The 576,716-nt window shown below is 37.6% G+C and overlaps 2 protein-coding genes, 2 non-coding genes and 2 pseudogenes across 4 annotated transcripts; 3 read left to right on the top strand and 3 right to left on the bottom strand.

Moving 5' to 3' along the window:
* Nucleotides 1–56,673: 56,673 nt before the first annotated feature.
* Nucleotides 56,674–56,770, bottom strand: LOC136321654 (U6 spliceosomal RNA; annotated as a pseudogene).
* A 62,919-nt stretch (nucleotides 56,771–119,689) lies between these two features.
* LOC136321549 (U5 spliceosomal RNA) lies at nucleotides 119,690–119,739 on the top strand (annotated as a pseudogene).
* A 35,450-nt stretch (nucleotides 119,740–155,189) lies between these two features.
* GUCY1A2 (guanylate cyclase 1 soluble subunit alpha 2) lies at nucleotides 155,190–478,956 on the bottom strand. Its single transcript, XM_066247582.1, has 8 exons — nucleotides 478,668–478,956; nucleotides 442,148–442,209; nucleotides 432,971–433,092; nucleotides 391,110–391,828; nucleotides 266,244–266,729; nucleotides 244,143–244,286; nucleotides 189,481–189,635; nucleotides 155,190–169,102 (listed from the first exon to the last, which is right to left on the bottom strand). Exons 1-8 carry the CDS (start codon nucleotides 478,953–478,955, stop codon nucleotides 168,895–168,897), a joined length of 2,184 nt encoding a protein of 727 aa, XP_066103679.1. The 5' UTR covers nucleotide 478,956; the 3' UTR covers nucleotides 155,190–168,894.
* LOC136320483 (U6 snRNA-associated Sm-like protein LSm3) lies at nucleotides 199,295–199,940 on the top strand. Its single transcript, XM_066253655.1, has one exon. It carries the CDS (start codon nucleotides 199,340–199,342, stop codon nucleotides 199,646–199,648), a length of 309 nt encoding a protein of 102 aa, XP_066109752.1. The 5' UTR covers nucleotides 199,295–199,339; the 3' UTR covers nucleotides 199,649–199,940.
* Nucleotides 233,315–233,421, top strand: LOC136321564 (U6 spliceosomal RNA). Its single transcript, XR_010728715.1, has one exon. It is a non-coding gene; the product is annotated as a U6 spliceosomal RNA (small nuclear RNA).
* On the bottom strand, nucleotides 324,899–325,005 carry LOC136321620 (U6 spliceosomal RNA). The gene has a single exon (XR_010728766.1). It is a non-coding gene; the product is annotated as a U6 spliceosomal RNA (small nuclear RNA).
* Nucleotides 478,957–576,716: the final 97,760 nt, after the last annotated feature.

The following is a 576,716-nucleotide window of genomic DNA, read 5'->3' as shown; positions in this document are numbered from 1 at the left end:
CTATCTCTTTCACCCATGGCATTTGGCTAAAGCGTTGTAGTTATTATCTATCTTGTTATGCTGCCTTTTTCCTGGTCCTTTAGCTAGAGATAACAGGTTTTATTCAGGCTTCTCCCCCCCTATCATTTTCATTAGCGTTTCTGGTTTGCTACCTTTTCCCTCTTTAAGTCTGGGATGTATATGGTAAAAAGAAAACCCAAGGACTCACCACCATGTTCTTTCATGGGTCCCAAGTTCCCTAGTTTATCTGAATTTTTTTCCCACCTTTCAAAGACCTTCTATGTTTAGTTTATGTATAATGTCCAACCTGTTTAGTTGGGCTTAGTCAAGTGAACAGGAAAAAAAGTGTATCTGTCCACCTTCCCAGAAATGGAAACACAAGTATTTATATGCACAAGGTCTGTACATTAAACACTACAAACCATGGATGAAAGAAGTCTAAGAACTAAGTAAATGGAGAGATATATAGTGTTTGTGGATTGTAAAACTCGATATTGTTAAGATACCAATTCTATCCAAACTGATCTATAGATTGAATGCTATCTCAATCAAAATCTCATTGGAATTTTTAATAGAATTCAACAATCTGGTTCTAAAATTTACATTTAATAGAAGAAGCTTGAGTAGTCACAAAACTGTATTATAGAATAAGGTAGAGGAATTTATACTATTATTTCAAGCTTTAAGATAAAGTAATTGTAGTCAGGACAGAGTTGGCAAAAAGAAAGACACATACATGAATGAAAAAGTAAATAAAGTCTAAAAATAGATCCAAACATATATGGTCAATTGATTTTCATGAAGATATAAATACAAATCAATAAAGAAAAAATAATCTTTTCAAAAACTGACACTGGGATGTGTATATAAAAAATATTAAACTTAATCTATAGCTAACATCAAATTAATTCAGAATGGATCACACACCTAAATGGAAAATATTCACCAAAGAAGGTATAGAAATAAACAACCATATGAAAAGAATCATTAGACATTAAGAAATACAACTTAAAACCATAGTGAAATACCATTTCTATATAAGCTTAGAATGGCTTTTAAAATATCTGTCGAGATTATGGAGTAACTCAAACTCTTATACATTGGTTCAAAGTGTAAAATGGTGCAACAACTTTGAAAATTAGTGTAGCAATTTTTAATAAAGTTAAAATATACTTACAGAAGACCCAGAAAACCTACCTCTGGGTATTTTCTCAAGCAAAATAAGAACATATGTTTAAAAACTTGTACACAAATATTCATAGAAGCTTTATTCATAATTGCCCAAAAGTAAAAATCAAAATGTTTATTAACTAGTGAATAGATAAGGAAACAATAGTGCAATGGACTAATACTCAGCAATAAAGAATGAATTACTGACTTGTAACAATGTGAATAAAACTCAAAGGCTTTATACTAAGTCAAATTAGATTGACTAAATAAGTTACATACTGTGTGATTCCATTTATATTACATTGTGGAAGTTATATCTATAGAAAGGAAAATGACAGATGGTTTCCAACGACTAGGGCAGAGACATAAAGGAATAATTTTTATTGATTTTAGAGAGACAGAGAGGCAAAGGGAGAGAATAAGAGAGAAAGAGAGGGGAAAACATTCATTGTTGTTCCACTTTAGTTGTGCATTTGGTCACTTCTCCTATGTGCCCTGACCAGGAATTGAACCCTCAACCTTGGCACTTCGGAAGGATGCTCTAACCACCTGACTTAGGAATTTTTGATTTATGGAAATGTTTAGCATCTTGAGTGTGGTGGTAGCTCTTATAAGACTGTACATGATTGTCAAAATTCATGTAATTTTACACTAAAAAAATTACCTATGTAATGTCAATCAGAAATTTTAATTTTAATACTCACATGGATCTCAGCATTATAGAAAAAATAAATTTTATTGCATCAACTATAAAAAGGAAAAACTATGAAATCACAGAGTTAAAGCTTGGTTTTTGTAACCTACCTTGCTCACTGCCTTCTAAGTCACTCAATAACTTGAATGAAGTCATTGAATGGGAAACAATTCAGTAACATTTTCATCTTGTGGCAATAGCATCTTATAAGCACAAGTACTGTGGTTAAATTAAATGTGCAGATGCCTATGGGGGGGAAATATTCTACATAGTGTAACTCATTTTCAAAGTAAAACACTCTAAGACCATATTATTATGATAAATTATGCTTCTCTACTTGTTCACATTTTTATTGATTGGACCATGTGCACTGATTATTTTTAATCATGTGTCAGAAGTAATTTGTAAATACAGAAGTAAATTTACCAATAATTTAATAAATAATATCACCATCTTTTAATAAATAAGTTTTTAAAATCCAAAAATATTTTTAGTTTTACTGTAGTTTTCATGAGCCATTTATCATCACAATTTTATTTTATTTTATTTTATCATAGTGCCTTAATATAAAATATAGTAACATTGGTAAAGTGGAATATTGTATTAGGGTCTCATTAGCTCAAAGGAGCTTTAATAAATTTTAGATGGGCCAATTATCCTTTGCTATTCTTGGGACTGTCAGTGAAATGTCATACACATGACTATGGAACAGACAGTGCACGTTGTTGATAGGTTACTCAATAGTCAATCAACAAATATTTACTGAGCTCCTTCTCTGTAAACTCTGCAACCTGGGCCTTTAAAGACTTTATCCCCAGAGGTATAGATGCCTGCCTAGCCATCTGCTGGAGTTGAGCACTACCAGATCACTGCCACATATGGCTGTCTGGGTGACTCAATCTTATGCACATTATTTTTTATTTTATATCCTAGAAACAAAAAGGAGAGAAATGTCAATATCATTTCCACCAACATGAAAAAAGCATTTGAGTATTCTGGAATTCCTGACCTGATAAGAAGAATACATAATACAGTAAATGGAAAGTGAGCTTTCAAATGAGACTAACTTGGGTCCAAATTCTAAGTTATGTGACTATATTTTGCTTTTGTGATTTTCAGTTTTCTTATTTAGAAAGAGAAGAAATGATCATGTTTTTCTCGTTGTATTGTGAGTGTCAAATGTGCAATATTTTTGGAACACATATTAAAATACAGAGCAGAAGCTATAAATTGTAGTTCTTCTATTTTCCTTTCTCCAGGCCTGAACTGTGAGTTAACTAGATTTGGTTTCTGTGTTTGTGAAGCTTATGATACGGAACCTAAAATAATTACATGAACATATATTGAAGAACACAGTATAGCCTACAGGAACCTCTCTATAAGTTGTCTGCCCCAAAATGCATTCTCTCTCTGGAATAGCCCCATGGTCCACATCACTATTTCTGAACCTGCTAACATTTTACAAGGTCTCCTTCAGCTACACTGCCCTCTATGGGCTCAAAGGAGGCTTCTGACCCAAGAGCTTTAGAATTGGATCAGTTCCTTGGTATGGTAAAAACTGTGTGAAGTGAAATCTGGAAGCTGTGTTCGTTGTTTAATCCTTCCAAAGTCCCATGAGCTAACTTGTTTAAATTTCTGCCACTTTTCAAGCAAAACCATAACTGCCCCAAGGTATGGATAGAAATTATTTAGCAGAGAAGTGACATTTTTAAAGCTTACTTTTTTGGAACAATGGAGAGGAGGTTGGATGTGAGTGGAGGAACTGGCCCGCAGAGTACATGTGAATATCCAAAGTCATAAAGGGAGTTCCTAAAATGATGACTAATTTTGTGTCTAGAAGTGTTTATTATAACATACTTTTGTGCGTTATGTGATGAAATGATACAAAAAATCCATAACAGGGAGTTCTGTGGCTAAATTTAAAAAAAATTTAAGACTTTATTTATTCATTTAGAGAAGAGAAAGAGAGAGAGAAGGGGGAGAATCAGGAAGCCTTAACTCACATATGTGTCTTGAGCAGCCCAGCCTAGGGTCACGTACCAGTGACCTCAGCATTCCAGGTAGACACTTTATCCACTGCGATACCGCAGGTCAGGCAGTGTGGCTAAATTTTTTAAAGAAAATAATGCAAAGCTTTTCCCACTGTTGACTCAGATAGCATAGCCTTGCTTCCTCAAGGGTTTTATTGAGAGAAACTCTGGCCTGGAGAGGAGGATAAGATGTCCCGTTTAAGCAAAGCTCTTCTATAATTGATTCCACTTGATCACTGTTTGATTTTTCTTACACTACACAAAGTTAAAAAATATTAAAGATTATAAAAGTGACAATTTGGTGATTGATCATATAGAAAAGATAAGGATAATAGAAAAGTAGAAATGATGCTTATGACTCTGACATGGGAGAAACTTGTTAAAATTCATTAAGGTGAGCATTTGCTCAATGTATGGACATCATGGGTTCAATTCCCAGTCAGAGCATACAAGAGAAATGACCATCTGCTTCTCTCCCCTTTCTTCCCCCTTCTCTCCTTCTTCCCCTCCCACAGCCAGTGGCTTAATTGGCTAAGCATTGGCCCCGGGGCACTGAGGATGGGTCAGTCTGTCCAAGTGTGTAGTTATTTGGTGCTGAAAAAAGCTAGGTTGATTTGAGCATTAGCCTAGACAGCATTGCCAGTAGATCCTGGTCAGGGAGCATGCAGGTGTCTGCCTCATTATCTCCTCTCCTTGCATTTAAAAGAAAAAAAAAGTTTTTAATTCATTGGTATGAGATACATAGCAGTATCTCTCCAGTTGCAACCATGTTCTCTCTCTGAACACTCCTCCCTTCCTCACACTGGAAAGACATGCTTGTAGTATGTTGCCTTGCTTCCTTGGGCTATAATTTATTGAACACAAATGAACACTAGACTTAAACATAGTCAATGATATTCTTTCTTAAAAAAATTTGGATTGGATTGAAGTTGTTGCTGAAACTTAGAACATATTAATTCAAATGCAGGTGGTGTCATCTCCTACCATGTGCAGGGAAAAACACAGGAAAGTGGTCATCAGAGTGAGGAGAAACAGATACACATAAGGAAGCAGGGCAGAGATAGGTAGTAAGAGTGAGAGCCAGCGAGGGAAGGAATGCAGCTGCCCTAGTTTGCAGCAGCTTTTCTGTTTCCGGCTTTAGACCACTGTTGTGCCTGGCTATTCTTTCTAATCATAGTCTCTGTGAAATACACAGTTGACCTTTGAACAACATGGGTTTGGATTGCACAGGTCTGCTCATTCACAGATTTATTTTTATAAACATAGTAAATGTTTTTACCTTTTAATTATCTTAATAACATCTTTTTCTAGTGTACTTATTTGTAAGAAAACAGTATATCATACATATACAAAATGTGTGCTGATTGACTGTATATTATGGGTAAAGTGTCCAGACAATAGTACGCTACTAGTACAGTCAGCCCTCTGCATCCATAAATTCTCAACTGCAGATAAAAAATACTATTTTTCACCTGCAGTTGATTGAATCTGTAGATGGGAAAACCAGGGATACACAGGGCCAACTGTAAAGTTTTGGGGGAGTCCAAAAAGTTATACTTGGATTTTCAACAGTGTGGAGGGTTGATGCCCCTAATTCCTGTGTTGTTCAAGAGTTAGCTGTATGTTATATCATTTTGAGACATAGGCTGTATTCAGAAAAGGAGTTGGCCTCCAGCAGAATTCCATGAAAAACCATTAATGGCTTAGTACTTAAAGCAATTAATCCTAGTCAAGAGCAAGGTTTAGCTTCAGCCCCTGATCACACTAAGAAAGTGACTTGTAAAAACCCATCTGCTAGATTGACATACTATATGGCTGCAACAAAAAAGCTTAGGCCACCCATTCTGTCATCCCACTAGAGGAGATGTGCTCACCCCATCATGGATATTGAGCTGCCAGGACAAAAAAAATAAAAATAAAAATAAATAAAACAAACTAACAGTCAAAGCTTCTGTGTCCAAGAGGATCCCCATTGAGGACTGCTGCATCAAGCTTGATATATTCTTGTATGTGAATACCTACACAGTTGTTTTTAAAACTATCTTTATAATACACCTCCTTCTTTTTGCCTAAGATGGCCTATGGCTCTATTATTATCTGCCAAACATTGAAAGAGAATGGCATAAATTCAAACGTCCATTCTTATATTCCATATTTAGTAAAAGCTACTCCTATGGATGGCTATGTCTCTCACTAAAGCCAAGAAAAAACCAAGGTTGCTAAATCTTGATGGTCACTGAAGCAGATACAATAGGTTTTCTCAATGTGCTTCTCTATAGTGCTTTCTTGCATTATTCCTCAACTAATAACCTGAAACCATGATTCAGGAGTGCAAAGTTGTCTGCATGGATTTGCATCTCCAACAAAACTACAGAAAGTATCAGAATTTAGGGCTGTTGTTCAAGTGTTTAAAGCCCTAGTTGACTTCATGATGCACTGTGATCCAGGGACTCCTCAGTAGCCCCATGACTCTGTGAAATGTTTACTTCACAAGTCATTAATCCTTACTCTGGTAACCATCCAGGATAGAAGCAAGGCTTTTTCTTACGTGTTCACTCCATCCCCTGGGCAGTCTGTCAAGGGTATACTTAATCCAAGTACTTTATATTTTACTGCAGAGCTCTGCCTCTATCCTTTAGAATAATTTCTCTGTGATCATTAGTGATCTTATTGCTTTCATAATAAATATTTTTAAATTTTCCCACATGTTAATTTTGATTTTATCACCTAAGTGACTTCTGTGGTCTAGATCAACACCTCTTAAAGAACAAGTATAGTTGAGGTTAGGGGAAGAGACTGAAAATTACCAATGATAAACTCTTAAGTTTTATAGAATTTTTTTTACTATTTTTCTTATTATAAAGTAGTATAAGTTTAGAGTAAAAATTATAAAATATTGGAATAAAATTTTTTAACTACTTTAAATCCTGCTTAAAATAGATGAATCAATAGTGTTTTAAGAGGAAGTACTTTTTTGACAAAGTATATCCTTAAGGAGTTCTTGTGATGGTTTGTCAGCCATAAAATCTTTCATTTTTATTTGCTTGAAAAAAATCTTTGTTTTCCTTTTTTACTCAATAATAATTTAGTTGGGTATAAGACTGCAATTATTTGAGCATTTTGAAGATATGACTACAATATTTTCTGTCATTTATTATTTTGTAGGAGAAATATGTCATACTTCTTAAAGTCATTCTCTTGTCTTCTGTACTCTGACATTTAAAAAGATTTTCTGGAGTTATTTATTCTTTTATTTGTTTGTTTATTTGTTTGTTTGTTAGGTTAGGGCATCATTGCATATGACTTTGCATTTATTTATTTATATTTTTCCTGCTTACATATTGACATCTTCCTCCAAGGACTCAACCTTTCTTCAGATTTGTGCTTGGTTAATTCTTTGAATATTGTCTTTCCTTCTGAAACATTTTTAGATAAAGCTTGGTGAACTTCATTCTATTCTCCATGACTCATAGTTACTTTTTTATATTTTCAACAACAACAAAATTAACTCTCTATGCTGCTTTCTGGATGATATACTCAGATCTGACTTCCAATCCCATAATTCTCTTTAGTTGTATCAACTCTATTTAAAGAACCACTGAGTATTATTTATTTTTATTTCAATTTTTACATTTTGTATTCCTAGGATTTCATGTCATTGTGCTTCAAATCTGCATTTTTTGACTCATTCATTCTGTTACTGTTTTTCTTTTGAACAACTTGAAATACTTATCTCCAAATCTCTTTTCAGTGGCCCTATTTTCATATAGTTCCCTGGATTTTATATTGATTTCTTTGCTTTTGGTTCCAGCATTTCCCACATTTTAAGCAAAATGTTTGGTTACAAAATTTCATTCTGAGTAAACTATCATTTCTGTTACCCCCAGAACCAAAGTGAAGCAGCTCATCTTTGTGCTGTATCCTCAAACTGGAATGCTGAGGTTTCCAAGCCCCTGTTCATAGATGGGACATCTCTTCCTAGACTCCTACATTGATATTTCTAGACAATCTTCTGATCATAAGCCCTGTAACCCAATGCTCATCTATTCCATGTGGTCATTAGAAACACTAGCTCAAAGTCTATCTTGTTTGGTTAATCTTCCTAATATTAAGTTACCTCTTAAATTTTGGCACTTACTTTTAATCCTACTTGTGTATTTTATAAAACAAAATTTATTTTTTCTGCAATTTTATATATATGAAGGGAATAGGGGACTTGACTCTTTAACTCAGACCATCATTATAAAAGTCTCTGTGAGTTTCCTTTCCCTGGACATCTCTAATTCCCTAGAGAAAGATACAGGTTAACTACACTATTACTTAACTTTTGATTGCATAAAACCATCACTGCTCAGTACTACCAGTCACTTGTGTTACTAGTCATTGCCAGTCCATATGAGTTGAGATAAATAAGAGGGTATCACATTTATGGAAAATTTGGTGTTTTGGGCTAAGGCAATCTGTTTAGACAGGAGGATGTAACTGACTACAGTCAGATATATACAAGATGATCAGTTGATTGCTGGCAATGCATTGGCTTATCAATGGTTAAATTAATCAATATTAGGAACTAATTGCACAGAATTCTCTGTTGCATTTGTTGTTAAGACAGTTGAATTGGTATTTTGATGTTTTGTTTTGTTTTTTATTTCCTGCCCAATATTAGAGGTGAGTAATCATCTAGATAAATGTTAGATAAAAAACACCTGGTGGTATAAAATAAACATGACCTATGAATAATAGGTTAAAAATAATGATAATAATGATAGTAATCATTAAGGTGATAATATTTGTTTCTAATTTTTTCACTGCACTTTTTTTTTTAAGAGTGAGAAGGGGAGATAGTGAGACAGACTCCCACATGTGCCTTGACTGAAATCCACACAGCAACCTCCATCTGCGGCTGATGCTTGAATCAACCAAACTCTATGTATGTGCCTGGGGCCAATGCTCAAATCAATCAAGCCACTGGCTGTGGAAGGGGATGAGAGAAAGAAGGGGAGAGGTAGAGAAAAAGAAGCAGATGGTTGCTTCTAATATGTGCGTGCCCTGACCAGGGATTAAAATTAGGATGTCCATATGCCAGGCTGATGCTCTATCCACATCAACCATCCAAGGCCTCAGTGGGTTTTTAATGTATTTTAACAAGGTCAGTATATTGGTTGATCCACTTTTATGGAAATAATTTTTATAGGATAAAAAAACAGTTGTCATTAAATATCTCATAGACCCCATAAACACTAAATATGCACACTCACATTGTTTTTACTGAATGGTTGCAGCCCTGGCTGGTTGGCTCAGTAGATAGAGCATTGACCTGGCATACTGACATTCAGGGTTTGGTCCCTGGTCAAGGCACATATGAGAAGCTGCTTCTCTTTAGGGTTTGATCCCTGGTCAAGGCACATATGAGAAGCTGCTTCTCTCCTCTCCCCTCTCCCCTTTCTCTCTCTTTTCCTCTCCTGGAGCTAAAGACTTGACTGGTTTGAGTGTCAGTCCTGGGCTCTAAAGATAGCTTGGTTGGTCTGAGCATTAGCCTCAGGCACTGAGAGTAGCTTGGTTGATTTCTGCATCAGCCCCAGATGGGATTGCTGGGTGGATCCCAGTCAGGGCACATGTGTAAGTGTATTTTACTTTAAAAGAGAGACAGAGAGAATAGTTGCCTAAGTACTTTACAATCAAATACACTTTTATTAGCTTTGTTTTTGCATATGGGGGATAAGATTTAAGAGATTAAACATAATATTCAAGTTTACGTAAAAAATCAGTACCCAAGAGGGAAAATAAGCCCTTGGGCCTCAGCCTGTGCTCTGGCCTGAACACAGCATCTCATCAGCATAAATCTACTTAAAGCATTCAGGGCATTCATTAACTAGGTCATGTGGATGTGCCTGGAATGTACAGTGATATTTCTGAGCCCTGTGTAATCACAAACAACAACAAAGAGTTCAATAGACCATGAACTTTCAGAGCTACCAAGGAGAAAGGAGATAAAGTGGAGAAGGGCATGTTCTCATTCTACTAAATCCCAAAGTTTACAAATTCCTTACTTTAATTGATATTTTACCATCAGTTGATCATAATTGAAGGGAGCAAAAATATTGAAGTAGCATATAGAGTAAAGATATTGATAAAGAGATATTTTTATTATAGTAAAACAATGGGGAAAAGGTTTTGATAATGTGGTGCCTTTGTTTACAAATAGACTCAGTCATTTGATTCCAAGTAGTTATTTATTTATTTATTTATTTATTTATTTATTTATAGTAAGCTACCAAATAACTTGGGAAAGTGTGAAGTTGGTATTTGAATTCTTATGTTTGAATCTTACCTTTGCTTCTCACCAGCTATATGTTTTTTGAACTATATGTATTTTGAGAAAGCCATCAAACCAGCAATACTATGTATTTTCATTTGGTTAGGTATATATATTTGTAAAATAAAAGCAAAATGTAGTATTAAGATTTGAGCACTTAACTGTATGTATGGTGTGTATGCATGTGAGTTTATAAAATATCGAGAAAAATTATCTGTTTATCTTGGTGGATGTTCTGAGTTTGTTAAAGTGTCCTATAAATGTCACTTAGTCAGTTTGGTTGATTGTGTTTTTCATGACCTCTATATGCTTCTGATGTTCTCTCTACTTTCTCTGTGAGTCTTTGAGAGAGGAATATTAAAATTTTGGTTTTTAGTGTTAATTTATCTGTTGTTCCTTGCAGTTCTATCAGTTTTGTTTTATGCCTTGTGGACTTGTGTTATTAGGTGCATAAATGTGTAGTATTGTTATGTGTAGGTCTTAATAAACTGACCCCTTTATTTTTGTGAAATATACTTCTTTAGCTCTGATCATATTCTTAGCTCTAAAATCTACTTTGGTTTATATTACATATATATATATATATATATATATATATATATCCACACCAACTTTCTCTTGATATGTACTACTGTAATGTTTTAGTTTCCTAGAAATTTTGTAACCAATTACCATGAACTGGATGGCCTAAAACAATAGAAATATACTCTGTAAGAGTTCTAGAGGTCAGAAGTCTAAATCAAGGTATCAGAGGATTGATTCTTCCTCTAGTCTCTAAGGAGAACCCATTCCATGTCTCTCTCTTAGCTCCTAGTGGCTGCTGACAATTCTTAGTGTTCCTTGGCTTGTGGAAATTTAAATCCTATCTCTAACTCCATCTTCACATGGCCTTTCCCTCTGTGTGTCACTGTTTCCTCCTCTCCTCTCTTAAAAGGACATCTTTAGATTTAGGACTCATTCAGGATTATTTTATGTCAATATCTTTAATTATATCTGCAAAGACCCTTATACCAAGTAAGGTCATATTCTTTTTTTTTTTTAAGTGAGAAGAGGGGAGATAGTGAGGCAGACTTTCCCATGCACTCTGACCAGGATCCACCTGGCAACCCCATTTGTGGCCAGTGCTCAAATACTGAGCTATTTTTAGCACCAGAGGCTGATGCACTCCAAGAGCTCTATCTTCAGTGCCCAGGGCCATGCTCAGACCAATCAAGCCCCTGGCTGTGAGAAAAGAAGAAGAAGAGGAGGTGGAGAGGGAGGGGGAGAAAAGCAGATGGTTACTTCTCCTGTGTGTTTTGACCTGGAATCAAACATAAGATGTCCATACACACAAGGCCCACTCTCTATCCACTGAGCCACCAGCCAGGTTCTAAGGTCATATTCTGAAATAACAGATGGGCATATCCTTTTGGGTGCTGCAATTCAACCCACTGCACATGTCTTTCACCTTCCTTTCACTTGTACCCTATTTGTGTCTTTGTGTAAGTCTCCTGTAAGCATGAGATTGAGCCTTTAAAAAAATTAGACAATATCTGTTTTAGATCATTTATATTTCATGTGCTTAATGATATTGTTAGGTTTAAATCTATCATTTTGCTATTTTTTTCTATTTTCTATCTTGTTCTTTCTTCCCTTTTTTCTCATTTTCTTCCTCCTTTTGGATTAATTATAATAATATATTTTTTACTTTCTAGTTTTGTTTTATAATTATAAATGAATTGATTTTTAAGTTTTATATTGTTATAGTAAAAACAAAACAACACTAGATAACACACCAGAGTGAGTTTCCTGAAAGTCAAATAGCAATACAGTAACATTTATACAGCCTCTACTATGAGCAAAGCACTATTTTAAGCATTTTACTCATATTAACTTATCTAATCAGCAGTTCTGTTGAGTAGATGCTACTTTATATGTACTTTGCAGAGAAAACTCAGATACAGAGAGGATAATTTTCTTAAGGTTACACAAGAATATAATATCTGGAATACAAAACTAAACAGTCTATAACAAGATCATGTTCTTCACCAGAAGTTTAGTTTGACAGTGTGTGTCAAAATAGCTAAGTGACTTTCCCAAGGTCACTTAATTAGTAATATTCAGAGGCAGATATTAAATCCATAGCAGAATAATTCAAGAGTCTATATATTATTCCATTCTATTATATATATTTTTTCAAAACTTAGATATTGGCTCTGGCCGGTTGGCTCAGTGGTAGAGCATCAGCCTGGCGTGCAGGAGTCCAGGGTTCGATTCCTGGCCAGGGCACACAGGAGAAGCATCCATCTGCTTCTCCACCCCTCCCCCTCTCTTTTCTTTCTGTCTCTCTCTTCCCCTCCCGCAGCCAAGGCTCCATTGGAGCAAGGTTGGCCCGAGCGTTGGGGATGGCTCTGTGGCCTCTGCCTCAGGCGCTGGAATGGCTCTGGTTGCAACAGAGCGACGCCCCAGATGGGCAGAGCATTGCCCCCTGGTGGGTGTGCCAGGTGGATCCTGGTCGGGCGCATGCGGGAGTCTGTCTGACTGCCTCCTCATTTCCAACTTCAGAAAAATACAAAAAAAAAACTTAGATATTGAGTGTTTATCTTGTGGACCAGATGTCTGGAATGCAGAGTTAATCTAACTCTTCAAATTCAAACATATCTCATGTACTACCTGTAGAAAGATTGCTCTTCTCTGCTTCACTGCCCACAAGGAGAGTGGTGGCAGCTCTTCTAATGGGGAAGCTGATAACATGATGAGATTAAAATTAGGGTAAAAAACTGAGCAATGTTGTATGCACATACATTTAATGAAGGCAATGTGAATTTATTAAGCACTTTCCTCTATAATATGTTAGAAATATTCATTATATTACTGGGATAATCTTAGCAATGGTATGTGAAAATACTACCCAGTACCGTTAAATCTCCACATCCACCCTGAAGGAACATGTAAGAAACAGAAAGGGGTTTTATGGAGCATCTATATGATCAGGTTTCTTTCAAGAAATTTTATATTTATTAATTGTCTTATTCTCTAAGGAGCATTAGGGATTGGGTAATGAATGCCTAACTGCCATCATTGAGAAAACAGGTTCAGAGAAATTATAGCATTTACCCACAAACACACAGTAAATAAGTAGATGGTCAGATTTCTTTGATTCCACAGCAAGGGCTTTCCCTTCTTTACTAGCTAGGTTATCTTCTTCTATCGAAAGACATCTACTTTTTGAGAAATTATTTTTAGCCTTATAAGTGCTCATGTTATCTTTAAAAGGGGCTACTTTCTCTATTAATATTGTTGCATGCATTGATCTTAGTTCCTGGGCCAGAAACAAATTGAGGTTGTTCTGTAACTGATCAGGCTCCTTCCTCTCAGTGACCTTTCCTGAGTTACTTTCTGTGGCAACAGACCCTGAAATTATTAACAAAGTGGAACATGTTCTAAGCTGGGCTAATTATAGGACTCATTCACCTACGCAATGTAATTGGTTTAAGGGGTAGGTGAAAACATGATCCACAGCAAGCGAATTTGAGCTTCTCCCTAGATGTAACATGATAGAGAGAAGACCTATATCTTCTGGAATCAGAACAACTTAAAGTCATTGTATCAAGTGATGGAGAAAGTACACTTACAGTTGAAAACACCAACTTATGCTAAAAGAAAAGTATAAGTAAGTGTAATGGACAGTTGCCTATTCTTTGGATCCAGAAATCGTTAAGCACAACCCTGGCAGGTTGCTCAGTGGATAGAGCATCGGCCCCGTATATGGATGTCCCAGGTTAGATTCCGTCAGGGCACACAAGAGAAGTGACCATCTGCTTCTCTCGCCCTTCTTCCCCCCTTTTTCTCCCCCCCTTTTCTCCCCTCTTTTTCTCCCCCTTCTCTCCTTCTTCCTCTTTTGTAGCCTGGGCCTCTGAGGATAGCTCAGTTGATTCCAGCATCCGTCCCAGATAGGGGTTGCTGGGTGGATTCTGGTCAGGGTACATGCAGAGGTCTGTCTCACTATCTCCCCCGTTTCACTTAAAAAAAAATGAACAGGCCCTGACCGGTTGGCTCAGCGGTAGAGCGTTGGCCTGGCGTGCGGGAGACCCAGGTTCAATTCCCGGCCAGGGCACATAAGGAGAAGCGCCCATTTGCTTCTCCACCCCCCCCCTTCCTTCCTCTCTGTCTCTCTCTTCCCCTCTCGCAGCCAAGGCTCCATTGGAGCAAAAGATGGCCCGGGCGCTGGGGATGGCTCCTTGGCCTCTGCCCCAGGCACTAGAGTGGCTCTGGTCCCGGCAGAGCGACGCCCCGGAGGGGCAGAGCATCGCCCTCTGGTGGGCAGAGCGTCGCCCCTGGTGGGTGTGCCGGGTGGATCCCGGTGGGGCGCATGCGGGAGTCTGTCTGACTGTCTCTCCCCGTTTCCAGCTTCAGAAGGATAAAACAAAACAAACAAACAAAAAAATGAACAAACCTTCCCCGCCCCCCCCCCCGCCCCCCGCCAAAAAAAGAACAAAACTTCTCTTTCATTTTTATGCTTGGATTATACAAGGAAGTAAAGTTTCCTAAAGCTATTTTGAGTTGGATTTGTGTTCTTTTCAAGCAAAAACCTTGCTTGATAACAACTTATCTCTAAAGAAAATAACAAATTACAAATGAGGAATCATAGATCTTTGGCCCATGGAGTATTTCAATTTTGTCACTATTCATAAGCCCCCAAAGAAGAGCCATGCTGGCAGACATTTAACATGCAAATATCATTACTTCTATGCACGTCATACCTTTAACAGATTTTACTAGAAAATGCACAATCTGTACACCTAAACCTCCCCTCAAATTATACCCAAAAAAATGCTTTAGAGAGTATTTGGGCATTTTTTTTCATGTGACATTGCCAAGGACTGGGCAAAAATGAGAAGGAAGAATGGGTTGTTCCAGAATTAGCCCTCAACAATGTTTCTGGCTCAGGGAGTCCACATGGTGGAGGGAGGACCGCCTTCAGCTGACCATTAAGTAATTCCATTCAATAAGCTACCAAAGGCTGTTTTCTTTTTTTCTTTTCTCTCTTAAAGTGAAATGCCTTTGACTTCTTCTGCCGGAAACCATGAGGGAGGATGGGACAGTCTGTCCTATGCAGCTTCAGAAAACACTGAGTGCCTCTCTGAAGAAGATGCCAGCGGTGAGTCTGATGATGGGACAGTGTCTCAGAGGTCACCCAAGAGCTAATTTAAAGCAAATAGTAGGGAAAGTTCCAAAGATAAAAAGCCTAAAAGTGGCTTCTTTGTCCATTAAGTTGCTTCATCTTCAGAGATGTGACCTCTTCTTTATGGCTCCCTTTTCTCCCCTGAAATGCACCTTATTTCGCATATCATTTTTTAAAATCTTCTGAGATAAAAAGATTTTTCTTTTTGTCACTCATTCTGCACCAAAATAATTTCTAAAGTTTTTCTCAACTCCTTCTCTGCTGCATACCATCCATGCTGGTGAACTGTCCAGTCTTCCCTGCATTGTTCCTCAGGGAAGTCCACTCTGCCGCTCACTATGCTCTCTGGCCTCTCTCCCTTGCAACACTATTGTGACCACTCTCCCGATGATGGCGAAAGGCCAGTTACTGGTCAAATACAAGGGACGCTGCTTTCCGTATGTTGCCTGATATCTGGGAAGAGATTATTCCCTCCCAGGACTTCTCTCCTTGGCATTTGTAACCTTTTCTTGGTGTTATTTCTGTAGTTACTCCCCAGATTCATTTCCTGTACTCTTGGTTTCCTTCTAAACATTAGCATTTTTTCTGAAATGATTTTAGGCCTTTTCCACACTACTGCCTTCCTAAGCTATCCTATGAAATTTAGCTATAAACTGACAACTTCAAACTCCTCATTCGCATTCCATATCCATGCATCCAGGTGCCAACTGAATATTCCAAATTTAAGGTTTCCAGCAAAATATCAAGCTTAACTTGTTCAAACCTGTCATTTCTCAAACTACTTCAAAGTTTTTCCTTGTCCTATATTTCCTGTTTAAGTGAATTACAGTATACAGTGATCCAAAATTTTTCATTCTCTATCACTTTCAACTGGCTATAGCCTTTCAAATTACTTTCTAAATGCTCCTTAAATTGGTTCCCTCCTTTAAACTCAGTCTGCTACTATCTTAAAACACATCCTCATCATTTCTTAGTTACTGCCATTGCATTTTTGTGTGGCTTTTTATTTTTATTCTTTAAATGATTTTATTATTTTTTGAATGACAGCTGATATACAATATTATGTTAGTTTCAGGTATAACATAGTGATTATACATTTATATAATGTATGAAGTAATCACCAATGAATCTGGTACCTGTTTGGCATCAGACATAGTTTTTACAATATTATTGACTATATATATCCCCTCTGCTGTACTTTACATCCCTGTGACTATTTTGTAACTACCAATTTGTACTTCTTAATACTGTCCTTTTTCACCAATCCTCCAACCCCCTCCCATTGGCAATCATTAAAATGTTCTCTGTATCTATAAGTTAGGTTTTGTTTTGTCTGTTTATTTTTAGATTTTAGATATAAGTGAAATCATATAGTATTTGTTTTTCTCTGTCTGACTGTTTTACTAACGCAATACCCTCTAGGTCCAATCATGTTGTCACAAATAGCAAGATTTCATTCTTTTTTATAGCTCACTAATCTTTCATTGTATATATTCGCCACTTCTTCTTTACCCAATCATCCATTGATGGACACTTAGGTTGCTTCCATATCTTAGCTGCTGTAAATAATGTTGCAATGAATATAGGGATGCATGTGTCTTGTCAATTTAATATTTTGGGTTTCTTCAGTTAAATATCCAAAAGTATGATTGCTGGGTCCTTCTTTGTCTCTTATTAAAGACTTTGTATTAATTATTTTTTCTTATATAAATATTGCTACCCTAGCTTTTGTTTGTTTGTTTCCATTTGCATAAAACATCTTTTTCCATCCCATTACTTTCAGTCTGTGTATGTCTTTCAATCTGAAGTCTCCTTTAGGCAGCATATGTATGAGTCTTGTTTTCTTATCCATTCAGCCACCCAATGTCATGATTATAGCATATAATCCATTACACTTAAAGTAATTGTTGATAGGTATGTAGTTATTGTCATTTTATTATTTATATTTGTTGTCTTTTTCTTCCTTATTATTAAAGAACACTAATATTTCTTATAATATTGGTTTGGTGGTGAACTCCTTTAGCTTTTTCTTGTCTGACAAACTCTTTATGTGTCCTTTGATTCTGAATGATAGCTTTGCTGGGTAGAGTAATCTTGGCTGTAGGTCCCTCTTTTCATCACTTTGAATATTTGCTAATTCTTTCCAACCTGCAAAGTTTCTGTTGAGAAATCAGCTGACTGTCTTATGGGAGCACCCTTATAGATAACCACCTTTCTCTTGCTGATTTTAAAATTTGATTTTTGTCTTTAATCTTTTGCATTTTAATTATATGGTGTGTCTTGGTGTGGGCCTCTTTGGGTTTATCTTATTTGGGACTCTCTGTTCTTCCTGGACTTGTATATCTGTTTTCTTCAGCAGATTAGGGAAATTTTCTGTCACTGTTTCTTCAAATAGGTTTTCAATTTCCTGCTCTCTCTCTTATCTTTCTGGTACCACTATAATGCAAATGTTGGTATACTCAATGTTGCTCCAGAGGTTTCTTAAACTTTTCACATTTTTTTTTTGGAACCCTTTTTCTTTTTTCTGTTTTGCTTGAGTGTTTTCTGCTACCTTCTGTTTCAAATCATTGATTCAATCCTCTGTTTTATCTAATCATTGATTCCCTCTATTGTATTCCTCATTTCAATTATTGTACTCTTTATTTCTGACTGGTTCTTTTTTTTTATGTCTTCTGTCACCATTTCTATGTTTCCTATCTCTTGAAACTTTCACTGAGATCATTGAGCATCCTTATAATCAATGTTTTGAACTGTGCATCTGGTAGATTGCTTGTCATAATTTTGTTTAGTTCATTTTCTGAAATTTTATTCTGTTTTTTCATTTGGGACATGTTCCTTTGTCTCCCTATTTTGGCCACCTCCCTGTGTTTGTTTCTATATACTAAATAGAGCTGCTAATTTCTCTGGACTTGGTAGAGTTACCTTATATAGTAGGTATCCTGTAGGGCCAGTAGTGCAGTTTCACTGGTCACCTGAGTTGAGTGCTTCAGATGTGTTCCTGTGTGGGCTGTGTATACTCTGATGTATTTGAGCCGTGATTACTATAGTCAAGTTAATGGGAGGGATTGACCTTCAAGCTGATTGGTTTGAGAACTGGCCAAAACTATAATGGAGGAGTTATTGTGCAGGAGCTGACCCTACAAATCAGATTTTCTTTAGCAGGGCTTTGATGGTTGATGAGTCTGCCCTTTGGGTATGTAATTTGTGGAGGTGGTTGGATCATGCTCGTGTTTGTGTAAAGCTGGCCAGTAGGTATATTGGTTCTGCAGCCTCTTGGGAGAGGCTGTTGGATATGCAAAGATCAGCTGCTGCCTGTGACTTGCTTGGGGTCACTTGGTATGAGCTACAAAGTGGAGGTTCCTAGGAGAGGCTAAGCTACGAACTGAAGCCAGTAGCTGCTGGTGCCCAGCTTGAGACTGCTTAACAAGAGGTAGAAGGCATTTCAAGGCCAGTTGCTGCTTATTTGAGAGATTTTAAGAAACTCTATAGGATGAACCAAGACAGGCCATTTGTGTGGAAAAGCAACTGAAAACAGCTGGAGCGGGCCTGAAAGTGGCCTCAGGGAATCACCAGGGCGAGGTAAACAGTGATAGCCGGGTTGATGGAAACTTGGATATGACACCCACCTGTGCCTACAGGTGGCTGTAGATTAACTATAAGATTAACTATAAGATTTCTGTTCCGCTAGACTTCAGGTAGTTCTCAGTGATGGTTGTTCTGTAGATGAGCTGTAATTTTGATATGATTGTGGGACAATATGAGCAAAAATTTATTACACTACCATCTTATTAGTACCATTCCTTAATTACTGTCATGGCTTCACTGTTTTCCTGCCTATAGCTTGACTTCTATTATACTGCCAAGGTAAACTTAAAAATACAAATCTGATCAGATTTTATTCTTTCTGGAAATCCCTTAATGGTTCTTATTTTTGTTGGTATAAATTTAAACATGTAATGTAATGTTCAAGGTACTTCATTAGCTGGTCCTGCCAAACTGTCTAATGTACTCTCCTGCCTCTTTCACTGAACTTGACACTTTGACAGTTGTATATCCTTGAAGAAGGCCCAGAGCACAGCTTCTGCTTTTCACTATACATGATTTTATTTTAAACAGAAGAGCCTGGTTTACTTTTGTGTATATGTTTTTCTGTAATTCATAGTGCCTTCCAAAATGTAATTTATATTTATTCTCAGAAATTCTCTGTATATCAACAATTCTGGAAACATAATATTATAAACCAATACTACATTATCCTAATTCTGTTGGACTATGTCCATAGGCACTTAATATATGTAACAATAACAGCATTTTAATACATCAGTTGTATGAATTTATGAAATATATTTTTATCATTAGCAGTAACATTTTGTTTAAAAATAGAGATGAAATAAAATATTTGCAGAAATAGCTCTTGTTTATGGATAAACCTTGGCTGATTGTGTTTTGGGGTCATAGAGAAACTTTCTGAAATGAAGAAGGCAACCATCTGAAAATGAAGTAGAGGGACACATTTTATTTATAATTTAGCAATTAACTTAATAGTATGTTTATATTTGAGGGTACTCTAAATTAGTAATTAACAGTCCAAAATAGATACAAAGTACACTCATTATGTCAAAGAGGCCAATATAGTGCACAAAGATTAAGACTTTTTAAAAAATGATTTCTTAAACTTTAGACAGTGAGAATAATAGAATAAAAATTTTCAATTTATTATTACTAACAATAATAAAAATTATGCATTTATAGCCTAAGAATTTACATCCATTTCAGTCTCAAAACTTGTATAGACTAAGAAACTGACCTTCAGATGAGCAAAACTATATTCCAAAGATCTAAATAGCTAAAAGTGGCAAATCTAGAATTTCCCTGACTACCCAACACACTAATTATAAAATAATTTAATTATTTTTCATCTATTGATAAATGTTGAAAAACCTTTGTAGAAAAAAACAGAACACATATATGTGAGAATCAGAAGCCAAGAAAAAAGTTGGCAGCAGTGAGTATGGAACTGTGTGTGCTGAATCAGCACATGGACATTTCTGACACAGCCACGTGGGAACAAGGACTGTTCTCCACAACTGGAAACTTCTGTTCATCTGCTGTGTTTTTGTCTCTGTAGTTTCAAAGAAGTTTTGACTGTGTGTGATGACAATTATGTAGTAGAAAGAAAGAATACCTACTACCTAGACAAAAGCTTTTGTGTTAATAATATATTTTCCTTGTAGCACAAATAAGTTACAGAAAAGCTGGATGTCTGATGGAAAATGGATCTGCTTACTCCATCTTGAGGCAGAAGACATTGACTTTCAACTTGACAACAACGGATTCAATACCTCCTTTAAGATCTTCACTACAAAAGTTCTGAATTCACCTGAATAATTCTACTTCTTTTTATCATCGATATCATTTTGTGTGTGTGACATTAAAAAATGAAGTCTGTAATGGAGGTGAAATGGAAAACGTACCCTTTACTTCCTAGTCTGAATTAAGGACAAAGAATTATTCTCAAAAATGTCAACATAGAATTCAACTTGTTGCACTATATGAATTGCATCATTTAAACTTTTAAATGATGTGACATTTTTGTGACCACAGCATAAATGAACTTTCCAATTTTGCAGCGTTTTTCATTCCAATATAAATGTTTTTAGAATCATTGCTAACTGAAACATCTGAAGGTAAACCGAATTCATCTCTGAGTTTTAAAATCTTTTTATCCATGCAACTCTTTATTCAAATGTTTTCTTCAGTTCGTGAGAAAGGCTACATACAAAACAGTTAAAAGCGGGGCCCCGCCTCCCTCCTGAGTGAAGGGGAAGGGAGAAATGAAAATGAATAGTCCTCTTCACAGTATTCTAGCCAATATAGTGGTCTCTGAAAAAACTCAGCAGAGCACCTACCTGTCAAGGAGCACAAATTGCAAAACCCTCAACTCCAACAACTAGGACAGGAAACCCATAGGACATTCCAGCTAGCTTCTTCACAGATTTTAAGACTCTCTATAGCTTCCTTGATGTGTGGTCAACATAAAGTCTGTTCAAATATTTCCATAATGTTTTTTACCTAACTCTTAATATTTGTGTCCAAATCTGCTGGTATATTTTAGCTTACACTGAACAAAAGCTGCTAGATCTATCTTATGTCACATACTAAGTCTAGTTCTTTTCCCACAGTCCTTCTTGAGATTATACTTTTCTTAAGTAATCCCTTATCAAAAGCAGATGTCATTACTTGTTTCAGTCATTCCAAAAAGATAGTTATGTAAACAACTCTCCATTTTATCAGTTCTTCCCCAGAATTGTTTTTGTTGTCTATGCTATTTTTTGGAACTAGACTTCCTAGATTAGAACATAAAGCTCCAGATGTTATCTGGTAGGGTAAAATACTCTAGGACATTAGGACATTACTTTCCTTGTGACTGCTACTTCTCTATAAATTATGTCCGAGTTTGGATTACTCCTTTAAGAATATACATAATATGTGATTTGAGAACAAGAAATACCTGAAGAATTAATTTAAAAGATCACTGTTAATATTAATATTCTCAGTTTATGGTTACTTTCTTGATCATTTTAAGTCTTAAATTTTTATTGTAATTTTTTTTTACTCATTTTAGTTCACTAAGATGTTTTTGTACTGATTTCTGGTTCTCATCAAGATGGAGTAAAAAGTAACAAATTTACCTTTCAGCATAAAACTATTTTAAAAACTGGACAAACTATATAAAACAAAGGCACTTAAGACATTAGACATAAGGCAACAGAGGATAATAAAAACAAAAAGGTGAGCCCTACAATTGCCTAAGCTTATTTCTTAGTGAAAGTTTCTAGGCCACAGAGCAGAGAGGGAAACAGAGGAAAAAGGCAATCTCCATGAATTGAAGATCTGGATGTTCAGGAAAGTGAGGACAGCTAGAATTCATGGTACCTGTCCCAAAAGGAAGACAGTTGCAGAGAAAAAAAAATTCTGGATATCTGCTGGTAGTTCCTTGAGTATTTAATTGAGTATTATTCAGTGCATACATATGAAAAAAATCACTCAATGAAAAAGGACCACTAAAAAGAATAATAAGGAACAGTACCTGGTGCCCACACAGGAACAGAAATAGTGCACATTCTAAAAAACCATCATAGAGTACTTCATAATTCACAGTGAATCAATTGAAAGAAAAAGAAGGATTATATTAGTATTGAGGAAAAATTAACCTTGTGTAAGTTCATCTTGTTCCATCTAACGAAGGTCAAAAGCAACATCTAAAAGGATTATATGGTTTCCAATTTATTTACCGATGTCTCAGATTAAAGCTCAAGGATTTTTATATAAATATGAAAAATATCTAGCACTGAAAAAGCCAAATTCACAATGTTTGACATTGGATAAAAATATAACAGGCTTGCAAATAAGCAGGATAATACAACCTATATGAAAAAAAGTTAATCAATTAAAACTCACTCAGAAGTGACTCAGTTGAATAGAGCTAGTATACAAAATGTTAAAAGTTTTTATGACTATACTCTGTAGGTCCAAAAAACTAGAGGAATGATTTAATATGATATTGGCATGGAAGATATAAACGTGACCCAACTCAATTCTCTAGAAATGGAAATTAAAATCAGATAAAATGGCCCTGGCTGGTTGGCTCAGTGGTAGAGTGTTGGCCTGGCATGTGGAAGTCCCGGGTTCGATTCCCGGCCAGGGCACACAGGAGAGGCACCCATCTGCCTCTCCACCCCTCCCCCTCTCCTTCCTCTCTGTCTCTCTCTTCCCCTCCCGCAGCCAAGGCTCCATTGGAGCGAAGATGGCTTGGATGCTGGGGATGGCTCCGTGGCCTCTGCCTCAGGTGCTAGAATGGCTCTGGTTGCAACAGAGCGATGCCCCAGAGGGGCAGAGCATCGCCCCCTGGTGAGCGTGCCGGGTGGATCCCAATCGGGCGCATGCGGGAGTCTGTCTGACTGCCTCCCCGTTTCCAGCTTCAGAAAAATACAAAAAAAAATCAGATAAAAAAATACATTGAGTTTTATTAATATCAGATTAGACATTGCAGAAGAATATGTACAATAGAAATTATTCAAATGGAAACACACAAAATATCTAAGAAGGGAGTGTTATAAAAATAATTTGAAAAAATGCCTGAAAATATTTTAAATCTGTTCAAAACAATAAACATACAAATTTAAGAAACTCAACAAAACTTAAGGATAAGAAATATGAAAAAACCTATATAGACACAATCAAAGCTAATTAAAATCAGTGTTAAAAATATTAAAAGCAATGAGGAACCAAGATAAGGATGACAGATTTCTTATGAGAAATAAGACATCTTAAAAGAGAGTAGGGCAATATCACTAAAGTACTGAAATAAAAAACTATCAAATTAGAGGTATTTAACCACAAAAATATTTTTTAAATGAAAGTGAAATAAAGAATTTTTCATACATCTAGTAGGTGAAAGAATTCATTACCAATAGACCTGAATTTCAAGAAATGTTAAAAGAAGAACTTTAAGAAAAGAAATAATACTAGATGGAAAACAGTTCAGTTTTCTTACAAAGAAATATAGACCACTAGGAATGATAATTACTTGGGTAAATATATAAATGTTTTATTATTTACACTTTTAAAAAAGTCAACTTTTAAAAATAAAACAATAACAGTAATAGGATATTTGCAAGTTTATAATTATATAGAAATATAATTATAAAGTAGTATGACAATACTGCAAAATCTAGAAGATTGAAAAACTGCTGCTTTAAGGATCTCAAACTGTGTGTAAAGTAATATACTATCATTTAGGCTAAATTAAAGGTATATACTTAACCTAAAAAAACACTAAAATAGCTCAAAAAATACACTAACAAAGGACATAGAATGAAATTATAATAATTAGTCAATCAAAAAATGTAGAAAGAGAAAAAAGGAATAAAATGACAAATAGAAAACATATAGCAGCCCTGGCTGGTTAGCTCAGCAGTAGAGTGTTGGCCCAGTATGTGGAAGTCCACCATTCTATTGATCAGGGCACACAGGAGAAGTGATCATCTGTCTCTTCATCCCTGTCCATCTCTTTTCTCTCTCTCCCTCTCTCTCTCTCTCTTGCCTTCTTGCAGCCATGGCTCCCATGGTTAGAGCAAGTTGGCCTCGGGCACTGAGGATGGCTCCATGGCTTCACCTCAGGCACTGAAATAGCTCGGTTGTCAAGCAATGAGCAGCGGGCCCAGATGGGCAAAGTATTGACCTGTAAGGGGTTTCCTGGGTGGATCCCAGTTATGGCGCATGTGGGAATCTGTCTCCCTGCCTTCCTGCCTCCTCATATCTCACTTAACAAAAAAAAAAAAGAAAAAGGAAACATATAACAGTGTGTTAGGATACATGGTGTGTGTGTGTGTGTGTGTGTGTGTGTGTGTGTGTGTGTGTGTGTATAATTGGCTCATGCAGTTATAGAAGCTAGGATATCCAGACCCAGGAAAACTGATCTGTGTCTGAGCCCAGAGGTCTGAGAACCAAGATTGCCAGTGGTATAAATTACAGTCCATTTGTATCCTCAAACTTCAAGGTCTTTAACATTTGAAAACCAGTTTAATTCAACATAGTAGCAGTGTAAAAAAAAGTCTATGGTCAAAATATTTGACAACATTTGATATCTGCCATCTATTTATGAAGACAAAATATTTATGATAAAAGATATTAGCGTATAGGGAATGGAAGGGAATTTTGATGACAAACCTAAAATAACATCATATTTAATGGTGTAGGACTAACTGCTTTCCTCCTACCTAATAAACGCTCATTCTCACAAATGCTTTTCAATATTATACTGGATGCTCTAACAAATGTAAGAAAAAATAATAGAATTCATTCAGATCTAAAATGAAGATATAAAATTGTGTTTATTCACAAATGACTTGATTATTTACATAGACACTTCAATGGAATCTACAGAAAAAGCTAATGGAACTAAGTTTGTCAGCATTATAAGATATAAAGCAATCTAAAATGTCAATTTTATATCTATGGACTGTCAAAAATCTTATTTACAGTAATATCAAGTTATAAAATTCTTATAGCTATATCTGACAAGAGATGTACAAGACCTGAAAACTATAAACATTGCTGATAGAAATTAAGGAAGACTGTAATCATGGATTAGAAAATTTAATATTATTAAATGTCTGTTCTACCAAATTTATCTATAGATCCAATGGAATTTTAATAAAACCTCCAGCAGAATTTTTGTAGAAATATAGAAGTTTATTCATAAGGGAATGCAAACAATATTGATAAATAAGAAAAAAGTTGGAAAATTTAATACCAACTGCGTTCAAAACTTAGTATAGTCTGACCTGTGGTGGTGCAGTGGATAAAGGCATCAACCTGGAACACTGAGGCCGCTGGTTCAAAACCCTGCACTTGTCTGGTCAAGGCACATATGGGAGTTGAAGCTTCCTGCTCCTCCCCTGTTTCTATCTATCTATCTATCTATCTATCTATCTATCTATCTATCTATCTATCTATCTATCTACCTATCTATCTCTCTCACTCTCCTCTCTAAAATGCATAAATAAATAAAAATTAAAAAAACAGTATAAAGTTACTATAATCAAGACAGTTGGTGTTGATATCAAATAGATGATTGATCAATGAAATAAAACAGAAAGGCAAGAAATGCATTAATACATATGGTATGGACTGAATGTGCCCCCTCCCAATTTATATATTGATGCCTTAACCACACCAATGTGACTGTATTTAGAGATAGGGCCTATATAGAAGTAATTAAGGATAAAGGATATAAGAGGCATCAGAGAACTCAAAGGCAGCTATCTGCAAATCAAGATGAGAGCTCTCAGTAGAAACTAAATCAGCTAACAGTGGTAGTCAACCTGGTCCCTACCGCCCACTAGTGGGCATTCCAGCTTTCATGGTGGGCGGTAGTAGAGCAACCAAAGTATAAATAAAAAGATAGATTTAACTATAGTAAGTTGTTTTATAAAGATTTATTCTGCCAAACAGCGAAAATTTGACATAAAGTACTTGGTAAGTAATTATTATTATATGCTTTAACTTGCTGTAACTCTGCTTTATAAACTTTATAAAGTAAAGTTACTTCCCTACTTTATAAATCACCATTACTGTGGAACCTGTGGGCGGTTAGAAAATTTTATTACTAACAGAGATACAAAAGGTTGACTACCCCTGAAACTTTGATCTTGGACTTCCAGCCTCCAGAAGTATAAGAAAATAAATTTCTGTTGTTTAACACACCAGTGGGTTATTCTGTAAGTCCAACTAATATAATATATATGGGCAATTAATTAATCTCCATCTGAACCTTATAACTAAAATTTAACTCAGTGGAGTATAGACTTGAATATAAAATCTGAAACTATAAAACTTTTGGGGGAAAAATGAGACAATATTTATAACCCTGAGTTAGGAAAAGACTTTTTCAGATACCACACAAAAGAAAAATCCATGAAGAAAAAATTGATAAATTGAACTTCATCAAGATAAAAAAAAAAAACAACTACTCTTCCAAAGAACATGCACAAGAATGAAATACAAGCCAGAGATTGAGAGAAAATAATTGCAAATAGCATATCTGATAATGGACTTGTAGTCTGAATTTAGATAGGCTTTTTATTACCATAATAGAAGTTGGAGGGGGAAAAGTTAGTTTGAATGAATTACATTTAACTGAACTCATCTTTGATCCTATTTTCTTGGGTCATTACTTTTAGAATTGATTAGACAAATTCATTGGTAAAAAAACAATCCAGTTTGACTCCTAAGTCATTTTGGATGATATCTCAAAGATTTCTAAAAGGGTTCTGCAATCACAGTTGCAAAAGTTTGTAGTGCCCAGGTGAAGAGTGACAGGGAGGGAAAGAGGGAGATGGGGAGGGGCACGGAGAAAACTAGATATAAGGTGACGGAGGACAATCTGACTTTGGGTGATGGGTATGCAACATAATTGAATGACAGGATAACCTGGACATGTTTTCTTTGAATATATGTACCCTGATTTATTGATGTCACCCCATTAAAATTAATAAAAATTTATTTATTAAAAAAAAAAAAGAAAGAAATGAACACCGGCCCTGGTCCATTGACTCAATGGTAGAGCGTCAGCCTGGTGTGCAGAAATCCCGGGTTTGATTTCCAGCCAGGGCACACAGAAGAAGTGTCCATCTGCTTCTCCCCCCCTCCCCCCCTCCTTCCTCTCTGTCTCTCTCTTCCCCTCCTGCAGTCAAGCTCCATTGAAGCAAAGTTGGCCTGGGCACTGAGGACAGCTCCATGGCCTCTGCATCAGGCGCTAGAATGACTCTGGTTGCAACAGATCAACCCCTCAGATGGGCAGAGCATCGCCCCCTGGTGGGCATACTGGGTAGATCCTGGTTGGGCGCATGCAGGAATCTGTCTGACTGCCTCCCCGATTCCAACTTCAGAAAAATACAAAAAAAAAAAAAAATTAAAAAAAAAGAAATGAAAACCTATGGAGTCAGGCTCAGCAAATCTCTTCATCACCCACAACATTGGTTTTTTAATTTATAAAATTTGGGGACAGATAATCTCTAGAAGCCATTATAATTTCAGATCCTATATTTTTGGATTAAAAAAAAATCAGTGCTCATTTTTTAAAATTTATTTATTAAATTTAATGCAGTGACATTGATAAATCAGGGTACATATGTTGAGAGAAAACATCTCTAGATTATTTTGACATTTGATTGTGCTGTATACCCCTCCCCCAAAGTTAAATTGTCTTCTGTCACCTTCTATATGGTTTTCTTTGTGCCCCTCCCCTCCCCCAACCCCTCTCTCCTTCTTCACCCCATCCCCCCTCTACCCACCCCCCACTCCTGTTGCCATCACATTCTTGTTCATGTCTCTGAGTCTCATTTTTATGTCCCTTCTATGTATGGATTCATATAGTTCTTAGTTTTTTTTTCTGATTTACTTATTTCACTCCGTATAATGTTATCAATGTCCATCCATGTTATTGTAAATGATCCGATGTCATCATTTCTTATGGCTGAGTAGTATTCCATAGTATATATGTACCAAAGCTTTTTAATCCACTCGTCCTCTGACGGACACTTGGGCTGTTTCCAGATCTTCGCTATTGTGAACGATGCTGCCACAAACATGGGGGTGCATTTCTCCTTTTGGAGCCATTCTATGATGTCCTTGGGGTATATTCCTAAAAGTGGGATAGCTGGGTCAAAAGGCAGTTCGATTTTTAATTTCTTGAGGAATCTCCATACTGTTTTCCACAGTGGCTGCACCAGTCTGCATTCCCACCTGCGGTGCAGGAGGGTTCCCTTTTCTCCACATCCTCGCCAGCACTTATTCTGTGTTGTTTTGTTGATGAGCGCCATTCTAACCGGTGTGAGGTAATATCTCACTGTGGTTTTAATTTGCATTTCTCTAATGATTAGTGATGTTCAGCATTTTTTCATATGCCTATTGGCCATCTGTATGTCCTCTTTGGAGAAGTGTCTATTCATCTCTTTTGCCCATTTTTGGATTGGATTGTCTGTCTTCCTGGTGTTGAGATTTACAAGTTCTTTATAAATTTTGGTTATTAACCCCTTATCAGACGTATTGTCAAATATGTTCTCCCATTGTGTAGTTTGTCTTTCTATTCTGTTCTTGTTGTCTTTAGTTGTACAAAAGCTTTTTAGTTTGATATAGTCCAATTTGTTTATCCTGTCTTTTATTTCACTTCCCTGTAGAAATAAATCAGCAAATATATTTATTGCTCCAAGAGATGTTGGAGAGCTTACTGCCTATGTTTTCTTCTAAGATGCTTATGGTTTCACGGCCTACATTTCAGTCTTTTATCCATTTTGAGTTTATTTTTGTGAGTGGTGTAAGCTGGTGATCTAATTTCGTTTTTTTGCAGGTAGCTGTCCGATTTTGCCAACACCATTTGTTAAAGAGGCTGTCTTTACTCCATTGTATTTCCTTACCTCCTTTGTCAAATATCACTTGTCCATAGAACTGTGGGTTTATTTCTGGGTTCTCTGTTCTGTTACATTGATCTATATGCCTGTTCTTATGCCAGTACCAGGCTGTTTTGACTGAGACTTTTTGACTGAGATTTTTTTCTATATACAATATCATATCATCTGCAAATAATGATAGTTTTACTTCTTCTTTTCCAACTTGAATGCCTTTTATTTCTTCTTCTTGTCTGATTGCTGTGGCTAGGACTTCCAGGACTATGTTAAATAAGAGTGGTGAAAGGGGGCACCCCTGCCTTGCTCCTGATCTTAAGGGTATTGCTTTTAATTTTTGCCCATTGAGTATGATGTTGGCTGTGGGTTTCTCATAGATGGCTTTTATCATGTTGAGGTATGTTCCCTGTATTCCCACTTTGCTGAGAGTTTTGATCATGAATGAGTGCTGGATTTTATCAAATGCTTTTTCTGCATCTATTGAAATTATCATATGCTTTTTCTCCTTTTTGTTTATGTGATGAATCACATTGATTGATTTACAAATATTGTACCAGCCTTGCCTCCCCAGAATAAATCCCACTTGATCATGGTGTATGATTTTTTCCATATATTGTTGGATCCGGTTTGCTAATATTTTGTTAAGGATTTTAGCATCTATATTCATCAGAGATATTGGCCTATAATTTTCTTTCTTTGTGTTGTCTTTGCCTGGTTTTGGAATCAGAATTATGCTCGCCTCATAAAAGGAGCTTGGAAGTGTTCCTTCCTCTTGAATTTTTTGAAATAGTTTGAGAAGGATAGGAGTGAGTTCTTCTTTGAATATTTTGTAGAATTCCGTTGTGAAGCCATCGGGCCCCGAACTTTTTTTTGTTGGGAGATTTTTGATAACTGTTTCTATCTCATTTGGTGTAATCGGTCTGTTTAGGTTTTCTGATTCTTCCAGATTGATTTTTGGAAGATTGTATGTTTCAAGGAATTTGTCCATTTCATCTAGGTTGTCTAGTTTTTTGGCATACAGTTCTTCATAGTATTTTCTGACAATATTTTGTATTTCTGTTGTGTCAGTTGTTATTTCTCCTCTCTCATTTCTAATTTTATTTATTTGAGTCCTCTCTCTCTTTTTCTTGGTGAGTCTAGTTAAAGGTTCATCGATCTTGTTTACCCTTTCAAAGAACCAGCTCCTAGTTTCATTGATCCTCTGTATTGTTTCTTTAGCCTCTATGTCATTTATTTCTGCTCTGAACTTTATTATTTCCTTCCTTCTACTACATTTGGGCTTTACTTGCTGTTCTTTTTCTAATTCTTTTAGATGCAGGGTTAAGTTGTTTATTTGAGCTTTTTCTAGCTTCTGAAAGTGTGCCTGTAGTGCTATAAACTTCCCTCTCAGTACTGCTTTTGCTGTGTCCCATAAATTTTGAGTTGTTGTATGCTCATTGTCATTCGTTTCTAGGAATTTTTTTATTTCTTCTTTGATCTCATTCTTAATCCATTCATTATTTAACAACCTGCTATTTGGTTTCCATGTGTTTCAGAATTTTTGAGCTTTTCTGTTGTGGTTCATTTCTAGTTTCATGCCATTGTGATTGGAGAAAGTGCTTGATATGATTTCAGTCTTCTTAAATTTGTTGAGAGCACTTTTGTGCCCTAACATGTGGTCTATCCTAGAGAATGTACCATGAGCACTTAAAAAGAATGTATATTCTGCTGCTTTAATGTGAAAGGTTCTAAAGATATCTATTAAATCGAGTTGATCTAGTGTTTCCAATAAGTCTGCTGTTTCTTTGTTAATTTTCTTTCTTGAGGATCTATCTAGTGATGTTAGTGGGGTATTGAAATCCCCTACTATTATAGTATTGCTGTTGATCTCACCCTTTAAATCCATCAAAGTCTGCTTTATATATTTGGGTGCTCCTACATTAGGTGCATAGATATTTATAATAGTTATATCTTCCTGTTGGATTACTCCCTTTATCATTATGTAGTGGCCTTCTTTATCTCTTACTATATCCTTTGTTTTAAATTCCATTTTGTCTGATATAAGTATTGCTACCCCAGTTTTTTTCATTTCCTTTTGCATGAAATGTTTTTTTTTCATCCTTTTACCTTCAATCTATGTGTATCTTTTGTTCTAAAGTGTGTCTCTTGTAGACAGCATATATATGGGTCCTGTTTTCTTATCCACACAACTACCCTATGTCTTTTGATTGGGTCATTTAATCTATTTACATTTAAGGTTATTATTGATATGTAGTTGTTTATTGCCATTTTCTTCTTTAAAGGTGTATTCCTTTTTTGCTATATTCTTTTTCCACTTTGATCTGTTTACAACAGGCCCCTTAACATTTCCTGCAGCATTGGTTGGTTGTAATGAATTCCTTGAGTTGTTTTTTGTCTGGGAAGCTTTTTATTTCTCCTTCGATTTTAAACGATAGCCTTGCTAGATAAAGTAGTCTTGGTTGTATGTTCTTGTTCTGCATTACTTTGAATATTTCTTGCCATTCCCTCTGGCCTCAAGTGTTTCTGTTGAGAAGTCAGATGTCATTCTTATGGGGGCTCCTTTGTAAGTGATAACTTTTTTTTCTCTTGCAGCTTTTAATATTTTCTCTTTATCACTTAGCTTTGGTATTTTAATTATGATGTGTCTTGGTGTTGGTTTCTTTGGGTTTCTCTTTAGTGGAGTCCTCTGTGCTTCTTGGACTTGTGAGAATTTCTCTCATATTAATTTAGGGAAGTTTTCAGCTATGATATGATTGAACAAAGTCTCTATCCCTTGTTCTTTTTCTTCTTCTTCAGGAACCCCTATGATGCGGATGTTATTTCTCTTCTTGTTGTAACAGAGCTCTCTAAGAGTTTCCTCTGACTTTTTGAGTCTCTTTTCTCTTTTTTTCTCTGCTTTCATGCCTTCATTCCAGTTGTCCTCCAACTCGCTGATTCGATCCTCAATTCTATCTATCCTGTTTTTAATTCCTTCCATTGTGGTCTTTATTTCTGATATTGTATTTGTCATCTCCAACTGATTCTTTTTTATACTTGCTATTTCTTTATTTAGGTGTTCATAATGACCATCCATTGTTGTTCTAAGATCCCTAAGCATCCTTACAATCATTATTTTGAACTCCGCATCTGGAAGTTTGATTATTTTCATATCACTCAGTTCATCTCCTGAAGGTGTCTTTTGTGGTTTCATTTGGATTGCACTTCTTTGTCTTCTCATTATCTGTTTTTGAGTGTTTTATTTGTAGAGTTGGTTGAGTCTAGGCTTGGTGTTGTCTGCCTCCAGTTTTCTGGAGTTATTTATTTCTAGGTCTTCTTGGGTTGGTATCAGCTGTTATCTGTAATCCGCTTTCGGATTTGAGCAGCTTTGAAGTCTTGATTTGTTTGCTTTCTTAACAGGTGATAGTCTTGTTTACTGATCTCAGCAGGGGGCCTCCTTGAAACTGTATCCAGGAATGCAGTGGGTGTAACCTGAGACTCTGAAGGCCTCTTTAGCCAACTAAGCTCTCTGGGGCAGGGTGTTTTCTCAGCTTTAGTAGGGGGAGGTGTATCTCAGATCTCCATGGAGACCTGAGTTACTGCCCCTCCTCCCCACTTCTTGTTTTCAGCTGTGTCTTGTTGTGCTGATTGGAGCTGGATAGATGTCCGGAGATCTCTGATCCGGAAGCAATTCAGCTCTGTTTTGTGAAAGTTTTAGTCCCTCCCCCAGCTATGGCCACCTCGAGCACAGATGAGTCAGCTTTTTTAGGTTGTCTCCTTCATTCCTTAGCCCCTCACAGTCTGTCCCTCTCTCTTTCCTTTCCACTTGGGAGATAAGCTGGTCTTTTCAACACACCTCCTTCCCTGGTTGCCAGGCAAGTGGCTGTGAGCAGTAGTTTCTGCTCTTTTCCCTTGTGTGAGATCCCCTCTGGGCTCTCAGCCTCACCCTCCCCCCGTTCCTGTAAGCAGGGGAGATTCAGGCGCTCTCTACCAGGTTTGTTGTGGCTTCTTCTTTGCTCCTTGGTTTTTGAGAGCTGTTCTTGTAGTTCAGAGTTGGTTTTTCTTGCTGATTTTTCCTAAATTGATTTGTATTCCAGTTTGGTGGTGAGAGCTGGGCATCTGTGCGTCTGCCTACTCCACTGCCATCTTTTCAGTCCTCAGTGCTCATTTATTGTGGTGATTACATTTAGTTATGTTTGCTCCAAAACATCATTAAATTGTGTTTAACTCCCCTGAAAACAAGAAGGCCATTTAGGCATTGTGGGCGAAATCAGCCACAGGGATATACTTCCTCTAACTAACCTCTTTTGCTAGGCTTTCTCCATTGACCCAATGACCATACTTATAGCATCTGTTGGCTGGCTGCAATTTTCAATCCCTTTACTATCTCCTCTTCTTTATTCCTTAAAATCTGATCTTTGCTTGGATAATCAACATCTCATTCCCTTTACATTGCTAGTACCAAGAGATTCTTTTCAGTACGTCCATCCTTATGCATGTACATTACCTGACAATTTATTTGCATGCAGAACACATGTTCAGATGCACCTGTATAAACATATCTGTTATACCTGTCACATTTTGATCATCCTGTGCATACAACTCACCATCTTCTGTCCTTTGTCACAAGCCCCTATGGACTGAGCAAACTGGAAACTCATTTTTCCTTAATAGACCACCTTAAAGACAATGTTCACTCAAAGAGCATTTGCTGCTCCTTAGCTGATAATGAAAATAGAAACTAGGCTCAACTCACACCTTAGCCATTACTTTTAATTTACCAACACATGCAGCCTCTGCAAAAGCAGTTAGCAAGTGATGGGATTGAATGAGGTGTTCTCTCCTTGATGGAAATTTTAATGAAGTGGGTAATGAACCAAAGGTAGAGAGAATCAGGCAGAAAGAGAAACTAGATGCATGATTAGCTTGGAAAACATATAACCCTTCAGAATGTTAATGCTTAAACTAAATCAATGAGTGTTTGGTATATTTCTAAGCAATGAATATTTTTTTAATGGAGTCATTGATGTTCTTTCAAAAAAAAACAAACCCAGAAAAATAAACCTTCATAATTTTAGAAGACTGGTCTATACTAAAGTCCTCTCCCTTCTGAAAAACGTATTTCCTAGAATGTTACAGTGTGATATTTCCTAACTGCTAGAACTCCAGAGACTACTAGAGAAAGCAAGAACTTGCAATGTTCAAGGGTATCTTTTTTGCTCCATTTAGTCCACCCACCATTCATCTGGACTGTTAACACAAATAGCAATGTCTCAGATTGGCAGATATACTCCTGAGGCTGTGTAGCAATAGTTAAATTGTGAGTAACTAAAATGCAGAGGGAATCTATAAAGTATCAACTTATTTTTGGATTTTTTTACTTACAGCCTTTATTTGTATGCTGCTTTTTCCAAAGTCTGCTTGTTTTTAGCTAGAAGATTCTAATGATATTTTTCCCCTAAGAATCATAAAATTTTTATGGTGTACATATATTTATATAATAAACTTTCCATTATATATAAAATAAAATTTCCATTTTATTTTTATTTAAAATTTGATGCACATTTAAAATCAAACAATTCATCTTGAAAACCAAAGACAGAATTCAGACATAATTTCAGTTTAACTTGATTTAGCATATAAGCAATGGGGTGTGGTACAAAGATTATTTGGAACAACAAAGGCCTCAATTTAAACTTAGTTTTGCTACTTATAAATTGTATAAGTTGTACAACAGGAGCAAGATGAGACTCAGTGTCTTCAACTGCAAATTTGGGTTGATTCTCTTTTATATAATTATATATTTCTAAATATTAATTAAAATAGGTAAAAGACCTGGATGTTTTGTTTTGTTTGGAAGGCCATAAACTAGAGAGTGGGAAGAGTAGAAATAAAAAGGATTCTGAAAGAATGATTCAGTGCATGCCTGGAGAAACAATAGGGATCCAACTAGAAAAACAGTGAAAGACATTAATCCTCAATATGTGCTTACTGGAAATACTGTTCTTTCAAGAAGAGAGTCTCTGTTATATTTTTGCCGTGCTTTATTGATAAATCTAGTTTTCTGAGATTTGTGGGATAAATACAGAAACATGCTGTTCTAGTCTCCTTTCGAATGAATAGAGAACCAGTTAGTAATGTGAAAATGAAGACAGTATTGGGGGAAGGGGAGGGTAGTGGCCACATTATTCTTTAATTTTAATAGTCAAGAAAAAGAAAGCTGGGACTGGCTGCTAAAACTTTGATGTACAAGAATCGTTTCAGGAGACATTTTGAAAATCAGATCCTTTTTATCCCTTTTCCAGAATGCCCAAGCAGATGGAATGGCCCACGTGTCTAGACTTGAACACTCTTCCATGTTAATCTTGTATGAGCTAGAATATTTTTTTAATTTTTTTTAAATTTTATTTATTCATTTTAGAGAGGAGAGAGAAAGGGAGAGAGAGAGAGACAGAGAGGGAGACAGAGAGGGAGACAGAAAGGAGAGAGAGACAGAGAGAGAAGGTGGGGAGGAGCTGGAAGCATCAACTCCCATATGTGCCTTGACCAGGCAAGCCCAGGGTTTCGAACCGGCGACCTCAGCATTTCCAGGTTGACGTTTTATCCACTGCACCACCACAGGTCAGGCTGAGCTAGGATTTGAAACATATGTCCAAGACAACAGAGTAACAAATATTATAAGGTTCAGAGAAAAGCATAACCCTATAAAGGGAAGAGGGGAACGGAACAGTTTCAAACTGGGTTCTGATGAGGAAGAAAAGTGGGAGAAAGACACTGAGACAGGCTGAGCCTCTCATAAATGGATGGGAATGCTCTTCAGCTAGGTTTTAAGCTTCTTCTAGATGAGTTTAATTTTCTTTTTAGGCAGTCCCCAAAGAGCTCCACTCTGCGCTTGCTCTGGTTTATACAGGCCGACGTGGGGAACCAGTTAAGCAAAGGAATCTACTTTATGCCGTAAAGAAGCTAGATTTATAAGCCAGACCCCAGCAGCAGTTTGGGGAGACATCTTCTTATTAGTGTATGCTCCCTTAGTGCATCAAGCTCTTTCCCCTTCTCCTTTTCCTCCACCTTGTTTTCAGAAAACCTCTTCTTTTTCACCTCTTTTGCTTCATCCTTTGATTTCTATCTTGAGGCAGTGGGGCAAGAACCCCTCAGTGACAAAACCATCAAAAGCATCTACTTTTCAAAGGGCTTGTACCTAAGATGGAAGGAAAGGTATTTGGTATTTTAACCAAAGAGAGTGACACAACTTTGAGGCTGGCTAACATTTGGATGAACCAGAGATGGAGAGAGATAGAATAAAGTTAAAATCAAAACAAGTAAAAAGCACGCTCTGCTCCTGATTTTTTTTTCTTTGTTTCAATCCCTACGATGGTGAATGATCTTTTCAATGAACAAAATAGAGCAGTTTACTAGTCAAATATTGCTGAGTAACAAAAACTTTAAATCTCGTTAGCATGCAGCAAAAAACATGTTTCTTCTCACATATTAGCTCATTCTTCTCCTGAACCCAGCAGCTTGCCAGGACATGGTCTTGTAAAAATGGCAGATCCACAAGAGGACATGCCCAATCTTGCAAGTCAATGTCAATGTCCTGTTTGTATCACGTCTGCTCATATTTCATTGACCAAAGCAAGTCACAGGGCTGAACCCAGTATCAAAGAATCATTTAGGAAGGATTCAAAAACTTAAATAACAAAGAAAACAGATTTAGGAAAGGGTGATAAATTAGGGTCGATAACTTATCAACTAACATTGATAAAATAGACAAGGTAATATCTATTTTATTTTATTATTTCATATAACAATGCCAAAGATATTTAAGATTTGTTTTTTTTAGAGAAGGAAGATAAAAAATATGAAACCTCTGTTCTGAAACTAAGCTCAGTGCTCTCTCCAACAGAAATATACTGCCTTAAAATACCCAAGGTATAATTACTGTTGTTGAATATTCAAAAATATAAAAAAATCTGAACATGCGTTTATTTATTCATTCAATATCATGAGTTCCTCCTGTATGAAGGTATAGAACTCAACCCTGGAGACTTAAGAGTAAGCAAAATAGGGTTCTTGACATTGAATATATAGACTGATGACATTGATTTAAAAATAAAAGTCAAACATTCGAGAATACTTTATTAAAATTTATTTTATTATTTTATATGAAAAGAGGAATTAATAAAGATACAGTAAATATACATTCATTAAGGTAGAGATTTTCTAGTCAGCTGTAATTAAGGGTTCTATGGTGTAATGGAAGAGAAAACACTAGGTTAAAATAAGAGGATGTGATTAAAGGTTTGGAACTTTCAGTCTCACCTTCTGGCCTCCACAGAAAGAAGAGGGACTGGAGGCTGAATCAGTCACCAATGGCCAGTGATGTAATCAGCCATACCTATGTAATGAAGCCTGCATAGAAACTCAAAAGGATGGGTTTCTGAGAGCTTCTGGGTTGGTGAGCACACAGAAATATGGGAAGAGTGTCATGCTCAGAGAGGGCATATTAGGTCTACACCCTTTCCTAATGATATGCATTCAAAATCAGAATCTGTGCCCTACTAGCTTTGTGGACATTAAAAAAGTGATTTAGGCCCTGGCCGGTTGGCTCAGCGGTAGAGCATCGGCCTAGCGTGCGGAGGACACAGGTTCGATTCCCGGCCAGGGCACACAGGAGAAGCGCCCATCTGCTTCTCCACCCCTCCCCCTCTCCTTCCTCTGTGTCTCTCTCTTCCCCTCCCACAGCGAGGCTCCATTGGAGCAAAGATGGCCCGGGCGCGGGGGATGGCTCTGTGGCCTCTGCCTCAGGCGCTAGAGTGGCTCTGTTCGCAACATGGCGACACCCAGGATGGGCAGAGCATCGCCCCCTGGTGGGCAGAGCTTCGCTCCATGGTGGGCGTGGGTCAGGCGCATGCGGGAGTCTGTCTGACTGTCTCTCCCTGTTTCCAGCTTCAGAAAAATGCAAAAAAAAAAAAAAAGTGATTTACCGGTAAGTCCTCTCTAATTCTGTTTTTACATTAGTAAAATTTGTATAGTAAAATCTATTCTTTCTACCTCAAATAAGTGATACCTATCAAACTCATAAATACTATTAAGTGCTTTAAGATTGAGGCACCACTAAAAAGTATCAGAAGACAATGTTGCTGGCATAAATTTAATCTGGCACTTTTTCCTGCAACTCAGCATTTACTGCTCTAATCTCCAAGGTTAGAACTATTTCAAAGGACTTTTTTTTTCCAAAGGACTTTTTAAATGTTATGACTCTACTTCTACAAAAAAGTACCAAAAGCATCTTATTCTCTATAGACCATTAGAGCTCAAATTTGTTGCCATATTGCAGAAGGCTGATTGACTATCAAACACTGACACATGCTCTTGTTTAAGCATCCCATGTGGAGAAAAACAGCTGACTTCACTGCTATTTTTAATAATCTCTTACCCTGGTGAAACTAGGTATTGTCTGCTCCTTTGAAAGCTGACTAAAGTTACTTAATAGAGGAGCCATTTTCATTTGTGGATGAGTTTTAATTGGGAATTAACATTTCATTCAGAGCCAGTGCTCACCTTCAGAGACGTCTATGTGCTGCAGACAAAGGGCTTCTCAGAATCCAGGAACTAGGATGGCCTGCAGTCCTTTCCACCATTGCTCTGACACCGTTGTAAATGGCTCAGCTCCATTAACATAATTTAGCTCTTTATCTCTCTGGTCTTTAGTAACTTCTACATAAGGCACCCCCACCCTGGATCATCATATTGATACTGGCATCCCCAAATAAACACCAGCTCTAGAATACTGACTTCTCAGAATGCCACTGCCAGTTCTTCCAGCAATTATTCGCTCCTCTGGAGACTTTTTACCTTCTTCTTCAGATTTATTTTTAAATAAAATTTTAAATTTTAGAATAGATTATTTATAGAAAATAAAGAGAGGACAGAGAGTTCTCCTACAGCGCACATCTAGTTTCCCCTAATATCTTATTTCATATGATACATTTTTATAATTAGTGAACAATTTATACATTATTATTAACTAAAGTCTATAAGTTATTTAGATTTTCTTAGTTTTAGTCATTATGTCTCCTGTGGCTACTCTTGGCTATGAAGGTTTCTCAGACTGTTTTTTACAATTATGAGGAATATTGGTCTATTCTATTGTAGACTGTACATTTGTCTTTTTTCTCCATGTTTGGACTGAGCTTTTGTGAAGAAGACCCCAGAGTTGAGGTACCCTATCCTCATGACTTATTCCTGTTGCTATTAACCTTGATCACCTGGATGAAGTAATGTTTATTAGTTTTCTCCAGTGTAAAGTTACATTTTCCCTCTTTTCCCATACTATCCTCTTTGGAATAAAGTTACTATGTTCAGACCACACTTAAAGGGATAAGATTTATACTTGTCCTTGAGTGTGGAGTATTCATAATGAGTGAGATTAAGACTTTTGATTTATTGATATACCTCTCTGTCACTATGGATAAGGCTCTGTTTTTGTTTTTCTCCAATTTTCTGATTTCCATTTTTCAAATGACTATTTCACACCTTTTCTTTTCTCCTCAAATTTTTTCACCCTGATCCGTCCCATTTACTTTTTTTTTTTTTCCCTGAACCTGGAAACGGGGAGAGACAGTCAGACAGACTCCCACATGCGCCCAACCGGGATCCACCCAGCACGCCCACCAGGGGCGATGCTCTGCCCCCTCTGGGGCGTCGCTCTGCCGCGACCAGAGCCACTCTAGCGCCTGGGGCAGAGGCCAAGGAGCCATCCCCAGTGCCTGGGCCATCTTTGCTCCAATGGAGCCTTGGCTGCGGGAGGGGAAGAGAGAGACAGAGAGGAAGGAGGGGGTGGGGGTGGAGAAGCAAATGGGCGCTTCTCCTATGTGCCCTGGCCGGGAATCGAACCCGGGTCCCCCGCACGCCAGGCCGACGCTCTACCACTGAGCCAACTGGCCAGGGCCCATTTACTTTTATTGAATGATCTTCCCTGCTTTTTTATATTTTGTTGAGAAAATTTATTTAAAAAGGAAATCCCTCATATTTTCACCACCCAAGGTACCAATCTATCTCTCTTGTCCAGACTATTTTGCTACATCTAATATTGAGGTTGAAATGTCTGCATTCTGAGTCTGAGGAAGTGAGGGAAATGTGATTTGTTGTTGTTGTTATTGTGTGTGCAAAGTTCCACATCCTCTGATTCTCAACATTATCCTCATTGTTGTCCACAACTATTTCTGTGTTTGGTTTCCTGAGTCAGTCGTTCCTCTGGTTCATCTTTGATAGATAGTAAACTGCCTTCTTTGGCCAACGTGGAGATGAAAGACCAGGACTACAAGGAGAAGAAATGGAGTTTATTCCTGCTGTTCCAATTCACTTCAGACTTCAGTCTTGACAGATACCTAGTACCACCACTTCTAGGTTCTGTGATTTGAAGAAATCACTTTGGGCTCTATTCTCTCTTTATCTACTTCTTCACCCCATCACTTCTGCACTTCATCCTCAATCACTTAGGTTTTATTTGGCTTGCTAAAATCAGTTACCATTAATAAATATGCTTTCCATACTGCAAAGCTTTTTACTTGTTATTTTATCCTTGGTTTGTAGAATTTATCATTTTTATATTAATTTACTACCATTCTAGTGATATTTGGGGGGGAGATAAAACAAACAAACATGCTCAATCTGCAGTGCTTTATTAAAAATCTCAGTGAGATTTTAAAAAATCTTGTCTTTTCTGACCAACCCTTTTATTTAATCACCCATTTCTTCCCAAACTCCCAGAGTCTACCATCAATGCTAGACTTGAAGGATGAACATCTAGAGTGAAAATAACTTTTGTCTTTGAAGCCATAAAGACTTTAAGTAGGATCCTAGTCCTTCTGTCTATAGTAATATAATATGAAAATTAGAAGTTTACGCTTCAAACAGTAGAAATTCTTTCTCTTACTGTACTGTAGGTAAGAAATACAATAGCAACATTTTGGAGCCTCCCTTCAGAGTCTCCAGGAGAGATTCCATCCCTGACCTCTCTTAACTTCTCCATTCCTTGGTTTATGGCTGCAGCATTCCAGTCTTTGTTTTCGTCTTTACATGGCCGTTTCCCCTGTGTGTGACTCTCTCTGCTTCCCTATTACAAGGATTCTTGTGACCTCTCATCTCATCCTTAATTTTAGCTACAAACACGCCTTTTTTTACAAATAAAGACATTTTTATAAGTTTCAGGGATGAAAACTTGATATCTTCAGGTAACTAATTATTCAATCTACTATCGTAGCTATGTCATTCAAGACACTTCCTTGCAAAAAAGAAAATCCAAGAAAAGATCCCAGTTGTCTTAGAAGACCAGGAATCTATTGCAGAATGACCCTGGAGGCTAATATTAATGGATACCAGAAAGTTAGTCTTAAAAATGGTAAAGAAAAAATGGATTGGTGTCCAGAGGCCAAGCAGATTCTGCCTTAAAACAATGTCACTGTGAATGAGTTGTAATAAAATCATTGCCTTTGAGTTTCTTGATCAAGATTCAAAGTCATTTGCAAGGAGAGATGGTTAGCTGAGTCTAGGTCATGTGTCAAGTCTCTGATTCTTAAGGACAGGCAGATTGAAGCATTTCATTCCACAAAAGAGTGTCCCAAAATAGGAGAGAAAGGGTTAGATGTTAGTATAAATAGATGATAGATAGATAGATAGCTAGATGATTGATAGATAGATAGACAATAGATGATAGATAGATAGATAATTGATAGATAGATAATAGATAGATAGATAAAAGGAAGTATCTACTATAAAGAGTAACTGTATTCCTCAATTTAAAAAGATAAAGAATTCACCTGACTTGTGGTGGCACAGAAGATAAAGCATTGACCTGAAATGCTGAGGTCTCCAGTTTGAAACCTGAGGCTTGCCCTGTCAAAGCACATATGAGAAGCAACTACTATGAGTTTGTTTCCCACTCCTTCCCTCTTCCACTTTCTCACTTTCTCCTGCCTCTCTAAAAGAAAAAAAAAGAGATAAAGAAACAAAATAAATTGAGTAAACATCAAAAACTGTATCAAATCCTAGGGCTGATAACTCTATAGTTTATATTCTTTTCATTCAGCTGTACCAAAAGTCACATTATTTATAGGAGAGCATTACATTAATAAAGTCATTAATTATATGTATTTTCTTAATTCACAGAATAATAAATGTCATTAACTTGAACTGGTTTGGAAGAGTTAGGCTCTCTCCTCCTTTCCCTTTATGGACTATAAAACATTCAAACTTCATTCTGTAACTAAATATTGAACAGTACCATTTCAAATCTAATTCTGAAAATTCCATTTTTTAAATTAATGTTGTAATTACTTGATATAGTTTTGGTACTTCTGTTTTTAATATTAACACTAGCGTCCCAATATTGCAAGTTCATATCTTAAAGATCAATCATGCATGCTTAAATTATATTTTGTGTGTACTAAAATATTTATTTTAAATGACACTCTGGGGGAAAATAATGCTTTCAAGAAACAATTTTAATCTAAAATCAACTGGCTAAAAAAAATGCCACAAAATTCTGATTTCTAGTTCTATGAGAAGTTGAAAGAAGTGGGTAACTCCAACCTTTATGGAGATATTTACGACTCGCCAGTTCTATTTTAAAAATCTTTATTTTATAATATGTAAAGCTAAGAGAGTTTATATACCTATTTCAAGATCTTATAGTCAATGACAGAATTTTAATTCTGGACTAATGCAAAACACATGCACATTTTAAATTTAAGAAAAAGATAAGAGAAAAATGGAGTTGTATTTTAGTTTTGTTTTTGGGGGGTTTTTTGTTTTGTTTTGTTTTTTTTGCAAAAAAGGCAAGATAGCTGGTAAACTACAACTAAGGGGGAAAGTTGTGGAGTTCTTATTTATTTTTATTTTCTTTTATTTGTTCTCACTAGATGCAGAGTTGAAAGAATCTTCAAAAAAGAGAAAGAAAAGAAGGACTTAGATTTCAGTAGTCAATAATCTCTTCATTGTTTACCAAGAAAAGCAAAACGACAATTATAATTTAAAACAAGTACTGAGTGGAAGAAATTTTAAATTGCATGTGTCCTTTCTTTCTATAACAAAATGTTCCTTAATAATTCCGTTTACTTGTTTAGTGAAAATATCTCTTGGTAACTTTTTTATAAAAAAATATATGAAAGGGAAAACACATTAATCTCTCTCTTATTTAGTTAACCATAAATGATTTTTTAATTAAATCAGAATACGTGATTGAGGCTTATCAGAACACAGTTTCAAATAGTTGAAATGAAATTAAGGTTTTCTGGGGGAACATTAAACACGTACTTAGTGGCCTCCTGCATAAATAGCTTGGTACTTGCTGTTCCTGCCGCTTCAAATGCTTAACCCCTTTTAATCTGGTGTTTCCACTCATTCTTTGCAGCCAACTCTGTAAAACCTTACTCAGTTTCCTAAACAGAGCACTACCATGATACTTTACAATATTTATGCTGTGTGAACTATGCTGTGTTTAATTTTATTTTTTTATTACAGTTGACATTCAGTATTATATTTACTTCAGGTGCATAGTATAGTGGTCAGATATTTATATAACTTATGAAGCCTAGTACCCAGCTGACACCATACAGGGAGGCAGTCAGAGAGACTCCTACATGCACCCAACCGGGATCCACCAGGCATGCCCACCAGGGGGCGATGCTCTGCCCATCCGGGGTGTCGCTCTGTTGCAACCAGAGCCATTCTAGTGCCTGAGGCAGAGGCCACAGAGCCATCCTCAGCGCCTGGGCCAACTTTGCTCTGATGGAGCCTTGGCTGTGAGAGAGAGACAGAAAGGAAGGAGAGGGGGAGGTGTGGAGAAGCAGATGGGCACTTCTCTTGTGTGCCCTGGCCAGGAATCGAACCTGGGACTCTTGCATGCCAGGCCAATGCTCTACCACTGAGCCAACCGGCCAGGGCTCCTTCACCTTTTTCATCTAGCTCCCTACCTCTCTCCTGTCTGGAAACAATAAGTTTGTTCTCTGTACCAACGAGCCTGTTTCTGTTTTGTTTTTTCATTTATTTTGTGTTTTAGATTTCACTATTAAGTGTAACATATATTTGTCTTTCTCTGTCTGGCTTATTTCAGTTAACATAATATCCTTTTGGTCTATCAATATTTTCACAAATGACCAAGTAACATTCTATTGTATCTGTGTAGCACATCTTCCTTAGCTAGTCATCTACTGATGAACACTTAGTAAGTTGCTTCTATATCTTGGCTATTGTAGACAATACTGCCTGAACATAGAGATAAATACATCTTTTTGAATTAATTTTTTGAATTTTTTGGAGTAAATACCCAGTAGGGAAATTGTTGAATCATAAGGTATTTCTATTTTTAATCCTTCAGCACTTTTATTCAACATAGTATTGGAAGTCCTAGCCACAGCAATCATATAAGAAAAAGAAATAAAAGGCATCCAAATTAGAAAGGAAGAAATAAAATTGTTATTGTTTACTGATGACATGATACTATATGTAGAGAACACCAAAGATTCCACCAAAAAGCTATTAAAACCGATAAATTCAGTAAAGTAGCAACATACAGAATTAATATTCAAAGACTGGTTGCATTTAACATATTATCATAAAGAGAAATTAAGACAATAATCCCATTTAAAATTTCATTAAAAAAATAAAATACTTAGGAATAAATTTAACCAGTGATGTAAAGTCTGTATTCAGAAAATAAGACATTAAAGAACAATACTGAAGAAGATACAAGTAAATGAAAGCATATACCATGTTTGTATATAGGAACAATTAACATTGTTAAAATACCAATACTAACCAAAGTGATCTATGGATTCAACACAATTCCTATCAAAATATTGATGATATTTTTTATGGAACTAGAACAAATAATCTTAAATTTTATATGAAATCACTAAGGACCCCAAATAGATGCAACAATCTAAAAAAGAAAAACAAAGTTAGAGATATTATGATACCAGATACCAAACTATACCACTAAGCTATAGTAATCAAAACAGCATGGTACCAGCATAAAAATAAATACATTGCTCAATGGAACATAAAAAAGAGCCCAGAAATAAACCTATGCCTATAAGGTCAATTAATATTTGACAAAGGAAGTAAGAACATACAGTGAGATAAAGTCAGTTTATTCAGTAAAGGGTATTAGGGAAAATGGACAGATACATACAAATAAATGAAACTAGACCAACTTCATATACAATATACAAAAATAAACACAAAATGAATTAAAGACAAATACAAGGCCTGAAACCATAAAACTCCTAGAAGAATGTATAGGCATTTAACTGTTTAATTTAATTAATTTTTTTAGATATGTAACCTTAGGCAAGGGAATCAAAGAAAAAAAATAAACAAATGAGACTATATCAAACTAAAAAGTTTTTCCAAAACAAAGGGAACCATCAACAAAACAAAAAGACAACCCATTGATAAGAGGTTAATATCCAAAATATATAAGGAACTTAACACCACCAAATTAATTAATTAATTAAAAAGAGTAAAAAATAAAGTAAACAATCTAATTTAAAAATAAGCAGAGGACCTGAACAATCACTTCTCCAAAGAGGGCATTCAGATGGCCAATGGGCATGTAAATGATGCTCAAATCTCTAATCATCAGGGAAGTAAAAGTAAAACCACAAAGAAATATCACTTCACACTTGTCAGAATGACTATTATTGATAAATCAATAAACAACATGTGTTGGTAAGGATGTTGATAAAAGAAAACCCTTGTGCTCTGTTGGTGAGATTGCAAATTGGTGCAGCCAATATGTAAAACAATACGAAAGTTCCTCAAAAAATAAAAAACAGAACTACATTATGCATTATTTTTTATAAACTTGTCCCACATATGTCTATGAGTAGTACTTCAAGGACAGGAATGATATATTATAAAGTTTTCTTTTCTGAATGACAAATGTACCACCTGGTGCAACTTAATAAAGTTATAAATATTTTTAAAGTCAACACAGGAGATCTGAGTGGGTAAAAGAAAAAATTGAATGAACAAAATTTTGTGAGATTTGGAATGAGTAACTGAATATAGTGAATCATAAAATCAGTCATGTTTTTTCATTATTAACTCTAGTTTTTATTTTTTTTATATGACTTGTGTTAGTTATTTTGTCTGTGTTGCTAAGAAAATGATAAGAAGAATAGCAAAGAATGAATATAAAACAACTTGGAGCTTCAGACTCTTAATAATCTCTGCCACGATTCAAATCCTCCTATGGAAGTTCCTAGAGCCATCTAAACACCTGTAGTGAATGCATAATGTCACGTTCAGGGCTCATAATCTGATATTCAAGTAGCAAATACAGAGTATGTTTGAGCTCTTAACAAGCTGATGCCATTCCTTGTTACTTAACAGATTTTTCCCACTGTGACACAAAGGCCTTGGTATCTGCAAAGATTTAGGTCATTAGAACTGAAGATTTGCTAGAGAAAGAGCTATTTCCCTGGTTATATAAATGTTAAAAAGGCATAATTTTTTTAAGATTTTACATCTGAGGTTCTGTATTCTTTCTCAAAGGGAAAAATGTAGTGGGTAAAATTCCTGTTATTTTAATATTTTTGAGAGAATGAAAGGCAATTGTGTATTTTCTCATTAGACTGAGACTTCTGGCATCTATATGAACTGGTAGCTTCTTTGTAAATATTTATAGACATTAGAGATAGGGAAGGGAAATGAATACATACATTTTCTCATCTGATTAAGGCAAAGACTATAAATGTCCTACTAAACTATTCAGCTGGGAAACATCAAAACAATATGTGTAGAAGAAAATGATTATAAATTAATTAGTAGAGAATCAAAACATTGGCATATGATATTTTTATCCAGTTGATTTTAGCAAAAATTTTCTAAGTTTGCAATGCTGGAGAGATTTGGGCTATTTTCTGTTAATATTTTGGGAAAAGTAGGAGAGAAGTTGCCTGAAGCTCTCTTCTAAGTTACCATTAATCACTACTTCTATAAAATGCTTGATTTCAGATCTAAGTGTAGAAATATAGCAGATAAACCTGGAACATCATGCACCAGAAAATAAGAAAACCATGAAAGAGAAATGGGGTATTGTCAAAATGAAACGTGAGCCAACTCAAACTTTCACTGTCCAATGATAGGACAATTTGAGAATCTGAAAGAATAACTGTGACTGATTAAAACACATTTAATATAGGTCCTGGCCAGCTGGCTCAGTGGTAGAGTGTCCACCCTGCGTGTGGAAGTCCCGGATTCGACTCCCAGTCAGGGCACACAGGAAAAGTCACCTGCTTCTCCACCCTTCTTCCTCTTCTTTCTGTCTATCTCTCTTCTCCAACCACAAACAAGACTTCACTGGAGCAAAGTTGGCACAGGCACTGAGAATGGCTCCATGGCCTCCACCTCAGTTGCTGGAATGGCTGTGGTTGCTAGGGAGCAACAGCCCAGAGCCACAAAGCATCGCCCCCTGGTGGGCATGCTGGGTGGATACAGGTCGGGCACATGTGGAAGTCTGTCTCTGCCTCCCTACTTCTCACTTTAGAAAAAAAAAAGACATTAAATATATAAAAAACATGCATTCATGATATATATATATATATTTATTTTTTTTTGTATTTTTCTGAAGCTGGAAACGGGGAGAGACAGTCAGACAGACTCCCGCATGCGCCCGACCAGGATCCACCCGGCACGCCCACCAGGGGGCGACGCTCTGCCCCTCCGGGGCGTTGCTATGTCGCGACCAGAGCCACTCTAGCGCCTGGGGCAGAGGCCAAGGAGCCATCCCCAGCGCCCGGGCCATCTTTGCTCCAATGGAGCCTCGCTGCAGGAGGGGAAGAGAGAGACAGAGAGGAAGGAGAGGGGGAGGGGTGGAGAAGCAGATGGACGCTTCTCCTGTGTGCCCTGGCCGGGAATCGAACCCGGGACTTCTGCACGCCAGGCCGACGCTCTACCAGTGAGCCAACCAGCCAGGGCGCATTCATGATATTTTAAAGAAAGAAACAACCCAAAACTTATTGGACATCCATTAGAGATTACTTGGGTAACCATTCAATATTCTAAAAATTGGCAACTGCAGGGGAAGAATTAAGCACTCACTTTGTTCTGAAATAAATTATATTTCAGGGTATCTTATAATATCAATGGCTGTGGGAAAGAGCCTAATGTGGAAGTATTCCAGTTAATAAATGCAGAAAAATAATAAAATTAGAAAATATTAAGCAACAGCTAATGAAATAACTTTTAGTAGTTGTCATCAATAGATGATAAAATTATTCAGTGTGAGGTTCATGGGTAATGCATTGTCTAAACAGAGACATTTTGTGAGTGAAAGGTACACTGTTTATAATTTTGCTAAGAGAACAAGCTTAAACTGGTGCAATTCCAGACAAGGGTATGTTTGATCACTTTCTGCTGAGGAGCCTGACAATGACAAGAACAGGCTGTCATCAACTTCACTCATCAATTTCACACTACAAGTAAGATAAACATAATGTGCCTCATGACGTGAGGGAATGTGAATAATTCAACACTGTCTATGCTGTATTTCTTCTACATATACATATTCTAGACTTTAAATCTCATTTCCAATACAGGTATAAAAAGCAAGTCAAACAATACTATGGGAAGAACTGATCTAAACCCAGAATACGAAACCTGCTGCGGTTCCTGCAACAACACAATAGGGTTTAAAAAACATAATTAAAACAGGTTTAAAAGAAGCTTAAGAAAGAATAAACACATTACATCAAGTTTAAAAGAGATTTATAAAAGTATAATTCAAATAAATTGACAAAAAAATAGGCATTTGGGGGAATAGGAGAGTCAAATTTAATATGAATTGAGCATTAGATGATATTAAAGAATTGTTGATAAGTAGAGAGGTGAGACAATAACATTGTGATGATATCAGAAATCTTTCCTTCACTTTTTTGGAAATGTGCTGAGATATTTAGGAGTGGAAAGTAAATTCTGAAAATTGTATTAAATGACTGTAGCCAAAACAAAGGGATGTAAGTAAAACACTGTAACTTTGGCAAAATATTGATGATTGTTGAAGATGGGTTCAGTGTACTGTCAACTGTGTTTCTTCATGTTGCCCAACCCTGTGCACTATGCTGTGGCCACCATTGTCCCTTTGCTGTGTACTATGGACTAGCGGTTAAAATAAGAAATCCTTGAATCACCTTTGAACTCACCCATTACTTTTCCAACCTACTTCCACCCAAAATAATTTATGTAGAACTTACCAAACCGGTGAAGGGAGGAGAAACTAAATAAAATGACTAGACAGGATATAATGCCTAATTTTAATTCTAACATCTATTTTGTAAAATTCCGCCAATCTCTTGGGACGTTGATGTTAAGTATACCTTTATAGTAAATACATTTCTCCAAGTGTGAGTAAAATTGTTGTATCTCACATACAGGCATAGTTACAGATACATACATACACACACAGATACCATTTCTCAAAGATTATCATTAGTCACTGTTTCATAGCTTACTGAGGAAAAGAAATATGCCTCTGCTTCATAATCAAAACTCAGCTTCTATACTTTGTAAATTGTTCCTTCATATACATTATTATGCAAAGTGGTGGTAGTTTCTTCTCTTCATCAACATCTTGGTCCAAAATGTATATTGTTAGACATACTAGAAACAATGAAAAGGCTTATACATGAGCCACACGCCCTTTAAAGATATAACCCTTAGTTATAAGTAGTTTTTGTCATGGGTTTAATATTGACATTTGTGAAGACCCAATTATGTCCTCAGACCAGATGCTGCTCTTTTCCCCAGTCTGGTGTAGAGGTGGGGAAATGGGTTCCAGTCTCCAGTTATATAAATTTTAATGAAATTAAATTAAATTAGACTGAAATCTCTGAAAGCTACATTTTTATGTAAAGTTAGAGATTTATTCCAGGGAAAGTAACACAAAAATTACCAAAACAGGGACAAGTACTACTCCAACTACCCCAGGAAATGAGGCAGACTCAAAATATGTATTTTCCAATGGCTTTAGGCGACCCTTGTGTTTTGGTCGTTCGACCCCCGCTGGGGTCGCGACCCACAGGTTGAGAACCCCTGCTCTAGAGAGTGTTGATTCTATTTCAGCAGAAGCACTGGAGGCCATGAAAACAAATTCAAGCTGTTTGCTAGTGACACTGAACCAAAATTACCCACAGGATCACAGATTTAGGCACATTTTCTGTAACCTAAGAACTTTGCTCTGTGGGGTGTGAATCACAGTGAAAGGGGCAGTGGCATTAGAACAGGGTGTGATACAAAGTGTGTCATCTCTCACAGCCATGGCTTCTGCATCAATTCTGCGTCCTATATTTAAGACCTAATGACATGAGGGGAGCTTAACATGTGTTATATAGCTTTAACAAGTCTGACTAGATGAACAAATCAAATGTGAAAAGTCAGCACATAAGCTACATTTAAAACCAACGACATAAGCAATGCTTTGCATATTAATGCAATTTTCAAGACACAGGTAGAAAAAGTAAATTCTGTAAGAGTGAGAAGTGGATAAACTTTATTTAATTCCAGTGGACTAGAAAGAAATTATGACAGAGATGGGATTTGAGCATGGCTTTGAGGAGAAAAAAAAGATAGAATGTAATAGAGAGAAAGGAGAGAGAATTCCAGATAGGTAGAAAAATATATGAAAAGCACCAAACAGCCTATGGCATTTGACAGTTCACAAACCAGGTCCCTTGGAGTAGAGAATTAATGGAAAATGAGAATGAAGAGATAGGTTGGTATATCATGCTGCCTTGGTATATATTAAACCACGTAACTCAGTAGCTCACTGTAAAATAGTGAGTCAACCCTGTTGCTGAACATGGTAGGTAGGACCTTGTTCTCAGGGACTTTTGTTCTCCAATAATCTAGTAATTCTTTAGCTAGACCTTGTCCAATTGTTTTCCTCTTGGTGTTGTCAGAAACAGACAAATCATTCATAAAATTTCCAAAACAAGTCCATTCTTAATATCACTAACATGTAGAGTATTCAAGACTACAGTGTAAATTCATGTTTTATTTACACAAACCCACACTTCAGACTTCTAATTTTAGTGTTAATTCCCCATTCCCAAATGAAGATATTGATTAATTCTATTGATTGATATTCCTTTTTTCCCCCTAGATCTAATGTTCTTTTTTTTCTTTCTTTCTTAATTCTGTCCAGTGGAATTAAGTTTTCTTGTTTGTTTTTGTTTAATTTGTTCAGGAGTTCATTGACATTTTTTCTGAGATGACATTTTTCTTGGGCTGATTTAAGAATATGGACTCTGACTGTTTCAGCTAATTGCCTTTAACAATTTACTGTCATGCAAAACTTTAACTTTTCCATTAAATACACTCTTAACTCCAAACAAGCAAAGCATTATTCATTTTCCTGACCACTATACTGGCAACTTTGCCCATTTCATGGATATAAGCAAAGGAAACCTAATAATAGTATCCTTGGTTGCTTAAAGTTGATGGCTCATTTGTTTGCAATGAACAAACATCTCATACTAGGTCAAAGAAAGGATAGTTTATAAATACCAATGAACTGGGAACTAAACATTAACAAACTAAGGCAGCTCTAGAGACTGGCTACTTGGCTTTCTCAGTTACCACAGGGTGTCTTCTGCTTTTCTCTGAATATGTTCTAGGCATCTTATTATACCAATCAGGGATTTTTGCACTTTCAAAAATCATGATTGTTCCAAATTTCAACTTTGCCTTGCCATGACCATTCCAGCCTGGACTCTTCTTCATGTAATCCCTCCTTGCAAGTTTTTCCTTCTGTTTCTGATAGACTCAATCCAAGAATCCTAGAAAGGAAACGTATTACCTCAGAACATCTTTTCACACCGGGCCATAGATTTAAAATTATAAACTACACAGTAATTTGTTAGTTTTTCAAATGACTCATTATACTTGTGTCCAACCCTTGTCTAATAATTTATGACAAAGGACTCAGCATATCTTGGTACACAATTTGTTCACCATCCCTTCAGCAGTGCCCTAAGTGGAGCTACTCCTCTTTGAAGGGAAGTAGACTTGGAAAGCCTTAAAACCTTTTCAGTAGGAATGTGCCACAGTTCCTGAGAAATAGACCCACGAGGGAAGAGTAAGAGGAGTAGACTTTGTGTGCACTATGAGGAGAAGATATTCTTATTCAGAGTCAATCTTAGGAAAAAGGGAAGCGGCCCTGGCCGGTTGGCTCAGCGGTAGAGCGTTGGCCTGACGTGCAGGGGACCCGGGTTGATTCCCGGCCAGGGCACACAGGAGAAGCGCCCATTTGCTTCTCCACCCCCCACCTCCTTCCTCTCTGTCTCTCTCTTCCCCTCCCGCAGCCAAGGCTCCATTGGAGCAAAGATGGCCCGGGCGCTGGGGATGGCTCCTTGGCCTCTGCCCCAGGCGCTAGAGTGGTTCTGGTCGCGGCAGAGCGAAGCCCCAGAGGGGCAGAGCATCGGCCCCTGGTGGGCATGCCGGGTGGATCCCGGTCAGGCGCATGCAGGAGTCTGTCTGTCTCTCCACGTTTCCAGCTTCAGAAAAATACAAAAAAAAGGGCGGGGGGGGGGAAGCAAGAGATCTTTGTGTTGTATGATTTTAGGAGCACCAGTGAGACTCTGGGTCTCAGTCGCAATGCCTGAGGATAGATTGAAGAAATTTCCTCTTGAATAATTTGTCTTCAACATTCCTGACAAGTGGTCATCTTGTTTCAACTTGTATACCTCCAGCAATAGGGCATTATTTAAAAGGGTTTACTAGCCTTCCAATGAGCTACTAGTCTTGAAAGGGATAGCATTTTCACTTGTGTACAATATTTATGTTTTATTATTAAGACATTATTTCATGAGTGCTTTCAATTGCCTATGCACTAGGTAAGATACAAATAACAAAAACAGAAACTGAAACTAAAGCACAAAGTAAAGTGTTCTGAAGGAGTATTTCTGTAGCTCCCAAAATGTAGCACAAGCTTGGGGAAAATAGGTACAACAGCATCTCTGTGGTAATGTGTAGATCTTTCCTCTAAATCCAGCTAACTTTATTCAGTTACCAATAATTCCTACTCCTGTAGGAATTTAAATTTAAATTTCTGAATTTAAATTCCAAAAATCTAAGATGGAATCAAACTCCTAAGATGGACTAAAATGAGTCAGATGTCCACCGTTCAAGAGTCAACTATGGCTACTGGGTCACTTGGAAGAAGCATGCCTTCTTTGAGTTTCCTCCTGGGGGACAGTGTTGGTTGGGGAGGCAGTTCTGAGCAAAGGGCTATGCAAAATGCACTGTAAATGGTGACCGCAGGCAGAAATGAAGGTTCAAATCCTTTCATATAGTATTTAAATATCTCAGACATCTGGTCTTTTTATTATTATTCAGTGAGAGGAGGGGAAGCAGAGAGACTCTCGCATGCCCCCCCACACACACACACCACACACCAGGATCCATCGGCAAGCCCACTAAGGGTCATGGCTACAGGAGGGGAAGAGAGAGAGAGAGAGAGAGAGAGAGAGAGAGAGAGAGAGAGAGAAAGAGAAGCAAGAGGGGGAGGGTGGAGAAGCTGATGTGCTTCTGATCAGAAATTGAACTCAGGACATCCACACCCTGGGACTGAGCCAATGGGCCATGGCCTCACACTTCTTGTTATAACCTCTAGTTATTTTCTCTCTCTATGTCTTTATTTGGATTATACTGTGTGACATGATAGTGACTAATGATACCATTTGCTTTATTTGTCTCAGCTCATACTGTCCCCTCTGCAGCAAAACCGCATCTATAACTGTCTAATCAATACCTCATTTAAAATTTTTAATTTCTATCAGCCTGACCAGGCAGTGGTGCAGTAGATAGAGCGTCAGACTGGAATGCAAAGGACCCAAGTTCGAAACCCAAGGTCACTGGCTTGAGCATGGGCTCATCCAGCTTGAGCACGAGCTCACCAGCTTGAGCACAGGGTCACTGGCTTGAGCATAGGATCATAAACATGACCCCAAGGTCACTGGCTTCACCCCAAAGGTTACTGGGTTGAGCAAGGGGTCACTCGCTCTTCCCTAGGTCAAGGCAAATATGAGAAAGCAGTCAATGGACAACTAAGGAGCCACAAAGAAGAATTGATGCTTCTCATCTCTCTCCCTTCCTGTCTTTTTGTCCCTATCTGTCCCTCTCTCTGACTCTCTGTCAAAAAAAATAATAATTTTTTTTAAAACTTCTATCAATTAGTTTTAAAATGTAATTTCAAAAATAATTGTCAGTCCTGGGCAGATTGCTCAGCTTGTTAGAGTGCTATCCCAAGTGCAGAGATTGCTGGTCCCCACTCAGGGCACTTACAGGAATAGATCAATGTCCCTGGCTCTCTTTCTCTCTCCCTTTCTCTGTCTCTAAAATCAATCTATATCTATATCTATATCTATATCTATATCTATATCTATATCTATATCTATCTATATATATATTTATTTAATTTAAGAAAGAAAATTGTCCTCTACTTCTCCTCAATCTCATTTATGCTTCCCAAAGACAACTACTTTCAACTCTTTTGGCTGCTTCTGATATTTACAACCACAGTGCCAAATAAAATGTTTATATTTATACTTCCATTTCACTTTTTATATTTCTCAGTTTCACACATTCGTATTGACCTCTCACTACGTGAGCCTCCTCCTCTATCTATATACACTTTCCCTCTCCATGCTTCCATGATAGTTTATGTTTATAAGTTTTGATTTGATAACTCCTCAGTATGTTCAATATTATAACAATGTAAATATTACTTATAATTAAACCACATAGTGTACATTTACTTGTTTGTATAATCTTTCATTTTCCCTGGAGTAATAATTGATTCATTCTTGGTTGCCATGTTTTCTATGTTCCTATTTATAACTTTCCATGATTTCTGTACCATAAGTATAAATCTCCCTGAGGTGCTTACACATATTGAATAATGTGTTCATTTCATCCTTTTTTTTGAGTCATGTTTTCTGGAGCCTTTCTTTCTCCTGGTACAATCTGGATAGGTGGTTTTCCAGAACTGTGGCGGCCCTGCTATCCTTGGTCATCTCTTTACCACCTTCTTGGATATTCTCTTTCATTCTCTCCAGTATTAGATCCAGTATCTTTCTCTCTTGATTTTTTTTTAGTAGCTACTGGAGAAAGTGTGGAGCTAAAAATATAATGAGTTTTTATGATATAAAATATTTGTATTCTAGCCTCAACTTTGATTATTTGGGCTATATATAGAATTTGTTGAAAATTATATTTTTTCACAATTTTTACAGCATTATACAATATTATTTCAGTTTCCACCTGTTCTACTATAAATTTGATGGTGTTCTAATTCTAGATACTCTTCTTTTTCCTTGTTCCTTCTTTCACTCTCATGTATATTTGTATCTGTTTCAGACTTCAGGGTCATCTCTTTGTCCATGGTGTTCTCAACTTTCATAATGTGTGCCCTTTCTTATTGAATTTTGCTAGATACTTGATGGGCACTTTCAGGTTGAAAGTGCTAGAAATTTTTTATTTGTTATTTTGATAATGTGCTCCCTTCAGTAGCTATGTTCTATCTTTCTGAAATTCTTATTTTCAATTTTAGAATCTGTAAAATTAATCTAATATTTTTCCAATTTTTTTTCCTTTTCCATCTTGTCTTTTTCTTTCTTTTTTTTTTTTTTGTATTTTTCTGAAGCTGGAAACAGGGAGAGACAGTGAGACAGACTCCCGCATGCGCCCGACTGGGATCCACCCAGCACGCCCACCAGGGGCGATGCTCTGCCCACCAGGGGGCGTTGCTCTGCCACGACCAGAGCCACTCTAGTGCCTGGGGCAGAAGCCAAGGAGCCATCCCCAGCGCCCGGGCCATCTTTGCTCCAATGGAGCCTTGGTTGCGGGAGGGGAAGAGAGAGACAGAGAGGAAGGAGGGGAGGGGGGTGGAGAAGCAAATGGGCGCTTCTCCTATGTGCCCTGGCCGGGAATTGAAACTGGGTCCCCCGCACCTCAGGCCAACGCTCTACCGCTGAGCCAACCGGCCAGGGCCTCCATCTTGTCTTTTTGTTATTGTTCTACTTTCTTGGGGATTTCTCCATGATATCGCTTCAAAGGAAAGGGTTTGTGATAAATATGTGTGTGTTTGTGTACCTAGAACTTAAATGCATAAATTGTAAACATTTTCCAACAGAATGCCTCTCTAAATTCTCTAAATCTGCAACTTAACATTTATAATTCAGTTTCACCTTCAGTAAAGGTTTGTTAGTTGGGACTCCATCATATTGTATTGCTCACAGAGTAGCCAAACACTTAAGATTTTTATGTTTTTTGTTTTTGTTTTGTTTTAAAATATGGAACGCTTTCGAATTTGTATGTCGTCCTCATGCAGGGGCCATGCTAATCTTCTCTGTATCGTTCCAATTTTAGTGCTGAAGCAAGCACTTAAGGTTTTTATGTTAAAATCAAAACCAGGGCCCTGGCCGGTTCGCTCAGCGGTAGAGTGTCGGCCTGGCGTGTAGGAGTCCTGGGTTTGATTCCCGGCCAGGGCACACAGGAGTAGGCGCCCATTTGCTTCTTCACCCCTCCCCCTCTCCTTCCTCTCTGTCTCTCTCTTCCCCTCCTGCAGCGAGGCTCCATTGGAGCAAAGATGGCCCGGGCGCTGGGGATAGCTCTGTGGCCTCTGCCTCAGGCACTCGAATGGCTCTGGATGCAACAGAGCAACACCCCAGAGGGGCAAAGCATCGCCCCCTGGTGGGCATGCCGGGTGGATCCCGGTCAGGCGCATGCGGGAGTCTGTCTGACTGCCTCCCGGTTTCCAGCTTCGGAAAAATGAAAAAATAAAAAAAATTTAAAAATAAAATAAAGTAAAATCAAAACCAGGATACAAACTTATAAATGGAAGGCTAAAACTATTGAAGTTCCTGGTTACATTGCATATTATTTAACATGACTGTCTACTAGATAATTTATTAAGAAAATTTAAATGACCCTTTGCATTATGTTCTCAAAAAACCCATTGTCTGAAAGGCCACCTTGTTTCACAGATTTAGAAGTAAATATAGCCTTTGATTTGCTTTTCATTTGGATTCCTTCTTCAACTCCAACTACCCAGACCACCAAACAGCATAATACGGTTGCTACTACTCCCTTATTAAGACTCACCTCTCCCTAAGTAATTGTAGGTTGACAATGATCACTGTCAGATGATATATCTGCAACTTGCCAGAGGCCTTTCTCAATGCTTTCACCGCCTTTGCAAGAGCACATTGGAGGAGTGATGCAGGCATTCCAGTGGTTCCAGGACTGAGGGTCTACAACCTACTGTGAGTTCTTGGCTTCACCCTGGAAGGAATTCAAATATAAGCCAGTATATGGTTTAAAGTGATGGAGAAAAAAATAAAATAAAATAAAAAATAAAGTGATGGTGAGTTCATCAGTGAAGCAGTGAGACAGAGAGTGGGCTACTGCACAGATAGAGCAGCCCCCGTAGCAGAATTTGCTTCTTTTATTGGGATTCGTTTAACTCAGGTGGGCAGGAGTATGGTATTCACTAACAATAAAGAATATTCAGGATCTTCCAGGGAAAGTGGTAGAGTTTCCTCAAAGGTGCTCAGTTGGCCATTTTATATACATATATGGGCTTTGCTTTTCCAGTTGTGACAGAGCAGAGTGTATGGTTTCGCAAGCTGATGTGTTCAGTTGTGGGATTCAAATAGTTTAACATCTGGTACTCTGCCCTAATGACCGTTTTAAGTATAAAAAAATAATATACCAAAAGGTAGTTTAAAAAAAAGGTAGTTTATTATTTCATGCATTTAGTACTTAAGTAAGAACAATAAAAAAGGTACACAGAACCAGATTATAAGAAAGAGTTTTAAAATATTAATGAAAAAATATGAAATAATACCTGACAAAAAAAGAATAAAACTGTTATTTAAGATATTTCCATATTGCTTCTTGATTGGTGTCCTTACTTGCAATTTTTTTTCACCTATGGATAAAATGAACATTACTACGGGTGCTTAGAATACGCTGCTGTGCAAATGAACATTAAGAAAGAGTAACAAATGTAAATTTGTGATTTTCGCATTGGGCAGCTGCCCAGGCACACACTTTAGAGAGAACCTTGAATACAAGTGCCATTTTAACAACAAGTTCGCCGAACTCAAAAAAGCATCAGTTCTGCCAAACTGGTGCAAACAGGCTGAATCCCACCACAGGCTGTATTACAATGAATGTATATTGAGGCTGGGTCAAACTAGCCACCAGTCATCTAGCCGGTCTCTGCCAGTTTTAAGCCATAAAGCTGCGGGGGAATAGTCTTCCTTCTCCTTGACAGCCCCTGTAGCTTTATTGATTGCAGCTTTTCTGCCACATCCCCTGTCTCAGGAGGAGAAACACTGAAAGCCTCTGAGATCGCACCGCATAGGCAGGACTGTCTCACACCTGCACTGTACGTGCAGTTGGAATACAGTGAGATAGAGGAAGTTGTCTTTCCCCTAAACCTGACTTCTCCTGAATATTTTGTGTCAGTGAATTTGCTTAGTCTAGAGCAATCCTTATCTCCTCTCTCATTCATATTATTGGTCAGCAAGTCCTCTAATTATACCTCCTAAATATTTCTGGAAATGTTTATCTCTTCTGGTTTCTATAGCCACTTCCTGATTTTATATGGTACTAATTTCTTTCTGAATTACTACAGTATCATCCTCATCACCTCATCATCTCCAGCCTTGCTCCCATTTGATTCATTCTCTATATTTTAATCAATGATTTTGTTACAAAATGCCCACTGATTGTATCCACCCTCAGCTTAAATATTTTCTTTTTAATGACCATAATTACTTTTTTAGGAAAACTCAATCTCTAAACCATGCCATTGAGACGGTAATGAGATAGCCACTTACTGTCCTTCTCACTCCTGTCTAACTTCTGTTCCAGTCTGGATTGGTTACATCATTTGTGAGCCCAATACGAAATGCGAATATAGGTACCTGGTTCAATTATTATCAAGAATTTTAATATAAGGACGTCAGAGCATTAAACCAAGCATAGGGTCCTTCTAAACATAGGATTTATGTGAACACATAAATTACATGCTCATGAAGCCAGTTCTTGCCTAAGCCATTAAAAACTAAAATTGATAAAAATATGTACTTCCACTAATAAAGACCCTTTCTCCCACCACTATTTTCAAAACTCCAAATGTGCCCAATTTTGATTTTTTTCCCCTTCGCTCAGACTGTTTCCTCTTCCTCTGCCTATAAGCCTTTCTCCATCTTTACCTGCCTAAATCTTACTGTTTCTTTTAATTCAATGTGGATATCTTAAACTCTAGAAATGTTTTTCTCTAACCTCTCCCTGCCTCTTCTAATTTTGATTAAGTGTCTTCTTATATGTTTTTATGATCCCATGTACTTACCTTTGTGCTGGATTCAATCATTAAATTGTTTTACGTCACTCAGCCATAAGAAATGATGACATTGGATCATTTACAATAACATGGATGGACCTTGACAACATTATACGGAGTGAAATAAGTAAATCAGAAAAAAAAACAAAACTAAGATGAATCCATACATAGAAGGGACATAAAAATGAGACTCAGAGACATAAACAAGAATGTGATGGCAACAGGGGCGGGAGGTTGGGGGAGGGGGGAGGGGGTGAAGAAGGAGAGAGGGGTTAGGGGAGGGGAGGGGCACAAAGAAAACCAGATAGAAGATGACAGAAGACAATTTAACTTTGGGGGAGGGGTATACAGCACAATCAAATGTCAAAATAATCTAGAGATATTTTCTCTCAACATATGTACCCTGATTTATCAATGTCACTGCATTAAATTTAATAAAAAAAAAAAACTGAAAAAAAAATTGTTTTACGTCATTGTTTCTCAGTTTTGGGTGTTTTCTTTTTCTTTTTCTTTTTCTTTTTTTTTTTGTATTTTTCTGAAGTGAGAAGAGGGGAGGCGGGGAGGCAGAGAGACAGACTCCCATATGCACCTGACAGGGATCCACCAGACATGCCCACTAGGGGGCGATGCTCTGCCCGTTTGGGCTGTTGCTCCCTAGCAACCAGAGCCATTCTAGAGACTGAGGTGGAGGCCATGGAGCCATCCTCAGTGCCTGGGCCAACGTTGCTCCAATGAAGCCTTGGCTGTGGGAGGGGAAGAGACAGAGAGGAAGGAGAGGGGGGAAGGGTGGAGAAGCAAATAGGTGCTTCTCCTGTGTGCCCTGACCAGGAATCGAACCTGAGACTTCCACACACCAGGCCGACTCTCTACTACTGAACCAACCAGCCAGGGCCTCAGTTTTGGGTGTTTTGATTTTCCCCTTCACATCCCTAGGGGCTAGGACAGTTCTTGGCACCAAACATGCATAATAAAAGATTGTTGACTGTAAAGTAACAAAAAAAGTACTTTAGAAATAAAGTTCAGAATTTTATTCTGTTTTATCTTATAACACATAATTCTTACCTTTGCACAAAGATAAAAGTGCATATTTTGCTAGCATGTGTCAGATGCTGTGTTAAAATGCACTCTTCACTTTAAATTACGAAGATTAGAAGGAATAATTTCACTTTTAATGTTGATATGACTCTAAACTACAGCTATTAAATAGCCAATTTTAACTCAAACCTTTGATGCATCATATTTTGGTATAGTAAATAAATTTTAGAAATCTTGTATATTAGTGAAATACTCTGGGGCTCTTTTATTTCTATACTTATTTTTAGTTTATGTTTCTTAGCTTCTTGCTAATATTTTCTGTGACATTTAAAGTCTAAAATTTATCTAAGAGCCAGGGAAATGGATCTAAGACTATTCCCCCCTCTCCTTTTTAGGCTCTAGCTGTTTTCTGCTGTTGTTGGAAATAATCTGTCAGTCAGTTAGTATTTGCATTTGTATTTTACAGCAAAATCTGGTTTCCTGTGAAGTCATTTGAACAAAATCAAAATCTTTTTTAATTCAGTTAGATAAGCTTCTTACCTATTTAATGCCTATTTTAGAGGTAGAAACTAACTTCCTAATGTGGTGAGTCCCCCAGATTTACTTATTAATAATGTTTCATCAAGAATAACCAATAAACCAATTCATTTCTCAACACATCCACAGCTAAAGTGTTTTCTCCATATGTTACCTTGGAACTACATAAATGTCAATCATTTATATAAATATAGATCTGCTTTTAGGTTTTTTATTCTGTTCCATTGATTTATTTTTTTGTCTTGATGCTAAGACCTTACTTATTGATTACTTCTGTTTTATAATAAATCTTTGGGTAAGATAATGTAATTTCTTCAACTTTGTTCTTCTTCAAATTTGTTTATTTGTTTTGATTTTTGTAGGTCCTTTATTTTTCCATAAGAAATGTAGATCCAAGTTAGAAAGTATTTTCTCATCAACTTACAGAAGTGTTTGTGTAGAATTGGTTTTATTTTTTCATTTCTTCCATAAATGTGTGGTAAAATTACCAGTGAAGTTGGAAAGCTTTTTTTTTTTTTTAAGGGAAGCCTGGGAAGAATTTTAACTACAAATACAATTTCTTTAATAGATACTGAGTGATTGGTATAACATATCTATCTCTTCAGTGAACTTTGATAGTTTAGTTTCTTTTAAGGAAATTGTCATTTTCATATAACTTGTCAAATTTAAAGTTATTCTTTACATTATCCATGTTGCCCTTGGGTTTTTTATTCCTTTGTATAGATCCAGGTTTTATTTAGTATTATTGTTCTTATTCAAGGACTTCCTTTAACATTTTGTGTAGAAGAAGTCTGCTGGTGGTGAATTTATTTAGCTTTTCTATGTATTAAAAATGTCATTATTTCACCTTTGCTTTCAAAAGAAGTTTCACTGAGTAGACAATTCTAAGTTGACATTTAAATCTTTTCAGCCCAGGCTGGTTGGCTCAATGGAAAGAGCGTCAGCCCAGCATATGGATGCCCGGGCTTGATCCTCTGTCAGAACATACAAGAGAGGCAACCATCTGCTTCTCTCTCCCTCCTTCTTCCCTCTCTCTCTTTCCCTCCCACAGCTCAATTGGTTCAAGCATCGGCATACCAGGTGGGTCCCAGTCGGGTGCATGCAGGGTCTGTCTCATCTCCCCTCCTCTTATTTAAAAAGATTTTTTTTTCTTTACTTAAAGAGATGTGTCCACTGCATTCGAGCTTGCATTGTCTCTTATAAGAAATCTGCTAACATCTTTATCTTTTTCTTTTTATATATAGTATGTCTTCTTCTCGTGGATAGCCTTTAAAATTTCCTTTTTAAATATTCCTGGTTTTGAGTAATTTGATTATGCAGTCTTTATATACTTTTATGTTTCTTGACTCAGAGGCTTGTTGTGCTTTCAAATTTGGAAAAATTTCAGCCTTATTTAAACATTTAAAATGCTTTTATGTTTCTTCCTTACCCCTTTGAGAATTCTAGTTACAGATATATTAGGCTTCTTAAGTTTCCCTACAACTCACTAATTTTTTTTTTTTCATTTTTCTTCAGTCTTTTTCTCTGTGTGTTTCATTTTGGATATATTTTACTGCTCTTTCTTCAAGTCCACTACTTGGATCTTCTATAGCAGGGGTAGTCAACCTTTTTATACCTACCGCCTACTTTTGTATCTCTGTTAGTAGTAACATTTTTTAACCACCCATCGGTTCCACAGTAATGGTGATTTATAAAGTAGGGAAGTAACTTTACTTTATAATAAAATTTATAAAGCACAGTTACAGCAAGTTAAAACATATAATAATAATTACTTACCAAGCACTTTATGTTGGATTTTCGCTAAGTTTGGCAGAATAAATCTTTATAAAACAACTTACTATAGTTAAATCTCTTTTTATTTATACTTTGGTTCTCCGCTACTGCCCACCATGAAAGCTGGAAGGCCCACTAGTGGGCGGTAGAGACCAGGTTGACTACCACTATTCTATGATATCCAATTCACTAATCTCCTCTAGTGTAGTTTTTTATCTCTAACATAAAGTCTTTAATCTCTAAAAACTTGATTTGCATCCTTTTAAAATATATTTCTTGTCTCTATACAACATATTCAACTTTTGCTCTTGCTTCTTGAACATATGGAAAACTTAAATGTTCTTTTCTATTACTTTTATCAAATAGTTCTTCCCCTGGCCTTAATAAAGTTTCCTCAAAAGGCTGTGCTTATGGCCTGGCATGTGGTGGTGCAGTGGATAAAGCATCGACCTGGAACACTGAGGTTGCTGGTTCGGGACCCTGGGTTTGCCTGGTTGAGGCACATATGGGAGTGATGCTTTCTGCTCCTCCCCCTTCTCTTTCTCTCTCTTTTTTAAAAAATGGATAAAGACTTAAAATAAACTTTTAAAAAAAAGAAGGCTGTGCTTATGTTCTCAACTGATTTCATCAGGAGGACCCTGTGTCTATCTTTGCAATGATCAGTCTGTGCAACATTCTCATTTCCAGTATTCTGCCCTGTGAACCAGCTCTGTCTTCTAACTCTGCCAGTGTACTTCAAACTACCTTAGTCTTTCTCCCAGTACCCCCTGCAATCAGGCCTAAAAATTCTCTCAAAACATTAAGCTGAGACAATGGTAGGATTTATCTCGTTTATTTCTCTTCTCTACAGGATAGTTACCTCTGTTAACTGATGTCCAATATGTTGAAAGCCATTGTTTTACATAGTTTGTTTAGTTAATTAGCTTGTTTCAGATGGAAAGGTAAATCAGTCCTGGTTACTCTCTCTTGGCCAGAAGCAAAGTCACTGCTTTTGAAATTTGATTAGTTGATCCACTCTGGTTTAGTTCTATTTTAGGTCAACTACTGAGTAGTTTATTTTGTATTCTCTGTCATCTTTCTTAAGTAACAGGTTCTCAGAGAGCAATGTTTGCTGTTCTCTATCCAAAGACAGAGTCCCCATTAATATCAGAAATTTAAAAGGATATGAATGTTAATACTAATTTGTAATGGAATTGCACATTCAATGTACTTCAAGAGATTATTTTCTGTGTCTTAAGTACTAGGATCCTAGTAATTATAGAAAGAGGATTGATTAAAGATGCTTCCCATGTGCAAGTACTTCCATATTAAGATTAAAAATACAAATTCATGTATAAATGCCCAGAAATATGACAAGGTGTATCATTCTACCATTACAGAGCTCATACTAATGTGTTTCTAGAGATAAGACAAGTCATCTTTTTGGTGAAGAATCAAGAACACCATTAAGAAAATTTCCTCTAATTCTCACCATTACACCTACTAACTTGACTATTTCTGTACCCTGATACTCTGTCTTCTCTTCTGCTATTATGAATGATCCTTCAGTGAATAATCTAAACAACTCTGAATACTCCGATTTATTCATTATATCACATCTTTTCTTTTCTATTTATGGATCTTGCCCCAGAAATTTTTCTTTTAATTTCCTGCATCAAGAATTTTTTATTCCTATTTTATATTTTCTACCAGATTACAAACCTGCTTTTAATATTCTCATAAAAAGAAAAACTCTTGACAATAACTCCTTTTCTTCTACCATTTCACTTTTTTCCTTCTTCACATATTCAAATGCCTTACTTACTCCAGTATCTCCTTTTGATACACTCTTGAAACCCACTCTAATCTGGCTTTTAACTTTTAAAGGTTTACCAAATCCGAAGTCATAAAAATATCTCAATTTTGCTAAATCCAAGTGTAAGGTTTTCATTCTCACCTTCCACAGGCTAAAAACAATATTTCATACAGTTGTTAAGAAATCTCTTTTTTAAAAGCAAATAAAAAGACTTCTTTGAAAATTAAAACACTAATTTGAAAAGATAATGTAGTACTATACTTACTGCAGCATTATCTACAAAGTTGCGGGTCAGGGCACATTCAAGAATCAACCAGTGGCGCCCTGGCCGGTTGGCTCAGTGGTAGAGCGTCGACCTGGCGTGCAGGGGTCCCGGGTTTGATTCCCGGCCAGGGCACACAGGAGAAGCGCCCATCTGCTTCTCCACCCCTGCCCCTCTCCTTCCTCTCTGTCTCTCTCTTCCCCTCCCGCAGCAAGGCTCCATTGGAGCAAAGATGGTCCGGGCACTAGAGTGGCTCTGGTCGCGACAGAGCGACGCCCCGGAGGGGCAGAGCATCCCCCCTGGTGGGCGTGCCAGGTGGATCCCGGTCGGGTGCATGCGGGAATCTGTCTGACTGTCCCCGTTTCCAGCTTTAGAAAAATACAAAAAAAAAAAAAAAAAAAAAAAAGAATCAACCAGTGGGTACATGGGTGGGTAAAACAACAGACCTCTCTTTCTCTCTTTCTTTCTCTCTCTTCTTCTCTATAATTAATAAAAAATATTTTTTTAATTTTAAAAGAGTAAAACATTGCCATTTGTAACAATATGGATGAATCTAGACAGTATTATGCTAAGTGAAATAAGACTGACAGAGAAAAACATATACCATATGGGTTCCACTTATACATGGATCTAAAAACAAAACAGACAAAACAGAAACAGATTCATAGAAACAGACACCAAAAAGATAGTTATCAAAGTGAGGGAGTGAGAAAATGGGTAAAATGGGAAAGGGTAATATTGTCAATCATATAGTGAAGGGGTTAATACAGACTGGATATATGAATTTGAAAATCATCAGCATATAGATTGTATCTCAAGCCATGATTTTGAATGAGGTCACCAAGGATATGGGTATAAATTAAAAAGAAGGGAATTCCAAATACTAAGCCCTCACACACACTGACATTAACAAGTTGATGAATTATATAGAAAGAACAAGTAAAAGAGACTAATAAGAAAGAATAGCTTAAGAGGTGAAGAAAAAGCCAGCAGAGGGTTCTGGCAGACCAGCGAAGCCAATTTTTTAAAAATATGAAACAAGTAATAATTAACTATGTCAAATGCTACAGTTAGGTCAAGTACAATGAGAAATCTTAGATTTACTATATAGAGGTCTTGGTGACCTCTTTGATTAAAGAAAGTTTTAGGGGAATGTTATAAGAGAAAGCCAAATCAGAATGGATATAAGATAAAAATGAGAGTAGGAAAATTGGAAACAGGCAGTATAGAATATGGCTGTTCTCTAGAGCTGAAGTGTAGGGTATAGTGTTTATTAAGGTCACTGAAACTATAATATATTCATACAGAGAAAGGGGGAGACATTCCATGGACACAGTTATAAGCAGGGGGAGAAATGTGCAGTGGAAATGTATGGAAATTTCTCCTGATGATTTCTATCTTCACAGTGAAATTAAAAGGAAGGTCATCAGCTAAGTATGACAATGGGGAAGAGATGTTGGAATCTGAGAGATAAGAAAGTATGAAATAGGCATCTCATATTTAGGCATTTGATCCATTTTTAATTGATTTTTTTGCAGGGAAACAAACTATAGTCAAGTTTCATTCTTTTGCATGTGGCTTTCCAATTTTTCCAGCATTATTTATTGAAGAGGCGCTCTTTTTTCTCCACTGTGTGTTTTTGGCTCCTTTGTCAAAGATGATTTGTCGACATATATGTGCTTTTATTTCTGGGCTCTCGATTTTGTTCCATTGGTCTGCATGTCTATTTTTCTGCCAATACCATGCTGTTTTCATTATTGTGGCTCTGTAGTATAATTTGAAGTCAGGTATTAGAAACCATCGGCAATAAACTCATGGACCTTGGCTATAGAGAACAATTTATGAATTTCACCCTAAAAACAAGGGAAGTAAAGGCAAAAATAAATAAACGGGACTTTATCAAACAAAAAAGCTTCTGACAACCAAACAAAAATCAGCCAACCAAATGGGAAATGGTATTTATAAACAACAGCTCTAATAAGGGATTAATATCCAAAATATATATATTCAAAATATATTCATATAAAGAACTCACAAAGCTCAACAACAGACAAGCAAGCAATCCAATTAAAGAATAAGGAGAGGACCTGAACAGACACTTTTCCCAAGAAGAAATACAAATGGCCAACAGGTATATGAAAAAATGCTCATCTTCACTAGCTATTAGAGAAAAGCAAATCAAAACTACAATGTGATACAACCTCACATCTGTTAGATTGGCTATTATCAACAAGACAGGTAATAAGTGTTGAAGAGGCTGTGTGCTTTTCTTGCTTTTTTTTTTTTCTTTTGTAAAAGAGACTGAGACAGAGAGAGGGACAGATAGGGACAAACAGGCAGGAAGGGAGAAGCATCAATTTTTCATTGCAACTCCTTTGTCTCCTTAGTTGTTCATTGATTGCTTTCTCATATGTGCCTTGAACAGGGGCTACAGCAGAGCCAGTGACCCCTTGCTCAAGCTAGCAAACTTTGGGCTCTAGCCAGCAACCATGAGGTCATGTCTATGATCCCACGCTCAAGCCAGCAACCCAGTGCTCAAGCTGGTGAACCTCCGTTTAAGCAGGATGAGCCTGTACTCAAGCCAGCGACTTCAGGGTTTCCAACCAGTCTGCATCCCAGTCCAGCGCTCTATCCACTGCACTGCGCCTGGCCAGGCATAGCCATCATGCTTCTTTTATCAGTTGTAGTTTAAAAGGATCCCCAGAACTTAGTGTGTTCCTGGCCAGACCCTTATATCTATTTGCCTTGTGACCTTCAGGATTTACCACGTTTTTTCTTCTCGTTTGCATATATCACCACAAGAAACCCAAGATTTCCTAGTCACCCACTATCCTCCAGACTGTAATTCCCTGACAGTTCTGTGCATTCCTTTTTCAGACACCATCTTCCACATTTAGCAAACTTCTCAATCCCCTTTCACCGTACTCCCTGGATCTCAGGATCAATCAGCAGAATAATTTCCCATGTATGTCACATCTTTCCCATTTTCTTTCTCTCAATAAAACCTGCTTCTCCTATGAGGACAGATGTTTTGTTTCCCACGCCCCTCTTCCCTCTGGGCCTGGAAGTGCAAGTTTCTCACTGCCTCATCCAGCATCATCTTCTGCCCTTTCTCTTATAGCACATGAGCTTCAAATCTCACGTCACGAAACACTGCCACCCACAAAGCTTTCTTGTTTTACTGATCCCCTGGCCCTGTGTAACTCTTTCTTATTCCTTGGATGTTTTAGTTACACGATCCTGCCCCCATCACATTCTCAAACACTACTTCTATTGAAATCCTTTATGAACCTGACCAGGTGGTGGCACTGTGGATAGAGCATCAGCTTGGGATTCAGAGGACCCAGGTTCAAAACCCCAAGGTCACTGGCTTGAGATGAGCTCACCCATCTCAAGTGTGGGGTCGCTGGCTTCAGTATGGGATCATAGACATGACCCCATGGTCACTTGTTTGAGCCCAAGGTTGCTTAAGCCCAAGGTTGCTGGCTTGAGTAAGGGGTCACTCACTCTGCTATAGCCCCCAGTCAAGGTACATATGAGAAAGTAATCAATTAACAACTAAGGAAACACAACAAAGAATTGATGCTTCTCATCTCTCTCCTTTTCTGTCTGTCTGTCCCTGTCTCTCTCTCACACACATACACTAAAAAAGAGAGAGAGAGAGAGAGAAAGAAAGAAGAACAATCCTTGGTGATTTAAAAATCCTTCGGTAACTCAGCCAATATTAGACTACCATTGGGCTGAGTGTGGAGGTACAATCTCCCTGGAATCACAATGAAGGACTAGATGCCACCTCAAGACATTTTGACATATATGCAAAAATATATATTATATATATGACTTGGTGGACTGAGAAAAAGAAAGATCAAGTTTCCTAAATAATTCTGACACAAAGGTTTAATGCAGTGAGTGGTTTTCAACTGAAGGTGATTTTGCTTTTCAGAAAACATCTGGCATTGTCTGGAGATATTTCTGGCTGTCACAACTCATGGCATGGCAGGGGGTGCTACCAGTGAATAAAGGCATCTAGTGGTTGAAGGGCATGGATGCTACTAAATATCCTCCAAGGCACAGAACAGATGCCCATAACAAAGAATTATCCAGACCAAAGTGTCCAGAATGCTACCTGAGAAACCTTGATTTGAGGTGATGAGTGTTCTTAGCTTTAAGACAGTCTGCCATGAAAATGCATTGATCTATATCTCCTTAGCCTAAAGTAGGACACTAGCAGATTTAAATAGAATAGAAGAACTATATCAAATACTTTAAAAAAAAAACACTAAAACCTCTAGACGATTAAAAGATTTTTAAAATATATTAAAAAAAATGTGTTCATACTTTTAGTGCCTCCAGGTGTCTAAAATTTCCTTCCTCATGAGTACAGAAAGTCTAACCAGGTGTTTTATCTAAAGTTGAAATGGGGCTTAGTTCATGACTCTGAGTTTTCAATTTTTTCTTCCCAGCCTAAGAAGCTTTTACTCAATCTTTTCTTGTGGACTTTCATTTGGAAGAAAACATTCTTAAACAGAGTATGATGCCATTGGTACACAGAACCTGTTCTGTTTGTGAACCAGGCTAGGACTCTCTGGTCTGGTCCTTTCTCTCTCTCTCTCTCTCTCTCTCTCTCTCTCTTTCTCTTTTTTAGTGGCTCTGTTTAAAAATGAGTGGAATAGAATTAAGCAAATTTACAAAATGAAATGACATTAAAGTGAAATTTTATGGCTACAAGGAGAGAGGAATTTAATATTTAGGGGTATCCTCCATGAACCGTCCCTGTGCAGGCACTCAATGATTTTTTCTTATTTAATCTTCACATAACCCTACATGGTACATTATCCACATTTTACATATCTGGAAACAGAAGCTCAGATAAATTGATCAAGGTTACTATGGAAATAAGCAGCAGAACCAAGATCTGAGCCTACATTATATTCCTTATACTCATGTTTCTTCCAATGAGCCAGAAAAGAAGAGACAAGTTTGAGCACTGAGGATGCAATGTACTCACATTTTGCCAAATACACAAGGACTTTTCTTCTTCATTTAACCTGCCTTGCCTATAGCTACTGACACATCTGACTCCCTCTCTCCAGCCAGCAGTAGCTGACTTGACCCACAGGGAACCTATCAACAGAGCCAGTGAGATACTCATGGTGGTACACATGTGTAATATTCTGGTAGGCCACTTTATGCTGAGATTGAAGTAGACCAGAGAGAAGAGAGTGAGCCAATGTCATATGTGAGCCAATATACTACAGGATCTGAAACTACGAGTAAGAAGAGAAAACAGAAGAAGAAAGGAAAACAGAACAAGAGCTTGTAGAGGGTAAAAGACACTGACATTGTCTTGGAGAAAGCAGTTTCTTGTTAAGCCTAGCTGTTCTTCTTCTCAACATCTTACACTATTAGCTTTCTCCCTACCCCCATCACCACATATAAAAACCTTTAACTGGAGCTAAAATTTTATTAGATGTCTCTTAATAAAAATAGATCTGAACTTGACCAACACTAGTAAAAATACAAGGCTATGAGACAATAAGAGACAAGTAGTTTCGAATCTCTGGAGCAGAGTGTACACTTGGTCTATGAACAAATCTATAGAGAAAGGAGGACAGGGTGACACTAGGAAGTACTTTTTTATGTTGGGCCAAGGATTGGGACCTTATTCTAAAAGCTTTTGGGAGTCTTTGAGTGCTTTAAGGCATCTCCTTGAACTATTATATTTGGTTTCTTTATCCTTATATCAATAGCACCTGGCTAAGAGGTTTCTGCAGTTTATGTTTAATAAATACTTGTTATTATAACAAATAAGATATTGCAAAAAAGGATCTGTGAACTTGATGATATACCAATAACTCAGAATAAAGCACAGAGAGAAAAGGAAAATTCCGAAACAGCAATTAGCAGGGAAAAATAATGTGGGCTATGGGACAAAAGCACCAAATACACACACAAACACAAAAAAAATATTATAAACTATATACTGTATAATAAACTCATAAAAGTTTTTAAAAATTTTTTAAATGTGGCATGAGCTCAATGTAATCCAGACTTCTAGATTAAGCATTCAACTAAATGACAGAAGGATTTACAAAGGTGAAAATTTTTAATAAATTGATGACATGTGCCAAATTCTTTAAAAAAAAAAAAAGAATTGGCCCTGGCCGGTTGGCTCAGTGGTAGAGCGTCGGCCTGGCGTGCAGGAGTCCCGGGTTCGATTCCCGGCCAGGGCACACAGGAGAAGTGCCCATCTGCTTCTCCACCCCTCCCCCTCTCCTTCCTCTCTGTCTCTCTCTTCTCCTCCCGCAGCCAAGGCTCCATTGGAGCAAAGCTGGCCCTGGGCATTGAGGATGGCTCCATGGCCTCTGCCTCAGGTGCTAGAATGGCTCTGGTTGCAACAGAGCAATTCCCCAGATGGGCAGAGAATCGCCCCCTGGTGGGCATGCCAGGTGGATCCTGGTCGGGTGCATGCAGGAGTCTGACTGCCTCCCCGTTTCCAACTTCAGAAAAATACAAAAATAATAATATTAATAACAAAAATTTTTAAATTGATTGTTTTTTAGTGAGAGAGGAAGGGAGGGAGAGAGAGAGAGAGAGAGAGAGAGAGAGAAACAGGAACCTCGATCTGTTCCTGTATGTGCCTTGACCGGGGACCGAACCAGCAACCTCTGTGCTTGAGGATGATGTTCTAACCAACTGAGCTATGTGGTCAGGGCTAAATTATTTTTTTTGTTCTTTGGTAGACACTGGTAAAAAAAAAAATCTTTGTCAGCCTTTGGAATGTGTTGTTAATTTTATCTTTTGAAATGTTTGAGTGGTTTTTTTTTTTTTTATAAATTTTTTCTTTATTTTTTATTTATTCATTTTAGAGAGGAGAGGGAGAGACAGAGAGAGAGGAGAGACAGAAAGAAAGAAGGGGGGAGGAGCTGGAAGCATCAACTCCCATATGTGCCTTGACCAGGCAAGCCCAGGGTTTCGAACCGGCGACCTCAGCATTTCCAGGTCGACACTTTATCCACTGCGCCACCACAGGTCAGGTGTTTGAGTGGTTTTTAGAGTTCAATTTTTTAAATTGTCATTAAATTTACTACAGCAAATTTTACGCAGCAAACTATGGAGAGCTCCTTATTTGTTTTTTAAAAAATATTATTGAAGTAAAATTTAAATATAGGAAATGACACATATTATAAATATACATACAGCTCATTCAATTTTTGCAAATTAAATACTCCAATGTAAACGTTGTCCAGATCCAAAAATAAAATATTTCAAGCAGTAAGGAGTCTCTCTGCTCTTTTCTACCCACTATCCGTTGTCTAGAGTAACTACTATTCAGACTTCCTCCTGATTACTTTTGCCTATTTTTTTTTTACCTCGTGTAAGTGGAATCAAATCCTATTTACTATTTCAATGTCAGATCTTTTTTGTTCAACATTATATTTATAAATGCATCTACATTGCTGACTGAAGTTGTAGACTGAATTCTCATTGCTATACAGTATTTAACAATTCATCTATCCATTCTACTATTAATGGGAAATTGTATATTTCCAGTTTGGGGCTATTGTACTGCTATAAACATTCTAGTGCATGTCTTTTGGTGAACATGCATACAAATCTGTTGGATATATACTAGAGTGGACTTTATGGGTTACATGTGTTTAACTTTTGAAGATGCTGCCAATGTTCCTATCTTCCTTCTTATCTTAAATAGTGTTTTTGATTATAGCATACAAATTCTTTTACTATCTGGCTATTGAAAGAATGTAGTAAGCTGCTGATATGTGCATAATTTATTTTGGAATTATATACCATAACAAACTCTATTATTAGTTTCATTTCTCTCGAGGATAATAATCCTGTACTGCCTGTTGCCCAACATTTGTTTTATATATTGGTTTCAGTGTTCTTTTTTTCCAATCTTGGATTTACTCTAGACCTCCTAAATCATAATTTGTGCTTTTATAAAGATTCTCAGGTAAAGCAAATGTAGCTAAAGTTTGAGAAGCTCTGATCACGCCTAAGGATGTATTATACCTCAACCACTTGAAAAAAAATGCAACTGCCAAGCTCCCAGGCCAGATTTACTGAAAGCAACTCTTTGAAAGTAAGAGCTAAAATTTTTAACTGGTGATTTTGATAAAATGCCAGGACTGGGAATTAGTGATCTAAGTGCCTCTTTAGTGACACAGTGGTTTACCTCTGATTCTAATTTGCTGAACCATTTATCCGCACTCATATAAGCAGGCTTCAAAAAAAAAGATAGTAGATTCTGTGTGCCCCACAGGCAAAATTCTAGTATAGAAAGTATCTCAATAGGAAGATTGCCTAAAAACAATATTTGTATAAAGGGTTGCATACTAATAATAATTTTGAAAAGGAAAAGTAAATTAAAGAATCTTTTTTTGCTGAATAGTGACCAGCCAATGTGCTCAAATTTTAATAGACCATTTGTAGAAGATGAGATAGAGTTGGCTAAGGACAGTGAAGTGACTCAAACTTGTAAGGATAGAGCATGAATACTAACACCTGAAATCCACCCATTTATATATTCATCTTTTCAGTATTTATTCTGACAAACATTTTGTTCTATTGAATGCATCCTAAGTGTAGACCTCTGCACCAGGGATTAAAATAAACTGATATACAAAAATTGAACACAACATCACACTCATTCTCACTCCTCAATTCAGGTCAGTGAGATCTGAATAGACGATAAAGCCATTGCTTGGATAATTTTAAGAAATGACAGAGTAAGCAGAGTAACTCTACTTTTATTTTTATCTTCTCTGCCATTAAAAACAACATACTAATAGCAAAGTATAATTCAAATATTGTATAAAAAGAATTAAAACTCAGAAAAGTAAATAGGCCCTGGCCGGTTGGCTCAGTGGTAGAGCGTCGGCCTGGCATGCAGAAGTCCTGGGTTTGATTCCCAGCCAGGGCACACAGGAGAAGCGCCCATCTGCTTCTCCACCCCTCCCCCCTCCTTCCTCTCTCTCTCTCTCTTCCCCTCCCGCAGCCGAGGCTCCATTGGAGCAAAGATGGCCCGAGCGCTGGGGATGGCTCCTTGGCCTCTGCCCCAGGCGCTAGAGTGGCTCTGGTCGCAACAGAGCAACGCCCTGGAGGGGCAGAGCATCGCCCCCTGGTGGGCAGAGCATCGCCCCTGGTGGGCGTGTCGGGTGGATCCTGGTGGGGCACATGTGGGAGTCTGTCTGACTGTCTCTCCCGGTTTCCAGCTTCAGAAAAATACAAAAAAATAAAATAAAATAAAAGTAAATGGTTATTAAGAGAACACATAGTTATTGTAAATTGTCTTGCTAGCAAAATTACCTGCTAATGCATGACAGAATCTTTTAGGTGTGTTCCCAGTTATACTGCAAGTACAGTGAATGTTACCATCACACTTGCCTTAGGGTTTTGACTCCCAGTACTTGACTTTTTCAGTGCAACCAATATGACCCCTCACTATACTTTTTTTTTTTTTTTTTTTTTTTTACAAAGACAGAGAGAGAGTCAGAGAGAGGGATAGATAGGGACAGACAGACAGGAACGGAGAGATATGAGAAGCATCAATCATCAGTTTTTCGTTGTGACACCTTAGTTGTTCATTGATTGCTTTCTCATATGTGCCTTGACCGTGGGCCTTCAGCAGACAGAGTAACCCCTTGCTGAAGCCAACGACCTTGGGTCCAAGCTGGTGAGCTTTGCTCAAACCAGATGAGCCTGTGCTCAAGCTGGAGACTTTGGGGTCTTGAACCTAGGTCCTCCGCATCCCAGTCCAGTGTTCTATCCACTGCGCCACTACCTGGTCAGGCTCCCCTCACTATTTTTTAATTGAATTTTCTCAACAAACCCTTCTGTTACAAACAATACAAAATGGTGTTTAACCTAGTTGCACTGAAAATGCTGGTAATCCAAAATTAAGGGATGCCACTTGTGAGGTTTTCAATCTGTCATTAGTTATTGGTTACATTCAGTGGGACACTGGAGGCAGTTATGTTTTTTTTTTTCTTTTCATTTTTCAAAAGCTGGAAACGGGGAGGCAGTCAGACAGACTCCAGCATGCACCCGACCGGGATCCACCCGACATTCCCACCAGGGGGCGATGCTCTGCCCATCTGGGGCATCACTCTGTTGCATCCAGAGCCATTCTAGCACCTAAGGCAGAGGCCACAGAGCCATCCTCAGCATCCGGGCCAACTTTGTTCCAATGCAATCTCGGCTGCGGGAAGGGGAGAGAGACAGAGAGGAAGAAGAGGGGGAGGGGTGGAGAAGCAGATGGGCGCTTTTCCTGTGTGCCCGGGCCTGGAATCGAACCTGGGACTCCTGCACGCCAGGCCAACGCTCTACCGCTGAGCCAACTGGCAAGGGCTGGAGGCAGTTCTTGTAGGCTCAGGATGGTTAACTGTGGGTATCCTTTCCCAGCCCTGAGTTCAGCCACATCCTGTTGGGTAGCTTGAAACTAGTCATGGTGGGAGTATTTACACTAAGGAAATCAGTAAAAGTTAGGGTCTTCTTTTATTAAGAGTTTTTTTGGTGCGTATCGAATGGTGTGTATTGGTCAGGTAATAAAAAATGCACTGGAGAACAAAAAATTCAAGCAAACCTAACAATTGTTTAATTTTTATTAAGTATTTTTGCTTATTTGGGTTTGTTTTCTTTTTAAATACCAGCCCTCTCTCCTTTGCAGCCGCTATCATTCTAAAAGAGACCTTTACAGTTTTTCTGCATAAGATATTACATAGACTCCTTAATTCTTGTAACTCCATAGATTAATTAAACCTTGTAACTTTCTGTATTAATATGGAATAAAATGTTTCTGAATATTTTATAAATAGATTCATCCACTATATATTCCTTTATGTCTGGTGTCTTTGTTCAACATTATGCTATTGGGAACTATTCATATTGTTGTATTAAACTGGAGTTTATTCATTTTCATTGGTGTCTAATATATCCCATAATATGCCACTATTTCATTTTCCATGTACTTTTTGTAGACATTTGAATTTATCCTGTTTGGGGTTATTACAACTGCATATTTATAATATGCATTTCTATTGGACATATTTAGGACTAAAATATCTGGTTGAAAGAATGTGTGTATGTTCAACGTTAGCAAATACTGCTAAAGAATTTTTCAAAGTGTAGCAATTTATATTTTCACCAGCAATGTACAAGAATCGAGTCACTTTATATTCTCATAAACACTTGACTTTTTTTAAACTTAATTTTGCACTTTGGGTAGATGTGTAGTGAATTCTCATTGTGCTTTTAATTTGTATTTCTTCAATGAGCAAAGAGGTTAAATATCTTATCAATGTCATTGGTCACTGGACTGTGCTTCTTTTTGAAGTTCCTCTTCAAGGTTGCTTTTTAAATTTTTTTTTATTTTTTGGTTGTTTGGTTTGGTTTTTGCCAATTTTCCAATTGACTTGACTGTCATTTTCTGTTGACTTATAAAAGTTCTTTATGTATTTTGTAAACGAGTCCTTGGTTAGATGCAAATATTCAGAGTGTGTTCTAATTAAGAAAGTGAATTTTTCTTTTCACTTTCTTAATGAAACTTTGTTATTAATGGTAATATTTCAATATTAATATAGTCTAATGTTTTTTGTGTCAAGCTTAAAAATAAAAAAACAATAAAAATTGCATTTTATATATTACAATCCATGCTTAGATATAATTTCATCTTGAATTTATGTTTAAGTAGAGCTATAAGTCAGATTTCCACACATAACCCCCACCATAGATGTTAATTATTTCAGCACTTTCTTAAAAAAATAAGCAAATTTTCCCTATAGGCTTAAAGTATCCACTTTTTCATAATTCAAATGTTCATATATGTGTGGACCTATTTCTAATATCTCTGCTCTAAATAATTGGTCTATCTGTTTATATTCACACAAATTTTCTGTTCTTTTCCTAACTTCTTTATATGAAAGCTTAGATAATTTATTATAATTTATAATATATACATTTAAACATATAAACTTCTCTCTAAACATTTATTTGTATATATATTATGCATTTTCAAGTGTATTATTTTCATTATGACTCAGTTACAAATATTTTTAAATCTTCATTGTGATTCATTCATTAAATCATGAGTTATTTGAAAGTATATATATCATTTTTTTTCTATTCAGTGAGAGGAGGGAGGCAGAGAGACAGACTCCCACATGTGCCCAACAGGAACCCACCTGGAAAGCCTACTAGGGGGCAATGCTCTGCTCATCTGGGGTGTTGCTCAGCAACCATGCTCTTCTTAGCACCTGAGACAAGGCCATGGAGCCTTCCTCAGTGCCTGGGACAAATTTACTCCAACTGAGTGATGGTTGCAAGAGGAAAAGAGAGAGATAAGAGGGAGAGGGATGGAGAAGCATATGGGCACTTCTCCTGTATACCCTGACCAGGAATCAAACCCAGGACATCCACATGCAGGGCCAGCACTCTACCACTAAGACAACTGGCAAAGGCCAGTATATTTCTTAATTTCCAAATTTAAGAAAATTTTCTAGTTATCTTTTTTATTATTTCTAACATCATTCCATTCCACTGTGGTTAGAAAACATATTTGGTATGATTTGAATTCTCATAAATCATTGAGATTTGTTTTGTGACCTTTCATGTTGTCCATTCAGTAAAATACCCCATGTGTACTTAAAAAGAATGTGTGTTCTACAGTTCTACAGCTTTATATACAGTGTTGTATATAGTCAATTAGGTCAAGTCTATAAATATGGCACTCAAGTGTTCAATAGTCTTGGTGACTGTTTTTGTCTTCTTTGTCTATTGGCTTACTGAGACAAAATTACTAAATTTTTCCATCATGAAGTCAGAATTTTATATTTTTCCTTGTATGACTTAATTTTTCTTTGTACAACTAATTTGTTTTGTTATAAAACTTATTTAAAAAATAGCACCTTGAAGCCTTAGATGTGAAAATCAAATAGCTCATAAGACAGATCACTTCATTTCAATTTTTTTACCAAGAAAACATAGCTATATTCTGCTTATACCTTGATCGATACAGTGTGATGGACAAAAATGGCTTACTCCTAATCACTGGAAACCGACAATTATAGATGCCAGACATTAATTCAGAGATCTGCAAGCCAGAAAATACCAGATTCAGGGCCATTGCTGAGGGCTTATACTGGTGAATAGTGAGCAAGGGCTCAGGTTTTGTCACTCAGTCTATGCACCAAAGTAGCTATGGTACCACCATTGCCTCAATGTGCATGGGACAATTACAGGTGAAGTATTCAAGTGAAAATAATCAACATACTGAGGTTGCTACTGCAACACTGAAAATATAAATTGACAACAAAACTTTCACAATTCTTGGGCATGAAGAAAGCCTTAAGTATCAGGTACAATGAACTGAGCTCCTCCCAAATAAAGACTGTGCCTTTTGGATTGTTTTATTCTCAGCACTGAGTCTTCTGCTTGGCATTTGGTGAAAGTCAAAGAATAGTTATAAATAGTTATTGAAGGAAACTCTTGTTCCTGCTTGAACAGAGAGAGGGGAACAATAAGTCACATTTCAGTGAGCCTGCAAACCCATGACAGCACAAGTAGGTCCTCACGTCTTCAGGAAATATCACACTCCCCCCAGCAGAATACAAAAGGCACAAGACAGGAAAAGCTATGTGCAATAGGGTCACCTCTCTTATGACTGTTGCCTTCTGATGTTATAGAACATTGGAGGAAAAGGTTACATTCATCAGCCCAGCATAAGATAAATCTGGAAACCTTAACGATTCTCCTTTTTCTCTCCTCCTCTCCCAGTGTGCAAACCTAAAATGGCTTCCTTCCTGACTATCCTCCAGAGGCAGCAGTCATTCTCAAGAATGCCTAATGAAGTTTCAGGGAACAAAAAAATGTACTTGCCCTGGCCGGTTGGCTCAGCGGTAGAGCGTCGGCCTAGCGTGCGGAGGACCCGGGTTCAATTCCCGGCCAGGGCACACAGAAAAAGCGCCCATTTGCTTCTCCACCCCTCCGCCGCGCTTTCCTCTCTGTCTCTCTCTTCCCCTCCCGCAGCCAAGGCTCCATTGGAGCAAAGATGGCCCGGGCGCTGGGGATGGCTCTGTGGCCTCTGCCCCAGGTGCTAGAGTGGCTCTGGTCGCAACATGGCGATGCCCAGGATGGGCAGAGCATCGCCCCCTGGTGGGCAGAGCGTCGCCCCTGGTGGGCGTGCTGGGTGGATCCCAGTCGGGCGCATGCGGGAGTCTGTCTGACTGTCTCTCCCCATTTCCAGCTTGAGAAAAATGAAGAAAAAAAAAAAATGTACTTAACCCAGAGCCCCATGGATTAGTTTTCAGTGCAGTATATTTCCAGAGATAATATTTTAAAATAAAATGCCCTTTAGAATGCACTCTGGTCATGTAACATCAGAAGAGAGATGTAGAATATAATAATAGAAAAATATAAGAATCTAAACAAAAATGAGTTCAAGAATCAAGTCTCATTGTACTTGTACACTGAGCTGTTTATATGAAACTTGTTAGGCAGGCATATCTTATACCCAATTTTCTGTCTCCTTACCTCCTGACTTCTTCTCTTCTCTACTCTGGTCTCCCTTTCCCTTTCCTCCCTTCCTCTCATCTTTTCTTTTCTCCTTCCTCCTTCTCCCTCGTTTTTTTCTGCCTCTTTCTCCTCTACCTCCTCCTCCTCCTCCTCCTCCTCTCTCTCTCTCACTCTTTCTCTCTCCCCTCTCTCCTCTTTCCACCTTGCCTTTATACTGATTTCTAGATAACATGACCTTTCACTCTTCCAAGAAACCATTCTTCACACAGACTACTTCCTTATTCTTTCCTTTTATTAAAACTAATTTGAGCCAAAATGTTTAATACTACCAACTGTATCTTTTCTGGTTTTGTTTGCCTTTTGTTTGATTTTTTTTTTTACTTTTTAAAAAAATTAAGTGAGAGTTCAGAGGCTCTAGAGACAGCCTCCCACATGTGCCCTGACTGAGATCTACCCAGCAAACCCATACCAGGTGATGCTCTGCTCATCTGGGAAGCTGTTCTGTTGCTCAGCAACCAAGTTATTTTATTGCCTGAGGTGAGGCCATGGAGCCATCCTCAGCACCCTGAGCCAACTCTGCTAGAACCATTTGAGCCATGGCTGCAGAAAGGAAAGAGAAAGAGAGAAAAAGGAAGAGAGGGTAGGGTGGAAAAGCAAATGATCACTTTTCCTATATGCCCTGACTGGAAATCAAACGAAGGACTTTCACATGCCAGGCCAACACTTTACCACTGAGCCAACTGACCAGGGCCATTTTTTTACTTTTTCAAGTAATATTTTAACAGTGGTTTACCTTTAGATAATTTCAGATGAGAAAATGCCTTTAATTTAGTAAGATATTTTTAAAAACCCTGCAAATAGTGACAAGTTTGATCTTTTATATGCTGAAGAGAGAGGAGAAATACACTAAATTGCTATACATTAAGCAAATAGATGAGAGATTAAAATAATCCAAGTTGGATTTATCAATCAAGATGACCATGTATTATGTATAAATGTGGTACTTAGGATCTCCCAAAACCACATCAAAATTACAGCTAAATTATAAAACAAGGATTTCAGAATACTTGAAATTTAGCTGGAAAGAAGTTTTAGAACTAAGGATATTAAAAAGAAGGCATATTGAGACAGGTAACAGGGTTGAAAATTAGAAACAGGCTAGTCCAATACCCACATGTGGCAGATACAAATTAGAAGAGATGCCTCAGCTGTAGAGACCCCTTCTAAGGAGCAATGAGGTCCCAGTCCCACAGTACACCTCTCAGCTCAGGGTTCCAGTGCAAAGAAGATAAGTCTCCATAACTTCTGGTTGTAAAATCCAGCAGGTCTGCTGGAGTCCCCAGCATTCTTACTTAAAGGGCCCACGTGGGCTTACTCTTTCTGAGCTTTAGAACCAAGGTAGCATCGCCAAAGGCACCAGAAACATACAAGGAGGAACTTAGTTGTTTGGCATCAGAGCGAGGGCGGGAGAAGCAGCTTTCTCCAGACAGTGCTAGAAGAAGCCATTGTTCCTTTTCTGAGCCATCATCCCACCTAGAGTCAGCAGATGGGTCCCATATCGGTTTCCATCAACCTGGTTAACAGTTTTTACCCCACCTTGGGGATTTCCTGAGACCCTGCACCATCCAACTGGCAAGCTGTTTCCAGTAGCTTTTCCATACAAAGAACTTCTTTTGATGCATGCACTTACCTTTCCTAAAATATCGCAATCAAGCATCATCCGGTCTATGTGTACCCTATACCTCTTCTAAGTGGCGCCAGGTCTAGCACTATGAGCAGTTGGCCTCAGATCACAGCTTGGCCTCTCTTGGGCACCTCTAAACCTAGCACAAATAGCAGCCATCTGCAGATCACTCTGTAGCTTAAGGCCAGGGGCCTCAGGCTGGGCACTGGCAGTGAATAACCTAGCACCTCCCAGGATGCCCCAGGGCCAGTGCAGACAGTGGACAGCTTCAGACTATGCCAGATTACAACACAACCACCTCCACAAATGATACAAGCAAAGGGTAGACTCAGTGAGCACCAAAGGCCCATTGAAGTGAGTCCTGTTTCAGGGGGTTGATCCCTGCACAGCAGCTCCTCTTCTGTAGTTGTAGCTTGCCCTCCAACAAACTGGCTTGGTGAGTCAAACCCTCCCAGTGACATGCCAACAGCAATCAAGTCTCCACTGCGACAGGAGGGTGGACACGGCTGACACAGGGAGGGCACTGGAGCTCCCAGGTTGGGTGATGGGAAGGTTGTGCTGCAGGCTCTCCAGGACACCTACTACATAAGGCCACTCTACCCAATCCAGAAAATGTAACGGCTCTACCTAATACATAGAAACAAATACAGGGAAGCAACCAAAATGAGGAGACAGAGAAACAGGTCCCAAATGACAGACGAGGATAAATCTCCAGAAAAAAAAACTAAATAAAATGGAGGCAAGCAAACTACAAAATACAGTCAGTATTCAAAACAATGGTTATAAGAATGTTCAATATGAACCCAAAGAGGCCCACATCAAGACACATCATATTTAAAATGCCAGAGGTTAAGGACAAAGAGAGAATCTTAAAAGCAACAAGTCAACTGATTTCTCAACAGAAACTTTGCAGGCCAGAAAGGATTAGCAGGAAATATTCAAAGTGATGAAAAGCTACCTACAACCATGCTTACTCTACCCATCAAAGTTATCATTTAAATCAAAGGACAGATAAAGAACTTCCCAGACAAGAAAAAGCTAACGGAGTTCACCACCACCAATCAAGAATTACAAGAAATGTTAAAAGGTCTTTTTAAGAAAAGACAGGAGGCCCTGGCCGGTTGGCTCAGCGGTAGAGCGTCGGCCTAGCGTGCGGAGGACCCGGGTTCGATTCCCGGCCAGGGCACACAGGAGAAGCGCCCATTTGCTTCTCCACCCCTCCGCCGCGCTTTCCTCTCTGTCTCTCTCGTCCCCTCCCGCAGCCAAGGCTCCATTGGAGCAAAGATGGCCCGGGCGCTGGGGATGGCTCTGTGGCCTCTGCCCCAGGTGCTAGAGTGGCTCTGGTCCCAACATGGCGACGCCCAGGATGGGCAGAGCATCACCCCCTGGTGGGCAGAGCGTCGCCCATGGTGGGCGTGCCGGGTGGATCCCGGTCGGGCGCATGCGGGAGTCTGACTGTCTCTCCCTGTTTCCAGCTTCAGAAAAATGAAAAAAAAAAAAAAAAAAGACAGGAAAAAATGAAAAAAAATATATAAATAATATACTGGCATTGCATACATATGTATCAACAATTACTTTAAATGCTCTAATCAAAAGACAGATGGATGCTGAATGAGTTATAAAACTAAACCCATATCTAAAAGGGAGTCACTTCAGATAGAAAGACACACACAGACTGAAAGTAAACGGTGGAAAAAATATGTCATGAAAATGGTACAAAACATAACAAAAAACTGGGGTGCTGATACTTAAACCAGACAAAATAGAGTTGGAAACAAAGGCTATGATGAGCCCTGGCTGGTTGGCTCAGTGGTAGAGCATTGGCCTGGTGTGTGGAAGTTCCCGTATCAATTCCTGGCCAGGGCACACAGGAGAAACACCCATCTGCTTCTCCACCCTTCCCCCTCTCTTTCCTCTCTCTCTCTTCCCCTCCTGCAGCCAAGTCTCTATTGGAGCAAAGGTGGCCCCGGCAATGAGGATGGCTCCATGGCCTCCACCTCAGGCACTAGAATGGCTCTGATTACAGTGGAGCAATGCCCCGGAGGGGCTGAGTATCACTCCCTGTGGGCATGCTGGGTGTATCACAGTCAGGCGCATGTGGGAGACTGTCTCTCTGCCTCCCCCAACCCCGCCCCCCGCTTCCTTCTCATTTCGGAAAAATACAAAAAAAAAAAAAGGCTATAAGACTATGACAAGAGACAAAGATGGACCTAGCAACTCCACTTGTGGCTATTTATCAAAAGAAATCTAAAATACTAAATCAAAATGACACATACATTCATATATTTATTGCAGCATTATTTACAGTAGCCAAGCTTAGATATGAAATCTAAAATACAATGAAGCCAAACAGAAAACAGGCTCATGGATACAGATAACATTTTAACAGTTGACCAATAGGAAAGGGGTAGGGGGGATGGGTGAAAATGGTGAAGGGATTTAGATGTCCAATCGGTAGTTACAGAATAGTCAGGATGTCAAGTAGCATCAGGAATATAGTTAATAACTGTGTATAGTGTCAGATGAGTACTAGATTTATCAGGGTGATTACTTTGTAAGTTATATGAATGTGTAATCACAGAATTCTACACCTGAACTTAATATAATATTGTACGTCAACTATAATTTGAAAATAAAAAGTGAAATAAAATAAAATAATCCAAGCTGTTAGGTTCATATTATCTCTACAACTGAGTGATAAGGACCTCAATGTTATAGTCCCCTCAGAAAGGCATGAAATCTCAGGAAGTTGGCTTTTACTCAAATGATATCTTAGTATCCCCCTATGGATCCAAAAGAACAATCAAAGTCTAATCCCAATATTTACTACAAATTATGATATTCATACATATATTTCCCATTCATTTGACTCCACCAGAATATCTTCCTTCAATCCTTGGATCCACAGGGTGATTGAGTCTTACTTAGACTTCTCTTTTGTAAAATGGGAACAAGTATTTTATAGTTTTGTGGTGAAGTTTTAAGTAGGAAAATAGATGTTAAATATATAACAGAACCTAGTGCACAGTAGACACTCTGGTAATAGAAGTATTATTTTTATCCTGTAAGTCTTGAGCCTTAAAAGTAATCTCTCCAACCACTGACTTACCACAGTATTAGTGTCACTGCTTCTCTTTTATGACATTCTTCCTTTAATATTATTAAAGTAATTCCAAAAAGAAGCAGACTACTTGTGTAGTGAGACGCTAGAACTGGAGGAGAGTGAATACTCCCAAATCTCCTGTGTATTCTTTGGAACTTCTAAGAAGACAAGTTAAAAAATTATTTACAGCTTTTGCAACAACGTGGATGGACATGGAAACTATTATGTTAAGTGAAATAAGCCAGGTAGAAAAAGAAAAATATCATATGACCTCACTCATTTGAGGAATCCAATGAACAATGTGAACTGAGGAACGGAATTGAGACAGAGGAGGAATCAAAGGGACCAGAGGAAAAGAGGACAGAGGGAAAGGGGATGATAGGATGGGATAAACCTGAAGGGAAAGGGGGAGGGCACTATGGGAAGGGGGCAAGGGAGATGTTGAGGGGAATACGGGAAAGGGGGGATGCATTCGGGACAACACTAGAATTTATGTAAACACAATAAATTAAAATCAATTTAAAAATTATTTACAGCTTTGACAGCAGAGGGCAAGTGAATTGAAAGAGAATTTTCCTTAGCTGTTAAATATTTGGGATCTTTATCAAATAAATGTACTATCTATCCCCAGTGGGTACAAATATTTTTATATTCTTGTCAGAGCCCAGAGGTATGAAGAACCAATATGGAGGCCAGCATACTGACATCTGTAAATTTTGTAATGATATCTCAGCAGGAATGATGACCTGGAGATAATACTCTTGGCAGGTAAGTCAGTCAACCAGGTTGCCAAAATACTTTCATAGGCCAAGACAGATGGCATTCATCCTGCCATTCTTAGTGACGTCCTAAAATTGTTTACTTCTATTTTTAAGTCACTAGAAGAAGCAATTCAGGAGTAGGAATTTCCATGTGCTTTCTTCAAAAATTATCTTGTTCAGGAAACACCAGCTACTTCCTTTGGTTTATAATTGCCTCATCTGTGTTTGGCAGCTGAATTCTGCTGCCTCTAGAAGGTCTGCTTCTGAGAAATCTGTCTCCCACCCAACATATGGTCTTGAATCTGGACACTGTATGTTCACTTTGAACAAGCTAGTTAAGTACTGATAAACCATGAGCTGTGAGACCTTGTGGTAATGACTTACACTGAAAAAACTTGTTAGGTTGAGGCTGACTGATTATACTATTAATATTCAAGTCCCTCTTGCCTCATTGGTTTATTGAACAAATACAAACCAGTAGAGCTCTGGTACTTAACTGATTTCCAAGATTTTCCAGAATACAAAGAATTTTTTTTATCATCCTTGGCTTCTGTCACCCAAATCCATTGCAGTAACAAGTCCTATCAAATTTACCTTCCAAATTGATATTGAATACACCCAATTCTCTCCATCTCCACTCTATCTGCCCCAATGGCCATCTTTTCTCTTTGAGTCTACTATAATGTCACCTGACCACCTGCTGTCCACTCCTATCTCTCTCAAGTCATCTCCCACACACCATAAAGGAGTAACCTTTTACTGTATAAATGGGATCGTGTCACTGTTGAAACTAACATCTTTTAATGCCTTCTTTTGTTTAACAACAAACTTATTATCATGTCCCACTTCTCCTTTATTGGTATGCAAGTTCCACAAGGGCAGAGCTGTATTTATCTTACTTACCACTGAATGACAGAGCCTATATATAATTAATGGGGTCAGCCTAACTGCAATTCAGCCTTCTTTATAGCACTCACCACAGCATCAAGAGAAAGGAAACATTTTTTTTTTATGGTTAAGACATTAAGGGCCAGGGCCTCAAAGTATGAGTGGAGAACCATGGTGGCATTGTTTCTGATCCATTTTTTGCAGCATGGGAAGCAGTGGGAGAGCTACTGAAGGCACTGTCCAGAGGGAGTGCCAGGCTGGGCACAAACTGAAAAGGAGTCAGCAGACCAAACAGACATAGACAAAGAATAGAAAGATAAAGAGATGATTAAAATGAAGAGCAAAGGGAAGCTGAAAGAAAGAGAAAGAAAGAAGGAAAAAAAGAAAGAAAGAAAGAAGAAAAAGGAAAGAAAAAAAGAAGAAAAAGAATTTACATTTCCAACCTTCACTATCTTCTAAAAACCACACAATTCACTTCAAAATGAACTTACTCCCCTTCTCTCTCTCTCTCTCTCTCTCTCTCTCTCTCTCTCTTCTCTAAAATGAATAAATAAATAAAAATAATTCAAAAAAAAAATAATAAGGCCTGACCTGTGGTGGTGCAGTGGATAAAGTGTCAACTTGGAACACTGAGGTTGCTGGTTCAAAACCCTGGGCTTGCCCAGTCAAGGCACATATGGGAGTTGATGCTTGCTGCTCCTCCCCCGTCTCTCTCTGTCTCTGTCTGTCTCTCTCTTTCTCTCTCTGTCTCTCTTCTCTAAAATGAATAAATAAAAATATATATAATTCAAAAAATAAAAAATAAAATGAACTTACTCACCTACTCATTCATTCATTTATAATAAAACATTTATTGAGAATCTGTGAATATCCTTAGAAATATTTTAAAAACACTGAAATGCAGTTTATTTCAAAGTTTCCTGCTGTTCATCTGAGACAAGCAGACCAATTTTCCCAGTTCCTAATAATCTTCTTTCTTTCATTCATCACACAAGCTAGATTCAGCCAGTCCTGTCGTCTATGGTTTTCTAAATTTCCATCTGGTTTTCCCTTATTTAAGCTCCCTTTGTATTTATAATAGCTTCACATCTTCTAAGCTTTGAAGAGTAGCTATCGGTGTTATTTCAGATTCTATGTATCTAACTGGCATATTTCATTATATGTGTTGTGTTTTTCCCATGGAACTTAGCTCAGATATGGGCACTTAGTGCATAAATGCTTGGTGAATATTTCAGATGTATTGGCTGGTTAGTAGCGTCATTATGCCCAGATCAGAATTCCAGTTGAGCTATTTTCCTAATTCTCTAGTTAACTTGGCTAAATGAGAAAACCTTTCTCAACAGTTTTAGATTTCCATTGCATCTGTTTGTCAGCCAGAACCCATTCCCCTGCCTCCCAGCTGGATGTTCTAGTATCCCTGGGCTCACTGAGTCACTGGTATATTTCTATTTATAACATTTGATGACTGGCTGCCTTGAATCTTTTCATGTAACCAATCTAGGAATTTTCAAATTTCAAAAGTAAATAGTTTTTAAATACACCAACACATTCATTTAGAGACATTGATAAAACGATATTTTTATATTTTCTTTTTTTTTGTATTTTTTTTTTATTTTAAAAGTAACACGGGGTCATTAGAAATTTTTGACAGAAAAAAAGAAAGTCTTTATAATCTCAACTTCAGAATAAACTTTGCATTTCACAAATATGTTTGCATTTTTGTACATTTCTATTTATTTTGGGGCCTGCCTTTTTTTTTTTTAACTTCATATTGAAATCTGTTATGACAAATGTATCAGTTACCTCATGGTCTTTGTTATCCTCTTTGTTGCAAACCTGTCAAGGTTGCAAACCTGTCAACTTACTTTGAAAAGATTAAACAAAAATGCAGTGTACTGAATATTGTGTCAGACACATTACCTGTGTTGTTGTACATCCTTACAACAGTTATTTTTAATATTGCTTTGGTAGTCTATGGACCACATGCATACTTTAACTGTTAATAATTTTGTCACCAGTAATTCAGGTGCAGAGGCAGCAATGCAAACATTGCATTTTATTTTGGCTTGTGTGACTGGTCTCCTGCTCCCAGATGTCTGTCACCGGGTCACGCAGGCACACAAACACCTGCAGAATGTGACTCTGTGGGGTTGGTCAGGAGAAGCATATCAATCTGCGAAGAGAAAAGGAGGAAGGACAGACAAGACAGGATGAAAGGAAGTCTCAGGTGGAAACCTTTCTGGGTTCAATTGTTTTTGCAGCTTTTCTCTTGCTCTTTGTACAGAGTTGAAAATGTGACATTTTAAAGTTAGTTTTTATAGAAACCAATGTCAGGAGAGGTGAGTCATCCTAATATCTCTAAAAATAAACCCAAGTTGTCAAAAAAATCAAAACTTTGCCCTTGAGCTTAGCCGGCGTGAGAGCGAGTCTTCCACCCGTGAGCTGTGCAGGGGCGTGAGATAATCCCACATCTGAGACCAGTATAGGGCTGGGAAGGCTGGAAATAAGAAGCAAAAAGAATGTGGGAGTTGGGTTTTATTAAACTAGAAAGCGGCCCTCAGGAAATGCACTCTACCGAGGAGAGAAATTATTTGACTGTTTCAAAATAGGGCCAAGATAGGACTCCCGAGGGAATACCGTCCCTTGTTCAGATTTGAAATGTAGCTTTATCAGCAGCCCAAACAGTTAGCGTGTGAAAATGAGCATTTACAGTGGTCTGAGTTCAGAGGGAGAAAAATAAACCTCCAAATCCATCAGTAGAATATTTGGGATCTCAGGCTATGCCCACTATATTCCCTAATGTAGACACATCAATATCAAGAGGAAATTAAAACCGGGTCCCAACGTTAGAGTCAGTAAAGCCACCTGTTTTCTGTGTTCTTTCATATTCCTTCTCTGTAGCACTCTCTCCTACTTCAGCATTCATCCAGATGGCCAGGGCCCTTAGGCAGAGAATACATTCTATAGAATATTCTCTTGAGTGGTCACGGTTTGGTGGTTTTGTTTGTTTTAATCGAGAACCTCCTTGCCTTGTGCCAAGGACTGATGATACAATGGTGAGCAAGTCAAAGTCCTTATTATCATGGAACTTACATTTTATTGTGAAAACTAGACAGTAACAACTAAATATAATCCCGGCCAGGTAGCTTATCTGTTTAAAATGTCGTCCCAATGTGTAGGTTTGATTCCCCAGTCAGGGTACATACAAGAATCAACCAATGAATGCATAAGTAAATGAAGGAACAAATTGATGTTTCTCTCTCTCTCTTCTTTTCACTCTCTCTAAAATCAATAAATTAAATAAATTTTAAATATTAATATATAGCATAACTTTGTTTATCATAGAGATAAAGTAAGGTAAAATAATAATGATTTATTATGTGTTGCAGTGAGGAAATCTTAAAGATGTTCTTTCTTTCATTTTCTATATAGTCATACATGCATGGGGTATACATCAGAAGTACAAGAAGGTAGACAGTTAAAAGGAAGGTTCTCTGTGCCACCTGGTGTTCAGTCATGCAGTATATCTCTAGGAGGCAAGCACGGTTACTGGCTTCTTGGATATCCTTTCAACAGTATTTTCTGAAAACAAAACAAAACAAAATAAAACTCCCTTTGACACAGAAAACAGCATGGTGATTACCGGAGGGGAAGCGGGTGGGAGGAGGTAGACGAGAGTATAGGGGGTAAATGGTGATGGAAGGGGACTTGTCTTGGGGTGAATATACAATATAATATACAAATGATATATTATAGAACTGTACTTCTGAAACCTATATAATTTTCAAAATCAATGTCACCCCAAAAATTCAATAAAAAAGGTATTCTATGCATATGCAAAGAATGTATACACTCATTCATTTCAAAGTAAATTGCAGACATCACTACACAACTCTGAAACACTCTGGATGTATATTGTTTACTACATTTTAATATTTTTTTAAATATTTCCTTTTAATGTAAACTTGAAATGCAAAGGTTTTAATTCTTTTCCATCTATGACCATGCTAGAGCTCCATACTTACTTACTTAGGCCTTCTTTCATTTCCCTCAGTGCTTTGTATCTTGTCATGTTGAAGTCTGACACATATTTTGTTAAGTTTATTTGTGTTTCACATTATCTGATGCTATTCATCTTACATTGTACTCAATTGTGAAAGACTGAAAACTTTTCCTCTAAGACCAAGAGAAGGATGCCTGTTCTGCTACTTAAGTCATATTGCAAGTTCTGGCCATAGCAATTACGCAAGGAAAAGGAACAAAGGGCATTCAAATTGGAAAGGAAGAAGTAAAATTATTTGTTTGCAGATGACATGATCTTACATGTAGACAACCCTAAAGAGTTTCTCTTTTTCTCTCTTTCTTTTACACAACACACAGTTGTTAGAAAAACTTCCAAATAAAAAATTGAGCAAAGTTGCAGACTACAGTCAACATGCAAAAATTACTTTGTTCCTATAAACTCATAATGCAGCATGCAAAAAGAAAAGTAAGAAAATTCCCTTAAAATAACATTAAAAAATAAAATACTTACAAATAAATTTAACCAAAGAAGCAAAAGACTTGTACACTGAAAACTCCAAATATTACTGAAATATTTTTAAAGAAGATACACATACATAGGAAAAATATCCCATTTATGAGGATGGGAAGACAGCATTGTTAAAATGTCACTACTAAAAATTATCTACAGATTCAAAACAATCTTATCAAAATCCTGAAGACAGTTTTTGAAGAAATAGAACATCCCAAAATTTGTATGGAGTTGAAAGGACCCTGAAGAGCCTGGATGATCTTACAATAAATAAATAAATAAAATAAAGTTGGAGACCTCACACTTCCTGATTTCAAACTTACTACAAAGCAATAGTCTTCAAAGCACTGTGGGAATGTCATAAAGACAACTATACAGTCCAAATGAATAGAACTGGGAGCTTATAAATAAAGCCTCCTCTCTATGGTAAATGATTTTTAACAAGGATGCCAGGACCATTCAGTGGGGGGAAAACAATCTTTTCAAAAATGGTTATGAGAAAAATGGATATTAAAAATAATGCAAAAGAGTAAAATCCTTATCTTATACCATAGACAAAAATCAACTCAAAGTGTATCAAAGACCTAAATGAACAAACTGAAACTATAAAACTCTTAAAAATAAGAGTTAAAACTTCATGCATGACATTGAACTTCGTAATGATTTAATGAATATGACATCAAAATCACAGACAACAATGAGAAAAAAATATTTGAAAATCATATATCTGACAAAGGATTAATATCTAGAATATATTTTTTTAAAACTTACAAATCAGCCTGACCTGTGGTGGCGCAGTGGATAAAGCGTAGACCTGGAAATGCTGAGGTCACCAGTTTGAAACCCTGGGCTTGCCTGGTCAAGGCACATATGGGAGTTGATGCTTCCAGCTCCTCCCCCCTGTCTCTCTCTCCTCTCTCTCTCTGTCTCTCTCTCTCCTCTCTAAAATGAATAAATAAAAAAAAAAGTAAAAAAAAACAAAAAACTTACAAATCAGCAACAATAAAACCTGGTTTTAAAAATGGGCAAAAGATTTGAATAAACATTTCTTTCAAAAAAAAAATATATTAGTGCCCAAAAAGCACATTAAAAGATTTTCAGCATCACTAATCATTAGGGAAATACAAATCAAAACCCAACGAGATATCACTTCAGCCCGACCTGTGGTGGTGCATTGGATAACATGTCAACCTGGAATGCTGAGGTCTCCAGTCAAAACCCTAGGCTTGCCATGTCAAGGCACATGTGGGAGTAGATGCTTCCTGCTCCTCCCCACTTCTCTTTCTCTCTCTCTCTCCTCTCTAAAATGAATAAATAAAATCTTTTTTTTAAAAAAGGGACAGAGAGCTGTCACTTCATGCCCATTAGCTGGGCTATTGTTAAAAAAATCACAAGAACAATAATTTTTTTAAAAATAATGAGTGTTGGTATAGTTCAGGGGTAGTCAACCTTTTTATAACTACCACCCACTTTTGTATCTCTGTTAGTAGTAAAATTTTCTAACCGCCCACTGGTTCCACAGTAATGGCAATTTATAAAGTAGGGAAGTAACTTTACTTTATAAAATTTATCAAGCAGAGTTACAGCAAGTTAAAGCATGTAATAATAATTACTTACCAAGCACTTTATGTTGGATTTTCGCTGTTTGGCAGAATAAATCTTTATAAAACAACTTACTATACTTAAATCTATCTTTTTATTTATACTTTAGTTGCTCTGCTACCGCCCACCATGAAAGCTGGAACACCCACTAGTGGGCGGTAGGGACCAGATTGACTACCACTGCTTTAAGTGATTGAAAAACTGCTGAATAGCTCTTTCTGCTCCAGATTTTTCTCTTTTTAGTTTTTTATTCTACCTGAAATTCTACCAATTAAAGACTCATTTTAGATAATTCAGTATGAAATAAGAAATAACTCTAGGTCTCTAACTCTAGTAGTCTACTCATTGTTCATGCATTTGTATGATTTAGTTGAATGAGATACTTATTTTTTTTCCTAATTGAGCTTAACTCTTGAAAAAAGTGATAGTGGGTAATGGAAGGGGAGTGGAGAAATGAGAGATAAATAAAAAGACAGAGACATTTATAACATATTATAATAACAATGAGCAAGTACATCTATATACAACAATATGGATGATTGTTTAAAATATAATATTAAACAGAAGTCAGATTCACACAAACAAAAAATTACTTGCAATATGTTTTCAATTATATCATATAAGTTTCAAATAAAATTGACAAGACTGAAAAACTACGGTGTAAGATTCATACTTCAGGATTCAATTTTTTTTTAATTGATGGCTCATCTCTTTTTTTTGTCTTCTGTCATCTTTTATTTGGTTTTCTTTATGCCCCACACCTCTCTCTACCCCCTCCCTCTCCTCCCTTCCCCTCCTGCTGGTAACCACCACCGCATTCTTGTCCATGTCCATGAGTCTCAATTTGTATCCCGCCTATGTATGGAATCATACAGTTCTAGGTTATTTTCTGATTTACTTATTTCACTCAGTATAATATTATCAAGGTCCATTCATGTTGTCATAAATGCAGGATTCAAATTTTTAAAAAATCAAGAGCTCTGGTTGGTTAGCTCACTTGGTCAGAGCCTGAACCTGATGCAATCAAGGTTGCAGATTCGATCCCTGATTAGGCACATACAAGAATCAATCAATGAATGAGTGCACAGGTAAGTCGAACAACAAACTAAAGTCATCCTCTCTCCCCCCACTTTCTCTCTTTCTCTTTAAAAATTAAAAAGGTAAAAAAAAAACCTTTAACCCTTCTATAAGAAATAACCAAGTAAATGTTTTCTAACTGCTTTTCTGAGGGAGTGACAAAGTGTTTTTACTGGAAAATGCTTGTGGCAGGCAATGATTCATGTCTTAACCTGGGATATCGTTATATAGGTGTTTTGTAAAATAATAATTTCAGTAGACTCTTCTTTTATGTACTTTGCTATGTGTCTATAACATTTCATGACAAAAAATAATTAACTATCAAACAATAATAATTAGGACGGCCACATAACTTTTAGAAAAAATAAAATGGGCCTGACCAGGTGGTGGAGCAGTGGATACAGTGTCAGACTGGGATGCGGAGGACCCAGGTTTGAGACTCCGAGGTTGCCAGTTTGAGCGCAGGCTCATCTGGTTTGAGCAAGGCTCATTGCCTTGGACCCAAGGTTGCTGGCTCGAGTAAGGGGTTACTCAGTTTGCTGAAGGCCCATGGTCAAGGCACATATGAGAGAGCAATCAATGAACAACTAAGGTGTTGCAACAAAAAACTGATGATTGATGCTTCTCATCTCTCTCCGTTCATGTCTGTCTGTCCCTATCTATCCCTCTCTCTGACTCTCTCTCTCTCTCTCTCTCTCTGTCTCGGTAAAAATAAATAAATAAATAAATAAATAAATAAATAAATAAATAAATAATAGAAAAAATAAAATGGAATCAAAATTAACTTAAAAGCTTAAACAAGTTAAAATTTAATTGTCTATAGTAAAAAAGTTATTAAAATCAATTGTGTAAACTTAGTAGAGGACATGTATATTATTTTGTTTAGAAAGCTAGAAGAAAACTATTTTCAAAGATTTTGAACTTTTAAGTAACAACTGGGACCTTATTTGTGAGACTTATTGATTTAGATCTGTTGCCTCAGTATAATTTTTTAATAGCATTCTTTCCTTTTCAAAGTGTCTCAATTTGGACAATAAATTTTGAGTATATGTCTTTTTTTAGCATTTTTTTAGTAAACACTTGAAACATTAGAAAAAGAAATATGTCTTTCCAATGATGAATTTTGTAGGAGCCACTGAGCCACCTCACCCGCAGGTGTTGTAAAGTACCAAAAGCTACAGAATTAATATTAATATTTTGGGAGGCTTGAAGAACATTTTATTAATTTGGGTTAAGGTGTGCAGAAAAATTGTGAGAAATAGTCTCTGTACTGTGTGATTAGCATGACTAGGATAACCCTTGGCATTATATTGTAAATGCAAAGGGGAGGAAAACATGGATTTCCAGACACTCCACCATGCCTGTGGGGAAAGGGGTGAATGGCTAGCCAGGTACAGGGAGAGAAAAGCCAAAATAAACCTTTTCTCATAGCAATGAGCCATTTGCAGGCGTTTATCCCCACAGAAACTACCTCTCCTATGTAAATGCGTGTGGTTAACACGTGTGACTCTGGACAGAGAGATGGCAGATAAACACTAGATAATATAGGAATGCCTTTTAATATGCAAAGAGACATCTTTCTACCATTGTGTTGGCTTGTAAATTTTGTTTTCTCCAAAATGATGTATGGCTTGCAAATTGAACATGGTCCTATCATGTTAAAGGACATATGACTATAACCAATAGTGGTAAAGGGCTCCCAATTACAATTTTTGCTTCTGTACTTCCCACTTACAATACTATAAAAACTAGGTAGAACAAAGGGCCAGCGTGCTCTCCCTCAGACTTCTGTCGGAGTTGCTGCTGCTTGGCCAAGCTAGACAATAAAGCTTTGATGTGTAATCGACAGACTTTGTTCGTGTCTTCAATGTTTCGGGTCCCTCCGGATTAGGCTTAACATTTTGGTCTACGCAATAAGAATTCCCAGCTGGGTAAATGCAGAATGGCCCATTGATATGCATACGGTTTGAAAAAAACAATATGTGTTCCAGTGCTATAGCATTTCTTATATTCAGGAACTTTTTTCTTCCATCCACATCTAAAAGGTTTTGCCTAATTTAATGGTTCCACTGAAATTAATCACTTTGAATGTTTATACCCACCCTGCCAAAAAACAAGCTGATTTCTTAAGAGAACCATTAAAAAAAAAAAAAAAAAAAAAAGGTCCAGGTAGACCAATTCCCTCAAACTAAATGATTAAATATCTAACATCTGCAATGCCATCTGCTTTAAATCAAAGTGTCATTATCAGAAGTTTTTCTGTAATCAGTGACAACAGAAATCATTCGGAGAAGTGCAACAATACTAGAAAAGGGTTGGAAAGGGAGAGGAGAGTCAGAGCATAAAAGAGAATAAAAACCTGTGTTAAATTTCTTCTCACTTGAAATTCCTAAATAAAAATCTTCAAGTTAAACACTGGGAACAGCAAAAAATGCTCCCACACAGTCACACCCTCTGCCTTTCCAGCCCACTCTCGAGAAGGAAAATGCTAAAGCTTTCAGATCAGATTGAAATAACTCAGCAAAATTTATTAATATTCGCCTAATTCTTAGGCGCTCAGGATAAACTCCCATTGACATCAGCAGGAGGTTTTTTGTGTGTGCAGACTGTTGTGAATCCATCTCAATATGTTTTAACTGTTATTTAAAGCACTGCCATTTTAGGATGGAGCTTGAAAGGCCTTACCTGCCACTGCTAGGAAATTTGCATTAAGAGCCTTGAGTCCTCAGGAGCAAAGATTCCCTCCTGGCTGTTTCTGGAGGATGCTGCTGGAGTTTTGTATCTGCAATGGAGAATCTGCAACAAAAAAATAGGATGAGAGTTTATCCAATCCTGGAAACTTCCCTTAAATAGTCACTGTCAATTTATAAGTGTAAAGACTGGACAATAGAAGTAATACTACCGACTAAGGTGCCAAGAGTCCATTAGTACACATTCAAGTTGTGTGTACAAATACACTGAGTTGAGGAGAAGAGAAGCAGTTAACTTCAGCCATAAACTTTTTTATAAAATAACACAGCAGCCTAAGATCTGATTATAGGGAACAAAAGCTTATGTAAGCCAGTTTACGTTAAAGGAAATTTAGTTTTAGGCTAAAACAGGCAACCTCATAGGCATGTAAGGATTAGAAATGAGAGCCAAGCTACATTAAAACAGATGATAGAATAGGAAAGCCTGTTACATGATCATTCTCTGTGTTCCTAAAGCACAAGATTCCTCCTCATCTTTGCTTCTTTCTTTTTTTCTCTCTTCTTTAGCTTCATGTGGTTTCCCATAATTCTACTAGCCCTGATATTTCAATTTAGTTGTCTGTCATTATCTAAACAATAGCCTATATGTCTGCAAGTGCAACTTCTCTTAAGAAAAACCTATTAGTTCAACCCAGTCTACATACGGGTTCTTGCACTTGCATGGAACCCTAGCCAAGACAGCTAGTGGTCAGGAGTCATTGCCTACAAAAAGGGCTATGAATGGGGTACATAATAGAAAAGATAGTGGGCTGAGTGGGTGCTCCTAAAATAAATAGTATATACAAATTAATTAAAGTTATTATATCTTGGATGGACTTTTGTATAAATGCCCAAAGTGCAGACTCTTCTTCCCTTATCTTCTAGATCAATAGGAAATAGGTAAACAACTTAGAAATAATAATACTGAACCACAGTAGGAATAATCAACTTCCCGTAATGGAAATGTAATTTTAAAAAGTGGATAATGTCTCTAACATCTATGAGTTTTATTACTAAAAAAGAGTCTGAGATTGAATTACTTCCATTTCCATAATGAAGGTTTACACATTTATAACATGTTTCTGTTTAATGCTTTCCCCAAGAAATTTAAAGTGAAAAGTTGTTTATATACCACATTAATAACAAGAGATGTTTAGATTGCCTTGGCCCACAAGTAAACTGGGAGTTGCGTAGTCATTTCAGCAGTGAAGAGAACACTCCACTGGAAGTTACAGGGAAGGACACTGACCTTCAGCTGGAACCGCTGCAGCCCACTGCAGCTGAGCCTTTGGCAGCTACACCCTGCGGGAAACCTGGAGCACCTGAGGGAAAGGACCCGGGTGGTTGGGAGGCCAGAAGCAGCTCAGAAAATATAGACTTTTAATAAGATAGTTCTTTTTTGAAGGTTTTACAGGTGATTTATAACTGCTCCCCGCTAAGGCTATTTCTAGAGTTGGACATCTAAACATACTCATCATATCTGGGTCTATATAGAGCTGTTGTTCCCCATAAACGGCTTCTTATGCCTTAATTCAAATGTCTCGTTAAATCTACTTTTGATTTAAAGGCCAGATAGGTTTTGTTCAGTACCCTGACTTAACAACCTATGAAATGTTAAAGGAACATTTTGATGAATATTAAAATACATTAGCAGAACAAAAATTGTCTAGAAATACCAAAAAAAAAAAAAAAAAAAAAAAGAACTAGTGTTAAGTATCAGGCTAATTTGGACTCAAACCCTAGCTTTGCCACTTAATTAGGTTACTAGACTTTTTTAAGCCTCCCTGCTCTGCCACAAATTGGGAAATTTCAGACTACCTCATGGGTTTAGTTTGGAGGTTCAGTTGTAATAGTGTATATAAAGGCTTTACTTAGCCTAATGTCATATACAAAGTATGAACCTTAACAAAAGCTATACTCCATTATTGTTATTTTAAGAATTCATTACTTAATAATTTATTCTGACAACTTTTGCTCTCACATAAACTGAATATAATTTTTTTATAGGGACAGAGAGAGAGTCAGATAGAGGGATAGACAGGGACAGACAGACAAGAATGGAGAGAGATGAGAAGCATCAATCATCAATTTTTCGTTGCGACACCATAGTTGTTCATTGATTGCTTTCTCATATGTGCCATGACCGCGGGCCTTCAGCAGACTGAGTAACCCCCCCGCTCAAGCCAGTGACCTTGGGTCCAAGCTGGTGAGCTTTTTGCTCAAACCATATGAGCCCACGCTCAAGCTGGCAACCTCGGGGTCTCGAACCTGGGTCCTTTAGCATCCCAGTCCGACGCTCTATCCACTGCGCCACCGCCTGGTCAGGCATAAATTGAATATAATTTTTCAGGTGCCTAGCTAAAGGTGATCCAGGTTTTATTAGACATTACAAATGGTAAGCCATCTATAATCCTTTTGGTTATAAGACATAGTATTTTTTAAAATCTAATAACAAAGCACTAATTGTATATGGGAAATTTTTTATTTGCTGTGACCTTAGACTCAAAACAGTGAGTTTATGTATTAGTCACACTTGTAATATATTTGAAATACTTTTTTGTGGTGATTTGTGACTAGCATAATATAATAGAAAATGTGATTTTCATTTTGAAGTTGTATAGGTCAAGATATGATTCCTGGAATTTCTATTTACCACTCTTCTGTGGCCTCATCCGAGATACTTTAAAGTGATACAAGCTCAAATACATTGAGCACTTATTATATGCTGTGCCTTTCTAATTTGATTCTTATAATACATCCTAAAAATAAGTACTAATAATTCTACTTTATGAGTGAGAAAAGTGAGGAAGGCATTGTATCATTTGCCCAACATCACCTCTTTACACCAAACTATATATTGTCAGTAAAATGAGGTTAAAGAAACTCTTTGCAGAGATATTATGAAGATGGGTGATAATGTATATAATTTCACATGATAAATTCTGTAAATGTTGGTGAATTTTAAATTCTCATTTCTGTGAACCATAGTAATTTAAAATGGAAAAAAACCCTGATATTTCAGAATCTAAAATATACTCATAGATTTCCAAATACACCTGGCAATAAATGCATTGTGTGGACAGAATCAGTGCTAAGATTGTCGTATACAGTGGTACCTTGACACGAGTTTAATTCATTTCATGGCCAAGCTCATGACTAAGTTTGCTCGTGTCAAATTGAATTTTCCCATTTAAATTAATGGGAATGCAATTAATCCATTCCAGCCCCCAAAAACCACAAAATTTTTTTGTTTTATATGCTTTTAAATAAGAAAATGTACTTTATAAATAACAAATACATATATATACATAATGAGAGAGAATGTAAAGAAACAAACTGGTTTATGAAGTGTATTTACCTTCAAGGTCAGGTGAAGATGCTGGCAGAGGGGGAGGAGACATTAGCATAACAATGGCCCTTCCCAAGCAGGAAGGTAATTAGCAATTTCACAGACAGCTGTCCAGCGCTATTTTTAACAATAAAAGTGTGCAAACTCAGAAAATACAAATTTTACAAACTCATTTGCCCAACAATCATCTCCTTCACTGACTTTTGGCTTTTTTGCCACACTTTTCTCATTTTCACTTAGAGGCTGTTACAACAGAAACCTTCCCATGGAAGTTTGTTTCTTCCTCCCTTTCAGAACGTTCGACAGGCCATCTAATAGAGGGTGGTGGAAGCTTGTGATTCAAACATCCCCTCGTGACTTAAAGCAAAAAATCCTGTGAGTGACTTATTGTCTCTCAAATTGTTTGTGATTTAAAGTGCTCGTGTGTCAAGGTACCACTGTATACTGAAGCATTTTTAATAACAATAAGAAGTGGGAGCACCCATTTCAGTATTAAGCAGTGGTGGACATAGGCTAATGCCTAAATTACTAACTGATGACCCATTTTGCCTAATGCTTACTTCATGTGAAAGAGGGAAGACCTAACAGTTCCTTTAAAAATTTTAATTACCTTAATAAAAATTTCTGTGTTTTTTGTGAAAATGCATTTTTTATTCAAGAAAATCAAAGAGTGTCTACAATATTTTGTTTAACACTGCAATACTCCTTACATGATCCTTTTTTTTTTTATTCTTGTGTTTTCCTATTCTCTTCATCAATTCTATTTTGGATGAACACAATGAGCACTTTTCATGAAAGTAATAAACTGATAACATTTTCAAATACATCAAATTATACCAAATGAGATGCAATTTTCTACACATATTTTAAGTGACAAGTGACTATCAGCCTTGCTGTGTTTGTTTTACCTCAGAAATAAATAAGAAATAACTAAATTAATGTATTTTACTTAACAACAAAAGAGTTCAAAGAAATAATAAACCATCTCCCAAACCCAATAAAGCCCTTATGTTCAATCAGTGATAAATTATCCAAACAAACAGAAAGGAGCAGAGGTGTAAGATATTGATGGGTCCTATCTACCTCAAGTACCTTTCTCACAGGTCCAGTCCCTGGAAAGCTGGCCTTTCATGCCAATAACAAGCCCTCCCATTTACAACTGTATCCCTTTAATCCTACTATTACTGCCCAGTACCTCCCACAGGTTTCCCAACAAGCAAAAACAGAACAAAACAAAGCAAAAACAAACTAACAAACAAAAACAAGCCTGAAACAAGTTTGTGGCTTGCTCAAGGAGCAAAAATAAATGCAGCTTCAACTGCTGTGTAATTTTGAACTTAGTGTACCCTATAATCACAGATGTGTGTCCTTGATAGCCACTTACCATGCTCATAGTATTTGAATACATAGTTAGAACATCCAATTAAAAGTTATGCCAAAGGGTTCATTTTTTATTGAATTTATTGGAGTAGCATTGGTTCACAAAACCATACAGGTTTCAAGTGTACAAAAATATTATCTGCACACTGCATTGTGTGCCCATCACTCAAAGCAAAGTCTCTCTCGTCTCCATTTATCCCCCTTTGCCCACCTCTAGCTAACTGTCATTTTCCTTTCCCTCTGGCTATTCCCACTCTGTTGTCTGTGTCTATATGTTTTATGTATATATGTTTTTTTATTTGCTTAATATTTTCATCTTTCATCTATCTCTCCCAACACCCCTCCCCTCTGACAGCTGTATTCATGACACCGTTTCTTTATTTTTATTTTCTTTAATATTTATTTTTAATTTGTTGTGTTGACATGGTTTCAAATGTCTCGCTCAATATAACACCCTCTACACACCACATTGTGCCCCCCCCCAGGACTCCCACTTTCACTCCCATTTTCCTCTGCCTATTGCTACCCTGTTGTCTTTATATATGTGTTATGTATATATAAATTGGCTAATCCCTTCACCTTCTTTGATCCTATTCCCTCTTCCCCTTTCCCTCTGACAACTGTTCATCTGTTTCCTGTGACCCTGCCTCTGTTTCTATTTTGTGCAACCATTTATTGTGTTTCTTAGATTCCACATATAACTGATATCATATAGTATTTATCTTTCTCTGCCTGGCTTATTTCACTTAGCATAATAATCTCCAGGTCCATCCATGCTATTGCAAAAGATAAGATTTCCTTCTTTTTTATGATATTGCACAGCAAAAGACACCATGACTCTGTTTCTATTTTGTCACTTTTGCAAGTATTATGCTAAGTGAAATAAGCCAGTCAGCGAAAGTTCAGAGAAAGTCAAATACCATATGACTTCACTTGTATATGGAATCTAATGACCAAAGAACTCTCACCCTCCAAAAGTGTGCCTTTTCATAGTGTGCTCAATTATATAGTATTCTATCTCTGCAGAAAGCAACCTAGAAACCTATTTCTCATGTATAATTACTTGAAATAGCCAAAGTCAGTTTTTTTATTCAAATTTTTACCATTATATTATATAAAGCTATATATTTTGGAAAATCAGGCAAAATAGTAAATATTTTTAACAGTTTTTTATTATTATTAAGTGAGAAGAAGGGAGGCAGAGAGACAAACTCCCACATGTGCCCCAACCAGGACTACCTGGCAAGCCCCCTACTGGGATGCTATGCCTATCTATAGCCATTGCTTGCAAACGAGCTATTTTTAGCACCTAAGGCAGAAGATCCATGAGCCATCCTCAGCACCTGGGGCCAACTGGTTTGAACCAATTGAGCCATGACTGCAAGAGGGAAAGAAAGAGAGAGAAAAGGGGAGGGGAGGGATGGTGAAGCAGATGGTTGCTTCTCCTATGTGCCCTGACCAGGAATCAAATCCAGGACATCCACATGCTAGCTGAAGCTCTACTATTGAGCCAACCAGCTGGGGCTTCAATGCATTCTAAGTCATGTTTGTGTTTTTCTCCTTTCTCCCTTCCCATACCTTCCTTCCTAACTTTCCCTTATTTCCTTTTTCTCATGCTTGTTTCTTTTTTTCCCCCCCTTTCTTCTCTCTTTTTTCTTTTCCTTTCTCTTTTTGCTTTTTGCTTCTGTTTCTTCATTTTTACCCTTTCTGCACTCTTGAGTTCCTAATAGCATTTTATTTGTGTTATACCAGGTGCTATGTAGCCATGTATAAATGATTAGGCAACATTTTATCATGAAAGTACTCTTAATCCAATGAACCAGTTAATCATTCAGCTCAGTAAAAGATAATAAGAAAACCTGTACACACACACACACAAATATATACTTTTTCATGCATATATGAACAAGCGCTAGTAACAGACAGGAAGGAAGAGAAATGAGAAGCATCAACTCATGGTTGTACACTTTAGTTGTACATTGATTGCTTTCTCATGTGTGCCTTGACCAGAGGGCCTCCAGCCAAATCAGTGGCCTCTGCTCAAGCCAGTGACCTTGGGCTTCAAGCTAGCGACCTCTGGGCTCAACCCAGTGACCATGGGACTATGTCCATGATCCCACACTCAAGCCAATGACCCCATGCTCAAGTTAGATGAGCCCAAGCTCAAGCTGGCAACCTCGAGGTTTTGAAACTGGGTCCTCAGCATCCCAGGTTGACACTTTATCCACTGCACCACTGCTTGGTCAAGCAACCTTAAAGTATTTTTAAAGTAATGGACAAATCTTTGATTTATTGTTTTCAGAAAATAAAGAATATTTCAAGACTTCTCTTTAAAGTAGATTTGTGCCCATACTTCAGAAAGCAGCATGTTTTCAAAGAGTTATAATTTTCTTCAATTATAGGATTTAGTTAAGGAAACTAAGCAGAGAAAATTATCTCTCTCACAAAGCTTTTGTTAGACAGTGAAGTACCTGAATCATGGAGAGACTGTTATTTTTCTATTATTTTCATAGTGAAGACACTAACATTGAAATGCTGTATTTTTCTCCATTCAAACAATGCTTCAAGTAATGTTTGGCTACTTCTTTCTGCATCACTCATACTGCAGGTTGTAATTCATCAGGACAACATTTATTGAAAAATACTCTCTCCAGTAAAATTCAGGGTAAATGAGCTAAATGTAAGATGCCACTGGCTTGCCAGTGCCAGTCTTCTACTCACAAAATTTAAGTGCTAGTTGTCTTTGTAATTGCAAGCATCATAACACATCTATCCTCACCTAGAAGCACTCATATAGTACTAGATCATTATTGGGCAGGTCAGCATTTGAATCTCAAATTATCACTAAACCATGTTCACTGTGCAATCTGCAGTATAGTTATTTGGGGGTCAAGTAGGAAATAAATTTTGGATTTCTCTTAATTCTGATAGAGGGCCTAAGAGTGGGTTTAATATTACAGTTTGTTTTGCAAAAATCAGTAAACTATACGCTACAATTATTTATTTATTTATTTTTACAGAGACAGAGAGTGAGTCAGAGAGAGGGATAGACAGGGACAGACAGACAGGAACAGAGAGAGATGAGAAGCATCAATCATTAGTTTTTCATTGCAAGTTGCAACACCTTAGTTGTTCATTGATTGCTTTCTCATATGTGCCTTGACTGCGGGCCTTCAGCAGACCGAGTAACCCCTTGCTGGAGCCAGCGACCTTGAGTTCAAGCTGGTGGGCTTTTCCTCAAACCAGATGAGCCCGCACTCAAGCTGGTGACCTTGGGGTTTCGAACCCGAGTCCTCTGCATCTCAGTCCAACACTCTATCCACTGCGCCACCGCCTGGTCAGGCTGCTACAATTTTTTAAATGCACACCACTTAAATATGAGTAAGTTGTTAGATATGATTATTGATTTGATTTTTCTTTTTTAATTTATTCTCCTAATGCTTGGCAGTTTTCACAGGTTATCACATTTCCCTTTGGCAAGGGGACAAATGTCAAATGGAAGGATGCATCAATGACATGTTCTTGGCAAAGACAAGCCAACAGGAAGGGTAGAAAACCATCTCTTTTACATTTATTTAATATATATAATCATGGGCATGTATGAAAGCCAGTGCTTTCATGATCAGAAATGATCTTTACTTTTCTTTGTTTCTTTCTCCTCTGATGAAGCTGGGATTGAATATGGTTTCTCAGAAAAGTAATCTAAGCCTTTCTTCAGATGCATTAAAAGTGGTTAAAAGCCTTTCTTCAGGGGGAAAAAAGATGAAAAACAAAATAAAATAAAAACAAGAAGCAATCTGTAAGAATGGTTTGTTTGTTTGTTTGTTTTAATTTTTAGCAAGAGATAAATATTGACAGACAGACAGACAGGAAAAGAGAGAGATGAGACGCATGAACTCGTAGTTGCATCACTTTAGTTGTTCACTGATTGATTTCTCATATGTGCCTTGACCTGGGGCTCCAGCCGAGCCAGTGACCTCTTGCTCAAGCCAGAGACCTTGGGCTCAAGTGAGCAACCTTTGGGTTCAAGCCAGCGACAATGGGGTCATGACTATAATCACACAACCGGTGACCTTGCACTCAAGCTGGTGAGCCTGTTCTCAAGTCAGTGACCTCAGGGACCTCAGGGTTCCGAACCTGGGTCCTCTATCCACTGTGCCACCACCTGGTCAGGCACAATCTGCAAAAGTTTGGCACAAACTTAATCAAGAGCATTCTGACCATTTTTACCTCAGGAAAAAAAATTTAGTTTAGTCTAACAGATTTAAGATAAATTAGAAAATCATTTCTAATGAGGTTAGGGTAAGACCAGTTAATTAAGCAACCTTGATGTTACCTGTATTTGTGAGCAACCTTGATTATATCTGTATATGTAGGCTTAGTAGCTTCCAAATATGGACATTTTAAATATATACATTATTAAATTGAGGTTGTTTTAATTAGACTTTTTATTTATTTTTAATTAGATTTTAATTGCATAATATTTAGAAATGCTCATTAATATCACTTGTAAGACTGTTTCTTAAAATTCAGGACATCAGTTGCTAGACCCACTATTATTTATAAACCACTGAGAAAGACAAAAACTCTGCCAAATAAAATATGGCACAAAGCATTAAAGAAAATTTTGTATGATGTATGAATTTTTCACACAAGCCTTTTATTGCTTGGAAATTACTTTTGTCTATTCTGCGGATCTTGGTAATTTCTCCTGACTTTGTGTTGCTTAGCATATGTCAGGCTATTTTGCATGTTTCTCACAGACAGAATGTGACACAGTTTCACATACTCACAACTATTTTCCTTTCTTTGATCCTCTAAAGCACTTGGTTGTTTCACAAGAACTATGAGGTTGTGGTCATTCCCCAACAATGGATAGTTCCTTCATTCTCTTCTTTCCCTGTGTGTGTGTGTGTGTGTGTGTGTGTGTGTGCACGCGCACGCATGTTTTATTCAGTGAGAGGAGGGGAGGCACAGAGACAGATTCCTGTATGCACCATGACCGAATCCACCTGGCAAGCCCACGAGGGGTCAATACTCTGCCCATCTGGGGCTGTTGCTCCGTTGCTCAGTAACCAAGCCATACTTTTTTAGCACTTGAAGTGGAGGCCACTGGAACCATCCTCAGTGCCAGAGGCCAACTTGCTGGAACCAATCGAGCCATGACTGTGGGAGGGGGAAAAGAGAGAGAGAAGGAGAGGGAGAAAGGTGGAGAAGCAGATGGCTGCCTCTCCTATGGCCCTGACTGGGAATTGAACCTGGGACTTCCACATGCTGGCCGAAGCTCTACCATTGAGCCAACCAACCAGGGCCCCCCATGTTGTTTTGAATAATCAGAAGCTTTCCTTTTAATACTGAAACATCTTGTAATAGTTTAATACATTTTAAATAGCAATTAAACTCAACATTGGTAGTATTGACTAAAGAGGCATAGCTATGACCCAGTTCATTCCTCTAGGAAATGAAAATGACAGCATGAATGTGCCTAGTCAAAAACACCTGGAGGTGCCCTAGATTTGAAGATGCATCCTTTTTTCAGAGATTTATAAATGTACTCAAAAGAAGTTTGCCTTGGAATAAACAAAAAAACTACTTATTTACTTTCTTAACATAAATATTTCCTTAAAAAATACATCCCATGACTATGGTAACAAGTGCTCTGGGAGCTTGGATATGCAAAGGAGAAAACCATTTAAAAAGCCATTAGGAAGTCAAGTGCTTGAAAACAAAGTGCCCTAGAGAAAGTGAACAAATTCAAGAACACTTTCTGTAAACTCAAATCCACATGGATGTGCCAATAGAAAAGACCAATAATGTAGAAAAAATAATGTCAATACTTTGCTAAACATATTGGGTGGACAGAAGACAACTGAGAGAGGCAGTGTGAGAAGCAGCAATTACTTGTTATCGACTAGTAAGGGAATAAACAATAGGAGCAAGTCTAGTTATCACTGTTACCTGAACAGCATAGTCTAGGTCAGGGGTCAGCAAACATTTTCTGTGAAAGGCCAGGTGGCAAATATTTTAGGCTTTGCTGGCTACAACCATTCTCTGTCACGTATTCCTCTTTGTTTTATTTTTGACCACCTTTTAAGAATGTCAAAAACCATTCTTAGCTCAGCGTTCTATAAGAAGAGATTGTGGGCTAGATTGGTTCTCTGGCCTCAGTCTGCAGACCCTTGATTTAGACCAGTGGTTGTCAAATTTTAGTATGCATCAGAATCATCTGGAGGGTTTTCTAAAACAGATGGCCACCCCAGACAGAGTTTCTGATTCAGAAGGTCTGGGATAGAACTGGAGGATTTGCAATTCTAACGGGTTCCTTGTTGATGCTGATGCTGCAGCCTTGTTGATGCTGATGCTGCAGATCCAGGTACCACACTTGGGAAATCACGGATCTAGTGATAAAATGTGGTTAGGGAGCAGTAACAGATTTAAGTTAAAATCCTCACCCTTTCACTCAGCATCTGTGAAAACTTAGCTTACTGACCTCCATTATAATCTTAGCTTCCTCAATTGCAAAATAAACACAGAGAGAACCTTCTCTTCTAAGTTCCTAAGAAGTTTAAATAATAAAATATATGTAGAGCACTTCACACAGTGCTTGGCAGAGTGATTGCTGCATAAATGTTAACCACTACTTGTCATACCAGATGGGAAAACAAAGGAATTCGAAATGAAATAAACATTATATTCTTTCACCCTATGTCAATTATTTGAGGCAAAGAAAAATATCAGTAAGAAAGTTTGTTTTGTTTTTTTTAAAAAAAGGATAAATAGAAAGTAGCAATGTGGGCACTACAGTAAAGAATATCAGATTCCTTCACACATGAGGAAGCATGACATTCTGAAGACAGATGCATGGAATAAACGGTTAGATTTGTTGTAATCCATGAGCAAAACTTGTGATGAGCTGCGTACATACCGGGCTGTTTGAAAAGTGAAATATCTCGGAGGTTCTTCTGCAGCAGAAACATGAGACTCATTTCTAGTGACTGCACACACAATTAAGCAGCTGCTGCTATTTCCTTATTCTAATGTTCTAGCTGCTCAGAGGGTGCTGGAGCTATGTCTCTGCTTCCTGATGCGACTCTCAGAGAGTTGGAAAGCACCCTCTGGTTCTCTGTAGGGTTCATTTCTGCCGTGTGGTAATGCCAGTAGAGAAGTAAACAGCTTGGCTATCAAAGGTACCTTTGGGAGTTGTTGGAAGATGATCCATCTGTCCCCACAGGGGAAGCAACTGTGTTAGGCTTGCTCACTGGTTTACCAGCTGCAAGCACTTTGCCTGATTGGTGTGTGAGCACAGAGCAGCGCCACATGTGCATGGCCTATGTAAGGCTACGGGAGCTTGTGCTCAAGAGAGATTGTGAATGGTGGGTTGCAGATTGCCTGCCTGCCTGCCTGCCTGCCTGCCACTTTTTCTACCATCTGCCTGAATACAATGTAGACCCGCCTGGCCTCAGACACTGGCATTTTACCATCTCCACCAAGACACAGATGACAGGAGTGGGCTCCCCACGATGAGGAGCTGGCCTCTTCTCTAGTGTGCCTGGTATGTAAGATGTGCTGATCACAATTGGAGGATAACAAAATTCTCCTAGCATCCAATGAATGGAACTTATTTGGCAGATTACTTTTAGAAAAGTTCATGGTAAAGGCAATGAATCCATTGTTTTTGCCTTAGGCCACTCCTATCACTTGAGAATGTGTCTTCTAAGGCAAGCTTTCTCTCAGCTAAACAAGGACCTGGAGATGAAGGGCCACAGACTGGGCCAAATAGGCCGCGACATGTTTTATGGATCTACAGGAAGATCTTTGCAAATTATTGAATTTCTCTAAGCATCAATTTCTTATGCAATGTTGCATGTTTTTAATCAATCTGGTCTCATGCTTTAATCTTGCACTAGTAAAAGCCATCACCCAGAGTTCATTTTTTGAAAAGTATACTTTATTGCCTATTTAAAACCCTTCTGTGGCTTCAGTGACGCATGGAATTTATATTATTTCCATATCAAGCCCTGCAACATTGGATCACCTGGGAACATAATCACAAACCCTACTGCAGACCTTCTGAAGCAGTGCGTATTTTAACAGGTTGCCCAGGTGATTTATATGTACTTTAAAGTGTGAGCAGCACTGGCCTAGAAGGCCGTCCCATGGTCCTCACAAGTCTCCAACCACTCCTTCAATGTCCTCCAAGTGCTTTTTACTGTCCTAGAATGCAAAAAGCTTAGGTCTTTCACCCACAGCCTAGAATATCTAGCCTACAGATTAGTGCATGTCAAGGTCCTCCTTGAATCTGGGCTTTAAATTTGCTTCCTCAGAAACAGTATCCTTTTGTTTCTTTCTTGTCATATGTTCTCACCCACCAGAATATAAGAACTGTGAGAGATGGACTTATCTTGTTCATTGGTCTACCCTTAGTAAATAGAACAGTGCCTGATATACAGTATATTGTCAATAAATAATTTTCAATTAATCAAGAAGTGATATTTGCTTCTTCAGATTACTTTAGGAATTAAATGATAAGATATCTTTTTTTAAATTTTCCATTGATTTGAGGGAGAGGAACAGAGAGAGAGAGGAGAAAGGAAAGACACTAAGAAACATTAGTACATAGTGGTTGCTTACCTGATATTAGTTTCCATTCCTTCCCTTTTCCTCCTCCTCCTGCATATCTAGAACTGATATGCAACAGTGCTTAAATTCTACAGGTCATCTCTCTAGGAATCCCAAACACTCAACACCAAGATCTTTAGAGGGCTTAATAATTTTGTCACCTATATGACTTTGTGAGCACCAGTTTCTTCTGAAATCATCCCATCTATTTCTCCAACAGATGGATCAGAAGCACATTTAGAACAAAAGGTAAAAGGGGAAGTCTGCTACGTAGAGACATAGCTGCGCCCTTTACTTGCATCACAATGGTCCTAGTTCTTAGGTTAGGAAACTCCTAACAGGGACACTGTATGCGGTGTAAGTGATTATGAAAATATAGAGACATTCGAGTGCTGGGAGTTGGAGCCTATCTAGTTCATTCACTTAATTTTCCTGAAGTTTTGGTTGTTAATATATGAAACACAATGGGTGGTAAATATAGCCAAATATTTAGTCATGGTATTCCAAATATGTCACTTCTGATATGTTAGAAAATAGAAGGAACATGCTGGAGGTTTAGAATTCAGACAGTGAGTGAAGCTAGGGCATCTCTGAAAGTTCAGGAGACGAGTGAAGTGATGTGGAAATGAGAAACAGGCTACTTGCATTGGCAAGACCTAGGCATTGGAGTCAGATAAACACAGGTTGGAATTGTTTAGTAACTAGGTAACTGGAATGTCAGTTCATCCTTCTGGCCTCTAGTATTCTAATCTGTGAGAGGTAGAAAATATTAATATCCGGCTTACGGAGTTATAAGATGATATTGTGTGTGTGGGCTCCATGGTGCATCTGGCAGCACCAGGTACACAGCAACCAATACACATTAGCAACTGTTATGATTATCGGAGTCAGGAAGTAGACTGACAGAGCAACATTAATTCTGCCTCCCCATAACAAATATTGATACATAGAAGTATCTTTTAAATGCTCCTAGCTTTCTTTTTCTATGACCTCACACCTTCCTCTTCCTTCAACACTTATCCATTCCTCTGGACAAACTTCTCCAGTGACTTGATGGATGGGTCAGAAACCCAGAAATTGACATAGTGAAAGAGAGAAGGGACCAAGCTTTCAGGTCCTTTTTGTGCATTGTCCAGAAGATAAAACCTAAGAATTAATTCATTCCTGTTACCAGACACAATCGGCTCCTCCTAGAAGTGGATGCTCCTTGAAACAACTAGCAAATATCTATGTAAGTAACAAGACTAAGTAGAGAAATAATTGTATCTGTACTGGAATCAGATTTCTGTGCTTGCTCTATTAACTGCAAGAGCAATCCTTCATTTTTCTGGCAAACTAAAATAAGATTAATATTCCATTTGATATTGCTTGAAAAATTAAGCCAAAGTAGAACACAGATGGAATAATTTAAACAGTATCCGAATAAATATATAATTTATATACTATAGGACCATAGGCATTGTTATTTTATTGCAATAAATTAAACAAAACTCAACAATGGAAGGTAAACAATCCAATTAAAAAATGGGCAAAGGACCTGAATAGACACCTCTCCAAAAAGGACATATAGATAGCTAACAGGCATATGAAAAAATGCTCAACATCACTAATCATTAGAAAAATGAAAGTTAAAACCACAATGAGATACCAGCTCACACTTCTCAGAATGGCACTCATTAACAGATCAACCAACAAGTGCTGGAGAGGGTATATAGAAAAGGGAACCCTCCTGCACTGCTAGTGGGAATGCAGACTGGTGCAGCCACTGTGGAAAACAGTAAGAAGTTTCCTCAAAAAATTAAAAATGGAACTTCCTTATGACCCAGCTATCCCATTTCTAGGAGTATATCCTAAGAATCCCAAAACATGATTCAAAAGGAGATGTGCACCCTCATGTTCATTGCATCATTGTTTAAAATAGCCGAGATCTAGAAATAGCCCAAGTGTCCATCAGTAGACCAGTGGATAAAAAAGCTGTGGTACATTTACACAGTGGAACACTATGTGGCCTTGAAAAAGAAGGAAATCTTATCTTTTGTGATAGCATGGATGGACCTGGAGATTATTATGCTAAGTGAAATAAGCCAGGCAGAGAAAGACAAATACCATATGATCTCACTTATATATGGAACCTAATGAACACAATAAACTGAGGATTAAAATAGAAACAGAGGCAGGGTCACAAGGACTAGATAGACAGCTGTCAGAGGGAAGGGGGAAGGGAAGATGGGATCAAAGAAGTTGAAGGGATTAGACAAAAACGTGTACATAGCACATAGACAACAGGGTAGCAAGTCCCAGAGGGAAAGAGAGCATGGAGGTTGGGGGAGGAGGGCAAAAAGGGGTTGAAAGGGAGTTGGGAAGAGTTTGCATGGGCATGGTGGGGTACAATGTTGTGGATAGAGGGTGATATATTGAGTGGGACACTTGAAACCATATCAACACAAAATTAAAATTAAAAAAACATAAGATTCCAAAAGTATGACTAGTTTGGAAAACTGGCATTGTTTACCAATATTGAATGTGAGTATATCCTAGACTCTTCAAGTCCATCTGAGTTCTGTACAGGAAACAAATGTGTTAACACATGCACTAAAAAGACAGGCACAAGATTTCTAACATTATTCATAACTGACAAAAATTAGAATCAACCCAGATAACCTCCCTAGAAAATTGTGACATATTTATATAATGGGATATAATGAAGACCCTGAACTCCACCTAAGTGAAACTGCATGAATAAATCTTAAAAACATATTTCTTAAATAAAGAAACTGAATACTAAAGACTAATACCTATCATAGCTAGTCTCCGAAAATGATCCCTAACATCTAGGCTTCTAGAATTCATACATTTATACAGTTGCCAACACCAATGAAAACAACTTCTCTTATGACTAACTTTAACCATAAGTATAGTGAAGGTAACATGTGATGTCTAAGCTTAAGCTTTAAAAAGGCTTAGTGGTTTCCATTTTTGCAAATTAAGAAACCCTGAACCACATATAATGACAAATCAGCTGCCCTGCAGGTGAGATGGCTTGAAGAGGCGGCATGAGGGAGAGGGGTCCTGAGACAACCTGGAGAGGGAGATAGCAGGTGTCGTAGGTGTACCTGCTGCCAGGTGTCACAGGTGTACCTGCTGCCATCTGACTGTAGGCACCTAAGGAGGCCAAAACAAGTTCCATCCACCGAGTCCAGCCAACCCACAGAACCATAAGAGACAAGAGATTGTCATTATTTTAAGCCACTGAGATTTTGGATGGTTTATTTGACAGCAATAAACAATTAAAACATAAATGAGAAATGGGGTACAGCTGTCACAAAAACCCAAGCCCGTGTCAGTAACTTCGGGAATACACAGCATACCAAGGTCAAACTAGGCTCTAAGGGCAGGAAAGAAATTTTCTGTGGAGGCTGCAGTAACGCTGATCCATATAATATACGGACAAATAGTTTGTCAACACTTGTCATCTACAATAACATGGACAATAGAAAATAAACCTAATAATCTCTGCAGATTTGGCTAAGAAAATAATGTTAGAAGAGTCAACTGTTTTCTTTTAGCTGCACTGAATAAAATGTGAATATTAAAAAAAAAAAAATAGTAAACTAAAATAAGAACTGTTTCGTTTTCAAGCAGATAGGGGAAATATTTCCAAGTCAGGACATTCTGGGTCCCTGGCAAAAGACTTTCAAAGTAAGTAATGACCTTAGAGTAAATTCAGAATTTCTCAGTAAAATATGGTTTTAGGGTCAAAATCTCAAGATTCTTCGATTCCCGGCCAGGGCACACAGAAGAAGCGCCCATCTGCTTCTCCACTCCTCCGCCTCTCCTTCCTCTCTGTCTCTCTTCCCCTCCCGCAGCCAAGGCTCCACTGGAGCAAAGATGGCCCAGGTGCTGAGGATGGCTCTGTGGCCTCTGCCCCAGGTGCTAGAATGGCTCTGGTAGCAACAGAGCGACACCCCGGATGGGCAGAGCATCCCCCCCTGGTGGGCGTGCCAGGTGGATCCCGGTTGGGCACATGCGGGAGTCTGTCTGACGGCCTCTCCATTTCCAGCTTCAGAAAAATACAAAAAGATCTCAAGATTCTTTATGTTCTCAAAAAAATAAGGTGGTGCTTTACATCCCCCTCAGTAGATATAATGGCTTTTATAATTTCAAGGTGTTGTTTGAAGCACCCGACTCTTGACCCTATGTGGAGAGGAACCTGTCTTGAAGAGATATGTGTGTAAAGCTTTTGTATAATATAGCCAATTATAATTGGAACCATAAGAAAGATGACAACATTTTTAAAGAAATTATACCATTCTGATCTGAAAAGGTGAGAGGCCATTCAAATAGAAAAAGTCTTGTGGGTTTCTAAATCACAGGAAGCAGGTGGAAGAAGCTATGAAATAGGCTATTTTTTTAAAACCAAAAATGAAGAATGATTCAGAGGCTGGAGCCAAAAGCTTTGAGGGAGGAGCCAAAAGGCATAGATTCTGGGGAGTAGGAATTTTTCTTTATCAGGAACCAACAGTATGTTCCTGGTTGCAGTTCAGATTTGTTAGTAAAGAGTGGTGGCTATTTATCCCCTGTTTTCTTCCTTTTGAACATAAGTGGCTATTGTGGTTCTCTGGTCCCCTTCTCATCACAGTATGTTGGGTGGTTGTTGGGAAAGGGAGCATATATAACATCTCTTTAGTTCACATGTCTCCACATTGAAAGGACTCATACCCATAGAATTTTATCCACATGTGGACCTATTTAGAAGACAAGATTCTAGATCTGATATTAGGATGAGATTCGGGAGGAGAGGCAGGGAGGTAGGACACGGTGGGCATATCTTCCATGAGATTGTTACGTGACTCTTCGGGAGCCATGTGGAAGACTGGTAGCTAAACTCCAGAGATGGCTCCCTCGTGAAGTCTTCCTGACATTCACACTTGTATGCAGTAATTTTCAAAGCCTCTTTTTCTGATTATTCATTAGCTACCATCCTGTTCTTGATTTATAGATGCAATATCTTCTGTAGTTAGTCTAAAAATACTAATTTTAGTTACTTTTATTTAAAGGAATGTTTTCTTCTCTTAACCTGAAAGAACTCAGTTTTACTCATTGTCATTCTTTCTGCATGTGTGTGTGTATTATTTTCCTTTCATGTTGTAACATTTCCTCAAATAACAGGTGGTGTTAGGTCATCCATTTATACTTAAGGATTAGACAGTAGAAAGGCTGACTGAAAACATAAATTGAGCTTGTCAAACAGCAAGACTTCATTTTAAGATCACAGTTGTTCCCAGCTCAGGACATTTGGACTTGTTGCTCCTTCAATCTGGGAACTCCTTGAGAAGACACTGTTTTGCCTAGTTTCTTCTAATCATTCAAGTGGCCCTTCAAATATTTCGTATTCTGCAGTGCCTTCCCTGACAAAGCATTTAATGTTCCCTATCACTATCACCACACACATATGTTCTCCATCTCTCTACATTACATCCTTATTAGTATTGACTCATACTGTAAATGATTCTGTTGGTTTGTTCATTTCATTTGTCTATTTGCTTGACTGTCTCTTGCACTAAACTATAAATCTGTGAGAACAGGATTTTATCTGCTTTCTTCACCACAATGTCCTCAACATTTAAAACAAGGCAATGCAAATTGCATGTTCCTAACATATATTGGTTGAGAGAATTAATGATTAAAGTTCCAGTCAGCCATCCTGATCTGGAAGTCTCACAAACATATTTTGACTCCTAACCTACAATAACCCATCTTTGTGCCACAATGCAACATTAAGGCAGTGACTAGAATGTAATAATAGGTGCCGTTGACTTCTGCTATGACACTCCCCTTATGGTTCCACTACTCAATCACAGAAGTCCAGACTGAGGAGACGGTTCTCAGCAGATGTTTTTAAAGAACGATGAGTTCATACTGCAGAATGAAATCTCTAAGGTGGAGCAGGATGAAGCATTGAAGAGAAAAGCATGAGAATTGGGTCAGGACATCTGAGTTTGAATCAGAGCTTTGTCATTATTAGTGGTGTGACCTTACTCAAGTAGCTTAAATTCTTTAAACCAATACCTTTATATGTAATTTGAGACTAATAATACATACACAGTAGAAGTTCTGTGTGAAAATACACAGTGTGTGTCATGAAGTAGAAACTTCATGAGTAATCCCTTTCTTCCTATACCACATTTTATAATTAGAGAGCAATTCTTTTGTGTCTAATTTTAATCTCTCTGCTCTTTGTTCTCTATTGCAAATGTGGTAACAGTAGCTACTTGCCAAAAATGATGCTTCAAAAGTTTTACACTTCATAGAAATTTTAGGAGTATTTGTTTTATTTTTATGAAAAATATCACTAGAATTTTGATAGGAATTGCATTGACTGAGGATTGCTTTTGGTATCATGACCATTTTAACAATATCAATTCTTCTACTCCAGAGCGTGAAACATCTTCGCATTTGCTTTTGTCTTCTTCAATTCTTCTCATCAACGTCTTATAGTTTTCCATGCAATTTTCAATGAAATCTGTTTTCTTAATTTCTCTTTTTGATAGTTCATTATTGGTATACAGATATATAGCAGATTTCTGTATATTGATTTTTTATCCTGCAACTTTAATGAATTCATTTATTAGGTCTAACAGTTTTTTGGTGGAGTCTTTAGGGTTTTCTATATATAATGTCATGTCATCTGTAAATAGTGACAGTTTTATTTCTTTTCCAGTTTTGATGCCTTTTTATTTTTCTATAGCCACTTTTGCAACAAGGAAGAGCTTTGAGGACATTATGCTAAGATAAATAAGTTAGTGAAAGACAAATACTATGTTATCTTTTATATGTGAAATCTAAAAATAAGAAAAGCAAACAACCACCCTTCTCCCTCCAAAAAACAAGTTTGTAGATTCAGAGACATGTAGAACTGATTGGTGGTTGCCAGAGGCAGAATGTGGGGTCAAATACAATAGATGAAGTGATTCAAAGGAACAAAGTTTCAATTATAAAATAAATGTCATGAATGTAACGTACACCATGGTGATTATAGCTAGTGATACTGTATTGTAGTAGTCCCCAACCTTTTTTGGGTCACGGACAGGTTTAATGTCAGAAAATATTTTCATGGACCGGCCTTTAGGGTGGGACAGATAAATGTATCATGTGATCGAGACAAGCGTCAAGAGTGAGTCTTACGGGTAATAGCAAATGTTGGAGAGGCTGTGGAGAAAAAGGAACCCTCATACACTGTTGGTGGGAATGTAAAGTAGTACAACCATTATGGAGGAAAGTATGGTGGTTCCTCAAAAAACTGCAAATAGAACTACCTTATGACCCAGCAATCCATCTACTGGGTATATACCCCAAAACCTCAGAATCATTGATACGTAAAGACACATGTAGCCCCATGTTCATTGCAGCACTGTTCACAGTGGCCAAGACATGGAAACAACCAAAAAACCCTTCAATAGAAGACTGGATAAAGAAGATGTGGCACATATACACTATGGAATACTACTCAGCCATAAGAAATGATGACATCAGATCATTTACAGCAAAATGGTGGGATCTTGATAACATTATACTGAGTGAAATAAGTGAATCAGAAAAAAACAAGAACTACATGATTCCATACATTGGTGGAACATAAAAATGAGACTAAGAGACATGGACAAGAGTGTGGTGGTTACCAGGGGTGGGGGGAGGGAGGACGCAGGAGGGAGGGAGGGAGAGAGTTAGGGGGACGGGGAGGGGCACAGAGAACTAGATAGAGGGTGACGGAGGACAATCTGACTATGGGCGAGGGGTATGCAACATAATTTAATGACAAGATAACCTAGACATGTTTTCTTTGAATATATGTACCCTGAATTATTAATGTCATCCCATTAACATTAATAAAAATTTATAAAAAAAAAAAAAGAGTGAGTCTTAGATGGATATAACAGAGGGAATCTGGTCATTTTTTAAAAATAAAACATTGTTCAGACTTAAATATAAATAAAACAGAAATAATGTAAGTTATTTATTCTTTCTCTGCAGACCGGTACCAAACGGCCCACGGACTGGTACCAGTCCGCAGCCCAGGGTTTGGGGACCACTGCTGTGTTACATGCTTGAAAATTTCTGAGAATAAATCTTAAAAGTATACATCACAAGAAAAAAAAGATCTTGTAACTATATATGCTAATGAATGTGTGAACTAAACTTATTATGGTAAACAGTTCACAATATGTATACATATATAAAATTATTATCTTGTGCACCTGGAACCAATATAGTGCTATATACCAATTATACCTATTAAAGGAGTTTTACATTACTGAACCAAGTCATATTAAAATACAGGCTTGCTCATTCTTTTTTATATTATCTACAGTATAACTGCATTTCTGCTGTAGCAGCAGAGTTGAATAGTTGTAAAAAAGACTACATAAAAGCTTATAATATTTAGTTACAGTCCTTTAGAAAAAAATTGTTGGCCCTTGTTCTAAACCTTGTTCTAAACCATATATATATATATATATATTAAAAAGGCAAATATGGGTAGAAATCTTAGGTCATTGATATGCCAAAATAATTCTCACTTAAAAGCCAATTTAGGCTCACCCAAATAGGTCTACCTTTCTATTTATGACTTTACAGTCAAGTAAAAATCATATGATTATCTTTTACAAGGACACTGATATTTTTGTTGTTCCCACACTCTCTCTTCCCAGGGTGCAGCTACTTATACCTCCCTGGATCCCCAGATCTCTGCCAGCACCTGAGACACTGTAACAAACTCCCTCAGCCCCTAATGCTGCCCACTGTCTGCAAATGTTCAGGTGACAGCGATGTGCCACCGCTGGCTATCACCAGGCAGCATTATTTCTTCATTCTCCCCATTAGAGGTTGTTTCTAAATAGAGGCTAAAATCTTGGTTTCTTCTAACCAGGTAGTAGAGGGAATGAGAAGTAGTGAGCAATCTCCGTGAAAAATTAGCAACAGCGTCTTATCCCCAAAATAGCATTCAGACACCTGAAAAATGCTTTGGGGAGAACATAATTGTTATAATGAATATTTATTATATATCATTTTCCCCAAAAAAGAGCAAATTGATAAATAAACAATTTAGTGCATCCTCAATGATTTTGTGATGAAAAGGTTTTGTATAAAATCGTGCAATCAAAGGATCTCTATAAACACATTGGGTGCATAGCATGCCCCAGATCCTTTCTTATGCTGCCTGTGAGTACATTGGAATTGCTGTGCTTCAATACCAAACTTGACTCATTTTTTAAATATAATAGTCTATAGTTGTGAGGTAAACTAATATCTTACTGTGAGTTTACTGTCTTCTTCAATGTCACCACTATTAATCAAATAGAATGTTTAATAGCCCAAAGTTATTTAAGTTCCTGTGGTTAACTTTACACCCCCTTTCCATATGTAACACACACAACAGAAAGTGCAATCAAGATCTGATGCTAGTCTACTATATCAATCAGGGCTCTCCAGAGAAATAGAACGAGTAGGAGAGAGAGAGATCTATCCATCATTTATTTATCTATCTATGTATCTATCAATTGAAATAGAAAGATTTATCATGGGAAATCAACTCACACAATTATGGAAGCTGAGAAGTCCCCAGACTACCGTACAAAGGCTTGAGGACCAGGGAAGCTGACAGTGTGAGTTCTAGTCTGGATCCAAAGGCAGGAGGAGGTCAAAGCCCTCCTCAAGACTATTGGGCAGAGAATACTAATTCTTTCTTGTTCAGCCTTTTGTTCTATTCAGGTCTTCAGGAGATTGAATGAGGTCTGCACATTTATGTGTGGGTAGTCTGTTTACTCAGTGTATTGATGCAAATGTTAATCTCATCCAAAAACACGCCCAGAATACTGTTTAACACATGTGGACACCTGTGACTCAGTCATGTTTACACAAAGAAGTGAAACATTACAGTTTTATATGCATAATAAACCCCTCATGTTGAAAATTAATCTTATTTAAAAACTATGGAATAAGTTTAATAAAATATAAATGCAAATATATGTTTGTATATTCAAAATTTAAACTGCTTCTTCTATCAACAAGTTAAGTATGACAATATCCCCCTTATGCCAAACACTTGAGAAAATCTTTTTAAATCTACTAAGATAGAGGTGAAGATTCTTGAGAATAGCTTACTTTTATTCACTGATATTTTAGTTTTTCATGTCTAAGTTAATCTAAAGAAATAAATCATCAATATTAGAAGTTTGAGGTTTGTGGTATAGAACAGTTGAGATGAGGTTAGCTATGCTCTCGTTTCTCTTCAGATCGCATAAATCTTTCGCCTTTTACTAAAGATTTCCGTGGAGATGAGGTTAGCTGTTGGTTATCTGCTCTGGTCTGCATTAAGCTTTGGTTTCATCTCTGCTTCTGTATCTCACTGTTGTGCAGATAAAATATATTATGCTCACTTTGTTAAAGATGGCTCTGCCCACGAGGAGGCCGTCGCCCAGGTGATATTAATGTGTGTTGGGGGTGGGCTAAAGGCAGGCAGAATCCTTGTAGCCTGGGGCTTGGTTTTAGGACTAAGCCTTTCCCACTCTTTTTGATGTGGAGTGGTACAATCCCATCATGCCTCAGAGAAGTGACTTTGTAGTAGAGACTTCCCTATTTTGTATATTGGATTAAAGGTTATGAATCTACACTATAAAATAGGGGCAGAAAAGGAGCTTGCTCTCTTGGTTCCTGAGATTATCATTAGAGGAGAGAGCAGAGCAGAGAGCAGAAGGAGGCCACGTGGAGTAGGCCAGGAGAAGCAGCCAAGATGGCGGAGTGCTGAGTGAGAAGAGCTTTGGTGCAGAGTTTGTACAGGGAGAAGGAAGGAGATGGGGAACAGAGGTGAATAAGTCTGGTGAGCTAGAAACCTTTGATTCTAGGAAACTCGGATAAGTCAGTAGCTTTGTGAGCACTGAATGTGAGTGGGTTTTGGAGCCCAGTGTGTGTTTTTACTTGCCCGCCGGGTGTAAACTAGGATTAAAGATGATGGCCCACCAGTTTTTGGCTCTGTTGTTTCTTTACCAACTGTCCGAATCCAATGCGAACCTGCATGGGCCAGGCTGCTGTGATAGTGGCCCTGGCTTCTGGCTTTACACTCACCTGTGTTCTTTTCTTTTCTTTCTTTTTTTAAAATATTTTATGTATTGATTTTAGAAAGAGAAGAGAGAGATAAGGAGTTGGGAGGAGCAGGAAGTATCAATTTGTAGTTGCTTCTTGTATGTGCCTTGAGCAGGTAAGCCTGGGGTTTTGAACCAGCAACCTCAGCATTTTATCCACTGCACCATCACAGGTGAAGCTCACCTGTGTTCTTAATGATGGGTGGAATAAATAGAAATGAGATTAGTTTCATAGATTACAGTTCTGCAGTGCCACACTCTACTAATTCCTCTAGATCTGCTCCCAATCCAAGACTGGGATTCTGTAGTCATTTCAGAAAGCAAAATGAAGAGAATATCAATTTAACCAAGAATGTGCTTGTGAGCAGAGATCTACAAAAATTCAAGGTTAGCCTGACCAAGTGGTGGTGCAATGGATAGAACGTCAGACTGGGATGCAGAGGACCCAATTTCGAAACCCTGAGGTTGCCAGCTTGAGCAATGGCTCATTCGGCTTGAGCACAGGCTCACCAGCTTGAGCACGAGGAGCATGGGATCATAAACATGACCCCATAGTTGCTAGCTTGAGCCCAAGGTCACTGGCGTAAGCAAGGGGTCACTTGCTCTGCTGTACCCTGCCCCCCCCCATCAAGGCACATATGAGAAAACAATCAGTGAACAACTAAGGTACCACAATGAAGCATTGATGCTTCTCCCTTCCTGTTTGTCTGTCCCTAGCTGTCCCTCTCTCTGATTCTCTGTCTCTGTCAAAAAATTTTAAAAATAAAATTCAATGTTATTTTTACTATACAGAAATAGGGGGCAAAAATGCATTGCCATAGAAAGTCTAGATTAAACACAAACATTTGCCAAGATTGTAAGAAAACTACTTCGGAAATAGTTCTGCAAAAATCAGAAAGACAGGACCTTTAATACTCAAGTAAGCTTCTTGTATCAAATAACAAAGCACTTAACACTGTGTCAGATTGAAACCAAAAAAAAAATGACAAAGAGGTTTGTCTGCCTCTCACTGTGAAAACCAATTACAAGGCACAGGTGCAGGTGAGAAGGAAAGAGGTTTGTTCCAGTGCCAGCCACCTGAGAAGATGGGGGTCTCCTGTCCTCAGAAACCCATCTTCCTCTTCTGGTGCAGGCAGGGGTTTTTATAAGAAGGGGAAGAGGGGGGAATAAACAAAAAATAGAAAAAAGGAATCAAAAGGAGGGGGTCAGAGGTCTTTGCTGAGGGACCTCAGCACAATTTGTTCAGGTAACTGATTCAAGTCCACATATCTTCTGGAGCTAGTGTATCTGAAAGTTGTAGTCGTTCCCTTGCTTGTTAAAGGAATTGAAGCTAGCAGATAGCTTGTAAACTAAGATTTCTGTTTCATGTAACAAGTGTCCACAGATTCCCACAGTCAAGCTGTCCTCTTTGGCCTTGAGCAAGAGAGATTAGAACCACAAACCCCTGCATGATAGGAGAGAGGAGAAGGATGGGAGTTTATGCTTATTCTTTTTGCTTGGATGTTAACCCTTGATGTGTGTCACCTGAGAGCAAAAGGACTTGAACTGTAATGAGAACTTGGCCAGAGGTGAAAATACAAGATTGATTATATACATTTGATTTGTTCCAGAATACATAACTGTGACTACCAAACTAATAATATTGGATCATGGTTATAAGAGCAACAAACTGAATTTAACATTTTATAGTAATCCTTTCATAAACTTCCTTTGTAGTACTTTCTTATTTAGCTCTATTTTATGGCTAGTCAGACTGATGTCAGCAATTCAGTAATATAGCAGATTTATGCCCGGTTACTAGATGACAAAGACCTGGGTAACAAGTGCATTTAGTGGCTGGTTTAACTTGAAAGACCAGCTCACTGCAATACCTTTTGATGTAGAAATATCTTATTAAATCCAATGTGAATAAAATTTATTTTGGAAAAGGTTAAATGCAGGCTAATGAAGCCAGCCACAAATATTCATTATTTTCTCTTTCAAAAAAATATTTGTATACATGTCCCAAATTATGATAAAGAAGGATCTAGATACTGAAAGAGATAGCAAGCAATTCAAATTAATTCACCAAACAGATTATCACTTAGACTAACAAGGTCTAAGTTTCTAAAATCTAAAATGATTTTTTAGAGATTTCTACAGAGACCAAGTAGGTAACAGTTATGAGAGAAGTAATCCTAGTATAATAAAACAGGAAGTGGGAAGGCCTGGTGGATGCATTCAACTCACCTCTGTCATATAAATATAATGTGCAGTTCAAATAATACACTTTATATCAGTAACCCAGGAACATGGTATTTGAAAGAAGTATGTAGGGAATCTCTAAAGATACTAACAACAATATAGAGGTTAATAATCTTTTAAGAAAAAATACTTTAGAATTATCTCTAGAACTGATAGTCTATCGTTTCTTTATATTTCAATAATCTCAGGGGTAGAGAATTTTAAAAGTATAATAATGTATTTGAAATTTCAGCTAGGTTTATTAAAATAAGTAAGAATTATTAATGTGAATTACTCCTCCCCAAATACAGTAGTAATCTTCCTAATGCAGAGATACAAAAGAGAAAAGAAAAAATAAGCAAGTCTAAAATAGGTCACTTTAACACATTTTTCTCAATCTTAGGAAGTTCAATTATATAGCAAAATAGTACTTATAAAAATAATTATATAAAAGTTCATTAGGTGGCTTTTCCAGTCAAATATAAAATATAAAGCACTGATATGGTAAGTATACTTTTCTGAATACATGGAACATTTTCAAAACTAAACATATGTTTTGGACACAGGTATACTCAGAGTAGATATATTAAGAGATTGAATAGTCCACCCATTAATTGGTAGAAAATAATGTATATATTTGACAAAGAACTTATATCCACAATATATAAAGGACTTTTATAACTCAATAATAAAAATTTTAATTGAAAATAGTTAAAGAACAGCCCTGGCCATTTGGCTCAGTGAATTAAGCATTGTTCTGGCATACCAAGGTCGTAGGTTTGATCCCCATCAGGGAACATACAAAAGCATTCAATGAGAACACAACTAAATGGAATGAGTTGATGTTTCTCTCTCTCTCTCTCTCTCTCTCTCTTTCTCCTTTGTCTCCTCTCTCTCCTTCTTTCCCTTCCTCTCTCTCTCTCAATGAGAAAAAATAAATATTAAGTATATACAAAAGTATATACTTAAGTATACATAAAATAGTTAAAGCCCTGGCCGGTTGGCTCAGTGGTAGAGCATCAGCCTGGTATGCAGTAGTCCCGGGTTTGATTCCTGGCCAGGGCACACAGGAGAAGCGCCCATCTGCTTCTCCACCCCTCCCCCTGTCCTTCCGCTCTGTCTCTCTCTTCCCCTCCTGCAGCCAAGGCTCCATTGGAGCAAAGTTGGCCCGGGCACTGAGGATGGCTCTATGGCCTCTGCCTCAGGTGCAGGAATGGCTTTGGTTGCTGCAGAGCGACGCCTCAGATGGGCGGAGCATTGCCCCCTGGTGGGCGTGCCAGGTGGATCCTGGTCAGGCACATGCGGGAGTCTGTCTGACTGCCTCCCCGTTTCCAACTTCAGAAAAATACAAAAAAAAAAAAATAGTTAAAGAATACTTCCTGAGAGAAAGACGAATAAGTACATGAAATGGTTTCTAACAATCATTCATCAGGAAAATGCATGTTAAAATCACAGTGTGACATCACTATGTAACCAGTAAAATAGCTACTATTTATAAAATTGACAACATCAAGTGTTGATGAGGGTGCAGGAAAATCTAGATACTCATACATTGTTTATGAGATGTAATATGAAACCAACTTGTAAAACTATCAATTTTAAAATACATTTATCTTTTTAAAGTTTTTGGCTGTTATGAATAAGATAGCTTTAAACAGTCTGTGCAAGTCTTTTTGTGGACACATATTTTCTTTTCTCTATAGTCAATACCTAGAAGTAAATGACCTGGTTTTAGGTATTCATCAAATCTCTTGGAATTGCACATTTTAAGATCTATAGATTTCACTGTGTATAAATGATTGTAAAAAATCAAATTCCAATACAAAATTATATATGAAGCCTGTCCAGAAATGTTGAATTTGGCTGATTGTTAAATGGGTTATCATTATACTATGTTCTTTTTTGTTGTTTGTTTAAAATACTTAAATATTAAAAAAGATTCCATCCCATTGTTACCATTGTTACCACAGATGCATAAAACACTAATGAAGCAAAATGTCAAAATGGAATATCATGGATCCTCATTTATATTGAGAGAATCTGAGAATCCTGTATCCAAATTACCGGAGAATTAAACTTCTCTTCATCTGTCTCCTGAGAATGCTAATACATTCTTAGACATGAATTCAACTTTTTGGATTCTCTGATCGTGACAATTCCAGTAGGTGCTTTGTACTTTCCCTAAGCTCCATTGATACCACAATTCCCTCAAATAATGATATTAATGGTGATGATGGAAATAATAGTGTTTAAAGAAGATGTAGGTCTTTACCTACAATAAAAACAATGCATAAAAACAGTGTGCTTGTATACAAATGTTGCTTCAAAACAAATCTGTTAGTCCCTCCTTCCTAGATATTGCCAATCCTAACCTCTCCTTCCACAGCTTCTGTGGAAGAGAAAATATTCCATTTTATCTTTACCCCTCTCTATCACACAAATACTCCTCATTTCCACAAAAAATTCTGTTGCTGGATGAGGGAAATGATGAAGGGAAATCACCCTTTGGTCTAACTCCAGATATGCAATATATCTTAGTTGCTCCTTTTGCTATCAGCACTTTGGAAGGAAGTAAAGCCTAGAAGATTCTGTACTTAAATGATGCTTAAAGACTGTGTCCAAGCTTCCTCAAAATATGTATTTCTTTTTGTACACACTGCCTGATGAGTGGGTGCTGAGATTTCAATTCACAGGGAGTCGTTTACCTGAGTACAGAACAGTTGCTTTGAAAAGAAAAATCTTATAGACCCCTTTATCTGAAAGTATTTTCAAACACTTTGCTCAGCAGTAATGTTCCCAATCTTCTTCCTTTATACACTTTTGACATTTCCAGTCTCTTACTTTAACATCTCTCTGGAAAGCTCTTGTTCCCTTTGGAGACCTACAATTTGTCTGAGTTATAGAATGGCAGATTATGTCTTAAACTAGCTCCTCAGGGAAAGCATCATTTTTCCATATTTTAAAAGGAAAGTTATACTTTCAGTTTCTCACCATTATGTCATTTAATTAGAGACAAATATCCCCTTGTCTTTCCTTATGAGCCAATGTGTATACTTACCAAGAAGTTGTGAGAATTTAAATTAAAAGATCTTATGAATTCAGGCAAAACTAATATATTAAATCTTGCTATTCTTTTCTGTTTCTACATCCATTTTTTCACATATGCATAAACATTAATATATAGATAAAAAACTAATACATCCAACAATAAACTCATAGTTAACTGAGACTCTGCCAGCTTATGTTCCTGTTCAAACACGGTATAGTACAATTTGAACTTTATTCAGTAGCCCTGAAGCACTTCAAGAATTGAAAAAATAAATAAATAGGAATCACCAAAAAGTTTAAAAAAGAAAATCTGCATTAATTTGGAAAAAAATTTAGGATTGAAAATGTTCCATTTGACCTATTTGTAACCTCATAATTTTTTAGTGGTTTATATAAGAATTTACTGTTAGATAAATGTTTTATTAAATCACACTATGTCAAACTATTTATCAACTGTTATGGCACAGGCAAAACTCAATCAGAACAGGCATCAGTCATAAGCTACCAAGTTAACACACACTGTTCAGTTTCTATTACACTTCTTCTTGGGACTTTTTTTTTATTGTGTTTACATAGATTCTAGTGTCTTCCCGAATGCATCCCCCCTCCCCTGTATTCCCCTCAACATCTCCCTTACCCTTCTCCCAATAGCTCCCTCCCCCCTTCCCTTCAGGTTTAATTCTGCTCCTCAGTTCACATTGTTCCTTGGATTCCTCAATGAGTGAGGTCATATGATATTTTTCTTTCTCTGCCTGGCTTATTTCACTTAACATAATAGTTACCAGGTCTATCCATGTTGTTGCAAAAGGTAATATTTTCTTCTTTTTCATGACCCCATAGTATTCCATTGTATATACATACCACAGCTTTTTAATCCAATTGTCCACTGAGGGACACTTGGGCTATTTCCAGATCATCGCTATTGTGAACAATGCTGCCATAAACATGGGTGTGCATTTCTTCTTTTGAGTCAGTGATATGGTATAATTGAGATATATTCCTAAGGACTGGGATGGATGGGTCAAAGGGAAGTTCCGTTTTTAATTTTTTTGAGGAATCTCCATATTGTTTTCCACAGTGGTTGTACCAATCAGCATTCCCATCAGCAGTTTAGGACTGTTCCCCTTTCTCCACATCCTTGCGAGCACCTATCATTTGCTGTTTTGTTCATAAGTGCCATTCTGACTGGTGTGAGGTGGTATCACATTGTGGTTTTAATTTGCATTTCTCTAGTGATTAGTGATATTGAACATTTTTTCATCTATCTATTGACCATTGGTATGTCCTCTTTGGAGAAGTGTCTATTCATTTCTTTTGCCCAATTTCTGATTGGATTGTTTGTCTTCCTGGTGTTGAGTTTTACAAGTTCTTTATAAATTTTGGTCATTAACCCCTTATCAGATATATTGTCGAATATGTTCTCCCATTGTGTGGTTCCTCTTTTTATTCTGTTCTTATTGTCTTTAGCTGTGCAAAAGCTTTTTAGTTTGATATAGTCCCATTTGTTTATCCTGTCTTTAATTTCACTTGCCCGTGGAGATAAATCAGCAAATATATTGCTGCAAGAGATTTCAGAGAGCCTACTGCCTATGTTTTCTTCTAAGATACTTATGGTTTCACGGCTTACATTTAAGTCTTTTATTCATTTTGAGTTTATTTTTGTGAATGGTGTAAATTGGTGGTCTAGTTTCATTTTTTTGCAGGTAGCTGTCCAATTTTCCCAATACCATTTGTTAAAGAGACTGTCTTTACTCCATTGTATACTCTTACCTCCTTTGTCAAATATCAATTATCCATAAAGGTGTGGGTTTATTTCTGGGTTCTCTGTTCTGTTCCATTGATCTATAGGCTTATTCTTATGCCAGTACCAAGCTGTTCTGAGTACAATGGTCTTGTAGTATAACTTGATATCAGGAAATGTGATACCTCCCACTTTATTTTCTTTTCAAGATTGCTGAGGCTATTTATGGTTTTGGGGTTTTTTTTTGGTTCCATATAAATTTTTGCAATATGTGTTCTATATCTTTGAAGTATGTGATTGGTATTATAGTTGATATTGCATTGAATTTATAAATTGCTTTGGTTAATATAGACATTTTAATGATGTTTATTCTTCCTAACCAGAACACAGTATATGCTTCCACTTGTTTGTGTCTTCCTTGATTTCTTTTATCAATCTTTTATAATTTTCTAAGTACAAGGCTTTAACCTCCTTAGTTAAATTTACTCTTAGGTACTTTAATTTTTTTGTTGTAATAGTGAAGGGTATTGTTTCTTAATTTCTCTTTCTGACAGTTCATTGTTGGTGGAAAAAAATGCCTCTGGTTTCTATGTATTAATTTTATATCCTGCCACCTTGCTGAATTCATTTATCAAGTCCAGTAGTTTTTTGACTGAGACTTTAGGGTTTTCTATATACAGTATCATATCATCTGCAAATAATGATAGTTTTACTTCTTTTTTTCCAATTTGGATGCCTTTTATTTCTTCTTCTTGTCTGATTGCTGTAGCTAGGACTTCCAGTACAATTTGAATAAGAGTGGTGAAAGGGAGCACCTCTGCCTTATTCCTGATCTTAAAGGGATTGCTTTTAATTTTTGCCCATTGATTATAATGTTGGAAGTGGGTTTGTCATAGATGGCTTTTTATCATGTTGAGGTATGTTCCCTGTATTCTCACTTTGCTGAGAGTTTTGATCATGAATCGGTGCTGAATTTTATCAACTGCTTTTTTTGCATCTATTGAAACTATTATGTGGTTTTTCTTCTTCCCTTTGTTTATGTGTTGAATCATATTGATTTATTTATGAATGTTGTATCATCCTTGCCTCCCCAGAATGAATCCCACTTGATCATAATGTATGATTTTTTTTCATGTATTGCTGGATCTGGTTTGCTAATATTTTGTTGAGAATTTTAGCATCTAAATTCATCAGGGATATTGGCCTTTTTTTTTTTTTTTTTTTTTAAAGGGACAGAGAGAGAGTCAGAGAGGGATAGACAGGGACAGACAGACAGGAACAGAGAGAGATGAGAAGCATCAATCATTAGTTTTTTGTTGAGACCTTACTTGTTCATTGATTGCTTTCTCATATGTGCCTTGACCGCAGGCCTTCAGCAGACTGAGTAACCCCTTGCTCGAGCCAGCAACCTTGGGTCCAAGCTGGTGAGCTTTTGCTCAAACCAGGTGAACCCGTGCTCAAGCTGGCGACCTCAGGGTCTCGAACCTGGGCCCTCTGCATCCCGGTCCGACACTCTATCCACTGCACCACTGCCTGGTCAGGCATGGCCTATTATTTTTTTTCACTGTGTTGTCTTTGCCTAGTTTTGGAATCAGAATTATGCTTGCCTCATAAAAGAAACTTGGAAGTGTTCCTTCCTCTTGAATTTTTTGAAGTATCTTGAGAAGGATAGGAGTTAATTTTTATTTGAATATTTGGTAGAATTCACCAGTGAAGCCATCAGGCCCCAAGGTTTTGTTTTTTGGGGAGTTTTTTGAGAACTGTTTCTATCTCATTTGTTGTAATCAGTCTGTTTAGGTTTTCTGGTTCTTCCAAAGAGAATTTTGGAAGATTATATGTTTCAAGAAATTTGTCCATTTCACCTAGGTTGTTTAATTTTTGGCATATAGTTCTTCATAGTATTTTCTTACAATATTTTGTATTTCTGTTGTGTCAGTTGTTATTTCTCCACTCTCATTTCTAATTTCATTTATTTGCATCCTCTCTCTTTTTTTCTTGTTGAGTCTGGTTAAGGATTCATTGATCTTGTTTACCCTTTCAAAGAACCAGCTCTTGGTTTCATTGATCCTCTGTATTGTTTCTATAGCCTCTATGTCATTTATTTCTGCTCTGATCTTTATTATTTTTTTCCTTCTACTACCTCTAGGCTTTCCTTGCTGTTCTTTTTCTAGTCTTTTGGGTACAGGGTTAGGTTGTGTATTTGGGCTTTTTCTAACTTCTTAAGGTATGCCTATAATGCTATGAAATTCCCTCTCAGGACTGCTTTTGCTGTGTCCCATAAACTTTGAGTTGTTGTATGCTCATTATCATTTGTTTCTAGGAATTTTTTTATTTATTCTTTTATTTCATTGCTAACTCATTTGTTATTTAATAACATCATATTTGGTTTCCATGTGTTTTGAGTATTTTTCAGTTTTTCTGTTGTGGTTGATTTCTAGTTTCATGCCATTGTGATCTGAAAAAATGCTTGATATAATTTCAATCTTCTTAACTTTGTTGAGACCGCTTTGTGCCCTAACATGTGGTCTATCCTAGAGAATGTACCATGAGCTCTTGGAAAGAATGTATATTCTTCTGCTTTAGGGTGAAACGTTCTGAAGATATTAAATCCAGTTGATTAGTGTGTCCTTTTAGTTTGCTGTTTCTTTGTTAATTTTATTTCTTGAGGATCTATCTAGTGATGTTAGTGGGGTATTGAAATCCCCTACTATTATAGTATTGCTGTTGATCTCACCCTTTATATCTATCAAAGTCTGCTTTATATATTTAGGTGTTCCTGTATTAGGTGCGTAGATATTTATAATGGTTATATCTTCCTGTTGGATTGTTCCCTTTATCATTATGTAGTGACTTTCTTTATCTCTTACTATATTCTTTGTTTTAAAGTCCATTTTGTCTGATATAAGTATTGCTACCCGAGCTTTCTTTTCATTTCCATTTGCATGAAATATTTTTTCCATCCTTTTACCTTTAGTCTATGTGTATATTTTGTTTTGAGGTGTGTCTCTTGTAGACATCATATGTATGGGTCCTGTTTTCTATCCATGAAGCTACTCTATATCTTTTGATTGGATCATTTTATCTATTTACATTTAAGGTTATTATTGATATGTAGTTGTTTATTGCCATTTTATTCTTTAAAGCTATATTTCTCTTTTGCTGTGTTCTTTTCTCCCTTTGTTCTGTTCACACCAGGCCCCTTAACATTTCTTGCAGCCTTGGTTTGGTTGTAAAGAATTTTTTGAGGTATTTTTTTCTTTTTGTCTGGGAAGCTTTTTATTTCTCCTTCAATTTTAAATGATAGCCTTGCTGGATAAAGTAGTCTTTGTTATAGGCTCTTGTTCTGCATTACTTTGGATATTTCTTGCCATTCCCTACTGGCCTCAAGTGTTTCTGTTGAGAAGTTGGAAGTCATCCTTATGGGGGCTCCTTTGTAGGTTATAGCTTTTTTTTTTTTTCTAGCAGCTTTTAATATTTTCTCTTTATCTCTTAGTTTTGCTATTTTAATTATGATGTGTCTTGGTGTGGATTTCTTTAGGTTTCTCTTTAATGGAGTTCTCTGTGCTTCTTGAACTTGTGAGACCCTTCCTTGCATCAATTTAGGTAAGTTTTCAGCTATGATTTGATTGAACAAGGTCTTTATCCCTTGCTCTTTCTTTTCTTTTTCAGGAACTCCTATGATACAGATGTTGTTTCTCTTTAGGTTGTCACAGAGCTCTCTTAGAATTTCCTCAGATTTTTTTATTCTTTTTTCTTTTTGCTGCTCTGCTTCCCTGTTTTTGTTTATCTTATCTTCTAAATCTCTGATTCAATCCTCTGCTTCATCCAGCCCACTTTTAATTGCTTCTAGTGTAGTCTTCATGTCAGATATTGTATTTGTCATTTCTGACTGGTTCTTCTTTATTATTTCAATGTCCTTTTTAATACTTGTTATTTATTTATGTGCTTACTGTGACTATCCATTGTTTTTCTAAGATCTTTCAGCATTCTAATAATCATTATTTTAAACTCTGCATCCAGTAGTTTGTTTATATTCATCTCACTCAGCTTATTTTCTGGATGTTTCTCTTGCTGGTTCGTTTGGATTGCACTTCTCTGTCTTCCCATTTTGTCTGTGTTGCCCTGGACAGACTTCCCTTGCTGGGGCCTGGGGCTGATCAATGGGGGTCACTGCCTGTGACTGGTTCTTAGCCACTTTTGGGGGGCTACTGGTGATCCAGACTTATGGCTGCCTCTGCTGGGTCCAGGTGCCTTTGTAAATACCAGCTGCACTCCTAGGCTTGCTTTTATCTACTTTAGCCAGGGAGAGGTTACTCTAAAAGTTCAAGGTGCTCTAAAATTCACTTTCTGTTGTCTTTTATTGCTGGCTACTGGTTGGGCTCAGTACTGTAATTCACTGATTAGGTACAGTATTAGATGTGGCCTACTTCTTATCCTCAGGTGTCATTCTATCCAGACATTTTAGCTCCTGTTGTGTGGTCTGTCTACCATGCCACTGCCACTGTTGCTGCCTGGGGATTTTGGGCTCAGGTGCTGCTGGCTCCAGCTCACCTCCATGACTGCGCTGCCCTGGTCAGACCTGTGCATCCCCACCTGCCCATTTGGACCAGTTTTGGGGCTGCCTCATTGGGCTCAGATCTCAGCGGCCAACAAGGGGGTCGCATGCGCCCTCTCAGATCACCACCAAGGTTGCCTGTGCTTTTGTTACTGCTGAGGGTGTGTCCACACCCCAGGCAGGTTTGCTCACAGCCCAGATTTCTGCAGTAGCTGGTGTGACTTCCGTCATCTTAAAACTAAGCCTTAGGGTATAATGACTTTGCCTGCTTACAGCCTGTCTCCCACACCCAATGCAAACTATAAGTGAGCAAACATATATATCATATTTAAAAATTTATTTGACCGACAATGCCACAACAAATATTTAACTATATTCATACTATAAAAAATAGATATTTAGGCAAAAAACATTCCTAGGAGTTGAGAAAGTAATTTTCATAATTGTAAAGTGTTCAGTTCAAGTTAAGATAGTAAAATTAAAAACTTATATTTAGTAAAAATGGTCATAGATATATATAATTATTATATTAAATATATTGAAGATTTTTAGAGAAAAAGGGAGAGAAACAGAGACAGAGAGAGAAATGTCAATTTGTTGTTCTACTTACTTTTCTCAAAACTTATCTGATCAAAGGTTTTTGTGGCCAGGGCAAAAATAAGTTTATTTAGAGAAGCTTCTCAGGTGCTTAGGATGCAATCAGTCTGCGAAAACTCAAAATTTTTCTTGGTTTTCAACCCAGTGAATGTCAGTTTGGCTAACATGTCTGCATTAGAATTATATTATAGTTATAATCCTCAAGAGAGATTTTTATTTTTTTCTTCAATCAATAGTAACAAATGAGACAGAGATGTTTTTGCTATTACATGGGTGATAGAGTGTGGCAGGTGGAAGATATAGGGCCAGTATTCATGGCTGCCATCAAAGCCACCTGGCCAATGCAGGTTCAGGTTTGATTCAGATTGATCATGAAGAAATGATTGAGCCAAAAACTGGTGGTCCATTTTCTTTTATTCTAGATTCCCACTCGGCAAGCGAATAAAAACATACAGCAGAAAAACACTTCCCTTTCCATTCAGGGCTCCCAAAGCCACTGACTCATCTGAGTTTTCTTAGAATCAAAGGCTTCCACCTCACCAGTCTTATTCACCTCTGCTCCCCATCTCATTCTCCTGTGCAAACTGGCTTTTCCTTCACCATTCCCCCACTTTGACTGCCTCCTTGTTGGGCGGATAAAATATATTATGCTCACTTTGTTAAAAATAGCGCTGCCCACGTGAGGCCATCGCCCAGGTGATATTAATGTGTGTTGAGAATCCTTGTAGCCTGGGGCTTGGTTTTGGGATTAAGCCTTTCCCACCCTTTTTGATGTGGGGTGGTACAATCCACTCATGCCTCAGAGAAGTGACTTTGTATTAGAGACTTCCCTACTTTGTATATTGGATTAGAGGTTGTGAAGCTACAGTATAAAGTGGGGGCAAAATGGGAGTTTGCGCTCTTGGTTCCTGAGATTATCATTAGAGGAGAGAGCAGAGCAGAGAGCAGAAGGAGGCCACGTGGAATAGGCTGGGAGGGGCAGCCAAGATGGCGGAGTGCTGAATGAGATGCCAGTTTGTGTTGAGTTTGTATCTGGGATAAGGAGGGAGATGGGGAACTGAGGAGAATAAGGCTGGTGAGCTAGAGACCTTTGATTCTAGGAAACTCGGATAAGTCAGTAGCTTTGTGAGCACTGAATGTGAGTGGGTCTTGGAGCCCAGTGAGTGTTTTACTTGCCCGCCGGGTGCAAGCTAGGATTAAAGACTATGGCCCATCAGTTTTTGGCTCCATTGTTTCTTTACCGACTGTCCAAATCCAAAGCGAACCTGCATGGGCCAGGCTGCTGTGATAGTGGCCCTGGCCTTGGCTTCTGGCTTTACACTCCTTCACGTGGCTTCCCTGCCCTGCTATCCCATGGGCTCTTCCTCTCTACAAGAACATGATCACTTTTTCTAAATGGCCTTCTAACTCTTCTTTTTAAAACCTTTTGGCACAAAAGCCCCTCCCCCAGCATGGAAAGCAACCAGCCACCCCATGTGGACAGCAGCCATCTTTAATGAAGTGAGCATAAAAAAAACCTTTTCTGCCTAACAGAAGAAATCATATTTTAGTTTACTCTTACATTAAAGGTTTGTGATTTGAGTTCATGTAGCAATGACAAAGCTCTGAATTTATCTTCTGTTTTTTAATGATACAAATCCACAACTAACAAATGTTCAATTTACTATGCATAGCAAAGTGTCCAAGAGGAAAGTTGGCTGTGTTTAAGAATATAATTTTATTTTACATTTATACATATAATTACATCTTCTTTAGTTTTCCATGGGAAGGCCCAATTACATAAATTGCTGTGGGTCAAATAAGTGGGCAAATATGTTTGCTCACTTATAGTTTGCATTGGGTGTGGGAGACAGGCTGTAAGCAGGCAAAGTCATTATGGCCTAAAGCTTAGTTTTAAGATCAAGCCTTTCCCACCCTCTTAATCCTAAAATCTTCTCAACACTAAGCTTTACCCCACACCCTTGACTGTTGCATGATGTGGGGTGGCACATTCTTATGAGGAATCCCATTTATGCCTCAGATAAGTGGCTTTGTATCAGAAACTTCCTTATTTGTATACTTGCTTAAAGGCTTTAATTTCTACACTACAAAATAAGGGAGACCAGGGGCTCTCTTCCCATTTTTTGAAATTAGCAATGCAGAAGAGAGACAGCCAAGATGGCAGAGTGCTGAAGGAGAAGCCAGTTTGTGCAGAGTTTGTGCAGAGAGGAGATGAGGAACAGAGGTGAATAAGGCTGCTGGGGCTTTTGATTCCAAGAACACTTGGATGAGTCAGTGGCTTTCAGAGCCCTGAATGGAAAGGGAAGTGTTTTCCCACTGTGTGTATTTTCTTGCCCGCCAAGTGCAAGTTAGGATTAAAGGTAATGACCCACCTGTTCTAGGCTCTGTTGTCTCATTACCATCTGTTCGAATCAAATGTATACCTGCCTTGGCCAGGCAGCTGTGATGATGGCTGTGGCTACAGGCTTTACAATTGCTGTATTTCTAAAAATTGACAAAGCATTTATTTTTAATATCTAAGGTGAAAGTTCTATTTACAAGGGTACCTTGAAATATGAGCAGACCAACATACGAATTTTTTAAGATATGAGCTGCGACTCAGTTTATATTTATGTTTGAGATCCAAACGAAATTCCAAGATATGAGTCATGATTCAGGAAGCTGCCACTAGTTGGCACGTTAGCGCACAGGTCCAGTATCAGCAGCACAACACCAGCATCTCATTCTTTCTCACGTGTTACCCACAGAATCAAGTCAAGACTCATGCGCTGTACTTGATCTTGCATCATTTTTGCATTTTTTACTAACTTTTTTTGTGTGCTATGATGGGGTCAAAGAAAGTGAGTATAAAGGACAGTAGTGAGAAGAAGAAGAGAATAATGTTGATAGAAGTAAAGCAAAAAATAATACAAAAACATGAGGGTGGTGTATGAGTGACTGAGCTGGCAAGGCTGTACGACTGCAATACATCTACAATTTGTACCATCCTTAAACAAAAGGATGCCATCAGAAGCACAAATCCAGCAAAAGGAACCACAATTCTATCCCAATTAAGGACAAATATCCATGAAAAATGGAGAAGCTTCTGCTGGGGTGGGTGAAAGAGAAAGAGCTGGCAGGAGATACAGTGATGGAGACTGTACTATACGAAAAGGCATGTATTATTTATAGCGACTTGAAGAAGACAGAACCATCAACCTCAAAAGAGGGAGCAGAAGATACGTTTAAGGCAAGTCTTGACTGGTTTGAAAATTTCAAAAAGAGATCTGGCATGCACTTGGTGGTGAGGCATGGTGAAGCTGCGAGTGCTGATGTTAAGGCAGCTGAGGAATACATCGAATGTTTTGCTGCACTTATTGCAAAGGAAGACTACATCCCTCAGCAATTGTTCAACTCTGATGAAACAGGATTGTTTTGGAAAAATATGCCCTGGAGGACTTTCATCACTGCAGAGGAGAAGAAGCTGCCAGGCCATAAACCCATGAAGGACCGTCTGACCCTTGCATTGTGTGCAAATGCTAGTGGTGACTGTAAAGTAAAGCTACTGCTAGTGTATCATTCCGAAAATCCCCAAGCCTTTAAGAATCACAAGATTCTTAAAGAAAAACTGCAGGTTATGTGGCACGCCAGTGCTAGGGCATGGGTTACGCGACAATTTTTTATTGGATGGGTAAATCTCGTCTTTGCCCCTGCAGTGAAGCAATATCTTCAAGAAAATAAACTCCCAATGAAAGCATTACTAATCCTTGATAATACTCCAGCCCACTCACCTGGTCTTGAAGGTGACATTCTCAATGAGTTCAAATTTGTAAAAGTCCTCTACCTCCCACCCAACATGACTTCAATCTTGCAACCTATGGATCAGTGGGTTATTTCAAACTTTAAAAAGCTTTACACAAAGCACTTGTTCCGCAGCTGCTTTGAGGTGACTGAGAATACAAATTTAACCCTTCGAGAGTTTTGGAAAGATCATTACAACATCGTGATATGTTTACACATTATTGACTTGGCATGGCAAGAGGTTACAAGAAGAACCTTGAACTCGGCATAGAAAAAGTTATGGCTTGATGTTGCAGACAGAGACTTTGAAGAATTCGAACCAGAAACCGAGACCGAGGTAGAAGCGTTGGAGAAGGTTGTGTTCCTCAGAAAGTCGATGGGTCTGGAAGTAGATGAGGGTGATGTAAACGAGCTTGTCGAGGAACATGAGGAGGAACTCTCAACTGAGGAGTTGAAGGAGCTTCTGTAAGAGATTAGTAGTGAGGAGGAGGTAGAGTCGGAGGAAGTGATTTCTACAAGTGAAATTAAAGACATGCTGGCAATGTGGGAGAAGCCTTCAAGTTTCATTGAAAAGAAACACCCAGAAAAAGTTTCAACTGGTCGTGCTTCAGCACTTTTAAATAACACTTGTTTTTCACATTTCTGTAACATTTTAAAAGGAAAGAAAAAGCAAACCCCTTTATTCAAAAGTCCTGCAAGTGAAAGTGCCGAAAGTACAGCCAAAAAGGCAAAAGCAGGTGATGATTAAGTGAAAAATATGTAATGTTAAGCTTAGCTTAAGTTTAAAGTTAAGAAAGTGCATTTTTTACAATTAAGGTTTTGTGGTTTCATTTTAAGTAAAGAAAGTGCAGTTTTAGTTTTGTTTAAAGTAAAGAAAATGCAGTTTTAGTTTTTATTTAGGGTTAAGAAAGTGCCATTTTAGTTTACATGTCTACAGTGCCTGCATCCCTTCTTCCCTCCCTCCCTCCTCCATCATTCACCTCCATTAGCCACACTCGTCTGTTTCCAAGGTAAAAATACAGTACTAAATAACACTTTTTTCTTTTATTTCATATATTTTATTATGCATTGTAAAGTATACATGTGTGTTTCTTAATTAAAAACATGTCTTTTTCATAATTTAGGATGGTTGGGGATGTTTCACAGGAATGGATTAAATCTATTTCAGTTATTTTAAATTGAAGAAATTCTTTGACATATGAGTTGACTGACTTACGAGCTTGGTTACAGAAAGAATTAAACTCGTATCTCAAGGTAGCACTGTATTTGAATTGCTGACATTGATTTGTATTAATGTCATCATTATTCTTATATTTGGATTTGTTAGGTTAGCTAGCTAGTTAGACATGAGCTGGGACAGGCACAGGATTGTAAGGTTGGTGGATGATGGGGGATGGTCATGTGGGAAACTCAGTTCCTCCCGGAAACTTTGGCTAGGACTGCCTACAACCAAGCACGCCAATAGAAATTTCCCAGGAGCCCTTTGGAAAAGAGCGACACCTCCATCAGACAGTGAGATTTTACTATGTCATATTAGCTCGCCCACCCTAGGGACCCTTTAAATATCCCTCACGTCGTTTAATCCTTGCGACTTCTCTGAGCTCTGCCCCCCCCCCCAGGACCAGAGAACCTCATAGTGTGAGAAGCACTCTGTACTCAATAAAGCCTTTTATTATTCCACACTTTGTGGCTCCTGCCCCTTCCTTCTTTCTCGGTGGGGGGAAAATACCTTACAAGGGTGAGGAGAGATAAATAGCCCCAGTGCATTTCTGATATTCAGGATCTAGGTAAATCTTTAAGCTAGAACAGACTTCACCGCACCTAGACTGGTGGTCTCTGATATATCAGCTACATAGCAATACAGTGAAGACAGATAAAAGAGGAAGTTGAAAAAAAATATGGGGGGGGGGGTTAGGGAATGGGGATGTTCAGGAAGTAAAGCCATAAATTCTGTTTTTAATTGGGGCACTTATTCTCGTGAGTACATTGCCTGGTCAGGCCTCCCTGAGTGTACTCCTGCATGGCCAATAAACCCTTGCTCTGCTTGCTATACTTTGTCTCTTGATTGAATTTTTTCTTTTAAGCAAGACAAGAATGGAGGTTTCATAGCTTCACTGGCAACATCTTTACATACATTCTTCTGTGCATTTTTTTTTTTTTGACCATGTTTTCAACAGTAAAATGCTGCTTTCTCTGATGGCCTGCAGGCTAATAGCTCCATCTATAGATATGTTAATTAACTAAAGAAATTCTGCTTGAGGCTTGACAGCCTCTTTGTCAGGGAAGAGTTAGGGAAATATGCACAAATTAATGACTCCAGTACTGAACTTAGATTCCCAGTGGTCAAAAACCAACCAAGAACAAAGAAATTAAGAAATTTCATGATCTTCCTTGGATCCTTTCTCAGCTCTTAGTGTTGAGCAAATAAAATATATTATGCTCACTTTGTTAAAGATGGTGCTGCCCATGTGGAAGCCTGTAGCCCAGGTGATGGTATTCGTTGCCCTTTGTGCTTGGGATGGGCATGATTATATTAATGTGTGTTGGGGATGGGCTGTGGGCAGGCAGAATCCTTGTAGCCTGGGGTTTGGTTTTGGGGCTAAGCCTTTCCCACCCTTTTTGATGTGGGGTGGTACACTCTCATGAGGTATTACATTATGCCTCAGATAAGTGACTTTGTATCTGAGACTTCCTTGTTTGTATATTGTATTAAAGGTTTTAGTTTCTACACTATAAAGTGGGGCAGACCGGGAGCTTGCTCTTTCTCTCAGTTCCTGAGATTAGCACTAGAGAAAGGAGAGCAGAGAAAGGCCACATGGAGGAGGCCAGGAGAAGCAGCCAAGATGGTGGAGTGCTAAGGGAGAAGCCAGTTTGTGCAGAGTTTGTGCAGAAGGAAGGAGATGGAAACAGAGGTGAATAAGTCTGGTGAGCTAGAAACCTTTGATTCTAGGAAACTCGGATAAGTCAGTAGCTTTGTGAGCACTGAATGAGTGGGTTTTGGAGCCCAATGTGTGTTTTTATTTGCCTGCCATGGTGCAAGCTAGGATTAAAGACAATGGCCCACCAGTTTTTGGCTCGGTTGTTTCTATACCGACTGTCCGAATCCAATGCGAACCTGCATGGGCCAGGCTGCTGTGATGGTGGCCGTGGATACTTTACACTTAGCTATCTGGCTGTCTGTGGCCTCCACACACCTCTTGCTTAACCCATTTTCCATTCCCTTGACAGTAAATGCCTGAATTTTGGGCTTTCAAGATGGATTTGTGAAATCCGTAAGATATTACCATGCTCTCGACCTGGACCCTCGTGATGAATAAACCTGTCCTTACTACACATTCGGATGTATTAAATATTGGCCTTTCTTTTGTATGGCCAGTAGTCACTGTTGTTGTGGCCATGCACATGCAGGTTCTCATTGAGTTTGGACAGATGGTAAAAAAACAGTGGAGCCAAAAACTGTTTGGCCATTCCTTTATTAAAGTCTTGCACTGGCCCACGAGCAAACACACAGGGCTCCCAAAACCACTTATCCGTTCTCCAGTTCCACAACCAGGAGAATCTTCTCCAGTTTCTCCTAGAATCAAAGGCCTCACCAGTCTCAGTGGGGCTTGCAAAAGCCCCTCACCTCTGGTTCCCCATCGGCAAACCTTCATTCTCTCTGTTCTCACTCTGCAAACATGGCTTCTTTCTCTTTCCCTGTCAATATGGCTTCTTCCTGCCTCTCCTCCTTCTCTTCTCTTTTCAAAACTTTATGGTGGGAAAACCTCTTCTCCAGCAAACATTAGCAAAACAAAGGCCCTTCCCAAGCAGGAAGATAATTTGCAATTTCACTGTTGGGCAGATAAAATATATTATGCTCACTTTGTTAAAGATGGCGCTGCCCACGTGGAGGCCGTCACCCAGGTGATATTAATGTGTGTTGGGGGCGGGCTGTGGGCAGGCAGGATCGTTGTAGCCTGGGGCTTGGTTTTGGGATTAAGCCTTTCCCACCCTTTTTGATGTGGGGTGGTACAATCCCATCATGCCTCAGAGAAGTGACTTTGTATTAGAGACTTCCCTATTTTGTATATTGGATTAAAGGTTTTGAATTTACACTATAATCTCTTGGTTCCTGAGATTATCATTAGAGCAGAGAGCAGAGAAAGAAGCCATGTGGAGTAGGCCAGGAGAAGCAGCCAAGATGGCAGAGTGTTGAGTGAGAAGCCAGTTTGTGCAGAGTTTGTGCAGAGTCAAGGAAGGAGATGGGGAACAGAGGTGAATAAGGCTGGTGAGCTAGAAACCGTTGATTCTAGGAAACTCAGATAAGTCAGTAGCTTTGTGAGCACTGAATGTGAGTGGGTTTTGGAGCCCAGTGTGTGTTTTTACTTGCCTGCCGGGTGCAAGCTAGGATTAAAGACAATGGCCCACCAGTTTTTGGCTCCGTTGTTTCTATACCGACTGTCCGAATCCAATGCGAACCTGCATGGGCCAGGCTGCTGTGATGGTGGCCGTGGCTACTGGCTTTACATTCACAGACCTGATACTTGGCATTGCTTAGTGTCATTTTTAACAATAAAAGTGAACAAACTCAAAAAACACAAATTTTACAAACTCATTTGCACAACACTTTTGAAGTGCTAGGTACACTAACCTTGCACCTCTAACACTTTTTTATTCTTTTTTCCTATTTATTTTTATTGATTTAGATTTCTTTAATCCCTCTGCTCTTTTTCTTTCCTTTTCTGCACTTGGCATTCTTTACAATTTATTTATATTTCTCTTTAGCTTACTCTTAAATTTTAACAGAATAATGTTAGAGTAGTATTGGTCAAATAAGTTTGTAAAATGTGATTTTTATGTTTGCTCACTTAAAGTTTGCATTGAGGGCTGGGCAGCGCCAGGTATTGAATATATGTAGGTCTGTGAAATTGCAAATTACCTTTCTGCTTGGGAAGGGCTATTGTTTTGCTAATGTTTACTGGAGGAGAGATTTTTGTGCCAGAAAGTTTTGAAGAGCAGAAAGAAGAAGGAGAGAGAGAAAGAAGCCATGTCTTCAGAGTAAGAGCAGAGAGAGAAGCCCTGTTTTGCAGGCAGAGCAGAGTATGCAGAGTGCTGAAGAAGAAGCCAAGTTTGTGCAGAGAAGGGATAAGATATGCAAATGGGAAACCAGAGGTGAGCGGCTTTTATGAGATCCCCTGAGACTAGTGAGGCCTTTGATTCTAGGAGAAACTAGAGAAGATTCTCCTGGTTGTGGAACTGGAGAATGCATCAGTGGCTTGGGAGCTGTAAAGCCAATAGGCAGGGCCACCATCAGAGCAGCCCAGCCCATGCAAGTTCGCATTGGATTCGGACAGTCGGTAAAGAAACAACGGAGCCACAAACTGGTGGGCCATAGTCTTTAATCGTAGCTTGCACCCGGTGGGCAAGTAAAAACATACACTGGGCTCCAAAACCCACTCACATTCAGTGCTCACAAAGCTACTGACTTATCTGAGTTTCCTAGAATCAAAGGTTTCTAGCTCACCAGCCTTATTCACCTCTGTTCCCCATCTCCTTCCTTCTCCCTGTACAAACTCTGCACCAAAGCTCTTCTCACTCAGCACTCCGCCATCTTGGCTGCTTCTCCTGGCCTACTCCACGTGGCCTCCTTCTGCTCTCTGCTCTGCTCTCTCCTCTAATGATAATCTCAGGAACCAAGAGAGCAAGCTCCTTTTCTGCCCCTATTTTATAGTGTAGATTCATAACCTTTAATCCAATATACAAAATAGGGAAGTCTCTACTACAAAGTCACTTCTCTGAGGCATGATTGGATTGTACCACCCCATATCAAAAAGGGTAGGAAAGGCTTAATCCCAAAACCAAGCCCCAGGCTACAAGGATCCTGCCTGCCTTTAGCCCACCCCCAACACACATTAATATCACCTGGGTGACGGCCTCCTTGTGGGCAGTGTCATCTTTAACAAAGTGAGCATAATACATTTTATCTGCCCAACAGGAGCCCTGTGTGTTTGCTCATGGGCCAGTGCGAGACTTTAATAAAAAAATGGTCCTCCATTCTTTAACTCCACTGTTTCTTTACCATCTGCCCAAATCCAGTGGGAACCTGCATATGCATGGCCATGATGGCTGTGACTACTGGCCATGCAAGTAGGCAGTTACTTAGATATTAACAAAAGAGGAGGGAGGGAGTTGTATGACCAGTGACCATAGTAGCCATCACCATTGTGGCCTTGCAGGTACCCATTGGATTTGGGCAGTAAAGGAACTGTGGAGCCAGAAAATGGTGGGCCATTCTGTTTATTAAAGTATCACACTGGCAGATGAGCAAACAGGCAGGAAAGACCACTTCCCTCTCACTCAGGGCTCCCCAACCCCGACCCCTTCTGGACTCACAGAGCAAACAGGCCCCCACCAGCCTCAGCAAGGCTCCCAAACCCCTCAGCACTCTAGCAAAACAGGCCGGGTGGAAATACTCCTTCTCCAACAAACAAGAGCAAACTATCGCCCCTCCCAAGCAGGAAAGCAATCCGCAATTCGAATTCTGCTGCCCTTAGGGCAAGCACCCGCAGTCTTCCATAAACTATACACACATGGTGTTGCCCCAATACCAGCGAGCTAGCGAGCAAACCTAAAAAACACTTGTTACAAACTTGTTTGCCTAACAAGAGTGAATGGAACCAGCTATCTGATTAAGCCGGACTAGGTAGGAAAAATAGCTGTACAGTCACCCTGAGAGTAACCGACATTGTTCTGGCAAAAGGAGCACAGTAGAAGCCAAAATGGCGACCATAAAAGGGGTCTGGGAATATCTGGGGAAACCTAGGACAGGGGAAGCGCACAAGCCCCGGCAAATTCAGGAAAGGATTGTATAGTTTGAAAGAAAGTCTGCTCTTTCTCAAACCCAAGGAAATACACGGTTAACAAAGTCCTCAGGGCAGCTGCCTGCTCTCTGCCTCTCTGAAAGTGTACTATGATTTTTGCTCTAATAAATCTTGCCACTATCACTTAAAACTTCTCCTATATGAGTGTCTCTGAAATTCTTTTCCTACAACACCACAGAGAAACCTATTTCCTCCAGTAACAATAACTGATGTAGACAATCAAATATTCTCAAATGTTCATCAACACTTATATTCTCTCAAACCATAGAAGACCTTAGTGTACTTAACTCTGGTGATTTACTCCCCCATGTCGTAACTTTTTATATCGCTTCCACTTTGATTTCTAAAAATCTCTTGAATTAACATTATAGTTATTATTTGTTTATATAGTTAATTCTTGTTTGGATTTACCACCTTCTATATTGATGTCTTTACTTCCTTCTTACATCTTAGAAAGTCTTTCTGAGATGTTTCATTGCTTCCAGAAGTATATTCTTAAGTAGCTTTTTGATGAGCTCGTCTTTACGTAAACATTTCTTTACTCTTTTCTAATTTTTTAATTCTAAGTTTGAATTCTTTTTTTCTGAGAACATTAAACTATGCTACCTGTTATCTGGCTTATGTTATGGCTACTAAGAAACATGCAATTTATCTATGTGTTATTCCACTGTAGGAAATCTATATTTTTTCCTCAGGTTGTTTTTTTAACTTTTCTCCTTATGGAGATGGTTCTATTATGTTTACTAAAATCAATTAATCCTTTCCTTTTCATGATTTTGCCAGTATTTTTTTATTTATTTTTCTGGTGGGAGTTTTCCCTACTTCTATGCTTTAAGATTTTAGATTATAAGCTAATATTTGGGAATCTATAAGATTCATTTATTCTGGGTTGAAGTAGTGTCACTCAAGATATGTTTTGAATTGTTTCTGATAGGCACACAAGAATCTCAGCCATGCAGCGGTGCAGGAATAATTTTATAAGTAATATAACTTATAATTATGGCATGCGGTTATCAGTTCTTAGGAGAAGATATTGTTTTTGATCTACCTGAGCAATACTGAGACAGAAAATCTTTCTCTATGCAATCTTGGACAGAGGGTGGGTTTTTTGGGAGGTGGGGTTGTTGTGTTTTGTTTTGTCTTGTGTGTGTGTGTGTGTGCGTGCACACGCTAGTCCACCATTTTAAGACAGTGCAACCCCATGTGAGTTCTGGCTTTATCCTAAGGATACAGTTCCCTGTGGCCTAGCCTCCCAAACCAGTTAGGTGCTAAAGTACTTTGTTTAAAGAGACCCTCCTGTTGTAACCATCTCCTTTCTCCCTCTCCCCACACCAACATAGGGCCTCTGCAGTCTCCATTCACATGTTCCATTTACTTTTTTTTTTTTTTTTGTATTTTTCTGAAGCTGGAAACAGGGAGAGACAGTCAGACAGACTCCCGCATGCGCCCGACCAGGATCCACCCGGCATGCCCACCAGGGGCGACGCTCTGCCCACCAGGGGGCGACGCTCTGCCCCTCCGGGGTGTTGCTCTGCCGCGACCAGAGCCACTCTAGCGCCTGGGGCAGAGGCCAAGGAGCCATCCCCAGCACCCGGGCCATCTTTGCTCCAATGGAGCCTTGGCTGTGAGAGGGGAAGAGAGAGACAGAGAGGAAGGAGGGGGGGGTGGAGAAGCAAATGGGTGCTTCTCCTATGTGCCCTGGCCGGGAATCGAACCCGGGTCCCCTGCACGGCAGGCCGACGCTTTACCGCTGAGCCAACCGGCCAGGGCCATCCATTTACTTTTGACTTCCAATTCATCCTACTTTCTTCATTAACCTATTTATTTTATTCTTCATTTCTAGCTTTTTATAAGTAGGGTATTGTAATACTGGTGGCTGAGGCCAGGCAGGTTCACATTGAATTCAGACAGACGGTAGAGGAACTGAGGAGCCAGAAAGCGTGGGGCCATTTCCATTTATTGGTGGCTCACAGAGATAGGTGAGTGAATAAACAAAGGAAAACCACTTTCTGCAGTAGAGGCCAAGGGGCTAGGACACCGCCCCTCATGGTGGTGGCTGAGAGAATCAGGGAGCCACTCCTTGCCTGAGGGAAAGCACCCATAGCTTTTCATAGAGACACAGATGTGGCTTTCTGCCATGTGCTCACGTGCTAATTGTGCAAAGTGCTTGCTTCTGGAAACCAGTGAGCAAGCCTAACACAGCTAGTTTCCCAACAAGTATTTTCAGGTTTTTCTCTTCTATCACAGTGCTGGAGATAGAGGTCTTCCTCTAATATTTTCTGAAGAATTCCTTTATACTTTTCGGATCTCAGCTCAAATGTTACATCAGGGGTTGGGAACCTCTTTGGCTGAGAGAGCCATGAACACCACATATTTTAAAATGTAATTCCATGAGAGCCATACAACGACCCATGTACGTTATGTATTATCCAATAAAAATTTGGTGTTTGTCCTGGAGGACAGCTGTGATTGGCTCCAGCCACCCGCAACCTTGAATATGAGCAGTAGGAAATGAATGGATTGTAATACATGAGAATGTTTTATATTTTTAACGTTATTATTTTTTTTTATTAAAGATTTGTCTGTGAGCCAGATGCAGCCATCTAAAGAGCCACATCTGGCTCGTGAGCCATAGGTTCCCGACCCCTGTGTTACACCTTCAGTGATGCGTGTCTTCATTTGTATTACATGTCATCACCGTACTTTGTATGTCTTGCACTTCACATCATTTACAACTTGTAATTATACATTATTGTGCAATTCTGATTAATCTTTGTCTCCCCTACAATTTATTCAGCCCCACCACTGCATGAACATGTTTATGTTGCTTATTCATGATAATCATAGGACCCAGCACAATTCCAGACACAAAGCGTAAATTCAGAAAATATTGGTGAATGAATGGTATGATGGACCTAGAGAAGGGTGGCAAAAAATTAATACATATCATTTAAGTGTAGGAATGTAGGCTCTGTAATATAAGATGAAGAAAACTGGAGCTGATTTTAAGATGAAGGAAAGTGTCAAAAGAAAAAAAGACAGAGAAACACAGGGAAGAGTGCTAAAGTTGATGGTTAGATCCAAATTTACCAGGCAATTTTGGAAATGTTACTCATCCTTTATGGTTTTCCTTTTTTGTTGTTTTTGTTTTTTAATGACAGATAATAATGCTCACCTGGTAAGGTTGCTATGAGAACTAAGAAAAATAAAGAGTATAAAATGGGAGCTAGAATATGTCCTCGATTCACTAATAACCATAGCCTTCTACACCTAGGAAACTTGAAAAGAGAATTTACTTAGATGAAAACAATTAGACTTGTCCTAAAAAATTCCTCCTGAGTATGAAGATATTTAAGGGTGGGCCAGGAGTTTGGGGTTATTTGCTTCTTCTGCTGGGAACCAGCTTGTGGGGCCACTGTGATTATGTGCAGTGGGATTGACTCCTCTGGTCCTGAGGTGGGGTGTGTGTGGCTTAGGTGGCCATTTAACTCTTTCTTACCTATAAGTCTTGAATGATTGCACATATCCAGGGAGAACAGCAAAGTTTTTTGGAAGTTTTCTTTCCCCTCCTCTGGCTAAAAAACTTGTACTACATTTAAAGGTGTTACTCAATCGATAGCAGGTGTTTAAATCACTTCTCACTGTCTCACATTAGCACTAACATGCTCAGTTACATTACCTTAACGAAGCATCTTGATAATGAAGTGCTTTGCCTGTGACTCTAAAGAAGAAAAGTCAGCCTTCAGGCCAAGTGGGGACAGCTCAGTTCCCACAAACTCAGTAGTCCCATTGAACATGAGCTTCCTTCTGGAGAGAGCATGCAAGACTCCTCCCAGGTGAGAGAGTAGGAAGAAAGAGAGAGAATCCTAAATAATAATAAAAAAAAACTGTTTAAATTAAGATTTTAGTATTTCTTCAATGGTAGTTTCTATCCCCAAATCTCTGACCTCAATGTAGTTAATAATTTAAAAGAGGTATGATCTTGCGGTGGTGTTAAATATCACCTTACATTTTGTCTGGTCAGAGAGCTGACTGTATGTATACATAGATCAGGGGACTACCTACATGATATGATTTAAAGGACATCGGAAACTCTCCTTCATCCTGAAATGTTAGCCCATATGCAATATTTCACCATTGCAGTTGATTTCTATTTTAAAAATGCAAATGCAAATACCTTTACTACAGATGCTCCTGAACTCATGATGGGGTTACATCCCAATGAACCAGCCCATCATAAATTGAAGGTATCATAAGTCGAAAATGCATTTAACACACCTAACATAGCAAACATCATAGCTTAGCCTAGCTTCTCTTAAACGTGCTTACAACACTTACATTAGTCTATAGTTGGACAAAATCATCTTCCCGCCACTGCCCAGCATCATGAGAGACTATTTTACCACATACTGCTAGCTTAAGAAAAGATCAAAACTCAAAATCCAAAGTATAATTTCTACTCGTTGGGAAAGCAGCTGTGTTAGGCTGGCTCGCTTGAACTTTGCATGATTAGAGCATGAGCATGTGAGAGAGCTATGTGTGTGTAGCCTATATAAGGTTACAGGTACTTTTCCTCTGCATGGATTGCTTGCCCGCCACTGTGAGAAAGCAGTTTTCCTTTGCTTAGCTGAGAATCTAATAAATGGGAATGGCCCAATGCTTTCTGGCTCCACAGATCCTCTACTATCAGCCTGAATCCAATGTGAACCTGCCTGGCCTCGGCTACCAGCATTACACTACTGAATGCATCACTTTTGCACCATTGTAAGGTTGAAAATCATTAAGTCAACCCATTATAAGCTGGGGATTGTATGTGCACTGGATTGGCTGCACCAGGATACCACATGTGTGTGAAATAGGTTGCATATTCTAGGTAGACCACAAGGAGATTAAATAAGCCTGTAACATTTCACATCATTATGGTGACCTCCTGGAATCCACTCCATTCTTCCCTGTTAGAGAATAGCCAGTCAAAGGCTACATAGGTGTTCCTCATTGCCATAAGCTAACAGTGTAATTTGTTCCCTCTTTAACCATGGTGGGTTTAAAGTAAGAACATGGTAGTCCTTAAGTCAAAGCCATTACTTCAAGTTTGTTTTAGGATTTACATCTACACAGAACATTATCTAAAGGAAAAGATAGGGATTTCCCTTCTTCAGTGGCTCAACAAATGTGCCGCCAAAGGCATCTGTATCCCTGATGGGGGGCAATGCTAGGACTAAGCCAATACCTGCAGAAGAATGAAATCACAGATGAATAGAGTTTGTGTTCACCACACCTGAAGCCTGGCTTCTTAGTTTCAGGAGCCTATATGCTTCCTTACCTTAAAAAAAAAACACAAAAAAATAAGTAAAAAATAAATGAAAAACAAACAAACAAAAAACACACTGAATTGAGTAAACTTGCTAGTATACCCATCTAAAAAATCAGAACTTGCTTTTTAATTATTGGTTATTAATGAATAATAGTTCTATTCTCTTTCCTAAGTTTTCTAAGGTTGGCATAACCTTATTTTAATTTTACCTCACAGTGGCAGTAAAGGAGCCTGAGGAGCAGATAGAGGAAATTTCATAAAGGAAGAGATAAAAGTAGTCTTTCTGGGGAATGAATAAATATTCTCTGGGAAGGTCAGAACTTTTACTTGACAAGAAAAAAATCAAACACACCTACTGTCAACAATACTCCTCAATACAGCTAAATTTGGTTTTCTGTTAATCTCCAAATTAAAAATAGCTTTTTAAATTGAATTGATATGGCTTCATGAAAAATTTTGTTTTTCTGTTATGAAAGAAGAAAAGTCATTATACACAGGTGCTCCACTAGGACCTGCACTTGTGAAGCATTTGTCTAGATAAGAGTAAATGCAATATCCACAGGGCAAGAACTAAGATGCCTTCAGGGAGAGTGGAGAAATTTCTAAAGCAGATACTTTAAGATTGGGTGATAGCAAAGACATGTCATGTGGTATATTGAATTATGCCACAAATTTATCTAATGTGACCTCAATTCCACAAAATCACTGACATTTTAAATTTAAATCCTCTTTCTAAAGTTTAAACAGGCCTTTATAGGTAAAACATCAAATTCATCATCTGGGCTGTGCAGCAGCATTCCATGTGTTCCAGATGTCACATGCATCCTAGCAGAACAGCTCCTTTACTTCTGGCTTTTCAAATATCTTCCTATAAGAGCTCACCCTTATTTTCTAGGGCCAGGCTGGGGACCAGATACCATGTTATTTTTTTTCATTTTCATGTTTTCATCAGTCTTTCCCCTCAGAGCCTGCCTACATCTTCTCCTTCTCTTTAGCATATAAATACATATTTCAAAATAAAAATAAGCTCATGCAAACAGATAGCTAAGCTCATTCATCCAATTTCTTCTTAAGCTTCACTAGCATATTTAATATAATTGAGCAAGTAGACATTTAGTCTTCATCTGACAGAAATGTATTACTATATCAAAGCCAAGAACATAGTGGCATGATGTGTGAAATAATATAATATACTTAGATTTTGATTGAGCGGCAGATCCAGACACCCATGTGGTAGAGTAGGCCGGAGCACTGGCCACCGCTGTCTTCTGGTGAACGTGTTCCCAGTCACTTCCTACTAACCAACCCTTGCTTAGTTGCACAGAAGGCATCACATTAACTAATCTTGGAGGTTGTAATTTAAAGACAGCCAACCCTGTAAATTTAGCCTTTGGAAGGAGATGTGATTGATGTAGTCTTGGCGTAGTTAGCTGCTTGTTACAATAATAACAAACTTCATGAGGAATTCTGAGACTGAGGCCACATAAACCACTAATGTTGTTAAAAGAGATTTGTATAGAATTCGCTTATGCCTTGTCATTCATTTGTAATTTAACAACAGAACATGTGAGTTTAAGTTGGCTCCTCTAGCATTCTGGATTGAGAAACAACAGCTTATTAGTCATAAGTTCAGCATCGAATAGCATTTGAAAATGTAAAGACATTGCCTTCTTTGAAATGAGAGCAGCAGATAAATTACATGCCAAAATAAGGAAATTGATAACTTCTAAAAGACCTTCATCTTGTCTTAAAAAGAGACTCAGGCCAGTCTTCCCATGTTGGGGTTAGCAAAGAGATGAGAGTTTTCCTCTAATGGAGATCTAGGCTGAGGGAAGCACAATTGTCAGATGGAAGCAGAATATTTTCTGATAGTTTCCTAGCTAAAGAATCACATACTGGACTTAATCTTAGACTGGCATAATTTCAAATGTCGCACACTTAGAAAATAACAACTTGTGCTTACTTCTTTGCACATATGGTTCTGTAATCATAACCTTTAAGTAAAAAGTGTAAATTCAGATCAAATTTTGGAGAAGAGTTTCTATTATATATAACTTCTGTACTTTTAAGTGTTGAAATCTTATGAACATTGCCTCTTCAAAACAGAAATGTCTTAGGCATTAAGTCCTAAACTGAAAATCCAAAACTGTGTGTAATCTGTTCAGTCCTGGGATCGTTAGGGGTTTCTTAACCCCCTTGTTCTGGTCATTGTAATTCTATTTAAGTCAATGTAGGAACCTGTCCTTTGGCACTTTGTTATACCAGCTTTTCTATTCAACTAGACAACTCTCCCCTTCTCACATGCCTGGCACATACATGGGGTGGGCTTCACCTCCTGAAAAATTTGTCACCTTCAGTTCTCTTATTTGATCATGGTGGTGATGACACTTTGCAGAGGAGACTCTTTCTGATTAGTAGAGTTCACTCAGCAGGAGTCTGGAAACTTTGTAGGGAACTGTGGGGTGGTCAGTATATTTAATTTGGGGGATTTGTTTGTAGATACTAATCATTCATTTGTTTAGAATGTCCCTGTTCATGAGAATTAGAGAAGCAAGACAACCTCATAGCTAGTATCACTAGCATGATTTCTAAGAGATTCCAGTTCCATTTTACTTAGGGAGACACATACTTAAGCCTGAGATAGTTTAAAATATTTACTTTATGCATTTAGAATAAAATAATAAATAATCTCAGACTAAAACTATGATTATGGCAGACATTGTTACCTGTTCATCAGATTCTTACCTTTTCCTAGATACACAACCGGAGAACATTTTCCATCTTCCCTTGCGGTTAAGTGTAGCTGTGTGTGTGACTGAGTCTACAGGCAAGAATGTGAATAAAGAAAATAGGCTGTTTCTATGCCTGTCCTATAAAATCCTACTAGGTAAAGCCACCATCACACTGGGTCCTAAATAATAGCACGAAGCAGATTTCCTCCAACTTGGAACATTTTTGTCCTGATATATGGTAAAAAATATACATTTAGGCCCTGGACGGTTGGCTCAGTGGTAGAGTGTCGGCCTGACGTGCAGAAGTCCCAGGTTCGATTCCCAGCCAGGGCACACAGGAGAAGCGCCCATCTGCTTCTCCACCCCTCCCCCTCTCCTTCTTCTCTCTCTCTCTCTTCCCTTCCCACAGGTGAGGCTCCATTGGAGCAAAGATGGCCCGGGCGCTGGGGATGGCTCCTTGGCCTCTGCCCCAGGCGCTAGAGTGGCTCTGGTCGCAACAGAGCGACACCCCGGAGGGGCAGAGCATTGCCCTCTGGTGGGCAGAACGTCGCCCCCTGGTGGGCGTGCCAGGTGGATCCCGGTCAGGTGCATGCGGGAGTCTGTCTGACTGTCTCTCCCTGTTTCCAGCTTCAGAAATATATATATATACATTTATTGCATAAGGTCTTTATCTGTTTAGACTTTAAGAAAAGTGCAGCCTATTCTGTCTTTAACAATGTGCATCACATACAACCTTAAAGGCAACGTGGGGATTTGTAAGGTTGAAAAGAGATGGGCACATACTAGGTAGGGGAAAAGCAATTAGTAAAAATGTTGACCTTGGATAACTTGGGAGGTAGGTCACTTGCTCTCATAGTTGACACCTGTAGAGGAAGTACAGTGGGAGCCGGAACACTGGTGCATGTTGGCTTCTCCTTGCCATATTGGTAAGATGTTAAGGGAAAGAGCTGAACTTAACACAGACCGAGGTGCTTTGCACATAAAGTCCGGAGAATGCTAATGACTTTTGTACTTGGATTGAAAACTTAAGTAAAAGATAGGACTGAAGTGAGCAACTGAGACTCATTAACACTTTTCAGTGTAACAGAGACTCAGTCCTATGGCATAGATCAGGTTAAAAGTACTGCCTTACATCCCATGGCTGCCAAGAAATTAAGAGACATTCACGGAGACAAAGAAATAAAGCAAGAATAAGAACTTTATCTAGGAGAGAACCTTGTATGGTTGAGGCCAAGTGGTTATGGGGAAAAGGACCAGGAACATAGCAGAGATTGTCCAATTTGTTAAGTACGTACTGCTGGAATAGAGAAAAATTAGATTAAATTTGTCTTCTCCTCATAGATATGTGCTCCATCTTTGGATGGGGGATCTACAGGCACTCAGTGGGCATTCAATTGGCATGTAATAATAACAGTATGTCCCAGTAGAGCCCAAGCTCTACAGGATGTTGATCAAACATCCCTGATTTGACTTCCCCGTGCAGTGGGACACTCCTGCTTAACAGCAGGCTGGCAGCCGCTTCAAGACTACTCTTGAGGTGGCTATGAGGATTCTACTTATCAGTGCCAAGACCAACTGCCACCAGAGGAAAGACATGACCTACATACAAGTTAGTTGCAAGAATCATACAGGCAGTTTATTACTCACAAATCCTTTTGGCGTGCCTGCATACAGCTTAAGGGGGCCCCATCGGCATGCTCTTCTCGGCTGTCTTTGGTCAGAGTGGCGTGGAGACAGTCCACATTCACGTTGGAATCTGGGCAACTACCGTGGGGGTGGGGAGTGCGAGGGCTTAGCTTTAGTACCTTTTCTGGCCAACGCCTTCTAACAGGTGTCAATCTATATACAAAATTATTATCTCAAACCACCTTTTTGGGAGTTCCTCTCAGGGAGCCTTTTTTATGTTAATCTACTGAAATGTTATATAGTCACTTTTAAGATGTTCCTAAGGAAGCTTCTTGTTTATGTTAACTTACAGAGTTATGACATCAAGCCACTTCTTCTCTATACATAACCACACACACACACAAACTGAGCCCTGCACAAAAGGCAGAGTATGTTTATCATATCTGTACACACTATATTAATTCCTATCTAGATGGCATAACTTTATTTAATTTCCTTGATTTTAATATTATATTCTAATTATTTTTATATATCTTCCATATTTTTTAAAATTTCTATATATTTAATTACTATAACCTTATGTTACTGCAACACAGTAAAATGATCCCTTTTCTCTGTCTGTCCTTTCCTGGAAGCAAGTGTCTGACCATAAGACAGGTGACTCATGCCTCTTTTGTGTGATATATATTCAGAGTGTATAAAACTATAAAAACTGTGACCTATGCTGATTCACAGATCTGTTGGGTTTTGTAAGAGAATTATACTTCATATTAGAAAAATAATTCAAAACTTGCCCTGCCTAAATAATTAAGATATATTTGTATCAGAAGCATCGTCCTCATTGGCTAGAATGATAATGCATTGAGAATACTCCATTCATTTATTTGTTTCCCATTCTTTCACTTCCCCTTCATTCATACTTAGTCATTGTTATTCATGGTATGAAAGATGTGCTAGAAAGAATTCATAGGTTCATCCTTTTTGAAATCATTTATTGATTTAAATATTTTATGTGACAGTTTGGATTTATACAGTAAATAAATGCATGACTAAAACAGTTCTGTAATGAATTATGTAAATATAACATATGACTGTCATTTCACTTTGTTTTATAAGAAACTCAGATTTTTATCACTCATTTTTTATATATAAATTTACCTTGTTCTTCAGTGTGTAAATACAAAGACATTTTGCATAATGAGACATGCTATTTACATTGTACATGATTTAGCATAATTACAAATAATCAAATATGTAAAAAGTGGTGTAATATGAAAAGCAAAGAAGATACAGTAGATGTTTATAAGCCTATAAGAGCCTGTATACTTTTATATGTACTAGTATTCTTAAAATTCTAGTGAAATGAGGCATATTTTATCATTTCTCTAGACCTGTACTACCAAATAAAGAAAACTATTTTAAAATATAACATGAAACACCAAATGAAACTTTTTAAAAATTAATGGTACAGGCTTAAGAGATGCATTCATCTTTTAGAAAATGAAAAATAGCTTAAACATTTCAAATATGTAACTTAACCATGCCCTACAGATATATTAGTATGTTTACCTGGTATTATTTGATGATATTGTAATGTAAACTTGTGATAACTAGATTTTAAAAGAAACGAGTCATATATAATTGATAGCAAAATAGCAAATTTTACCATATTATTTACATTGCAAACCAAACCAAAAATTTAAACCCATGAAATTACAGCAAATGAATTGGACAAAACATTAAAACAATTCATGTATCTGCTTAAGAAAACCTATCCCATGCAGAAGAAGTGAAAGAAGGCCCAGCACATGATACTATGTGTTTTTACTAAGTAGGTTGGGAATCCTATTATTATATAGAGCTGGAATGCTTGATGGAAATACACTGGTTGTTTATGTTATGCATTGAAATGAACAAGTAAGTATTTTTTTTAAAACTAAAGTACTGTTTGGGATATGAGACCCTTTGGTTTTGTAAAATAGCTACTCACAGCTAAAGAGTAAGAATTCAGGTGGATTGATTTTGAAATGAAGAATGTAATGTATTATTTCTGGAATGCACTTACTCGATACATTTTAAAAGCATAAGACAGTTTTGTCACTTGATTACCAATGTTATAATGTAGTTACAGGCAGTTGTTATAAAACTTTAGAGGTTTTTCCAAGGCAAATTTTTCAGGAAGATTTCTTTTCTTAAATAAGGAAAAAATCTGTTCATCCAACTCTAAGAAAAACAGAAAGTCTTTAATTCCATGAACTGATTTTTTTATTTGAACTTAACCTGACTTCCTTAGTAAGCATAACCCACCATGATGATGTGATTCAGTTTCTGCAGACTCAGAGTAATTTTTGCTTATCTCCAGATTCTTAAAGGAGACAATGCTTAGTGCCTTGTAAATTTTGCTGGTCTGGCCCTTGCATATCAATTCAGCGGCAGGAGGCAACAAAATAGAGGGAGTAAGTGGGACCATGGAAAACAGCTATTCAGATATCATCTGAATTTCTTTTGTTTTTCTCAACCACAGTCCTTCTACTTTTTACATTCATTATTAAAAGTGTTTCTCTCAAGAAATAAAAATGCTAAAGTTATTGAAGGTCATATTTCTTAATCTGAATAAGTATTGAGATTGTCTATCAATTCAAGACAAAGGCTTTCTTAACACTGAAAATCATAGGAAGAAAGTAATTGGAATTTTCTTAACTGTCAATTTATATGGCAGCTGCCCTTTTTTTCACAATTTCAAAATAAATTTATCAGTTTTAAATACATAAAAGTTAATTAACACAGAAATTCTACCCTTTTGAAGTTTTAAATTTTGTCCAAGTTTTCCTATCCTTCTTTGACAACCTGATCTGTTAGAGTAGAAGAACCCTGATGTGTGTAACAAAGAAGTCCAAAAGAAAATAAGAACCCTAATTCAAAGGTATTTGCCTTGTGAAGCATATCTTTCCAGAGGGAGGAAAAAGTATTATTTCTATATGATTTTCAGCGTCTGAACACAAACTTACATCATTGAGACAATGTGTTAAGTAGTTTAAATGCAATATTAGTTCACACTAAGATAAAATACAGAAATAAGATAAAATTGATAGTTTTGGAGATTAAAGATTCCTTGAATCTTTTTCAAGACTTTTCAAATTATTATTGTGTTAAGGGTACCTAAAATAGAAGGGCATACTCTTCTGTCTTACTCATTTTTATTTTAAATAAAATATTTTACTTCTTTTTCCTTGTGAATCAAAGACTCTGCTAGAAATGACTGAATTTTCCCTGAAAGAAAATGGCTTTGAATTGAGATTTGTAATAGATAAATCCCTTGATATATCATAAAATAATTCCACCTGGGTTTTTTTTTTGTATTTAAGAACTTGACAATTTGTTAATTTTGGCGAATAAACCAAATTGTGGTTACAAATAGCTATTTGAATATATTTTAAAATTTCAAAGGCATGGTGCTAAGAATTAGGAAATACATTGTATATTGCTTTTTAAATACAGTAGATTTATAAAGTTGATGGCAAATGTTTTCAAACCCTCAGAAAAGAATCCAAAACACCATGCTATGTGAGACTAAGTCACAGAAGGTATACAGAAAGCAAAACAGTTTATTGGCTATTTCTAGATAAAGAGCCAGTAAAATCAAGTAGCGTTTGGTGTATTCACCATATTGAGAAGTAGTTTTTAGAACACAATTTCCCTACAAATAGAAGACGCTTCTTTTCTGTTTTAATCCTTAGCAGTGGGATGCCCAAGACAAATGTACTATTTAGAAATTAGGAAATTAAGATGTTTGTAGGGACAATATATATAGGAGGTTCAAAAGAAATTGTCCTCATAGTTCCTGTGAAAATGTTTAAATTTAGTGAAAAAGACAACATGTATTCTTGTTTCGATTCATGGTTTTCTTAACTAATGAAGCCTCTGGAAATCAAGGTCTCAATTTTCTCAGTCATTTCTATCCCCAAATGATCTATAGCTAAATGTTCACCTTTGTTTCCTTACCTTATGAATTCAAAAAGTGTTCAATCATGTAAAAGTGAAAGAGGGAGTCTTCAAAATAAGAAATGCTATTCCCACATCCTTCATGAGAGAGAGAGAGAGAAGTGAGTGAAAGAGAGGGAGGGAGAAAGAAAGAAAGAAGGAAGATGAGAAGGAAAGGAGTCAGGAAGAAAAGGAAGGGAAGGAAGGGGTGAAAACAAGGAAGGGAGATAGATGGAGAGAATGACAATAAAAAGAGAGAGAGAGAGGCTGAGGATACTGACAAACTTTAAAGACCTAACTAGTTTACTGCACATAATATCTATACATATATCCTACTCCTTTTACATTCACCAACAGTCCTGATATTCATGCTATAGCTACACTTGATATTTGGACTCTTGCATAAGTTCCCATGGTCATAAAGACCATACTAATATTTAATTAGATCATAGAGCCAATATTGATTAAAGATATAGTACCAAATTTTTCCAACAGAAAACAAATTCTATACTGGTGGTCATACATTAGGCAAGAAGTTCTTTGTGCCCCTTTTAATAGTTTCATTCTGATTAGCATATTTCTTAACTTTTTTTACTTTTTATCAAAGTTTGATATACTAAATTTTATATTGTTAAATACACTGCTCACAAAAATTAGGGGATGAGGGAACGTGCAGATACTCCAGTACTTTCAGCCTTTTGTATAGTGCATTTTTACCAATGAAATAAGTTAGTTTTGCATCTCATTTGCATAATCAAACAACTTTCTTTGACTTGTCGTTTGCTTTTCTGATGTTCTTGTTTGATAAAAAAAATCAAATGTTTTTTTTATTGCTTCATATTAATTTTGAAATATCCCCTAATTTTTGTGAGTATATGAAAACTGTGTTTAAATGTCTGTAACAGTTTACCCTTGAACAATGTGGGAAGTTAGGACCACCCACCCCATGCTGTTAAAAATCTACATATAACTTTGACTCCCTTAGTCATCTCTGCATATTGAGAGGGATTTGTTCTAGGACATCGGCAGATACCAAAATCCATGGATAGTATAGAACATTGTATATGTGGGTTCCCTAATTCAAACTGAAAATACTGTTTTTGATCTGTAGGTGGTTGAATCCGCAAATGCAAAATCTAGAGATTAAAGAACCTACTGTGTATTTATTGAAAAAAAATTAACATATAAGTAGACCTACACAGTTCAAACCTGTATTGTTCAAGTGTCAACTGTAATCATTTAACCTTACCATCTATTTTCAGCTTCATTCTAGGTTAGCAGGGTTGTGTTATAGAATGATTTAAATGTAGGTAGCTTGATTTTTCTGTCTCTTTTCATCTCCCCTATTGGTGTTCTTTTATTCTCTTTATTGCAGCTGAATCTAGTAAAAGGACTTCGTATATGCTCATAAAATGATACCTCCTATAGTCAGGCACTCACTTGCATTTTAGTAGAATTCTTTTAGACAGGCAAAAAAAGTGTTTTTAAGAATCAAAGAAAAAAAAAAGAGCAATGAGAACTTATTGTTCCAGGTCATTGAGTTACATAATAAATGAAAACAATGAGTTTTACAAGTGCCTGGTGATACACTTGAAACAAATTTCAAAGATAGAAATAATAAGTTTGGCTGCCATCCACTAATAATTATCTTTGCACAGCAAGAGCAAAAATTAAACAGTTTAAAAAACTCCTTGAATTACTGTAGTAATTATATAGTCATCTAGTTTACCTTAACTTTCTTGGCTAAAATGAGATCTACTGTAAAAATTAATTTCTTCTTTTTGATAAGTTCTAGTCAAATAATACAAAAGCAATTTACTTGAGACTCCAAGTCAATGTTAGGTATTGATTTTAAAATGGTAATTCATACCAATAAAATTTGAAGGGGATTTCAATAAATTATCTGGACACTCTAACATTTTGTTTCACTTTAACTCTGACACTTTGAGCTAAGAAAGCTATTTTAAAAAAGAGCAGAAGGGGGCTTTTAAGTGATTATACACAAATATATTGATACAGATCATCCTAGTCTTAGAAGAAGACATACTCTCCTGCTAGTCTTGAAGTTAGTGATATCAAACATAAAGAAATGCTACTTAGAAGGCAATAATGGAATTGTTCTATGATTTGAGGTTTCACTGGGTATGAAAATGCATACCTTCTTGTTAGAGGCGATGTAAAAACATGTTTGTTGTTCAAATGCTTTTTAAACCTAAAATAGCTTTGACCTAGATTTTATTCTGAGAAGTTTGAAATGCTTTGCTCTATATCCTAATGGGAACAAGTCTAAATACAGTATTATTTGACTGTTTTCCTTAATCCTTACATTATTAAAAACAGTTTATTCTTTTGGGTAAAAGAATATTACCAAACTTGCAAACCATCTCTCAATGTCTTCTTTATGACATTGTCTACATCTTTATTTTCTTCCATAAAGATCATGGAGAACATTAATTATATGTTATCTCCAGGGAATAAAACCTTAAGAGATAGATCAATGAAATTTTTTTTCTTTCCCAGTGCTGAGCAACTTGATACATTTAGAAAACTTTCAAAAGTCTCTAGCATTCTGACTTGTGGATATAAGTTGACTTTTCTGAAACTGCAATTCTTGATCCTAAACTATTTTTTCTAATTGACATGGCTAATTAAAATTTGTTCAGGTTCCTTTCCTCCTTTTGAAATGTCTGTTCTAATGAAGCTCTGAATTAGCCAATTACATGTAAGTGAAACATCTTTGAATGGTAATAAGACTACCTAAACACTTTTAATAGTGGAAGACAAGAGTCCTCTTCATCTCTCCCACAACACACCATCCAGTGCCATGAGGTGACTCTCTCCTGGTTCCCACTCTCTGGAGCATCCCCGAATGAGATACATAGGCCTATCTTCTACCTACTCTAAAGTTGAGCACTGTTTTACTAGCAGCCAAATCCCCACTTGAGAACAATGTGAAGAAGAATATGGAATACAGTATAGCCCTAGGAATGATTTTAGGACACAGAATACATATTTTTTATTCTTTGTGATTAAATTTTCAAACTAGGGAAAGATAGTTTTTACAACAGCAAAAAAAAAATTTTTTTTTTGTTTTAAAAAGGATGTATAAAATCAAATTATATTTTGCTTGTTGGATGCTAGTTCAGCCAGGCATGTTATAACAAAGGGAAAAAGTTTTGTTTTCTATCAAATTGCACACTGACGGTCTGCTCTTTTGTGCTCATTATAACTTTCTGGTGACATATGGCAGAGCTGGTATTTGGCCTTCGTTGTTCATTCAGTCCAGATGTTCTGACACTTTCATTTACCTTCATCAGTGTAACCAGACTAGTGCTATCTGCCACCTTCAGAGAGTTTCTATAAATAGCTCTGTGCTTTTGGAATGCCAGTGTCACTGACATGTGCAGCTGCTGAGAGAGGCTAACACTACCTCCTAAGGACACTGAAAATAGCTTATGAAAGAGTTTTCTCTTCTCTTTTAAAAATAAGAATGACCACTAGTTAAATAAATCATCTGACCTTCGTGAAACCACACATGTCTATTATGGAAACTGCCTCTCCTTTAAGAGTATCTATACCTTCATGAAAAAATAAAACTTAATCTCTTTGCTTAGTCTCAGCCCCTGCCCATCCCACGCCCACCATCTGTCCCTGTGTCCTAAGTCTGATAGGAAACTAGCTGCCAGACAGCAACACAGGAGAAACTGTCTTTTAAAAGTGAGGTGAGAAGCAATGCCACATTTCTGACTTTCACCTCAATTAATACATTATTGCCCTACTTATATTTAATTACATTTAATAGACCAGAGTCAAAATAAATTTAGAAGTCCCCCCGCTCCGCTTTTCTTATTTTTCCAAATAGTGAAAAGGTCGCAGAGTACATCTGAATATAAACTGATTACTTTATTTTTAAAATATGTATCAAAAGCATCAGAAACAAGCTGTTACTTGGCTTTTCTGGTGTCTTCGACTTTCAGATAATAAACAACAGTACTTAAGTCTAATATTAAGAATGATCTTAGCATCTACATGGATTAACTGAAAAGACAAATTCACTGTAATTTAAGTTTCAAATGAACTATTTTTCATTATTTATAATAATCAAAAGCATGCTTATTAAGTGTTAAGCACTGAATGACACACAAAAAGATAATGGTAAACTTCACCAGAAAATCAACAATCCTGTTTGGTTTTTTATAGAATTTTCTAAATTGGGGGCAGGAGGATGCTAACATAAGTTTTGGTATAGATAACAGGAACTTAAAATACTAGCAAACCGGGCCCTGGCCGGTTGGCTCAGCGGTAGAGTGGTAGAGCATCGGCCTGGCGTGCGGGGGACCCGGGTTCGATTCCCGGCCAGGGCACATAGGAGAAGCGCCCATTTGCTTCTCCACCCCCCCCCCCCCACTCCTTCCTCTCTGTCTCTCTCTTCCCCTCCCGCAGCCAAGGCTCCATTGGAGCAAAAATGGCCCAGGCACTGGGGATGGCTCCTTGGCCTCTGCCCCAGGCGCTAGAGTGGCTCTGGTCGCGGCAAAGCGATGCCCGGAGGGGCAGAGCATCGCCCCTTGGTGGGCAGAGCATCGCCCCTGGTGGGCGTGCCGGGTGGATCTCGGTCGGGCGCCTGCGGGAGTCTGTCTGACTGTCTCTCCCCATTTCCAGCTTCAGAAAAAAAAAAAAAAAAAATACTAGCAAACCCACTCACCATTCCAATTGTGTTCAGACGCATGATTAAAAGAGATTTTACCCTGCTAGGTAATAATAGGTGCCATAATCTTATTTAGAGGCTTAAGAATGAATTTAAGCTTATATGATTTGCTAAATTACAATCTGTTGCTTAGAAAATCCTTAGAGTGTCACATAAGTGTACCAGTTGCTTTTAGCTGTAACCCTAATACATTATTCTGAATAATGGAAGGGTAATTTGACTATAGAAGGGCTGAATATTAGTGATAATGCCATATTTAATTAAATAACATTTTAAGAAATAAAACTAAAATGATAAATTATTTACTTTGAGATCTGTATCTTTACTATCAGAATCAAAACAGCTGAGAGGAGCAGGTTATTTTCAATATGACTACATAATCATTTTCAGATGTTTAATAATTATACTATACATTCTGAAGCCAAAATACTATTAAACTTACTAAACATTTGCCTTTATAGAAAACAGTACTAATAAGCTCTTTTTATCTTTAACCTTTCATCTTTTAAGACCTTATCAAAACTATAGTTAAATTAATTAACTTGTCCTAAGACCCATCTCTATTTTGCAAAGCCTACATTCTCAATCAACTCATGCAACTTTTGTTTTACTTTTGCTCATGTATCCATCCTTAACTGTTTCTTACTGTTATGTACTACAAAGACCTGAACATCTGGGCAACATTAAATACACACACATCTCTTGATAGAAATAGTACTATAAGTATTTTAAAAGTTATACAACAGAAATAATCTGATAAGAGTATATTAATTACTTTATACCATGTGTGAATCTGAATAACTCCGAGATCGATTAAGTATGTCATTTTATAAGATAATTTTTAACTGAGTCATCACTTGCTGCTCATCTTGCTTTAGCAGACTGGTGAATATCTTTTAAAAGTTCACACTAGTGATATTATTGCTTATATAAACATGTTTCTATTTTCCTATAAGTTCTATGAAGTGCACAGAAGTGCAAGTTTCATACGGCATAATCACCATGGCTTAAATTATTGCTTGAAAGGTTGTTACAAGGTATTGCTAGGGAATAATTTTTAGATGAATGAACAGTTCAATGTGAAAAGTATAGACTTAGATTGAGTATTAGGTTGATTTTTCATAACATAAACATCAAAGCATTCAGAAATAAGGCTGTCACTTTGACATTTACATGTCTGTCTAAAAGTTCATAGTTTATATCTCGGTGGTAGGGATTAGCATATATTGTGATACACTGCACAGTTCAGGCAGTAATTATGAAAATGATACCATATCTAGTGTGCCTTATAGCCCTATAGTGAACAATATTCATCCCTCATGCTTACCAGTGTTGATTTCTTTCTCTAATAAGTTTGAAGACTCACACTCAAGAGGCAGACCATAAATTTCAAATAAATATTAAAACTTGTGGGGAAAAATGCTATGAAATTCAGAGTATTTAGCTTTCAACTAACTACAAATAAAATAATTTATTGCTATCTCAGTCAACTTGTATTTATTCTTAGTAATTGGGATTATCTGAATACTCTTCAATGATCTCCAAAGCTAGCTGCATATTACTGTTACCTAGAGTGATTTTCTAACTAGATTCCTAAGCTCCATCTGAGACCTACTGACTCCAAATCTCTAAAAGCAAAGCCCAGTGTTTGTATTCCTAAAAGCTTCCTAGGTAATCCTTTTGAAGCCAGCCAGATACTGCCAACTTGATGAGTTGAACCATTAGATGGCATCGTTTTTCACTACTGATGGGATGGCAATGAGACACTGGACTGAAGCTGTGTGGTTTGGTCACAACACATTAGAAATAAAGACACAAAGTTTACTTCTCTACATCCTAAATCCTCCCAAAATGTCACTCCTTTTAATCTTGGAATAGCTACATTCAAAACACACACACACACACACACACACACACAATACTCATTGTTTTATAAAACAACTGTTTTACAAGATGTGATTGGCTATAATTCTGTCTGCACTATAAATCAATTGATGATTTCATGAAAAAAAGAAGGAAGGAAAGAAGAGGCGAAGGAAGGAAACAGAAAAGTGGTAAGATAGTAATACTTAGGTTTTGATTGTTTGAGTCAAGTGTGAGGAAGGAATTTTGCACACTATCTCAATATATCCTGACATGATTTATGTTCATTCATATTATCAAGTGTCTGTTCTTCAGTCACCACCATGGAGAGCCTGAAATTGAGTCCATAGCTGGGATTCCCACATGTGGCCCTGACTAGGATCCACCCGGCAAGCCCACTAGGGGGTGATGCTCTGCCCATCTGGGGCCATTGCTCCGTTACTCAGCAAAGGAGACATTTATTTAGCATCTGAGGCAGAGGTCCGGGAGCCATCCTCAGCACCTGAGGTCAACTCGCTCAAACCAATCGAGCCATGGCTGCAGGAGGGGAAGAAAGAGAGAGAGAGGAAGGGAGGGATGGAAAAGCAGATGGCTGCTTCTCCTCTGTGCCCGCCTGGGGTATCCACACGCCAGGCTGATGCTCTACCACTGAGTCAACTGGCCAGGACAATTTACACATTTAACAATGAAATTTGTTCAATCATTTTAACACAATGTATCTGTATGTTAAATCAGCTGGCTGTGAATTCAGCATGTTCATATCAGAAAATCCTCTTTCAGAACAGAATATGTTAAAAACTTTAATAATTCAATCTCTCATGCGTCATGTTTTTCAGGCTGTAGCTAATAAAATATGTTCACAGAAGCCTCTGAAATGACTATTTTTGTCATCTTATATCTGCAATCTCAACAGAAGTACCCAGCTAGTAACACGGGACTTGATTATTTGCTGAAAGGCATCTGGTGCCACCCATAGCCTGTGTAGAGTCAGGTATAATCCATTTTGAAGGAGCATTCAGTGAGATTATTTCAAGTGCTTGGAGTCAGATTGTATTTTGAAGAAAAAGCAGAGAGAGAAGCTTAGATGTTGTAAGCAGTGCCCCAGCACTACTGGGGATGGCTATTTTTCTTCAGAGGTGCATTGTTACTTGGGCCTGAAGTGTCTGAATCTTCTGATCAGCCTAAAACAGGCCTCAGCAACTCTTTCTGTGGCTGTGTTAGGTTCAGAGGTACAGAGAGCATAGTGTTTGACGGGGCCAGGCTTGAGAGGGCGGGATGGTTTCCAGTGACAGTGTGGAGTAAGAGAGGGTCTGGGTTGTGTAGTGCTCAAAATGCATGCCAAGTTCGAAACCTTTGTAGACATGTTTTACTCTCTGCCCCAATAATTCACAACACCTGCCATCAGCAAGTCAGTGACCCAAGGAAGCTTCGTGAAATAGATTTAATGATGGTCACAATCGTGTATGTTCTCTCTCTTGATACCTCACCAACTCAAAGACACTATTTCAATTAATAGCAAGAGGACCCTGTACACACACAGAGCCTGGTGGTTTCCCGAATTCTCTGTGGCTTCACCTTTCATATGTAGCAATTTAATTTTGCTTTATTGCTAGAACTCTTTGGAGGAATTTGCAAAATTAAAAGCTTTGCTGCACTTGCAAACAAGTGCTTTTGTTTAGGTTTTTGTTGTCCTGCTCTGTTCTGCTTTTCTTGGAGAGGCACACACTTTTGCATTTGCATAATAATAATACTATGTTCTTCATGCCATTGTCACGGGACAAGAGGAATACATGTGAGACCATGAGAGTGCCCATTTAAAGTGCTGAATCCATAAACCTATTCTCAAGTCTTAGCAACCAGTGACTGTCTCACTAGGTCATAGCTCATTGGACAGTCATATAATCAGGTGTTAAAAAGGAAACCCAAATAATTAAAAATATAAGAAAACAGTTGAATATTGAAGCAGTTTTTCAACAGTTGAGTCTCTCTGTGTACACCAGAGTACACAGCATTCCTCCAGGCATCAAGTATTATTCTTTTAATTATGGCTGATATTAAGGTTCACAAAGCACATAATGTGCAGTGTGTTTTGGGTGCATATGGGGCTTTCTGACTTTGTTAGATTTACTTGCCGATGATGACATCCTCTCCATCAAAATAATGCTGATACTGATGAAAAGCTTTAGTACTGATGGCTAGTCATAAAGTGACTTCTTCCAATCCGTTGCTTGAAAGAACATTAGAACAGGAGTTCTAGGTACCAAATTATATTTAAAATATCCTTTATAGAGTGGGTGAAAGCCATTTCCCCAATTTAATACCACTTGATTTCAATGGAACATCCATTTAAATTCCTTTTAATCTGCTACACTAAAATATGTGATGTGTGTAGCAGTTTGTACGTTAGAAGACTCTATAATTAGTAGGATGAAATACCACTACCAGCTGTTGTTACAGTCACAATTCCTAAAGGAAGATATGTGGACTATATTATGTAAGACAAAAATATGATGCTTTTTCACAAATCATAAATTCTGTGACTGCAGCTAGCATGAACAGTCACTTTAAACAGTACCCTGCAAACACAGATAGCAATGGTGCAACTATAATGATCAACTGTGCTAAATTGGCAAAATAGTAACAGATTAGACCATTGTCTCAGACTACAGCTTTAAAGATATATTTAGATTATATCGTATGAAAAATGTAGTTTACATCATGCATCATGTCTGTGACATTTAGATCTCTGGTGTATTATTCATTGTGACATTTGTGACGATGTAAATGGCTACTTCTCTAAGTAAAATCATATCAACTAAGAAAAAGTTTGTTATTCTTCTGAAAAATTGAATAGATACATAACTGAATTTTTGTTTGGGGCACTATTACCATTACCAGATAATAAAGTGGGGTTCCAGTGATGCTTTTAGAATATGCTTCCCATAGGTGATCAGGTGATCATAAGTACAGAGAGAATAAACATTAAGTTTAGAATAGTTGCTTAGACAAACCTTTACAAGAAGCAGAGAAACAGATAGGATGATTTCTAGAAGTCTCTTTCAGTCTATGGTTACATTGTTTACTGCCCAAACATTGATTTACCATATCACAATAAGCTCTAAATTACTATGCAGAATACGCTAAATAACTTTGGTGAGCTGAGTTCTCTTCCCATGTTCCTGTGCTACAAGGAGCCCATCGACATAGCTAAGGGGTTTCTTATTCTTGGCATGAGGACTGAGGTCCTCCCAGCCTGTTCTGTCCACTGACTGTACAACTGGCCCCCGTTACCTGTGAAGGAAGTGTGTTAATCTCTCAGCGCCAGGAAGAGTCCTTTTGTGAGTGATTACTGCCAGGAGGGCACCTTGCCCTCGGCTGACATAGCCTCCCATAAACACCCAGGCCTTCTCACCCCATGTGGTTAAAAACAGAGACCTAGACTCAGAGAAGGGGGAGGGCAGGCAAGGATTAAAGGAGCTCTGGGTCTAGGTCTTGTCCCACATGAAGAGTGTTATACTAGTGTACTCACAAGCCCCAGGGCGAGAATAGAGTTCAACAATTATAACTGTGATCACCATTATAACAAATACTTTGCATATCTATAAATGTTTTATGGACACACTTAAAAAACTTAAAAACACAAATCCTGCCTCACAGACAACATTGGGCACTAGTTAATATACTCTTTAGCTGAGTTATCTTATAACCAAATCATAATGCAGCCAAAATCTCTGACCAGAAGCAGAAATATATTGCATTCAGTAGAAGTAAGCTACATACACTGCTCACAAAAATTAGGGTATTTTTTACCCCTTCATATTCATTTTGAAATATCCCCTAATTTTTGTGAGTAGTGTATTAATGAGTGTACCTACTATAGTAAGAAAATGGACACCCTAGGGTTTCAGGGAAACAAATGCTTGCAGGTCACTAACCTTAATAGAGGTTAGGTTTTACATGTGATCCAAAATAGAAAATCTCTGGACATACTGTGCTCCTAATTTCAGGGTGAGTCTGTAATAATATTTTCATGCAGTACTAATTATTGGAACTGATCTTCATTTTAGCAGCACATGCGATAGAAGCCTATCTGTAACTATGGTGACTACTAAGTCTGAAGGTTAGACCTGTTTCAGTATGCTGAAAGTGTCACTGAATTTAAAAGCCAAATCAATCAAACTGCAGAACACTTTTTTACAAACCTTAAAGCCATAAACTACAGGTTTTTCCCCCTTTCTTTTTATTATGCAAGAAGAAACAACATTGTTGGCAAAATGTCCTATACCTTTCTCACAAATGCCAGGACCTGGGAATTTGCTCTCAAGAGTGGCCTTCGGAGTCATCTATCATGAAGGGGGTGGGGCAGTATGATCATGTCATTTAGTAGGCTGCTGTTTATTAGAATGCAGGTTAGTATGTTACAATAACTACCTGGACTTGTAAGTGCTAAGTTGAAAAACATCCAAGCTAGAGACCATTTTCTTTTGACTGATATTTGTTAGAAGATGACAAAAACACCTTTCTTTAATCTTGGTTGCAGATATATCTGGTATTAGCAAATTCCATTTTCTATGGATTCCATGCTACATAATTAAATCTAACAGATATATTACTAAGCAGACACACAATGCTTTCTCAGCATCTGAAATCCTTGGTTATATGTAGTCTCAGTCTAAGCACTAAATGACTCTCGATTAGTAAGACTATATTCAATTAATAGTTAGAGTTACATAATATACCAACTATACAGTAGCAGTACCCGAAAATCTAATAATGTGTGAAATGTAATTATCTAGAAGAAGAGATATGTATAAAAATAGGTAATATCCCTAAAATATTTTGCTGAGTTACAGTTCTTCCTGCTGGGAAGTTTACCACACTGCCATGATATATATATGAAATGTCTGTTCTGAAACACAAAATTAGAAAATATTCTTCACATACCAACTCACTAAATGTCAGAATATATAATCAAAACAGGCTCTTAATAGTGATACAAATATATAGGGAAAGATATCTGTATATGTGACAAACAAGAAAACATGAAAACTATTTATTGGTTAGTTTTGAAAGGGGGCCCATTCTTGTAATTAAAATATATATGTATGACCAAAAACACTCATATTAATGGACACATCTTATTGCCCTCCCCCCAGGTTTTATAATTGACAGTCATCACCCACCTTTTTCTAGGGTTATTGCCTGACATTACAGAAATTCCTGTTTGTTCTTAACAAAGCTGTGGAAGAGAACCTCTTCCCACTCTCCTGTCGCGACCCATGTTCTGGGCTTGTGCTTTTGGAGGAGTCTTTGATCTGTAGCAGGTCTCAGAGGCTTGTCTCCCGGAGGAACATAGTGCCGATGTTGTACGAAACCTTTTTTATTCTTGAGGAGGAAAGAGAAGGCTTTGGCTGCTTAGGACCAGTCCTCAGCTCCAGGAAATAGCAGATCCCAGGGATTTCCTTTGGAAAGTTGTCTGGAAGCTCTTCACGGGACCGAGGAATGAATGTGAAACTTTCTTCCCATTTTAATAATCTAAGAAGAAAACATAAATAATGTGAGTCAAATAGGCCAAGGAAATGTAAATAAATGGACAGAAATGTTAAAAACCTAGTAACCCAATCAATGACTGTGCTCATGCTAACACTCTGACCTTCATAGGATTCTTAATACTTGCAAATGTTATTTCTCAGGAAAGATCCCTTCATGTTTTAAAAACAAACAAACAACAACACAATACAAAGCTGTTTTTGGTACTACTTGAAAAAATTTGTTCAAGCTTGATTTCTTTCTTCCTAAAGAGCATTACTTGAAAATATTTGTTCAAAAAAAATTCTTTTTACCTAAACAAAAGGTTAAGGCAACTGCATAATAGAAGTTTTTATTCAAACATAAAGGATTCACACTTTGTTTTTAAAACCTGCCCAGATTCTAGAGCATTTGTTTTATGTTTTGTAGACTCCTAACAAGCTTTAAATGCATATCCTGTGTGTCTGAAACATAAACCAAATATTTAGCTTTGTACAACAACATTCCTAACTCCAGTGTCTCTGACAGAGGCTACTGATTTCTGGCATTACACATTCTCCAAACTTACCAGCATCATTTGTCAAACAGCTTAATTATTCCCTTCCGGGCACACTTAGAGACCTCTTTTTAGTACACTCAGTCTAGGTTTAGTCTTTTCCAGTTCAGGAAAGGTTCAGTTTGATACTCATACCTAAACATGTGGCCCAGCAATTCAAGTTAATTCAACAACTCCCATGGATTTGCTTCTTATTGCCCAAGAAAAACCTTCTAGACATATCCAAATATAATAAGGAGTACACAACCAAAGAAATTCAACGTTCTATAAACAGAGATAGAAACAGGGAATAAAAGAAGCAAAAAATAATTGCTGAATAATAAAACAAAAACACAGTGATATAAAAGTCATATAAAATAGAATGGGCTAGATACTATAAAAGATGCTGCAGTCTAGAAGCCGGAAACATTTGCAGAGGGAGGATCACAAAGCCTTCATCGGAAAGACAGTACTTAAATATGGGAAGACGTTCAACAAGTGGACGTAGAGTACATCATCATCAGAGATTTAGAAACAAGAAAATTATGACCAGGAACAACACGCTTCCAAACATTTGATAACATCACAGAATAAGGTCAGAATGAGAGTGAAAACCAAAGCAGTAGGTTAGGCAAAGTTTTGAAATCCTAAACGAAAAGTTTACACTTATTTGGAAAGCACTACAGTGGAGCTAAACCCCGGCTCCCCCATCACTTTTTTTCCTAAAAACAACTCATCCTGGTAAGATAGGCTATGTTAATAAGTTATGCACTGTACGAGTTGGACTGGGGGAAGGAACTACTGTGACACAGAGAAGGCAAAATCAAGAAGGCAATTAAGAGGAAGAACAACAGATGTGTGAACATGTAAGATCATTGCATAAGCATAAGAATCATTTAGACACTAAGGAAAAAAGGAAAAAAATTATCTTTCTCAAACATTCTTAATTGATAAAAAATATTCTCTGAAAATAACAGTCACTGGTACTAAGAATTCTTACAATATGAACAATCTATATTTACTTTTATGAATCAGAGTTATAATATCTTGCTTTGTAAATGATTAAAAAAACCATTTTTTTTATTTCACCATTCCTTCAAAAATAATATATAACGATAATATTAACTTGGGATATAGGGAAGTGAGGCTTATTCTATAAATTCAAAATTCTTTCAAATGCCTTATCTTATTACATCCACATAACATAACCTTATGCAAAAGCCAAACATACCCTTCTTTGACAAATACATAGAGGGTGAAAGTGAGGCCAGAATCAATTACAGGGATTTGCTCAGGGAAACAGCAACACAGCAGTCATACTGGAACTGGAACCCAGATCTGTTCATTCTTTACTCAGCTTAGCCCTACAATAAATAATAAGACTACACTAAGATAGCTTTCCACTGCAAAACTAAACTGTGATACAGGTGGGGCCTAATGACAACCATTGTGAAGTGCTTCTTTTTGTGTTAACAGATGTTGATTTATTTTCTTTACATACACTCCAAAATCAGCCACTTGAGTTACATGCACGGATTCCCTAAACAACAGTTTAATTCAGCAACAAATTCCTCAATGATTTTATTTAGCTCAAAGACAACAGTCATTGATCTGCAACATGTGGGTGTCAATCATTGATATCAATCAATCAGCAAACATCTGTTGAGCACCCATTGCATGCTGAAATTGCTCTTTGAAAGGAGCAGAGTAAGTGGGGATGCCCCGATGACTTAAGGGGGAAATGATGACTGCGGATCTTACTTCAAAAGTCAAGAGCCAGAGCAACAAAGTTCACTTCCACCAACTATGAAATAGACCATAAATAAACTCAATCTCGCCAAGAAAAAATTTCCTTAAAGACCGATATACAGGAGAGAGCTACATTCCTCTCTCCTAATATTTTAAGCCCTCTAGTTTCTCTTTTGTGGTTTGTTTGTTTCACCAAGGTCCTGATATTTTGCTATAATTGAGATATTCTGACATTGAAAAATAAATTGGGGTTTCCTCTATAAAAGTAGTCACAAATGACTAAAAGAAGGGTGCACGAGCTGCTTTGGATACCAGTTTTAAATAATTCACTGAACTTTGGCTGGGTGAGAACTCTTCATAATGAATCTATCTTTTGACAATTTAATTACATCTCATATATACTGTGCTAAAGATCACAGAGACAACAGCTTTTACAGGGTGTTATTCTTTTCTAAATACTAAATACAGTTTTCCATGTCAGTAATGAAAACAAGAGCACATCAGGATAAACTGGTCCAAGCCCCTGTGATAGCCAGGAGTTAACTGCACCCTTTATAGATGCGAACAGTGAAGTGCAAGTCCGGATTATTTCCAATAGGACAACCTGAATGAGTTCCTGGGGTAGGAGGTCAGGGAGGCATTTCACACAGCTTGGCTGTGAGGATATGAGTCATGGTGCTGAATAAACGATCAAATACAGGGATTAGGAATTTAGACACCAGTCACTCCGAAACCTCTGATCCCTCTGAAATGCTTTAATTCCAAGTGCCTGGGCGGGCTTTAGAGCTCTGCCTTCAATCCATTTCTTCAGCATCTCAGGACTGATAACGGAAGCTTTGCTTCTATGCAACTCTAAATTAATCCCCAGCTGTCACCCCCCGCTGGTGGACATACAACCTGGGAGTTTCAGTAACACGTTTAGTAAGTATTTGGAAGCCACACAAATCCTAGTTTTACCTGTCACCCTTCCTACTCGCAACAGAGTTTTTTTCTACAAACTGATTTTCAAGATGAAAATTCACTGCTGCTGTGGATCAATGGATGTCGCAGCGTGTGAGGGAAAGCGGACGCCCAGAGGTTCAGGGACCCGCTCCCTCAGCGCTGCAGAACGAAGCTGCTCTCTCTCACTCCGCTGTTGAGTGCCCATTTCCCTGTTTGCACCAACAACTCATTCTTGCTTTTTTAAAATTTGTGCGTAGGGTGGAGTATTGTTTTCTTGTTTATTCTGGTCTTTCTCTTTCATGTTAAAGGCATTCATCAAATGACTAGTATACTTGGAAGTCTCTTTCTATTTAATTTGAGGCATTAAAATTGGATTGGAAGTTCTATGTGTGGCAAAATCTTATGGAATTGTGGGTTTCCTCTAGCTATTTCATTTGGGCTCCCCATTATCCATGTATTTAGTGCACTTCCCTTGGACCAATTTGCCCAGGTATCAATATTCTAGTCTGGCATTCGGGAAGAGGAATGAAGGAAAGGGGCTGGGAATCTCAACGTGCAGGATGTAGACTTTTACTTAATTCCTCTTGTGTCATCTGCCTGAGTTTAGAGCATCTTACATTTAATATCTCAAGATATCCTATTAGAGTTACCCCCCTGCCCAGCCCCAAATCTGTTTCTTAGTAATCGAGTGTTTAGATAAACAAACTGCTCCCCAGATGGAAACTACATTTCCCAATTTCCCTTGCACTAAGGTTCTGAGTGATTGTTAGGTTCCTTCAGTTAGATTCATTTGCCCAATATTTGAATGGCAGAAGGGAAGTACATTCCATGTTCCTTTGACAAGTAACTATTAACACTGGTTATCAAGATTAGAATTTTGCAGAAAGATCCAGTTTCTAGCTTTCTGAGTGTGAAGAAAATGGCCCAGTATTGGTGTCTTTTCCAACTAACTTCTGTAGGTATCCATTTCTCAGCTTCCTGATGTTCGAAGGTTGGTATGGCTATGGCCATGGACCCAGACTTAGCCCATGATAGCTTCAGTGGCGGCCTCGGAAGTGGTGGCTTGCCTAACTGGTCAGTTTTATACTTTGGGTGCCTCATTTCAAGATATGCAGCTTAGAATCTGTTCATTTTTTTCCATTGATGCTATAAGCACATTGTTCCTGTATTAAATCTCTTTCTGCTTGAAATACCTGGAGTGGTTTCTACTTCTTGTATATTTCCTGGAATTATTCTCAGTCATATTTTGGAGCTTTTAGATTAATCTTCTAATTAGCTCCTCTCTTTCTCTCATTCTCTCTTTCTTTATACATACAAACTGTGTGTGTGTGTGTGTGTGTGTGTATGCTGCTATTTAGATACAGAGTGAATAGGCTTGCTTCTTATCTGTACATATGTCCATAGGATCTGAGACTTAAGTGTTTCTCCTCTGTGTTAAGCCAGATACCACTCATGTACATACCCTCCATCTTGTTCTTTTCCACTCCCCCCCCCATTCTTTGTACATGCCGGAAGAGGGCTACATTTCTTTTATATCCTTATTGTCATTTTACTATTTTTCAGAAGAGATTAATGAGAAATTCAGGTGTTCAATCTGCTGTGTTAAATTAGAAGTTTTTGTTGTTGCTAATTATTCATCTGAATCTCATTTTTGTTAAAGAATGTATTTAGACTCTATAATGGCATTAGATACTATATCTTTGAGTGTTGGGACAAGGATGAGTTATGAAAAATGTTAAAAGATGGAGATTTCTGTGTTTTCTAAGTGTTCTGTAGTTCCTTATTTTCCCATTTACTTCTTTTTTCTACCTGAGCAGGGAAAAGAAGGGATTTTGCTCTATTTCTGCTTTGTGCTTCACTGCTCCAGGGCCTGGGGCAGTTTGAAGACGGGCCCAGTGAAACCACAGTACTGAGTCAGCAAGGCAGCATGAAATCCCCTACAATTCAGTGATTCATTCTTTGGAAATAACACTCTTGTCCAAAAAAAGAGAGTGAGACTCTAGCCTACCATAAAATAAAAGAGATGAATGTCAACAAATTTTTATGCATTTTAAAGTTACAAACATTTTAAGTTGCAGTGATAATGTTATGATTGTTACTTTGAGGGTTTTAAAATTCAGGTAACTAGATAAGTTTTCAGAAGGAGATACCTTGCCCTATATGTATCCTGAAAAATTTAAGGCAAAAAGCCTGAGAGGCACTACTGTGACAGCCTGGGTCATTTTATTCTGCAATCACCCGAGTTACCCATGAGTGGAAAGGCAAACTTACTCTGAAGTCCCTAGTCTGCATGTCTGCTGCTTGCTAGAGAGTGCATATTCTGGTATGCATTTTCTGTGTGAATGTCAAAACTAATGCCTCTAAAATCCTTGAATTTTAGAATACTGGGTAGCTAAAAATGATTCCATACCATTGGTTTCTGTGGATATTGTCAATTTTGACCTTTAATGGCCCCCAAATTCCACTTAACAGACTAAATACCAAACAAATTTAAAATTCAAACCATTCACTCAAAAATTGTATATGTCAACAGGCAGAACTAAAAAAAAGATGATGATAAATGATTATTAAAGATAACTAAAATCAGTTTTCATAAATTAATGTCTCTCATCTTTTCACTACTTTCATCAAAATTTTTGTTTGTTTGTTTTTTGTATTTTTCTGAAGTTGGAAACGGGGAGGCAGTCAGACAGACTCCCGCATGCGCCTGACCGGGATCCACCCAGCATGCCCACCAGGGGGCAATGCTCTGCCCATCTGGGGCATTGCTGTGTTGCAACCAGGGCCATTCTAGCACCTGAGGCAGAGGCCATGGAGCCATTCTCAGCGCCCAGGCCAACTTTGCTCCAATGGAGCCTTGGCTGCAGGAGGGGAAGAGAGAGACAGAGAGGAAGGAGAGGGGGAGGGGTGGAGAAGCAGATGAGCGTTTCTCCTGTGTGCCTTGGCGGGGAATCGAACCCGGGACTCCTGCACGCCAGGCCGATGCTCTACCACTGAGCCAATCGGCCAGGGAAAAATTCTTTCTTAAAAAAAAAGTTGGCCCTGGCCGGTTGGCTCAGCGGTAGAGCGTCGGCCTAGCGTGCGGAGGACCCGGGTTCGATTCCCGGCCAGGGCACACAGGAGAAGCGCCCATTTGCTTCTCCACCCCTCCGCCGCGCTTTCCTCTCTGTCTCTCTCTTCCCCTCCCGCAGCCAAGGCTCCATTGGAGCAAAGATGGCCCAGGCGCTGGGGATGGCTCTGTGGCCTCTGCCTCAGGCGCTAGAGTGGCTCTGGTCGCAACATGGCGACGCCCAGGATGGGCAGAGCATCGCCCCCTGGTGGGCAGAGCTTCGCCCCTGGTGGGCGTGCCGGGTGGATCCCGGTCGGGCGCATGCGGGAGTCTGTCTGACTGTCTCTCCCTGTTTCCAGCTTCAGAAAAATGAAAAAAAAAAAAAAAAAGTTCATCTTTATAAGTAGGTCTTTCTGTATAAAAGACAAGGGATGAAGTAGAAAGAAGATAATAGACACATGTGATGTTTCTAAGAAATGCTAAATTTTATGGAGAGCAATTATGGAAAAATAGTAAATGGGGATGAGCCAGGTAAAGAGGTTGTATGGTCAACTGTACATTAGTTCTTTTACATTGTAGGGTCCCCCTTACACCCCATACAAGTGGCACAGAAGCAAATTAGCTAATGACTTTAATGATAAAGTCACTTAAATCATCTGGTTATCTCAATTTCCTTGTGGAGAAGAAACATTTTGATCTAATTCAATTCAAAGATTATTTACAGCTCTAACATTTAGTGGAGGTTGAGAACTTCTATACTACTCAAAGTATTGAGGGTCATATAAAGCAACATAATCAAATGTTAGTTATACACCTGAAAATCTAAAAAAGTCTCAAAGTAAGATCTCCAGAGAAAACACTGCTGTGTTGGCCAATATGATAAAAGCTGATTATAGAGCAATTCTGATTCAGTAGTGGGTGACTAATATATGAGAATCGTTCATTAGAACCATGAAAATGATTCTTGAGCATAGCATTTAGAGCAGAAATTTCTCCTAGTGCACTGACTATCACACACAAAAGAACAATGTGAGGAATTGATGAATGAAAGATTAAGTCCCTATGGGCGGATGACTTAGTAAGTTATATAAATGTTTAACCATTATACTGTACACCTGAAACTAATATAATATTGAAATTCACTGTAATTAAAAAGTTTCTTCAAATTAAATAAAATAAGTCCCAACTGAGAGCACTTTTATTTCTCTACTTGAAAAATGACTTCTCCAAATATACTCTATAGATATTAAAATGTATTCTCATCTAACCAGTGGTAGCGCAGTGGATAGAGCATCAACCCAGCATGCCAAGGTTGCCAGTTTAAAATTTGAGGGTACCAGCCTGAATGTGAGATCAACAGCTTGAGCCCAAGGTCACCAGTTCAATCCTCGGTCAAGGCATATATGAGAAGTAATCAATGTATAACTAAGTGGAGCAATGAGTTGATGCTTCTCTCTCTCTCTCCTTCCTCTCTCTTTCTTCTTTCTTCTCTCTGTCTCTTCTTTCCTCTCTCTCAAAAACAATAAACAATAAAAAAATAATAAAATGTATTCTCATAATATAATTCATAATCATTTTTTCTGAAAGTAGACTGCTTTGTTTTGAGGGAAACTGGAACATACTTATTTAGTTAATGTAACAATACAATGTACAAACAATCCAATATAATATATAATATATAGCCATTATATATAGTTATATAAATGATATAATTTATATCAATTATAATGATATAAAATTTTGCCAATTTCTTTAAAAAACCGTGTGTATTAATGAGGAAATAGGGAGAAAGACAAATTGATTTAAAAGTCTGATTACATGTTAACCCAAAAGTAAGCATTTTAAAAAAAAAAGGTAAGTTCATAAGAAATTATTATTTTTAAAAATGAGTAACAATGGAAAAATGACTATCCAATTTCAAAGCTCAGTGCTGACTGCACAACACATAGACTGTGTTTCTGAAACCCAGTAGTCTGCAATTATTTCTTCAAGGGTGTTTGTACTTCATGTTTTTCTTCAATTTCCACTGCCACAGTTCTAGTTCATGACTATACCTCAGGCCAGAACCACACTGTCTCCTCTTAATAGTTCTATTTCTTCTAGTTTTCCTTATTCTGTTCCCTGTGGAGCATCACCTCCAATGTGTTTTCCTTTCACCATGTTGTTTCCAGACTCAAAAACATTCAATGGGTCTCCAATAGCACATAAGATCCATTATTATCTAAGCTGAAAATAAATTCTCAGTCTAATTAGATATTAGAACTGTAATAATATTTTTAAAAAACATTCTATTTTGAAATAATTTCACATTGCATTGCAAGGATAGTACATACAGCAGAGTTCCCCTAAATTCTTTTTTTTTTCAGAGACAGAGAGAGAGTCAGAGAGAGGGATAGACAGGGACAGACAGACAAGAACGGAGAGATGAGAAGCATCAATCATTAGTTTTTTGTTGCACATTGCGACTTCTTAGTTGTTCATTGATTGCTTTCTCATATGTGTCTTGACTGCGGGCCTTCAGCAGACCGAGTAACTCCTTGCTGGAGCCAGTAACCCTAGGTCCAAGCTGGTGAGCTTTTGCTCAAGCCAGATGAGTCCGCGCTCAAGCTGAGCTGACGAGCTTGGGGTCTCGAACCTGGGTCCTTCCACATCCCAGTCCAATGCTCTAGCCACTGCGCCACTGCCTGGTCAGGTGAGTTCCCCTAAATTCTTAACTCATTTCCCCAATAGTAACATTCTATAAAACCCCAGTATATTTCTCAACACTAAGAAATTAACAAAAGCATATTATTAGTAACTAAATTACAAATTTTATTCAGATTTCACTGCTATTCCGTTGATGTCCTTTTTTCTGTTCCAGGATTTAGTGTGAAGTTTTTGTAAATTATCAAGACCAAACTGTTTCTTCTAACTCACAAGGAAACAGAGGATGAGATTATTCATGTGATTTGTCTAGGGTCACAAACTAATTAGTCACAGAAGAGGATAGTGAGCTACAGTCTCCCGATATCTTTTATTGGTCATTCATTTAATCAACCAGTAGCCTTTTTTTTTTTTTTTTTTTAAGTAGAGAAGGGGAGATAGTGAGACAGACTCCCACATGTGCTTTGCCTGGGATCAGCCTGACAACTCTAGTCTAGGGCCAATGCTTGAATCAACCAAGCTATCCTCAGTAACCTGGGCCGAAGCTCGGACCAACCAAACCACCAGCTGCAAGAGGGAGAGAGAGGGAGAAGGAGAAGCAGGAGGGGGTGGGGGTAGAAGCAGATGGTCGCTTCTCTTGTGTGCCCTGACCAGGAATTGAACACAGACGTCCATATGCCGGGCCAACGCTCTATCCAGGGTGAGTCAGTAGCAATTCTTGATTTTTTTGCATTATGGACATTTTGGAAATCTAATGAGAACATTAGAAAAAACTTCTTTTGGTAAGAGTACACATGTGAGTGCACACACAAAGTGTGTCAGGGAACTCATAAACACGCTAAACCTAAGACTTACATGCTATGCAATAGTCTAACACCTCAACAACACTACTTTATCTATGTTCTACCTTGGGTCTCTAAATCAGATTTTACTTGAATCGGTTCCAGAGCCAAGAAATGTCTAAAAGTTACTCTTCTACTTGGCCTTTTTAGCTAAAATGTGAACATTTAAAAAAAATTCAGAAGGTGTCTTTTATCATTTTTTTAATTGCAAAATAAACGTTGACTGCCAGGTTACCTGAAATGGTGCCATTTTTTAAAGGAAAAGGAAAATGTAGGTTGGTTTTCCCTCTCATTTTAGATTATGCTCAACTATCTAATTTTCATGTTATAGTAATTTAGGTAATGTGGAAAATTTAGTTAAACTTGGCATTATTTGTAAACATATTATTTATGACTAACAGAATAGCTACTATTTACACTTGATAAAAATTCCTTTTTTGTGTGAGTTAATAGATGACCCCATATAAGAACTATTGACATGAATCAGATTGGTGCCTTTAAATTCTAAAACCTAAACTAGGAACCTATGTTCAATCTTAGCTTAATGGTACAGACGAAACCTATGTCAAATATGCAACCATAAAGAAAAAGTATGTCAAAATTGTCAGACTCACTGTTTCATTTTGTATCTGTGAAATAATAAATATAACTATTATTGCACAGTACTTATTTACATATTTTTGCATTGATTCTGACAACTACTTTAAGTTCTGTGGAAGTGAGGTAGTAGAAAATTATGTACAATTTTTATTATAAAAATAACTGCAACATTATATTTTGATTCTCAAAGACTATTGTGACCTTAAAGGTGCTGGTAAATATATGGAATGACTGAGGTAGGATATTCTAAAGGTAAAAAAATTCAGCCATATTTATATTTTAAAATTAGGAAGGCTTATGATTCTCAATCTTTAGAATTATAACTTCTGGGGGAGAATGTTATTTGATATGGAAGGGAGACAAAAAAAGAAAGAGAAAAATAAAAATGTCTGAGTAAAATACCTCATTCAGTTTTGCTAGATGTGACTTTTATTGGCACATTTAAAAGGGAAATATTAATGTTGCTATCTGTAATTGGAAAAATGAAAATATATATTCTTGAGTTATAGTTTAAGTTTTCCTTCTGGGGAAATTATTGAGTCATTTGTCTTCACTGATTATTTTTCTTTTGTAAACTATGGTATTCACCGTTTTTATGCTTTTATGAAGCATAAGATAACCAATAAACTCACTTAAAGCATCCACAAGAAGATACTTTATATTTTCTTTAAATATCAAGTCACTAGTGCAGATGATCATTTTGATATTTTAAAAAACATGAGGCCTTACGGTGGCGCAGTGGATAGAGCGTCAGACTGGGATGCAGAGGACCCGGGTTCGAGACCCCGAGGTGGCCAGCTTGAGCGCAGGCTCATCTGGTTTGAGCAAAAAGCCCACCAGCTTGAACCCAAGGTCGCTGACTCCAGCAAGGGGTTACTCGGTCTGCTGAAGGCCCGCGGTCAAGGCACATATGAGAGAGCAATCAATGAACAACTAAGGCGTTGCAATGCGCAATGAAAAACTAATGATTGATGCTTCTCATCTCTCTTCATTCCTGGCTGTCTGTACCTGTCTATCCCTCTCTCTGACTCTGTCTCTGTAAAAAATAAATAAATAAAAATTAAAAAACAAAAACAAAAACAAAAAAAAACCCATGAGGCCTTAGGTGAACTACTAGACAGAAATTTCCTGAAGTTTTTTGGATGTTTTCTTCCACATTAAGTATCTATAGGAAGAAGGAGTATTTACAACATAGTATCTCAGTCATGTATAATAATTATAGTAACAAAGGAAAAGAAACAGATTTTCTGGCTATTATTTTCAACTAGTGTTAATTACTAACTTTTTTGTGCAAAGAAGAATACAGTAGTCCCTCGTCTATCACAAGGGTTGGGTTCTAGAACCACCCCGCAGTAAGTAAAATCAGAGAAGTAGCAACCTTATATTTACTTTATTATTTATATATATATTTAAGGCTTTATAAATTCTCCTCATACTCTTATAAACATTTCCCACACTATTATTAACCTTTCCCACACTTATTTTGCTTATTTTACTGCAAAAATAATTAAAATAATAAATATATATATAAATACCTACATACTGCAAAATCCTGCGATATAGCAAAAAATCCGCGATATAAAATTAGGTATATACAATTTTAAAATCTGAGATATAGTGAGACCACAGAAAGTGAACCACGATATGGTGAATGACGACTGTATACCCAAGTAACTTCATGTTTCTTCAATTTTCCATGCATATCTCCATATGCTAAAAAGAAGCAATCCTCCGAATTGCTTATAAAGTAAAATTCTGAATAACAAGCGTATGTTTCTAGTTTTATTATGTGCACTAGACACAAAATGTTTTAGCCTCATAGAAATAAAAGACAGTTTTCTGTTTAGCTTGGAAGCCTCTATTTGCTTTCATTCTGTCATATACACTCATGTTTAGATCCAGAGTTAGAGATGCGGATATGGGGAGAGAGATGATGATGAAGACACCAAGTCAATATTCTAGCAAGAACATACCTCTTCTTTATTACCCTGAATATGAAAAACACTCCAGGATAGCAGAAGTACAACCTGGGCATATTTATATATACAGAGACAGAAAAGGAGATTAGCAGAAATTTGGTCCTGTCAAAATCCTCCAGGCTTAAAAAGCATCCCTGCATTCAAATACTCCATAACCTTTATTGATACTTTCAGTTTACAGGATTAATCCATAAAAAATACTATTATGTTTTGTTAGTCCAATAATTGTATGTGGTTGGCTTGCCAGTGATAAGCCTTCTTGCTATAGTAGCATTGCTGGCAATTGTACATAGGTTAGGTAGATGAGGTGGGCCTGGACCAAATGACTCCATGGACATTTTGAAAAAGACCAAATGTCCTGCAAGTAGAAAGGAACAGACTCTGCCTTGCTCTGAACCCAGGTTGCTCCTTACTGCTCCCTTCATCATTCTCTTATAGAGGAAACCCTCAACCTCGAGGCAGGGGTTATTTGTAATTATCATTCCTTACCATTAATTATGGATCCAAATTTATAGACAGGGCATATACAGGAACAGATTGATATCTCTCTCTCTCTCTCTCTCTCTCTACCTCCTCTCTCACTAAAATAAAAAAAAATTTTTTTTAATTCCATGCTTCTCAGGACTTTTCTTAAATCTCCTCCTCAAGCCAAAGACTTTATTGCTTCTTAAATAATGAAATACAATTCAATCATTGCTATGACTTAGTGTTTGCATTCTCTCAAAATTCATCTATTGAGACCCTACCCTCAATGTAATGGTATTAGAAGGCAGGTCCTTTGAGTAATAGTTATAATTATATGGAGTCATGAGGATGGAGCACTCATGAATAGAATTAGTGTCCTTATAGGAGTCATTGGAGTGCTTGCTTCCTCTCTCTTTCCACAGCGCAAAGATACAAAGAGAAGTCAACCATCTGCAAGCCAGGAGCGGGCTCTCACCAGAACCCAATCATGCTGGCACATGCTTTCCGATTTCTAGCCTCCACAACTACGAGAAATATATTTCTGTTGTCTCTAAGGCACCAAATCTACAGTACTTAATAACAGTAGCAGGGTATGACTAGGACAGTCCTGTAGCAGGTTTCTCTTTTCAGGAATATGTATCCTTAGTTCCAGTAAAAACCCTTTAGGAGCCAGAGCACTCATCTTGCAAAAGTCCTTTTCTTTCCCAGACTTTTTTTTTTTAAATATAATTATGATACATTAAAAGGTATGTTTAACTCACAGGCTCACTTTGCTCTTCTCATTTTATAGTTGACTTATTTCTTGGCTCTTCAGAATGCCTATTTTTCTTTGACTCTGAAAGGCCCACTTTCTGCTAAAACCAAGCTGCCTTCTAACCACTCCTCTATAAACAGCTCACCCTATCAGGCAGGTACAATGCAGCAGGGTAGGGTAGTGGCTAAGTGCAAAGACTAAGTAGAGTTGGTACTATAGTTCCAAGCAGATTTTAGCCCACAGATTTCCCCTTGTTGGATGCAGAATAACATCCTACTACCTAAAAAAAAAAAAAGTCTATTTCAGAATCCCTGAACCTGTAAGCAAAAATAAATTGAGATTGCCAATCAGCTGACTTTGAAAGAAGGAAATCATCCTGGGTTATCCAATGGACTCAAGGGAGCCACAGGGTTCTTAAAAGTAGGTGGGGAGGCAGAAGACAAAAAGAGATGTGAAAATGAAAGCAGAGCCAGAAAGATGCGATACTCTTGGCTTCATAACGGAGGGCGGGAAGCCATGGACCGAGGAACTCAGGTGGCCTCTAATTGCTGAAGGAACAAGAAAGCAGGTGCAAGAACACAGCCTGGCTGACTCCTTGATCCAGCCCAGTGAGACCTGTATTAGATGTCTACTCTACAAACTCTAAGATAATAAATGTGTGATTTAAACTACAAGGTTTATGGTAATCTAATTAAAATATAGGTAATCATGTACCATTACTTACCTTTGGGGATTTGCCAAAAAAATAAAATAAAAAGGTCAATATTTATCACATAGTTATGATTTAGTCATCAGTAAGATAACTTAGCTGAGAAAAACTTGTAGGAATAAGGTGATCACTAGCTTGGTACTGAATCATAGCTCAAACTACCTTTGCAAAATTACCAAACCCATACCTTTGGGATTTCCAGATGAGGTTTGTAATACAATTATTACACATCATTTGGCATGGCTGAACTGATTAAATATGAGACTCAAGTGCAGGAATGAGATAGTCTATTCCTTCATGGAAAGAATGCATGAAGCAATAAATGAATGTCTACTGTGTTCCAAGTATTTGGAACTTTAAAACATCATATTTAATCCTAACAATAATCTTCTGAACTAGGTACCAAGCTTAAAGATGAGAAAACTGGGATCAAAGAAACGAAATTGTTAAATATCACAGACAATAAGTTTTTTTTTTTTAATTAAGTGAGAGGCAGGGAGGCACAGACAGACTTCCACAAGTGCCCAGACTGGGATCCTACAGGGCAAGCCCCCTAACAAGGCAATGCTTGCTCTGTCCAACTGGGGCTGCTACTCAATTGCTCAGCACCTGAGGTGGGGCCAGGGAGCTATTCTCAGTGCCTAGGGCCAACTTGCTCAAACCATTAAGCCATGGCTGTGGGAGAGGGAGGGGAGAGAGACAAAGAGAGAGAGAGAAGGAAGAAAAGTGGAGGTGGAGAAGTAGGTGGTTGTTTCTCCTGTGTGCCCTGACTGGAATCCAACCCGGACTTCCACATGCCAGGTCAACACTCTACCATTGAGCCAACTGGCCAGGGCCAATTACAGCTTATAAAGCCTAGATTCTAGCCCTGGCCGGTTGGCTCAGCGGTAGAGTGTCGGCCTGGCATGCGGGGGACCCGGGTTCAATTCCCGGCCAGGGCACATAGGAGAAGCGCCCATTTGCTTCTCCACCCCCCCCTTCCTCTCTGTTTCTCTCTTCCCCTCCCGCAGCCAAGGCTCCATTGGAGCAAAGATGGCCCGGGCACTGGGGATGGCTCCTTGGCCTCTGCCCCAGGTGCTAGAGTGGTTCTGGTCGCGGCAGAGTGACGCCCCGGAGGGGCAGAGCATCGCCCCCTGGTGGGCGTGCGGGTGGATCCCGGTCGGGTGCGTGTGGGAGTCTGTCTGACTGTCTCTCCCCGTTCCCAGCTTCAGAAAAATACACACACACACACACACACACACACAAAAAAAAAAAGAATAAGGCCTAGATTCTATCCTCAACACTGTGCCCTTCACCACTACCATACTCTGCTCCACTGTACATCCCCTGATATGGTGAGCTATTACACAGCAGCAGTTAGAAGACAACTTGGTTTTAACAGAAGAAGGGGACTTATACAGTGAATGAAAAATAGGCATTTTGAAGAGTCCAGAAGTAGATCAACTGTAAAATGAGAAAAGCAAAAATGTTTAAAGTTTAAAGAAAATTTCATATCAAAGTAATTAAAGAGTCTTTCTATATTTTTAGTTTGTACAGAGCTAAGAAATACAATTAATAACTTGCTCAGGCAAGTCATTCAATTATTCATGCTGTTTCTAAATTTGCTGAAGCTGTCCTTAATATAAGCAATTATTTCACTTTCACAGATCAGTAGTTATATTAAAAGACAGTTGTTTGTAATGTGTGCATTATTTTTAAATTCAGATGAGTGGGGAAAAATGATGGGTAAACACGTTTATTGGACAGAAATGAAAACATCGAACATGGAAAATTCAAAACTCATTAAAGATTTCTTCTTGTCAAGAAATAAATCTAGCAATAAAGTGTTTTAGGTGAGGAGAAAACAGTCCTTGTGCATTACTGCATGCAATATGGTGACTCAGACACTAAACATGAAAAAATAAAGACCAGCATATCAAAGTTATGACCCTGATTTTAAAATCTTGATTCCTTATGTCCAAATGAATTTTGAGATAAACAGCATTTGATTGTTTCAATTTTAATAGTCTATATGAAACTCAATTGTTCATATCACATGAAATGTAAAGTAGCTAACTTATATAATAACAGGTAAGTAATGTTCATGGGAACACACTTTGTAATAATTAAGAATTACAAAAAGAAATCCCTGTATGTGTTCATCAATGAAGGAACAGATAAATAAAATTAAAATATGGTATAGTCATACACTGGAATGTGTATAATTAAAATGTTGAGCTCAGGATAGATTTTAAAATATAAAAATTTGAAAAGAGTAAAACAGTCTATACAGTGACATATCAGAAATTAAAACATGTAAAAAAATTCTATGGTTTATGTATATATATGAGAAAGTTAATGTATGAAACACTGGACTTTGAAACGCACCAAATTCATTAGGGTATTTGCCACAATGAAGGAGAAGAAAAATTCCAAAGGAAGTGTTTTATTTATTTTTATTAAATAATAACTAAAGCACCGACCAGGGCACACAGGAGAAGCGCCCATCTGCTTCTCTACCCCTCCCCCTCTCCTTCCTCTCTGTCTCTCTCTTCCCCTCCTGCAGCTGAAGCTCCATTAGAGCAGAGTTGGCCTGGGCACTGAGGATGGCTCTGTGGCCTCTGCCTCAGGTGCTAGAATGGCTCTGGTTGCAACAGAGCAACGCCCCAGATGGGCAGAGCATCGCCCCCTGGTGGGCATGCTGGGTGGATCCCAGTCGGGCGCATGCGGGAGTCTGTCTGACTGCCTCCCCGTTTTCAACTTCAGAAAAAATAATAATAATAATAATAACTAAAGCAAATATAATGAAGTATTAAACCAATGGCAAGATCATAGTTATATTATTTTAAAACATTTTAGTACTTTAAAATATTTATAAAGATATTTTTAATCAACTACTTGAATATTTTAGGCAAAATGTATTTGGAATAAATTATTCAGAAAATTATTTAAATTGATCAGAATATCCAAATAATTCACTCTATCAAAATGTATTTTTAGTCTTACTAAAAATAAATTCAATATAAACCTCTCTGAAAATTTCAAGATAACCAAACAATATTTTACATTCATAGCATTTAATTCAGGAAAGAAAACTGGAAATTTCAAGTTCCCATGAGATTAAAATTCAGTTTTATTTCACAAATTCTTATTTGCTCTAAGAAAATGCAATTTTCTCTCCTCATATAGAGTGACCCTCTGAAGTCATTCCTAGCATTTCACTGAGAGTATCCTGGTGTGCACCTTATACCATGGGTTCATGAATCACTGTTCATGTGGACTGTAACAATCAGACAGCCGAACTGTATGGACTGGGGAGATGAAACCAACAGAAAACACTTAAGCACAAGATCTAGAATCTGAAAACCCAGTTATTCTGAGATCATACACCTATGTATAATTTCCTAGAAACTTAGCCAGGAGCCAAGGTGATTTTAATGGCATCTCATATTAAAATAAATGCTAGCCTCGCTACTAGCTTGGTTGATTAGAGCTTCAACCTAAATAAACTACAGAAGCTGTCTGTTGGTTTGATCCCCCATCAGGGAACATAAAGGAACAGATAAAAGTTCCTGTCTTTCTCTCTCCCTTCCTCTCTCTTTGCTAAAATCAATAAATAAAAATTAAAAAAGAAATATATAGAAATATCCCCCTCAACAAAGAACTCTTTTTCTTTAAAATAAATAAATAAATGAATGAATGAATGCTAAAAGTCATTGAATCCAACCAATCTTATGAAGCAAGGGAAGACAAGCTGAAAGCATATGGTTGGGACTCTAGGGTCTCAACAATTAGCTGTGCTTCTGTCAAGGAAATGGGGATATGATTACCTGATCAATCTCAATCACTAGATTGCTACTCCTTACCTTCTAATTGGTTCTCCTTTCTACAACCTTAGTGATCTTTTTAAAGTATAAATCTCGTCAAGTAACTCCTCTGTTTACAATTCTCCAATGTCCTTAGGTGCTCATAGGGTTAGGTTGAAACCCCTTAACTTGACTTGCCAGCTTTTGCTGATCTGACTTCAGTTTATATCAATATCTTCCTCCTCATTTTAGCCCACTCGTTTTCATGCTTTAATACTCTAATCAGGATTTCTTGACCTCAATACTAGTCTATTTAATTAATCATTTACTTGGATAGGTCTACCATTTAGTCTGTGGTCGCTTCACAAGGTCAGAGATCACATTTGAGATTCATTGTTGTAACATTGGTGTCTATCATAGTGCTTGGAGTATAGGAGGCACTCAACAAGTATTTGCTGAAAGAAGAGAAGGGGGAAGGAATACAGGGAAAGAGCAAGGAAAAGCATTATTTGAGGACAGATTAAATGTAAAAATATGTTTATAAAACATTAGTAATTAGTAGAATTATACGATTTGATGCTAATCAGAGAAATGATCTACATGGCAGCTAAATGTATCTTTGGCTCCATTTTTGTTTTGTTTTGTTTTGGGGGAGGGAGTGGGCAGACAAAAACAGAACAACATGTTTCAATGCTTGCTGTGGTTGAAATGATTCAATCCTTCAGACATATTGATTAAGAATCATCACAAACTCGATTAACATTGAAAAGATTATGAAAACTCAGAGAAGGCACCCAAATGCACAGACCCAGTGTGGCTTGTGGGGTTCCCTTTACTGGTCATTTGCAAACAAAGCCAGCTATAGCTGTGATGACTAGGCTCAAGGCATGAACTTCTCACACAGCTGATTTATTCTTTACACATTTTTAATAACTGAGTTTCCATAGCAGATGTAAATCTAAACTCTTACACAAATGTAAAACATAAGTTTTAGTACCATGACGGGACAAATCATAGCCATGGTAAGAAGATATATATACGTGAGGCAGCCGATCTTCAGAAACTGGTCCTCAACTCATGGTCTGAGCACGGTGTCAGAATCACTGATCAAGAGAGGTTTCCCAAATTCAACTTAATATGGAAATTATTGTCCGGTCATCTATATTATGCCCAGAATTGTGTTAAGAAATTGGGAGAAGTTTAAAAGAGGAAAACTGTATAAAAACATCCTAAATATGACAGGAAGTTCTTAAGCAACTTTTTCTCAATGTTATATTTGTAATTTCAGTCCCCTTTCTCATCAGCTCCTCAAGAATTTGGAAATCCAAATGATCTTGAAAAACCATCTAAAAGACTTTAACTTCCTCTATATAGCTGTGGTACCAAAAGCTTCAAAGTATCACCATTTTATTCATTATTATAATCAAATTTTCTTCTCTATATATTCAGATTTTCTACTCGAGGGTTTATTTTGTAGCCATGTTAATAAAAAATGTCAGTGATCACTGATTTTTACTTTAGAGTTTTACAATAATTTCTTAAGTCATCTGAATCATGGCACTAATTAAAGAGCTTACACACAATGCCTAACTGAAAGCCAAAGTCTAACGGGGACAAGGCAGTCACTCTATTTAATTATTCCAGAGAAGCCCATCTTATAAATGCATTCATTCATTAATTCAATAAATATTTATAAAGTGTTTATGTTGTGCTAAACATTTTTGAAGGTTCTAGCTACATAAGGATGAGTCAAACAAACATGGCCACTGCCCATATGGAACTTAATATCTAGTGGGTAAGATGTCCTCTACCAGGCACAAAATAAGGATTAATTCAGGTGTCAAAAAAGTAAAAAGTCAAATAAGACCTTTATCATAAACATAGTTTAAACTCTGTACCCAGTATATATTTCACTTGAGTCCTTATTTATATTCATTATTCAAAAGAAAAACAAATCAACCGCCTTCTTTACCTTAGTCCTTTGATTTTCATAAACATTGAGAAACATTCTGAAAATATTAGGATTTCCAGTGTAATGCAGACCCTTAACATATGCTCCTCTATACTTTTAACAGGTATATGTCAGAAGAACAGAAACTGTGGAAAATGACAAACCTGTGTTTACCTCAGTCAAGTTAGGATTTCTATGAACTCTCTCAGGGTGCAAATTAAAGTTTGTGTACATTTGCTATATCTTTCAGACTGGGTAGATCTATTCACGTTATCTTAGAGACCATGATAGAATCAAGAAAAAGAACAGGGTCTCACAAATGACAACATATTAGTGTAAGGCAGTGCCAAAGACAAGGGAAGGAGACCAGAGCATACTTACTGGTAAGTGGTTGGGCTGACGTTGATGCGTCGAGGGTGACTTCCTGATTCGAATTTGCTTGCCAGAGTGACATTATTTCCAAACAGGCAATATCGTGGCATTCTCACCCCAACAACTCCAGCCAGCACAGAGCCTGAGTGAATGCCTATCCTCATCTAAAAAAAAAAAAAAAAAAAAAAAGGAATATTTTTATGTTTTTATGTAGTATGCAATTATTTAATGAGAAGTACTGCTAATAATGCAAACCATTAAACTGCGAACTCCTCAAAGCCTTTGGTCATTTTTGTGAGCCCAATATCTGGATGAACATGAATTCTGTGGAATAAATGGATTTATTATTGGAAAAAAAGCCCTACTTTTAATTTGCTACATTAAATCTGGTTATGTTACAATTTAAATTAGGTTTCATTTGCACATGATATGCTCTAATACATGGAAAATGCATTATTCTCCTGCCAGTTACTTATTCTCACATAAAACCCTGTTTTCCCTTCATAGCATTAAACACAATTATATATGAATTAAATATTTATATTTCTGTTTACTTTATTAAAATGTTGGGCTTTTCCCATGAGAGAGGGGTCCATATCCATTTTCTTACCACTGAATATTCAACACTTAGCTTTGTACCAAGAGAAAAACAGGCACTTGGTAGTAAGTGAGTAATGATGAATAAATGGCTGATATTCCGAACACAGTATTAAAATGGACTTACAGAGAATTCAACCTTTGAGTCTGTCAAGAAGACTTGACTGAAAACCCTGAAGAATAAAATAAGAGTTGTATGTTTTACTCTCTGAGAATCTGATAAATATTAGTCTGGTCCATGCCTTCAAGGGGCTCCCAATGTGCAGTTAATATACACTTAAAGAAGATTATAGTAATGAGGTTGTATCCACATGATCCCCGTGATCAACAGTAAAATAAATAAAGCCAATGGGAAGCAAGCAGAAAATGTTATCCTTATTTCTTTTTTTAAAAAATATTTTATTTATTGATTTTTAGAGAGAGGAGTGAGAGAGAGAAGGAGAGAGAGCGAGAGCGAGAGAGAGAGAGAGAGAGAGAGAGAGAAGGGGGAGGAGCAGGAAGCATCAACTCCCATATGTGCCTTGGCCAGGCAAGCCCAAGGTTTCGAAACGGCAACCTCAGTGTTCCAGGTCGACACTTTATCCCACTGTGCCACCACAGGTCAGGCCTGTTATCCTATTTCTAGGGAGATGTGTTTAACTCTGGGAGAAGGAGAGGAGCTGACCCCTAGATGCTCACTACTAGGTCGGCAGTCAGCCTTTCTCTACCCTATGTCGTATTGCCACTATATCTGAGGCTAAAAAGTCACTCTTAGATTAACCGTTGTCATCAGACTGGAGACTTCTGCATCTATTACCCCATAATAATACAGCCTGAAACCAATATGATCTAGCTGAAGTCCTAATAACCTCTTCATCCACTCTTTAAAAATTGATTCTAAAATGTATTTAGAAATTCAATATGCTAGGAAGAGCCAGGGTACACTTGAGGAGGAAGAAAAAGTTGAGATGTTTGCCCTATGAGATGCCAAGTTTTTGTATAAACATATGTAACTAGCACACAGATATCATAATATTGGTGAATAGAGATGTGGACTAATAAAGCAAATAGCCCAGAAATACTTCTATGCATATATAGGTGATTGATATATGACAGGGTTGGCATTTCATATTAGTGAGAAAAAGATGGCATTTCCATTAGAATATTCTGGATCAACTATCTTCCTGTGGGGGGAAAATCCAAGTATATTAAAGATCTTAGTGTAGAAGGTACAACTTTACAGCTTTAAAAATAATTGTTTTAATTACGGTAAAGGTCAATCTGCAGTATCAGTTAAACCTTAAAATATAGACACCTAGGCCCTGGCCGGTTGGCTCAGTGGTAAAGCATCGGCCTGGCGTGCAGAAGTTCCGGGTTTGATTTCCAGCCAGGGCACACAGGAGAAGCGCCCATCTGCTTCTCCACCCCTCCCCCTCTCGTTACTCTCTGTCTCTCTCTTCCCCTCCCGCAGCCGAGGCTCCACTGGAGCAAAGATGGCCCGGGCGCTGGGATGGCTCCTTGGCCTTTGCCTCAGGTGCTAGAGTGGCTCTGGTTGCAACAGAGCGACGCCCCGGAAGGGCAGAGCATCGCCCCCTGGTGGGCAGAGCGTCACCCCCTGGTGAGCGTGCCGGGTGGATCCCAGTTGGGCGCATGCAGAAGTCTGTCTGACTGTCTCTCCCCGTTTCCAGCTTCAGAAAAATACAGGAAAAAAAAAAATATATATATAGAGAGAGAGAGACCTAAAACTATAGTTTTATTAGTCTCTTAATAACAGTTCTCAGGTAAGTGGTCCAGATTTTCAAGCAGTTAGCTCTGCTCCCCTTGGTCTGTCAGTAACAAAGTCCTTATTTTTTTTTTAGAAATTAAATTTAATAGGGAGACATTGGTCAATAAAAATACATAGGTTTAGGTAAACATCTCTATGGCATTAGAACTGTTCATTGCATGTGTGACCATCACCAAAGTTAAATAGTTTTCTGTCACCATTTATCTTTTTTACTTCCTTCTCCCTCAACCTCTTCTCTTTACTTTTGTCTATGTCCATGAGTCTCAGTTTTATATCCCACCTATGTGTGAAATCATATAGTTCTTAACTTTCTTTGATTTACTTATTTCACTCATTATAATGTTCTCAAGGTCCATTCGTGGTGTTGTAAATGCAGTATTTCATCATTTCTTATGGCTGAGTAGTAGTTCATTGTATATATGTACCACCTCTTCTTTATTCAGTCCTCTATCAAGGGACACTTGGGTTGTTTCCATGTCTTGCTCACTGTGAACAATGCTGTGATGAACATGGGGGTGCAGCAGATAATCTTCATTCTTTTGTTTAGATCCATATTTACATCTGCTATCATTTTCCTCCTGCCTGAAAAACTTCCTAAAGCTTTTTTTTAAAACTGTAGGCGTACTGGTGATGAAGTCTTTCAGTTTTTGTATGTTTGAAAATTTCTTTATTTTGCTTTCATATCTGAAAGATACTTTCACTTGGTATAAAATTATAGGGTGATTTTTTTTTCTTTCAGTACTTACTCTACCTTTGCAATGTTACTTATAAAAAATCTGTTGTCATGATTATTTTCAATGTAATACACATGGTCTCCAACTTACAGTGTTTCAACTTACAATTTTTTTTTTGTTTTATGATGGTGCAAAAGTAATACACATCTAGTAGAAACTATACTTCAAAGTTTGAGTTTTGATCTTTTCCTGGGATACCGATATGTGGTATGATACTCTTTCATGATACTGGCAGCAGCAGCAAGTTGCAGCTCCCAGTCAGGCATGTGATCACATGGTAAACACCAATATTCTACAGTATACTGTGTGGGCAGCATCTTTTGTGTATTGTGCTCTAAGTATGTTGAAGGTAGTCTAGGCTAAGGATGATGTTTGGTAGATTATGTGTATTAAAAGGATTTTCAACTTAAAAATATTTTTAACTTATAAAGTATTTATTGGGACATTATCCCATCCTGAGTCAAGGTTTTACTGGCAGTCAGAGAGCACCAGGCAGTCTTCCTCATTGACCAAGATGGGTGCAGAGGGTAGTTCTCATCCCAGGCACCAAAAGCTAGAAAGATGACTAGACAGAGTCCCAGCATGCCAAAAGTTAGAAACATGAGTGGACAAGGGCTGAGACTGCCAAAAGATAGAATGATAATTGGATACGGAAAAGAAGCCTCCCTTCCCTATAAAAATTGAGGACTTGCCCTGGCCAGTTGCTCAGTAGGTTACAGTACCATCCCGAAACACCAAGGTTGTAGATTCAATATCGGGTAGGGCATAAACAGCAAGCAACTAATGAATGCATAATTAAGTGGAACAACAAATGAATGCTTTTCTCTCTCTCTCTCCTTTCCTCTCTCCTTCTCAAATCAAGCAATAAAAACAACAATAAAAACCAATGAGGACTTCAGCAGGAAAATGAGATGATCTTTGAGAAGGAATCCACCATTCTCCCAGGTCTGGTATCTGAACAAATCTCTTTCCTTTTGTACCAGCGCCTGACTCGTGATTCTGACATTTCTTGTTGCAGGCAGCCAAACCTGTGTTTGCTTTGTTCAATTACAAAAGGAACATCTTTTCTTTTCTTGTTTTTTTTATTTTTATTTTTTTTGTGCGTGTGTGACAGAGACAGAGAGGAATAGATAGGGAAAATCAGACAGAAAGGGAGATGAGAAGCATCAATTCTTCATTGAGCACCTTAGTTGTTCATTGACTGCTTTCTCATATGTGCCTTGACAAGGGGGCTACAGCTGAGTGGCCGCTTGCTCAAGCCAGTGACCTTGGGCTCAAGCCAGAGACCAGGGGGTCATGTTTATGATCTCACACTCAAGCTGGAGACCTCAGGGTTTTGAACCTGTGAACTCCACATCCAAGTCCCACACTCTGTCCACTGCACCACTGCCTGGTCAGGTTTTTCTTTTTTCTTTTCTTATCTTTTCTTCTTTTCTCTTTCCCTCCCTCTCTCTCTCCCTCCCTCCCTATTTTCCTATTTTTCTTTTCTTTTCTCTTTTCTTCTCTCTCTCTCTCTCTCTCTCTCTCGACTCCCACATGCACCCTGACTGGGATCCACCCAGCAACCCTATCTTGGGCTGATGCTTGCACTGAGATCAACTAAGGTATCCTCAGCACCTTGGCCACACTCGAACCAATCAAGCTGCTGGCTGCAGGAGGGGAAGAGGCAGAAAAGGGAGAGATGGCAGGGGAGAGAAGCAGATGGTCGCTTCTTCCGATGTTCTATCCATTGAGCCACCGGCCAGGGCCAAAACAACGTCTTTATATCCTTTTCTTCTGGCTGCCTTAAATTTTTCTGTTTCTCTAGTTTTGAATATTTTAGTTATGATTTCCTTTGATGCTGTTTTCTTCATGTTTTCTGTGTTTGGGGAGTTTGCCTTTTGGATCTGTAGGTTCTATAGTTTTTATTAAACTTGGAACATTTTCAGCCATTATTTTCTCAAATACAGTGTGGGACAAAAGTAGGTTTACAGTTGTGAGTACAACACAGAGTTAATAAAGCTATTGTAGTAATCAGAGCCTGCAAGTCTTTTTCCATACAAACAACTGTAAAGCTACCCCACCCTGTACATTCTAGGCACCCTTCCCTCCAGAGACACACACTACATGTTTATCAGAATGCTTGAACTATTTCTACAGTTCACTTTTGACCTGTTCATTTCAAATATTTTCCTCTCTCTGCTTATTTTGAACTATTTCTGCTGCAATGTCTTCAAATTTACTAATCTCTTCTCTGTAATGTGTAAACATATCCAGTATATTTTTCATCTCAGACATTGTCATTTTTCTTCTCTAGAAGTTTAATTTGGGAATTATTTTTATCTTTCAGGTGTCAAATTAACTGTCAAACGTATGGAATAGAGTTTAAATAACTTTTTTAATTCTCTTGTCCACTAATTCTATTATCTATTTTAGTTATGCACCAGTTTTGATGGATTGAAGGGTTTTTCTCATCACTATGGGTCCTATTTTTTAGCTTTTCTGCTGGCCTCGTAATTTTTGGTTGGATGTTAGATATCATTAATTTGACTTTGTTGAGTGTGGGATATTTTTATATTCTTATAAACATTCTTGAGCTTTTTCCTGAGATGCAGTTGAATTATTTGGAAAACAGTTTGTTCTGTCCAAGTCTTGCTTTTTAAGATTTGTTAGGCAAGTGTTGAGCAGTGTTTCACGTAGGGCTAATGACTCTCCCCTGCTAAGGCAGAACCCTCTGAGTACTACACCCAAGGCCCATGATTTATGAGGTTTTCCTGTCTTCCACATGGGAACAGGCGTTTTGTCTGAGTCCTGTGTGAGTGCTAAGAACCTTTTCCTCTAATCTTTTCAGGGTTTCTTTTTTTCCCCCCACACTGGGCTTGGGTAGTTTTCTCCTGTACAAACAATAATCAGTACTGTGCAAGACATATAGAAGGCCTCTGTGCCACAGTCTTCTCACTGGCAACCAACCGTCTGTGACCTCTGGTCTCCCAGACTCTCGGCTCCATCTCTTCAACTCGAGGAGTTTGCTGGGCGCCTCTTGGTTTGCTCCTCCCTGTGCCACAGCCTAGATCTCTTCCAGGCAACACACCAAGAAAACCACGTTTCATCTTATCTATTTCCTATCTCTGTCTTCCACTGCCTAGTGTCCAGTGTCATGAAACTGTTTTTATGTTTGTTTTGCTTATTTGTTTTGGTATATTTTGTCCAGATTTTTAATGATGGTAGGAGTATAAATACAGTTCCTGTTACTCTATATTGGCCAGAAGCAGAAATGAGGCAGACTTTTCCTTTAAAGAAAATAAGCTATCTGAAAAATTTAGGCCTATTTGTGATGAGATATTGTCTATTTGGATTTAAAGGTAAACAAAATACTGAGTGGCAATATTCTTTTTAAAGAAGATTAAGTATAAACCACTTTTCTCTAAACTTAGCAAAGCATTTGGCAATATTATTTATATTTCTTTGTTTTCCTGGTTACTTCAAAAGGCTTATTTATATTAAATTACCTTGTGTAATAACAAGCTTACCTAAAAAACACCCAGACCTTGTAAACCAAGATTGTCAGTCTGAGCATGTGATCACTACAGTGAAGTTTTCTAGCAGGAGGAGAGCAGAAGTTAAGATTACATTTACAGAGTTTGCAGCTTCTGTATCCTGTGAGCTTTGTTTGGCATTGAGGATAACACAAACGAGTGAAAGACTTTATTTTCTGCATTCAAAGAACTTGAAATCTTACAAAGTAAAAACAGAAATCTTATTCCTTAAGAAAAAACAATATACATGTGGTCAACAAATATCACCTCCAAAATATGAAGTAGTAAAATCATTATTTTAAAATTTTACAAAGCTAAACATAAAACTTGAAGGTACATGATTTTCCACTTAATAAAAACAAAATGTCTTCTATGAGGAAATGGTATATGTTATAATGATGTCCAGGCTTAATGGTGATACTTGAATTTCTTCAGGGACAATTTAATTTGTTTAACATCTAAAAAGTTCTATATTTCAGACTGAAAGCAATGTATTTGATAGCTGTTTCAGGAGAAAAAAAAAGAAAGAAAAAGAAATTTAAAAATAAATTTGATTATTAAACATATTCATTATCTTTTTTGGTAAGTAACTTTTTTTTTTATATTACAAAAATAAATAGTACAGACAAGTTTACCTTTGAGAATAAAAGTACAGCAACAACATTAAACTCTCAAATTACAATGTAAAACTCTTGGCTACACATTAGCATCAATTGCTGTTTTGGATCTCACTTCTAGAGATTTTGATTTAACACATCTGGAATGAGGCTTGGGTATCTGGGACTTTTAACCCTTGCTAGGGTTTCTAAAGTGCATCCCAACTTTGAGAACCAACTCTAAGTGTGGAACATTAAGTTTCACAGATTTATTTACTAATTATCTATACTGCAGGAACCAAGTAATTTGCATAGCTATACTGTACTCTTTCCCAGCAAATGGCTTTAGCCAACCAGCACTGTGTAAATTCTTCCACACAGATAAAAACACACACACACACACACACACACACACACACACATATATATACTACCTTTCAATTTTGAGAAGGAAATACAATAATTTATCTTGTTGCCAGGAGACACCATATTCTTCTATGTTTCTTTAAGACATTTTTGTTATTATTAAAGGCAGTAATTTATTTTAAAAAATCAATAGATCTATAAGGTTTATTGGCTTATTAGCTGAAATCTCAAAATATTTTTTCATATACTTCTCAATAATTTATAAGCTAAACACCAACCTCTTCATAATTGACTGTTACCATTAACTATGTTTTCAAAGAAGGGAAAACATATATTTAATTAAAATATTATCAAATAGTGTAGAACTGTGAATATACCTCGAACAATGCATTTCAGTTGGGTGAAGACAGGTTTCCCTGAGATGTCAGTATCTCTGTTTTGGGGTGGATAGCAACCCAAGCTCATTTATAGCATTTTATGCGTCCCACATGCCTCAGGGCAATGTTACTACAAAGAGAAAGTTCTTCCTCTCAGAGTGTTGGTCATTAGAGGATCCCTAACAACAACATGGCAGTTTAAAGCTGCTGAAAGAATGTTGTCTTTTTTGAAGTTGTCATAGGCTTCAGAACCTGACCCATCACTTATTTGCTATATGATTCTGGGCAAATTACTTCTCTAAAACTCATTATCTATAATATGGGGACAGTAATGTGTACTAGCTTAGGCTAGTCTATAATAAGCATTCATTCACATCCAACATGAAACACTATGATTATCAACTTTTACTGGAAAAAGAGTGGTCAATTTTATTTATCATCTCATGGTATAATGGCTGGGAAGTTTTCTGGCTCACACACATTATGCCACAGATGTGGAAACTGAAACACAAGGGCAAATGGCCCACCAAACGGCACACCAGTGACAAGTAGAGTCCAAAATGAAACACAATTTTTATGACTGCTACTGAGTTAGTCTTGCTATCATAACATTTTGGCAGTTCTTTTTCTTAATTCTTTTTTTTCTTTTTTAGAGATGAAAAATCATAATGATAATGTATGTTTATACAAATTCCTTTAAATCTGCTTAAATAGTTATATAGCATTATTAGAGAAAACAAGGAAAAGTGGTTTTTGAAAAAAAATTAAAAATATTTTGAAAAATAACAGGAAGCTATAATAAAATTCAAATACACACAAAATCAAATGTAAATCAAACTGTCATAACCAAACATAAGGAGACATAATTACTAAATGTAATGTGGTATCCCAGATGGGATTTTGGAACAGAAAAAAAAAGGACATTAGGAAAAATCTGATAAAATCTGAAGAAAATATAAACTGTGGTTAATAATAATATATCCATAATGGTTCATCAATTATAACAATAGCACCATACTATTGTTTAGGGATAACTGGATGTGGGGTATTAGGGACTCTCTATCCTATTTTTACAATTATCCCGAAAATATAAAACATAAAATAAAAAAAAATATTTAAAAATATAAATCATGTTCCTCCATCAATAGAAAGAAAAATTTATAAATACTATTTATCTCTAAATGTTCCTTAGCTTTAAATTCAGAGGGTAAAAACTAAGTCAAGCGATTGTGATGTGGAACAAAAGGATTGAATTTTATAATGCAAAAAATAATAATTCACAAATATTAAGAAGAAATGAACCAATCAACTAACCAAATGGCAACAGTCCTAAATCCTTTGATACATACCCTAAATCCTGTTGTACATGAAAGCTTTTACCAATATTTACGCCATCTGGGCATTAGATGGCGTTCATGCTCATTTTATTGAGTAGGTTGCTCTTTAATATCAGCAATTGATTCAAGATGTGTATGAAAGATCTGGCCCACTATTAATTTTATGGGTAAATTGTGAAACCAAAGTTAACCCCCATAGTAAGGTTTAAGTAAACCTTGAATTTGGTGGTAAATTTTTAACAATGAACAAAACTTGAAATTAAGAAATCATTAAGTAGGATTCATAAATACCAAGGAGTTCAATGGTAGTTTCAAAGCATACACAGATCCCTTGAATTTGTGTGTGTATTTTGTATTCACAGTGTTTATCAGCTTTTCAAAAGTCCATGGATTTCCCAATATTTTTAGAAGCATTACTTTAATATCTCTTTCAGTTTCAAATCATTTGTTTTTTCAACATCTACCACTAAATTTTGATTTCAGTACATATTCTTAAAAATTATTCACTGGCTTACGGTTCCGGAGCCCGGACAGGCTGGAGTGATATCGCGAGAGGCGGGAAAGGGCGCAGAGTTTGAAAGATGGCGGACGACGTGGACCAGCAACAAACTACCAACACCGTAGAAGAGCCCTTGGATCTTATCAGGCTCAGCCTGGATGAGCGAATTTATGTGAAAATGAGAAATGACAGAGAGCTTCGAGGTAGATTACATGCTTATGATCAACACTTAAATATGATATTGGGAGATGTGGAAGAAACTGTGACTACTATAGAAATTGATGAAGAAACATATGAAGAAATATATAAATCAACAAAAAGGAATATTCCAATGCTCTTTGTCCGGGGAGATGGTGTTGTGCTAGTTGCCCCTCCATTGAGAGTTGGCTGAAACCAAGAATTTATCCTGTATGGAGATTTGGAGACTTTGTATGATTATGTCTTTAAATGTAGAAGATATTCCACAGAGAAATCTGCATAAATTTTGATATTACGAAATAACTAAGGATTCTTCCACTCCTGAAATGTGTTGATTTGCACATAACTCACAGATTCTTAAGCCAAACGGCACTTTTATTTTTCTTTAATCCTTGCAATAAATATGACCACCAAGATGCAGCCCTCTTTTTTTAGGAGTTGATTTGCTTTTTTTTTTTCATATGATTTCTGATTTTTAAAATTTAAATTAAATTTGATATTTCCTTTTGAAAAAAAAAAAATTATTCACTGCATGACTATATAAATTGATCCAAAGAATAAAAGGAAATTCTATGGGAGCTCAAAAATCACCCTTTCCTTCTTCTAAATCAGGGGTCAGGAACCTTTTTGGCTGAGAGAGCCATGAATGCCACATATTTTAAAATGTAATTCCATGAGAACCATACAATGACTGTGTACGTTATGCATTATCCAATAAAAATTTGGTGTTGTCCTGGAGGACAGCTATGATTGGCTCCAGCCTCCCGCAACCATGAACATGAGCGGTAGAAAATGAATGGAATATAATACATGAGAATGTTTTATACATTTAATGCTTTTGTTTTTGTTTTTTATTAAAGAGTTGTCTAGCCTGGCCTGTGGTGGCGCAGTAGATAAACCTTCAGCCTGGAATGCCAAGGTTGCCAGTTCGAAACCCTGGGCTTCCCTGGTCGGGGCACATACTGCAAGCAAGCAATGAACAACTAGCCTGAAACAACTATGAGTTGTTACTTCCCATTCCATGCTCCCCTTTCTCTCCTGTCTCTGTAAAATCAATAAAGTATTAAAAAAAAAAGAGTTGTCTACAAGCCAGATGCAGCCATCAAAAGAGCCACATCTGGCTTGCGAACCATAGGTTCCTGACCCCTGTTCTAAATACTTGCAACACTATACATTTACCATTCAAATCATTAGCTGCTCATTCATGTTTGTATCCCTTATCAATATTTGCAAATTAAGAAAGGCTCCTTGTAAATGAGTAATTTTGAATTAATATTTTATACCCAATCTTACTTCTGCTTATCACATTAGTTCAATAAATAATAAAGTAATGACATCCCAGACCTCAAAAAATTATATCTTTAGATACTCCCAAATTTGGCTAACTTAGATGAAACTAGTTCATGGCTGCAAAAAATAAAAAGTTAAGTCACTGGAACTAAAATCACTCCTCAAAGCTTAAAATTGTTTTTTCTGTTTCAGTCCAGCTGTGACACTTTTCTTTTGATGGTGTTCTCTAGTACAAAATAAAAGAATAATAGCTTCTCATGAATCGATGACTCCAGGATTAGAATAAGTCATCTGATGTAACTAAGGTGCTACTTTTAATCAGGGCTGTGAGAACAATGTTAAGTTTGAAATTGAAGGTTTTGTAGTATTTATTTGTAATTACCATGCTACTGATCCTATCCATGCAAACTAAAGATAAAAAAGTAGGAAACTTTCTTCTTCTAAAAGATAACTTGATAAATGAAGAACCTATCCAAGTAGTCATCAAAGCCCAATTCTGTATGTGTTCCACACAATGTCAGTTTTAAGGAATTTTTTAGCACACAAAATGCCTACTGTGAAATGAATGTATACTCATTTATTTTGTTCTGACCCCATTCCCCTGACATATATATTTCAGAATAAGAAATCTGTAGTTTTAACCAAACCAATTTATTAAAAATAAAGTTGTGATTTTAGTTTGTGTTTATTAATGTACAACTTTATAAAACTATTAAAATATATACCATTATTTTGATATATTTTATTATGGTACCAAGACAACTGTGGATTCCTAAACACAATGATCTGATTTACTCCCCTGAGTCTTTTTGTTGCTGTGTATCTGCTTCAACTGCCTTCTACCACTTTTCTGGGGTAATTCTCATCATTGTCATAGACCCAGCTTAGCCATCATCTCTGATCCATACCTGCGCACAAGTTGTTCTCTCTGCTTTCCTCAATCATTTTTTAAAATTTTTATTTTCAATGTATATTTTTCCAAAATGAGAAGCAGGAGGGAGGCAGAGAGACAGACTCCTGCATATGCTCCCCCCTCATCTGGCATGCCCACCAGGGGGCAATGCTCAGCCCCTCTAGGATGTTGCTCCACTGCAATCGGAGCCATTGTAGCACCTTAGGTGGAGGCCATGGAGCTGTCCTCAGTGCCCAGGCCAACTTTGCTCCAATGGAGCCATGGCTGTAGTAGGGGAAGAGAGAGATAGAAGGAAAGGAGAGAGAGAGAGGGGTGGAGAAGCAGATGGGTGCTTCTCTTATGTGCCCTGGCCAAGAATCGAACCTGGGACTTCCACACACTGGGCCAATGCTGTACCACTGAGCCAACTGGCTAAGGCTTTTCCTCAATTCCTGATCTGCCCTTATAGCTCTCATCTTTTCGATCACCGCTTAGAAGTCCTTTTCTTCAGGAAGTCTTTCTTCAGGAAGTTTGGTGTCCCTGGTATGAACTGTATTCACTTCTAACAGTTAGACTTTATTTTAATCCTTCTGTCATTATCTGTCTCCTCTGCTTGCTGCTAAACTCTGTGAAAACCTGGATTGAATCTATACTGTTCACAAAAATTAGGGGATATTTCAAAATGGATATGAAGCTATAAAATATCCTCTAATTTTTGTGAGCAGTCTATTTCACTGGTATAGCTGCAGCCCCCACCAGAACCTTCCTGAACACAGTATTAACTTGATAAATATCAAAGTAAAATGTGAATGTGAACTGCTTCTTGAAAAACCTCAGAATATAAACTAACATTCATTTAAATTAGATTTCTGAAATGTATTTTGTTTTTTTAACTGTTCTTCTTCATAAAAGGACTAGTCTAAAAAGATAACTTTAAGTTAAGAATAACTTTTCAGAAATTTGCCTAAGGTGTGCCTCCATTCCCTTTCACTCTACTGAGTTAGAAATAACCACATGAACAAACAAAACAAGCCAGGTCAGGTTAGGTATGTAGTGTCTCCGAGCAATGACACCTACCAGGGAACTACCTAAAAGCTGCCTGTGACAGCTGTATACCAGGAGCCAAGGACACAGCAAAATGTGGCCAATATCTACCTTTATATTGACACTACCCACTAAAATGTCTAACTATGATATCTATTTTAGTGGTGTATGTAGGAGAACATCTATATCCTACAATTACCAAAATTACACCAAATACTTCCATTTTTAACATATATTTAAAAAAATTATTTCCAATAGGTAAAGGTATAATCAAAACAAAAATCCAGTCATGGTAAAAGATTATTGTTTTAGTATAAATAAAGTAACACATTTCAATTTCCAACTACTTCCTGTCATACTGTTAATAAAGAGTATGTTCTCATGGAAAGGAGGTAAAAGTGTTTCAAAGTACTTTGAACCAAATATTGGAAATAGTTAAGATAACAATTTATTTGAGGATCTCAAAAGGTAGCTGGTGACAGACATCGGCCCTTTTACATCAGTGCCTGAACCTGCAGTGACTATCACAGTGACAGCACTGCACGTTAGCTCCTTACACCAGTTCAGTTTCATCTGCTTTTTATATAGCCGCACATGGACTGGGCAGCACTTTCAGGGGAAAACACCAAATGAAAGTAAATCTTACCCAGTATAATTCCCCCTTTTTTCCTAATAGGTAGACAAAAGCAGACCACGGATTTCATCCATCATAAGGACGTTAGAAGTGATTCTGAAAGCCACCCAGAGTCTGAGAATCAGTCATGTCTATCTTGTTTGTTTTGATAGCCTTGCCTCTTTTCACAGTGCCTGGCATGCAAACAGGAAACTGGTAAATATACTATGTGTATTAGGTAAACAAGCAAAAGTTAAGTATGCATTTGCAAAATATATTTCTGATTCAGAATAATAATATGGGTTACAGGGTGAAGAATGGCTTTAGATTTATGGCTTAGCAAGAAATGCCACAAGGAAAAAGTTCTTAGTGAAATTCGAGTGGCAATGCTGAGGGAAAAGAGAAGGCTTATCGGAGAGGTATGTAGGTGGTACATTGACAGGACTTGGTAATTTACCAGATGTAAAGGATTAAAGAAGGGAGTTAGTTACAAAGGAGGATGCCCAGAGCTCTGGATAAATGTGTTGGATGTCATGGATTGAAATAAGGGTAAAAGGAGGAAAAAGTAAGTTCTTTTTGGATAAGGATGATAATGGTGGGAGATTATGAGTTGGAATTATTATTAATTCTGAATGGAGAAGTTAAATATGAGTTAAATTTGAGTTGGGAGATGTCAGCTTTGAAATGGTTCTAGAAGCTATGGCAGCGGCATACGGAAAATAAAAGAGCTGAGTAAATACTTTTGAGAATTTAAAAAACAGAAAATAAAGACAAGGATCTAATTCTGAAATTTTAGAGTAGACAGGTAAGGGTTGAAGGTTATATCAAAATGCAAGGACAAAATTAGGAGGTAAGAGATACATGAGAAGTCAAGTGATTAAGGTTAAGGCAATGAAAATAAAAAGACCTTAATAGCACAGCAAACATTTTAGAACAAGGGTTAGTGCCTTAGCAGAGCCTGCCAAAGGTCTGGAGGAAGAAGAAAGCAGGTTAGAAGGATATCCATGTTATGATGAGAGAAGAATCAGGGGCCCATCCTGAGATGGGAGAATAAATTCAAGGGATATCTTGAAAGATGCAGCCCATCTTGAAAGTTTCCCTTCTCAGAATCCCATAGACCAAGCTCACTGAATCTGGCAAACAGAATCTAGCTACTGGCATCTTTCCACATCTACAAGATGAGAACATGGATTGGATGACAGGCGCATCTCAGTTAGATGACTTTAGTCTCTTGATCTTGGAAGGAAACCACAGACATTCTTAATTTCTTAAGCTTCTGAAGAATTTTAAGTCTACTAAACACAGGGGGCTAAGGTCACATTTTTAAATTGTTCCTTTGCCCTTAGTTATTCTAAAAGAATTTAACAAGAAGAAAAGAACCTTATGGAGAAAATACCTCAGATTTATTAAAAAGAAAACCAACTTGTGTTCAGAAACTAGATTTTGTAAACTGAAATCACTTAAGTGTCCTGCTGATTCCGCCTCTTAAATCTCTAATGGCTTCTCTTCTCCATTCCTATTATCTATACTTTTAGCAAGGGCTCTCTTCTTACCTAGACTATCACACTAATCTAACTTGTCTGCCTGTCTCTAGCCTAGTTCTTCCCCAATCTTCCAGTACATAGCTGCCAGATGGTGCTTTCTAAAACATTCTAACACATTCTTCTGAATAGATTTCTTTCCCCAATTAGAATCTCTCAATGACTCCTAACTTCCCGCTGAACACCCAGACTCCTCTGCAAGGAATTCATAATTCTTAACGGCTGGCTCCTTGCCAATGTTGCATCTCATCTGACATTCCTCCTGCCTATATAATTTTTGCTCTTAAAACACCATGTGCCTTGCTGTTTTCTAAATTCACTGAACATTTTCACACTTCTGGGCTTTTGTAGATGCTATTTCTTTTGTGTATACTGTCCTTACCTTAATTACTTGACAAATTCTTACTCAAGCTATTAACTTTCAATACTCACTTCATATTCTCCCTTAATATAAAGCCTTCTCTACCTCGTTGCTAGCTTGTTTTCTTGTACATTCCTCTAGTTTAGTATGCATGAATAATGGTAGACTCTTGAATTTCTACTGAAGAGACCAAGAGGACCCCCCCTTTGGAAATTCAAACAAATCTTTGGAACCCTAAATCACAATGCCACAGCATCAAATAATTTCTCCTAAAAACTGTCTATCTAAGAACGGCCCTATCACAAGCTGTATGGATGTTCGGATAGTGAACATCCATCCTCGCTCACTGAGTAGTCCCTATCCAAACCTTGCAGCATGGAGAATTTCAATGTATGTCTAGGTAAAAATATTACTTACTCTATTATTATAACTACTCTGAGTTCACTTGTGAATAGTTGAAATCAAGGATGTAAATTTTATAAATACCAAGAATCAATATCATGGCACTTACTTGTTTATACATTTCCTACCCCGTCTAAATCTACATTCCCCAAGAGGAGGGACTGTGTTTATTTACCTTTGTGTGAGAACAGCAGATGCTCAATAAATTTCTAATGAATAAACAAACCAGATATCTGAAATTCAATTGCAATGTTTAAACAATCACAAATGCTATTATCTTTTCCCTTGCTTTTGAGAATGAGAATGTGATATCTTATTTATAAAAGTATGATTGCTAGAGAAAAGATTTATTTCATTCAATTTTGATATATTGCACTTGTTCATTCATACAGCAGATACTTGTTGAGTTCTCAAAATACGCTATCCATTTTTTCTATGTGTTGAGGATACAGGAATAAATACAATTGATGAAGTCTCTGCTTTTATGGTGGTTACATTCTAATGGAGACAATAAGCAAATAGATAAAAATCCCATATCGCCACAAATTCATATTTTAAAAAAATGTCTGTTCTTTTTAAAACTTAAGAAGGAGTTAGACATGGGGCCTGGGGCCAGGAATGGGGTGCTGGTGTCTCTGCTGCCACCACAGAGAACAAACCCTGAACTTCGCAATGTCAGATTCTGGCAAATTTTCAAGCCCTTGTATTGTTCCTGACTGGTTTGTATAAAAAGCATTGCCAATTGAATGACTAAAATAATTTTTCATTTATGTGGGCTGGGTGTTATTTTGCAAATGAGAAACTGCCGACAAATTGCGAGGCATATTTGAAAAGATCTTACTCTTGTCACAGGCATCAGGCCTTAGCTGAGAAAACAAAAGGGAAGCAAAAAATACAGCTATTTAGTGGAAACCGTTCTTTAGAAGTTCAGTCAAATTTAATTAGAGACCATTTTCTGCAATAACTACAGTCAGCATATTATTATAAAGTCAGCAGAGAAAATGACAAAACATCTTATATATATTTGGCAAATTTAGAAAATGTCATATCTTGCCAGGGTCATCATAATTAATTATAGCGGCTAGGAGGACTGAAAATATGTTGAGACTTTCTCGCAACTATTCTTCGGAAACATTCCCCTGTATGTGTTTTTCAAGATTCAGCTTAGGGAACATCTTTTATCAGTTTTGGTTTTTTTCCGAACCCTTTTCTCAAGGCATTTAGTTTATTCTTCTTTAATTGCCACCCTACTCTACATATACTTCAACAAGTTCATTGATCACATTGTACTTTATCTTTAACATACCTGTGTCCTATTCTAGATTGTAATCTTCTTGTGTCTGTGTATATCTTTAATCCCCAGAAGTTATCTTTTTTTGATTGGCTAGAATTAATAAATAATTATATTTTATTTTCTATAATGGCCTAACCAAGCATACTATTCTAAAATGATAAGAAAAATAACCCCTTAAGTGGCTAAACAACTTACTATAATTAAGATGGTATATTTTTATATTTATATTTTTCAATTTTATGTAAAGTTAGTTTTGAAACACATTATCTATTTTTATTGAATTTGTTCAAAATGACAAAATGGAATATTTAATGGATAATAAGCCTATTATAAGCAATTTAAATATCAAATATTATCATTGCCTTTCATACTGACAAAAATATATTTAAATGTTGAAGAAGAGGGAGGAGAAGATGAAGAAGGGTGAAGGAAGAGAAAGGGAAGAAGAAGCAGAAGCAGCAGCATAATTATTATTTCTTTGAAGAAAAAGAAAAAATGTTATCTCTAACAATGGAATGTTGAATGGGGTTTGATATAGTGGAAAAAAATTATTGGCCCTGGCCGGTTGGCTCAGCGGTAGCGCGTCAGCCTGGTGTATAGGAGTCCCGAGTTCGATTCCCGGCCAGGGCACACAGGAGAAGCGCCCATCTGCTTCTCCACCCCTCCCCCTCTCCTTCCTCTCTGTCTATCTCTTCCCCTCCCACAGCTGAGGCTCCACTGGAGCAAAGATGGCCCGGGTGCTGGGGATGGCTCTGGAGAAAGTAACATATGAATGAAAAATTCAGATTTGGAATAATTGCAGACAATTATCATCTAAGATTATTTGTTAAACTTTCTTATCACTTTTTAAAATATTTATTTCCTAGGAAATTAACTTATAGGCTACCAAACATATTTCTCTGATCAAGCTTGCCAAAAGTACTTGTTTCCTAAATCAGTGTTTATAAACTGCTGATTGTTATCTTCCAGTGATTTTTAAGGTTAAGTGTGTCTTATTAATCTTTTGTTTTCATTAAATGTACCTTTCACACACACAAACATATTATGTGTACTCTGGGTCATGACATAAAATGTTTTTAATATGAGCCATAGTAAAAAATTTGAAAGCCATCATTTTAAGGAGCATAAAAGAGTTAACTATATTTAACAGAAATATTCAGAGTCTTAGGCAAGTTTAATGGTATAAATGAACGAATTGAATGTGTGTCATACATTGACAGAGGACTATAAGCAATATTTCCTCAGGAAGTTAACTCTCCAGTCACCATTCTCTTTCTACTGTACTTTAGAGTCTCACCATTACTACCATTTCCCCAGTTTTATTGAGATATAATTGACATACATCATTATGTAAGTTTAAGATGTACAATATGTTCTTACGATACAGTCATAAACTGCAAAATGATTGTCACCGTAGTATTAGTTACCACCTCCACCCCATCACACAGCTATCATCTCTTTTTCTGTGGTGAGAACACTCAAGATCGAAACTCTTAGCAACCTTCAAGTATACGACACAGTATTATCAGCTATAATCATCATGCTATACATTCATTCTCCAAAGTTGTTCATCTTAAAACTGAAAGTATTATCCTTTGAAAAATATTTCACCGTTCCCATTAGTACTTCTTTCAGACTAAAAAAAGGGAGAAGAGTTTTGAAGTCTAGTTTATGATATTAGCTACCTGGTAGACTGAAGCTGCAGAGTGACTGGCTCTGAGGGAACAGAAGATACAGAGCATTCACAATGAGAGCAGCAACTGAGAGGAGGGGGCCTACCCAGTGGAACTCACCGGGAAAGGGAAGGAGCTTAGACAGGAAACATGGTCTTCAACAGCCAAGAAAGAGTGAGAATGTTGGGCCAAGAAATGAACAAACTTGGTAATGAGATGCCCAAACTCCATTACCAGAGGAAATCAGGGAGTATCTCTTGAGAATATTATCAGTCCTCTCCTAAGAATGTGTTCATCAACTCCACCTAGAGCAGAATTCCTCTAACTCTTGGAGAATGAAAATATTTGGAAACTGTAGACTATAACTGGTCAGTTACAATGTCTGACTTTGGGTGTGAATAGATAACAATATATTAATCTCCCTTCACCTTATTTTTTCTAGACAAATAAATCTCTAAGTTCTTTTTATCAACAGAACAAGAAAAAGAAGGACCATCTAAGATTGCACAGAACTTCTCATCTGTGCCTTTTAACTAACTACCTTCTGAAAAACATAAAGCAAGCATATTACTATCACAAGAGAAAACTCAGAGGTGATCTGACCCACACAAGTCCACAAACCCAGGAATTATTGGAGGAAGAACTAAAACCTGATCTTTGCACTCCAAAATTTTTACCCTTTGATTTCATTGACCTGCTTTTCCATTTGAGAGAACAAAAGGATCCAAAATTAAAGATACACTTTGATTACATCATGGCTTTGCCCTTAGCCTGCCATGGCCTTAGGACATTCTAAGAATATTCTGTGAGCTTGAGGATATTATTCTACACTTTTTCATTTGCTTGCTATTCTCTTTCACAATAGGTTGAAAAAATATTGAATTTCATAGAGCCCAAAGGTTCATAAATTATAAGATGCTTAAAAGGAAAGGAGAAAAACATAAGCAATTAAACCATAACATAATGCGCTCATCTCTCTTAAAATTTCCTTTAATTAAATTTTAGTAATTAATATTTAATTACCAAAATATTTCTTTATACTTATTTAGATATAATCTTTTAATCGTATTCACCCTTTTCACCCAGAAAAAGAAAAATATGAGCAAAATAATTAGGTCAAGTTATTCCTAAATTTCTTTTCAGAAAAATGATTCATCTTCTGAATCACTTTTCAAACTGGAGTTGTTGTTGTCCATGATTTTCCATTCATACCATCTTCTGTGACATCTTAAAGGGTTCCAATATTCTACAAGTTTTGATGCTCAAACTTCTGGATTTTGTTTTAGAAACTTCTGGATTTTAACATAAGATGATCAAAAGAATGTTTGTAATCAATCACAAATCAGTCTTCAAATAATCCTTAATTAGTTTTTAGAATGAAACACCTAGGGTTGCATTTGCATACACACACCACTAAAAATAATAACTTTACATATGCACAGACAATAATAACTACCTCAGCCTGGCTGATTTCTGTAAGACACTATCAACTGTAAAACATATCCTAGGTTCACTAATATTAAATAAGAGGAGGAAAAAAGTGTGTATTTTCTAATTGATTAAATAAAATATTTTCGTGTATTGTCTTTTTATTTTCCCCTTTAAAATAATAGGTGATAAATTTGGATTAAGACATTTAACCACCCCAATTCCTTCTATTGAATCACACAAAAGAATATAAATATTTAAAATTAGTTAACAAGACAGGTCAAACATCATAGCTAAATTTATTAAACACTATGAGAAAGGTGCTAGACATTATGATTCATATTATTTCTAATTCTTACAACTTTGCATGGATGGCTTTGTTATATATTTTTGTTACATATTTTAACATATCAGGAGACTGAAATTCAGGGAGATTAAGCAATTACTTATAATCAAAAGGCTGCACATGTCAGAACCGTATTTCAAATGCTCACAGGATACTTCACTGCTTCATCTATATCTATCACTTCTTTTGTACTTTCCTCATATGCTTGCTTCTATCTATAAAATGTTTCCTTTGGAAACTGACTCACCCCCCACTTCCTTCATTCCTCTCTCTTTTTGTCCACTTTTTCCTACTCATTAAACACTTTAGGGTGAATGAGATATCTTAATTCTCAGAAGACATACTGTTAGAAATTTCACTCTTCTCTTTCTATGCTTTGTTGGAATTACCCCTAGGAGTCAGGTGAGCTACATCGTACCTTGCCATTTCAGGAGCTACAAAGGCTAGTGCTCAAAGACCCCTGTCAGCGTAACTGCAGTAGCATCTCCACTCAGTCATTAAGCAGCTCTCCCTCAACATCCCTCCTCATTGAGTGACTTCCTTGCTGGAAGTAGGAATGGCTGCCATTGGGAATTGGTAAGAGGCTCACAGTATATTCCTGATAGATATTTAGTTTCTATGGTTGGCCATAGGGAAGTGATGCTATTAAAGAGTATTTGAGTCGACTTTTTCTGCAGCCCTTCTTATCATCATGCCTTTACTTATGCTGTTTTCTGTACTTGAAATGCTAATACTCCTGTCACCCTCCTCCAATGATAGTCCAATATCTTTTCTTCCATGACTCCTTCCTCAGATACTCTGTCAGAAATGATTACTCACTCTTCTCTACACCCTCTGTGGATCTTATCACATTATATATAGTTACCTTCGTATCTAGCTGCATGATCTCAAAGCAGAAAATATGCCTTCTATAACTCTAGAGTCCTTTACTGTAGCTCTGTCCAACAGAAATATAATAATGGTCACAAAAATGTAAGCCACATCAAAATTTAGAATTTTCTAGTAGACATATTAAAAATAAGAAACAAGTGACATCAATTTTATAACATCTTATTTAACCTAATATAGCCAAAATATTGTCATTTCAAAAACTGTAATCAGATTGAAAATTGTTGAAACTTCTATATGCCTTTGTTTTTGTAGAAAATGTCTGAAACCTGACATGTATGTTTCATTTACTGCACATCTCATTTTGGACTAGCCCGAAGTAAAGTGTTCACTGGCCACAGTGGCTCAGGGCTACCATCTTGGACAGTGCCACTCAAGAGCATCACACTGAAGCTTGTACATGAGGAGGGAAATCTCATATTTTTACTGACTGAAGAAAGTCAGTGCAGTGAAAAGACGGGCAATGTGTGATGCCCTTGTACAGCATGGGAAGAAGAAAAAGTAAAAAGCAATCAGAACCTGAGCTCTGAAGACTCAAATATGGTGTTCCATTAGTAGAATAATTAGAAATAGGAGTTTCTGAAGGACCAAAAAAAAAAAAAAAAAGGTGGTAAGTTTTGTAGCATTGTCAAGTTACTCTGAAGAAAAGAAATGTAATTTTTTTAACAAAAGTGTGGTACTTCTAGCATCACCTCCATAGGATTATTTTTTTTAATGTATGATTGTGATAATGATGAAACAAAAAAACATGTAACCTCTCAATCTCTCTTTACCTTGCAGACACTAGCCATTCTCGTGAATATGATAGATTTTACCATTAAGTAAAATGTCACAATCAAGGGCACTGATTTTTTTCTAGTTCTTAATCTAGATAATTACTTCATGAATTTGATTAATATTCATTTCCACATAGTGCATATAGCTAAAGAGACAAGGCTGAATAAAGTTATGACATTTGAATATATAACAAGATTGCTCATTTTATTCTGAGACTAATTTATTCTTTGATAAAAAGAAATGACCCACCTACAGGTATTTAATATTACTTATTCAGCAATTACTATCTTTCAATTGAGTGCCATTTGAGTTATTTTATCTCAGTTCATGTTATTATCAAAATACATTCAACAAAATCAAATAAGTGGAGAAAAAACCCAGATACATGAAATTTAAAAATGAACTTCTCAGCCCTGGCTGGTTGGCTCAGCGGTAGAGCATCGGCCTGGCGTGCGGGGGACCTGGGTTCGATTCCCGGCCAGGGCACATAGGAGAAGCGCCCATTTGCTTCTCCACCCCCTCCTCCTTCCTCTCTGTCTCTCTCTTCCCCTCCCGCAGCCAAGGCTCCATTGGAGCAAAGATGGCCCGGGCGCTGGGGATGGCTCCTTGGCCTCTGCCCCAGGCGCTAGAGTGGCTCTGGTTGTGGCAGAGCAACGCCCTGGAGGGGCAGAGCATCGCCCCCTGGTGGGCAGAGCGTCGCCCCTGGTGGGCGTGCCGGGTGGATCCCGGTGGGGTGCATGCGGGAGTCTGTCTGACTGTCTCTCCCCGTTTCCAGCTTCAAAAAAAAAAGAAAAAAAATGAACTTCTCAACATTAAAGAATATTTAAGATAATCCTGAACTTCAGAAGTGCTCTTTTCAATGAAGACACATCGTGGTTTTGCTGGGTATTTGTTAATCTAAGAGTTTCCTTTAGGTTTTGATAAGAAAGGGTAAATAAATGTATAAATACATTCTTTGGGGCTTTGATAGGTTCCTGTTAATGTCATAATATCACACTGCTAAACTGCTACCACTCAAGCTCGGATCCTGGGAGCAGTCTTTGGTTCCCTTATGTACCTTATCTAATCAATAATAACCTCTGTTAATTCAGATTCCTATGTATTTTCAAAGCCCTCTCCATATCCTTTCATTCTGCTGCCTTACTTCAAGCTGGCATCATCTTTTATAGGACTCCTACAATAATCTTCTAATTGATCTTCCTGTTTCCAAGCTTGTTCTTTCAAATTTAAAAGCCACAAATCTACCAAAGTGGTCCCTTCCCTGCTTGAAAAAGTCATGCTCCGTAACCTGATTACAGAACCTTCCATAAATGTGGTTTCTGCCCATACCTCTCACTCCATGTCCTTGATTGCCCTGCATTGACTTATATCAATACAGCACTGGTGGTTTTTATGATAACAAATTTAGGCTGGGTCTTCCTCTATCTTTCATATCTTATCCATATACTAGTTTTTCATTTATACATAATCATGTGGTTTTATGTCTATCTCTCTCACTAGTTTGTAAGCTCACTGAAGTTAGGAAACATCATTAATTCTTTTTAAACCTTTGGTTCCTGACATAATATAGTATATGCCAGGATCTTGAATGGAGAATTGTGTTTCAAACCTTAGAGGCACTCAGAAGATGTTTATCCAAATGAATTAGATCTATGCACATGCCCCAAGTTGGATTAAAAATTCCAGAGTTTAATGTAATATTCTGAAAACTAAAGGGTTACCTTTTTTGTAAGTCTCTAGTTTAAGAATCCACCCCAACCTTAGATAAATCATGTCTAAATTAGAAATGAGGTCAGAAACGAACTGCCAAGCAAGCCATGGAGGTACAATATACATCATTATTAAATTATGAGTACAGGTATACCTATCTGCCATCTACTACTGCATTAAGTGAAGAAAATTCAGTGTGCTGTCACTCAGAATTGAAAAGGACACTGAAAACAGAGAAGTTGAGGTGAGTGAGAGAGCCTTTGGAAACTTTCATTTAGCATAAGTCCTCTTGCATGTTCAAAATAAGTGTTTTATAAATGACCTGAACTATTTCCTTCTTTAAGGAATTTAAAGTCTTGAATTTAAGTTCTTCTTAAAGAATTTTTCTTGTACACACTTTTCCTACCTTTTGACCTTACATTTTCTTAACATTTTTGGAAGATAACGCTTATGAAAGGTAATGAGCAGGAAGGTTTCCTTGTCATGTAATATAATGAGCTTGTCTTATGAGCTGTTTGAAGAGCAATTGAATTCATATTACTGCATGAAAAGGAAGTCTTCTAGGACTTTCCTGACATTCAAAAATTGTAATTTGCCATCTCAGAATGGTCAGGTGGGAGATAGGGGCAGAACTCATTTTTATGGTCCATGGAAAAGCAGCTAATTATATACTTCATCAAAAACCTTATTTCAGGAGGTACTTACTTTGTCAAAAGTGGATAATGATTCACTTCTCTTTGTTCTTAAACTGCTGTATTTTAAATTATGCTGCCATTTTGACATTTCCAAAAAGGTTGTCTAACCAAATATTCTGTTTATTTAAGCTCCTGAGTGCAAACTGCTTTGTACAAATTATTAAAATGCTAAAGAGCAGTTAATGATAAAGGAAAAGAATAAATTTTATTAAGTTTAGGAGTTAGAAAAACAAGTTAAATTCACCATGCGTTTACAGATTATATAAGAAAGGGAAAAAAAATTGAACTATTTGGCATGGATTTACTCCTTCTACAGAGTTCACAGTAAGTGTGACTAACAATTACTAGAACACAATATTCAGATTGAAAATTAGTTAGCTTTTGTGTTTTTATTTAATGGAATCTGTATTTAAAAGAGTATTACTACATTCCGTAATGGTTCTTGAGGAATGTGTAGTGATATGTACAGACACATACACACATGCACACAAATAATAACTGAGAAATGTTTTTGTTTAATTGGTTTTTGTCTTCTTCATAAAATAAGATGTTATTTATTAGCTATTTTATTTTATCATTGTGTATTACACCCTTTGTTACACTGCATCCCATTTTAAACAATAAAATTCTATCAGATATTTATTGTAATCACTATTTGTTGCTACATATCAGTATTTCAGTGGATTGCTATTTTAATACTCAAGTGTTTTTATGACATGGCTTAAATGTTAGTGTTTATTCCATAGCACCAAGAACTAATGGATATTTCCTCTTTACTCACCCATCTGTACACAATAGATATCCACTAAAGAATGACTAACCATGTACACTGACTGCCCTAATACTCAACACAGCTTACGCTCAGAATAAACTATATTTGCGATGTCAGCCACTCATGGTCACTTTGATGTCTTGCATTGGGATAATATATTCTGTCTCTTGCAATAAGTTCTTTAAACATTCTTTAAACCCTACCGTGGTTCTGCATTAATGACAGCTACAGGGATATAATTTGAGCCCAGAAAACATATTTATTATCCTTTTTCTTAGACCTTTGTTGTCAAGCTTATATATTTTCAATTATTTTGATAGATATCAATGTCTGTTAGAGAAACATACCATGAGTTTCCATCTTTAGTTTCACTGTTAAGATTCAAAACTCAAAGCATTTTCTCTTTGGCTCAAGTTTCATGCACAGCCTTGGTAAAGTAGAAATGATAAGTGAGAGCCCCTGAAATCTGGGAGCACATCAGTGCCTAGCACGTAAGAGATGATGGAGCAATACTGGGGAGCAGCAGGTCATGGGGAGAAGCTTTGTGCTAAAATGACCTATGTTTGATTTCTGACTCTGCCATACATTATCATGGGACTGGGACAGCTCACTTCATTTATCTGAGCCTATTAGTAGCATGAGGAAAGTAAAGCATACTTTATAGGGTGACTATGAAGACATAAAAAATTAACATTACATATTCTCTAACACAATGACTAAAGTAGACACTCAGCAAACTATTAGTCTTTCTACTAGTAAAACAGTGATGCTGTTTGAATGAGTGAATCAAAGTTATAACTAGGGAAGTAAGGCAATAACCAAAACGCATGTCTGTATTTCTGTGTATTTTCTGTTTTCCTTCTCCCTGTAAGTGGAAGTTCCTCTCCCTTTCAGTGCACAACTCCATGCAGTTTTAACACTGATCCAATGGCTGCGGAATGGAGGTGGGAAAGGAGAGAAGGAGTTCACTCCTCTGGAGCTTGAAAAGTCACATTGAAATGCCAAGTGAATCAAAAGACAAGAATTATGAATCGATATTGTGACATTTTTCATTTGGGTATACAAATAGCCATGGTTATGTGGTTTATAGCTAACTAACATCACTGAAATTGGTGATGGTGATACAATAAAGAAATTATCCAGGAGAGGAGGGTTTGTTGCTTGAAGAGAACAGAAAGTTTTCCAAGGGAACACAGAAAGATAAAATAGCGTCATAGAAGAAGAACTGTTGAGGCCACCCAGGAAGAAACAAAAGGGTACTCCGGACAGAACCCTACTTTCCACACTAAGTTGTGCAAATCACCACCGTCTTTCAAGACATCAAAAGATGCTTTACAGAAGAATATATCTGAGAAATACTGAGTTTAATAAGTTAAATTTCTTAACCTTGAGGCTTTTCAGAATCTTTCAAATGTTAACCTGCTTTGTGAATCCTCACATAGAAGGCAGCACTTCCCAAGGTCACTTCATCACAAACCTTTCATTCCTAGGCCAGCCATGTAACACCACCTGAGACAGACTGACAGAAGTGCCCATGTGGGTGGGGGCACCCCAGGGGGGCTGCATGCACTAGCCCAGGTGGTGTTCCTATGCCTGAAGGACCTTATGGAAAGGTCACGACTGATGTGACTGACAATCCCTTACTCGCTCACTTACCCTTCACTGAAACAGTGCCCTCTCTTTGGGAAGTGCTACAACAGCAGTGCCTGTGGCTTCCTGGGGCAGTGATTTCCTCAAACATAACAGCTCACAGCTAGAGGCTGCCAAGCTCAGAGAAGATTGCTGGGACTTCCTAAATTCTTAGGCTCTCATTTCCTTGGAAGAAAATGAAGAAATTAAAAGGACAAAGTAGTTTCTTAAAAAAAATTTTTTTTAATTTTTGATTTTGAGGGTAAGGTGGGTGGTTGAATTATTATGATACACCTTCAGAGCATAAAAATTACAGGTAATTTTCTCTTTTCTAAAAGGTGATTATGATAATAGAGCTCTACTCTTAGGAGACTAAAAGCTTTTTCTCTATGAAAGGAGAAAAAAAGCTTTAAACTGACAACTGTCAAAACAATAAACCTGAAACAAACATAAAATACAAAAGGATCCTGAGATTACACCAGCCAGCTCTGACTGTAGAGCAACATGGAGCTGACTTTGTACACGTCAGCGCGCCTCTGCAGGGTGCACACACCGTCTCCTCATTGTATAGGCCTGCACCGAGACGGTGGGAAACAAAGCAGCTCAGGAAAAAGCAGGAGACACAGCACCTCAGTATCCAGCCCTCCTGTGTCCCCACCCTGCTCGGACTCTCAGAGGGCTAGCTGTTCTCCACCCATTTATGGATTCTAAAATACTGACAGGTGAAATTCAGAACCATGGGACATGGTTTCTTAAGAATTCAGTCAACTCTCTTTTAACTGACCTTGATAGTATGATCTTTATTTCTAAAAACTTCATTGGACATCACTCCAGGTCATATAATTTTAATTACGTTAATATGCTTTCAACCTCTTAGTATCTTAATTATCTTTTCTGCCAGTGTTTTTCCAAATGATGGGTTTTGAAATAAATATAAGAAGTTATAAATGGCATTTTTTTACATTAAAAATAACAGAACAGAATAATACAGAATAGTATAGAATAGAAAATATCAGGTTGCTTTGTACATAGTAAGAGTAAAAATTAGCTCATAAATTTTTGTCTCTGTGTGCGCAGTAAAATCATGATATATATTTTTTTCTTACTTTTGTTTAGGGTAAAAAGTAAAATGTATTCTTTTAGGTGATACTTGGCTGTCCAGTCTTCATTTATGCTGTGGAATAAATCATGTTGCATGCACTATGCTTATCATTATCCCCTGGTGTCACACTTTGCAGCTTCTGGGCCCACCACTGAGTTCAGCCATAGTTGTTTTGAAAAGTTCTAGAAGTTCTTAGACTCACTTTGCATTGATAACCTCTTGCCTCAAGCATATCTGAAGTTTCTCTAATGTTGTGAAGTCCAGTGAGATTAGTATGGCCTAAAAGTGAGAGAGTTATTGCCCTTGGACATTAACCCTCAGCCATATAGGCTGGAGTGTATATAAGGCCGTTGCTCCAGTAGCCATCAGGTATTTATCACATTGCTTAATTTAATCATAACATTCTAAGAAACTCTACCTATAACTGTCATAGATTAGTAGAAATAAGAACTATAAAGGAGGCCTGAAAATTTATTTATTTGCTCATTTGGAGATAATGTGTTTCCTCAATTCATTTTTATAATTGTAGGAGAAGCTTGGGACATTGGAGCTCTATAACCAATTGCCTTGATACATAGGGCAGGTGGTCAAAGTTCAATGTCTGATGTAATAAAATGTACTCTTCATTTCACCTGTACCTCTTAAAAGAATCACCAAAGTATTGATCTTAAATAATTCATAATATGCTTTTCTTCAAAATTTTTATACATAGTGACAGGAGACAAGCCTTCAAGTAGTAAACTCATAATAGATTATATTATAAAGATGTACACCTGAAATTTATATATTATTAACCAGTTACCCCAATGAATTTAATAATTTTTTCTTCTTTTTTAAGTGACAGAAGGGGAGATAGTGAGACAGACTCCCAAATGTACCCCAACCAGGATCCACTTAGCACCCCTGTCTGGAGCTGATGCTTGAATCAACTGAGCTATCCTCAGTGCCTGAAGCTGATGCTTGAACAAATCAAGCCACTGGCTGCGAAAGGAGAAGAAAGAGAGAAGGGGGAAAGGGAGGGGTAGAGAGCAGATGGTCGCTTCTCCTGTGTGCCCTGACCAAGGATGGAACCTGGGACACCTGCATGCCAGGCCGACACTGTAAGCACTGAGCAAACCGGCCAGGGCCACTTTTTTTAATTATAGAAGGAGTTGAGTGTCACATGATTTTAAGAGTGACATTATATTTTAAAAGGATTGAAAAATATCTACCAGCCAAATAAAATCTCTAAGAGAAATATATATGACATAAACATAGAAACTCTTCAAAATCCATATGCAAAAATATCATGCAAGCTATAAATGACTTAAAATATATATATGGCATATAAGATGAACAATAATAACTAGTGTTGGTGAGGATGTATAAATATTGGAATCCTTAAACATTGCTGGTCAGAATGTAAAATGGTGCAGCTGCTTTGAAAACCAATTTGGCAGTTCCTCAAAAAGTTAAACAGAGTTATCATATGAGGCAGCAATCATATTCCTAGTTATACACCCAAGAGAACTGAAAATAAGTGTTCACTTAAAAGTTGGTGTATGAGTTTTCATAATAGCAGTATTTATACATAGTAGCCGAAAGATGGAAACTGAAAGGTCAATCAGTTGATGAATGGATATACCAAATATGGTACATACACATACCATGATATAACATTCAACCATAAAAATGGAGTGCCAATTCATGCCACAATATGGACAGACCTTGAAAACATTATGCTAAGTGAAACAAACCAGTCACAAAGAGCCATACACTGTATGATTCTATTTCTATGAAATTTCCAGAATAGGCAAATCCATAGAGACAAAAAGATTAGCAGCTGTCAGAAGCCAGGGAGAGGGAGGGGAAATGGAGAGTGGCTGCTGTGAGCACAGTGTTTCTTTCTAAGGTGATGAAAATGTTCTGGAATTAGATAACAGTGATGGTTGAGCAACTTTAAGGTGCTAGTTAATTAAATAAACTAAAAGCCACTTAATTCTACACTTTAAAAAGGTGAATTTTATAATGTTAATTAATTCTCACTTTAAAATATCTGATATGGAAGTTTCCTTCTGTCTTAAACCATAACAGAATGACATGAGGTGGGTTGGGAGGCTGGGTAAAAACGGTAAAGGGATTAAGTCCAAAAAAAAAGAAAGAAAGAAAAAATCTCATAGACACAGACAACAGTACGTTGATGACCAGAGGGAAAGGGGGAAGGGAGGAGGTAGAGGAGGGCTGAGTCGGGATCAATGGTGATAGAGGAGATCTGACTTGGGGTGATGAACACACAAGACAGTATACAGATGACATATATAGAATTGTAACACTGAAACCTATATAATTTTATTAACCAATGCCATCCCAACAAAGCCAATAAGGAAGACATGAGACAGTAAAATGCCACATGGAACACAGGCCCCAAAGCTGCAGTACATTAGAAATGTATGTCAGTCTCACTGTGAATGTGGGTGATGAAAACCATATCTACTCACATGACTTATACTATAGCCACATGTAAACATCTATTATTAAATATACCAGTAATAAAAACATAATAAAACATTAAGTATTTCAATAAGCTATTACAAAGCAAAAATGCTAAATTCTTATATAGAAAGGACTAGCCCTTGCTGCAATTAGAAAATATTCTACCAATTCAAATGGCATAAAAATACAGAACGACGCTAATGGAAAAAAAATAAATTAAGGCAGCATTACGAATGGTTGATAGATAAGAATGAAATACTTTATTTATACCAATTATTTTACAACCAAGGCATTTTCCAATGTTTTAGTTTTAGCACCATACTGGAAGGAGAAAATTTCAATATTTTCTATTAAATAGAAAGTTCTCAATCAGAAAGGCAGTTTCCTTTATTTTTCTCTATATATCCCTTTCTTTCCCTTTGGGAAATATTTTCAAGGTGTCCCTGAATTACAAGAATAGAAACATACTTGATAGGTCCTACTTGTCAATCAAGTTGACAGGTATAAAATAAAATTAGCTATCCTGCTAAAATCTAACTTTTGACAATGAATTTTTAGCTCTGAAATTTAATCATGTGAGCACTTCTTAAATAAAAAGATGACGCCTAGTGAATTATCTCCATGTGCCACCACCTTAATTAATTCACATGTCTCCTTTTTAAAGGAATTTCCTATTATCCTAACAGGAAAATGCTGCTATGTAAAATAATTGAATAGCCCAATCACTGGTGCATTTTGTACTTTTCATAGCAAAGGTCTGATAATGATAATTCTAATAATAATAGTTAATGAGAGAAAGGGCTAATTATTCAATCTTTAGTAGTTTCAGAGAATTTTGGAAGTAGTCTCTAGATTCAATACATTAAAATGTACATGTTCCATAAGAAAGAATACACTCTATTTCTAAGTCTTGTTAGTTTAGGCAGTAAAGGATAACAATAGAATTGGATATGATCATTTTAATTAAACCCAGTTTGTGAAGATTCTTTTTGAAATTGTAGTCTTCTTTGGTTAGTGTCACTCATCTGGTCATTAGATTACATCATTTCTCTATTCCCTTAGAGAGTCCTTTCCTGGGACTTGACATAGGACCTGGTTTCCAATGTGTCTGACTACTGACATTAATAGTACTATGTTACAATCCAGGGTTTTTGGTTATTAATAGATCATATGCAAACACCCATAAGAATTTTCTAATTTATTTTAAAAAATAACTTTTAATTTTTTAATTTAAAATATAGAGATGATATTATATTCCCTAAATACTATCATAATAGGCTTATTTATAGAATTATATCAGATATTAAGTTGCAGTTTTCTATACCTGCTGAGTCTGGTATCAAGCACATAGTAGTTCCTTAATAAATATTTCAAATGGAAAAGCAATGTATAATAAAATAAAGAATAAATATATATTAGCATATCAATTTCCCTATTTATCAGAATAAGCACTCTCTATTAAGGCATCAGTTTTTTTTTTTGTTTTTTGTTTTTTTGTTTTTTTTTCATTTTTCTGAAGCTGGAAACAGGGAGAGACAGTCAGACAGATTCCCGCATGTGCCCGACCGGGATCCACCCGGCACGCCCACCAGGGGCGACGCTCTGCCCACCAGGGGGCGATGCTCTGCCCATCCTGGGCGTCGCCATGTTGCGACCAGAGCCACTCTAGCGTAAGGCATCAGTTTTGATTTAATTGAACAGATATTAATAAATTGCTCGCTCTATAATATACAAAAATAAACAAGATATAGTCCTAGATCCTGACCAGTGGTGAAGCAATGGACAAAAATTGACCTGAAACTCTGAAGTTGCTAGTTGGAAACCCCAACATTGCTGGCACTGAGCATGAGCTTGTCAGCGCTGGGTCATTGAGTGATGGTTCATCCAGATGATTCCAAAGTTCACCATTGTGAGCCCAAAGGTTGCAAGCTTGAGCAAGGGGACCCTGGCTTGGGCCCAAGTCAAGGCACATACAAGAAGCAATCAATGAATAACTAAAGTGAAAGCAACTGTGAGTTGATGCTTCTGATCCTCTCTCTCCTCCCTTCCTGTTGTTGTTTGGTCATAAACAGAGAAGCAGAATACAGCATAGCTAGAGGAGAAGGCTTTAAAAGAAAATGATAATTTTATGTTAATATAAAAGGAAATTTTGTTGACACACAAGGGCCAGTGAGGGGTAGAGATGCAAGAGGCAGAGGAAAAATAATTTTTAAAAAAAGGACTATGTTAGAGAGGGGTGTGTTCATACTGATGTCTTCTATCATTTCATTTAATTAGGAAAAAAAGGGTCTGTTGAGAATTCAAGTAGTAAGGTTAAGAGACAAATTTAAAGACAGTAAAGAATATTCGCAATAGTTACAGCTAAGGAATAGTAAAAGGACATCCCTGAAAATTTAGGGACCAGTTGAGTTCAAAAGGAATGCATTGTTAATGAGTAATCATTTAATTACCATGATTGTATCACTTTCTCCATTAATGTTCTTAACTGAAAAAAATTCTTAACTGAAACCACATCAATGCACTCTATTATTTTCAAAAAAAAAAAATATGTTGTTTGAGATGAGATATAAAAGCCCTGGGGATTCAAAAGGGTACTAATTTACATATTGATGTTTTTTTCTCTTGAGAAATTAACAACTGACCCAGCTTAATAGTAGGAAATGCTGAAGGTTAGAAGAAGAAATCTACTTGTTAACTTTGACCAAATTCCTATAAATAGTTGTCACAAAATCAAGAGAGTTTCTTACAGAAGGAAGACTTAGATACTGGGTAAAAGAAACATTTAATAATTTTTTAAAAAATTAAAAGGAAACAGTAAAAATAGTAATATTCTGTTAACAGAGATGTGACACTCAAATGTCAAAAGAATTGGACCTCTGCCACAGATTTATACTATATTTTTTACTTCTTTAATATAATAATCTTAAAAACACTCTTTCCAAATGATATTTCTTCTAGCATAATGAACAGTTGTTAGGAAAAGAAAACTTCAGAATTATTTCTCCTTCTTTTGGTTGGCCTTATCTTCTTCATTAGCTTCTTTGGCAAACTTAAAATGTTGAGATTCCACTGCTAACTAGTTATATAATTTTTTTCTACCTGTCTTCTTATAGGTGGAATGAGAGAGTTGTCCTCCGAATTTTCTTTTAAAATCTTACAATTACCAATTGTTAGCTATTTATAACTGAATTTCCTAAACCCTTACATAATCATCATTTTGTAATTTATCTCCAATTAGTTCTGGCTTAAGTATACTATAAGGGAAAAAAAAAGGCATTTTAGCCCCAGGTCACTTAAACTGAAATATTAATTGAATGTCATAAATGCTTTACCAGACAATAGCGGCAAATCACAAAACACTGGGATTCTTTAGACAAATACATTTGGCTCTAGAATCTGGCATTAACTGGCCATAACAATGCTATAAAGCTGGCTAGAATCATGATTTCCTGAGGTAATTTTTTCAAATCAAAATATCAATCTACTTAAATGCACTAATAAATTTTTCCAACTTAAAATAAGGATTAGTTATTTTGAAGCAACTATTTGAAGGCATAAACAATCCTTCACCAAATGTAAAAGGCAATCTTTGCTATAATTATTTACGGTTGATATATTATGCTTAGATTTTTGATAGAGTTTATATTTTTAAAATATGGTATGACTTGCTTTACTGGGCTTGCTTTCTAATCATAAGATGAGAATTTTCATAAATTAGAGTTAAAAAATAAAGTAAGAGAAAAGAAAAAGTATAGGCAATAATGTTTGGCTATAGATTGCAATAATAACATGAGGTAAGTAGTGAAGAGTAGTTTTAATAGCATAGGATGCTCCATTGCGTAGAGTAAAACATCATAACCTCATATATACTCAACAGATAATGAAGCAGTTCCAATATTTCATTGTACTTCTGGTAACAAATTACTAATTTCTGTCTGAATAGTAAAGGCAAAATATGAGCATGGGATACATTTAGTGTGTTTCAAAAGGACACAATTCCGAATATGAAATTTTAAAAAGAAACATGAGAAAATAAGAAAAAGAATGGAGACTACTAAAATTTATACAAATACCAAAAGCTAGTGTACCTACACTAGGTAATTTACACGGCAAAATTTTGTCAAAAAGAATATTGATTTGTAAAGCAAAAGATCAGAGAGAAGAAATTATAACACAAAGAAATAACTGTCAATATCATAACAAATAAAATTCTCTTCACTTGGTAATATTTAATTAAAATCGATTGAGCGTGCATGTCTAGAATATCAAATAATTTCTGCAACTAATAAAACAGTTGTAGTCTGAAACAACCTGAACCCCAGAAAAGGAACACAAGTCTGAATGCAGAAATTTACCAATGCTGAAGAATTATCATAAACAAATCATTTTCTGGACTAAATGCATTAAGTAAATTTAATTCTTTGATCTACTTTCTATATAAAGCAGTTAAACTAATTCTAATATTTTACATTTCCAGTTGTGTTCCTCTGAAAATGTTTTAATTGCCATCAGTTCTGTCCCATTTAAATTTACAGTAATGATCTGTGACTCATTAATCAGAAATTTGCTCATATTAATTTCTGCCAGTATAGTTCTCTTCTGTGACCATTATTTCTACCATCCCTAATTATCATGGCCAAATGCCTGTCAGCACAACTGTGTGAACAAGAGTTGATGCTCTTACCAATTTTTAGCTAAAAAATAATTTTACCCTGTTCACTTTTAGGCAATGTCTTGCTGATTATTCCTTATAAATAAAATACACAGGGAAGAGTTCATTCTTACTTTCTTTTAAAGTTATATTTATGAGTTTTTAAAAGTATAGGTAGCTATAAAGAAGAAAAGAAAAACCATCCATGAAGGCACGGTCTGTGAAACTCCTACTGGTCTAAAGTCACATACAGTGATTGATGTACACATGGAAAATTTAAACAAATCTAAAACTTCAAGGTTAAAAGTGTAAAAAAAAAAAAAGAGCCTTTCCTAAATTAACTAGTATTTTAACTAGTATCAACAGTTTTATGTATAAATATATTATTTATAACAATATTATCTGAGTAACTCTTAGGTAGCCCATAAAAAAATCGCAAGCACTTCTCTGAAATTGAGGGAGAAAGGGAACCTGAGGGGTCCTGGGGGGGTCCTGGGGTGGGTTGCACTAGAAATGAGGAAACTGACTCAGAAAGGAAGGGAAACAGAAGAGGAGGCAGAGAACCACACTAACGTCAGTAGAAACAATTGCTTGAAGCCCTGAGGAAAATGTGCCATTTGTTTTCTCTCTCCCATGTTCATACCTTTTCTTAAGTAAGATGCCAAGCACACTGAAATAACTAAACATAGGCTACTGACTACTTAACACAGCTTTCAGATTAATAATCAAGGCAAACAAGTTGAAAGGAATCCTAGGGTCTGGAAATCTGGGCAGCTGATTGAATTTTTAACTGAACGGATTTAGGTGACCAGTGTTTTGGTGTTGTGTGGAGAGAATCTTGTTTTAATGAAAGCCAGGAAACAAGCAGATTAGTATTTGGCACTCCTGCAGTTAGTCTGCAACTCAATTATGTAGCTTTGCACATGACAGAAATTCAGTAAATGTTGGTTGGCTGGGTGATCAAACCATTTTACTGTATTTTTCACTTCCAGTCAGTGCTTTGGTTATTATAAATCTAAAAGTGATCTTGGATAACTTCATATGCAAGAGGCCAACTGAACATGTTTTCTTTGAATATATGTACCCTGATTTATTGATGTCACCCCATTAAAATTAATAAAAATTTATTTATAAAAAAAGAGGCCAACTGATACAATGTTTCTTTTGCATTCTCAGTTATGGTTTTAAATCTCTGTTTTCCTGGTTTCGGATTATTGCCACAAAGAAGAGATCGGATCTTCTAAAGCTAATATTACAGAAGTTTTTATTTCAATATTATTCCCCACTATTTTTCTTCAGAGATTTTTAAATTTTATAAAACCACCAATTTGGGGCTCCTAATCTTAAATGCAGACATAATTATTCACATTATTTCAACATTTCCATGGACAGTATTGTCAACAGAGTTTGCCTCAAATTAGGATGCTTTCAAGTCACTGCACTGCTCTTACATTTGAATGTTCCTTTCTTTAAAAAAAGGGGGAAGAGCAGTAATATTTTCAAGGGAGTTTAAAGTCATCATTTTAGTCATAAGATTAGAAATCATATATTGCAATTATACTGTGGGAGACAGTAAAAAGCAATGGTTAAGAGCATGGATTTTGAAGTCGAACAGAGTTGAATTCCAATTCTGAATCCACTCATTCTTTTTACCTGATTACTCTTATTTGACAACAAGTTTCTTAACCTTTCTGAGTCTTGGTTTTATCATTTGTAAATAAGGACAACTGATTCATGATCCATTACTATTTTAACATTTGCACGATAACATGTAATACACACATTAGTCCCCCACCCCATCTGCTGCTCACTTTCCCAGGTTTCAGTTATCCACAGTCAACTGAAAATATTAAATGAAAATTACAAAAATAAACAATTCATAAGTTTTAAATTGGGAGCTGTTATAACAAGCATAATGAAATCTCGTGTTGTCGACTTCCATCCCACCTGGGATGAGAGTCATCTCTTTGTCCAGTGTACCACACTGTATTCGCTACTCTCCCAATCACTTAGTAGTCTTACTTAATAATGGCCCCATTGCACCAAAGTAGTGATGCTGGCGCTTTAGATATGCCAAAGAGAATCTGTAAAGTGCTTTCTTTAGGTGAAAAGTTGAGTTTTAACTTAATAAGAAAATAATGAAATTGTATTCTGAGCTTGCTAAGATCTATAGTAAGAACAATTTTTCTATTCATGGAATTGCCCAATTTATAAATTAAAAGGTATCATAGTTGTATATATACAAAAACATACTATATAGAAGATACATATATTTCACAAATATTAAAATACGCTTAACACAAACATATATAAATGTAATCAAATTAACTATATGTGTGTGTACACCACAGAAAGAGAGAGGACACCTGAGAGAGACAGGTGCACACATTCTAGCTTAGCATGACGGCTGGCACACAGGAAACGCTTATGAGAAGCAACTCTTGTTAAGGATTCAGGCAACAATTCTACTCTAGGTATTCTGGTGAGGTATTGGCCGGTTTGGTCTAAGGAAAGATCAAAGGTATTTTAATTTTTAAGCAGATACATCTATGTTCAAATTTAGTTTTGCATTTGACTAACTGCATGCTTTTGGTCAAATTATGTAAATTTCTAAATCTCAAATTCTTCAAATGTAAAATAGGATGAATCAAACTTACTTTGCAGGGTTTTGGGGAGCAGGAATAAAAGAAAGAAAGTATCTAAACCATCTAGCACAAATCTGATATGTAGAACATTTAGGACATATATTATTTTTCCATGACCTTATATACATTCTTTAACCCCTTGAGGTCTTAGTTCTTGAATTTTAAAATACATAAAAATGGCAGATGTGACCATCAGAGGGTGGTTGTGCAGATTAAATGAGATGATATATAAACTCTCAAACCAACCCCTAGCACATAATTGGTTTTCAATGTCTTTCAGCTCCACTTCCTTAAATATATATAGTCTAGACCAAAATAATGTAGGTCTGAATGTACAACATTTTAAATGCTCTCTCTAAAAAGAATTTAAAGTCTAAGCCAAATGTTTTTAAAAACCTAATAAAAATCAGTCAATATTAAGATGAAAACACTATTGAGAGAAATCCAAGTGATTATTTCCACTTGCTCACTTTGTCAGTCATTTATGAGTGTTGGTTCCATAGAATGTAATTTCTGGAAGAGTCAAGGCCATATTCCATTTGCTTACCCTACAGCCCCAGTGCTGAACCAATTGTCTAAAAAATAGTAAGTATCCAAAAAACATTTGTTGAACCAATGAGTAAAGGTCATTCCTTGCAAGGTTTCAGGCAGAATCATTCAGAATCAGGCTTCATCTGAGCTAAAACAACAAACTGCCTTCAAAGTAAAGCCCTTTCATCCTCTGGATCATTATGTACATAGTCTGGCCCCATGTTTCTATCAACCGGCTGATTACATAGTCATTTGACCATCAAAATAACTGTTTCTTCTACTTCAACAAGTCTCCCACTAGGAACTATATGCATGTATTTCAGACATTGTTGTCAAAATTATTATATTTCCCCAAAGAGTGAGGTCTGAATTAATGAGGTTTTACTACATTTATATTTTTATGGTTGGTTTAACCTTTGAACAAACACATTAAGGGCAAGTGATAAAGTAGAATAATTTCTTAGAATTAAATTGAGATGTATATTTGCTCTTGTGACATTTGTACACAAAGTGACAATTTCTGATGCAGTAGAAAGCATTACAAAAGTGCAGAAATCAATTCAGCCATTAGGAAAAAGCAAGAGTTGCTAGGAAACCATGTTCCAAATAAGGAACCTTATAGTAGTGACCCAAACAATTACCATATGCCTAACATGACATCAACACAAAGCTTAACAGATTTTTAAAAGCACTTGTGACATTGAATTGTTCATGCCATATTTGCAACTCAGCTGATTAAAAGTTGCCTTTCAAAGACTCAAAAACTCAATTGTAGGAACAGGAAAATATAAAATTAAAGTGAATTAATAACTATAACAGATGCTTCCTAGGACTTACCAAGTCTCTCTTACATATTTAGGATGCATATATATTTTTGGCATATGGTGTATCATACTTAATTGAATGATGTCCATTTAATTTTAAAGGAATCTACTTTTCAAATCAGCATATTCTATTTCTATGTGTTTGCATATTCAGAAAAAAGCCTTTAAGAATACTCAACAAAATGGACATTCTGGTTATGGTTGGCTGATAAATTATAAGTGATTCTGACTATTTTCTGGGTGCTAATTTTCAGGGGTCATTTTATTTTAATAATTTAAAAAAACTAATAAATTAACTTGAAAATCATTTTTAAATTTCATTTGGAGCTAGATACGAGATTTTCAGACAATAACCAAAGACATAAAACCTAACAGTGTGGTTAGCATGCAGAAAACACATTACTGTCTTACAATACTATCTTGCCATTTCTGCATCATTTTTGGTATTGTTAGATTTGGGAGCTCCAGTGGCGCAATCGGTCAGCGTGCAGTACTTATATGGTATTGTTAGATTTAAGCTGCTAATGTTGACATAGGTGCATGACAATTAGCCATAAAAGAGATTAAGTTGAACTGGCAAATAAAACCTCTCTTGTGTGATAATGCCAAAAAAGGGACCATATTCCAAAAGATAATGAGCCAATCTATCCCCAAAATGGGTTGGTGAAATCATATCTTAAAGTTTCCTTAACGAGTGAGCATTGGCAGGGCAAAGATTCTTATTCCCTACATAAAACTCAGATAAATAAAAACATGCGCTACCTAACTACTTGGAGGCTTCATACTTCTAAAGTACACCACGTAATCAAATAAAAATGAATGCCTTGCCCTGGCCGGTTGGCTCAGTGGTAGAGCGTCGGGCTGGCGTGCGGGAGTCCGGGGTTCGATTCCCGGCCAGGGCACACAGGAGAAGCGCCCATCTGCTTCTCCACCCCTCCCCCTCTCCTTCCTCTCTGTCTCTCTCTTCCCCTCTCACAGCTGAGGCTTCATTGGAGCAAAGTTTGCCTGGGCGCTGAGGATGGCTCTGTGGCCTCTGCCTCAGGCGCTAGAATAGCTCTGATGGGCAGAGCATCGCCCCCTGGTGGACATGCCGGGTGGATCCCGGTCGGGAGCATGCGGGAGTCCGTCTGACTGCCTCCCTGTTTCCAACTTAAGAAAAATACAAAAAAAAAAAAAAAAAAAAAAAAAAAAAAAAAAAAAAAAAAAGAATGCCTTTACTAATACAATTTTTTGTCTTTTGTACAAATAAATACTCCTGGGGAAGGAGTGGTACATTTTCTAGAGACAGGTTAAAATAAATGAAGTAGATTATAACCTCTTTAAGCGTCCTTATCCCATAAAGATAATATTTACCAGGGAAACTTCATAAAATGTTTAAACCATGTCTCCACTAAAAATGCATTTCTCCTCTGCAAATATGCCTGACATGACATCAACACAAAGCTTAACAGATTTTCATGTGGAAGTGTGGGGGCTGCTGCAGCAAATCAAACTGAGCAATTTTATATTTTACACACAGTTTCATGAAAATCAATTTAGCTTTTCCTTTCATTGACTTGTCTTATATTTCCTTCACTAATGTATTATTACTAGATTTTTCATGTAGTAAAATTATGCAAATACCTTCACAAAGAACTGCATGAAAAATCTGTCTGACAAATATAACAGAACTCTTCAGCAAGGCCAGGACTTTTCAAAATGTGTGCCTGATAAACTAATGTTGATAGATGAAAAATAGTAAAAGTCTGTGACTGTATTAGACTTAGTCATGATAAAAGATAAAATAAATTAGCCATGAAATTCTATCTCACTGTCATATACATTACATATATAATATTTTGTATAAAATCATTATGCTGATTTTTTATAGAAGGGTTGTAATGTAAGGCATTAAGGGTGCTGCTATGTCTGTTAAAGTTCAGCACTATAGCACCATGCCAGAAGAGTAATTCTAGCATTAAATAAATATTTTATTCAATATATAAAAACAAGTACAATATAAGACATTAAGTGAAGATTACCCTTTGGGGGAAAAAAAACTCCATAATATACCATTTTAAAATATATAGCTTCTGCATTACAATCCATAATAAAAAAACAAACGAAGGGGAAATAAACAGAAAAAAACAATGGAATAAGATAACTAGTGGATGTCCCCAACTCAATCTGGGCAGTGAACTTAATTGTCGAAATAGTGATGGGATATGTCTGACCAGGCGGTGTCGCAATGGATAGAGCATCAGACTGGGACGCAGAGGATCCAGGTTTGAAACCTTGAAGTCACTGGCTTGAGCACGGGCTCATCAGGCTTGAGTGCAAGCTCACCAGATTCAGTGTGAGGTTCCTGGCTTGAGCATGGGATCATAGACATGACCTCATGGTTTCTGGCTTGAGCCCAAAGGTCACTGGCTTGAGCAAGGGGTCACTCACTCTGCTATAGTCCCCCAGTCAAGGCACACATGAGAACATAATCAATGAACAACTAAGGAGCTGCAACAAAGAATTGATGCTTCTCATCTCTCTCCCTTCCTGTCTGTCTGTCCCTATCTATCCCTCTCTCTGTCTCTCTCTGTCTCTGTCACACACACATAAAAAAAAAATAGTGATGGGATAAAACCCATTCCCCTCTCACATACATAACTGAACCCATCTCTCTTAATTTCTAATTTAAAAAATTAATCATTTTAGGTGGGATATCTCTAAAATAGATTACTTACTTCTATTCCCTTAAAAAATATCTAATATAAATTTAAATATTCTTGAAGATTCAAGCCATGAAAATCTATCTTATTAGATAATAGAATACTAAAAAAAAATAGGGAAACTTTTACATCATAAAACTTAGCATGTTTTTATTTAATAAGTTTATAGAGTGTAGCAGTTGGGAGCTCTGGCTATTTTCTTATAGTTTTATTTTCTTCACTTGTAAAATGGAACTAATGGCAATACTCCTCTTTAATAGAGTGATTACATAAAAAGAACTTGAAATACTGACTCCCAGGCATACCTTTAAGTACCTTAATAGAAGTTGTTATTCTGTAGTAGCTAGTTTAAATACAGTTAAATGTTTCTGTCTTTTCTTTTTAAAGAGAATTTCATCTGTGCCTTGGGTTGAAAATAGGCATAAATGTAGATTAGTAAGGATGACTCACTGTTAGCAAAATAAAGCACATAAAAATATACATCACTTTACACTGCCATTTCTGGTAAAAACAGATTATATAATTTGGACCATCCTCTGTAGGTCAGCTCACAGAGCAATGAAAAAGTACTGCAGCAAGATACAGGGGAATATAAACCTGAGGAAAGGTGAGCACTAATTTGCATGCACTTTTCTGCCCTGGGCATCAGTCAGAAGTGATTGAGAAGGTGAGAAAATGAGCAGTACTTTTGACAACTTCATAGGACCACAGGGACAAAAACTGCCAAGGCGGGAGCCTTAGTAAACCCTACAGATTTTGAGATGAGACCCTGACAGGCAACACCACAGGCATAAGGATGATGCCATCAACATAAGGTGAGTCAGAAGTAAGTTTTCCCTCAGAAACTGAAGCCCAGTGTTGCTTGCTAGAGCTCCTAGCAATTTTAGGCCAGAGCACATGTAAAATTTCCCTACAGGAGGGTAACATCATTCTAGGTGTCAAATTATGCCTGTAATTTTAATATATAATAATCTTTAGCACTCAAAACAAAAAATAATTATGCACACAGGAGACAAGTAACATGACTAAAAATTAAGTTAAAGAATAAACATGAGCTCTAAAGAAGGGATTAATCAAGCGAAGAGCTTATATTAATTATGGCTGACATACTTAAGGGAATAAAAACAATATAAACATTTGTCAGATAAATGAAAACTTATAAAACTATAAACTGCTATGAGCAACATTAAGTATTAAATAGATGGGTTTAACAGATTATTTTTATAACAAATTGCAAGGAGTAATTGTGAGTTAGAAGAGATCTGAAGAGAAGATACAGAAAAGCTCTAATAATTAAACAAAAGCAAAATACAAAGAACATGCCACCTTATCTACTGGTAAACTCTCAGTGAAAAAAATACTTTATAGATATTATTTTTTAAAAAATAAACCTATTTCTGGTATCATAATCTAATTTACTATAAGAATAGATCTATTAGGAAATACGTAGAAGATGATTTGAGTTTGGGTGGTGAGCAATACAATATGCAGATCATGTATCATAGAAATATACACTTGAAACCTATATGGTCTTATTAAACAATGTCACTCCAATAAATAATAAAAAATAAAAAGGAGTGCTCGCTTCGGCAGCACATATACTAAAATTAGAACGATACAGAGAAGATTAGCATGGCCCCTGCGCAAGGATGACACGCAAATTCGTGAAGCGTTCCATATTTTTCAAAGGACGATGGAGTGCAAAAGTACTCACAAAATAGTTCGCTACAATGAACAGGGTAGGGACCCTTTTCATTACTCAAAGGTAACCACCAGTGAAAAAACCACCACAGAAGCACATGAGATAAAAAAGATAGCAACAGAGGAAAGATGTATGGAATACAACCAAATAAAAACAAAAGATAGAAAAACGAAAGAGAAGGATCAAACACGACACAAAACTAACAGAAAGCAAGATATAAAATGGCAATAGGGAACTCACAAGTATCAATAATTACACTAAATGTAAACGGATTAAACTCACCAATAAAAAGGCACAGAGTAGCAGAATGGATTAAAAAAGAAAATCCAACTGTATGCTGCCTACAGGAAACTCATCTAAGTAACAAGGAAAAAACAAATTCAAAGTGAAAGGCTGGAAAACAATACTCCAAGCAAATAACATCCAAAAAAAAGCGGGTGTAGCAATACTCATATCGGATAATGCTGACTACAAGACAACAAAAGTACTCAGAGACAAAAATGGCCATTTCATAATGGCTAAGGAGACACTGAATCAAGAAGACATAACAATTCTTAATATATATGCACCAAACCAAGGAGCACCAAAATATATAAGACAGCTACTTATTGACCTTAAAACAAAAACTGACAAAAATACAATCATACTTGGAGACCTCAATACACCGCTGACGGCTCTAGATCGGTCATCCAAACAGAGAATCAACAAAGACATAGTGGCCTTAAACAAAACACTAGAGCACCTGGATATGATAGACATCTACAGGACATTTCATCCCAAAGTGACTGAGTATACATTTTTCTCCAGTGTACATGGATCATTCTCAAGAATTGACCATATGTTGGGCCACAAAAACAACATCAGCAAATTCAGAAAAATTGAAGTTGTACCAAGCATATTTTCTGATCATAAAGCCTTGAAACTAGAATTCAACTGCAAAAAAGAGGGAAAAAATCCCACAAAAATGTGGAAACTAAACAACATACTTTTAAAAAATGAATGGGTCAAAGAAGAAATAAGTGCAGAGATCAAAAGATATATACAAACTAATGAAAATGACAATACGACATATCAGAATCTATGGGATGCAGCAAAAGCAGTGATAAGAGGGAAGTTCATATCACTTCAGGCATATATGAACAAACAAGAGAGAGCCTAAGTGAACCACTTAACTTCCCACCTTAAGGAACTAGAAAAAGAAGAACAAAGACAACCCAAAACCAGCCGAAGAAAGGAGATAATAAAAATCAGAGCAGAAATAAATGAATTAGAGAACAGAAAAACTATAGAAAAAATTAATAGAACAAGGAGCTGGTTCTTTGAAAAGATCAACAAAATTGACAAACCCTTGGCAAGACTTACCAAGGAAAAAAGAGAAAGAACTCATATAAACAAAATCCAAAATGAAAGAGGAGAAATCACCATGGACACCGTAGATATACAAAGAATTATTGTAGAATACTATGAAAAACTTTATGCCACTAAATTCAACAACCTAGAAGAAATGGATAAATTCCTAGAACAATACAACCTTCCTAGACTGAGTCAAGAAGAAGCAGAAAGCCTAAACAGACCTATCAGTAGAGAAGAAATAGAAAAAACCATTAAAAACCTCCCCAAAAATAAAAGTCCAGGCCCTGACGGCTATACCAGCGAATTTTATCAAACATTCAAAGAAGACTTGGTTCCTATTCTACTCAAAGTCTTCCAAAAAATTAAAGAAGAAGCAATACTTCCAAACAGATTTTATGAGGCCAACATAACCCTCATACCAAAACCAGGCAAGGATGGCACAAAAAAAGAAAACTACAGACCAATATCTCTAATGAATACAGATGCTAAAATAAAAACAAAATACTAGCAAATCGAATACAACAACATATTAAAAAAATAATACATCATGATCAAGTGGGATTCATCCCAGAAACTCAAGGATGGTTCAACATACATAAAACGGTTAATGTAATACACCATATCAACAAAACAAAGAACAAAAACCACATGATCTTATCAATAGACGCAGAAAAGGCTTTCGATAAAATACAACACAATTTTATGTTTAAGACTCTCAACAAAATGGGTATAGAAGGAAAATATCTCAACATGATAAAGGCCATATATGATAAACCATCAGCTAACATCATATTAAATGGCACTAAACTGAAGGCTTTCCCCCTTAAATCAGGGACAAGACAGGGTTGTCCACTCTCTCCACTCTTATTTAATGTGGTACTAGAGGTTCTAGCCAGAGCAATCAGACAAGACAAAGAAATAAAAGGCATCCATATCGGAAAAGAAGAAGTAAAGGTATCACTTTTTGCAGCTGATATGATCCTATACATCGAAAACCCCAAAGAATCCACAAAAAGACTACTAGAAACAATAAGCCAATACAGTAAGGTCGCAGGATACAAAATTAACATACAGAAGTCAATAGCCTTTCTATATGCCAACAATGAAACAACTGAGAAGGAACTCAAAAGAATAATCCCCTTCACAATTGCAACAAAAAAAAATAAAATACTTAGGAATAAACATAACAAAGAATGTAAAGGAATTATATAATGAAAACTATAAACCATTGTTAAGGGAAATCGAAAAAGATATAATGAGATGGAAGAATATACCTTGCTCTTGGCTAGGAAGAATAAATATAATCAAGATGGCTATATTACCCAAAGCAATATACAAATTTAATGCAATTCCCATCAAACTTCCAATGACATTTTTTAAAGAAATAGAGCAAAAACTCATCAGATTTATATGGAACTATAAAAAACCCCGAATAGCCAAAGCAATCCTAAAGAAAAAGAATGAAGCTGGGGGCATTACAATACCTGACTTCAAACTCTATTATAGGGCCACGACAATCAAAACAGCATGGTATTGGCAGAAAAATAGACACTCAGACCAATGGAACAGAATAGAAAGTCCAGAAATAAAACCACATATATATAGTCAAATAATTTTTGATAAAGGGGCCAACAACACACAATGGAGAAAAGAAAGCCTCTTCAATAAATGGTGCTGGGAAAACTGGAAAGCCACATGCAAAAGAATGAAACTGGACTACAGTCTCTCCCCCTGTACAAAAATTAACTCAAAATGGCTCAAAGATCTAAACATAATACCTGAAACAATTAAGTACATAGAAGAAGACATAGGTACTCAACTCATGGACCTGGGTTTTAAAGAGCATTTTATGAATTTGACTCCAATGGCAAGAGAAGTGAAGGCAAAAATTAATGAATGGGACTACATCAGACTAAGAAGTTTTTGCTCAGCAAGAGAAACTGATAACAAAATAAACAGAAAGCCAACTAAATGGGAAATGATATTTTCAAACAACAGCTCAGATAAGGGCCTAATATCCAAAATATACAAAGAACTCATAAAACTCAACAACAAACAAACAAACAATCCAATAAAAAAATGGGAAGAGGATATGAATAGACACTTCTCCCAGGAAGAAATACAAATGGCCAACAGATATATGAAAAGATGCTCATCTTCTTTAGCTATTAGAGAAATGCAAATCAAAACGGTAATGAGATACCACCTCACACCTGTTCGATTAGCTGTTATTAGCAAGTCAGGTAATAGCAAATGTTGGAGAGGCTGTGGAGAAAAAGGAACCCTCATACACTGTTGGTGGGAATGTAAAGTAGTACAACCATTATGGAAGAAAGTATGGTGGTTCCTCAAAAAACTGCAAATAGAACTACCTTAAGACCCAGCAATCCCTCTACTGGGTATATATCCCCAAAACTCAGAAACATTGATACGTAAAGACACATGCAGCCCCATGTTTATTGCAGCATTGTTCACAGTGGCCAGGACATGGAAACAACCAAAAAGCCCATCAATAGATGATTGGATAAAGAAGATGTGGCACATATACACTATGGAATACTACTCAGCCATAAGAAATGATGACATCGGAACATTTACAGCAAAATGGTGGGATCTTGATAACATGATACGAAGCAAAATAAGTAAATCAGAAAAAACCAGGAACTGTATTATTCCATATGTAGGTGGGACATAATAGTGAAACTAAGAGACATTGATAAGAGTGTGGTGGTTACGGGGGGGAGGGGGGAATGGGAGAGGGATAGGGGGTGGGGAGGGGCACAAAGAAAACAAGATAGAAGGTGACAGAGGACAATCTGACTTTGGGTGGTGGGTATGCAACATAATTGAACGACAAGATAACCTGGACTTGTTATCTTTGAATATATGTATCCTCATTTATTGATGTCACCCCATTAAAAAAAATAAAATTATTAAAAAAAAATAAAAAGGAAAAATAAAGAAAATATATTTAGTCATAAATTTACCGGTGATGTTATATTGTGTTTTTGTATATTATTGCTACATTAAAACAATGATTTACTAAAAATACCATTATGTGCATTAGCTAGATTAAAAGTAAATTCAAATGTGTTTATTGCATAAACACAAGAAACAAGGATAACTGGTTTTATTTAGTTATTTTTTGAGAGAGAAGAGAGAGTGAGAAACAGACAGGAAGGGAGAGAAGATGAGAAGCATCAATTTCTAGTTACTTTTACTTTAGTTGTGCATTGATTGCTTCTTGTATGTGCCTTGACCGGGGCTGAGCCACTGTCCCCTTGCTCAAGCCAGAGACCTCGGGTTTTTCACACCATTTGGGATCATGTGGAGAATTCCCCCAACTCAAGTCAGAGCTGATGCCTGTACTCAGAGCCAGTGACCTCAGGGTTTTGAACCAGCAACCTCAGCTTTCCAGGTTGATGCTTTATCCACTGTGCCACCGCAGGTCAGGCTGGGCTCAGTATCTTAATAGTGAGTTCATAGTATACAATGCCTATGCAGTTCTTTCAGACTACTTAGATTTATCACCTTAGATATCCTTAGATATAGATTCTGGAAGTAGAAAGTTTCAAATAAGTATACACACTTCCAGATTGAAAGTACAATTAGGATTTTATAAATAAACAATTATCAAAGAATCACAGAGAATTAATCTAAACTATCAAACAACTTTTCTTTTTTTCTAAATAGAGTCTTGGGCTGTACACTCACGAGGTTAATTAAGTATTGCAATATTTGCAAGGAGCAAATCCCTTCCAATATTAAAATAACAACACCAAGTTTCCTTTTAAATAACAACTATTTTTAAAGTAATTGGAATATATTTATTTCATAATCTCAAAAAATTCTGTAAGCTCACTACAAAACTTAACTGAACTTAAGTAGCTAAAATTTAACGTGTTATGGTACATTTAAATTGTACAATAATATTCCTGCCTTTGAACTAGACAGTAAAAAGAAACTCATAGCATTTTCCTGATTTGCAATTAAGATGGCTAAACATGTTAGTATTACAACATGATCACACAATGTTTTTTTAAACTATATTTTGCAATCTCTATAATTGCCTCATTATATAAAATGTACTGTTCACTGAATTAATTAAGATAATTTGCATTTGTATGCTTATGTAATGAAATTCAATGAAAATCTTTTTTAAACACTGAAATCCAACAGTAAAAATTATGTCTGGACACACTAACTCAATCTTCTTCAAAAGCTTTAAGTCGTGAAAATGCTACCTGTCTTTCTAACGTATACCTGCACTTAATCACAAACTCTGGTCAATCTTCAACCCAGCTTGAAAAAGCACAAACAGTAATACATGTTTTGTTATTTTAATCAAAGAGTGGTTGAACTATTAGTAAAAGTTTTCAGCACTAAAAACTCTATTCAAAATACTTTAAGATTAGGTTTACAAATTAATGAACAGAACGAAATTATATAATTTTCTAGTAAAATTACCATATAGCTAGTTCAAAGGAGAGAGATATGAATCTGATTTTATTTTTCTTCAATAACCTATTGTTTAAGCTATAAGAAAATCAGATTTTCTCTAGAGAGAGAAAAATGTGAAATAGGCATAATGCTGGTATTTCCATATATTCAGCCAATAGAATAAACATCATATTGATGAACTACAAAATGCATTCTTAATTACTATTTCTAAAAGCATTAATTTTAAAATCACTATTTTTAAAATTTGAGTATTATAAACTGAAGAAGTGAAATGCTATATGCTGTTTTTTTTATTTAAAAATTAATCCAATTTTACAGTTCATGATACAAGGACATTACTAATCATTTGCAAGCAATTATAGTTGATAGTTCATTTTCTTATTTCCCATCATGACCAGTACCTCAAAATTTTATAAGGCATTTAAAATTTTTCAATTTATTTTTCAAAATTTGAGGTAGTTATTTTTTAGCAAGTATTGCAGTTCTAACAGCTTAAATTTTAACTAGCCTAAAAATGTGGACAGTTTGAAGTAAATAACCAACTGAAATGTATCAATTCTAATATAACATCAAACCATTTTTTATTTTTTATTTATTCATTTTAGAGAGGAGAGGGAGAGACAGAGAGAGAGAGAGAGAGAGAGGACAGAGAGAGAGAGAGAAAGGGGAAGGAGATGGAAACATCAATTCCCATATGTGCCTTGACCAGGCAAGCCCAGAGTTTCAAACCGGTGACCTCAGCATTTCCAGGTCGACGCTTTATCCACTGAGCCACCACAGGTCAGGCCACATTGAACCATTTTAAATGAAAGATTCTTTCAAATAAGTTTGGGAATGTTCTCATGGCACCAAGTTAGAAGCCAATTCAAAATCAAATTAATATGCTGAAAAAACAATCCCAAGCCATGCAAATAATATAAATTAATAATGAAGCTAAAATTATTATGGTAGTTTTATTATTTTGAATTCTCTTTCTGCATTCTTATTAAATCTTTAGGGACATTTCCTCTTCTGATTTAATAAGACTATCTGATTCATAAGACAGAGCTAATATTATATCCCACAAATGGAAATATAGATGAGCACACATTTCCCTGCTTTTGTTCTTTGGTACTTTAAGTTTGCTTTGACAATGATGAATCAATACAAACATTGTATCTCCTATAAAAGAAAATCCAACCTAGAAAAACAATCCCATATGGTAACACTGCCTGGCAGGTAGTCTTGAAAATGTAAGAGCTGGTATGAATTCAGTGTGGAATGTGTATACTTGAAGTTAGCAAAAGATCTGAGACAGCTTCCTTTTATTGGTTTGTTTTTCCTGACAGTGATAGGAGTGTCATTCACATACTTGAATAATCAGATAATTATGTCCTGAGGGGACAAACTAGATTTATTAAAAATGTTCCATGATTTTTACTGGTGGGAGTCTCTCTCTTTACACTTCTTAAAATTGTCAAATGTAAACATAGATTCACATTAAAGAATAGTAACAAAACGAATAATTTTGCACTCTAAACCCATGTCCACTTTCCCTACTGCCTCCTGCCTCTTGCCATCACCTCTCTCTCCCTTGAAGATAAGCATCACTTTGAATTTTGTATTAATCATTCCCTTTCTTTCCTTTACACTTTTTCCATCAATGCAGGTATTCCTAAATTCCATATTTTTTTTCAATTTTCCCAGTTTTGAAATTCAATTAAATGTAATAATACTGCAGCATTCCAGGCCCTGGCCAGTTAGCTCAGTGGTAGAGCATCGACCTGGCGTGCAGAAGTCCCGGGTTCGATTCCCGGCCAGGGCACACAGGAGAAGCGCCCATCTGCTTCTCCACCCTTCCCCCTCTCTTTCCTCTCTGTCTCTCTCTTCCCCTCCCGCAGCGAGACTCCATTGGAGCAAAGATGGCCCGGGTGCTGGGGATGGCTCCTTGGCCTCTGCCCCAGGCGCTAGAGTGGCTCTGGTCGCGACAGAGCGACGCCCCCTGGTGGGCGTGCCGGGTGGATCCTGGTTGGGCACATGCGGGAGTCTGTCTGACTGTCTCTCCCCGTTTCCAGCTTCAGAAAATACAAAAAAAAAAAAAAAAAAATACTGCAGCATTCCTTCATGACTTGCTTTTTTTGATCAATATTATGTTTTTGGCATTCATCCATGTTGATGTCAATAGCTGAAGTCATTCATTTTCCCAACTGTATGGTATTCCAAGTAATATATATATGCTAGTTTATCTGTTTTATTAAGGGGATATTTCAGTTATTTCCAGTTTGAGAATACTATGAAAAGTACTGCTGTGGATAATCCTGTGTGTGACTTCTGCTACATATGCACAAGTACTTCCTTGGGACAAACATCGAGGAAAGGGATTGCTGGGTTGTAGGAGAGGCACAAAGTAAACTTGACTAGTTAAGGCCAAGGACAGTACAGCATATATACTTCCATTAGCTGTGTGTGACATTTCCTGCTGCTCCATGTCCTCACCAACAGCCCAGACTTTCCAAGTTGTGCCAAACTAGTAGATGAAAAAGTATAGTGTTATCAATATATAGTAATCTGATTACTGATGAGGTTAAACAAAGATACTTTTTTGGTTAAATGTGTCACAACAAATTCTCTTACTTTGTGTTTGTCATTTTATTCTCTGTACGTATTTTCTGAAAAACTGGAGGTTTACATTTAAATATAGTAAAATTTATACACATTTTCCTTTACGATTTGAAAATTTTTGACATGACTATTTGAAAAAATATTCTCTATTTTATGTCAAAAAAATTTAATTGTACATTTATAGTTTTATAATATGCTCTTTCATATTCAACCCACCTAGAATTGCTTTATATATAGACTCATAAGCTAGAGATTCAACTTTAATATTTTTCTTCTACATGGATAACCAATTGTCCCAAACAATTTATCGAACAGCCCATCCTTTCCCAATTGATCAACGTCATCTTTGCCATTTATCAAGTCCTCTTTTTCTCTAATGTATTGAAATCTCATTAAGATATGTTTAGCTTTGGATTCCTGATTTATCTTTTATAGAGTTCTTTAGGGTTATTATGTCTGTAAATGGATTAAAATCTTTTAATAGTTCCAAAATCATTTCCTTTTTGCATTCTCTCTATTAACTCCATTTGGAACCCCAACTGGACATAAATTACATCTTCTCACTCTTCTATAACTCCTCCATATTCTTCATTTTATATTCTGATTCATATTTCCCCATGTTTAATTCTCTAAATTTTTAAAAAATTATTGTTTTATTTATTTTTTAATTATTTATTTGTGTGTGTGTGTGAGAGAGAGAGAGAGAGAGAGAGAGAGAGAGAGAGAGACATCAATCTGCTCCTGTATGTGCCCTAACTAGGGATCAAACTGGCAACCTCTGTGTTTCCAGATAACATTCTAACCAATGGAGCTATCTGACCAGGGCAATTCTCCAAACTTTATGGGTAATTTGTTCAGTTCTAACTTTTAGTCTAATTTTTTATTCAGTTGTGTCTAATCTGATTTTAAATTCATCCCCTGGGCTCTTTTTTTTTTTTAAGTTTTATGTGGATTTCTTACAAGTTCTCTGGTTCTTTTTCAGATCTGCTGTTTCTACCTCACATTTCAAAGTTTTTCTTTTATTTATTTAATTATATTAAACGTTGTCAATTTAATTCTGCCTGAAAATCATGATATCTGACAACACTCCAGTTCTGTTTTTCTCATCTACTATTTCTACTGGCCCTTAGCTATAGTATTTTGTTTTCCTGTGTGAGTGTGTATGTGTTTTTATTCGTTTGGTTTTTTTTTGAAAATCAGTCACTGATTTCCCAGAACATATTATCTGTGGAAATTCTCTGAGGATAAGATTGAAGTTATCTTCCTCAAGGGAGGAAATAATGTTTTCTAGTTTCCTACTATTACTGTTGATGACAGAGAATCTAATTTAAAGTCACCACTTAAATTTTGTTCAATCTATACCTATAATGTGATTGGCACATTTCTCTTTTTACAATGACTGTAGTGTTGTGCTTAAAAGTCTTTAAAAAACATTTAAAAAATATTTAGCCCTGCCTTTTAATAGTTCAGTCAGAAGGGACACTTGGGGTACCTTAACTTGTCATAATGCTAGAACTAGAAATGTACTTACATTTTAAGACTTGATTTTCTCTAATTTTTAAAACTCATATTGAGCTGTTATAAAAAGGCATACTTAAATTCCAGGTTACTTTTCCAAATACAAGATTTCTGTCTTATAAGGATTCATAGCGATGACATATCTGGGATCCAAGGAGTTCTGGCAAAATTATCACTGTGTGACCTGATCCATTCCCAGAGAGCCATCAGTACCAAAAAGAGAGGTTACATTTCCCATTTTTTAAGTTTTCTCAGTTAGTAGACTCTAAACGCCAAGCTCTGTCACATAACAATTGCAGAGGCAACTCTAAGGCCTGAGGCTCCGTGAGGAAAACCTGTGCGCTGCCCACAGGAGGGTATCCAGGTCTCCCATCTTCTTGTTTCCTTGGTTTTCATTTTTCTGGGTTATTTCTCAGAGACTGACTTTTACCATCACTCTTGATTGGATTTGGTGACTCAGTCACTGAAAGCAAGTTCTTTCCCTTCGCCTAATCCTTTAACTCCTTCATTTTCTCCACGGTAATCTATACAACCTTATTTTATAATTTATAAAAAAATAATAATCCTTTCACACATCTTTTCCTATTTTAGACCATATGCCATGTGTCTTTTCCTGAATCTATGAGTCATCTCTAGCTATTCCTTAACCTCTTTGAGCACCTGACTTATCCAGATCTGTAAGTTACAGCACATAGAATTTAGAAGCGAATTTCTTGTTCCCTTGGTTTAAACATACATTTCTATTCAAATGATACTGTTGAGAGAGTTACCTGAATTGGTCTTCCATCCGGGGTCAGCACCTCTTCTGAAAGCTCCATCATCTTCAGGGCCATCAGAGCAATGGGCTTGGCATGGCAGAGGCTCTTCCTGTGGAGCCCTGCAGCAACGCAGTATGCATCACCTATTGTTTCCACCTGCAGCAAGCAGACAAAGTAAATGCAAACATAGGATAATGAGCTGGAATAGAAATGATTCGTTATCTGCAATCACAAATGCTGCTGAAAAACGTGTCCACAAAACATAGATAAATTAAGCAATTAGACAACTGTGCATAATCACAGCAGAGTTTGCAAACAGCCACAGCCAAATGCTGATGTCTCACTCCAGGGCTGATGTTCATCAACATTATCACCTTGGAGGATCTGAAATTGAGAACAACTGAAATACAAAATAATTATCCTCTGCAAAAATAGAATTGTCGGTATTTGACCAGGACAATTTCCAAATAATGACCTTTTCCAAAGCTACCCTCTCATCCTCCTCAAACTTTCAATACTGGTTAGACTTGAGAAACGAGAAATTAATATGCAAAAACACACCCATAATCCTTTAGTTTTAGATTAATCATGTAAAAGAATTTATTTTAGCACCTAATAGAATCTCATTCCCATTACATTCTTCTCCCTTCCCTCTGGGCTAATGCTCAAGAAATACTTAGGAGATTTCTTGGAAATTGGGGCAGAGTGAGAAGGGAGAAGTGTGTGTTGTAGAAGGTGACTGTGGTACTGGAGCTAGGATCAGCCTAACAGACCACTGCATACAATAGGGCAGTCAATAACCCAGGTCCCATGAGACTCATGCCACCTCAGTCCTTCAATCCACCAGTCCTAGGTCTGTCTTCCTTTGAACTTTCTAGGATTTGTGAACAAGACCATGGGGAGGGGCACAAGAGCAGAGGGTCAGAAAACTCTGGCAGTCTACCTTGCTGGACAATCTCTCTCTTCCTCTGGATAGTATCAAGAGGAGAGATAAATTAGAAAGTCTGTTTTCTAATTAGTCTAAATCAAAGTTTTGCTTTCTGGTTTTGGCTGCTAGTGTTAGAAACAAAAAGAGAGGGACAGGGGTGAAGGGAGAGAGAAAGGGGGAGGAGACAGGAGAGGCAGTGGATAAGATAATAGGCAGACAAATAAAGCCTAAAGATGACAAAACATCTTCATTTACCTCCTAGAACCTCACAGAGCACTTGATCACTGGGTCATAAACAGGTGAGTGAAAGGGGGCTGGCAAATGTGCCTTATATTCTTTAAAGATTGACTCGTTTCTGCTATAGAAATTTATTTAAAAGAAGAACTTGGACTTGTAGCCTGTCCTGAAATATCTGGACTCTTCCATTCCTATGAACCTCAGCAAATCTGCATTGTAGCTCTTAAGCATGGTTATTAAGATGGGTTATTCCAAAAGGTGGTAGGTAACCCAGAATGTGGATACATTTTGGTGATGAGTCTTGTACCTTCACCCAAGTGCCAAAGCATTTGTCCAAATGTGGGCTTCGGCAGGAGGAAGGCCCTGTCAGCCTGAGCATTCACTGTCTCCAAATCCAGACTGAAGAAAGTCCTTAAAGAGATCACATTCAGTGGCCATGGCCTTATCACCTCCTTCACCTCTGCCACTGTATCTTTCAGAACTTCTACTCCTCTTCCATAAACATCGTCCCCGCCATCTTCTCTGTATCTCCTTCTCCCCACTGGTTCCCTCTCCAGCACTCCTGTCTCTACCTTCCTTCCATTACTTTCCTCATCTCTTCTGCTGACATTGAGAATGTACACTTGTCAGTCTCACTTATTTTAGCCAAATGCCCACAGCAGGTATTGCCTGAGACCTCTACCCCAGTGTGAACTAGATCTCTGTAGAGTGTTCCTCCCAATATTAACAGGATGTGGCAGGGGTCTCCCTCCTGAGAGCAGGTCACTCTTCAGTGCCAGAGGTTCTAGAGAAAACTGAGGCATCTCAGGTGATGCCTGGCAGGAAGGGGTAACCTGAATATTGCCACACTCCTGCCACCCAAAGAAGGGGGCACAATGTCAGGATGCGCAATATAAATTTTATTAATTGGTTTAAATTACATCTAGTTTCTACATTTATAGGTTGGAACTGTCCTTTAAACAAGTTTCTCAAATGTAAAACTCAGGACCACCTGCAGAAGAATTACCTAGAAGTACTTGCTGAAAATTATCATACTTTTTGCCTCAGAAGATGCACCTGACCATAAGACACACCTAGGGTTTTAAGGAAGAAAATAAGAAAAAAAATATTTTGAACCAAATGGTGTGTTAAAATATTTAATAAAATATACCACAATAATATTTCAACAATGTAAACTCAATAACAATATTAACAACCATTAGCACTGTTATTGACAAATGAGAAGAGACTTTAATGTTCAAATTCTCTTCTAGTTGTCCGGGAACCTGCAGCAGCTAAAAAAAATTAACATTTGCTTCATAAGACGCACAAGTATTTTCCCCTCCACTTTTGAGGAAAAAAAGTGCATCTTATGGAGCAAAAAATACAGTAGATCCCCAGACCTACCTAGATTTACTAGATCAAAATCTAAATATAAGGCCCAGCTATATGCATTTCCACATGCTCTTGGGTATATTTTATGATTCTCAAAGTTTGAAGACTTATGGTATATAATGTGAGTTAAAAATATTAATATATGGCCCTGGCCGGTTGGCTCAGCGGTAGAGCGTCGGCCTGGCATGCGGGGGACCTGGGTTCGATTCCCGGCCAGGGCACATAGGAGAAGCGCCCATTTGCTTCTCCACACCCCCCTCCTTCCTCTCTGTCTCTCTCTTCCCCTCCCGCAGCCAAGGCTCCATTGGAGCAAAAGATGGCCTGGGCGCTGGGGTTGGCTCCTTGGCCTCTGCCCCAGGCGCTAGAGTGGCTCTGGTCGCGGCAGAGCGATGCCCCGGAGGGGCAGAGCATCGCCCCCTGGTGCGCAGAGCATCGCCCCTGGTCGGCGTGCCAGATGGATCCCGGTCGGGCGCATGCGGGAGTCTGACTGTCTCTCTCCGTTTCCAGCTTCAGAAAAATACAAAAAAAAAAAAAAGTGATTAAAAATATTAAAATATTCACCTAGATATTCACCATTTTTAAGAATCAGTGAGCTTTCAGATAAAAAGTACTACTATCTTGAACCCCAGCCATTCTCGTACACTCCTTCTCTCTCTTCCTTTCTACCAACAAAGACAATAAACTTCTCTAGACATTTCCTATTTGTCAGAAATTTAGACTACAAGTTGTAGCCCAGATAAACACACACACACACACACACACACACACACACACACCAAATGTTTAGAGTCACCTGGCACAGCAGGTATTCAATGATCCAAAGAAAGTTTGAATTTAATTAAATATATCCAAGTGAACTGTGCAAAATGGTTTGGCAATTCATATGGAAACAACTTTAACTAAAAATTTATTAATAAAACTTTAAAAAATCCCTTCGTTCTTTAAAAAAAAAGCCTATCTAATCACACTCATTTTGGTTGATATTTCTGACCCAAATACCACTTCTTTTAAGGATATCTCTATAGTGCTCAGCTGCTCCAGCATTGGAAAGGAGGTCAAGGATATAAATAGAACAGTGATTTGGCCTGGGAACGATTCCCAAATGAGGGGAAATAGAATCCAAATGACTGCCTATCAGAAAAAGCTCTTCTCCTGATGGAACTCTCAGTAGGTCTATCAAAGTAAACTCCTGTTCCTGTCCAGGAATCTCAATCATGTAGAAAATGCTGCTGGCAGGCTTCACGTTTTTTATCATATAGACCAGTTGTTCTCAACCACCAGTCTGTGAACAGAGAGGCCTTGGTTCACCAGGAATTTCATATGGGTCCACAAAAGAGTTATCCATGTTGATGTTGTATGAAGAGTACGGATGTAGTGATTATAGACCCTATAATCTTCATACAGCATCAGGTGGTGAACTCTTTAACTGATGGTGGTTGAAAACCACTCATATACTGACGCAAGTTAGCAAAGAAAAATGTTTTGAAAGCCTCACTCAAAATTTCTTTTTAAATTCTCAAGTCAGATACTAGCAATTAAAAATTTCTTTCCGCTGTACTATCATCTAAAATCGTCAATAATAATCGTCCAGTTTTCCACTGTTATCCATCACTGTCACTTTTAGTCCATGCCCCAATCAAAATGAAACTTTCTGTACCTTCCACCTGGTGTTGGTACTCAAAATTATTGCTCCACCTGGAATCCATTCATCCACTCTTCTTAAAAATAATTATTGTCTATTATTTTCCAGGGATTCTGGATATGCCAAAACTTTAAACATGTTCCCAGAGTATGATAAATGTCTGTTATAATTTTCGGTAAATATATAACAAATTCTAAATAATGTTAGTTGATGTCACCATAGTGAATAGTTTGAAGACTTTCCATAAAGCTACAGTAATCAAGACAATGTGGTATTGGTGGAGGATAAATAAATAGATCTGTGGAAAATAATAGAGTTCCCAGAAATAGACCCCTATAACATAGTGACTAATCTTTGAAAGATGTGTGGAAAGGCAACATGTGGAGCAAAGACAGTTTCTTCAACAAATGATACTGGAACAACCAGACATTCACATGGAAAAAAAAAAAGAAAGAAAGAAAATGAAAAACGAAAAGATTCCAGACACAGACCTTACACCCTTCACAAAAATTAACTCAAAATGGATGACAGACCTAAATGTAAAATAGAAAATGATAAAAAGTTCTAGAAGATAACATTAAAGAAAACCTAGATCACCTTGGGCTCTGTGATGCCTTTTTAGATACAATAAGACACAATCTATAAAAGAAGAAACTAAAAGACTAAACATTATTAAAATTAAGAGCTTCTGTGCTGTGAAATAAAATATCAAGAGAACGAGAAGACAAGCCACAGACTGGGAGAAAATATTCGCTAAAGACACATCTGATAGAGGATTGTTATACAAAGATTTTAAAAACTCTTAAAATTCAGCAATTAAAAAAAAACAAATTCTGATCTTAAAAAGATGGTCAAAGGCCTTAACAGACACCTCATCAAAGAAGATATACAGATGGAAAAAATTCATATTTTGGAGGCTGAGAAATCCAAGATCAAGGTATTAGCTGATGCAGTTCAGTTCACTGGTGAGGGCTCCCTTCCTGGCTTGCAGATGGCCACCTGTATCTTTATGTGGCAGAGAAAATTTTGGTCTGTTCCTCTTCTTATATGGATACTAATCCCATCATGGTTCCCCCTTCCTCCTAATCTCATCTGAACCTAATTACGTTCCAAAGGCTCCATCTCTGAATACCATCACATTGGGAGATAGACTTCAACAAATACATTTTGAGAGAGCACAAACATTCAGTTCATAACACTTAATATTATAAAATTCAAAAACATTAGTCTCTTAGCAACTGTCAGCACTCTAGAAAATTAGAAATCAACAGAAATAAAAACAACCATTGCAAAATACTTGTAATAAATTCAGCAAGACACTTTATCAATTTTGATTTCTGCATGGCAATCTAAGTTATTTTAGCCTTATAACTTTCATAATTTGCCATAAGAGTAAAAGAAAATGTTCTCTGTATATAGAGGAAAAACAATTCCAGACATCATAGCATATAATATAGAAAAATAAACATTTTAGGTTCAGTTTGATAGTGTTGGTCATAGACATTGCACAAGTGAATATTACATAGATAAACACTGTTATCTTCATAAATTTTATATTGTAGCTCAGGTTATTTAAATAAAACTGACCCATGAAGATGAACTATGGATCCATCTTCAAAAAAGAGGAGGAATGTCAGAGAAATGGTGCTGTGAGGGGTGCTCACAATACCTCTCCCTGAAATTTCAACAAATTCAACAACTAGAGGCAGAAACAATCCCAGGAGCATCTGAAATACACATACATCAAACAAAGGTATGATTGGGCAAAAAGGTGGCATAATATATATAATCCACTCTAAAGGAAATAAGATGGAGAATGGAGTATTCTGCTTTCCTCACTGATCAGAGGAAGGGCTGCTTTCACTTGGAACAGAGAGGAAGGGAGGGTCAGGGTAGAGTGAAGAAGTTGGCTAGGGCAGAGACGTTCAAGTCGAGGAGAGAGTGTTCCCACGGCTCAGTCGACATGGAGTTAATGCCAACAGCAAACCCCAGCAGAGGTGGCCGAGCAGGCTGCCTGTGCAGACTGATACCAGAGTGATTTTGGGCTTTGGTTACTCCTGGTCTCCTGATTGGCAAGCGCAGGCAGTGTGCGAGTAGCTCCTCCTGGCATCTAGGGCATGGGCACTCGTGCTCCTGGATGGAGGGGCTGGGTTGGAGACTGTCAGCAGTGGCCTTCTGCGTGGGCTGTAGCCAGAATTTCTGTATAATACCCGCTCCCCAAACAACAGCACGAGGGAAGTGCGTGAGAGCCGGCTTCTCTATGCCCAGACATGTTTGGGCGGGGCACCAAGATCAGCCATACAGGCTAACAAAACATACTCCGCCAGAAGAGAGCTAAGGAAGGGCTGGGGGGAAGGGTGTGCAGGCAGCTTGCAGACAACCTCTGGAAAGCAGACCCGTGGAATGCTGAAATCAGCCTAGCCTGCAGTCTGCTCATTGCCCGGCCAACTTATGCTGGTGGCTCTGGCTGACAAAGCCTTCTTTCCAAAGGGCTGCAATTTAAGCAGTCCCAGAGCAGGGACTTGACAGTTCTTAGGGCTTCTTGCTCTGCAGGCAGTGGCTGGGGCATTTTCTGGCCAGCCAATACAGGTTAAAAAGCACAGTCCCACGGAATAGACCTCAGAAAACACTGCGGAAGCTGGCGGTCTGGACTGTAGGCTTCCCAACAAGAGAGAAGTCTCTGGAGAGCAGACCTGCAGAGCACTGAGGCAAATTTAACTAGACATACCCGGAGAACCTTAGAAAGGAGCCTGACCAGAAATAAGCTCACTCCCCTGCCTGCTTGAGCTGGTGGCTCTGGTGGATAAAACTTTCATACATAGAGCTGTGCTTTGAATGAATCTGGAGGAGGGACTTGGCAGCTTTTAAGACCTCTTTCTCTGCAGGCAGTGACTGGGGTATCTTCCTGCCAGCCGATACAGGTTACAAAGTGCAAAAGCCTGGAGAGAGTAGACCTGTGGAGTGCTGAGGCATACTAGACATGCCTGGAGGCTCATAGAAAGACACTTGAAAAGCAATCAGCTCCTGGCCCTGCCTGATTACACTGGCAGCTCTGGCTGGCAAAGCCTTACCCAGAACTGTGCTTTGAGCAAGGATAGAGGGGGGATTTGGCAGCTCTTACTGCTCTTCCTCTCCAGGCAGTGGCTGTGGCAACTTCACAGCTGGGTCCCCGAGCTGCTGGTTCAGGAAGGAGAGATCTGGGAGAGACTCCGGGAAAATATACTCTCCCATTGTCGGAGCCTGCAAACACTGACAAGCCCCACCTACCAACTGGACTGAGGCAAAGTCTATGTCATAACGATAGTGAAACATCAACTGCAAATCTCTAAGAGTGCCACAGGGGCAGAACCTGGGGGACAGTGCCACCAGCCAAAAACAAAGAGAAAGAAGAAAAGAGAAGAGGATAACCTCTCAAAATCAGGAAAAATCCACAGTCTTTATAACTTTTTCCATTTTTTTCTTTCATTTTTTATCTTTTTTTTTCCTTCCACCTTGGTCATTTTATCCTCTTTCCATTTTATTCTTTTCTTTTCATTTTGAACTTCATTACCCATAGGTGTTACATTTTCCATTCTTTTTTTTTCTATGAGGGTTGCAATCCAAAAAACTTAACTCTCATTATTTTCATTCCTTTCTTTTCTTTTCTCTCTTTTTTTTCTATCTCTCTCTTTTGGTTTCTTCTTTCCTCTTTCACTTTTTCTCTCATTCGATCCTCACACACAAACAAATTATTTTTTTCTGGATTCAAATTATTTCTTTGCGGAATTTTCTGTGCTTTTTGCTTCACTTTTCATATCGTTAGCATTTCCCCAACTCCAGCTCTCCATTTAAGTAGTTTCTGCTACATTTAGTACAATAGAATTTTCATTTTTCACTGTATTTTTACTCTCTTTTTCTTCTTTTCTCTTTCACTATCTCTCATTTGACCATCATTTACAAACAAATTATTTTATTCTTGATCCAAATTTTTCCATGTAGCATTTTGTGGGGTCTTACCTCGTATTTTGTCTCTTTGTCACTTCCTCCCAACGCAGGCTCTCCATTTTATGTAGTTTTTGTTCCACTTAAAACAATGGAATTCTTAGTTTTCACTGTATTTTCTCAAAAAAATATTTTTTAACTTTTTAATTAATTTTTCTGTTTTTTTGATCAACTCATTAGTGTTATCAACAATACCACTCTCAAATGCCATTAAGGAAAAAGAAATCAAATATCATGGATACAAAAGACAGAGATGTAGCTCAGATAAATGAGGAAAAATCTATAAAAAAATTTCAATAGCTTGGAAACCTTGGAGTTAAATGACAAAGAATTTAAAATTGAAGTCCTAAAAATACTCAGAGATATACAAGAAAGCTCAGAAAGGCAGTTTAGGGAGCATAAAAAACAATTCAATGAATAGAAAAAATACATCACCAAGGAAATTGAAACTATGAAAACGAATCAAACAGAGATGAAAAACTCCAATTCATGAACTGAAAAACGAGGTAACAAGCTTAGCTAATAAAACAAGCCAGATAGAGGAGTGAATTAGTGACATATAAGACAGGCAACTAGAGGCACTACAGAGAGAAGAGGAGACTCATAAATTTAAAAAAAAAACGAGGCCCTGGCCGGTTAACTCAGTGGTAGAACATCAGCCTGGCGTGCAGAAGTCCTGGGTTTGATTCCCGGCCAGGGCACACAGGAGAAGCGCCCATTTGCTTCTCCACCCCTCCCCCTCTTCTTCCTCTCTGTCTCTCTCTTCCCTTCCCGCAGCCGAGGCTCCATTGGAGCAAAGATGCCCCGGGCGCTGGGGATGGCTCCTTGGCCTCTGCCCCAGGTGCTAGAGTGGCTCTGGTCACAACAGAGTGACGCCCCGGAGGGGCAGATCATTGCCCCCTGGTGGGCAGAGCATCGCCCCTGGTGGGCGTGCCGGGTGGATCCTGGTTGGGTGCATGTGGGAGTCTGTCTGACTATCTCTCCCCATTTTCAGCTTCAGAAAAATACAAAATAAATAAATAAATAATTTTTTTTAAAAAATGAGAAAGCCCTACAGGAATTGTCTGACTCCATCAAAAAGAGCAACATAAGAATAATGGGTATATCAGAATGAGAAGAGAGAGAAAATGGAAAGCAGAACATATCAAACAAATATTAGACAAGAACTTCCCAAGCTTATGAAAAGAACTAAAGCCTCGAATTCAAGAAACAAACAGAAAACCGAGTTATCTTAACCCTAACAAACCTACTCTAATGCACATCATAGTGAAATTGGCACAAACCAATGAAAAAGAAAAAATTCTCAAGGCAGCCAGAGAAAAGAAGAATACAACATAAAAAAGAAGACCCATTAGATTATCATAAGATTTCTCAGAAGAAACTCTACAAGCTAGAAGAGAGTGGACCCCAATATTTAAAGTTTGGAAAGAGAGAAACTTCCAGCCAAGAATACTATACCCTTCAAAGCTATCCTTCAAATACAAAGGAGAAATAAAAACATTCATGGATACAAAAAAGATGAAGAAATTTATCACCAAAGAACACCCATTTCACGAAATACTAAAAGAGATTTTCCGACCAGATACAAAAACAACACAAAACAAAACTACAAGTAAAAGCTCCATCAAGATCACAATAAAAGCAAGTTTAATCTGTGACAACAAAAATAAAAAAGGGGAGAGGACAAAGATTAACAGTAGCAAAGGAGGATGGAGTACAGAAGCACTCATGAGATAATGTACTACAATGAACATGATATGTATCCTTTCCATCACTTAATGGTAACCACCCCTGAAAAAAACACCACAGAAGCACATGGCTTGAAAAAACAAGTAACAGAGGAAAAAAGTATGGATTACAACCATACAAAAACAAATGATAGAAAAACAAAAGAGAAGAATCAAACAACATACAAAACTATCAGAAAGCAATATATAAAATGGCAATAGGAAACCCTCAAGGGCCAATAATTACTCTACATGTAAATGGATTGAACTCACCAATAAAAAGGCACAGAGTAGAAGAATGGATTAAAAAAGAAAATCCAACTGTATGCTGCCTTCAAGAAACACATCTAAGCTACAAGGATAAAAACAAATCCAAAGTGAAAGGTTGGAAAAAAATACCCCAAGCAAATAATATCCAAAAAAAGCAGGTGTAGCAATATTCATATTGAACAATGCTGACTACAAGACAACAAAGGTAATCAAAGACAAAAATGGTCATGTCATAATGATAAAGGGGACATTAAATCAAGAAGACATAACACTTCTTAATATATATGCACCAAACCAGGGAGCACCAAAATATATAAGACAGCTACTGACTGAACTAAAAACAAAAACCGACAAAAATACATACATACTTGGAGACCTCAATACACTGCTGATGGCTCTAGATCATTCATCCAAACAGAAAATCAATATAGAAATATTGGCCTTAAACAAAACACTAGAACAAATGGATATGATAGACATCTACAGGACATTTCATCCCAAAGTTCCAGAGTACACATTTTTCTCTAGTGTACATGGAACAGTCTCAAGAATTGATCACATGTTGGGCCACAAAAATAACATCAACAAATTCAGAAAGATTGAAATTATACCAAGCATATTCTCTGATCATAAAGCCTTGAAACTAGAATTCAACTGCAGAAAAGAGGTAAAGAAACCCACAAAAATGTGGAAACTAAACAACATATTTTATAAAATGATTGGGTCAAAGAAATAAAAGCAGAGATCAAAATTTACATACAGACAAATGAAAATAACAATATGACATATCAGAATCTCTGGGATGCAGCGAAAGCAGTAATAAGAGGGAAGTTCATATCACTACAGGCCTATAAAAACAAACAAAAAAGAGCTCAAGTAAACTACTTAAATTCACATCTTAAAGAACTAGAAAAAAAAGAACAAAGGCAATCAAAAACCAGCAGAAGAAAGGAAATAAAAAAAAAATCAGAGCAGAAATAAATAAAATAAGAGAACCGAAAAACCATAGAAAAAATTAATAAAACAGAAGCTGGTTCTTTGAAAAGATCAACAGAATTGACAAACCCTCGGCAGGACTCACTAAGGAATAAAGAGAAAGGACTCAAATAAACAAAATCCAAATGAAAGAGGAGATGTCATAGTTATACCACAGATGTCATAGATATACCAAGAATTATTGTAGAATACTATGAAAAACTATATGGCACCAAATTTAACAATCTAAAAGAAATGGATAAATTCCTAGAATACAATCTTCTTAGACTGAGTCATGAAGAAGTAGAAAACCTAAACAGACCCATAAGCGGGGATGAAATAGAAACATCTATCAAAAACCTCCTCCAAAATAAAAGTCCAGGGCCAGATGGCTATGCTAGTGAATTCTATCAAAAATTGAAAGAAGACTTGGTTCCTATTCTACTCATAGTCTTCCAAAAAATGAAGAAGAAGCAATACTTCCAAACACATTTTACGAGGCCAACATAACTCTTATACCAAAACCTGGCAAGAACAACACAAGAAAAGAAAACTACAGACCAATATCTCTAATGAATACAGATGCTAAAATACTAAACAAAATACTAGCAAATCGAATACAACAACACATTAAAAAAATTATTCATCATGATCAAGTGGGATTCATCCCAGAATCACAAGGATGGTTCACATATGTAAAACGGTTAACGTAATACACCATATCAACAAAACAAAGAACAAAAATCATATGATCCTATCAGTAGATGCAGAAAAGGCATTCGACAAAATACAACATCATTTTATGTTTAAAACACTCAACAAAATGGGTATAGAAGAAAAATATCTCAACATAATAAAGGCCATTTATGATAAACCATCAGCTAATTAATTAATACAAAACTCCATTGCCTTCCATATGCCAACAATGAAACATCAGAAAACGAACTCAAAAAAATAATCCCCTTCATGCTTGCAACAAAAAAAATAAAATACCAAGGAATAAACATAACAAAGAATGTAAAGGACCTATATAATGAAAACTACAAAGCATTGTTAAAGGAAATTTAAAAAGATACAATGAAATGAAAAAATATTCCTTGTTCTTGGATAGAGTCAAAATGACTATATTACCAAAAGCGATATACAAATTTAATGCAATTCCTATCAAAATTCCAATGTCATTTTTTAAAGAAATGGAACAAAAAATCATCAGGTTTATATAAAACTATAAAAGAAAAACCCAATAGCCAAAGCAATCCTAAGGAAAAAGAACGAAGCTCGGGGCATTATAATACCTGACTTCAAATTATATTATAAATACATGATAAAACAGCATGGTACTGGCAGAAAAATAGACACTCAGACCAATGGAACAGAATAGAAAACCCAGAAATAAAACCACATATGTATGGTTAAATAATTTTTGATAAAGGGACCAACAGTACACAATGGAGAAAAGAAAGCCTCTTCAACAAATGGTGCTGGGAAAACTGAAAAGCCACATGCAAAAGAATGAAACTAGACTACAGTTTATCCCCTTGTACTGAAATTAATTCAAAATGAATCAAAGACCTAAATATAAGACCTGAAACAATAAATTACATAGAAGAAAACATAGGTACTAAACTCATGGACCTTGGTTATAAAGAGCACTTTATAAATTTGACCCCAAATGCAAGGGAAGTGAAGGCAAAGATAAATGGGACCACATCAGACTAAGAAGCTTTTGCACAGCAAGAGAAACTGACAACAAAACAAACAGACAGCCAACTAAATGGGAGATGATATTTTCAAACAACAGCTCAGATAAGGGCCTAATATCCAAAATATACAAAGAACTCAAAAAACTCAACAACAAACAAACAATCTAATAAAAATATGGGAAGAGGACATGAACAGACACTTCTCCCAGGAAGAAATACAAATGGCCAACAGATATAGGAAAAGATGCTCATCTTCATTAGCTATTAGGGAAATGCAAATCAAAACTACAATGAGATACCACCTCATACCTGTTAAGATTAGCTATTATCAACAAGACAGGTAATAACGTGTTGGGAGAGGCTGTGGAGAAAAAGGAACCCTCATTCACTGTTAGTGGGAATGTAAATTAGTACTACCACTATGGAAGAAAGTATGGTGGTTCCTCAAAAAAATAAAATATGATCCAGCAATCCCTCTACTGGGTATATACCCTCAAAACTCAAAAACACTGGTACATAAAGACACATGCAGCCCCATGTTTATCGCAGCATTGTTCACAGTGGCCAAGACATAGAAACAACCAAAAAGCCCTTCAATAGAAGATGGGATAAAGAAGATGTGGTACATATACACTATGTTATACCACTCTGCCATACAAATGATGACATAGAATCATTTATGACAACATGGATGGACCTTGATAACATTATACTGAGTAAAATAAGTAAATCAGAAAAAACTAAGAACTATATGATTCTATACATAGGTGGGACATAAAAATGAGACTCAGGGACATGGACAAGAGGGTGATGATTAGGGGGGGGAGAAAAGGGGTGGGGAGAGGGTTGAGGCACAAAGAAAACCAGATAGAAGGTGACAGAAGACAATTTCACTTTGGGTGATGGGTATGCAACATAATCAAATGTCAAAATAACCTGGAGATGTTTTCTCTGAACCTATGTACCCTGATTGATCAATGTCACCCCATTAAAATGAATAATAAAGGCCCTCGCCGGTTGGCTCAGTGGTAGAGCATCGGCCTGGTGTGCAAGGGACCTGGGTTCGATTCCCGGCCAGGGCACATAGGAGAAGCGCCCATTTGCTTCTCCACCCCCCACTCCTTTCTCTCTGTCTCTCTCTTCCCCTCCCGCAGCCAAGGCTCCATTGGAGCAAAGATGGCCCAGGCGCTGGGGATGGCTCCTTGGCCTCTGCCCCAGGTGCTAGAGTGGCTCTGGTTGTGGCAGAGCGACGCCCTGGAGGGGCAGAGCATCGCCCCCTGGTGGGCAGAGCATCGCCCCTGGTGGGTGTGCCGGGTGGATCACGGCCGGGCGCATGCGGGAGTCTGTCTGACTGTCTCTCCCCGTTTCCAGCTTCAGAAAAATACAAAAAAAAAGATTAAAAAAAATAAAATAGAATTAATAATAAAAAAGAAAAGAATAAAGAAAGAGGATCCAGGAGGACCCAGTGAAGATAATACAAATAACGTATTTTAAGGAACTATTTCTCTCGCTGCCTGCACTTACCTCTCTCCTTCCCCTTCCCCTTCAGTCTTTCTCTGGCAAGCAATGTAATTGGAATAACCTAAAGAAATGAACCGAAGCTAATAAGCATTTTCGCTTTCTCTAATAAGCACTGGCTACACAATCTCCATGTACATACAAACACATGCACATACAAAACACCTACCAACTCATCATATATGCACCAGAACTACATATTTGAGAAATGACAGTTCACATTTACATTGACTGCCATGGACCAGACACATGAATAAGCATTTTACATATATTTCAATTAAAAGCTGAAAAAATACAACTATGTGGTAGCTACAGTGGGTCTCTTACTTTACAGATGGTGAAACTGAAGCAGAGAGGTTAAATACGTGGTGAAAGGCGGAAAGATGAAAAGTCCAAGTGGTGTACTTAAGATAGCTTGGGGATTCCACAGCTTTAGCTGCAGGGATAAGAGGAACAACAAAAAGGACCCATCCTTCCCCTTGTTCCTCCCTTATCTCTGGCCTAAGTGCTTGCCGAAGGCAAACATATAAATGAGCAAAACCCTTGTCAGGTAATTTTTGGGGCATTATGGTATTTGAAACTGACAGTATAATCCCCCAGTAGAAAAGATATCAGAACAGAATGCTTATCTGTGACTGTCACCTTCCCTTTGAAAGCATATAAATTAGTTCTTTTCTACTCATTAAAATCGTGCTAAAATATATAGTACTAATTTCCATAACATTTTATAGGCTTCTATGGGAGTCATGCCCTGTCATTGAGTGACTCAAAAAAATGTTCATTGATTGAGTGAATATATGAATTGAGTAGGGTTTTTTTTTTACTTTAGAAATTCCTCTTTCCTAGCAATACTTACTAGAAAGTACTACTACTTCATTTCCAATAAAATAGCAGTGAAAGTAAATGCCATTGAGGTTGATGGAATACATCAAAAAGAAAGAGTAAAAATCTTTAGTAGCTTTTCATTTCAAAAGTGTGTACTGGTTATTAAAGCAGAAAACATGTAAATATTAGGGGGAGGGGAATGAAATAGTCACTCTTTACTAAGTGAGCCTGGCATCTAGTGCTGGGAAATGGAGTAGAATGTTACATACACATTTATTAACCTCTAAGAATAGCCTAAGTACCTGAGTACTTTAAAAAAGCATTAAAAAAAAAAAAAAAAAACAACCATGAAACAAAACAAGAGGAAAATAAAGCATTTCATTTTATTTCCTGCAAAATCCCATTCTCACTGGAGTGGATATCCTTGGACTCTGTTTTACTTTCCAGAACCCGGCTGAACATCCGGTGAACAGCTGCTTCCATGGCAGGACAAGTCAAAATGTCCAAAGCACCTGGAGTTCCGAGTCCCATAGCCTTGGAAGCATTGCTCTTGGCTCTTATCAAGGAGGTGATAAATGGGGATTCAAGTCAGATAGAGCTCCTTTTCTAATTTAAAAACTGCTAGCACCTCAGTGCAAAGCCTGGGGTCAGCACCAAGACACCAGAATCCCAAAGGCTTGGTGGACTTTCAGCTTCACTGAGATAATAACATGCCCACTCAAAAGTCAACACTGATCACCTTATATTATATGAACTTTTCTATCGTGGAATCTATCCTGCACTCTGTATTTATTTTTAAAATGTACAAACATTTTTTCTCACAGAGTAGTTAAAGAATTATAGTTAATGAGTCTATAGTTAATAGAACAAAGAGATACTACAGCAGAACAATCTACATATATAAATGAAAATAAAATGTACATGATCTTACTGTCTCTTCTAGCTCTTTCTATTAGTATTGTATTTATGGAGGTTTGGAGTTTATCATGTCAATACAGTGTTTTCACTGTATTGCACATTTTGCATATTTTCAGAACTCAAGGTAACTAGCAATTTCCAAGTTGTATTAATGCCAAGAGTGTTCCTAAATATATTTTATTCATTCTCAAGAATGGATAGAAATACCCTGATAATTCTAGCATCTCTATGGGTCTCATTCCAGTTTGGACATTTAAAATCTCAGAAGAGATCTCTATGTTCTTTGATGAAGTTGCCATATTTGGCTCCCTTCTGACTCTGTAAAGGGGTCCCATGCATCCTTTGGCTCTATGTCTGGTCTTGGGAAAGCCACTGGTTCTATATCAAAGCTTGTACTGATGCCCGTCTTCATACTTGTTTGCCTGGCCACACAGCCTGATTTCCATTTCCAGTAATCAGTCCCTGTATGCCCAATCCTAAGGTCTTATGTCCCCTAAGACTGAATCTGGATTTCTGTCCCTTCCTACTTAGCTGGACTCAGCTTTTCTTCCTGGATTTAGAAGACTTGCCTTCCTTTGTCAATATGAGCTTTCTGCAGTTGCTTTTCCGATTTTTAACATCAGATGCCCTGATGGGACAGAATTCTGCTCCTGGCATTTCCTGGTGGCTCCATCTTGTCTTTCTATTCCTTTTCCCCACCCCAAGACTGAACCTGATACTCAATATTTAACTCCACCAATGTTTTCAAATCAAGGTTGATTTTTGATATGGGAATGCCCCCCTACTCCTACCCCAAAAGAGGAAAGAATTTTTTGACTAATATTTTTTGAGTTGCCTGGAAAAGGTGATTTAAAAAAAACCCAAACAGATTCCTTATTCAGTTTCATTATTTTAAAATATATCCCCATTGCCTGCATTCTGGATTATTGATCTCACTGCCCCCGTCTTGGTACACTACTTCTCTAAAGGAGAATTAAAGGAGAAGCTACTAGCTGGTTTCTGACAAAAAGGGAGAATGGCAGATGGGAGAGTTCGCAACTTTTAAGATACAGTTTCTCAAAACTCTGAACTATTTGCAACAGGAATGAGAGGGAGCAGGTTTGGGTCAGGTGGTCATAGAGCTTTTCTCATCTCAACAATGTAACTATAGTTATTCATCATGTAACCTAAGTTTTGAAACAGTTTCTATTTTTTGGGTTTTTTTTTATTATTACCATTTCATCTTTGTCTAGACCACCACCTAGGCTTGTGGAAATACTGTAGGCTTTAGAATCAGACAGGCCTCAGTTCAAAAATTCTAATATAAGGCCCTGGCCGGTTGGCTCAGCGGTAGAGCGTCGGCCTAGCGTGCGGAGGACCCGGGTTCGATTCCCGGCCAGGGCACACAGGAGAAGCGCCCATTTGCTTCTCCACCCCTCCGCCGTGCCTTCCTCTCTGTCTCTCTCTTCCCCTCCCGCAGCCAAGGCTCCATTGGAGCAAAGATGGCCCGGGCGCTGGGGATGGCTCTGTGGCCTCCGCCCCAGGCGCTAGAGTGGCTCTGGTTGCGGCAGAGCGACCCCCCGGAGGGGCAGAGCATCGCCCCCTGGTGGGCAGAGCATCGCCCCCTGGTGGGCAGAGCATCGCCCCATGGTGGGCGTGCCGGGTGGATCCCGGTGGGGCGCATGCGGGAGTCTGTCTGACTGTCTCTCCCCGTTTCCAGCTTCAGAAATACAAAAAAAAAAAAAAAAAATTCTAATATAAGTGCTATACGATCTGGGTTATTTAACTTTTTGAAAACTCAGCTTCTCTATCTGAAAATGAAGATACCATAATAACTCCACATATTAGTCATGGGAGGTTGAATTAAATCATGTTTTAGTTTTTCTAACAAGCATTAGGGGGAATACAGTTATGTACATGCAAAAAGATACAAAATAACCATATAATATGTACTTGAATATGTCTGGATACAGCTGTCTGAGGAATAATGATGGCAGCTAAGATGAACAATTACTACTAAATACAGGTGCTGCTTTAGAATCTGGACTTATAGGTAATGGAACTAGAGAAAAGTAAGGCAAGTGGCTAAAGGGGAAAAGAGAACACAGAGGAGAGTATTTAAGACAGCGCTGGGATACCACAGCCTGGGTGGAATGGAGTGAGAGGAGCATGGAAGAGGACTCCACCTTCTCCCTTCCTCTCCCTTTTTCTATCTGAAGGGTTTGTCAGAGGCAAAAACGTAAATGAAAGCAAAACCCATGTTAGGTTGCTTCAATATCCAATACCATTATTGTGATCTATATACCACTGACTTAAAAGTTAGAGTTACTGTTTCCTTATTTTGCTCATTCTCTACATCCTATAAAAACCAAAGAGCTAAATATTATACAGTGCATTACTTATGTAGAGTTTTTGCTGATTATTTGCATTTCAATTTAAGAGAGGATCAAAATTATAATCCATGCTTCCTTCAGTTTATCTAGCTCTTATTTACCGTTTACATACCTTGGGCATTTTGGCAGCCAAGCACAGTTAAGGTTTTAATTTTCTCAGTGCTTAAAATATATAGAGTAAAACTATAGCTTCTTCCTAAACCTCCTGCTTTATCAAAGGTTGTGATTTTTTTTTACTATATTTTTTTTCTGTTGTGATGATTTTTAGTAGAACCTTCTTATTATAGACCAATTTAACTGACTTCTAGCACTAGAATTATAATTCATTACTGCATTATCTCTCCAGTGATATGAAACATGAAAAATAAGATGATCAAGAAAGGGCCAACCACAGATTTGAAACTGGAGTCTTACTGTGAAGTAGCAGACCTCAGGTGCCCCCTGTGGGGCACTCTCTCAGGCTCCTTTATCTTGGCATTCAGATTTACCTAGTTTCTTTCTACATTGCTAACAAAAAACAAAAGTGAGTTATATTATATTTTCTTTGTGGTATGATTATTTTACAAAAAACCTGCACATACTTTAAATCCAACAAAACTATATTTTATTATTTAAAATCAGCGTATTTGTGGTCCTTTAAAAATTCCATTGCCTTTAAGATTTTTTTTTCCAATAGAAATTAAAAGTTTAGCAGATAGTTCATAGTAATAGCACTATTTAAATTTTCTAAAAAATTACCTAGAATGATTATGATGATTAGAAATTTAAAATTCGGCAGCTCAGATACAGGGTTTCCAATTTTCATTTCTCCTCATACTGTTCCCATAATTATTTTGTTTTATCTTATACAAAAAGTAATATTCTCTCTTTCTCTCTATCTTGTCTTTCCCTCTCTGGCCATATCACCATCGTTCTGGCTTCAGCCCAGAGTCTGGTGTTTCTTAGTCTTGATCAACCCCCACAACCCTGATCAAACATCACACTGCCCACACACCTGTCCAAATTACATATACACATTTAGCACCAAACTTATGTTAAACACACCTGGCCCTGGAATCATATTACTTTATCATTTATTGCTAACATTTCACAAGAATTTCCAGTTAAGAGGATTTGTGAGCTGGAAATATTATATTTATTTTTCAATACATGTAAGAAAGATGAAAAGCACAGTCTTGAGTATCAGAGAAACAGTAGATCCATTTTGTAAGTTAAAAGTTGCTGATAATTATTTATCTATACATGGAACTGTCATGACTTAATAACATATAAGTGAATTTGAGGATCATACAGGATATTCCCACAGATTTTTTTATTGTGAGGTATCCTAGGTTATCTCAAAAGAAGAGTATTTGATGTCTATAAAATCTAATTAAAATTATATATTTAAACCATAAAATTGTTTTGGTACCCTCAGAAGATATCACATTAATTCTTTTTTCAAAACCCAACTGATGTTTCAAAAGGCAAGATTTCCCTCTTTTTTTCTAGCTGAGTAGTATTCCATTGTGTAAAATGTACCATAGCTTTTTTATCCACTCTGCTGTCAGAAAGGATGGGGGTCGGAGGCTGGGTAAAAAAGGTGAAGGGATTAAAGAAAGGGGAAAAAACCCCTTATAGTCACTCACAGACAACAGTGTGGGGATTGCAATAGGGGAAGGAGGGTCTGGCAGGCTAGAGGAGGGACAGAGATGACGAAGGGGCACTTGACTTGGGGTCGTGGTGAACACAGAGTGCACTGTACGGATGATGTGTTATGGAATTGTATACCTTAAACCTGTATAATTTTATTAACCAATGTCACCCCAATAAATTCAATGAAAAGCCTAGCTGATACTTATATTTAAATCAGGAATTCCTATGCTTTTCCAAAAGAGAACCCATTTATCTATTTATCACTCTCATTTAGTTGTATGAACTTAGAAATAAAATAATATATGGCCACTATAGTTGGAAGAAGTTAACACAGAAAATCAGTGGTTTTGAGAGAGGAGACTGGAGTTTGCTGATACAAGTGCAACAGCGCCCCCCGCCAGGAGGCAGGAAATGCTGACAAATTCAGGGGATCTGCTCTGCCAGCCGGCAAGGGCCGGCGCAACAATGACAGACTCACTGCAGTGTGCCTCTGGTTTAGGTTTAGACATCTGGCACCTCTACCATAAATTACATAACAATAAATTATAAGAAAGTTAAAAATAGGCCCTGGCCGGTTGGCTCAGTGGTAGAGCCTCGGCCTGGCGTGCAGGGGTCCCAGGTTCAATTTCCGGCCAGGGCACACAGGAGACGTGCCCATCTGCTTCTCCACCCCTCCCCCTCTCCTTCCTCTCTGTCTCTCTCTTCCCCTCCCGCAGCCAAGGCTCCATTGGAGCAAAGATGGCCCGGGCGCTGGGGATGGCTCCTTGACCTCTGCCCCAGGCGCTAGAGTGGCTCTGGTCGAGGCAGAGCGACGCCCCCTGGTGGGCGTGCCAGGTGGATCCCGGTCGGGCGCATGCGGGAGTCTGTCTGACTGTCTCTCCCCGTTTCTAGCTTCAGAAAAATACACACACACACACAAAAAAAGAAAGTTAAAAATAATTTATAAGAACTCTTATTTTGTGTAACAAGGCAGATCCCTCATTTACACTTCACACTTAATATTTACCCCTTAATAGAAACTTACTGAAATATTTAGCATTGGCTATATATTATACATAATGGGCTAGAGAACTCCTTTCTCTAAAGGAGATATACCTTAATGAAAACAATGTAAACAGACAGGTTCTTTCCAAATATCCTTATGTGTAGGTCATACTATAAAAAGAAATGGCAGTCTAGATGGATTAATCAAAAAGAAAATTTTTAAATGCAGTTCACTACTACTTACTAATACTCAATGTACTTTCTGTCCTTCATATAACAAATCCATGCACCTTCACATTTTGCATTACCTGTGAAATTCTATGTAAAGTTATAGTTATTCATTAGGTAGATCTGGGGCTAAATCATGCAAATTGCTATGATTTTAATAAGAAGTTCATCAAAGCAAGCCAACCAATGGAGATTAGTACTCATTTTCAAAGCTCTTACACTATTTAGTTTGGAAATTTAAGGTACCTCCACTAAAAGCCAGTGGTTATTTGGGCAATAGCCAGAATATTGACATGTGTTCTCCCAGAATTAGAGAGACCTAACTCATTAATTGACAATGAAATGCAAAATACTGATGAACCATGATTGAACTGATAATGCAATGTATATTTTAGCATAATTTATTGTTTCTTTTTAATTGTCAACAAAAAATTCCTCATTTATATTGGAATACTCCTCTCTAAGAAAGACATTACATGGTTAAAGATTGCCTATTAATTTTTTAATAATGAATTTAGAGGACTACCTCTACAGAATTTTTCTTTACTGAGCAATATCATGATTCACAGTTATTAATAGTATGTAACAGTATACATACTATTAATCTACTCTCAATGAAAGTTTACCAATAAAGCAGAAATGCTTGTATAGTGTACAAAGATTTCTAAATTAAAGAGATATCAATCATTTACTGTCAAGGTTAAATACAAAAAAGAAAATTATATCCTTGGAATTTAGTTAAGATCACAATTTATAACTAAGAAATATTAATATATAAGTACCCAAACCCCTTTACCTTGTAAATATCCAGAAATCCACACTGATGATCAAATCTGGTGTAGAGCTCATTCAGCATGCTGATGACCTGCATGGGGGTACACTGAGCGCAGATGGCTGTGAAGCCAACAATGTCTGAAAAGAGCATGGTGACGTCGTCAAACTTTCTGGCCTGAACTTGCTGTCCTTGCCACAGCTGCTGGGCTACATCGCCAGGGAAAATGGAATACAGAAGATCAACTGTTTTCTTCTTCTCTTCTTCAAGGGCCTGGTGAGTTCTTTCTAAAGTTGCCTTTAATTTATCCATCCTCTTCTTCAAGCCATCTTGGGCCTTCGCCTGCTCACCAACCAAAATGACATCTCGGGTTGCATCATGGATGGGGATGTCTGAGAGATGCAGTCCCCGGCCCATAAGTTCATCTAACTTGTCCACACATGGAGAGCCTAAGAACAGGATGGAATTTGATTCTGGGACATGGATCATTTGTCCTTTGACTTCCATCACCTGCAAAATTAACATAGCATTTTGATCAGTGCTCTTCACGTAGTACATTCACAAAACTATTATCTGATGAAGAGGAAAAACAAAAAACATTTTATTAGCCCTACTGATATTCTGTATTCACACAAACAAATTTATATATAATTTACCACTAGTATAAAGTCATGGCTCTGAACAGAAACATTTGTTATTGACTTCTTTTGGCCACTTTCTAAAGGCAACGATGAAATGAAAAGTCAGATCAATGAGAAATGAAATAGAAAATCATCATTCAAAATAAAATTACACCCATGTAAATAATGAAACTGGTTCTTGAGCCAGTTCAAAAATGTTCAATTTTCTTAATAGCAGAATAGCTACATTAAAATAACAGTCAGAGAATAAGTCCAGGAGATAGAAATAAACCAAAGTCATTATTTCACCTTATGTAAGTCATGTATCTATCACTTATAGTCCTTTGAATATATAATAGTCCTTGCACTGACTATATTAATGGACAATTCACTTGGTCTTAAAAATAATTATTTAAACCAGATATATAACTAGTATTCTCAGAAAGTAACTATAAGAAAATAATTCAAGTAGCACATTCAATACAAGCTAAAAATAAATCCTAAAACCAAAAAGAGCACTAAAGAAATTCAGTTACTATAATGAATCTGAAGATGTAGTAATTTAAATTTACCCCTTCTTCCTGTACTCTTTGATGAATCTGGGGAACTGATGTTTAATGGAAAGTTAGTGAACACAGGCTTATGCCCTCTTTGCTTGCTGCCCACTTGGAGAAGATACATACCAGTAGGAAAGAAATGAGGATTTAAGCTATAGCTATCTACATGTAGTCATTTGATTAGAATGAGGTCTCTCAGCACACCTGGAGAGGAAGGTGGCTGTAATTACCTAGAAAGAACAGCTGAAGAGTTGATCAACCAAGATTGTGCATAAGTTTCATCTATGCTACTTTCTACTCTCACATGGAATGCACTCAATTTATTTTTTCTTTATTTTTCATAACACAAAGTAGTTAAGGTAGCTGATAAAACAAGTGGCAAAGAAGAAATATGGGGAATAACTAGAGAGATTGGAACTTCAAAGCCTGCAACTATGTTTTACTTTGTTCCCCTTGCAATAATTACTAATACCTAATCTATAAAAGGAAATAAAACTGAATTCTTACTTGATGCTATAATGTTTATAAATAATATGTTCACTTTATTTTATGTAAGTTTCTTCTAGTGCTTGATATTTTATCGTTTAATACATGATACTCTCTCATTTATTCATTGAAGTATTTATTGTTTTCTATTTACTAGTACAGCTTGGGAAGATAAGCATAAAAGGGATAAAATAAAGTTCTTTTTTCAAAGCTATCACAGTGTGGGAGGTAAGGAAGGAGCCAAATCTATACAGCACAGAGAATAATGTGAACAGAACACTTTCAATTCAAGGTGAATTCTCAAAAGGCTGTATGCTATGGTTTAAGTATAAAGGAAATAATTGTTCTGAAAAATATTACCGGATTATTTTATATATGCCTGTTTTGCTTTCTGGGGCAGGGGTGCTGTTAATGATATATACTTTTCTGTTGTTGGAACATTAAAGATGTAATGAGGAAGATACATATAATGTTCAGCTTCACAGTAAAAAATCAGTAGATTAATGTTTTCTTAAGATTTAAGGTAAAAGCAAACCTATGATGTTCAAAGACTTAGATTTCCAGGTGGAATCTGTCTCCTCCTAGTTCATTCCTCATATTTTCTTCTAATCATTTTATTTTTCTTTCTCTTTTCTTCCTATGTATCAACCTCCACACTTCCCATCACTTCCTTTTCTGCCTTTGCCACTACCACTATTATCTAATATAGAATTAGTGTGAGAGTGCATGCATGAATAATATTATATATTATTTGCTATATGTAATAAATGCTTATCTTTAACTTACAAAGAAGCTGAATTGAATGTTATATTCCTATCTCAACAATATGAAAAATAAATATATTCTTAATTTTTGGCTATTAGTCCATTTTTAAAAAAATTTCTACATCAGCAAAGCCTGGGTGAAAAAATAATGCTTACCTCCTATACAGATAACAACTAGTGAAAGAAGAGCTCCAATACACATTGTAAACAATTTACTACTCTTATATATTTTTTGTCAGTGAATTTTTTCCTTATTTAATAATTAGGTAAATTCAATTGGAGCATTTGTGTCTCTGTCATAAATGCCATTTTATTTTAATTAGAAAATAACAATTTATTCTTCCTAAATTGTATTTTTTAAATTATAAATTTAGAAATTCATAATGACCTACATTTATTAATTCAGCAATGTGCAAAACTGTTACAGGAATGACTTTTTTATGTAGCAGAAACAGACTTGTATAAAACAGCATTAAATCAAAACATCTCTCAAAGATGGCAGCAGAGTAGGCAGATGCACAGAGTCCCAGCTCACACTACCAAACTGGATTATAAATTAATTTAGGAACAATCAGTGTGAAAAACCAATTTTGGACTACAAGAACAGCTCTCAAAAAGCAAAGAGCAAATAAGAAGCCACACTGAGCCTGGTCAGAAGTGCTGAGGTGCAGTGGGTCTCCTCTGCTTCCAGGAACGCAGGGGGAGTGAGGCTGAGAGCACTGAAGGGCTCTCATTCAAAGGAGAAGACAGAAAAGATCGCTCACAGCCACTTGCCTGGGGCCATGGGAAAGAGGTGTGTGCAAAGAGCTGGCTTCTCTTCCAAAAGGAAAGTGGGGAGAGAGAGACAGATGTTGAAAGGCAGAGGAATGCATGGGATGACCTGAGAAGCTGACTCATCCAGTGCAGAGGCGGCCATAGCTGTGGGAGGGATTGATCCCTCCAGATAGCACAAGCTTAAAGTGGTCCTGGGTAACCCACCTCCAGAAATCTCTCCAGCTTCAATTGGCACAACAAGACACAGCTGAAAACAGGAAGTGGGGAGGAGGTACAGTAACTCAGGTCTCCATGGAGATCTAAGATACACCAACCCTACTAAAGCAGAGAAAGCACCATGCCCCCGGAAATAAGCTGGCAAATCAGGCCTTCAGAGTCTCAGGTTACACCTGTCACATTCTTGGATACAGTTTCAAATAAGCCCCCTACTGAGATCAGTAAACAAGAATACCACCAAGATAAGAAAACAAACAGATCAAGATTTCAGAGTGGTTCTACTAGAAAAGCAAATCAGACAGTGGATTACAAACAACAGCTGATGCCAACCCAAGAAGAGCTAGAAATAACACAACTGAAAATTGGAGGCAGACAACACCAACCCTAGACTCAACCAGCTCTACAAACAACACAACTAACAACACACATATTGGGAACACAGAGAAGTACAATCCAAATGAATCAACAAGAGAAACCCCCAGAAAATGAACTGAGTGATATGGAAATACTCAGATATGGAAAAACCACTGGATGTAGAGTTAAAAATAATGATTATTAGGATGCTAAAAGATCTTAGAACAACAATGGAGGGACACAAGGAGCACATAAATAAAGAGATTACAAGCATCAAACAGAACATTGAAATAATAAACAAGAACCAGTCAGAAATGACAAATATTTATACATTATCTGAGATGAAGACTACACTAGAAGCAATTAAAAACAGGCTAGATGAAGCAGAGGATTGAATTAGCGCCTTAGAAGACAAGATAAACGAAAACACAGAAGCAGAGCAGCAAAACGAAAAGAGGCTGAAAAAAATCTGAGGAAACTCTAAGAGAGCTCTGTGACAACCTAAAGAGAAACAACATCCACATCATAAGGGTTCCTGAAGAAAAGGAGAAAGAAGAAGGGATAGAGACCTAGTTCAATGAAATCATAGTGAAAAACTACCCTAAACTGATGCAAAAAAAGTCACACAAGTTCAAGAAGCACAGAGAACTCCATTAAGAGAAACCCAAAGAAATTTACACCAAGACACATCATAATTAAAATAGCAAAGCTAACAGATAAAGAGAAAATATTAAAAACTACTAGAGAAAAGAAGACTATCACCTATAAAGGAGCCCTCATAAAAATGACATCCAACTTCTCAACAAAATCACTGGAGGCAAGGAAATAGCAAGAAATATTCAAAGTAATGCAGAACAAGAGCCAAAAACCAAGACTTCTTTATCCAGCAAGGCTATCATTTAAAATTGAAGAAGAAATAAAAAGCTTCCCAGACAAAAAAAACCTCAAGGAATTCATTACAAGTAAACCAATGCTGCAATAAATGTTAAGGAGCCTGTTGTAAACAGAACAAAGAGAGAAAAGAATATAGTAAAAAAGGAATAAAGCTTTAAATAATAAAATGGCAATAAATAACTACATATCAATAATAACCTTAAATGTAAATGGATTAAATGATCCAATCAAAAAAATTGGGTAGCTGCATGGATAAGAAAACTGGACCCAAACATATGCTGTCTACAAGAGACACATCTTAAAACAAAAGATACACATAGACTGAAGGTAAAAGAATAGAAAAAAAAAATTCATGAAAATGGAAATAAAAAAAAAGCTGGGGTAGCAATAATTTTATCAGACAAAACGGACTTTAAAACAAAGGCTATTATAGTAATAGATAAAGAAGGTCACTACATAATGATAAAGGGAGCAATCCAACAGGAAGATATAACCATTATAAATATCTACGCACCTAAAATAGGAGCACTTAAATATATAAAGGGCGAGATCAACAGCAATACTATAATAGTAGAGGATTTCAATACCCCAATAACATCATTAGATAGATCCTCAAAAAAAAATTAACAAAGAAACAGCAGACTTAAAGGACACACTAGATCAATTTGATTTAATAGATACCTTCAGAACCTTTCACCCTAAAGCAGCAGAATATACATTCGTTTCAAGTGCTCATGGTACATTCTCTAGGATAGAACACATGTTAGAGCACAAAAGTGGTCTCAACAAATTTACAAACATTGAAATCATATCAAGCACATTCTCTGATTACAACGGCATGAAACTAAAAATCAACTACAACAGAAAAACTAAAAATCCTCAAACACATGAAAACTAAATAGCATGTTATTAAATAATGAATGGGTTAACAAAAAGATCAAAAAAGAAATAAAAATATTCCTAGAAATGAATGATAATGACCATACAACAACTCAAAATTTATGGGGCACAGCAAAAGCAGTACTGAGAGGGAAGTTCATAGCACTACAGGCATACTTTAAGAAGCTAGAAAAGCTCAAATAAACAACTTAACCCTGCATCCAAAAGACCCAGATAAAGAACAGCAAGGAAGGCCCAGAGGTAGTAAAAGGAAGGAAATAATAAAGATCAGAGCAGATTATGACATAGAGGCTAAAGAAACATTACAGAGGATCAATGAAACCAAGAGCTGGTTCTTTGAAAGGGTAAACAAGATCGATGAACTCTTAACCAGACTCACCAAAAAAAGAGAGAGAGAGAACTCAAATAAATAAAATTAGAAATGAGAGTGGAGAAAAAACAACTGACACAACAGAAATCCAAATATTGGCCCTGGCCGGTTGGCTCAGCAGTAGAGCGTCGGCCTGGCGTGCGGGGGACCCGGGTTCGATTCCCAGCCAGGGCACATAGGAGAAGCGCCCATTTGCTTCTCCACCCCCCCTCCTTCCTCTCTGTCTCTCTCTTCCCCTCCCGCAGCCAAGGCTCCATTGGAGCAAAGATGGCCTGGGCACTGGGGATGGCTCCTTGGCCTCTGCCCCAGGCACTAGAGTGGCTCTGGTCACGTCAGAGCAATGCCCTGGAGGGGCAGAGCATCGCCCCCTGGTGGGCAGAGTGTCGCCCCTGGTGGGCGTGCCGGGTGGATCCCGGTCGGGCGCATGCAGGAGTCTGTCTGACTGTCTCTCCCTGTTTCCAGCTTCGGAAAAATACCAAAAAAAAAAAAAAAAGAAAAAGGAAATCCAAATATTATAAGAAAATACTATGAAGAACAGTAAGCCAAAAAATTAGACAACCTAGGTGAAATGGACAAATTCCTTGAAACATACAATCTTTCAAAAGTCAATCTGGAAGAATCAGAAAACCTAAACAGATTAATTACAACAAATGAGATAGAAACAGTTCTCAAAAAACTTCCAACAAATGAAAGTCCTGTGCCAGATGGCTTCACGGGGAATTCTACCAAATATTAAAAGACTAACTCCTATCCTTCTCAAGCTATTTCAAAAACTCAAGAGTAAGGAAGACTTCCAAGCTCCTTCCATGAGGCAAGCATAATTCTGATTGCAAAATCAGACAAAGACAGCACAAAGAAAGAAAATTATAGGCCAATATCCCTGATGAACTTAGATGCTAAAATCCTCACAAAATATTAGCAAACCAGATTCAGCAATACATGAAAAAAAATCATACATCATGATCAAGAGGGATTCATTCTGGGGAGGCAAGGATAGTACAATATTTGTAAATCAAACAATGTGATTCATCACATAAACAAAATGAAGGGGAAAAACCACATGTAATTTCAATAGATGCAGAAAAAGCATTTGATAAAATACAACACCCATTTATGATCAAAACTCTCAGCAAAGTGGGAACACAGAGAACATACCCCAACATGATAAAGGCCATCTATGAGAAACTCACTGCCAACGTCATAATCAATGGGCAAAAATTAAAAGCAATCACCTTAAGACCAGAAACCAGGCAGGGGTGCCCCCTTTCACCACTCTTATTCAAATTGTACTGGAAGTCCTAGCTACAGCAATCAGACAAGAAGAAGAAATAAAAGGCATCCAAATTGAAAAAGAAGAAGTAAAACTATCATTATTTGCAGATAATATGATACTGAATATAGAAAACCTTAAAGTCTCAGTCAAAAAACTACTCAACCTGATAAATGAATTCAGCACAGTGGCAGGGTATATAATTAATACAAACAGAAATTAGAGGCATTTTTATACACCAACAATGAACTGTCAGAAAGAGAAATTAAGGAAACAATCCCCTTCACTATTGCAACCAAAAAAATAAAGTACCTAGGAATAAATTTAACCAAAGAGGTTAAAGATTTGTACTTGGAAAACACTATAAAACATTGATAAAAGAAATCAAGGAAGATACAAACAAGTGGAAGCATAACCGTGCTCATGGTTAGGAGGAATAAACATCATTAACATCTCTATATTACCCAAAGTAATTTATAAATTCAATGCAATACCAATTAAAATACCAATGACATATTTCAAAGATATAGAACACATATTCCAAAAATTTATATGGAACCAAAAAAGAACACAAATAGCCTCAGCAATCTTTAAAAAGAAGAATAAAGTGGGAGGTATCACATTTCCTGATATCAAGTTATACTACAAGGCCACTGTACTTAAAACAGCTTGGTACTGGCATAAGAACAGGCGTATAGATCAATAGAACAGAACAGAGATCTCAAAAATAAACCCACACCTTTATAGACAATTGAGATTTGACAAAGGAGGTAAGAGCATACAAAGAGTAAAGACAGTCTCTTTAACAAATAGTGTTGGAATAATTAGAAATCTACCTGCAAAGAAATGAAACTAGACCACCAACTTACACCATTCACAAATACAAACTCAAAATGAATAAAAACTTAAATGTAATTCGTGAAACCATAAGCATCTTAGAAGAAAACATAGGCAGTAAGCTCACCAACATCTCTCACAGCAATATATTTGCTGATTATCTCCATAGGCAAGTGAAATAAAACACAGGATAAACAAATGGGACTATATCAAACTAAAAAGCTTTTGCACAGCTAAAGACAATATGAACAGAAGAAAAAGACAAATCACACAATGAAAGAACATATTTGACAATTTGTCTGATAAGGGGTTAATAACCAAAATTTATAAAAACCTTGTAAAACTCAACACCAGAAAGACAAACAATCCAATCAAAAAATAGGCAAAAGAAATAAACAGACACTTCTCCAAAGAGGACATATAGATGGCCAATAGATGTATAAAAAAATTTTCAACGTCACTAATCATTAGAGAAATGCAAATTAAAACCATAATAAGATACCACCTCACACCAGTCAGAATGGCTCTCTCTAACAAAACAACACACAATAGGTGCTGGTGAGGATGTGGAGAAAGGGGAACCCTCCTGCACTGCTGATGGGAATGCAGACTGGTGCAGCCACTGTGGAAAACATTATGGAGATTCCTCAAAAAATTAAAAATGGATCTGACTTTTGACCCAGCCACCCCACTTTTAGGAACATATCTCAAGAACACCATATCACCAACTGAAAAAAGAAGTAATGCACCCCCATGTTTATGGCAGCATTGTTCACAATAGCGAAGATCTAGAAACAGCCCAAGTGTTTGTCAGTGGACATGTGGATTAATAAACTGTGGTACATATATACAAATACTACGGGGCCATTAAAAATAAGGAAATCTTACCTTTTGCAATAATATGGATGGACCTGGAAACTATTATGTTAAGTGAAATAAGCCAGGCAGAGAAAGAAAAATATTATATGACCTCATTCATTTGAGGAATCCAAGGAACAATGAGAATTGAGGAACGGAACTGAGACAGAGGAGGGATCAAAGAGAACAGAGGAAAAGAGGACAGAGGGAAAGGGGAAGATAGGATGAGATAAACTATGAAGGGAAGTGGGGAGGGCACCGTAGGGAGGGGAGCAAAGGAGATATTGAAGGGAATAAGGGGGAGGAGAGATGCATTTGGGGCGACACTAGAATCTATGTAAACACAATTAAATAAATAAATAAATAAATAAATAAATGAAAAACAAAAAAAAACCTCAAAACATCTCTCTAACTTTTTATTGTAGCTTAATTTACATTAAAGTTATAATGTAATAACATAACATGTAAGAAAAACAATTGTCTTTAAATTTATTGGATTTTAGAAACTGGTAAGCATAATAAAGGGGAGTGTTTGGCTTTGGGCAAAAGGGTGAAAACTCATTGTATCACAAAGCTTGTCAGGTTCTGTTAAACCACCTATGTCATTTCTATTTTTACACACAGATATCTCTATAAGAATATTAAATACTATAATCAAAAATTAATTGAAAATTAAGTATGTCCAGATCATATGACTGTACACTACACATTCTTACGTTTTTATGTAACCTGAACATGAACTAACCCTTGCTCTCATGGAAGCTCAAGTTTCCTAATATAATAATATAATGGTTAGAAAAGAAGGATTTGGAAGAAGTCAGACCTGGATTTGAATTCTAGCTCTCCTGAATTTAAGTGAGCAAACTGACCTAGATTCAAGTACTTATCCATTCAAGATGTCAATTTCTCTGTCTATAAAGTGAGGATGATAATATTGTTGATAAAAATGATTCCTGTAACTTACTTAACACATCTGTTGAGTACTTGCTATTGGCTAAAATACTATACTGAATACTTAATTTGTATTTTGTTATTAAATTTTATTTTATGTTAGCTCTTACTATCCTCATTTTTAGATGAGATTTAGGAAGGTTAAGAGACTTGCTAAGAATACACAACTAATAAACAGAAGAATCAGCCTTCAAACCCAATTTGGATTGGTTCCATAGGACAATGCCTTAAACCAGTGTGGAAGCATGATGGGTAGGAGTTTGGGGGAGGCAATAACAATTCTAAATATGAATCAATACGATGGCTAAATAACCCTAATGAGATGTTCACAATAGACAGTTTAAAAGAGAGAAACTGTTGCTATTGATGCAGATGAAATAACTATTTGCCTGCCTAGCCACTTGAATTCAGTTCAGTATGAAGGTCACTTCTAGGTGTGATTTCAGATCTTTCAGATCTCAGGGATATAAGTTATAAAAGTACAAACAGAATGTTATATCCCTGGTTTCCAGAATGGCCTTTGTTCTCAAAGAGTAACATCCACTTTTGAAGAATTAGCTCTAGCAAAAACAAAAGTAGGAGACAAGTGCCCAGCCCGAGAAACTTTTATGTCATCATAGTCCAGAGATTCTACCCTCTCACAGCCCACTCCTGAGTCCTCACATAGCTACAGCCACTGGTCAGAGGGACCCTACCTCCATAAGTGCCCAGTCACAAAGTACTCTTTAACTTCTGGGTGAGAAGAAACCTCCTCCCCTCACATAAAAGCATCAGGATACCTAGCCTCAGGGAGCTTGTTCTGTCCCCTAAGCAGCCTTAACAAGGACCAGTGGGAGCCCCAGGAGCATGAAATAAACCAAGCAGATGAAAATAGCACCATATATGTTCTGAAAATTACACTATCACTGCAACCATAGCCTACAAAAGTAGGCCAGGGCCTGTGTGCCAAATCTAAACAGAGTGGTTGTCTGTTAAAATAAACATTTTAAATAGGATCTAGTGTCTTCTACCATAATAACCAAACTGTCCAGGATATAATAGAAAACTAAACATTATCATAAGACTCAGGAGGATCATATCTTGAATGAGAAAAGGCAATTAATTGATGCCAACACTGAAATGAATCCAATACTGAAATCTGTCGGCCCTGGCCGGTTGGCTCAGCGGTAGAGCATCGGCCTAGCGTACAGAGGACCCGGGTTCGATTCCCAGCCAGGGCACACAGGAGAAGCGCCCATTTGTTTCTCCACCCCTCCACCGCGTCTTCCTCTCTGTCTCTCTCTTCCCCTCCCGCAGCCAAGGCTCCATTGGAGCAAAGATGGCCCGGGCGCTGGGGATGGCTCCTTGGCCTCTGCCTCAGGTGCTAGAGTGGCTCTGGGTCGCAACATGGCGACGCCCAGGATGGGCAGAGCATCGCCCCCTGGTGGGCAGAGCGTCGCCCCATGGTGGGCGTGCCGGGTGGATCCCGGTCGGGCGCATGCGGGAGTCTGTCTGACTCTCTCTCCCTGTTTCCAGCTTCAGAAAAATGCAAAAAAAAAAAAAAGAAATCTGTCAAGAATTTTAAAGAAGCTATCATAAAATATTTAATAAGCAATTACAAATTCTTTTGAAAATAACAAAAAATTAGAAAATCTTAGTAAAGTAATACAAGATATTAAGATAACCAAATTGAACTCATAAAATTGAAAAATACAATTAAAATAGAAAATTTACTGAGTTGGCTCAAAAATAGAATGTGGATTCCGCAGTTGATTCGAGGTTAGTTCAGTAGAATTTACTCAATATAAATGGACAGAGATAATAAACCAGAAAAAAAATAAACAGTCTCAGAGACCTGTAGGAAATAACAAAAAAATCCACCATTTATATCATAGGAGTCCCAGAAGGACAGAGAAAGGGTTGAGGGTTGAAAAAGCATTTGAAGAAATAATGGCAATAAATGTCTCTTATTTGATGAAAGATATAAACCCACAGATTCAGCCATCATTATGAACCTCAATTAGGTTAAAGACAAAGAAATTCACTTCAGGCCATGTCATAATTAAACTTTTAAAATCCAAATTCAAAGAAAATATTAGAGGCAGCCAGAGAGAACTGACACATTACTTATAGAGAACGCTAATTTACATGACAGCAGATTTCTCATCTGAAACTATGAAGACCAAAAGAAAGTTTTTTAAATATCAAAAGAAAAAAAGTGTCAACTGTGAACTCTATATGTGAGAAAACTGTTCTTCAAGAATGACTGGGAAATAAAGACATTTGCAGATATAAGAAAACTAAAAGTTTTTGTCATAGGATATCTACCCTTAAAAAATGATTAAAGAAGATCTATAAACAGGAAGAGAATAAAAGAAGGAAAATTAAAGCATCAAGAAGGAAATAAAAAACAGAAAAAACTAGAAATATAGGTAAAAACAATAGATTGCCTTTCTCATCAGTTGTCTAAATTATATGTGATAATTGAAACAAAATTAAAATACCATCTGATATTATAAATATACTTATAAGAAAGAGACAGAGAGAAATTACAAACACACACAACACACACACACACACCAGAAGACAATGGGAAGACAGAAAACTGGTCGGAGTGATGTAACCACTGCCAAGGTATGCCAGTAGCCACCCAAACTTAGAGAAGTCAAGGAACAGATTCTACCTCAGATCTACCAGAAAGATGAAGGCCCTATCCACACTTAGATTTCAGATTCTAACCTCCAGAACTGTGAAAGAATGCATTCCTGTTACTTTACAAGTTTGTGGTAATTTGTTACAGTGGCCACAGGAACTCATACAGATTGAAACAGTAAAATAAATATATAGTATCTAATTGACATATATAAGATGATCCACCCAACAATAGTAGAGTATATGGTTTTTTTCCAAGAGCCTGTGGAACACATACTAAGATAAACAATATCCTAGGCCACATAACAAACAAAGAAGCATCACAACAAATTGTGGGGTCTTTTTTAGCGAGAGAAAGAGAGACAGACAGGAAGGGAGAAAGATGAGAAAAAACAACTCAGAGTTGCAGCACTTTAGTTACTCATTGATTGCTTCTTAAACCTGCCTTGACCAGAAAGGCTCCAGCCAAGCCAGTGACCCCATTGCTCAAGCCAGAGATGTTGGGCTCAAGCCAGTGACCTTGGGCTTCAACCTAGCAACATTTGGGCTTAAGCCAATAAATATGGGGTCATGTTTATGATCCCACACTCAGCTAATGACCCCATGCTCAAGCTGGTGAGCCCATGCTCAAGCCATGACCTCGGGGTTTTGAACTTGGATTCTCAGCATCTTAGGACGGTGCTTTAACTACTGTGCCACCACCTGTGAGTTCACCACAACAAATTAAAAAATTATGCAGAATATGTTCTCTGACTACATGGAATAAAACTAGAAATCAATAACAATAAGGCACATTCATAACAGTGAAAAACTAGAAAGAGTCAGGCTCTAGCCGGCTGGCTCAGTGGTAGAGCATTGGCCCAGATGTGGAAGTCCTGGGTTTGATTCCCAGCCAGGGCACATAGGAGAAACACCCACCTGCTTCTCCACCCTTCCCCTCTACTTTCTCTCTCTCTCTTCCTCTCCTGCAGCCAAGGCTCCATTGGAGCCAAGTTAGCCCAGGCCCTGAGGATGGCTCCATGGCCTCTGCCTCAGGTGCTAGAATGGCTCTAGTTGCAACGCAGCAACGCCTCAGATGGGCCGAGCATCACCCCCTGGTGGGCATGCCGGGTGGATCACGGTTGGGTGCATGGAGCAGTCTGCCTCTCTGCCTACTCGCTTCTCCCTTCAGAAAAATAAAAAGAAAAAAAGAACTAGAAAGAGTCAAGATGTAGTTCAATGGGTAAATGGTTAAACCAAATGTAGAGTACTACTTAGCAATACAAAAAAATACTCTATTGACTTAGGCACAATTTTAGCTGTATCTATAGGGAATCATGCTGAGTGAAAAACAGCTGAGTAGAAGGGTTTTCCTTGCTTGCTTATTTATTTTTATCATTCAATTGTTTGTTTTGACTCTTAAACTATAATTAGCTAAAAAAAAACTGTGTTTTGAAACAAAACCAATATTCTCCCAAGGAGATACTGATATTTTAAAATTTCAACCTAATAGCTACATTTATAATAGCTATAGTTTTAAAAATTTGTAAAAAAAAAACAAAAAGTTTTGATTGTCTCTGACAAAAATCCTTCATTAAATATTCTTATTTATTTAAAAAGGCAATATAAAAAATGCTTAAATTAAGTACACTAAATATAATTTTAAAAAATTTAAAGCATTCATTTATTAATTCATCTGTTTTATGAACATTTATTACATATCTATGACCTGCCAGTACTGTGATAAACACTTTAAATATGTAGAAATTTAAGCATATTGGTTGTCATTTTTACTAAATTGAACTGTAAATTCAATAGTGAAGTGCATATATATCTGGAAGAATATTAATATTTGAAGCTAATTGTGCTATTATTTATTCTACAGATTGAAATATTGCCTTTGTTGAAATAAGATACATTAAAATTCATATTGCTTGTTGTTAACATCAGCAAAAATGCCAAAAACATAACCCTTCAGAGGTTTTAACTTTCTGTGTTTGCTTTATTCCCTGTGTGTTTGTATTTAGTTTCATTGCTATTCTTTAAATCTCAGAAATTCATCCTAAAAATAGATTGGAATTCTGTTTTGATAGATAAGCCAGTGAACCACATAACCAAGTCAACAGACTGTTCCATGATTAGAGGCCACTTTTCTTTTTAAATCACAGCAGAATTCAGACAAAATTTTAAAGGAAAGAGGTTTTTGCTTTATAGCTGAAAGAAGTAAAGCAGCAAATATTTTAGTGTTTTCTTGTGCAAAGAGGATCAAATGTGAAAATGCTTTATGTTTTGCTTTTAGAGTCTTTATCCATTTTTTATTTAACAAACATTAAATTTCACATTCTGTGAGACATATTAAGTTGATATGCATCTTTGAATATTTTGCATACACAGACTGCCTTTCTTCCCAAAGTATGTAAATCATTTTAGTTTTCATCACATTCAGATGATCAGTAAGTCACACACATTCAAGAACTATTATTGACAGTTCCTTGCTGTAATGTGCAGTTAGCTTGTACCTCTGGGGTGCCTGTCACCACACTGTTACTCTTGTATCTCACAAAGGAGAGGTTATATTTCTATATATATCCAGTTTATACAACTACACCTCAAAGGTATAATAAATTTTTGGAACCACCACAATCGTCTGCCATGACAGGAAATTCTGCATTCTCTTCAGACAATATTACAAAAATGATTCTAAACAAAGCACTAATACATTGTTATATGAGGTTGAATGAAGCCGCTAAGTAATAGAGAGCCCCTTGGATGTGTAAAAAATATTGGCAACTCTGAACCAGCCAACTGAACATGAAAATATTCTGATAAGGCTTTAAAAACAAACAAAATTATCCAATTATGTATTATTTTTATCTATGTTGTGTTATATGTATGTATACTTATGTTAAAACATCTGTTCTCCCATACATACCTCATTTCACTCCTGCGTCTCAGGGTTAGGGTAGATGATCAGGGGTGGATATTTAATATATTGTTTAATAATGAAAATAGTATTTTTGCATTTTGACTCAATTGCATTAAATATTTAAAAGAAATAACTAAAGTTTGTGCTTAAGCCCAGGTTGGCCAAGCTTGTTGTTACATAGTGAGAATGTAAGCTGTTGGATAAGTAGAACTAAGGATAATAGAGTGCAGAAGAAATCTTCTAGTGAAATAATAAGGTAGTTGCTTAATCCAGGGCTACTATGGTATAAATGTATATATACCATATATATACCATAACCAAAGAAATATGGAGAGCTACAAATCCTAGCTTTTATATAAAGAATTGAATTTTCATACATAAGTTGCAATTCAATAAATTTTTTTCCGTAATGATGAAAATATTGTTACTGTGATTGAAGGACTAAATTTTAATTTTTTTATTTTCATTAAGTTAAAATTAATATAACCACATGTGGCTTCTTGGTAATAATGTATTAGACATATAGCTCTCCAAGTAAAATTTGTGGCTCCAAGATTTGATCTATCAATTGGTTTAGGTATTATTTTTTATTTGTTTATGGGTAAGAAATAAAGTAACAGTTGGGTCACATAGATTTTTTGTTTGTTTTTAACAATGTCACATAGAAGGTTTGAGAAAACATTACGTATAAGAACTTTACTCAGTGCTAAAGATAGAGTTGAGTTTAGGACAGCCATGGTCTCTGTCCTCATGAATTATTTTTAAAAAGTGGATAGGTTAGGAAGATCTGAGGGACCCTCTTGTTGCATAACAAACTGATCTTGATTTAAAAAACAATCCTTGAGGCACTGGTTATCTCTTAAGAGGTAGAAGAGGCTTTCAAGGATACCTCCATATACACATGCCAGAAAAAGGAGCAACCAAATAAAAATAAGTCAAACAAATAAACCAAAAATGACTCTTGATCTGGAGCCCTAGCAGGGGCAGAGAGAAGCCAAGCTGCCTTGAGAGCCATGTGGACAGAGCACTGGGATTCTGAGACACGGGACATGTGTAAGCGTAAGGAGCCTCGTCAGAGATTCCTGTGCTGACACTCGCCACTCAAAGAAGGCTGGAGTGGTCCTCAGTTGTTGGCATCTAAAACTTCCCCAATTTAGACTCTCAAGGCTCTCAGTATGATTAAGATCAAGCAATGGATAAAAGCAAAGAAACAGTGAACACAAGATTTAGGTCTCCAAGAACTGTAGACGCCAGGATTATCAGGTTTAGAATTTAGAGCAACTACACACAGAGGTGGGCATCAGTGGGGTTACAGTTGTAAGTATGCAAACCAGAATTCATTCTTGTACTAATACTTATTAATTATTGTATTATTTTCCATATAAACAACTATAAACCTACTTTTTCCTACCCCTGTATTTGTAAGAATATAATCATAAAGACAAAAAAGTCACCAAGAGAATATAAGGAAGGAGCAAGTGTTAAAAACTTGGGATATACTATAGCAGCAATGATGATAGTATTTACCTCAAACAGTTGAAATGATTTACATATAAACAGGCCTGCATACCAAGGTGAGCACAAAATCTGGCAAGAGTTAGTGTTCATCACGATTAGCTAACCTCACTGTAGATTCTGAACCTAGCTCAAATCTTCTGAATCAAAACCTCCTGTCTTTGGGCTCAGAAATGGATTTTTTATAAGACCTCTATGTGATTCAGAAAATTGGCTAGAATCAGGGACTATTGTCTTCAGCATCATTTGGTCCAATCCGTCTCATAAATGTCAGCAGGGAAAATGAGGCCTGGGGAAAAGAAACAAGCTGCATGGGGTCGCGAAGCAAGCCGGCCAGAGGGTGCGGGCTGAGCCAGTCTCTCCCTGTGCACAGCCCCGCTGGAAACGGTTCCGTGACAGAAAATAAGTTTTGAATAAAATAAAGCATAGAATATGAAGTTCAATGATGGCTTAAAGCTAGGATATGAATAAGTTTATTAAATAACCTATAATTACATTAATTAAAGGTAAATCACTGGCACACCACTGCATTGCAGTGTGCTATGTTTATTTTGCTATCCAACTCAGAGACAAGTTCCTGTGAGTACCTTCAGTGTTTGCCAAGGGTCTGTTTGACAAATACAACCTATGTGAGACTCTATAATCTCTGTTAGTTGTCCTTTGGGTTTGCTCAGCATGCAGAATTTTCTGAACTTTGGCAAGGAAATTGCTGTAGGTTATTGTCCTGATGTTGTAAGGAGCATGTAATCAGGGTCACTGTGGCTGGGGCAGCTAGGACCAGGGCAGGTTGGGTAAGTTGCCAGAGATCACACAGTTCATAAGTTGGGGAGTCCTGACTGGAGCCTATGCTGCCTAACTCAGTGTTTTTTCCTTAAATAGTGTGGATGAATGAAAGGAGATAGAGCTTTGAAACTGAAAATGATCTCAGTTTAAAGCGTAGTTTCACCACTTGGCTGGCTGAGTAACTGTTGGCAGATCACATGGCCTATCAGGGCCTTAGCATCCCCATCTGTAAGACTGGGCTAATGACAGCTCTAACGGACTAGTATTAGGATAAAGTGTAAATGAGATACTACACACAGAAAGTTTCCGCTAGTATCCACATATGCATGCGCTCAATAATTACTATCAATTCTTACTATTACTGTTGTTATTAAGCATTATGACTATGATAACCATGATTTGCCTGTTGCTAGAAGGATACTACAAACAAGAACTGATAATAATGTAATTACAATGAGGAAATTATAATTATAATACATTTCATGAAACTATATTGAATAGGCATGAAAGGTAGGTTAAAAATACATCCCTTAATTAAAAGCAGCATTTTCAGAAACAGTGAATAAATGAAAACAACTTAAATGCCTATAAAAAAACTTTTACTTAAATGAGTTATGTTCCATCAATTTTTAAAAGTTTCACAAACCATACAAAATGCTACAATAATTAAAAATATCACAATGAACGTTGATTTCATATTGGCACACATCATTAAAATTTGTTTTTGTAAACATTTTCATCAACATAAATAATGTGTAAGAATTCTTTGTCAAGATAATAGCATTCAACTGAACAAACATCTTAGAGGCTGTTCAAGATAGTGAAAAAGAATGGGAGTCATTGGGATGTGGCAAGGGAAGTGTTCTGAGATGAGTGAAGGAAAGTTCAAAGGCCCAGACAGAATGAGAGCACAGCACATTTAGCGCACTGAAGAAGGTGCAGTCTGATTACTGCAGAGAGAAAAAGGGGATTCACCAGAGTTAGGTGGGGTCAAGTACCCTGACTGAGTTCTGACTATTGAAATGTGAGCTTAGGCCATGTGAATCTCCAGTCTTTTTACTCTATTCTCTGTAACCATGGAGGCCACCTGTCAAAGATGGGGACATCAGAAGTAGTGTAGTGTCTGAAGTCTCTCTTGCAACAGGGCTGTTCAGAAGAGACACCTAACCTCCCTCAGACCTATGATCAGCAAGAAACAAGGGTTTATTGTGTAAAGATTGTTACAGCAACTAGCATATTTATCTTGACTAAACACAACAAACAGGTCTTGGTAAAAGATCACTTCTCCCCACTCCCTTCACCATCACATACTTGAAAATAGACCAATACCTCCTCCATGCTAGACCCTTTTTTATTTTATTTTATTTTATTTTATTTATTCATTTTAGAGAGGAAAGAGAGGGGGAGAGAGAGAAAGAAACAGAGAGGAGAGAGAGACAGGGGGGAGGAGCTGGAAGCATCAACTCCCATATGAGCCTTGACCAGGCAAGCCCAGGATATTTAGGCAACCTCAGCATTTTCAGGTCGACGCTTTATCCACTGCGCCACCGCAGGTCAGGCCCCATGCAAGAATCTTGGTGAAAAGAATTCACCACAATTCTTTCCCATCCAATCTGATTATATCCACTATCATTCTAATTAATATCATTCCCTCTTTACAGTTCTATGCCATCAGTGAATTAAATAAAGAGTCCTGAGATTAATACAAGGTTCAGTCTATAAGTCTGAATCTAAAGTTTACCTTAATTGACTGATATATGTTTATTTTTATGCTCATTCACCATAAATCATCATGAATTATAATTTAATATCAATTTTTTATCTCTTTGAAACTAGATTACATGTGTAGCTTTCATTCCAGTGAGAGGGTGCCAACGCCTTTCAAGTATAGTGTAAATAATTTAAATGGTTTCTTAGATCTAAAAGTTCACACAAACAGTGTATAAATTAATAAATTATTTGTGAGATATTGAAAGCATATTCCCTCTAAAAATGAAAATTCCCAGGGCAAGTTATAGATTAGAGACTTTATTCCTTTTTGTTGTTTCCTTTTAAATGTATCCTCTGATTTAGTTTTATAGTAACCTAGTTAGTATAAGCAAGTGCAAGAATAGAGACTGAATAAAAGACTATGGCTAAGGAAACGTGGAAGTGGGACTAGAACATCGGCACGTCCTTTTCCTGCATTTTTCACTGTTACCTTGATCTCTATTCAGCTTCTAGAAGTAGACCAATTTAGACACTCTAAAAAATCTTTTGAAAAGAAAAAAAATGTAGAGCCTGCATAGAACATAATTTCTATAGCATTGCTGCGGTCGATATAAGTGAAGAAAATATCCAAGGGGCCTAAGCAAAAATAAAAGCAAATATATTGAGCAAAAATTTTAGATGTGAGCTGTATGTGCAAACATAAGATGGTATAGCTGGAAGATAAATGCCAAGATCAGCACTAAGATCTGGAGGCTTAGCTTCACATGAGCTTCACAAGGAGAGGGAGCTGACCCTGGGATGCTTATATTATACCTGAGGTCCTGGAAGGGGATAAAGTGGTTTTAGGTCTGCAATGCTGCCAGGATCCCTGTGCACACACATAATCCTTCTCACATATGGAATACACACTTAATTTAGGCTCCAAGATTTTCCTCAGAATAAAAAAAAATGTCAAATGTAAGATAACAATCACAAAACTTATAGGAAAACTAGCCACCAGGAATGAGAATCAGATGAATTAAAAACAATAGATTTAGACCGCCAAGGACATCAGATATGGGATTCTCAGATCCAGTACACAAAATATGTATGGGATGCTGCAGGAAATAAAGGATGCCATCACAGTCATGCAAAACAATGAGACACAATCAAACTGACTACAGAGGTTTTTTAAAAAATAAAAATAAAATAGAAGCTTTATAAATGGAAAATGTAACAATTGAAATTTAAACAAAATGAAAGAGCGTTTGGGTTGAAGAGTATTAGATGTCACCAAAGAAAACTGGTGAACTGGAACTGAAAGATAAGTCTGAAAACACTGTAAATGTCACACAGAGAGATTAAAAAAAAAAGGAAAATATGGCAGAGAGGTCAAGTGATATAGAAGAAAAATGTGAAAATCTAAGCAAAGTCTATCCAAATGACCCTAGCAAGAGAATGAAAAAAGTGGAGAAAAAGTAGTATTTAAAGCACCAGTGATTACAAATCTTTCCAATCTAACAGAAAATATGAACCCCACTATTAAGCACACTTTCCACCAAGAAGTATAAATAAAAGGAAATCCAGAACTAGATATTTGTAGTGAATCTGCAGAATACCCAGCTTTGACAGAAAGAGTAGGCAGAGGACAAAGACTTGAGGGAGTGAACACATAGCACGGTGTACAGAGATATGTTATAGAATTGGGTACATGAAACTTGTATAATTATGTTAACCAGTGCTACCCCAATAAGTTCAATTAAAAAAAGAAAATGCAAAATAAAAGTAAAACAAAGATGCTAAATAAAAGTATACTCATTAAAAACTTCATCCTAACAACTTGCATGAAATTAGGCAAAAAAAAAAACCAAACTATTAGTCTGATGACCTGAAAAATTCCCTCTGTGAACTATGACTATGAAATTAAAGATTTTTAAGAGTAAAAAATAAAAATAGTAGACAAAGAGAAAAGATCACATACAAATGACACATTGACAGCAGACAGCCATCATATAAGCTAGAGATAACAAAATAGTATTTAATGGGATGAAAATCAACTGTCATTCTAGAATAATACACTCAGAGAAGCTGTATTTTAAAAATGTTATGACATAAATGCAAAGTAAGAGAGTTCATTACCAATAACCCAACACACAAAAATAACTTCAAGAAAAAGTATTATTGAAAAAAGGAGGAAAATGAACCCAGAAGGATAGTCTGGAATGGTGAAAAAAAAAAGATGGTGAAAAAAGTAAAATGCAGGTAAAGCTGAACAAATATTTAATATTACATGAAATATTAATAAAAATTATAATATGCTACTTTCTAAATAAGCACTTTGGATGATTTTTAAAAAACTAAATGAATTTAAGAAACAATAATGTAATTGAAAAAATTTAAATAGTGTTATAAACCATATAGAGATTTTTAAAAAGGTAAATTATTATAAATAAAAAATACAGTGAAAAGTTAGTAAATATGTTTGTAGTCACTGCTATATTGCAATTCTTACTTGTTATAAAGTAAATAGTACATAAATAAATGACCCCAAAGCATTATTAGTTTCTTCATGAGAAGTATACCATTGTTATTTTTGTTAAATAAAAGTTTCAATCATTTTGCTTTTGCAGAACATGCAGTCAATTCACCATTCCAAGACTTCTCAAGATTTGATATTATTTCACACTTAGCATCCTCACATTTAGCTTCTGCCTAAACCATACCACTCCACTCTGAGCACATATTCTATGCTAATACTTTACTCCCAGATAAAAATGTGCCTTTCTCTAATCTCACCATGACTTTGTCACCATTCTGAGAGGTGCTTTCTAAATGTCACCTCCCTTAGCAAATCATTCCTGACCTCCAACCCTACCTTCACAGGTGGAAATAACCTCTGTTACCTCAGAAGCAGCAAGCATTTGCTCAGGCCTCTCTTTGGGACTTAACATATTCTTTCTTGTAATATCTCTTCACATCTTATCTTTCTAATGGACCCTAAGCTCCTTGAAAAAAAAAAATCTGTTTAAGAGTCAACTTTAAAAATAGAGTCAGAGTGCCCTGGCTAGGTGCTCAGAAGGTTAGTGCCTTGGGATCTTGATACACTAAGGTTGAGGGTTCAATCCCCGGTCAGGACACATACAAGAATCAACCAATGAATGCAATGAAACAACAAGTCAGTGTCTGTCTGTCTGTCTGTTTGTCCCCTACCTCCTGCACTCTCTCTAAAATCAGTCAATAGTTAAAGAAAAAAAATAGAACCTTAAGGAATCAAGATGGTGGCATAGGCAAATGCGGTATTAGCATCCTTCCAAAAGCACATCAAAATTAAAACTAAACTACAGAACAACCATCATTCAGAAACACCTAAATCTAGCTGAACAGAAATCTTATAACTAAGGCTATAAAAAAAGCCACATTGAAACTGGTTGGAGAGGTAGAGATGTGGCATCCCACATCCATGTGTGGCAGATAAAAATCGAAAGGGGTATCTTAGCTGTGAGGTCTCCCCTTAAAAATTTGGATTCCTATCCCCACAACCAGGCCCCCTAGTCCATGGTTCGTGTGCTAGGAAGAGAAGTCCCCATAACTTCTGGCTCTAAAAAACCAAACGAGTTGTGGCTAGGTGAGATGGAGGGGTGGGGAGCCTGGAATCCCAGCTGTTCCTGCTGAGGGGGTCACACACAGATTTACTCAGACTCACTCACTATGAGTTCCAGCACTGGGGCATCAGCTTAGAAGCCACCAGGGACATACAGGGAGAAACTACATTGTCTGGCATCAGAGAGAGCTGGAGTGGCAGCTTTCTCCGAGAAAGAAATGCTGGCAGAAGCCAATGTTTCTTTCTGAGATTTCCACCCCACAGAGCTGACAGGTGGGTGCCATATCTGAGTCTTTATCAACATGGCTCAAACTGTTTGCCCCATCCTGGTGATTCCCTGAGACCCACGCCACACAAGTTGTGGGCCCACCCAAGTAATTTCCAATGGTTTTTCCATAGAAACAACCTGACTTGGCTTATTCTGTCCTTTTCTGAAATTTCTCAAACAAGAATCATCTGGCCTCAATGTTCGCTGTACCTCTTGTTAAGTGACCTCAGGCCTATTACTCACAGCAGTGGACCTTACTTCCCAGCTTGGTCTCTCCTGGGTACTTCTAAGCCAAGCACAAGAAGCAGGCATCTGTAAATTGTTTTGTAGCTCATGTCAGATGGCCCCAGGCAGAGCACAGGCCACAGTCAATCTTGAGCTAAATTTCCCAGGATGCCCCAGAGCCAGCACATTCAGTAGACAGCTTCAGACCAAAAGGATCACGCAACTACCCCCATGAGCAACACACTCAAGGGGAAGACACAAAGAATACCACAGCCCCACTGAAGTGAGTCCTGCTCCATGGTGGTTCCTTGGACAGCTGATCCTCTATGGTGGTCACAATTGGTCCTCATAGCCAATTGATGGGGGTGGGGGTGGGGCAAAATTCCTCCTATTGATGTGCCAGCAGCAATCAAGGCCACACTATAACAAGAGGGTGTACACAACCTATACAAAAGTGCACCTTGTGTGCCCAGCTTGGGTGAATGGGAGGCTGTGCCACTGGGATTTACCAGACATCTACTACATCAGGACACTCTACCAAGCCCAGGACACATAGCAGCAGCTCTACATAATATGTAGAGACAAACACAGGAAGGATACCAAAATAAAGAGACAAAAAAATATGTCCCTAATGAAAGAGCAGACAAAACTCCAAAAAAAGAATGGGGACAAGCAATCTACCAGATGCAAAATTCAAAACACTGGTTATAAGGATGCTTAACAAACTTAGAAGAATAGACGAACTTAGTGAAAACTTCAATAGAGAGATAGAAAACATAAAAAATGAAGATAGAAATCATTAAAAAGAGCCAGTTAGAAATGACGAATATAGTGACTAAAATTAAGAATGTATTACAGGGAATCAATAGTGTGGTAGAAGAAAAAGATAATCAAATCAGATATTGGAATATAGGAAAACAGAAAACATCCAATCAGAACCGCTCCCCCCCCCCAAAAAAAAAGAATCTCAAAATTGAGGATAGTATAAGGAGCCTCTTCATGTTGGACAACTTCAAGCAAACTGACATTTGCATCATAGGTGTGCTGGAAGAAGAGAGAGATCAAAGAATTGAAAACCTATGTGAGAAAATGATGGAAAAGTTCCCTAACCTGGTGAAGAAAATAGACATAAAGTCTAGAAAGAGCAAAAACTCCCAAAAAGGAGCCCTGGCCAGCTGGCTCAGTGGTAGAGCGTTGGCCTGGCATGTAGGAGTTCTGGGTTCGATTCCCAGCCAGGGCACACAGGAGAAGCACCCATCTGCTTCTCCACCCCTCCCCCTCTCCTTCCTCTCTGTCTCTCTCTTCCCCTCCCGCAGCCAAGGCTCCATTGGAGCAAAGTTCGCCTGGGGGCTGAGGATGGCTCCATGGCCTCTGCCTCAGGCACTAGAATGGCTCTGGATGCAACAGAGCAACGCCCCAGATGGGCAGAGCATCGCCCCCTGGGGGGCATGCCAGGTGGATCCCGGTGGGGCACATGCGGGAGTCTGTCTGACTGCCTCCCCATTTCCAACTTCAGAAAAATACAAAAAGAAAACCCCAAAAAACAAACAAAAAAAAGAATCCCAGAAAAAATGAACTCAAAGAGGCCCATACCAGGATATGTCATAATTAAAATGTCAAAGGTTAAAGACAAAAAGAGAATCTTAAAAGCAGCAAGAGAAAAGCAATTCGTTATCTACAAAGGAAGTTCCCATAAGATTATTAGCTAATTTCTCAACAGAAACTTTGCAGGCTAAAAGGGATCAGCATGAACAATTCAAAGCGATGAAAAACAAGAACCTATAATCAAGAGTACCCAATATGGGCTATAAACAGACAAGAAAAAGCTAAAAGAGTTCATCACTATCTAAAAATAATACAGAAAATATTAGAGTCTTCTTTAAGAAGAAGAAAAATCAGATACAAAAATATGAATAATATTATGGCAATAAGCATTTTTTTTAATAAGCACATGTTTATCAACAATTACTTTAAGTTCAAATGAATTATATGCTCTAAACAAAAGTCATATGGAGCCTGCATGGGTAACAAAACAAGACCCTTACATATGCTATCTATATGAAACTCACTTCAAACTGATAGATACCCACAGACTGAAAGTAAAGGGATGGGAAAAGATATTTCATGAAAATGGAAACAAACAAACAAAAGCTGCGATATACTTATACCAGACAAAATAACCTTTAAAACAAAGGCTATAACAAGGGACAAAGAAGGACCCAGCAATTCCACATCTAGGCATTTATTCAAAGGAACCCAAAGCACGCAATCGAAGACATATTCTGTACATCCACATGTTCACTGCAACATTATTTACCATAGCCAAAATATAGAAGCAATCTGAGTGTCCATCAGCAGATGAATGCTTAAAGAAGTGGTGCATATATACCATGGAATATGACTCAGCCCTAAAAAAGAATAAAATCTTGCCATCTGCAACAACAGTGGATGAACCTGGAGACTATTGTGCTGAGTGAAATAAGTAGACAGAAAAAGACAAATGTAAGATGATTTCAGTCATATGTGGAATCTGGAAAACAAACAAAGAGGCAGAACAGAACCAGACTCCTGAATACAGAGAACATTTTCATGGTTGGCAGTTGAGAGGGGACTTGGGTGATGGGTTAAAAAGGTAAAGGAATTAAAAAGTACAAATTGGTAGTTATAGAATAGTCATGGGGTTGTAAAGTACAGCTTAGGGAATATAGTCAATCATATTCTAATTGGTGTTAGATGGGTATAAAATTTATTGATGTGATCACTTTGTAATTTATATAAGTGTTTAATCACTGACTTGTACACCTGAAGCTAATATAATACTATATGTCAACTGTAATTGAAAAATTAAAAATTATTTATAGTAAAAAAATAGAGCCTTAGAGCATAGGACTTTACACACAGTAAGATTTCAATAAATACTTATGAACTTAACAAATTGCATGAATGAATGCATGAATGATTAAATGAATAGATGAAATGAAAAACATTTTTGAAATGAGTGGAATTTCAGAAACAATTTGAGAGGCATCAATCACTTGCAAACTGTATAAATTATGTATATACATTCATAATTATGTATTCACATGTATATTTAACTAAGAACTAATAGACCAACATATTCCATCTTTATAAGCAACTAGAGACCATGAACAACTGATCTAGTCTATTAAAGACTATGCATTTAGAGAAATCCATATCTGGCAAGATCAAAACCTATTATATAAGAAATTTCCTGTCCTCTTAAAGATTAAGAAACATTTACTTTAAAATTATTTATAATAGCCACTGAATTCATAGTGCCTGAAAACAGGACTTTGTACAGTGGTTAAGAAATCATTCCTTCATTCAGGTCTATCCATGTCTAGATTTAGATTCCTGAGAAATAATATATTACCTCGCATCTGCACCAACAATGTCAGTTATTGGTATTGGAAGAAATAAAGTATTGTTGATGGTAATATGCATTTTTCTATGTTAGTATCCATTAGGACTATTATACCTGAAAAAATAATAATGTAGAGAAATGTGTTTGGCATGCTCCCAAACACTTCTGCCAGTGCTCTTTTGATGGATTTCTACAATAAATCCTTTATTATGAAGATAGTGTCTGCACAGATAGCTCTAGATCAAGAAAGACTTAAATTTTTTTTTCCACTTGGCAACATCCACAGAAATACATATTGATCGAGTTACCTGCTCTAGAAGGCAAGATGACTACATTGTTATAGAGGTATCAATACAGCAAGATAGTAGGTGAAGGAACCTGAAAGTAGGTGCAATAAACATAACACACACACACACACACACACACACGGGCATGAAATTTACTTTCTAGCTATCAACATTCTATGATACCTTTTCTTATTTTGGCAACAATCAATTAAACATGGATACCTTAATTGATTTTGGCAACAATCAATTAAACATGGTTTTAACTTTATAAGATTATGACTTTCCTTTAAAAGGTTCATTATGTTGATGTACAGCAAAACATGATAGAAAATTCAGATCAATTCTGCTCTTTCCCTATATTAGAGGGAAAACTTAAAACTAGGAAAGTATTTTTAAAATTATTTTATTGATTGCTGTGTGTGTGTGTGTGTGTGTGTGTGTGTGTGTGAGAGAGAGAGAGAGAGAGAGAGAGAGAGAGAGAGAATGACCTGTTGCTCTATTTATTTCATTTATTGGTTGATCCTTGTGTGTGCGCTGACTGGAGATCAAACCCTCAACCTTGGCGTATTGGGACAACACTCCGATTAATTTAGCTACCTGGCCAAGGCCAAAACCAAAAAAGTCTTGATAAAAATGCCTTTCTGTGCTTATTTCTCAGAAAAATGTCAGAAGTAGACAATAAATTGAAGTGCTAGTTAAAGTGATAATAGGAAGACCAATATTTCATAATCATAATTTTCCATTTAATCAATTGATTCATTATTTAAAAAATATTTATTAACTTCACAGAACTTTAAGATAAAGACAAAACACCATGCTTCCTTTGCTTTCTGCTTTAGTTATATTCTTTTCAGTTCATTAAATATGGCATGATCTCTTTTCTCTCTGGGCCTTTTTGCTGAAGCACTCCACACCGTCTCCCCTCCAGTGTGGGTACACACAAACCCATCCTACCTCCACTGCTCCCTCAGTGCCCTTCACTGTGACTACCCTCCTTACCAAGTGGACTTCCATTTATATTTCAGATCTCAAATGCCTCAAGGAGGTTTCTTTTGGTTCCCAAATCTAAGTAAGTTCTATCCGTTATAAATTTCCTTTCCATTAGACTTGAACTACCACTAAAATCTACCTTCCCAATAAAACTATAAATTCTATTGACAGGGACTGTATCATTTTGAGTCATTATTTTTGTGAATTTCAGTCCCAAAAATATTGCCTGATATATAGTAGGTACTTATTAAATATTTGCCAACTGAATGTACCTGAACACATCATTCCATTCAATATATAATATATCTTGTGGATATATTTTATATTTTTACTTTTAACTGATAGCTCCCTGAAGATGAGGACCATGTTTTATAACTGAGTGGTCTTAAAAATATCTATCAAACAGTATGGGTTAAATAAAAGCATATTAACATTACTCTCTTGTCTAAAACTCCTCACAGCAGAAGTATAAAAATATGTCTTCAAAGACCCCATTCTACTATCTCACTGTTTCTTAGAAAATTCCTCTTGAAATTTAACATACATTCATTTTATATATATAGTAGTATATTTATAAAATATATAGTATTTATATATAATAGTATATTATATATATATATACTATTTACAAATACAAACATCTTATTTATTATGTTAGATAGTCTAAATTTGCTCCCTAGAATCACTTCCTATCTCTCTGTACCATGCTCTGTGCCCCAGAAGGATAGAGTATATGGACTACATCAATTGGTCCCCTTGCATGCTAGTTTCCAGTTGGGTTTGGACAATGGTAGCCACTGGCAGATGATCAGAGTAGAAGAGAAAATATGGTTTATTTACTCTTCTGGTTTGTATCATGTTGATCTGTACTTTAGGTGGTTGTGTAATTCCAACAAAGGCAGGAGCTCCTGTAGTGGGCCCTTCTCACAGTCAAAGCTCTCCCGAGGTATTAATCCTTTCCTTGCTTCATCAAGAAGAGGAGTATTAATGGTTCCCACTATTGCTAGTCCCTCAGTCCTTCACCATTCCTTACTGGTTCTCTTAACCCTGCCCACAACTCTGTAAATACCCCTTCTATTAAAAATAAATAAATAAAGTCTCTTTAATTAACTCTGTTGAGTATGTCATAAAGTTCCTGCCAAGCCTTGAGTGATACACTAACATGCATAAAGATCATCACATAGTTCCCTTTTGAGATGATGTTGTGGAGTAAACAGTGTACTGCACTGTCTGAAATAAACTAACACAAAACCGTGCATTCTTGATTCAAAAATTTAAAAAATGACATTTCTGCCACAACCTCTTGTTCTTCAACTGAGAATCCATCATTGTGGTGTGTAGTGTGGCAAACAAACAAACAACAAACAAATAAAAACACCCACCCCAAATATTAACCCCTGTAGGTTAATTAGTCCAGGAGTTAGTTTTCGAGTGGAGTTTCATGAATCTCTCGAACAAGACTTCTCAAACGTTACTGGGAAATGCATCACTGGGAGATCTATAAGAATGCAGATTCTGATTCAGTAGGTCCCACAGGGGCTTGAGAATCCTCCATTTCTAACCAGCTTCTGACATTCTGCATCTCTAACCAGCTGCTGTTGGGGTAGTAGCCTACACTTTTAGTATTAAAGCCCTCAGATGTCTCCAAGTTGGTTTCAGAAGTATGGGGAAGGCAGAGAGAAGGGACTTCTCTGAATAATTATTTTCATCTGTTTCACATATTATGATTCCAAGTAATATTAATTCCAAAGAGGGAGCATAGTTCTATTTCTTTATACATTTCTAAACTACTAAAATACTAGCCTAATGCTCACTTTTCAAGTGAGCTCCATAGGCAAAGCAATTTACCCAGAATTATAGTCAGTAGGTGACAGAGATACAACTAAAATCTAGGTCTCTTGACACCACAGTCAGTTTTCTTATCACTTTACCACCTCTGATTTTTTTTCCTTCTCTTTCTCCTATCTCAATTTTTAAACTTTATGAGAAAAGAAAACTATTTGTTTTTATATAGGTTCTTGAGCTTCAGCACTAAAGGACCCATCTTAGGACCTCTATAATTTCACGGCATGAGGGGTAACACTGGGTCATCATCCTATCAGTCTGTTGAAGGGGCACTCTTTCAGTAACTATCATCTTTTAAAGACAGGTGTCGTACGTAATGTTTTCAAATGCAAAGAAAAAATAGTACTGTTTTTAAAATTTGACTGACATAACTTTTCCTCTGTATTCTATAATCTGTGGCCATAAATATTTTCAGCCTTGGCACCCCATACTGTCTGTCCCCAGAATCACTTCTATCTCTCTGTACCATGCTCTGAGCCCCAGAACGATACACTATGTGGACTACATCAATTGGTCCCCTTGCTTATCTGCTTCTCTAAAACTTGAACTTTTCTGAAAACATAATACAGGAACAGAAAACATTTCCAAAGGGTTTCGTTCCATCTTTTCACATAGTCTATGTATTTTTACATTAAGAATATGTGCAAAATCCAAGAAACATTTATTTCCAGACAAATATAACAATTTGTACTGTCACTATTTATTCATTTTCATTTTCAATTTGAGTAAGTTAGTTATGCTCAGTGGATATCAAAATTGCAACCTTACTCTGCTCCGCCTCCCAGACACCGTTGGTTTTGTGCTTTTCATCGGGTGGCTGACTCACAGCTCTTGATTGTTTTCCCTTCAGAATGTTTACATTCTGTTTATGTGTATCATAACCAGTATTTGAGAGCTTGAAATTTACTCTTTAACCCTGTGGTTGAAGCAGAATTACAAAAACCAAGCTTGGAGGTTTTTGCTCTTTTTCCAACATCATCGCTGTATCAGAACATAGTTTCAATAAACCATGTTTTGTTTAATATCTTGCCAATCAGCAAAGGGTGTAATTTCCTTCTACAAATGGGAATGTAGCAGGACTGGAGTGAAAGGGCTTGTCGTGCTATAAATGAGAAGCTACAGGACACTATCAAGAATAGTATTTTACTTTTCTTTAAACAAAATCACAGGAATACTTCTGCTTGTAAGTCTTACAAACAAATGAACTTTATTAGATTATCTTTTGAGTTATCATTCAGGTAAACATGCCAGAGAAAAAAAGGCCTCATTTAAAGGCACGCTAAAATCACCTGGAGAGACTTTAAAATATCAAGGTCTGGGGCCAACGCCACACTTGAGTTGTGCCAAAAGGCTGAGAAGCAATAGAGGTGATGGTAAAGGGGATTCCGCTCCAGACCAAGTCAATTAGAAAGCAGCTAGCTCCTATTTCACAGAAGCAACAGTCTCTTCTTGTTTAAAGGAGTAAAACGCACAACAGTATGGTGGTTACTAGAGGGAACGGGGGTGAGTAAAGATTAAAGGGGGTCAAATATATGGTGATGGAAGATGATGTGACTTTGGGTGGTGGGCACACAAAGCAATATACAGATGACTATCATGTACACTTGAAACCTATATAATTTTATTAACCAGTGTCATCCCAATAAATTTAATTTAAAAAATTAAAGTTCATAGAAAAACAAAACAAAAAAATCTTGAGGCAGATATTTTCTAAAATTCTCTCTATTTTCCTGCAATAAATCAATCTCTGAGTACCTTAAGGAGATACTACTCCTCCTTATCTTTTGCAACTGGGTTTTTCTTTACTTTATTTGAAGAGAAAGAAACAATATTTAAGGAGTACTGGAGAAAAACATGTTATGTGGACTGTCTTTGTTTTCCTTAAAGATGATTTACATGTTTGTTGAACTCCCTTCCCATATTGGAAGAAGTTAGAGAATAAGTTTATATAGGTTTACTTTACCTGTTTCCTGGTTTTCATCAGACATCTATGTATTAATACTTATGTCTTTCTACTAAAGATATGTCATCTAATCCACTAGACAGGAAATAAAACAAAAAAAGAAGCTAGAACTCCTTAATCAGGTCACAGTTGTGCTTAAAAAAAGCCAGTGGTAGAATCAGAATATTGTCATTGAGCCACAGCCAGTGCAATAATTTATTCAAGAAAGCATCATTAATGAATACTGATTGAATAAAGGGATCAGTACACATAACCCTGGCTGGGTAGCCCAGAGCATCATCCCCATACACCAAGATTGTAAGTTCCATCCCTGGTCACAGCATATACAAGAGTCAATCAATGAATGCATAAACAGGTGGAGTAACAAGTCAATGTCTCTCTCTCTCTCTTTCTAAAATCAATTTTAAGAAAAAAGAATCACCTGACCAGGTGGTTGAGGAGTGGACAGAGCATCAGCCCGGGATGCTGAGTACCCAGGTTCAAAACCTCAAGGTCACTGGCTTGAGCATAGGCTCATTCAGCTTGAGCACAGGCACATCAGCTTGAGCACAGGATTGCTGTCCTGAGCGGGGGATAATAATGACTCCATGGTTGCTGGCTTGAGCTCAAAGTTGCTGGCTTGAGCAAGGAGTCAACGGCTCGACTGGTGCCCCTTGGTCAAGACACATATAAGAAAGCAATCAATAAACAACTAAGGTGCTGCAACTATGAGTTGATACTTCTCATATCTTTCCCTTCCTGTCTGTCTGCCTGTCTCTCTCTTTCTCTCTCTTGCAAAAAGAAAGGAAGGCAGTAAGGCAAAAAGGCAGGCAAATGGAAGGAAGGAAGGAAGGAAGGAAGGAAGGAAGGAAGGAAGGAAGGAAGGAAGGAAGGAAGGAAGGAAGGAGGGAGGGAGGGAGGGAGGATACATCCACATCTAGATATTAAAAATCCATTTTGCTAGTTTCCAATTGTCCTGAAGGCTTAAAACTATTTCAAGTAAATGTTTGGTAGAAAAAACTTTTAGATTTTGAATTAGAGTATTAATGTCTTCACAGAATTTAGTCCAAAGTACATCTTCACGAAATGATTTTTATATACTAATTTTTAAAACCAGTTAAAGGAAGTAGTGCTCACTGTTTGCATTGTTGCAAAGACAGCTGTATGCACATTAAGGATGGACTCCTGGGACATTCTGACTTCTTCAACAATAATTTCCTTGAACTCCATACATGACACCTGTCCTAACTCTTTGCTCCTTTTATTTTCTTTTTCTTTATGGTCCATTTTTTTTTCTTTTATGTATTTTTCTGAAGTGGGAAATGGGGAGGCAGGCAGACAGACTCCCACACGCACCCGACCAGGATCCACCCAGCACGCCCACCAGGGGGCGATGCTCTGCCCATCTGGGGTGTCGCTCTGTTGCAACCAGAGCCATTCTAGTGCCTGAGGTGAGGCCATGGAGCCATCCTCAGCGCCCAGGGCCAACTTTGCTCCAATGGAGTCTTGGCTGCGAGAGGGGAAGAGAGACAGAGAGGAAGGAGAGGGGAAGGGGTGGAGAAGCAGATGGGCACCTCTCCTGTGTGCCCTGGCCGGAATTGAACCCAGGACTTCTGCATGCCAGGCCGACGCTCTATCACTGAGCCAACTGGCCAGGGCCTATGGTCCATTTTTTTATTATTAATTTTAATGGGGTGACATTGATAAATCAGGGTACATATGTTCAGGGAAAACATCTCCAGGTTATTTTGACATTTGATTATGTTGTATACCCATCACCCAAAGTCAAATTGTCTTCTGACACCTTCTATCTGGTTTTCTTTGTGCCCCTCCCCTCCCCCCCTCACCTGTGCCCCATAATCACCACCCTCTTGTCCATGTCTCTGAATCTCATATTTATGTCCCACCTAGGTATGGAATCATATAGTTCTTAATTTTTTCTGATTTACTGATTTCACAAAGTATAATGTTATCAAGGTCCATCCATGTTGTTGTAAATGTTGTTGTCCTATGTCATTGTTTCTTATGGCTGAGTAGTATTCCATAGTATATATGTACCAAAGCTCTTTAATCCACTTGTCCACTGACAGACACTTGGGCTGTTTCCAGATCTTTGCTATTGTGAACAATGCTGCCATAAACATGGGGGTGCATTTCTCCTTTTCAAACAGTGCTATGGTGTTCTTGGGGTATATTCCTAAAAGTGGGATAGCTGGGTCAAAAGGCAGTTCAATTTTCAGTTTTTTGAGGAATCTCCATACTGTTTTCCACAGTGGCTGCACCAGTATGCATTCCCACCGGCAGTGCAGGAGGGTTCCCTTTTCTCCACATCATTGCCAGCACTTATTCTGTGTTGTTTTGTTGATGAGCGACATTCTGACTGGTGTGAGGTGGTATCTCATTGTGGTTTTAATTTGCATTTCTCTAATGATTAGTGACGTTGAGCATTTTTTCATATGCCTGTTGGCCATCTGTATGTCCTCTTTGGAGAAGTGTCTATTCATTTCTTTTGCCCATTTTTGATTGGATTGTTTGTCTTTCTGGTGTTGAGTTTTACAAGTTCTTTATAAATTTTGGTTATTAACCCCTTATCAGACGTATTGTCAAATATGTTCTCCCATTGTGTAGTTTGTCTTTTTATTCTGTTCTTATTGTCTTTAGCTGTGCAAAAGCTTTTTAGTTTGATATAGTCCTATTTGTTTATCCTGTCTTTTATTTCACTTGCCAGTGGAGATAAATCGGCAAATATATTGCTGTGATAGATGTCGGAGAGCTTACTGCCTATGTTTTCTTCTAAGATGCTTATGGTTTCATGGCTTACATTTAAGTCTTTTATCCATTTTGAGTTTATTTTTGTGAATGGTGTAAGTTGGTGGTCTAGTTTCATTTTTTTGCAGGTAGATGTCTGCTCCATTTATGTCTGCTCCATAAATACAAATATATATTGTATTTTTCTGAAGCTGGAAGCGGGGAGAGACAGTCAGACTCCCGCATATGCCCGACCGGGATCTCCCCCAGCATACCCACCAGGGGGCGATGCTCTGCCCCTCCGGGGCATCGCTGTGCTGTGACCAGAGCCACTCCAGCGCCTGGGGCAGAGGCCAAGAAGCCATCCCCAGCGCCCGGGCCATCTTTGCTCCAGTGGAGCCTCGGCTGCGGGAGGGGAAGAGAGAGACAGAGAGGAAGGAGGGGGGGTGGAGAAGCAAATGGGCGCCTCTCCTATGTGCCCTGGCCGGGAACCGAACCCGGGTCCCTCGCACACCAGGCCGACGCTCTACTGCTGAGCCAACCGGCCAGGGCCAGCTCCTTATATTTTCTAATACCTTTTCAGCACCTAATAATTATCTTTTTTTTTTTTTTCCTGAAGTGAAATGCTGGGAGGCAGAGACACAGGCTCCCACATGCAACCAACCGGGATCCACCTGGCAAGCCCACTAGAGGGTGATGCTCTGCCCATCTGGGCCGCTGCTCCACTGCAACCAGAGCCATTCCAGCACCTGAGACAGAGGCCATGGAGCCATCCTCAGCGCCTGGGTCAACTTAACTCCAATGGAGCCTTGGCTGCCGAAGGGGAAGAGAAGGATAGAGAGAGATGAAAGGGGGAAGGGTAGAGAAGCAGATGGGTGCTTCTCCTGTGTGCCCTGGCTGGGAATTGAACCCGGAACTTCCACACGCTGGGCCGATGCTCTACCACTGAGCCAACTGGCCAGGGCCCCTAATAATTTTCTGTTTTCCTGAAATAGAGAACTACACAATGAAATAGAAAACTATTCAAAAATATAATACAGGAAACTTTTGGTGAAGTAAGAGGAGGATTTAATCTTTACATAGAAATGGCTCACAATGTATCCAGGGAAAATGTTATTGAACTTCAACATTAAGTAAAAAATTCTTCAGGTACTCAAGTAGTAATAAAGCAGGTCCTTTCAATGGAACAAAACCAGGCTAGTTTCAAATATCTCTACAAAAGCATTAGATGCCAGGAAAAAAAGTTCTTAGCAGAAAGTATAAGGCCCAAGGGTATTTTGTACAGAGTAATTTACTTGACTTTTCATTACAGCCTAATAATTTTTATAAATATCATGACATTATATGTGTGTGTATAAAACATATACCATATATATATAATCATATGCACACATGTATGAGATAAAATGAAGGTAATTATAACACTTTCACCACAAGGTAATTTTAAGAAATAAATAGGATTTTATATATAAAGTGTCAGGCTCAAAGAGAATGCTTAATCAATAGCAGTTATTGTTAATGTTTTATTATTTAGGACAACTGAGACCTGCATACACATAAGTGCAATACACAGCAAAACAAAGCTAAGAGAGCTCTGGGGACCCAAAAGACAGATCATTTAAGCTGAGCCCATCAATGGAGGCTTTATAAAGAGGTGATGTTTCATTCCAGATGCCCTTGGTAAATTTCAGTAGTACAAAGAACAGTGAAGTGTTAATTAAAATCTGAGTCTGTAAAGGGAGAGCCCTAGAAAATTTTGAAAATGCACTGTATTTTCCTTTATTTCAGCAAATGCCCCTATTTTTTAGGAGGCTAGCAGAAGAATAAGCTAAGCAAAAAATAACGTTTTGAAAAGCACTGTAAGAAGTAAACACTTCTTAAAATAAGAAATGCCATCAATTTATTAAATGGGATGGGGAATATGATAAATGACTCTAGAAAGTTAGAGTTTCAGCAGTATCTTCTAACTGTCTCTGTGAAGGTCATTTCTAATCTAATTACCAGAACAGAAGCCACTGAAATAAGACTACTGGAAACTATGACAAAACATTAAAGGATATGGGTGCTGATTAAACTAGCTAAATGTATTCAAATCTGTAAGCCCAATGATGTTTATTATACAGATATTTAGAAATGGGCTGAACACATAACAGAGCTCAACAAGTCATAACAGGAAAGGCATGGAAAGCTGGTGAGAAATCTGAAACAAGTTTCCTTTACATTATTAATTAGATTTTATTTTCATGATTAGGCAGAGGTATATAAATGAATAGAACATATACCAATATAAATAGGTCAAAAGCCATTTCATGAACAGAAAAGATTAAGTGTTCAAATAGCAAGCATAGAATCAGTAACTTATACTATGAATATAAAATAATTGATTTTTGAGAAATATATAGATATTGTTATATGTTAAAGGAGTACAAAGCAAAAAAACATGATAACCTGTTCCTTCATTCATTAATTCCATTCATTCCCTCTCTCATTCAAGCAACATTTAATTGAATGCTCACGATGTGCTTGGCAGTGAGCTGAGACACACATCTGTTATATAGCAAAGCTTAAAACCCATTTTTAAAAACTGTTGATGGCCCTGGCCGGTTGGCTCAGTGGTAGAGTGTCAGCCTGGCATGCAGGAGTCCCAGGTTCAATTCCCGGCCAGGACACACAGGAGAAGCCCCCATCTGCTTCTCCACCCCTCCCCCTCTCCTTCCTCTCTGTCTCTCTCTTCCCCTCCCGCAGCCAAGGCTCCATTGGAGCAAAGTTTGGCCGGGCGCTGAGGATGGCTCTATGGCCTCTGCCTCAGGCGCTAGAATGCTTCTGGTTGCAACAGAGCAACGCCCCAGATGGGCAGAGCATCGCCCCCTAGTGGGCATGCCGGGTGGATCCCGGTCAGGCACATGCGAGAGTCTGTCTGACTGCCTCCCCGTTTCCAACTTCAGAAAAATACAAAAAAAAAAATTAAAAATTAAAAAAAAAATAGCCTGACCAGGCGATGGCACAATGGATAGAGCATTGGACTGGGATGCAGAGGACCCAGGTTCGAGACCCCAAGGTTGCCAGCTTGAGCACGGTCCCATCTGGGTAGAGCAAAAGCTCACCAGCTTGGACCCAAGGTCGCTGGCCCCAGCAAGGGGTTACTCAGTCTGCTGAAGGCCCGCGGTCAAGGCACATATGAGAAAGCAATCAATAAACAACTAAAGTGTTGCAACGTGTAATGAAAAACTAATGATTGATGCTTCTCATCTCTCTCCGTTCCTGTCTGTCTGTCCCTATCTATCCCTTTCTCTGACTCACTCTCTGTCTCTGTAAAAAAAAAAAAAGAAAAGAAAAAAGAAAAACTGTTGATGGTAGAATGGCATCCTGTTGCAAGTGTGGATATAATTTTGGAAGCTAGGTAAGTGATGCTCAGCTAAGCCTAGAAAAAAGTGGTTGACTAACCTGAGTAATATAATTTTTGTTATAAACCAGAAATGATTAAAAACTACTAAGAATGTTTGCTCATGCAATTTGTATGCTGGTTTTGACAGCAATTCCAAAAGAAAATCTAAAAAATGCTTTTAAAATATTACTATTAGTAGAATAAAAGTGTGTTATCTGCCAAGGGCCTCCTATGAAAGATGCTTGTTTACATGTTTGCCTGTTTATTGAAAATTCTACCTTATTACCATATTATACCTTGCACATATAAGATACTTGAACAGCCTGACCAGGCAGTGGCACAGTGAATAGAGCACTGGACTGAGATGCAGAAGGACCCAGGTTCGAGACCCCGAAGTTGCCAGCTTGAGCGCAGGCTCATCTGGCTTGAGCAAAAAGCTCACTAGCTTGGACCCAAGGTCACTGGCTCAAGCAAGGAGTTAGTCTGCTGAAGGCCCACGGTCATGGCACATATGAGAAAGCAATCAATGAACAACTAAGGCGTTGCAACAAAAAACTGAGGATTGATGCTTCTCATCTCTCTCTGTTCCTGTCTGTCTGTCCCTATCTATCCCTCTATTTGACTCTCTCTCTCTCTGTAAAAAAAAAATAATAAACTATGACTAGAAAAAACAAAACAAAACAAAACAAAAAAATGAGGATTGATGCTTCTCATCTCTCTCCGTTCCTGTCTGTCTGTCCCTATCTATCCCTCTATCTGACTCTCTCTCTCTCTCTCTGTCTCTGTAAAAAAAAATAATAAACGATTACTAGAAAAAACAAAACAAAAAACCTGATCATTGATGCTTCTCATCTTTCTCCATTCCTCTCTGTCTGTCCCCATCTGTCCCTCTCTCTGACTCTCTCTGTCTCTGTAAAAAAATAAATAAATAAAATAAAAATAAAAAAGATACTTGTACAATATCAAGTATTTTCTACATTTTTTTCTGCTTTTAATAATTTATAGGAGGAAAAATGATATTTTGAACTTTATTTAGAATTCCAGGAAGTCAAAGTCTTCTAGGGCAAATGTATTTTACAAAGACCTACCATTTTCTGGACAAAAGCTAACTACTAAATGATGAACCTTGTAAGAAGGTACAGCGCATCCTTTATCTTAATCCATTCTATAACTCTCTGAGTTATCAATAAAGACCACTCACAGGGATTAATACTCCTCTTTCCTGGCGTAGAGACTGGCACATAAACTATCCATCTGAAACACTTACTGATTAGCTTATATATGTAGGGAACTGTGTTTGTTAGGTCTTTAAAAAACTTTAAAAAGTTTTGTCTTCTAGAGCCTGGCTGGTTGGCTCAGTGGTAGATCATTGCCTGGCATGTGGATGTTCTGGGTTTGATTCTTGGTCAGGGAACACAGGAGAAGCAACCATCTGTTTCTCTACCCCTCCCCCTCTCCCTTCTCTCTCTCTATCTCTCTCTTCCCCTCCTGCAGCCATGGCTTAGTTGGAGCAAGTTGGTTCTGGGTGCTGAGGATGGCTCCATAGCCTCACCTCAGGCACGAAAATAGCTCGGTTGCCAAGCAACAGAGCAATGGGCCAGATGGACAGAGCATCCCCGGTAGGGGGCTTGCCGAGTGGATCCTGTTTGGGGTGCATGCGGGAGTCTGTCCCTCTGCCTCTCAGCTCCTCACTTAAGAAAATAAGTTTTGTCTTCTAGAGATAATAATTTACAGACTTAGGACATATATAATATATATAATATGTAAATATGCATATTATATTTAAGTCTATACAAGCCCACATATGCTAAGTCAAATAAATTCTAGAAAAGGAAACATTACAGAGGTTCAAATAAAGTAGCAATTAGTGGTTCATGGTTTTAGCTGTTGTATTTGCAAGCCAGTAAATAGCTATTATGGGAAATTTTTTTGATTGAGTGCATTCTGAAAAATAAAGTAGAAAAACATGGGCCACAAAATATAAATTATCACTCCCATCAGCTCCAAAACTCCATTTTAAAACTTTGGTCAAATATATGCAGTCATGTTTTCAATAATAATATAATATTCCAAAGAAAATAGTGGCCTCCATTTAAGACTCTCTTAAGAACTACATGATATAAACCAAATCTATCTGACAATTTTAATAAAACCAGAAGTAGTAATCAACTAGGTATAGTGCAGGACAAAATTTAGGAAAGAAAGTCATAGTCAAAAGGACATGATATACAGGTAAGGAGACTCCACTGTCTTTATTTTTAAGTTTTATTAAAATACATATAAATTCACTCATTTAAAGTATAGAATTCAGTAGCTTTCACAGTGAATTTTACAGAGTTGTACAATCATCACTTCAAACTAACTTTAGAATATTTCTCCCCCACCAACCCCCCCCCTCATACTTATTAGCAGCAAATCCCTGCCCCTCTCCCCGCCTTCCTCAGCCCTTGGTAACTCTAATCTATTTTTTGTCTCCATAGATTTGTCTCTTCTAGACATTTCACATAAATGAAATCATATATCATGTTTTCTTTAAGAGCTTTGTTGTTTTAGCTCTTATATTTAGGTCCATGATCCATTTTGAGTTAATTTGTTTATATAGGGTGAGTTGAGGGGGGTCCAAACTCATTCTCCAGCTGTTCCAACATTATTTGTTGAAAACAAGACTATTCTTTACCTATTGAATTATCTCAGCACCTGTGTAAAGAACAACTGACCATAAATGTTTTAGGGTTATTTTTGGATTCTCAAATTTATTCCATTGGGTTTATATATCTCTCCTTTAGCCAGAACTATACTATCTTGATTATTAGAGCTTTGCAATAAATTTTTAAATCAAAAAATGAGCCCTTCACATTTCAAGAGTGTTTGAGTGTTTTGGCTCTTTGGGTCCCTTGTATTTCTATGTGAATTGTAGAATAAGCTTGTGAGAGCTGGTATTAATGTTTGTTTAAATGTTTGGTAAAAGTCACCACTGAAATCTGGCATTGCTTTCTTTTATTGTCTTTTTACAAAAGAAATATGGCAATAGAAAAAAACAGAAAACAAAGACCTCTTTTTTTTTCCTTTATTCTGCTACTAAGAAACTATGTGACTTTTAATAATCTAATTTTTCATGTCTGTAATTTAGAGGTAAAACAATCCATTTGAATTTCAATGATTAGTTTTGAAGAACTAGTGAAGTCCTGGCTGGTTGGTTCAGTGGTAGAGTTGACTAGACATGTGGAAGTCCCTGGTTTGATTCCCAGTCAGGGCACACAGGAGAAGTGACCATCTGCTTCTTCTTCCCTCCCCCTCCCTTTCTCTCTCTTTCCTTCCTGCAGCCATGACTCAATTGATTCAAGCGTGTTGGGCCCATGCACTGAGGATGGCTCCGTGGAGCCTCCACCTCAGGCACTGAAAATAGCTCAGTTGTGAGCCTAGCCCCAGATCGGCAAAGCTTCGACCCCAAAAGAAGGTTGCCAGGTGGATCCTGGTTGGGGCACATGTGGGAGTCTGTCTCTCTATCTCCCCTCCTCTCACTTAAAGAAAAAAAAAAAGAATGAGTGAAATAACAGTTGTAAAAGCTTTCTGTACCCAGAAAATGCCATTCTACTCTACCCCATTATATATATTTAGTATGTCTTGGCTCCACTGTGTAAAATTCTGTCTGCAATAGTCAAAATTTCCATTAAGCATCTGAGAAACATGCCTGGCACCTTAAGCTGTGTCTCAGGGCAAGTATCATGGCGACTGCAGTGTTGCTAACACTTTACTAAAATGAGGACCTGTGGCAATGTATCACCCAGCTCCTTTTTCTTCTCATTACTTTTTCTTCCAAAACCTCTACTAACAAAAGTAGAAGTCAGAGCTCTGCCCATTTCCCTGATTGCCAATTAAATTGTCTATGTAAGAAAACTCAGCCATAACCTGAACCTTCTTTTCATTTAAACTGAACAGTGAAGACTAATTCCCATAGTGCTTTCCACTGTTAAGAAAGCAAAGCCCATCTCCAAATAACGGATGTGTTTCTCCTAAAATGGACTATTTACTACTTAGAGAATTAGCTAAAGGAACTGCTACATATCTACCTATATGTCCAAACCCAGTACTCAGTGAATTAATGTATTTATTTCTCTAGCCTTGTGAATAGTCATAAGATTAGCTACCAACTAATTTCCTACTCTCTCAACCCTCAACCCATCTTATCACTTTCCTAATCCTCATTTACTAATGCGGGACTTACTGTCTCTACTAAAGAGTTAATAATTTTTGGAAAATGTATGTTTTAGAAGAAGAGGAAAGAAAAAAACTTTAACAGAAGTATAAGACTTCTCATTGCTGAAGCCAAGATAAGCCTCAGAGCAATGGCAATCAACCTGAACGCTATGTGCCAAAAAGTATCTTTTCTCTGTTATCTGTAACCTTTACCTTAATTTATTTCCTTGCCTACATCTTCAACAATTAGAGATTAGATTGAAGAAAATAAATCTCTAAAAGACTAATAATTCTTGAAATGCTTATGGCTACCAGTGACTCACATCTCAGTAAATATTAATATAATTAAATTGCTTTCCTTCTAAGATCTATTTGAATTCTATCAGCTATATTGAAAAAATGAATAATTTTATTTGGCAGGACACAAAAGGTAGTTTAAGATCATTTTGCAATTTGTAAAGTTGAAAAGATTTGGCAGGATACTACAGCGAAGGACTCAGGGCACTATAATGGTGACATTATTACGAACTTAGTATATTCTAAGCACAATTCCAGTGAGTTATTCCATTTCATCTTTTGACAATCCTATGAAATAGGTACTGTTATTATCTCTGTTTTATAAATGAGAAAAATGATACTAAGGGAGATTAAGAAACCTTTCCAGGGATACATGATCAAGACCTGAGATTTAGGACAGATCTAAGGATTTAAACCTAGATCTGTCTGAACTCGACTGAATTCTAAATGTCTATGATGGCTGGTCTCTTAAAAGCTAAAGACTAGAAGCACGAGAATTAATAAGACAGATAAAGATAAAGTGCAGATAGTTGGGACTATTCCTCAGACAATTTTCATTGGTATAAAATATTAGTCTAGTCCTAGATCCAAGAAACATCTAGCATTATCATTATGCCATGACCACTCACACTTCTTGAAGTCAAAATTTTAGATGCATATATCTCTGACCACTTCATTTACATAATAGGCTTTTGTAAAGTAACCTGGGGACTTAATGTTTTTATGTCATCTGCATAGACAATTGCTGCATAAATTGCAAGCTGATTTAAAAATGATCTATTGGACCACCTGCCACTCCTTTAAAGGATTCCCTGAACACATATAAAAATAAGTAGGTTATGAAATCTAAAAAGTCTAAATTAAAATTAGCTCTAGCCTCCTTTTGTCATATTTTTAGGGACTGTACTTTATTGTTATAATAATTTGAACTGCTGACATGATGCAAAATTAACAAATTCAGATTTCAATAAAGGTAAGATTGTAGTAACTATAAATGTGTTTACATATAAAGATAAGATCATCAGACATCTAACTATGAACCAACATTGTTCTGAATTGCCTGTTTTAAATCAGAATTAAGAACTATGTATGGTGCCAGATCGGTACTGGAAATACTGGGAGGAACACTTTGTAAAGTATATGATTGTCCACCACTATTCTGTACACCTGCAACTAATACAAAATAATACTTAATTCCATACAATATTCAATACAAAACTATAATTAAAAAATAAAATGCTTGCCCTGGCCGGACAGTTTGGTTGGTTAGATCATTATCCTGATACACAGAGGTTGCTGGTTTGATCCCTGGTTAGGGCACATACAGGAACAGATAGATGTTTCTGTCTTTCTCTTGACCTTCTTCTCTCTAAAAACAATCAGTAATTTTTTAGAAAAAAGTAATAAAATTTAAATTAAAAAAATGGTAAGGCAATTCACTACAGGTCCATTGGGAAAAATAAATCTGATTAAGTCTTGTTTTAAGGCTTTTAAAAATAGAAATATTTAAACTTTCCTAAAGAATAGCAACTTATGACCCAAAGATAAGAGATATTGTCTCATACTTAACTTGAGCTGACCGTCCATTTTAGTCTGTATAATTGTTCTGAATCTCATGCATATCTCATCCCTAGCCTGTTAAAAAATAAATTACAAGGACATAATGCCAATATAATTTTCAAAGGATTTAATTAACAATTAAATCCATAAAGTTTACAAAGCATCTGTTTACACAGAAGGAATGGCCAAAAATTTCATCTGTTAGTCACACAGATTCCTGTCCTGAAGGAACTCTGTTTTTAATATATTTTTGCCGACCTGACAAAAAAAATGTATAATTTTGATTCATTCACACCAGACAGCTATTGTTGAGTTGACTGTTGCCACTTTTTATTTGACAATCTAAAAGAAAAAAGGTCAGTGCCCTTGACTAAACAGTCAAGTATTGCATGTTTTAGAACTTCCTGCAGCACACCAGTGCATGTCAAGTGCTTAAAATAGCCTTTAATAGAAGTAGCTATTATTACTGTCCAACATGTCTCAATTTTATGAAGTACTTAAGTTCATATCTTTAAATACCAAAATATGTGTCAATTTTAACATTTTGGCTAAAATTAGCTTATCATATACACATACACTGCTCTTTTATTTTATATAGAGCACCCTGATCATAAAACTTTTCTCAAAACTCAAGGTGATATTATGAACACTAATTTTTGTACTGCAATGTGATACAGTAATGTTTTGTAGAGAAAAAATAGAAGAGAACTAACGTGAATTATCTAGTACTTGCCCAGCACCTTATATATTATATCTATAAAAAGTACATATTTTAATGTCATACCATTAAAGTTCCTGTCTTCTACATTTTAGATCTTCTTTTTTAGAGCTCCATTGACATCAGGCTTTCCACCATTATGCTGCTGTTATTAGAGACAATTCTTCTCACCACATTTTAATATATTATAGTTAATCTGCTATGAGTTGAGAAACCAGACAACCAAACACATACAAGACTGAGTGAGGGCTTAGTGAACTCTGTAAAGTGCACGGGAGACAAGGATTCTGTAACTTGCATTTTGGTATCTCAGAAGTTTTTGCCTTTCTAGATTTGGCTGAGTTCAGAAAATTTGAGTTTGTCAGATATCACAACTCCAAATAGAGAAAGTATCACTGTCTATTCTTTCCCTTAATGTTATAATGGCTGAATTAACTCACAAAAATTAAAAGGGTTCATCTCCTGTTGTCACTGGATGTGTAATGCCACCAAGACTACCTTAAAAATACCCATGCCAACCCTCATTTCAGCTCCAGTCCAGTCCAAGGGATAGGTCACAGATCAGAAAAGGAAAGCCCTATCCCTCCTACTGTAAAGACAGATTTAAGGACAAGAAGAAAGAGAAGAGAAGTAGGAGGGGGAGAAAGGGGAGGAGAAAGAGGGAGAGGAGAAGATGAAGAGGAAATTTCTTTGCTTATAAAGGGAAAGGAAGCTGCTGCCTCTCTTCCCCTCTAAAAAGGTTCTCTTTGAAAATAAGAAAAGAAAAATGGACTGGAGTCCTTGCGCTAACCTACAAGAATGAAAGCAGATCTCTCCAAGGATTTGCTAAGCCCAGACTCTAGTCTTAATGAAAAGATTTCTTCAAGTGTGTGAGCCTTACCACCCCTCGAAACATAAACATACACCACTAGCATCAATCTTGAGATGTAACAAGGAAATAAGTTGTTATGGTTCTCCTTACCAAGACCAGGCATGTTCTGAGGATAACGCATCCCTAATTCTGAAAGCAGAGATGTGCTGGGAAGGAATTAAAACTGGGATTTCCTTTTCTATATTGTATATTTAAGCTTCAAATACGGTAACTGCAATTTTTCTTGAAATAAACAAGCTATTAAAAATGCTCAAAATCAAATATGAGAAAATCACTCAAGTTTAAAAAAAACCATTTTCTTTGCTCTATCTCATTTTCCTGTTTTATTCTCTTAACAACGCTTATCATTATCTAAAATTAGCTTCTATTCTAGTTTTTAAAATTAAAGTATAATTTGCATATGATAAAAAATCACCATTTATACTATACAGAAAAGAATTTCTTTATAACAAATTTTCTATAAAATAAAACTTACAAACTAACAGTGAAAATAAGGAAGGAAGCCGCCCTGAACCAAGAAGCTTTTCTTCTTGGTGGAAAGAAGCTTCAAGGACCTTTTATGTTTTAGGCAAAGCACTAAGAGAAATTTTGTAAAGGGCACCTTTGTAATTGTTGAAATTGTATGACTTGTACTGTTATTGTAGTTTATTTGTCTACTGTACCTCATTCCTTGCATTGGAATGCCTGTGGTATAGATAGCAAAGCAAGCAAAAGGGGTAGAACGTTGGCCAAATAAGTTTGTAAAAAAATTTTTATGCTTGCGTGTGTTTTACAATGAGGGCTAGGCAACACCAGCTAAAAGTGGTCAGTGAAATTGCAAATTATCTTCCTGCTTTGGAACAGCTATTATTTTGCTAATGGAGAGGTTTTCATACTAGAAAGTTTTAAAGAAAGACAGAAGAAGTCATACCCCCCACTCATCCCTCCTCCACTGAGGAAGAAGCAAGGAGGAATGCAGGGGAAAGGGAGCCCACAGGAGATTATCTGAAAAACCCCTTCTTCTCTCCTTTTCTTAAAAGTTTTTAAGATCTTAATGGGTGATTTCCAACCCTTATTTTCTGACCTCACCTAAACCTCCTCCCATCCTGAAATCGAGTGATTGACATGGACCTCTAGACAAAGGGATCACGAGCCCCTTGCATGTCCCTGTGTCTGTAAAGGGTATGTATATAAGATGTAAGAAATCTAACGTCTGGGAGCACCTGTCTTTGGAGCTACTAGCCCCGTGTGCTCCAGCAGCTTTTTAATAAATTCTCTTTTCCTCTAATAAAGTTATCTGTCTATCCTCCGTTGGGTTGCTTTCTTGCAACAAAAAGAAGAAAATTTCTAAAAGCAAGTCTTAAGTATGTATTTTTGGGTTTCCTCCTCATTGAGTACTGTAGAAAAAAATGTGCTTAAAGACAGAATAAACTAGAATGAAGACTTATGTATTTTGTCCTGTTCTTCCTTCTAAAAGGAAGCAAACTGTTGTAATAGTGTGCACAGATGTCCGTAAGTGCACTGAGAAAGCAAGGCAGAGAGAGCATCAGTTGCCTCACTCGACCCATTAATAAATTTAGAATGCTGCTGTTTTCAAGAGAGGCATTGTTAATAGTGGAACAAGTATGGAAGTATTGGCTTGAGGTCAGAGATCTGCACTGAAATCAAACACCTATTATTATACTTACGGACCTCAGACAAATTAACTTAGCACAGTGGTTCTCAACATGTGCGCCAGGGAGCACTGGTGCACCCTAGAAGATTTCCAGGCGCGCCCTATGGTATTCCAGAGAAATATGTGCCTGTTGGGGACCAAAAAACCAACAGGGTTTTTTGAGTTTAGATTTTGGGGGGACAGAGGTGTGGGGAATTGGCTGTAAGCTGACAGTCTGCCCAACTCCCCACCTCACTTGCCTGATTAGGTTGTAAAAGGCTGTTCAATTGTGGTGCTGGATTGTTTATACTGCCCCCCATGTTCCCGGGAAAGACTGGAGGCAAGTTTCTTCTATCCTTTGAATGGTGTAAAGTTAAGATGTTATGTATGGTGGGGTTTGGGGATTGATGATTAAACATAAGGAATTGTTTCTTGAAGCCTTTTGGATTTCTATAAGTGGACAATATGTGGCTATATCTAAAAAAGCTTTGAACATTTTACTACAATTTTCAACATACTATTTATGTGAATTAGGATTTTCTACCCTCAACACAAGAGTAAAAATAGAGAAATGCTTCAATGTATTGATGAGGAAATGAGAGTTTGCCTTTCAAATATATGCCCAAACATTGAAGAAATCGCTAGGACACATCAGGCTCATGTTTCTCATAAACACAAGAATGAAAAAACTTAACATATTCACGCTGGGACCTGCTGAATTTACTAAATCTTACTAAAAATGTATCTATATATATAAAAAGATAACTTTTTGTCATTTTTTTATTTTTTAACCCCTCTTTTTTAGGAATTCTAAAGAGGATAACAAAAAATGTAACATATAAGTATATAAGTGTTTTTTAATGTCAGAATAAATTTTTTTTGTTGTACTTATTTCATTTAATTACCATAAAAGCACACTTGGACTTTATATTTTTTCTTTAATATTTGACTTAATTGTTATAACATATTTCTCAGAAATTTGTACATAGTGTGCCTACAATTATTTGTAGGATTTTAAACGCACTCCGACTTCAAAAAGTTTGAGAACCACTGACTTAGCATCTATTTGTAAAATGGAAATAATACTAGTATACTTCCATGTAAGTGTTATAAGCATTAAATAAAACACATAAAAAGATATTACATTACTTTCTGCTATAAGCAAAGAGAGTAAGCAGTAGCTGATATTAGTATTGCTGTTATAATCATTACTGTAGTCATTGTTATTATTTATCTACCCTCATCATCTCCCACAAGGTAATTCTGCTCTTCTCTGAACAGCTCTTAAATTTCACATAACTCTTTGTGAAGAAGTAGCCTTTGCTACTGTGAACACTGGAGGAGCAGGGTCTCACTGAAGGAATAAACAAATACCTAAGAGTGTTATTTGTGTCATTGGAACTACCCAGAGAAAGGTAACGATTGTGTTCTATCTTACAAAGTTAATGCAGCTTTATATTATACAAATACTGATCGACTAATGACCTATGCAACTTACGATCATTCGACTTTACAACCACAATCACTAGCCACCACTGCTCCGTATCTGGCAGCGCAAGCGTTGCCCGCTGGGCATATGACAGTGCGGACCAGCTTCCAGCATCACTACCATCTCTGCATGCACCATTTTAATTGTTATCCCAGACTCAGTACAGCAATTTGTGTTTTGTGTCTTGGATATTTTTCATAAACCCCTCTCAAGATGTCTACCAAAAGGAAACTGTCTTTGCAAATATTAAACCAGTTGTACTGGTAATGCAGTGTTTTACTTAAACCTGACGAATGTAAAAATAAGAAACAAAATGGTGTAGAGATGATACAAATGGCATAAAATGAACAAAGAAAATTATGATATATAACAATAATGAAAGAAAATTATGATAAAATATGACTTAAAGATTTTTATGACATCATTTCACAGTATTGTACATATAGCCTACTCAACTTATGACCAAATCGTATTACGACCAGTCTGGCGGAACCAATCATGGTCGTAAGTCGAGCACTAGCTGTATATGTTTTCTAGAGTAGACTAGAAATTCTGTTCCAATCTTCCCCTAACCAAAATTGGCACAAAGAGGGAAGAGGAGTAGGAAATTCTCTAGGTGCCTTTCCAAGGTTTTGGAGTACAGAGAAGGGAGGCACGGATCTGCCCTGATCCAATGAACCACTGGCTGCACTTTCAGAAACATTAGCACAAGAAACTTGGTCAGTATAAACTGTTCTTTGTTTTTATGCTTCTATGTTTTCTCTCTCTCTCTTTTTTAGATTTCATGAGTAGGATTCTTTTTTAAAATGCTATGTTTTGTAAGCAAAGAGGAAGAGGGATGTTTTCCAACTTTGGGGTGCTTGTGAATTACGTGTGACCAGGAAGTAAGGCGGAGGCGGCTAATCCTACTATGCTGGCCCATGGTCCCTGCCTGGGCCTCAAAGATAAACTTCTAATTAAAGAAATATGCAATAACAAGAAAGAAGAATAAAGTAAAAGATGACCTTAGACTTAATTCCTTTTTACCTAGGATTTAGAACAAAAAAATGAAACTCTTAAGGCGATTAGCATGCATACATGACTTATTTCCCCTGGTAGAATGCAAACTACATCAAGAAATAACCTTTGTCTCATTGAACTTGGTTCCCTCCACAACACTGATTATAGCACCTTATACACAGCAAATGCTTAGTATATATGGGCCAAGGCTTATAGCATTTGTCTGTTCTCTTACTAGAGCTTATATTATAAGGAGGTATAATATGTGTGGTACAGAAACACCTATTTCAGAAAAATCCAGGATCAGGTTCTGGCTCTGGCACTGTTAAAGCTATCTGGGCCTCAGATTAAAAAGTTGACTAAAATTATCTCTAATTAAACTTTGAATTGTAAAATAGAAAGAAAAGGAGTGGGGGAGGGAGGGAAGGAGGGAGGGAGAGGGAAGGAAGGAAGGAAGGAAGGAAGGAAGGAAGGAAGGAAGGAAGGAAGGAAGGAAGGAAGGAAGGAAGGAAGGAAGGAAGGAAGGAAGGAAGGAAAAAATCAGAGAGCACAAGGAGGGGGGCAGAGAGAAGAAGAGAGAAAGAGAGAGAGAGGAGAGGGAAGAGGGAGAGAGAGAGAGAGAGAAAGGATGCTTCTCCTATCAGAAAAAAATTCAATCGCAGAAAATTTCCTAAAGAATCATACTTGTCATTTCATGATTTTAATATAGGGCTTCAGAGAACATGGAAATTGCTGTTACTGTTTAACTAAAGGCGAATTTGGATGAGTTGACAAGAATTTGGAGAAAAAATAAAATTTTCCATGCCCAGCTAGATGCAAGAAAGGGGATATGGATGAGTTTATTGAAAATTACCAATTTCCAATGTCATTCTGCAGGTTGGCCCTGCCATGTTGTGTTAGCACATTTGTACCTTTTTCTGTGATTTGGCCGGCGGTGATAATGAAATTTCTCTCATTATTTGCTAAACCCTGAGCATCTTTTGAGTTCCTTTTCTGTATAATTTATATGGTGAAGAATCAAATCAGTCAATTAAAATGCACAGTGTCAAGGGTGTGTACTTCAGTGGTTTAAAACTGCTACCTACTTCTCTATGGAATAACACAGGAGACAGTGTTTTCTGAAATGCAGATAACAAGAATCTTATCTTGTATAACAACCTTCAGCAATCAATTATGTTACTACTAGTTGATAGAAATAAAACCTTTTCTAATACATGACATTAATATTAAAGGATAGCACAGATCATATCTGTCCTCTAAATTTCCATAAACAATAAATACTGCCTTCCCTTAGGTTTAAATGTTAACAAATCTTTCTTTAAACTACTTCAACACATGGACTTCAACCCACAACTAATATTGAGTTTTCCCCAATTTAATTAATTATTTTTAAAGTGCTACTGCTACTGGTCTTACTCCTTTAGGAAGCTAAAATGTCTGACGATTCTCAGAAAGAAAATGATCTATGTTTACTATACTTGGTCTTCTATAATCTAAGATTTATTTTTGAAACATATGTGATGAACAATAGACAAGGAAATAAAAGAAACAAAGACATTTATTAGCCTGCTGTCACAGTCTCCATCTTATTTCTACCATCCCATCCTGGAGTGTGAAGGTAGGATGTCTTGTTTTAAAACATTCTAATGCAATATTTTCTTTTCCAAATGAAAATTATTCACAAACACATCACCTTACAGAACACATGGGGAAGGTTTTACAGTTGTTCAAGTAGAAAAAAAATGGCTCCAGAATTACCTCCTGAGAGATGGTAGTAAAACCTATAGTTCAGTTCATAAAGCTAAAATATTAATTTGGACACAGTTTTTAAATTGTTTAATTGGAAAAAATATGACTTTTGTTGACTTGTTATATTTTTCTAAAATAATCATGTTAAACAGACAAACTTTGCATTTGACAGTGTTACCTTTTATTCCTTCTTGTCTGTTTACAAATATTTTAATGCCAAAGAAGTGAAAATCTGTCAATGTTATTAAATCATTAAATATGCAAATGGTTTCTGGTAGACTGCAGTCTCAGAAGTTGCATACTTTCATCTAAAGGTTCAAAAAGCATGTTATTTACTTATTTATTTTGAGAGAGAGAGAGAGAAAGAGAGAGAGAGAAGCATTAACTTGCTCCACTCAGTTGTACCACTGATTGTTTCTTATATATTCCCTTATACTGGGGTTCAAACCGGCAACCTTGAGTATCCAGCCAGAGCCCTTGGGGTGGAGCACTAGCCCCGATGAAGCCAGTGACCATGGCCACGTTCTACCACTGCACCACCAACCAGGGCTACAAAAGCATGTTGTTTTTATCATTGGTGCATGCACAGAAAAAGAGGTATTACTAAAAATAAATAAATAAATAAAGTACTAATTTAAAATTAAAAATATAAACCTACAGTATAGGAAGTACAATTCAGTTTCAGAAGAATATTTCACATAACTTAATATTTTAAAATTAAATTTGATCAGTTTTATTCAATTCTGGCATTTAATTTATTAATAATTTTTATTACATCATCATATATAAATTATATATATGAAAATCCAGCTAATTTCATGTTTGCACATAATTAATTAAGGTTAAAGTAAAAATAATTTAAGTCAGTACTGGGATCAACAAAAAGTTGTTTTGCTTTTTGTTAATAATTGCCCTCTAACTCAAGCTTTTAATTAAGCAAATACATTATAAAAGATTACTAAGTGTCTATATGTCTAAAAAGAAAACTATGCATAGTAACATATCCAAATATGCATTTTTCAGTCTTCAAACTTTCTCTCCACCACGCTATCCTAAAACTCCTGCACAACTAATCTCTTATAAACACCATTTCACAACACTAGCCAATCTCAAAAACTTGGAATGGTTTCCTGGTATTAACTGCATTAAATTTAAATCTCCTGTCCTAAATTTTAAAGTCCTTTGTAACTCATACCTGCCTACTGGCAATTCCATTTGCCACACTCCTTTACATATACTCTATATTTCCCTTTGATCTTTTTATTATTCAGTTGATACCCTCCTGTGCTTTTTCTTTATGCCCCCTCCCATCCCCCACCCCCTCTCTCTCCTCCCTTCTCTTCCCCCTGGTAGCCACCACATGTCAACGAGTCTCAATTTTGTGTCCCACCTATGTATGAAATCATACAGTTCTTAGTTTTTTCGGATTTACTTATTTCACTCAGTATAATGTTATTAAGGTCCATCCATGCTGTTGTAAATGATCTAATGTCATCATTTCTTATGGCTGAGTAGTATTACATAGTATATATGTATCACATCTTCTTTTTCCAATCATTTATTGAGGGTTTTTTTTGTTGTTTCCATGTCTTGGCCACTGTGAACAATGCTGCAATGAACATGGAGCTGCATGTGTCTTTACGTACCAATGTTTTTGAGTTTTAGGGGTATATACACAGTAGAAGGGTTGCTGGGTCATATGGTAATTCTATTCTTAATTATTTGGGAACCACCATACTTTCTTCCATAATGGTTGTACTACTTTATATCCCCACCAAATGTGGATGAGGGTTCCTTTTTCTCCAGAGCCTCTCCAACACTTGTTATTACCTGTCTTGTTGATAATAGCTAATCAAACAGGCGTGAGGTGGTATCTCATTGTAGTTTTATTTGCATTTCTCTAATAGCTAGTGAAGATGAGCATCTTTTCATACATATGTTGGCCATTTGTATTTCTTCCTGGGAGAAGTGTCTGTTCGTGTCCTCTTCCCATTTTCTATTGGATTGTTTACTTGTTTGTTGTTAAGTTTTATAAGTTCTTTGTATATTTTGGATATTAGGCCCTTATCTGAACTGTTGTTTGAAAATATCATGTCCCATTTAGTTGGCTGTCTGTTTTGTTGTCAGTTTCTTTTGCTGTGGAGAAGCTTCTTACTTTGATGTAGTCCCATTCATTTATCTTTACCTTCACTTCTCTTGCCTTTGGAATCAAATTCATAAAGTGCTCTTTATACAAGGTCCATGAGTTTAGTACCTATGCTTTCTTCAATGTAATTTACTGTTTCAGGTCTTATAGTTAGGTCTTTGATCCATTTTGAATTAATTTTGGTACAAGACAAACTGTAGTCGAGTTTCATTCTTTTGTATGTGGCTCTCCAGTTTTCCCAGCACCATTTATTGAAGAGGCTTTCTTTTCTCCATTGTGTGTTTTTGGCTCCTTTATCAAAGATTATTTGACCATATATATGTGGTTTTATTTCTGTGCTCTCTATTCTGTTCCATTGGTCTGAGTGTCTATTTTTCTGCCAATAACACGCTGTTTTAATTATCGTGGCTCTATAATATAATTTGAAGTCAGGTATTGTAATGTCCCCAACTTCATTCTTTTTCCTTAGGATTACTTCAGCTATTCAGAGTTTTTTATAGTTCCATATAAACCTGGTGACTTTTTGTTCCATGTCTTTAAAAAATGACATTGAAATTTTGATAGGAATTGCATTAAATTTGTATATCGCTTTAGGTAATATAGTATAGTCCTTTTGACTATATTTATTCTTCCTATCCAAGAACAAGGAATATTTTTTCATTTCATTGTATCTTTTTGATTTCCCTTAACAATGCTTTGTAGTTTTCATTACTTAGGTCCTTTACATTCTTTGTTATGTTTATTCCTAGGCATTTTTTTGTTGTTGCAACTGTAAAAGAAATTATTTTTGGGGGTTTGTTTTCTGATGTTTCATTGTTCACATATAGGAAGGCAGTAGACCTCTGTATATTAATTTTGTATCCTGCAACCTTACTGTATTGGTTTATTGTTTCTAATAGTCTCTTTGTGGAGTCTTTGGTGTTTTCGATGTACAGGATCATATCATCTGCAAAAGTGAAATCTTTACTTCTTCTTTCCCAATATGAATGATTTTATTTCTTTTTCTTGTCTGATTGCTCTGGCTAGAACTTCCAGCACTATGCTGAATAAGAGTGGAGAGAATGGGCAGCCTGCTCTTGTTACTGATTTTAGGGGAAAAGTCCTCAGTTTTATGACATTTAATATGATGTTAGCTGATGGTTTGTAATAAATAGCCTTTATTATATTGAGATATTTTCCTTCTATACCCATTTTTTGAGTGTTTTAAACATAAAATGATGTTGTTTTTTTATCAAATGCCTTTTCTGCATCTATTGATAGTATCATATGGTTTTTGTTCTTTATTTTGTTGATATGGTGTATTACGTTAACCATTTTATGTATGTTGAACCATCCTTGTGATTCTGAGATGAATCTCACTTGATCATGATAAATTGTTTTTTTAATGTGTTGTTGTATTTGATTTGCTAGTATTTTAGCATCTGTATTCATTAGAGATATTGGTCTGTAGTTTCCTTTTTTTATGTTGTCCTTGCCAGGTTTTGGTAAGATAGTTACGTTGGCCTCATAAAATGTGTTTGAAAGTATTGCTTCTTCAATTTTTGGGAAGACTTGGTGTAGAATAGGAACCAAGTCTTCTTTGAATGTTTGATAGAATTCACTAGTATAGCCATCTGGCCCTGGACTTTTATTTTTTGGGAGATTTCTGATACTTGTTTCTATTTCCTACCTGCTTACGGGTCTTTTTAAGCCAGGGATCAGGAATGTATGGCTTGCGAGCCAGATGTGGCTCTTATGATGGCTGCATCTGGCTCGCAGACAAAGCTTTAATTAAAAAAATAATAATAATATTAAAAATATAAAACATTCTCATGTATTACAATCCATTCATTTCCTACCACTCATGTTACTGGTTGCCGGCGGCTGGAGCCAATCACAGCTGTCCTCCGGGACAATACCAAATTTTTTTTTTTTTTTTTTTTTTTTGCATTTTTCTGAAGCTGGAAACAGGGAGAGACAGTCAGACAGACTCCCGCATGCGCCCGACCGGGATCCACCCGGCACGCCCACCAGGGGCAACGCTCTGCCCACCAGGGGGCGATGCTCTGCCCATCCTGGGCGTCGCCATGTTGCGACCCTCCTGGGTGTCACCATGTTGCGACCAGAGCCACTCTAGCGCCTGGGGCAGAGGCCAAGGAGCCATCCCCAGCGCCCGGGCCATCTTTGCTCCAATGGAGCCTTGGCTGCGGGAGGGGAAGAGAGAGACAGAGAGGAAGGCGCGGCGGAGGGGTGGAGAAGCAAATAGGCGCTTCTCCTATGTGCCCTGGCCGGGAATCGAACCCGGGTCCTCCGCACGCTAGGCCGACGCTCTACCGCTGAGCCAACCGGCCAGGGCCCAAATTTTTATTAGATAATGCATAACATACATGGGTCGTTGTATGGCTCTCATGGAATTACATTTTAAAATACGTGGCATTCTTGCTCTCTCAGCCAAAAGGCTCCAGACCCCTGGTTTAAACTATCTACTTCTTCATGACTCAGTCAAGGAAGATTGTATTGTTCTAGGAATTTATCCATTTCTTACAGATTGTTAAATCTGGTGCCATATAGTTTTTCATAGTATATATTTTACAATAATTCTTTGTATATCTATGATATCTGTGGTGATTTCTACTCTTAGATTTTGGATTTTATTTACATGAGTCCTTTCTCTTTTTTCCTTACTGAGTCTTGCCAAGGGTTTGTCAATTTTATTGATCTTTTCAAAGAACCAGCTCCTTGTTTTATTGATTTTTTCTATAGCTTTTCTGTTCTCTATTTCATTTATTTCTGCTCTAATTTTTATTTCCTTTCCTCTGCCGGTTTTGAGTTGCCTTTGTTCTTCTTTTTCTAGTTCTTAAGATGTGAATTTAAGTGGTTTACTTGGGCTCTCTCTTGTTTATTTATACAGGCCTGTAGTGATATGAACTTCCCTCTTATTACTGCTTTTGCTGCATCCCAGTGATTCTGATATGCCTACTGTCATTTTCGTTTGTCTGTATGTATCTTTTGATCTCTTTTTAATTATTCTTTAACCCACTTATTTTTTAGAAGTATGTTGTTTAATTTTCACATTTTTGTGGGTTTTTATACTTCTTTTTTTCAGTTGAGTTCTAGTTTCAAAGCTTTATAGTAAGAGAATATACTTGGTTTAATTTAAATCTTTCTGAATTTGTTGATGTTAGTTTTGTGGCCCAACATATGGTCAATTCTTGAGAATGTTCCGTGTACACTGGAGAAAAATGTATACTTTGGTGTTTTGGAATGAAATGTCCTGTAGATGTCTATCATATCCAATTGTTCTAGTGTTTTGTTTAAGGCCCATATTTCTTTATTGATTTTCTGTTTGGATGAACAATTTAGAGCCATCAGCAATGTATTGAGGTCTCCAAGTATAATTTTATTTTTATCAGTTTTTATTGTTAGATCAGTTAGTGGATGTATTATATACTTTGGTGCTCCTTGGTTTGGTGCATATATATTAAGAAGTGTTATGTCTTTTTGATTCAATGTCCCCTTTATCATTATGAAATGACCATCTTTGTTTCTGATTATCTTTGCTATCTTGTATTCAGCATTTTTAGATATGAATATGGCTACACCTGCTTTTCTTTGGATGGTATTTGCTTGGAGAATCATTTTCCAACTTTTCACTTTGAATTTGTGTGTATCCTTGTAGCTTAGATGTGTTTCTTGAAGGCAGCATACAGTTGGATTTTCTTTTTTGATCCATTCTGCTACTCTGTGTCTTTTTATTGGTGAGGTCAGTCCATTTACATTTAGTGTAATTACTGACACTTGAAGGACTCCTATAGCCATGTTATATATTGCTTTCTGATAGCTCTGTATCTTGTTTGGTTCTTCTCTTTTGTTTTCTGTCAATTGTTTTTGTTTGGTTGTATTCCATACTTTTTTCCTCTGTTTCCTTTTTTCAGCCATGTGTTTCTGTAGTGGTTTTTTCATGGGTGGTTACCATTGAGTAATAAAAAGGATATATATACTATTCATTGTGCTACATTATCTCATGAGTGCTTCTGCACTCCATCCTCCTTTGCTACTTTTAATCATTGTCCTCTCCCCTTTTTTGTTTTTGTTGTCACAGATTAATCTTGTTTTTATTGTGATCTTGATGGAGTTTTACTTGTAATTTTGTTTTGTTCTTTGTATCTGGTTAGATAACCCCATTTAGTATTTCCTGAAGTGCGGGTTTTCTGGTGATAAATTCCCTCATCTTTTCTATATCTGTAATGTTTTTATTTCCCCTTCATATTTAAAGTATAGCTTTGATGGATATAGTATTCTTGGTTGAAAGTTCCTCTCTTTCAGTATTTTAAATATTGGGGTCCACTCTCTCTGGTTTGTAGAGTTTCTGCTGAAAAATCTGATGATAACCTAATGGGACTTCCTTTATGTGTAATATTTTATTTATCCCTGGCTGCCTCAGGATATTTTCTTTGTCATTGGTTTGTGATAATTTCATAATGATGTGTCTTGGAGTAGGTCTGTTTGGATTAAGGTAACTTGGTGTTCTGTTTGCTTCTTGGATTCAAGGCTCTAATTCTTTCCACAGGCTTGGGAAGTTCTCCTTTATTATTTGTTTGAATGTGTTCTCCATTCCGTTTTCTCTCTCTTCTCCTTCTGATATACCCAGTTATCTTATGTTGCTCTTTCTGATGTAGTCAGACAATTCCTGTAGGGTTTTCTCATTTTTTAATTTGTGAGTCTCTCTCCTCTTCTCTCTGTAGTGTCTCTAGTTGCCTGTCTTCTATGTCACTAATTCTCTCCTCTGTGTATCCTGTTCTATTAACTAAGCTTGTTACCTCATTTTTCAGTTCATGTATTGAGTTTTCCAACTCTGTTTTATTCCTTTCATAGTTTCAATTTCCTTGGTGATGTATTCTTTTTGTTCATTGAATTGTTTTTTGAGCTCTCTATATTGCCTTTCTGTGCTTTCTTGTATTTCCTTGAGTATTTTTAGGACTTCAATTTTTTAAAAAATATGAAACACCATGAATTTGCCTGTCATCCTTGTGCAGGGGCCACGCTAATCTTCTCTGTATCATTCCAATTTTAGTATATGTGCTGCTGAAGTGAGTACTCCATGCTTTTTTCTACCTCCAAATCTTTGCTTATGCTGATTTTCCACTGTGGTAGAAAAAAATATTGACCTCAACAAAAATTCCCGTGTCCTAATCCCCAGAAGTTGTGAATATATTACCTACCTTACTTGGAAAAAGAAGCTTTGCAGATATAATTAAAGACTTTAAGATAGGGACAGTATTCTGGATTATCCAGTTGGGCCCAATATATTCACAGGGTCCCAAGATGGAAGCAGAGGTCATAGTGATGCACATGGAAGATTCACTAAAAGGTCACAAGCCAGGCATGCAAGTTATATCTAGAAGTCAGAAAAAGCAAGAAAACAAAGCACTCCTGGAAACTCCAGGAGGAATGCAGCCCTACCAACACTTTAATTTTAGCTCCAGAAGATTCTTTTCAGACTTCTCAATTCCAGAACGGTAAGGTCATTTTGTATTATTTTTAAACACCAAATGTATAATAATTTGTTAAAATGGCAGTGAGAAAGCAGTATATCCACCAATTCCACCTTTGACAAATAATAATTTTCAACAATTCTCTATAAAGCTTTCTCTGACCTTTCTGTTTCATGGAAATGCCCTACATCAAAAGTTTAATACAGAATGGTCTTTCTTTTTTAGTGTGTTGTCTTGAGTAAACCCTAACCCTCTTGAGAGAAGGGATCATCAGAGCTAATGCTCCATGTTCTCAACTGTAGTTATACACTAGGTATATAATACATGCTTGTTAATTTTGCCATATATGTATTCGTTAGCAAACATTCATTGAGAGCATGATTTATACAAAGTAATCTGTCAGTACCCATGGAACTTAGCATAAAGAACAACTACAGTTCTTATCTTCTAGAACAAAATCTTGGGCATGATAATACATATACTCAACTAACTAAAGGGAAATGAATAGGCTAAGTAAAATTACAGAGTTAAAAAGAAAAGTATTAGGAAGTTTAGATATGGAAGAGTTCATTTTATTGGGAGATTCAAAAAAATTTCATAGGGGGTAGTATGTTGCCCTACTTATCTTTAGCATGTCTATGTTTGATGTCATTCCTTCTTTCTTCTTCTCTCCTATTAATCATCTTCTTCAGGACACCAACTAATATTTTTACTTGGTTTGGAGATTGCCTCAGTGATACAAGGATAGGTTAAAACAACCTGTCACTCTGAAATGGCTCTGGTTCCTCATTTCTTTCTTTCTTCTTATTCTGTTTCCTTTGCCATGGCCTAACACCTATATTCATGTTATAATTATTAACTACCATTTTCATTAGCATGTTCCAGTTTTCATTAGAGAGAACCTTATTCTCTCTCCTTAGTCCCTTCATTGAGCAATGAGTGAAAGCTTTAAAAGCACCTATGGAATACTTACTTTTTCATTGAGAAACTGAACGTTAAGGTGAATATGCTGCCATATCAGTTAACCCAATTTTAAAAATTCATCTGTTGTTCAACTAGACTGCATGAGAATAAAAGTGATATGACTAATTTCATAGTATTATTCAAACTTTATTCTTCAAAATGTACTGTTTCATATAACAGGGGTCCAGTTGTCAAAAATTTTTAGAAAGAGTGGATTAAACAGTTATAGATTCCTTTACTGCAGGGTTTCTTGGAGCCGTTACTACAGTATACAATATTGTGAATTCACAAAGGAAATACAGAATGCAAAACTATAGTTACTTTACCACAAAATTTAATTGTTACTGTTTGTTAGTTTTTGTTTGTTTTGTTACACTGATATGCACAATACTGGAAATGATACTTTGGCAAATACCAATCCAGTAGAAGAAAAACAGTGAGAAAATCTCTGACAGCTCAGTTTTAGCTCTTCTATTAACTAGTTGTGTGAATAGGCTTCTGCGGACTGTAGTCATTTCCCCATTTATAACTGAAGATGCAAATTAGATCATTTCTGAGGTGACTTCCATCTCCAACATTCTGTGATTCCATTTTCCCTAAATTAATCTAATTATCCAGTGTTTCAGTTGTGTTCTGACAATAAACAACTAATAACTTTACTTATTACTCTTGATTCTAGTAAAGGCATCTCCTTTTTAAATGTTAGAAATCTTATAATAAATTTAACTTTACATACATATAATGCAGAGTGACATATGTGTGTAGACCTTATTTATTTCATAAAGGTTCAAAGGATGAACAAATTACCAATGACTTACTTGATTATTGGTCATGAAACTGAAGTAGTCCTCAAAAGATGGCTATGCATCTGTCAATATCTGACATGAATTATCATGTTAATTTTTTCTTACATAAAGTCCATTAAGATCCAGAATGATCACATAATTTGACTTGCTCAGATTCACAAAGTTAGGGACTACTAAGTCTCCCCTATAATGTTGTATTCTCATTCAGAACTTATTTCACAAAAAGAATTAAGACTACAAATTCTTATTTACCCATTCCCATCTAAAGAAATAAAATAGTGCTGAGTTGCAGCTTTTTAGGTCTCCCTCTCAGATTTCATTCTTCCTATTTTCCTCAGATGTAATCTTTAGTGCTTTTCATAGTTAAAAAAAAAAAAAAGAAACAAGAAAAGCTATAAAGTTAATAAAATTGCAGCCAATTCTACAGACTTGTCTAGAGTAATTTGACATATCAATTTTATTGATTTAAATATTCTTTGCATGAACACATATTTTGCTTTATAGTATTTTTGGAATGTTAATCACTAAGAAGTGGTTATGGTATTTATCATTATATAACATGAGAAAATCAGTAAGGAATGATACAAATGTTATCACAACATAAGAAGAGCATAATATATAATTTCTCATAATACATAATTTATTTTTTTGCCAAGAAAATAAAAATGGACTCAATTTTCACACTCCATTTCACTACATAATATCTGGAGATGGGAAGTTAATAGTTGCATCAATGTTGTCCAAGTGGCCAAAGCATTTACTCAAGGTGGTTACATAATTTGTGGAGATGCTGAAGGGAAGACACAGTGAGTGGGATAGGATCTTCATTGTTTAAAACAGAATTTTCCATAAATCAAATTATTCAGATGACTGTCTGTGTACTTTTCCTTAATAATTCTAGTTTCCAAAATGTTCTTGTAAGACTTAACAAAGTCATGTTATAACAAATAGCTTAAATGGGATGGGGGGTGGTGAAGAATGAGAAACAATTGTTCGAATAATCACTAAATTACTGTTTCCCAGTGGGTAGGTTAAGATAAAATGTCTTATAAGATTTAAAATCTCTAGTGAAAACAGATCCAAAGTATTTTCCTAGGACTCTATAAATCTAACCCACAAAAGAATCTATCTAGACCTAGGACTAAGCCTGAATGTTCATTCTCATTCCACCATGTCTGTAATTTCCCACTGTCGTTTCAAAGAAAATTACACATGTCAAAACATCCATTTTTTGCCATCAAAATTTACCCCCAAAAGAATAAAATCTGTCTCTAGAGGAAAAAACATCATATGCTTGCTAAAAAATAATATAAGAATGTAATCAATTTACATGTTGATTAGAGATGCAATGTTAATATTTTATTCATTCTGACCCACAAACTATATCCAAACCACACTAGACGTCCCACATTCTATATTCAATCATTCAAATTCTCATCAGAGAAACACATAATGAAAACTCAATATTTGAGGGCCATCCTTTAGTTAACTGGCAGATTTTTCAATATCTCTGTCAACTTTTTTATATACACAAGCCTGTGTTTGGATAAAGAAAAATGATGTTTGCTTTTCACATTATATATTAAACGTATCCAGAGAAAGTGAACTATGATTGAAGTGCCACAGTCTAACTATTTAAATCCATTCTTTTCTGTGCCTGCAAAAGCACCTTTTAATAGCACAACACTTACAACAAAGCCTATATCCCAACATGGGAACCTGACGACTTGACATTCACCTTTCATTTTTTGACCATGTTTCAATCTCCACTCAGCCCATAAGGAAGGGGACTTCTGGACATATTTACCTCCATGTATGTAACTTACACAAAGGGTATTTCATAATGTATTATATATCCATGAAAACGCACTCATTCATTCATTCACAAATATTTATTGTACACCTAGTGGGTGACAAAGATTGTACTACACAGGCAACTCTACTAATCAGAGTTCAAGGAAATCTTCCCTGAACAAGTGATGATTAAATTTAGGTCTAAAAGACTAATAAGATCTAACCATGTGAAGATTTGAGAGAAGAGCTCAGACTGACAGAAAAGCATGTACAATTGCTCAGAGGTGAGAGAAAGAAGAGAGAAGGAGTGGAAGTTAGGGAGGAGAGGTGAAGAGCCAGCCCCATCCATGGCTGGGGGGGGGGGGGGATAAGGATGAGCCTGCTAAGTAAACCAAGAAGGAGCAGACAAGTCTTTGGAAAGAGAAAAAAAAAAAGAGTACAAAGTTACAGAAACCAAGGGAAGAATGTGTTTCAAGATGTAGAGAGTATTTAATACAAGTTAATGTCACTGAACAGAGTAGTGTGATGAGGACCAAAAAATCTGCATAGAGATTTTTGATGTTAGTGAAAAGCTGAATGACTAGTTTCTACAATATATGGCCTTATAATAAACAAAGAAAAAAAACTTCATGCCAGATTATTTGGTTTTAGCCCTTGATTAGTAATCAGTTTAGTTCTTACCAAGTAAGAATTAGAAATTTACACAATGTCACTTGAGGTTTTAATTAAAAATTCTGTCCTTTCAAAAGAGGTGGCTAAACTGCTGGCACAGTCAGCAACTCAATAACATTTTCCCCTTTGCTATTTTTAAGACAAAGGTATCTTCAGAAAGTTTACTTCCATAGGTAACAAGCTAAAAACACTTTGCGTTCATTGGAAGGACCACTGGAGAAAAAATTATAGACTATGTCCTCCAAAGCAATATATGGCATTAGCTCAAAAGAGTTGTTGAGTCAATTGTTTAAAGTGTTTGCTTCATTTTGTGTTTACGGTAATAATTAGCAGGGCACTATTTTTAGAAAGTACTATTTCCGTAAAACAATGATAGTTGAATTCCCATATTACTTCATACAGTGGATATGTCAAAAAGCAATTAATATGTAGATATGGTTTGTATGTTGCAGTTGGCAGGAAGTGACAGGTAAATTTATCTATAGTATTATGTTAACTGAGCAACACCAAACAGTTGATGCATCTTGGGAACAAAAAACAGTCACACCCTGACCATAGCCAAGATATCACTGCTCAGGTAAGTGAGAGGAAAAAAATGGATTTCTGAATGCTAAATTTTCAAATGAAAAGAATATTATGTCTACTAGCATATGTTCAGTCAAACTAAAATATCAATTATTTTCTAATTGTACTCTGTTCTCAAAAATCCATGCCATTATTCCCTTTTATTAATAGCCTTATAGTATGGGTCAATAAACACCTCATTTTCAACATGAAACCACTAATTCCATTTTTTCAGCAATAAAATGGGGATAGTACCTTCAGTCTACTTATTTTATAAATGTTATGTAGATAATACAAAGAAAAGGTAGGAATGTATTTTGTAAAAAAAAAAGAAAGAAAAAAGAAAAAACTATTTCTCTATATATTACAACATATTATCATCTTCACATGTAGTATACAATAAGCCAACTACATAAAGACAATCATTTTGAAAAAATGCTCATACTTATAAAATGTTCTTGTTGCCCACAAATGTGTGCTGATTTTGTTTTAAATGAAAGAACTTCTAAGAACATGCCAACTTCACACACACACACACACACACACACACACACACACACACCCTCACATATTCACTAGCTAGAACTACTGAGGGAGGGACTAATCACATGGATGCAGCAAGCACTGTTAGATCTCAGCTGCACTCCTCTTCCGGATAAGAGAGCCGTCATTGTTACCTCGGAATACTGCTGTCTAGAACAGATAATCTTTTACAACCTCTTTTGCAGCCAAGTAAGGCTTTTAAGCTAAATTCTGGCCAATGGGATGTAAGTTGAAATATCATGTTAAATGTGTCCCTAGAGTAAAAAAGGTTCTTAAAAAAAAAAAAGAGTATCTGATTTTTTCCCCCCTTTCTCCCTGTTAGTTAAAAAAAAAAAGAGTATCCGATTTTTTCCTCCCTTTCTCCCTGTTAGTTTTCCTCCCTTTCTCTATACATGCTGCTGGACCTCAAGCAGATATCCCGGGCCATGAAGAAGCATCCCCATGATGAGGGAGACGAAACAAAAAGATAAAAGGCATCTGGGCTCCTGACAAAATATCAGCTCTAGTCTACACATTTTCTCACTTGTAAGAGAAATAATAATTAAAAAATAAATAAAAATTTTTAAAACTTTGTTTAGTTTGGGTGACAAACCTCATCCTATCCATATACTATATACTATATACCATATACTAAGTGCTTATCTATATTTATATGTACAACTATGTATCAATAAAATCATAAATATATACAAATATTTATACAGGCATGTACACCTTTAATCTGATATAAAACAAAAACAAGACTGTGACTATTCAGTTGTCTGGTAAAAAAAGACACTTCAAACATGAAATGCCCCAAAAGGTCTACAGTATTATCCTCTCCATTATAATCTCCACAATGTCAAAAAACAGTCATTAGAAATTCTAACTCTAAGTCTGACCTTCTCATATCCCATCTTAAAATCCTTCGAAGGCTCTTTATCTCCACTGAGATAAAGTCGAAACAACACAGTAAGGCATAAGGTCCTTACTATGTCCTCTCCCAAATGGTCCTGCCCTCCAGCTCCAGCTTGCCCCCGGCCTTTGTACAGACAGGCATCTTTCTCCTCTGCTCAGAATGGCTCAGCCCAGCCCTACATTCTACCTTGCTGATGGTTAACTATCCTTCAAAATTCAGCTCAAATCTTACTTCCCCTGGGAGTTTTTCCATGCCACTCTCCTATACTCATTCTCCTGGTGCCCTTGCTGGGTTAGTTCCTTCATGCTCCAAGACTTTGTGTATGTATTTACTCTTTCAACAAAAATTTAAGTATCTCCTGAGTGGCATGTACTACCTATCTTTATTATAACCATCAAGTATATTATAATTGATTTTTAGTCTTACCCACAGTCCTAAAGAACAATCATAAACAGTATGTTTTCCAATTTTTCACCCTCAATGCCTTGTACAAATATTCAGTAAATAATTAATTATTGAGAGTCTGCTCTACTCAGTGTTCAACTGGAAGACCCACCTAGCACCCTACTGTCATAGTTCCTTGATTTCATTTATTTCATTGACCTTCCTCTCTCCATTTACACAGCCACCATTTAAACAGTACCACCCAGAGACAAAGATATCTTAAATCTCAAAATCTGAAAGCTCTTATTCATAAAAATTTTCCTGGTGTCTAAGGACACTTAACTTATACTTGAGCATCCAGTCCCTTGACTTCGTGCTTTTCTAGAGAACCAGACCCCTACCTGCTTCACTTGAGTTCATACCTAACTTAGACCTCATGCCAATTATTTCTATTACTCTCATTTGCACTGCGAATTCCCTCATTCTTATGTTATGCTACACATACTCAAGCATTCCTCCTGGTTCAAATGATTTTCTCACAATGCCGCTGTGACATAAAAAGACAGCTTATAACACAGATGAGGACGTTTCAGGTAAGTGTCAGGCATCAAAACTAAAGTAGGTCATTTCTCCTCTCTAAGATATTCTAAAATATTAACATTGAATAAATGCCATAGAATTAGGTCTCTCAAGTTAGAAATAATTCCAGCGTTATATTCCCTTATTCCACTAAATTCCAACTGCTGCAATTTACAATGTCATCTTCTTTTGCCAGGACAGCCAGAGTCCTACCTAGTTCTTTATCAGCCTCTGAAGGTCATTACCACAATGACTTGGGATAAATCACTTTAAAAAGTTTCCCGAGAACGCCAGTCTTTGAAGGAAAAATAATGAATGTTCTTAGAGTAAGCTGTTTGAAAAAGTATCTTCAAGATGCTGAGTACTAAAACTGATTCTGAATGAGCAACCTATTTTTATTTCACAGGCTTTGAACAAGAAATTTATCACTATGTGCTGATTAAGGACAGTTGGGAAAGTAGAACAATTGTTTTTATTTCCCTTGTCTTTCGCTTTCCTCTTAGCGCTGTGCTTCTATAGACAACAGGTGTTTGTATCACAATCAGTACAATGATTTAGTAAATAACCAATTTATTTCTGGTTGCCCGGTAGTATAGTTACAGAAATTGTTTGCTTGTCCCATACGAATAGTTAGAAAAGTTCATTTCCTTGGTGCTATATTCTCTTTGATCATTGGAAAAGCAACTGATTTGGCATCTTGTTATAGTCTCCCACTTTGGCCCATTCCCTACGTTGAAACAACCAATTCTTTTTTTTTTTTTTTAATAATTTTACTTTTTTAATGGGGCGACATCAATAAATCAGGATACATATATTCAAAGATAACAAGTCCAGGTTATCTTGTTGTTCAATTATGTTGCATACCCATCACCCAAAGTCAGATTGTCCTCTGTCACCTTCTATCTAGTTTTCTTTGTGCCCCTCCCCCTCCCCTTTCCCTCTCCCTTTCCCCCCTCCCCCCGTAACCACCACACTCTTATCAATGTCTCTTAGTTTCACTTTTATGTCCCACCTACGTATGGAATAATGCAGTTCCTGGTTTTTTCTGATTTACTTATTTCACTTCGTATAATGTTATCAAGATCCCACCATTTTGCTGTAAATGATCCGATGTCATCATTTCTTATGGCTGAGTAGTATTCCATAGTGTATATGTGCCACATCTTCTTTATCCAGTCATCTATTGACGAGCTTTTTGGAACAACCAATTCTTTTTTTTTTTTTTTTAAGGTTGTTTTTTTTTTTATTTTATTTTTTTTAATTTTTTTAAATTCATTTTTAGAGAGGAGAGAGAGGGAGAGAGAGGAGAGAGAGACAGAGACAGAAGGGGGGAGGAGCTGGAAGCATCAACTCCCATATGTGCCTTGACCAGGCAAGCCCAGGGTTTTGAACAGGCGACCTCAGCATTTCCAGGTCGACGCTTTATCCACTGCACCACCACAGGTCAACAACCAATTCTTTTAAGATTTACTGAGGACAAGAAGATCAGGGTGAGCTACAATAGTACAAAATGACTACTCAAGACAAGAAAATCTGTCTTTAAAGGTACAATTAATTGATCAGACTATATTTTAATCCAGTACTTTTAGTTTTTTTAAAAAAAAAAACTTTAAAACTGTCCATTAAATAAAGTTATTTGCAATGCAATTTATCTCTCCTTCAGATAATACACATAAATTAAATAAAAACTGGGTCCTATAAATGTCTTTTTACTGCCATACCTCTGAGTTTGCATTTTCTATCCATTATTCTTATTAATAGTTTAAGGTCATTTAACAATATTCCCAGAATAGAAATGTATGTTAACTCCCCCCTCTCAGAATATCATTACATTATACATTTCATGAGAGGCTAGACATATTTTTAATATTTTTATTTTTTGTTTTCTCTGGGATGGGCTCCCATGTGTTTACAAAGGTCCAGAAAGATGCTTTTAAAAAAGGAAAACTCAATCAGCAAGTCAAATAACAGAAAATAAGTGACTTAGACATATAACAAATTCTCATAAACTTCTGAAGAGGCACAGAACCTGGACTTCTTAATTTCAGATCTGCCTAAATCCAGTGCATAATACAGGCTCCAACCTGTCAAGTCTCAGGCATTTTCAAATCCATCTCTCCTGTCTCACAGCACACTTCTGAAGCAAGGAAAAACCCAGTACTAACATCTTTAATACAAAACTCTTGAAACCTGAAGAGATTTTAAAACAGACAGAACATATTATTTCATTTTACTCAAGCACTAAATTGTTTTCTTTCTAAATTAAAATATCTCTTGACATGCCTGCAAAACTATGGTATGTCTTGTTGGCTGCTGCACCACCTACTGTCCAATCAAATGCCAATCACTTCATAGTGTCAGTCTATGATGTCACACGTGGTTTTACATATTTGCTAGAAACTGTCAACAGAAACAACTACAGCTTCTTCAATGTGACAAGTCATATTATCTTTTGGCATTATGCAATTTATGTCTTCAGAGGCCTCCTTAATGAAAATTTCAAAATTCATAATAGAAAAGCAGTAACTAAAGAAAATACCAGATTGTAGAAACTTTCAAACTAAAGAGCACCTCTTACATAAATAAAAATGTATTGACCTCTCAGATCTTCCTTGCTAAAATGATTTATCTCAAATTATATACCAATATTGTTTCCATTATATAGTTTAGTATCATCTGCTAATTTAACTTCACCTGCTTCAGGCTGTTCCTCCTAATTTTAGTCATCCCAATTAAGTAATAATAAATTGTCATCTAATCTTTACTGTCATTAAATCAATGATTGTGTTTTTTTTCCCTGTTTACAAAGTAAAAATATATTAATCTATTATCTATGCCCCATAAATCTATTCCATTAAAACTCAGCTCTCCACTCAACATTTTATTAGTCTTAAATGCATATATGACTGTATAACCAGCAACCTATCCTACCTAAATCCACTAATTCCTCCTTTGTTATGCTTCTCAGTCCTACTACCTAATAATAAAACCAAGAGGACACCAGTAATGCAACCCTTCTTGTTCTGCTGGTACTCTTCAGAATGCTGGTTCTGTCTCTTTAATTCCTCTTCACTTCTGTAACCAAAGTGTATGGCCTTTATTACCTTGTTCCCCTATTCATTCTTTAAGTTCAAGATTCTAATTTCCTCTGTAGGTGACCTTAACCTTCCACACTTTAGTACTGAATTTCTTGCTAACCATAAAATGACACTATTTAGATGTTATTTTCTTTAATCATGTTTTACACAAAATTTTGTCTAGTTAAGTCACCAGCAACACCACCTAATAGATAACTGCAATTTTCACAGCTCTATGTACTACATAAACACTATATAAAACACTTTGAAGAACATTAGGCTTCTGAACAGGATGGTTCTTTAAGCTTAGAGAGACCACTGAAGCACCATTATATAGCAGTGTTAGACAAAATGTAACAGAAGAACACTATAATGCTGTAACCTATTAAGGAATATTTAGGTGGTTTCCAGGTTTGGGCAGTTACAAATAAAGCTACCAGAACCATTCCTGTGCAATTATTCTTATGAACATTCACTTATTTCCCTTGTATATCCCCAGTAATAAAATTGTTAATCATATGATCTGTGTATGTTCAACATTATTAGTGATTGCCAAGTTGTTTTGCAAAGTGATTATACTAATTACATTACCACTAGCAATATGTGAGAGTTCTTGTTTTCCTCCTCAAACTTGGTGACATTCAGTATTGTTGGTCTTTCTACTATGATTCCTTATGTAGTGGTATGTGATTGTGGTTTTAATTTACATTTCCTTGATGACCACAGTATTATTCTTCCCTAGACTTTCTGTCCATTTTCAAATATGTTTGAGCAAGACCTTTGCCCATATTTTAATTAAGTTGTCTTTTTACTGAGACAGAAATTCTTTACAAATTATAATACAAGTCCTTTGTCTAGATGTATTTATTGCCAGTCTACAATGGCCTTTTCACTTTTTACCTTTTGATGTTTTAATTTCAATGTAATCTAACTTAATTTTTTATTAGTGTGTACTAAGCTTAGTTTAAGAAATTTTTGCCTTCTTAATATTATAAACATATTTCATGGTTTGTTCTAAAAGTTTTACAATTTTGGCTTTTACATTTATGTTTATGATGCACCCTGAATTCATTTTTGTTTGTATATGAAATAGGTGTCAAAGTTCTTTATTCTCCCAAATAAATATCCAGTTACAGCAACACTATTTTATTTAAAGTTCTCCTTTCCTTATTGAATTGCTTTGTGTCTTTATCAAAACTCAAATATTTCTGAACTCACGGTTTTGTTACGTTAATCTATTTACCTATTGTAAAGCTAATATCAGAGAGTATTAATTATTACCACTTTATAATAGGTCCTGAATCTGTCATGTTTTCCAACTTTTCTTTTCTTTAATATTGTCTTGGCTATTCTAGGCATTTTTTATTTTTCATATAAATTTTAAAATCATTGACTTTCTACAAAAAAAAAGTAGCTAAATTTTGACTGGGATACATTGAACCTATAGATCAATGTACAGATACTGGCATAGCAATAATAGTTTTATATCCATGAACATGGTATATTTTACCATTATGTAAGTCTTACTTAATTTCTCTTAGCAAAAGGTTGTAGTTTTAACTACAGAGGACTTGAAAATATCTTATTAAAAGTTTTCCTAGGTATTTGTATCCTAGGATATCCTAGACATATAGGTATCCTAGTATTTCCTAGATATTATATGATGCATTAAAAATGGTGGGTTTTTAAAAGTAATTTATTTATTGTTATTTATTTCATTTTCCAGTGGTTTGCCAGTAGTACATAAACTTGTCCATGGTGACACAGTAAATAATAACTGCAAATTTAGGTATATTTTTACATGACTAATTGCTAGCTTTCATTTTCAAATATTTTTTATATTCTGGGCTGGTAAGATATGTGAAGTCATCATCATAGCCAAATGATAATGAAATGTTTATGATCATTTCTTTCTTTCAAAATTGTCAAATAAACACTGAAATTATAGCAAAATAATTATTTTTTTTAATTGATAGAATTTTGCTTTCCAAAAGATTCTCACATCAAATGCTTACTTTAGAAAATATCAGAAAAACATTAAAAGGGTGCTTTAAAGTGATTTGTTCTTTTTTACATTTCAAGTATATGAACCCAAACCAGATAAATAATATTTAAAGATAATTCCTGTATTTGGTGTTTTTGGGGAAAAAAAACATCAAATTTTAGGGAAGAAATATTTCAAAGAATTCTCTTTGTTTTATTATTTGTGTCAAATAATATCCCTAAACTCTAACTCAAATGCAAGTGGCATCAATGTTGAAATACAGAATTATAAATTACAACACCGGATACATACTTTAAAAATATATGGTGGTAAGTGGTGGTTTCTAGTTCAGAATATAAGGTGCTTGAAAGTTGCTACTCTGATAACAAGTACAATTCTGAACAAAATGAACAAGTCTTCTTAGACCCATAGAAGATATGAAGTCACAGAGCAAATTATTGCTCTCAAAATTTGAGAGACATACAGGTGGATACAGAGAATCACAACAAACAGAACAGATTCCCATGAGCAGAAACTCTTCCAAAAAACAGTGCCAGGGTAGGAAAATCTAAACTGTAATTCTTAAATCACCAGACTCATAGACTGAGTGTATACAAGTCTGAGAGATTAAACACTATAGGAGGACCCCACACTTCGGTGAGTTTTACCTCCCAAAGTTCTTGCAGGTTCTCACTATAAATATTAGAGAAAAATCCATTACTGCTTCCACCATGTAGAAGAAATGAATACACCAGAACATTCTTGTTCTTAACAAGGCCTGCCCACAAGAGAAACTACTTTACTTGTGCTCAACCACCTGAAGTTTTGTCAGAGTCTAACTGGCCTGGAAGAAAGGAAATTGCCTGACTTCATGTCACATTAGCCATCACATCCTAACTAAGGTAAAGGAGGTAAGGGGTTAGGGGAAGAAACTGAGACTTATGAAGTTCATAGTCAGAAGCACAGGCTCACTAAAAGACTGAGACCTAATCATAGCAATATAGAGTGCTTTCTCACCTCTACACCCTACTATCACATTACTAAAGGGCTCAAGACATCATGTCCAGCTCTTAAGAAAATATTACAAGGCATAGTAAAAGACGAAAGACACAGTGTAAAGATACAAAGCCCCGCCAGAATCAGATTCAGATATGACAAGGTTTTTGGAATCCTCAGATCAGGAGTTTAAGACAACTAAAAATAATATGCTAGGGACTTTAATGGGCAAAGTAGGTATCATATAAGTCCATATGTGCAATGTAAGCAGAGAGATGGAAATTTGAAGGGGAAAAAAAAGAAAGGCTAAATCAAAAACACTGTGAGATAAATAAAGAAACCTTCATGGGCTTATTACTAGATTAACCATTTGAATAGTGAGTTTTTTCTTGCTTGCTGATGCCCAGGAGTGAGTATTTTTCAAAAAATGAAATTAGTTCCACTTACACTTTTATTAACTTAAAATCATGTTTGTTTGATAACCAATTTATGTAAACAAGAAGAACATACATTTGCCTTCTTTTAATGTTGCCTTACACATGTATGATCATACTCTGGATGGTCACTAGGCACGAGGATGTACACAAACATTTGTACTAGTCAAATGGCTAAGCAAAGTTGAAGGAACAATCTGTAAGCTTGAGGATATCTCAGAAGAAACTTCCAATAATAAAAAAGCAGAGGGGAAGAGAGTAAAAGACTGAAAAAAAAAACCCCACCCAGAACAGATTATACAAGAACTGAGAGACAGCTACAAAAGGTGTTAACACACATGAAATAGATACGCCAGAAGAAGAAAGAGAGAAAAAAACAGAAGAAATAATGATTGAAATTTAACTTCAAACCACAGATCCAGGAAAGTTCAGAGAACAAAGAGCAGAATAAATTTAATATAAAATAAATAAAACTACACCTAATTTTATCATATTCAAACTACGGAAAAAGAAAAAATATAGAAAAAAAACCCGAAGGAAGCTATGGGGAGAGAGGACTCTTACAACGAAGTAAAGATAATATCTGACTTCTCTCAGAAACCTCTCAAGAAAGTAAAGCAAAATACTTAATGTGTTGAGAGAAAAAAAAAAAAAAACAACAAAAACATCAACCTAGGATTCTATGCCCTGTGAAATTATACTTTAAAAGTGAAGGAGAGGCCTGACCTGTGGTGGCGCAGTGGATAAAGCGTCGACCTGGAAATGCTGAGGTCGCCGGTTCAAAACCCTGGGCTTGCCTGGTCAAGGCACATGTGGGAGTTGATGCTACCTGCTCCTCCCCACCTTCTCTCTCTCTGTCTCTCTCTCTCTCCTCTCTCTCTCTCTCCCCCTCTCTCTCTCCTTTCTAAAATGAATAAATAAAATTTAAAAAAAAAGTGAAGGAGAAATAAAGACTTTCTCACATAAGCAAAAATTTGACTAATTTGTTACCAGGAGACCTGATTTGCAAGAAATGTTAACAGAAATTCTTTATAGAAAAGGCAAATGACATCCGTCAGAAAGGTGAATCTACTAAAGAAAGGAAGGGTACTGGAGAAGGGATAAGTGAAGATTAAAATAAAAATTTCAAGTTTCTTATTTTAATTAATCTAAGAAATAACATTTTATTAATAGCAACAATTGGTCAGATTATGCAGGCTTATGTATAGGTGTAATGAATAACAGCAATGGTACCAGGGATGAAAAGGTAGAATTAGGAGTAAGTGGTGACAAAAAAAAAAATCAACCTATATAATGAAAAGCTGACTTATTCAAAATACATTTTTTAAAAGATTATTAAACTTCACCACATCTCCAGAAAAACTTTAAATGAAACAATAGAACCTAGAAGAATATATTGTAAATATAAAAGTGAAAATGTCCTGCATGTGGAAAATTTAGTAGCATCCCAAAGCATGCTGTTTCCATGGAGCGATAAACAGAACAAGTGTAGGTGAATTTCATGTAATGTAAATTAATTCAGACATCATTAAAGTACTTACTTGGACTTTGTCTACATAATGCCAAAATAAGTTATAGAAAAAAAGTTCAAGCAACCAGCTTGTAAAGCCAGTAGCCATGGGCACCATCACAGCTGCCTGGCCCATGCAGGTTCACATTTGATTTGGACAGATAGTAATGGAGCCAAGAACTGGTGAGCCATTAGCTTTAATCCTAGCTTGCACCTGATGGGCAAGAAAAACACACAATGGGAAAACACTTTTTTCCATTCAGGGCTCCTAAAGCCACTGACTTAACCAAGTTTCCTAGAATCAAAGGTTTCTACCTCATCAGACTTATTTACCTATGTTCCCCATCTCCTTCTCTCTGCACAAACTGGCTTCTCCATTAGCACTCTGCCATCTTGGCTGCTTCTCCTCTCCTCCACGTGGCCTTTCTCTGCTCTCTCCCAGCATGGGCTCTTCTGCCCCCATTTTATAGTGTAGAAATCAAAACCTTTAATCCAATCTACAAACAAGGAAGTCTCTGATACAAAGTCACTTATCTAAGGAATAATGAGATTCCTCATAAGAGTACACCACCCCACATCATGCAACAGTCAAGCTTGTGGGCAAAAGTTTAGTTTTGAAAAAAATCTTAGTATTAAAAGGCTGGGAAAGGCTTAGTCTTAGAACTAAGCCTTAGGCAATAACGACCCTGCCTGCTTACAGCCTGACCCCCACAACCAGTGCAAACTATAAGCAAGCAAACATATATATCATATTTACAAACTTATTTGACTGACACAGTTGTTTAATCTAACCTGTGTTAAAAATTGTATTTTCCTTCCTACAGAATTGAACTAAAATATTTGTAGTCAATTTTATTAAATACAGAATAACTATGAATAGCATTTCTAGGAAAACTTTTTGATAATCCAATGAACCTTAAAAAGTAATAAAGATAAATACCATATGTAAGGCCAGGGGCCACTGCAGTGGCCATGCAGGTTCTCATCGGATTTGGGCAGACGGTAAAGGAACTGTGGAGCCAGAAGATGGTGAGCCATTCCATTTATTAAAGTCTTTTAATGGCCACAGAGCGAACAGGCAGGGAAAAACGCTTCCGTTTTTATTTCTGGACTCTTCCAGACTCATAGGTCCCCCCTTCACCAGCCTCAGCACTCCCCAACCAAACAGGCCAGCCGAAATCTCAGCCAAACAGGCCAGCCGAAATCTCAGGGATCCCAACCTCCTCAGCTCTTTCTCTCTGGACTCCCAGCAAAACAGGCTGGGAGAAAAATACTCTTCTACAGCAAACAATCGCCTCTCCCCAAGGTGGCAGACAGTCAGGAATTTGCCCGGACGGCAGGCAAGCACCCATAGGCTCTCATAGTTTATACACACGTGGCACTGCCCCAATACAAGCGAGCAAACCTAAAAAAAAAAAAAACCCACTTGTTTACCCAACACCATCTGATCTCACCCATATCTGAAATCTAATGAATGAATACAATAAAGTGACAGAAAATAGAAACAGAGGTAGGGTCACAGGGAACAGAGGAGAGGGAGTGGGGGGACCGAATGAAAGAAAGTGAAGGGATCAGCCAAAAACCATACATAGGTAACACACAGACACAGACAGCAGGGTGCTGATGGCCAGAGGGAAACAGGGGGCTGGGTGGAGGGGGGCAGAGGCGGGGAAATAGGGACAGAAGAAATGTTACTAGCTGTCACAGAGACAATGACTACTCGGAGACCACATGGAGTGAGCCAAGGGACCTAGGGGCGACCGCCTCACAATCCCCTATAGAGGTTTCATGAGACAGCCTCAACCCCCATTCCTTATGGGTATGTACTGATACACACAAATAGAAGCAGGGAGGGGAATGAGGAAGTCAGGAAGCAGAGAAGAGAATGAGGAAGTTAGGAAGGGGAATTTCTTTAGAGCAGACAAAAGGGCAAGGGAAGTAACTCAAATATCACCACCTATTGATTAATCATAATTGCTAATTCTATTCCTATTTTGCTACATTCAGCACAGTGTACTGAGTTCAGTACTTTCTGTCAGTAAAACCACTGTGGCTTTTGCCTCAGAGCACTAAACTCTGTCCCTGTTCTATGTTCCTAGTCAGGAACTCTACAGCTAGAGGCAGAAGGTGTGCAGTGCAGTAGGCAGATGGTGGTTTGTTGATTTGTGCACTTAAAACCCATATAGTTTTGCAAACCAATGTCATCCTAATTAATTCAATAAAATTTTTGTTAATTAATAAAAGTAATCAGGTACCAAATTTTGCGTATCAGTAATTCAGGGGTTTGATGAAGCTCTTAAAATATATCCATTATTCCCCTATATTAAGAATTTATGATACATGTAGTCAATGTATGGTATTTGTTAACTACTATGTTTTAACAAAAAAAACAAGCATAATTATTTATTAACTATAATGTCATGGCTCAATTTAGCAAAGAAAATAAGAATAAAATATTTGTACTCAAATATACACAATCTCTACAGTAAATCAGAAGAAGATTTTTCATGTTTCTAAGAATATGTTTCTTTTTTGAATACTTTCTGAAAATACCTATATCTCCAATTTTTCTGTAGTCTCTCAGAAAATACCTATATAAAGACTAGTATATTTAAGAAAACATATAAAACTTTTCATCAATAAAATAAATCATTGTTTATTTGTATGGCCAGTAGTCACCGCTGCTGTGGCCATTCACATGCAGGTTCCTGTTGAATAAGAGCAGGCAGTAAAGAAACAGTGGAGCCAAAAAATGGTGGGCCATTCTTTGATTAAAGTCTTGCACTGGCTGACAGGGAAAACACTTCCCTTTCATTCAGGGCGCCCAAAGCTGGGGACACATTCTCTGGTTCCCCAAGGAGAATTTTCTCCAGTTCCTCCTAGAGTCAAAAGTCCATCTCAGTGGAGCTAGCAAAGCTCCTCACTTCTCTGCCAACATGGCTTCTCTCTCTTCTTCTGCTCTCTTCTTTTCTAAACTTTCTGGCACAAAAACCTCTCCTCCAGCAAACATTAGCAAAACAATAGCCCTTCTCAAGCAGGAAGGTAAATTGCAATTTCACAGACCACATACCTGGCATTACCCAGCACCATTTTTTAAAACTAAAACTGAACAAACTCAAAAAATACAAATTTTATAAACTCATTTGCCCAACATTATTCTTACCCTTAATCAAAACACTGTGCATGTAATATTTTTCCAAAAAGCTATTTTAATTCTTCTAAAGGAGAAACTGAACATTTTAGCATTAAAGAAAATAAATATTCCCAGTGCTAAGGGATTTTGGAAGTTTTCAAACAAGACAGTTGAACTTTCAAGATTAAACTGAAGGAATAGCTTTAAAAAAAAAAAAGAGGATGGCCTCTCTTCTCCTTGGAAATCCTAGAACTTTCATACTATAAAATGAGGTCCTCAACCCAGGTTTAAAAGCCCAAGGTCACCAGCTTGAGTGCAGACTCAACAGCTTGAAAACAGGGTTGCTAGCTTGAGCGTAGGATCACATACATGACCCTGTGGTCACTGGCTTGAGCCCAAAGGTAACTGGCTTGAAGCCCAAGGTTGCTGGCTTGAGCAAGGAAGGGGTCACTGGCTCAGCTGGAGCCTCCCAGTCAAGGCACATATGAGAAAGCACTCAATGAACAACTAAGGTGCCGCAACTATGAATTGATGCTTCTCATATCTCTCCCTTCCTGTCTGTTGGTCTCTCTCTCTCTCTTTCTGTCTCTCTCTCATGCACAAATGAAAATAAATTAAATAAATAAATAAACAAACAAATAATAAAATATGGTCCTCAGACTTCCAGGAGTTTTTAGAAATCATATCAGGTAATTCATAAGGTAAAAATTGCTTTCAAAACAATCCAAGATATTTGTTAGGCAGATAAAATATATTATACTCATTTTGTTAAATATGGTGCTATCCACATGGATGCCCATCACCCAGGTGATACTATTAGTTGCCCTTCTTGCTTGGGATGGCATGATTATACTAATGTGTGTTGGGGGAGGGCTTTCATGCCAAAAGCTTTTAAAAAGGGGAAAGACCACGTTGTTCTAGGGAAGAGTGATTATATTCTAGGAAGAGCCCATAGAGGCAGGGCAGGGAAGCCATGTGGAGGAGGCAGCCAGAATTGCAGATTAGGAGAAGAAGTGAGGAATAGATGTGAGTAAGACTGGTGAGGTAGAAACCTTTTATTCTAAGCAACTCGGATGAGTCAGTGGCTTTGGGAGCCCTGAATGGAAAGGGAAGTGTTTCCCGCTCTATTTATTTCTCGCCTGGATGCAAGTCTAGAATAAAGGACAATGGAATACCAGCTTTTGGCTCAATTGTTTCATTATCATCGGTCCAAATCAAACCTGAACCTGCGTTGGCCAGGTGGCTTTAATGGCAGCTGTGGATACTGGCTATACAATATTTGCTTTTTTCCCTATGTTGACATTTTCACAGAAAGTACAGAAGCATTGGTGAATGGAAATGCTGGTTGGTGCCTTCATACAAATCAAGGCATTAACCCCAAACTGTACCAGCTGTCCAGGAGTGCCAGTTTTCCATTATAATCATGAAGGCATTCACATGCATCTTGCATATGGAACTATGCCCTGCACAGATACTTCATTATAGAAACTCCTACCCAACTACAAACATGTGCCCTATGACATATTCTCTCCTCAAAATCTGATTTCTTCCTTAAGTTTAAATTTCAAAAGATTAAAAAAAAATCTGTATATTGAATAGATGCAATCAAGGTCCCAAACACAAGAGAGTGCTAAATAAATATTATTTACAATTATTACATCCCTTGAATTATAAATTCTTTTCTTTACCAATTTTTGAGTCTTTCCACAACTAGAGTCAGTTTCATTCTATCAGTTCTTTAAAGCTGTTTGGCTGTATCAAATTTTCTCAGTTCAATTACATTGCCTCCCTCTCTTGATTCAATCTAACCTTGATGCAAACCAATCTGTCTCTAGAGAAACAATGATACAGCACTCCTTTTCATTACATTTTAGCTTTACATTACTTATTATGGCATGATACTGCACCAAAACATAAAGGCAAAGCCACCAGCAACCTTACAGAATTTCCCTTCGAGGTCAGTAAATTTCAATTTACCACACCAAAGAAATATTTGCTTCTATAACTTTCTTGCAATCAATTTGGACTTAATCAGGACCAAACTTCTTTTTCAGACAAAACTATGAATCTTTGGTCAGGGTTCATTTTAAGCCATCACGGTTCTCAGGCCCTGGATGAACCTGAAGCTAATCATCCAAAAGCAAGCCATGTTTTTATGACTTTACTATCTAGTTTGAAATGGCTAAATACCATTCAAATGGTGATTCATGATTTTTTAAATTAAGATATATTTTTAGAGCAATTTAACTTCACAGAAAAATCAAGTGGAAGGTACAGATATTTCCCAATATACTTCATACCCTCACATATGCATAACATCCCTCATTCTTAATATCCTTCACCAAAATGGGACATTTGTTACAACTGATCAACTTACTTTGGCATCTCATAATTACCTAAAGTCCTTATGTCACATCATTAACTCTTGATGTGGTTCATTCCGTAAGTTTTGAAAAATGCTCAATGACATGTATGCATCTTTATGGAATCATACAGAGTAGTATCATTGCCCAAACACTGATCTTTTTACTGTCTCCATAGTTCTGTCTTTTCCAGTATATCATGTATTTGGAATTACACAGTATGTAACCATTTCACTTTGGTTTCTTCCACTTAGTAATATGCCGTTAAGGTTCCTCCATGTCTTTGTCATGGCTTGCTACCTCATTTCTCATTAGCACTGAATAATATTCCATTGTTTGGATGTACCAATTTATATATCCTTCACCTACAGAAGGACATCTTGATTGCTTCCAAAATTTGGCATTTGTGAATAAAGCTACTTTTGTGTGGGCATCAGTTTTTAAATCCTTCGGGTAAATAAAAACCAAGAAGACTGATTGTTGGATCACCATATGTTATGTTTAGTTTAAAAGCAACAATCCAACTGCTTTTCAAAGAGGCTGTACCATTTTGCATTCATACCAACAATGATGAGAGTAGAATTTTTTTTAATAAAAATACTGAGTGTCTATTGTCACGTAAATACAAAAGGAGACAAAGAAATTGCAAAGGCAGGATGGTACTAGAAAATGATAAAGGGCTTTTCTGTGAAACAGTATATTACCTGTCTTCTGATTTACCATCAAGCTATATATATATATATAGTGTGGTTACACTGGGTAAAAATGTCTCCAATTGTTCATAAGCCTTCTTATAAGAATACTCGCAGCCCTGGCCAGAGACTCAACGGCAGAGTGTTGGCCCAGTGTGTGGAAGTCCCAGGTTTGATTCCCAGTCAGGCACACAGGAGAAGCGCCCATCTGCTTCACCTCTCCCCCTCTCCTTCCTCTCTATCCCTCTCTTCCCCTCCGGCAGCCAAGGCTCCACTGGAGCAAAGTTGGCCCATGCACTGAGTACGGCACCATGACCTCTGCCTCAGGCAACAGAATGGTTCTGGTGCCTGATGAATCACCAGAATTCACCAGATGAATTGGAGCAAAGCCCCAGATAGGCAGAGCATCGCCCCCTGGTGGGCATGCCAGGTGTATCCCAATCAGGTGCACGCAGGAGTCTGTCTGGCTGCCTCCCCACTTCTAACTTCGAAAAAAACACACACACACAAAAAAGAATACTAACAACAAAATACCCCATAATTCCCAGAAAATAATAAAAAGATAAATAATATCAAGTTTTCACTGCTTTCCTCTCTCCTATGATAATGGCAGTGTTTGTGTTCCTACAATGGTGCCTCAATATTCCATTATGTTGACTAAATATTTAGAATGTGTAATCATTGATTATTTTGTTAGTAAATTATCTCTATCCCAGTAACTCAGAAGTTTGTCATAATAATTATTTGTGAGGCAAATTAAAAATCAATTTCAATGGTCAGGGCACATACAGGAAGAGACCAATGTTCCTGTCTCTCTCGAGTCAATAAATAAAATATAATAAAATAAAATAAAACAATTTTAGAATGTTTCAAGTTCTTATATAGATTAATTCTGATATGAAGGGCTTGTTTGTTCATTTATAATGTTTAACAAGTACCTATCCATTCACCGTCTCAATGTATTTCAAGTACGGAGGTAGCTGTTAAAGAAAGCTAAATAGAAATAGTTTCCATTCCATACTTATAATGAAGCCCATGTTTTATGTAAGTCCAGAATCTATTACAAACTTAATATATTCAATCTGAGAATAAGCTCAGAAAAACAGATATGAGAAAACACTGAATTGCTATAACATTACCTTGCAGGAAAAAATGTATGAATCCAATTAATATCAAAAATAATATTAGCAAAATTTTCTAATTTTCTAGGTGGCTCTCACTCCTGAAATGGCCTTACTCTGGGGGAAAAAACATATTAAGATGTATAAGCAATACTATTTTACATTTCAGAAACCTAGCTTATTAAGTGTCTCAGGTGGCCTAACTGAATTAGACAGCAGAATAATTTCCTATCAAGAATATCAGAAAATACAGGAAATGAGGCACAAAGCCTAACAATGATGTAAGGCACTGAGAAGGCTAGAAAAGTAGTTGCTATTTCATGTAGTTCAACAGGAGTCTGCAAACCTGGAAAGATAACACCGATGGCTTGTTCACTTTATTCATACTGAGCACCCTAAAACAAAAATAGACTCTTATTAAATGATTTCTAATAGAAAGATGACTCATAACTATCTGACAGAACATCAATTAACATGCCAGTCACTCTGATGTCAGATTCAGTGTCTTAGCTCAAGCTGCCACAACAAAATACCACAGACTGGGTGGCTTACATGACAGAAACTTATATTCTCATAGTTCTGGAGACTGAAAGTCTGCGACCAGGGAGCAGTGCAGTCAGGTGCTGGTGAGGCCTCTCTTTCTGCCTTACAGACAGCTTCTTTTCACTGTCTGCTCAAGTGGCAGAGATAGAGCCCTGGCGTCTGATGTCCCATCCTGACAAGTGTCCCAACTCTACAGAATCCAGACTTTACCCTTATGACTTCATTTAACCTTTATCACCTCTTTAAAGGCCCTGCCTCTAATATAGGCACATGGGATTAGGTCTTCAACATGTGAATTTGGGGGCACATAATTCAGTCCAAAGCACTTAGAAAACGGACGTCAAGCTTACATAACTGGCAGAAATGAAGTCCAAAAAAGCCAAACCCATTTGCCTGGGACTAGTATAGCTATAGTTAAGATATAGATATGGTTATCTTTATCCAAATAAGTTTATCCACAGAATTTCAAAAAGGTGTATACTGGGTTTCAAATCTTGACAGAATGCTATAATTAAATATTGTGTAATACAATAATAAGGAAACATTTACAAGCATTAGAATAGTAAACCTTGAAGTTATGATCTACCTAAGTGTTAGTTCATGTCCAACAACAGGCACCAAAAATGCAGATAAGTAATTCAAACTTGGCTACTCAAAGCATCATCAAAGAGACATTATATGAATGACACTAGGGTTTCCTTGTTAAAATCTCAAAAGGGAAAGAAAACAGACAACACCTTTCTTTCCAAGGCATGCGTGAAACAGTGAAGACCTCATTTGTTCTCAAATCAATCTTGAAAATTCAGTGTGATCTTAACCAAAATTCTAGTTAAATATTTTAAAGAATTCAAAAATTAACACTTAAATTTAAATGGAATACTAGAGATCCACAAATAACTGTTAGAGATCATTTTGATGGTTGCCAAATGGGTGAATGGGTTGGAGAGATGGGTGAAAAAGATAAAGGGATTAAGAAGTATAAATTGGTAGTTATAAAATAATCACAGGGATGTAAAGTACAGCTTAGAGCAGGGGTCTCAAACTCAACTCAGCATGTGGGCTGCAGAGCAAGATCACAGCCGTTCGGTGGACCGCACTAGGTCTACAAAAGGCAACTGTTACGCAACACTTTTCTCACTGCAGTTGAAAACAAAAAAAAAAATCAGTACAAAATTGTTCAGCGGGCCACATGCGGCCTGCGGGCTGCGAGTTTGAGACCCCTGGCTTAGAGAATATAGTCAATAATAGTCTAATAAATGTATAGTGTCAAATTATGCAATGTCTAATCACTGGAGTATATACCTGAAACTAATACAATAATGTATGTCAACTGTAATTAAAAAATAAAAAAATGATTTAAAATAAAAATAAAATATAATTTGAAACTACATGTAGTAGTTTATATTTTTAAATGAATGTAAAAAGCTAGAAAGAAATACCACAGCACTGAAAGTTTTCTGTGGGCTATAAGATTAGGGACAGATTTAATGTTCTTCTAAATAGTTTATATATATATATATATATATATATATATATATATATATATATATATATATAATATAAATTTATATATATATTACTAAATATTATATATACTTATATTTATATATAGTAAGTCTCCTACAAAGAGCAAGGAGAACTTTTGTAAACAGAAACATAAAGGGTCAGAATTTATATTAAGGTTTTTAAATTGAAAACTAGTTATAACAGTGCACCTTTGTGCCCTGGCCAGTTGGCTCAGCGGTAGAGCGTTGGCCTGGTGTGCTGGGGACCTGGGTTCGATTCCCGGCCAGGGCACATAGGAGAAGCGCCCATTTGCTTCTCCACCGCCCCCTCCTTCCTCTCTGTCTCTCTCTTCCCCTCCCACAGCTGAGGCTCCGTTGGAGCAGGAATGGCCCGGGCGCTGGGGATGGCTCCTTGGCCTCTGCCCCAGGCGCTGGAGTGGCTCTGGTCTCGGCAGAGCGACGCCCCGGAGGGGCAGAGCATCGCCCCCTGGTGGGCAGAGCGTCGCCCCTGGTGGGCGTGCCGGGTGGATCCCGGTTGGGCGCATGCGGGAGTCTGTCTGACTGTCTCTCCCTGTTTCCAGCTTCAGAAAAATACAAAAAAAATAAATAAATAACAGTGCACCTTTGTGAAAGCTACTAGTTCGGGCTGAAGATGGCCAACCATAACTGTGAATACATGACCATTAATTATTAATTATAGATCAAAATTGATTCTCCAGTTCTTTCCAGGCACAGGACTAGATTCCATTTCTCAGTTTTCCCTGCAGTTAGTGTGACTATGAATGTGAATGGAAATTATGAATACTGTTTTTCACTCTGGTCCATAAACCTCTCCTGCACAATATTTCATGCATTTCCCCCCTCATATTGATTGAAATAGCAAAGATCCAGTAAGCCATGGATCAGCCTGGGTCCCTCAATGACTATGTAAAGCAGAGCTCCCTCCTGATTTGGAACATTTACCAGTATAGTAGTTGAGAAAGACTTTAACTATGCTTGAGCTACTACATATTGGTACTATTTTTTATAGCAATATCACCCTACATAATATAATGATTCTGAGGGACAAGGACTTGCAGAAAGCCAATCAGCTAGCTGAATATATATATGAGCATAAAGAGAGTTATCTAATTGTGTCCCCAGTTGGCTATGAAAACTGAGGTTTGCTCCAAGGCTTCCCCTAATAAGACATATGCAGACATAGATGTCTGGCACATAGTTGAAGAACGATACGTCTTTGTTAAAGGAAAAAAGGAAAGAATAAAGGGAGGGAGGAAAGGGAAAAGGGCAGTAGGAGGGAGAGAATAAAAGGAGTAAAAAGTACCTACAGAAGAAAAACAAACACTCAGAAAAAGTGGAAAACATACTGAATACAAACTGCACAATTTTAAAAGTGTTTACCCAGGGCTAACCTCAGTATATATACTAAAACTAAAACGCATTAAAAACATTTTAAGTTCTCACAATGACCACCTCTACTGAAGACTACTAAAAAACCAAGCCCAAAGCACAGGTAGAAGCAAAATCTTTACTATCCAAGAAAATGAGAAACTGGCTATCTGAAACTAGCTACCGATCATGACAAACCTTATTTTAAGCACTTTGTTTAAACTCTCCAAACACTGACCATCAATCATAAAATGTATAATGAGGTCCTATTTCTACTTCCTCAGCCTCCTAGGAGAAGGTACTAATTAGTAAAGAAATAAAAATAAACAATAGCAGCTAAAATTAAAGCACAATATTTAAATAATCCTCAGATTTGATAATCATCCCTTCAATGTCCAAACATTGGTTTTGCATGTAAATTACAATTTGAAAACCCCAAGGCCAATAAGGCCTAGTAAGTGTTACACAAATTATAGCAAGTTGTGTGTTTATCATCTAATTTTTATTTTTGTACCCTATTATTTTTGTACAAACAAGACCTATGCTTTGAAAATATTTTTAAATGTTCATTTTAAAGCAAATTATTGAAAGCTATGCATAATAAAATACATAAAATTAGCTTGAGAATTTAGTGGTTTCTAAAAAGTTATACAATACATTTAGATTGTTCTAGATGACAGAATAATAAATATTTTAATATTTCTGGTACTTGCATCAGACTTGTTGCTCTATTGAATCTAGATATAGTATTTAAAAGAACTGATGTTTATTGTTAAGACTTAATCTGAATAGAAATCCAAAAACTGTGGGAAATTTGCATTTTATAGCCACTTTGCCTATTCTTGTTTATTTACTATTTCAGCAAACTAGCTGCTGGAAAACACAAAAATGAATACAAGTTTTATACTACTGCCAGTCGCCAGACCAATACCCTATAGCTCAAATTAACACACAGGTTCTTAGAAATTCATATCTAAATTCCACATCAATTTCTATCTTTTTTCTTTTCTCAGTTCTCAGTACAAAACACTAAGATTAAATTTTCTCAAAACAATTCCCGTCACAGTTTAGAATACTACCCTCCACTTAGGAAATACTTTAAAATACTTGCTGAGCCATACATTGTTCATGAATCTCCCCAGCATTTTGAAAACATATCTGTGTAGAAAAGATCAAAATTCCATTTAAACCCAGATGTTTCCCTCTGATTCAGATATTTTGTGTTTCAAAGAATATTCTCTCCCAAAACACTTAAATAGCTATGTAGGACAGGGAACAGTATAAATCTCTAATCTAGGGTATTTTCCACCAACAAACACTCATGAACTAAATTTTCCTCTTTAACAGCAGTGTGGTCAAGTTTGGCTCCATGATTCTCTATATTCAATCATAATGAAAGCTTGGGAAGTCTCAGCACAGTCCCATCAGTGGTTAGATTAAATGATTTCTCTAGGCCCTAATAGCACTTGAATGCTAAAAAAGGGTAGATGAAATATCAACCCAGGAAGAGAAAAAGCACAGCACCTTACAAAAAGACAATTGTTAACGGTGCCCTAAATGATACCTGTTGTTACTGTTTGACTGAAGTTATGTCTACATGGCATGAATTGTGCAAACCAACTAAGAGCTTGATCTGCCTGCTTCCAAATAATCCACATTGATTTCTACCACTGAATTTCTTATAACAACCAAGTATTCTTGCATTATATAGACACAATCTATTTACATTTGGCAAACACTCTTGAGAGACATTTGCCAGACCTAAGAAACCATTTTAGCATTCTACACAGTTACAAATGTAAATTGATGTTTTACTGATGTTCTGGGACAGTTTTTCACTAAAAACGTTTTTAAAAACATACAAATGTTTCACACAATTTGTCTGATCTGTGAAACACACACACACACACACCACAAAATAGAGCTCTTGAAAGTATAAATCTAATAGCCACGTGAAACTAGACAGGTATGAACTTAATGTGCTATGTAAGTTTATGGGCATGACTTGCTACATCTCAAAATTATTTAAATTAAGATACTAAGGTTTATTCCACTAAGTTATTCTTTTTTTTAATTTTTAATTTATTGTGTTTACATGAATTCAAGTATCCCACTGAATATAACTCTCTTACCCCCTACCCCTGTATCCCTTTTTATACCCCCTTGAACCCCCTCCCCTGAACTCCCTCCCCTCTTCCTTCTGGGATTTGCTGTCCTGTTATCTATATCTGTGTTTTGTATATATAGTTTCACTAATCCCTTTACCTTCTCTGATCCCATCCCCTCATCCCCTCTTCCCTCTGACTGCTGTCCCTCTGGTCCTTGTGACCCTGCCTCTGCCTTTATTCCATTCCTCATTCACTTTGTTCATTAGATTCCACATATACGTGAGATCATATGATACTTTTCTTTCTCTGCTAGCTTATTTCACTCAGCATAATAATCTCCAGGTCCATCCATGTTGCCACAAAGGTAAGATTTCCTTCTTTTTCACAGCTGCGTAGTATTCCATTGTGTATATGTACCACAGCTTTTTAATCCACTAAGTTATTCTTAAATTCTAAACAGACTTCCTATGGGGAAAGTACCTTATACTTGAGGGCCAAAATATCTTAGCCACAGTAGAAAGAGTGCTCAACCTGATCCAGTACAGCCCACTGTGTCTAACTTGGGCAAAGACAAAGACTAGAGGAATGTTAATGTTTGTCAAGTTGCTGATTTGTATCAAATAAAGATAAAAGACCAAAAAGCTATTAGTATAGGAAACAGAGGAGTAAAACAAGCCATTACAGTATAGAAAGTACCACACATCAAATAATGGTGATGACAGCCAAGTTTAGTTGTGTCGTCACATAGTTAAGAGTCTTCAGTTGGCATGTTATTTCTATGTTTAAGAATGTTAGCCATACAATGTGCAGTAAGTACAAATACAGTGACAATACTTAAAGTGTTAATTAAATCAGAAATAAGTACAAGAAAAATCAAATAAAGATAATATTTAAAAACCTAATATCTAAGAAAATTAAGAATGTTGAATGGATGTCTGGAATTTTCCAGCAGTATAAAGCTATTTGAAGAATAGAATAAATCACAAGGAGACTTCCTTATAAAGAGCTTGGAAGTTGTCACTCTGTCTTCTAACATGAAAAATGCTGAACAAACTGAAAATCAATAATTTCTCTAGGATCAAACAATGCAAACAAGAAGAGAGTATAGTGAAATATCTGCTGCTGAAACTTAAAATAAACATCAAGTTAGAATTCTGTATCTATTGTTTACTTTAACAATAAAAGAGAAATAAAAACTTTCTCAAAGAAAAACAGGATATTCATTACCAGCAAGTCTGTCTTGCAGGAAAATGTTAAAACATTTTCCAGGAAGAAGGAAAATGATATAGGTCAGAAAATTAGATCTATATGAAGAAAGAGAGTTGGAGAAAGAATAAATATAGGGAGAATAAAATCTTTTATTTTTCTTCTTATTTATCTAATAAGTAACTGTTTAAAATACTAATGTAGGCCCTGGCCAGTGGATCAATGGAGAGCATAGGCCTGGCGTATGGATGTCCCAGATTTGATTCCCAGTCAGGGCACACAGGAAAAGCAACCATCTGCTTCTCCCCTCTTTTCTGTCCCCCTTCTCTCACTCTTCCCCTCCTGCAGCAATGGCTGGATCTGTTCGAGCATAACACCAGGCACTGAGGATGGCTCTGTAGGAGTATATAAGCCTCAGGCACTTTAAAAGAGCTCAGTACTCCAGCATCAGCCCCAGACAGGGTTGTCATGTGGACCCCAGTTAGGGTACATGAAACAGTCTGCCTCACTGTCTCCCCACTTCCCACTTATAATAATAATAATAATAATAATAATAATAATAATAATAATGTATTGTATGTTGATAGCAAGTGGATAAGTGACATGAATGATAGTGATATTATAAGGAATGAGGAGGAAGGAATTGGGCTTACCCTGCCATAAGGTACCTGCACTACCTATAATCAGTATCATGCTGTTTGTAAATGGATTTGGATTAATTATAAAGACATACTGCAAAATTTAAGGCATTCCCTAAAATTAACAGGACAATGAAAAGAAACATGTTTACGCAATCAACAATTTATGAGTGAGAGATGAAAAAACTTTTAAGAGTGTGGCTAGAACTCTGCATATTGTGGCCTTAATGTTAATCCTGGGTAAAGTAAAAGCTTATCCAAGAGCATAAAGGAAACATAAAGGACTGTCTCGCTGGGATTCAGTAGCCACTAAAAATTTCTAAATCACTCTGGAGATTATCAAGAAAAGGGGGTTTCTAGGCCCTGGCCGGTTGGCTCAGTGCCAGAGCATCAGCCGGGTATGTAGATGTTCCAGTTCCATTCCCAGTCATCTGCTGGAGAAGGGACCCTTTGCTCTCCACCCCTCTCCCTCTCACTTGTCTCTCTCTTTCCCTCCTGCAGCCATGGCTCGATTGGAATGAGTTGGTCTCCGGTGTTGAGAAGGCTGGGAGGATGGATCCATGGCCTTCCCCTCAGGCACTAAAATAGGGTCGGAAACCTATGGCTTGAGAGCCAGATGTGGCTCTTTTGATGGCTGCATCTGGCTTGCAGACAAATCTTTAATAAAAAAAATAAGAATGTTAAAAATATAAAACATTCTCATGTATTACAATCCATTCATTTCCTACCTCTCATGTTCATGGTTGTGGATGGCTGGAGCCAATCACAGCTGTCCTCCAGGACAACACCAAATTTTTATTGGATAATGCATAAGGTACACGGGTCGTTGTATGGCTCTCATGGAATTACATTTTAAAATATGTGGCATTCATGGCTCTCTCAGCCAAAAAGGTTACCGACCCTTGCACTAAAAGCTGAGTTGCTGAGTAACCAAGCAATGCCCCAGATGAGCAGAGCATTGCCCCCCAGTGGGCTTGCTGGGTGGATCCCAGTTGAGGCACAGGTGGAAGTCTATCTCTCCACCTCCCCTCCTCCCACTGAAAAAAAGAAGAAGAAGAAAGGGGGCTTCTTGCTTCCACCCAAAGTCTATACAGATGAACCAGGTAAACCAAGTAAAAAAGAGGCTAAAATTTAAGATTTCATACTACTGTGTATTTTAAATCTCATGCCTATTTCTCATAAATGCATTTGGGCATTACAAGCTGAATTCCCTTCAGCCACTTTCTTTTTTTTTCTTTTTTTTTTTTCTTTTTTTTTTCATTTTTCTGAAGCTGGAAACAGGGAGAGACAGTCAGGCTCCTGCATGCGCCCGATCGGGATCCACCCGGCACGCCCACCAGGGGCGACACTCTGCCCACCAGGGGGCGATGCTCTGCCCATCCTGGGCATCGCCATGTTGCTACCAGAGCCACTCTAGCGCCTGGGGCAGAGGCCAAGGAGCCATCTTTGCTCCAATGGAGCCTTGGCTGCGGGAGGGGAAGAGAGAGACAGAGAGGAAGGCGCAGCGGAGGGGTGGAGAAGCAAATGGGCGCTTCTCCTGTGTGCCCTGGCCGGGAATCGAACCCCGGTCCTCCGCATGCTAGGCCGACGCTCTATCGCTGAGCCAACCGGCCAGGGCCTCCTTTGGCCACTTTCAACTCATTTACAACCCCCACCCCCTGCATAAAAGTCTCCTGAAACATAACCTGAAATAAAGGAGCTTCTATATACACAACAATTTTTTATTTTTCATGGTTAACCTGAATCTCACTACACAAATACATGAAGGGGAATGAGGGCACTCAGGGGAATAAAATACATAAAGAACGTTATCAAAATTCACTAGATTAACACACTAAGTTGTAACAATGTTTATAAAAAACAGCTTTCTAAACACTGGTTGCAAGAAGCTTCCTTTGCTCAAAGCATAAAGACAGATTTATTTAACAGATTAGTCAAAAGCATAAAGTGCTTTTTAGGTTAAATATCAAATTTAGATGACTGCAAGTCATAAATGGTAGCAGCTGTTACATCAATCCTGTTTATTATCCATTTAACTATACAGGAAAAAATTATTTGTTTAGCAAAAACATAAATATTAAAAATTTCTTTGTTGCAAAATTAGCAGTATATATATAAAATAAATAGTGTACTTGACTAACATTCTCTAGCACTCACTGTTATAATAGAGATGATAATATCTATCTCATTCAGCTGCTGTTTTAAATGTGAGTAGATCAAAGAAGGGAGTCCTGAGTCTGAATCTTAGGGTAGGCTCTCAATTATCAGCCATTATTTTTATGGAAGTGATTTTGAGATGTCATTTATGCTCCTGCTTAAAGAATCCTAGATAAACAAATTCATTCCTAAACTCAGAAACAAGTAGCATAATATACATTTAGGAATATGTATATCATTAGAAGGTCATTAAAAGCAAAACAAAACATCAAAAGCACATGAATGATAACGCCCAACCAAGAAGGATTATTTCTCAGTGGGTGAAGTAGTGCAGAATCCAGAGCATGAGGCAACACAGTAGATGCAGGGAATTGCCCACTAGAAAACTGGAAATGTTTAAATTGTTGCCTTAGAGAGTAGATTCCAAGTCATTTTGAGCTTCTGCTTCATATGTGCATTTATATTAAATAGAGTATGTTATTTTGACTGCATAAAATATTACTTTATAAAAGATTATTTAACAAAAAGGTAAAAAGCAAACTTCTAATGGTATTTGTGTTCAGAGAAAGCCTATTCCACAGATTGAAGATTTTGGTCAATCTGGCTCAAAATTAAACTAAAAATATACAAAGTGTTTTAAAACTGAGAAAATGTTACAAATTTAATCCAGTTATTTCCCACTTCCAGCCAAAGGGCAAATATCACACAAGTAAAAGAAATGAAAATGAAAGCTCTACAGTAATTCTTCAGTTTTTAAGACAATATGTTAATAATTGTTGAGATTTATTAAATTGTAATTGTCGGCCCTGGCCGGTTGGCTCAGCGGTAGAGCATCGGCCTGGCGTGCGGGGGACCCGGGTTCAATTCCCGGCCAGGGCGCATGGGAGAAGCGCCCATTTGCTTCTCCACCCCCCACCTTCCTCTCTGTCTCTCTCTTCCCCTTCCGCAGCCGAGGCTCCATTGGAGCAAAGATGACCTGGGCCCTGGGGATGGCTCCTTGGCCTCTGCCCCAGGTGCTAGAGTGGCTCTGGTCGAAGCAGAGTGACGCTAGGAGGGGCAGAGCATCCCCCCTGGTGGGTAGAGCATAGCCCCTGGTGGGCGTGCCGGGTGGATCCCGGTCGGGCGCATGCAGGAGTCTGTCTGACTGTCTCTCCCCGTTTCCAGCTTCAGAAAAATACAAAAAAAAAAATTGCAATTGTCTTTTTTTTAATTAGGCTGACTCTAAATTTCAAATTAACAACAGTTTGGGAAAGCTAAAAGAAGTAGATTATAAGTAATTCATAATATATTATTTTACAAATACTTTTTAAAACAAGACATTTAAATTTTTATATACCTGGAATATATTATTAGTGCTTTAAAACTTATGAGTGAATAAATACAGGAAAAACTAATGGATGAATAATTACAATGAAAGAATATATACAGCCTGACTGATTGGTGGCACAATGGCTAAAGCGTCAACCCAGACTGCAGAGGTCCTCTGTTCGAAACCCAAGGATTAAGTGCAGGGTTGCCAGCGTGAGCAAGAAGCACGTACAAGAACCAATCAATGAACTAAGGTGAGCAATAAGTTGATGTTTCTCTCTCTCTTCTTTTCTCTCTCCCTCTCAAAAAGAATAAAGTATACATAAACTTTTCAAGTGATTTTTTGATCAGTTTCTTTTTATTTACTATTTAATGTTTCCTTAAGTCTTCCTTACATATTGAATAGTGTGTGTGTGTGTACATGTGTGTGTATAAAAGAAAGAATTTCCCAGTTCATCATATTTTCTAAACTATAGTAATTACATGAATTTATACCTTAATCTTTTCTAGAACTTCTGGTTTCTCCTTTTTTAAATTCAGGGTGCTAATTTAACTCTACCCAGTGTTCCTTTCCATGATTATTATAAATTCTAGGGTATGATCATGTTCTTTCAAGATTCTTATCATTTTTGTTTCCATAACCAACATCCTTGGTAGAAAGAAATATGTCCAGACAATTCATGTATAATTTTGTGTGTGTGTAACAGAGACAGAGACAGAGAGACAGAGAGGGACAGATAGACAAGAAGGGAGATGAGAAACATCAATTCTTCATTGCAGCTCCTTAGTCCACTTAGTTGTTCATTGATTGCTTTCTCATATGTGCCTTGACTGGGGGGCTACAGCAGAGCAAGTGACCCCTTGCTCAAGCCAGTGACCTTTAGGCTCAAGCCAGTGACCATGGGGTCAAGTCTATGATCCCATGCTCAAGCCAGTGACCCTGCGCTCAAGCTGGATGAGCCCGAGCTCAAGCAGGTAACCTCAGGGTTTCGAACCTGGGTCCTCCATGTCCCAGTCCAATACTCTATCCACTGCACAACTGCCTGGTCAGGCCATTTTCCATAACTTTTTACATATGTTCTAAAAGATGAAATTTTCATCAAAGGTAAAAAATGCCTATCATGTGTTTTGTTTTCAGTAAATTGTCAATAAACTATTGACTGACATCTGAAAAACTGAGGTACGAACATACAGGGATGAGCAAAAGTAGGTTTACAGTTTGAGTACACAAAACAGAATTTATTCTTTGTGTGTGTGTGTGTGTGTGTGTGACAGAAACAGAGAGAGGGACAGATAGGGACACACAGGAAGGAAGGGAGAGAGATGAGAAGCATCAATTCTTTGTTGTGGCACCTTAGTTGTTCATTGATTGCTTTCTCACATGTGCCTTGACCGGGAGGGCTACAGCAGATAGAGTGACCCCTTGCTCAAGCCAGTGACCTTGGGCTCAAGCTGGTGAGCCTTGCTCAGACCAGATGAGCCCGCACTCAAGCTGGCGACCTAGGGGTTTCAAACATGGATCCTCCAAGTCCCAGTCCGACACCCTATTCACTATACCACCGCCTGGTCAGGCCAGAATTTATTCCTGTATTATTATTTATTAATTATTGTACTATTGTCCATACAAACAACTGCAAACCTACTTTTGCCCACCGCTGTATATCTTTGCTTCGTGTCGAACAATTTGTTAGGAAAGCTCAGTCACTTTTCCTGGACTTCTTCTGTTGAATTATACTCTCATGAAACTATCACCTTAATTTATCTCTTTTAAGCTGTACCTGTAATGCCTCCATGTTTTTATTGATTGGTTTACATAATATGTACTTCTTTGCTAATCTTCTGTTTCTCTTAAAACTCTTTTCTAAAACAAACTGTATGTTTCCATAGAATCACAATACCGCTGAGTATTAGTGGTGCTACCCATGGAACAATAATATACTAAACTTCCTATTTCAACTTATTACCCATAAGTGTCTATAAGCACATATTTATCAGAGGCTGTAACATTTGTTTTTGACTCTTCCATGTTGCTTTTTCTGTCAGTTATTGTACAAAAGGCATTTTCATTCTATACCTTCTGACAGCTGGTTTTCCAAACTTGTCTAAGCTTCATTTTTAATTGCCGCCTTAACTTTCAATTTAAAGACTTCTTGATTAGGTCACTGAGTAAGCTACTCCACACACTGTAGCCATCTTTGCGTGCTGTATTCTATTCCTTCTTAAACTAGCATCCCCCTACAACACAGTCCTAGTCTGCAACACCATAGATTATCACTGACTCTTCTTACATGTCTTCCTTTTCCTTGGACAGGAATTAACCTTCAACTGGCCCAAGGATGAAAGCAGCTTTTAATGTATTCGGGGTCCTATTCTCTATTACCACAATTTGACTCCCTTGAATTATTAGAAATGATCGGCAGTCAATGTGTTGACGGATCTTAGGAAGAGCATGCCTGTCTTAGTCTTCCAAGCCATGACTGCATTTGGTTGCCTCCATGGTTCAAAAAATAAAATAAATGCCACTGTTAGTACCTCTTCCTTCTAGAGTCTAGCAAAGAATCCCTTAAATGCTAGTGCTTGTAAATCCTTCTATGATTCTTTGAATGAGGACTCCAGGACCAGAGCCATAGGAACTGATTCTACAGTTCACTGTTTTCAGATGCCTAGAGAAATTACTTCAGATCATTGAGCTACACTTCCCTTATTTGTAAAGAAAAAATTCCGAAACCTCATATCATTGTTGTAAGAATTAAATGAGTCACAATTTCTATAGCTGCCATTTCTTGATCCATAGGATATATTTAGTATATACAGGTTGAAAAATTAGGGGTCTGGTTGGGGAGGGGTAATCATTTAATAAGATGTCATTCCCTCCATTCCTTTCCTTTTAATTAATGCTATGTCTTTCCACTTACTTGCCTCATGGTACAAAGTTTATTCAAACACATGGCTGGTGATTGTCTTGGTCAGGAAGCAAGGGTGCACACTTTGGCTGGTTATTCATAAATCCCCCTTGGTGACCATTCCTACAGTGCCTTAGGCTAAACTCAGTCTTATGGGTCCCTGGTAACTGCCTCCTTGCTACACCTATTCACCACAGGGCAGCTGAACTTGTGTCGACAACAGCTCTATATCAGGCTCGCTACTTCTCCATGATAAAATCTGCTGCATGTTAGGAACCGTTTCTCCCAGCCAAGTCCCAGTCCAGGGTAACGTGCACCTCAGAAAGCTGTCACACAGCCCCTCATCACATCTGCCCTGTCAGCCCCTCATCACATCTGCCCTGTCAGCCGGCTAGGCTCCTCTTCTGTTGCCTTCTAACTTGATCAGTCTCCATTTTCTCTTGAAAACCTTCCTTAAAACAACAGATGTGCAGTGTGTTCATTTTTAAAAGTTTAAGAGTCTTAGTTATTTTAAATGTGAAAAAGATCATTATTTAAAAAGAAAAAGAAAAATTTAACAAAGGTGAGACAAAAAGTAGGAATGGTACACTCAGCTTAGCTATGCACTTATTTATTTACGGCAATGGTTTCTATGAATAACCTAATAATTGTAAACACTGGTCCCTAAATATCTTTTAGCCTGCATTTTTTGACCCAGTAATATTTTAAAATAAAGATAAACCTTTCAAGAGAAACAGTAGCTTAAGAATTATTTTAGATATATATTCTTTTTCATTCACATTTATCAAGAAAAGGGAAGGAATAAATTTTACTTCTATTAGAAAAACAAGTATATTCAATTACAAGGGAGTGAAAAGAGAGAAAATTGTAGACCAAGAGCAAGTCAATGTCAGCAGGACTCTGACCGACAACCTGTGAACAGGAAAAGGAGCAGGAGATTTCATTCACTCATTCATTTTCATTTGATTAAATTATTGAGTGTTTATTTTACAGCTGATACTGGCCTTTATAAGCCATTAAAAAGAACTATGATGTGACTCATCACTCAGTGAGTTGACAGTGGATAAATTATACAAAAAGAGATGCAATAGTGTTTATATTCTGTTCTATAACAAGAAAAGTTAAGAGTATAATCAAGTATGATAGGAACTCTGTTAGAAATATATGCAGAACACTGAAGGAATTTCAAGATGGGTGATTTTTCAGTTTTGCTTAGGTTTATTATAGCTTTTCTGGAAATTCTATAAACAAACATTAAAGCTCCAGAGAATAAATTCTAGGTTTAAAAGTAATAATAATCAAAGAGTATGTAACCAGACGATATAAACAAAAGTGTTTATTTATTGTGTAGAAGTGACAATTTTATGAGTGTTTTCTGAAGAGAACTAAAAACACTGTGATTACTAATATCACAAATATTACATCACTAATATAATTATAGAAAAGAGCTTTAACCACGGTAACAATCATGTTAATCATGGTAGCAATCACAGCAAACATACCTAACACACTGAAGACAGAATCAGTTTTCAAAAATATTTCAATAACTGGAGCAATTAGTTAAAACTAAGATGATGAAATCTAACAGTGATAAATAATTTACACAAAGACAAAATTCAAAGGCAAACAGAAGAACATAGTTATTGACTACCCACTCAACATGAGTCCAAAGCATAATGTTTCCTAAAGAAAAGAAAGGAAAAAGGAAGGAAGGGAGGGAGGGAAGGAGGGAGGGAGAAAGGAAGGGCTGACCTTGTGTTAATGGAAGTCTCGTTTTTACATCAAGTACTCCCAGTCCTCCCTGGCCAGACCACATCTAGATTGTGGCATTCATTTCAGGACCTAGTAACAAAGGGAGAGCCTGTGCACTGGAGAACAGACTGGATGATGCAATCTCTGAAGATCATATCACATGAGCAGGAGTTCAAGAAACTAACAGTTCTTAGTATCAAAGAGATAATTTAGATTTACAGCTGCTTTCACGATCTTTCAACAGGTAACTTGAGAATAGATCAGGTTGTTCACAGTTACCCAGGACTAGAGGAGACAAACTAGACAGACTGACCCAGAATTAGGCTGGAACTGAATAAATTAGCATGCAGAAATGCACACTAATTGCTTTATTTTTTCTCCTGGAAATGAAAAATTCATTAAATCACATTGAACCAATTCAAAATTTATAACACATCAATGTGGGTGAAGTATAAATGTATCAACCCCCATTAAAAGTGTAAGTAAGAATGCTATTTCAGGGCAATTTTAATTTACTAAAAGATAGTCAACCGTGTTTAGTGGTTTAAGTATTGCCAGTTGTTTGCTATTTGGATCATATAATTTCACATGACTCTTATACAACCATTAAAGAAATTCCTGTAAGCTGTTTCTTGTTAAAATTTTGTTGGCAGTTCAAGCGAGTAGGAGTAATTGTTGTTGGTTTCTTTCACAATACTGAATAAAGTTGACTATAAAAAAAATTGTGGTTATTTTTTAAAAATCTATTTCATGAGGTCCCCTCATTCAGACTGTCCTATTGCAATTATTCTCAAATAATGGTACTTCATTGAAAGCAATGATAATTTGATAATAAAAAGCAATGGACCCTCTGCTCTCTAAAATTTTTATCATATTTAGACTCTTTCTGATGAGCTTAGTTTTGGGGTTGTTTTTACCTTTTATAATCAATGCAATAAATGTAATGTGTTCTAAAACCAGTGAGAGGTAACAGTTTATAAGATCAACTGTTATATACTCTGCCTTACTCAGACCATGTGTGATGCAATGTAATTATGTGACACCATGGGAAAAGCAAGAAACAGGGCATGAAAGTCACCTATTTTTAAATCTTGTTTATGGATTTCTCATCATTATTTCCATGTTCAGAGAACTCAATTTCCCATATCCTGAAATGCTCCAAGACCAGAACTTGAAGCATGATTCTTGCTCCTACTGGACCTGACCAGAAAAATCCATCAGATGTTTCCACACTTCCAGCCAGCTGGAACATTCAAGATGTCCTTTCCTCATATTCCCAGGGATCCATGCCAGAAATGTGATCCTCAAGACAAAATGTGATCCAAAAAAGGCTTCAAAGATGACTAAAAGACTAAAACAATTATGGTAGAAAACTGACCATTTTTTATTAAGAATATGCTTTAAATAAACCTTTTAGGACACTTCCTTGACCAATATGATTATGTAATTCTATTCCCAATTTCTTTCTCCAATTCCTCTACAAAGAACCAATTATTCACTCTTTCTCTGATGGTCTTACAAAACAATATTCATGTCTCAATTTTCTTACCTATAAAACGAGACTAGTAATTTGACTTTATAGGGCTGTTGGAATGATTAAATGAGACCATGGATGTAATGTGTTTAATCCAAGGCCTTGCTCATAGTAAACAGTAGCTAAACATACAAGCAAAAAAATACATAGATGCAATATGAATAGTGAGTGATAAGAGATTTCTGGAGGGCTGGAAGTGTCTTGAACTAAACTATACTGAACAGATGTAGACAGCAATGGCAAAGGAAGAAGTGACATAAAGGTGACTAAGGACTTAAAGTCAAAATTTGAAATACCCATTGTAGAAACATGCTAAAAAATAAAAGAGAATTATGAAAGGACTGAATTAGTTATGTTATAGGCAATGATTGTAACTGAACTAATTAACAGTCATAAATGAGGACCCATTATCAGAAAATGACTTCATTAGGATTTTATTTTTAATCCTTTTAATTTTATGCCAGGCAAATTGTAATGACAGAGAAGTACTGCTTAAGCAATCAAATAATTTTACATTAACAGGGAAAGTTTAAATATGACCCTTAATTACTGAGGAAATTAATTTTATATATCTAGTAATACCTCATAATTAACAGTACTTTACAAAATGCTGTCACATGTATCTCACTTTGACCTTAACAACAAAACAAAATGGATTACAAAATGATTCAATTACTTCCTCAGCAAACATTTCCTGAGTATAATGATTAAATGTTGGATATAAAATAATGAAGAAAATTTGAAGTATCCATCTGAAAAATTAAGGGAAAAAAACAAGACAAAGGTGCTTGATCATGCCTGTGACCAGCCCAGATGGATCCCCAGAACTTCTTCTGAAGGCCCAGAGTCATATCCCCATAAATCTGCCATCATCAATCAGACATTACAAGAGGTAATATTAAGGATATAATGTGGGACTATTAAAGAAACATATGATATAAAGATCAATTGAAAGCTCAGACTGATAATAAGTCAATAGCAAATTTCTTTATATCTTCTGTATTAATTAAGATATTTATATCTTATTTCCCAAATTGACCTTAGACTCTGTAAGAATGTTATGCGTACCAACAACAGTTGCTTACTGCAACAAATGCTAAAATAATGATACACCCTCAGCAGAATGTAATAATGAAATGTGTATCAGGATGTATAGTGTAGCAGAGGTTCTGGAGCCTATTTGGTTTCAAACATTGTATTTGGCACGGACTAGTTATATAACCATGGAAAAGTTTTCTTACTGCCTTTGCACTTCAATTTCCCTTTATAAAGCTGTCCTTAGTAACAGTACCTACCTCGCAGGGTTGTCACAGGAATTAAGTAAGATAATAAATATAAAATGTTTAGAAGAGAGCTTGGCATTCAACAGTAAGTATATATTAGCATCATTGTCAGCATAATCAGTATCTTTGAAAGGGTAGTAAGAAACTATGATGTAGCCTGTCAGGCATTACCAAACATTTTTCCCCAAATTCATTAAAATCCTGAGAAAGTTTCCAAAAGTTCTAGTCCCTAAGATTATCGTTTTTTTTTTTTTTTTCTGAAGCTGGAAACGGGGAGAGACAGTCAGACAGACTCCGGCATGCGCCCGACTGGGATCCACCCGGCACGCCCACCAGGGGCGACGCTCTGCCACAACCAGAGCCACTCTAGCGCCTGGGGCAGAGGCCAAGGAGCCATCCCCAGCGCCCGGGCCATCTTTGCTCCAATGGAGCCTTGGCTGCGGGAGGGGAAGAGAGAGACAGAGAGGAAGGAAGGGGGGTGGAAAAGCAAATGGGTGCTTCTCCTATGTGCCCTTGCCGGGAATCACACCCGGGTCCCCCCGCATGCCAGGCCGACGCTCTACCGCTGAGCCAACCGGCCAGGGCCAATTTTTTTTTAGAACTGTATATTAAGAAACTGAAAGTCATTAACTTTAAAGAAGTTCATATTACTTTTAAACTTCAATTAACTTTATAAGTCCTTCACAAAACGGCCACACAAAACATGCTTTCCATCTGTACCATCATGGGTAGAATCTTCTCTCTCACTGCCTGACAGTTCTGTACTAAGAATTATGAAAACTGTTTTAAATTATCTGTAGTTATGAAAAGATAAATGGTGTCAGGGATTCTGGGCTTCAATATATGTTTAAGAATGGACTTTTTAAATGTTTTAATTAATTCTAGTGAGAAAATAAATGGGATAATTAAATGATAAATGATTTTAGACTTTTATATTAAAATAAAGAAAAACATCTTCTAGTAGATAAGTCAATGACTAGTCTGATCAGCAACCTTTAGACTCTGTGCTGTCAACACTAGAAGGATTCTTCTCAGTCATAAAGTATGCTTTGAAAAATATAATGAAACTTCTAATAAGTGAGAAATAGTCTTAGTCAATTCCAGTTTGCCAAACCAAAAAAACCAACTCAATCATTAAATATAAATGACAAAAGTGGAAGATAAAATTTGGAAATTGGAATATCTCAAAAGAAATATACAATCTTGAAATAAACCATAAATTTTGGTGACAGCAATACCTGAATAAGGTAGGGAGTAAAGAGAATATAATTAAAAGTTAATCCAAAAAATCCTCACCCCTGTGATAGTATGATAGGTAAACAGAAATATAACTTAGGTACAAAGAGTCAAGAATTAGTAAAGGTAAAATTAGAAAAATAAAAAAACTCAAGTCAATTTTTTAAACATAACAAAAGCATCTAGAAATTTATGAGAATATTTTACCTCCTTCAGGAAACATGAGATTAGACCTTTGCTCAGACTGTAAAGCATACATTACCCAGACTCACTTAATCATTTCTTCCCTTTGGAATTATTAAATTAGTGGTTAAGGAAACAAAGCAGATGTACATACACTCAATATTTAGACTTCAAAAATAATCTCAAACACATTTTTTAAAATTAAGTTACTTTAAATTGTTATATGATGGAGGGAAAAGCAACCTTAGAAATTGAATATTAGCAACACTTAGAAAGTCACACTAAAGAACAATGGTTCTTTTAAAAAACACGTCTGGGTAAAGCTAAGGAGACCAAACTATATGTAAAGTTTCCACGATAATGTTCTTTAAGAAAATCAAACACATTTTTATAGTTCTAGTGACTCCTGTCAGAGATAGAAAATTGGAGTTCTTTTTCTCATATAAAGACCAAATTATTCATTCTCTTCTAAAATGTAGTAGTGTGGATTCAAGTTTAAAAAGTCTTACCTATATGAATAAAGTTTCAATAACGCAAGATGAGTGTTCTAGTGATCCATCGTATTACACTGTGTCTACGGTTAACTATGTTGTATTGTACACTTAAAAAAATCGGTTAGAGGGTAGAGCTTGTGTTGTGTTCTTGCCACAGTAAAATAAAAGTTTAAAAAAGTGTCTACTGGCCCTGGCCGGTTGGCTCAGTGGTAGAGCGTCGGCCTGGCCTGCAGAAGTCCTGGGTTCGATTCCCGGCCAGGGCACACAGGAGAAGTGCCCATCTGCTTCTCCACCCCTCACCCTCTCCTTCCTTTCTGTCTCTCTATTCCCCTCCCGCAGCCGAGGCTCCATTGGAGCAAAGATGGCCCGGGTGCTGGGGATGGCTCTGTGGCCTCTGCCTCAGGCGCTAGAGTGGCTCTGGTCGCAACAGAGCGACGCCCCGGAGGGGCAGAGCATTGCCCCCTGGTGGGCAGAGCGGTCGCCCTCTGGTGGGCGTGCTGCGTGGATCCCGGTCGGGCGCATGTGGGAGTCTGTCTGACTGTCTCTCCCCATTTCCAGCTTCAGAAAAATACAAAAAAAAAAAAAAGTGTCTACTTACAAATGAAAAAACTGAAAACTGAAATGTCAAATCTAAGAAATACAAAGTCCCATAAAATAAAAAGGATTATAGAGAAAATGAAAACAGAACCTGTAAATAATTTATTAGATATTACTCTCTCTGTAAATTAATGGGGATTAAGCAAGGATACTAAATTCATAAAGCTTTATAATATTTTGAGTTTAAATAGAGTATAAATATAATGTATAAAATAATATTCTTTCACAGAATAAACAACTTGTAGTATTTTTAAAAGTCCATAAAAACCAGAGCAGTATAGCCTGACCAAGTGGTGGCGCAGTGGATAGAGCGTCGGACTGGGATGCGGAAGGACCCAAGTTTGAGATCCCGGGGTCGCCAGCTTGAGCGTGGGCTCATCTGGCTTGAGCAAAGAGCTCATCAGCTTGGACCCAAGGTCCCTGGCTCCAGCAGGGGTTTGCTCGGTCTGCTGAAGGCCCGAGGTCGGGGCACATGTGAGAGAGCAATCAATGAACAACTGAGAAGTTGCAATGCGCAACGAGAAACTGATGATTGATGCTTCTCATCTCTCTCCGTTCCTGTCTGTCTGTCCCTGTCTATCTCTGCCTCTGTTAAAAAAAACCAAAAAAAAAAAACCAAAAAAAAAACAAAAACCAGAGCAGTATAGAATAGTAATTAAATCCCTAAAACTAAGTTGTCATGATTAATCTCATAAAAATATTATGATTAGAAGAATTTAGAACCTACCTAGGAAATACATCAGAGTAGAACAGAATCTTTGCAGTATAAAATATTTAGAAGAATTTCTTCCCAACTCTTATTAATTAATATTTTAGTATTAAAGCTACAATTTTTATTGCATTCATAATAACACCTAAATGAGAAAATGTAGAAATGAAGGAACTGTAGATCATAGTATAAGTTTTCCATAATGTAGATGGAGATGGAGAGATGTCCCTCCTAACTTTCCTAAAGTGGAAGGAAGGATTCTGAAGCCAGTGTTGAATGGTCAACACAGAGAGTCATTCATTCACTCATAATTTTAAGACATGTGAACTTGAAATCTCAAGCCTTTTAAGGAGTCATACATGTTATCAAATCCTTCTCAGTTTTAACCATCAACAACATCACAGATAACTCTGTCCTGGCAAGTTGTATCATTCTTGACCTCTCCTTCAGAGAGGAAGTGTTGGGGATCAACTTTCTTCTGCTGTTGTCTCCTGCAATAAGATTTTAACTTCCCTGCACCTTCATCAGAAATACACACAGTGCCCTCAGTTACGCAAAAAGTGAAAACAAACAAGACCATTAAATGATTCAAATATACTTTGTTTTCAGAAAAATAAAATGTGGCAAACCCTACTCATTCCCTCACAAAATAAAAATACATTGTTAAACATGATCAAAGAAACTGAATCATATTTTTCAGGTATGGTAAAAACAGATCTATCTGTAAGAGTTCAGAGTTTTTAACCACCTATATACTAGAATGTGAACACTAGCTTTATATTTTCTATTACTAAGTAAGCCTAAATAAAATTAGTTAAAGACTCATATACTCATGACTTGTTTACAATTTCAAGATTTCCTAACAGTTTAATTTCATAAATGCTGAAAAGCATAAATATATAGCTTTCTAATAAAGCACTCCTATAAATTGTAAATGTTTTAAAGACAGCTTTTACTATGTTTATCTATTCATAATAGAGCACAGAAAACAAGTTTTTATTGTATTTTGGGGAATGAAAATTGGCTGCTAAACTTGGAAAAAAACAAATATAGGTAACATTTCAAAGTACTTTATTGAATTGAATTTTGGAGAGCACAATGCACTAAGTTTCAGAAGAACTGTTAAATAGGAGTACAGCTTTTACAAATCTCTACTTCACAAATTCATTAGTTTTTCAGATTAAACCATATCCCCTATGAAAATAAAATGGTATAAATATTTTTCCTCATAAGAGCATAAAAAGTCTACAATTTGAATACTACTCTTATTCCCTGAAAATAGCATTATAAGAATAATGTGCTCATTCACTCCTGAACATATTTGGATCTCCTGTCTGAATGTCCAATAAAATATCTCTAAGAGGTAGTGATTCAATCTCTTTTAAAACCCAAGTACTGTGTAGCTCACTAGCTCAAAAGGCAACTCTCGATTTTTTCATATTTCTAACAGTTGGAAAGTTTCCCTTAATCCTAAATCAAATCTACTTCCTTATAAATCTCTTCTTGGATCCTATTTTTGCCTTCTGAAACAAAATAGAATAAAAAATATCCCTCTTCTACTTGATTAATATTCAAATAGTTGCAGGTAGCTTTCACTTCTTATATTTTCATTCACACTTAAAATGGTACCAGGAATATTGAAAGATCTGAGTGTTTGTATATATACAGACATATATACAGGGTTGGGCAAAAGTAGGTTTACAGATGTGAGTATGCAAAAAAGTTTATTCTTCTATTATTATTTATTTATTATTGTATTAGTTTCCATACTAACAATTGTAAACCTACCTTTTGCCCAATCTTTATATACACGCATGCACACACACGTATGCATATATATGCTCTTTAAATACTAAACCACACTAAGAATAAATAATATTAAAATTTAACAAAGAGATTAAGGCTTACTCAAAAATAAAGATTAAATAAAACACCCCACAGAATGTAAGATAAGTTTGGTGGTAAAGCTGAAGGAAACAACAAATATATTTGTGGAAGTCAGAAAATGTGATGTTCATTTGTGCCAAGAAAATGAGCGAGGACAAGAGGCCCACTGGCCATAGAATTAGCAAAAGAAACAAGTTCAAAAAGGTGTGGATGTGAGAAAAATGAGTCAGAAATGACTCCAACTCTGCGTGACATGAATAAACTTGTCATTAACTTAGATGGAGAAGACTACAGATGAAACGAGTTTGGGTAAAAAGATCCATTGAGCTCTGAGCATTTTATATTTAAATACCCTTTTAAATATCCACACAGAGGTATCTCAAAACAACTGGATATATTTGGAGTTTAGAGAAAATAAAAAAAAACCTCTTATAAATGAAAGATTTTTATTTTTTTGCAAAGTAAAAAATAAAGTTAAATTGCTCAAAGTCACTCAGCTAGTAAATGACAGAGATATTTGAATTTGTGAAGTTCTGCTCCAGAGATTAGATTCTTAATCACACACAATACTGCCTCTCAACACTACTTCTGTGCATATTCAGGGGAAGATGCTGAACAAAGACCCATGTGGAGCTAGTTGTTTCCATCAGAATCATAACAAACACCATCACAAAACACACTTTAAAAAGAAAAGCTTAGGCCCTGGCCGGTTGGCTTAGTGGTAGAGCGTCAGCCTGGCGTGCAGGAGTCCTGGGTTCGATACCCGGCCAGGGCACACAGGAGAAGCACCCATCTGCTTCTCCACCCCTCCTCCTCTCCTTCCTCTCTGTCTCTCTCTTCCCCTCCCGCAGCTAAGGCTCCAGTGGAGCAAAGTTTGCCCGGGCGCTGAGGATGGCTCCATGGCCTCTGCCTCAGGCACTAGAATGGCTCTGGTTAGAGCAGAGCAAAGCCCCAGATGGGCAGAGCATCGCCCCCTGGTGGGCATGCCGGGTGGATCCCAGTCGGGCACATGCGGGAGTCTGTCTGACTGCCTCTCTGTTTCCAACTTCAGAAAAATACAAACAAACAAACAAAAAAAAAAAAGAAAAGAAAAGCTTAAATCATGATTTAAAAGCTGTTACAACAAGCAAGAATTAGGTTATGACCTGAATTCTGAAACCCAAATACCAAATCTAAGAATCTTTGAAGAGTAAAATCATAGTTTAATAATAGGAGAAAAGAAAATTATTGTGATTGAATTATTGTACCATGCCTCTGATATCTTTTTCTGTCCTGAATACACTTCAGGAAGTCAGAGGCAGTTACTATGACCACCTAAGCTATCTTCTCAACACATTGAAAACAGTAGCAGTAATAATCTGGAATCCTCAAATGAATATAGGTTTGTGGTTGCTAAGATAACTTGCGCATTCTCTTAGGTGGTGCATCTTGCAGTGTTGTCATAACAACACTGACATGTCAATGTTTTTCTAATGTTCTTGGAGACCTCAAGTGGTCCACAGAGTTCAGTTGCTGCTCAGAGAAGAAGAAATAAAGTCTAAAATACGGGCCTTGTGGTTCAGCTGCAACTGCCAGGTTACCGTATGGCCACATAAAAATACATATATACCCAGAAATACACCTGTCATTCCAAACTAAGCTATGAATACAAAGCATAAAGCTTAGTGTAAGAGATGGGAACACTGAAATATATAAATAGTATTGACTGATAAAGGCTACACTTACATCAGAATTTTCTGAACAGAAGTTTCTCCATAAATATTTTTTACAGAAGAGTAAAAGATTATACAAAATTACTACATAGGAAGTAACAAAGGTGGGGGCACCACATGTGTTAAAATACGTTGGACTGCTATTGAGTAATCAGAGAAAAGATTAAGCAAACAAAAAAATAGTTAAATGTACTACTAAAATAAATCTGAGAAAAATAAATGGTAAAGACTAAATTGGCACATATTATTAGAAAAACAGATTTTAAAAATTTAATTATCTATACCTTCATAACTAATGAGATTTGTAGGAAAAAGTAAAAATAGGTAAACTAAAAAGTCATTGGTAGATATTTCAGAGTATTAATAATAAAAATAGTTTTCCCCTTAATGTTCTACACTTTCCAAATTTTGTAAAAAGTATAAATTTTTATGATAAAAACTCAAAAGGAATACAATAACAGATTGAAAATATGTGATTAAAATCTTTAGTAGGTACAAAAAGATACCGTTTTATTTTATTTTTTTAAAGGAAGAAAAAAAAGAAGAAATTAAACTGATATGTGAGGACACAAAATGTGTCTTAGTGTAATGAAGTCACCACTTTAGGAATCCTATCAGAGCCAGAACATAAGAGAAATGCATGAGCCTTATATAATCTTTTAAAAAGGCCACATGCCTTTTTTTTTATTTAGAAATTTAATTTAATGAGGTAACATCCGTCCACAAGAACAGAAAGGTTTCAGGTAAACATCTTTATAGCACTAAACTGTTTATTGCATTGTGTGCCCATCACCCAAAGTCAAGTAAATTGTCCATCGCTGTATATTTGGCCCTCTTTACTCCGACACTCCCCTACCCCCTCCCTCTGGTAACCACTTCACTTTTGTCTATGTCCATGAGTCTCAGTTTTATATCTTACCTAAGTGTGAAATCAAATAGTTCTTAGCTTTTTCTGATTTACTTATTTCACTTAGTATAATGTTCTCAAGGTCCATCCATGTGGTCAAAAATGGCAGTATATCATCATTTCTTATGGCTGAGTAGTATTTCATTACTGTATATATGTACCACATCTTCTTTATCCAATCCTCTATCCAAGGACAAGCTGTTTCCATGTCTTGGCCATCATGAATAATGCTGCGATGAAAATGGGGGTGCATGTGTGTTTGCATACAAATGTTTTTGAGGTTTTTGGTAGATACCCAATAGAAGGATTGCTGGGTCATCTGCTAGCTCTAGTCTTATTATTTTGAGGAACCACCATCCTGTCTTCCATAGCAGCTCTACTAGTTTACATTCCCACCAGCATTGAGTGACGAGTCCTTTTCCTCCACAACCTCTCAATCACTTCTTATTACCTGTCATGTTGATAACAGCCAATCTAACAGGTGTTAGGTGGTATCTCATTGTAGTTTTGATTTGCAATCCTCAAATAGCTAATAAAAAAGAGCATTTTTTCATATATCTGTTGGCCATTTGCATGTCTTTCTGGGAGAAGTGCCCATTCAAGTCCTCTCCCATTTCTTAATTGGATTGTTTGCTTGTTTGTTGCTGAGCTCTGTGAGTTATTTATATATTTTGAATATTAATCCTTTATCAGAGCTGATGTTTGTATATATCATCTCCAATTTGATTGGCTGCCTTTTTGTTTTATTGTTGGTTTCTTTTGCTGTGCAGAAACTTTTTAGTTTGATTTAGTCCCATTCATTTATTTTTTACTTTACTTCCCTTGCTTTTGGGGTCAAATTTATAAACTGTTTTCTATTGCCATGGGTCTAAAACAAGATTTAGTACCTATGTTTTCTTTTAGGTAATTTATTGTTACATTTTATATTTAGGTCTTATATTTAGGTCAACAAAACTATCTTATATTTAGGTCTTTAATCCATTTTGAATTAATTTTTGTACAAGGAGACAAACTGTAGTCAAGTTTCATTCTTTTGCATGTGGCTTTCCAATTTTCCCAGCACCATTTATTGAAGAGGCTTTCTTTTCTCCATTGTGTGTTTTTGACCCCTATGTTAAAGATTATTTGCCCATATATATGTGGTTTCATTTCTGGGTAGTAGATTCTGTTCCACTGGTCTGGATGTCAACTTTTCTGCCAATAGCAAACTTTTTTTTATTATCATGGCTCTATAGTATAATTTGAAGTCAGGTAGTGTGACACCTCTGGCTTTGTTCTTTTTTTTTCTCAGAATTGCTTTGGCTATTTGGGTTTTTTTATGGTTCCATACAAATTTGGTAATTTTTGGTACTATTTCTTTAAAAAAATGACATTGGGATTGTAATAGGGATTGCATTAAGCTTGTATATTGCTTAGGGTAATATGGACACTTTATGTTGATTCTTCCAATCCACGAACATAGAATATTTTTCCATTTCATTAAGTCTTTTTTGATTTATTTCAATAAAGCTTTGTAGTTTTCATTATACAGGTACTTCACATCCTTTGCTAAGTTTATTCCTAGGTATTTCATTTTTGTTGTTGCAATTGTAAAAGAAATTGTTTCTTTCCATTCATTTTCCAAGGTTTTATTGTTGGTATATAGAAAAGCAGTAGACTTTTGTATATTAATTTGACATTGAGTGACTTAACTGTATTTGTTTATTGTTTCTAATAGTTTGTCAGTGGACTCTTTAGGGTTTTTTATATACAGAATCCTATCATTTGCAAAACGTGATATGTTTACTTATTCTTTCCCAAAAGAAACTCCTTTTATTTCTTTCTCTTGCCTGATTGCTCTCTCTAAGACTTTCAGAACTATGCTAAATAAGAGTAGTCAGAGTGGGAGTCCTTGTCTTATTCCTAATTTTACAGGTAAAGCTTTTAGTTTTTCACCATTGAGTATAATATTGGCTAAGGGTTGTCACACATGGCTTTTATTATATTGAGGAACTTTCCTTCTATACCCATTTTTTAAACCATAAAATGGATAGTGTATCTTATCAAATCCCTTTTCTGTATGTATTGATAGTATCATATAATTATTGTACTTTGTTTTGTACATGTATTACATTGCATGATTTGAGTATGTTGAACCATCCTTATACTCCTGGAATGAATCTCACTTGATTGTGATGTATTATTTTTTTAATGTATTGTTGTATTCAATTTGCTAGTATTTTGTTTAATATTTTTGCAATTGTTTTCATTAGAGATACATATTGATATGTAGTTTCCTATTTTTGTATTGTCCTTGCCAGGTTTTGGTATCAGGGTTATATAAGTCTCATAAAATGTGTTAAGAGAGTACTGATCCTTCTTCAGTTTTTTGTTAGACTTTAGAGAAGGCTAGGTACCAAATCTTCTTTGAATGTTTGGTAGATTTAACTAGTGTAGCCATCTGGTGCTGAACTTTTATTTTGGGAAAGTTTTTCGATAGTTGTTACTACTTCCTTCCTGCTTATAGGTCTATTAAGGTTTTCCACTTCTTTGTGCCTCAAGATAGAAATATTGTATAGTTCTAGAAACTCATCCATTTCTTCTAGATTGTTGAATTTGGTGGCATATTGTCTTGCATAGTACTCTAGTATGATTCTTTGTATATCTATAATATCTGTAATAATTTGTTCTCCTTCAGTTTGGGTTTTGCTTATATAAGTCATTTTTCTTTTTTCCTTTATGAGTCTAGTGGGGGGACTGTCAATTTTACCTTTTCAAAGAACCAGCTCTTTCTTGAATTATTTTTCTAGTTTTTTGTTTTCTACCTATTTCATTTAGTTGTGCTCTAATTTTTATTGTTTTTTCTGCTAACTTTGGGTTGCTTTTGTTCTTATTATTCTAGTTCTTTAAGTTGTAGTATAAGATTGTTTACTTGGGATCGCTCTTGTTTCTTGAGAAAAGTTTGTAATAATAAAAACTTTCCACATTACTACTTTTGCTGCATCCTTGAAGTTCTGATATGGCGTGTCATCATTCTCATTTGTCTGTATATATTTATCTTTTGATCTCGGTTTTTATTTCTTTTTTGACTCAGTCTTTTTTTAAAAGCACATTGTTTAATTTCCACATTTTTGTTGGTTTCTTTACTTCCATTTTGCAGTTGAATTCTAATTTCAGAGCTGTATGGTCAAAGAATTTCCTTGGTATAATTTCAGTCTTATTGAATTCAATGAGGCTAGTTTTGTTGTCCAGCAAATGGTCTATCTTTGAAAAAATTCCATGTGCACTGGAGAAGAATTTATAATTTGATGTTCTGGGATGAAATGTCTTATAAATGTCAATTATGTCCCTTTGGACCACTGTGTCATTTAAGGCTGATACACCTCTATTTATTTTCTGGTTTGATGAGCTATCCAAAACTGTCAAAGGTGTGTTGAGATCTTCAAGTATGATTGAGTTTTTGTCTGTTTCTATTTTTAGATCAGTTAGTAGACTTTCATATATGTTAGTGCTCCCTGATTCGGTGCATACATATTAAGAAGTGTTCTGTCTTAATGATGTAGTATCCCCTTTATCATTATGAAATGTCCATCTTTCTCTTTGTTGTCTTGAAGTTGGTACTGTCAGATATAAGTACGGTTACACCAATTTTTCTTTGGGTATTATTTGCTTGTAGATTCACTTTCCAATTTTTTACTTTGAGTTTACTTTTGTTGTTGCTACTTAGCTGTGCCTCTTGAAAGCAGCATATGGTTTTCTTTTCTGATCCAGTCTGCTTCTCAGTTCCTCTTTATTGGTAAGTTCAAATCATTTACATTCAGGGTAATGACTGATATATAAGGCTTTCTTATAGCATTTTTACCTTGTTTTCTCATAGTTCTGTGTCTCCTTTGGTTCTTTTCCTTTGTGTTCATCAGTTATTTTTGTTTGGTAGTATTCCATACTTCTTTTCTCTGTTTCCTCTTGTTTTAAACTGTGTATTTTGGTTTTGGTTTTTTTGTGGGTGATTACCATTAGGTTATTGTGCAAAAAAAAAGTTTCTTATACAATGCTTCTGACCTTCATCCTCTTTTGCTACTTCAGACTTTATCCCCTCCATTTTTATATTTTTGTTGTCAGAGATGATCTTTGTTTATAGACTAACCCCTTTGAGTATCTCCTGAAGTGGGTGTTCTCTGAGGATAAATTCCCTTAGCTTTTGTATATCAGGAAAAGCTTTATTTCTTCTTCATATTTAAAGGATAACTGACAGATTTCATATTCTTGGGTAGTAATTTCTCCATTTCAATACTTTGAGTGTCTGAGTCCACTCTCTTCTGGCTTTTAGAGATTGTGCTAAAAAGTCTGATAATAAACTGATGGGTTTTTCTTAATATATTATTTTCCTCTTTTCCTTAGCTGCCATAAAGATTCCTTCTTTGTCATTATTCTTTAACAGTTTTAATACAATGTGCCTTAGAGAAGACCTCTTTGGGTTGAGGTAACTAGGTGTTCTGTTTGCTTCTTTGATTCAAGGATCTGGCTTTTTTCCATAAGCTTGGGAAGTTCTCATCAATTATTTGTATGAATAGCCTCTCTATTCCTTTCTCTTTCTCTTCCTTTTTTCTGTTATGCCCATTATTCTTATATTGCTCTTTCTGATTGAATGAGAGAATTCTTTTAGAGAATTATCATTTTTTTAATTCTTGAGTTTCTCGCTTCTACCCTCTGCATCATCTCTAGTTGTCTGTCTTCAATAACACTGATTCTATCCTCCATCTGGACAGATCTTTTAGCTAGACTTATTAATTCATTTTTAAATTCATTTACTGAGTTCTTTATCTCCAGAATTTCTGCTTGGTTCTTTTTTAAAGTTTCCATCTCTTTGATGAAGGACTCATTTTGTTAATTATTATTTTTTTTAGTTCATTAAATTGCCTATTCATGTTTCCTCTCATTTTGTTAAGTATTTCAAAGTCTCAATGTTGAATTCTCTGTCATTCTAAGTTTCCATGTGATTGAAATCAGTTTCTGGAGATTTTCCATTTTCTTTCTGAAATGTGTCTCTTTCTTGGTTATTCATGATATTAGAATGAGGTTTCTCTGCTTAGATGACCTATGAGAGTGGTATAGCACTTGCAAGAGGTTTTTCTATTATTTTCCAGAAGGTGGCACTGGATTACAAATTTCAGCTCTACAATCCTCAGTCTGACTGTAGTGATGCTGTAGCTGCAACAATAGAGGCAGGGCTGCATCTGAGATGCTGGAGGCAGAGTGGGCTGTAGGATTTTTTGCCTTCTTTTTTCTTCCTCCCAGCAATGGTGATCTTAGGACTCCATGTGTTCTTCCCTGTGTCCTGACAGACCAGGGACCAGACAGAGAGTACCCCTATTCTTCAGAGAAATCAGTGTTTCTGCAGAATTAGTTCTAGAGTATGTCACTGTTACTCTCTGTACTCTGCAAAGGGAAGGAGGCAGGATCTGGGAGGTTTGGGAGGCCTTAACTTGTATTTCTGTCCCTCTACCAAGTGCAGGCTGTAAGCAGAACATGGGAGCATTGTCAATGTCCCAGAGTTTCATCTTCTGCCCTATCCCCATGCTCAGTACTCCTCAGAGTGCCCCCCAATTTCTCCCCTCCTCCCGGGAGACAAAGACTCAGACACTCAGGATTTCTCCCCTCTCTGTAGTCCTGCCACAAGTACTCAACACCAGGGTTTGCATCCTCATCTTTTGCCCGCCCCCAGTCCCTACCTTTACTTGATTCAATGCTCACATCTTTCAGACAAGCCTGTGAGCCCATTTGGGTTTCTATGTTACAGCTGTTCAAATTTATAAAATTTCAAGGGGGGAGATCAAGGGTATTTCTCATGCTACCATTTCTCTGACATCCCATTTTTTTCAGCAAGCTATTCTCTGCCCAATTAATCTCTTCAACCATTGAAACCAGTCAGTCTCTATTACATCAACATGTTTTATATCCTTCATAGGAATAAAGAGGAATAACAATACAATTAACAACTAACTTCTCATTATAAACAATAGAGGCCAAAGAGAGCAAATTGTATATTCAAATTGCTAGGGAATATTGTTAACCAAGAATTCTATATCCAGAAAAATTATCAAAAATGAAGGTAAAATAAAGACATTCCCAGATGAACAGCGTAATTGAACTTCTTGATAGTAAATGTACTGTACATGACATATTAAAGGAACTCCTTCAGGTTGAAAGAAATATATGAATACATTAGAAGAAATAAAAAACACTGGTAGTGGTAAATATGTGGATAAGTATATAAGAATGTATGTACATACTTTAATATATTGTCCTTTCTTTTCCTAATTCCTTTTAAAAACCCCATATATATCATATAATTATAAATGTATATTATATATGCAATTATTATATATAATTGGGCTTATAACAGGCAAATAATATCACAAAAGAGAGGGGGAGAAGAAGGAAGAAGAAGGATAGGAGGGAGGGAATGGGATGTTGAAAAGAAACAAGAAAACTGTCTCAACTCTCAGACTACATTGCCATGTACGTTAAAAGTCCTCAAGAATCTATTGAAAAAAAACCTGCATTTTTATCTATCCTATAATATTAAACTATTCTAATCTGAGTATAATAAGGTCACAAGACTCAAGAGTAATGTACAAAAATAATTTGTATTACTAGCCCTGGCCAGCTGGCTCAGTGGTAGAGCATCGGCCTACTGTGTGGATGTCCCAGGTTCAATTCCCAGTCAGGGCACACAGGAGAAGCACCTACCTGCTTTTCCACCCTTCCCCCCTCCTTTCTCTCTATTTCTCTCTTCCCCTCCCACAGCCAAGGCTCCAATGGAGCAAAGTTGGCTCAGGCGCTGAAGATGGCTCCATGGTCACCACCTAAGGCACTAGAATGGCTCTCATTAAAACGGAGCAACACCCCAGATGGGCAGAGCATCGCACCCTAGTGAACATGCCTGGTGGATCCCAGTCAAGCACATGCAGGAGTCTCTCTGCCTCCTCGCTTCTTACTTCAGAAAAATAAAAAAATTAAAAATTTAAAAATTAAATAAATAATAATTTGTATTCTTATGTATTAATAAAATAGATCTTTTTTAATTTTATTTATTCGTTTTAGAGAGGAGAGAGGGGGGAGAGAGAGAGAGAGAGGAGAGAGAGATGGGGGAGGAGCTGGAAGCATCAACTCCCATATGTGCCTTGACCAGGCAAGCCCAGGGTTTCGAACCGGCGACCTCAGCATTTCCAGGTCGACGCTTTGTCCACTGCACCACCACAGGTCAGGCAATAAAATAGATCTTTTAACATTCCATTCATAATATCATTAAGAAATAAAAATAGCCTGATCTTTGGTGGCGCAGTGGATAAAGGTCAGGCAATAAAATAGATCTTTTAACATTCCATTCATAATATCATTAAGAAATAAAAAGAGCCTGATCTGTGGTGGCGCAGTGGATAAAGTGTCGACCTGGAAATGCTGAGGTCGCCGGTTCGAAACCCTGGGCTTGCCTGGTCAAGGCACATATGGGAGTTGATGCTTCCAGCTCCTCCACCATCTCTCTCTCTCCTCTCTCTCTCTCTCTCCCCTCTCTAAAATGAATAAATAAAAAAAATTTTTTTTAAAAAGAAATAAAAATAGATTTAAGAAAGAGTGCAAAACCTGTACACTGAAAACTAAAACAATTTTGACAAAAATTAAAGCTCTATGTGAACTGAGAAAAGTATCTTTATGAAATGAACAATTTAATATTAACACAGCAATTCTTTCTAAAATGATCGATAGATCCAGTGCATTTCCTACCAAAACTCTGAAAGCCTTTTTAGAAATTGGCAAATGGATTCTAAAATTTATGTGTAAATGTAAAGAACCTATACTAGCTAAAATAATTTTGAAAAAGAACAGACTTGGAGGACTTAAAATACCCAATTGCAAAGCTTAACTTTGATATGGTAATCAAAACACTGTATTATCAACATAAAACTAGATATTTTTTAAAACTGACAGAAATAGAAAAGTTAGGGAGTATTTTATGGTTATTAATTTTTGACAATGTTACAAAGGCAGTAAGTGGTAAAATGACAGTTTTCTCAACAAAAAATACTGAGATAATTGGATGTCTATATGCAAACAAACAGTAAAATCTTAGCTCCTCCTGGCATAGACAAAAGATGCCTGAAAGTAGATCACAAACCTCACTGTAAGAACTAAAATCATAAAACATCTAAAAGAAAATAAAGGAGAAAATCTCTGTAGTCTTGAGTTACAAATATTTGTTAGATATCATACCAAAAGCATGACCCACAAAAGAAAATATTGGTACTATCAAAATTAAAACTGTTCTTCAACACACAGTAACTACTCTTGGAATTAAATGTAATATCCAATATATTTATTTTTAAAAATACAATTAAATAGTAGAAAGACAACACAATTAAATACGGGCAAAACACTTGACTAGAACGTATAACCATAGAAATTATACTAATAGCTACTAAGCACAAGAAAAGAAGCTTAAATCATTAGGCACTGGGGAAATATAAATTAAAACCCAAGATACCACTTTACACCCACTAGGATGGTTATGATCAAAATGTAGCAATATCTAGTTTGGTGAGTATGTGAAGAAATTTGAACTTTCCTACATTGCTGGTCAAATGAAGAATGACATAGCCTCTTTGTTAAACAGTATGTCAATTTCTTTAAAAAATTAAACATTTACTTACCATATGACACAGCAATTCTGTCCTAGTAATGTACCCAAGAGAAATGGAAATATATTCAACACAAATAGTTGTATGCAAATATTCATTGCGACATTACTCATAATAGCCACAATCTAAAAACAATCCAGTGTCCATCAACTGATGAATGGGTTGGGGAAAAATGGTATATCTATGTAGTACACTACTGTTCATATATGCAACACTATGAATAAACATAAAAAACATTATGCCAGACAAAAAGACTACATATCTGTATGATTACATTTATAGAAAAAGCCTAGAAAAGACAAAACTACACAGATGAAATTAGGCCAGTAGTTGTCTGCGGTTGGGAATAGGAGCAGAGATTAACTGCAAATAGGTACAGAAAACTTTTGGGGATAATAAAGTCTTCTGAAAATGTATTATTGTAATACTTGTACTATTATATATATTTACTATAAATTATTTCACTGAATACTTACAAAAATGTTAATGTGAATAAATAAAACACCATTAAAAAAGATGAAGTAGACAATGCATTCAAAACAGCTGTTTGGTTTTTAATTTATTGATAATTAAGTTACCAGCTTTTTAAAAAAAAATGATTCTAAGTTAAAAAGGAACAATTAAGGATATCTTGAAATAATTTTTAACTACAGGGGCTCACTTTCACCCCCATCAGAACCTACAACACTATAACTAAACAATGTCTAATTTCCAGTAGGCGGTACCTCCTTCGTAAATTCAGGGCTATATATTTCCTGCTAACAAAAATTTAAACATGGCCAAATGTGTGTCGTAAGCATGAGGATCACTGTAAGAAATATATAATTCACTATATAGTACTCATCTACCTTAGCCTCTGACTATACAAAATATAGTAACTAAACAGTAAAATAGCATGATAACATTATAAGCATTAAAAAATCAAGAGAGAGCCAGGATGAAACTCAGTAATATCTGTATCAGAATGTCAATATGTCTAACCTGTGTTTAAAGGCAGTTTATGGTCAGGTAATAGTTCTAGAGAAAAATGAACAACACAAAAATTAGTACTAAAAAATCTCATTTATAATTACAAGAGCAAAGCAAATTCCATAAATTTTTAATGAAGTTACATCTATATTCTATAATGCAAATTCATAGAGAAAGCTCTAATGTCATTTTGTCCATCACTAAAATTTTGTTCAATATTTGAATTTTTTAATAAAATATTATGACCTATACAAAGAAGAAAAGCTCACATTTTCTTAAATTAAATTCAAGTTGAAATCAAATAGTGTCTTCTGACAGATGAAACTTGTCTTTCAACACTGTCATTAGGTATGGTAAGATTAATAAACATATTTAAACTTTCAATTATCAAGTCAGAAAAAGTTGGGCATGTGCCTTAGAAAAGATAAAAAAGCACTCCGAAAATTGATTTGACCACAGAGATCAGAGGTTAATTCTTCCCTTATTCTTTGAAAAATTTTTCCCAGCATTTGTTTTACAGCTTCTAATTAATAAGACAAATACAAGGATATTTCTGGGGACTGAAAAAGAAATTTGTTGTTAGGGCTTTTCCTCAGTTCCCCAACCTGAGAACTGAGTAAAGATGAATGACAGTGCTATTATTGTGTCATAGGGATGATGTACTTCTAACGCTGGACTCCCTCCACAATGTTATTAAAGTTCTTTGAAGTGTTGCTACTAAGAAAAATAAATGTCAAAAGAGCTCACGTTATTTACTGTTTCTCAAAATCCATTGCTGGTTCAGGTTGTACCTACACTAACAAGTCCATTTTATTTCCAAAGGCACTGGTGCAGCAAAGCACTGGAATAAATAAACATAAAAGATATTAGTAGACACAGGTGATAAAAACTTGGTTCCAAACTTTAGTAAATCTTAAAGGGACACTAGGAATTTTACACAAGGTAGTCTAAAGCCCTGGCTGGGCTCAGTTGGTTAGAGTGTCATCAGGATATGCCATGGTTGCCATTTCAATCCCCAGTCAGGGAACATATAAGAATCAACCAATGAATGCATACATAAGTGGAACAGCAAATCAATGTTTCCCTCTCTCTCTCCAATAATAAAAACAGTAATAAAATAGTCTACATAAAAAGCAGATCCAAACAGAGTTCCCATAGAAAAAGTTTAAAAAATGTTCCAGTCTTTATTAAGAAGACAAGAAGCGGAGAACAAGTCACATTTTGGTAAGATGTTAGGTATGCTTGTTATTTCTCTAAAATTATTAAACCTACTATCACCTCCAGTACTTCTTTCTAGAATGTAATAAGTGAAGAGGAAAATGGATAGGAGAAATGTTACCAGTAAAAAGAAACAATAATAATAATAATGGTAGAAGTGATAATATGAACATTTATTTAACACTTAACCAAGAGGCCGAAGATGTAATGAGAATTTTACATGGAGTAAGTCATTTAATCTTCACAAGTACTTTCTGAATTATTTGACAATATAACTGTCAGAGAACCACTTTAATATAGTGTTGATAAGAGAATGAGCTCTCTACAGTAAAAAAGTTGGATTCCCTTGTGCCTCTCTTTAAAAATGCATCTGAATTCATTGGGTTATAGGGATGTTAGAAAGGATCATGATCAACTTATTTCATATAAATTTATATATTGTTAAGGATTATTTGTAAAGGAGTAAAAATGTCAATTATTAGTCTAGGTTCCTTAATTTCCAGATGAATAAATTTGAGGCTCAGCGACTACAGGGACTTACTAAAATCATGATTGTCAGAGATATCTCTCTCCCAGCCTGTTGCCACTGGCCGCACACATGACCTTACAATGCAGAGAAGGAAGCTATGTGGCATTCCTTTCATTTCTAACAGCACTACTATAAGCATGGTCCCTTACATACCAAAAAAAAAAAAAAAAAAGCTTTGGAATCTACAGTGCGTCTATAAAGTCATGGTGCACTTTTGACCGTTCACAGGAAAGCAACAAAAGACAAAAGAAATGTGAAAACTGCACCAAATAAAAGGAAAACTCTCCCAGTGTCATACCTATTCAGTGCAGTTTGATGTGGGCTCACGCACAGAATTTTTTAGGGCTCCTTAGGTAGCTATCCTGTATAGCCTCTACAGACTCGTCACTGACTGATGGCCTACCAGAACGGGGTTTCTCCACCAAACTGCCGGTTTCCTTCAACTGCTTATCCCACCGAGTAATGTTATTCCTATGTGGTAGCGCTTCCTTATAAATGCGCCAATATTCACGTTGCACTTTGGTCACAGATTCGAATTTAGCGAGCCACAGAACACACTGAAATCTCCTCTGTGCCATCCACATCTTGACTGGCATGGCCATGGGCTGCTCCGCTGTATACACAGTTACGTCATCATATGCACATACGCACATGCTGCCACATCATCCTACAGAAACTGGAAAGGTTTTCCTTTTATTTGGTGCAGATTTCACATTTTTATCGTTTTTTGTTGCTTTCCTGTGACCAGTCAAAAGTGCACCATGACATTATGGACACACTGTATGTCACTGAGTCAGGTTTATATGACCAAATGTTAATACCCAACTGCATATCATACTGCAACCAATTTCTTCTTAAACTCATCATGATGCCTTAAAAGATTTATGTGATAAAATTCCAAATTCTCAGAACAATATTAGACTAGAATCACCTGAAAGTTACACACACAAATTAACATGGATTCCAAATTCAGTCTTAATTCCCTATGCAAATTTGTTTTTTTTAAATAATGAACCAATTTATTTATATTTAGTGCTTGAAATTTGATAAGAGAAGATGATAAAAAAGGAACCTGAGCTTAAAGAAAGACAAAAACAAAAATGTCAGATGGGAAACAAAGAAAATTGAGAGAGAATATGTAAGGCACAGAGGATCACTTAGAGAAGATGTAGAGGGGACCAAAAAAATAGAAATCAAAGGTTGGTTAAAGCATCTGGAAGAGTTTATTGTGACCTCAAAATTCTTTTGAGCTAAGCTTGGTCACAAATACTGCATCAGATACCTGTCAGTGACATTCTTGCTTCTTAGTAATCAACCCTTATGTCAATAACTCATTACAACTACAATGATGGGTTTTGTTTCATCAGTATCTCATCCAATTGCTCACAAGCATGCTCCACCACTAGCCACGCAGTTCACCACTGACTGACAACACAAAATGACAAAAAGTCATGGGTTAGCAAAAGCATTACAGTTCATTTTACAAATGATTTTCTGTCATTTGGCTGCATGATTAGCTCTTGTTTTTGTTTCTATTTATTCATTTATTTTTATAGCAAAGAAGGTGGTTCGTAAGTATTAAGTGAATAGCTGAAATAGTAAAATAGCATGAAAGCCTTCACTGTTAGTCTAAGAAATAAATAACATAAATTATTTAAAAATAGCACTTTCTTATCAAAGTCCACTAAAGAATTAGAAACATTAGACAACATGGAGTTATTTATTAAAAAGAACATCTATTGCCTGATCAGGCGGTGGAGCAGTGGATAGAGCATTGGACTGGGATGCCGAGGACCCAGGTTCGAGACCCCAAGGTTGCCAGCTTGAATGTGGGCTCATCTGGTTTGAGCAAAAAGCTCACCAGCTTGGACCTAAGGTCACTAGCATGAGCAAGGGGTTACTTGGTCTGCTGAAGGCCCGCAGTCAAGGCACACATGAGAAAGCAATCAATGAACAACTAAGGTGTCACAACGCGCAACAAAAAACTAATGATTGATGCTTCTCATCTCTCCATTCCTGTCTGTCCCTGTCTATTCCTCTGACTCTCTCTGTCTCTGTAAAAAAAAAAAAAAAAAAAAAAAAGGAACATCTATTATGGAAAAACAATGAATATCAAGGTTAAATTTATAAATAGAAAAATAATTTTTACCCTGATTTTCTTTTTTCCATGTTTTAAGAAACCACAAATTAGGAATTTGGCAACATAATAATTCAAAAATTATTATATTGCTCATCTAGATAAGACTCCATGCCACAATTTATTGACTATGGTTTCTATTTGGGCCAGTTGTAGCCCTCCCAAATATCCCACTCTGGTATACCCAGGTAAGTAAACAGAAATATAAACATAGGGTGACAAGACTGTGATCCTTATTTTAACTAAAAGTCCTGCCTATTGCTTTATTTTTAAACTGCCTCTAACATGTTTAAATTATAATTACATCTTCTCAATGAGCACAGTCCCTTATTACTGGAACTGGCAGGGGACCTTGACATTTGAGTCATCATTTCATTATGTCTATTTCTTACCCTGGTATACAAATTAAATATAAATACAAGCCAGATGAAATAGAGAGGGGGGGAGGGATCTGAAGCAATAACTTTAAATTGAATTAATTTTTCTCAACTCTACCAAAAAATATAAAGCAATTAACATTGGTAATAATATATTCTACTTCAGGCACATTTCCAAAAATATTAACTTCATGCTGCCAAACATTGTACTTTCTGTAAAACAGAACCAATAGATTTAATATTCCCTGTGTTACAAGGAATAATTCCAGTTTTAACACAACTACAAATATGGACAAAAATACTCACTTAACAACTTTCTCCCAATCCAAAGAGCTTCAAAATGGGCACCAATTTTTGAATATACATATATATATATATTGCATATGTGAAAAACATTATTTAAAACATTATGAATAATCAAATAGAAATAACAAAATTTTTCAAATTAAAATATCTAAATGTGTGTGTAAGGCCAGTAGCCACGGCCACCATCACAGCCACCTGGCCCATGCAGGTTCACATTAGATTCGGACAGACGGTAATAAAACAATGGAGCCAAGAACTGGTGGGCCATTAGCTTTACTCCTAGCTTGTACCCGGTGGGCAAGTAAAACACACACTGGGCTCCAAAACCCACTCATTCAGTGCTCACAAAGCTACTGACTTATCTGAGTTTCCTAGAATCAAAGGTTTCTAGCTCACCAGACTTATTCACCTCTGTTCCCCATCTCCTTCTCTCTGCACAAACTGGCTTCTCCCTCAGCACTCCATCATCTTGGCAGCTTCTCCTGGCCTCCTCCATGTGGCCTTTCTCTGCTCTCCTCTCTAATGCTAATCTCAGGAACCAAGAGAAAGCAAGCTCCTGGTCTGCCCCACTTTATAGTGCAGAAACCAACACCTTTAATCCAATATACAAAATAGGGAAGTCTCTAATACAAAGTCACTTATCTGAGGCATAATGGGATTCCTCATGAGAGTGCACCACCCCACATCAAAAAGGGTGGGAAAGGCTTAGTCCCAAAACCAAGCCCCAGTCCCAAAACCCAGCCTGCCCCCAACACACATTAATATAATCACGCCCATCCCAAGCACAAAGGGAAACCAATACCATCACCTGGGTGACGGGCTTCCACGTGGGCACCGCCATCTTTAACAAAGTGAGCATAATATATTTTATCTGCCCAACAGTGTGCAAATCTTCAGGTTTTTCCTTAGATGTTTTCAAATCACTGTACTTATATGATGAAAACAACACTGAATGATTTTTCCTAAATCACCTGATTTAGTAATACTGAAATGTGCATCCTTTTATCTTTCTCAAATATTTTGTTTAAAATTTTTCCATTGAATTAAAAAATTATAAAAATGAATTAATTAGAAACAAATGAGGATTAAAATCATCAAAAATGTCTCTGGCCTGACCAGGTGGTGGTGCAGTGTCTAGAGTGTCAGACTGGGATGCGGAGGACCCAGGTTTAAGACCCCGAGGTCGCCAGCTTGAGTGCGGGCTCATCTGGTTTGAGCAAAGCTCACCAGCTTGGACCCAAGGTCGCTGGTTCAAGCAAGGGGTTATTGGGTCTGCTGAAGGCCCATGGTCAAGGCACATATGAGAAAGCAATCAATGAACAACTAAGGTGTCGCTATGAAAAACTGATGATTGATGCTTCTCATCTCTCTCTCCGTTCCTGTCTGTCTGTCCCTATCTATCCCTCTCTCTGACTCTCTCTCTCTCTGTCCCTGTAAAAAAAAAAAAAGTCTCTGACTCTGTTTTCAGGAAACTATTTCTCTCTCTCTCTCTCTCTCTCTCTCTCTCTCTCTTTTGTTATTGATAACACTCTAGAATGTGTAGATTATTCAGCCACTGAGTTTTTGAATGTTTCTGCAAGCCTATTCATTTCAAAAGCCAACAGATCTCTCAAACTGCTTGGGAACAAGCCTAACAGAACTTCATCTATCTTGATACAAAATATTGAAAAGAATCTCTATTGAAAACTAAGTGTACAATCAAATGTCTACTCTGGCAATTAACATTAGCTTTCCTTTTAATCATTGAAAGTATATTACCGAGTTTAAAATAGTAATGGTTAACTGAATAGACACTTCTCCAAAGAGGACATACAAATAGCCAATATGCATATGAAAATATGTTCAACGTCACTAATCATCAGAGAAATACAAATTAAAACCACTATGAGATACCACCTCACACCTTTCAGAATGGCTCTCATTGAAATAGTAATGGCTCATTTTTCTTTATATTTTATTACTTATTTTAATGTTAACTTTTTTTCTAGAAAATATTCACCTGAGGATATTTGTTTAAATGCAACTATTTTAAGATGTATTTCTGTTGTCTTTTTGTTATTTACTTATAATACATAACCCAGATGTTCCCAAAAGGGTTTCAAAGAAATTCACAATAAAGTTTCTTGGTGTTCACTGTATTCTCTCAAGGAGTATACATGTTCTAAGGAAATGAGTCTTTATTTCAATGCTAAAATTTATTTGAACTCCAGAAATAATCATTTCATTGCCAACTTTTATTTATTTTTTAAATTATTTTTATTTATTCATTTTAGAGAAGAGAGACAGAGAGAGAAAGAGAAGGGGGGGGAGGAAGAAGAAGCACCAACTCCCATATGTGCCTTGACCAGGCAAGCCCAGGGTTTTGAACCGGCGACCTCAGCATTCCAGGTCAATGCTTGATCCACTGTGCTACCAAAGGTCAGGCTCATTTCCAACTTTTAAAAAAGACATGATTCTTCATATTAAGACAAAACTAGAATGTGAACCAGATGTTCCTAGATTATGAAATTGAGAACACAACGTATTCACAGTATAGCTAGCTCCTGACCTACATTTACTTAAGGATGAGGCAAGCAAGTCCCACAATGCTGAAACCAGTCTTACCATTTCTCTCACAGTTTGACTTAAATTTATGGATTTACAGCATCAGATTTTTAATGAGTCTTATCATTTTTGTAATTACTATGGCTAGTATTAATAAATTTCTTCTTTTTAAATGCTAAAATAAATTAATGAAAGAGGCAAACACTATGCAAAATGGCTGGGAATAAGGCCAAATCTTATTACATACATTCAGGGACCAGTAATTTTCTAAATGGCACTTTAAGCTCTCTTGCCTAAATAATTACTAGTATAGCCAGAATGTAATTTACTGAAATAATTATGTACTCTTCTAGTTCCCATCACCCCTCTCAAGTTCATGGCCACTTACCTTGTCTTTATTTTCAGTGCCAGAAGCCTCAGGTTTGGTCCTAATCACAAACGGGGTGGATAGTCGCAGCAGGACCCTTTCAAAGGTGGCATTAATCTTTGGAGAAACAATCTCGAAGCAGTCCTCAAACTTGAGCGCTTTGTGAGTGTCCCATCGGAGCTGCTTCCTCAGCCCTTCCCCCAGCTGAAGGACCAACATGTGGGGGTCAAACATCAAATGGAAGGGGAAGGCTCTGCAGAAGGTGTTGATGCTAATTCTGAGGTCCTCAGGAACTTGGGACGTCCCCTGTGGAAGGTTCTTGGTGATATTAGAATTTTCACATTCTTTGATAAGGAAGGTAAGACAGCTACAGTTGCCTGGGTTTGAGTCGTCAGCACACACTTTCTCATTTGCAACCTGTTCCACTTCCACATCCAGCCGGTAGATCTTCTTCCCTGCAGCCTTAATCATCCCAAGCATCGCGAAGCCCACGGTGTGGTGAGGGTGGAAGTAGTGGAGCATCAGAGTACCTTCAGGGAGCTCTCTGCATAGGAATGATGGGGACTCTTGAGTGGCCTGTTTCCCAAAAGAAGTTCTAATGTGTTCCAACAAAGCATCAAAGCCGTTAAAAAAGTCCTGCAACGTGCCGCCTACAGCTCGAAGGACTCTCTCATTCTCATCAAAGCATGTATTAAAGAACTCCTCACCGAATCTTTCTTGAATTTCTTCAAACTTCAAACCTAGAGGTAAATGGGAAGCAAATGTTAGTGAGAAATATAAGTAATTGAATTTATACCTTTTTAATATTTACCAAAGGAGGTAGCTAGTCAGTGAAACACTTGAGGTCCACAAATTTCCCAACTAGGTTAATGCATTCATTCTGAGTCAGAGAAAGTCAATTTCATCTTCTGGATGATTCCAAAATGTTAATGAACATAAACTCTTTTGTTTGTTTGTTTGTTTGTTTGTTTTTAATAAGTTTTATTTTATAGAGCAGTTTTAGATTCACAGCAAAATTGAGCAGAATGTAGAACATATTTTCTCTGTGCCTTATCTTTCTCCACACACAGCCCCCACCCCCTGCCACTATCAATATAGTGAACTACAGCAGTCCATTTGTTGCAATCAATGAACCTACACAACACAACATTATCACCCAGGTCCATAGTTTACATTAGCATTCACTCTTGATATTGTACTCCTTAGGTTTTGACAAATATATTACAACATATGTCTACCACTATAGTGTCATCCAGAGTAGTTTCACTGTCCTAAAAATCTTCTGTGATGCACATATTTACTCCTCTTTCTTCAAACCCCTTGGAGCAATACTTTTAAAATGCTGCTAATCTAACTTTTCTTTTCAATGTCTTACTCCATTTGCTATAATTCATACAAATAATATATTTTCCTTAATGAGTTCCCTCATTGTTAAGAGATCTTCATACAGGTAGCTATAAGGTATATAAGTGAGGAAAGGCATCAGGTTATCTAGAGTAAATAGAAGAGCTTAAGTTAGAAATCTCAGGGGAAGTACTGTAGGTCAGCTAGACCCGAGGAAGAGACAAAACAAGAAATCAAAATTGGCACAACTGTGGAGTGCTTTGCATACTTTCACCTACAAAAGTAAGAACAGACGAGAGTGGAGTTTCACCAGAGTTAAAGGTTTTTTTTTTTGTTTTGTTTTGTTTTTTCTGAAGCTGGAAACAGGGAGAGACAGTCAGACAGACTCCCGCATGCGCCCGACCGAGATCCACCCGGCACGCCCACCATGGGGCAACGCTCTGCCCACCAGGGGGTGATGCTCTGCCCATCCTGGGCGTCGCCATGTTGCGACCAGAGCCACTCTAGCGCCTGGGGCCGAGGCCAAGGAGCCAACCCCAGCGCCCGGGCCATCTTTGCTCCAATGGAGCCTCGGCTGCGGGAGGGGAAGAGAGAGACAGAGAGGAAAGCGCGGCGGAGGGGTGGAGAAGCAAATGGGCGCTTCTCCTGTGTGCCCTGGCCGGGAATCGAACCCGGGTCCTCCGCACGCTAGGCCGACGCTCTACCGCTGAGCCAACCGGCCAGGGCGAGTTAAAGGTTTTTGTTAAGTTTTCTAAGTTCCAACTCACTCATAGATGTGGCAAAAAACAAAAACAAAAAACAACAACAAAAAAAACCTTCTACCTTAGAGTAATGTAATTATAATGAAAAATACATATATATAAATACATAGAACCACAGATACACACAATGCATTTTGTAGTGATTAAAAACAGAGGCACTGTGATCAAGTAGATCCACCATTGAGGCAAGATTTTGCCACCCTAAAATATGTCTCTTTGTTATGAGGATTATTTTAGGCTTATTATTTCAAGAAACAAAAGACTCAGGAAGGGCTTAGTACCTCCCCTTAACTGCCTAAAATAATTTAGATAGATAGCCTGGTCCAGGAGTTGCTTTCATCAGAGATAACTACAAAGAAAAGAGAGACCAAAGTCCTCTCTGTATCCCATTGTCTCCCCATCACCCAGGAAGTATTTGTTTTTTCCATCTCCATGTAAACTTCCTGCCTCTCCTCTGATGTACTAGACTCCTACCCCTCCCCTTAGTTCAGAACAGCTCAGAAGCCACAATTGCAGACCATCTGTGGGCCCCATATTCTTATGGATTCCTAGTATAGACAATTAAATTGGTTTTTCTGTGAATCTGCCTCATGTCAATCTAATTCTTACACCAGCCAGAAAAACCTAGAAGAATAAAGGATGTTTTTCCCTCCTCAACAGTTAAAATCCAAACATGTAGTTACATATTACTATTCCCTTGCTTAGTCTAGTCTATCTTATAAAAAGGTCCTGAAAATTAGGCAGGACTGGGAAGAGACAAAAAGTCACTTTAGTAGTGTCCTGTTACAGTGCAGAACGGTCTAGGCTGTCTATGGCTTGGTCCGCTATCCCTACCTACTATTCTCTAAGGGTTCTCTCTATCCAGGAGTGAGAGAATAAAACAGTCAACAATATTAGTTAACAAATTGAGTAAAATAATCATCAAAAACTCTTTTTGAGAGCTTACCATAAAGTCTAAATACTGTGGTAGCCAAGTTAAGAAGCCAGTTTGACAAAGTACTTCTTATAATCAAAGTGAAATAGAAAAAAAGTAAAAATTGAAGTGAAAAAGAATCACTTCATTAAGAAGCCATTTCACATAAATTGTAGTTTCATAGATTCAATATTCCAAGACAAGCTGAAAAAGTCACCCATTAAAATAAAAACATCAGTCATCACTCATCTCACATTGTCATGTTACAAGCCTGCCCTTTAACATATGTTGCATTCACTAATAATAATACCAATCAAAATTGATAATAATGGCATTTATCTGTCTAGTTTGCCAGTGTGGGAGGAAACAAGATAGATGACATTCACTGCGATTTGGCTGCTGCTCCAACTGCTCCACTGAAACTGTGTTGATAATTACTGAAACCAGTACATACTGTTTTGTCCTTCTTTAAGTTAACCTAGTTGGTTGTTTATCCTTTAATTTAATTCTTCTGATCATTCTTCCTCCTAAATCTCCCTTTCTCTCTCAGCATATAAAGCCACACTTCCCTGGTTTGATTACTATCTGTCTGAAAATTCCTTCACTAAAACTTCTTCCTATGCAAAAACCTTACATCAACATCACTATATTATAACTAAAAAAATCCTAATACACACAAATTAATTTGATATTCCTTCAAACATAATGTTCTTCGTCACCATTAAAAATTTTAATTAATTGGGGATGGTAAACACACCATACAATAGACAGATGATGTATTACAGAATTGTCCACCTGAAACCTATATAATTTTATTAACCAATGTCACCTCAATGAATTCATTAACAATTCTAATTATAAGCTAAATTCAGAATAAATCAAATTTTATATTGTCTGTCTTTGTCATTGAAAATATTCCATGGATGGCTTCTATACTTTGAAGAGTTGTATCTTAAAAGGACTTAGGGTCATTATGCACAAAAAAGAAAAATAGAATTTCTTCTAACTTGCATTTTTCATAACATTAAAAATACCTTCACAGTTAATTAAGTAAAGAACACAGGTATAAATATAATACAGTAAGTTTATGTGCTTATGTCTATTTCCAATGACAAAATTCCAAAGAATCTTCCAAAAAGCAACAAGTAAATTCATTAGAAGCAACAAGAACTATTCTGTGAATATAGGACTCTGTCAACTAGAAATCCTGCTGCCTTAAAAAGCACTTCTGTACTTTAAAGTGGAAGGATTGTTAGTTCTCAAATAAAAAGTCTACTAGGATGAAAAGTGACTTGTATCAATAAAGAACAACTGAATTATTTTGAATATTACAACCAAATGTTATAAATGGTAATTCCATATAAACCACAATATGCAATTAACTAATAAAAAAATTGTTGTTCTGGTAATCATTAAACTGTACAAGATGGGAAAAGAAGAAAATTCTTAGAGTTTTAAAAATTAAAACTAGGGAAAGATGACTTCAACTTTTGAAAATATACTATGAACCAAGAGCCAAGATTTCTATTTTAAACTTTAGCTCAAAATGTAGAAAGCACGAAGAAAGTAGTTCAGCTCAGACTACTGGTGGAGTTCTCACTCTCAGGTTCCACCTACGACTGACGCAAACTTCCCACGTACAGTAAATCACCTGAAACATATAGACAATGCTCATCTCCTCTATCACAAGACAGCATGACAGCTTGACATTTAGGTCTATAAGAATACATTTCCTCAATAGACAAACTTCTGACAAAACTGCTTTTATTAACAGGAAAGTTAGAAGTCAGAATTTTAAGTTACTGTTAATTCACCTCTAAAGAAAAAATGAATAGCCTAAATGGTGATATCCTACAACTGTAAATAAAACAGTTTGTTCATTCATGATATGAATCTTTTGTCCTTCATCTGCCATTCATGTGACTTCACATAGTGCACTTCTTAAAGACAGAGACCTTATCCCATTTACATCTGCATATCCATCACTAGCATAATACCTGCCACATGGAGACTAAGACTTCATTCACAGAAACAAAACATTTATCTAAGTATATGTTTGATGACTATAATCATGTTTTTAAAGCTACAACAGTGCCACATTAAGGATACCAAGATAGCTAACCACATTCTTTTCTCACATGGGCCCCTGCAGATAATTAAATTATAATGTGACTGAGCTATAACGGAGTCATATAGGTAAACCTACAGAGTTATAGGGAAAAAATGGCTGTTTCTTTCTTCAGGGAAATAATGTTTGAAGGGTACTTTTTCTACTACTTGAGAAAAAGCAGTTGTTCAGAAGGCCAACAAGGAAGGAAAAGGCAATGCCAGATGGACAGGAATGGAATGTGAAGAACCACAGAGGTGGAAGAGCCTGGCCTGGGTTAAACAGTGATTTTCCACTATTTTAGAGGCATATAATACTCCTCCTTTGGCTGCATTTGTGGCAACTCTGTCCCTCTTCTAAAAAAAATACCGCATATGTCCTATCTATTTCTAAGTGTGGGTGAACTAAAATTAATTGTCTTTATAGTTTTTAAAATTTGATTAGATACTTAAAGCTAACAGGACACATTCAGATTCAAAAAACAAGGTTTTAATAGTTTTGACCTAACAAAGAATTTGCTAAGCATGTTAACAGGGGAAACCTTCTAATATATTTCAGATTAATTCTTGAATATCCAAAGGGATAGGTATTATTAGGAGTTTAGTAACTTCTTCAGGCACAAAAATACTTGTAATGCTAAAGTTTACAGTTTGTATGTTTTGAAGCTATGTTCAATTAGGCTTTAAAATATACACAGTATATAAATTTTAATAGTGAGAAACACTGGAATAATGGAGATGAAGCCAAACACTGAGAACTGTGGAATACTTTTTTCACCCAAAAACTACATTTAAAATGTAAAGTATCAGAAAAGTACACTCTAACACCCAGTTACTTTTGCCTTTCAAATACCAAAGCACATTTTGTGCCTTTTTTTTTTTATAAAATAACAGATATTCCCTTGTATTACAGATATTTGTCTCCGATCTTTCCATTCATAATGAACAAATTTAGTAGGACAACTCATGAAAAAGTACGATCTCTAAAAACGGTGTGATTTAGAATGGAAAAAAAGAATCAATGGAGAAAGAACTATAACTAAACCAAGAACAGAGAGAATTTCCCCTCGAACTATAGAAAATCCTAAATCTAATGGTACACAAGGCACAGATTATAGACAGGATTGGTAAGAAAAAACACACCACACACACAGACATCTAGGTGCAGCTGGATAAATTTCTGAAACACAGAGATAAAAACAACTTAGGCTTAAAAAGAAAAAGTCTTTTTGCAAGATTTTGCAAGAAATAAAAATTAATTTTTTAAAAAAACCCAACTTTTTAAAAAAATATTCTTCCTATCTGCAACTCTAGAAGCTAGATGATAGTGATTGCTAATAAAACTTTCTTGTTAATAAAAGCAGATTTAGCCAAGAAAAGTTAAATCTCAGAATTTATTACCCATCCAAGACATTTAGCAAAGATTCAGAGAAACCATACCACTCAGTAAAACACCTGAGGAAAATGAGGAGCAATGAACCTTGCCACACACACACACACATTCCAATGGAGATACGGATATATAGATAAATGATAATAAAAGATTATCTGTAAATTTGTACTGTAAATATAAATATAGATTACTGAAATAGAGGAAAAGAGAAAGTATTGACAACTGTGAGGTAAATTTTATTCATAATCTGGAACTAAACAATTTCAGTAAAACCCAGATGTTAGGAAGCTGAGGAGAAATGGCTGGAGGGGGAAAGAAGAAAAGTAACAGCTTTCTTTCTCTCTCTTTTTTTATTTTTATTTTTTGATGTGTGTGTGTGTGTGTGTGTGTGTGTGTGTGTGTGTGCGTTTGACAAGGATAGAAAGTGGAACAGATAGGGACAGACAGGCATAAAGGGAGAGAGATGAGAAGCATCAATTCTTCATTGCAGCTCCTTAGTTGTTCAGTGATTGCTTTTTCATATGTGCCTTGACCGGGGGCAGAGAACTACAGTAGAGCAAGTGATCCCTTGCTCAAGCCAGTGACTTTGGGCTCAAACCAGCAACCTTTGGGCTCAAGCCAGCAACCATGGGGTCATGTCTATGATTTCGTGCTCAAACTGGTGAGCCCATACTCAAGCCAGCAACCTCAGGGTTTGGAACCTGGGTATTCTGCGTCCCAGTCCGACACTCTGTTCGCTGCACCATTGCCTGGCCAGATAAAAAGTAACAGCTTTATAAAGTTCTCTTCTCAAAGGGAGCTGGGTCAGTAGGAAAAAACTACATTCTTAGGGAAATAAGCAATATTTTGTTTTTAAATAATAAAAAAAGACAAGAAATCTAATTTGCATCACATGAAAAAGTTTGTATGCTTAATAATAATAAAATAGTAAAGTAGAAAAGAACATGTAACTACAAAGGTAGAATATAAATATATATTCAATTTCTATGTATATATAGAATTTCAAAATGAAATTCATGTTTCAACATGATCAAAACAGAAAAAAATGTGAAGAAAAAACAATGTAAAATAAATAATTACCATAAATCATGATGAATGAAAATCAGTCAAGTACATTTCACTAAATGTAAACAAATAAATTCTCCCATCAAATGGCAGAAATTCACAACACACCTATAAAAATTATACTTATATAAGGTGATTTTTTTTAAACATTGGAAATAAGCAGGAGGCAAATAATCCAACAAACTACAGGAAGGAAAAAGAAAGAGGAAAAAGCAATATTAATATCAAACAAGGTAGAATTAAAGTTAAAAGTGCTAATCAGGATAAATAAACATTATAAAACAAAATCAAAATTTACAAAGAAGATTGAGGAGACATAAATCTGCATAAGAAAAGCACATTACAGCTAAATATATAAAGCAAAAACAATTAAAACTTGATTGCTAATGAGTATGGGATTTCTTTATAGAGTGATAAAAAATGTTCTAAAGTTGATTTTATAATTAATGGTTCCTCAACTTTTCAAATTTCCAAAAACCCACTAAAGTTTACACTTTAAATGGATAAACTGTATGGCATTTAAATTACATTTCAATCAAGCTGTTATATATATTAAATATTAAGAATGGAAGAATTCGCCTGACCAGGTGGTGGCGCAGTGGATAGAGCGTCGGACTGGGATGCGGAAGGACTCAGGTTCGAGACCCCAAGGTCGCCAGCTTGAGCACGGGCTCATCTGGCTTGAGCAAAGAGCTCACCAGCTTGGACCCAAGGTCGCTGGCTCCAGCAGGGGGTTACTCGGTCTGCTGAGGGCCCGCGGTCGGGGCACATGTGAGAGAGCAATCAATGAACAACTAAGAAGTAGAAACGCGCAATGAGAAACTGATGATTGATGCTTCTCATCTCTCTCCGTTCCTGTCTGTCCCTGTCTATCTCTGCCTCTGTAAAAAAAAAAAAAAAAAAAAGAGTGGAAGAATTCTACATAATTAAAATGATAGTGGGAAACTTTAATACACCTCTCTCAAGATCAAATGAAACTAAGATAAAAAAAGCAAAATCATACAGAAAGTAAATAAAAGTATATATAACCAAATCAATAAATGAAAAACAATAAAAAATAAAATTTCAGTGGAAAAATCTAATGTGCCCTTTTCAGAACCAAAAAAGATTAAAGATAGCCTGACTAGGCGGTGGCGCAGTGGGTAGAGCATTGGACTGGGATGCAGAGGACCCATGTTCAAGACCCCGAGGTCGCTAGCTTGAGCGTGGGCTCATCTGGTTTGAGCAAAGCTCACCAGCTTGGACCCAAGGTGGCTGGCTCGAGCAAGGGGTTACTCGGTCTGCTGAAGGCCCGCAGTCAAGGCACATATGAGAAAGCAATCAATGAACTAAGGTGTTATAATGCACAACGAAAAACTCATAATTGATGCTTCTCATCTCACTCCATTCCTGTCTGTCTGTCCCTGTCTAGCCCTCTCTCTGAATCTCTCTCTCTTTCTCTGTATAAAAAAAAAAAGATTAAAGATAATGAAAAGCAAAGTCATAGATGAATTAAATCAATATTAACAATAATAAAAATAAAAAAGTAAAGTCAAAGGAAAAGTGAAATTAAATAAGATTTAATAACAAAGTCATAAAATCCCAAACACATGTACATATATATCTGTATATATAGATATATACACACATATATGTATGTGTGCACATATGTATATACCTATGTATGTGGATTTATATGTGTATGAAGAAATTACAAAAATTGTTCAATTACCTTACCACAAAATTCCCATGATTTTAAGTAAAGCTTTTGCAAATCACATTTTTAATGGTAATACAAATAAGACTAATAAATATTTAATCTTTATTATATGCAGCTTAAGTGTCTGTCGCCGATAGCTTATTGGTTGCTTGCGTAACTGTACTAGCCAATGGGGTGAAGTTGCCACGGCATTCAAATAGTCCCTCCTTCTGGCATGCCACCTCACAAATTGAGGTTAAATATTGGAACAATTATTATGCTGTTAAGAAATCTTAACAACAGAAGGGGTCTTTGCAATGGTACAAGACTACAGGTTCTCCAATTGAAAAATAATGTCATAATAGCTAAGTCTTTGACTGGCTCCTCTAAAGGTGAAATACATGTCATTCCAAGAATTGATTTGGCTCCATTTCAAACAGGGTTGCTGTTTCAATTGAAACATAGACAATTTCCTGTAAAACTTGCCTTTGTTATGACCATCAATAAGTCTCAGGGCCAAACGCTTAAGCATGTTGGCATTTTTTTACCTGAGCCTGCATTTGGACACGGTCAACTTTATGTTGCCTGTTCAAGAGTTCGTGAAAGAACGGACGTAAAATTAAAAATAATTGATGGTCCTCTGCAAGGAGAGCTTAAAAATGATGGAAAGATCTACACAAGAAATGTGTACAAAGAGATCTTTGACATGTGAATTAACATTTTATTATTTAAATCACCTTTATTTATTGAGCTAGCGGTGGCTCTTAAGAAATGTACCACCAGTGGTTTCCTTCATTGCACTCTACTTTAAGCAATTAAGCAAGTAGAAGGGGGAAACCCCATGGGGCAGTAAGCAAAGGGGCGTCCTCGCCGCCTGCCCTGGGTAATTCAGTTTGAATTAGCAGACACCTTTGCACAAATCATTTTAATTACAATTTATAATATCTAGAACAGCGGTCATTTTGTATGACTGCCAGGCATTCTAGTAAATAAATATATAACAGTGACCAAAAACCTTATCTATTTGGAAGCTAACCGGTACACTCTATTGAATTAAAGAGAAAATTAAAATTGAATTATTACTTTTAGAAATCAGTGAAAAGAGACTACTTTATTCAAAAATCTGAGGCTCAGCAAAAATTTTACAATAAATATATGTCACAAATATTTTCAGCCACAAAAAATAAATAAAAATCTTCTAATTAAGAAAATTATGTTATTTTTTAAAATTGATAGATAAAAGCAGCAATTAAGAAATAAAAAGAAAAGGTCTACTAAATTAGAAATAAAAAGGAAGACACACATACATATTATAAAATACAGGAATAAAGAAAAGAATCATGTAATGATCTGCTAACAAATAGGTAAATGGAAAATTTTCTGACAAATATAAATGACAAAAATTGGCCCAAGAAGAAATGGGAAACCTGACTTCTGGCTAGCCTTTGAAAATCCCATATAATTCCAAAGACACTTCAGTATGTCAAGGCCATAGAAAAGAATTGAAACTACACAATCATTTTTATGAAAGCAGCATAGCTTTAATGCCAAAATTCTGTATAGTATACTAAGGCCAATTTCTCTTCTGAACATACACTAAAATACTAGCAAATAGAGCCTAGAAATTTATATATTAAAAAAAAAATTATGACTAGGTGGCATTTATATCAGAAATGAAAAGTGTTCAATAGTAAAATAATTTGTCAGCATAAATTATAAGTTATAAAATTAAATAAGAAAAATATGATTGTGTCAGTAAAGTAACAAAATTCTGAAATTCACCAGTTTTAATAAAATTTTTGAATAAAATGATGATAGCACAAAACTACTCAACTATAATAAATGCAGATTCCCAAAAACCAGAACAGAAACTTATTCTAAATAGTAAAATATTAAAAACATTTCAACTAAAGTCAGAAATTAGTCAACCATGCTTGCTATCCCCATTGTTATTCAAAATTATCTTGGCAGTTCCAGCAAATGGTAAAAGATTTGAAAATAAAATACTATTCACTTAAAAACCTGGACAGTCTTTTAATTTTGAAGCTCTTTTCTTGCTTTAATTTCGTGTGTGTGTGATCAAAACATTTAAAATATACTGCTCACAAAAATTAGGAGATATTTTATAGCTTTATATTCATTTTGAAATATTCCCTTATTTTTGTGAGCAGTATATATTCTTCATTGCTTTAGGTTTCTTTTGTGATCAAAATATTTACAATATATATTTTGTAGAAAAAGCTACTAGATTAATAAGAAAATGTAGTAAATAGTTTAATATAAAGTAAATATAGAAAGAATCAGCTTTTCTGTACAATAGCAGTAAGGATTGAGAAACAGAAATGGGGAACTGTAAAATCATAGGACTACATTTAATAAGAAAAGTTTAGAACTTATATCAAGAAAACTATTAAATCTTATTACAGAAAACAAAAACTGAACAAAAATTTTTTTTTTTGTATTTTTCTGAAGCTGGAAACGGGCAGAGACAGTCAGACAGACTCCCGCATGCGCCCGACCGGGATCCACCCAGCACGCCCACCAGGGGCGATGCTCTGCCCCTCCGGGGCGTCGCTCTGCCAAGACCAGAATCACTCTAGCACCTAGGGCAGAGGCCAAGGAGCCATCCCCAGCGCCCGGGCCATCTTTGCTCCAATGGAGCCTTGGCTGCAGGAGGGGAAGAGAGAGACAGAGAGGAAGGAGGGGGGGGGGTGTGGAGAAGCAAATGGGCGCTTCTCCTATGTGCCCTGGCCAGGAATCAAACCCGGGTCTCCCGCACACCAGGCCGACGCTCTACCGCTGAGCCAACCGGCCAGGGCCCTGAACAAATTTTTTAAATATTTCATATTTTAGGATGCAAAGACCTTATAATAATATCAACTATACCAAAATTAATAGGTAAGTTTAATGTATTGCCAATTAAAGTCTCAACAAGTCATCAATATAGTAATTTTAAATGCATATGTAAGAATGCCAGGAACAGCCCCAAAATGCTTGATTAGAAAGATTAGTGGGGAGGAATCAGATATTGCCATAAATACAATATACTATAATTAAAATTTTTATTTCCATAAGAAAAATCAAAGGATATTAAATCATGATAGAGAATAGGTAAATTCAAAAGTAAATCTGTGCATATAATATACAATGGAATACTACTCAGCCAAAAGAAATGACAACATAGGGTCATTTACGACAACATGGATGGACCTTGAGAACATTATACTGAGTGAAATAAGTAAATCAGAAAAATCTAAAATCTGTATGATTATACACATAGGTGGGATATAAAGCTGAGAATCATGGACATAGATAAGAGTGCAGTGGTTACCAGGGGAGGAAGATATAAAAGAGGAGGTTGAGGGAAGTGTAAAAAGAGGGACAAATATAAGGTGACAGAAAATGATTTTGCTTTAGATAACAGATATACAACATAATTAACTATTCAAATGATAGAGGGATATTTGTCTGAAATCTATGTACAGTTATTGGTCAGTGTCACCCTGTTGAAAATAATTTTCTAACTTAAAAAAATAATAAAGAAGTTTCAATATATTATAAAGTGGTGTTTTAAGTCAATGAAGAATGGAAAAACAATAAAATTAAATCCCATCTCAACAACAGCAAAATTCCAGATCAGTTATGATCTTAAAATGTAAAAAAACAATAAATGTTTTAGAGCAAAATCTAGCAGAGTACATGTGTGCCTGAACCAAAACTAGCAAAAAAAAAAACATACAAAAAAGACAAAAACATATTTGATTTTGTATGATATAAAGCTAAGTTAACACTGTCAGAATAATGTATAAAAAACAATTTTATTTTGTAAAAATGTGTGTGTGTGCGTGTGTGTGTGCGTGTGTGTGTGTGTGTGATGCACATCTATGACATTCTGCTAGTCTCCCTATCCCAAATATCATTACATATGTTGCTTTAGGCCATTATAATCAATAGTCTATTTTGAGTTTATTTTTGTGAATGGTGTAAGTTGGTGGTCTACTTTCATTTTTTTGCAGGTAGATGTCCAATTTTTCCAGAACCATTTATTAAAGAGACTGTCTTTACTCCATTGTATGCTCTTACCTCCTTTGTCAAATATCAGTTGTCCATAAAGGAGTGGGTTTATTTCTGGGATCTCTGTTCTGTTCCATTGATCTATATGCCTGTTCTTATGCCAGTACCAGGCTATTTTGAGTACAATGGCCTTATAGTATAACTTGATATCAGGAAGTGTGATACCTCCCACTTTATTCTTCCTTTTCAAGATTGCTGAGGTTATTCAGGTTCTCTTTTGGTTCCATATAAATTTTTGGAATATGTGTTCTATATCTCTAAAGTATGTCATTGGCATTTTAATTGGTATTGCATTGAATTTATAAATTACTTTGGGTAATATAGACATTTTAATGATGTTTATTCTTCCTAACCATGAGCATGGTATATGCTTCCACTTGTTCGTATCTTTCTTGATTTCTTTTATCAATGTTTTATAATTTTCTGAGTACAAGTCTTTAATCTCCTTGGTTAAATTTACTCTTAGGTGCTTTATTTTTTTGGTTGCAATAGTGAAGGGGATTGTTCCCTTAATTTCTTTTTCTGACAGTTCATTGTTGGTGTATAAAAATGCCTCTGATTTCTGAGTATTAATTTTATATCCTGCCACCTTGTTGAATTCATTTATCAGGTCCAGTAGTTTTTTGACTGAGACTTTAGGGTTTTCCATATACAATATCATATTATCTGCAAATAATGGTGGATAAAAGACTTAAATGTAAGCCGTGAAACCATAAGCATCTTAGAAGAAAACATAAGCAATAAGCTCTCCAACATCTCTCGCAGCAATATATTTGCTGATTTATCTCCACGGGCAAGTGAAATAAAAGACAGGATAAACAAATGGGACTTTATCAAACTAAAAAGATTTTTCACAACTAAAGACAATAAGAACAGAATAAAAAGACAAACTACACAATGGGAGAATATATTCAACAATATGTCTGATAAGGAGTTAATAACCAAAATTTATAAAGAACTTGTAAAACTCAACACCAGGAAGACAAACAATTCAATCCAAAAATGGGAAAAAGAAATGAATAGACACTTCTCCAAAGAGGACATACAGATGGCCAATAGGCATATGAAAAAAATGCTCAACATCACTAATCATTAGAGAAATGCAAATTAAAACCACAATGAGATACCACCTCACACCAGTCAGAATGGTGATCATCAACAAAACAACACAGAGTAAGTGCTGGCAAGGATGTGGAGAAAAGGAAACCCTCTTGCACTGCTGGTGGGAATGCAGACTGGTGCAGCCACTGTGGAAAACAGTATGGAGATTCCTCAAAAAATTAAAAATCGAACTGCCTTTTGACCCAGCTATCCCACTTTTAGGAATATACCCTAAGAACACCATAGCACTGTTCCAAAAGGAGAAATGCACCTCCCCCCATGTTTATGGCAGCATTGTTCACAATAGCAAAGATCTGAAAACAGCCCGAGTGTCTGTCAGTGGACAAGTGGATTAACAAGCTTTGGTACATATACAGTCTGTTCGTAAAGTCATGGTGCACTTTTGACCGGTCACAGGAAAGCAACAAAAGACGATAGAAATGTGAAATCTGCACCAAATAAAAAGAAAACTCTCCCAGTGTCATCTCTGCACAAGCCATGATGAACCACGTGGACTTTCCTGAACATGCTCAACAATCTCCCTCTCACTTACAGGCTTCTTCTGTACCTGTTACTTTTGTGTTTGCTTTTATTTTTTAATAGAATTCTGTTCTCCCAGCTGCCCCACTTAACTAGTTATCTGCTTAGACTCATCATGCAGATCATTCCTTGACACTCCCAAGACTGAGCTAGATGAATCTAGTTTCTCAGCTTTCAAAGCACTTTGTAATTACTTCCATCCTAGCATTTATCTCGCAACTGCTTGTTCGCCCACTCAAACAGACTTAACCTCTCTGATGACAAAAGCTCACCACTTACACATTTCTTTATATAAAAAAAAATGAGAACACTCTGTATCACTCTCAGTGCTGAGCACAGGGGATACTATAGTGGTCAGAATAGAAATGGATCTCACCCTAATGAGCTATGTGAAAGATAGAATAATCCAGTAATTATATACATAACCCCACAACTGTTCCAGAAAACACTGGATGACAGGTGTAATGATAGAGTGGAGAATGCTATGAGAGCATCCAACAGGATCCAAATGTAATCTAATGGGTCAAAGAAAGTTTCCTTTAAAAAATGACAAAAAGGAGCAGACAAGAAAGGAAAGAAAACCATTGCAGACCAATGGAACATTATGGAAAGGCCCTGAAAGAGAAACCAATATGGAGTATTCAAGAAGTTAAATGAAGAACACAATTGTCATCCTAAGCCCTTGCACAGTGCCCTGTTTGTAGTGAATTTTTTTAGTGATTAGATAAAAGAATAAATCAATTGGCCTGACCTGTGGTGGCACAGTGGATAAAGCGTCGACCTGGAAATGATGGGGTCGCCGGTTCAAAACCCTGGGCTTGCCTGGTCAAGGCACATATGGGAGTTGATGTTTCCAGCTCCTCCCCCCCTTCTCTCTCTCTGTCTCTCCTCTCTCTCTCTCTTTCTCTCTCTCCCTCTTCTTTCTAAAATGAATAAAAAAATTTAAAAAAAGATTCTATTTAAAAAAAAAAGAATAAATCAATTAATGATGAATAAATAAATACAGCTGTATGGTTCACCATATGTCAATGTATTATACATTTATATGTTATATAATATATAGAGTACATATATATTCACATAGAATATTTATGTGTGGTTTTTCCATTGCTGTTTTTCATACCCTTTGATACTTGCTGGCAGAACTTTTTATACACACATGGGAAAGTTATGCTAAATAACTAATTTAAAAATGGTGAGTCTGATCAGGAGGTGGTACAGTGGATAGAGCATCGAGCTGGGACACAGAAGACCCAGGTTCAAAACCCCGAGGTCACTGACTTGAGTGTGAGCTCACAAGCTTGAGCATGGGGTCACTGGATTGAGCATGGGATCATAAACATGATCCCCCAGTCGCCAGCTGATCCCAAAGGTCACTGGTTTGAAACCCAAGGTCGCTGGCTTGAACAAGGGGTCACTCGCTCTGCTGGATGCCCCTAGTCAAGGCACTCACAAGAAAGCAATCAATGAACAACTAAGATGCCACAATGAAGAATTGATGCTTCTCATCTCTCTCTCTTCCTGTCTGTCTGTCTCTATCTGTCCCTCTCTCTGTCTCTGTCACAAAAAAATTTTTTTAAACAATAACAGTGAATGCTAATTATTTGATGAACTTTTGTTTCTTTGCCAACAAAGAAACAGAAATGAAAACTAAGAAACAGACAAATTTGAGGACCCTAAAAACTTCACCAAAAACCTACTAGAACTGATAAATGAATTTTGTAAAGTAGCATAATACAAAATAAATATCCAGAAATCAGTTGTATTTTATATATCAATAATAATCTATCAGAAAGGAAAACTATAAAAAAACTATATCATTTACAGTTGCATCAAAAATAAAATACCTAAGAATAAGTTTAATCTAAGATGTAAAGGATTTCCATTCAGAGCCTGACCAGTGCTGGCACACTGGGTAGAGTATCAACCTGGGATGCTCACCAGCTTGAGCACGGGGTTGTGGGCTTGAGTGTAGGATCACAGACATGATCCCATGGTCTCTAGCTTAAGCCCAAAGGTCACTGGCTTGAGCAAGGGGGTCACTCACTCTGCTATAGCCCCCAGGTCAAGGCACACATGAGAAAGCAATTAATGAACAACTAAGGTGCTACAAACATGATTGATGTTTCTCCTGTACTGCATGCACAAAAGAAAAAAAAAAGACCTTTTTTACTAAGAAAATTATGGCATTAAAGAATGAAACTGAAAAAGATACAAATAAGTGAAAGTACATACCACATTCATGGATAAAACACCTTGAATGAAATGTCCAACTACCCAAAGCAATCTATAGATTCAGTGCAATTCCTATCAAAGTACCAAAGACATATCGCACAGAGCCAGAACAAATATTCTAAAAATTTATATGGAACCACAAAAGACTACAAATAGCCACAGTAATCTTCAGAAAGAAGAACAAAGTTGGAGGAATCCTGCTACCTAAAAACAAACTATACTACAAAGCCATAGTAATCATAACAGCATGGTACTGGCATAAAAACAGACCCATATATCAATAGAACAGAAGAACCCAGAAATCAATCACACCCTTATGATCAATTATTATTTGACAAAGGAGGCAAAAAAACAGACAAGGGAGTAAAGATAATCTATTCAATAAATGGTGTTAGGAAAACTGGACAGATACATGCAAAAAAAAAACCCTAAACTATCTTCTTATACCATGCACAAGAATAAATTCAAAATAAATTAAAGACTTAAATATAAGACTCACATCCATAAAAATTCTAAAATAAAACATAAGCAGTAAAACCTCACACATTTCTCATTGCAATATTTTTTCTTATAATTTACCTCAGGCAAGGGAAACAAAAGTAAAAAATAAACAGATGAGACTACATGAAACTAAAAAGTTTTGCACAGCAAAGGAAACCACCAACAAAATGAAATGACAACCCACTAAAATAAAGAACATATTCACCAATACACATGTATAATGAGCTACTATCCAAAATTAATTTTAAAAACTTATAAAACTCAACACCAAAAAACAAATAAACAATCCAATTAAAAATAGCTAAGGCCTGACCAGGCAGTGGATAGAGTATTGGACTGGGAAGCAGAGAACCCAGGTTCGAAACGTCAAGATCACCAGCTTGAGCATGGGCTCACACTTGAGCACGGGGTCGCTTGCTTGAGTGTGGGATCATAGACATGACCCCATGGTCACTGGCTTGAGCCCAAAGGTTGCTGGCTTGAAGCCCAAGGTTGCTGGCTTGAGCCAAGGGTCACTTGCTCTGCTGTAGCCCCCCCACCCCAGTCAAGGCACATATGAGAAAGCAATCAATGAACAACTAAGGAGCTGCAATGAAGAATTGATGCGTCTCATCTCTCTCCTTTCCAGTCTGTCTGTGCCTATCTGTCCTTCTCTCTATCTCTCTCTCTGTCATACACACACACACACACACACACACACAAAATAGCTAAGGACCTGAAAAGACACTTCACAGTGAGATATCACCTCATACCTGTCATAATGGCTGTCAGTAATACATCAACAAAAAACAAGTGTTGACGAGGAAGTAGAGAAAAGTGAACCTTCATCCTCGAGCACCGTCAGTGGGAATGCAGATTGGTGCAGCCACTGCAGAAAGCAGTATGTGTGAGTTCAGCTGACAATGGGAAAAGGTCACACGAGGAACCAGGTCTGGGGACTTTGGCCGAACCGCCCACACCCATGACCACCAAAAGAAACGGCACAGGAGCATTTTGAAAAATCTGTCAGCCAATAAAATTTTGCCACGTCTTATCAACCCGACACCACCTTACCAAAGCTATAAATTACTCTGCTCCAGGGCAAGAGAAACTGCTACTTCCCTGGCCCGTCTTGGGGACCAGTGAACCTCGCCCAGGATGCGCTCTAAATAATGCTTTTGCTTGTCCACACTTGGCTACGTCCTTCTTTCTTCCTTGGCGGGAAAATACCTTACACTGCAGGAGTCCCCAAACTTTATACACAGGGGGCCAGTTCACTGTCCCTCAGACCGTTGGAGGGCTGCCACATACAGTGCTCCTCTCACTGACCACCAATGAAAGAGGTGCCCCTTCGGGAAGTGCGGCAGGGAGTTGGATAAATGGCCTCAGGGGGCCACATGCAGCCCGCAGCTGTAGTTTGGGGAAACCTGCCTTACAGTATGGGATTACCCAAAGAAATTTAAATAGAACTGCTATATGATCCAGCAATTTCACCCCTGGGAATATATCCTAAGTATACCATAACACTGACTTGAAAGCATATATGCACACCTGTGTTCTCTGCAGTGTTATTTACAAATAGCCAAGACCTGGCAACAGTCCAAGTGCCCATCAGTAGATGAGTGGATAAAAAAGCTGTGGTACAATTTACACAATGGTATACACTACTTTGCCATAAAAAAAGAAGACAATCTTACCTTTTGCAACAGTGTGGATGGACCTGGAGAGCATTACGCTAAGTGAAATAAGCCAGTCACATAAAGACAAGTACCATATGATTTCACTCATATGTGGAATCTAATGAACAAAAGAAACTAACAAAACAGAAACAGCTGTCAGAGGGGGAATGGGGCTGGGTGAGAAAAGTGACAGGATTAAGCAAAATAAAAATCATGAACAGTGACAAGAGCATGGTGATTTCCATAGGCAAAGGGGGGGATGGGAGTAGGTGAAGGAGGGCATGAGGGGACAAATGGTGATGAAAGGAGACTGACGTAGGGTAGTGAACACAAGACAATATACAGATGATTTAGAATTGTACATCTGAAACCTATATAGTTTTATTAACTAATGTTACCCTAATAAAAATTTTTTAAAAAGAGCAACAGCAGGAAAAGAAAAAAAAAATGGACTCAAGGCAGTACGTGTATAATCAGGCAACTTTATCAGGGCTTTGTGCTATGCTTGCTGTCGGAGGCTGGCCACCTGTCCGGTGGCTAAGAGTTCATCACATTGTTCAGCCTTCCTTCCCCAGCACCCTGGCAGGTTGCTGTGGAAGACACTAAACCAACAGCCCAGGAGCAGTGTGGTACAGAGTCAAAGAATGCACAGACATGAGCTAATTACACAGCGGAGCTGCAGGAGCACCCGCCCCAGCCCTGTGCCCACACCTGGCCCCTGCTTCCGAAACGCAATCTGCCAATATTGTGAAAATACTGCAGTGGCTCATGGGATTTCAATCTCCCTACAGAGATGTGTAAGATCATTTCTCTTACATGCACTTTTTTATCAGTCTTTTAGCTGATAGCTAAGAGGGAATTATTATGCATATAAATGAATTCTGTCTTCTGCTGTAGATGACCAGCCCTATTCAAATTGGAGGCCACAATAGAGGCAGCAGGATAGCATAATTTCCACAAGGATGAATCCGCAGGGGGTTACTCAGAGCTGTTAAACACTGCTAATGCCTCTTTAATTGTTATGCTTTTCACAGTTGCTAAATTGTGATTCCCATTCCTCAACTGCTCCAACCCAGTCCTGGGAGCTATGCCTCTGTCCAATTTGTACAGAGAGGATTAACATTTGGAATAAAAATTGTGTTGCGGTAGAGAAATTAAAATAATGAAAGTCTGAATAATCTTTAAACTTTCCTACTGAATTAGGTAATAAATGTTTTGCCAAAGGCCCATGGAGTGGGCAAAAGCAGGTAAGCAGGTTTACAATTAATTGTGAGTACCTCGGTGCCATTGTGATTCTTATGATTAATAAAGCTACTGTAGTAATCACAACCTGTGTTTTTCCACAGAACAACTGTAAACCTACTTTTGCCAACCCATGTTTTCATTAGCCAAATAGATTCAGACTCTATATGTGACAAAAATTAGTACAACATCCTGTGTCCATGATGTAGTTATTACAGTAGTGTCTGACAGCATTTAAAACATTCACAAGCAAGCAATCCTAATACTTTTATACTTCTGGAGAATGACAACACATGACTGTATATTTATTTAAAAGAGAATTTGTAAATATACCATTTCACGTGTCAGTTCATGAAGCCAACAAGTGCACTGGAACTTCACTGGCAACTCAGTTCAACTTCCCTGAACACAGGGTGGCCCAAAAAGGTAGAGTAAGGCCAGGGGCCGCTGCTGTTGTGGCCATGCACATGCAGGTTCTCATTGAATTCGGGCAGACGATAAAGAAACAGCAGAGCCAGAGGATGGTGGGCCATTCCTTTATTAAAGTCTCTCACCAGCCTATGAGCAAACACACTGGGAAAACACTTCCCTTTCACTCAGGGCTCCCAAAGCCCTAACACATTCTCTGGTTCCACAACCAGAAGAATCTTCTCCAGTTTCTCCTAGAATCAAAGGCCCCACCAGTCTCAGCGGAGCTCTCAAAGCCCCTCAGCTCTCTGGTTCCCCGTCTGCACACCTTCTCTTTCCCTGCCAACATGGCTTCTCCTGCAGCACTCTGCATTCTCTCCACTCTCCTTGCAAAAACTACCTGGTCCCTCACAGACACCTCCTCCAGTGAACTTTAGCAAAACTATGGACCCTCCCAATCAAGAATGCAATCTGCAATTTGCAATCAACTGCCCTCTTCTGGGGGCAAGCACACACGTGGCTGCCCAGCACCATTTTTTAAGAATACAAGTGAGCAAACTCAAAAAATACAAATTTTACAAACTAATTTTCCCAACAGGTAGTCACCCATCCTCTGCTTCCATGCCACCGGTGATACTGACTCTTGTCATCACAAAGCACCTCCTTCTTTCCAACAGGGCAAAATCTAGTCCTATAACTGGAGTTAACTAATTCTATTATATCCTCTGTGGTGATCTGAACAAAACTACCTGCTCTCCTCACAGAAATCCTTTCAAGTACATGAAAATCTCTCATGTTCTCCATTGTTTTCTCATCTTGTTTTCAAAGAACTAATTCAAAATGCATTAAAGGCAGCTCTACAGAACAATTTTATAGGTATAAAAGGTACGGATCCATTAGAAAATAGGCACTGTATGTGTGACTTAGAAGGACAAGTCATGATTTGGAAGGAAACAAGAAAGCATCAGAGATATAGAAGATCTATTTCAGAGAAGAGGCATTAACATGAGACGCTTTTAGGCCAGGGCTACAGACTCTTGCGTACATATGCTCTAACTTGGGGAAATGGATGTCTGCTTTTATTCCTCCGCACTAGAGTATACACTTCAAGCTATTTCCCTGTATCATATTTGATTTATTTGTCCTGCTTATTCACATTTTTCATCTCCATTTCCTCTTTGATCATGCATCTAGAAGATGTTGAGCTGGGTAGGGAAGCAATTTTGCGCTGTGGAAAAAAGTATCAGTGGCATATGTAGGGACTGAACGCATAACCACTGCCTCCTCTGCTTCATGGGTGAGGCCACCCCCGGAATGGCTGAATGTGGCATCCCAGGCAGAGCAGTCATTTCTATGTGTTTGTGTCTCAAAGTGGATCTGACAGGAACACTGAGCTATGTCTATCATACCACTCCCAGCCATGTTCTGCAAAGAGAACATAAAGGAAAGCTTGGGACATGCAAGAATTATTTAAAAATAGTCCATTTTTACCATTGGAAGAGGAGACAATATACAACTGAGTTCTTCCATTATTGGAAGGGAAACTACAATCTGTTTGATTTCATGGTTTATTTGGTGAAAGGGTTATATTCTTATAAATTCTTTCACTTTTGTAACATGTCTGGGTCCACTATTTTTGTGTCTCCTTCCAGCATTTTTAATCACTCATAACATATTTCACATAGTTGGATTCATAAAGTGGTCATGTACATAAAAACACTTTGGGTTTGGTTTTTTTGTTTCCATGTAAGATTTCATCCCTAGTGGGTGCTTAGAGTGTTTAGAGCTGTCAGTTCTGGACTGTCTTGCTCTAGGAAACTGCCATCAGGTGAAGAGAGCTGTCTGGCCCCAGGTCCTGTCCCCAGGGCAGTTTGCACCCAACAATGGTTACCTTGGGAGGTAGTCAGGTGTCATACAAAGACAGGCTTCTTCACCTCAGTGGGGCACTTCTGAAGAGATGAGCTGAGGCCCTTGTGACTGAGTCACATAGCAGTTCTACTTCTCCCTCTCCCATTCCACTTTCTTCACATCCTCAAGGGGAAGAGTCTGATAAAACCACAAAGCTGCAAACGCATGCTACCTTTTATGGAAAAGGATGACTCGAGAGGGTGGAGCTCTAAACCTCACAAAGGCCTTGAAAGCTAACGTGGTTTGCCTGGTTGGGTCACTGATCTTGAGGGTACCATCCAACAGCATTCCTGAACACAGATCTCCAATTCAAGTGTTTCCTGGGGAACCAGCACTATGACAACATCATAAATATTTTCTCTTTGAAGGAGTTATTTAATGTTCTTGTAAGCAGATTTATCATACTTTAATTGACCATGTCTTTATAGTTGGATTGTTGGTGTTGCCAATATTTTGTCAGTTTAAAGAGCACTCAGTAAACATCAAGCCATTATCAGATGTTTCTTCTTGTTGTTTTAAATTATTCCTTTAAAAAAAAATCTGAAGTGGGGGCCATTATTAAAATAAATATATGAAGAAGGTTTTTAGTCTATTGATATTAAGGCTTTATATATTATTGTAGACATAAGTCCAATAGTAAGATGTACTATCAGGATAATAAAAAATAGGGACAGATTGTTTTATTTATTATGGTGTCATTGCTCCAAAACTCAAATTAGAATGTTTGAGAGGCACAAAGAGAACAGAATGGTCTGCAAGTAACTTTGTAGCTAATTCTACTGTATTTGGCTGACTAAATCAGAACCTACCTAATGCTGGCACCCTGTATAAAATAAATATTTGTTGAATATATGTATAAATGAGTAAATGAATATTCAGGTTGCTTTAGATTTTTAACTTAAACTCAGGGGTGTTCCTTAAAGTACAGTATACAGTGATGTATTAGAGAATTGTACACCTGAAACCTATATATACAATAATTTTATTAACCAATGTTACCCCAATAATTTTTTTTTTAAGTAGAAAATGTAGCTAATGTAGAAAATATGTGAAGCCCTTGGCTTTAGATTCTTAAATTGTTGCCATTCCAAAGCAAAAGTATTGCTGGCGGTAACAGTGAGAGCACATGTGAGTATGCATTAGACCCTCTTTTATGCAGAAGCCAGCAGCAGGACTAAAAAGGACAATTACTGTCTACGGCCATACCACCCTGAATGCACCCGATCTCGTCTAAAAAAAAAATTACGGCGGAATAAAATAAAATAATAGCTAATAAAAGCATTCAGAGTCAACTAGAAAACAATAAACAAAGTTTGTTATTATTGCACCAGGACACACATCACAAATTCATGAACAAGGGTGTCAGAAATTAAAAGAACTTAATGAAAAGCCAAATCTTCAAATTTGGAACAGATAAGGAAGCAGGACATTAAGTTGGATATGATATATCTAGTAAGAAGCAATGGCAGATCTTAGAGGTATAAGATTATTTTCTTGTTCTCATATATTATATTTATTTATTCATTTTATTTTATTTTTAGGTGAGAGGAGGAGAGTTAGTGAGGCAGACTCCCACATGCATCCTGATGTGGATCCACCTGGCAACCCCCATCTGTGGCCAATGCTTGAGTACTGAGCTATTTTTTAGCACCTGAGGCAGATGTGCTTCAACTGAGCTATCCTCAACACCCTCAAGCCACTGGCTACGGGAAGGAAAGAGAGAGAAAAGACGGAGAGCAGATGGTCACTTCATCTGTGTGCCTGGACTGGGAATCAAACCCGGGATGTCCATACGCCAGTCTGACACTCTATCCACTGAGCCACCAGCCAGGGCATTGTTCTCGTCTATTAAAATGACCCAGCAAGAATCATTTCTGAAGTCAGGCTGGTCTCACCCATGCCTTCTGGGCAAACCTCGCTCATTTCCACCGATGCCCTGTCACTCACATTCCTTCCCCTAGAATCTCCAAAAGAGAGCACCCCCCGCTGGGCAGGCCTAGGCTGAGGAGACAAAAGGAGGGCACTTCACTTCCTAAGACAGGCAGGGAAACTAAAGAAGCAGGAGAAAGAAAATTGCACTACCTACTTACTTAGTTCTTACAAATATCTCAGAAGGTAAGCCTGGGGCTTCCTGACCCAAAGGAGATGTAAAACAAAACTGTCTGAATTTGGAGCTCTTCTTTTTCCCAGAAAACTTTTATCATTTTCCCACTACTCTTTAACTGCTAAAGAAAACAAAAGGTTATATGAGAGATCTTTCTTAATATCTGAAAGCAAACAAAAATGCATTACCCAAAAGGTCAATCAAATCCAGACCTTGACAGAAAAAAGATATTCCAATGCGGTAAGATCTTAAAGTCACACACAATGAAAGACGCCACATCATTTTCAAAGTGCTTCTTTAGTGCACTGCAGAAATGAGTCATAATTAAAAGTTTTTTTTAAAATGCTGGCTTTTCTCAGCTTATTCCCAAACCTTGCCAGAATATTGCTGCTATTTCCTTTCTAGCTTCCAGAAGGATGTCAAAGGTCAACATAGTTTGTTTTTCTATCCCACTAACAGTGAAACGGTTGGCCCAGCGCCCTAGAAGGCAAATAGATATTTGAGAATTTTTTTAGCCCACGACTACGGTAACCTTGTGCTAAGTGCAAATCGCAAATTGTGGGCAATCTTCTTTATAAACAATGAGCCAATAAACTTAAATTCTGCTGTCTTCAGATCCTATACTGCAGTAAAGCTTACTAACATCCTTTTTTCACTAATCAAAAGTATGCAAAGACTTAACATAAATAAGAATGAGGCAATGCAGTCAAGCCCCTATGTGCTGGTACTAAGATTTCCTCTACTCCGTAAGTCCCTCATATCTGCCTAACACTGATATATTGTAAAGGCAGAAATGCTGCTTTGCGAATACCACTGTTACGTAGATTTTTGCCTCCCATTGACAACTAGATTCATCTTCTCATTTAATTTAAGGTTCTTCTCCCAAAGGATCAGGACTGTGAGGTACATGATGGCATCGAAGTATATGTGAGAGTTTGCTGGGACTAAGGGGGTCGGACAGGGATGTTAAGGAGATCTTAGATAGCAGACCTGAGATGACATATATCTGCCTCTTATGTTTGCTTATGGCCCTAAACAAGTTTGAAATTTGAAGATAATTCACTTAAACCTCATTATTTCTATACAACAATTAAGGTTTTAAAGAATGCAATATATGTAGCTACAATGAAAATCTTTTTTTTTTTAAATGATACTTTGTCTATTCCAACAAGAGGGGAAGTGAATATCTAGCGTGTGTTGGATGCTCTGATCTATTATTACTTTAAATATCTGGGCAGTGCTAATAATTTTAACCACATATAGTCAAAGTCACAGGGTTTTGCATCATCCCATCATCTTCTAAACATTGCACTTTAAACTCCTTCTAGCTCAATTAAAAAACTAAACAGCTACTTAGTAATGAAGTCCTGCTTCAGGTGAAGATTCTATTTCACTAAGTGTACACACTGCTACATGGAGACACAGAAAGCACTGCTACTACACAGAAACATTTTTATAGCACACTGCAATATTGTCTAATGACTGATGACAGACTGTGAAAAATAATTTACCCTGGGCATTTAAAATGTCAGGGAAGCAATAAAAAAAAAAATCAGTCTGCAGAAGAGATTACGTCAATGATTGATGAGGATTTGAATTCAGGGAAAATATCTGGGAAATACAAAAATGCTGTAACACAAGAGTGAAAGAATTACGAGAAGAAAGGAATGTGTCCGAGAGTAAACATAACTCGTTACAGTATTAAAAAATAGGTAACTGAAGCAATAAAAGTAGGAGCTTTTTTATTCTGAAGTTATCATTTTTGTTATTTGTATGTTTCTTTTGTTGTCTACCTTCCCACTTTCTGTCTGTTTTTATCCCTGCTGATTCCTAGAACAGTCCCTGAAAAAGTAGATACTCAAGAAATACTTATATTGATGGGAAAAGTACTTTAAAAATGTTACTTTAATTAGGCAAATGTTCTCTACAATATTATATGTGCACACCTCTAGATTAATAAACCTTTTCCTGCAGCTAAAACAAGGATAAAATTTAGCCCGTCTAAAGCCCCAATGATCACTGAGAACCTCTAGAGTTTTATAGGTTTGCAGCAAGTTAGAACTTCTTGATTACTAAATTTGCCATCTAAAAAATTAAGCTTAAATGTGGCACAAAAGCAAAAAAGAATGACAAATTAAGAAAAGTAAAACTTTAGCCCTGGCCAGTTTGCTCAGTGGTAGAGCGTCGGCCTGGCGTGCAGAAGTCCCGGGTTCGATTCCCGGCCAGGGCACACAGGAGAAGCACCCATCTGCTTCTCCACCCCTTCCCCTCTCCTTCCTCTCTGTCTCTCTCTTCCCCTCCCGCAGCCAAGGCTCCACTGGAGCAAAGATGGCCCAGGCGCTGGGGATGGCTCCTTGGCCTCTGCCCCAGGCGCTAGAGTGGCTCTGGTTGCAGCAGAGCGATGCCCCCGGAGGGGCAGAGCATCACCCCCTGGTGGACAGAGCTTCGCTGCCTGGTGGGCGTGCTGGGTGGATCCCGGTCGGGTGCATGCGGGAGTCTGTCTGACTGTCTCTCCCTGTTTCCAGCTTCAGAAAAATACAAAAAAAAAAAAAAGAAAAGAAAAGTAAAGTAAAGTAAAACTTTAAATGCTTGGCAGATCTGTATTGCCTCCTTTCATTAATATGTAGAACTGAGAATCCAAATAATAAAAAAGAAAGAGTATAAAAACAAAAGGAAAAGGTAAAGGAGAAACAGTCTGAAGTACTAGAAATAAAGGAAGAGGTAAAAGAGGTGTCAGAATATGGTAAGAAACACATGAAACCAGGATAAACAAAATAAAAAATGGAATAAATGGTGGCAAACGGGTATTTTTAGTCAAAACTTTTCTGGGCACTAATCATTCAGTGGAGTAACTCATGAGAATCAGGGTCACTGTCACTGCTCCACCTGTTGTTAGGCTGTGCCCTTGGCCTCTCCTTTGTAAAGATCCTACAGTGATTCTGCTTCATGGGAGCTTACAGACAAATATGATATAAACTTCCCTTTCCCACAGCAGCTCTATTGTTCACTTTATTCCCCCTAAGCTAAATCTGTCCTCTGGTGCTTAATAGGATTTCTGGTCTTAATAGGAGTTGAGAGACAAATGTTACTAAAGCAAGAATTGTACTAAAACTACATGTGACTCACTATTTCTGACACTGGCTGAATAACAACCTACCACACATCAATGCCAAGTTAATGACACAGGATGAAGAAAAGGAGAGATCGACCCAGACCTGGATGTGCCCACTTACTCAGAGACAGGAGAAAATTAGAAGAAGAAAAAATGTTATCATAAGCGCATGGTTTAGTCTCTACCACAGTCCTTAGTGTCAAGGAGATTTGGTACAGATAAAGAGAGACAAGAAAGAAAAGAAAGGAGAAAGAAAGAGAGGGAGGGGGGAGGGGGGAAGGGGGGAGGGGGGAGGGGGGAGGGAGGGAAGGAGGGAGGGAGAGAGGGAAGGAGGAAGGGGGAGGGAGGGAGAGAGGGAGGGAAGGAGGGAGGGAGGGAGGGAGGGAAGGAGGAAGGGGGAGGGAGGGAGAGAGGGAGGGAAGGAGGGAGGGAGGGAGAGTGAGCATGACAAGAGCACAGAATATCTAGCAGGAAGAATTAGCCTGAATCCAAAGACCAAAGGCTGTGAATGGAAGCAGGGCCCCAGTTCCTGGTCAGGGTTCAGTGATGGAACTAGAAATCCTGAAGAGGAGGAGAATGAGTAAAAAAGAACCGAGTAACATACAAGGCAGCAACCTTCCTTCAGAAATGAGACAAATAACCCAGATTCTAGAATCTCCAATACCAGTAAATGTAATGTGGTACCAAATTCTCTAAGAATTAAACTAGAACTTCTTAAGCATCCTTGCCCCATCAGCAGGGACAGCCTTGGAGTTAAGGCGTCGAGTCACGGCTGCACACCACAATGATCCAGGGAGCTCATTCTTAAAAACACAAATCCCTGCTAATATCCTAGACATGTAGCTAGGTATAGTGTTTGCAGGCCTCTTTCTTTCTCATGTCTCCAGATGATCCTACTTACTATATACAGTCACTCGTGGAATCCACTGTTCTAGGTTTTTTTTATCTAGAGATAATTATTTTCTGGGATTAACATTCAAATCAATAATGCAAAACATTTCTCTCTAGAAAAGCAAAAACATAAATTCTTAAAATAAAATTTGATATTTTCAGAGTTGGCTTTTCCTCTTATTTTCCTTGTCTAGCTCTGGACAAGATTCAAACCTGACCAGTATGTATGAGTCAGAAATTACTTTAGCATCCTTGCTTATGAAAATCACATCTGTTTTTTCCCTCAAACAACTACCATTATGCACCGCGTTGGTTTCTTGCCATATCTGTTACCAACCCTCCCCTAACTCCAAATGGAGTTCTTCCTCATACCAACCATGATTCACTGTTTCTAAGGGGACCCACAGCATTGCTTCTGACTCCCCCTCTCTCCACGGAGAGTGAAGCCCAATCCTCCATGTCCCCAACCATTCTCGGTCTCTCAACAATCGGCCCCAACTGAGACTGCACTATAACTGTGCTGGATAACAATGCACAAGCTGCCCACAACAGCTAAAATAAAGTTCATTTGTATCACAGGGAGAAATTTGGACTAGTATTTCCAAACCAAGATCTTCCTTCCTCAGACAAGAAAATTACTATGTTTCACCTTAAAGTTAAGACCAGACTTGATAGAAATATAAAAAGAAGAAAAAAAAAAGGCATGTTATTAGGCCAGAAATTGGAAGTCTGGGCTCAATCATACAACATTTGAAATGAATCTCATCTCACTTAACTACCTACTATTACGATAATAGAAATAGAAAAGGAGGAATCTGGAACGCCGATAAAAATCATCCACAGTACAGAACCACCCATATAGCTCTCTATGCAGAAGATAAAACATATGGTAATATTTCATATAGCTCTCTATGCAGAAGATAAAACATATGGTAATATTTCATATGGGGTTCATGAAAAACAAACCAAGAGAGATCAATATATTTACTTTTGAAAAACAGACTGACAATGAGATAAAAAAGTACACCATATATAAAAAGCCTTAATTTGAATAACATTTTTGTGACTCATAAATTCCTATTTGCCAAATTAATTAAATAAACTGTGATAGAAATGCTGTCAAAAACACAAAATTGACTGAAGAGCTGAACTCAAGGCTAATAAGGATGACAACTCCTGTAACATAATGTTTGAATTTAACTCTAACCTTACTTAAAAATTTTATTAATTTGCAGGATATATAAATAGCATGTATAGTTGATTGAAAATGACTAGTTACGCATCAGAGAGCAATGAAAACAGAAATAACATAATAGGCAAAAAAAAAAAAAATAGACCCATAGGCAAGAAATAACCAATTTAATGAATAAGAGTCATCAAATATAAATGAAACAGTAAGGGGAAGAAGGGAGGGAGGTGGTGTGTTCCTTTGAGTTAAAAGATTCAAAAGACCAAAAATGGTATTTCAATTAAAAGGCAAATGTGCCAAATCACGGTGAATTTACTCCATGGGATGGCAACGAAATGAGCTATGAGTTTGACATATGAAATTATATGGGTCCACAATCATTTCACATTGTACAGAAAGAATAAACTTCTAACTCAGAGGAAAAACAAAATTATGACTACAGTTTTGTCATAGAAGAGACGAGGGGTCAATGAGCAATGCGGCAGACCGTAACCTCAGAGAGTCAGTCTTCCTGCCTTCCCGTAAGCTAATGGTGTGACCCTGTACAACCAGCTTGACCTAGCTGTGCTTCCTTTTCTTCTAAGTCAAACATAATGTTTTCCCCTGTTAGGAATTTTGTAGATATTCAAGAGAAGTGATACTTTCTCCTGAGAAAAGAGCAATAATAGATTTTTTTAAGAGGCTTGAGAAACCTGTTATGAGGATAAAATGAGTAACAGCAGTCTTGGTGAAGGGAACTGACTCACTGGCCGCTGACGGGGTTGAGAGGAGTGAGGACGGCAAGCTGAGGACACGGTGCCAGCAAAGACTGCCTGTGGCAGCTGATACTTGAAACATCTTCAACAAATAGGATTACAAGTCATATCACTTCAAAGTTGTACCCAAACACCTAAAAGATTTCATTCCCCACTGTATAACACTGGCTAAATTCATTCTGAAATTTTTTTTTCTTTTTACCAAATCAAAGAGAAAGATTCTACTTATCGGTAAGATGTATCATTTATGCTAAAAATCTAAGAATGTTTTTTTAGAGAGAGAGAGAAACAGTGATTTCTTATCCCATAATTATTTATGCATCATTGGTTGATTCTATATGTGCCCTGACTGGGAATCAAACCCACAACCTAAGCATATGAAGATGACACTCTAATCAACTGAGCTACCCAGCCAGTGCCTAAGAATTTCTAAGCTGTGTCTAAATTCAGTCATAAAATCTTGAAAAGCCAAAGCCACACAAAATTAAAAAAAAAAACCAACATTCTCATATTTTGCATATGTTGAAATTATAAGGAGGTAGCAGGTGTTATTTTTGTTTATTAAAAGGGGAAAGATACATTTATTAGAATGGCTAAAATCCAAAAACTAATAATATCAATTCCTGGAGAGGAAGAAGAGAATGGTACAGCCATTCTGGAAGGCACTTTGGTCATTTCTTACAAAGCTAAAAAAAGTCCAGCAATCACACTCCTCAGTATTTATCTAACTGACTTGAAAACTTACATTTTAAAAAAAACTGCAAATGAACATTTATAGCATGTTTATTCATAATTTTCAAAGACAGAAGAAACTGAGATGTACTTCAACAGGTGAATAGGTACTGTGGTGCATCCATATGATGGAATATTATTCAGAGGAAAAAAAGAATGAGCTCTCTAGCCACATAAAGACATGTATTACTCTTAAATGCACACTGCGAAGCAAGAGAAGCCAATGTGAAAAGGCTACACACTGTATAATTCCATCCATATGACATTCTGTAACAGGCAAACTACAGAGTGGCAAACAGCTCCAATGCTTGCCAGTGATTTCAGGATGCGGATGGGTTGAATAAGTGAAGCGCAGTGGAGTTTTGAGGGCAGTGAAAGTGTACCAAATGACACTGTGATGGTGGACACATGACCCTGGTGCATTTATCAATAGAATTATATGGCACAAAAAGTAAACGTGTGCAGATTTTAAAAATCTGTATATAGGCCCTGGCTGGTTGGCTCAGTGGTAGAGCATCGGCCCTGCATGTGGAAGTCCCAGGTTTGATTCCCAGTCAGGACAGACAACAGAAGCGCCCATTTGCTTCTCCAACCCTCCCACTTCTCTCTCTCTCTCTCTCTCTCTCTCTCTCTTCCCCTCCCACAGCCAAGGCTCAATTTAATTGGCCCCAGGCTCTGAGGATAGTTCCATGACCTTGCCTCAGGCACTGAAATAGCTCAGTTGCTATTTCTCCTCTTCCTGGAGAGGAAGAAGAGAATGGTACAGCCATTCTGGAAGGCACTTTGGTCATTTCTTACAAAGCTAAAAAAAGTCCCAGCAGCCCCAGATGGGCAGAGCATCATCACCCCGTAGGGGACTTGCCAGGTGGGTCCCAGTCAGGGTGCATGTGGGAGTCTGTCTCTCTGCCTTCCCGCCTCTCACTTAATAAAAATAAAAAATCAAATAAAACAAAAATATGTATATAAAACAATCATGTTTAAAAAAAATCTCATTGAAGGTGGTGGAGTAGAAAGGTGATAACTGCATTACCTTGGAAATGAGCGGAGTCTGCAAAGCACCATACAGTAACTCCATACTCCAAAACTGCACATAAACACTGTACTCAGGGTGATAAAATTGTTTCCCAAGGGAGTGTGTGTTAATAATTCTGAAACAACATACATTACACTGGAACTGAATAATTAAGTAGGCGGATGGCTAAAGGGAGCCAAGTTTCTCACTGTTGGCGTAGGAGACCACAGACAATCAAGAGGAAAGTGTTAGAATAATCCATATGGTAATGGATTAGAGTTAAAGACTTCAGTATAAACTCATATTTAGCATAATATGGCTACAGATGGACACATACAGTAATATTCATAGATGGGCATATGGATATAAATAATACACATATACACATTTCCTTGCTCTGTCAGCTGAGACAGCCTAGACACAACACTGTAAAACCAACTTAGTACACCTATTCCCGAGCTCGTGATTTCTAATACCATTATGCAATTTAAAAAACTAGGATCCCTTAGAGAAATGATTGATTCTGGGACTGGGACAGAGAATACACAAAATGTGTCTGGAGCATTGTATAGTGTTAAAAAATAAAGAAGAGTTCAAAACACACAGACACACATGCACTTACATGCACACACACAAAATGATGGGTATATGTCAAAGTACAGAGCAGACAACTTAAAGAGCTGATCAGTACTCTTCAGAACCTCAAGGTAATCAAAGAGAGAGAGAGAGAGAGAGAGAAACTGTCACAGCCAAAAGGAGTCTAAAGAGACACAATAACTAAATATAATGTGGTACTTTGAGTAGAAAAAAAGAACAGGTAAAAATTAAGGATATCTGAATAAGGCACAGAATTTAGTTAATTATAATAATGTATCAACATGTTTATTAATTGGAACCAAAGTATCATATTAGTGTATGATGTCATTAATAGGAGAAATGGGTGTGAAATATTTGTGAACTTTTTGTACCATCTTCACAAGTTTTCTATAAATCTAAAACTGTACTAAAATTAAAAGTGTATTTTTTTTTCATTTTTCTGAAGCTGGAAACAGGGAGAGACAGTCAGATAGACTCCCGCATGCGCCCGACCGGGATCCACCCGGCACGCCCACCAGGGGCGACGCTCTGCCCATCCTGGGCGTCGCCATGTTGTGACCAGAGCCACTCTAGCACCTGGGGCAGCGGCCAAGGAGCCATCCCCAGCGCCCAGGCCATCTTTGCTCCAATGGAGCCTTGGCTGCGGGAGGGGAAGAGAGAGACAGAGAGGAAAGCGCGGCGGAGGGGTGGAGAAGCAAATGGGTGCTTCTCCTGTGTGCCCTGGCTGGGAATCGAACCCGGGTCCTCCGCACGCTAGGCCGACGCTCTTAAAAGTGTATTTTTATAAACTCAAAAGGAAAAGGAAAAGCTCCGGCCAAGATGACAGTGTAGGTAAATGCTGCACTCAGATTCCCCCACAACCCCATCAAAATTACACTCCAACAGGTATGAGGTGGTATTTCATTGCAGTTTTTTGTTTTATTTTGCTTTTGTGACAGAGATAGAGAGAGGGACAGATAGGGCCAGAGAGACAGGAAAGGAGAGAGATGAGAAGCATCAGTTCTTCATCGCAGCTCCTTAGTTGTTCATTGATTACTTTCTCATATGTGCCTTGACTGGGGGGGGGGGTACTACAGTAGGCCAAGAGACCCCTTGCTCAAGCCAATGACCTTGGGCTCAAGCTGGTGAGCCTTGTTCAAACCAGATGAGACCGTGCTCAAGCCAGCAATCTCAGGGTTTTGAACCTGGATCGTCCACATCCCAATCCAACGCTCTATCCACTGTGCCACCAACTGGTCAGGCTAAAATGTTTTCTGTCACCTTCTACTGGTTTCTACCAGAAAAATTCAAAACATTGGTACACAAAGACACACGCACCCCCATGTTCACTGCAGCATTATTCACGGTGGCCAAGACATGGGAACAACCAGAGTGTCCTCAACAGAGGATTGGATAAGGAAGATGTGGTGCATATATACAATGGAATACTGCTCAGATATAATAAATGATGACATATTGCCATTTACAACAACACGGATGGACCTTGAGAACATCATACTAAGTGAAATAAGTAAATCAGAAAAAGCTAAAAACTGTATGATTTCACACAAAGGTGGGATATAAAACTGAGACTCATGGACATAGACAAAAGTGAAGTGGACACCAGAATGGGGGACTTAAGGGGAAGGGGGCGTGAGTAAAAAGGGAAAATTATACGGTGACAGACAATGATTTGACTTTGGGTGATGGGCACACAACACAATGAATAGTTCAAATGCTACTGAGATGTTCACCTGAAACCCATGTGTTCTTATGGACCATTGTCACCCTGTTAAATTTTATTTCTAAATAAGTTTTTAAATAAATATGAATAAAATGGCAATAAATACACATTCAGCAACAATTGACTCTAAAAAGCAAAATAAACGAACAAGTAGAACAAAACAGACTCCTGGACACAGAGAACATTTTGATGGTTGCCACCAGATGGGAGAGGAGCTGGAGGGATGGGTGAGAAAGCTGAAAGGATGAAGAAGTACAAACTGACTGTCATACAGTAATCATGTGAGGTAAAGTACAGCATAGAGAATATAGTCGATGATATTGTAATAACTATGTATGTTGCCAGGTGGGTATGACATTTTCAAGATAGTCATTAAGTAAGTGAAATAATAAGTAATCACTGGGTTGTCGCCTGAAACTAGTATAATATTGTGTGTCAAATATAATTGAAAAATAAAAAATTATTTAAATTTAAAAAAAGAGGAAAAGAAAGTAAAAACCTATGTAATGAAAAATTTGGAAAAGAGGACAACTGACAATCCAAAGAATTTAGGTTGTGAAACGTGGCCTTTCCACACAAAGAGTGTCCAACAGAGAGTTGCTATAACGTAATAAGGAAACCATGCATTAGAGATAAAATAAGAGGGCTTGGCCCTGGCCGGTTTGCTCAGTGGTAGAGAGTCAGCCTGGCGTGCGGGGGACCTGGGTTTGATTCCCGGCCAGGGCACATAGGAGAAGCGCCATTTGCTTCTCCACCCCCCCTTCTTCCTCTCTGTCTCTCTCTTCCCCTCCCGCAGCCAAGGCTCCATTGGAGCAAGGATGGCCCGGGCGCTGGGGATGGTTCCTTGGCCTCTGCCCCAAGCGCTAGAGTGGCTCTGGTTGCGGCAGAGCGACACCCCGGAGGGGCAGAGCATCGCCCCCTGGTGGGCAGAGCTTCGCCCCTGGTGGGCATGCGGGGTGGATCCTGGTCGGGCACATGCGGGAGTCTGTCTGTCTCTCCTGTTTCCAGCTTCAGAAAAATACAAAAAAAAAAAAAAAAGAGGGCCAGTAAAAAAGGGAATAAAAATGGCATGTTTTTCCAGAAAAAAGAGAAGCTAAAGGAGTATAGAAAATTCAGGAGAAAAAAAATAGGAAAAGGCCTATTATAAGTTTCAGAAAACAAATGCTTCTAAAAGAAAAAAATATATCTATCGGGAGAGAGAAAACATACCCCATTCCTGATTTAACACATTTATCTTCTAAAACTGTTCTGCATAATTTAAGCATCAGTTTCTATTAAAGTGTTATTTTACATATTGGAGAGTACCCACAGTCAGTGGTCTCATTCCTGTTGTAGGCCTACCTACTACATTTAATCATTTCAGGGAAAGTATGTAGGCAGATACCAAAACATGAGTTCTTTCCAATTTATATCAAACCATGAGTCTAGGTCTCCGTTGGGAATTATTAAATGACATATTGTGACAATACAGCTAAATTTAACAACAACAACAGAGTACCGGTATTTGCATCAATTTCCTGAGCATAATTTCCCACAAGCAGCACAAAGCAGCCTGGGTCAGCCTGCAGGCACAGTATGTTGTGCTCAAGGAGAGAAACCCCAAGTTAGGGAGCCCTAATCTTTTATAATATATAGTAAGTCTTTCTGACTTTTGCTCCAGAGTAAGATAGTATCCAGGTCAGCAAATACACTGCCCTCTGCCTGGAGGGAGATGCTCTGCCTATCTGGGGCATTGATCCATTGCTCAGCAACCAAGCTCTTAGCGCCTGAGGCAGCGGCCATGGAGCCATCCTCAGTGCCTGGGCCAACTCACCTAATTGATCCATGGCTGCAGGTGGGGGGAAGAGAAAGAGAGAAAGAGAGACAAGAGGGAGATGGGTGGAGAAGCAAATGGGTGCTTCTCCTGTCCGCCCTGACCAGGAATCGAACCCAGGACATCCACATGCCAGGCCAACACTCTAGCACTGAGCCAACTAGCCAGGGCTAACAACATCTACCTTTAATGAGAGAGAAAATTGACCAGTTATCAAGTTACAGTAACAAAAACTATACTGGCAGGATTAATTTATTGCTATCAATCTTTTTTTTTTTTTTGACAGAGACAGAGACAGAGGGACAGATAGGGACAGACAGACTGGAAAGGAGAGAGATAAGAAGCATCAATTCTTTGTTGCGGCACCTTAGTTGTTCATTGATTGCTTTCTTATATCAATATGTGCCTTGACCTGGGGGCTACAGCAGAACAAGTGACCCCTTGCTTAAGACAGCAAACTTGGGCTCAAGCCAGCAACCTTGGGCTTCAAGGCAGCAACCATGGGGTTATGTCTATGATCCCACACAAAAGCCAGCAACCCCATGCTCAAGTTGGTGAGCCTGCACTCAAGCCAGGCACCTCAGGGTTTCAAACCTGGGTCCTCTGTTTCCCAGTCAGATGCTCTATCCACTGCGCCACCACCTGGTCAGGCTTATTGCTATCAATCTTAATTCATCAACACAACCAGTAAATAGTTATTACACCAACTAGTTTTCCAAGATGCTAAAAATGTTAAACATATTCCAATTCACTAAACAATTATATAAGTAAGAGTTATTCTGGGAAAACCCCCAAGGTAATATTAACCCTAAGTAAGGCTGACTAATTCTTCAGTGTTATGGCCAATTAAAAGGCTGTTAAATGCATGTTCCAAATCCCAATAAAACCAAAAGGTAAATGCAACTTAACATATAAGCAACAAATCATTGCTTATAAAAAATATAATTAATTGATTTAAAACGCTCCATACCAGCTAATTATTCTGGAATCTGTGACACTTTATGGAAAATTCTGGTTTCAAAGTATTTCACAATCACTGATACCAGGAAAATTTTGTGAGGTATAAGCCCCAAAGATCATCTCCTCCCTCCTCCTCACCTTCCCAACAAATAATCCCATGACAACATTATTCTTATTCTGAGTTTACTTGTGCTAAGTTTCTGGAGACAATAAAGCCCCCACTCTAACAGAAGACTTTTGAAAACAGAGAAAACTTTAACAAATATTCTTTCACAATTCATGTCCTTCCTGATTATTTTGAGAGAAAATGTACTTAGAAAATAACTGATTAATACTTAGAAAATAACTGAATCTTAGTAAAATAGCAAACCTTAGTTTGCTATACCTCATCAGTAAATCAATTACCTAGTGCTCTCATATCTATCCTAGTGTGGAATGACTTTTCTTGCACTGGCTCCTCCAGTCATCGCTGAAACACCGACAAACCCTTTAATAGCATTAAAACTGAAATAGTCATAACCCTTGTTTATATTAAATTATATTACAGCAAAGGGACCTATGTATTTTATCATCCTTCTCTCTTAGCTCTGTCTCTGTCCCCTCCAACATTGCCTAAATCCACCACAGGACCAGGTGGCAACACATGGTATGGATGCTTTAATGGTTAATCATAGATGCTTCATCATAACATTCAACAGTTACAATGCCCCCCCCCAAAATGCTTGATTGTGCAACTCAAAGGCACATAAACACATTTTTACTAATTAATTGGAGCTAAAAATAAATGGGCTTTGTAGATTATGGCTGGAAAAGGTTTACATTTTTCCAACAACCAAAATTAGAAGATCACTTTGGTATGCAAAAGACATGTACCAAATAAAGCAATAAATGTAACACTAAAAGTCTTCACCAGGGAGGGCACAGTTCACAACTCCCTCTCTTTGCATAGCCTTTCCCAGAGTTTCAAAGCCTGTTTAGGGGGCCCCACTGCAGTATCACAGGGACCACAAGAACACGAAAATGAGACAAAAAGATGACAGGGAGCAGTCTGTACTTCATATCCCTAATTCGTAAATGATGACACAGAAATAGCAACAACCAGTTTCTAAGCCAACAGCAGAGAAATACATGGTAAAAATCTTGCTGCCTGGAAAAAGTCCTTTCTCATCATCAGTGGGCATGAACCACTCTGTAATGTGCGTGCCTCTTCTTTATTCTTCAGGGAGTCCTAGGGAAGCAGGGAAGGAACACACACAGGACGGAGGCATCACTGGGCTTCTGCAAGGCTTTCCCCTCCCTTCAGCTTCCTCTTTATTTCATGCCAACCACTAGATTCAATCATCAACCTGCAAAGCCAGTAAGCAATCAAACTATCTACAGGAGTTGATATTAAATCAATACAGATGGTCATTTTGAAAAGAGTAAAATTTGTTACTCTGATCTAATTTTCTGACCTGTGACTTTAAACTTTTTTTTTATAATAAAGTATGAATAACATAGAGATGAGTGAGCACAGTTCTAGTCTCTACCATAACTCTATAATACATTAAGAAAGGGAGAAAAAATATATATTCCCCAATCCCAACCCAGCAATGTTCTAACCACTCTCCCCAAAGGTGATAAATATAAATATAAATCAGAGTTGGAAAATTGCCCTCTGGTATCCACGGAGAAGGTTTCCAAGTATCAGAATTTCTCTTAACTGGGTTGAAACTATTTCTCCATGCCAAACCCCCATACTCAAAAAAAAGGGGGGGGCTTTCTTTCTTGTACAGTGTTTTTCTGTCCCATGAGTTAATCAATTCTTTCATTCTCATAAATGATTACACAGGAAATTTTAAATGTAATTTTTTAAAAGATGAAATCTAAGCAAACCAAGATTAATCATAGTTCAAGGACTTGTTAAAAACAATGCTTCATTGAATATGACCAGTAATGCTGTTATCTTTGTCCTCAGTCTCTATTTCAAGTTACGAAAAGACATCATTCAAAAGAGAACAGCTACCTCTTAAGCACAAAATTACCTGTTAGATCCAGGCCAGCATCTGGTCAACAGGTGGCAGGCAATTAGTTTTACTCTTCAGAAATTTAAATTTTATAAAATTGTGCTTTGTACATTTTAGAAACAACCCATCATTACTTGGGGGAGGGGGACTGACCCAATCTCTCTTTTCTAGAAAAATAATATTAATGGAAATCCAAACCCTGTTATAGAGTCACCTTCTAAATTGTAAGCACCTACCTTAAATCTACTCACTGCCTAATATCATCAGGTAGCACATGACCCACTGTTCTTTCTGCTCACTATATAACCTGCATCCCATGGCATTGCTGAAGGGCAACTAAGCTGCACTGGGACACAGCGCCACCTGGTGGTTATCATGCCACATTGTCTGTCCTAGGGTTTCTTTGCAGGACTTGGGCACACTCCTTTGCAAGTCATAGTTCAGATGCCATTACACTCCTTATATATTTATTACCTTGAACACTTCATACTCTCTCAAACTCACTGATTCTCAAGGTAGAGTGCAAAGGAAAGGAAATGTGAGAGTAAAGGAAATGTTTACAAACTGTATGAGAGCAACTTTCCAAAATATCACAGTTCCCTCTGCCAAGATTCTGATGCATCCTTCTTAGTGGGGCTTCAGCTCACTACAGCCCTTGAAAATCACAAATTGTCAAGAGAAGAAGACGTTAAGGATGGTAGAGTCCTTAGAAAGACAAAATCAGAAAACTGTGCCCAGCTCCTGGGAAATGCCCAGCCCCGCCCCCTTCACTCTCATCCCTCACCTTCTCCAATAATAACTTGGGAGGTAAGTACAACGTCCCTACAGTTGTACTAAGATTGAAGTTCGTAAACCTTTGGCTTTCCTTTTCACTGTCTTGCAGCTATTATAGACAAACTACGTATGTAGTATGTATCTATATACCTCCCCTCACAAGAGTTCCATGTTCTTAGTATACTATCTTGTGTTTACAGAAGTTACCTAGGATGAAATGTACTCATGGATGGCTGGAGGCCCAGCTTGAGTGTGAAGACCAGCTGTATCTCTACGAGATATATGTTTAGAAAAATCTAGTGGACTCATGTGTTGAGATCACCTGGCATCTCTTTCTAGAAGGGACTCAGACGTCCCTGGAGAAAGTACTTATCCTAAAGGGAAAGAAAACCAGGCAGACAAGTTTGCCTCAGTCTCCGTCATCTGACTCTGAGGGAGATGTGATTCTGAGTTCTGTGTGGGGTCAGTCACTACGATTTGTTGGTCCCCACCACCACTCCATGGATTCCTATCTCAGTCATAAGGACAATTTGCAAAAACAAAAAAAAATTGAAAGGGGTATTTTTCACTAAAATCCTCTATAAGACATTAGGGCAAAGTATATGCCTGCTGTGGCATCTACTTTGCATTCTACACAACACAGCTCTCACACGCCAAGATTATTAGATATTAAGGTAGTACAATAGTACCTTAATGCTGCATGACTCAGTGCAGTTTACAACAGCACTCCTTAGTCATTTTAGGAGCATCCAAAAACAGCCATTCTGTCCTAAACACTAGTGTCTTTAAGGTGGACACACACATCACAACACACAGGGCACAAAGACCTCAGCAGAAGTCCTGCTTCATTGCCTCTGAATCCACTGTGGATATCTATGATCTACCTTCCAGCCCCAACCAAGGCCTCCAGAAAGAATGGAGTAATAATAATAGAAATAATAGTGTATGGGCTTTGAGAGGACAGAAAGATCCCCAATTTAAGCCAAGAGTAAGTGCCAGAGAAATATGGATCACAGGAGGCTAATAAAACCAATGTGAATATTTAGAAGTTTCCATGGAATATCAGTTTTTTATTATAATGTTTTTCAATCTCCACGTAAATGTCATACATGTCATTTCCACTTACACATCTTCAGGAATGTTGAAATTACATCACTTGAAGACAAGGTCTCAATCTGCCACAGCCTCCAAATTCCTCTTTAGTAAAAAACAAAACATTTACACCTCTACTTTCCCTCTCCCCCTCATTCATTTTCTCATAACTGTATAAATATGTAGTTAATATACCGAGTATATTAGCAGAACACTGAAGAATTGCTGAGACGTCTTCAATTTCCTCTTTGTTGGAATGGTCTGCATAGGAGCATCTGTTAGAGATATTGTGGAAATTCTTTTCTGCATCCCTATAACTAAGAAAAAAACAAAATTAGCATATGGAGAAAAATGTTAAAGCATCTGCGAATGCACTCATATACATGCATACACACAAGTACACACAGTCTATATGCTCTTAGCATAATCACATTTTTAAATAACCGAACCTTTAAGGCACAATCTATGACATAAGCCCATGAGCACTGGCAGTGTGGACCTGGAACTGGAGACTATCATTTATAAGAAAGCTATGTTTGAAAAAAAATAACAAATGAGGAAATTATATTAGCATTACATAACTAATGTTTCATAGCTGTTGGTAATCTGTCTTTACAAAGAAGTTGCCTAGAAAAAGAATTAGCAGTATTAATTTGGTGCATTGGCACTAACTGTGTTGAAAGTAAATATGTCCTAGCTTCTATCACAGATAGTCAAGAAGATAGCAGTATGGTGCATAGACAATAAGCAAATAAATTGTTTCGAGTCTGACAGAATTTATTTATTTATTTTTTTAATGATATTTTATACATTTTTGATTCTAAACTGGAAACGGGGAGAGACAGTCAGACAGACTCCCGCATGCGCCCGACCGGGATCCACCCGGCACGCCCACCAGGGGCGATGCTCTGCCCACCAGGGGGTGTCGCTCTGCCAAGACCAGAGCCACTCCAGCACCTGGGGCAGAGGCCAAGGAGCCATTCCAGCGCCTGGGCCATCCTTGCTCCAATGGAGCCTCGGCTGCGGGAGGGAAAGAGAGAGACAGAGAGGAAAGAGGGGGTGGGGGTGGAGAAGCAAATGGGCGCCTCTCCTATGTGCCCTGGCCGGGAATCGAACCCGGGTCCCCTGCACGCCAGGCCGACGCTCTACCGCTGAGCCAACCGGCCAGGGCCGAGTCTGACAGAATTTAAATCATAGTCTTACCATTTTCTTTTTGTAATAATATAATTGATATACATTATTATATTAGTTTCAGGCATATAATGGAACTAGTCAGCATTAAGATACATAACGAAGTGATCACCACTCTACGTCTCTATTGTACAGGTTGTTTCAATAGTGTTGACTATGCTGTACATTGCAGTCTCGTGACTTATTTTATAACTGAACATTTGTATTTCTAATCCCCCTTCACATTTTTTGCCATTTTCTATCTGTGAAATGTGGGGCAAGCCACCTCACCTCTTTTAGTCTAAATGTTCTCACTCATGAAATGAAGATGCCACCCAAAGTCCCTGTGAGGACTAAATGACAATACGCATGTGCAATCAGCTGTCTGGACCTTCTCCAGTGGCCTCTAACTCAGAGCCAAAACACAAAAGTTGAAGATGTCAGGAGCTGACTGCTCCCTCATTCCAAAAGAATAGCCAAGGAGAGCAGACATCGTCAGAACTTTAGAAATGGCTAAATAACCACTACCACCATCACCCCATCACCAGCTCACAGAAGCAAAGGAATATAAGAAAATCAAAAGGAAATCTTCAGAAGAATGAGTAAGCGGCCTAGGAAGAGAGTGTTGGTATTGGTTTTTCCCTCCCCTTTGTGAAAAGGAGAGATGGAAGTGCTCCCTGCAGAAGCCCAGCTGGTGAGAGAGAGGTCCACCCCATCGAGTTTGGGGTTGGCTGTCTCATTCCTCAGTGAACATCTGCTGAAGAATCTCGGCTCATCCCTTTGTGTCTGACTTAGTGGAAGAATAAGCTTCCAGAAAGACAGTTAAATAGGGAAAAGAAATAGAGCCAAGTTGGGAAGAGCCTACAGTCCCACCGTTTGGCAAAGCAAAAGATAAAAAATAAAAAGAGTTTCCCATGGATGAGGGAGATGCCACTAAAGAAAGGCAAGCTTGATGTCCCCGTCTAGAGACAGCAGCCAGGGCAGGAATCCAACTAGCGCGACTCTGAGGGGCGGTCATCAGGTCCGGACAGAGAGCATCAGAGGCAAGGTGGAACCCACACCTACACTGCACCAAGGGCATCACAGCCAAGAAAGGCCTATTGCAGCAACCAGGGGATCACAAAAGGCTTCTTCCATTTTCTCTCATTCTTGCCTGACACAGCACATCAGAAGAGGAAGAGACCTAGCAAGGCGTGGCCTGGAGTGGTGGAGTGAAAAACCACCTTCTATCCTCACCCCACCGCTTCCCAAGTTCCTTAGGCCAAGACTGACCCAGGCAGAGACGGACAGAAGACAGAGGCTGGATGTGAGATTAAAGATTTCAACAGGTCTGGGTCCTGGCCAGGTAGCTCAGTTGCTTAGAATACTGTCTCCATGCTCCAAGGTTGCGGCTTGATCCCCAGTCAGGGCACATACAAGAATCAACCAATGAAGGCAGAAATAAGTGAAACAATAAGTCTCTCCCTCTTTCTTTCTGTCTCTTTCTCTCTCTTTTGCTCTCTTGCTCTTTAAAAAAAATCAATGAAAAAAATAAAAATAAAAGTTTAATTTGTCTGAAGTAGACTTTATATTCCCTGAATGTCCTTGGAAAAGAGAGCAATCTGCCCAAACTAATATAAAAAAGCAGCCATGCTAGCATGTTTGAAGTGATTGGAGAGAAAAAGGAAAATAGCTTCATGGCTGTAGACCTAAATGAGATCTGACTCTAAAAAATCAGTTAAGCAAAATGCCCACTTTAGTTTCTAGAATGCAGGATTCACTCAATGAAAGGTAGAATGCGGAGCACAGGCATTGAACACAGAGAATAAAGAATTTTTAAATCAAGTGCCATCATTTGCATGACCTTGGACAAAACATTTTTGTCAGAGCCTCAACTTACTCAACTGTACAATGATTCTGCGAAATAGATGGTTAGGACTAAATAAAATAACAGATGTGGAGTGCCTATATATTGCCTCAAACACTGGGAGCAATAGATAGATGTTAGTTTTCATCTAACTTTTTGCTTTCATTCAATAAGGTAATTATCTTTTGTGACTATATGAAAAAGAAGCTAGATAATGTTTTAGATAACAAAATTTACAGCTATAAAATATGACCATGGAAGCAGAAGTAATATCATTGAAGTTTTTTTTCCCCAGAATAATCAGAGATCACCCACTCCTAATTTTACTTCTAACGTTCTATTGAAATTATTCTAGCTTAACCCCTATTCAATTGTCAAAAGAAAAAAAAGAACAGAAGGTTGGCTGTATAAAATAAACATAGTGCCCACAGTGATAATTGGAGTAACAGAATTTAATTTTAGATGACTATAGGAAATGGTGTTCCAGGCTAATATGAAGTTGGCAGCGGTCCTACCCGCAGTATTAGCACAGCGATGCTAACTCTGGCAAAAAGCACAAAATGAATGGCATCATTCTGAATGCATGGTCCTTTATACTTTAGTGTTTAAAATATATAATGAACAAACATTACATCTCAGAAAGATTATCATGTGTTTTCCAATCATAGTTTTAAAGAAATCTCGGCTTTGTCTACACTGCCATAGTAAACCACTTCTTATGAGCTATAGACCAGTTGGATTATGGTAGTATAGTGAGAGCAGCTGGGGGTATGCACTCGAGAGGCAGAAATTTAGGTTAGAAAACTCTGTAAGAAGAAAGCTATAGAACGTGCACTGGGCATGTTTATGCTTAACGCCCACTGCTGAACAACTGATTCCAAACTTTCAAAGGCTCAAGGAGGACAGGGAAAGGCTACACCAAGAGAATGAAGGTGAAGACAATTATTGAGGTGCAAAGAAGTCAGGTACTAATAAATAGCACTCATAATAACTCAATGAACGTACTGATAACCTTTGTGTACCAGGCACTGTACTATTCTATATGACCTAACTTATCATTAATATTTCATTTACACTTCACACCTGCAATTATCTGCATTTTAAAAATAAGAAAACTGAGAGGCTCGGAGTGGTTAAATAATCTGTCCAGGATCATTCCAAAGCATAATCTGAATTCAAGTCTAATAAATCTGATATGACTCCTTCCAAAGCATTTCCTCATCCCCGATCTCTCCTACACAACAAAGACGCACAGAGAGAAGGAAGGGCAGAAGACAGCATCAAGATGACATCAGACACAAATGTCATTGTAAACCCAATTTTCCTCAGTCCTGAGTCCCTTTCCATTCCTAAGGGGAACCTCCCGATCTCCTGCTTTTCTTCTCACTATACTTTCCACCCCACACTTTCCAAAAACCTAGTCCATTCCCGAGAAGTTTGAGTTAAAGCAGCACAAAGATGCACACTCATGCCCCCTTTACTCACTCGAGGTTGAGGGAAGGAAACTGCGCTACCCAAGCAAACAACTACCCAAGTGAACATGCTTGTGAAGGGCTTCTATAGTAATCAAAACTCAGCACAGTCGGACACACTGTGGCAGAGCTTAAGCATTCATGGAGAAATGATGAAGATAAATCAATATAATTTAGCTATAAAGAAAAGGGTCCTGGGTACTGGAACTATAATTCTATAACTCTAATGGACCCTGGAGATTATTTCCACCCCTCCTTTTACACCCACCTCCCAAGCATAATTTACTCTTTTATCCACTATGTATGTACCTCTGTGTGCACTGCTCCAGAGTACAGTTTATTCATTTATTCACATTCCCTCACTGCCCCCGTATTGTTAGTCCCTCCTAGGTGCCAAGCATTTACAAAGGTATAGAAATATAGAAGTAAATAAGATCAATAACCAAATAATAAAATTAAAAAACATACAAGCTATTGATAAGCACTATGAAGAGGAATAATGAAAAGTAATACAATAAAAAATGACTGGAGTTGGAAATTAAGGTTAAGGGATGGAGATTAGGTGGTCAGGAAGGTCCTTCTGAACATATTACATTTAAACAGACAACTACATGTATAAAAAGACTAATCTACAGAAACATCTGGGGAAAAGCATTCCAGAAAAATGAAACAGCACATGCAAAGGCCTTGAAGTTGGGCAAGCTTGGTTTAGTTGAGATACCCACAGATGACCACAGTAACTGGAGTGGAGTGAAACGGGGAGACTGGAAGGAAATGAAGTCAGACACAAGCGGAGGTAAGGTCACAGGATGAAGTCAGGTTTTATTCTATCACAGTCCATCTTTTTATATGGATCAGAGCAGAAATTTCAGAGTGTGATCCCTGAACCAGCAGCACCAGCCAAACCTGGGAACTTAGAAATGCTGATTCCGTGCCTTAGCTATAAGAAATACAACCTCTGCGCTAGTATCTCTCCTAAAAGATACATAAATCTGATGCTTTGAAGAAAATAAAAATAAGGTAGAGTGTTAATTTAAAAATGAATAAGAAGAGTGTTTATATGTGTTTATGTTTTTTCCAAACACAAATGATTAATAAATTTGAATTGTTAATTCAAAAAAAAATTTTTTTAATGCCAAGCCTTGGGCCTCTCCCAGACACAGCTGATCAGGACTCTGAGAGCAGGCCAGCAATCTGAGTTTCAGCAAGCCTGGCGGGTGATTGTGATGCACATCAACACTTGGGAACCACTGGTTTAAAGTGAGAAAGTGGTATGATCTAATTTTTTTAATCATTTTTCTGCAGTGAGAATACAATGTTAAGGGACAAGCAGAGATACCAGAAGATTCGATAGAAATCTCTAGGTGAGAGACGATGGTGACAGTGAAGATGAAGAGATTTGTCACATATGGCATGAATAAATCATTTTAGCACTAACTTCCTGATTTGAATGATGTCTATGAATAAATAAGTGAACTAGTGAATGGGTAAGTTAAGGCCCAGAATAAACATTTATAGATAAAGTTGCTGAGGTACAGAGATGCTATCCCTCCCCCTAACAAGAGGCTGCATCAGCTGCTGCCTCCCAGTCCTCCGTCTGTGTGAGCCTTTGAACAGCTGCTCCCTGCACTCAAGGCTAGGAAAAATGCCTCAGAGAATTTCTGTGGACTACTGGTATATGAATCCATCAAGGGGTGGGATCACTCACTCCTAGAGCTCTGATAAGTAAAGCAGATCCCAGTGGAAAGTTTTAAAAGAGAGGAAAGGGAGGATGGGAAGGTGAGTAGTTAGAGGCTAATTTAAGAAAACAAGAAGAGAAAGTCTAGCTCCTACTTCCTATTAACCCTCTGGGTACACAAGATCAAGTCAGGACACTTAAAGCTGAATTCCCTCAAGACAAATTTTAGGCAAAATCCAACTTCAGGGATTAGGAAAAGCATCTCTTTCCCACCCTAATCTCCCCAGAAATATGTAAAAGAATGCCTGCCAGCACTTATTGACTGAAATCCCTTTAACGGGGGAAAAACACATTCCTTTTCATCATTAGAGATAAAAAACCTTTAATTGTATTTTCTTTAAAAAGAACACCACATAGATGTGAATACATGTTAATCCAAATGTTAGTGGTAAGAGAGGCCCTCCTTTTTCAGTACTGAAAAGAGAGAAAAAAAAAAGCAGAAAGAAGGAGCCTAAAAGGCACAACTGAAGGAAAAGGAAAGACAGTCAAGAAAAACAAAAGTGACAATATTCTGCCAACTCGCCCCTTTTGTCTTCATCAGCACGAGTACAATGAGCAAAGGTAGTCAAGTCCTCAGAAGGCATTCAAGACTCAAGTAAAAAATATCCTAATAGGTCTATTTGAAACCAGGATATCTATACATTGCAGTGCATTCCAGTGTGTTTTCGTTACACTGTGTCTGCACTAAACAGAACTAGGAGAGACCAGAGGTTATGTCTACCTACATAAAGAAAAGAGGCCTGACCAGGCGGTGGCGCAGTGGATAGAGCGTCAGACTGGGATGTGGAAGACCCAGGTTCGAGACCCCAAGGTCGCCAGCTTGAGTGTGGGCTCATCTGGCTTGAGCAAAAATTCACCAGCTTGGACCCAAGGTCGCTGGCTCAAGCAAGGGGATACTCGGTCCACTGAAGGCCCGTGGTCAAGGCACATATGAGAAAGCAATCAATGAACAACTAAGGTGTCGCAATGTGCAACGAAAAACTAATGATTGATGCTTCTCATCTCTCCGTTCCTGTCTGTCTGTCCCTGTCTATCCCTTACTCTGACTCTCTCTCTGTCTCTGTAAAAAAAAAAAAGAAACAAGGAGAGCTGAGGCAGTAATTTAGAAAAAAAAGACAACTCCATCTTATAAACAGAAAAGGAATTTTCTGATTATGTTAATATAGTTTAGTTATCTATTTGATCACATTTGTCAAATTCCCACTCCAATTTGCCTTGGAGACATCGTTTAGTTCATGAGTGAGACAATTTCATCACTTACTTGATTCCGTATCAGAGAGAGCCTTCAAAACTCCAGAAAATAATTTGCATTTGATTACTAATATTGTCATAAAAATATTAAGAATGATGATAATAAACCTAAGAGCAAACATGTAGTACTTATCACATACAAGAAACTGACCTAAGAATAGTATATGGACAAATTTATTCCCAACACCATACTTGGAAAGCAGTGTATCCAATGAGACTGATTAAGTTTTATTTTAGAATGTGTGGAGATTAATTTGACATTCTTTATCTTTGTTAGGATAAACCATTTAAAATTCTTAATGGCCTCAAACTAAAAGCCATCTCATGAGTTTAAATAGTATGTTTTTCTTAGTGCTGCACTCTTGAGGACTGAGGTGACAAAGTTTCAAAGTAATTCCCTTTGAAATGACAATTAACATAATTACCAAGCTGTTCACATATATGATATTGTACTAGGTACTGAGATTATTGTTCCAGTAAGCTTTCTTCTCTTTTGTTTTATAAAAAAAGAAAATTATACAGTACCTTAATAGACAAAAAATATATTCTTGATCTCCCCCCATGGTAAGGACTACTAACCATAAATGTTAAATGATTCCTAAAAACATGTCAAGAAGAACCAGGGGTTGAATCTTAGCTCCTCAAAAGTTCTTAAAAACTTACAAAGATAAATCACTATAGCACATAAAGAATATTAACAAGGCCCTGGCTGGTTGGCTCAGCGGTAGAGCATCGGCCTAGCGTGTGGAGGACCCGGGTTCGATTCCCGGCCAGGGCACACAGGAGAAGTGCCCATCTGTTTCTCCACCCCTCCCCCTCTCCTTCCTCTCTGTCTCTCTCTTCCCCTCCCGCAGCCAAGGCTCTATTGGAGCAAAGATGGTCCGGGCACTGGGGATGGCTCCTTGGCCTCTGCCCCAGGCGCTAGAGTGGCTCTGGTCGCAACATGGCGATGCCCAGGATGGGCAGAGCATCGCCCCCTGGTGGGCAGAGCATCGCCCCATGGTGGGCGTGCCGGGTGGATCCCGGTCGGGCGCATGCGGGAGTCTGTCTGACTGTCTCTCCCTGTTTCCAGCTTCAGAAAAATGCAAAAAAAAAAAAAAAAAGAATATTAACAAGATGAATTAAAAGTATACATTGCTTCTAATGTCAATGAATTTAATTTAAATAGCTAGATTGCAAGGGAAAGTGGATTTAGAATTTTGGATTCACCAACTTCCTTCTGCAACATCAGTTCAAAATTTACTTTACACTCATCTGGAGATTTCTGTTTACAAAATACTTTCATTAAAATGATCTCATTTAATAATGACACCTAATCCTTGATTTAGTTATTATCAGCATCACCTCTACAAAAGAGAGAAAGTTACTCAAAAGTTCTATGTGCTGGTGAAGCTCTGAATTCCTGGTTTTTGACTTCAGCTCTTACCTCCTTACACCATATCACGATGATATCAATAAATGGGGGCTAAGTGTGTGTGTGTGTGCGCACGCGTGGGGCATATGATTCTCACTTAACTATTAACTTGTAATGATTTCAATTAAATTTTACTGATGGATTCTAAAATTTCATTTAAAGCCTCTCACTTGGTACCATTAAATCTTACCTCATTACTAAGGCAAAACTATGAGATTCAATGGGTGAAAATAAAAGGGTAAAAACACAAGAAGAAAAAAAAAAGAGCAATACCAAAAGGGAATTTTATTTAAAAGGATTAAACACAAAGAAGCCTGAGGAAGTCACCCCAAAGGCTGCTCACGAGCCACCACTCCATGCTCAGTAGACAGTCCCTTGGAAAAGTTGACCTATGTGGCCAAAACTACCTGCTCAACAGCTATGTTTGAGTAACTACCTTTAATTTGCCCCTAGTAATGGCCAAAATCCATTTTTTACTTACCCAATAACTTGGCTCTCATAATACTGCAATGTCCTCTTGAGAGTTTGCTGAATCGTCTGAGGCTACAGAATAATAATAATAATAAAAATAAATTATCAGCAAATCAGTGCCATTCCCATTCTGAGCATCATAGGCAGATATGTACGTTCTGATTTATCTTGTAAGAGTTTTTGCTTTACAATATTACACCATTATGCATTTTGCTATGTATTTTCCCCACAGGAACTAATTAATATGAAGCTCTTACCAAGAACTTCCCAATTTCAAATATAATAGCTTTTCCTAGCCTTATTTTCCCCAATTATTTTGTACCAGTTATTAAGTTCAGTAAAACATTCATTGGCTGCCTATAATAACCTTGGCCCCGAAAGCAGTGGGGAGGGGGTGGACTGTGAAACATGGGTCATGTGCAGGGCAAGCCTGACTTCCTCAGCCATCCAAAAGACTTCACACAGTGCTCTGTGGCCTCTTAGAGGGGTCACCAATGCTCTGGGCAAGAAATGGGGTCTGAAGCAAATACCTAAATAGCTCATGACCAAATTTTATAATCCTCTCCTCTCTGTGACAGCTGAAAATAGAGTTTCTTAATCCCAAACCAAGAAATTATTCTTTTGATATTTAGGCAACAGAGCTTATACATGGAGCTTCAGACCTAGGGAGCCATGAAAGTGACATAGAGCTTACTAACAAATTACGACAAAAACAACTTCTCAGTGGCAGTCAACCAAGCAGAGAAAGAGCTATCAAAATATTGATCCATTATAGCCATGGATGAATTTTAAGGGAATATATTGACTCTGACAGAGACTCTTCCAGATGTGAGACAGCAAGGTAGATGATCTAGTGGGCTCCCACTAATTAAACTACAAGCACCTAGAAAAGTATGAAAGAGTAATCTGCAGAAAGGATGTAGCACACTTAGGTAACTGCTGGTCCCTAAGCAGTTAAGAAATACCAGTTTATTTTTCAGCCCTAACCTTTCAGAGTGGCTGTCTTAATACTATTTCCTTTAGAGGAAACTACAAAGGTTGTTGTCCAGGTTCACTTGAACCCTTTCCATGTTCACTTCTTTATGAAAACATCCAGTATAGTTTAGCTATATATCCCTACCTAACATTCTTCAAAGTTTCAACATCCTCCTCGGTAGGGAATGGTTGCTTTAAAGCTAGAATAAAGTAAACTGCAATTAAATTAAGAACATCCTCTGAGGCCCTGGCCAGGTCGCTCAGTAGATAGAGCATCGTCCCTGTGTGCCTGGCCGGGTCGCTCAGTAGATAGAGCATCGTCCCAGTGTGCCAAGGTTCAATTCCCCAGTCAAGACACGTACAAGAAGCAACCAATAAGTGAACAACTAAATGGAACAACTAAGTAGAACACTGAGTTGAAGCTTTTCTTTCTCTCATTCTCTCTCCCAGTCCCCCTCCCTTCCTCTCTCTCAAATCAATGGAAAAGTTTTAAGGGGGGGGGCATCCTCTGAGATGTTCTACACTGTCATTTGGGAGATAGCTTACCCTGAGCACATCTAAGGCCTCAGATACACTATAGCCAAACCAATTCAGAAGTTAGTTTCAGGAGGAATTAGCCTCTGAATGTTCAAAGAAAGAGGTTCAGGGCAACTTCTCTCAACAGCTGTTTTTCGTTTACACCAGGTAAAAACCACGAACAGGAGGCCTCAAACTGGCACAGATGCTTCTACTCATAAGGACAGTCTCAAAGCAGAGTAAATAGAAAACATCTAAGAAAGAAAAATCATTCCTGAACCAAGAAGCAATAGAGCTATTGAGAAATCTAAAGAGGATGAAGCAGACACAGCAATCCTAGAGCACAGGAAAAGTGTACTTTAAAAACCCAATCCACAGCCAACCTCAACCAAGTCATTATCAGTCACTGGCTCAGTCCCCCTGGGAGCTGGGCCTCCTGCACTGGCTGGGCACTTTCTGAGCTAAGATAACTTTCTCTTTGGCAACATGCCCTCCAAGCAGTTAATGTCCACAGGGGGATTGTCCTCCCAATAACCTCTGGTCCCAAAACATGGGACAGAAAACAGGAACTAGAGAGCACAGGGCCAATTAAGACCAGAATGACCTCATTTTTATAAAAGGACATTTTCCCCCTGTACTAGGAATTTCCCAGTCATTAAAAAGCACGTTTGTTAAAGGAGTTAAGCCTATAAAGAGTTGACTTTTTTTATTTTATGAAGCAATTACTTTTACTCCCCTTCAGGAGTTAAATTTATAATTTCCAAATACATTAAAAGGATAATGTTCTCTGGCCACACTCAACAAAGCTTCAACTTGCTAAAGTGTGTATATACTTCCGGTTGCCTGCCAAAGCCAGTGGGCATATTGTGATGTTTCTAAACTACGAGCTCAGGAGCTGGCTGCAGAGCACCTGCTGAGCTGCAGCAAGAAGAGCGTGATGTCAACACAAACCTGATTCCTCAGTGTCTTATCTCAGAGAATTCACTGGAATCTTCTTCAGTTTGCCTGATTGCTCAACCCATGGGCTTTATCAGTGACAGACATCCTCACATAATCTCCAGTCTCTCTGATCTACATAAATTAAACATGAATTGAAGACCCACACGTGGGCCAAAGCCTTTTGCAGGGATAACTTCTGCCTCGCTGGTCACAGGGCCCTTTTAGGAAGTGTCTATGTATGCCAGTGATGCAGGCTGCTGTGGCCTAGTGGGAAAAAATAAGGGCTATGAAGATGGACAGACCTTCCAACAGTTCCATCCAACTTTCCACAAGGCAAGACCCTATTCTTCTCACTTATATCTTTCCTTTCCTTTAAGAAGTTCAGAAAGATGATTTAGAAAAAAAAAGAATTTAAAGTCAAAATGAGTTCAAATTCCAACTCTGTGACTCACTAGCTGGATGACCTTGGGTTCTCCAAAATAAGCTCTCCAAAATAAAAATTTTTATGTATATAATATTTGAGTGGGAATTAATTGAAAGAAGGAAAGCAAAGTCTCTGGTGCATAGTAGGTGCATAATAAATGATAGTTGTCACAATGTTCAGTTAGAGAACACGGTTCCTGCCTTCACAAGTTTCACCATCAAGTGGAAAAACACAGGGTTTAGGTTAGAACACTGTTGGTCAAATAAGTTTGTAAATATAAATATGATATATATGTCTGCTCACTTTGGGTGTGGGAGACAGGCTGTAAGCTGGCAAAGTCATTATAGCATAAGGCCATGATGGCAAACCTTTTTATAAAAACTGCCCACTTTTGCAGTGCTGGTCAACCTGGTCCCTCCTGCCCACTAGTGGGCATTCCAGCTTTCATGGTGGGCGGTAGCAGAGCAACCAAACAGCACCGGAATTGGCCCACCATGAAAGCTGGAACGCCCACTAGTGGGCGGGAGAAACCAGGTTGACTTGCACTGAAAAAGTGGGCGGTCTTTATAAAAAGGTTCACCATCATAGGCATAAGGCGTAGTTTTAAAATAAGCTTTTCCCCACACCCTTGACTGTTGCATGGTGGGGGGTGGTGCATTCTTATGAGGAATCCCATTATGCCTCAGATAAGTGACTTTGTATCAGAGACTTCCTTATTTGTATATTGGATTAAAGGTTTTGATTTCTACACTATAAATGGGGCAGAGGAGCCCATGCTGGAGGAGAGCAGAGAAAGGCTACGTGGAGGAGAAGCAGCCAAGATGGCAGAGTGCTGAAGGAGAAGCCAGTTTGTGCAGAGTTTGTGCAGAGAAAAGGAGATGGGAAACAGAGGTGAATAAAGCTGGTGAAGTAGAAAACCATGATTCTAGGAAACTCAGATAAGTCAGTGGCTTTGGGAGCCCTGAATGGAAAGCAAAGTGTTTTCCCACTGTGTGTATTTCTTGCCCACTGAGTGCAAGCTAGGATTAAAGCTAATGGCCCACCAGTTCTTTGCTCCACTGTTTTATTACCATCTGTCCAAATCCAATGCGAACCTGCACGGGCCAGGCGGCTGTGATGGTGGCCATGGCTACTGGCTTTACAAACACCCACCCCACAGTGTAATTTTTCGAGATACTCAATGCCTGAAAAAAATCAATAGACCCACCACTACTGCTGGCAAAGAGAAAATGGTACCAATTTCAATAGATGGGGGGAAAATAGAAAGATGGCAGGCAATTGTACAAATATGTTCAATGAAACCTTCAGATCAATCCAGAGAGATGGTGACAAAAACAGAATTCTCAAAATGAAGATTGAGAATAGACCTGAAGCCAGGACTACACGTGAGAAGGACAGTGAAGTCCAGGGCTAAGACCAGGGCCCAGGCATTACGCTGTACAACCAATAAGAAAACCCATAGACCTGCTTCCTGAAACACAAAGAATGTGCAACAGGAGACCTGTGTGACCTGATATTTTATGGCCATATGCTGGAAAAGCAGAAAGACAAGAGTGGGAAAGGACACAAAATCCACTGTTCTTGTCACAAAAAAGAAACTCAAAGAGGTCTGTGATTTTTTTCAGCTTCTCCCCAAACTAGAATATAAAGAGTGGCCTCTTATTGTCCCTACTGAACCCTGAGAAGCAATAGAGAGGAAGACACTCAGGGAGAGAAAGCATCTGTCTGTGTCCTGCACACCTATTGTCTAGAGCTCAAACACAAGGTGCCCAAAAGCTTCCATCCTGTAGCAACAAGAAATCGTCTTCATTTCCAGTCTCATTAACAGCCTCATTCTATACTTAGCCAGCTGTAACTGACCACCACAGACTAAATTTTACGCTCATGTAAGGTCATGGGATCCAAACAGCCAGCCATGAAACTAAACAGTCTCCACAGAGCCAGAGAAGTGATCCCTGAGGAGTGAGAGGAAGCAGTTCCCAGCAGCTGGCCCTGCAAGCTCAGGCAGCCCTGCAGAGGCTCCCACACGGTCCCTGCTCTGGGTGCCCGTGCCAGATGGTGCAGGGAGCAGGCAGGCAGCAGGGAGTTCAAGGTATGTGTGCGTGAGTGTGTGTGTGTGTGCGCATAAGTGTGTGTGTGTGTGTGTGTGTGTGTGTGTGTGTGTGAGAGACGAAACACAGTAGTCATGGTACAAAGTACGCATTCAACTCAGTTTAACAGAGATGAAGAAGGTGAGGCTGCTGTTGGCTGATTGAGTACCCCAAGATCACACAGCCAGTACGTGAGTGAGTAACTGCAAGTCAGGACTGACTTCAAGTGTGTTCTCTTTCCACCGGATGCACTGAGGGTCTCTATCACTATTAACATTCTGTTAACATTCATTTTCTTTTTTGATAGACACAACACTTCATCTTGTCAAAAATAAGCAAACAAAAAATATCCAGAGGCCATTTAAAAACAAATTCATTTCTTCTTTACAAAAATATATTCATAAGCTACAGAATTAATAGACACAACATGTGTACCTTTAAAGAAACATCTACAAAGAGCCATTATTTTATTTACTTAAATATGAGGAAATTATATATCAGTGATAGAAACTAAATGATGTGGAAGTATATTTAATTACTAATGCTCTAAGCCAGCGGTTTTCAACTGTCTGCACATTAAAATCACCTGGGAAGCTTATAAGAAATACCAATATGCCTGAGAGCCACTCTCAAATTTTATAATTTAACTAGTTTGGGGTCCCAATTACTTCTCACATGTATTAGGGTTGAAGACCTCTCATTTAGGTATGAATATGATGGTCAAGACCAATACTCTATAAACCAAACCAAAGGAGTCAGCATTAATGAGAGTAGTTTACAAAAATGTCAAGAGAAGTAAGCTTCTGAGAGTTGTTCACATATAACCACTACTAACTTCAACACAGTTCCATTTATCAACAGTCACTAATGGCCTGTAATCAAATAAGAATTTGTTAGATAAAAAAAGAATTATATTGCTTGAAGTATAAATATAAAATTTTTTTCCCCCAATTTCCAAGTAATTCACTCTGGTGCACTTACAACAGCATTCAATTTTGTGCTGACATGTATGTAACAGTACAACAGCTAATGTGATCATTGTACTTAGCTTGATGTGAGACAGTGTTTTATGCCCATTACATATATTAATGTTTTGATCCTCACGTAAACACTATGTGATTTCTCATCTCATTTTATGGATGAGAAAACTGAGACCCAGAAAGTTTAAGGTACCCTATGTTACACAAGTAAAAAGGAACAAAGCCAGGGTTGAAACTCAGGTAACCTGCTCCAAATTCCAAACACATAATCTTCAACCTATCCTGCATATATTATTTAACACTTTGTATTTGGTTCAGCACCTTACAGTTCACATATTTAAGGTATATTATCCCAATTGACTCTTATCCCAATCCAGTGAAACAGGCAGACTGGCATTTACCAGTGCCTGACTGAAAAATAACAGAAGGCAGACAGATTAGAAGTCCTCTTTTACAAAAGGAGCATCTCTCCCGCTAGGAAACTGTCTTCCATAAGAAAACATCTTTTATCAATATCAGCATAAAAGTATTGAATCAGGTGGATTCAAATTAATTTTCTTTTTGAGAGCATACTTAACATTCTTTAAACCAAACCTGTAAAACAAAGTATAGGCAAATCATATTGCCATAGACAAAATCGTGGAGTAAGTCTAATTTATATGTGCTTTGACCACCCTTTCCATCGCATTCTCTCATCCTAAGTGGCAAGTGTATTTATGCTGCATTCTGACAGGTCAAATGCCTGCCACCACATCAGAACTCTCAAATCATTATCTTATTTCCCTCCCTCACCAAAATTTCAATCTCCTTAGAATGCTGATCTCAGATGACACTCAGGAGTAATCATACCTCCATGTCTTCAACCACACAATCCTCAATCCTTACTAAAGTAAATGATGGTATGAACAAGCTTCCCTACATTATATAAGATGGTGTAAGCCAGTAATGTGGAATTTTGGTAAATAGGCTTTTCAGTGAGAGATAAACTGTGGGGGAGGAGGGCATTGGGGCAAGGATCCTCCAAATTGCGATACGAAGATCTCCGCTTTCTCCATGACATGAAAGCCTTTGTCTTATGAGAGTACGACATGCCAAATCCCATCATTTACAGTGATCAAATGTATAATGGTAGACACCCATGGATCAAACTACATGATTGGTATCATTAATAAAACTAGTAAAAATAATGTCATTTCAAATGACCAGACTAACTTTTGAAAGAGATGTAATTATAATAATCATCAATCTTGCTAAATATTTAGACATAATATTCACTTTCCCAGCCTCTGGATAAACTTACTACATATAAACCAAAAATTAAAAAAACAAAAACAAAATAAAACAGACTGCAAATTAAATATAGAACTTTGAGTCAGGACCTCTGTATTTCAAACCCAGCTGTGCTACTGACCTTTTTATAAAATTAGCCCAAATCTCTTCACCTGGGAGTAAGAAACCTTAGGGGAGGGGGAAATGCCTCCATTTTCCCATCTGAAAAACACTTACAAGTTTGTAGTTCTCAGGGTTATTTTGAAGTAAAGCATAGCAAAGTCAAGCACTTGTAAACAGAGGCTCAGTACATACTGGTAATGAATCAACCTTTCAGGAAACTTGGAAGACCATGTCAAGTGACTGACCCTAGTACTTTGCTAAACAAAACAGGTAGTGTAGTAGGCAGTTAGACGAGCATGAGCAGAGCAGGAACAATGAATGGGCCAGGTGCAGAGGGTCACCAGGGCAGGATAGGAGCCCTTGGTGCTCAGCAATGGGCAAAATTGCAAGCCCTTGGATGACCACTGTCTCAAGCATTAAGCCCTGGAGAAGACATCTAGGCCTCAGCTGGGTTTCAGCTCCAGGAACAGAAAAGCAGCAAAGGTGGAGCGATTCCATAGCTAACATCCAGATCAGCTGCACTGACCCCCTCTGGAGATGACCAATCAGTGAAAACCACGATTCTACGGAGACACACCTGGAAAAGCAGATGATTGAGAACCTCCCCTGAGACTTCCAGATAAAACCTTCAGGACAAAGAAATCACCCCCTTCTTTTCCCAGGGTGTGTGCTCACTCTCGTGCTCTCTCTCTCTCTCTCTTTCTCTCCCCCCCCCTTATTTTCTCCCACTCCCAACCCCCCACCCTGCATCAAGGGCCCTTTTTTTGCCTTTGTAACTGGCTTCCTGAGCCCATTTCTTCTACTGCTCACTTCTTCTAACTCTGTGACTTTCTAAATAAAGTTTCTCTTATAGTTTGAGTTTGACTCTAAATTCTTTCTTAGCCAGAACTCAAGTGCCAAGGTTACTGAACCAGTTAACTCCTGGTGCCACTTTTCTGCTGCTAGCAGTAGTTTGGACAATTAATTATGAAAGGCAAAAATAGTAAGTGTGCTAAAAGGAAAAAAATGAAATCTAAAGATGCATTGTAATAGAGTTCTTCTTTCTGCCCATACTGGTTGAACACCTGCACGATCTAATCTTCACTTCCTTCTTTTTTGAACATAGGTATAAATCTAAGTGACCTCATGAGAGCTTAGGGTGAAGGCTGACATTACATAACTGACTCATGAAGGGATTCAATAACCTTGATCTTGTTAGAAGTATGTTCTACTTAGCAAAGCACAGGTTATTATCATTGTAATAACTAACTGTGACTGAATATACTTAACACATAGTCAATATGATAATTAAGTCTTTCTGTACAAAGTATGTTTGCTTTCCAAGAATTTTCTTCACCCTGTTCATTTTAATATCTTTCTAAAAATAGCCATTGAGTTTGATTTGATACTAGACTTAATAGCATCAATACTAATTTAAGCTGAAAACATACATGCCTTCCACTGAAGTAGATCCAAAGTGTTATTTTTTAGTCCTTCACCTACCTCAGGCAAGAGCACATGTAAGTCATCTAAGAATTCCTAATGTTGTCAGTGAACTCCAGAAAACAATACTACCTTCAGTTTGTAGAACACTTCACAGTTTACAAATCACTTTCTTTTCCTTTAGTGCATTAGATATTCACAGCAACCTCATGAGTCTCAGATATAATTATCTACATATCCACATTTTTCAGAGGAAAAAAACTGAGATTCAGAAAGGTCAGTGTTTTGCTTCAGTCAGAAGAGCCACCACCAAGACAACAAGACTTAGTTTTCATGTGCTTTTTCTCCCACAAGCTGCTGCCCACATTGGTAACAGTTTACTTTGGTGACTATGAGGAAATTCTTCAAGGTATCTAAAGGAAATCCGTTTTTAGTTTTTTAATGAATATGAAAATGATGTTGTAAAATTGTTTTCCCAATTTTATAAATGTTGTCACTGTTAATTAAATAGCTCTAGTCTGAACATTACTTTATTAATAGGCAAACTTTGGGAGTAACATGCTGCCCTGGTCACCGTCTTGGCCAACTTGGATGTCTGAATAAAAATACCGACTATAAGACAAGATGGTAATGCTTCTAGACACCTTCTTAGGACAGGGAAGCATGCTATACCACAAACACTGGAAGGGGCATGGCTACAGTCCTCAAATCTTAAACCAAACAGAATCTCACAGATGGCACAGGGCTGACTCCGTCTATAAAGTGAAGTAAGGGTAAGCTTTCTGGATCAAACACTGTAACAGCAGTCCACAATGTTTCTGTTGTTGTTGTTTTGTTTTTGTTTAATAGAATTTATTGTGGTGACACTAGTTAATAAAATTATATAGGTTTCAGGTGCACAATTCTATAATACATCTTCCGTATTGTGTGTTCTCCACCCCAAGTCAAGTCTCCATCCATCACCATTAGCAGTCAATAATATTAAGTGCTAAATGTCAAAATGACTGGGCCCAACATGTTACATGCAGCAATTCATTTAATCCTCATAAAAATCCTATAGGAGAGGAAGAAGTGTTATACCAATTTTATAAATATGAAAACTAAACTCTTTCTAAAGAAGTTAAAAAATTTGCCCAAAGTCACTTTGGTAGTGTCTCAGACTATGTAAACGTCTCACCTACGTCTGACAGCCTCCAAAAGCCAAGTTTTTCATCTGCTCCACTAAGCAGAAATCCATTGTTCTGTCTTCACCAAGGCAGAAAAAGTTACAGTTGAATGGAAGTATATTTTGGCTAGACTGTGTAATTTTGGATACAGCCATTTACATTTCTGAACTTCAATTTCCTTTTGTATAAAATAGAGAAATTTCTAGCATAACTATTTTTCAGGGTTGTTTAAGGTCAAAATGAAATAAAACTATAAAGTATTATACAAAATGTGTCATATGATGATTCTATGGTGTAAAAAAAAAATCTCTTGATAAGGAAGTAGTTATAAAATTGTTTTTTTTTTTAAATTATTTTATTTTATTTATTCATTTTAGAGAGGAGAGAGAGAGAGAGAGAGAGAGAGAGAGAGAGAGAGGAGGAGCTGGAAGCATCAACTCCCATATGTGCCTTGACCAGGCAAGCCCAGGGTTTCGAACCGGCGACCTCAGCATTTCCAGGTCGACGCTTTACCCACTGCGCCACTACAGGTCAGGCAAAGACTTTTTGTTTGTTTGTTTTATTTATTCATTTTTTAGAAAGGAGGGGGGAAAGAGAGAGGAGAGAGAGAAAGGGGGAGGAGCAGGAAGCATCAACTCCCATGTGCCTTGACCAAGCAAGCCCAGGGTTTTGAACCAGCGACCTCAGCATTTCCAGGTCGACACTTTACCCACTGCGCCACCACAGGTCAGGCCTAAAATTGTTAACCTGAACTAAATGGACCCAGTCTAGCATCCAGGACTGTAGCCAGGCATGCCGCATAGGACAAAGATGCCAATCAGGTGCTCCAGAGCTAACTAGTGTTATTTTGACTCCGCAGTACCATACAGGAGCAGTGGCCCTCATGTCAGGAAGTAATTTCTTGCTCTTTAAAACATCTTTGAGGCCCTGGTCAGCTGGCTCAGTGGTAGAGTGTCAGCCTGGCCTGTGAATGTACCAGGTTCGATTCACGGTCAGGGTACACAGGAGAAGGGCCTATTTGCTTCTCCACCCCCCGTTCTCCTCCCCTTCTGCAGCCAAAGCTCGATTAGAGTGAGTTGGCCCAGGTGCTGAGGATGGCTCCCTGGCTTCTAAAAAATGGCTCCAGTTGCAACAGAGCAAGGGCCTCAGATGGTCAGAGCATCACCCACTAGTGGGCTTGCTGGGTGGATCCTAGTTGGGGCACATGTGGGAGTCTGTCTCTGTCTCCCCTCCTTTCACTAAACACAAAAAATAAAAACTATAAATAAGTAAATAAATAAATAGCATCTTTGTTGCCGCCACTTAAGCATCTCCAAAGAAGTCCCTAATGTTTCCAGTACTTGGGGCTACAGTGAAGTGTTTCTTAACAAGAGCCCACAAATAAAGGAAGGAATATTCTGCCTGACAAGTAAGTTAAACAATTAATACGTAAAATGGGGAAATGTTTCATCAACCCTAAATATACTGCTTAAACAATAATCTGTAACTGGGTGATAGGGACTTATATCCATTCACCAGCCAGGGGAGATAGCTATGAGCATAGTGGCCCCTGGGCAATAGAATCAACAAGTGTAAAGGACAGGAAACCAGGGAGGGCATGGGAAAGCAGGTGAAGTTAGAACAAACAGAAAAGAGAAAGTAGGGAAACAGTTATAAAATGTTATGTCTAATAACTGTTCAGGGATATATTGGCCTTCAGTCACATTGGGAAAGATTATTCCTAAAGTAATAATCTCCAAGATGTCTACAGCCAAACCTCCCTGAACGCGCCTGATCTAAAGTAATAATTTTCAACAGTCTTAACTAAATAAATAGGGAGTCTTACAGCCCTGGCTGGTTAGCTCAGTTGGTTAGATAATCTTCTCAAAACACCAAGGTTGCAGGTTCGATTCCCAGTCAGGGCACATATGGAAAGCAACCAATGAATGTATAACTAAGTGGAACAACAAATGAATGCTTCTCTTTTCCTCTCTGTCTCTCTAAAATCAATCAATATACAATAATAAAAATATGAAAATAAAAAAGGGAGTTTTACAAACAGATATGGAGTGTCAAGTCTCATGGATGGTCAATGCCTTTCCAGCATTTGGAGATCTCTTTAAAACTGGATTGAAGAATTTGGCGTGAAATTCATTTTGCTTTGACTCTTAATGTTTTAAAGCAAACTTTTAATTATGACTTGGCTCCTCATGTAGCCTGAACAGGTAAGAAAATGCTGACCATGCAGACCTTGAGTAATGAGCCTCATTTTCACAGTTACTGTTCAATGTAAATAAGTAAATTGTCATTCAGATACCAAGTGCCATGGGCATTGTGTTGAGCCTGTCAGTGGTTAAGAGTCTGATTATTTCAGGACATTGACAAAAACAAGTACTCCAAGTTTAAGAATCTCAGACACTACCCAGCTCTACTGTTTCAGCCTCTCTGGGAAGATAAAACTCATCAAGGGTCTAAATAGAACAAGATCAAGTGTTGACTTTAACTGGATGATCCAAACAAATTTGAAATGTGCTTACTAGACAGATGTTTGGCAGATAATGACTGCCACATCGTCCGTGTTGATGATGCACTACTTTCCTAAGCTAGAGGTCCAGATCAACACACTTCTTTCTGGAAAAAAAATGAATGCAGAACACTAATACTACACGACATGAAAAGTCTTACCATTTTTTAACTCATCTAAGCACATTTTTTAACCTAGGTATTAATCCATTTTACAATAAATAATATATTACTTCCTCATTTCTTCTAATAAATAATTTATACTCAGACATATATGAATAGACATACACACTTATATACAATCTATGAAGAGAAATATATACCCTTATGCATGCAACTATTTCTATGATAATCATGACTTCTTTCATATTCAGAAAGCAAACTGTGTACAAGTAATGTTATTGCTCTTCCCAGATTCTGCAGCATAAGCTAAGATGTTAGCAGAAATGAAGGCTTTTGTCACCCTGCTCATAGCTGCCTCCAACCATGGGAGCCTGGGGCATAAAAACATGACAGTGGACAGGCAAACTAGGTCAGCCTAGAAGATTCCTGATGGAGAAAGAGCCCTTTGTCATTTCTAACACAGATCTGTGCTGTGTGGATTTATAGAACAGCCAGGAAATAAACAATTGGTGAGAGGAGGTAAGATTCAAGAAAACCAACAGGAAATTGCTACCACCCCATCGCAAGTCACAAAGTAGGAAACATATGGGAGGTGATATAGGGAGTCTACAGTGAACAATATTGTATATTGGGATGTAACAATTCATGGACATGTTGAGAGACATGTCATGGTGTAAAGAATTTAGGACCTGAAACAGGAGAGCCAGGCACTACAATGTAAATGGTTACTCGCTTCTTGACTTTGGGCAAGTTACCATTCCTCTCTGAGCTTCTGTTTCCTTATCTTTAATTTGGGCCTACAATTGATCCTTGTCCTGCCTACCTCATGCATTTCCAGGGTGAATTTAAAACATGCTTTGTAAACTCCAAGCAGGTGCCATTGAATGCACGTGACTTTCCGTACGGGAAGTATATGGGTCAGCACGCCATTCTCTCACAGTCCTAAAGTGGGGAAACTTAAGAAGGAAAAATAAAATGCCACTAATGCCTTATGGTATCAGATGATAAAAACAATATAGTTGGTGAAAGCCCCTTGTTTTTTCAAAATTCTCTTCAAATCCGCTTACACTAAAAACTATTCATAATAAACCACCTATCCCAAAAAAGCCCATCATAATGTGAATTGATTTGAAGTTCATTTTAGAAATCTAACAAAAGACATCAAAACTTGCCCACATTAGAACCAAATTTTTAATTCTGTAGTATTTCTTAGCCATGTGTTTGTCTAATTACCCAACAGAAAAGCAGTAACTGGGGAATGGTGGCAGTGAAAGGATACGAGGAAGAAGTGGATATGGGGAACAGCTGCCCACAGAGGAGGGGAAATGTTGCTGGCACAATATATATTTTTTTTTCAAATTTTTTCTAGACTACTACATAAATTTAAATTTCTTACTCTACCATTCAGTTTTATAACTATCAGCCAAATGTTGACCCAAAGAAATCAGCCACACACATTCACACCAAACATGGAATTTTAATGAAATGATACTTAGGAACAAGGTACTCATTGCATATCATTCTCTTTTTTCCATTTTTTAAAAACCATTTCAAGTTCTTTGCATGCATAAGGGCTCTTAACTAGAATTTCCAAAGCAAACCTAGTGCAGAGGCATCCATAATTAGTACAAACTTATTAATCTATTAATCTATGCATATAAGGAGCAAAATCTCTGGCATCTCTGGGTATTATAAAACAGAAGGGAAACAGCAGAGCCACTTAGTCCTATGAGCCTTATTTAAAATGAACCCTAAGGTAGTAGCAATAGTTCTTTAAAACAACAGAAAATAGCTTATGATAAAAAAAAATTAGTAAGTAGAATGCCACATAATCAAAGGAACTATATATTATCTTGCTTATATATCCCAATATATCTATGCTATGCCTACAGATCAAAAACATTAAATAACTTACTATAGTTACAGACGTGTTTACACGGCTGCCTGAGAAGCACCCAGACACAAACACATCTGTATGGCCATCATAGATGCCAGAGCCTTGCAGGGCCATACACCAGATTGGATTTTAGGAGCACTGAGAGAGCTCCCTCCAACCCATCTATCCTCCAACCCTCTCCCAAAAAACTTACTTTCCACTCCTGCAAAGGTGCTTAAAAATCTGGAGGTAGATCTCAATGAACAATTCAATATAACAAGGTATTTAAAATGTACATAGTCCAATTGTTCTTATGAGAGAAACTCAGAGCAGATTTCTGTGGCATGAGTTTTTGGTATAGAAATCAAAGCAGACAGAGAAAGAGAGAAAGGTTGACAACAGGAACTTCCAAAAGGAAGTGTCCCCTCCTTACAATCTTTTCTCAACCTTAACCCATAATATATCACAGTTTAAACAAGTATAAAATGCCATGGGCAAAAGCTTTACTTTGATATGCCTTTGCCTCTACTTCTGTTAGTAAGTCTGTAAGAGCAAAATAATAAGCTTTGTTACTTTAGGTTTTTAAACATTATTTAAATATTTTTTATTGATTTGAGAAAGTGAAAAAAAAACCATTAATTTCTTGTTCCACTTATTTATGCATTCTTTGGTTAATTCCTGTATTTGCCCTGACCAGGGACTGAACTTGCAACTTTGGTTTATCAGGATAACACTCTAATTAACTGAGCTACCCAGCCAGGGCCAAGCAGTTATATCTTAATTTAATTTATATATCATGTCAAGTAGCTAATACCTTATCTAAGGGCCAAAGTTGTTGCTCTGATATTATTTTTTAGATTCATATTTGAAGATTCATATTTTATAGCTTAACAATGGTAAATGTTTTATATTTGAAAGTAACTTACTTGTATGTATTCTTTGAATAATTATGATGTCTCGGGGTAAAATGCTTTTCCCAATTACTTGTCAATAGAATAGCTGATCTCTATGATTACATTAATCATTAATGCAATTAAGATCATTGATCTCATTGCTATAATCCAAAGAGTTGGTTATCTATGTTAACTAAATATTTAGGACCTACATGGTTCTCAGTAGTCAAGATGCTGGACTGATAATTACATTTATAATTTAGTTTAGTATTTAATTTCCCCCATCTCCCCCCACTCCCACCCCAAGAAAACAGCTGATGAAGGAGAGAACTGCCCAAATGCTTAAGGAGCCAGGAGGCAGCTTCCCACACCACAGTTCCCAACTGAGCTCCTTGCAGCTACAGATAAATCCCATCCATTCTCCTTCAGCAGAAAAGTTAGGTTTGCACACTTTTGGAAAAAGAACTTAATTCAGAACAAAAGGAAAGACTGGTTTTCTTTGAAATGTATTTATAATGGCAATAAGTTAACAACACAAACACACAAAACAGAGTCTTTATAGCTTACAAACACTCTGGTCCACATAGCATTTATTGATCTTTGTATCAGGAAGAAATAATAAATTTCTCTTCTCCAGGATCCATACTAGAAATTCCCTTGTATCTGTCTGAAGCTTCAAATGGAATTACAAAAGTCTCTAGCTAAAATTTACTCCCCTCTACCAAATAACTGACTCTTTTCCCTCAGTCTCTGTTCCATTACAACACAATCATCTCATCATTATCACTCATTGCAAAAAATGCCTTTGGAGGCAGATTCCTTTTTAAGGAGGTAAGACACATTTTCATTACTTTTAAAAAACACAGTAAGAGTAATTATGCCTACTCCAGATTTCCAGTAAGTAGCATTTTTAAATTTGGAATCCAATGGCAGAATTATCGCCCTTCTGCCTTATATAATCCATAGCAAATATACAGATAAATGGATGGAAGGATGGATGGATGGATGGATTTCGATATGCTATTAAAATGAGTTCAGGTTTACATCTATAAATACTATGAGAAAAACACAATTTGTAAGAATCCCTGCATCCTTTCCTCCTAAAAAACAAACACATTAATTCCTTAAGATAAAAAACAAATAAATAGCTGGTAAGACAAGATTCAAAAATCAAAATATCTCTCATACATTAATTAGATTAATCACACCAGAAAAAATGAAATTCGAAAATAGACTCAGAGAGACCCTGCAATGCAAGAATTTGAACAACAAACATTTCAACAGATATTTTTTTCTTTTGTTGAGGTCTACAGAAACTTATTGAATTATTACAGGCTTCTGACTAGTACAGTGACAGGTTCTCCTTAAATTTACCATTGGGAAAATGTGAATTTTTCTTCCAAAAGTTCTTGCTTTCCCTTGGGAGGACTTTAAATAAGAAATAGGTTGGAAGAAAGATAAAATTTTTCTGCAATATCATTCCTGAAATGTTTGCAATAGAATCACAAGACAAAAATGAGGGAGGAAAAAGATTATAAGTATTTACCCCCATATAACTGAGACATTTCAAATTCCTGGCACAGAAAAGGCAAGGACAAATATCTGTTTAATGAACTAATGTTGATCTTTTAAAGAATATTGTTAGATCATGTAGGAAAAAAAAATTGTTTTCTCCCTATTATGTAATGTAAATTGACTGGTATAGCAGATTACAAGAGTATTCAAGGAAAATCCAACACTTTTCAAAGAATTCTGCAGATCACTACAGCCATTTTCTGCTCCATAGACCTTGCATTCTGGCTCAGTATGCAGTAAAGTCAAGCATGCACAGTGGGTGGAGAATAAATAAATAATGAAGGAATAAAAATGATAGCACATAATGATTGTTTACATTCGTAGATTCTGTTTTGTCTCTTGTTTTTGTACTATTACTGATTTTATTTTTCTAAAGGGAATTTGTGGTTATCTTGTTCCTTACGGTATTTTTATAGTTAGAATAAATATCTCTATTTCATGCTACATTTATTCATTTAACAAATACTTATTGATAACTATTATGTGCTAGGCACTAGGAGACTTGGCATTTGCAGGAAATAAAATAAACAAAAATCCTTGCTTAGTGAAATTAATAAAATTAAAATTCACCAGAAAGGGAAAGGGAGAGAGCCAAGAAGCTACATCTGATTGTGTATATCCTGCTTGGCCTTATTTTACCTTCCACACCACCTTTCAGCTGTGTAAAATATCAATAGAACAACAACGTAGAGTCATAGTCGTCTGGCTCCTATTGCCTCGAGAGCTCCTTCCATTGGCAACCTTTCCATCAGTGTCAAAAGAGCTGTAACACTAGACAAAATCATACCTGACACAAATTGTGTAAGAACAGGGGTTATATCTTCAAAACTGTATCTCAAGTTACCTTTAAAACTGAAAGAGAGTAAGCTAATAATACCAGTACAGATCAAAAATAGCTAATAATAATACCAGTACAGATAAAAAAATACTCTACATGGTGCTCAAATTATAAAGTCCTGTCTTTAGAAGGATAAGAGAAAATAAGTCTTCAGATTGATAAGACAATCTAAAACCTATCTACAGTGGAATACACAAATGAAAAATGCACAGTTTATACGGTGACTATTAAAAGTCTTGGAGCGTAAATAAGTGACATCTCTGGCGTCATTTGACATTTATGATCAGTGCAGCTACCATAGTGAAGACATGATTATTAGATATACAATATTACTCACCAACCACTGATTTACAGTGATAGAATTGAGACATGACTGTAATAAACTAGGTATAAAAAATAACCCAAAATCTGACAGCTGCCTTTGCCCTGTACTATTATTATGCCATAGGGCACTCCCCCTGGGTATAAAGAAGAATCCTCTCTCTCAGCAAAAAAAGCTAAAAGGATGCCTCTGGAATATCCTATCCTTTCCTGAAGCCTATTTATCTCATCCACCTCCCAGTTTTCTGACAACTCCACCACTTTAATAAATTTGGATTTGACCTCAGAGGCCCTGCCAACCACCTCTCTTTGTCAAATGTCTTAAATGAGAAATTTATACACATCACATCCTTGTTTACTCGTCATATATACATACCCTCTTTAAACCTATTAATAAGTTCCTGTCTTAGATGCAGAATTGGCATCGCTTTTCAAAGGCCACCAGCAATCTCCATCCTGCTGGGTTCAATAGCACCACCCTTAAACTGTCATCATGGTATCGCAAATATCAACCACTACAGCCCTTGCTCCTAGCTGCTCTCCACCCACCTCCCACCCCCACAAACACACACAAAAAAGCATCCTGACACCTATAGTCTTCTGCTCCTCTGTGTATATTGTTCTCTATTCTCCATGGTTCCTCTTTTTCTCTCTTTCACTCAGAAAGCTTGTCAATTTTCAAACTATTAGCTATTACTTTCATGAGCTCTTACCCAAACTCATTCAATAGTCCGTTTGTTGAGTAATTGTCTACAATGTGACAGGCACTCTGCTGAGGCTGGTGAACTAAGTTCTCAAAGAACTCACAGTCCAGGGCTGACCATTTGCACCTGAATTCAAACACTCCAAATCCAAGGTTATCATTGTATTTCTTCCACATGCTACCTTCTCAGTGCTGCCTTTTGCACTTTTATCAATGCCATCATAGTTCTTAGACTCACTATTGCAGGCTGGGTTCTGAAAGGCAGACTCTGAAAACATTAGCATGCACAAAGCTTATTAGGGCATGCACTTGGGATCCAAACCTGTGGAAGAGTATAGAAGGAAGCAATACTGGAAAGAGGAAAAAGTTGGACTGCGATGTAGTCTCAGTGAGGGCCTGTTGGTCAAATAAGTTTGTAAAATAGGATTTTTATGTTTGTTTGCTTATAGTTTGCATTGGGGGCTGGGCAGCACCAGGTATATGTGGTCTGTAAAATTGCAAATGACCTTCCTGCTTGGGAAAGGCCATTGTTTTTGCTAATGTTTGCTGGAGGAGAGGTTTTCAATCCTGAGAGTTTTGAAAAGAGCAAAGAAGGAGAGGAGTCAGAAAGAAGCCATGTTTGCAGAGTGAGAGTAGAGAGAATGCAGAGTGCTGAAGAAGAGGCCAGTTTGTGCAGAGGAGAAAGTATACAGATGGGGAACCAGAGCTAAGGGGTTTTGTGAGTTCCGCTGAGACTGGTGAGGCCTTTGATTCTAGGAGAAACTGGAGAAGATTCTCCTGGTTGTGGAACCGGAGAATCGGTCAGTGGCTTTGGGAGCCCTGTATGTTTGCTTGTCGGCAGATGCGAGACTTTATTAAAGGAATGACCCACTAATTTTTTGGCTCCACTGCTTCTTACCATCTGTCGGAATCTAATGTGAATCTGCAAGTGAATGCCCATGATGGCAGGGCCCCTGGCCTTACAGGACCCCAGTAGACCATACATGGAGTTCTAACTTCAGAGCTGGCTGAATTAGGGCTGGGGCCCAAGCCTTCATATTCTTATGCTGACAGTCACTGAAATTGGGCACAACCTTGAGCAAGACAGTTCTCTCAGTTCAGGCAATGCATATAGGGACTGACAGTTGAGAATGACAGTTAGTAGCACTCTTAGCCTCTAGGTGGATAAGTCCTTCATTCCTGAAGGGAAATCAAGGTATTACATCACAATGTCCACCACAATCACAGGGTTTTGAAATATATAATATAGTGAAAAGAATACAGAGATTGGAGCTAAACAAACCAACATTCTAATTTTATCTCTATCACTAATTAGGTGTGATCATAAGCAAGTTACTCACCTTTTCTATCTCATAAAATTATTCTGAAAATCTAATGATATATATTATGAAAACACTGAAATGCTGGTCCATAGTTCTTGCCCAACACGTTATTTCTACTTCTCTCACCCAATACATTTTTTTAAAACTCTGCTCTTCCTTTTCCAAGTGCTAAAACTTCTCTTAAAATGACACCAACTCATTCAGTCAATAAAGAGGTATTAAGGACCTACCTCAAGCCAAGAAGAGTCTAGGCACTGCAAAGACTACCATGAGCAACCAAACAAGGTCCTCTAAGCAGAGCTTAGATTACAGTGAGGGAAGAGAGGTAACACATGATTCAACTAATAAACAAGTAACTTCTGATGATGAATGCTCGGATGGAAATTAATAGTGATTGAGAGAGAATAGCTGGTAGGGGAGAGCTACCGTCTGATGAGGTGACACTGAGCAGAGACCTGAAAACCGCGAAAGGGCCAATCACATGACAAACTGGAGCAAGGGGACATTTCTGACATGGGGAATAGGATAAAAGCCCTGAGGCAAGATGACACTTGCCTGGAATGTGCAAGGACTAGACTGTAAAACTGTGAGTACCAGGAGTTAAGAGTACCAGGAGGTAAGGTCAGAAAGGTAGGTCCTCAATACCTTGTAGACCATGATAAGGCATCATTTCTGCACTACTGTTGTGGGTGTTTCATAAAATACAATGTGTATAGTACTTGGTGCCATGGCTGGTACATGATAAGGGCTTGATAAACCAGCATGGTTGTCATCATCATCCTCATCATCACAGTTTCAACTGGTCTTTTTATATACAGACCCTCGCTCTGTCCACATGTCCTCCACACTATGTCAAATAAGGAAAGGCCAAGACAGAATGAGGGGGAGAGACAGAAAGGGCTGGAAATAGCTGTTGGGCACACTATTTGGTCATTTTAAAATTTTGATTTCATGGTTTTTAAATCCAAAAGAACCCTATCAAATATCTGTCCAAACGCCCCACTTGACGTGTGTGTTCGACAAACAGGGACTGCATGCTGAATGAATTAGGAAGTCCTCATTTGCTATATAAATGCTAATATATAGCACTGGATAAATAAATGTCAGGAGTGGATGAATAAATAAATAAGTAACCAGTAAAATCATATTTGTTTTTAAGGTTTCTGGGAAGAAATTTCTGGGAAATTTTATAATCCTAAAATGTTGTATAGTCAAAAAAATATTTTTCACGAAAAGCATAAAACTGCTAAACAAGAACTAGAAAGAAAGGAAATGGTGAGAGGTTCGCCAAAGAGTGTGGCAGGAGATAGCAATATATCAGCTGGGCAGCTCTGTAAGATAACTGAGCAGGAGTTAGAGGAAGGCAACAAAATTAATCAATCACTTACTGTATTCCAAATACTGTGCTATGCAGTATATATATATTTTTTTAACAGAGACAGAGAGAGAATCAGAGAGAGGGATAGATAGGGACAGACCGGCAGGAACAGAGAGAGATGAGAAGCATCAATCATTAGTTTTTCGTTGCAACACCGTAGTTGTTCATTGATTGCTTTCTCATATGTGCCTTGATGGGGGGGGGGGGCTACAGCAGACCAAGTAACCCCTTGCTTGAGCCAGCGACCTTGGATCCAAGCTGGTGAGCTTTGCTCAAACCAGATGAGCCCACGCTCAAGCTGGCAACCTCGAGTCTCAAACCTGGGTCCTCTGCATCCCAGTCCGATGCTCTATCCACCGCCTGGTCAGGCCGGTATACTTTTAATCTTCATAATTCTATAAATTATAACCTTCATTTTATAAATAAGAAACTGAGCCCCAGAGAATGCACAAGATAACGCAGGAGTTAGTGTCTGACTCCAAACCTGTTATTTTCCCAGAATGTAGAGAGAAAAGAAATCTTAACCAATGCCTTTGTCCTCAAGAAATCAGCATCACAGCACAATGAAGAAGTTAATAATGGTAAGCACAATGTCTTCAATTCACTGTTCACATTTTATTACATATTTACCCTTGAGTGAGAGATTAGTATTATTATATATGATTTCAGAGATGGGAAACAAAGAAAAGTTATTTCCCCAAAGTCAAATTGAAACAAAAATCAGAATGCAGCATTTATGAAAGTGCAGTGTCTGCCCCCATCCTCCTGCACACACACACACACACACACACACACACACACAAACAGGCATTTTCAAGAAAACAAGGCAAGCACATTAAGCAAATAGTGCACAGATCTCTAAAAGTTTTCCTTTAAAAAAGCTTTTTGTTAAAATCCACTCCTAATTTGCCTCCCTTTGCCTAAGAGACTCCCCTGGTAGTGTATTAGTAATCAAATATGCATATTAACTGTTTAGACCACAAGAACCATTTAGTTTCTTGGTGTTTCTATGTAGAAGAAATTTCCTGTTATGAAGCATTTGATTATCTAACATAATTTACTTACCAAAACGTTCATACATCTACAGCACAGTGATATTTAAGACTCCTAAAAATGACACGGAGGTACTGAAACACCCAGAGGAGTCACTGGGATTAGCAAAGACTAATTATCAAAATCAAACGTGTTTAACTCTTATGTTTTATTGAATTTCATCTCCTCACAAATTGATTCTGCATGTGTGATAGTTTACTTCATCAGAATGCCTGACTCATCAGAAATATTTTTTAGCTTTTTGGATAAGAAAATATCTTCTGTGCTCTCCAATATAATAGGAAATTTTCTGGTACCAACCATTACTCAAATCCCATAGACTCTCTAATGTTCAAGAAACAATATATTTATAAAGTCTGAGCCAAGGACACATTATTGTGTAAAAACTAAGGCCACAAAATAACACACTGAGTGATATAACTGATTATTCTCATATTTTTCAAGGATTAGTTCTAACTTTGAAAACATAACATAAATACTAATCAAGAAATTAGTACTGAGCTTCTCAAAGACTAACTAGTTACCAGTTAGTTACCAACTTTGGTTTGGTGAGAGGCAGGTGGCCTGAGGGATCAATCAGTTATTCTAAGAGGTTTAACTAAATAGTGAAAGAATAAGACCTAGATATATATTAAATAAGCTTCATATCAGCTTTGTGTGCAATACAGGAAGGTTAGAAATACCTTTGAATGTTACAGTCTGCCTCATTTGACATTCATTCTCATTTTTTCCAAAGATATAACCCTCCACCCCACTGAGTGTTCCCCAAACACCTCCAGTTCATGATATATAGGCCTTTAAATACACAATCAGTACCTTCACACTTGATACCTCTCTAAATCATACTCATCCTCTCAGCTTAGGCTACAAATCCATTATCTCCAAACTCAATGGGGCCCTCAAAAAATACCCAATAATACTGCTACCTGTTCTGGGGCACTCTGCCTCCACATTTCTTAAATTCACAATTTCTCATTTTATCACTTGTACCAAGACTCTATCCCTCCAGTATTATTGTTATGTCTATAGTGATTACTGTAAGATAAATATATGGATGTGCTGGTTTGTTGAGATTTTTATTTAATAAAATTTTTGGCAACACAAGATTCCTTATTCACTGAAATAACAATGAACAAAACAGCATGGTAGAGACATCATCTCTATATCCTACACAGATACACATCTCTTTAAGAACTAGTACACACTTTATAACTGTCAGCACATATGCTTCCCCAATAGTACTGTAACTACAAGCATTTTAAGATAATCATACTAAGTTAGATTATCTTAGTATGAGAAAAGTTAGAGAAAACTGGCATAAAATCTAGAGATTATTGTGAAGTTTCAATAAAATACCCACACGGGAGGGTTTGAAAAACATTAAAGCATTCTAAAAATAATGTTACCCTGTGTTTATTCTTGTTTATGTCTAAGAAAAAGCTACAAGCAGAACAGTTCAAAATAAAAAAAGAAGGAAATCTTACCTTTTGCGACAGCATGGATGGACCTGGAGATTGTTATGTTAAGTGAAATAAGCCAGGCAGAAAAAGACAAATACCATATGATCTTACTTATATGTGGAATCTAACAAACACAATAAGCTGAAGAACAAAATAAAAACAGAGGCAGGGTCACAGGGAACAACAGATGGACAGCTGTCAGAGGGAAGAGGGGACTGGATTAAAGCTGAAGGAATTAGCCAAAAAACATATATGCATAACCCATATATACAGACAACAGTGTAGCAACAGCCAGAGGGAAGGGGGGTGGAGGTAGTGGAGGGAAGGCAAAGGGGAAGTAATGGTGATGGAAAATGACTTTACATAGGGCATAGGGACACACCATGTGGTGTGTAGATGGTGTTATATTGAGTGGGACACTTGAAACCATGTCAACACAATAAATCAAAACAAATTTTTAAAAAATCAACTAAAATATGGCAGCACAAAGTCATCATAATCTATACAGCATTACTAAATACATCACAAACTACACAAGGATTTATTCACTCTCCTAGCAAACATATTTTAGGGGGGTATCTTTGTTACAGCAACTTAACCTAGCTGTAACTTTGTTACAACTCTTAACACCATTTTTATAAATGTTTTCCAGCTGAATGAATGAACACTATCTGTTAAGGCAGTATTGAACATATGGGTGATACACTTCCCCCAAACTCTTTTTCTTTCATTTTTTTTTTTTTACTTTTCTAATTATTTTTTAAATTTTTCAGTGATAGTTGACCTGCCTTGTTATATTAGGTTCAGGTGCACATCCCAGTGATCAGACATTATGTAACTTACTGGTAAATCTTACACTCATTTGACATAGTGCATAGCTACTAGACAATTATCGACTATATTCCTTATGCTGTACTTCACATCCCCATGACTATTCTGTAAGTACCAATTTGTACTTCGATATCCCTTCATCCTTCTCACGCATCCCTCCAACCCCCCTTCCATCTGGCAACCTTCAAAATGTTCTCTTATGAGTTTGTTTGTGTTCTACTTTTTTTTTTAAGATACAATTGTCAAAATGTATTTATTACCATTTTATTGTTCATGTTTTTTATCTTTTTTTTCCCTCCTTAAAGAAGACCCTTTAAGATTTTGTGTTTTAATTATGATGTGTCTTGGTGTGGGCTTCTTTCGGTTCATCTTGTTTGGGACTCTGTGCTTCCTGGACTAGTATGTCTATTTCCTTTACAAAATTAGGGAAGTTTTTTGTGCTTTTTTAACATAAGTTTTAAAAAAACTTGCTCTCGGCCCTGGCCGGTTGGCTCAGCGGTGGAGCGTCGGCCTGGCGTGCGGGGGACCCGGTTCGATTCCCGGCCAGGGCACATGGGGGAGGCGCCCATTTGCTTCTCCCCCCACCTCCTTCCTCTCTGTCTCTCTCTTTCCCTCCCGCAGCTGAGGCTCCATTGGGGCAGGGATGGCCCGGGCGCTGGGGATGGCTCTTTGGCCTCTGCTCCAGGCGCTGAGGTGGCTCTAGTCGCGGAGGAGCGGCGCCCTGGAGGGGCAGGGCATCACCCGCTGGTGGGCAGAGCATCGTCCCCTGGTGGGCGGAGCGTCATCCCTGGTGGGCATACCGGGTGGATCCCGGTCGGGTGCATGCGGGAGCCTGTCTGGCTGTCTCTCCCCATTTCCAGCTTCAAAAATTTAAGAAAATAAAATTTAAAAATAAATAAATAAATAAATAAACAAACAAACAAACAAACAAACTTGCTCTCGCCTGACCAGGCGGTGGCGCAGTGGATTGAGCATTGCACTAGGATGTGGAAGGACCCAGGTTCGAGATCCCAAGGTTGCCAGCTTAAGCGTGGGCTCATCTGGCTTGAGCAAAAAGCTCACCAGCTCAGACCCAAGGTCACTGGCTTGAGCAAGGGGTTACTCAGTCTGCTGAAGGCCTGCGGTCATGGCACATATGAGAAAGCAGTCAATGAACAACTAAGGTGTCGCAATGAAAAACTGATGATTGATGCTTCTCATCTCTCTCCCTTTCTGTCTGTCCCTATCTATCCCTCTATCTGACTCTCTGTCCCTGTAAAAATAAATTAATTAATTAAAAAAAAAAAAAACTTGCTCTCTTTTCTTCCAGGAACCCCATAATGCAAATGTTAGTAAGCTTGAAGTTGTCCCAGAGATTCCTTGCACTACTCTGATTTTTTTTTATTCTTTTTTCTTTTTGCTCTTCTGATTGGGCATTTTTTTCTTACTTATCTTCCAAATCTCTGATCTTATTCTTGGCTTCATCTTGTCAACTATTGAGTCTCTATAACATATTCTGCATTTCAATTCATGTATTTTTCATTTCTGACTGGTTCTTTTTTATGTTTTCTATCTCTGTTTTTATGTTTCTTATCTCTTCATTGGGGTTCTAAGTTCTTCTACTCTTCCTCTAAATCAGCAGTTCTCAACCTGTGGGTCGTGACCCTGGCGGGGGTTGAATGACCAAAACACAGGGGTCGCCTAAAGCCATCGGAAAATACATATTTATAATGTATATAAATCTGTATTTATATTTATATCGCGACCCACAGGTTGAGAACTGCTGCTCTAAATTCATCAAGCATCCTTATAACTAGTGTTTTAAACTCTACATCTGGTAGACTGCTTATTTGTCTTCATTTTATTTAGCTCTTTTCCTGAAGTTCTGTTTTGTTCTTTCATTGGGGGGGGGTGTTTCTTTGTCTCCCTGTATTTGTTTCTATGTATGTGTCTCCCAGGCTTGGTAGAGTGGACTCACGTTGTAGGCATATTATAGTGTCCAGAGGCATGGCTTCCCCTTCCACCCAAGCTGGACACTCCAGGTGCACCAACCCCGTGAGGGCTGTGTCTACCTTTCTCTTGTAGTAAGCCTTGCTTGCTATTGGCACATGAACAGGAGGGATTTACCCCCAGGCCAATCAGCTGCAAGGACTGGTTGTGACCCCTGACCACTGACCTCTAAACACTGTGGAGGATCAGCTGTGCAGGGCCCACTCCACAGAGCAAGACTTACTTCAGAGGTGCTCTGGTGCCCCGGGAGCCCATCCCTTGAGTGTGCCACTCGTGGAGGTGGCTGGGTCGTGGTGCTTCAACATGGTCTGAAGCTATCCACTACACCTCCCAAGGAGATGTAGGCCAAGGTCAGCCACCACCTTTACTCTGCCCAGGGCCACCAGGCATGAGCTACAAAACAATCTGCTGATGGCTGCTACTTGTGGTGGGCTTGGAGGCGACCGGTCAAGGCCAAGCTGTGAACTGAGGCCAGCTGCTGCTAGCGCCGCGCCTGGGGCCACTTAGGAGAGGTTAGAGGCTCACTGAGGCCAGATACTGATTGTTTGAGAGATTTCAGGAAAGTCTGAAGCATGATCCAAGACAGGCCATTCCTATGGAAAAGCCACTGGGCTAACATTTAAGAGTACTTTTATAAATCAGACTTTCTACTGGATATGGACATACATAAATCTCTGTCTTGAGGCAGTATTAAGCAAAATCACAGTATAACACAGTAAATCCTAATAGAGAGATGTGAGCAATAACTAGTATTTTATGGGGAAAAATGCAGGAGAAAACAAAATGTGTATGTGTGTGCGCACACACAAAGTTAATCAGGAAACCATTCTCTCCAATACTAAATTGGAGGGTTCATGCACGAAGAAACATAGGCATAAGGCAGCAAGGAAATAAAAAGCATGTTTTAGAAAACTTTATTTTTTAGATTTTTTTTTTTACTTTTAAATTTTTTTAGAGAGAGAGAAGGAGGCAGAAAGAGGAGTGGAAACATCAACTCGAAATAGTTGCTTCTCGTCTGTGCCTTGACCAGGCAAGCCATGGGTTTTGAACTGACGACCTCAGCATTCTGGGTCCGCACTTTATCCTCTGTGCCATCACAGGTCAGGCACTATTTTACAACATTTTTATTTCCTCCACTGGCCACAGCACACTCACATGTAATAAATATAGTACAGTGAATGTAAAAGGAGTCAAGTGGACTCCAAGGACTTGCAATTAAGGTAACCCCAGGATTTCTACATAGTCCCCTCTCATCAGACTAATTCTAGAGATCCCTGTAAATGCAAATTCTTCAAATGTTTTTTTTTGTTTGTGTTTTTTTTTTTGTATTTTTCTGAAGCTAGAAAGGGGGAGAGACAGTCAGACAGACTCCCGCAAGCACCCGACCAGGATCCACCCGGCACGCCCACCAGGGAGCGACGCTCTGCCCACCAGGGGGCGATGCTCTGCCCCTCCGGGGCGTTGCTCTGTTGCGACCAGAGCCACTCTAGCACCTGGGGCAGAGGCCAAGGAGCCATACCCAGCGCCCAGGCCACCTTTGCTCCAATGGAGCCTCGGCTGCGGGAGGGGAAGAGAGAGACAGAGAGGAAGGAGAGGGGGAGGGGTGGAGAAGCAGATGGGCGCTTCTCCTGTGTGCCCTGGCCAGGAATCGAACCCAGGACTTCTGCACGCCAGGCCAACGCTCTACCACTGAGCCAACCGGCCAGGGCCACAAATTCTTCAAATGTTGACTCGCCATTTATTTGGAGAGTTCAATTTTTTCACTGTAGGAGAGAAAGACTAGCTAAGGATGTAGAGATTCGCAACCAGTATTATAATAAAGTAAGATTTAACAAGTTGTTCTATACATCTAATACCTGAACCTCCTATATTTTTTTTCTGGCATCCAGATCTATTTCTTTCTCCCTTCACCTTTTTAAAAAGAAGTTGTAATAGGCATGTGAATAAGTCATTGCTCCAAAATGAACCAGTAGATGGAGCATCTGAGAAATGTTGTTTCAATCTCACTCTGGAAAACACAAAAGCCAATCGTACTGTCAGAGTGACCCGCACGACCATGCCTCTCTCTTCTCTACCATCCACAACATTTTTGAATATTGGTTTATTTTGAGGTAGGGGGCCATGGCATGCTTATAGGAATGACATGTGGCCTACTGAACATAAACTTAAGGGAGCTAGTAAAGTATCCTCAGAAAAAAATGAGAAAACTTTCCACAAATAATTAAAACTACAAATGGTGAAACCTCAAAGACCTTCTACCACACAACTGACAAGATTATTTCGAATACAAGAATACAACCACAGGATGTGGCTCCAAGTCATCATTTTTATTCTGTCCCTAATTAGGCAAAAGTTCACCTGGATATATTCACCTTGGCAGAGCTACATTCAGGGTCACTCTTCCAAAGAATCAGTCTGCAGAGCTCACTGAGTCTATACCAGTGAACCCGAAGGTGTAGAATTCAGTCACCTGGAGACACATTTTTGATGCGCTTAGAAATCACATGAAGTTTGGTCTAAAATATAAAGTCCAGATCCCTCCCTAGAGCTATCAAACAATATCCTCTGAGGGGGAGGCCCAGGAATCTACATTCAGACCATTTTCATCAGGTATTCTTATGTTTACTGAAGTTTGACAACCACAAGCTTTAATGAAGAACTATTTCATAAATCTCAAAGCCTGTATTAGGAAGTGATTTTCTCACTGCTCTATTTATAAGGATGTTCACTCTTTCTCAATCCCCTACAATAGTCCCACAAATCTCCGGCCTTCAGAGATATTTCTAGTTCCCCTACTTCCTAAATCATTCTAGGTCATAATTTTCAATTTTATGAGGTGCTATGAGCTTACAGCACATAGTTCTAAATCTTCAGATCCTGTCCAGAAGTGATATTTGAGGAGCAAGACTATGTCACACCATCTCCTTGCAGTGCATTTTTGGAAACAGCAGCCCACTTGCTGACAAACATTTCCCTCTCATTTGAGAGAGAATTGTGCAGAAAATATAAGTCGACTAGAGACTAGAGGAGGTTGGATGAGAGTCATTTCACGTATCTAACCTCTTAAAATATAAATAGGCCACCTGAGAAAAACCAGAAGGAGAATACTACCCCATCTGGTCTTTTTTAGCAAAACTTCATTCTGAGTCTTGCTTTAAATGGCAGGTGTAGGTAAAATTCAAATAGGTTTGCATACACGAGTGCATCTTTCACACAGTGGATATCAAACCTAAATATGCAGTTTGATAGAACCAAATATAACACACACACAAAAATCACACATAAAAGAAATAATATAATTAGATGATTAAACAAAAATATCCATTAGGTACTATGCTAAATATGAAATAAGCATAAGAATGTTGAGGTTAGAGTCAAGACTTAAAAATAGGAACTTTAAAGTTTGAGTTGCATCACTGCCTCATGGATAAAACAGGGCCTACAGCCTGGCCTGTGGTGGCACAATGGATAGAGCCTCAACCTGGAGAGCTGAGGTCACCAGTTTGAAACCCTGGGCTTGCCCAGTCAAGACACATACGACAAGCAAGCAAGGAACAACTAATGCAAAGCAACTATGGGTTGAGAATTCTTGTTCTCCCTGCCCCTGTTTCTCTCCTCCTTCTGTAAAATCAATAAATAATCTCTTAACATAAAAAAGAGAAACAATAAAGAAAAAAGGGGCCTTCAAAGAATACCTAGTCACCGACAGTCCTTGTAAATATTCTCCCTGCTTATGCCACTTAATATTTTTTTCTTTCTAGATGTGTGTGAGTTCCAAAATGGATCATTATACCCTCTCACTAACTCATAGTGAACAATGTATATATCTGGAAATAATGCATTTATTTCACTATTATATTCAATAAAATTTGCATATTTTAAATTTCCCCTTAGGCTCCATATGATAGAAGCAACAGAGCAAGACAAAGGTGAGTGAAAAGAGCAATGATGATATAGAAGGGAAAATTACATAATAGCACTCGAGTACATTTCCCACGCATCTCAGAGTCCTTCAAGGTAGATAAATTATATACTAAAAAGGAATATGTAATCAGTCATCACCTCTGTCTACTAACTAATAATCATGGATGATATTTCCCATTGTCAAAACACAGCTTGAAAATGAAGACCTAACAATTGAGCTAGTCGCCAAACAAGAATAGAGTGCTGTACACAAAACATAAATGACATTAGCCGGGTAATTGTTGCCTCTCACAGCCTAAACCGTTGAACACATGTACAAATTAGTTTGAAACCAATGGACAAAGAACGCATGAAATTCTCAGGTAAATAAAATAAGCGATTTCTCTTTTACCTAATTCTTTTTCTAATTTAAAAGTAATTTGTTGTGAAATGCCTACATTCCACCCATATATAGGTCCTTGTAGTCTTACAAAATTTATATATCATTTTCGTATTGCCACATAGCATTTAGCAGTTTATAGAAGTGTTTCAATATGCAATGATTACATATGCTTATGTACAAACACGAGTCCTAGCCAGGGAGCAGAAAAGGAACTCCAGTTTTAATTTTTTAAATGGATTGCCTGGACAATGCCAACAAAATAAAACTCCTTGTTATCACTTTTTTTCTTTTTTAGGTACAAGACATCAGTTAACCTATGAACTCTTTCATAAGGTTACTAGCAAGTAAATTATCAAGAAAAAAAAGAGAGGCCCTGGCCGGTTGGCTCAGCGGTAGAGCGTCGGCCTAGCGTGCGGAGGACCCGGGTTCGATTCCCGGCCAGGGCACACAGGAGAAGCGCCCATTTGCTTCTCCACCCCTCCGCCGCACTTTCCCTCTCTGTCTCTCTCTTCCCCTCCTGCAGCCAAAGCTCCATTGGAGCAAAGATGGCCCGGGCGCTGGGGATGGCTCTGTGGCCTCTGCCCCAGGCGCTAGAGTGGCTCTGGTCGCAACATGGCGACGCCCAGGATGGGCAGAGCATCGCCCCCTGGTGGGCAGAGCGTCGCCTCTGGTGGGCGTGCTGGGTGGATCCCGTCGGGTGCATGCGGGAGTCTGTCTGACTGTCTCTCCCTGTTTCCAGCTTCAGAAAAATGAAAAAAAAAGAAAAGAAACTTTTAGGTCATTTGGAGGCATTCAAATTTGGCTGAAATGAATAGATCTCAGCCCAAAATTATTATTTAGAGTTCCAAGGCTCTAAGAAGATAAGTGTTGGTCTTCCCAGGGTATCACGTCTAGAAAGGGGCTCATGACTCAAACTCTGAACCTTGCTACTCTCAACCCTGCCATGTGGTCTGTCGGTAAACAGGGACAAGGTGGAGACAGGCAGTAAGTGGCCAGTAACTTCTGACTTCAGATTATTATTTCTATCTTTTACAAATGTAAACACATTAAACTACTAGAATACATTCTGTCTAATTTTCTAATTGTAATGAATCTGTTACTCAGAATTTTGTTAGATGAATTGAGCCCAGATGTTAAGAATTTCAATTAAGACACAGGCATTTATTAACTATCCCACCCTCACAAATATATTTTATATACTTTTTTATATTTACATGCTAGTTACACTCACACTTACCTGGCTTTTCTTAATGGTTTACAAATGTCAGAGAGCTAAATGTATTTAATATCAGGGGAGGCTAAATGTCTATTTTTATGCCCTTTCACTTTTTCATATGCTTGTAGCAGTATAATACCATTTACAAAGTAATGAAACCATTTTTGCTTTTTCGCTACCTGAGTTCCCTCAATTTTTTTTAATTTTATTTATTTATTTTTAGAGGAGAGATAGACAGAGAGGGAGAGAGAGGAGAAAGAGACAAAGAGAGAGAAGGGGGGAGGAGCTGGAAGCATCAACTCCCATATGTGCTTTGACCAGGCAAGCCCAGGGTTTCGAACCGGTGATCTCAGCATTTCCAGGTCAACGCTTTATCCACTGCGCCACCACAGGTAGGTCTTTTTTCGCTACTTGAATCCAGATTACCCTTCATTTCTTTCTTTGCTCAGTGTTCTCCCATTTTCTTGGACTATAATCTATCTCTGTATGTTTCCTCCCCTTACTTGTCATCCTTCTGTCACTATTCCTCCTGCCATTCTGCTCTCTGTAGCTCCCGAAGCCTTCCCAGCCACCTGCAATGTGTAACAGCCAGTGGTCCTCTGACAAGAAGACTAGGGAAGCCTTGCCCTTGGGTTGGTCTCTGGGAGCATCGTCACTGATGTGCTGACACTAGCAAACCCAAAACAAACATCAGAGTGATAGGCTCCCAAGCAACTCTCATTTATGACAATAAAATAGAAATAAATGAGTTACTAAATTCACCCTTGATGTAAAATCCCCAGCTGTTTCTCCATGTATTCCCAAGTAAACTATTTCAATAATAAATGATTTGCGCATCTTCAGTCAGGTCTTTAGGGTTATTGTTATTGTTATGGCTGCACTCCACAGATTCCCAGCAAACAAAACTACCCAAAGTGGATGCTAAATAAAATTTACCCTAGACATCCCCAAAACAAGTGGAGTTCTTACAGTTTGCCTTAATTCAGTTTCCTTAAAATAAAGAATAACTATAATTAAAGAAGTTGTATGAGGTCTAAGATTGGGTTGTTGTTGTTGATGTTTCTGGTTATTGTATTGCCAGTTCTTCACACAGTACTTGCCATATAGTAGATCCTCAAATAGCTCTTAATAATTGGGTGGAATAAATATGACTTTGATACCCCTACTTAAAAAAGCAATCTACTTCCCTCGAAGTTTTAAAACTCATAATATGTGCTTATTTTTCTTTCATATGCCATTACGGTGGTTTATCAAAGCTTGATAATACATTATATGTCTCCATAGAAACCAAGAACAGGGAGGGATCCTAAGTATAATACCTTACAAATGAAAAGGATCCGAGAGTTAAAAGTAATATACACAGAGATTTAGAAATGTTTACTTGTCCAAGGCACAAGAAATGAGGACCAGGTCCCATGAATTCCAGAATTCTTTTCAATCTCATTAATTCGATTTACTTTTATTATTAGAATGGTATGACACGTTATAATCTTTATATCCAACATCAATGTATATAAAAATGACTTTTAAAACATCAGAAACCAGAGTTTGAACATCCCACTGATCAAATAAGTAGTTTAATTACAATATCCTAGTACTTATTAAATTCATTTCCATTTTCCTACTTGCAAATTATTCAGAATGAACCATAAATCTCCAGTGATTGAGACAACATTCCATGATGAAGCCACTAAGAATAAGAGAGCTTTCAGAGCAAGTATCTTTTCTCCTGAAGTATACTTTGAAGAATGCAAGAAAGCTCAATAAAATGAAAACAACTAGAAAATGCTATCTAATAATGCCCTGGTAATAACTATCCTCAGAGATTTTTTTTTTAATCAATCAGCTTTAATAAAAGACAGGACCTAATCTCTCTCCACAAGTGTTTTCAGAAAAGTTTATTATCCTGACAATGCAGGAGAATGAATCTACCAAAACTTTTTGAAGAAATGTTCTAGCTTACCAAATAAAAGAAAATAGGGTGGAGAGATCCACAAAAAAAAAAGTCACTGCTTTGAAATGTAACCTCTGTCTTCTTGGTGTTACTAAGTCTATTGGTGATACGGTTAGCCAATAAGAATTTATTTACTGTATACATCACCCATTGAAAATGTTTACACTATATTCACCAGTATGTTCCAAGCATTCCAGCTGACAGGTGTTTTTCAAAATAGAAAAGACTTACAGCCTGGAAAGTACATATAGCTGTTGTATATATTAGATCACCATAATTATTTTCAAATTCCTTATCCTAAAACCACTACCTAGGTACACGTTTTTTATCCAGCCAAAGGCTACAGTCATTTAAATTTGACTTGTAAAGGTACAAATCAGAGAGTATACCTTCCCTCCTATTCTGGTAGTAAATACCTGAGCCTGTTTACTTTTTCTACTCCTCACGTAAGTTGTTGAGAACAGTGTTAGGATGAACTGGCATTACCAGATGCACTGCCATTACTTTTCAGAAATTTGTAAATTCTGATTTTCAGGAAAAAAGGAAACCCAGGATTATTAAAAAAAAAAATTTCCCCCAAACGAACATTATCTTTAGTAAAATCATTGTATTCAGATATGAATCTGCTGTGCTGAAGAATTAGGATATTGTATAAATGTTGCTGTAAGTACTGACACAAAACCATAAATGCACAGGATTGATGAACTCCTTTAATAAAGACTTACGTTCAACAACATCAAATAGTTCCTAAAATTACCCTTCCTGGGAAATATTTGCAGTAAAGCATAGGAAAGAGGAGCCAATGCATACTGAGCTTTGTTATCGAGGTTGTCAATGGAAGAGGTGGCAGGAAGGTAAACCAAAGGGAAAATATACAAGAAAAGATGACTGAAGGAAAGAAAGATGACCAAAGAGTAGTTTCATCGTTAAAAGAAAAGGTTCTGTCTCATTAATGCAGAGGACACCGGATAGCTGCAGGGTTACCTGGTGCTAGTACACCGAGTCCCTCAGGATCCCACTCATTCTCAGGTCCCTCCTACCATCAACTGCAAGAGTACTTTCAAAAGAAGACTCAAGAGTAGTCAAACGAGATCAAAGTTCAGATTTATTTTGCAAACTTCAAAGAAGTAAAAGTCTCAAGGGAGAGGAGGTAAAAGCGCTGTCAGAAGTTGAAGTCCTTGTATTCAAGGTAAGGGTAGCAATAAAAGGTGGATGGAGGTTTGACACTGCATGTCCTGATTCTGTCTGCAATGGTGTGGGATTCCTTCGAAACAGGGGTCATACAGATCATACAGACTAAGACTAAAACACAGGTCTGGCATGCCTGCAAATAGTACAAGTCAGGGGTAGCCGAAATCCCTGAGCAGGAGTGAGCAGAAGCGCTCTTGAAGGATGCCTAGGGGGAGCCTGGTGTACACCTGGAACTGTTGATAGAGCCATCCCAGAATGAGAACAAGTTTGGAGGCTAGGAAGGTATTTATTCATTCGACAGATATTTATGAAGGTCTTAATATAAGAAAAGCGCGGGGAAAAAAATGAGTGAGAAAGCACTGAAAATTTCAGGGAAACATAGTGAAGGTTTGTGGTACAACTGCAAGAAATACCAGAGAGGTTTCCAAAACCAGACCCCAGGGTTGCCCAGAGAAAACGGTCGAGCCAATCATGCTCAGTGGATAAGAAAAAAGGCTATGGGATGGGCAGAAAAGAGATCAAATGTTTTTTCATCAGAAGGCAACTCGAAAAGTATCTGACAGCCAGTTCCTGAGACTGGATTAAAGAGATGCAACAGAGAATGCAGATAGCCTGTGGAATTCAAAGATGTCAGAAGAGGTCAAGTTGAAACCAAGAGTGTGGGAAAAAAAGAGAGGAAGCGTTTCCTGGAATGGGTAGGCGCCCCTTTGGGAGAACAGAGATGAAAGACGAGGAAATGGGAACTGCGGAGCACAGTGCCTGGGAAAGTTTAGGGGAAAGAAAACAGGTGGGTGTGAGGGAGCTCTGGGGCCGTCGGGGTGAAGTGGGGTGAAGGAGCGGAGCTGGGCAGGCAAGCCCCGAATCAAGAGACCCCAGGAGAACGAAGTTTTCCTCTTTCAACGTGTTCTGCTGCCCCCTGTCCTCAGAGCCCCGAGGTCGGGGTCTCGCCTGGGCCACTGGGACCCGAGACCGGCGGGGTGAGGACGGGCCGCCCCCCAGCGGTCGGGCTCCGCGCTCCCGTCCCGCTCTCCCGCGCCAACTTTCCCGATCCCCGCGCCCTCTCCCGCGCGCCGGCCCCCCTTCCGCCCCGCTCACCGAGGGCGCCGTCAGGCGGCTGATGCTCTCGCCCAGCGAGTCCAGGTTGACCCGCCTCCGGCGCTGCGCTCTCCGGGCCCCGGCGGTGGCGGCGGCGGCGGCCGCGGCGGAGGCGGTCAGAGCCGGGGCGGCGGCGGCCGCGCGGGGCTCCAGCTGTCCGGGCGGGCTCCGGCTGCCGTTCCAGCAGAGCCTGGACAGGGGGCATTCCCCTTCCTCCTCCGGGCTGGTCTCCAGGTAGTCGGAGCCCAGGGAGCTGAAGGACTCGGACGAAATCTTCCTTCGAGACATGCTGCTGGTGGCGCTGCGGCAGCCGCGGCGGCTGCAGCGGGAACGTGGGGGCAGCGGGGCCGGCGAGCGGCGCGTTAGGCGCGTCGGAGTCGCTGAGCGCTACGATCGCGCTCGGCCGGGAGGGAGTCTCCGGAGCCGCCGAGCCCCCCGAGCCAGCTGCTCATGGCGGGAACTTGGGCGCCGCCGCTTCTCCGGGCCCGGGCTCGGCGACGGCGCCGGGCTGGGCTGGGGGCCGCCGCCGCCTCTGCTGCTGCTTCGCCGCTCAGCCTCAGCGCCCGCCTCGGCGCATCGCCGTGCGCCGCGCTCCGGCCGCGGGGAGGCTCCGCGTGTGCGACCGCGCGCGGGCGGCGGGAGGGCGGCGGGAGGGTTGCGGCCCGTGCGCTCTGGGAGGCAGAGGCTTCTACCGCCTGCGCGCCGGTCTCGCCCCTTCCCCTCTCTACTCCCGCCCCTCTCGGTGCAGCCCGCCTCCCTCCGTCTCCCTTTATCCAATCCACCCCCCACCTCCCCGCCAAGCTCTCCCTCCGCCTGCATCACGTGTCGCCATCATACTCTGGGAGTCTCTGCCTCGCCTGTCGCCACGTTTCAGGAGCAACGAGGACACTTGGTTGCTGTCCTCTGCGCGCCCTCCGGGCTCCCACCTTCTCCTCCGAAAAGGAGTGTACCATAGCTTGGATCAGTCCAAGGGCCCCCACCCCATTGCCCTACCCTCGCCCACGGAAGGGGCAGCTGGGGAGCAGGCGGCCCTGGCGGGCGCTGAAAGGAATAAATTTTCCTGAGGAAAGCCTGAGAGCGCGAAGTGGGATTAGGGTACATATTTGTCCTTCCCCTGCCTGCCTTTGAGTTTATTAAGGAAGTTCTGAGGCTTGCGGGAAAGGCCACCGGTCCAGCCCGCCCATTCCAGAGGAGAAGCTTACAGGGTACAGGGGCAACATGTTGGCACCTATCCTGCTAAAGCGGCTCGCGGGGACGAGTGTTCTCCACCTCGGGAGGCCGCTTGGGCTCGGAGCGAGCCCAGAGCAGGCGACGCTGAATGAGGACAGCGTCCGCTCGGCCGAGAGCGCTAATGCTCGGCGTCCGCCCGGCGGGGCGCGCGGGCTCCTGGCTCCTGCCGCCGCCGCACTTGTGCTGGACAGCTCCGCTGGCCACCTGCGGGCGGATTCGCGGCGCCGAAGACTGGGGCACAGCTCTGCACACTCCACTACCTAGGACCAGGCTGGGGGAAAGACCCAGGAGCGATCCCACGTTTCTCATTTCCAGGCTCTTTGCGCCAAATACACGATCTGTTTGCACTTGGCTGCAGTTACTGCCCAGAAGCTAAGGGGAGTGGGAAAAAGGCTTTCAAACCGGAGAACGGAATTGCCACAGCGCGGCACAGCTCTCGCTGAGAGTTTACGGTGGAATTGCTTCCATCCAAACCCGGCCTCATGGCAAAATAGCAGTCACTCTAATTAGCCAACCCCACTGCACTCACTTGTTTAGCTCCAGAAAAACCTCAGACTTGTTCTGATATTAAGGGAAGGGGTGAGAAGGAGCAAATAAGAGTGTCCTGGAAAAGGGGGTCCTAAGCTGTGCAACAGTGAGCATCTCCCACCTTTCCCTTTCGGGGATAGAAAAGTTCAGGGGCTATGGTCCTTCCAAGATGAAAGCAGATGAGTTTGTGGATTGTGTTTATTTAAGGGGGGGGCAGACAAACCTGTGCTCTTATCCCAACCCCAATTTGCTTTTAACTCTAAATCTTCCTAGTTGTTTATGAGAGTCCAAATAAATATAAATGCTGTTTGAGATTTCCTTTTATATTCTGAAAAAAATCCACTCAAATTGATTGAGACATGCTTGATTCTCAGATTTTAAATAGGCGTTAAAGATACTAAAAATGTGTACTTTCACTTAAATGCTACCCCTCAAACAATTTTTTTTTTCTCAGCCTACTGAGTAAGTTGGTAACTGCATAGTTTCTCTTCTTGGTATAGGAAATTTTATAACTCTATTTTAAAGTTATTATTATTATTATTGTGTGGCCATCTACTATTGATTTCCCCATTTCATCACTTTATTCTATATGTACTTGTTTCCAGTGAAAATTATCAAAATTATAGTTTTTATCATAAAGAATAGTCATCAAGTCTGCTTAAAAGTTTCACTGGCCTTTTTTTTTCTGAAATACAATAGATGGTTTCTTTGAAAATTACATTATTTTAACTTTAGGGAAACTGTCTAATGTTCTTGCTGTGCAGTATTGATCACAGCATAGTTAAAATTCTTAGCTCTTGTCTTTAGTAATGATGATGTAATTGTCAAGTTCTTTATAGTCATACAGTGTTACAGCTTCTATTAAGGATTCTAAATAGCATTAGGCCCTTCATATTTTTTAATAAAACTGCTGGTGCACACGTGCACGTGTGTGCGCGCGCATACACACACACACACGAATGTTGTGTTGTGGTAATCGTAAATAACCTTTGCATGAACTTAAAACCCAAATGTATACTAATCATTCTGACTCTTGTCTCAGAGTCAAAATGACTGAGTGCTAAGCAATGAGTACAATTTGTTTCTAAGATTTACAAGAGGCCCAAGAATCTTCTTGTTTACACTAGAGGTTTACTGCCAGAAAGAACTCTGAACCTACGGGACATTTTTGCAATCAAAGACTCTTTATAGAATCTAGCTAAGTGAAGTGGTCTTACAGTTTTCTGTTTGAATTAGCCTGCCTTTGATCACAATTTTTCCCCTAATTTTTAAACTATAAACAAATGGAGACCTAGATATAGACAGTCCAGCATCTGCATTACTTTCAATGGTTTCCTTGTATTTCTGTTCAGGAGCTGAGTTCTAAGTCTCTCAATATGAAGAGTGCTGTGTTCTACCTTGAATTAACATGTTTTAAAGGAAGACAAAGGGAATAAAGTAGTCTCCATTAAAAAGAAATTTTAAAGACTTAGAGCTCGTAAAAAGAATCCAAACACTTTGGGAAAATGAAGAGTTACTGCTCAGATGTTAGAAAAAGAAACTTGCCTATCTGTGCTCATAAATCCAGTTCTGATATATGCATTGTGCTTCAGTAAATTTCTTAAAGCCCAGTCTTTTACTGGAAAGTAAGTGCAGGAATGTACTTGTTTGGCTTGTGAAGTCGGTGAGGACACCTAAGGACTCATTTCAGATTGATCAAGCATTGGGAAGAACTCCTTGAAAAAGCAGTTGCTGCAACTTAATAAAGAGGGTGACAATTTCTCCTTTAAACATAAAACTATTATTGTGTATGCCTTACCTTCATATACAGCATTGCTATTTATAAACTCCTTTCACTTACTTTGTCTCATTTAATTTGATTTTTATTCTTCCCAGGGAAGTAAGTTAAGGAAAATTCACCTCTATCAAATTCAAGTAAAAACTAAAATCAGTCCTCACTCCCTAAATTCTTTGTAATTAAGAGCTCCAAACTCTTTTTCTATTTTGTTTTCATCCATCTAAGTCCCCAGCAATAAAACCTGCAACATCTGCATAAGTGTTCCCTGGAACTGGGTTCTTGCCTGATACCATGAGACTGAGGAAATCTCTCCCCATAGTCAATCTTTATATTTTTTAAGTTTTTAAATTTTTTTATTTGTTATTTGAGTTTAGAGAGAAAGGAAAGGAGAGAGAGAAACATTGATTTGTTGTTCCATTTATGTATGCATTCATTGGTTGATTCTTCTACGTACCTTGAACGGAGATGGAATCCACAACCTTGGCATATCAGGAGGACACTACAATCAACTAAGCTACCTGGCCAAGGTCTACATAAATCTAGCAATTCACAGGAACTGTAAATGTAAACTTAAAGCAAGTTCTCTAAAGCAGTGGTCCCCAACCCCCAGGGCCGCGGACCGGTACCGGTACTGGTCCACAGAAAAAGAATAAATAACTTACATTATTTCTGTTTTATTTATATTTAAGTCTGAATGATGTTTTATTTTTAAAAAATGACCAGATCCCTCTGTTACATCCGTCTAAGACTCACTCTTGATGCTTGTCTCGGTCACATGATACATTTATTCGTCCCACCCTTAAGGCCGGTCTGTGAAAATATTTTCTGACATTAAACTGGTCCGTGGCCAAAAAAAAGGTTGGGGACCACTGCTCTAAAGAAATATATTACTTGGTGAACTCTTAACTAGGGCAAGTTTTTCTGGATCCCTAACCTCGAAAATGACACACATACACCCACTCCTCATTCTCCCTGAATGAGATCTTTCTACACCTCCCACTTTCTCATACTCTCTTTTCGAAAAAGAGCAAACATACATTCTCAGTAAAAGACTGTGCTTTATATTCTTGTATAATTTTGTAAGTAAAACTAATATTAAGGAAAATATCAAAATGAGAAGAATCAACTACTTCATTTGTATATAAAGGAACACATGGAAGGCTATGAAATTCATGGATTCTATGGTTATATTTCATCATAAAACCAGATAGTACTCCCTTCCTTATCTTGCTTCAAGTGGCTCTAAGTGGCTTTGCACTCAGAAATCCATCCTTCTCTGTGGAGAGACCTTGTAAGATAATGCCACCTACAACCTCCAGCAATTTTGTCTTCAGCATCATTAGCTCTCTACATACTTTTCTGAAGTTGGGATTCTTTTTTAGGTATTAGGTGCAGAGTAAATGGAAAGATTACTGTACCTTTCTCTATATGTTTTTGTAGAACACAGTATTGTCTTTATATGTTTAATAATAACAATGTGTTTTATGTGGTTCACTGTAACTTTTAATCATTCTCCTAAATGCTTCTTTGCACCCACACCCTTTGCTTTCTGAATTATTTTCAAACCTTTGTCTTCTAAATCTATTTAAGTAAAAAATAACATTTGTTGAAAATCTAGTATGGACCAGGATCTGTTTACTTATTGTTTCGTTTCATCTTTACAATGCCAAAATAGGACGCATTTTTCCCATTTTACAGATATGAAATCATCTTGCACAAATATTTTAAATATCTTCTCCAAAGTCATGAAGCTGATACATATTAGTCAGAATTCCAGTCCTGACTCCTAAGCCCATGTTACTTGCATTGAAACACTTTTCCTGCCTGCCTCTTGTAATTGTCTTCAAATGTCCTAAAAACACAAAGAAAAACAAATCTGATGAATTAAAGTCACCATGTGGGTGGTTCATTGCATTAGAAATAAATTTTACATACCTAATTCACATGCTGAAATTATTCCCTGGAACAAAATGCCATGGAAAAGCACTAATTTGTGCAGAAACTCTACTTTGTAGTACATGCTCAGCTAAAAACTAGCCACATGATCAAAAGCAAGTTATTTAACCTCTCTGGGACACAGACTCCTTACCTCTAAACTAAAAGGGTTAGGTAAAACCTCTAGGGTATCACCAATCCCCAATATTTTTAAAATTTTCCTATTTGTGGAGTTATTCATTTTCTTTCAGACATATCTTGTGTGTAGAAAAATTTCTCCTTGCACATCACAAGGCCAGCTTCCATTTTTCCTCCCTATCCTTTCTGAAAATGCAGTTCCCCTGCAACTCCCTTCTTTAACTGCCTAAAATCTTCTCCTTACATGAATCTGCCATGAACATGGCCTACAGAATTAAATGGAAAAAAAGAAAAATTTCAACTCAATTGTATTTGGTTAGATGTTCACCATCTCCCTGTCTTTTCATAACTTAATTCTTCTGTCTGCTTTATTATATTATAGAAAGGAATTATATCTTCCTGTCTCCAACTTACTAAACTTGACAGCTAACTATAATAAGTATGAATTAACAATAAGAGTGTCTTGACATAACCTTATTAATGTTAATGCACATTTACTTAAATATTTTCAATTTGTCATAAATATGCAATCTATTATTTAATTATTCTTTTAAAATAATGAACCCATTTTTTAAATCCAATTTTAATGTAAATATTATACTACAATTCTTAAAAGTATTAACATTAAAGTGAAATGCTGTGCCCTTGTCACTAAATATAAAATAAACATTTACAAAATGTTAATAATGATTAAGTGGCAATGTACTTAGATCCTTTAAAACAATTAATAGGAAAATTTTTCTGTTAAAGAAGTTAAAAAATCACAGTTTATACTCATGCTGCAATCATTTCTGGGGAAAAAAAGATGTCAAAGTGGATATTGAAATAAGTGACCTTAGCAATAAATAGATGAGTTCGAGGCTTTAAAAAAAGGGGGGGGGGGAGTTTGTATTAAAATAAATCTAAAACTTTTTTCAACAAAAGATATGAAACTTTTACTTATTTACTTATTTATTTTAAGAGGTCGGAGGGGAGATAGTGAGACAGACTCCTGCTTGCACCCTGACCAGGGTCCACCCAGCAACCCCCATCTGGCACCGATGCTTGAATCAGCTGAGCTATCCTCAGTGCCTGGGGCTAACACTTGAACCAGTTGAGCTACTGGCTGCGAGAGGGGAAACGGGAGACAAGGGAAAGAGGAAAGGAGAGAGAAGCAGATGGTTCCTTCTCTTGTGTGCCCTGACCGGGAATTGAACCCAGGAACTTATGCCAGGCCAACGCTCTATGCACTGAGTCAATCGGCCACACTCTCTCTTGTTTCTTGATATAAGTATGTGATGATAAAGATGTGAAACTTTTTAAAAATAACATATATTAGGCCCTGGCCAGTTGGCTCAGCGGTAGAGCGTCGGCCTGGCGTGCAGAAGTCCCGGGTTCGATTCCTGGCCAGGGCACACAGGAGAAGCGCCCATTTGCTTCTCCACCCCCCCCCACCTCCTTCCTCTCTGTCTCTCTCTTCCCCTCCCGCAGCCAAGGCTCCATTGGAGCAAAGATGGCCTGGGCGCTGGGGATGGCTCCTTGGCCTCTGCCCCAGGCGCTAGAGTGGCTCTGGTCGCAAAAGAGTGACGCCCCGGAGGGGCAGAGCATCGCCCCCTGGTGGGCAGAGCATTGCCCCTGGTGGGCGTGCCGGGTGGATCCCAGTCGGGCGCATGCAGGAGTCTGTCTGACTGTCTCTCCCCGTTTCCAGCTTCAGAAAAATACAAAAAAATAATAATAACATATTTTTCTCAGTTTTCCTTATAGTGAGCAAAATGACCATCAACTGCTCTTATGTACAAAAATGGACAGGCATCTGTACCAGGACAGTGAGCTAAAAAGAAAATGTTCCATTTCTGTAATTCACATAGGATCTTACTAGGGCCACAAAAGTAAAGAAATCCTTGTTTCCAAATTAGCAGCATGTAAGTGTGTAGGCAGTCATTACAAAGCCCAAGTCCCCAAGACCCCATGGGTGACTATCTGTTTCCCTCTAGATTTTTCAGATGTAAACTGGACATATGTCTGCTCAGTTCAATAAGGTCTTTGAGCTTCCACCTCAGAGAAGAAAATTTCCAATATTTGTTGCTTTTCAGGTTTTCTAAGTAATATATATATTTTTATAATATATATATATATTTTTTTTTTCATTTTTCCAAAGCTGGAAATGGGAAGGCAGTCAGACCGACTCCCGCATGCACCCAACCGGGATCCACCCGGCATGCCCACCAGGGGGCAATGCTCTGCCCATCTGGGGCGTTGCTCTGTTGCAACCAGAGGCATTCTAGTGCCTGAGGCAGAGGCCATAGAGCCATCCTCAGCGCCTGGGGCCAACTTTGCTCCAATGGAGCCTTGGCTGTGGGAAGGGAAGAGAGAGACAGAGAGGAAGGAGAAGGGGAAGGGTGGAGAAGCAGATGGGCGCCTCTCCTGTGTGCCCTGGCTGGGAATCGAACCCGGGACTCTTGCATGCCAGGCCTACACTCTACCGCTGAGCCAATCGGCCAGGGCCTCTAAGTAATTTTTAACAGCACTCTTAACCAAAAGAAATACCTCGCAATTCAATTTATATAGTAGTGGCACCCACACAATTTAGTAAGTACTGATTTATAGTCTAACACCTCAGTAACATTTGAAAATATATAAAAAGTAGAAAAAATAATACTTATTTCATTTGTAAATAATTTAAATTATTTAATTAATTATTTAAACTAATTAATTAAGTTGGGCACTGTATAACTTCTCAAACCTTGGAATGAAATTAGACATTGCTACCCTCATTTTCTGTGCTACCTTGATTTTCCTATAGTTCTTGCTTTTTATTGTAATAACTTCTCAAAACCCATCTTCACAAATATATGAAGTAATTGAAAATGTAGCATAATCCAATGTTAAAACTATAAACTGCCCTGGCCAGTTGGGTCAGTGGTAGAGCCATCGGCCTGCCATATGGATGTCCTGGGTTCAATTTCCAGTCAGGGCATACAGGAGAAGTGATCATTTATTTGCTTCTCCCCCAGCCTCCCTTCTCTCTTTTTATCTCCCTCTTCCACTTCTGCAGCCATGGCTCGGTTGGAGCAAATTGGCCCCGGATGCTGAGGATGGCTCTGTGGTCTCGCCTCAGGCATTAAATTGCTTGATTGCAGAGTAACAGAGCAACGGCCCCAGATGGGCAGAGCATCGCCAGGTAGGGGACTTGCTGGGTGGATCCCTGTCAGGGTGCGTGTGGGAGTCTGTCTCTTTGCCTCCCTGCTTCTCACTTAAAAAAAAAAAAAAATTTTAAAATACCTATAAACTACATCTAGCTAAGAGTTTGCTCTGTGTTCAACAGATGTTCAGTATTGCTATATTTCCCTCAAACTTTTAAAATATCCCTGCACACCCTTGTGCAGTCACTACAGCATCCCAGGACCCATTTGTGCAGAGTTTGGGAACTGCGACTCTGGCTGCTCAGGCCTTCCCAAGTTTTATCTTTTTTTTTTTTTCTTTTTTTTTTCTGAAGCTGGAAACGGGGAGAGACAGCCAGACAGACTCCCGCATGCGCCCGACCGGGATCCACCCGGCACGCCCACCAGGGGCGATGCGCTGCACACCAGGGCGACCAGAGCCACTCCAGGGCCTGGGGCAGAGGCCAAGGAGCCATCCCCAGCGCCCGGGCCATCTTTGCTGCAATGGAGCCTTGGCTGCGGGAGGGGAAGAGAGAGACAGAGAGGAAGGAGGGGGAGGTGGAGAAGCAAATGGGCGCTTCTCCTATGTGCCCTGGCCGGGAATCAAACCCGGGTCCCCCGCACGCCAGGCCGACGCTCTACCGCTGAGCCAACCTGCCAGGGCCCCAAGTTTTATCTTGATTATAGACTCTAAATGAGCAGATAGACAAATAGAGCTTGCAAATATAAAATGAAAATTATGTATCTTACTGCCATTTTATGTTATAATAAATTTGTATACAGAATGTTACCTAAAGCAATGGTCCCCAGCCCCTGGGCCGCAGACTGGTTCAGGTCCGTGGGCCATTTGGTACCGGTCCACAGAGAAAGAATAAATAACTTACATTACTTCCGTTTTATTTATATTTAAGTCTGAATGATGTTTTATTTTTTTTAAAAAAAGGCAGATTCTCTCTGTTACATCCATCTAAGACTCACGCACCTTTTTTTTTAATTTTTTTTTATTTTTTATAAACAACAGAAATTTATTTCTCATGTTTTGGAGGCTAGGGACTCTGAGATCAAAGTACCAGCCTGGTTGCATTCTGGTGTGGGTCATCTTTTTGGTTCACAGCTGGTGACTTCTTACTGTGTGCTCACATGGTAAAAGGGGTGAGGGATCTCTCAGGGGTCTCTGATAAGAACACTGATTTCATTCATGGAGGCCTCACCCTCATGACCTAAGCACTCCCAAAGGCCCCAGCTCTGAATATCATCAACTTTGGAAGTTAGGATTTCTTTTCTTTTTTTTTTTTTAAATAATTTTATTTTTTTAATGGGGCGACATCAATAAATCAGGATACATATATTCAAAGATAACAAGTCCAGGTTATCTTGTCGTTCAATTATGTTGCATACCCATCACCCAAAGTCAGATTGTCCTCTGTCACCTTCTATCTAGTTTTCTTTGTGCCCCTCCCCCTCCCCCTTTCCCTCTCCCTTTCCCCCTCCCTTTCCCCCCCTCCCCCCATAACCACCACACTCTTATCAATGTTTCTTTTTTTTTTTTTTTTTTTGTATTTTTCCGAAGCTGGAAACGGGGAGAGACAGTCAGACAGACTCCCGCATGCACCCGACCGGGATCCACCCGGCACGCCCACCAGGGGGCGACGCTCTGCCCACCAGGGGGTGATGCTCTGCCCCTCCGGGGCAGTCGCTCTGCGGCTACCAGAGCCTCTCTAGCGCCTGGGGCAGAGGCCAAGGAGCCAACCTCAGCGCCCGGGCCATCTTTGCTCCAATGGAGCCTTGGCTGCGAGAGGGGAAGAGAGAGACAGAGAGGAAGGAGGGGGGGTGGAGAAGCAAATGGGCACTTCTCCTATGTGCCCTGGCCGGGAATCGAACCCTGGTCCCCCGCACGCCAGGCCGACACTCTACCGCTGAGCCAACCGGCCAGGGCCTCTTAGTTTCACTTTTATAAGACTCATTCTTGACATTTGTCTCGGTCACATGATAGATTTATCCGTCCCACCCTAAAGGCCGGTCCGTGAAAATATTTTCTGACATTAAACCAGTCCGTGGCCCAAAAAAGGTTGGGGACCACTGACCTAAAGTATGATTTATGTGTAGTATATTTGTTATAGTTTAAAATGTATAATATTTCAACTCATTAACTAAACTTTGAATATATAATAAGAAACAAAATAATTTGGAAAGACACAAAATATTTACTTTTGATACTTCTTATATATCTTTTACCAAGGGCTGTACATGCTTATAGTTTAGCAGAACAATATTACCTCATAAAAATTTTTTAAATATTTTTGATGTTTTTCTTTAAACTGACCCTGAAACCTTAGCAACTATTTTTGTTTGAAAAGGACAAGAAAGGCAAGTGTGGATTAATTATACCCTATAATTTCTTAATAAGAAATTATACAAGGAAAAGAAGATACTTTATTGCATTTTGTTAGTAGAGAAATTAAGATATCCAAAGATTGAGGAACCTGTCCATGGTCCAATGGCACATAGTTAATCACAGGTAGAGCTCTTAACACTGCAAAATCTCATTTCATAGTTCTATTTTAGAAGGCTCTCTCTAAGAAAGACTATCCCTTGGGGAGGGAAAGAAAGTCTAGCTCATTATTTGTAGAAAATATCATTTGAGTTATTTTCTTAGGTAGAAGGAATAGGCTTGCATTAATCCAGTTACATACACTCATTATGGCTAAGTTAATTCACCTATATTCATTCATCTCAACACCAAGCACAACGGACATTATAAAGATAAGACACAGTCCTGGCCTTTTGCAGAATTTACCCTAATAAACATAAGAAAAAGTTAAATAATGTAAGAAATTAAAAAGCCATGCAGAATAGTACCAGATCAGATGTCATATGGAAAATAACTATTATAATATTTTAAAGAAAAAAAATGAACTTTAGTTATCTCCTTATTAAGAAACTGGGACTTGAATTGTCTTTGAAGAATGAGTAAAATTTGAATGGATGGAAATGAATGAATTGGGCATGGAGAAGAAAGAGAGTATGTTGTATTTGGAAATACTGGGTATGCCGTCCAAACTGAATCAGAGAATGTGTATTGAGAATACTAAGAAATAGAAAAGAAAAATAAAGATCAGATTTTGAAAGGACATACTATGGACTTTCTCCAGCAGTCATCGGAAAAACATAATTATTTTAACTTTTGACCTGGGAAGGGCCATGAGGGGAGTGTTGTACAGACCAAGAAAAGCTACCCATTCAACTAACAGTTCATTATTCCTAAGAACATAAACCAGCAGGTAAGTCTGCCTGAGTTGTTCAAGAAATCAGTTGCATATCATGAAAGTTAGGTATGTGGCCTTTTCATGATCTCCCCCACTGCACACATGAGCACATGTGTGCCCACTCACACACTTTTTATATCCTTCAAATTTATGGCATACCTGCTACATATTATCTACTTATGATATTGTCCAAGGATATAATCCAAGTATATAAAGTACATCACCTCCTTATTTCAACTTCTATTGTCTAAAATGGCCAATTTTCAAAACAGAGTAGCCATTAATAAATCAATAAGAAGAAAAGCTACCCTCAACAGAAACTATTATTTTAATGGGAACCAAAAAGGATCCAGATATGCCCTTTCTATGTTAGAGCCATTTGTGTGTCTCATACATAATAAACAGACCCCAAAATCCTTCATTTGGTGTCTTAAGATAGTGACTTGATTGACTCAGTGAAAAGGATTTTAAACCAGATTGGTCAAAAAAAATCATCCCACCTCAACTCATACCAAGTATCTTGTGCTCTGACATTAAATCTAACACATTGCTCTTTTCTACCAGAGAAAGATTTTGAGCTTGCTACCTTTGATTTTCAACAATCCAAAGAGAATGTTCATCCACACAAATTGGAAAGATTGGCTCTCAGGAATTTCTTGTCAGTTAGTAGGCCAAAGCAAATACATACTTTGAAAGCACTGTAAGCCAGGTCCAGGAGGCATCAGAGGCCAGGAGAATAGAGAAGGAGAGAGAGAGAGGGCTGTGTGGATACTGAGATTTAGAAAGACGACTTTAAGGATGTACCATGTGGTCAACTATAAATACAATCCTAGAACAAAAACCAGGCAATAGGAGTGAAGACACAGTATTTGAAATGACCAGACTGGAATGGTCCTGAAGCAATGGCTGGATGAGTTCATCAACTGTGCACACTAAGAAGAAAAGCATCATAGGGGAAAGCACTAATGAATATATTATTGAACATTCTAGTGATTGGGATCTTTGTTCACAAACAGCACTATCTATGTATGGAAAAACAAATAAAAAAAGTTTTGAAATCAAGAGTCATGTCCCATACTTCTCATCCGTTTTTTAAAGGCAGTAGCCACCATTTGCAACTTTAAGTTCGTCAAAAAGCAGTTTAAATCCTTTAGTTGGAGTATAATGCAAACGCCCCATTCAAATATCATAGTTTATTACTTCCAACATTTTTAACAAGTATTTTAAAAACTCAAACAGCATGAAAGTCACCAAAGGAAAACGCTTAACTTGTTCTTTTCATTGCTTCTTCATTTTTCTTAGTTTACATTATGTTTGTATTTTCAGGAGATTATGTAATGAACCATAATAAAATTAATTATCTCCAGGCTGATGAGGTCATAGATTCTCAGTGTTCTTGATTTGCAATTATTCTAGCAAAATTTCTTTCTCAGTTGTTCCCTGCTCCATTTGGTGTTCTGTTTCAAAAATGAACACCTTTGCTTTTTGTTATTTGCTTTTTGTTGGTAGTTTTCCATTAGCAGAAAACAATACTTTATTCTTATTATAAAAATGACATAATATAATTTCTATAAAATCTGGCCCAATTTAAAACCAAGTCAATATTAATCACTAAAAAATGGTGTAAGTGTAGAAATAAATTATAATATCCTTGGTACATTTGGGAATTAAGTAAACATGAGCAAATGTTTGGCAAATATTGGGAAAGCTATATTGTCATTCAAATTCATTGGAATACTGCAGTTAATAACAAGGTGAAATTAGACTGTGGCAAGAGCCAATATTCTAAAACAAAGCTGTGTATTTTTTTTCACAAATAAAACCATTTTTTTTAATTTAAAGTTATTGGTACCCAGTTTTTGAGATACAAATTAGACATATATCAGTTGAGTAAACTTACAAGTCAGAACAAGTTATTGGTACTTTCATGTTTGAATTGGTACATATACAAACAAGATGAGATTTAACTTCTATCATTAGTTAGTTATAAGGAATTTATGAATAGAGGCCCTTTACATATTCTCTTCATTATACCTTCAGTATATTTATTGAACAGGGAAAAATACAAAATACTTTCTTAAGGGAAATTAAATCATTCTTTTTTCTATTGAACATTAATTTCATGATTTATTTTATTTTTATTATTTTATATAAAGTAATTTCTATTAAAACAAGAATCCATATCAAAAGTAAAATCAGTTTGCTTTCCTTAAGCATGGGAATTGCCTCTACTAAGATTATTGTCTAAAAACAGAGATAATGGCTTCAAGAAAAAGGTACAAAAAAATGTTTCTAATTTTATTGAAAAATATAATAAAACCAATACATACATATATTTGTTCCTTCATTCAAAAATATTTATTGAATAGTGTTTTGTGTTTGGCACTATACTAAGTATTGTGAAAAGAGAAGAGCATAAAACATAGTTTTTCTCTTCAAGGATCCAGCCATAGAGTTTTTTAAAAAATGAAGCTTAAATATCTTCTTGGAGATGAAGATACCCAAGTTGAATTTAAAGACTAAATAGGACTTTGAAGACAGAGGAGTTAAAGGCAGAGTATTCCAGGCAGTGAATCAGGCACAGTAAAGGTACAAAATAGAAAAACAACCTATGCACACCAGGAAATACAACAAGTTCAAAGTTGTTAGAGTATAAAGTTAAAGCAGAGCTCAGCAGAATATGATGATAAGAAATAGATAGGTCTCAGATTACAGAGAGCCTTGCATATCTCATGGAAGAGTCACATATGCATATTAGAAAGATCAATGTCATCCCATTAAATTTAATTTCAAAATAAAAATTTTAAAAACATATTATGTGGCTACATGAAGAATAGACTTGAAGGGTCAAAACTGTTATCAAAGAAAATGATTAGGAGGCTATTTAAGGAACTCAGAAAAGATGTGAGAAATTTAGAGCATTAAAAGAGGCCAGACAGATCCAATGTTTAAATTCCTATTTCCTAACTATGTAGTACCATGTCCTGAGCTTTACTATTCTTCAACAAGTTATCTGTAAAGTTAGTATACTAAGGCTTACAAGAATTATATACTCTCACCTCATTTTGCAAAAGAGGACACTGACAATTGAAATATAGATGCATTAGAAGGAACAGATTAGATAGGTATGTAGAAAATAATTTAGTAAGACATGGTGGCTGGTTTAGTATAGGAACAGAAAGGGGTGAGATTTTTCAGAATGATCTCATATTTTAATTATGGAGACTATTAACTGATACAGAGAACACAGGAAGAGAAAGTGGTATAGAGAAAATGATAAGGTTTACATCTTATAATTGAATTTGAAATAGATCCAGATGAAAATGTCTAACAAGCAGTTAGACATATGGATCTTGAATGCAAAAGAGAAAGCTGGGTAGAAGATGCAGATAAAGAAATCATTAGCATTTATGTTTTAATCAAAATCTTAAAAATGAAGGAGCACCACAAGATGTCCACATTCTAATCTCTGGGATTTATGAATGTTGTGGGGAAAAGGTATTTGTCTATGTGATTAAATTAAGAAATTTTAAATAAGGAGATTATTCTGAATTATCTGAGGAACTCAATATAGTAATCACTGGATTCTTATAAGAAGAATGCAGGAGGAATCAAAGTTAGAGCAGAAGGAGATGACAAAATCAGAGATTTGAATGATGTACTTTGAAGATGGAAAAGAAGGCCACAAGCCGTGATACGGGTAGCTATTAAAAGGTGGCAGAGACAAGTAATGTGTACTCCCCTCATCACCTCCAGCCCTTGCAACACCTTGTCTATACTCCATTGAAATGGATCTGAGACATCTGACTTCCAAAACCTTAAAAGAATGAATTTATGTTGTTTTAGGCCACTAAATTTGTGGTGATTTTTTACATAAGCAACAGAAAACATACACAGAAAGAATGTAGTGGAAATAAAAAGGAAATACTTGAGCAACACCAACATCTAAGAAAGACAGCCATCAGAGGATAGGGAACAGTATGACAAAGACTAGAGAGAACGAAAAGAACGTCATGTCAAAGGAGTTTAGGAGTTGAGAACTCTAGAGTTAAATACAGCAAAGTATCAATAGTTCAATAATAACTTTTTAAAATGGAAAATATTCTTAAGGTTTAGCAATTAGAAATTTTTGGAAAATTTAAAGAGCAGTTTTGTGAAGAAGACTAGAAGTCTGTTCTCAATGAGTTGAGCAAAGTGAAAGTGAGGATATGGAATATCAAGTACAGGCTATTTTATACTCTACCTTTATTTTCATATGAAGATAATATAAAATATAAATACATATTCCCCAACTGCTCTAATGATTGATAATTAACAAATAAACGTTCTGGGTATCCAGTCAAATACTACAGAATAGCAGAAGAGTTTGAACATGTGCACAATAAGAATCTATACAGGAAAGAGAAAAAATAAGAACAAAGCCGTAGAGAGAGATGTATAAAAAAAGATGTTAAGCCTAATCAGGCAGTGGTGCAGCATAGAACCTCGGCCTGAGATGCAGAGGACCCAGATTCAAAAGTCTGAGGTCGCTGGCTTAAGCATGAGCTTACCAGCTTGAGCACAGGGTCGCAAGCTTGAGCGTGGTATCATAGACATGACCCCATGGTCACTGGCTTGAGCCTAATGGTTGCTTGCTTGAAGTCCAAGGTCACTGGCTTGGGCCCAAGGTCTCTGGCTTGAACAAGGGGCCACTGGTTCCATTGTAGCCCCCCAGTCAAGGCACACCTGAGAAAGCAATCAATGAGCAACTAAGGTGCTGCAATGAAAAATTCATGCTTCTCATCTCTCTCCCTTCCTGTTTATCTCTCTCTCTCTCTTTCTCACTGAAAAGAAAAGAACATTAAGTTTATAGCAACAACAACAAAAACATACTTGGTAGGAAGTAAAACCCTCAGATACTCAAAATTAACTATAAAAGGAGAAGAAAACATAAATACAGTGTGTCCGTAAAGTCATGGTGCACTTTTGACCGGTCACAGGAGAGCAACAAAAGACGATAGAAATGTAAAATCTGCACCAAATAAAAGGAAAACCATCCCAGTTTCTGTAGGATGATGTGGCAGCATGTGTGCATGCACAGATGATGACGTAACACCATGTATACAGCCGAGCAGCTCATGGCCATGCCAGTTGAGATGTGAACAGTACAGAGGAAAGTTCAGTGTGTTCTGTGGCTCGCTAAATTAGAATCCATGACCAAAGTGCAACGTCAATATCGGCGCGTTTATAAGAAAGTGCCACCACATAGGAATAACATTACTCAGTGGGATAAGCAGTTGAAGGAAACCGGCAGTTTGGTGGAGAAACCCCGTTCTGGTAGCCCATCAGTCAGTGATGAGTCTGTAGAGGCTATACGGGATAGCTACCTAAGGAGCCCTAAAAAATCTGTGCGTGAGCCCACATCAAACTGCACTGAATACGTATGAAACTAGGAGGGTTTGCCTTTTATTTGGCGCAGATTTCACATTTCTATCATCTTTTGTTGCTTTCCTGTGACCGGTCAAAAGTGCACCATGACTTTACGGACACTCTGTAGATGTCTTGAAGACCTTAATACTAGGAGATATCACTGCAGTAAAGCAGGCAGTACTGAAGCAGGATCAAGTGACTATATCTGATTTAACCAGCTAAGTTGATAGTTAAAAGAAAGTAGAAAAATAGTTATGGGTGTATACATATATGGTATATATATATATATATATATATATATATGGTACGGGTGTGTGTACAATATATAATATATATATACACACACATATAGATGTATATACAAATATGGTTTTTAAGTGATACACATAGCAGATTTATTAGGTAAAGAAAAAATACAGTCATGCTCCACATAATGTTTCCATCAAGAACAGACTACATATATGACTGTCATCCCATCAGCTTATAAAGGAGCTGAATTTCTTGTAAGAAATGGAAGGATATATGGTTCTGGAGGAATTTCTTTCTCTTGGCAATAGATTCCTTCTCACTCACAGCCCCTCAATTTTGAGTGCACAAGTTACATCCCAGTCAACCACTGACCTGATCCAGTAGAGGAGCCCGCCCTGAGCACTGTGTATTCAGGGGCACTGCAGCCCTCCCGGATCCAGCTTGATGGTCTTCAGAGAACATGCTGTGAATTCTTTGTTCAGGACCTAAGACCCTGTACAAGGACACAGGTCCACAGGAGCTACCTTAATATATATTAAGTGCCACTGCCACTTTACAAAAGCTTTCTATGGTAAGGTAGGGCCAGTCTGTCCCTGGACTCAGAAATATTTTCAGGTTGTAATGCTGTAAAGTATAAATAAGTTTTATTTCTTCTATCAATTTAATGACAGAGAGAACCCTTTGTGCCAGATAGGGTCAAAGGAACCAAAAACAAATTTCCAAAATCAAAATATCAAATCCTGACTACTAGACCCTCTGTGTTAAACAACCTCTTTTTTATGAATACCACAACGTTCTTTAATCTAACCACTACTCAATATGCAACAGCCCAAACCACATTGCCATGGAAACCCCTATATTCCTATATCTCTTCATCCTGATTTTTTTTTTTCCTGCTGATCCTCAGGCCAGCTTTTACTCTGTCCTGACATTCACTATTACAGGGATCTATGCCTTATCCCGCCAGTTACTCCTTGATTATTCCAATCAGTCAGGCCCACATTCCTGTTTATGGAGCAGCATTGACAGCTTTGATAATCTATTTATGACCCTCTTAGAGAGAAACAGAGGGATGCCTTGCGTGGCAGTGTTTGTAAATCCACAGTAGTGTACAGTACTGTTAGTGGTGGGATTCATCTGGTTCACACTTGTTCAACAGAACCAGTACCTGATTTTTTGTTGAGTTTGGCAAAACAGTTGTTAAATGGCACTCATAATCAGGGCTCTCTCTAAGGTGAGTGCCTGAGTGGCCGTCCAATGTGAAAGTCACAAATTTACATTCCTTACTCTTTTTTAACATTCATCTGTGCAATAGCGTATTCTAAGCGCCCGTATAATGTTCATTTCATCCCTGGGTAAAAAGAAATTGCAAGTGAGGATGCCAATTAAGAAGCAATATGGAATATCTTAAATAACTGTTTTATTCTTTTTATCAGGTATTATTTAATATTTTAAAGCTCTTATAACAAAAACTAGTTTTTGTACCTCTTATTATTATATAATTATTAAACGCATGAAATTATAAACTACTTTTCAGTATATCACTTTTTTATACTTAAAATGGTCATTAGGGCAGAGAGCAAATTATAAATATTTGAATCCCACCACTTAGTCCTGTCGTAGGCCTTCACATTCACTCACCACTCACACACTGATTCACCAGAGCAAATTTCAGTCCTTAGCCCCATTCAGGATAAGTGCCCTACACAGGTGAACAATTTTATATTTTTATATTGTAAATTTACTGTTCCTTTTCTACATTTAGATATGTTTAGATACACAAATACTTACACAGTTACCTACCATATTCAGTAAGATAACATGCCATATAGGTTTATAACCTACAACAATAGGCTATACCATGTAGCCTAAGTGTGTAGTAGGCCCTTCCATCTAGGTCTGTATACTTGTATTCTATGATGGTCTCACAATGACAAAATTGCCTTCCAATAGATTTCTCAGAATGTATCCCCCATCATTAGTAAATGCATGACTATAGTCAAATATAGATCATAAAATGATAAAATATGGCAAATAATTACAGAAAAAGCCTGAAGAATTAGTGGAAGAAGTATATACTTGTGGTAAAGATATTTTTCAGATTAATATCTTGAAGGAGAAGGAGAGATGAAGAGTAATAAATTCTGTTCTGAAAAATAAACATCAAAACACAACTCAGCCATTGAAAAAAATAGCACAATGATCTATTAATGCTCTGTCAAGTCTCTAGCACTACATTTACTAAAAGGAGTATTATAGGAGAAATAGCTATCATAGAGTAGATATTTTCCATCATATCTTTTGACTTTCCTAATATTGGTATGTCCTGTATTTTATAACAATTTATTTTCTATACCATTGTAAAAAGAGAAAAAAAGAAAATCTAATGCTTAAAAAAAGCTTCATAACTTAGATTTCATAGAGAATTTTAAATATATATATTATGAGTTGGTCCTCAAATTCATGCCCAACTACTCTATACATGTAAACTGTACTTTGACTATTAAAATGTCTTTGAAATATAAAGAGTACCTATATAGCACCATAAATTACAGTGCTAAACAAAAGACTAGCAACAGATGGAAAAATAAACTTTTTTATATATTGTATTATACAAAAGTTGATTGGCATATAATTTATTTGAATTATAAATGTATGATATAACCTCATAGGTTGGTGGAAGAAGCAAAAAGGAATTTACCTAATTCACTTAAGAAAATGGTGTATAGTCTGAAAACTATAAGCCTAAAAATATGTACATAAACACAGTATGGTAGTTGGCAAATTTGTTTCTCATAAAAATATCAGTTAACAATTCTGGAGCTACTTTATCTTTTTACTAGGGTTGAAAAAGGAAGTGTAAGCCCTGGACAGTTGGCTCAGTGGATAGAGCGTCAGTCAGGCATGTAGACATCCTAGGTTTGATCCCAGTCAGGGCACACCATCTGTTTCTCTTCCTTTCCCTCTCCCCCTTCTCTCCCTTTTCCCCTCCCACAGCCAGTGGCTCAATTGGTTCCAGCATCTGCCCCAGAAAGTTACCAGGTAGATCCCAGTCAGGGTGCATGCAGGAGTCTGTATACCTCTCCTCCTCTAACTTAAAAAAAGAAAGGAAGGAAGAAGGAAGGAAGAGAAGAATGAAAGAAGGGAAGGGAAGGGAAGGGAAGGGAAGGGAAGGGAAGGGAAGGGAAGGGAAGGGAAGGGAAGGGAAGGGAAGGGAAGGGAAGGGAAGGGAAGGGAAAAGAAGGAGAAAGAAAGAAAAAAGGAAGGAAGGATGGAAGGAAGGAAGGAAGGAAAGAAGGAAGGAAGGAAGGAAGGAAGGAAGGAAGGAAGGAAGGAAGGAAGGAAGGAAGGAAGGAAGGAAAGAAGGAAGGAAGGAAAGAAGGAAGGAAAGGAAGAAAAGAAAAAGGAAGTAAATAAATGTTACATAAATAGGATCTAGGTTTCTTACTATCAGAGATAGAAATTACAAATAAACAAGTGGGAAGTTTAGCATAATTCCTGTAGTGTGTTTAAGAGACATAGATAACAGATCAATAGGTAGGTAAATAGATACTACATACACTTTTTTATGTTTATTAATTTTTTATTTTTTAATGATTTTTTTTTTTTTAGAGAAAGAGGGACAGACAGACAGGAAGGGAGAGAGATGAGAAGTATCAGCTTATAGTTGTATTCATCACCTTAGTTGTTTATAGATTGCTTTTTCATGTGTGCCTTGACTGGGGGCTCCATCTGAACCAGTGACCTCTTGCTGAAGCCATCGACCTTGAGTTTCAAGCCAGAAAACTTTGGGCTCAAACCAGAGACCGTGGGGTTATGTCTATGATCCCATGCTCAAGCCAGCGACCCTGTGCCCCTGCTCAAGCCAGCAACCTCGGGATTTCAAACTTGGGTCCTCAGTGTCCTAGGATGACACTCTATCCAATATGCTACCTTATGACCAGGCACATACACCATTTTTAGTATACATACACATTTCCTAGCTCTGAGCCTAGATGTAATGACACCCCAGCAATAAGCACACTGAGTAATCAGATCTTGGTTTCAAAATACAATTTTTCAATAAAAAGAATGAGAAATCCTTGGAGAAATGGCTGACTCTAGGGCTCATGGAGAGAAAATATGAGTCTGGAGCATCTTCTAGTGCCAGAAAATAAAGAAGCACTAAAAATGAAAATACTTCAATAAAGGGTATGTCGAAAGGACACTGGAGCCAATCTAACAGAGTTCTCAATGACCAAATGAGGGAATTTGAAGAAAAAAATAATATATTATTAGATTATAACCCCAAGTATCAAGTAAATATCCATAAATCCATAACTGATACAAATAAGTTAGGGAATAAATAAATACATGAAGATAAGATCTAAGTAATTCTTACAGAAAAACGCCAAGAGATATAAGTACTCCCGCCTCCAAGAGATAGAGTTTAATCTCCAGTCTCCTCTTTCCCCCACCATAGACAAATATGTGCTGAGTGTGTACTGGACTTAACCACTTACTACCAAAGAATAAAATATGAAAAGGGAAAAATAGTAACCTCAAAGTGGGGAAATTTGGCAGACACCATTTTACCCAAGTGATCAAGGTTGACATGACCAGTGATGTCATGTTGATATTATATAACCCTAACATGATGAAATGAGAAGGGCTTCCTACCTCTATGGTATTTGTCCCCAAAAACCGTAATCTCAATCTAATCATGTAAAAAGCATCTGACAATCCACACTGAGTAACTTTCTACAAAATACTTGACTAGGACTCTTCAAAACTATCAAGATCATGAAAAACAAGAAAAGCCTAAGAAATTTTTACAGATCTGTAGAATCAGTAGTGAGGTACCAATGTTAATTTTTGAATTTTAACAAATGCACCATGGTTATATAAGTTGTTAACATTAGGGGATGCCGGAGGAGAGCCATACAGGTTCTCTGTATTATTTTCATAATTTTTTTATAGACTTAAAATTATTAGTCCAAAATAAAATGTTTATTTTTTATAAAGTTGGTTGGCAAGTTTTAAATTTTTGAATTTAACATTTGAGATCATAAAATGTAACCACAGTGATGAGAGATTTTTTTAATGACAAGATCTAAATATAGTAGTAGCTCCATCATATCTATGACCAATGAAAGTTTACAGAGCTGTTTTGATGACCCATGGTAGCAATAAATTCTACATTTTCCTTTTAGTAGACATTGTGTTCATATTACTATGAAATCTAGATAAAGCCCTCTTTTCCAGCTATGATTAAATGGCAGTTTCAAACCAGAATATCCCATCCATAAGTGAATCTGAACAAAAGGTATATTAATTCTAGGGCAACTTTCAGGAGGAACTGTCTTCTATTACTAGGTTTAACTGTTCTAACATAGTATGACCAGCTTTAAGATATCATAAGAGTAAGACCAAGGAGAGGTTCTGAGCTATGATAATTCAAACATTCGAGCATTAGGTAGATTATAAAGTTTAAGTTAACTATCACTTGAGCTACACACAGGGAAATATACCACACACCATCTCCTACCTGAGCTTTTAATGACCTTACCACTCTTTCTTAAACAGATGCTCAAAACGAAAGACTATGATTATCTATCCTTTCTCAGCACATAGTGGCATCCCCATGCTATTTTGTTTTTCCTCTTCAAGATTCCTCTTTTAACTCTTTTTTTTGCCATTTTTTTTATTCCCTCTATTTTTTAAATTAAATTTAATGCAGTGACATTGATAAATCAGGGTACATATGTTGAGAGAAAATATCTCCAGATTATTTTGACATTTGATTGTGCTGTATACCCCTCCCCCAAAGTCAAACTGTCTCTGTCACCTTCCATCTGGTTTTCTTTGTGCCTCTCCCCTCCCCCACACCGTCTCTCCTTCCTTGCCCCATCCCCCCTACCCCCACCCACCACCCCCATTGCCATCACATTCTTGTTCATGTCTCTGAGTCTCATTTTTATGTCCCATTTATGTATGGATTCATATACTTCTTAGTTTTTTCTGATTTACTTATTTCACTCCGTATAATGTTATCAAGGTCCATCCATGTTATTGTAAATGATCCAATGTCATCATTTCTTATGGCTGAGTAGTATTCCATAGTATATATATACCAAAGCTTTTTAATCCACTTGTCCTCTGATGGACACTTGGGCTGTTTCCAGATCTTTGCTATTGTGAACAATGCTGCCACAAACATGGGGGAGCATTTCACCTTTTGGAGCCATTCTATGGTGTTCTTGGGGTATATTCCTAAAAGTGGGATAGCTGGGTCAAAAGGCAGTTTGATTTTCAATTTTTTGAGGAATCTCCATACTGTTTTCCACAGTGGCTGCACCAGTCTGCATTCCCACCAGCAGTGCAGGAGGGTTCCCTTTTCTCCACATCCTCGCCAGCACTTACTCTGTGTTGTTTTGTTGATGAGCGCCATTCTGGCTGGTGTGAGGTGATATCTCATTGTGGTTTTAATTTGCATTTCTCTAATGATTAGTGATGTTGAGCATTTTTTCATATGCCTATTGGCCATCTGTATGTCCTCTTTGGAGAAGTGTCTATTCACTTCTTTTGCCCATTTTTGGATTGGATTGTTTGTCTTCCTGGTGTTGAGATTTACAAGTTCTTTATAAATTTTGGTTATTAATCTCTTATCAGACATACTGTCAAATATGTTCTCCCATTGTGTAGTTTGTGTTTTTATTCTGTTCTTATTGTCTTTAGCTGTGCAAAAGCTTATTAGTTTGATATAGTCCCATTTGTTTATCCTGTCTTTTATTTCCCTTGCCCGTGGAGATAAATCAGCAAATATATTGCTGTGAGAGATGTTGGAGAGCTTACTGCCTATGTTTTCTTCTAAGATGCTTATGGTTTCACGGCCTACATTTAAGTCTTTTATCCATTTTGAGTTTATTTTTGTGAGTGGTGTAAGCTGGTGATCTAGTTTCATTTTTTTGCAGGTAGCTGTCCAATTTTCCCAACACCATTTGTTAAAGAGGCTGTCTTTACTCCATTGTATTTCCTTACTTCCTTTGTCAAATATCAGTTGTCCATAGAGCTGTGGGTTTATTTCTGGGTTCTCTGTTCTGTTCCATTGATCTATATGCCTGTTCTTATGCCAGTACCAGGCTGTTTTGAGTACAATGGCCTTGTAGTATAACTTGACATCGGAAAGTGTGATACCTCCCACTTAATTCTTCATTTTTAAGATTGCTGAGGAATCAGAATTATGCTCACCTCATAAAAGGAGCTTGGAAGTCTTTCTTCCTCTTAAATTTTTTGAAATATTCGTGTTCTTTTTTGAATATTCGTGTTCTTTTTTGGTTCCATATAAATTTTTGGAATATGTGATCTATATCTTTGAAGTATGTCATTGGTATTTTAATTGGTATTGCATTGAATTTATAGATTGCTTTGGGTAATATAGACATTTTAATGATGTTTATTCTTCCTAACCATGAGCACGGTATATGCTTCCACTTGTTTGTATCTTCCTTGATTTCTTTTATCAATGCTTTGTAATTTTCTGAGTACAAGTCTTTAGTCTCCTTGGTTAAGTTTACTCCTAGGTACTTTATATTTTTGGTTGTAATGTGAAGGGGATTGTGTCTTTAATTTCTCTTTCTGACTGTTCATTGTTGGCGTATAAAAATGCCTCTGATTTCTGAGTATTGATTTTATATCTTGCCACTTTGCTGAATTCATTTATCAGGTCCAGTAGTTTCTTGAGTGAGACTTTAGGGTTTTCTATATACAATATCATATCATCTGCAAATAATGATATTTTTACTTCTTCTTTTCCAACTTGAATGCCTTTTATTTCCTCTTCTTGTCTGATTGCTGTGGCTAGGACTTCCAGGACTATGTTAAATAAGAGTGGTGAAAGGGGCACCCCGGCTTTGTTCCTGATCTTAAGGGTATTGCTTTTAATTTTTGCCCATTGAGTATGATGTTGGCTGTGGGTTTTTCATAGATGGCTTTTATCATGTTGAGGTATGTTCCTTGTATTCCCACTTTGCTGAGAGTTTTGATCATGAATGGGTGCTGGATTTTATCAAATGCTTTTTCTGCATCTATTGAAATTATCATATGATTTTTCTCCTTTTTTGTTTATGTGATGAATCACATTGATAGATTTATAAATGTTGTACCAGCTTTGCCTCCCCAGAATAAATCCCACTTGATCATGGTTTATGATTTTTTTCCATATATTATTGGATCCGGTTTGCTAATATTTTGTTGAGGATTTTAGCAACTATATTCATCAGAGATATTGGCCTATAATTTTCTTTCTTTGTGTTGTCTTTGCCTGATTTTGGAATCAGAATTATGCTCGTCTCATAAAAGGAGCTTGGAAGTCTTCCTTCCTCTTAAATTTTTTGAAATAGTTTGAGGGCCCTGGCTGGTTGGCTCAGAGGTAGAGCATCGGCCTGGCATGCAGGAGTCCTGGCTTCGATTTCTGGCCAGGGCACACAAGAGAAGCACCTATCTGCTTCTCCACCCCTCCCCCTCTCCTCCCTCTCTGTCTCTATCTTCCCCTCCTGCAGCAGAGGCTCCATTGGAGCAAAGATGGCCCGGGTGCTGGGGATGGCTCTGTGGCCTCTGCCTCAGGCTCTAAAATGGCTCTGGATGCAACAGAGTGATGCCCCAGAGGGGCAGAACATCGCCCCCTGGTGGGCATGCCGGGTGGATCCCGGTCGGGCACATGAGGGAGTCTGTCTGACTGCCTCCCTGTTTGCAGCTTCGGAAAAATGAAAAAAAAAATAGTTTGAGAAGGATAGGAGTTAGTTCTTTTTTGAATATTTGGTAGAATTCAGTTGTGAAGCCATCAGGCCCCGGACTTTTCTTTGTTGGGAGTTTTTTGATAACTGTTTTGATCTCATTTGGTATAATTGGTCTGTTTAGGTTTTCTGATTTTTCCAGATTGATTTTTGGAAGATTGTATGTTTCAAGGAATTTGTCCATTTCATCTAGGTTGTCTGGTTTTTTGACATACAGTTCTTCATAGTATTTTCTTACAATATTTTGTATTTCTGTTGTGTCAGTTGTTATTTCTTCACTCTCATTTCTAATTTTATTTATTTGAGTTCTCTCTCTCTTTTTCTTGGTGATTCTAGTTAAAGGTTCATCAATCTTGTTTACTTTTTCAAAGAACCAGCTCCTAGTTTCATTGATCCTCTGTATTGTTTCTTTAGCCTCTATGTCATTTATTTCTGCTCTGATCTTTATTATTTCCTTCCTTCTACTGCATTTGGGCTTTACTTGCTGTTCTTTTTCTATTTCTTTTAGATGCAGGGTTAAGGTGTTTATTTGAGCTTTTTCTAGCTTCTTAAAGTGTGCCTGTAGTGCTATAAACTTCCCACTCAGTACTGCTTTTGCTGTGTCCCATAAATTTTGAGTTGTTGTATGCTCATTGTCATTTGTTTCTAGGAATTTTTTTATTTCTTCCTTGATCTCATTGTTAATCCATTCGTTATTTAACAACCTGCTATTTAGTTTCCATGTGTTTGAGAATTTTTGAGCTTTTCTGTTGTGGTTTATTTCTAGTTTCATGCCATTGTGATTGGAGAAAGTGCTTGATATGATTTCAATCTTCCTAAATTTGTTGAGACCACTTTTGTGCCCTAATATGTGGTCTATCCTAGAGAATGTACCATGAGCACTTGAAAAGAATGTATATTCTGCTGCTTTAGGGTGAAAGGTTCTGAAGATATCTATTAAATCGAGTTGATCTAGTGTGTCCAATAAGTCTGCTGTTTCTTTGTTAATTTTCTTTCTTGAGGATCTATCTAGTGATGTTAGTGGGGTATTGAAATCCCCTACTATTATAGTATTGCTGTTGATCTCGCCCTTTAAATCCATTAAAGTCTGCTTTATATATTTAGGTGCTCCTATATTAGGTGCATAGATATTTATAATAGTTATATCTTTCTGTTGGATTACTCCCTTTATCATTATGTAGTGGCCTTCTTTATTTCGTACTATATCCTTTGTTTTAAAGTCCACTTTGTCTGATATAAGTATTGCTACCCCAGCTTTTTTTTTCATTTCCATTTGCATGAAATGTTTTTTTCCATCCTTTTACCTTCAATTTATGTGTATCTTTTGTTCTAAGGTGTGTCTCTTGTAGACAGCATATGTACAGGTCCTGTTTTCTTATCCATGCAGCTACCCTATGTCTTTTGATTGGATCATTTAATCCATTTACATTTAAGGTTATTATTGATATGTAGTTGTTTATTGCCATTTTATTCTTCAAAGCTGTATTCCTTTTTGCTATATTCTTTTCCCATTTTGATCTGTTTACAACAGGCCCCTTAACATTTCCTGCAGCATTGGTTTCATTGTAATGAATTCCTTGAGTTGTTTTTTGTCTGGGAAGCTTTTTATTTCTCCTTTGATTTTAAACGATAGCCTTGCTGGATAAAGTAGTCTTGGCTGTAGGTTCTTGTTCTGCATTACTTTAAATATTTCTTGCCATTCCCTTCTGACCTCAAGTGTTTCTGTTGAGAAGTTGGATGTCATCCTTATGGGGGCTCCTTTGTAGGTAATACCTTTTTTTTCTCCTGCAGCTTTTAATATTTTCTCTTTATCTCTTAGCTTTGGTATTTTAATTATGATGTGTCTTGGTGTAGGTTTCTTTGGGTTTCTCTTTAATGGAATCCTCTGTGCTTCTTGGACTTGTGAGAGTTTCTCTTGCATTAATTTAGGAAAGTTTTCAGCTATGATATGATTGAACAAAGTCTCTATTCCTTGTTCTTTTTCTTCTTCTTCAGGAACCCCTATGATGCGGGTGTTATTTCTCTTCATGTTGTCACAGAGCTCTCTAAGAGTTTCCTCAGACTTTTTGAGTCTCTTTTCTCTTTTCTTCTCTGCTTTCATGCCTTCATTCCAGTTGTCCTCCAACTCGCTGATTCGATCCTCAGCTCTATCTATCCTGTTTTTAATTCCTTCCATTGTGGTCTTTATTTCTGATATTGTATTTGTCATCTCCATCTGATTCTTTTTTATACTTGCTATTTCTTTATTTAGGTGTTTATAATGACCATCCATTGTTGTTCTAAGATCCCTAAGCATCCTTACAATCATTATTTTGAACTCCGCATTTGGAAGTTTGATTATTTCCATATTACTCAGTTCATCTCCTGAAGGTGTCTCTTGTGGTTTCATTTGGATTGCACTTTTTTGTCTTCTCATTATGTCTATGTTTGGGTGTTTTGCTTATAGGGCTGGTTGAGTCTAGGCTTGGTGTTGTCTGCCTCCAGTTTTCAGTTGTGTTATTTCTAGGTCTTCTTGGGTTGGTATTAGCTATTATTTGTAATCCACTTTTGGATTTGGGCAGCTTTGAAGTCTTGATTTGTTAGTTTTCTTAACAGGTGATAGTCTTGTTTACTGATCTCAGCAGGGGGCTTCCTTAAAACTATATCCAGGAATGTGATGGGTATAACCTGAAACTCTGAAGGCCTCTTTCACCAACTAATCTCTCTGGGGGCAGGGTGTTTTCTCAGCTTTAGTAAGGGGAGGTGTATTTCAGATCTCCATGGAGACCTGAGTTACTGCCCCTCCTCCCCACTTCTTGTTTTCAGCTGTGTCTTGTTGTGCTGATTGGAGCTGGAGAGATGTCTGGAGATCTCTGATCCACAAGCAATTCAGTACTGTTTTGTGGGGAAGGATAAGTCCCTCCCCCAGCTATTGCTGCCTCCAGCATGAATGAGTCAGCATTTTTAGGTAGTTTCCTGTATTCCTTAGCCCCTCACAGTCTGTCCCTCTCTCTTTCCTTTCCACTTGGTAGATAAGCTGGTCTTTTCAACACACCTCACTCCCTGGTCACCAGGCAAGTGGCTGTGAGCAGTATTTTCTGCTCTTTTCCCTGGAGTTATGTTGAGCAGATAAAATATATTATGCTCACTTGGTTAAAGAAGGTGCTGCCCACATGGAGGCCGTTGCCCAGGTGATATTAATGTGTGTTGAGGGCGGGCTGTGGGCAGGCAGAATTCTTGTAGCCTGGGGCTTGGATTTGGGATTAAGCCTTTCCGACCCATTTTGATGTGGGGTGGTACAATTCCATCATGTCTCTGATAAGTGACTTTGTATTAGAGACTTCCCTATTTCGTATATTGGATTAAAGGTTTTGATTCCTACACTATAAAATGGGGGCAGAACGAGAGCTTGCTCTCTTGGTTCCAGAGATTAGCATGAGAGAGCAGAGAGATCACAGCAGACAGCAGAGAAAGGCCACGTGGAGGAGGCCAGGAGAAGCAGCCAAGATGTCAGAGTGTTGAGTGAGAGGCCAGTTTGTGCAGAGTTTGTGCAGGGAGAAGGAAGGAGATGAAGAACAGAGGTGAATAAGTCTGGTGAGCTAGAAACCTTTGATTCTAGGAAACTCGGATAAGTCAGTAGCTTTGTGAGCACTGAATGTGAGTGGATTTTGGAGCCAAGTGTGTGTTTTTACTTGCCCGCTGGGTGCAAGCTAGTATTAAAGATAATGGCCCATCAGTTTTTGGCTCCGTTGTTTCTTTACCGACTGTCCGAATCCAATGCAAACCTGCATGGGCCAGTTGGCTGTTGTAGTCGTAGCCCTGGCTACTGGCTTTACAAGTTAGAACCCCTCTGGCCTCTCAGCCTCAACCCCCCCCCTGTTCCTGTAAGCAGGGGAGATTCAGGCACTCCCTACCAGGTTTGTTGTGGCTTCTTCTTTGCTCTTTGGTTTTTGAGAGCTGTTCTTGTAGTCCAGAGTTGGTTTTTCACACTGATTTTTCCTAAATTGATTTGTATTCCAGTTTGGTGGCGAGAGCTGGGCGTCTGTGCATCCGCCTACTCTGCTGCCATCTTTTAACTCTTGACCTCCCAAGTTTTCCCCACCATGTCCTCCAGGGTTCTGCCTTATTTTTAATAATTGGGTTAGAAATACATCCTCACAATTAAATGCTACTTTATACCCACTAACATGGCTAAAATTAAGACCAGTTATACCAAATGTTGTTGAGTATGTGTAGCAACTAGGAACTTCTTACACTATTTTGGGGAGTATAAAATGGTATAACTACCTTAAAAAACTATTTGGCAGTTTTGTAAAGTTAAAAATACACCTATACTAGGACCCAACAATTCTATTTTTAGGTATGCAATCAAAAGAAATTAAAGTGTATGTCTGCAAAAAGACACGTACAACACGCGTTATAGCACCTTTATTCATGATAGTCAAATACTGTAAGCAACTGAAGTGTCCATCAATCACAGAATGTATGAGCAATTTTGTGGTACAGTTATATAATAGAATATTACTCACAGTAAAAAGAACCATATTACTGATATTCCTAACAACATGAATAAACTTCAAAAATGCTATGCTGAGTGAAAAGAAATCATACATAAGAAAGCACATTCTATTTATATGAAGTTCAGAATGCTTGTTGGGAACAGAGGCTGGTCAAGGAAAATTAACTTAAAATTGGACAAAGGGGTTTGAGGGAACTTTCTAGGGTGAGAAAAATGTCCCAGATATTGACTTGGATGTTGAGTACACATATATATTTGTCAGAATCTATCACCTGAAAGCCTATTGTATGCATTTACAAAAACTTGATTAGGAAAGAATTCATGTATGTCTTTTAACAAATACATGCTTAATTCCTTGCCCAGAGCCATTGTTCAATAAATAGTTGATTAATGAATGCTTATCAATATAATTTTATTTTTATAAATATTTAGTACATAATAACAGATCCCAAACTCTTTGGGCGCACACTCTTTCCAACCCAGAAGTTTTTTCAATTCTATCTTCAGATGGCTGGCTCATCCTTCCCCAGTTACAGTGGTGGGAAGAAGTATAGGAAATGGAAAAACATCACAAGCATGTTAGTCATGTGGTACAAATTGGAGAAAGATATGAAGGTAGAAGGGAAAATTAGAAAGAAGAAAGAGAAAGAGAAAGAGAGGGAGAAGAACACAAAGGAGGAGGAGAGGGGTAGGGGCTACAGGAAAAAGCAACAGAGGCTAGGAAAAGTTATTCTATCTTATGGGATGCTATAAAAATCTCTTTTAAAGGACCATTTTATGTTATATATGCAGATCATAATCAGTACAATAATTCAGGGTACCTATTCAGTAAATGTTCAAACTCACTATTGGGAAGGAAAAAGTATATACATCCACTAAAGTAGATCATCTGGAAAGAAGAAATACTTCTATCAGAGTTGTTTTAACTATTTCAATTACTTGCACACTTTAAAGTATGTAAGTGATACATTGTTAGAAAATCATTTCTCCCCTCAACAACCGCAGCAATAATAGCAAAAAGTAAATTTAGGTAAGGGCTTGCTTGCTCTGTTGGACTACAAAAATAGCGGTCTACTTAAAATTTAGCCCCATCTTGTGGTCGTCTAGGAAACTGTGACTAAAGGCTCTCATTGTCCTATTGTGTTTTTGAAACTACAGGCAAAATGAGACTATTCATACAATGTTTAGGCTAAAACAAAATGGGCTAAGAGAAAGGCATGGCCAATGAGTGAACGGTTCCCTTTCTTCAGCTGTATACTAAAGACATTCAAAGGTGCTTGTGAAGTACTTTGAATTCCTTAACACACCACTTTTCTCTGTGGTTTTCACAGAGAAAATTTTCACAGAAGACCATCTTCTTCTGCCTTAGCAAACCAGAAGTAAGCAAACTTAAAAGGAATCTTTGGGAAGTAGATAAGGAAAATTAAACCGTTCAAAAAAAACAACAACAACAGAATAATGTCTTCTACCATGTCTACAACCATTATATTTTTGAGCAAATGGCAATTTACAAAGCTATTTAGGAAGACATTTTGGCAACAACAAAGAAAATCAAGCTGATCAGTGACATTCAGCTAAGAAATAAACTAGGAATTTATTTCTTTGATTTCCTTTTTTTTTGTTTTTACATGCAAAATTATGTGGAGAAATGCATTTTTTGTGCTGTCTTTTGGCAGTAAAAGCACTGCAGTTTCTGAAAGTGCCATTTAGAAATGTCATAAGCCTGAACTTCCAATGCTAAATGAAACTTGTCTTGTGAAATTCAAAATAGATATTTCTTTCTAACTGAGATAGTTAAAAATAGTATGATTTTGAAGAACATGATTACTCATATATAATTATCAAAATGAGAATTACTCAGATATGACCATATAACTGAATTTGATTGAATTAAATATTTCAGTCATTTATAAAAATGCTTGTATTTGGATCTGTGTCAAGATAGCCAGAAAATTTAAGTATGAAGATGAGTAAGAATTATTAACATTCTTTAAGTAATATTACCCAGTACTCAATTTACTGCATCATTGATATGACATAATGCCACGTGGTCCAAAAAACACTTTCATAGGCTATCCATTTAACTTTAAAAGGAAACATTTGTAGCTCATGTAAATGGCAAAACTTTGGGAAAACAGGGAAACTCGATGCAATAAAATAGGTTCCTATAATATACTCAATTTCTTTGTAGGTTGGGTACTATTTTCATATATTATTAAATGTTATCTTTTCACAGTTATTTTATTTTTATTTCTAATTGATCATAAGTTGACCTATAAGTGTACTAAAATATCCATACCTTAAGAGGTGCCCACCTAATAAGTCTTTGTTTAAAAAAGAACATTTTGGAATAAAAAGATTCACTTTATTTCACCAGCTTAATACATTTAATTGCCTTTTGTAAGATTTCCTAAAGCAAGACAGATCTATACAGCTATAATTTCCATAAATTTCTCATTACTAAATTTTATCCCTAATAGTACTGTTGAACAATCACTTTCATAGATAAGTGAATCAATTAACTAAGGATTATTCTAGAGATCTAATGTGCAGTAAGAGAACTATGGTTAAGAATAAATACTGTGGCCCTGGCCGGTTGGCTCAGTGGTAGAGCATCAGCCTGGCGTGCAGGAGACCCGGGTTCGATTCCCGGCCAGGGCACACAGGAGAAGCGCCCATCTGCTTCTCCACCCCTCCCCTCTCCTTCCTCTCTGTCTCTCTCTCCCCCTCCCTCAGCCAAGGCTCCATTGGAGCAAAGTTGGCCCCGGGCACTGAGGATGGCTCTATGGCCTCTGCCTCAGGCGCTAGAATGCCTCTGGTTGCAACAGAGCAATGCCCCAGATGGGCAGAGCATCGCCCCCTGGTAAGCATGCCAGGTGGATCCTGGTCGGGCGCATGTGGGAGTCTGTCTGACTGCCTCCCTGTTTCCAACTTCAGAAAAATACAAAAAAAATAAATAAAATAAATACTGTATTATATACTTGAAATTTGCTGAAAGTTGATATTAAGTGTTTTCACCACACACAAAAAAAGTCTTAACTGTGTGAAGTGATGAATATTAGCTTGATTGTGGTAATCATTTCACAATATGTATATATATATATATATATAAAGATCATATGTATACCTTTAACACATACAGTGTTTATTTTCAATTATCATCTCAATAAAGGGGAAGAAAAAAAAATCACTTACAAAAGACCATATACCACTATATGATCATATTTATATAAAATATTCAAAATAGGCAAATTTAAAGAGATAAAAAGTAGATTAATGCATGAAAAGGTGCTTGACATTAGTAATATCAGGGACATGCAAAGCAAAACTGCAGTGAGATATCACCTCACACTTGTTAGAATGGCTGTCATCAAAAAGATAACAAATAACAAGTTTTGGCAAGCATGTGGAGAAAGAGAATCCTTTTGCACTGTCATAGGAGTATGCAGGCACTATGGAAAACAGTATGGAAGTTTTTTTAAAAAAATAGAAGTAGAACTACCATACAATCCAGCAATTCTAGCACTGTACCTATAGAGATATATAATGGAATATTACTCAGCCATTAAAAGAGAAAAATCCTGCCATTTGTGACAACATGGATGGACTTTGAGGACATTATACTAAGTGAAATAAGTTAGAAAGATAAAGACAAATATTGTATGATCTCACTTATAAGTGAAATATTTTGTTAAAAGAATAAACTCGAAGACAAAAAACAAATTGGTAGTTGTAGGGTTTTGGGGGAGAGGAACAAATGAAGGTGGTCAAAAGGTACAAGCTTCCAATTATAAAATGAACCATTTCTAGGGATGTAATAATGTACCAATGGTGACTATAGTTAACAATACTGTATTGTATATTTTAAAGTTGATAAGAGTAGATCTTCAAAGTTCTCATCACAAGAAAAAACAATTGTAACTATGTATGGTGATAGATACAATATTACCAAAATTATTGTGGTAACCATTTCATAATATATACATATTTAAATCATTATGTTATAAACTTAAACTAATACAATGTATATGACAACTCTATCTCAATAAAACTGGGGGGGGGGGGCTGGCCAGCTGGCTCAATGGATAAAGTGTTGGCCAGGTGTATGGACGTCCCAGGTTCGATTTCGGGTCAGAGCATATAGGAGAGATGTACACCTGCTTCTCTTCCCCTCTTTCTCTCCCTTCTCTCTCTCTTCCTCTTTCACAGCCACTGGCTCGATTGGTCTCAGTGTCAGCCCCGGGTGCTAAAAAAAGCTCAGTCGATTTGAACATTGGCCCCAGACAGGGACTGCTGGGTTTATCCTCATTGAGGTGCATGCAGGAGTTTGTCTCTATCTCCTCTCATCTTATTAAATTAATAAATAAATAATAAAACTGGGGGAAAAGGTTACTAGTATTGCTTAAAACTGGGGGGAGTGGAGACTGGAGATGATTGCTCATGGGTATGAGGTCTCCTTTAGGGTTGAATTCAAGACTTTAAATTGTAAAATATGTAACACATTTAAATAAAGCTATAAAATTAACTAAGGGTTTTCTTTTTAAAGCATGAATGAGATTTTTTAAAATTTATACGTTTTAGACTTTGTGTATGTATGTGTGTGTTTCCACTGACTTCCATTTTACAGATGGGTATAATTCTTACACCTTTCACCCCTTCCAAAATATGCACTAAAATCCTTTTTCCTTTCCCTTTTCCCTAGCTTCTTCTCTCCTCTCTCATTATTCATTCTCTGAGTCTCTCATTTTCTCTTTCCTCGTCCCTTTTTTCTTTTCTTCCTTTCTTTAATTAACAAATAGTAAAAACTCAATACATTGCCTGGTTCTTTTATCTCTCTCATTCCATCTCTTTTTCCTCTTTATGGTCTTCTGTTTTCACTTTCTTGCCCACACTATAAAACTGATTTAATAAATAATTAATCATATTAAAAACAGATTTAATGATACCTCAGTGCAGAAGAAATGCCTTAGCACTTAGAGTTTCTGATTATACCATATTTTTAAAATACTTTAAAACTATATATTTACATACAGTCAATTCTCATTTGTGGTAATGCTCTATCAATTTGCTGAAAACGTGAATTAGCAAATGGCTCCCAGGAGAAATACAGGGTGGAGTTCCTGTGAGCCTCTGTTCATGGCATTTACATCAACTGATCAACATATGTATAACCTTGTTTCACAGTGTTTCTGCTTAAAAACATTTTATTTAATATATATTGTTAATTTATGACCATTGAAGTCACAGCCACCAGCACTGTAACCCATGCCTGACCGAAGCTTGTCTAACACATGTGTGTCTTCCCGGAGGCCTGGCAGAGTGCTCCTGTGCTGAGGGGCACAAGACAGTATGTTAGCACTAAATTTATAGATAGTTTTAAACAGAGAAGTCACCAAAATAAGCACCAACATGTGAAAACATGGCACAAAATAAACCATGAAAAGGGCACTTGGTGATAGTATGAGAGCTGAAACGCAAGGCAGAGCCTCGCCTTTTCCTCATCTGGGAACGTGTTCAACAGGTGACCCCAAATTGTCACTGCCCTGCGCATGCCCACAAGTGACTGGGGAAGTGCCACGTGTGTTGATCTAGGGGTTAAAAATAAAATTTATTAGCCCTGGCCGGTTGGCTCAGCGGTAGAGCGTCGGCCTAGCGTGCGGAGGACCCGGGTTGATTCCCGGCCAGGGCACACAGGAGAAGCGCCCATTTGCTTCTCCACCCCTCCGCTGCACTTTCCTCTCTGTCTCTCTCTTCCCCTCCCGCAGCCAAGGCTCCATTGGAGCAGAGATGGCCCGGGCGCTGGGCATGGCTCTGTGGCCTCTGCCTCAGGCGCTAGAGTGGCTCTGGTCGCAATATGGCGACGCCCAGGATGGGCAGAGCATCGCCCCCTGGTGGGCAGAGCGTCGCCCCTGGTGGGCGTGCCGGGTGGATCCCGGTCGGGCGCATGCGGGAGTCTGTCTGACTGTCTCTCCCCGTTTCCAGCTTCAGAAAAATGAAAAAATGAAAAAAAAATAAAATAAAATAAAATTTATTGAGTAGGTGAGTTTGCGAATACAGAATCGGGAAATAATGAGGATTAATTATAGATTTGTTGCAAAAAATATATAATGCTATGATTAAGAAAGTATGTTTGAGTATCAAAACTTTAAGATAGCATTCTATGGAGAAAACGGAATAAGAGCATAAGTTTAAGGGAAAGAAAGAATGGTGTATAATTTATGATTATTAAAGAAGAACCTGTCCATGTATTTTGTAACTGGATGATGGTCACAGTATATTAATGGATACATTCAAAAGACTGGTGGAACAATTTTCCAGTTAAAATGGAAACATTTACACTATGCTGGAAACCTCAGATTTAAAACTATTTAAAGCTGTAGTAAAAAATTTTATGTATCCACTTAAAAACCTATAAAGTGATGAAGAGTTGTTCAAAACTTGTGAAATGACTATACACAACCAAAATGTTTGAAAAGGGAGCTTTGAGCTTGATTTTGAAGCTGATGTCTCAGAATAGCTATGTGACAAGTCACTTGTATTCTTTAACTCATAGTTTTTTCATATTATGGACACAATACATTTATCTGAAAAAATTATCTTGATGACTTATGTAAAAGAATGCAAAAACTCTGCATACAAATTAATTATTATAATTGCAATTATAATTAATAATAAGAATACAACAGCTATCTGGTGTTAGGACATTGGTAGTTCATAGTTGCCTAGTCTAAGATGCCTGGACTCCTAGTGGACTATGAGGGCATTAATAAAAGTTGTAGAGGCCCTGGCGGGTTGGCTTAGTGGTAGAGCGTCAGCCTGGCATGCAGGAGTCCCGGGTTTGATTCCCAGCCAAGGCACACAGGAGAAGCGCCCATCTGCTTCTCCACCCCTCCCCCTCTCCTTCCTCTCTTGTCTCTCTCTTTCCCTCCCACAGCCAAGGCTCCATTGGAGCAAAGTTGGCCCCGGGTGCTGAGGATGGCTTCGTGGCCTCACCTCAGGCACTAGAATGGCTCTGGTTGCAACAGAGCGACACCCCAGATGGGCAGAGCATCGCCCCCTGGTGGGCATGCTGGGTGGATCTCGGTCGGGCGCATGCGGGAGTCTGTCTGCCTCCCTGTTTTCAACTTCAGAGAAAAGAAAAAGAAAAAAAAAAGTTGTAGAGCGGTTTCTCATTATTTTTAAAGAATAACTAGAGGAAATAACACTGTCTCTAAAAAGGCAACAAAAGCTTGACTACATCATTTTTTTTTCTTTTGTAGTTATAATTCTACTAACTGATCAGAACTATTGAGTTATGGGTGCTGTAATTAATTAAAATGAGAAAATTTTTACTTAGTACATGCAGTCTGGTAGACAAAAATTTTCAAAATATAGTATGCTCTACAGAGATAGGGAATAAAAGAGGCCCTTAATGATTAAAAGAGAGGAAAATTTGTAACTAAGAGTCACTGTTTAAAAATACCAGTCCTGCCAAGATTTTGCCACATCTTCCTTGGAGAGTTAGTATCTGCATTTCTCTCCAACACAGATTTCTATGACAAAATGATGCTTTGTTGGACAAAGAGTAAACCTTTTAAAATCTAACTGAAGACAAATCTGAGGCCAATTAAAGCAAACAATAATCTGGCGGCATGTAATTAACTGTACACGGCAATGAGGAGATGCTTTTGTCGCTCAAGAACATTCCAAGCCAGGTGCTTGGGCACTAGGAAAGACCGCATCACACGCTGCCATCTGGCACATGCACAATCGCCCTCAGCTCCTTGTCCACATTATGCATTTTTACACCCCTGAAAACGTGACAGATCAATAATGAAACCAACGAAGAAAACAGATTAATCTAGCTACTTGCCCGCAGCCAACAGAACTAGCTTGGCTAAAACCACAAGAGCAATGTGCGGGGATGACAGTGATGCCTCCCCCAGTCCTGTGCCCTAGGCTGGTAATGTTCTTCCTTTGCCTTTGTGCTTGCCTTTTTTTCTGGAAGATCCTTAAACCTACACCTGTTCCCATCACAGGAATGCAACACTTACATAGTAACTGACTAGTTAAATATAGTTTTCAACATTTTGGAGGGAGATACACAACTACTAAGAAACTGAGTACTGGCCCTGGCCGGTTGGCTCAGCGGTAGAGCATCGGCCTAGCGTGCGGAGGACCCGGGTTCGATTCCCGGCCAGGGCACACAGGAGAAGCGCCCATTTGCTTCTCCACCCCTCCGCCGCGCTTTCCTCTCTGTCTCTCTCTTCCCCTCCCGCAGCCAAGGCTCCATTGGAGCAAAGATGGCCCGGGCGCTGGGGATGGCTCTGTGGCCTCTGCCTCAGGCGCTAGAGTGGCTCTGGTCGCAACATGGCGACGCCCAGGATGGGCAGAGCATCGCCCCCTGGTGGGCAGAGCTTCGCCCCTGGTGGGCGTGCCGGGTGGATCCCGGTTGAGCGCATGCGGGAGTCTGTCTGACTGTCTCTCCCTGTTTCCAGCTTCAGAAAAATGAAAAAAAAAAAAAAAAAAAAAAGAAACTGAGTACTTTTCTGTCAGTTCACACAGAGCTCTTTACTGATGCTACATCCTGGTCAGGTTTATTAGAGACAGACGAAATAACAGCTTTGCCACAGAGCCTCTACAGGTTCTGCCAGGCCTGTGGTTAGCATCTGAAGAATATGATTCAGTGTTCATAGTCAATCACAAGCGCTGATGCCATTTTGAAGGCCATATTAAATACACCGGCAATCTTGGCATCGTGGTACTCATACTATGAACTCTAAGCCTTGCGCTCTCACTGACAACATTCAAGCGTGTTATCAAACTGATAAGACCTAACGAAAATAGCTCTTTTACATGAGGTTCCAGTACTGTATTTATTAATTTCTTTCTCCAGATAAGGAGCTTGTAGTATGAGAAATGAAAAGGAATTTTCTAACGTTCTACTGATGGTGATTAATAGAACAGAGACTAAGCTCGCCTCCGCCACTCTTCAATATTTTCTTCCCACGAGAGACTCAGCTTCTTCCCACACCATCACTATATAAAAGGTCCCCAAAACAAGGTTTTTTAAATGCCACTAAAACAACCAAATCATACTAACCTTATGACAGTTTCAAATTTCTAAGGCGCTGAACTCGGGAAGTGTGCTGGCTCCCCCTCCATGTGAATCAAAGCTGAGAACTACAACAGTGATAAGAGGCAGGCGGATGGTGGGGAAAAGCAACAGCGACCAGGTCTGAGTCCCCAGAGCTTGGTCTGGTGAGAATGTATAAAGTTTTGCTCATTTTTAAATGTTTGGTCATTAAAATTCTAGTTTTTCTCCCATGTATGTAAAAAACCTATGTATTAACCATTTTGCATACATGATTGTACTCCATCTTTTCAGCTAATCATTATGCTGTTTTTCCAATTCACTTCCTACTTTGTTCACAGTATTTTTTTTTTTCATTTTCTTTCAACATTTCTTTGTATGATTTGTTAAATATACAGCCTGGATACTCTTCTCCAGCCTGTATAGCCTTCTCTGAATGTTAGTGTTTCTTTGAAATTGTGATTTGGTAATCAGTGAAACTTTACTTTTCTACTGAACAAAAATAAAATAATAGTTATTACTATTTCTGTGTGTTTTTTTGGGGGGGGTCTTGTTTGTTTGTTTCTGGACCCACTTCCAACATGGGGGGTAAGGGACTGAAGGAGTGAGATTTCCCTCTATAAATCAAAATTAATTTTAGGCTGTAATAAGGAACAAAAGCCCTTGGCCTGACCAAGCAGTGGTACAGTGGATAGAGCATCAGACTGGGATGCAGAGGACCCAGGTTTGAAACCCCAAGGTCGACGGCTTGAGTGTGGGCTCATCTGGTTTGACCAAGGCTCACCAGTTTGAGCCCAAGGTTGCCGGCTTGAGCAAGGGGTCACTCGGTCTGCTATAGCTCCACAGTCAAGGTACATATGAGAAAGCAATCAATGAACAACTAAGGTGCTGCAATGAAGAACTGGTGCTTCTCATCTCTCACCCTTCCTGTCTGTCCCTATTTGTCCCTCTCTGTCTCTCTCTCTGTCTCTGTCACAAAAAAAAGTCTTTATTTGAGCAAAAGGAGCTTTATTTGAGCCCAGGAGACACAGATTAATGAGGCAACTTAAATTATGTTCCACCAAGACAGAGAGGAGGTCATCTTTTATAATTCCTGCCTAGGTTCTCAAATAGGTCCATTTTACATAACTGAGGTACTCAAATTGTAAAGTTTTGATTGGAGGGGCTGATATCAGACCATAGACTGAAAGACAAGTCCAGTCTTTCCCTACAGTGGCTGATGCAGACAGCAAAACAGTGAGCATAGCGCAGGAAGCCAAGAGTTCAACCTGAGCTTCTCCCTGGTGCACAGAGTACGTGAGGAACCTTTGACAACAAATGGCTACTAGGGTCTTATTAGTTATCAAATTTGGGCCCTCAGTTGACCTTGGGGAGTCCATCTCAGCAGAAAAATTCTTTCCCAGGGTTCACATTGAATTAATCTTCTCAGAGTCCTTACCAGCCTACCAACAAACAATTCTGGGACACCAGAAGAGTGTCAAGGATAATTCAACTTAATGCTGACACTTTGTACCTGAAGATAGCATCAGGTTTCACAGGTTAAGAGTTTAGTCTTACAAGACAGCCCCCCACTACTTTAGACACCAGGAACAAACCTAGGTCGTCACCTGCACTCTGACCTACCAGCTATAGATTAAGGGGTTCCCACGACCTTCACCTTGGCCTTCAGATGGCAGTCGTACATCCTGGTTTTGCCTATACTTAAGACTGACTGGTTATAAACCAGACGTTCTCGCAACTCTCCTTGGTTTCAGTTATTTTGCTAGGATGGCTCACAGATATCAAAGAAACATTTTACTTTCTAGATCACTTGTTTATTATAAAAAGATATAACTCAGAAACATCCAGATGGAAGGAATGCATAGACCAAGGCATGGGGAAAAGACTCAGGACTTCGATAGCCTCTTCAGGCACACCCCTCTCCTCCAAATCTCTATGTGTTCACCAACCCAGAAGCTCTCTGAGCCCAATCCATTTGGGTTTACATGGAGGCTTCATTACATAGACACTACTGATTAAGTTTGTCCTTTGGCAATAGATTCCAGCCCTCTCCCTTTACTGGAGGAGTGGCGAGGCTGATACTGAGAGTCCCAAACTCTCCAAAAACAGGGTTGGTTCTCCTGGCAACCAGCCCCCATCTTTAGGGCAGTCCAAAAGTCACCTCAATAATAAACAAAAGATACCTTTATTGCTCTCACCTCTTAGGAAATTCTAAGGATTTTAGCTCTGTGTTGTCAAAAATGAAGGGAAAACCAAATGTATATTTCCTATTTTAAATCACAATATAATAAAGCTCTGTGTTCCATTTAGTATGCTAAATGCTTTATGAGAATTATCTCGTATACTTATTTAACCATTCTTATCTCAGTTTACTAAGGAGAAAAGTGAGAGGCAGGGAGCCTAAATAAATCCTTAAGAAATTTACAGCAGATGAAGAGCCAAGATACAAACCCAGGTCTCTTTGAGTCCAAAGCTTTTGCTAAGAAAGTGATACAATTGAGTTGATACCAATGAACAATGCCATTATATTTAGAATGCCATATTATATACCTTATCTTCTTATTTCTAAGAAATACTTTCTCTTTCACATGTTAAAATAACACAGCTACGCCAATTTTCAAATTGGTGTAGACATCTAATTTAGCTGTGTTATTTTGATTGAAATCCTTGCAAAAGTAAATAAAGCTGTTATTATGTAGCACACTTACAAATAATATGAAAGTACAATCTAGGAAACATCTGATTTGTGCTTAATTGTTTCTAGGTCTCATCCACCTGTCTGTCTTTAGATAAAAGAATATCAATAAAAATAATGAAAATTCTAGCAGCTGTTGGCCCCTCTGGAAAGTGCCCTCAGGGTATTCACATGTGTGTTCAGCAAGTCCCCTAGAGTTGGGCAGTATTGCTCATCTGGGCTGAAGCACAGCCTGTATCACCATGCTTCACAGGTACTTTGCTAAAGGACTTTTTGCAGCATCTGTTTGGAGCTTCACTCCCAAGAGGCTGACTGTGAGATCAAGCACAGCAGGCAAAGGAATGGATTTCCCTACCATGCCTATCCTTAGACACTCCTTTAGAAACTGATTCCCATTCTTAAAAACGTAATGTCTTTGCAGCATTATCCATGAAGATTTACTGAAACAACCCAAGTGTTTGTCAATGGATGAATATATAAGGAAGATGCTCCCCTCTCCATTTGGTCTTCTGTGTCATGTCCACCACCATATCCTCAGCCCCAGAACGGTGCCTGGAACATAACAGAAGTTTATTAAATATTAGTTGAATTGATGCTTGAGCTCAATGACATCTGTTTAATGATCAATTGAATGAGTGTGCCAAGGGTTTGGCGTGCTGCTTGAAATGTTCAAGAGGTATATTAAGGAGTTCCCTTCTCCATTCCCTAAATGTCAGACAGAAAAATGTCATAATATCTGAAAGAGAATATCTGAGGAGGAAATTTTGCCAAAGAAATAATTAGGCTACAAACCTATAAAAATCCAAATAAGTTATATGACTTTGAAAAATTCTCAGAAGAAAGGCTAAAATGTATCACCTTTATCTTCGGGGACTTTCCAGCTTTCTTTTTAGACAGAATATTTTTTGTTACATAAACAGATATTAAAGAGTACAAATTTGATGTGTAGTTGGCACATTTACTTGCATTATGTGTCCAGTAATGGTCTTTATAATCCTCTAACCCAAACTCTTTGTACAGCCTCTAAACTTCATCTGGAAGATCCCTGTGGCATTGATGGCTGGAGCCAATGCCAGGCACCAAGTGGCCTCTTCTTTGGGACAATTATAAACAGCCTGCAACAAAGGGTGGAATGGCCATTAAAGACATTTAATGCCCTTTTAAAGACTATAGTCAATAAACTCCAAGGATATATGGAGCCCTTCGGAAGCACTTAAAACTGTCTGTGCACGAGTGTGAAAGGATAGTAGTGTGAGGAAATTATTTTGCTACGAGGAAATTAATAATCTAATGCAAAAGTTGGCTGTTGTCCCTTTAATGATAAGGTTTATGATTCCAAATGCAGTTTTAGTTTTTTAAAGTTTTCTTCCACCCAACTACTTTAACCATTTTAATCCTTACTTCCTTTCCTTCAATACAATTTATGCTCCTGCGGAGGAAAGAAAGAAAGCTGTGCTCTTTAGAGAAAATATTTAATGTGAATGATTTAAACAGAGTAGAAAAATATTTAACCAAACTTTCAGTGTGACTCGAATGGATGTCAAGTTCAGATCACTCTGATATAAGCATGCCATCTGCCTCATCAGGACAAAGAAATCTATAACCTGCATGAAAATGAAAAAAGACAGGCTGCAGAGCATGATGGGTATTGGTGGCTTTGAGGCACATTTGTCATTAAGTTAATATTATTTTAAACATTCCTTTAAAAGCACTACTAGCAGAGCCTGGTCTTTGGTGACACAGTAGATAAGGCCTCGACCTGGAATGCTGAGGTTGCTGGTTCGAAGCCCTGGGCTTGCCTAGTCAAGGCACATATGAGAAGCAACTACTATGAGTTGATGTTTCCTGCTCCTCCCCTGCCTTATTCTCTCTCTCTCTCTCTCTCTCTCTCTCTCTCTCTCTCTTTCTCGCCTCTCTCTAAAATCAATAAATTAAAAATCTTAAAAAAGAAATGTACTACTAATTTAAAATAACTGAAAAAAAGAGGTTTTGCTGATATGTGTGCACAATTTTATGTAAGTATAATCATAACAGAATACATTGCATATTTTTTATATAACATCAAGGATAAACATTTTTCTAAGTGGCATTTATACTATGATATTTGATTAACACATAAGATTCCACTAAGGAGATGAACCATAAATTATGTGACAACAATGCTAATTAGCATTGTTTCTGTTGTATATTTAGTTTGAGGAATTTGCAAAGTATATATGCAAATACAATGTAAATATAACTTGAAATTTTTTTCTATAAACTATTTTCTTAATAAATGCTCAATATTTATTTTAAATGATTCACTCGTTTATTCACTTACTATTTTGTCCAACGTGCAGTTAGAAACACTTGTTCAAAAAGATTTCTCTATTCTTCATTGCTGTTCTTTAATAACTAATATCACTTAATAATGTGTCATGAAACTTGCAATGAATGTCCTCTTTAAAAAGAAAAAATTCCTGCTATCAAGCTTGAAAATTGATCTACTCTGTCACAAATTTCCTTTTCTCTTAGTCTCCATGGGCTCCCATAACAAAATACCATAATCTGGGTTTCCTGACAACAAAAATTTGTTTTCTCAAATTCAATATCAAGGTTCTGGTCTATTGGGTTTCTGTTGAGGGCCGTCTCCTGACTGTGGCCAGCTTCTCACCTTGTGCTCACATGGCCTTTCCTTGGTGGATGTATACAGATAGAAATTGTAAGAGAATGTTCTAGTGTCTTTTTCTTTTTTTAACAAGAGCACTAATCCTAACAGATCAGGGTTCTAACCTTATAACCTCATTAACCTTAATTACTTTCTTAGAAGCCCTGTCTCGAAATAGAAGGCACACTTGGGATTAGAGCTTCAACCCATATATTGGGGGAAAGGAGCCACAAACATTCAGTCATGACATTGCACCCATACACAGAGTTGTTGTTGTAGCATGTTAGGTGGAACTATGACCTTGTTACCATTTTCATTTGCAGATTAAGTATGAATTAAGGAGATGCATAATGGTGCCCAGTTGACAAGGAGTGGATTTGTGATAGTTAATTTTATGTGTCAACTTGACTTAGGACATGGGGTACTCAGACACTTGGTGCAACATTACTAGAAGTGTTTGAGTGTGTTTTGGGATGAGTTTAACATTTAAATTAGGGGGTCAAGTAATATATATTGCTCTCCTCATGTGAGTGAGCCTTAACTGACCCCCCCATCCCCAAAGGAAACTCCTGCCTGACTGCCTTTGAGCTGGGATACTGTTTTTTTTTTTTTCTGCCTTCAGACTCAAACAGAAACGTCAGCTCTTCCTTGGACTCCAACTCACCCACTTTCAGACTAAAACTACATCATCAGCATTTCTGAGTTTACAGCTTGCCAACTGCAGATCTTGGGACTTGTCAGCCTCCACAATCACATGAGATAATTCTTTATAAATAAATCTCTTTATACGTGTAAATATATATATATACACACATCCTCTTGGTTCTGTTTCTCTGGAGAACCCTGACTAATACACCCTTTGTTCAAGATGCTTTGTAAAACAGATTTAAACATTCTCAAACTGAAACTGGAACCTGCCTTATTTAAGAAGTAGTCATGTTAGTAACTAAGATGAATATAAAATGTCATTCTGGGATCAGTAAAATTCTGGATGCATAAATATGCAGCTCTGAACTAAAATCATGGTAGATTTTACAGAATTTGACAGAGCTCTATTCAAGCTCAAATCTTCACTTCACATTACCCATAGCAGGACTCTCAAATTATTTCAAATGAAGTGTCACAACCAGATGCAACCTCCAAAATTTTAAAATAAATGTTAGCTTTCGGGGTGCAGAAAGCAATAAATAGTAATTCTAAAGTCCTGGTCTTTGTTTACTTCATGTATAAACCCTAAGAATGTATTCCGTCTTCTTATCCCAATTGTAAGACCAAAAACATTTTTTTTTTTATAATTTTATTTTTTTAATGGGGTGACATCAATAAATCAGGATACATATATTCAAAGATAACAAGTCCAGGTTATCTTGTCGTTCAATTATGTTGCATACCCACCACCCAAAGTCAGATTGTCCTCTGTCACCTTCTATCTTGTTTTCTTTGTGCCCTTCCCCACCCCCTATCCCTCTCCCATTCCCCCCTCCCCCCCGTAACCACCACACTCTTGTCAATGTCTCTTAGTTTCAGTATTATGTCCCACCTACGTATGGAATAATACAGTTCCTGTTTTTTTCTGATTTACTTATTTCGCTTCGTATCATGTTATCAAGATCCCACCATTTTGCTGTAAATGTTCCGATGTCATCATTTCTTATGGCTGAGTAGTATTCCATAGTGTATATGTGCCACATCTTCTTTATCCAGTCATCTATTGATGGGCTTTTTGGTTGTTTCCATGTCCTGGCCACTGTGAACAATGCTGCAATAAACATGGGGCTGCATGTGTCTTTACATATCAATGTTTCTGTGTTTTGGGGATATATACCCAGTAGAGGGATTGCTGGGTCATAAGGTAGTTCTATTTTCAGTTTTTTGAGGAACCACCATACTTTCTTCCATAATGGTTGTACTACTTTACATTCCTACCAACAGTGTATGAGGGTTCCTTTTTCTCCACAGCCTCTCCAACATTTGCTATTACCTGACTTGCTAATAACAGCTAATCGAACAGGTGTGAGGTGGTATCTCATTGCCATTTTGATTTGCATTTCTCTAATAGCTAAAGAAGATGAGCATCTTTTCATATATCTGTTGGCCATTTGTATTTCTTCCTGGGAGAAGTGTCTATTCATATCCTCTTCCCATTTTTTTATTGGATTGTTTGTTTGTTTGTTGTTGAGTTTTATGAGTTCTTTGTATATTTTGGATATTAGGCCCTTATCTGAGCTGTTGTTTGAAAATATCATTTCCCATTTAGTTGGCTTTCTGTTTATTTTGTTATCAGTTTCTCTTGCTGAGCAAAAACTTCTTAGTCTGATGTAGTCCCATTCATTAATTTTTGCCTTCACTTCTCTTGCCATAGGAGTCAAATTCATAAAATGCTCTTTAAAACCCAGGTCCATGAGTTGAGTACCTATGTCTTCTTCTATGTACTTAATTGTTTCAGGTCTTATGTTTAGATCTTTGATCCATTTTGAGTTAATTTTTGTACAGGGAGAGAGACTGTAGTCCAGTTTCATTCTTTTGCATGTGGCTTTCTAGTTTTCCCAGCACCATTTATTGAAGAGGCTTTCTTTTCTCCATTGTGTGTTGTTGGCCCCTTTATCAAAAATTATTTGACTATATATATGTGGTTTTATTTCTGGACTTTCTATTCTGTTCCATTGGTCTGAGTGTCTATTTTTCTGCCAATACCATGCTGTTTTGATTGTCGTGGCCCTATAATAGAGTTTGAAGTCAGGTATTGTTATGCCCCCAGCTTCATTCTTTTTCTTTAGGATTGCTTTGGCTATTCGGGGTTTTTTATAGTTCCATATAAATCTGATGATTTTTTACTCTATTTCTTTAAAAAACGTCATTGGAAGTTTGATGGGAATTGCATTAAATTTGTATATTGCTTTGGGTAATATAGCCATCTTGATTATATTTATTCTTCCTAGCCAAGAACAAGGTATATTCTTCCATCTCATTATATCTTTTTCGATTTCCCTTAACAATGGTTTATAGTTTTCATTATATAAGTCCTTTACATTCTTTGTTATGTTTATTCCTAAGTATTTTATTTTTTTTGTTGCAATCGTGAAGGGGATTATTCTTTTGAGTTCCTTCTCAGTTGTTTCATTGTTGGCATATAGAAAGGCTATTGACTTCTGTATGTTAATTTTGTATCCTGCGACCTTACTGTATTGGCTTATTGTTTCTAGTAGTCTTTTTGTGGATTCTTTGGGGTTTTCGATGTATAGGATCATATCATCTGCAAAAAGTGATACCTTTACTTCTTCTTTTCCGATATGGATGCCTTTTATTTCTTTGTCTTGTCTGATTGCTCTGGCTAGAACCTCTAGTACCACATTAAATAAGAGTGGAGAGAGTGGACAACCCTGTCTTGTTCCTGATTTAAGGGGGAAAGCCTTCAGTTTAGTGCCATTTAATATGATGTTAGCTGATGGTTTATCATATATGGCCTTTATCATGTTGAGATATTTTCCTTCTATACCCATTTTGTTGAGAGTCTTAAACATAAAATTGTGTTGTATTTTATCGAAAGCCTTTTCTGCGTCTATTGATAAGATCATGTGGTTTTTGTTCTTTGTTTTGTTGATATGGTGTATTACATTAACCGTTTTACGTATGTTGAACCATCCTTGAGATTCTGGGATGAATCCCACTTGATCATGATGTATTATTTTTTTAATATGTTGTTGTATTCGATTTGCTAGTATTTTGTTTAGTATTTTAGCATCTGTATTCATTAGAGATATTGGTCTGTAGTTTTCTTTTTTTGTGCCATCCTTGCCTGGTTTTGGTATGAGGGTTATGTTGGCCTCATAAAATGTGTTTGGAAGTATTGCTTCTTCTTCAATTTTTTGGAAGACTTTGAGTAGAATAGGAACCAAGTCTTCTTTGAATATTTGATAAAATTCGCTGGTATAGCCGTCAGGGCCTGGACTTTTATTTTTGGGGAGGTTTTTAATGGTTTTTTCTATTTCTTCTCTACTGATAGGTCTGTTTAGGCTTTCTGCTTCTTCTTGACTCAGTCTAGGAAGGTTGTATTTTACTACGAATTTATCCATTTCTTCTAGGTTGTTGAATTTAGTGGCATAAAGTTTTTCATAGTATTCTACAATAATTCTTTGTATATCTACAGTGTCCGTGGTGATTTCTCCTCTTTCATTTTGGATTTTGTTTATATGAGTTCTTTCTCTTTTTTCCTTGGTAAGTCTTGCCAAGGGTTTGTCAATTTTGTTGATCTTTTCAAAGAACCAGCTCCTTGTTCTATTAATTTTTTCTATAGTTTTTCTGTTCTCTAATTCATTTATTTCTGCTCTGATTTTTATTATTTCCTTTCTTCGGCTGGTTTTGGGTTGTCTTTGTTCTTCTTTTTCTAGTTCCTTAAGGTGGGAAGTTAAGTGGTTCACTTGGGCTCTCTCTTGTTTGTTCATATATGCCTGAAGCGATATGAACTTCCCTCTTATCACTGCTTTTGCTGCATCCCATAGATTCTGATATGTCGTATTGTCATTTTCATTAGTCTGTATATATCTTTTGATCTCTGCACTTATTTCTTCTTTGACCCATTCATTTTTTAAAAGTATGTTGTTTAGTTTCCACATTTTTGTGGGATTTTTTTCCTCTTTTTTGCAGTTGAATTCTAGTTTCAAGGCTTTATGATCAGAAAATATGCTTGGTACAACTTCAATTTTTCTGAATTTGCTGATGTTGTTTTTGTGGCCCAACATATGGTCAATTCTTGAGAATGATCCATGTACACTGGAGAAAAATGTATACTCAGTCACTTTGGGATGAAATGTCCTGTAGATGTCTATCATATCCAGGTGCTCTAGTGTTTTGTTTAAGGCCACTATGTCTTTGTTGATTCTCTGTTTGGATGACCGATCTAGAGCCGTCAGCGGTGTATTGAGGTCTCCAAGTATGATTGTATTTTTGTCAGTTTTTGTTTTAAGATCAATAAGTAGCTGTCTTATATATTTTGGTGCTCCTTGGTTTGGTGCATATAAATTAAGAATTGTTATGTCTTCTTGATTCAGTGTCCCCTTAGCCATTATGAAATGGCCATTTTTGTCTCTGAGTACTTTTCCTGTCTTGTAGTCAGCATTATCCGATATGAGTATTGCTACACCTGCTTTTTTTTGGATGTTATTTGCTTGGAGTATTGTTTTCCAGCCTTTCACTTTGAATTTGTTTTTATCCTTGTTACTTAGATGAGTTTCCTGTAGGCAGCATACAGTTGGATTTTCTTTTTTAATCCATTCTGCTACTCTGTGTCTTTTTATTGGTGAGTTTAATCCGTTTACATTTAGTGTAATTATTGATACTTGTGAGTTCCCTATTGCCATTTTATATCTTGCTTTCTGTTAGTTTTGTGTCTTGTTTGATCCTTCTCTTTCGTTTTTCTATCTTTTGTTTTTATTTGGTTGTATTCCATACATCTTTCCTCTGTTGCTATCTTTTTTATCTCATGTGCTTCTGTGGTGGTTTTTTCAATGGTGGTTACCTTTGAGTAATGAAAAGGGTCCTTACCCTGTTCATTGTAGTGAACTATTTTGTGAGTACTTTTGCACTCCATCGTCCTTTGCTACTGTTAATCTCCATCTTCTCCCCCTCTTTCTTTTTGTTGTTGTCACAGTTTAAATTTGGTTTTATTGTGTTCTTCTTGGAGCTTTTACTTGTGACTCTGTTTTTTTTTTGTTCTTTGTATCTGATTGGAGAACCCCCTTTAGTAATTCCTGGAGTGGGGGTTTTCTGATGATAAATTCCCTCATCTTTTCTGTATCTGTGAATGTTTTTATTTCTCCTTCGTATTTGAAGGATAGCTTTGATGGGTATAGTATTCGTGGCTGAAAGTTCCTCTCTTTCAGGACTTTAAATATTGGGGTCCACTCTCTTCTAGCTTGTAGAGTTTCTGCTGAGAAATCTGATGATAATCTAATGGGCCTTCCTTTATATGTTGTATTCTTCTTTTCCCTGGCTGCCTTGAGAATTTTTTCTTTGCTGTTGGTTTGTGTCAATTTCATTATGATATGCCTTGGAGTAGGTTTGTTGGGGTTAAGAAAACTTGGAGTTCTGTTTGCTTCTTGAACTTGAGGCTTTAGTTCTTTCCACAGGCTTGGGAAGTTCTCATCTATTATTTGTTTGAGTATGTTCTCCATTCCATTTTCTCTCTCTTCTCCCTCTGATATACCTATTATTCTTATGTTATTCTTTTTGATGGAGTCAGATAATTCTTGTAGGGCTATCTCATTTTTTTTAATTTTTGAGTCTCTTTCTTCTTCTCTCTGTTGTGCCTCAAGTTGCTTGTCTTCTATTTCACTAATCCTCTCTTCTATCTGACCTGTTCTATTAGCTAAGCTTGTTACTTCGTTTTTCAGCTCGTGAATTGAGTTTTTCATCTCTGTTTGATTTGTTTTTATAGTTTCAATTTCCTTGGACATATATTCTTTGTGTTCATTGAGTTGTTTTCTGAGCTCCCTATATTGCCTTTCTGTGTTTTCTTGTATATCTCGGAGGATTTTTAGTATTTCTATCTTGAATTCTCTGTCATTTAGATCCAAGGTTTCCAATATATTAAATTTTTTCTCCATAGATTTTTCCTCATCTAGCTGTGTTACCTCTCTTTCTTTTGTATCCATGATATTCGATTTTCTCTTCCTTAATGGCATCTGAGGGTGGTTTTGTTGATAGTATTAATGAGATTTAATAAAGAATAAAAAGTTAAAAAAATAAAAATAAATAAAAAAATCGAAAAGAGTTGTTTTTTTTAAAAAAATTAATAATGAAATAAAGAAAAATAAAATAAAATAAAAATTTTTAAAAAAAGGAAATTATTCCCCCCCCTCCTTTTTTCCTCTCCTCTCCTCTCCCCTCTTTCTTGAGAAAATCTTGTGGTGGACTGTGAGTTATAACAAACAATGCCTGTGATGGAGGGCCTGAATTGGGGAAAAGTAATAAAGGGGCAAAAAAGAAAAAAAGAAAAAAAAAAAAAAAAGAAAAAAGAAAAAAAAAAAGATCGTATGGACCCACAAAAAGCAAATAAGGAAAAAATTTGGGTCAAGAATAAAATGATTTGCTTTTAGGTGTTGGTTGTCTAAGAGTTATGATGAGAGGAATAAGAGGAAAACGGAAAAATGGGGGGACAAATTAAAAACTTACTATTGTATTTAGTGGAACAAGAACTAGATAATATGGAGAGCCAGGGATGGGAGCACTGCTAGTGAGTTAAAAAGGTGAAGTAAAACCCCCCCAAAATGCCACAAACATAGGTTTGAGTCCCAGATAAGATAATTTGTTTGTTATTGAGGTTTGAATGAAAGGAGATGTAAAGGAGAAAGGAAGAAACTAATATAGAGGGAGAAAAGAAAGAGAGAGAGAGAAAAAAAAGAGGGAACCACTAAAAGAAGAAAAAAGAAAGGAGAGAGAGAGAGAGTTAAGGGTTTTGGAGTGCAACCCTCATAGAGAGAAAGGAAGAGAAGAGAAAAGATAATGGGAGATGTAACACTTATGGGTAGTGTAGTTCAAGGAGAGGAGAGAGTAAGACCAGTAGAGAGTTAATCGGCCAAATTGGAGGAGGAAAAAAAAGTATCAAGAATGAAGATAAGAGAAACAAACGAACAAATATAATAAAATGTGATAGGTTATAAAGGCTGCAGATTATTCTTGATTTTGAGAGGTTATCTTCTTGCTGTTTCTTTTCTCTCCCTCTTCCTGGTCGGTGACTCTGTACCCCGGGTTCTGCCCCTTTGGCACGCTCAGGTAGAGGCTTGCAGTTGATAAGTCTCTATGGCAATGTCATGTATTGTGCTTTGGTCTCGTGGGAGTCGAGGCTCATTAGCATTTATAGGCTCCGACAGTGAGAGAGTCCGTGTTCCTGGAGCCTTTCTCCTAGTCTTTCCTTCCTCAATTAGTAGCCTGATAATCCAGCTATGGGGTTGCTGCTGCCTCTGCCTGGATAGTAAGAGGCTCAAAGAGCTGGCAACTCCTCACTCTATTTCCACTCAGCACAGGGCTCTGGGTAAGGCTCAGTCAGTCAGAGCTGCTAGCATAATCAGGCGGGCTTTCCACCCACTCAAAGACCACTGGCTCTGCCACTCTGTCCGGTAACACAAGCGGGCGCCCACTTCTGGGGGGCGCTTGGAGGAAACTCTCACTCACTGTCTGCGACCAGGATATCCAGCCAGCAGTCTCACGCTCTGAGTGAAACCCCCAACCGCATGGAAAAGTTGCAGCGTTGGAATTGAGTCTCACTCCGTCCCCGTGCGCGGCTTTTGCAAGGCGCTGGGGCCGCTCGAGATTCCGCTTTGGCCCACACAAAGGCCCCTGACTCTGCCCCTCTCTGCGATAACACGGGCGCGCAGTGCGGAGGCACTCGGAGGAATCACTCACTCCTTATCTGCGCGCGCAAACCAGGATATGAGGCCGGCCGCGGTTCCCTCTGAGTGAAACCCTCACCAGCACGGAAAATCTCCACCGTTGGAATTAGTTCTCACTCCCTCCCGTGCGTGGCTTTCCCAGGGCGCTGGGGCTGCCCAGAGACTCTGTCCTCGGCCCACAGAAAGGCCTCTGACCCTGCCTCTCCGTGGGGCAACACAGGCACCCACTCTCGGGGCCTAGGAAGAAATTCTCGCCCACTAACTGTGCACCGACCAGGAGACCAGGTAAAATGGCCGCTCCGCTTGTCTTTCTTTGTTTGGGTTTGGCGCGAGTGTTAGCTTGTATTACCCGGGTTGCCACAGGATCAGATTTTCCTCGGCTTGGATCTGTGAGCCACAGCCTGGTTCGGCCGTTTGTGCCGCGGTGGCCTGGATCTATTCACCCCCTTTGCCCGCCTCAGTTTCTATATTCACAGTTACCAGAGAAAGCCGCCCTGTTTAGGTTAGTGAGGAAGGCAGAGCATTTCTTACTCCCTATTTCCTTCGGGGTTTGGTTATATATTTAGCCAATTTTTCACTCAATCATACCTTTGGGTGCATTGCGAAGCATCTGGAAGCTCCAAGTATAGGTTTTTCTGTTTCTGGTTGAAGATCTTGTTGAGTTTTGGGGGAGATTTATCGGTATCGCTTCCTACCCCGCCATTACTCTGACGTCATCCCAAAAACATTTTTTTAATGTATTTATACACAGTGACAGAAAAAGAGAACAAGACAACGATAACATTGACATTAATTAAAAGTATCGAGGTTCTTTTTATACTTTCATATTCAAAAAAATAATGAACATTAAATGTATTCCATATTTTAACCTCAAAGCCCCAAATCATCTTTGGTAAAAGCAAGAAACTACTTTTTAAAACCTAGAGAAAAAAAAGGGGGTTTAAAGTCATGTTTCTTTTCAACTCCCGCCTTTAAGGGAAGGTCAACTTAGTTACTAGGTCTTGGTCATCTGATCTCTTTACTCACAAATCTGGAAGAAAGAAAGTTTTAATAAATTAACAAAGAAAATTACTTTAAGTTAGGAGTCATTGGTAAGATGTGTTCTATAGTATTGAGGGTAAAAATAATAGAGGTAGAACTTTTTTTGAAAGCACTCTGTCCACTCCAAGAAAAACCCACTTTGATCACCAGTGTCTCTGAAATAAGCACTCATAGACATGGAGAAGAATGTGTTAGATAATCTTTAGTATCACTCCCTGGACTCAGAGAATGTGCAATTACGCATTCCTTTTTTTTTTTTTTTTTTTGTATTTTTCCAAAGCTGGAAACGGGGAGAGACAGTCAGACAGACTCCCGCATGCGCCCGACTGGGATCCACCCGGTATGCCCACCAGGGGCCACGCTCTGCCCACCAGGGGGCAATGCTCTGCCCCTCCAGGGCGTCGCTCTGTCGGGACCAGAGCCACTCTAGCGCCTGGGGCAGAGGCCAAGGAGCCATCCCCAGCGCCGGGGCCATCTTTGCTCCAATGGAGCCTCGTTGCGGGAGGAGAAGAGAGAGACAGAGAGGAAGGAGAGAGGGAGGGGTGGAGAAGCAGATGGGCGCCTCTCCTGTGTGCCCTGGCCGGGAATCGAACCCGGGACCCCTGCACGCCAGGCCGACGCTCTACCACTGAGCCAACTGGCCAGGGTCTACACATTCTTTTATTGACACAAAAACTATTTATTCAGAAAATATTTATTAAAGGTTTCTTTCTTTCTCTCCCACATCCAAAACTCTGGAAACCTCCATCACTGGGACTCCCATTAACAGTACCAATTAATCTTATAGTGATTTTTTTTTCTTCTTCAATAATTTAAATTTTTTAAATTATAGTTAATATGTAATATTATATTAGTTTTAAGTGTACAGCATAGTAATTAAACATTTATATAACTTACAAAGTGATCACCCTGGTAAGTCCAGTACCCATCTGATAGCACGGTAATTTTCAAAGGCCTTTTTTATAGGGTTTGCTCTCCTTGAAGTTTTCTAAGTCCCAAGCATGAGCTCTGATACCTCTTCTCCAGAATGCGTGCACGCGCACACACATCACACACACCTTTCAGCTCTTCCACTAGGCAAATATCATGTTGCAGGCAAGTATTCTATGAATAAGTATAAAAACTTTACCCACAGGGAACATATGAATTTATAAATATTAATTAGTGGATTATGAAGTACTTTGGAAAAGGAATAATAACAAATTATATATATATATATATATATGTCTGTTCTCAACGAATACCACCTACTCATATGCCACATCCTTCATCACACACAAATATATACACCCAACTTGTTAGAAGAACAGAGATTAGAACCTTAGGAATTAACTTAAAAACATTTTTATTTCTAAAATTCTGCAAAACTTATTTCAAAAATAATAAATGTGTCTAATCTGCAAAGACAGTGTGAAAGAAAACACAACCTTTCTTGACAATATGGGAAATATATAAGTATACCAGTACTTTTTAACCTTTTTACTCTTAGGGACTGGTGATGTAGCCAGTTAGAAATGGAAACACACAATGAATAAAGTTTTATCTTAACATGCATAACAGTGCAACATGGTACAAGCTGATGCTTGACTTCCGAACTCCATATACACAATGCATTGAATACTACATAAGTTTGTCTGAATGCTTTTTGTCTATTGTGCATGATTTGTAAATGCTCTGCAGGGTGCAAAAGGTTGCTCAAATGAGCCTACAAGTTCCAAAGATATCTGAGACGACCTCTATGATAGTATTTTCATCATTGATAGAGTCTGATAAGCGGCAATCGTTCTGAGTATAAGGGAATCCAACTAAGATCATTGGTCTATAATCTTCATACAATGTTAGGGTGATTAATTCTTCTGTGGACCAGCACAAAATTTCTGGCAAACCAGCACCAGTCCATGGACTGGCAGTTGAAAAACACTGAAATATACCATCTGATCTAGCTATCTAACTAAAGGCAGAACTGAATTATTTTTTATCACTATTACTATAGCTATCAATGTCATTTTCATAGCCATTATCATCATCATCATCATCATCATCTCTTTATAGGAGAGAAGAATGGACTATTGTCTAGTCTATACAACTTTCCAGAACCATTTGGGTTAGTTTAATCACAGACTCACTATGTTGAATATTATACAGTTTTCTCTCTTTTCAGTCAACAACATAATTTAAGTTGAACTTAAATTCATTGATCATATTACTCAGGAAGATTAAAAACAGACAGTGAGTCTTCCTTTGGCTTCATTTGCCTATATCTTTGGCTGTATTTCAAAGCACTTCAGCACTCAATGTTACCATCATAATTCTTTAATAATATGGCTTGTAGTATTGATTTCAGTAAACAGACCCTAGAGAACCTAATAGATTTTTGAGATTCTGTGAATGATAAGTAGGCCTATTTGATTCTGTCTTACAGAGTAATGAACGTCTGGACCAATTTCCTTTGCCTTTGCACATACAACATCTAGTCTTTGTCTAATACAGGGTTTGGAAGGAATTAGAATTGACTGATTAAGAGGAACACAAGCTACAACATCTGACCACAGGAATGGACCCTGATTGGTAACTTTGAAACTAGTTATTCATTCCAAAATACTACCCAGTTATTAAAAAATGTTTATTGAGTATTGATAATGCACTACTAGGCACTATTTTAAATGCCTGTGATACAACGAAGAATAAAACTGAGCTCCCGGCTCTTTGGAAGGCTATATTGCAACAAGAAGAAAGAGTAAATAAACAATAGTTATAATGACAAGGTAAGTAACTATTCACGGCATGTTAGAATGTGTTGAGTGCAATGCAGGAGAATATAGAGTAGAATTAGAGGGATAATATGGCGAAGGCACTGTCATTTTTAATAAGGTTGTTTGGATAGGTCTTACTGACGTTCGAAGAAAACTATGAAGGAGGTAAGGAATTTACATATGTCTAAAATGTTCAAGGAACACAATGGGAGATACTTGGCTAAAACTAGTGAGCTAAGGTCTCACTAGTAAGAAAGGAGGTCAGAAAGATAAAGGGTAGGGTTGGATGTATAGATCATGTAGGGTCTGAGAGGACATTGTAAAAAGTGGGGAGCATTGATGCTTTTGAGCATAAGAATGACATTAACTGACTAATGTTTTAAAGGTTCATTCTTGTTGCTGTGTTAAGAATGGACTGAGGGAGGGGTTGGGGAAGAATAAAAACAGGGACAGCTATTAGGAAGCTATTTCAATAATCTGGAGAAACACGAAGATAATAGTACTAGGGATAGTGAGACAGGGTCTGATGCTTAATGTATTTTTTAAATATTTTATTGAATTTATTGGGTAACATTAGTTAATATAGGCTTCAGGTGCGCAATTCTATATTACATCATCTGTACACTGTATTGTGTGTTCACCACCCCAAATCAAGTTTCTATCACCATTTATCCCCTCTTCACCCCTTCTACTTCTCTTTACCCCCTTTTCCCTCTTATAATCTCCATACTGTTGTCTGTGTCTATGAGGTTTTTTTCCTTTGTTTAAACCCTTTACCTTTTTCACTCAGCCACCAACCCCCGACCCCCTGAATGTATTTTAAAAGTAGAATAAAATAAAGGTATATATATGCACTTATACATATATGTGTGTGTGAATACACACACATGCACACACATTCTTTTCTACACAGAGGTAGAAAAGAGTAACTTCACCCAGGTTGAGCAGGGACATGAAATACAATGCTGCTACCATTGAAAATAAGAAAACTTGCAAATGGAGCAGGTTTGGGAGGACATTGAGTTCAGTTATGGACTACTGAATTGGAAGTGTCTAAGAGAATGGGACAAGTAGGTAGTTGGATACATTTTTGGAGTTTGGGAAAGCAGTCTAGATTGAAGGGATACAACAGTGAATCATTCTTATCAAGCGATCACCAAATGGGTAAGCTCATATTAAAATAATAAAAGGACCAAGGACTGAGCCATGAGACAGTTCAGTATCAAGAGGACAAAAAGTAAAAGGATTCAGCAAAAAGAGGCTATAAAGTAATGACTTGTGGAGTAGTTAGAACCAGGACAGTATGGTATGCTGGACTTCAAGTGAAGAAAGTATAAGAAGCAGAAGAGAGGGAAAGATTTCAAATGCTGATGAAAATTCAACTACAATGACAAATGAGAACTGACTACTGAGTTCAGCAACATGAAGGCTATTGGTAACCTTGACAAGAGTAATAATGTAGGAGAACTAGAGGGTACAAAAGCATAATTGGAATTGGTTTAGAGAGAAGGAGAAAATAATTGGAAACAATTCAAATGGTAAGTGTAAACAACTACTATGAAGAGCTCCTTTGAAAAAGGATACAAATAAATAGGTCTGTAGGAGGGGTTTTGTCTTTTTCCTTTTCTGTGTGTGTGTAGGGGGTTAGTATAAATAATTCTATGATTGCATGCTGATGAGAGAGTAAAATTATATATGGGAGAAAAGGGGAGATGCTGGAGCAATATCTTTGAGTAGCTGAGACAGATAAAAGAGATGTAAAGCAAACAACTGACAGGACTGGTTCTAAATCAGGCTATGAATATGATTTTATGGCAACAAGAGAGAAAGCAGAAAATGTGAGTACAAGAGTTGGTAGTGGGTAAATGTGGAAATGGGAGTGAAAGATCTTGCCTAGGTGCTTTAATTTTTTAATGAAGTAAAACATTTCATAAGCTGAGGGTACATTTGAGAAGGTGATGTTATATGTCTAAGGAAATAAAAGGTCTGAAGTAATTTTCTAGAGAACGTGAGAGTGACATGCTAGAAAAATAAAGAAAGAGAGCTAGGCAGCATTAAGGGAATGCTTGCAGTTCATGGACATGAATTTAACAAGACCATTAATAGAGTAAAAGAGTATACAGAGATTCCAAGATCGTGACAGAGTAGGCAGATGTTCCAACTGCCACCTCCCAGGACCAAGATGAATTACAACTTAATTTAAGAACAATCATCTTGAAAAACCAACTTTGGACTAAAGGAAGAGGATTCTATAACCAAAGATGACAGAAGAAGCCACACCAAGACTGGTAGGAAGGGCTGAGACGTGAAAGGGCTGCCTGCTCACAGGAGCGAGTGGTGGCTGAGGATCCAGAGGGACTCTCACTATGGGGAGGGTTGCCTGAGAGGTGTGGGTGCTCAGCCCCAGGCCTGGAGTCCCAGCCTAGAGCACCAGAGCCTAGAAGAGGTGGCCACATAGCATTTGGCAGTGAAAAGAGCTGGGTTTCTGTCTGTGAGAAAGAGACTGACCTTTTGGAGACACAGACTCCATCTTAAAGGGCCCATGCAGAAAATCTAGTTCACAACCATTTACCCAAGATTCCGGTAATAGGAGAGCTGAGCGGACTGCAGTTGCATGAGGAGAGTATAAAGTAGGAGGCCTAGAGAGAGGCATTGTGGGGACAGCCATCAGAACTCCTGTGCTGAGTCATTCTCCAGTACTATGGTCGCCATCTTTCTTGGGTGGAGCATCCCCTTTGTGCGGCATCAGCCTGGGGAAAAGCAACTGCCCCACACTTGGGAGTCTCTCCTTCCCCCATCATGGTGATGGGTTGTTCTGAGAGGCCAGAAGCAGGTAGTGTATCAGTGGCTCAGTTTTCTGGTTTTGAGACCAGAGTGTTCCCCCACACACTCCCGACTCTAGGACTGGTGCTTCCAACTTACGGGAGACTCAGTAGAAACTGTCCAGAGTGTGGGCAGACCACACCTCTGGGTCTCAGAAACCACACCCACTGGACTTCTGGGGCCATACCCTACTGAGGTCTGTGAAAAAAGTCTGGACAGACTGACACTTGGGGCCAAGGGGCAGAGCCACACCTGCCACCCTTCCTAATCCCTGAATTGCCATAGTCTCTAGACTCTACCAAAGGTTTTTTCAGTGGCTAAGTCCAACAAATACAGCAGACAAAGGCTGCAGGAGGCAAGACTCAGGTAACCTTAGCCTTTTAAGTGGGCCTTCCCCCAGGTCCATGTGGGTAAAAGCCAGCCTAGGTATGTAGCTTGGTATTTCTATGGACACCAGGGCCCAGCAGAGGCAGCCACAAACTCTGGATTGCTTGTAGCTCCAAGAAGGTTGCTGAGGGTCAAAGGCAGTGTCTTCCACTGGTCTGCACCAGGTTCCTGCCAGGGAGGCCCAGGGATAGCACATTCAGGGGCCAGCTGCAGAAAGCATTAGTTCAGGACCTAGAAACTCTTGCTAGAATGGTATCCTAAGGAAAGGCTCCTCACTCCTGGCCCAGCTGAGGCAGGTTCCACTCTCTGATCAGCACCAGCACAGCGATCATGTGCATTAGATAGGGTAGAGCTTCACAGTCAGTGGGCCTGGGCACTGTATATTTTGCCCTGCAGGGCTAGATTCCACAGGCAGAAGGGATAGAGGTTTGGAACATGGACATTTAATGTATGGGTCCCTGTGAGTCCATTGTTGGATCCATTTGAGAGGCTTAGCCACCTTTGGGGAGGGGGCACAGTCAGCCCCAGGAGAGGACTCTCTCTCTTCCTCCCTGAGACCAGGGTCTCACCAGCTGGAAGAACTTCAGCAGAGGGGACTGTCAGCCACACTTGGTCGAACCTGCTGTTCACCTTGTTGGGGAGAAGTAAAATTTGAGTATTAGCAGTGGCAGAGGGATCAACCTCTGGAGAAGAAGCCACATTCCCTATACTGAGCTCCTGACCAAGACATCCCTGATGTAGTTTGTTCCACTAACATTGAATTCAGAACCTCAGCTGTCCTAACCCACCAAGCATGTAAATTATAAAGGCATAGGTTGAGTAAGGCCAGTCTAAGCCCACACTACAGTCTTACTACAGAAGACTCTGTGGGAAGACCAGGCAGCTGCAAGAGGAGGAGGAGAGGTTGAAATGTGGAGATAAATCCTACAGAGCTTGGGCTTTTACAGAGCTGCTGTCATCTCTATGCAGGAGGAAGCTGAACCTTATACAAAGGTTGACCTCTCCCACACTACCCAGGCACAGAAATCCCAGACACAAACTGAAAAGTGCAGTACCTGTAGACAGGTAGCCCAGAGCAGGTTACAAACAACAGCTGATACCAACCCAGGAAGATCTAGAGCCAACACTACTGGTAGTGGGTGGCAGATTGTACGAAACCCTAGACTCAGCTACCTACACAAGCAGCACGCCCAAAGGTGGAGTCTAGCAGACACCAAATACTGTGGAAAATAAATACGCCCAACAGGACAGACATTGCACAGTGTATACTACACATGAGCAAGATTGACCCTTACAGCCAGCCAGCCTGAAGAGATAACCGTAACCATGAAAGGACCAACTGCATTTAGGACTCACATGCAATAAGAGGGAAAATAGCACCTTGAAGAAGCATCCTTAGAACAAGGAAAACAGGTGGCCTGGGAGGTCAGTGCCACTGAGCCCATATTCCTCATAAGGAAACTACACAAATTTTAAAGTCAGACAATGCTACCTAATGCACAGACTAAATAGGCAGACAGAGAAATGCAACCCAAATGAATCAAGAAGAGAAATCTCTAGAAAAAGAAATAATTGAGATGGAAGTAACCAAACTATCAAATGCAGACTTTAAAATATTAATTTTTAGGATTCTCAAGGATCTTAGAGTAACAATGGATGGAGATAATGAGCACCTAAATAAAGAGATAGGAAGTATAAAAAAGGACATTGAAATTATAAAAAGGAACCAGTCGGAAATGACAAATACAATATCAGAAATAAAGACTGCACTAGAAGGAATCAATAACAGGCTGAATGAAACAGAAAGTCAAATCAGAGATTTAGAGGACAAGATACATGAAAACATGGAAGCAGAGCAGCAAAAAGAAAAGAGGCTCAAAAAGTCTGAGGAAACTCTAAGAGAGCTCTGTGACAACATGAAGAGAAACAACATCCACATCATAAGGGTTTCTGAAGTAGAAGAGAATGAAAAAGGGATAGAGAATCTGTTTGCAGAAATTATAGCTGAAAACGTCACTAAATTGATGAAGGAAAAATGATACAAGTTCAAAAAGCACAGAGAGTCCCATTAAAGTAGAACCCAAGGAGGCCTACACCAAAATACATCATAATTAAAGTGCCAAAGATAAGAGACAAAGAAAGAATACTAGCAGCTGCAAGAGAAAAGCAGTTAATTACCAACAGAGGAGCCCCCATAAGGATGACATCCAATTTATCAACAGAAACACTTGACGCCTGAAAGGATTGGCAAGAAATATTCAAAGTGATGCAAAACAAGAACCTACAAACAACACTTCTTTATCTAGCAAGGCTCTTGTTTAAAATTGAAGGAGAAATAAAAAGCTTTCTAGACAAAAAAAAAAAAAACTTAAGGAATTCATTACAACCAAACCAATGCTGCCAGAAATGTTAAGAAATGTGCACTGTTTGTGTTGGCTCTAGATCTTCCTGGGTTGGTATCAGCTGTTGTTTGTAACCTGCTGTGGGTTACCTGTTTGCTGTAAAAAGAGCAAAGGGGAAAAAAATCTAGAAAAAGAGGAGTGAAGATTGAAAGAATAAAATAACAATAAATAAGTACATGCCAATAATAACCTTAAATATAAATAGATTAAATGCTCCAATCAAAAGACATAGGGTAGCAGCATGGATAAGAAAACAGGATCCGTACATATGCTGTCAAGAAGAGATCCACCTCAGAACAAAAGATATATATAGACTGAAAGTGAAGGGATGGAAAAAATATTTCATGCAAATGGAAAAGAAAAAGAAAGCTGGAGTAGCAATACTTATATCTGACAAAATAGACTTTTAACCAAAGGCTATGGTAAGAAATAAAGAAGGTCCCTACATAATGATAAAGGGAGCAATCCAACAGGAGGATATAACCATTGTAAATATTTCTGTGCCTAACATAGGAGCAGCTAAATACATAACGCAGATTTTGATGGACATAAAGGGCAAGATCTTTCTTCTTCCAGAAAGAAAATTGACAAGAAACAGCCACCTTGAATGACATACTAGATCAACTGGATTTAATAGATATCTACAGAACCCTTTACCCCAAAGCAGCAGAATATACATTCTTTTCACGTGCTCATGGTACATTCTCTAGTATATCACATGTTAGGACACAAAACAAGTCTCAATAAATTTAAGAAGATTGAAATCATATCAAGCATCTTCTCATCACAATGGCATGAAACTAGAAATCAACTACAATAGAAAATTGGAAAAACATTTAAACACTTGGAAACTAAATAGCATGTTATTAAATAAAGAATGGTTAAAAACAAGATCAAGGAAGAAATAAAATATTTCCTTGAAACAAATGAAAATGAACATACAACAATTCAAAATTTATGGGACACAACAAAAGCAGTCCTGAAAAGGAAGTTCATAGTATTACAGGCATACTTTAAGAAGCAAAGAAAGGCCCTGGCCGGTTGGCTCAGTGGTAGAGCGTCGGCCTGGCATGCAGAATTCCCGGGTTCGATTCCCGACCAGGGCACACAGGAGAAGCGCCCATCTGCTTCTCCACCCCTCCCCCTCTCCTTCCTCTCTGTGTCTCTCTTCCCCTCCCGCAGCCGAGGCTACACTGGAGCAAAGATGGCCCGGGCGCTGGGGATGGCTCCTTGGCCTCTGCCCCAGGCGCTGGAGTGGCTCTGGTCGCAACAGAGCGACCCCCCGGAGGGGCAGAGCATTGCCCCCTGGTGGGCGTGCCGGGTGGATCCCGGTCGGGCGCATGCGGGAGTCTGTCTGACTGTCTCTCCCCGTTTCCGGTTTCAGAAAAATACAGGAAAAAAAAAAAAAAAAAAAGAAGCAAAGAAAAGCTCAAATAAACAACTTACTCTTGTATCTAAAAAACTAGAAAAAAACAAAACAAATAAAACACAGAGGAAGTTGAAGGAAGAAAATAATAAAGATCAGAGCAGAAATAAATGACATAGAGGCTAAAAAAAATACAAAGTATTAATGAAACAAAAACCTAGTTCTTTGAAAAGGTAAACAAAATTTACAAACCTTTAATTAGACTCATCAAGGAAAAAAGAGAAAGGACTCAAATAAAATTAGAAGTGAAAATGGAGAAGTAACAACTGACACAGCAGAAATACAAAGGATTGTAAGAAAATACTATGAAGATCAATATACTAAAAAACTGGACAAACTAGATGAAATGGATAATTTCCTAGAAACATACAATCTTCAAAATGCAGTCTGGAAAAATCAGAAAATCTAAACAGACCAATTACAACAGAAGAAATTGAAACAATCATCAAAAAACTACCAAAAAACAAAAGTCCTGGACCAATGCCTTTACAGGTGAATTTTACCAAATATTCAAAGAAGAACTAACTCCTATCCTTCTCAAGCTATTTCAAAAAATTCAAGAGGAGAAAAGACTTCCAAACTCCTTTTATGAGGCAAGAATTATCTTCATTCCAAAACCAAGTAAAGAAACTACTATGAAATAAAACTATAGGCCAATATTTCTGATGAACATAGATGCTAAAAATTTCAACAAAATATTTTCAAACCGGATCCAGCAATACATGAAAAAAAATCATACATCATGATCAAGTGGGATTTATTCTGGGGAGGCAAGGCTGGTACAATATTCGCAAATCAATCAATGTGATTCATCATATAAACAAAAAGAAGAATAAAAATCACATGATAGTATCAATAGATGCTGAAAAAGCATTTGATAAAATCCAGCACCCATTCATGATCAAAACTCTCAGCAAAGAGGAAATACAGGGAACATACCTCAACATGACAAAGGCCATCTATGACAAACCACCAACAACCAATATCATACTTAAAGGTCAAAAATTAAAAGCAATCCTCTTGAGATCATAAAAAAGGCAGGAGTGCCCCCCTTTCACCACCCTTATTCAACATAGTTCTGGAAGTCCTAGCCACAGCTATCAGACAAGAAGAAGAAATAAAAGGTATCTATTATAAATTGGAAAAGAAGTAAAACTATCATTATCTGCTGCTGACATGATAATGTACATAAAAAACCCTAAAGTCTCAGTCAAAATACTACTAGACCTGATAAATGAATTAGGTAAGGTGGCAGAATATAAACTTAATATTCAGAAATCAGTGGCATTTTTATACACAACAATAAACTTTCTGAAAGAGAAATTAAGGAAACAATTCCCTTCACTATTGCAACAACAACAAAAAAAAGTATCTAGGAGTAAATTTAAACAAGGAGGTAAAAGATTTGTACTTGGAAAATTATAAGACATTGATTAAAGAAATCAAGGAAGGTACAAACAAGTAGAAGCATATACCGTGTTCATGAATAGAAAAGATAAACATCATTAAAATGTCTATATTACCCAAAGCAATCTATAAATTCAATGCAATTCCTATTAAAATACCAATCGCATACTTCAAAGATATAGAACAAATATTCCAAAAATTTATATGGTCCCAAAAAAGAACACAAATAGCCTCAGCAATCTTAAAAATAAAGAATAATGTGGGAAGTATCACACTTCCTGATATCAAGTTATATTACAAGGCCATCGTACTCAAAACAGCTTGGTACTGACATAAGAACAGGCATACAGATCAATGGAACTGAACATAGAAACCAGAAATAAACTCAATCTTTTATGATTAATTGATATTTGACAAAGAAAGTAATAGCACACAGTGGAGTAAAGACAGTCTGTTTAATAAATGGTGTTGGAAAAATTGGACAGTTACATGCAAAAAAAATGAAACTAGACCACCAACTTACACCATTCACAAAAATAAACTCAAAATGGATAAAAGACTTAAATGTAAGTCATAAAACTATAAACATCTTGGAAGAAAACATAGGCAGTAAACTCTCCGATATCTCTTGTAGCAATATTTTTGCCAATTTATTTCCATGGGCAAGTGAAATAGAGGACAAAATAAACAAATGGGACTATATCAAACTAGAAAGCTTTTGCACAACAAAAGACACCATGAACAAAATAAAAAGACAACCCACACAACAGAACATATTTGCCAATACATCTGATAAGGAATTAATACCAAAAATTTATAAAGAACTTCTAAAGCTCAATACCAGGATGGTAAACAATCCAATAAAAAAGGGGGCAAAAGAACTGAATAGACACTTCTCCAAAAAAGACATACGAATGGCCAATAGGCACATGAAAAAATGTTCAATGCCACTAATCATAAGAGAAATGCAAATTAAAACCACAATGAGATATCACCTCACACCTGTCAAAATTACACTAATTAACAAATAAACACACAAGAAGTGCTGGCGAGGTTGTGGAAAAAAGGGAACCCTCCTGCACTGCTGCTGGGAATGCAGACCTGTACAGCCACTGTGGAAAACAGTATGAAGTTTCCCCAAAAAATTTAAAATGGAACTGCCTTTTGACCCTGCTATCCCACTTTTAGGAATATATCCTAAGAATACCAAATCACTGATTCAAAAGAAAATATGCATTCTCATGTTTATTGCAGCATTGTTTACAATAGCCAGGATCTGGAAACAGCCCAAGTGTTTGTCAGTGGACAAGTGGATTAAACAGCTGTGGCACATTTAATATACACAATGGAATACTATGTGGCCATGAAAATGAAGGAAATCTTGCCCTCTGCGATGGCATGGATGGACCTGGAGATTACTATGCTAAGTGAAATAAGCCAGGCAGAAAAGAACAAATATCATATGATCTCACTTATATGTGAACTCAGGAATGAACAAAGTGAACTGAGGAATGAAATAGAGTCAGAGGCAGGGTCACAGGGAGCAGAGGGACAGCTGTCAGAGGGAAGGGGGTTAAGGAGATGGGATCAGAGAAGGTGAAGGGATTAGTTAAATTATATATACGTAACTCATAGATACTGATAACAGGACAGCAAATCCCAACATGATGATGGGAGGGAGTTAGGGAAAGGGGGAGTAATGGGGGACAAGGGCGTCGGGGTGAGGGAGTTATATTGAGTAGAACATTTGAATTTTTATTAACACTACAAATTAAAATTAATAAAAATTTTTAAAAAGAGTACAAAAGAGCGATTATAATAACTGGCCAGAAACTGTAAATTGAGTCAGGAGAGAAAAGAAGACATCAAGGGGTGAAGATCAATGAAAAAGAGATAAAATCAAACAATGGTAAATCCAGTGGGACCAATGAATTGTTAGAATTGAACTACTAACAGGAGTGAGATGGAAAGGGGGATGAAATTGACGTGATGGAGAGGTTGCAGCTGTTGATATGACAAGCTGTAGAGTGTGTCCATGGAATGAGCTACTCTGGCAGAGGAGAGGACATTGAATGACAGTACAGGTACTAAAAGGATCAAATTCATTTTAAAAAGTAAACTAAGAATTATAATGGATCGTTTTAGAGAGTCCCAACTAGGCAAGAGCTATAATAATGGGGAAATAAGGGAAAATGCTTCAAGAGTTTGAGGATGAAAGGAACATTAAGTGGTAGTAGGTAATATAACCAATGCCATGAGAGTCAGAGGTGGAAAGTTTTAGAGTAAAAAGAAGAGTAAGTCTGATATGAAAACACCAGTGGAGAGCAAAGAGGGTAACCATCCCTTCTTCAGGCCTGAGAGGGCTATGGGAGTAAAAACAGCCTCATTCAGGCAAAAGTAGGGTCATCTGGGGAGGGTCAGGTTTCTGTTACAGCAAGAGAGAAAAGATGCATTCAGAGAAATGGTTAAGATACAGAAAATTTTACCAGTCATGGTTTGTAATTTTAGGAAGCACAATGAAAGAATTTGAGAAGTTGAAGAGCAAGGGGAAGATACCATACATAATAAGAGATGCACAGATGCTTATGATAATAAGAATATGGGACACAAGAATGCATCAAGAGAAACAGGGTTCTAATAAAGACTTCACAGGGATAATGGTCAAAATGAGACAATCCTGCAAATTCAAAGCAGATAGCATTGTGATGATGTTGTGTGTGTTGAACAATGAGAGAGAATGTAAATAAATATGTGCTCACCATCTAAATCTAATTCATCATATCTGGTTTCCACACCACAACCCTACTAAGATTTCCTCTGAAGATCATCAATGATGTCTATGGGCCAAATTCAGTCCTAATACTGCTACTACTTCTCACTAGCTTTTTGAAGAGTTGACTTCTCCCTCCATCACAGAATGCATGGAATCTCCTCTCTTGGCTTCAGCAATATCACTCTATCCAGTGGTTTCTCTTCTTTTTCTAGTCACTGTTTCTCAGCTTTCTTTGTTGGCTTTTTCTGCTTCCTTTATCTTGACCTAAGTGTCAGAGTTTCTTAGATTCTTCTCTGGTTAATATTAATGACTGAAATACCATCCAAGCCAGACCTTACCACTCTGCTCCAGAGTAATATTCTTAGTTACCAACCTAATGGTGAACAGCTACAATTGGATGTCTCTCAGACATGTCAGACTTTACATGTCTAAACTAGACTCTAGATTTTCTTTTACACAGTGCCCCTGTCACTGACTCAAGCCTTCTTCATTTCAGTAAGTAACATGGCATCCACCCAACTTCAGAAGTGAAAAACTGAGGGGTCAGATCTGACTCCTCCATATGCTGTGGTACCCATATCTGGTATGTAGTTAAGTCCTGTCAACACAAGCTACAAAACATCTTGCAACTGTTGCTTTCCTGGAGCCCCTCTGCTACCACATTAAGCCAGCCCCCACAGTCTCTTCCCACCTAACTGCCACTGGCAAGTCTCCCTGAATCCACTCTTGTTTTCCTCAAAGCCATACCTCTTAAAACTATTCAAAAGTCATTCCGATGAATATATAGTTGAATTTATTTTATAATTTATTAAATTATATGAAAAAGATATTTAATCATAACATAAAATCTATATGCCATAAAGAACAACTTGATAAATCTGACTCCCTAAAAACCAAAACAGTGGATAGCAAAACATCAAGCTGGGAAAACATATTTGTTGCAATATCGCCAGGCATAGTTTTCTTAATTACAAATTAGTCATTTTGCAAGGAACTAGTTCATCAATAATGAAAAGAATTACTCAGTAGAAAAATGATTAAAATGTATAAACAAGAGAGTCACAAAGCTGTGAATATAAAACTTTTCAATCTAAGAAAAAAAATGCATCCCATTCACAACTCAAAGCAATTTATTTCAAAAGGCATTGAGATATCATTTTCTACCTACCAAATAGGTAAGAATTAAAATATTTAATGATATTCAGTATTTGAGGACCTGAACAATTGGCTCAGTGGTAGAGTGTCAGCCCAGAATGTAGAAGTCCTGGATTTGATTCCCGGTCAGGGCACACAGGAGAAGCTACTATCTGCTTCTCTGCTCCCTTCCATCTTTCTTTATCTCTCTTCCTCCCACAGCCATGGCTCAAATGGTTTGAGCAAGTTGGCCCCCAGCAGCTTTGAGGATGGCTACATGGCCTTGCCTCAAGCCCTAAAATAGCTCAGTTGCCGAGCAACAGAGCTACCACCCCAGAAGGGTAGAGCATTGCTCGGTATGGGTCTTGCTCGGTGGTTCCCAGTTGGGGAGCATGCAGAAGTCTTTCTTTTTGCCTTCCTACCTCTAAATAAATAAATAAATAAATAGAAATAAATACATATCTAGTATTCAGGAGGATGCAGAAAACAGGCACTCTCATATACTGAAGTAAGTGATTTTAAATTGGTGAAATTATCCTGAAAGGATAATTCAGCAATCTTTCAAATTTTAAAAACACATAATAATGTTATTCAATAATGACACTTGCAAAAATGTCCCAAGGTTTATTATCAAGGTATTTTGGCAGTACTTTTTATGTCAAAACAACAAAAAAATAAAAGCTATAAAATATCAATCAACAGGTGATGGTTAAAATAGAAAAGATTGTATACCTGTAAAATAGAATATTATTGCAGTTTTTTAATAAGAATGAGATATTCTTTAAGTATTGATATTAAGTGAAAATATGAAGTACAGAACATAATATAAACACAATCCCATTTGTTTTTATAATACAAATATTTTACTATTTGTATAAAATTTTATAGGAAACAGAAGAAAAAATTTAATAGTGACTACTTTGCAAAAACGGCAAGAATATCAGAGTAAGAAAGAGAAGTGTGTGTATGTTTGTGTGTATGTGTGTGTGTGATGAAATGTATAAAAACAAAACTTTCTTTTTAATCAAAGTATCATCAAGCTATCTGGGCAGAAAGACTACAAATCATTTAAATTTTGCATTTCAGTGTATTAAAATACAAACAACTCAATGCTGTACAATTTTTTAAAAGAAAATGTATGCTTAGAAATGACAAAAAAAATATTGCAAAGTATCTTCAATGGCTCCCTATAATGTCTATAATATGATCCAGGTTCCTACTGTAGTCTGAATCTTAGACCCTGAATGATCTGCCTTGTCTAACACCTTATACCAGTTTTCTATGTTACTAATCAACATCCTCAGTATCTTTCAAATTATCAAATGTTTCAGAGTACTAGAGCTTCAGGAACTTTGCATTTGCAACCCCCTGCCAGAGATATTCTTCTCCTGACTCCATGAGGCTAACTCCTCATCCCTTGGATTTGGGCTAAATGTGACTTCTTCAGAAGGTCTTTTTCTAGTTATTCTAATTAAAGATGTTCTCCCATTCTCAATTATTAGCTCAGGTCCTGGCTTGATTCTCTCATATTACTTCGTAATTTTTTGTTTGTTTTGTCTGTGACTGTTTTGTTCTGGTTTTTTTGTTTGTTTGTTTTTTAGAGGAGGGGTTGGAACATGAACATGAGCTGCTTAAGGATAGGAAACCATATTTTTTTGTGTCTTTCTCCAGGGCCTAACACATAGTAGGTATTCAATATATAGAGTGATCGTATAATTGATCATCCTAACAGGGACACTTTTGAGAAAGAAAAGAGAGGTTAATAATTCTTCCAGGGCTATAAATATAAACAGGGCAGTCCAGATAAACTTAGAAATTATATTCTCCATCTCAATAAAACACCTAAAAACATATGAATGACCATTCACAATGAAAAGCTTAAAGATTTCAAGAGGAAAAAAAGATAAAGTAGACAAATATTAAGGATTTGTTATTAAAAGTTATTTCCTGATATCCTCTGTTCCTCCCTATATGCTGTTTCTTGTCCCTGGTGTGCATAAAGAGGGGCCAGGCTTCCAATGTTCCTTTCAAGTTGCCCTTCAAATGTAATTCAGTCAGCTAATCTATAGGATCAGCTTCAAACTATAATTCTTCCTCTTCATTCCAATTGCTAACCCTTGACTGCACTTGACTGAAAAATAATGCTATGCAAACAGTCCTCATAAAAACATTCCTAATTTAGAATGGGGCTTTCTCAAGGCAAAATTCAGAACCATAGTTAAATACATTGTCAGTTTCCCTCTAAATTGTGACAACTAAATTAATGAGAATTGATTTTATTTCCCACAGAAAGGATAAAATAGATTAAAAATCTGCAAAGATTTAGTCACACATCCACCATGACCATTCTTCTAACTCAGCCTGCCACAATGCCCTGGAGCTCCATCCACTTATCAAAGTGACCACACACAGTGAATGCAAACACACACACACAGATTAAGAGTAGCCTCCCACAAGAGATTAATTCTTGAAATTCCAAGGTGTCTAAACATCTCAAGGAGACAGGTATGTTCCTTCACAAATTTTTGAAATAATAGCATCAATTGGATGAACGTAAATTCAAAACCAGGCTCAAACAATAACTATAGAATTATTTAGCTTTTTCCCTTCACTTCCTAATTCTTCTAAATGAGGCCAATGTTATCTAACTTGTAGGTTTTGAGGGAGACTAAGTGGAAATGAAGTAGCAACTGGCACAGTACCTGGCATGTGGTAAATGTTTAATAAATATTAGCTTTGTTCGTACTCTATCTCCCCACCCCAATTCTCCACCAGAGACCCCAGCATCATTTCCATAGACCACAACTACCTAATGTGGAGCTTTGGGGGAGAGAGGACGTCTGTAAGGGAAGAGGAGCTGGTGGGGGGAAAGGAGCAGCAATCACACAAGGGCTCCCATTTCCCCGTGGAACTGTTTTGCTCTCTTGCTGCTGCTGCCTGTGCAACCTCACACCGACTCATGAGATCCTTCCCCGAGAAGCTGCAATTTTCAGATATGTGATATTCTTACAAGCGGCATGTTTTACATTTTAACTTGACCCTGAGATATAAACTATACCTTTACTTTTTTAATATAAAGTACTACTGTACATGTAAAAAAGAGAAACCGTCATCCCTCTTCCTGAAGAGGTCTGTGTGACTTCCCTGAGACTCTGGGACAAAGGCAGTTTGGAGGCCTGGATGGAATGAGAGTGTAAATATCTGTTGCTGCTACTTGATGACATCACAAACTAGAAATGAAAGGTTGTTTTTAAGGTCACAGAATTTCCATGGTATCACATCAGACACATCTGAGGTCCTGTTTCATAAGGTGACCAATCATCCGTCTTTAGGGAGGACAGTCCTTCTTTTGTAAGTTCTGTCCTCCCTCGAAAAGTGTCCTCCTACATGTCCTCCTTTTTGATACTGGAAGACTGATCTGTAAATGTACGTATTCGATTGATGCAGAGTCGATCGATTGTGTGTGATGTGATGTATTTGTATCTAAATGAGTGCTTTTTTCTTACAATTATTATTAAAAATTAATAGGCATGTAGACATAATTACAATATAAAATACTACAAATGTTTTTATTATGCATTTATCATATTATAGGGTATTATTGTTGCAATGAATAAAATGTTTTTGGTTTTTTACGATATTGTTTTCTTAAACTTATTTTTGTCCTTTTCATTGTAAAAAAAAGTTCGTCACCTTATGTTTCAGGAACTTCCATCAAGACCATAGATGCTGATCTCCATCATCATAGCTATTGACCTTTCCATCTCAACCACTTTGATCACGGATCTCAGATAGAAGAGGAAGAATTGTCCCACTCACAGAACTTCCCAAGCAGTAACCTGGCTCTTTATTTTTACAACACTTCGGGTTAGGATGAAGTCACTACCATTTAAAGCAGCGGACCAGTACCGGACCGTGGGCCATTTGGTACCGGTCCACAGAGAAAGAATAAATAACTTGCATTATTTCTGTTTTATTTATATTTAAGTCTGAACGATGTTTTCTTTTTAAAAAAATGACCAGATTCCCTCTGTTACATCTAAGACTCACTCTTGACGCTTGTCTCGGTCACATGATACATTTATCTGTCCCACCCTGAGGCGGGTCCGTGAAACTATTTTCTGACATTAAACCGGTCCATGGCCCACAAAAGGTTGGGGACCACTGATTTAAAGGACAAATGCCAAGTCTTGTTCTAGGCCAGGGTTCTAAGAGGAAGCTTAGAAACTACAACTCTCAAGTTTACTGGGTGGTAGCAATCTTAGCTCATTCTCCCCCCACACCACTTCCTTTAAAAACCACAGCCTCGGTGTTTTTGAGTCCATGCAAATAAGATTCTCAACAGATCCCCTATTTCCAGAACCCTTGAGGCAGCCACTCAGATCAAATTCACCTTCCGGTCCTCTTACTACTCAAAACAGCTTCAAACTTTACAAATGCCACAAGGGAGTTAATGCCCAACTTGGAAACTTGTCAAGGGTATTTGCAACTCCTCCTAATTTTTTTGGTGTAAAATTTTAATGTAATTACTAATCAGTATTTGAAGTTCTCTTTGTCTATGACAAGCTCTAGCTCAAAATATTTTAGTATGTGTTCTTTCCTTCAGCAATGTTAAATGAAGCATCACAAATTCAGCCTTACACACAACAATTTTTAAAAAAAATAAATCCCAGAAGGATATAATTATTTAAATTCAATTTTATAAAGATTGTACCACCTGGAGAAAAAAAGGAAAATAATTACAGAAAGTGTCGCTGGTATTTTTGGCTAATCAAAATGCAACTCAGTAAAATATGCTGAAGTCTATATGTAAGTAAACTATTTGCTATAAAGATTATGCATATTTACATTTGCTACAACTTCCTGCTCCAAGGCTCCTCCTTGGGACAATAAATTAGGAATAGACAGAAGTCAAATGAGTGGAGTTGGCAGTTTATTTTATCTTAGAATTTGAAGAGCTGTGTCAGATCACATCAGCAAATGGTCTGAGGTTGATTTTTTTTAATCCTTGGCTGCATGGATGCATTTTCCAGTCTTCATGAGTCTCCCTTAGAGTGACCATGCCTTTCTCACAGGCCTCTTGGGTTCCCTGTAAAACGTGGAAGCTCAAATTTGCACATGTCTTTGAAATCCTTTACACCTGAAATAATCACCTCTGAGTTCATCCTGCTGACCTGAAGTTTTAGCCCAACACATGAAAGAGGAATAATAAAATGGAAAGAGCCCTGGCTTTGTAGCCAAGCAGTCCTGACTTAATTTTCTTTTCAGCTTTTATACCCATGATTCCTTGATCTATGTATTAACATATGCTCGTTTCCACATCTTTAAAATAGTGATAATAGTTATTACACAGTGCTCCTGTGAAGATTAAACAGGCTACTTTATAAAGCATCCCTAGTATGGTACTATCAACCTCTATTCTCTAGAAAGTTGTAATCCCTAGGCTGCCTCCTGGAATGTTGGTCTTGAATAAGACCGAGGGTAGTGTCAGTTAGACATTCTTTGCTTTGGGCAAGCCCAAGAGGCTGTAAAAGTAGAATGATGATGACTGCACTGAAATGTGGGGCAGCAATCTCACTGACCAAGTGACTTGTCTCTCTGTTGGATGAGTTATCATCGAAGTCGAGATTCCTGAAGTTTTACTAACACAATTTAGTGTAGAATTTTCTTCACCTTTATTCAGTTTATGATGTTGTATAAAAAAACTAGGATTTTTAAAACAGTCTTTGTTGTTTATCCATTGTTGTATAAAAAAATTAAATCCCAAATTTAGTGGCTTAAATAACAAAATACCCACAAAGCAGTTTCTTTAGTTAGGAATCCAGGAATAACTTAGTTGAGGACCTCTGTCCCAAAGGCTTTCATGAGGTTGCATTCAAGCCATAATGTAGGGCCATGTCTCATCCGAAGTCTTGATGGGAAGAGGACTGAGGCGGACCCACTTCCAATCCCATTCACATAGTTATTAAGAAGCCTTGTCTTCTCACAATGAGGGTCTCTTCACAGGACAGGTGACCTGACACAGGGAGAGAGAGTACTCGATATAGAAGTTCAGTGTTTTTATAACCTAATTTCAGAAACATCCTCCTAAATATTCTATATTCTGTTCATTAGAAGTAAGCTATCCAGTTCAGCCCACACTCATTGGGAGAGATTGACACAAGGGTATGAATACCAGGAGGTGGTAATCACTGGGGACTACCTACCCCATAGTCACTGACACAATAGTTTATGTCTGAAAGTAAGGCTAGATGACTGCTCTGTGATAGTGGCCACTTTGTTGAGTTCCTGAATAGGCAGGACACTTGCTCTCTGCTCTACTTTTTTTCCAAGTTGAAAGGTACTGGGAGCCCATCACCTTTTAAGAGAGTTCATATCTAAAACACATCACAGTGTTTCAGACATGTTTATAAACCAATGTATACTTCATGCAATTTCAGGATGTACCTTTATGGAAAAAGTAAGTGGAGAGCATGATCCAAAAGACCCATTGTCACTGGTACATCTGTCCAAATTCTACCCTTGCTCAAGCTAACACAGTGTATTCATTCACTGGATTGTCCTGGAATTTACAGGTCTTCCAACCCAAGCATGAATATTTTCATAAACATTAGTTTAGTCCTTTGGAAAGCTTTTCTGGCCACAATGGAATACACCAATGTATTAAATTTAGAAATGTTACTCTTGGAGTTTGCTAAATGTTTCCCTTGTGACCTGAAGGAGTTAATATGACATACATGGATGGTTTAATTTGTAATGAGGGTGGCATTTGAGCATTGAATATAATAAAGCTTTATATTGGCATCCTACTGTGATCTTAGTAACTTTTAAAAAACAATGCATAAACAGATAACGACTTTTTATTTAGTGCTTGGAGAACTAGAAATAATATTTAAATTTTACTACAATCCAAACATTACGAACAAAAGAAACACACTGTTAATTTGAAAGCTAAGTATCTTGGCTTCAAAAGCCATAAAAGATATGTCATTATTACTCATGAGAAGCCAACCAATTGCAGCCACAAAAGACAAACTAGAAAACCATGAGTTTTTTCGTTTTCTTTTTTAATAAATTGAATTTTATTTAGGTGACACTGATTAATATAATTATACAGGTTTCAGGTGCTCATTTTTACACTTCTCTGTACACCGTATTGTGTGTTCACCGCCCCCCTAAGTCAAGTCCTTGTTCATTAGCATTTATTTCCCCAAACGCTCCTCCACTTTCCTCGCCCCACCACCCTGGCAATTACCACACTGATGTCCCTGTCCATGAGACTTTTTTGTCATTTTTTACTCAATCCCTCCACCTCCTTCACCCAACACCCAGCCTTGATAGCTGTTAGTTTGCTCTCTGTGACCCTGTTTCTATTTTGCATGTTAGCTTCTTTTGTTCATTAGATTCCATATATGAGGGAAATCATATGGTACTTGTCTTTTTCTGACTGGCTTATTTAACTTAACATAATGCTCTCCAAGTCCATCCATGCTATTACAAAAGGTAAGATTTCCTTTATTTATGGCCATGTAGTATTCCATTGTGTAAACGAACCACAGCTTTTTCACCCACTCATCTACTGATGGGCACTTGGGTTGTTTCTAGATCTTGAACATAGGGGTGCATATATTCTTTTGAATTGGTGTTCTGGGATTCTTAGGATAGATTTCCAGAAGTGAGATCACTGGATCAAAAGGCTATTCCTGTTTTAATTTTTTGAGATAACTCCATACTCCTTCCCACAGTGACTGTACCACTCTGCCTTCCCACCAACAGTGTACAAGATTCCTTTTTCTCCACACCCAAACCAGCACTTGTTTGTTGATGTATTGATGATAGCTATTCTGACAGGTATGAGGTGTATCTCATTATGGACTAATTCGCATTCTCTGACAGTTACTAACCTTCAGCATCTTTTCATATATCTATTGGCCATCTGTAGGTCCTTCTTAGAAAAGTGTCTATTTAGGTCTTTTGCCCATTCTTAATTGGATTACTTTTTTGGTGTTTAGTCTTATAGTTCTTTATAAATTTTGGATATTAATCCTTTATTAGATGTATTGGTGAATATATTCTCTCATTCAGTGGGTTGTCTTTTCATTTTATTGATGGTTTTTTTTTTTCTGTGCAGAAACTTTTTAGTTTGATGTAGTTTTATTTGTTTATCTTTTGTCTCATTTCCTTTGCCCAAGAAGATATATTTGAAAAAATATTGCTACAAGAAATGTCTGAGATTTACTGCCTATGTTTTCTTCTAAGATACTTAGAGCTTAATGTCTAATATTTCAAATTTAATCTATTTTTAAGTTTATTCTTGTGTATAGTGCAAGAAGGTAGTCTAGTTTCTTTTTCTTTTTTTGCTTGTATCTGTCCAATTTTTCCAACACCATTTATTAAACAGACTGTTTTTGTCCCAATGTATGTCTCACTTCTTTGACAAATATCAATTGACCATATGAACATGAGTTTATTTCTGGGCTCTTTATTCTGTTCCATTGATCTATATGCCTGTTTTAATGCCAGTGCCATGCTGTTTTTGGTTACTATCGCCTTGTAGTATAGTTTGATATCAGGTAGCATGATTTCTGTAACTTTGTTCTTCTTTTTCAAGATTGTTGTGGTTATTCAGGGTTGTTTGTGGTCCATATAAATTTTTGAAATATTTGTTCTAGTTCTGTAAAATATGTCATTGGTATATGAATAGGAATTGCATTGAATCCACAGATAACTTTGAGTAATAAGACTTTTTTTTTTTTGATTAAGACAGAGACAGAGAGAGAGTCAGAGAGAGGGATAGATAGGGACAAACAGACAGGAAGGGAGAGAGATGAGAAGCATCAATTTTTCATTGTGGCACTTTAGTCGTTCATTGATTGCTTTCTCATATGTGCCTTGACTATGAGACTACAACAGACCATGTAACCCCTTGCTCAAGCCAGTGACCTTGGGTCCAAGCTGATTAGCTTTGCTCAAACCAGATGAACCCGCGAACAAGCTGGCGACCTTGGGGTCTTGAACCTGAGTCCTCCACATCCCAGTCCGATGCTCTATCCACTGTGCCAATGCCTGATCAGGCAATACAGACATTTTAATGATATTAATTCTCCCTATCCATGAACAAAGTACATACTTCCACTTACTTGTATCTTCTTCAGTTTCTTTCTTCAATGTCTTATAATTTTCTTACTACAGGTCTTTTACATCCTTTGCTAAATTTATTTCTAGGTATTTTATTCTTTTTGAAGTAATTATGAGTGGTATTGTTTTCTTGGCTTCTTTTTCTGATAGAGTGGTGTATAAAAATGCAATTGATTTCTGGATATTTATTTTGTATCCTTTTACATTACTGAATTTATTTATCAGTTCTAGTAGTTTTTTGGTGGAATCTTTAGGGTTCTCTATGTACAGTATCATGTCATCTGCAATTAATAACTATTTTACTTCTTCATTTTCAATTTAGATGCCTTTTATTTCTTCTTCTTATCTGCTGTGGCTAAAACATCCAGTACTATATTGAATAACAGTGGTGATAGTGAAGATCCCTGTCTTGTTCCTGATCCTAAGGGGAATACTTGCAGTTTTGCCTGCTGGGTATGATGTTGGCTGTGGGTCTGTCACATGTAGCCTTTATTAGGTTGAAGTACATTCCTTCTATTTCCACTTTGCTGATAGTTTTTAACATAAATTGTTGCTGGATTTTATCAAATGCTTTTTCTGCATCTATTGATATAATCATGTTATTTTTATCCTTCATTTTGATTATGTAGTTTGTAACATTCTTGATTTGTAGATGTTATATCAACCTTGCATCCCCAGAATAAATTTTACTTGATCATGGTGTATAACTTTTCTAATATATTACTGAATCTGCTTTCCTGATATTTGTTGAGGATTTTAGCATCTATGTTCATCAGAGATATTGCCTATAATTTTCTTTCTTTGTTGTGTCTTTGCCTAATTTTAAAATTAAAATAATGCTGACCTCATAAAATGAGCTTGAAAGTCTTCTTTCCTCTTGAATATTTTGGAATAGTTTGAGAATGATAGGTGTTAAATATTTAAATGTTTAGTCAAGTTCGCCTGTGAAGCCATCTGATGCAGAACTTTTGTTTGTTAGGAGGGTTTTTGTTTTTATTACAGCTTCAGTGTCACTAGCTATAATCTATCTGTTAAGATTCCTTAATTCAGTTTTGGATGATTGTTTCTAGAAATTTATTTATTTTATCCAGATTGTCTAATTTTTTGCATATAATTGTTTGTAAGACTTTCTTAGGATGCTTTGTATTTCTTGTCAGTTGTTACTACTTTTCATTCATCTTTGATTATATTTATTTGGGTCTCTTTTCTTTTCTCTAGATGAGTCTAGTTAAAGGTTTGTTAATCATGTTTTGTTTATCTTTTCAAAGAGCCAGCTCTTGGTTTCATTGATCATGTGTATGTATGCGTGCATGTGTATTTAATGTTAATCTGTGTTTCATTTATTTCTGCTGTTATCTTTATTATTTTTTTTTGTATTTTTTTTGTATTTTTCTGAGGTTGGAAACGGGGAGGCAGTCAGACAGACTCCCGCATGTGCCCGACCAGGATCCACCTGGCATGCCCACCAGGGGGCGATGCTCTGCCCTTCTGGGGCTTTGCTCTGTTGCAACCAGAGCCATTCTAGCACCTGAGGAAGAGGCCATGGAGCCATCCTCAGTGCCCGGGCCAACTTTGCTCCAATGGAGACTTGGCTGTGGGAGGAGAAGAGAGAGACAGAGAGGAAGGAGAGGGGGAGGGGTGGAGAAGCAGATGGGCACTTCTCCTGTGTGCCCTGGCTGGGAATGAAACCCGAGACTCCTACACACCAGGCCGACGCTCTGCCACTGAGCCAACCTTCCTTCTACTCACTTTGGGCCTTGTTTGGGTTTCTTTTTCCAGTTCCTTTATGTGTAAGGTTAGATTGTTCCTTTGAGATCTTTCTTGTTTCTTGAAGTAGGCCTGTAATGATACAAAATTTCCTCTTAATACTGCTTTTATTGTGTCCCATAAACTTGAGGTTGTTGGATTTTCATTTTCATTTGTTTCAAGGTATCTTTGATTTGTTCCTTGACCTAATTCTTAACCCATTCATTGTTTAGGAACATGTTATTTAGCCTCCATGTCTTTGTGTGCTTCTCAGCTTTTTTCTTGGAATTGATTTCTACTTTCAGATCATTATGATCAGAGAAGATGCTTAATATGATTTTAGTTCTTTTAAATTCACTGAGACTTGTTTTGCGTCCTAACACATGATCTATCCTAGAAAATGTACCATGTGCACTTGAAAAGAATGTATATTCTGCTGCTTTGGCATAAAATATTCTGAAGATCTCAATTAAACCAGCTGATCTAATGTGTTAATTAAGGCTGCTATTCCCTTGTTGATTGTCTGTGTAAGATATATCCACTGATATCAATGGGGTGTTAAAATCTCCTACTATGACTGCACTGCTGTCAACCACTTCCTTTATGTCCATCAAGATTTGCTTTGTGTATTTGCATCCAGTGCTCCAACATTGGATGTATAAATGGTTATGAGGGTTATATTCTCTTGTTGAATTGCCCCCTTTATCATTATGTAGTATCTTTCTTGATCTCTTACCATAGCCTCTGTTTTAAAGTCCATTTTGTCAGATACAAATAGTACTATCCCAATGTTTTTTCCTTTCCATTTACACAGAATATCCTTTTATTTTTAGTCTGTGTGCATCTTTTGTTATAATGTGGGTCTCCTGTATACAGCATATATATATGGGTCTTGTTTTTTAACCATTCAGCTACACTATATCTTTTGATTGGAGTATTTAATCCATTTGCATTTAAAGTGAGGGTGGTCTTGGTTTTAGGTCCTTGCTTTTTATCACTTTGAATATTTCATGCCAATCCCTTCTGGCCTGAAATGTTTCTGTTGAGAAATCAGCTGACAGTCTTATGAGAGCTCGTTTGTAAGTAACTGCTTTTCTCTTGCTGCTTTTAAGACTTTCCTCTTTGTCTTAAACCTTTGCCATTTTAATTATGATATGTCCTGGTGTGAGCCTCCTTATGTCCATCTTGTTTGGGACTCTCTGTTTCTGGGACTTGTATGTCTTTTTCCTTCACCAGGTTAGAGAAAATTTTAGTCATTATTTCTTCAAATAGGTTCTCAATTATTTGTTCTCTCTTTCCTCCTTCTGGTACCCTTGGGATATAGCTGTTGTTAGGTTTTATGTTGTCCCAGAGTTTCCTTAAACTATCATCTTTTAAGTTCTTTTTTCTTTTTGCTGCTTTGATTGGATGTTTTTTCTACATTGTCTGCCAAACCTCTAATTTAATCCTCTGCTTTATCTGACCTACTGCTTATTTCTTCCAGTGTATTCTTGATGTCAGATAATGTATTCTTCATTTCTGACTGGCTCCTTTTGATGGTTCTGTGTCCTTTTTTATACTTGCTATGGCTTTGTTGAAGTGCTCACTTTGTTCCTAGAGCATTCATATTGACAATACTTTTAACTCTATATCTCATAAATTGCTTATCTCCATTTCAGTTAGCTCTTTTGTCTGCTGATTTCTCTTATTCTGTCATTTGGAGCCTGTTTCTTTTTTCTTCCTATTTTGGTGGCCTCTTTGTGCTCATTTTTAAAATTAATTTTAATTTATTGTGTTTACATAGATTCTAGTGTTGCCCAGAATGCATCCCCCATCCCCGTATTCCCCATTCCCTTGTCCCCATCCCCAAAGTGCCCTCACCCCATCCCTTCAGGTTTCTTCCATCCTATCATCTCCTTTTCCTGTGTCCTCTTTTCCTCTGGTCTCTTTGATCTCTCCTCTGTCACAATTCCATTCCTCAGTTCACATTGTTCATTGGATTCCTCAAATGAGTGAGGTCATATGATATTTTTCTCTTTCTGCCTGGCTTATTTCACTTAACATAATAGTTTCCAGGTCCATCTATGTGGTCACAAAAGGTAAGATTTTCTTCTTTTTCATGGCCCCATATATTCTATTGTATATATGTACCATTGCTTTTTAATCAACTCATCCACTGATGGACACTTGAGCTGTTTCCAGATCATTGCTATTGTGAACAATGCTGTTATAAACATGGGGGTGCATTTCTCCTTTTGAAACAGTGCTGTGGTGTTCTTGAAATATATTCCTAAAAGTGAGATGGCTGGGTCAAAAGGCAGTTCCATTTTTAACTTTCTTGAGGAATCTCCATACTGTTTTCCACAGTGGCTGCACCAGTCTGCATTCCCACCAGCAGTGCAGGAGGGTTCCCTTTTCTCCACATCCTCACCAGCACTTATTCTGTGATGTTTTGTTGATGAGCGCCATTCTGGCTGGTGTGAGGTGGTATCTCATTGTGGTTTTAATTTGCATTTCTTTTTTTTTTTTATCTCAAATAACAGTTTTATTGATTTTTGTCAGGTCTTATTTAATATTTTTTCATTAATAATTTAAAACATTTTCTTATAACAATCTAGTTTTGTGTATCTCTTTTATTGCTCTCATTTAAGTATTAAATGCATGACATAAACTATCTTTAGGTATATCATTTTTTTATAGTTAAAACGGTCATTAAAGCAGAGAACTGGTTGTTAAGTTATTTGAATCCGACCACTGGTCTCTACTGTACATTCTAGAACCAACAGGGCTGTGTTGTTTCATGTTGAAGAGACCCAGCCAGTATCATTACACACATTTTCCCCTTAAATACAAAAGTTGGATTGGGACAGCGACAGGTCAATTTGGAAAGCATCGGTTCTCTTTTTTCAACTTCCTTTTCTTCTATGTTTATTTCATTTTGTAGCAGGGAACTATTTGTTTGTTTTTCACCTCAGACTTTTACTCTCAGTTTTTCTTTTCTTTTTTTTTTTTTAAATAAATAAATTTTTTTTAATGGGGTGACATCAATAAATCAGGGTACATACATTCAAAGAAAACATTTCCAGGTTATCTTGTCATTTAGTTATGTTGCATACCCATCACCCAAAGAGAGATCGTCCTCTGCCACCCTCCATCCAGTTCTCTCTGTACCCCTCCCCCTCCCCTCCCCCTCTCCCTCCTTCCCTCCCCCCATCCCCCTTAGCCACCACACTCCTGTTCATGCCTCTCAGTCTCGCTTTTATGTCCCACTAATGTATGGAATCCTGCAGTTCCTGTTTTTTTCTGATTCGCTTATTTCACTCCGCACAATGCTACCAAGACTCCACCATTCCACTATAAGTGATCCAATGTCACCATTTCTCCTAGCTGAATAATATACCATGGTGTATATGTGCCCCGTCTTCTTCATCTAGTCCTCTATTTTTTTTACAGTGATTAAAAGCCTTTAAGCAAACTCTTGGCCAATACAGCAAGAATCCATAAATGAGTAGTGTCCTTAACATGTTCCCCAAGTCCAAGTTGGCCCCATCACCATGCCAAATCCCTGAAAAATGCAACCCAACCACAGTTCAGTCTGTTAGGAGCTGTCACAGGGAGCAGGAGTCCAGGAAAGTTCCCCACAGGAAAAGTCCGTATGGCACTGGAATTGTTGTCACCATTCTATACTTTGCAGCTCATGTCCAAGTCCCAATGACCGCTGCTTCTAGCTGGTAATGATTCAGGTAGACTGGAAAAAGCCATTTGCAGCATGCGTTGATATGGAGCTTCTGTTCTCCTCTGCCTGGAGAGTTGAGACCAGGTTGCTTTTCCCTGGAGCTCTGTGACTGTGGCCTGGTAAAGAGAACCTTGGGATACACTAAGCTGGGTGGCAAAGGTAAATTCATAATAGAAGTTGGTAAAAGGAGGAAAGAGAGCTCTAAATTAAGAGTAGGTCCCAGCCTGAAATATGAGTGGGGCATTGAGGTAGGAGGAATAAAGGAATCACTATATATTAAGCAAAGCAGCAGAAAATAGGACTATCAACACCCACAACAGAGATCTTTGAGGGAAGAATAAAGAACCTGACTATTCAGGCAAAACATAGTTAAGTGGCCCTTGTGCAAATGAGATCAGTTTACCTGCTTCTTGGAAGAAATACCCTAGGCTCGTCCACAGTGTCGTAGATGGGGTCGACGGCCCTGGGCACCTTCAGCCTTCAGTGGCAAACCCCAGCATTCTGGGCAAGGTTAGGTCATAGGTGGCTGGAGCAGGCCTGGAAGAGACTGAACCCTCCCTTAGAGGAGCGAGGGGGAAGCCCACCTTCCAGTGTCCCTGTTTCCTCACAGCAGAGGTGTGTAAGCCTGGCAGGCTTTAGCTCAATGACCTTCCTTTCCACTATTGAAGCAGGACCCAGATGGCATCCTATGAGACCCCTTTGGGGTGCTAGAGCCTTTAAGGGTGTATCCTAAAAGCTGGTAGTTCCCCCTGATCTCTATTGGGCTTTTTCTGCCTCTAGGTATCTTAAAAGCCATTCTCAGAAGATCTCGCTGAGGGGTTTGAGGATCCCCATCCGCCTATATAAATCTTTTCCATATATCTGGAGCTATTTGGAAAAAAGACAGAACAGTGTTATTAGCTAGATCTAAAAAGAAGGTAGATTTGGTGTCTCCTGTTCATCAGCTTTCAAAAGAAATGTAAATTTTTTTTTTTAAGTTAAAAGCATGATATGGTAGACCCGTCGGAGTCATTGGCCTGGTGTGCAGGATTCCCGGGTTCGATTCCCGGCCAGAGCACACAGGAGAAGCGCCCATCTACCTCTCCACCCCTCCCCCTCCCCCCCCCTCCCGGTCCCTCTCCTCCCACCCACAGCCAAGGCTCCACCGGAGCAAATCCACCCTGGGCACTAAGGATGGCACTATGGCCTCCGCCCCAGTTGCTAGAATGACTCCGGTTGTAACAGAGCAACATCCCAGATGGGCAGAGCATTCCCCCCCGGTAGGCATGCCAGGTGGATCCCAGTCAGGGGCAGGCAGGAGTCTGTCTGCTTGCCTCCCCATCCCCATCCTCAGAAATATACAAAAAATAAATAAATAAATAAATAAATACAAAAAAAATACAAAAAAAAAAGGGGGGGGCATTCCCTTGTGCTAAAGCACCAGGGAGCATGGAATGAGCTTGAGTATGTCCTATGAAACATGGAGCTCTATGTTTACATATAAGATTTTGAAGAAGGAGGAACTGCTGAAATAGTTTGTCAGCATTTGTCCCTAAGACAGCAGTCGTTATAGTGGGAACACCATATGTAAATATTTGCTGTCTGTCTATAGATTAAGGGGGGAATATGGCCAATGCTGAAAAGCCATGATCTTTGTGCCCCTCCCCTCCCCCAACCCCCTCCCTCTCCTCCCCCCACCCTGTAACCCCAACACTGTTGTTCATGTCTCTGAGTCTCATCTTTATGTCCCACCTATGTGTGGAAACATATAGTTCTTAGTTTTTTCTGATTTACTTCTTTCACTCAGTATAATGTTATCAAGGCCCATCCATGTTGTTGTAAAAGATCCTATGTCATCATTTCTTATGGCTGAGTAGTATTCCATAGTATATATATACCAAAGCTTTTTAATCCACTCATCCTCTGATGGACACTTGGGCTGTTTCCAAATCTTTGCTATTGTGAACAATGCTGCCATAAACATGGGGGTGCATTTCTTCTTTTCAAACAGTGCTATGGTGTTCTTGGGGTATATTCCTAACAGTGGTATAGCTGGGTCAAAAGGCAGTTCGATTTTTAATTTCTTGAGGTATCTCCATACTGTTTTCCACAGTGGCTGCACCAGTCTGCATTCCCACCAGCAGTGCAGGAGGGTTCCCTTTTCTCCACATCCTCGCCAGCACTTATTCTGTGTTGTTTTATTGATGAGCGCCATTCTGACTGGTGTGAGGTGATATCTCATTGTGGTTTTAATTTGTATTTCTCTAATCATTAATGATGTTGAACATTTTTTCATATGCCTATTGGCCATCTGTGTGTCCTCTTTGGAGAAATGTCTATTCATTTCTTTTGCCCATTTTTGGATTGGATTGTTTGTCTTCCTGGTATTAAGTTTTACAAGTTCTTTATAAATTTTGGTTATTAACCCCTTATCAGACGCTATGTCAAATATATTCTCCCATTGTGTAGTTTGTCTTTTTATTCTGTTCTTATTGTCTTTAGCTGTGCAGAAGCTTTTTAGTTTGATAAAGTCCCATTTGTTTATCCTGTCTTTTATTTCACTTGCCTGTGGAGACAAATCAGCAAATATATTGCTGCGAGAGATGTCAGAGAGCTTACTGCCTATGTTTTCTTCTAAAATGCTTATGGTTTCATGGCTTACATTCAAGTCTTTTATCCATTTTGAGTTTATTTTTGTGAGTGGTGTAAGTTGGTGGTCTAGTTTCATTTTTTTGCAGGTAGCTGTCCAGTTTTCCCAACACCATTTGTTGAAGAAAGAGGCTGTCTTTACTCCATTGTATTGTCTTACCTCCTTTGTCAGATATCAGTTGTCCATAGAGCTGTGGGTTTATTTCTCAGTTCTCTGTTCTGTTCCATTGATCTATGTGCCTGTTCTTATGCCAGTACCATGCTGTTTTGAGTACAATGCCTTATAATATAACTTGATATCTGGAAGTGTGATACCTCCTGCTTTTTTCTTCCTTTTCAGGATTGCTGAGGCTATTCGTGTTCTTTTTTGGTTCCATATAAATTTTTGGAATATGTGTTCTATGTCTTTGAAGTAAGTCATTGGTATTTTCATTGGTATTGCATTGAATTTATAAATTGCTTTGGGTAATATAGACATTTTAATGATGTTTATTCTTCCTAACCATGAGCACGGTATATGCCTCCACTTATTCGTATCTTCCCTGATTTCTTTTATCAATGTTTTATAATTTTCTGAGTACAAGTCTTTAATCTCCTTGGTTAGATTTATTCCTAGGTACTTTATTTTTTTGGTTGCAATGGTAAAGGGGATTGATTCCCTGATTTCTCTTTCTGACAGTTCATTATTAGTGTATAAAAATGCCTCTGATTTCTGAGTATTGATTTTATATCCTGCCACCTTGCCAAATTCTTTTATCAGGTCTAGTAGTTTTTTGACTGAAACTTTAGGGTTTTCTATATACAATATCATGTCATCTGCAAATAATGATAGTTTTACTTCTCTTTTCCAATTTGGATGCCTTTTATTTCTTTTTCTTGTCTGATTGCTGTGGCGAGGACTTCCAGAACTATGTTGAATAAGAGTGGTGAAAGGGGGCAACCCTGCCTTGTTCCTGATCTTAAGGGGATAGCTTTTAATTTTTGCCCATTGAGTATTATGTTGGCTGTGGGTTTGTCATAGATGGCCTTTATCATGTTGAGGTATGTTCCCTGTATTCCCACTTTGCTGAGAGTTTTGATCATGAATGGGTGCTGGACTTTATCAAATGCTTTTTCTGCATCTATTGAAATTATCATGTGGTTTTTCTCCTTTCTTTTGTTTATGTGATGAATCACATTGATTGATTTGCGAATATTGTACCAGCCTTGCCTCCCAAGAATAAATCCTACTTGATAATGGTGTATGATTTTTTCCATATATTGCTGGATCCGGTTTGCTAATATTTTATTGAGGATTTTTGCATCTAAGTTCATCAGGGATATTGGCCTATAATTTTCTTTTTTTGTGTTGTCTTTGCCTGGTTTTGGAATCAGAATTATGCTCGCCTCATAAAAGGAGTTTGGAAAGTCTTCCTTCCTCTTGAATTTTTTGAAATAGCTTGAGAAGGATAGGAGTTAGTTCTTTTTTGAATATTTGGTAGAATTCACTTGTGAAGCCATCAGGCCCAGGACTTTTCTTTTTGGGGAGTTTTTTGATAGCTGTTTCAATCTCATTTGTTGTAATTGGTCTGTTTAGGTTTTCTGATTCTTCCAAATTGATTTTTGGAAGATTGTATGATTCAAGGAATTTGTCCATTTCATCTAGGTTGTCTAGTTTTTTGGCGTACAGTTCTTCATAGTATTTTCTTACAATATTTTGTATTTCTGTTGTGTCAGTTGTTATTTCTCCACTCTCATTTCTAATTTTATTTATTTGAGTCCTCTCTCTTTTTTTCTTGGTGAGTCTTGTTAAGGGTTCATCGATCTTGTTTACCTTTTCAAAGAACCAGCTCCTGGTTTCATTGATCCTCTGTATTGTTTCTTTAGCCTCTATGTCACTTATTTCTGCTCTGATCTTTATTATTTCCTTCCTTCTACTAGCTCTGGGCTTTACTTGCTGTTCTTTTTCTAGTTCTTTTAGATGCAGGGTTAAGTTGTTAATTTGAGCTTTTTCTAGCTTCTTGAGGTATGCCTGTAATGCTATAAACTTCCCTCTCAGGACTGCTTTTGCTGTGTCCCATAAATTTTGAGTTGATGTATGCTCATTATCGTTTGTTTCTAGGAATTTTTTAATTTCTTCTTTGATCTCAATGTGAACGCATTCATTGTTTAATAACGTGCTATTTAGTTTCCAAGTGTTTGAATGTTTTTCAATTTTTCTATTGTGGTTGATTTCTAGTTTAATGCCATTGTGATCAGAGAAAGTGTTCGATATGATTTCAATCTTCTTAAATTTGTTGAGCCCACTTTTGTGCCCTAACATGTGGTCTATTCTAGAGAATGTCCCATGAGCGCTTGAAAAGAATGTATATTCTGTTCTTTTAGGGTGAAAGGTTCTGAAGATATCTATTAAATCGAGTTCATCTAATATGTCCTTTAAGTCTGCTGTTTCTTTGTTAATTTTCTTTCTTGAGGACCTATCTAATGATGTTAATGGGGTATTGAAATCTCCTACTATTATAGTATTGCTGTTGATCTCGCCCTTTAAGTATATCAAAGTCTGCTTTATATATTTAGGTGCTCCTATATTAGGTGCGTAGATATTTATAATGGTTATATCTTCCTTTTGTATTGCTCCCTTTATCATTATGTAGTGACCTTCTTTATCTCTAACTATGGTCTTTGTTCTAAAGTCCATTTTGTCTGATATAAGTATTGCTACCCCAGCTTTTTTTTCATTTCCATTTGCATGAAATATTTTTTTTCCATCCTTTCATCTTCAGTCTGTGTGCATCTTTTGATTTAAGGTGTGTCTCTTGTAGACAGCATATGTATGGGTCCTGTTTTCTTATCCACACAGCTACCCTATGTCTCTTGATCAGATCATTTAATCCATTAACATTTAAGGTTATTACTGATATGTAATTGTTTATTGCCATTTTTTTTTCTTTAAAACTGTTTTTCTCTTTTGCTATATTCTTTTTTTCCTTTGATCTGTTTACCACAGGTCCCTTAGCATTTCTTGCAGCCTTGGTTTGGTTGTAGTGAAATCCTTCAGTTTTTTTTTTTTTGTCTGTAAAGCTTTTTATTTCTCCTTCAATTTTAAATGATAGCCTTGCTGGGTAAAGTAGTCTTGGTTGTAGGTTCTTGTTCTGCATTACTTTGAATATTTCTTGCCATTCCCTTCTGGCCTCAAGTGTTTCTGTTGAGAAGTCAGAAGTCATCCTTATGGGGGCTCCTTTGTAGGTGATTGTCTTTTTTTCTCTAGCAGCTTTTAATATTTTCTCTTTATCATTTAGCTTTGGTAATTTAATTATGATGTGTCTTGGTGTTGGTTTCTTTGGATTTCTCCTTAATGGAGTTCTCTGTGCTTCCTGAACATGTGAAATATTTTCCTGCCTTAATTGGGGGAAGTTTTCCGCTATAATATGTTTGAACAAAGTCTCTATCCCTTGTTCTTTCTCTTCTTCTTCAGGAACCCCTATGATGCGGATGTTATTTCTCTTCATGTTGTCACAGAGCTCTCTTAGAGTTTCCTCAGACTTTTTGAGTCTCTTTTCTTTTTTCTGCTCTGCTTCCATGCCTTTATTTATTGTGTCCTCTAACTCACTGATTCGATTCTCTGCTTCATCCATCCTGCTTTTAATTCCTTCCATTGTATTCTTTATTTCAGATATTGTATTTGTCATTTCTTCCTGATTCTTTTTTATTATTTCAATGTCCTTTTTTATATTTGTTATCTCTTTATTTAGGTTTTCGTAATGGCCATCTATGGTGGTTCTAATATCTTTGAGCATCCTAACAATCGTTATTTTAAACTCTGCATCTGGTAATTTGGTTATATCTGATTCACTTAGGTCCTTTTCTGGGGATTTCTCTTGGTTTATTTGTGTTGTATTTCTCTGCCTCCGCATTTTCTCTTCACGAGAGTGGCTGTGATCAAGTGCTCGGGTGCACAAGGGTTGGTGGCCTTGGCCTTTGCCCCGCCCCCGTGTGTGATGTTATGCTCGGTCCTGAGGGCACTGGCGAGCACCTTTGCTCAGCTGCGGGTCTCCGCCTGTTTCCGAGCTTTCGCCCTGCCTTTGCAGGATGATCCCACTCAAGGAACAGCTGCTAGCCTTGGCTCTACCACCAGGAAAGGCTGCGTGCCCAAGCTCAGCTTCGTAGCGGAACTCCGCCTCTTCTGGGCTTTTGGCTCCACTCCCGCGGGAGGAGCCTGCTACCAAGTCAGACCGCAAGCCTGGGTTGCACAGGCGGGGCAGGGATGTGCCCCTCTGCCCTTGCTCCGGGGCTGGTTTCTACCCTTTCTGGGTTTCCTGCCCTTCTCCCGGAGGCTGGATTACAGGCTGCCGGCAGCTGAGCTTAGCCGCTTTTGCACGCCCCCTTCTCCCTAGCCGGGCAAGATTGAGCTCACACCTGAGCCCACTGGTGGCCAGCCAGCTTCCGCCCCTGCCAGCAGAACCGCGCTTTTGTCTCCCGCTGCCGCCCGCTCTCCGGTGCGCCCTCAGCCGTGTGGGTGGGGGCGTTGCAGCTCGGACCCTAAGACTCACTACCGTAGACCCGAAAGCTCCCTCCTTCTATGCGACTCTGCTCTGAATGCCGCGGGGGAGCTTGTTTGGCTGCTCTCCTGCTTCCCTTTGCTGGTATTGCTGTTTCCGGGGGAAATATTCACTTCAGCTTTGGGGAGTGACTCGTCCCAGGGGTTAGAGTGGCTATCTCCCAAAAATGTTTCTCCCTATGCCTCCTAGGTTGCACTCTCTTCCTGTTACTGTGGTTCTCTCCCCTCTCCCTCTGTCTCCAGGAGCCCCGGGTGAGTGTTTGTGAGAGAGATGTTCTGCGTGGTCCCTTTAAGAAGGATCCTGGGTCTGAGAAATCAGACTCTCTCACAAACAGTATCCTGACTTGTTTCCAGCTAAATACTGTCCTTATGCTTCTTCTGGGCTCTGGGGCTGCAAGCTGGGGCTTTGTTCCTGGGGCTCAGGGCCCTTTCCCCTCTGCTAAACTCACTTTCCGCCACGCGAGTCTCTCCCTGCTGCCGTTCGCTCCGAGAAGCTGGGCAGCCCTCTCCGCGTTTCCGCTTTTCCTACCAGTCTCTGGGTGGCTTCTTCAGCGTTCCTGGGTTGAAGAGTCCTTTTAGTTTAGTCCAAAGTTGGTTTTTCCAGTTGATAGTTCTTAAAATTAGTTTGTAATCCACATTGGTTCTGGCAGGTAGATGCTGGTACGTTCGCCTACTCCAGCGCCATCTTGTCTCTCAATTTGCATTTCTCTAATGATTAGTGATGTTGAGCATATTTTTCATCTGTCTATTGGCCATCTGCATGTCCTCTTTGGAGAAGTGTCTATCCATTTCTTTTGCACATTTTTGGATTGGATTGTTTATCTTCCTGTTGTTGAGTTTTACAAGTTATTTATAAATTTTGGTTATTAACCCCTTATCAGACTTATTGTCAAATATGTTCTTCCATTGTGTGATTTATCTTTATATTCTGATCATATTGTCCTTAGCTGTGCAAAAGCTTTTTAGTTTGATATAGAGCCATTTGTTTATCCTGTCTTTTATTTCACTTGCCTGTGGAGGTAAATCAGCAAAAATATTGCTGCAAGAGATGTCAGAGAGCTTAGTGCCTAAGTTTTCTTCTAAGATGCTTATGGTTTTATGGCTTACATTTAAGTCTTTTATCCATTTTATTTTTGTGAATTGTATAAGTTGGTGGTCTAGTTCCATTTTTTTGCAGGTAGCTGTCCAATTTTCTCAACACCAATTGTTGAAGAGGCTGTCTTTACTCCATTGTATGCTCTTACATTTTTTGTCAAATATCAGTTGTCCATAAATGTGTGGTTTATTTCTGGGTTCCCTGTTCTGTTCCATTGATTTATATGCCTGTTCTTATGCCAGTACCAAACTGTTTTGAGTACAATGACCTTATAGTATAACTTGATATCAGGAAGTGTGATACCTCCTACTTTATTTTTCCTTTTCAAGATTGCTGAGGCTATTTGTGTTCTTTTTTGGTTCCATATAAATTTTTGGAATATGTGTTCTATGTCTTTGAAGTATGTCATTGGTATTTTAATTGGTATTGCATTGAATTTATATATATTTTTGGGGTAATATAGACATTTTAGTGATGTTTATAGTTCCTATCCATGAACATAGTATATGCTTCCATTTGTATGTATCTTCCTTGATTTCTTTTATCAATGTTTTATAATTTTCCAAGGACAAGTCTTTAATCTCCTTGGTTAAATTTACTCCTAGGTACTTTATCTTTTTTGTTGCAATAGTGAAGGGGATTGTTTCCTTAATATCTCTTTCTGACAGCTCATTGTTGATGTATAAAAATGGCTCTGATTTCTGAGTACCTGTATTAATTTTATATCCTGCCACCTTGCTGCCTGAATTTATTTATCAGGTCTAGTAGTTTTCTGACTGAGACTTTAGGGTTTTCTCTATACAATATCATATCATTTGTAAATAATGATAGTTTTACTTCTTCTTTTCCAATTTGGATGCCTTTTATTTTTTTCTTCTTGTCTGATTGCTGTGGCTACGACTTCCAGAACTATGTTAAATAAGAGTGGTGAAAGGGGACACCCCTGCCTTGTTCCTGATTTTAGAAGGACTGCTTTTAATTTTGTCTCATTTAGTATGATGTTGGCTTTGGGTTTGTCATAGATGGCCTTTATCATGTTGAAGTATGTTCCCTGTATTTCCACTTTGCTAAGAGATTTTGATCCTGAATGGGTGCTGGATTTTATCAAATGCTTTTTGTGCATCTATTGAAATTACCATGTAGTTTTCTCCTTCCTTTTGTTTATGTGATAAATCACATTGATTGATTTGTGAATATTGTACCAGCCTTGCCTCCCCAGAATAAATTCGACTTGATCATAGTGCATGATTTTTTTATATATTTCTGGATCTGGTTTGCTAATATTTTGTTGAGGATTTTAGCATCTAAATTCATCACGGATATTGGCCTATAACTTTTTTTCTTTGTGTTGTCTTTGCTTAGTTTTGAAATCAGAATTATGCTCTCCTCATAAAAGAAACTTGGAAGTATTTCTTCCTCTTGAATTTTTTGAAATAGCTTGAGAAGGGTGGAAGTTAGTTTTTCTTTGAATATTTGGTAGAATTCACTTAAGAAGCCATCTGGCCAAGGGCTTTTGTTTGTTGGGAGATTTTTCATAACTGTTTTTATCTCACTTGTTGTAATTGATCTGTTTAGGTTTTCTGATTCTTCCAGATGATTTTTGAAAGATTATATGTTCCAAGGAATTGTCCATTTTATTTAGGTTGTCTAATTTTTTGGCATACCGTTCTTCATTGTATTTTCTTACAATCCTTTGTATTTCTGTTGTGTCAGTTGTTATTTCTCCACTCTCATTTCTAATTTTATTTATTTGAGTCCTCTCTCTTTTTTTCTTGGTGAGTTAAAGGTTCATCGATCTTGTTTACCTTTTCAAAGAACCAACTCCTGATTTCATTGATCCTCTGTATTGTTTCATTAGACTCTATGTCATTTATTTCTGCTCCAATCTTTATCATTTCCTTCTTTCTACTACCTCTGGGCTTTACTTGCCATTCTTTTTCTAGTTCTTTTAGATGCAGAGTCAAGTTGTTTATCTGAGTTTTTTCTAGCTTCTTAAGATATGCCTGTAATGCTTTGAACTTCCCTCTCAGTACTGCTTTTGCTGTGTCCCATAAATTTTGAGTTGTATGCTCATTATCATTTGTTTCTAGGAATTTTTTTATATTGTTAACCCATTTGTTACTTAATAACATGCTATTTAGTTTCCAAGTGTTTATGTATTTTTCAGTTTTTCTGTTGTGGTTGATTTTTAGTTTCATGCTGTTGTGATCAGAGAAAATGCTTGATATGATTTTAATATTCTTAAATTTGTTGAGGCCGCTTTTGTGCCCTAACATGTGGTCTATCCTAGAGAATGTACCATGAGCACTTGAAAACAATGTATATTCTGTTGCTTTAGGGTGAAAGGTTCTAAAGATATCTATTAAATCCATTTGATCTAGTGTGTCCTTTAAGTCTTCTGTTCCTTTGTTAATTTTCTTTCTTGAGGATCTATCTAGAGATGTTAGAGGGGTATTGAAATCCCCTACTATTATAGTATTGCTGTTGACCTCACCCTTTATATCCATCAAAGTCTGTTTTATATATTTAGGTGCTCCTATATTAGGTGCACAGAAATTTATAATGGTTATATCTTCCTGTTGGATTGTTCCCTTTACCATTATATAGTGACCTTCTTTATCTCTTACTATAGCCTTTGTTTTAAAGTCCATTTTATCTGATATAAGTATTGCTACCCCAGCTTTTTTTTCATTTTCATTTGCATGAAATATTTTTTAAAATTTTTTATTTATTCATTTTAGAAAGGAGAGAGAGAGGGAGAGAAGAGAGAGACAGAGAGAGAGAAGGCGGAGGAGCAGGAAGCATCAACTCCCATATGTGCCTTGACCAGGCAAGCCCAGGGTTTCGAACCGGCAACCTCAGCATTTCCAGGTTGATGCTTTATCCACTGCGCCACCACAGATCAGGCCTGCATGAAATATTTTTTCCATCTTTTTACCTTCACTCTATGTGCATCTTTTCTTTTGAGTTGTGTCTCTTGTAGACAGCATATATATGGGTCTTGTTTTCTTATTCATTCAGCTACCCTATGTCTTTTGTTTAATCCATTTACATTTAAGGTTATTATTTATTGATATGTAGTTGTTTATTGTCATTTTATTCTTTAAAGTTATATTCCTCTTTTACTATATTCGTTTCCCCCTTTGATCTGTTTAAAACCAGCCCCTTAACATTTCTTGCAGCATTGGTTTGTCTGGAAAGCTTTTTACTTCTTTTTCAATTTTAAGTGGTAGCCTTGCTGGATAAAGTAGTTTTGGTTGTAGTCTCTTGTTCTGTATCATTTTGAATATCTTGCTATTCCCTTCTGGCCTCAAGTGTTTCTGTTTAGAAGTCAGATGTTATTCTTAGGGGGGCTCCTTTCTAGATGATAGCCTTTTTTCTCTAGCAGTTTTTAATATTTTTTCTTTATCTCTTAGCTTTGGTATTTTAATTATGGGTTTCTCTTTAATAGAATTATCTGTGCTTCTTGAACTTGTGTGACTTTTTCCTGCATCAATTTAGGAATGTTCTCAGCTATGATTTCATTGTACAAGGTCTCTAACCCTTGTTCTTTCTCTTCTTCTTCAGTAACCCCTATGATGTGGATGTTATTTCTCTTTATGTTGTCACAGAGCTCTCTTAGTGTTTCTTCAGACTTTTTGAGTCTCTTTTCTTTTTGCTGCTCTGCTTCCATGCCTTTGTTTATCTTGTCCTCTAACTCACTGATTCAATCCTCTGCTTCATCCATCTTGTTTTTAATTCCTTCCATTGTGGTGTTCATTTCTGATATTGTATTTGTCATTTCTAACCAATTCATTTTTATTATTTCAGTGTCCTTTTTTATACTGCTATCTCTTTATTTAGGTGTTTATTATGTCCATCTATTGTTATTCTAAGATCTTCGAGCATCCTAACTATTATTATTTTACACTGCATCTGATAATTTGGTTATATCTGCCTCATTCAAGTTTTTTTGGGGGATTTCTCTTGATTCACTTGTGTTGCATTTCTCTGCCTTCCTGTTTTGTCTATGTATAAGAAGGCTTTGGCCACTGGAGACCAATGGGTGTGGACTCTGTGTTCCCTAGGTGTGGTCTGTCTGCAGACCCACCACCCCCTCTGCTGCTGCCTCGGGCATTTGGTATGGACATTGCCAGGACCGAACTGCTGAGGCTATCGCTGTGGTTTCTGCCTCTCCTGCACGGGAGGGGCTGTGTCACATGCCTGGGTCTACAAGCTTCAGCTGGCTTCAGCCTTCACCCCACCCCTGCAGGTGCTATGTGCCCCGCCTGGGCCCCAAGCCTTGGCATCACAGGGAGGGCTGTGCACCTATGCTCAGCCATGAGTCTCTGCCTCTTCTCTGGCTTTTGCCCTGCCCCTCAGGGTGGAGCTGTGCTTGCGCATCAGGCTGCAAGCCCCGGCTCCACAGGCAGGGTGGGGCTGTGTGCCCATGTTCAGCTGCAGGTCTCTGCAGTTCCCCCGCTTTCACCTTTTCCCTGAAGGTGGTATTACAGGTGGGACTACTCTTGCTCACCTGGCCTGCAACCAGGTTGGACCTCTTTCGTGCACCCCTTCTGCCCCTGCCCGGTAAGACTGAGGTCACACCGGGCCTCAGTTGTGGCTGGCCTGGCTTTCACCTTCGCTAATGGGACCTCAATTTCATGTCCCACCACCACCTGCCCTCCAGAGAGCCCTCAGTAGTGTGGGTGGGGGTTCTGCTGCTCAGACCTTTGCAGTCAATACTGTATTTCTGAAGGGTCCCTCCTTCTAAGCGACTCTGTTCTGAGTGCCGCAGACGAGCTTGTTTGGCTGGTGTCCTGCTTCCCTTTGCTGTTATTGCTGGTTCCAGGGGAAATATTCACTTTAGATTTGGGGAGTTACTCAGCCCAGGGGTTAGGGTGGCTGTCCCTCAAAGTGTTTCTTCCTGTGCCTCCTAGATTACACTCTCTTCCTGCTGTTCCAGTCCTCTCAATTCTCCCAGTCTCCCAGAGTCCCAGTTAGTGGTTGTGAAAGAGGTTTTCTGTGCAGTACCTTTAAGAAGAATCCTGGGTCTGAGAAATTTGTCTCTTTCTCACAAACAGTATTCTGACTTGTTTCATAGCTAAACACTGTCTATATGCTTCTTCTAGGCTCTGGGGCTGCAGGCTGGGGCTTTGTTCCTGGGTCCCAGGACCCTCCCCTCTCTGCTAAACTCACTTCCCGCCATGTGAGTCCCTCCGGGCTGCCGTTTGCTCCTGGGAGCTGGACAGCCCTCTCCGCATTTCTGCTTTTCCTACCAATCTCAGTGTGGCTTCTTCAGTGTTCCTTAGTTAAAGAGT

Source organism: Saccopteryx bilineata, chromosome 1 (genome assembly GCF_036850765.1).
Source record: "Saccopteryx bilineata isolate mSacBil1 chromosome 1, mSacBil1_pri_phased_curated, whole genome shotgun sequence".
NCBI classification, from domain to species: Eukaryota; Metazoa; Chordata; class Mammalia; order Chiroptera; family Emballonuridae; genus Saccopteryx; species Saccopteryx bilineata.
Note: the sequence above shows the minus strand (reverse complement) of the source record. Positions and strands in the feature narration are given on the sequence as shown.

Bases quoted from the DNA above. Each gene is read 5' to 3' on its own strand.
- LOC136320483 (XM_066253655.1), top strand. From the start codon at position 199,340: ATGGCGGACGACGTGGACCAGCAACAAACTACCAACACCGTAGAAGAG.
- GUCY1A2 (XM_066247582.1), bottom strand. From the start codon at position 478,955: ATGTCTCGAAGGAAGATTTCGTCCGAGTCCTTCAGCTCCCTGGGCTCC. The intron at 442,210-478,667 runs GTGAGCGGGGCG...ATTATTCTGTAG, and splicing joins GCCGCCTGACGGCGCCCTCG to CCTCAGACGATTCAGCAAAC. The intron at 189,636-244,142 runs GTAACTCTCTCA...TTTTTTTTTTAG, and splicing joins CGGATGGAAGACCAATTCAG to ATGAGGATAGGCATTCACTC.